The sequence below is a fragment of the Phalacrocorax aristotelis genome, chromosome 3, assembly GCF_949628215.1.
Source record: "Phalacrocorax aristotelis chromosome 3, bGulAri2.1, whole genome shotgun sequence".
NCBI classification, from domain to species: Eukaryota; Metazoa; Chordata; class Aves; order Suliformes; family Phalacrocoracidae; genus Phalacrocorax; species Phalacrocorax aristotelis.
The window spans coordinates 126,146,923-126,723,638 of record NC_134278.1 but is presented as its reverse complement, the minus strand read 5'-3'; the positions used below and the strand labels follow the sequence as shown (position 1 = coordinate 126,723,638).

At 44.3% G+C, this 576,716-nt stretch overlaps 6 protein-coding genes and 5 long non-coding RNA genes across 23 annotated transcripts; 7 read left to right on the top strand and 4 right to left on the bottom strand.

Annotated features, from left to right (window-relative positions):
* Window positions 1-33,484: 33,484 nt before the first annotated feature.
* On the bottom strand, window positions 33,485-52,398 carry LOC142055491 (uncharacterized). Of its 2 annotated transcripts, none has more exons than XR_012659952.1 (2): window positions 51,971-52,398; window positions 33,485-41,839 (listed from the first exon to the last, which is right to left on the bottom strand). It is a non-coding gene; the product is annotated as an uncharacterized LOC142055491 (long non-coding RNA). The 2 variants fall into 2 exon arrangements; XR_012659951.1 differs by lacking the exon at window positions 51,971-52,398 and adding an exon at window positions 51,682-51,812.
* Window positions 52,399-71,849: 19,451 nt separating this feature from the next.
* On the bottom strand, window positions 71,850-79,459 carry RHOU (ras homolog family member U). Its single transcript, XM_075089507.1, has 3 exons — window positions 78,784-79,459; window positions 77,927-77,985; window positions 71,850-74,884 (listed from the first exon to the last, which is right to left on the bottom strand). Exons 1-3 carry the CDS (start codon window positions 79,121-79,123, stop codon window positions 74,429-74,431), a joined length of 855 nt encoding a protein of 284 aa, XP_074945608.1. The 5' UTR covers window positions 79,124-79,459; the 3' UTR covers window positions 71,850-74,428.
* Window positions 77,905-84,058, top strand: LOC142055490 (uncharacterized). 2 transcript variants are annotated; one of them, XR_012659950.1, is made up of 3 exons: window positions 77,905-78,022; window positions 82,706-82,791; window positions 83,594-84,058. It is a non-coding gene; the product is annotated as an uncharacterized LOC142055490 (long non-coding RNA). The 2 variants fall into 2 exon arrangements; XR_012659949.1 differs by lacking the exon at window positions 77,905-78,022 and adding an exon at window positions 79,918-80,151.
* A 19,191-nt stretch (window positions 84,059-103,249) lies between these two features.
* EXOC8 (exocyst complex component 8) lies at window positions 103,250-109,194 on the bottom strand. Its single transcript, XM_075089505.1, has 2 exons — window positions 107,575-109,194; window positions 103,250-106,918 (listed from the first exon to the last, which is right to left on the bottom strand). Exons 1-2 carry the CDS (start codon window positions 109,108-109,110, stop codon window positions 106,310-106,312), a joined length of 2,145 nt encoding a protein of 714 aa, XP_074945606.1. The 5' UTR covers window positions 109,111-109,194; the 3' UTR covers window positions 103,250-106,309.
* Window positions 109,195-109,365: 171 nt separating this feature from the next.
* Window positions 109,366-116,104, top strand: SPRTN (SprT-like N-terminal domain). The gene is made up of 5 exons (XM_075089506.1): window positions 109,366-109,762; window positions 111,300-111,399; window positions 112,237-112,365; window positions 113,140-113,407; window positions 113,690-116,104. Exons 1-5 carry the CDS (start codon window positions 109,482-109,484, stop codon window positions 114,424-114,426), a joined length of 1,515 nt encoding a protein of 504 aa, XP_074945607.1. The 5' UTR covers window positions 109,366-109,481; the 3' UTR covers window positions 114,427-116,104.
* Window positions 116,105-127,628: 11,524 nt separating this feature from the next.
* On the bottom strand, window positions 127,629-167,456 carry EGLN1 (egl-9 family hypoxia inducible factor 1). Its single transcript, XM_075089504.1, has 5 exons — window positions 166,392-167,456; window positions 136,805-136,924; window positions 133,978-134,114; window positions 132,470-132,537; window positions 127,629-130,360 (listed from the first exon to the last, which is right to left on the bottom strand). Exons 1-5 carry the CDS (start codon window positions 167,313-167,315, stop codon window positions 130,296-130,298), a joined length of 1,314 nt encoding a protein of 437 aa, XP_074945605.1. The 5' UTR covers window positions 167,316-167,456; the 3' UTR covers window positions 127,629-130,295.
* On the top strand, window positions 154,356-157,772 carry LOC142055486 (uncharacterized). Its single transcript, XR_012659948.1, has 3 exons — window positions 154,356-154,615; window positions 155,477-156,239; window positions 157,369-157,772. It is a non-coding gene; the product is annotated as an uncharacterized LOC142055486 (long non-coding RNA).
* Window positions 167,457-199,484: 32,028 nt separating the features above from the next.
* TSNAX (translin associated factor X) lies at window positions 199,485-225,365 on the top strand. Of its 5 annotated transcripts, XM_075089498.1 has the most exons (8): window positions 200,051-200,067; window positions 201,046-201,076; window positions 201,971-202,062; window positions 202,282-202,389; window positions 205,690-205,804; window positions 207,488-207,618; window positions 222,308-222,435; window positions 224,127-225,365. In XM_075089498.1, exons 4-8 carry the CDS (start codon window positions 202,374-202,376, stop codon window positions 224,499-224,501), a joined length of 765 nt encoding a protein of 254 aa, XP_074945599.1. In that variant the 5' UTR covers window positions 200,051-200,067; window positions 201,046-201,076; window positions 201,971-202,062; window positions 202,282-202,373; the 3' UTR covers window positions 224,502-225,365. The 5 variants fall into 5 exon arrangements, with proteins under 5 accessions (XP_074945602.1, XP_074945603.1, XP_074945598.1 ...); XM_075089497.1 differs by lacking the exon at window positions 201,971-202,062 and having other exon boundaries at window positions 199,982-200,067; XM_075089501.1 differs by lacking the exons at window positions 200,051-200,067; window positions 201,046-201,076; window positions 201,971-202,062 and adding an exon at window positions 199,485-199,539.
* LOC142055483 (uncharacterized) lies at window positions 214,021-220,892 on the top strand. 2 transcript variants are annotated; one of them, XR_012659946.1, is made up of 5 exons: window positions 214,021-214,241; window positions 214,573-214,713; window positions 219,261-219,383; window positions 219,857-219,938; window positions 220,759-220,892. It is a non-coding gene; the product is annotated as an uncharacterized LOC142055483 (long non-coding RNA). The 2 variants fall into 2 exon arrangements; XR_012659945.1 differs by lacking the exon at window positions 219,857-219,938 and having other exon boundaries at window positions 220,723-220,892.
* Window positions 225,366-227,748: 2,383 nt separating the features above from the next.
* Window positions 227,749-230,811, top strand: LOC142055484 (uncharacterized). Its single transcript, XR_012659947.1, has 3 exons — window positions 227,749-227,878; window positions 228,326-228,445; window positions 229,245-230,811. It is a non-coding gene; the product is annotated as an uncharacterized LOC142055484 (long non-coding RNA).
* Window positions 230,812-249,121: 18,310 nt separating this feature from the next.
* DISC1 (DISC1 scaffold protein) lies at window positions 249,122-465,188 on the top strand. 6 transcript variants are annotated; one of them, XM_075089493.1, is made up of 16 exons: window positions 249,123-249,250; window positions 268,381-268,526; window positions 268,986-269,977; window positions 273,394-273,463; window positions 312,532-312,682; window positions 316,047-316,176; window positions 320,081-320,316; window positions 336,878-336,932; window positions 341,440-341,542; window positions 356,243-356,431; window positions 412,545-412,605; window positions 438,369-438,612; window positions 444,367-444,411; window positions 454,374-454,484; window positions 462,582-462,753; window positions 464,688-464,776. In XM_075089493.1, exons 2-15 carry the CDS (start codon window positions 268,493-268,495, stop codon window positions 462,735-462,737), a joined length of 2,577 nt encoding a protein of 858 aa, XP_074945594.1. In that variant the 5' UTR covers window positions 249,123-249,250; window positions 268,381-268,492; the 3' UTR covers window positions 462,738-462,753; window positions 464,688-464,776. The 6 variants fall into 6 exon arrangements, with proteins under 6 accessions (XP_074945595.1, XP_074945596.1, XP_074945597.1 ...); XM_075089494.1 differs by lacking the exon at window positions 462,582-462,753 and having other exon boundaries at window positions 249,122-249,250; window positions 454,374-454,515; window positions 464,688-465,188; XM_075089491.1 differs by having other exon boundaries at window positions 462,582-465,188.
* Window positions 465,189-576,716: the final 111,528 nt, after the last annotated feature.

Here is a 576,716-nt window from a genome sequence, read left to right as displayed (position 1 = left end):
GCCCTGGGTAAGGGACCCCTTCCTGCTCAGCACCTCAGAGAGGTTAAACACATCACTCCAGCCAAACGTTTTGCAGGCAGTCGCTGTTTTGCTTCCTCATTTTCTGAGCGCTTTCAAGTCCTCGCTTCAAACCACAAGAGCACTTGGACTTCTAGAAGAAAATGCCATTAGATTTTGTCAACACAGCCATTAGTTTCTAGTCTCCTCAGGTATGGCTAACCTGTTTCACCAAAAATTTAGTCTGGGGCAACCCCCAGGAATGTAAACTTTCAGCTCACAAGGTGAAGTGTTGGCAACACTGATAAATACCTCAAATCAGGCTCCTGGAATGGGAAGCATTTGGCAAGTTTGTAAGAGGCGAAACCAACCCACAACACTCGAGAATAGAGCTTGTCCCTATAAATAATAAAAAGGAACAGCTGCTATCTAAAAAAGTCAGGGCACGACGCAAAAATGTCCTCCAGGGTATTTGTATTGCAGGAATTGGCATACAGCTGGCGTGAGTGTACAAAACACTCATTTGAGGCAATTTTGACATTACCTGTGCTTTAACATGACATGCCTGGGCTTTTATGGGCAGTGTGGGAGGCTGTGTCCCTACAGCACTCCTCCTTCCAGGGAAAGGAGTGCAGAAGTGCATTGCCTGAGGCCTGTTAGCCTGTTTTCAGAAGTGATGTGGGCATCTATGTCCCCACAGCTTAGATTAAAAATCTAGGTGACTAGGGCTTCTACACGAATGCAGTGCATCTGGTTCTTCTACTTCAGCTCTCAGATGAAGCTATAAATGTGATGTCAGTAAAACTGCTGAATCCAACTTTATTCCAAAACTTGGGGAAAATTTGGCTCTGGTACCAGCATGTGTTAAAGGTGATGTGCTTAGTACCCAGCACCTGCGAAAAACAGGCTGTCAATTTGTGAGCTTCAATGGTGGTTGCTGAGGCTGAGGATATTTGTCCCGCACATCCCTTTCTGCTACTGGTGGCAACACCAAGAAGGAATTACTCCTTCCTTTAAACATTTGGGAGGGGATTGAGGGGAAGAGAAAAGACACAGATCACATCAGCTGTAACCAGTCAAGTCCACTCCTCTTCCTCAGCCCTCCTGCCACCAGGGTTAGAAAGCCTTGTGCTCAGGTGAGGCTCTTCTCTTGCTTTGGTTGGACAGCCTGCCAGAGAGACAGGCTTGCAGAAAAATGGTGCTGGAAACCCATGGTAAGGGCAGGCTTCACATTTTAGGGTGCTGTTTTCCAGCAGCATGGGGCTTGATTGAATTTGATCTTGGCTGCATGAAAATCTCTTGCTATTGCCTTTTATGCACTCTCTTTTTCTTGTTGCTTTTCTTTTCTTCCTTTCCTTCTTGCCTTTGTTTTTTCCTTCCACATCATAGTCACCACATTCTTGAGGTGGGAGGAGAGAAATTAAAAGAAAACATTTAATACCTCAAGTGTTTTTAAGCCACCAGCAATCAGTAGGAGCCTGAAGAAGTCATCCCTGGAAATAATCCAGCTGGTGAACTCCTTATGGATGTCACCTTTCCAAGAGCAGAGCCATTTCCTCGTGGTGTGGGTGTACTTATTTATTATGTCATTAAAGCTGTTTTCTTTTGGGCAGCCTTTAAAGATCTTCCCTGGGGATTCACCAGGCTGGGCAGCAAGCCAAGTGGAACCCCCTAAAGTTAAGTGCTCAGCTCTGCTGGACATAAAGCGCTTAATATTTCAAAGACGACAAAAGTGGTACAGATCCAATTTGTTTCCAGCAGGAAAGAAATAACTGGCAAGTAACACACTGAGCTCAACACAACGGACAAGCAATGCCATGGCGACTCCCCCTTCTTCAGGCAAGAGCAGGGTGGTACTGTACGTTCATAACTACAGGTTGTGATTATGGACCTTTTACTCTTTTTTCCATGGCTCCAGAGAAGTCAACGCTAATGCTCCAAAAATCCCATGCTCTGTCGCTCTGATGTGCTCTTACCACTGCTACATCCCAGCATCACCGCATGGGGTTGGGGAGGCCCCCCACCCTGCTCACAGTGCTCGGATTTTGATGATGTGTTTCTTAAATGCAGTTGTCCAGAGCTCACAAGATAGTGCTGTTCATAATTCACTGTCCCCAGGCCAGGTGACACAGTCACACCTGGCACAGGTTCTTCCTCTTCTGAGAGAGCCAGCCCACATTCATAGAGGGATGCCACCATGGGTTTTGAAATTTTCTTTCCACAGACCTCCAGTGGGTTAAACTCAGCTGCTGGCAGGTTAGCAGAGTCTAGGTGTCAGCTGCAAAGCCTGTTGAGGGACAGGAGGAGACTCCCTGGATTTCAGCAGGTCATAGATCCAGCCTAAGGGAGGGAGGTCAGGAAATTGTGTACCCTGGTTCTCCCTGTTGTGAGGAACAACACTGAACACCAGGGTGCTGTGCTTCATCCCCAGCTGAAGCCAAGTGCTTCAGCATCTCACAGTCCCAAGTGCAAAGTTTGTTTCTCTTACCCTTCCTACAGGTTTGCTCTGTTTGGTCCTAGAGTAGGTTTAATGTTTGGTCCAGCTTTTGGTGTAATCTGCTGTGATCTGTTCAGTAAACTACACTCCTGAAGGGCTGCCAGCTTGCCAGGAGTGTTATTCCTGCAGGGCCTCTTGGATAGCAATGGAGTTACTCCAGATTTGGGCTGATGGAGGGCAGATCAGGATCTAATGCCTCGAGACAGTAAAACCCCCTATTGCCACCCCCATCTCTCGCGGATCGGACCTCCGGGGCAAGGCACTCCCTCTCAGCTGGTTGGGACAATAAAAGATACCCCCTGCTTTGGCAATCCCAGTTTGCCTGGCTGCTCTCCTCCCACGCTGGGACTCAGCAATGCAGAGGAGCTGGTGGAGAAAACCTGTAGCAGGGAAGGGAAGCTGCCCCCGCACCAGCAAACCCGGCTGGTGTGCCAGATCCCAGCAAGAGCCACCACTCAGAGAAGCTGGGGAGGAGGCATGTGAAGAGACAAGACCAGAAACATAATCGCCTGTGTTTGCGATGAATGGCTGTCCTCGCAGACAGAGGGTGAGGTAATGAGGACCTCTCTATCAAATATGTGTTTGCTTTCTGTTTCTTCCAGGCTTCAGGGGCTCATTTTGAAAATGGGTATTTATATAGCTGGAGCTGCCACGTTACAGCTCATGCTGCTCAGGCTAATGTCCTGCCTTTCTCTCTGCCAGGAGCCTGGATTTTCAAATGTTTATGACTCAGCTGTAAATACATCCTCCGGAGCAGCAAGGATCCTTCCCGGGGGCCAGGCCCAGCACTGGCTGGCTCTGATGGGACTCACATCTCCTTTAGAATCCAGCGCCAAAGGCTTGGTGTGTGCCTGGCTGCACCTGCCTGGGAGGACCAGGAGAACATGTAGGCTCCAGCAAAAGCCCTGTGGCCACCCCAGGAAAACTGCCACCAAGTAGGCACTGGCAGAGTGGCTGCCTCTGTGTCTAGCCAGATGCTCTCAGACTCATAAAAAAAAGATCCAAAAGGGCTGAGCTGGCCAAAGATTAGACCCCCGCCCAGAGAGAGCCTTTGTGAGTGCAGAAATGCCACCAGGTGCCCCTCAAACAGGCAAGCGCAGCAACGGCAAGCAAGGGATGGCAGCAACCCTGCACTGCTGCGGGCATGTGCTCTTTGGGCTTTGCCACTGACGTGCGTGATCTTGGTAAAGAAGCAGCCTGTGACAGCTGGCTGTTTCTGCAGTGTAAGCCTCCTCTCTCTCCCATTTTTATCTAGTAACAGAAAAACATCTGTGGGAAGCAATAGCTAGAAAAGTCAGCCTGATGATGGTGTTAGAAAGTCCTTGGGGACAGCGGGGAAGGGTGTCCAAACGGGGCACCTGTGTGTGCCCTGCACCACCATCCTGTCCAAGGGCACTTTTCAAACTGAGGCGGATCAGCAGGGCCTTGGGCAAGCGATACCTAACAGCAGCCAGCCGGTGGGCTTCTGCCATGCTAAGGCCTTCAGTGCAAATCGACTGGCACAAGGAACTTCTATGTCAGTTTAAGGTGAGATATAAAATAGAGGTGTCTATCAGCCTTGCAGGCAGCCCCTCACAGCTCTCTGAAGGAGAGTTCAGCCTCAGCCTTGTGTCACTCCAGCAATGAGGCTGAAATGACTCCCGCTTTATAGCTAAGCACAGGGAGCAGTATGAAGCCTATTGCCAGATAGTTTTGGTGCCAAACTGTAGTTGGTTTCAGGATTTAAGAAATCCTGATAATAGAAAATATATGAGTTTTAAAACATAAAAACTATTCTATCTGCACTTAACACCTCCTGTGCAATGGCACTGGCGGGGTACTGCAACACCCTTCTTAGTCCCTGTCCTATGAGCAAGACAATCACATGCACTGATTTAAAAAACAAAGTCCATCTGAGAAGAGTGGTGAAGGCAGGTATACAAAAGAAACAAAAAGGTGATGAATGCTAGTATGAATTAGGAGTTAAGAACAATTATAAAAGACAAAGAGAATTTATCTTGTGTTCGTGGTAGAACTGAATGGCAAGAAGGAGCAAGGTTTAGATTAGGAGCAAAAGGTACTAACACTTTCTAAATGGGATTAGCAGTAATACTCTGAGAACATAGGTCAATATTTTTTTCATGATGTTAGGGTTGAGTGGAGGGATGATTGTAAAATACCTGTTATGGCCCAGCAACAAGAAATGTTAGCAAACATCTACTAAAACACAGTAATTTTTGAACCAGCAGATAGGGACTTGTTGCATCCAAGAGTCTATGGTGGTTATGCTACTTCCCATGGATTTTTATGGGTATGTTTCCAGGGCACTAAGAGGAAATTAGTATTCTATTAGACCTGCAGAGGGGTACACTAGGCAAGCCAGGCAATTGCAAAATTTCAGTTCATAACAATGGGTAGCAAGAGGTGTCTGGGGCAGGAAATGCTTAGCAACGAATTAAAGAGGAGTAGTGTTATGGTTTAGCAGCAGCCCTGCTGAAAAGGACCTGGGGGTTTCATCGGATGCCAACCCGCTTAAGAGCTGACAGTGTGCTACCATTACTCGGGGCTGCATTTGGAGGTGCATGACCAGTCGACTAAGAGGGGCTATTATTCCCTTTTATCCAGCACTGGTGGGGTCAGATCATCAAATCTTGAATACTGCATCCCATCTGGGGTCTCCCAGTTCAACAGCGATGTGGAGAAACCAGGGCAAGTCCAGTGGAGAGGCACAAAGAGGGTCAGGGCTGAGGGAACATACCCTGCAAGGAGAGCCTGGGGGCCTGGGCTTGCTCAGTTTGGTGTGGGGGCTAATCTAATAGCTGCCTATAACTATCTAAGGGTGGTTACAAAGGTAGTACTGTCAGATAACATAGCAATGGACACAAAGTGTGGCTGGAGGGGGTGGGTTAAGGTTGTACATTAGGAAAAGCCTCTTCACTGGAAGACGGGTACAGCAGCCTGGAAGAGGTGCCCAGGAAGGCTGCTGAATCAGCACCCTCAAAGGGCTTCGAGCCTTGGTGACAAAGCCGTGCCTGACTGACCTGGTGTTGGTGAAGTCTTTCTTCAAGCAGGAGGCCAGCCTCCATGGTCTTCCACCAACTTTTCCTATGATTTTTATGAATAAAGGTGAAGAGGTTTGCTAAACTAATCAGACATCTTTTTCCCATGGGATTGCGGGTGTAACTGGTAGAGGCAGCACCTTAGTTTACTACCGTAGACTTCAGCACCCATGCAGCTTTCCACCTGATGATATATAACATTTTGGTTAAGAAATGTGAGCAGTGAAGAAAAATCACTGTGGCATTCTACTGATTCACTTGGAAGCCAGCTAAATGAGAGATCCTGGAAATGAAATGGTGGATGGGAAAGTGTAAGCGTGCACAGCATTACAAAGCGGTGTGCTTCTGGCAGGTTTCCTTGTAAAGAGTGGCAGGGGGCTTATTTAATATTTCTATGAATGAGCTGGAAGATATACCACTGGCAAAGCCTGCAGATGGTCAAAAGATAGCAATAAGTATTAAATTAGGTGTGTTACTCATCTGGAGTGATATGGTTCCATGGGAATGTAACCCCAACAGAGACATGGGTTTTGCAGTGCTTATGTGGGGTTGGAGATCACAGGTGTGCAGGGGGATGAGGTCCTTCCTGAAACTGCAGGAAAGCAGGAGGAGGTCCAGCCATGTGGTCAGCAGAAAGGCAGATCTGAGCATCACGCTGCAGACGGGGAGGTCAGTGCTGCCCCGGGATGCAGACTGGGGAACCACCAAGTGAGAGGGAATCACTGCCACAGACACTGCAGGAACACCGTGCCCACTCCTGGGATCTGTGAATCAGGAAGGATGCTCAAAAAATGGGGAGGATTTAGTGAAAAGCCATGGGAATTACTGGACTGTTACATTAAGCATCTGCTTTAGTGTTGGCAAGACTAAAGCCCAAAAAAGTAAAATGCAGAGTTAACGGTGAGAAAGACACAAGCAATGGAGTACGAAAATCCTTTGACTTTAATAACTTAGAGCTGACAGGAGAGAAAAAAAACCCAAACCTCCTCATTTCACCCCTCACCTCAGCACTTCTGCAGCTGCTCTGCTTGAGAAAACCTGATTGAGACTTATTTATGCAGTCATTTGTGATTATTTGTTGTGGTTTTATATAAATACAGAAATTCATTAGTTTACAGGGCAGGGAAATGCTTTCCAAACCCTGCAGCTTTTAAAAGAACTGAAAAGAAATATTAAAAACTAATCCTTGTAGTTTTTCCTGTGCCCATTTCTTCTAGGGAAAAAACCAAAAGCCAAAGCATTTTATTTCAAAATAAAGAAATCAATAATTATAAACATGCAGGATTTTCCCACACCCCACCTTTCCACCCAGAAAAAGTATAAATGACTGAATACAGTGTGCTTTCCACAAAAAAAGGGGGATTTTAGTAGGACCATTAATAGACATTTAACTTTAACAAGTGCCACTATAAACATTTCTCCAAAATTCACCAGGGAAGCAGGATTTTATCACTTTAGGAGCACTGCACGGCTCTGTGGCATGCTCTGATGCTGGATAATGATCTAATAGGCCTCAGGGACAACAGGTTGGCACCCTGCCACAGCTACGCAAACCACCCTACAGCTGGGAGCATGAGAAAACCTGCGAATAATGCCTCCTGATTTCCCAGCTAATAGAACAGCATGGACTAACGCAGTTGCAGCAGTCTCCTACAAATAAGGCATGAGGAAAAGTGCCTGAGCCTGGGCATTACTACTGGTAATAATGAAAAATAACTGATGGTTATTTTTTTTTCATTTCAATCACCCAGAAATGTAATTGGGAAGTTGCTTCATTGTTCGCCTTCAAAATGAATGAAGGTTCATGTAAAAAGAAAACAAAATCATGCATTTTGAATTGGACTGGGTTTAATATTGCTTTTTGGTTGTACTTTGATTATTAATATTTCCTATTTGTAAAAATACAAGCAAACGTCTGAAGGAATGTTATAGGTAATAACAGTTCTTTTATTGAAATTTATTTTTAAGATAATGATTTCTGTGAAATTCCTAGTGAAGAGGGGGTATTTTAATTCACTTTTCTTCTGAGACAATTCATCCAGCTCATGACAGTCTTCTCTGTCAGAGTAGATTAGTAGAGGAAGAACACTATTAACTGAATTTGTCATTATTTTACCCTTGCTCTGAGGTCTGTAAGGCTCTGCACGACTTGCTTCTCTTCATTTCCAGGGTTTCTCATGGAAATTTCCCGTACTTTGAAAGTGGGTCATATTGGTAGCAGTGTTCTTACTTGTCACTTGGAGCTTCAGATTCAAACCGAGGCAACAAAGAAGAATTTTTGGTTGAAAGTTCTCAAGAAAAATACTACCTAGCCTTACTCCGTTACAAAGGCATGCTGCCAATTTTACAAGTTTTGGATGCAAACCCCCAGCTTTCCTGATTTTTACCTGGAAAATGAGTATACCGTCACTCAAATCAGTGAACGTGGGCATGCAAAAGGAGACCAAGGAAATGCTGAGTAGATTTTGTTTCCAGGACCAATCTTTCCTGGGATCTGGCATCAGGTTGGTAGTATTTTTAGATGATTTACCCACAGCTCCTTGTACGTCTGTCATAAAGGGACAATGGTTTATGGAGCTCTCATTTGGGCTAACCTCTTGATTTGGGGTGAATTACCCAGGCATAAATTAAAGAAATACTTCTGCAACATTTCTCATTTATGCTGTCCACAGCTAGACAGAGTACCCCATTCCATCCACCAGCACAAATGGTGCTGACTTTGAAGACAGTTGGGAAAGGCTGAAGTCCCCTACAAGGTACTTGCTATGGCCTGGAGCGGGCAGTTGCAATGGTTTCCCCCTCCCTCCCTCCCACACATCCCTGATGCTTCACAAACTCACCCCAGAGGCAGAGATCTCCAGTTTCCCAGACATGCACTAAAACTCAAATCTCTTCAGAGGGAGCCATCCATGTTCCCCTGCTCTCCCACGATTTGGCTTGATAACACCAAACTCTTTTTTCTAGTCAAAAGGGACAGCAGGAGCCTGGCTCCAGTCTTGCCAGTCGTGCTAGCAAAACCAAGAAAAGCCATAGTCTGACCCATGAATTTAGACAGCCAGCTCTACAAACGCTAAAAGAGAAGACAATTTCTGTTGAAGAAGGATCATTCTGATTGCTTGCAGCACACATTTTTCACATGGCTTGGATTTTTTTCCTAATGTTGCTAAAGATAGCATCACATAAGGCTTCTTTCTAATAAGTTTATTTGTAAATCAAATAAACTCAAAACAAAAAAAAAAAAAAGAAAAGGAATAAAAAATTAAGGCAGCAACCAATTAGGGATGTGGAAAGAAGAAATACAAATAGAAGTATTTATCTGGGGATAAAAAAGGGGAAAATAATTTACAATCTTCATGTATTAAGAAAATGAGATTGCTGATTATAAAACAAGAAGCCTCTGGCTATTTTAGTACAGATGTCTTTTTCAAGGCTAGAAGCATTCTTTCGCTTTTTGGTCACATTGTTTGAGGCTAAAATTTAACAAAATCAGTCAAAGTACTTCTCTAGCCAGTGGGCAGACACTCACCAGATGAGTTTTGCCAGTGACTGCGCCAGATGAGTTAGGCTTGCAGGGGGCAGAGTAGCCCTATCAGTCACCCAGCCTCCTTGAGCTTACCTTTTCCACTTGAAGGAACACAATAGCCCTTCCACTCCTCTCTTGCATCACCCTACAGTGACTCTGCAGTCACTTAGCCACCTGGGTTATTTTTATTTTCTTTTATTAAATACAGGAGGATCAGAATAAACAGGCATGTAAAATTTCAATTAAATGTTTAAAAGGCTAGGTTTGTGACTGCAGTGTACTCTACTCACTCTCCATAGTCCTTTAATGACAGTTTTCATTCGCAGAAGGTAAGCACCAGAATATATATGACATAGCCTTGACTGATTAACAAACCCCCTATGTTAATCCCTAGGTAAGCCTGAGATTTTTATCATACAAGCTTAAGGAACTGATAGGAAGGTTCCTACAGCAACATCCAGCCACCTGGCACTTAAACTGTAATAGATCCTTTCATGACAAGTGGTAATCTTCCTCGCCCCATGGCATCTCTGACAGACCTCATCGCAGGAGCACACAGGCACTGATTTTGCATGCTCTCAATGACCAGTGAAAAAAAAAAAAGGTGGAATGGATTCTATTAAACTTTTTTCCTGGACTTCAGCCAAACACGTGAGATGTGTACCTCAGAGGGCAACAGTTGCAGAAAAATCTGACTGGTAAGAGGAAATTTCCCTTCCCTGTGACCATCACAGCACAGATGCCACCCTTCAGAAAAGGTGGAGGGGTGTGTGTGTGCAGCCTGTGTGAGTGGTGCGAGCCCATGGGCTCAGAGCCTTGGGCTCACCCTGTCCCTGGGTCCCTGGCACAGCCCCCAACCCCCCTGGGGGTATTTTGCCCAGGAATGGAGGAACTTGCCCCAGCAGTGGGACCAGTGTCCCCATTTCCTCTAGCACTTGGTTATGGAGATGGCTTTCCCGTGCCTTAGCTTGTAGTGTCAGACAAAAAGTCCTGCTGGGAAAAGCAACCTAAGAGCAGCTCTCTTGAGGGTGGTGTCAGGCCTGGGGATCATTATGAAGACATCAAATGGCAATGTTTTAGAGATATGAGCGTACCGTAGCTGTGGGTAAGCGACAGGAGCCCTGTGATTCCTCCAGTGATGGCATTATGGTTATTTCACTGTTTCCTGTCATCTCCTATGCAGCGTGCAAGTTCTCTGTGCTGGGGAGCATCTTCTGCTTACAGACGTGGGCGGCAGCTGCCGTGACACAGACGGCAAAACAACAAAAGGAAGAGAGAATGACAGTGATCGTTAATGAGATTTTTTGCAGTTACATTTTTTTGTGGACTAACAAAATCCATAAGCAAGGAGAATGAACAGTCAGGTGATTCATATTGTCCCAGGGCATCTGATGCTACCGCAAGCCATTTTAGCTTTGCTTATATAGCTTTATTGTCAAGCACAGCATGATATTAGGCATGCACGTATGTAATACTGAGGCTCCCTTTTCCCAGGTTCCTTGCTCCATTAACCATTGACATCAATTCATATGTTAAGGGAGAAAAAGAAGACATTAAGGACTGCTGAGGATTAGAGGTGGATGAAAGAAAAATTTCAGCTCAAAACCCACTTCAAGCCTGCAGTTCAAATCTCTCTCTCCCTGGTCAAGTCTGTGCCTCAGGTTTGACAGCTGCCATATCTGGCTGCAGACTGTAACTACTAAGTTTGGGAGGATCTGTTGTTGTATGGGTGGTTTGCTCCTGTCTGAACTGAAATATCCATCCAGGGTTATAGTGGAGCCCCATTCTCTGACATAAAATCTATTTGATAATTTAAGGCACCCAAGAGCACTCATGTTTTTGAAAAGCATTGCTCAGCTGTCCCATGAGCAGAGAGGCAGGCTGTAATTTAGAGAAGCAGCTTATCAGATTCCCAGCCGTCACCTACTAATTAATCCACTGCAGAGTTCTCGCTTAGAGTCTCACTTTCAGAAAAAGAATGCCAGGTTTTCTGCCTTTTTGTTATACCTCCCTAAGGAGCAATCTAACCTGACAAAGCATTTTTCAGACCCACCAACATAAGCATCTTCGGTGTGGATATATGAACCGGTAACCTCAGCTGTATTCCCCAAATGGTCTTCAAAGTTAAACGTTTGGATAGTTTGATTGCATTAGATCCCTATCCCTGGCTGCCTTTCTGTCCAGAAGGCAAGAAAACCAAGCAGCCCCATCTCTATTCAGCTCTGGAGCCAAAACCAAGGAGAACAGAACCCCCCCAAGTATGTCCACAGCACAGTTGTCTGTAGGAAGGTGGCTGGGGAGCGCCAGAGCAATCCAGGACTCTAGCATGAGAAGGTGCCAGAGGCACCGTGGGAGAGCTTAGGGGAAAGGATGGTGCTGTGGTGAGGAGTGGAAGTGATCCGAAAGGGCCGGAGGAGGAACCCGCCTTGCCCTGCTGCAGGGGATGGCAGCGGAGAGAGAAGCAGCAGGGGCTGCCTGACTGGCAGGGGAAAACCAGGAGCATCCCACCGCTCTGCTGTGCCAGCTACGATGCTGGGAAACCCCACAGCCCTGCCAGTGCGGGTGCTACGTTGCAGCAGCAAACACCCCCATGGCAGCTGCACTGCTGGAGCGTGATGGCTTGATCCCCTGCCCAGTCTGGCCTCCAGCCTGAGCCAGCACTGCCCTGTGGGCTCCCAGCCCTCCTCCAGTCCCCCAGGTCCTCTCTGTGCTCCCTAAGCGAGCCTGCTGCCCTGCAGCTGCTGCCAGGCAGGCCATCCCACCCGGGGGGCTATCTGCCATAGCTGCGATCCAGGGGAAGCAGGCTAGCGGGCATCCTGCACACGAGGGAGTAGCCCCGTCATCCGTCATGAGTGGTTTGGGATTGGGAAGCCCCCCAGCATCGGGATACCCTCCTCTGAGTAGGTGCCCTGAAGTCCTGCTGCAAACACAGCCTGCTGTCAGGGGGAGGGCTATATACCCTCCCTGCTCATTTATAATCAGAAAGACATACACCCGCCTACGCCACACTGAATGAAGCGTGAGGACCCATCAGGGTCTGCATAAGCACCCTCTGCTTACTTTGCCGGCTTTGGGGGGGTGCCAGGACCCACGTGCTGCTCGGCAGGCTGCGGAATAAGGATCCAAGGAGGATGCGGAATAAGGAACTGCTGAGTGGAGAGCTCATTTTTGATCACTGGGGAATTTCATGCTCCATTGGTACCACAACTTCATGCAGAGATGAAATATTATGTGGAGTGAGAACCCCTTCATCATATAAATGAAGCTGAGGAAGCATGAACAAAGCCCTTTCTGTACTCCTTCCCAACAGCCCCGCTGCTTCACAGAGCGAATACACCAAACTAAACTTCGTGTCTGAAGCCTTTTGCTAAGAAAAGATGAATTTCATGCTTTTCCCAGGCTGGCTGTGTAGTCATTTGTGGTGCTGCCAGAGAACTAGCCCTTCCCTGTTAATCTGTCCTTTATCTTAATAAGGGTACAGCAAAGTGAAAGTACTCCTAGCCTTAAAAACAAGAATGCATTAAATGGCAGAGTATAAACCACCTTTCTGGAGAGGGGGTGAACAACCAGCACTGATAATGGTATTGAAAGTGGGGATTAAGCAGCAGAGCGCTGACAGAGCCAGCATATGGCGGCCTATTGACCTGTCCCATATGCGGCGGCTATTGTTTCCTCCCCACTGTACTGCAACACCGCCCGATCCCTTCCCTCCACCCCTCGCTCTCCCGCTTGCTCGCTTCCCCCTCACAGGAGGGCTGGGATCTGCTAAAACTTGACATTTACACATGAATTGTGCAATGGTGTGGCGCAGAGAGCCAGGGTGACCTGGGCCACTAAGGAGCGTCTTAATAATTGGGCTGAGCAGAAAAAAAAGACCAGCAGCAGTTATTGGAGAAGTTGTTCTGGGTGTGATGGTGCAGAGGGCTTTATGGCAGCAAATCCTGACTTCTCGCTTTCTTGGGCAAGGTGGGGTGGAGTAGGATGTGATTTAACTGCTGAAATGCTGGTTTTTGGCGTGGTTGGCAGAGTTTATAGGGAATGCATTTCCAGACTTGCAGGCTTTTTCACTGAGCGGTGGCAGGAGAGTGCAGAAATATCCACCTTCCAAAATAAGAAGCTCAGCTTCTGGTATGGGCTTGTCCACAGCTGATCCTACCAGGGACCAGCCATGGGTGTTTCTTCAGCTCCTGGTTGAATGGTGAGATGTTCGATCCAAACTGTGGATCATGCAGATCATGCAGAAGATGGTTGCAAAGCCTGAGCCAGATCTTCAGCTGGGACCCACTTGCCTGGAGTGGCTGAAGTGGAGCTGTCAGGTCTCACGCATTGCGAGGAGCCACTTGGCTAAGTTCTGCCCCACCTGCCCTCGCCAGGGCGTTGCCGCAGTGCCATGTGGTCCTGGGGTCCTGGCCTGGGCCTCACCATGGGGTTCAGTCCAGTTCCTCCTCTGCCTTCCCAAAGCATGCAGCCCGCTCTCCTCATCCCCACAGCTCCCGTCCGTCACCAGTAAAGCTGCACAGAGAGGGTTGCGGCACAGGGTTGCTCCAGTCGCCTGACAGTGTTGCAGCCTGCTCCAGGTGTGGGGTTGACCTACAGCTGCTCAGCTGCCCCTGCAAATGCATCACCGGGGCTCCCCAGCAGCCACCAAGCAGCAGATCTTGAGGTGACAATATCAGAGCAACAAAGTCCAAACCCAGGTGAAACCCAAGGGCAGGCACCCATCTTTCCTTACAGAGTTGTTTGCTCTTGCTCAGCTGACTGATATGAAGAGACCTCATGGGCAGACTGGATCCCACATAATCCTATATGAAAAAGATATTATTATGTCCTGCTGCTTGTAGCAGTTCCTGGCAGCTTTCACAACACAGGACCACCAAAGGACTCCCAAACTAATTAAAACGATACAGCTATTTTTAAATCTTACAAGCCATTAATGCCAAACATGTTTCTTAGCCAGAACTCTACACATTTAATTTCGATCTAAACCCATAAACTAAGCCTCATTCATTGATGAGATTTCAAACTTCTTGAGCCAAGCTTGAGCTACAAGGTCTTTTAAGCACTTTTGGAGCGTAGGTTTTATTCCCCACAGAGCCACCTTTGCCTGCATTTTTCAGGCAGCCCTGCATCATGTATCGAGAGCCCCACTTTCCCCTCTGTGCATGCACAGCAGTTATTGCCACAAGTACAAGGACACACACATCAGGGAAATAAAATATATCCTTCCTGTCATAAAGTAATATTAGTCATCATGACCCGAATTATTCTATGAGTCAATGGATATTAGGAAAAACTTCTTCCCTGTGGTTGTGGCCAAGCACAAGGGCAGGCTGCCAGGGTGGCTGGGCAATCTCCATCCTTGGAGATATTCAAAACCCCGCTGGACATGGCCCTGGGCAACCTGGTCTCATTGGCCCTGCTTTGAGCCATTTCATCAGCTGCAGGCTGGCTCTCGTGCTGGCAAAGGCTTCTTTTCCACTGGAAGGAGAGAGTACAGGGATGGTACTTGCACGGCGAGGCGACAGCATTGCATGCGTTGCACAAGCCCTGCAAGGGGCAGCGCGTGCTGGCTTGGCTGAACACCATGCTCATGGTGTCACACAGCTTAAGCTGGAGCTTGTGCATGTTCCTCCTGCTCCGAGCGTGCCAGAGGTTTGCCTGCAGTGTATGGTGTGGATATGGCTTTCCTTGCTGGGGTCAGTCAAAATACAACGTGGGAACGAAAACAAAATGTGATTTTCTTAGTGCATTCCTGATCAAACTGGCTTAGAAAATTTTGGAGGAAGCAGGAATTATTTAGCCATCACACCCCTGCTTTCTATTCTGTCTGCCTCTAAACTATCCTTTCCCTCCGAGTCACACACCATGCCCTCTTAAACCATAATTCCCCACTTGCACTGTCTGACCTGTTTTTCCACCCCATATCTTCCAAACAGAAATCATACCAGATTAAATCCAAGCCAAACCCTCAACCTCTAGCCCGTCATGGGGTGAAGGGGCAGAGCAAGCCTGTCCCCGACGCCCTCCCTGCTGCCCCCCATGCAGTATGGTGCCAGCAGTGATGCTTGGGTACCACTGAGGATCGTCGGCAATGACACTGCAGGAAGGAAAGGGCTGCACTGCTCAGGAGCAGGAGCTGCAGGTGGCGGGAGCCACCCAGCAATGAGCGGAGGAGGAAACTGAGAACAAGGAAACATGATAAAACCAGTAGGAAAGAGGCTCAAGACTTGAAGGGCAGCTAGAAACTACGGTCAATGAAATAGCCTCCTTTAAAGCCTAGGGGTGAAAACATGGCAAAGACTGCTCAGGGTTCCCCAGTGCTGCACTTTCCAGTGGGGGTGAGTGCAGGGGGCAAAGCCTCCATGTGATTTATCCGTTACACACTGAATTAAGCTGAAGGCCAGCATGTCCTGTGAGCGCCGAGGACCTGTCAGCAGCTGAATGGGAGCCTTGTGCATCAGCTGCTGCTGTCAGAAATGGGGTCCACAGTCAGCAACCGTCTGCAGAAGCTCTTTTCTGGTGAGGAGCACTTTAATTGTTCACTCAATTGGCGGCATCAATGCAGATGCTTGTACCTTTGTGCTTACCTTCCAGGGGGGCCTCTTCACCGGGGTCTGTGCTGCAGGAGGCAGGGGAGGAGACAGCACTTCTTAGTGGCAAAGAGGCAAGATCCCATCAGCAGAACAAGAGTGAGGAGGGCAGGGCAGCCTTGCCTACTCTACATGACCTTAGAGAATGAATGTGAAAGCAAGAAAACCAAACCTTTGTTACAAATCCCTGATTTAGAGGGACCCAAGCCTTTGGAGGAGTCATGCAAAGGTTTGGAAAACATCTGATCCCTTGACAACTTTTTCTTTAGAGGCAACTGGGCTGGAGTTGTCACATTTCTTTGGGTTTTGAATACCGGGACAGCAGATGAACATACTCCAGCCTCCAAATCAGTATACTGGAGGTGGGCTTGATAAGTAGAAATGCCATGGTTGTGCCCTTTCTCACCCCAAGTGTTACATTATCTCAATTCAGCTGATCCATGTCAGGCCTGATGTGCACAATGAGGAGGATGAGAAGAACCAGGTCCTTGGGGACTCTTTGCCAGTGTCCCCTCTGTAGCTAACTGGCTAGATGGAACAGGCTGCATTCAAAGGGAAGAGCCCTGTCTGGAAGAAGAGATTAGTGGGGTGCCTTTATTCTGGCTGTAACTCCTCTGAGTAACAGGAGTCACACCACAGATTAATTTGGACCAGGGTTTTCTCTTGACCATCATTAGAAAGGAAGGTTGCTCAGGTCTGAGAAGAAACAAAGACACTGCATCCTTTGTAATGCAAATATGTTTTCTGCTTCAATAGGCCTCAGAGAATGATGGACAAAAAAACATTGTACAGAGATGTCTGTGGCTTCGCTCTTATTCTTCTGCAACGTGTAACTTCAAAAGAAGGCATTTTAATTTGACAGATGGACATTTAATCATAAATAATAATGTGTACTGGTTCTTAAGTCACAAGCGTACGGCGCCTCTGCACCTGTAGCCACTCTCCCTTACAAAGGAAGCCTGTCCTCCCAGATCATCCAGCCCATTTCTTTTTTCTGTCTCCCCACAAAACCTGCCTGCCCTTCCAGGCAGATCCACCCAGCAAAGCTCAGCTCCTGCAAACACCCATCACTGCTTTCATGGCGGGCTGGAGGGTGGTGAGAGATGGTCTTATCGGTGTGGGGTCCACTTCATTAACTTTGAAACTGCTCTAAAAACGGTGTGAACACATCTTGCCTCCTGATTGCTACAGACGGAGCAGGGGGTTTACTCTGGGTGTTAGGTGGTTCTATTGGTGGCTGTCCAGACTGAAAAGTCTTGTCCTGGGTGGAAATACCATGGCCTTCAGGCTGTGGCTGGTTTTAGCCTGTTTCCCTAAGAAAACAAGGTTATAGGATCAGGCTTTGTGAGTTCATCTGCCACTAGCTGCTGCCAATAACTTTTGAACTTACTGGCCGCTTTCAACCATTTTGACAAGACAGTGGAGGTCTAAAAGCTGACAATTTTCTTCCAGGCTGTGAAAATAAACTATGAAGCAATGGAAAAACATCTTGCCAATGTTCCCCCAGGTGAAAGGTTGATAAACTCAGCTCTAACAGACATCAGCTAACTGGGCTAGAAAGGATGAAGAGGATGAAAGAGGCAGTGAAGCAGTCAACTGCACTGAGATTGCTCTCTGAACCTCTCCAAACAGCTTCCCTTCTGACTTGCTTCTGCCAGAATTATTTGCAAAAAAATTCATCTCTTCCCACTGCAGGCCCAAAACTGGTGTGTAGGTTTCCAAAAGAGCACCCACGTTGCCTAAAAAATGGGCCAGAAGTGGCATCCCAGGAGCTGCTGGATGCTGAGCACTCTGGAGGGTTCACCCCACCGGGGAGCGGAGATGCCCTGAAACTCCCCAGCTGGGCAGTGCAAAGCAGTCCTGGAGCACCTGTCCCAGGCCAGCCAGAGTGGCCCACTGTGTTCATAACTGCCCTCTTGTGATATAGGCTTTTCTGGAGAAGAAAGCAGTATGGGGACATTTTAGAGGAACTGCAAGATCTGGCTTGTTCCAAAGTCTGAAAGAGATTTTTTTTCCTAGTGAGGCCTTGCCTGCTAATAGCAGCCGTCCCAAGGGGAAAGCAGTGAAAGCCCTGCTCCTCTGCTCAACCCATCGCTCCAGCTGGTCAGAAACCTGTTCACCGTATGGAGGAAAGACAAACACCCAGCGATGCCAAATGCTGGGAGCAGCAGACCGGTCATTTCCCACAGCTCTGCTCAGTGCCCCAGGAAAGGACATAACTCTGTTTTCCTCTTTGTCGAAGCCTATTTTCCTTCTGCCTCTACCACATTTGTAGGGCATGCGAGTCAGCAGGTGCACGGGCACCCTCTCCAGCAATGGTGCTGGGACACTGGTGGGGACAAGGACACCGCAGCACTGGCCTTACGTACTTGATGAGAACAGGGAAAGCAAAACTCCTCTGTGCTCTGTCCCTCCCTTCCAGAATGCTCCCCTCTTCTTTCTATTGCTAAAAACTAGAAGGCAGTGCATTTTCATCCATTTCCATTAAAAGATTGAATGGACCATCACTACCAGCCCCTGGGAGGGAAAACAGCATGTATGGCATGCAGAGACCACAAGCCAGTGTTTACTCATGTCCACCTGCCTATGGTTGTCTGCCGCCTCTTGTCTTGCACTTGAATAACGAGGCTCCCCGGGGCAAAGACAACCTTCTCAGGCTGCGCTCGGCACAACGGAGCCACGTTTGGGATTAGGTGCTATGTCAATAATAAAGAATACAGTGATGGTAAATTCAGTTGATTCAGACATGACAAATGGAAGAAGAATGGGACTAAGACACGGACTAGGGTCTGTGTGGCAGTGTTAGGAAAAGGGGGGTTATTTTATATCAAGATCTGCCCAGTCCTGTACACGTGGGCTTTAACCGTCTCCTGTCCTTCAGAAGTCACTCAGCTTCCCGAGAGTTTCCACAGATGGACAATATGCACTTTATAAGGTTGAAGTTACAGCCAAGCAGTGAGGCAAAGCTTTCTTAGTGACATCCAATTTAGGCTGTGGATTGGGAATGATGTGTAAGGCCAGCTCCAGCCTAGAGCTGAGATTCGTTTTGGAAGGCATTAAAAACCACATGATTTGTGCTTGCAAGAAGCGTTGTTTCTGGTTTTAAAGGATTTAGTTCAAGCCTGGGTCATGTTTTCTAGGCACTCTGGAGATATTCCAGGGTATTCAATTTGTGATATTAGCACTCGCTTAATACTGGGGATATGTGTCCAACAGACAGGAAGCACTCTGTAACATGCTGGGTTTGTGTTTAGAAATAGGCTGAGGAGATTTAGAAATTTAGTGGATTTGCCTGCCTTTGAAGTCGAATCAGCTGGAGCCAAAAAATTTTGAATGCAAGCTGGAAAGCCATTTTGGGGCTTTGTATTACTGTCATGGGCTTAAAGGAAGCCCAGGAACTGTGCCTTCTCAATGTGACAGGCTACTTCAGGCGGGCTTTGGCTTCTAAAGGTCCTAACCAGGTGCCCACACTTTTGTAACTGCAGGAAAAACCCAGTTCAACAGGATCCAACAGCCCCTTGCAGACTCTGCTCCCGGGCTGAGACCCGCAGCACTGCCTCTGCTCCCTCCCCTGCTGTGGTCCCAAGGGTGAAAGCACCTTTTCACCTGTTCCCCTCACAGATGTGGACAACACATTCACATCTGGAGTGGCAACTTGGTGACAAATAATATTCTCAGCAAGCTCTGCTTCAGCAACCATATTAATTGCTGACATGAGCCTCCAAGCCCAGGCGTGGGACTGGTGGGCACACACGCCGCGGGGCTCTGCAGGAGGAGGAACAGCGGCGGCTCAGGGTAAAGCCAGCCCACGGGGACTGGGCTGTGTGGTGGTTTTAAGGTATCTTTGTGGTCTTCTGAATTGAGCTCCTCCACATGGGGAAAGGCCCCTACCACAGCCGGGATTGTCCTGGACCAGAGCGAAGACCACAAGGAGCTTCCCTGCCCGTATGTGCTGTAGCCCACATGTCTCCCACCACACAAGGACACCACCGTCCTTCAGGGCACAGCAAGGACAGGGTATTCCAGCAGTGCCCTTTCACAGGCGGGCCATGCTCCCGAGGGCCACTTACACCCCTCGAGCACCTCTGGGTTGGACAGAAAGAGGAGGTGCTTCTTTGCCTCCCTTTTTACAGAGACGGTGCATTTTGTGGCACAAACCTCATATTATGTTCCTCCAAAATCAGGCTCCTGTCTTAAGGGCAGTGGAGCGGAGCAGCAGCAGCTACACAGGAGCGGGAGGGGAGGAGGCACCCGCCAACAGTGCAGTGCACAACATGGTCCTCGTCATCCAGCTCCCTCTTGTCTCCCTTTCTCCTTCTCTCTCTCACGCACGCACAGAGAGGTTAATATTTGGTTTAAAATAAAGCAGAGTAATTTAAAACACACACTTCGCAGGCAAACCAGTGTTCAGTGTAAACAAAGCATTAAACTGAAAAGATCCATATGCACTCGTTATCAGTTATTGCATTTTTTTAAAAAGGAAATCTAATACATTTAAAATAAACCCATAGCATGAAACAAAATAAACTATGGTCTTGGTTAGTTTGGTTTGATTTTTTTATTTAATGAGGAAAAGAGCTCTGTGATAAAGTAATCCTTTCAGAGGGAAAGGCCTGGGCAACGGTGAACACGTCAGCCACATGTCGAGGGAAGATTAAAATCTAACAAGAGTCTCTTTCCCACAGTTTTTGCAGCATTGCAATATTTCTGTGCTTAGGATAGTCCAGAGTATCCTTCTGGACAGGGGCCCCAGAGCCCCCGCACCTCGTTGCAGAGAAACCCTGTAAAGACCCACTGACAAGTCCATAATCTTCCAATCTTTAGGAGTCGAGGGAATCCGGTACGAGCTGCCCACACTAAGCCAGTAGAAGGGGATCCAGACTTCAGGTTTTTGTTACAACAAAATTTTGTGGGGCATTTTACGAAGGAGCCAACGGCAGCTAACAGCGTAACTCCCACCAGGAGTGGGAGGTGGGCTTTCACCTTTCAAAGTCTGCCTGTTTCTTACCTAAAAAGTTCCTTAATGATGTGGCCGGTACCAGCATGTTACCCATATCCCTTTTATCCAGTACTACCACCTGCCTAGCAGAGGGGAGAGGTAATTATACATGTAGATTAGTTATCAGCCCTAGATAAATTAGAAAATTTTCCACTTTTTTTTTTTCCACCCTTGTCTTCTGTTCACTGTTAGCTCAGGTCTTTTATGTCCTGTCATAAAGCCTTACGGTTCAGCCTGAGGATGAGTAGCCCCACTGCAGATTAAGTCAGTGCCTGCCCAGGGCGCCTGCAGCAGCCATGGGAACAGCTAAGCCGTGGGCTCCTCAGCCTCCTCTGCTGGAAATGCACCCAGCAGGGTGCCTGGCCGCTCTGGCTGGGCCAACAGGCTGCTGGCAGGTTGCATTTCTGCTCAGTTTGTCAGAGCTTCCAACATGGGGCACGTGGTGGCTTTACAGCAGCACCCAGCGGGGATGCAAGGGGGAAGAGCTGTCCCTGCAAGGCGCAGAGCAGTGCAGCGCGGGGCTCTTCAGGACGGAGCACACCTATCCCAGAGGTGTTACTTATGATCAAAGAAACTAGTTCTAACCCACCGCTTGTATGTATGTTGGGCAGCAGGTGGAGAAGAGCCCCTTTAACCCCAGCAGCAATGGCCTAGCATCGAAAACCAGTTCCCAATATTTGATTTATGGTTCTGAATTTAAGCGTGAACAATTATGTAAAGCCCAGGCTGAGAAATTTCCAAAGATACTAACTCACTCTAATTAACACTGATTTTTGCCCTCTGATGAGAGGCCAAGGACTGACTGACAAGCCATAAAGCTCAGACCCACTTCTTTCCTGCCTTAAAGCTCAGCTGTACTTGGCTCATACCATCACCATAGGTGATGCACAGGTCCAGCTCTTAGCTGAGTTATAGAGGGTGGAGGAGGAGATGTCCTTTCTGCTCTGTGAATAACCAGGGAAGGCTGAGGGCACCGTCAAGTGCTGCTCTGCCAGAAGAGAGACTATTTTGTCTGAGTATCTGTCTGAGTGAGTATATTCTGTCTGAGTATTTTTGACTAGGTGGAGCTCAGGAAACAGTAGGCGTATAGACGATACAGATACAGATACAGAAGCAGCTGTGATGCAATAACAACCAAGAAGGTGGGAAGACTCTGAGAGGCAGGAGGAGTTGGGATGGGACAGATTTTTAACCCAGATCAGCTATCCAGAACGTCACGTCACATCGCATGAGCCTTTAAATCTTCCTCTTTATTTTATGAGTATGCAGTCAGAACCAGCCGCAACAACTGTGGCTGAGCCGCTGGGAACGCAGCTCCCTTTTGAACAAAAACCACTCTGTGTTTTATGAAAAATGGGAGCAATGATGAAGATTGAAAGCAGGGAAGTGGAAGGTTTCAATATTGTCACAGAGTTAAATGTTTTGATTTCTCAGGAACAGCCTTTTAAGGGTTATTATCTCTACTGTCACATGCTGCTAACTAAAAAGGCAAAATTGATACAAAATGCTTCAGTCAAACTAAAACCTTTTTTGGTGTGTTTAATGGAGAGCTGTGGGGTTTTTTGGTTGGATGGGTTTTTTTGCTTCTTATTCCTGTCTGGAACAAAAGGAAAGGCTGAAGTCCTGAATCCAAGGTGAAGTGACCATCACTCCCTTTGACGACACTCTGCGAATGATGCCATACTCCAGGATGGCTGCTTTGCTGCCATTTATATTTATGAGCTGGCTTATATCACCTCCAGCCCTGCCCATGGTGCTCTGCAAGCCTCTGGAGCAAGGAAAGCAATATGGGAAGGTAACAGATGATGTCCCAGTCTGATGTTTTGGCGGGGGTGAGTGGGAAGGGAAAGGGAGTTTGCACTGGTCTGAGAACCAGGGCAAGAGAATCCTGTTCCTGCCTTCACCGTGGGCAGCTGCCTGCCTCTCTGTACCTGCTTCCCCCTGTCCACAGAGGCAGCAACTATGGTCTCTTTCCATTATTAAATGCTTCAGGAGGCACAGGTGAAGGGCTACAGAATAACCCTGTGGGGTAAGTTTTGTCTCCACGTCCAGACATGCTCCAGCTGTAAGAGTGCTGCAAAAAGCAGCAATAAGAGTGGGAGCTGCTGATTTAATATTTGAGGGTGAAGGTTTGCACCTGCTTTCAGCTCGGAAAATTCCCAGTTTTGCTCCTGCTTCTGCTGCCTGCGAATCCTGTGTGTGAACGCAAGGAGGGAGCGGAAACACAGACTCCCACCTCCTGTAATAAATAAGTGAGAGAAGAGGGTAATTTCCTCTCACCCTGGTAAGTGGTGGGGCTGTCTGGCCCTGTAACATCTGCATGTTCTTATGGCTCAAGGAAGTGTATAATCCCATCCTGAAAGTAAGTGGTTTCTTACTGAAAACCTAAAGAGCCCCACCCTGGATTTTGCAGGGGGCTGAAATGGTCGTCCTGAGAGTTGCTAGAAAATAGCTGTGGAGAGCAGGCCTGCAAGGGGGGCTGAGGGTCGTGGGGGCTGCCCTGGCACTTTGAGGTATGTGGACCATGGAGGGCAGCTGTACCACGGCTCCAGAAGGTGCTGGGTTAGACCCAGAGCCAGCAGAGCATGGGGCTGGGGGAGGCAGAGGGAAACGGCTCCTCCAGCACCCCAGAGAGAAATCTGGATAATAAGTGCCCAGCTGAGACCCCCAGTTCTCCTCCTCCTCCCCTTCTGACCTGCTTGTTGCCCTTGGGTAGCAACAGGACCGCAGGGGAGCAATGCATGGCTAGAAACCCTGTGTGCCCAGGGCACGGGCATCCCATGCTGGTGAGGGCATGCCCTGTTAGGTGTCTGCATAGCTAGTGGATGAGACCTGGGAGCCCCGTAAGACCCAGACGTGGGGCTTCTCCCCAGCCCCCTGCCTTGTCTCCCTTTTTAGAGGGTGAAGTGGGAAAAAGGTTTATGAGGCTGAGCCTCATAAATGCATGGTTTCAGGCTTTTCTGCCACAACTGGGTGTTCCTCATGTCCTTTGATGACTCCAGAAATTGTGGAATTTTTGAAAATAACAGCAAAGAAAGACATCACTTGTTGGGCAGAGGGAGTGTTTCCTGGCTCGCATCCCCTGTGCCATATGTCCAGCTCCTCTGCATGTGCCCAGAGCACCCGCAGGCAGGGGATGGCAGAGCTGGTCCCACAGGCGTCAGCCAGCAGCTGCAAGCCGAACACAGAACAGTGGTGGTCCCCTGCCGGGTCACCTCTCTTCTACCCAGCTAGCAATTAAAAAAAAGCTATTAAAGGCATATAGATTAACTTCTCCCCTGGTCAATGGTTTCAAGAACAGCAGGAGGGGACTGAAAGGCCCATGGTCAGGCTGTGGCGGGGTAACATCGCCAGGTCTCACCATCCCTACAGGGAGGTCCCAGGCAGAGTTTCACTTGGAAAGGGAAGAAATTGCCATCAGTCTATGAAGTTCACCAGGGACCTCATTATTGTTAATTACTTTAAATGGAAGGTGTTAGATAATCTGGTGATGGGGAAAAGGCAACGAGAGATAGAGAAAGGGAAAGAAAACACAATAAGCCTTGAAATCTGCTGGGAGAGACAGATTTCCCAGCAGGGCTGTTTGAAGGGATCATATCTGGAAACCCCCTTTCAGCCCCTCGGCTGGGGAGGAAGAGGGAAAGGCTGGGGGAGAGGTGAGCCCACCGCCTCCCAGGCTCACTCAGCTCCCAGTGGCTCTGGGCTGCTGCCAGAGGCTCCGCTGCCTCCTCCCTTTCTCTTGCACACTAACTCTTGTCTGAGGTGGAGACCACAACCCAGGTTATCTTTGATGCTTGTCACTGCATCATGCTTTTCCTGACTTGGCTGCAAGTTGTGAAACAAGGAGGCCACTTCTGGAGGGAAATGCTTCAGTACTCCCTCTGCTTACAGAAGGTATTTCAGAGAAGGCATAGCAAAAGCCCCATCTCCTCTGCCATTCGCAATTAGTCACACCAGAGCCCTGGGGAGGAAAATGCCTGAAGGTGTGCTGTGGGGGAGGATGCAGGCACAGTGACCCTAGAGCATCCTTCTGTCTCCCACATCAGTGAATGGGAACCTGCCCGTTTTTATGGACCCATTTGCAGATGCTAAGTGCATTAGCATAGCCCCGGCAGGACATTTGTCATCTGCAGGAATACTAAATGTCTTAGCGCAGAACATTAACGGGCATGATAAGGTATTTGATATGTAATTTGCACAGATTTCACAATAATTAAATAAGCTTTAGCTAAAGGATGAGTTAAAACTCTAAAGGTAAAGGGAGTTAGCTGTATGCTTCGTTCCCACCAAGAGTGTGAGAATCCATGAGAACCACTTTGGAAAATTAGGGAGGAATATTCCTCCCCCACACGTGTACTTAACTTTGATATGTGTGTGTGGGCCTCCCAGCTGAAAGAAGGGTGATATTGCAGCAGGGTTTGGGACTGGGAAAGGCAAGCTGCAAAATGCAGATGATGATGGTTCCCAAGATCCAAGCCAAAGAGATGCCCATGATAGGCAGAGGTGGCACGGGTTTAAATGAGGATCCTCCATGAAACAAAGGCGTGGGTCCACATTACAAACCTTGCCCCTAATGGTGGGGGAGAGGGGAGACAAGTTCATCCTATTAACATTTATTTAATGAAAGATAGTAACCGGATAGGCCCACTTTAAGCAGTAGTTCAGGGTACCTTCTGGTTCACAGGCATTCCTCTACAAACCAGATGCCAGAGCTGCGCTTTGTGGAGGTGTCACATGGATTTCTAAAGGCCTGCTCCCTGGAAAGAGATAACAAAAGATGCAAACAAAAAGTCAGGCTGTAGGCTGTCAGAAAGGTCCCATACAAGCTGGTTTTTAAGAATTAATGCTGCAGGATGGTATAGCTTTGCATCACCTGTTGAAAATACTAACCCTACAGAGAGTTACAGGCAGTGACAGGCAAAAGTTGCCACGTAGTGTCTTGTTGCAATCTCCGACGGAAACAGAGAGAGCAACTCAGGTTAGTTTCAGATGCCAGCTGAAAAACATAACCGAAAGTTAGAAATAGCGGTTTGTGCTAGAGCCTTAATTCAGTAGGTCCAGCTTTTATGTTTGGGCTTTTTTTAATCACATCTATGGTTTCTTTGCTCTCAGATCTTTTCAGTAAGTACATTCAGGCATTGATACCATGCAATCTGATGTTAAAAACATTAAGAGGGGGCTGAAATATTGACCAGTTTGCAGACTACAAGAAGTTTTGCTATTATACAAAAAGAGGAGACCTATGAGTATCTAGGAGGTAGAAAAACATCATCATTATAACCTTACAAATACTACGTACCGCATTATCTCCGGCTTTTTTTTGTGGATTGTTTGCATCTAGAAAGAAGGCAGTTGTTTCTGAAGGAAGTCTATTCCTGAAGGGTGATGAATAATCATAACTGAACTTGCTTGGCTGCTTGTGGGATCTCCTAGGACATGCAAATATGAGGCAGCTCCCAAAGACTGTAACTCTGACAGTTGTAAAATGATTGCTTTTGAGAATAACCAGATAAAGTCAATAAGCCACCTACCTGTGCCGTCTCATTTCTGTACTACCCACCTCTTTTCCTTTCTCTCATTATATGTTACTGAAAAAGCAAGGCCAAGAAATTCTCCTGGAAAGAGTGCATTGTAATAAAATGTAGCTTTTGCCCATTCTAGCACTTGGAAATTGTGTTTTGATTTATTATGTGTGGTTTGGCAAATCTGCTTTTGCAAGCTGCAGGCAATTGTCTGTCGAAACCATGCTTGCTCTGAATACAACGAACACAGAGGCCTCTGATGGGCTCCTTGGAGACCACCACGAATGGAGCCAATAAAAGAGAAAGCCAAAGGAAACATTTGTGTTACAGTCCAGGAGGAACCAGACCTTGGTTTTATCAGTCTCCCCAGTCTTCCGTGACGGAAACCTTCTCTAAATGTGCTCTTCATTAAGTCAAGGTAAACACACTGTACATCTCCAGTCCAGAAAATACGAACTGTACACTGGCATGTCTACACCCCTGGACTGAGAGCGCCCCTGACACAAGGCTCAGCCTCTTCTACAGGGGAGAAGAAAGCTGATGTCGGGTGCGCAGTGGCTCGTGCTGCACGTGCTGGAGCAGTGCCTGGGACAGCAGTGACTTGGTGCCCCACACATGAACATCATGGGGTTTAGTGCAGCTGGGGTCCATCGGGCCCGATAATCCTTATGCAATGAACTCTGAAAAACCAATCTGTGGTCTCTCCCTGGTCATAAACAGCAGGTGTCCGTGAGCCCTACAACCATCCTTGCTCACGGCAGCATTTCTGTCTGTCCCTTCAGAAAGGCATTTGCCAGTTGAGGCTGGACCAGTAGAGGCAACAGCCCTGGCTGGGAGCTCAGAGAGCACATGAGGTGTTTTTTGATCTGCTGCCTCTCTGGAAATTATCAGAGCGCTTATAGCAGGGTGGCCCACGTGCACCAGCAAGCCAGGCATGAGCAAACCCCACGCACCCACATTAGAAATGCTGTGGCTGGATAGTTTTTCCCAAGCTCCAGCCAGCCCCAGAGAGCAGGACCTGCCAGGGCACAACATATTTATAGAAGGGTAAAATTCCTCTCTCAGCAGGTCAAGGCCCATGCAACATTCAAAGCTCACTGAAGTGTATCCTGATCAAAGACCCCAGGACAGCATTTCAGCTCACTGTGGGTAGGTAGACTGAAAAAAAAAAAGCATGCAACAAGTCTCATACTGAGATGCTCATTCCTGCTGATGCTGATGCAGGAATCTGTCCTTGATCCTACAGGGGCTCCAGGGTGATTATGGCTGCGGGTGCAGCTGCTCACGTGCATAAGTATGTGTGGGAATGGGGCCTTTGGCTGGTGCCACTTAGCAGAATTTTTCTCACAGCCTTGACTAGGGTTTTACTCCTAAATCTCCTTAATGATCCAAGACACTCCCACATTCATTCCCTGTTTAACAGGGCTAAGCAGAGTGATAAAGAAGGGGTGAGGGAGCCACAAATGCAGGAGGCTCAGCAAGGGACTCCAAGCACTGGGCTGCAGTCCTAAGTAGCAGCAATGACTTTTTCTGCTGGTGTATTTGCTATCTTCACAGCTAACGGTTATGGTTGTACATTTTGGCTAAGAAATGCCTGGATTTTCTTTCTGACTCTGCACTGTTATGTACTGCGTGTTTCCAGCACAGTTTCAGCTGTTGGTCATCAGCCCCTTCACAACACAGCCACAGGGAAGGTACAAAAATGGGGTTCCTTGTCTGTAGCATCTTGATTTTTGAGGAAAGCAAACAATCACTGTAGAGTCCTTCCAGAAGCGCCTTCTTTTCACTGTTGCTGAGAGGAGGAAGGCGTGTCCCTGTACACTTCAAGGGAAGGACTCTGGCCCTGGATGCTTTACGAGTGTTGGCGCTCCTGACTTGTGCCTGGATGCAAAATTGAGCAAGAGTCCTCAATATCTAACCAGCCTGAGAAGTCCTGGATCCTGTATAAAAGTGTTTTAGGGATTTACCCTGGTGGTCATTTCCCAGTGGGGTTGTGACCTGAAAGAGGAGCTGCACAGCTAGTTGCTCTTCGAGAGCAGCCAGCATCACCATGCCTAAAAGCTTCTGTCCCAGGAATGATGTTTCTGCTGTGATAGTGCTCGCTAGGCAGACATGTACCTACCTTTTTTGGCCAAGCCCATGCAGACAGCAGCCCTCCATGCAGTATGCAAGCAGAAAAAGATGACCTTTCCTACACAGCCCTGTGGTGTTTACTCCCAGTATAAGGGTCCTTCCAGAAACCCAGTCACCCCTGTACCAAAGCACTGTACCATCTTTCCTCTGCCGGATCCGAATGGCCCTGGGAGGTAAGGAAGCATCACAAGCATTTCACAAACTCTGTGGTCCCCATCGATCACTGGTGTCAGTCACTCAGCAGGACCTGCGCTTCAGCGACTTGCACAAGGTCTGGCCCACCAAGTCTGCACACAGACCGACACACACCCGCTGGGGCAGAGCCAGCAGCTGAACTTGAGTATCAGCAGTCCCTGTAAAGTGCTTTAAATGCTAGGTCATCCTTAGCTTTGTCATTCCTTGGCAGTGTCCAGGCGCTCAGTGTTACCAGTGACACTCAACACGGAGCTGTGCCCTGCTACATGGGCAAAATCAAGAGGAAAGATCGTGCTAAAAGTGTGTAGCAGTCTCTGCTTGAGTGCCTATCCGCACCACTATCACTGCAGACCACCAGGGCCATTGCAAGCAAAAGGTGTCCATGACATGTCCAGAAAAAGGTCGCTTGTAAGCAGGCTGATGAACCTCCTGAAAAGTCAAAAAAAGCCCACAAAAAATGTTATGTCGGGTGCCTGAAACACACAGGCACATCTGAACTCTCTTTTCCAGAAAGTCTCTGTGCATGTGAATAATTTTACTTGTAGAAGGGGAATTGTTGCCAAGCGGACATATCCTCAGGACCCATCCCCCGGTGCAGCTCTCTGACGTGTGGATTGTGTGAGGGTGAAGGAGGAAGCGGCTCGCGCACCCCCGGCAATCTGTCATCCCCACGTTCAGGCTGCAGTGAGCCAGTGCCAGCCCCACGCACCATTTAATTAACCTTTCTACAAGTTGTAAGATGAGCCATCGCTGGTTGCCACGAGATTTATTTCCAGCACTACATGATGGCAATAGAAAATAGATACTGCAGTTTAACGGGAAAAGGAGAGTAATAGAGGCAATACAGTTCCATTAGGAAAATGGTTTTAGCGCAATATGGTATTCTGGTTTTTTTACTGTCTCCTCTAGCAAAATCACTCTGTTTCTCATACGTCAAGGTTCCTGAAAAATACTACTCGTGTCATATTCATTTCTCCTTAGCACGCATGTGAAATGCATCCTGGGCCCGTGAAGCAGAACTGCAGCGTCAGAGATTCACAGATGTTTCGCCTGCACCATATGGTGCGTTAGGCACCATTCCCCACCGAGCGGCTTCTTGCACTGAAAGTCAATGTTTTTCCCACACATGGGAAAACCAAACGGAGTGGCTATAAAAGGGAATAAGGAAGAACAAAACAGCAACCAACAGATCAAAGAAAACTGGTCTGAAAACCAACCCAGAAAGGTAGCGAGTAGCCTTAGCTAACGTTGTGCAGAGCAGTGTAAAAAGCTAGCTGCACAATCTTCAGTGTATACTGTGAATTTAAAGCACTAACGAAGAGTACATTAGCCAATATGCTAAGCTGTATCCCCGCCATATATACTATTGCCAGCTGCACTCCAGCATTCAGGCACTTAACTACAGAGGACTCTGGAGAAATGACTCTATAACTGTCTGCGTTTTGTCAGGGGGACGGAATATTGTCAGCACAGCTTGAAAATATCGTTACTGGAAAACGTAGAGTATTTCTACAGCATCTTTCATTTGAATCCACCCAGTGCAGTAAGGATTAATTCGTTTTAAATTGACAAAAAAAATAAACAGAAAAGAAATGGATTAAAGTAATATAAGACTTCCCAAGTCCTCAGCCTATGTGAGCTAACTCTCTCTGTCAATCACATAGACATGCTCAAAAATAATTTCTAAGGCACTAATGTCAATAAGACACCTATGGTAAATCCTGTTTGACCTTTCTGGGGGCAATGTACCTAGCTCCCAGCTACAGCTGTGCAAGCCTTCCCCAGGAGACACATGCAGCCTTGCTTTGCCCATCGCTCTGGGCTATGCTGTAACAGCTTTTCATAAATGTATTCCTGCTCTAGAAATAGCCCTTGAGGGCAGGATGCAAAGACCATCAGCTCCAGTCAGAGCTACAAGCTGAGCATAAAAAGCAGCCACACCATTTCCTCCAGCTGCTCTGTTTTCCTTCAAGGACCTGCCATCCAAAAACTGATCCAATCATGAATTAGCCCAAACTCGTTCACGTAGTGAAGTCTGGCCAGGAGCAGGAGACACAGCCCCATCTGAGAGCCTGTGGGGCTGTGGCTGTGCCCTATGAAATGGGATTGTGGGGTGGGAATTTTTGGGGCGGGCAGTAAAACCTGACAGACCCCAAGAAGCTTTGGACCTGGCAATATCACAGGTGCTTCATGCATCTCCTGAAAACATGGCAAAATAGCCAGGATGAAAGAGAAGAAAACGCTCCCAACTGAAAGCTGTACCTGTACGCAGTAAAAAATTCCTATATGTGGTTCTCCAGCCCATGCAAATAGGAAACCCACTGCTGTTCACTGTCCTTATGGACTCTGATCGCCAGATCCTTCTCCTGTGGGTCCATTTTTTTTACACAGGACATCCCACAGGCTTCAGAGGGTCAAGTCATTCAGGTTTGAGACAGTGCCCATTGCTGCTGGCATGAACAAGTCGAAGGCAGCAAATAATGATTTCAAGCCGTCTTTTGGACATCCCAGGCTGAAGCGAATGCCCGAATCATCTCATCTCACATTTTCACTGTTGTCGGCCCCCAGCCCTCACAGCAGAGCCAACGGAGTGACTCTGGTGCAAAAGCAGAGTGATAGTTGAGCCCCCAGGCCCCCCACGCACACGCTGTCGGAGGGAACTGGTACCAAGCTCCACTGTGTAAACAACCAGGGCAAAGGAGAAGGAGGTGGTGGTGGGGTTAAATATCTGCTTTCTTTTACGAGACCACCTACAAAATGTTGCAAAGACCCCGCAACAAAAATAATCTGCCACGATTCCAGTGTTAGGCAAAATATAAACAAGTTAAGTGCTCTGTTAAAGAGAACAGCTGGGAAGTTGCGGGCTGTGCAGATGTTTTCACAAGTTGTTTTTTACGGAAAAGTAACCCTGCTAAGCTTCCTGCCTCTTCCATCTTCTCTCTCTTGACTCTGTTTATCAAGTTAAGATATAAACACATTAAAAAACCTTTAGAGGCCCGTCTCACGTTGTATTATTAATTTGGGATTGACTGAAGGCTGACAGCTGGTTTCGGTTTGACCCCTGGCTCTTTTAAAGTCACTCCACACGAAAAATTACTCAGTGTTATGTTGACTGGATTTTACTTACATACATATATATACACATGTATGTGTGCAGTAGTTTGCCAGAAATGACCATTAGACTCAGCGTGTTCGTTGCACAGGGTGCCCTGGGGAGCCGGGAGTTGGGGTCACAGGTAGTTTTGGGAGTCCCGGGGTGGGAGGCAGGGGCTGGATGGATTGCCTGAAGAGTCACTGTTGAGGAAGATTTATTGCCTGGGGAGGTACACGGGGTATGGTGGTTAAGGCAGCTTCGATTTTAGCATCGGGCTTCTGCAGCATGGGAAGAATTTAGGATTTTTTGATTTAAAAATAATTAGGATTTTTTGATTTAAAAATAATTAGAATTTTTAGAAGAGAGTTTTTCTTTTCTTAGTTCTGTAAAAAAATATCTTCCATCATTAAAATATAAGAAGTAAATTAGGAAGGCTAATGGGAAGAGCAAATACCAACATCATCATAAAATACAAATGTAGCTATTCCTCGAAATACAGGGAAAATAAACTTGTCCACTGAGTCACTAGGAAGCAGAGCGATTAAACAAAGCAGTGATCTTACAGCAGAACATGTATTCGATCCCTTTAAGCACTGGTCTTTTCCACAGAGGGTGCTGGAGAGACTTACTATGCCAGGTAATAAAAATCAGGCACCAGAAGAACCTGAGGTGTTGAAAGAGGAGCTGCTGAAACAAATTAATAAATTAAGTACTGTGAGTCACTGGACCCAAATGGTAAATACTAACGAGACCTGAATGAAGCGTTGGAGGCCTCCGTGGCTGAACTAACAAAGACGTGCTCTCTCACTAACACTGGTCCGTGTCTCAGAGGACTGGCAAGCCGCGGAGGCTGGGCCCGTGTCTTAAAGCCAGCCCCTACCTGCCACGGGGGAAGGTCTAGCTCAGGGGGTCTCCCTCAGACCTCCTAGGCTGGGTGAAATCCAAACGGAAAATAAAACTTTGAGGCACCTGAATGGTGATGATAGGCTTAGTGGCATGCAGTGGGGTCTGCTGCTGGAAGACCAAGCGTCTCTGCTCTGCTCAGTGAGCTGGCCAGCAGCACGGCACCCAGGGGTGGTGAAAGAGATGGTCACTGGCAATGCCGGTGCCATTGCCTCGCCAGCCCCCCCCGCCCAGCAGCACCTTTAGGGGAACCAGGGGGTCACTATTGCCAAGCCAGAGGTATAGCCAGGACCTCAGGGTTGGTGACCATATTGGGTGTGGGTGTAATACCATGGGGGATATGGTCACCTCCACAGGGTGGTGGGACCACAAGCAAACGTGAAACTGCCCGGCAGTGGTGCTGGCAAGGCTGAGAGGTGGGAAAAGCAAGAGAAAATTTAAAAAGCCAACAACTGTAAAAAACATTTGAGATGCTTTATGGTATTTCACTACTGGTGATGTCAAAGGATTACTAGAAACACCACCAAGAGATTCCTCTGTTTCATTTAATGCTTTTTTTTTTTTTCCTGTTTTTTTGCTCTTTATAGTGTTGCTTCAAAAAAACAAAGCGTGATCAGAGCATTGCTGTTGGGACTGGTGAAGCCTGGGAGTTAGTGTGGAGGAAGAGCAAAAGGGCTGCATAATGATGAGATGATTAGTGTAACTTGGAAAAATGGAACAAATAAACTCATAATAAGCAAGACAGCAGACAGCGTCACACTACATTATTTGCTCTGCTCCTCCTTGGTCTACAGCCTCCCAGGCTTTCAGCTCGGTGGGGACTTTCATCAGTCCCTGCGGGCTGGGGAAGCCTCCACTGCACAGCCAATCTGAGCCACCTTAAAATAACCCTGATTTTCTGCCTGAACTAAACACTCACTTCTTCTGTGATATAAACTGGTTCCTCTGGAGAATGAAGGCATTAAAATAAATGAATGAATAAACAAATATTCATAAAAATGTATAACATTTAAATGTAAATATATGTACATGTATATATAAAGTTTTATTATATATAAAATGAATAGGTTTTATATACACTGTATTAAAATAATCTTTATTTACAACGCCAGCCTGCCTTCCCCTGTGACCAGAATGCACCCTCTGCCGCTCGGTCTCCATCGCAGCCTAGAGGAGGTAGCAACAGCCATTCAGCCATTGACAGGCTCCACTCCTAGTTATAAGCTGGATCTTGAGGAATTCTCAGCTTGTCCAGGTGTCCGGGGCCACAGGAAAGCACTCGCTGGAGAGCAGCGCTGAGCCCGCAGCCAGCTCCTTACCTTTTGGCGGATGGCTCCTAGCGCTGCAGGCTGCAGCACTGCGAGTTCAAGCCATGGAGTCCCCGATTTTACTGTGGCCGGCAAGAGACAAGAGGCACGTGGAGGCATGAAGCTCTCAGTCTCCAAAGGCCGTGTAGCTCTCACCTCTGGGCTGAGCAAAGCCCCAGCCGCCGGTAATGAAGTGGCAGTGATTAGCTGCGGCCTGGGAGGATGTAGAGTGGAGCGGGAACGCAGCTGCCTGCACGCGTGGGAGGGGGCAACGCCTGTGCCTTAGCCCCCGGCCACCCTGGGGATGTGGACCCCAGGGGCATTGCATGGCCAGGCTGTACCTTTGCATGCCTGCCACGGGCACCTGGAACCAGAAGATGTGGTGCGACACAGAAGCAAGGGTCCTTGATAACATCTTTCCAGCATGAATAACGTTTAAACATGGCCCTCAGAATAAATCCATTGCAGTTTCTCATTGCAGAGCGCAGGGAGCCTGAGGATTGTACTCCTGCTTGCTGGGGATGAAGCCAATTAATCGGTGAAGGCGAAGGAGATCCTGAAACTGCTTTGCTGCTGTTTGATGAACAATAGGTCAGAGCAGCAAGGTACCTCTAAAACTTGCATATTTACCTCTTGATTTTCTTCCCCATCTCAAAATTCTGGAGCAGCATCAGCAGGCCAGAGATTTTGAGGGGTGGCGGCCACTCGGCAGGTCTGCCTCATGGCCTGGTGACAAAGGGATTTGCCCATCTGTATGTGTCTCCTGACATTTTAAAAAGTCACTGCACTCCTTTTCTCCCAAAAGGACAAGCAAAAATCAATTAAATTTGCAATCCAAAAAGATAAATATCCCTTTCTCTCCAGTCTAGGCATAAGAAGAAAACATTGAATTCTGCCTTGGTGACTGCAGAAGGAAAAGAAAGATTTGTCCCTTTCTCTCCTCTTTTTCTTTTTTTTTTTATTCTGATGTGGTTAGGCAGTTTTGGATTTATCCCGGTGCAAAACAAAGTATGATCAGATGCTAAAGCAGAGGATTTATTTATGACTGTGAACATAATTTATCCCCAGAGATACTGAGCAGCAGGACCTTTGGTTTGCAGAGACATGGCACTCCTGGCTCTGTTTCAGGCCACATGCGTCACTGTCTCCCACGTCCCATGTTTGAATAAACTGCTAAACCTCCAACACAAATTCAAACAAATCCGCACAGTTTGATCAGGTTTCATCATGCATCTTGGAGTTGTGCTGTGGATGCTCAAGGAAATACCCAGATGACATGGATCGCCTTGTTATCAGGATCCCTTGTACATTTTGTACAGCTGGCTTTGTTTGCATTCATTCTTGTGCCCAGAGATCAGGTCTTGCCATCGCTGGCCATGGACAGTTATGTTCCTTTTGCAAAATCTGGATGAGTTCAGTTCAGTTCAGTCTGGCACCGGGGACAGAGATGGGGACTTTGCGGTAAACCCCGCTCAGCTGTGTTATAAACTCGGAGGGTTTGGTCTGGAGATTGAGAGACAGATCTACCCCGGCACAGCTAACAGAACAATACTATTTTTCACCTGAGGGATTGAGGTGTGCTTGGACAGGGCCACGTGCTATAGCAATGGGTGACGACTGCTCCTTCTCTGACCCCCATCTCCAGGGCGGCTGCAGCCAGCCTGTGAATTTGTGTGTCACTGGGACTGTGGGAAAACAAAGAGAAAAGTATATATCTTTTTAAATTGCAGCCATCTACAGAAAGGGACTGTGCAATTGTTTGTGCTGAGTACAAAAAGGGCCCTGAGCTGAGGGCTGGCGCTGGAGGCTGCTGCTGCTGGAGCAATAACCAGTGGCAGCAAACAATAGGCTTTGTCTGCTAACAACAGTTAGTGACAGGGATGGGGGCAAGAGCTTGCACTTCTTGTCTCGCCCTTATTTTAGGGACACGGAGTAAAAGAGATCTTTTTGAGGGAAGCAGGCAGGACAAAATAACTTGGGAAATAAAGTGCTTCAAAATTCTTAGTGTCACTCTTTCCTTCTGCTTTTTTAACAGTGTAAGTCAACTGATGGTGAAGCCCCAGACTTCCTTGCTTCCAGGCAGCTCTGTCCATCACTTCCCAAAAAGTTGGTGTCTTTTCTAGTTTGGAGCGTGTCTGTGAACCAGTTCACAGCTTGGCTCCACAGAAAATTCTTGGTGAAGAAGTCAACGTGGCTTCTTCAGGTGGCTTTGCTACTGCACCAGGCTCCTCAGCCACCAGTGCTGGATGTGCTAGCGTGTTTGTGGAAGGTGACTAGAGCTTCGTTAAAAATTCTCTTTCAAATCCATTTCTACTCCTGAGTCTGTGAGAAATCACAGCTCTGACTTCTGGGAAGCTGCACGATGGCTGAGATGGGAGGCAATAACTAACGGAGGAGAAAGGTGACATTTGCACTAATATCCTGCTGGTGCTATTTTGGGCAATGCAAAAGCCTGCTGGTAGCAAAGCAGCCTGATTTGCATAATAATCTGTGTGCCTCCACACTTCCACCAGAATCATTTATTGCTTAATTGGATGTGGCAAAAATTGAGATATCAGCAGGTCGCATCGTTAGCCTTCCAGCCACTTACTCCCTGTGGTGCCAGTCACAGCCCTCGCTGTCCTGCAAGGAGAAAATGCCAATGTAAAAAGGTTGCATGCAGGGGACGGCCCCAGAACGGCTTAATTCAAGCTCATCTTTGCCAGTTGGAGCTGAACACCAGAGATGAACATGAAAAACTGTGCTATTTCTCCCCTTTCAAGAAGCTGCTGAACAGGGCAAACCTGCCTGGTGGTCCCAAGGACTGAGAGAAACTACAAGGCTCCTCTCCCCACAAAGCACCATCCAAACAACAGCTGCTTCTACCTCGTTTTGGCTTAAAATGTCACAGCCCTGATATTTGACCATTCAGAGGGACCAGGGTGCAGTGGAAGGGGGAAAACAAGAGCCACCCTGAACCTTTGCTCAAAACTCACCCCGGTATCAGGTTTGATTCCTCCTCTCCTTTTTGCGTAGCTTGCGCCTGCACTTTGCCCGTCCTGCTTCTCTTGTGGGGCTGAATGGATGGACAGAAGCCAGGAAATGTAATATAGGTTCTCTAACAAACTTCTTGACAGCTTTTCCCACCCCATTTTCATGAGTATTGAGAGAGGGATGGCTTTGCTTATAAGACCTGCTAAAGCTGGGAGTCTGTTCAGATCCTGGCTAAGCCCAGTACTTTCTCCATGACCTCAGGACATCCTTTTAGGTTAGCCAGGTCTCTTTCTCCCATCTCTAACCCACGGAAGCTGCAATATTTTACCATGTTCCCTTAAATAAAGAGCCATGAAATCTGCAACTGGAAGCTGCTAGGGACCTATAATTTCGAGGCTGGTCCATCCCTAGACTGCAGAAAAGCTTGCGATCTGTTTCTCCAAACAGAAAGTAATCCTTGCTATTGTTTTTTTGGATTCATCTTTCTTTTTAAAACTCAGCCACAAAACTTGAAGTGAATTTGGACCTAATCCTCAAAAAGAAAGCATGTTTACACAGCTGAGCAGAGACCCCACTGAAGATTAGTAGTGTGTTTCAAGCGGACTACAAGCACTGACCGGGGGCTTCTCTCATCCATGAAAAACACCTGCTTCTTTGAGGTTCTTCTGCCTGCTGTGAGAAGAGGGGTAGGCAGCAGCTCTGCCTAGAAAAGCACGACTCAGGAAAGCTTTTTCTGCTCCTGTAGCTGATATTCACACGTGTTATATATTAAAGAGGATATGAGTTTGATGCTTTCTCGTTCCTGATATAAAATGAGATTTTTATGTATTATTTTTGTGGGACTCAGCTGATCCCCGGTTTTCAGCCAGGGTCCTGTTGCGTTAGGCACAGTACAAGCACAGGGCTCAAGAGCTTATTGCGGCCGTGAGAGGAACGAATGAAGGATACCACTTTCATTTCAGCACAGGTTTTAATGCCTTGCTAAGAAGCAAATTGAAGGCTTGTGGCTGCGAAAGCCGTACACATGAGGCTTCACCCAACAAAAAGGAGAGGTAGTCTGATGCAGTCCAAGAACTGTTTTCTGCAACCTTTTCAGAAGGTAGCATGTCAAAGAAAAGCAGCAACTTCAGCCAGTGCCTGGCAAGCAGTTTTGGGGCAAAGACAGGCTGAATAAGCCTGATCTGATCAGGTAAATTCCTGAGGTACTGGCATCTTTCGTTCCCATAAATCATACTCTTGCTGAGCAACAGCGGAGCCCGTGCACCTGCTCTCACAAGCTCAGGCGCTTTGGGCGCTCGCTGCCCCACGGGCTTTGGGGTAACAGGGGCTGTTACTGCCAGAGGGCTGCGCTGCCAGGGCAGTGCAGTTTGCCCAGGGGCACTGTGAGAAATAAAGCAGCAGGATAAATTAGCTGTTTGGGCTATATGAGAGGCGGGCACGCTCCATAATGCCCAAATTATAAAAAAAAAGGAGTATTTCTGCTGCATTTGCTCCTGAGAGTAAGGGGCGCAGAGGCAGCAAGGAGCAGCATGGGCTGGTGAGGTTTTGGTGGCCAGGCAGGTGCTGTGGAAGGGTGGGAAACCTCGAGGCAGACCCTGGCATGGGGTGAGAGTGGGACAGGACTGGGGTCCCTGCAGCAGGCATCACTAGTAGACAACATAGCTCCTCAAGGAGGAAACCCCTGACCAATGAATCCCAAAAGCCTGCTTTTTTCAGTGATAAGCACATGCTGTTTTCTTCAGCAGTTAATGCCCGCGAGGTGCTTGGGAGGTCTTGCAATTGTCATGGCTGCCGAACATGACCAGGGATTTAGGAAACCTGCTTGTAAGGTACCTTTTGTTTCATGCACAGTTCCTTGCTTTTCTTTCAGGGGCTCAGAGAGTTTGGTCGCCGGCTGTTGCTACTGTATCTGTGATCAGCTGGTGCATCTCCAGTCTCCTGGGAACAGATTTCTAATGAGGATGGAGGCCCCAGGGCCACAATGTGAAACAGAGACTGCTGCAGCGCATGCAGAAGAGATAAGACCAACAGGAAATGCAGTTTTGCAACATGTTAGAAATATGACAGCTTCCACACACACCCTGGGGAAAGGATTTTTAAATCTTTTAAAGGAGTGGCTGAACAACTACGTCTCATTTATATATACACACACTTATATATGCATGTGCATGCATAGCAGTAAGAAGCAATCTGCCACCTCATGTCTTAAATATTTGCTGAGGATTGTGGAAATCTTTGTGGGGTTGGTCAGGTTACTAAAACAGCTTTGTTTTCCTGCAGGAGACCTAAGCCGTACTGATCCACACCAAAAGGAGCCCTGATATGGAGCGGGAAGCAGGTCCCAGGCCGTGCAGTCCTTCAGAGCCCACCACAGCCGGCGTGGCACGTCTCTGCAGGGCCACCTCCCCGGGACGGCTGCTGGAGTGCTCAGAGATGAGTGTTTAATCGTGTCTCTGGCAGGGAAGGTGGGTCTTCCCCGACACCTTTAATTCCCCAGCAGGTTACAGAGCACTTGGCAACACGAGCCAGAAGTTGTAAGCTGCAATAGCAAAGTACGAACAAGAAGTGAGGTGCAAGTTCTTAACAGCTGGGATAAATGACTGCTGAAAGCATTCACTTCTGGATGGTGTGAAGTTGCCACCATTTGAAGCCTGTAATTCAAGAGCAGATCTTCTAAATCATCACTAAAATTCAGCCACACATTACTCAAGCTGGTGGAGTAAATACTGAAGTGAAATTCCTGGGCTGAGTTACACAGATGGACTGACTAGGTCATCATGACGGTCTCTCCTGGACTTTAAGATCTTGAGTCTATAACTATAATGTACTAGAAACACCATGAGGAGTGATTCAGTGTTGGAATGTTAATCACCTGCTTTATCAGCACCTGCTTTCTGACTGCCTGCAGATTTAAAGGTGCAAGAAATGCCATGACCTACTTGCAATGTATTTAAAGACTTGTTCATGCGCTCTGCCACCTCCTGCAATGAGTTCCTTCCTGCTGGGAGGGAAGCTGCGATCTGCCCAAAGGCTGAGTGCAAGAAAAAAACACTACCTGTAAATGCCCCCTTAGAAATGTTGTCCCCTTCTCACCACAGTCATATATAGGAGGGAGGGCCTGGGAAAGGCTGCTGTAAACTCCCGCCTTGCTGCAGCCCCCAGCCCACTGCTGCGTGCACGAGGAGGGGTGACTATCCATTTGGAGATACCCCTCCAGAAAAACAGGTTCAGGGACACTCGCTGTCATCCACACTGAAAAAAATCCTCATGCTCTGAGACCAGAGAAATGAAGGTTTCAGCTCTGTGTGGGGTGAGAAGGATGGAGCAAGTGACTTTGCATCTATTCCTGACGTGAGCTGCATGTAACCCAGGGCCTTCCAAGGTCAGCGGCCACCTTCACACTCCCTTGATTTCCGTGTCACTGGGTGAATTGTCTGCGCTTCCCTTATCGCAGCTGAAGTCATGGTGTTAGCCAGGACGTCCTGGGGGAGGGAGATGGACTTTACCCCACCACGGTCACCTGTGCCTGCAAGGAAAGGCTGGGGCAGCCCAGCTCTGCAAGAAGCCCGACCCACTCCTGTGTTTGGTTTGGGATTGGAAAGGTTTGCCCTGTAATGAACAGCAGCTGACATAATTTTCATGGTTATGTTATTACCATCAAAGGAACTAATGATTTGTCCTGTAACACACATAGCCGGCTCCTACGTGGGGACTAGCGCTGCCAGCCCACCTGGCACGGCTCTCCGCTCCCGGAGCCGAGAGCAGCGTTGCTGGCAATGCCGGGCTCCTTGTCGGCTCCCGCCCAGCCACCCGAGTGGGGAGCTCACACTTGGCAAGCACCCTACACATGTCTGTCACTTTTCCTAGCAGGAGCTGCCGTGATGTGTCCTGCGGCCCTGCAAGCCAAATACCGAATGCATCAGACAGTGCATGTGCTGCTAAAAATATCGCCGAACAATTTGCCCGAGAAAGGAGCCTGTCCCCCCCGGTCGGCAGCCAGATGACTTCGCCTCGATCGCTCCAGCCACAGCCGCCTTTTGCGGTCCTTGTGTAAAACTGTTTTACATATTAGAGTGTGATAACATTGGCGGCAGAGTTTGACCTCCCAGAGAATGGAAGCTGTGGGTGCTAAACCTTGGCAGAGGGAAATGAGTCCAAAGTGCATTCCTTCAGCGAGATGATGAAAGTGTGACCGCTGGCCCAGCTGTACACATTTATAGTGAAGTTTATGGTATTAAGCAGGTTCTCATACTGCAATCTCTGTTCATTGAGAATGTTTATGACTGAGGGAATAGCAAGTGAAATCCCCATTCATTCATCAGATTACCGTATGGTCATTGCTTGTCTCCTGAATATGTAATAATTATAATACATAGCACTTTGGCAGTATTTTTCATCCCAGAATTTCAAAGCACTTCAATTAAACCTCCTAATGCTGCTAGGAAATAGGGCCAGGAATATACCCTCACAGTTAATGAGTTTGGAATACATGATATATAAAGGTTAAAAATAACATTTTGTGAATATAATACGTGATTTTGGTAATACATGTAGAAATAATCTTGTTCACTGCTGGGCAGAGACCCAACATTAGAACAAGTGCAAGGCTGCCTCCTGCAACCTCACTGTTTCCCACCTCTCACAAGCAATGGGACCGAAGCTGTGTAAGCGCCTCAGAAGAATTAGGGAAAACTTGATACTTTTATAACCTTTCAGGCACTAGTTGGATTTTGAGAGAGAGCAGATGATTTCATCCGCAGGCCACCTCCAGTGAGTCCCACTGACTTGCCCTATTGCTCGCCTGGTTCTTCCACGCCTGCTTGGCCGGGCAGAGGTGGGCAGCCCTGGGGGGCGGGATGGCCCAAGCTCCTTGGAGACTTTCTGACTCCCAGAAGATTTCGGCTAAGGTGTGGAGGCAAAGAGGACAGGACAGATTGTACTGCCAGTGCAGAGCTGACTGCTTTTGTCATGAGTTGTAGCCTGTTTTCCACCAAGCCCTTCTTTCCCCAGGGAGCGGGTCATCAGAGACTCCCTGCTCCTGAGAACCGCACCACAGGTCTGACGCACCCTGCAAAATAAGAAGCATGGAAATCACAAACTCCTAGCATCTCCAGGACCAGAGAGCCAATTAAAAGCACATCAAATATCTCACTGTATGATTTTTAAGCTAGTTTAGGAGCATGACTTATGTTTTTTTAAATGCATGGCATTGGCAATCCAGCTTTCATTACCAAGATGAAGGCAGATTTAATGTACAAATTAACTCACAGAGGCACTGAAACTATTTTTCTTCACCCTGACCCTCAGTCCCCAGCCAGATATAAATCCATAGCTGCGAATCAATGGTATTTAATGTTCTCCCATAATTGGGCTGGAGCTTATCTCCTTCTGCAAGAGCAGCAGCATCCAGGGTGCAGTGGTTTGCATTTGTCTCAAGGAAAATTACCAGCATGGAAGCGGTGAGACGAGGGACTCGGTAAGTGTGCTCCTGGTGGAGAGAGTTAATGTTTGATGGACAGGTGATGGAGTAGGCTAATATTTGAACCTCTGGATATTTGACTTCAAACACCTGCCAGGAGTTGAGTCAGCTCTGATCTGTTGTGGCTATTTGCTACATCAAAGGACTTCTACACAACCAAGCAGACCTCAGTCAGGCTGGCGGTCTCACTAGCCATCCCCTCCTGGCTTGTAGAGGGCACTGCGTCCCCGGTGACCTCACAGCCGTGTCCCAAAAAACTGCGGATTGTCCCAGGGCTGACGTGACAGAGAAAGTGCAAGTGAATTGACTCCAGCATGTGGGAAAGGGTCAGATCCAGCAATGCTGGGAATGAGCTGGGGGGGTCCTGGAGGTCCTGCTTCAGTGCCTTACTTCTAAACTATTGGTTTTCTCTGGCCAGAAGAGGTGGTTTGAAGTAACAGTTCAGATGCATCACCCAAGGTAGGAATTAGCAGAGTTAGCAGAGCAGAATTAGCATAAGGAAGTCTGCAAAGTGCTAGACGGTGTTGCTCGGAGCAGAAGAGGCTTTGGGATGGCAGTATTATATTTGCTTTTCTCTTGCTTTGGCTTTTGAGGAAAGAAGATGTTTTAAAAAGATGTTTCCAGAGTACAAGGTTTCTCCTTGAATTTGCATTTGTTTGATCTATATTTCTCTGCTTCAGCACGAAGCCAACCTAGTTTATTCCACACTCTGCACCCCCATCTCTCTAGCTTTGGTGAACTTCAGTCAGAATTAGCAACCAAAGCTCCAGCTCGAAGAGGTCTGTTTACTCAGCCCAGATGATCATGAAACAGGGACATGCCTTCTGGGCTTTAGCCTCTTCTGGCCGTACTGGGAGAGCGTGCCAACTCACTGGCTCATTACTCTGCTTTCAATGCTCTCTTTGCATGGAGAGACTCCCAGGATGCGTAGATCAGCGGAGGGACCTCTTGCACAGCTCCCAGTGGGGAGCACTGTCGGAAAGAGTCCAGAAACAGAGCTGGGATGTGGGGCAGTTTGCACTGGGGTGAAAAGGATGGGTTTGGGGTTTTACTGTTCTTACTGCGATGCTGCACTTAACTGTGGCTCGCTTAGAGAGCAGCATATGACCCATGTGTACGTTGTCACATCCAATAGATCTCACGTGAAAAGCTGAAAGCTCTCAATAGCAGCTGGGCCCCAGGGACCATCACGAGGCTGAGCTGCATGAATTAAATAACCAAGAGCAAAACCCACAGCTCCTCTGACAGAGCCACAACCCTGCCAAGAGTGCGGGGCTGCTCCAGCCCTGCCCTTCTCTTTCGGCACCCACGGGACCAGACCTTCCCAATGTGACTCTCATCGCTCCAGCGACTCCAGAGAAACTACAATAGTTTAAATCAACACCGTGTCTGGCCCTTTGTCTTAAATCTCCCACCCAGATTTGATTTTACAGATACTTGGGGTTGTGACAGAGTCCTCATCTATCACAGTCAGGTTGCTCCCCTCCTATCCTAAATCAAACCAGCACCACCAAGGGCATCTCTTTGTGGAAGGCTTTCTGGGCTAGCTCCCCCCTCTTCCCTCCCTAATTGTTCATTAATGTGCGTAAATGATTTAACCAAATAGAGGCTGCAGTTTCCCTCTCCTGAAGGAAGGGAATGTGGTCTGAGGAGGGGACGATCACACAGATGGATTTATCTGTATCTGTTTCTGGCTAAATATTTATTCTCCTTTCCCTTTTCCGTACCCTTCTCACCCATGGGAACAATGACAGATCCTCCCTGGCCATGAGGGAGCAAGAAAATATTATTAACCCCATTTTACAGATTACAACTGGGGCAAAGGCCACTTAATCGCAAGCTGGGGAAATTCAGCGGTGCTTTTAACGCCGAGTCCAAGGGACTTTGGACAGGAGCAGCTGGAGTAAACAGCCAGAGCCAGCCTGACTGTGGGCCAGAGCCAGGCTCCCCAGCTGCATCACCAGGCATCCCGGGAGTGTCACCATCCTCCCTCGGAGGCTTGGCTGCCAGGGCCTGAGTCACGGTTCCTCTCCTGGGCCTGGCTCCCGCCCCTCTGACTTACCATGGGGAGGTGCTGGGAAGTTTCATTAATTCACATTTGCAAAGCGGATTTAGAGCACTGCCTACAATGGATTCTTTGTAGCAAAAGCTATGGCATTCAGCAAGACTCGGGGTGCAAAATGCTCCTGTGCCTTTTATTTCCTTTCCTTTTTTTTTTTTTTTTTTTTTTGCAAAAGGGAAAAATCAGTTTTGGACTTTTATTACAAAACAACAGACTACAGCCACCCTTTCCCCCAGTAATAATAATAATAATAACAATGATGATGATGATGATGGTGGATGACATCAGGTTAGTAGTTTTCACTAATCTGCAAGACATGCACTGCTGACCTCTGAGGTAATTTTGGATCATGCTCAAGCCAAATAAAGGCAGATTTGTGGCTGCAGGTGAGAGTTCCTCTGAAAAGCCATAAACCTAACCACAATGGCCTCTGGTTTGATCTGAACTCAGCCTGGCCTTCATCAGTTTTTCTGGCACTCGTCCAGAAGTAAGACAGATTAATGATTTAAAGGCATTACACTATGACATGATGTAACTCAGCACAAGGTGGTGGTTTTGTGAAGATAATTAGCAGTAAGTTAGCAGTAAGTTCCCGGGGCAGGAAACCATGGGCCACCCCTCCTGGATAGTACCTTGCCCCTCAGAGGACATTACTGGGCATGACTGGAACTGTTCATGGCACAAAATGTGTCCATAGGATCACAGGCGCGTATGAATGTGTTCTTCTACAGGGCAGAAAATGCCCCTGTGAAACAGTACGCCCCATCTTCTGCCTCCTGAAGGGACAGCAAAATGGTTTGTGGGTTTGGTGGACAATGAACGAAGACAAGGGAGGGAGGGGTGGAAGTGCCCTTGCCCCTGCCACGACCTGGCACGATGCATGCTCGGAGAACAGCTTGCAGCTCCAGCAGCAATGGCCCTATGGCCCGGGCTCTGCATGGCACCTTCTGTCATCTCCCCAGCCACTGCTCCGTGGGCTCATTAGATATGTCTACCTGGGGTGCTCTTACCCACCTTGCAGCCCCTTCTCTGACTAAGGTCTGAACTCCTGTGTTAATCTTGAGCCTGTACAGAAAATATATTCCCCAGCCTGTTATGACTACAGGTCTGCCTGAGTGCTAATAAATCAGCGTGGCTCCAGTGGAGTAACACAGAGCTTGAGGGAGTGCTGGGTGGGGAAATGTATATAAAAGGCAGTCCCAATCTTCCTTTAGCAGCCATTAATTACAGGCGGTGATGGGAGTAGGAAACAGCAGTCATGCTGGGAGTCTGCTGGTTGCAACTCAGTCAGGGGAAAGCTGAAACCTGAAGACAGAGAGGATAGGCACTGTGCAATGGACTGGGGAGATACGCGGAGTTTAAAGACAACCTCACCATGCAGTTAAAGGTTAATGCTTATTTAAGCATTTGGTCTACGAGGTGACATCAGCAGGGTCAGGCACAAGCCCCATCGTTGTGTGGCAGAGGCACAGGGAGAGGAAAGTGGCACCCGTGGGAGCACATCAGTAAATGGCGCCAGCCCCAAGGGGCAACATATTGACACTGGCCGAGCAACACCTCATCGACACTTGAAGAGGCACTTGTGTTAAACAGCACTCAGCAGGAACTTTGTCCAGGAAAGCAGGTTTCCTGGCCCCGCAGTTGGGGCAAGGCGCTTGGAGGGAACCAGGGTGCCGAGCTGAGGTGGGTGTTGGGTCAGGGAGGCGGGAGGCAGCGAGGCGTCAGGCTGCTCTGCAGCTGGCCATTCAAAACACTCGGGAAAGATCTTTTTCTATTTATCAAACAGCTCACAAAGAAGCTCAGCCAGTGCCTCTACAGCGATTTGACACCAGCAGCACTGTGACTGTAATTATTAACAGGGAAGGAGAAGCGAGCAGTGTAGCAGGTTTGAATAGCACTCTGACGAAAGTGCAGTCAAATCATAGCCCCTGCTTCAGTTATGCAGCAGCTGCCGGTGCGTTTCCTGCCTCAACAAATAACTTTCTTTTTACCGAGGTCTAAGCCAAAGCACCTTCACCACCCAGCTGGAACAAGTCAGGAGCACAGGTACAGCCTGTCCTGATGGCTCGGCAGCAGCTCTTCGCTTCACCACGATGCCTTCTTTGCACGCTGCCTTCCTCCCACCAGGGTCACCCTGCTCCCGCCAGCACTTGAAAAAGAGCTGTGCGACAGCAGAGGCAGACATCCAGCTCCAAAAGCTGGCGTTATCCCATGATTGCTTTTCCTGACGTTCGTTCAGGCCAGCCGCAGAGGCTCATCTGGCCACTTTCGTGCTGGCGAGTACGTTATCAATTCAAGGCAACTTGGTACTTTCTCCGGTGTGGGGGATTCGGCTCTCCCCCTCTGCTCAGTAAATTTCCATGGCGGCTTCATCTGGTGTGACTCTGCTATGGCTGGAGTGGTCCCACTCCTTCCTGACCGCTTCTGCATTTGCACAGCATGGGATGCCAGAGCTGAGCCTACTGCCTTGGGAGAGTTTGGAGCCTGGAATCTCATGAGGTCTCTTAGCAGATTTATGCTTAAAATATCTCTGGGCTAAGAAGGTGTTAGGCCGTCTCAGAAGTGCTCTCTCTCCCATCTGCTTTTTCATGTAAAAACTGGAGGTGCCAAAATCTGCTCAAAAGACTGTAGGGGAAGGGCCAGGAAAGATGCCTGCAGTTGTCCCTCAGGCTCCTGCACAGATAGCATTTCACAGATGTGAAGTCATGAGTATGGCCATAAACATTTTAAGACCCACCTGCCAAATAGTTCTGGAGCTTTCTAGTGAGAACAAACGTTGCATAAATGTCAAGGCGGGGAAAAAATCAGGAAGATTCTAATTTTGTGGGTGGATTCAGTGAATTTGCTTTCTCTGGGATGAGCGCGGACTGTTACCTTTACTTTCTCCTATAAGCTTACTAACATTTATTTAGCTATGAAAAGAATTAATTATAGGAATATAAAAAAGTAAGTTTCTGTCACACACACTTCTCATCCATTCCTACAACAAGGAGCAGCGAGGGAGCTGCCAGCAGGCTATAGGATGGCTCCCAGCTCCTTGCGGTGCAGGCGACCCCATCCTGACAAGGTTCCCATGTGCCCACCTAACATCTCCACCCCAGTGCAGGTCCCCCCTTAACAGTCTTACCGTGGTGCCTCATTCCCCAGAGCTGTACACTTAATTATGAGAGTATATGGGTCCCAAGACCCAGGGCTGTAAGCAGGCAGATGTCCACCTCTCACAACGCAGCCCCTAGCATAGCTCCCCTTGACCTAATGTGATGGAGAGAGGGCTCTTTCCCCCTACGTAATCCCCAATAGCTCAGCCCATCTGCATTTTTAATCACAACCGAGTAACTACCATGCCGATGGTGGATGGAGGGAATAGGACTCCGTAATCTTCGTGGGCTTTGGTTTGCTCATCCATGAAACAGGGACAGTCCCTCCCAGGCGCATCCTCCTGGACTCCTTCCCTGGGTGAGCTGATGCTGCGCTGAGGGCCAGCACAGGGCTTGGGGTCGGGGAGAGCCCATCTGCAGAGATTTAAGTGGCACTGAGGCCTTCTGCAGACTAAATGCCTTTCATTATCACCTTGGCAAAAAAAGCCTTGAGATGTTTTAACCACATCTGAAGTGGTTCACAACCTGCTGGCCAGAGAAATGAGAAAATAGAAGGTACGCTACAGCAGGGGCAGCACTAGCACTGCAATTAAAAGGTAGGTCAGTATAGCTACATCAGTTATACAAATAAGAGAAAAACATATTACCTCCCTAACCTACACTCTTCCAAGCATTAGTGTAGCTATATAGGGAACTACATCTTGCTGCTGATACAGCTTATTCCCATCAAGGAATGGGTTTAGACTATACCAGCAGGGCAATCTAGATTTTACTTGCCAGGATGGGGCTGTATTTTCACTGGGATAGCCCAGCAAGCCCTTTTCACCATAGGCAAGCCCTCAAGCTGCTGGCTCTCATCTTGTAATGGTGAACTGCCTTAACATATATTCTCTCCCCTCCTCGTGTGTGAGGCCATGCTGCAGGGAGGTGACGGGAAAGAAGGGGGCTGTGAACCATTTCCAGCACTGAGCGCCCAGTCTGAGGTTAAAGGCTTTCCCTTCTACAACTGAGGGTTAGGTTTTTTCACCCTTTTACTGTGGCCTGGCCAGCTCTCAATGCTCCTTTCTCCAAGGGATGCCCTTTGGGGAGTCTTGGAGATCATCGAGCCTTGGCGGGCAGCCCAACCTGCCAGAGCCCCACCGGCTGAGCCCATCCAGGTTGTAGCCTCCTTCCTAGAAGGGCATGGAGACCCACGCAGTGAGTGCCCAGTTGTCACCACCTTGTGCTGGGGGAGAGGGGGCCTGCCCAGGCGCTGCTGCTCAGGCACCCCAGGTCGAGGCAGGCAGCATGCTTTGGGGGAACTCAGCCTGCTTGCTGCAGGTGCAGAGAAGTGGCTCTGTGCTCCTCTGGACAGCATCCCCCTACTTCTCCTCCCACCCGTCTGCCTGGCCTCAAGCAGAGGCTGAACCCTTTTTAGTCACTGCCTCCTTTCCTCACCCGTGGGGGAACCTCAGCGTGAGCCTGGTGCTGTGGAGGCGCGTACCTCCCACTCCTCACCCTCGCACAAAGGCAGCCCCTGCAGCGGCCCTGCTCTGGCAGGGAAGCAGCATCTAGACACAGGTTAGGCAAACAGCTAAAGCACAAGACCAGAAATTGAAAAGCCAGAAAAAATAAGAGCTCCCCAGCTCTGTCTGCCACTGATTCCCTTGAGATTTGGGGCAAGGAAGGGAACTTCTTTACGTCTTTGTCTTCTTCACCTGTCTAGTAGGGGATAACATTTCCCTTTCTGGCACGGCTATGGTCAGAGATAATGAGCATTTGAAAAGTGCTTTGAAATGGAAGATGCATTTGGAAAACTGAGGTATTATTACTGGAATTGAGTGAGTGGCTTGCAGGGAAGGGAAGCATTTCACTTCTTTTTCCCTGTGGGTGGAATAGCCTGGAGAATAGTGGGATTTCTTCAGATTTATTCATTATTCAAGCATCTAGTACGTATCAGGTATCTAAAACAGAACTCAGCCTGGACATTTATTCCATGAAATATTGGACTGCAGATACATGAAATCCAAGCTACGTTGTCCAGACAAATAAATCACATGACACTGGGGCTCTTCCCCTACTGGCACCAACTCTTCTGGCACAACGGCCCAAGGTCGGGCATTTAAAATCCATTTTCCATGAGTCCTCATGCAGGATTTTGAAATGTACTCTAGGTTTGCCAGTAAAACAAGCTTTTGCCAGAGTCTCCAGCAAGCAAAGCAAGAGCCCTGAAACAAGTACATGTGAAAAAAATCAAATGAATGTGCTTCGTTTGCTCAGACCGTGATGCTGCAGGATGTTTTAAAGTATTCATTTGTAGCCTCGTGATAAATCCTACTGAAGTGAGTGGAACTGCTTCTGGGCAGAATCAGGCAGATGCTTAAATACCGTGCTGAATACAGCTTCCAATTATTATTTCATCAGCCCAAGTGCTCTTTTACTGTATTTTAAAGACTTCCTGTGTATTGTTTCACTGTCTTCCCCTACACACTCTAATGCCAATTGCTGCTGAGCCTAGGCTGGAAACACACCGCCTCTGTTACCCATGAAACACACATCAGTCTATAAAAAATGTGCTTTCCATTCCAAGAAACCTCCAGTAAATTAAAAAAAAAATAAAGAAAGAAAAGAAAAAGTTATGGGTCACATTTTCAAATCCCTACTGGGTTGTGGGGGTGGCAATTCTTAGCTCCATGACTCTCATTAACTTCTGTTGAAATTGCCTGTCTATCCATGCAGCTGTGGCACCACGCTCCGAAAATCCACTCTGAAGGAGGTGCCTTTTGGAAACAGAATCATCGAGTCCCTGTGTAGACACAGGGGCTGGGATTGATGCAGGGCTCGCGCATCCCGAGCCTAGCTCGTTTTGCTTCCATGGAGTTGAGTGGCACCACCCCCGAGTGACTCCTGCATGTCCACAGGCACATCACGCATACTTAAAATGAATAAGGAAGTGACGCAAGTATCTAACAGATCCCTCTTGGAGAGAATTCAGGTTTAATCAATCTACTAATCCAAACCCAGTGGTTACTTTCCTTCGGCTGAGCCGTAGACAATCAGTCACCAGTCAGTCTTCACTTGATCAAGAGAATCATAGGCTCCACCTCAGCTGAGAGGTGCCGAACATGGGATAATCAGAAGATATTTAGGCTAACTGCAGCTCCCCTCCCTGGCTGGGTGTGCAATTGTCTTTTTTGAGGCCTGGGGCAGGGCCTCCACTATAGCCAGATGTGGGTGAAGCCCCATGGTTTGCAGCCACCAGCCCACGGACACAGCCTGCACCCTGCACTTGTGTGGTGCCGCATGGGGAAGAGTCCGGGAGGAAGAGGGTGGTCAGGGCTCTCGACTGGTTAGTGTGGTGGTCTGCAGGGTCACTACCCCAGATTTCAATCCCTGATGCGTCGATTGCAAAGTGGCCTTCAAAGGCGAGCCCAGAGGGATGGCTGCACACCCAAGGCAAGGTGAAAGCCATGGGGCACTGTACCGCAGCTACCTGCGGTAACTGCCTGTGTTCATGGGTTATACCATAGTACAGGAGGCTTCTTAGTTGACTGAGCTACTTGCCCCACCAGCAAGTGGGTGCCCATGGGCATTCACCACAGAATAATGCACAACATGGCAAACCCAGCTCAGGACACTCATGCTGTCAGCCCCTAAACCTCTGTCTGTCTTCATCTCCTTTCCCCACTAATTATTTTCTGAAGGATTTCCATGGTGTTCGCACGGCTGTCTGCTGAACTGTATTTAGGACTGGTGGCAGGAGAGCTGCTGCTTGTCCCGTGCAAGTAGAGGCAAATGCCAGCCCTGTCTGTGGCACAGAAATGAGGTATAAAGCAAATCAATGTTAGCTGCTGTGAATGGTAGCCTGGGAGGTGCCCAGGCTGGTGGTGTCCAGCTCCTGCACCAGCCCTGCCACGGGAAGGCGTCTGCAGCAGCCCGCATCTGCTCGTAGCAGCTAGCACAGGGATGCCACGTGGCCCCCATCGCAAGTGTCATCAAGGAAACTCCTCTTTTTTATTTTGCTCTCTGCTGCCTGATGTTGGGCCTGAGCCCCTGTGAAATGTCCTCTCTGCCAAAGTCTCTACTTCCCCTAATGATGCTGCAGTGCTGAGCTGGACAGAAAGCAATGCAAACAGTGAAGTAAAGCTGTATGAACAGCTGCATCTGAGGCAGCTCCATCCCTCTTTAACCCAGCATCTCATCCTGAGGACACGTGCCTCCCACTTCAGCCTCAGAGGCAAGGATAGGTAGTCCCAGTTTAAACTCGTTGCTATCCTGTTCCTCTGACTCACGGTTTATGTTGTACATGCCGGGGTGTGTTTTCTTCCCACTCCTTACGAAGCTTGCTCCCACTAGCAGTGACAGGACTGCAAGCCTGTGCTATCCACAGGCGATCCAGCTGCTCACTGTTAATGTTTAATGACAGCTCTGCAAGCTGGAGATATTCTCAGACTCTATTTCAGCCGGTCAGGTTTCATGCAAACTGTTTTCAACAAACATTGTAAATCTACAGAGCATTAAGCTATTTAGTAACACTGGGCCAGATTCAGAGGAGACTAAAGAAAATTTGGTGTGACTTACCGCTTCCAAAGGCTTTCCTACATCCAGGCTTAATGTTTTTCACATATGCAAAACTCACTGTCTCTTGCAGTGGCGCCTGTGCAGAAGCAAATGTGCATGCAGCAGCCTGCGCCAGAGGGCCAGCGCTGAATGGAACAGGGACGCCCTCCCTGCCTCTCCCAGCCAGGTTACTACTCTGTCAGCGTAGTCCTGCACGAGAAGTGGTGTCGGGTGGTTTCCTACAGTAAATTAATGCAGTTCCATTATGTTAGGGCAACTGATATCAGCCGAGAATTCAGACAGCTAATTTTTAACCTTCTCCAATTTCCCTTTGGCTCGTGAAACCATTTCCTGCCCCGGTTCTTCTGACAGTCCCCTGGTTCTCCTCCAAGCATCTATCCAGTGGAGAGACAAAGCTAGATGTGATGTGTGGGAAGCTTACAGCTTAAGATCTTACAAATAGGATCTAAGGGACTCTGATGATCCTAAACTGGTATTACTTATATGGACAGCCTTCCAGGAGAAAGGGTAGGTCAGATCAGCTCGGCTAGGAATTTGAACCTTTAGACCAAACTCTGCCTTCATTTAAATCTCATTGTGGCTACAGAGGTATTAGAGCTCAGGGAAAATTTGATGCCTCCATTCTCCACCCCCACCTTGACCAAGGACTGATCTGAGGCACACATATTTTCTGTGGATATTATTGGCAGCTCACATCCAGGAAAGACAATTGTAACTGAGAGCAACTGCATAGAAATTTTGAAGAGCAGGATTTGGCCCTGGCTGCCTTGATGTTCTGTGAAGACCTTGAAAGACCTTGAGAAGGTCTTTGCTTTGGCTTCATGAGGAAGCTGAACTTGTACAAAGATTTAGGAAACTTTTTGTGCATGCAGCGCTGGGTTCACCGCAAGGGAAAGCTGTCTTTGCCAGCTGCGAATGCAGGCACTGCGAGGGGGCCAGACCAGTGCCTTTTGGGTGCAAAGACAAAATGGAGCAAAGTCCGTCTGAGCCATGAAGACAAGCTTAAACATGTCCCTCCCTTCCACCTTCCCTCCTCAAAATTCTGAAGGCTATTAAATGTCTGCTGAGGCGTATTCCATCCTAACTGGGGAGGGGACCGAACAGTGACAATCTGAATATCACAGGAGGAAGGGCAGTGACGAGCCCCACCCTGGCAAGCTGTCTGCAGCTGCAAGTACTCCTGGCCCCATCCTGCTCGGAGAGCCAGGGCCTTCGCTGTGCTCATCGTCATCAACAGGGGCAGGATGGTCCTCCCCACATCCCCTACAGAGCTGCTTCCAGTGATGGGAAGACGTCCCCTGCCCACGTAGAGTTGCACGTGCTTAGCTGCCAGACGTTCACATGTGCAAAACCACACTGCAATATTACAGGAACAAGCTTTGCCTGGTGATTGCTGGTCCTGCTTGCTCCAGGGCACGCTGCAAGCTTGCAAGATGGCCTCGTCCCTGCTCTTCATAGAGAGCGGGCAGCAAGCTGTGACGGCAGATTCCTGCCTACCTAGAGCTGAACCCTTCAAAAGCCTGGGGCTGTTTTGACACAGAGTTCATGGGTTCAAATCTGTGCCTCTTGCTAATTTTAGGTCATGGCAAAGGAGAGGCAAGCAAGCATGGTGGAGAAGGCAGGAGCTGGCTGGCGTGGGCAGTGGGAGGCTGGAGCCGTGGGGCAGCTTCTGCGGGCGATGGTTTTAAGACTTCATTTTGGACCCAATTGGAGGTGCCAGTCTCTGCCAAGGATGCAGTGGATGTGCCCAAAGTGCGCTGCTACTCCCAGTCTTCTTTTTCCTTCACCCAATCCTGTTTAAAAGCAGCCCTTTCGCAGGAGGAAGATGTTCTCTGTTAAACTAGGAGTGCTGTCAGCAGCCACCATCAGTAACCATAATAATCTGTAAGGCAATGTGCAGCTCTGGTGTGCAAATGGGATTTAGGGAAGCCTCGCTAACGGGATAACACAGGCAGCATTTAAGATGAGTTTCAAACTGATCGTAATGCTTCACTTGACAAATGTCTGGGTTTGAACTTTTTTAAGCCTTCAGGGCTTTAAGCAGAGAATGTCAGTCTCCTGCAGAATAAATCCTTAATATTTTGGGCTTTCATTTAGGAAGAGGAAAAAAACTCTGAGGAAAGAAAAAGCCAAAAAGAATACCTGATTTCATTGCTTTCATCATACACCACCACGTACCATTTTTTTTTTTCCTCTCAGAAGCCGCAGGCATATCTTCTGTAAATATTTACCTAATTTCTTTCTAAGGGCATGTCTGCACTGTAGTTGCCACACTGATTTGTGTTGTAGACACACCCGCCTCACTTTTGACCTAATACATCCAATACATCCAGGCTCTAATAGCAGCCTAATAAAACCAAGGTCTAATAGTTACAGCGTGAGGTCAGGGTAGCTGCAATATCTGCTGGCAATATCTTCCAGGCATTGCTCTGTGACAAGCCAGCCACCCTAAAGCTGCACCACCGGTCCTGCAGTAAAACTGGGGACAAGCAGGCTTTACAGGGCATGGAAGTTTGGCTACAGGAAATCCTTCATCCACATGGATCATCAATGCTTTTCAGAAATGGAGCGATGTCTGCTGGGTCTCTCCACGTTTGCCCACCAGTCAGCCCAGACAAGCAGGGGCTGCACCATCTCCATCCCCGGGGACTTCCAAGCCCCGACTGGATCAAGACCAGGCAACCTGGCCTGCCCTCAAAGCTGGTCCAGCTTTGAGCAGGGATAGGTCTAAAGATTCCTGAGGTGCCTCTCAGCCTGAATGATCCTATGATCCCATGATCCTAGCCCAGAGATGCCCTTCTTGACTTCTTGGAGGGCTCGGACCCATCTCTGTCCCAGCAACAACTACAAGGCTTTGTACTATGAGCATTTTCTACCTCTGTATCAGAAACTAAAGGTGTGGCTATAACAAAGATGTCGTTTTTATCTCACCTCACTTTCCCACAGGCAGACAGTATTGATCTCTTGATCCTAGGAAGGAAAATAAGGCAGGCACAGGTGCCATAAAACGGGTCTTGTTGAGGAAGTAGAAAAAAATCCAAGTTAAGGGGTCATTGCAAGGGAAGTAAGGATGGCTGACTAAAGGCTCACAATGACTGTCTGGTTTGATCAGTACTGTGTGAGGCCTTCGGCATACCTTAACTGAAGTCAAACAGAGATTACTGTTCAAAAGGACACTTGCACGTTATGACGGCAAACCCTGGTGCATGCCCCACTTGTCCCCAGCAATCTTCCTGCTGCCCTGGACAAGCAATGTTCTAAGATGTTTCTTTCAATTATTTGACCCTTACGTCTTTCTTAAGTTGTATCCATCTTGCCGTGCATGGTGTTATGTAGGTAGTCTGAAAGCCTCCGTCTTCCAGTGTATGCGGCACAACCTGCAAACCAAGTAGAGGATGAGGGCTTGAAAGCCAGAGCTCTGTTCGCAATACTGTCATTGCTTTTGCTTTGTGTGAGCTCACGTACACGAGTCCCTCTCTCCGCTTCACTCTGTAGAAGGTGGAAACAAGTAGCAACCCACAGTGACGTGAGGAGGTGAACATTTGCACGTCCTTAGCTGAAAGGTGCAAGAGAAGAACAAAGTACTCTGTGCATTATAATAATGGCCCCATCTCCTTACCTCCTCTTCCCCTGAGAGGACAGATCCAGCATTCCTGCCTAGTTATGTTTCCTCCATCCCCTGCAGCACTCTGGCTGTGCTCCACTGTATTTTTTCCACTTCAGTTGCCTGCTTTCTGTAGCAGCCAGAGCCACACTCCTACTCCAAAGGCAGCCCCTGCCAGCCATTACGCCGCCGGGGCATCTTCTTCCCCCTGACCTACACGCAGGGCTCTGGCTAGCCTTTGTTTTCCACTAGGCACTCTTTCAGAAACTTTGGGGAATACTTAGCACTTAGCTGCCTAAGCGTCCTGGCCTGTCCGCCTCTGGGAGCTCACGGCAGATGCCCGGCAGGCGGGCTGGGGCTGCGCGAGAGCTGCAGCTCCCTGAAGCGCTCGTGCTGCTACCTGCGCTGCCCTTTGGGCTCATCTACCAACGCTTCGCTTCCCAAAAGCAAGAGGGAGATGAAGCCTTCCATAAGCCTCTAGTTAACTCAGGGGAAGTATTTCAGGAGCCTTAGGAACCCGGTTTTCAGTGGTTTCCATGAAATTTAAGAACTTATTCGCTTAGCTTTTTGTATAATGGAACTTGGGTGCTCTTGGGAAATTTGCCTGCAGTCTCTTCCCAGACTTTGCAGTAGATTGATCTGAAATGTCTTTACATGTGAGTGACATCTACACGTGAGCCAGACACCCTGTGCTCAGTTAACAGAGATAAACAGGCATTTACAGGAAACAATTCATCTTCTCCTCTGGTAGATACCTAAAATAGCCCAGAGCAATCACAGAACGACTACTTTCCTCCATAAACTATGAATTTGATCTAAAAAAGCAGCTCAGCCTTCAACATGCATTGGAGGATTCAGTTGCCTGGTGCTTCCTGAGCTGCCCTACCTTATCTTAGCCATTCACACGGGCAGGCAGGTACATACATATTTGTACAGGAGCTTGCAGGAGGCAAATGCCTTTCCAGCATGTCACCTGGACACCAGGCAAAGGATCCTGGCTTCACTGTCCTGTTACCAACAACATGAGGGTTGCTACTTTTGGGGTAGCTGGAATGATTTCCTTCCATTGCATCCCTGTATTTATATCCAATATGTTAACGTAAATGGTTTGTGCCGGTATAACTGAAAACCAATAATTTGGCCCACAGTGCTACACAACAAAGCAATTGTTAGTGAAATAATAGTTTATTTTCTTAAAAAGAAAATAAATCAAGTTAGCTTCACGCGCAACTGCCAGAGCAATGCTTGTGGGGTATCATTCAGGTTCTGCAGATAACTACCCTAACCAGGAAATGTATGCAAGATGTCACGTTACAAGTGTTACATCATCAGGAAAAAATCTCAATGGCTGATCATGGCCTAAGGGGTATGTCAGTGTTCCCAGCTTCTGTGCAGAGAGCAGTCTTATAGGAATTAACTCTTTCCTAGGTGATGCTCCCCGCTGGATTTTACCAGTATTTCTTCCACCTTGCTTGCCTAAAATGAGTCATCGTTCTCTCTTACTTTCCATTTTTGTCTTTTACTCAAGCCATAAATGGCATGACTTTGCAGTGACAGCTGTCTATCACATCTGCTGTGTGACTGAGGACTTGTTGTCCTCCACTTTCCTAGCGGACTTCTGCTGGATGCTGGATGTTCACAACACATGCCATTCCCATAGAAGGCAATAACGCACCCCAGGCAGCCTCCCTGTTGTCTGGAGAGCAGCCCTGTGTCTTACATGAACAAATACTGCCTGTGCATCACCAGAATGACCCATCCTGTGCTAATAACCAAGGCAGTGAGGACATGTCCGTTTTCTGTGAAATACGTTCTGGGGGAAGCAATGATAAAATAGGTTTTTACCATCTCAGAGATCACACACTATAGCTGGTTACTGCTGACACTAAGGGACCACTGCTGCAGGGATCGATGCCCTCCGCAGCCCCATGCCGGGGCAGAGCAGACCCTTCCCAGTGAGGAAATCCCGTCTTGTCCAGAGATGGAAGTGACAGTGCCTTTCCCCAAGTTTGCACAGACTCTAGGCAATCTCCAGCCCCATAAAAATGTCTTTTCTAAGTCAGGGGAACAATGGCTAGAATATATTTCCTTCTCCTGACTGACATTTTGTACATAGAGACGCTGTTCTCAGTCCTCAGCAGGTGCCAAGGCATCTGAGCTGTTCTTCATGCTGGATTGCTGTGATTTGTGCCTGGAAACTGGAGTCCGGTTTCTGCTATTCATGCAGGCTCCGTCCTCTTGACAGTTCACCTTGTGCCCTGGGCCAGGCTCACATGGGGCAGAAGGAGGCGTCCTGTGAGATAGAAGTGTCTGTAACCTCTTCCTTCCCACCTGCATTTGTTCTCAGTTGTCTTGCATCCCTCTTGGTCTTGGTCAGGTAGGGGATAAGTTCCTAAGCACCTTGTTTCATTTTACTCCTTTTTTTCCAGATGTGGAACTATGCTGCTGCATCCCTCTGTCTCTCCAAGCTGTCCATCTCCCCACTTACATACACTACTGAGTCTCTTTTTTAGTTATCTTAAACCTGTGGTCTCTGTCCAGAAACTCACCGCTTCCCAGTTACCCATTTGCTACCAGCATGCATTTTCCCCTCATATTCACACCGAGCAGCCCAGTGAATTTGTGCTTACTTCTAGAGGTCTTCCCCACTTTTGTCCTGTTCATCACATACCCTCCAGCATACCGGGTCCTGAAGACACCCTCTCCCTATTGCCCTGCTTTTTTTTCTTTTGCATACAAATACTGCTTCTCTCCTCAGCCCTCACATGCCTCCCCCCTCTCAGCTCCTCGGCTGTTAACTCCTTCCAGGCTGTGCCAAGCTGCAGTTGCTGAGCAAAGTCTGGAGGGTTGATTTCCCTTCCCTGCTCACAGCCACCGATGCCAGAGCTCACAGGCACCTGCTGGACACCGAAGGCCATCAATCCTGAGGCAGCCAGGGCCCAGGGGATGGGTCTCCTCAGCATCTCAGCCCCCAGGTGCCCCTGCAACTCCTCCCTTCCTCCCCTCCTTCCTCCCTTCCTTCCTCCCTTCCTTCCTTCCTCCCTTCCTTCCTCCCTCCCTTCCTTCCTCCCTCACTTCCTCCCTTCCTTCCTCCCTTCCTTTCTCATAAGTTCAATTATTTTATTCTCTTTAATGCTGAGCAAGCTCTAAGTCTCCAAACAAGTGACTGACTTTCCTCCAGAGGAACTAAAGCCCCTCCCTGGTAAAAAGTACATACTGCGATGCACCTGGATGTCTCAATTCAGGAAGATTTGAGCTCCCATTGTTTGCAGTTCACATAGTTCACCTGCATTTTAGTCTCCTCATCTATTAAAGAAAACAAAGTGGAGAGGAGAGAGAAGGAGAAATACGGCTGTAAAAGCAGCAGTCGGTCAGAGAGCCCTCGTGTTCCTGGTACCAGTTGTGGTCCAATCAATCAGCCTCAAACAGCCCACTGGAGAATAACTGCCCAACTTACCCAAATTTATTTTCTTTAATAACAGAATCCTCCTGTGACCCTGTGGTTATTGCTGACACAAAGCAAGGCCTGCCTGAGCCTGATAGCTGCTCCCTTGCTCCCTGCTGTGTGCTGAGCAATGGAGCCATCGTCCCCTTGTTTGCTGCAGACAGCAGCTTTAAATCACTGCCGGCCACTTCTGCCTGCAAGGGCCAGGAGAGACTTTCCTGCACAGGTCACTCACTTGTGTGCGTTCGCCCGTGCATGCCCAGGGAGACTTTAGCTTTTTCTGTTTTCTCCTTGCTCAGTAAAATAAAGGCCAAAATGCCTGAGGATGTCTGCTTATTGTTTGAGTGCTTGGCTCTGTGAGGGCTAGGAACACTATTCAGGTGATGCAGGGACTGGACAATCACACAGATACTCAGCTACAATGAGAAAAGTGCTGTAAAATCTCCATGCTTCTGCTCTGGCCACCAGAGGCCAGGAGGCTGGTGTGCCCAGGCAGCCAGACATCAAGATTAAACAAAAGAAAATGGAAACTTCAGGTTTATGGGCAAGTCCACATTGTGGGTAGAGTCTCAGGGCACAAGATCCTGTGTAACGTTTACTGCAAACGGTGATCCTTCTCTGGGGGGTGTTCAAAATCCTTGTGAGAAATGTGGAAGGATGGTTTTGGGGAATTCTGGAAGAGGAATCCTGCTCAGCCTTGGAGGTTCAACTCTAAGGTAAGTCTTGGGAAGGTAAAGGGAAGTTCTTTAAAGGGTAGAAGAAGGTTTCTTAGAGCTGACATAAAAAACACATAGCTCTTTGTGTTAAAAAATATGTAGGATAGGAGGAATAAAAAACTTATAAAATGAAACCTGCCTTTTTCAAAGAAAGGCAGCTTTTTCTGTGTTGTTTTAGAAACTTGGAGGAGATGCTTCTGCCGACTTTATCCTGGTTTTGAACCCTGGAGTGCAACCTCAGCACAGGAGTCCAAGTGCTGCACTAACCTATTGCAAATATTTTGTCACCCTGGAGGAGTCTTCTCCTGCTGGCTGGAAGGCGCAAGGCACTCTAACAAAGCAGCACGCATGAGATTTCCCTCGGGAACTCCCGCGTGCTGAGCACGGGGCATGCACGCAACCCCAGCCATTGCCGTGGCAGGACACAGCTCCTGCAAAACGCATTTCCTGAGTGCCTTGCGCTGCACAGACCTGCCAAGCAATTGCTTCCCTACCGAGGTATGAGAGTGAAGCTCGGACAGTTCATACCAAGAGCCGTCCCCAGAGGCACAGCAAGCAGTTGGACGTGCTTGGGAGTATCGGCTCTCTTCAGCTCGGAGCCGGACGGGGCTGGGCAGCCCGCGTGTCCCAGAGCCTGTGTGCCACCCTCTGCTCAGACCCACCCTGCGACGGCTGCACTGTGGGGAGACCCCGTCCCCAAGGCAGGGCTGTGGCGGGTTCCTGCCTGCCTGGGCACCCCGGGAAAGAGCAGGGTCCCTCTGCAACGCTGCTCGGACATATGGCTTCCCCCAGCTCCTGCCTCCCTGCTAAATGCCTCTCCCTGTGGAAACCGCGTTATCACCAACTGTATGTGTGGTCTCAGTGGGACAAGCTGGGGTAGGGACTGCTGTGGCCACGGTGCTGCCTGTCACCAAAAGGGAAAATACACACGCTGCTCACATGACTGGCCTTTCTGCTGGACGGCACTTTGAGGTTATACCCCAGATTAAACTTTGATTTAAGCTCCCTATCAGGCATCTCTGAGAACAGGCTTGCTGCCCAGAGATGGAGAGACATTTTACCCACTGAAGAAAAGCGAGAGTTTTTGGAACTTGACTTTTCTCCTTCAGTGAGGGGGAAGGCCTGCGTTACATTTTCTAGGCATGCAGGGATAGACAAAATCTCATGTTACAGTCCATTGGAAGCAGGATTGGATCCTGCTGAGACAGTAAAACCAAAATGCGGGTCAGCTTGGACGTTTCACTTCAGTGAGGGTTTTTAAATCCTTTCCCTTTAAAAAGCTGCTTTTTTTCTAAAGCTCAAGGACTAATTACAAGAGGAAATATCCGCGCTACGGCTGTATTGGAGGTCAGATTCTGGGAAAGGAAAATCCACTCAAAAAATGTAGCAATGGCTCCACAAGGCAAAGTTTCAATCCAAACACGCTTTCCCTGCCCTGCCCTGCCAAGGTTAGGCAAGACCAGAAGTGAGGAGGCAGAGAGATGAAAAGCTGGAGCACAGGGGGGGAAGGTCAGTGGGGGTGCTCGGTAAGCCTGTAGTGAGGGAGCACGTGTTCCCTACAGGTATTTCAGGTATTTCCAGGTGAGGTAATGCAATCGTCTTCTCCTGGGCTGCTTCGTGCAGGGTGTGTGCTGCAGCATGCCCCGGGGGTCCTGGGTCGCTTTATGCTGTGGGGACCGGTGTAGCTGGGGCAGCACCCAGAGCGGGGAGCTTGTCCGTGTCCCCTGCATAGCTGTAACCTGGGGACTCAGGCAAGGTAGTCTGGGTGCATCCACAACCCCTCCTGAGCTGAGCAGGATGGGAGCCGTTGCAGGAGCACCCAGGGCATGCGAGCGGGCAGGGCTGCAACCACCTCGCTCAGCTGGCAGGGCTGCTGCTGCTCGCCTAGCGCTCTGCGAGCGGAGACCCGTGCGTCTGTCCGCGGAGATGTCCTATCATCCCACGCCACACGGAATAATTAATAGACTTCAAGCTAAAAAATTGGCACAGGCTGTGGATGAATGGGTTTTTCCAGTCATTATCATGTTTGCGCTTGGATGCAATCCAAAGTGTATAAACCTTCCTGGGGACATTAATTGGCTTCTTATTGCCTGCCCCTCAATATGGCGCGGGGCTCAGGGCTGATGATGTTTGGCTTTTCATAGGTTTGCTCAGTCCTCTAATCTTATGTAAAAATTTTCTGGCATGAGTTCTGCAAGTCAGAATGGCAAAAGTATAATTAATTCCCTGTGTGAAGTGAAAACAGCCAATTTTCCACAGCGTCAGCTTGAACATCAACAAGTCATGGAAGTAATATGCAAAAAGCAGACAAAATTTGCACACAGACAGCAGATATACTGAATTTTTATGGGGCAGCAGTGCTTTATATGCTGCTGGATAAAAATGTTGATACAGATCTGAAGTGCTCTCCCTTCCCTGTATGTATTCAGCTGAAAGTCTGGAACAGCCTGTAAAGACAGCCTCCTTTTCTGATCAGTAGGGATCTCAATACAAGGAATTTGTTGAGAATGTGATAATGCTTATGTGATACTTTTTTCTAGACACCACCATTCTGCAGGCAGGTCCCACACAGACATCTCAGCATATAATGGAAACTAATTTTCTCTAACCAAGGGCAGGGATTTGAAAGTGAAATATTTCCGAAGCCCAAGCCCATCCCTTCCTAAAGCTTTCCCTCCCTATAGCAAACTGTGTGTGCTTATGGTCTGTCTTCCTTCCCGCCTCATGTCTGCTCCCACCTTGCTGGTCAAGGGCTGGGCCCCTGGACCATTAGAAATTCATTTGCACAAACTGCACCTGACTTAACAAACTCCGACAGCTCTAAAAGACATCTTCATTCCTCTTTGATCCCCAAAAGACATAGTGGTCACCACAGCCTGGCTGACTTGGAGGCCTGCTGGCATGTCTGGAAGCCAGCTAAAATGGCCCCTGCGGGCTAATCCTGACCCTCCGACCACCAGTTGTCTGCATGGCTGATAACTTGTTTTCGAGAGGATGGGTCCCCAAAGCAAAACCCAAGCTGTTGCCGCACCAGAGAAGCCACGCTGCATTGCTTCTCATAATGAGCCGTGCTGAGAAGCACCTCTCAAGTCTCCATCATGCTGTTTTGCTACAGGTGAGTTACAAAGCAAAGAGGAAAAGAGAGTTATGGTCCGATAGCATCAAATACAACTTGTTCCTATTAACTGGGCCATGGTGAGTATCCAGAAGAGATGTTACAGATACACGTCTTACCTCTCCGAAACCCTCTTGACACTTCCTGTGACATTCTCGGACAGTGGTGAAATTAAATATTAGCACCAATGTTACAAAAGCCAGCTTGTGCAAACAGTGAACTGAGCTGTCTTTTCACCGCTATACTTAGAATCATGACTAGGTAGTGCAGGTGTAGGGTATGTGCTGGCAAATGTGCATTCTTGGGGGCCACTACCCCACAATGTCACCATTACAGCGACAGTGTTGGTGTTCTCAATGTCATTCTCTGTGACACTGCAAATCAACAATTTCACATGAAAAGATCTAATAAAGAGGCCGTGTATTTGTTGATTTCCTTCCCTCTACCTGCATATAGCCTTATTACTGGGAATAACAGAGGGAGAAATCCATCGTCTCCCTCCACCCATTTCTACTTTACACTTCACACGTCCCAGAAGCTCCCTCACCATCACAGGGACCACTTCTTATGCCTCTCCTTGCTGAACAATTCTTAGCAAAAGGCCACGATAGTTCTTTGTATATGTAAAATGTAGCAGAAATATTAAACCAAAGATCAAAGGCAGTTCTGTTCCTCAGATATTTTCCCTGACCCTTTAAACTGGCTAGGTGCAGAATGAATAATAAGGACCAGACTCTGTCATCAATTACGAGGAGTTAAATCCAGAGTGGGCTGTTGTAAATCAAGTTACTTTAGAGTTACACAGTGTAACCAGGAGCAGATTTGGGACCTGAGTCTGCAGGCCAAAGAACCAGACCACAAAGGGAAAATCCCATCTCCCTCCCTCTTCGTTTTACCCAAACTCTCTGGCTCTTCACACAAGCAGCCCCATCTGCCTGCTTAGAAAAGCACACAAAGCTAAGGCCTTCCTAAACTACCCAGCCAGAGCAATCCCGCCTTCCAGCACAGCCAAATGGGTCGCAGATAAAGGAGTTTTTTATTTAACTAATGTGGCAACATGCAGCCCAAAAGGACCAAACAACATCTAATTTTTATCAGCAGCTATAAAAAGTGGAGGGGAAAGGCTTGAATTGCCTGGGTGCAAAGCTTACTGGAGGAGAAATAAAACCAAAAATCTTAAGTATTGAGTAAAAGGTGCCTGGAAGCACATTTATAAAATAAATTCTCTCTTCTCTTTCTCTTCCTGTTACGTGATGCTTCCCCCCCTCACACAAGCCTAATGCTTTAATCTAGCTAAATATTTACAAATTGGCACCACATCAGATTGAGGCAATAGAGGGGAATAAGCAAAGTGATGCGAGTCATGATATACTTCTTATTACAGTGATAGTGTTTCACAAGATTAAAGGGGATTTTCTAGGCAATGGAGACAAATCCAGCACCAGCTTTATTGAGCAAACGTCGCAGATGCTTCACCCATTAACATGTGGTAGTGCAAACAAAGGAGATAATCTCCTTTTCCAAATGAGCACCATCAATGCTGCTATTCCATTTATTGCACATTTTCCCACTCAAGTGTTCGCTTTTGAAAGGCGACGCACGTTGGCTGCGGGAACCTGGGTGAGCCAATGGAAGAGTTTATGAAGCAGAATTCCCAGCCTGACTGCAGCACCCAGGGAAATCATCAAGCGGTGACACCACTCTTGGGAGTAACACCAACCAGGATGAGAAAAGGAGAAGAAGAAGGAAAAAAAAGCAACCCCAAGCCCCTCCATCACAGGGATTTTATGGGCCACGTGTCCTGAGAACCTCCACTCTGGTCCCCCCACTGAGACAAAGCTATTTGTAAACACCAGATTGTACTATCTTTTTGCCACCCTGATTGCTAATTAATCAGAAACAGAAGTGCCTGGGTGAGCAATACAAAGTGTCAGGGGAAAATGAATGGGAACCTGTGCAGCAACTGCTGTCCTCACTGTGGAAACACCCCTCTGAAGCCAATAGACCAGACTACAAAGCAAATGGGGGCTTGCATCAAACCAGGACCCGAGGATCTAACGCTCCCCAGACCCAAACACCTCTTTACGCAGTTTATTACAGAAACGACAATTGTCTGGACCGCGAAGAGCCCCAGCAGCCCCAGGGCACTTGCTCGGTTGCAGCCCTGACCCTGCCCGCTGCCACTTCCACTCCTTTCCCTGTGCTCTTCTCTCCTTCACGGTCTTCTGTGTCCAAAGCAGAGGTCAAGATTTCAAGACTCGTAGTCGTTAAGTCTCAGCTGTACAGTAAAGTGATGCAAATGACCCATAAGAAAGCTGCTGTGACATGTCGATTCACTTTGAACTGTTGCAGATGGATGAGGATCTGGGGCTGCTTCCAGGTCAGCCAGCCCTGGTTCACGCCAGAAGGCTTTACCAGCAAATGCAGCCTCCAGTCAGAACAACCTGGTCCTAATTAGGACCGATCTGTGGCACCTTAAAGGGGTTTAGTGACTGCTTTAACTGACCCTTCAGATGAAGAACTCGAAAAATCTGGACTGGATCCCAAACAATAATGGTGCTTATCAAGGGTTCCTTCTGTCATCAGGCCTGCCAAGTGTCCCCTCTCCATTTCTCATCATTTTGTTTGATCTCGCTGCTCCCAAAAGCATTGAATGTAACAGTTGCCACTCTGGATTCACAAGGCTGCACCTTGCATCCTGACAGTAAGCTCCACATGCAACAAGGGGGAGTTTCACCTCTTTAAAAATCAGGTTAGAGTCCCAACCTGCTGGCTGCTTCTGCATTTTCCTGCTAAAGGTAGCAGTTATAATAATATCATGCTCAATTTTTTCCTAGTCTGGAGTAACAGTATCCCCGTTCCCTGAAGTCAAGCAACAGCAGATGTATATTGCTGAAAGCCTGGGATCACTACCTCCCAGAAAATTAGGAATATTTTAAAATTACTAGGCCAAATCTGCTCTCTGTGACCCTGCCACAAACATTACATTCGCACAAATGCCTTTCACAAACAAATTTATTATGGGAACATTTTCAATGTCATTTTGACAAAATTTACTGAGTTTCCATTCTGACTGGGCAAACGACACATTCTACACAAAATATTTGTCCAGTGAGTCAAAATCAGTGTTAAGTTATACTATGAGGAAGGACACAGAGACACCCTTCTCAAAGCACTTTGGCAGGAGAATATTATTTTGTGCTTATGCTCTGCTTCCCACCTCAGGCACCTTTAGCACCTGTGCCCTCCTAAGGGCAAAATGCAACTGGGGGTTTGTGCAATCAGACCTGGAATAATGATAAAGGCACTTGCTTTCCACTGGTTCAGTGATCAGCAAGCCTGTTGAAGAATCCCTGGTGAGCTACCCACCAAAGTGGTGAAAAACTTGTGTCACACCTGAAAATCTTGGCCTAGCATACTGGAGCTTTATAGTACTCTGCTATAAGAGGAAATTTTCACTACCCGTGTCCTCCAGATGGAGGGGATGATGCAGAAAGCAGTCACTTGAGTTTCATCCTTGGTAAGATCACAGATCTCTAGAAGAATGTGGATCGAAGGAAACCCTGGGTAGTTTCGCCCTCCCAGTGCTGTACTGCTCTCACAACAAAGACTATTTCCCATATGTTCATGTAGAGGGTAGATGCTACAATAAAGAGTAACATAATGGACCACATGGACAATACGGTCCACTGGGAAAGTGCCAGCCTGCTTTCTCTGAAGGGAAATCCTTCTGGAAAGCTGCTGCTGTTGTAAGGGATGAAGGCACTGGGGTAACGGGGGTCCAGGGACACGATATGGCTGGATTTCCAGAAAGTTTTTGACAAGGTTCAACACCAAACCTTGTTGAAACACCACCCATTAAATGCTGGGCGTTATCAAGAAGAGTGTTGAAGAATAAAACATGGAGCATAGACTTTGCCCATGGCTCTGCTCTCTGCCCCTCAGGAGTGGGACAGTGGGGTTAGGGGAGACCCGGAGGGATGGCAACTGAAACGATCCAGGGGATGGAGCGACTGGCCTATAAGGAGATGCTAAAAGAGGCTGGGATTCTTCGGATGGGGAGGAAAAAAGCAAGTGTGATGGTGGTTTGCAAAACAGAGAAGGCAGTAGGTCAAGTCACACTGCCATTTACCTGGTCACCTGGCCACCTATTTACCTGTAAACTGCTCTTCGCCACCTCCTACACTGCTGGAGCTAGGGGGCATGCGATGGAATGAACGGGAGCTCAGTTTAAAATAAAGAAAACCAAATACTTCTTTGCTTAGTGGGTGTGGGACCTCTGGGGCTGGCTGTCCTGGGCAGTTGGGTGGGCAGATGGCATCAGCAAGGAAGAAGGTGAATTAATGAGTAACAGCTCCGTGCAGATACTGAAAGGACCAGGCAGGGATATACCCACCAATACCCGCCTCGTACAACTGCAGGCCTGAGTCAGATGGTAGAAAAATGATTGATTTAAACTTTAAAAACCCAAGGTTTCACATTACTCTGCATTTTCTGCTTGAAACCCTGTGTATCCTCTCGGGTGTCAGCAGCCCAGGTTTTGGCCTCCTTCTGGGTTACCCAGCCTAGATAAACATACGTGCTGCTGCAACTGTTTCCAGGAACGTCTTCCTCTCCCTGCAATTTCTTATCTCCCAGAGGAGATTGTCAGCGGGTACTTCAAAGCCCTTTGAAAATGGCCAGGGCCCTGCCTGTAGCCCAGCAGATACAGGCGCCCTCGCCCCGAGATGTCAACAGCCGCCCTGCGCGCAGGCGGTCGCTGCTGCCTTATCGCCACCGCAACAATGAGGAGCGGGAGAGACTTCACCCCCTTGCTATTGCCCCCCAGTCTTTAGTCTTTGCTCTGCGATATGCTGCCCACCTTCTCCCCAGATTCAGCCCGGTGGGTTGTGGCAGATTACGAAAATGAGGGGAAGGAAAAGGGAGTGATTTCTCTCAGCTCTGAGGAACAGCTAAGCCTGAAGCCTGCTGAGCTTGCAATTAAAATGTGGAAAGGCCATGACTGACCTCAAAAGATGGAAGAATGGGATACAGGGAGCAGAAAAATGCTGAGCACCAGGCTTCAGGCAATGTGCCGTTTTGAATTAAAAATAAATGAGAAAATTGCCTATGGAGAGAGGGAACGTGGGGGGGAGAGGCGGCCACGGAAAGAGAGGGTGACTGGGGGGACTATTGTTCGAGCACTGCCCTCAGATAAATCTTGTTCAGCGTTCCTCCACTAAAACACTACAAGGAGTAGTGAGGCAGAGGAAAGTGGTGCAGCTGTTTCATGGTGTTACTACCCCCGCTGAACCATGGAAGACCAAGTGCCTGCCAGGACAAAAGTCAGGACTCCATACATGCAGCTCTCACTCCACCAGCAACTTGAAAATGGAAATGAGAGACATAAAAGTCACATTTCCACCTGGAACTTGTTTTCTGCCATTGTTAACAAGTACCACCACAGGGGCCAGCATCAGGGACACAGACAAGGTGGCCACAGAGGGCCCATGGCACACACATGGCCAGGGATGTCCCACCATGATAGGAAAAGTAGCAGCTGTCTGGACAAGGACCCAGCTTTATCCCATGTTGTATTTATCCCATCCATATTAACCCCATTAGGCCACCACTGCTAAAATTACCACTCCAGAGAGAAGGATTTTTAAAAGATGTTTGGAGTTAACTGAATAAATTGTGGACCAGGAGCCAGAAAAATCAGACAGGTACATGGGGAGATAAGTGACGACAACACACTTTTTAGAAAGAGTGAGCAAAATAATTTGCAAGAGGTGTTGGTTTGGGATTGCATAAACCGAGTGATTAAGCCTGTCCTTTGATGAACAATAACCAAAGGACTCCCACGTGACTCTGCGAGGCAGACACTGGAACTAGCTCCTTTGGGTAATTAATGCTTATGCACAGAAATGGCAGGCTCAGATTTACAGAGGACTTGAAGAAGGTGGGCTGGACCCAGGGGACCACCAAGAGCAGCAAAACTCTGATCAGTGTTTATCCCTCCCAGTGAAGTTAGGGGTAAAGAGCTGTATACAGGCAATGACATTACAAGCACACCTGCAACTCCAGAAGCTTAACAGAGATCCCTTCTTGAGCCCTTTTCATGCTACATAAAGCTTTACAGGTCTGCATCTCTGCTGACCTCAGTGAAATGATTCATCTTTTGCCCCCAAATAATAAGATCAGGGTCAGACCCAAAATGCACTGATCTAAAGAACAACAGACACCTGGTGACACTCTTGCACCCACCACTAGCATCTGAATAGGTGCCTGCGGCAGGTCTCCCTGCTCTGCGCTGAAGAGCCGGAGGAGCTACCGAGGTCAGTGCAGTCCCCTGCAGACCGTCAGGACTGCTCCTCACACTTCCTCCTCTAGACATATTTCCCTTGATGAATTAAAAATCTGGTCCAAGCTGGGGCTTTATGCCTTTTTTCGTACACATCATTCATTTATCTATCCTAAATCCGGTAACACTGAAGAATACTCTGCCTCACATGGTAAAATTCATTGAATTACACAACTGCTTGTTCCCCAGTCCATACCACAGAGGACTGCACTAAACGGGCAGTGAACAAACCTCATCACATTACATCTTCCCACTGGCTGCCAGCAATGTGGGAAGCTATGGCTTCAGAAGGCCCTACTGGATGTTGGGGCCTGCTGTTGGCCTGAACCCCCCCCCCGCTCTTTCAAAAACATGAAATACATTAGGATGGGCACGCTGGCTGATGCCGAAAGTCCACCTCATCCCACATCCCATCGCTAGCCAGCAGAGATGCTTGGGGAGATAGCATAAGAACTGAGCAAACACAGAGTGATTTTTCCTTATAGTGTGCAGTGATATTTCCTCTCAGCTTCCAGCTATCTGCAGCTTTGACACTTCCTAAAAAAAAGGCTGTATTTTTGTACCTAACAGCCTTACTTGGGGATCTTCATTTCCCCATGCATTTCTCTAATTGGACTTTTAATCTACTTATGCCTAAAGCAGGTAAAAGTAGTTTCCCCATTGCCCAGGAGTCACTTTGCCAGTTCTTTGAAGCTTTATGATGTCTCCTTTCCTGAGTAGTTGTTTTTCCCCTCTCACTACCTTGCTGCATGCCAGGGCAACGCTGAAGGAAGAAGCTGCCAGAGGTACGTATGACAATATTAGGCCAGCTGCATGCAGTCATACAAAGAGTATCTCTTGCAGCAGTCTCTCCCTCCCTGTGGTCAGAAACTGATGTCTAGGAAGAAACTTCAAAGCGAAGTAAGATTGTGGTGAAGTTTCCTTAGAGATAGCCTCTCCCAGCTGGGCCTGAATGCCACATTTGTCAGTGTCTCAGCTAGAGTCAATGTTCAATCAAACCCTAGAGGTGTCCAATGCACAAAATACATGGGAAAAAATGGTAAAGGTGACATTTTTTCCCATGAAAAAAAGAAAAAAAAGACTGATTTTTCCTAGAGCACTTTAATTTGATATGAAAGAAAACAAAATCCTCTCTTGGGAACTTCCATCCATCACGAAGTAGCAGTGATTTCAGCATTCCTGGAAAACCTTACATACACTAGGCTTATTTCAATATGCTCTTATCAGCCTCAGTTGCCAGCCCATCCAGCATCTCAAGCGGGGTGGCTGAAGGAGCCTTTTAAGCATAGCAGCACACACATGCACAGCGTTACCCTGGCGTAAAGGATGACCTGAACTGCCTTAGCCTTGTCCAGACGTCAGGATGCGTAAGGCAGCAGCCCACCTCAGCAGGAAAGCCAATGCCCCACAGGTAGCAGAGGGGTTTTTGTGCAGAGATTCAGCAACAGCAGGTTCTGGGCTCTCAGCTGGTGCAGCCCCTCTTCCTGCAAAGTCAGCGTGCAAAGGTGGGGTGACTCAGTCTCCAGAAGCACACCCAGACTTCATGCTGCCCTGTGGAAGTGATTCTTTAGAGGCACCAGCAATGGCAGTGGTGATTCAACACCAGGTACTCACCAGAAAGGAGCCGGCTGGTGGGTCAGGCACGCGGGCAGGGTCGCTGTGCTGCTGGCACGACCAGGTGAACAAGCCTTCCAGCAGTCCCCAGCGTATCGGGTAATGAAGCAGAAAAGAAGCCAAGACTTTGTTTCAGTGAGGAACTGACCATGGGGAAGATGAATGGCATCAATCTCCTTCCTCTACTTCCTGCAGGCTGCATGTGTTTTGGTTGAAAATATATCAGCCTTATGACCGGGGAGCCAGGCAGCACGGGCGGGCATCCCGGTATGCCAGCTCCACTCAGCTCCCAGGAAAACAAATGCAACAGTGAGTTTACAAACCTCGTCCAGAGCAGCCCCTTCTCCAGAGCAGCTTCATAGTGGGACCACCAGCTCCGCAGGGATACCCAGGGGCCCAGGTGCTGCTCCCCTCTCAGCTAACACTGCCCCAGGGCAGCCGTCACAGCACCCAAGGGCGGAAGGTCCCCCCACCACAGCCACCCGGGAGCTCTGGGCACGAACAACCTCCAGCCTCACACATCTTGGCTCCAGTGCTCCAGCACAGGAGACAGGACTGGGGGAAGAGGTAACAAAACTCTTGGTGCCAAGAGGGAAAAGGCTTTGCTCTTCCAAAAATATCCTCCGGCTCTCCCAGGGCACGTGTGGTGCAGCATGCGGTGGGTGAAACACCACGCCGCCAGCCTTGGCATGCCCCCAGCTGTCCTCGTCCAGGCTGTGCTCCTGCCACTCACCCTGCTTCCAGGGGCCAGGCACAATGAGCCTGCCCGCGCCTTGGGGGGCCACAGCAAGAGGCTGCCATGCTGCCAGGGAGGCAGAAAGCCTGCTGTCATACCCTTCCCACCCAGCCCAGACCCCTGGGGAATAGGGCAGCGCAGGGGAAAGTCTATTTTTTTTTAACCATGGAGGCTTTTTGCTGGGAGAGGGGGAGCGCAGCCCCGGGCTGGCAGTGCAGCTGCCTCCTCCCTGCCAGGTATCAGTGCGGGGCACGACCTGGGACTGCCCTCCAGCCTCCACGAGCAGGCAGCAGAGGCAGACGCATACACAGGTCAGAATTTATTTCCAAATACCTCATTTATATCATTCTCACGTGAAATATTTCTTTTGGAATATAGCCTACACTTAGAAAACAGAAGAGAGGGTTTGGTTTTTTTTCTTTTTTTATAAGGCACATCAGATTATAGACTACATAGAGACATCTCCCCCTCACTTGCGCTCGTAAAATACTGGTGATTTTGAAAGTAATATTCCTAAAACCTAGACCCTGTGTAGCCCCGTGTAGAGCAGTATTCATAAAGTTATTAGACCTCAGTTTACATACACCTAGTAAAGGGCTATAACAAGTTGTATATACATCACATTTTCAGAAAGAGTCACAGCTGGCTACATTTAAAAGTAATGCTACTCCAGATTATGAAACAGGCTGCTTATAAAATATAACCTACAGCTTCCAGTACGGTGTGATACAAAGCAGTATGATCTTGCAGGAGAAATTGTTATTTTTGCAAACAGAAGCTGCTCAGATTCAAGCCTGTCTCCTCCCCAAACCCACATTTTTGATCAACTGAGACCATTTTACCAAGAAGCAAAGCACCCAAGAGAAATCTGGCTTTATGTTTTTCTCCAAGATGACGGTATGACTGCGTATCTGAAAAACCTGTCAAAGCATTCGAGTAAGAAATACGAAGGCTCAGATGTTAACTTCATGACCAGTAAACATTAAACCATTACCAACCCGATGCAAAAGCTAAATGCATCCAGCTTCTGTGCTATGGAAACTGTTTTTCCAGGCTGTTCCAGTGCAGAAGCCAACACATTTTTATTGAATCAGGCCCTAGGTAAAGATTTCCATCCCATTTTCAAGTTTTCAGCAACGGAACATTACCCGTTCTGCACTCATTTTGCTGTAGAGGGAAAAATACTGCCTGGGGAGTCTATGCCAATACAGCCCAGAATCCATTTACATAGTGTCATTTTCTTTAATGGGCCAGGAGGTAAACTGTGGTCAGCTTTATCAACTCAAATGGCTTCCACAGTTCTTTATATCGGGCATTGATTCATTTCTGATGAAAAAAAGGTTCCGGCTTTCTGTCACTGCAGTTTAGTTTAAGACTACAAAAAAGGTCACTTCAAGGCTTTGGCTGAAGGGAGGGGAAAAAAAAAAATCTGATCTTGAAATATCTAGGGGGGGAAAAAAAAGTAGTCAGGGCCATAAAAAGGCAGACATACAGCACAAACTAAATGTCCTCTGCAGGATAAGTTCAAATACTGATTCTTTTAGAGAGTCACGTTACCCCTCAGGTCTCTTGAACTTGCCAGGGCTGGAATTAGGCTTAGTTTTAGTAGGAACCAGATTTAGTCAGCGAGTAGTTCACACTCAAATCTGCGCTATGTTTGTCACTCAGCTACATTTTAGGCACATTTCAGTTAATCTGTTGGACTGATCGGGGGGGGGGGGGGGGGGGAGGGAAAATATATCAGTTAAATTTCCGGGGTGGCCTCAGCCAATCTCATGACTATGAGCTTGGACAAGATTCAACCACGAGCCACTGTCTTTAGAAAGGAAACATTAACTTGGTTGGAAACAGCATCATGAAGAGGACACAGCAGCCTCAGTTTCTAGAGTCCAGTTTGTTATAAATCTTGATCTGCCTGATTTGTTGTGTAGCAGCCCTAAAAGGTAAGGAGGGGCATCCTGAAATCCTTGCCTGTAGACTTAAAACCAGATGTGGTTTACATGGTGCTGCACCGATATTTGTTACATCTCTTAAAAAAAAAAATCAAACCAAGACACCAAACCCAACGCAACAGCATTTACATTCCTTTCAGCTGAAATAGATGAACTGTCGTCATGTCTGCAAAAATACAGAGGAAATCGCCACTACTCGAGGTAGCGAGTCAAAGCTTGGTCACGTTCCTCGGGCTTCCACACCGCTTCCTGGGAAAGGCAGGGGAAGTAGGACAGAAGGGACTTTCACTCAGTCAGGAGGTGACAAACGAGATGGCAGCTCCGTGAGGGATTAGGTTCCCTCACCCCATGCTGAAGGTATATTCATGACCTTTCCAACCATGGCATTTACATATAGATTACACCTCTTGCACACCCTTTTTAAAGCGATCTCTAAGAGTACTGGCTTGGGAAGACACAGAGAAGAGAGCAGGAGCGGGATTTTAAAGCTACAAATGTCAGTTAGGAGGCACAGTGTTATTTTTCCCTTTGACTGTCCATGTAGAGAGCTCTACGTTTCCACAGTCGCTTGCACACTCCTCCTGCGAAGCCCTGGCAGCAAAGGCCTCTGGTGTGCTCCTCCCCACCACATACACCTTATAGCACAACAAGTCGAATCCTTTGGACAAATCCTTCTACCCTCACAGACACATGGCGCTCTTCTTCCTCAATGAGAGGTTTTAGTCATGAAACTGGATGCCAGACCTGATTTATAGCAATTATTTAACTAAGAATCCTTCTGCCACCCTTGAAAGGGCAACTGAGATATCCAGTAGCAACATATACACATACATAGAGATCTACACTATACACTCGGGACAACACAGAATGACAATTCAGCTAATATAGCCTCTATTCAATTTCCTCAGAGCAGCACTCAGGTCCTTGCAACCCCTATACAAAACAGCAGTATTTTTTCCACCAGGATTTGGAGAGGTTTTTCATCTTGTCTGGAGTCCTAGACTTGGATTTCTTTGGTTGCTGCTGGGTATCCGAGTACTGAATACCAGCCACGATGGCCGCATCAAAGACCTCCTTGAGGTTTTTCTGAGTCAAAGCAGAGCACTCAATGTAGGACGCGGCTTTTATTTCCTCGGCACAGAGCTTCGCAGCCTCCTCTGAGACAGGCTTTTCTTTGCACTTGTCCAGCTCGATGAGAACTTTGACATCCTCCCGGAGGTCCGACTGCGTCCCAACCAGGATAATGGGCGCCTTGGGGCAATGGCATCGAATTTCAGGAACCCACTTCTCACTTACGTTCTGGAAGGATGAGGGGCTCACCACGCTGAAGCACAACAAGAAGATGTCCGTGTTGGTGTAGCACAGGGGCCTGAGCTTGTCGAATTCATCCTGCACGGAACAAAATTGTGTTAGCACCCAACGGAAAAAGCATGTCAGCCCTGGAGAACGCCCTGGTACGCTCCCAGCTCTAGCTTGCTGCTGACCTTTGGGGAAGCTGAGGATGACCTGCTGCTGCCATCTTGAGAGGCACCTCAACATGAGCACCCAGACCACCCAACGAGGTGTGTTATGAGCAGAAGTCGCCTGTCCCAAGCCTGAGGTGTCACAGCTGCTAGCCAGCAGGCAGCCTGCCACCGTCAGGCACGCAGGATGAAGGTGGTGGCTTCCCCACGTAGCTGAAATTTTCTGACTAATTCTGCTTAAATGTTTCCTTCGCTCTTTGTACGCAGGCCCTCTGCCCTATTCCAGCAAAGGAGCGATGCTGCGGGAAGCAGGTTACGGCACATGAGTTATGGAGCCGAAAATCTAAGGTCCACCTCTCAGGGGTGAGTCAGTGAGATGCTCTGAGTGCCTGTGTACCTCAAAGCTGCTCTGCCAACACCTCTACTTCCAGACACAGGCAAGAGCAGAGCAGACAAGTGGCAGCAAGCGTTTTAAACTGGTGACTACTTGACAACATCCTACAGGATATGGGAATAATTTCCCTGCTATTGTGCCCAGGGATTTAAATCTGAAGGCAGCAATAACGACTCACAATGTGCAGGCTTAACATGCCAATGGCATAGAGTAAGAGCTTTACCTTTCCCTCCCACCCATGCCACATCAAACAAACTGCAAACAGGCCTCCCAGCACTACCTTTCTCATTTGGTTTTGGGGTTTGGTTTTTTTCTTGTTTTGTTTTTGGTTGGGTTTTTTTCTCTTTTTAGTGCAAACTCCAGCAAAGCAAAGCTCTTTTTCAGCTTCAGGAACTAGCCACAAGAAAGCCAAACACCTCATGGTAACAAGGGCAAGTTGATCCTCAGCGAAGAATGCAGAAAGAAGCAAGGGTTAACTCCAGGCAGGCTGCTTTTATGCTGACAGCAGGATAAAAGCAGGGTAACACTAGCAGCCTGAACAGGTAGGATTTGCCTCAGCGGCAGTGACATTTTAATTAAAACGGACCATGTTCTCAAAAGCTCTGAATTGAAAGTGCAAAGAACACACACAGCTGAAAACATCTCTCTGGTACCAGCAGTTTACTGCTGAATTGCAAGTCCCATGTTAATTTTCAAGATGGGAAATTTTGCTTTAAAGCCTCTGGAGGCCCAGGATCTGCCGTTTAAAGCCCCCTGGAAGCCTCAGAAGTCTCGTTTCACTTGAATGAATTTCTTCCAGCAGTATCTCCAAGACAGACAGTGATTTATAAAACACGAGTCAAGAAAGCAAGCTTCATTAGCTCTCTTGATTCTCAGATTAAGCCTCAGAGGAAACCAGCCTCTCACAGCTTGGCTTGAGAGGAACCCCACATTTACTGAGAGCTGCTGCTCTGAACGACAGGGCCATTTACAGGAAGGCACCTCGCCATGTAATTGCCTCCTCTTGCTACGTGATAAACCTCAAAAGGGCTCGATTCAATGTGTTTGAAAGCCAAACCCAGATCTTAAGGGTTTCCCTCCGGATGAAATAGTGCCCTTTATATTCCTAGTTCACTCCTGGAGTTTCAATGGTAGGTACATGACCTGCAGGGACTCTATGCCTCGTCAGACTGGAGATGCTCAAATATCATTTCCCTCTGCCTGGAGTGGTTTTTTTTTGCTGCAGATTCCAGCAGCCATCTCACTGCAACACTGTTTTACAAAAGTATCCCGTTCGGTTTCTTTTATTTGGGACAACTTCTGCTGGCTTAGATAACCCCTTCACTTTTTAGGCAGTGCCTCTACCTATTCCAGCTGCACTGGGACAGGCAGAGAAAACATCTTAACCATTAACGGCAGCGAAGGCAAGAGGTGACTGGGCCTGCCCATCCCTCCTGTAGCTTCTGGCTGCATTTCCACGGGTGCTGCCTGTCACCCCATGGCAATTTCACCTGCCACACCCTGCATGTGAACACTCACAGCCCAGGCTGCTGTGATACCACCCCGTCCCTTCAAGCAGGGCAAGAAATCGTGGGGTAGTTCTGCTGTTCTACTTCATACCGTTACCCACAAAAGGCTGCATGTAGGATTTTAGCTTCAGTTTGTAGGGCACGTGGGAGTCCTATGCTGCTGTCTAGGACTGCGCAGCCCTCCAAACCCTTTCCTAAGTAGGGCGCCCAGTTACAATTCATCTAAATAGGTTTGTATGTTAAGGCCACTGAGATTTTTCAGCGTGGTTTTGGTGAAGGCATAGACCCAGATGCACAAAGCTGTCCAGGAACCTAACTCCCACTGCCTTCAAACGCGAGCCAGGTAATGAAATACTTTTAGCTACTTTTGGCTATATCCAGACTCAACCCCTGACAAGTGGTGTTGCATGCTGCTTGGGGTGGTTTAAGTCAGGGACTTGCAGAAAATATAAGGCAGTAAGAAATGGGTTCTTTTTATGTATCAGGCAGATTAGGAGCTGAGAGGCATCAGCCACCCTCAAGCCTTCAGGACTTAGACTACAGCAAACCTCGGCTTTGGGGTGGCAGCACTTTTTAAGGGCGTGGGAATGGCGAATATGAAACCTCCGTGGACAACACCCAATAGGGCTTGCTTCTCCCTTAAGCTTCTGCCCCTTCAAAAACACAGTCTCTATCTCTGGACACCTACAGCTGTGGATACTTTGCATTTGTACATCCCCAACACCATAATTCTTAAACCCGCAGTTATTTAGCAAAAATAAAGGCAGTGACAACCACTCAAAAGGAATACCAGGTGGTCCTTGAATCCCCCGTATGTTCAGCCTTTCTAGTCAGGCTAAGCAGAGCAGCAGCCTGTGCCTAGCCCTTATACGGAGGCACAGTACGCCCCCCACCCTTCGACAGACACCGGGCAAAGCAGTGGGTTAAGCAGCAGTGAAAATGACAGCAGTTTAGTAAGATGATCAAACATTGGGACTCCTTTCCAATCTATGAAGTCATCAGCAGGACGACTTTGTGTGACAACTTCTCCCCTCCCACTGTCACTTAAATAAGTGGCTTCACTGACCTGACCAGCTGTGTCGCAGAGCTGAAGTCTCACCGGCTTGCCATCAACAGACACGACAGCTTTGGAGAGAAAGGAGGAGGGAGGGGGAAAAGCGTGGTGAGTCTAACTTTACACGTTTTCCATTAAGGAAAAAAAAAAATAAAAGAAGATTTACCATCCCTCAGCTCTTTCAGTCTTCTCTTCAATTAGTTCAGATTTAACAACTTAACAGAGCTGGAAGGGTCTCTCACTAACCACACTTGGGCACCCACAAGCCCTTCAGGGCTTTGCGATTCATTTCACTGCAAGAGGTGAGGCAGGCAGGGGCTGCACTAACCCTCCGCTGGCAGCGGGGAGGGCGAGCCAAGCGGCCCCGGTCCTTCTGCTACGAAGGGTTTAGTTCATTACCCTCTTGTACACCTTCAACACAACCGGGACACAACCCCCCACCCCCTCTGGACCAAAGAGAAACCCCAGAACCCCTTTGCGATGGTGAGACGAGGCCAGTATTTAAGCTTTCCTTTTAGGAGCTTCCTATCTCGCCGGGAGCTGGGAGTTTTAGACCGGAGAGCTCAGGATTACAGCCCGGCTTTGCCCGCACGGCCGGGCGCGACACCGGCTGCCAGCCTGGCTCCGCTGCACGGGAGATGAGCCGGTGCTGCCGGCTGCGGTCAAGCCTAACAAAGTCCGCTCCTGCCCGAGGGGGGTCCTGCCCTCAAATGAAGAAACAAAGACATAACCGAGGCTGGAACCCCCCGGCCCACCCCGAGCGGCCCCGCCACGGCCCCGGCGGGAGGCACAGGCGGGACGCGCGGCTCCCCGCGGCGGCAGCACCCCCTCCCGCCGCCCCGCTCCCCGCGGCCGCCGCCGGCCCTTACCGGAGAAGTTGTCGAAGGCGGTGGGGATGTACTCGGTGGGATACCCGTTGGTGGTGTAGCTCACCACCAGGCTGGTCTTCCCCACGGCGCCGTCCCCCACCAGCACGCACTTGATGCTGCGCCGGGGCTCGGCTCCGGCTCCGGCCCCAGCCCCGGCTCCGGCCCCCGCGGCTGCCCCGGCCCCGCTCCCCGCCGCCCGGCAGCGGCCGCCCAGCGCCGCCCCCAGCGCCGCCGCCGCCCGGCCGCTGCGCACCCTGCGCGGGGGCACCGGCGGCACCTCGCAGCCGCCCGGCACCGGCTTGCTGATGTAGCCCGCCTCGCCCTCCTGCTGCGGCGGCATCCGCGCGGCGACGCGGAGCCCCGCCGGCCGGGGAGAGACGCGCGGAGCGGGGCCGCCGGCCGGGAGGCGGCGGGGAGCGGGGACGGCGGGCGGGCGATGCGGGGCCCCGGCGGGCCGGCAGGCGCGGCGAGACCGCCGCGAAGCCAGCCCCGGCGGCGCTCGGTGGCTCTTCCCGGGCGCAGGCGGCGGCGGGATCCCGGCTGCGCTGCGCTCGCCTCGCCCCGCGCTACCGAGTCCCAACCGCCGGCCCCGCGCCGCCGCGTGACATAGCGCCGCGCGGGGAGGAGGAGGAGCCGCCGACCGCCGCCGCGCGGCCCGGCCCGGCCCAGCCCAGCCCGGCAGGCGGCGCCCCAGCGCCCGCCCCGCCCGCCCCGCGGGCCGCGGGCAGGAGGCGGGAAGGGGGGGGCGTGCCGCCGCCGCGCGGGCGCGCGTCTCATTGGCCCGCTCGCCCTGCCGCGGAGCGCGGCGACGAACCGCGCGTCGCCATTGGCTGGCGCCGCGGGGGCGCGCCTCGCACCGCCCCGGCCCGCCCCTCCTGCCCGGGGCTGCTCCGCCCGCCGTAGCGGGGCGCCGCGGGCTGAGGCGGGGTTCGCCCAGCGGCGGGGGGGACCCGCTGCCTCGCCCCCGCCCGGGATCGCGCTAAGCGATGGGACTGCGCGGGGCGGGGGCGCGCGGGAGTTTCGCCGGGTGCTCGCGGCGCGCTTTGCGGTCGGGAGCAGCGGGCGCGGAGGGGGCTCCCAGCTGCACGCCCGAGGGGGGGTGGTGGTGGTGGTGGGTAAACTGGGCCATGAGTCGTGGGAAAGGGGGGGCAACGTTATCAGGGCCGTTGCAATAAGTTGGCCTTGGAAAGTTTTGCGGTTGAGCACAGAAAATGGAAGGCTGCTATAAAGTTTGGCTCTGCCCTAAGTTGGGAATATCATTAACATATTTCTTCTGGGGACCTTTGCACTGTGCAAACAGGAACAGTGCCACCTGGAGAACCCGGAATATAGATGTTAGTGTCCTCATTTTGCAGACAGCAATTACAGGTAACTTAAACATCGGGTTTTTCTGTTTACCCTTTTCAGCATCGCTGGGTTCCTAGTGCGACCTCGAGTGCTGTTTCCCCTTTTCCCCCACTGAAACGGAAACCCGCATGATGCAGCTGGTTTCGTACCGCAGCGCATGGCGCAGCTGCCCGTCGTGCCCCAGCTGCCTGTCCCGCGCTCGTTGGAGGAGCTGGAAATGTCGAGCCTGAGGGGCTGTCGTCTTCCTGCTTCTATAAGCTCTGGGGCTGCGTGGTCTGACCACTGAAGACCCTGCCAAGGCTCATCCCTCATGGAATATAAGCACTTGGTACAGCTAATCTTGCTTTCCTATGTGCACTGGCTTCTTCCATGGGAACAGCCGCCGTGGCTGTCTGTAGGGTCTTGGAGCTCATGCACTTAGGCAAAATTTTGGGCACCCCAAAGCAGGGCCAGAGCCAAGGTCCTCCATGGCCAAAGGCAGCTGGGAAGATCCCAGGTTGGAGGACCTGTGCATGCAGTTTGAGGGGTGGGGAAGAAACAGCTCCCTGGAGCCCTGCACCGGGGTGGCAGCACCCACCCACCCCCCGCAGGAAGCACAGCTGGGCAGGGGTGGAAGCACAGCGGAGCAGAGGGGCTCAGTGTGACCCTCATGCTCAAAACCCATAGGGGCCACTGACCCACATGTGGGACTCCCCAGTCCTGCAGAATTACCTTCTTCTAAATGAACGAAGATGGTGCTGTCACATAGGGAGATAGTGCCACAGAGAGACATCACAGGGCACCCTGCTACAACAAAGAAGCGGTCCCCTGTGGGTTGCTTTCATATATTGATTCCCCTGTGATGAAGCCTGAGAAGAGGAAATCACCTGGGCAGCTGAGCTTTGCCAGGATCGACAGCCAGAGGATCGGAGTGGGAGCCTGCCTGCACTCAGGCACACACTAAAATAACAGAAATGACTTAGTTCGTACCTTTGGTTATTTTGGTGCAAGTCCTCATGGGGATGCCCAGGTTAGAACAAAAGCATTCTATTTTAATTTAGTGTAATTATAGCCTGTCTACCTACAAAAGCTGAACTGCTTTAACAATACGGTTGCAGCTAACTCCCCAGAGTACGGATGCAGTTGTGCTGGAATAATGCTAATATGACTTACTCTTGTTGGGGAAGGGAAAACCATTCACACACAAAAACGTGTGTAGATGCAGGCTCACTTTGCAAATAGCTGCAGCTGTTTGAAAAGTTACCACCACGGCAGCCTGTTGCCACACTTGTTCCTGCGGTTGCTCCCTCCGTAGCAGAGTCCTAAAGCCTGCGTGCTCTACAGCCACCTGGCTGCAAAGTCACAGCATTTGTTTAATTCAGTACTAGACAGCTTCAGCCCAGCAGATGTTTCACTGAAAGGGGTGAGAAGCCTTTGCGCGGCTGCTCTGCTGTAACGGTTGAGGGGGCTCAGTGCTACCTGTAGCCTGCTAACATCTGGAGCTGTTTCAACAGTGAACCACATAGCTTGGTGTGAGAGTGGTACCAGTGACAAATCACATCCCTGATCAAAATCAGGTACCAATCCCAGTACCAAAAACTGTTATAGGTCCTTCTTTTCCTTCAGCTGAGCCAAGAGGAAAATGGGTGAATTACAGAAACTTGTGTCCCTTCTGTGTTGAAAACAAACGGCTGCGGTGAAACTTTGAAGGTAGTCAGGATCTACACAAGACAAGGAAAACATCGTCAGTCATTTCTGAAGAACTGCACGGAGCACGGAGGCTAGATGCTGTTAGGTCTGATGCGTTTGCTTCCTACTGCTCTGGGCAGGAGGCAGAGCCAGAGTTGCAGTCCAGTGCCTCGTTTTTGTTCTGCATGGCTCTGCGTGTATACATAGCTGCGTCTCTACACAAGACAAGGCAATGCTAACAACAGGCACAAACAATGGGAAAAAGTACGGCTTTTAAGACTCTAGTTCCCTGTGAGAGTTTAGTCTTCAGGCTCCGAGCAGCACCCGAGAAAGCTGTGTCCCACACACATGGGCTTCGATAGAAAGGCCCGTAGTGCCTAAGGAGCAGAGCTGTCAAAAGGAGTCTCCAGCGCCGTGCCCAGACACTTGTTACCCTTCTCCTGCCAGAGCCCAGCAGTCGGTAGTTTTCCATCTCTAGAAATCCAGAGGAACTTTCCACCTCAGGGAGCAAGAAATTGGAGAAAAGTCAATAGACCAGGCTCAGTTCGTACCACATTTATGCAAGGAAGAAAATAAAAGGAGAACTATAATTGAATTTTAACTATATTTTACTCTCAGCAGCATCCCATAAATCATGTACCTTGTTAGTACTGTGGGATGGCATGTGATGCTGGAAGTCAGCGTATGGCAAATAAGCTGATGGTAAATGCGGTAACTACTATATGCTGGTCGGCTTTGGGCATCTTGGGCAGTTGCCGGAGCAATTGCAGCAGACGAATTTCTGTCCGTTTCGGACAGCGTGCCAGCTGTAAGGTGAGCAGACATAATGTGATCTCTGATGCCAGGACAGAATATGACCCAAATGAGGACGTAAGGATGCCTGAGCAATGTCCCCTCTTCTCTGCAGTGACAAATGGCAAATCTGTGGCCTGTATCAACGCTGCAATGAGAACTTATTAAGGGGAAAGATGCACAACCTCAAGGGAAGCTCCTGTAGGTGGGAGATGGTGGGGGGCAATATGCACTGGGTGACAATCCATTTGAACAGTGTTGAAAGATGATGTGAGAAAGCTCTTCATGCCAATGCTGCGAGTGAAAAATGCCACGTGCACATTTTTAAACACCTTCAGTAGACAAACACAGTCAATGCATTGAGCTAAGTAGGCTCCAGTGAGATAGCTATAACGGTCTGCATTGTTTCTGTGCTCGGGGAGGGGGGGGCGAGCGGATTCAGAGCTGCATGGTTGCCCTATACTGTAATGTACCCTACCAAATACAGTAGCCTTTTGTGTAAGAGGATGAGGTAACCGGTTGTTTTGCGGGGGGGGGCCCTGTTTGTACCACAGCAGCGAGTCAGAGCAGCTCCCGGGCAGCTGTGCTGGTGGGGGGCTGAGGGTGCATTGATGGAGGGATGCTGTAACAGATAGGTGCTGTCTCCTCAGCCCTATCACATGCACACATCTTACAGGTTTGAACCCAATTGTTTCCAGAGCTCTGAGCTGAGGGATAAACAAGCTTAACTCCACATAGGTCAACAGGGTGGCAGTTGTCTGTCTCAGGGCTGAATCTGGTATATTATCAGCTAGTTCACAGAAAAGCTCTTGCTCTATCTTACATGCTTGTGCTAGTCAAATATTATTCTTTGAGGAAAATGACAGAGAGAGGAAATTATTTTATCAAGACGTGAAGTAGGTCATTGTTGTATTCTGGCTTATCATTTTCCCTGCGATATATAAAATATGAACTGGATGCTGGCCTTGTAGAATGAAAGCTTTCTTTTCTTTTTTTCTTGTAGAAACTTGAAAAGCCTGACACGGAGGGAGGCAAGGGAGTAGGGCGGCGCGCTCCGAGCATGACGTGATGCACTGCTGCTTGTTTAAGGGAAGGGTACAGCCTGCTCTGCAGGGCTGTCACCAAGATCCTGTTCTTTGTCGAGAAGAGCAACCCCAAGGTCTGGAAAAAACCCATCTGTGACACACCCCTTCACTTTCCAAAGAACAGGATTGCAAGGCACTGCTGAGCTGGCTGGTGGCAGAGGAGGTGGGGAGAACAGAAAGGGGAAGTATGAGGGAGCAAAGGAAGGGCAACAACCTGGGAAAGAAAAGGCAGCTTGTATAAAGAACGGCTCCGACCTGCTCTGACTCCGGAGAAGTACTTTTGAGGCTGTTCTTTGAGGACTAGGAGGGAAAAGGGCTGGAGAAGTACAAGATATTGCTGCTTTTATTATATATTTGATTTGTAATTAAAAAAAAAAAGTATTTGCCAGGGCTTTTTTTAAAGAACGTTTTAATTGCCCAAGATATCGATCTCAGGGAAGTTTTCACTACCTGGGGAAAGGGTCCAGTAACCAGCACACATTATTAACACAATAAACCCTCCCCATCCTTCCAGCTAAGTTCTGATTGAGAAGACGCTATCAAAAAAAAACACAGGGAAAAAGGATTGTTGAGATAAACCTGAAAAACAAAACAAAGCACAATTGCTTCAAGCCTCCCAAATTCCTAGTTAATTCAGAAAACAAATTAACCTTAACCTGCTATCTGCAGTGCCTCTGCAGGGGAACCACTGTAGGAGGCGATCCCTTTATCTCGCTTTCAAAATCCTTTTCAGCTGATCTGGGGTCACAGCTGCTGGCAAGTGCTGCGTGTCCTGTATTTTGTGTGAAGGTCACCAATTTGCCTGCTTGTCCTGAAGCCCCTCACCTCCCTAGGGCTGCCCCACGCCCCTCCAGGCACGCCTGGGAGCTCTGCTCTGGACTGGCTCTCCCTGTCGGGTCTGAGCAGGAACCGAGCAGTGGCCCCAGAAGATCGCCTGGGCACTACTGGGGACAGACTGGGTAAGATCTTGGTGGTGGCAGATAAATGTCTGGGTAAGAAGAATAACAAAGATACTAGTTTTGCCAAACCTGAATGAAGGAACTGCCCCTGCCCTGTGGCATACTGCATTTCAGTGTCCTTCTGCTCACTGGGATTTATAACCTGCCACGTTATTTCTACTCCAGGAGCCCCAGTTTACAGAGACAATCTGCACAGAGGAAGGTAAATCCAAGGACTAAGCTGGAGGAGAAGAAAACATGCTTGGGCAATGTGCTGCACGATGGTGGGGCTGGTGAGAGTGGCAGAGGGGAGTGCCGAGCAGAGAAATGCAGCTCAGTTTGGGCACGCATCTCTGAGGAGCCAGGGGCAGAGCAGCTAGCGTTCAAATCAGGTATGGTACCTGCAGCATGGATGCTCTTTGCCACGTTGCCCATCAGCCCATATGTGAACCCCCTTACTAGCTTTTCTTAGCTGCCACAGCCCCACCAGTTCCCCAGGTGGACTCCCAAAACAGCTGTCAAAATCCTAGTCTGCCACTCTTTTCAGCAGCTGGGAAAATCTTTCCCTCCTGTTTTCTGCCACAGCCTTTCTGACACTTGTAGCACTCCTGAGAAGAAACCCTGCTGGCTGCCTGAGCTGGTTCCTGCTCCAGCCCTGCCCTCATCCCTGCTATGAGCACTCTCTTCACCCTTCACCCATGCTTAAGCTGTGGGACCTGCATTTATGGGCATCTTCACGTGACCCCACAGGCAGATCTCCATGGCCTTCATGCCCAAGCCAAGACTACAATTCACTGTCTCCCATGTACACTTCTACCCCAATCTTCAGTGTTGTAATCTGTGTTCCTGAAGTCATCTATATCTCAGAGGTATTTTCTGTACAGCAGACATTCTCTTTTCTAGCCAAGCTAAAAGACCTTTATCAGTTTTCCTCTCAGGGTCATGCCAGGCATCTGTTTTGTTTTTACACTAATTAGACACCCAGAGACTCTTTGAATGGGGATTAACCCCAGCAGTCCATGTGCACCAAAATTCATCACCCCCCTCCATGGTTCTCACCGTACCATGCCCTCACCATACCCGAACGCCTCACCTTGCCAGAGTTTCAGGCCTCAGGGATGCTTCAAAAGGGAGCCAAGTTCCAGAGCAGCCTGCCAGACCTGGGGTTTTCTCCCCAAAATGTCCACCCTGGTGGCACAACAGGTGCAAGGAGCCTGATCTCCCAGGCCTGCAGAGCGAGATCTGGGAGGTGCTGGGGGGACTCCAGCAATGGGAGATGCAGAGCTTGTGTCTGGACCAGGGAGTCCTCAGTGGCCAGGCCTAAAAATGCTGACACTTTCACATATTGATAAAGTCAATGCAGGGGTATCTCTCTGGAGCTTGGATGTGGGGCTGTATTTAAGAATAAAGTCCCAATTTGCAAATTAGTTGTGACAGAGGATAATGTCATCAGACCTGGCTGGAGCACCAGGCAGGGGCAGCCAGAGCCCAGGCTGATGGGGCAGAGCAGCAAGCACAGAGAGAAAGAGTCGGCAGTGAGGCAGGTGGAAGGAGAGAAGTTTTGCACATCCTAAACCAAAATGCAAACATTGAGAGAGGAAGGGGAATGCAAGGGAGCGGACAGTCTGTGTCTCCCACAGGCACAGAGAACCAGGACACTGAACAGCCTCATAATGCCGTGTGATATCTTACAGTGCTTGTAAAATATGCCCAGACCGGGCTGAAATGGTCAGTAGCCGGGGCGAACGGAGATCAGTACTCACTGGAGAACTCCACCTCCTCCCCACAGCTCTGGGAGGTCCCCAGGGGCACCCCTCGCTGGGCCGCACACATCCTTGCATGAGCCCACGTTTCGTGGGCGGTGAAAGCATCTCCCTGAAGGGGCACTTAACTTCTGTTAAGGCTGCTGGAAGGTGAGGGGGCAGAGACCCGTCTGCTCTGCAGGGACACTCCCAAGCTCGCTTCTGCACCCAGCCTCCCCAGTGAAGCTTATCCCAGCCAATGGATCTGTGCTGACGTGCCTCTGTGGACAGTTTGGCCTGTGCATTTTTAGTTGGTTACTCTTAAAGTCTGAAAAACAATGATTGGTCCTAGTGTTATCTCTTTTGGAGTCGGCCTCTTCCTCTTGGTATCAAACTTGGAAGAACCCCATGCCCACTGCTGAAAAGCCTTTTCCCTTTCCACATTTTCCGAAAGCAGTTGCTAGGATCTTCTTGGTGGAGATTAAAAGGCTCGGTACAATCCAGCACAAGCGTCAGTTTTATTGAAAGTGAGCAGGCTGTGCTTCCCTGATAGCTGCCTGACTTCCAGGGTGGGCATCACGGGACAGCATCCACAGCTGGCTCCAGGGCAGTTTAGCAGGGGGGAGAAAGCCACAGCTTTTTCTGTGCTACGTGCTAACACAGAGGCAGGAAAGCAAAGAACATGATTCACTTGGTGCAGAGCAAACCCTGCCGTCCAAATCTGCAGTGCTCTGGCTCAGGTGTTTGTATGTGAAGGCTCCCAGGCGCCTCCCTGATCCCCAGCTTAGCTGAGCCAGCTCAGCGCTGAGTCCAGCCCACCTCCCTGGTGCTGGAGGCCACAGCTGGGGAGGAGCAGGTACTTCTCAACACACTGTGCTTCACCCTGACAGGAATCTGCTTTGGGAGAGGAAAGCAGTTAGCCAGGCATTATGTTTCTCTTCTTTTTCAGGGATGGGACAAAAACCATCAATTCCCAGGTTTCCAGGCCAGAAATTTTTAGCCATAATAGGTATACATAATCAGACGTAGAAGCCAGCCACAAACTAAATTGTTGTTTCCCTTTCAAGCGTCCCATCTCTACCTGTGAGTCCTTTACTAACTATTCTGTTAGCAGCCAGAATGTCGCCTGGCCAGTGTACAAGGCCGGGCTCAGGAAATTGCCATTCTAGTCCCAGCTCACAAACCTCCCTCTGCCTGAGGATTTAGCTGGATTTAGAAAGAAAGAGTTGCCAGAACAGTACTACCAACATGGCTTTGCGAGGCAAACCCTTCCAGGGTGGTTTATTTTCACCAGCCAGCCTAGTTTAAAACAGTTTTCTGAAGAGGTTGAGATTCAAAGGATTCCTTTGCTGGATAACGTTGCCAGACTAGTATCCCCTGTTAGCTGGGAAGGGAGGGAGAAGTCAGAATTCATGTGCCTAAAAACATAGCTCTACAGGAAAACTTCTGCAGAGTGGAAACTGAGCCTCAGTTTATTGGTGTGTGAGAAAATACTTCTTAGATGTCTTGAAGTCCTCATATTAAAGATGTGACAAGGGCAAAGCATTGCTGGTAAATAATGTGGTCCTGGCTTCTCCCGCCTGCTTTAGGGTTCTCCATACCTTTGAAAGAGAGTGCCAGAGCAAGAAGGACAAAAACGCTGAACCTCCCCTGCTCCAACAGTTAAGCAGAGAGGTTTTCACAGAAAGGTGACCCGGGCGCTTTGAGCACCAGCCTCTGTTAGCTACAAATACTACCCACTGAAAAGCACCAGATCTTTCCCAATGAAGTAAAGGCATCATGAGCAGGAGATTAATAGGTTGCCAGCTGTGTCGGCGTGATAAGCCAAGCAAGGACCCAGGCGCTTTCAGTCAAAAGTGGATTGAGACCTCAGCCGGGACACATGGCAAATCAGCCAGAAGCCACGCACGGAAAGCTGAGCGAGCCAGCGCCAGCAAACATTTCTTATCTTTGCTTTACGTCAATAGAAATGGCATTGTAAAAGAGGCAGCAAAGTATTTGCTAGAGAGGAGGAGGGAAAAGTCCACAAGCTTTTTTGGCTGTACATGTGGTTTTTAAAACGCTACTGTTTTCCTCGGAAACTTGTCATTGAAAATGAGCAGGCAGAAATCACCCAGCAAGTTCTTCCAGAAGGCTGGTTGGCTGCTTGTTTCAGTGGATTTAGCCGGGCTGTGCTGGCTGGAATGCTGCCTGCCACTGCTGTTGCACTCCAAAGGCAGCCGGGAAAGTACATCATCTTAAACCAGCCCAAAACACAGCTGCGATAATTACCCCATCTACTCTGATTTCCCATGAAATTGGGCTTGGGGGAGAGGCAGACCTCAGAAATTTGGGGCTCTTTGCAAGGTGATGGTGTCCGCAGCTGTGTCCCCATTTCCCATAGCTCCTGCTTCTCCAGCAGCCCATCCCAGTTACCTCCATTGGCTTTTGCTTTGCTTTCTGGTTTTATTGTTTTCTTTAAGGCTAATTAACAGAAGAGTGGATGAGGCCCAGGTTTCTTGCGTGGATTTTTTTTTTTGGTGGTGGTGGTGGTAGTTTTCATTTTGCTGAGTATTCTTTTTGCTTTTAAGCTGTTTTGATAATGCAAGAACAATATCTTTCCTACCAGAGGCAGTACCGAGCAAGGAGAAGACTCAGCAAGAATAATAATTAGGGAAAGGCCATAAGCGGGTTTCACCTCCTCGGTGGGGTCCAATTTTGCAGCCCCACCTTGCGTGGGTAATGGGCCTTCACTCCACCTTCTCTGTCAGTGCCCTGGAGCAGGGAAAGGCACAAACATTCCCACTACGTAGGAGGTGTGCGGGTGTCAGTGAGAGGTGAGCCATGAAGAACAAAAGGCTGGGATAAATACAGCTGAAGCCTCACAGCCTGGATCCATATGGCCCCTGGATCCATCCCTGCCCCGCGGAGCCTCGGGCTGGCTGCTGGCTGGAGCAAAGCTCGTCGACGGGTTATGTCCAGGGCTGGGCTTGCTGCAGCTAGGAGGCTTGGGGCAGAGCTGCCTGCCACACCACCAGCAGGGAGGAGCTGCGGCTCCCAGCACCCTCCTCCTGCCGCACATAGTCACCGGAGGTGAGCAGGGCTCTGCAGGGGTGTGAAGCATGTGCCTGGGAGCTGGCCTGGAAACCTGAAAGCGCTCTGTCAAAAGGTCCGGTTGTGACTGCTCAGGGATCAAAGTAATGATATTGCTTATAAACAAAACCTCAAAATATGGTTGTGGCTTAAAGAGTGCATTTTCATATAATGCCTTAATAATGAACACAGATTCTCTGTACTCGCAGTCCTTGACACCATGGTGATGGGCATGATCCAAAAGCAGAGGCAGATGACCTGGTACCTGAAGGACTAATTGTCTCCCTGTTAACACAGGCATGGAGAAAATGAAAATGAAAAATTCATGATGCTGAACTGCTTTCTGTTTTTCATAGCAGAGGAACTTCAGGCAATGTGGCTGTAAAGTGCTGAGCACCCTCTGCTCTTCCTGACCCCACCAATTTCCTCTGCACAAACTACCTGTATGGATTTGACACGTGGTCTCTGAGAAGCCCCAAGGCCTCATACATCCCAGTAAGGCAAAGCATGTGGGCTGGAGGAGCCAGGTCCCCGCCTAAGCTTCTGCCGGTCCCTAAGGGTCAAGTTAAGTACAAGCCTGACCCTGTTCTCAGGCCTGGGCTTGCCTGGTACATGCTTTAAGCCTCACTGGGCTGGGTTTTGTCTCAGCCACAGAGCTCAGAAGAGGTGGCCATGTCTCACCCTGTGCGGTCCTGGGCAGCAACCCCACCAGGCCCGGGGCACATCTCCTTGGCTGGCTCATCCTCACTGACCCAAGGGGCTTGGAGCCCTGGGGCTGGGGCGGGGGGTTGGAAAATGAGGACCTTGAATGCTGCTCTGGAGCCACGTTGCCCTTTCAATGTCCCCACAGGTGTGTTTTTCCTGTCAGACCCAGGGGCTGAGCAGCACTTCCCTGCCCCGCAGGGATGCTGGGATGAGTAAATCCATTAAAAGCTGTGCAGTGCCGAGACACCAAGGCTACAGCTACATAAATTAATAAGACAGGCAAGGGAATGTTTTCCACCCCTGAATCTCACTGGCATGCCCAGCCATCCCCAGAGGACGAGCTTTTGTCCCCCTGGAGCAGGAGAGCTGTGCCCAAACCACCTGCCGGGATCCCTCCCTGGCCCACCGCAGCTCCTGAAACATGCCTGGGCACCGGCTGCGGGAATATTTGCCTGGTCTCGGACAAACTCATGCAAGGACAATGCCAACCATTTAACTGTACAGGCAACCGCCTGGCCCTGCGCCCTGCCTCTGCTTTGTTTATTAGTTTATTAGTACCTTGTTGCTAGCCTACGCTAATATAGTCAGAGTGCCTGCCATTAACAAGGGCAATAAAGTACCTATGAAGGAAAAGTCCAAAGTCTCTCACCTGGTTTTATACGGAAAAGATGCTTTCTCATCTGGGTTTCAGCCTCTTTTGTCCTGGTCACTCCAGAGCTGGGTAGTGTGATTTTTTGCACAGTGCCTAGCGGAGGGAGCCCTGGCTGCTGTGCATCACTGCTATTCCAGTGGATGTTGCTGCTATTACAAATAATGATACGGCCAGGTTTAAGACAGGCCTGCCTTGCAGGAAAATAATGATCCGAGTGGTCAGCTTACCAAAGGGAACAAAGAAATGATTATAGGGTCAGGGAAAAAATAAGGGGAAAAAAACCTAAAAGAAAACAAAGAGCCATTGACAAGAGGCACAAATTAGTTAGGTCTCGAGTGTCATTCCCCATCTGATAAAACAAAAATGTTCAGCGCAACAATTAACAAAAAAATATGAGGGGTAGAATATCTCTGTTTGGCTCCAGGTACTGACTATACACAGAGTTGCAGAGTTGTTTTTTTTTTTTTCTCATGCTTTGGGTTATCTTAGGTCTTAGCTAATGTGGAGCTGGCTGCGTGTGTGTGTGTGTGTGTGCGTGCGCGTGTGTGTGTGGTGCAGTCCCGTGGGTTTGAGAGCTGCTGTTTGGGAAGGGCAGCCCTCCTGAAGGGAAACAAAGGACCAAAGTAGGTGCAGAGGAAATAGGAATGTGCTTTGGGTGATCCTGGGAAATACACCTCAGGGGTAGGAATGAAAGTTTGAAAAGGACTCAAAACTAGAGGCGAATCCAGCACATGGCTCAGGATGGGAAGACAGCCCTGAGTAAAACCAAAGCAACAGAATAGTAAAGCTGCAGAGAGTGCCATTCCCAGGCTGCTCTGGGGTAAATCCATCATCCCTGGCTCACCGGCAGGCAGCGAGGCGAAGGAGGGATGGGCTGCCACCACGAAAGGGCTGTGTGAACAATACGGAGCTGAACACAATTTGTCTTCGGCACATTGAAGAGAAAGGGAATAATCTATTCTCTACAGCACGTGGAGGTAAATAAGGCAAGAAATAATGAGCTTAAATTGCAGCAAGGAAAGCTCAATACAGATGGCAGGACAAACTTTGTGATGCTGCGGACAGTTGCATATTGCAGTTGCCTCTGGGGGCTGAGGCATCTCTGGCAAGGTGAGACACCCAGGGCTGTCAGGAATGGTTAGGGCCCGCTGATTTTATTTCTAGGCAGCTGGGATGTGCTGGTGTTTCCTGACAGTTTCTCTTCCAACTATGCTTTTGGAACAAAGTCCAGGGACTGTAACATGCAACGGCTCCATGATGATTTTCACTGACAATGCTACAGAAACCAGGCAAAGCCTAGAATACATTTTGGTACTCTTGCTCTCTCATCGTAATATTTGTTTGCATGCGTGGAGGGAGGTGTGCCTGTTTGATTCACTTTTTCTCTACCCACTTCACTGACCACCTCCTCTTGCCCTGTGGGTCACCGGTGTGCCCCTGGAGCACAGCCTGAAAACCACAGGGCTGGGTGTCCTCCAAGGAGCCCTTCTGGGTCCCTCCCTGTGCAAGTGCGGCCAGCTGCCCAGCGCTGGGCACTGCCTGAGGCCGGGGGACTGCTGGTCGCTGTGGATGAGGCGCACACGGGTGCTGGGTGCCGGACACTGCCCAAGAAGCCTGCGAGAGCACATAGTCAAGAGCTGTCAGAGGTACAGCTAGGTCCTCTTAAACACTGTCTGTTCGGGATTTCACATTGCTCTCTATCAAAGATCGGAGAAAAAAAAAATTGCACTTGCCTCTCACAGTCCAGTAGTTGGAAGCAGCAGGTTTTCTTACCTATATTATACCATTTACCTATATTATATCACCTCTGTATGGTCTCTCTGGAAAAGTCCCCTTTTGGTTTGCAGTGATTCCTCTTTCCTTCCGTGCTGGATGGACAGACTCAGGTGGTGCCCTCAAAATCAGTCTGAATTCCTTCTGCTTTTCACAGCAGCTAGGTAGGTTATTCAGCCAAAGTTTGCCCAGCAAGCTGGTTGCTGTGGCACGAAGCAGAAGGGAGAAGCCCTGTCTTTACTGAATTAGCTATTGTCGCTCACCTAATTAACAATTCTTTTGTCAGTAACCTGAAGAAACGGGAATTGAAAATGAACAAATAAAAATATAAATTTTTTTCCCGATGCAATAAGGACTGGACTCTGCAAACCCCGTGCGTTTTACTTCCCTGTTGACCCAAGCATAAATGTCCTTGCGTTCAAGGCCTCGCTCCGCTGGCTGGAGCTCTTCTGAACGGCTTGTCGTTCGAAAGCTAAATGACAATAATAAATTGTCCTACTTAAACAAGGGACCTGTTTCACCTTTTCACCACACTCAAAAAAATGGCGGTGCTAAAGACACTTAAAGATCAAAGGCCTGCTATGCAAAACAGGTCCTGCGCACCAAACGGACAGGCCTCTTACGGATTTGTTGCTATGGTGCTATTGCCTTGACAAGCTAAAATAGCCCTTGTCAACCTCCGTGGGAGCCTAGACAGAAAAGTAACCATCAAAAAATAACCGAAGATTGTCTTTGACTACAGTCACCAAGGGGTTTAGGGTTTTTTTTAAAGCTTTAATCACCCTTACCTTCACATTTGGCTATTAACCCACCAACCGTTCCTTAACTATAATATCTTGACTTTAATATCTCCCCCCAACACACAGATAACCTATTGAATCCCCCATAAGACTCCGGGGCTGAGCAAGGAGGTACTTGCAGGTTATCTGCCTAGAAACACACTGCTCAGAGCTGATAAACTCACTGAGGCTCTATCCTGCTTTCCAATTTAACTCAAGCCTTGCTAAGCTGCAGGAGTAACCTGACTGAATTGTGGGTCACAGCTTGAGGTCTTTAATCAAAATTCCCAGCTTAATCAACGGGAGTTTAGCTAGCTTGAAACCCAAATCAGGATATTTCTGGTGTTTACCCTGGTGCTTGTCCTTTTCCTATCAGGACACTGGTTATGGATAAATATAATGTTGCTGCAGAAATCATCTAATGCCAATTGGATTTCTTTTTTTTTTTTACCCCCTCCATCTTTAAAATGCCTACAGCAGATTTTTTCTAGTGGCAGCTTGCTTAGGCTGGTTAGAGACATCTCCTAATAAATAAAAGGAGCAGGCTTTTTTTTTCATTAAACTCTTCTGACTCACAGACTCCTTATCCTAAGCCACAAGACTGCCCTCCTGACTTAAGGTCCATAAGACCTAAGAAGCTGACTCTGACTCACTGGAGAAGAGCTGGGATCGGACTCTATCTGCTGTGTGCATCTTTCTTCCGAACACAACACAGCCAGAAATAAGATGGGAGAAAGCCTCTGGTACACTGGCCCTGATTTCTGTCTGGGAATCGCGGGGCTTTTGATTGCTCCCTTTGCTATGAGAATGAATTAAGCTTGGGTTTGTAAAGAACGGCCTAATCACCCCTGCACGGACAGGCACAAACGTCAGGAAATATGTAGTTAGTTCCACCGGCGCTGCATCTTTGAACTTTCATTGTAAGTACCTCTGTCATAACAGGGGAAGTAGAACAACACATCTGGAACTAAAAGCTTCCTGCTCGACTTCTCACACTAACTATTTCCAGCTTTTTTCCAGACAGGAGTTTTCAGCAAAATATTTTCTAATTGAAAAAGACTGATTCCTTAAAACTATTGGTTTTCTTGTGGAAGCTACAAAAGGAAATATGCCCAAACAGTTCTCAAATAAAAGCAATAAGGAAAAAAATTATGAATATCAAAGCATCACGTTTTTCCATTGTTGACATTTAGAATAGTGTTTTCTTTATTCAAGTGCCTTTTACAAGTTAAATAATTTTACTTTTAAGTGATGAAAAAAAGATCAGCTTGAAAGTACTGAAATGAAACATTTCCACTGACTCAAACTGCATTTTTATTGTTTGCCTTCAAATATTTTCCATGGCTTGATTTTCTATCCTGTTTTGTGACTTGAGGGACGTTTTCCATTTCAAGTACCTTCCCTCTGCCAAAAATAGTAACCAGATCTTTTGTGCCTGCGTGAGAAATAGGATGAATTTCCAGCTAAGACAGCCCACGTGTGCCTTTGGAATATGTTCACAGAGGAGCAGCACACCTGTGCCATCACTTCGGGTATGCAGCAAGGCTCTGCTCTAAGTCAGGCAGGAGAGGAGCGCTCCATCATATCGAACGTGCCACCAGCCTCCTGCAAGCAGTTGCCAGCATGAGGCTCAGCAGGACAAGAAAGTGGACAAAAATAGACAAAAAACCCAGGGGCGCATCGTTTTTCTGCATATATTTATTGAATTTCCAGTTGCAGAAATGCAATCACGTCCATTCACAGTCAGCAGGATGAATGCCCCAGTGTAACAAAAGCACCAGGTTTCCAGTATTCATTTCTAATGCTAAAATCCTGCAGAAAAATCTGTTGCTGTGCATAGGGAGGGGTTGATCCTGATGGAGACAAAGCTCACAGTGAAGTACCAGGCCGTAGCACTGGAGCCAAGAAGTTGCAGAGGCAGCTGCTCCTGCTTTTCTTTACCCACGTTGCACGCCTACCTCTAGCCCTGCACAGCGGTGGGACCCCGAGTGCACCAGTAACTCTGGCTGCATCCTGCACGTTTGTAAAGCTGCCTTTTCAGGCTGTGGCAAGCCCGCACTAGAAAGATTTTTCCAGCTCCCAGGAATGAAATAGCACCTCTGCCAGTACAGTTTATAACAGGGCCTCAGGCAAAAAGGCCCTAGTGTAACTACAACCACCTCCGCGGTCACAGTTGTCATTGCGTCTGAGGGCAGAAACCACAATAAAACCTAGACCCACGAGCAGCAGCACTGTGCCAGCCACACATGCTGCATGCCCTGGGCTGGGATGCCGAGATCCTTGGGCTGCTGAGCTGCTCGGTGTGGGGCTGCGGGGATGCTGAGCTACAGAGCTGCGGAGCCTCGGGGCTGCTATACAGCTTGGATGTTGTGCTGGATGGTGGGCTGTGGGGTGCTGGGTGGTAGGGCTGCGGGACTTCTGGGATGCTGGGATTCAGGGATTTGGGGCTGGATGCAAGGTTGTGGTTCTGTAGGGCTACAGAACTGGACATTTGGATGCAGGTCTGCCCGTGCGCTTGGCTGAGGGACTGCTGGGACACTGAGCTGGGGGAACGCGAGGCTGCTGGGGTGGTGGGCTCCTGGGAATGATGGGCTGGAGGGCTGCGGGCTGGGCCCAAGGCTGCAGGGGTGCTGGGTGCTGGGGCTGCAGGGCTGCGGAGCTGCATGCAGGTCTGCTGGGCTGCAGGGCTGGATGCTGGGCTGTGAGGCTGCCGGGCTGGAGGTGGGTGGGGGTGCGGGGATGCGGAGCTGCTGGGCTGGATGTGGGGCAGCAGAGATGCTGGGATGCGGGGCTGGGTGTGGGGGGGCGGAGATGCCGGGATGCCGGGCTGGGTGTGGGGGGGCGGAGATGCCGGGATGCGGGGCTGGGTGCGGGTTGCGGCAGCGGCGGCCGCCCCCTGCTGTCGGTGCCGGGCCCGGTGCCGGTGGGGAGGGCGGCGGGGTGCCAGCCTGGCCTCCGGGGGAGCATCTCCCCGCCGCATCCCGGTGCGGAGCGGGGGTGAAGGGCCGGGGGCGCCGCCCCCCCCGGGAGCTGCCCCAGTCCCGCTGCCTGTGCGGGAGCCTGCGGGACCCCTTTGCTCGGGGCCTGGGGGGGTGCAGGGCTGCCTCCGCTCCTGCCCTGGCAACTGCCGCTTCCCCGCACGCCCGTCCCCCGTTTTGCCCGTGGCAGCGGCCTGAGTTGGCAAGATCCCGACATATCGTGGGTTTTATTCTTTTTCCCCTTTGTGCCTAGAGCTGGCAACAAAGGAGCCTGCATTTTCCATGTGAGCTATTCTGTGGTGCCATCAGGTTCCCGATTTATACCATTAGTCACAGCTTAAAGATCACAGCATCCTACTCGGGGGCTATTTGTCCACTAGCTGGAGTCACTGACCGGACGCCAAACCTTGGCACCGTCCTCCTTTTCAGCTTGCTGCGGCCGTGTGCGTAGCACAGCTGCGAGCAGGAATGGCACCAGGTGTCCTCAGCACCCCTCTTTTCCAAGCTGCTGGGCATCCCCATTAAGCAGCACAACAAAATCTTAACTGTCCTTCCCCCAGGGACCACCAGGACACTTATGCAAGCACTGCAAGCTCCCCAGCCACCCACGGTGGGGTTATTTTTTTATCCTTTTATTGTATACTTTTGCTTCCTACTCTAGAAAACCTCCACTGTGAGAAATGTCCTGGTGTAAGTACAAATAGGCTGTCCTGCACTCATTTCTTAATCTCCTCTTGGGTGAACTAAATAATTGCTCACCTGGTTAACTACTTCTCATCAAATATAGACAGTACCAGCCCCTAGGACACTGCATGCAGTACAGTGAGTTTCCCAGAGGTGTTCTGTACCCCTTGCGCAGTGTTAGCAGCACAGCTAGAGCTCAGGGAGCGAGATCCAGTACAGGGTGTTTCTCAGCCCTGACGTGCTCTGTGGACCACTTTTGAAGTCTTTTCAAGCAGGCAAAACCTGATGCTTGAACCGCTCACGAACAGCAGGAGGAAAACACACTGGGTTTTACCCAGTTTTGATTTGCAGACCCCAATATTTTCCAGTGGAGGTGCAGACCATCTGTCATGAATTTAAGGCAACTGACAACAGGGTTGATTTTCTTAGCTCCCTTTCCCCTACAGATAACCCATAGATCCCCTCCGGGCCTGCAGACAATAGGTTGCAAACTGTTGGCGTTGATAGATGAGCTTCCTCCCCCTCCGCGAAGCCTGGAAAAGTGCTTGCTTGTCTCTTACTTAAACAAATTAAATGTTCCAACCCTAAACAATGCTAGAGCTAATAATGGAAACAGGTTTAGGATTCGAGTCCCCTACCTCCGGATCCTTTCCATCCCCACCCCTCAGTTCTGGCACCCGCTTCTTAGATTTTCTTTTAATAACAAAGCGCACAGATGTGTCGATGCGTGTGTGTGTCTGCGGGCTTGCAACGTGAACCAGAACGCCTGAACTAGGTGAGGGACAAGAAAAATCATTCCAACGGTATCAGTTTTTCAAACTGCGGCCTTAATGCAGAATTGGAGCTGACAAGAGGGGGAATTACAGTCTTTTGTACAACAGCAACAAGAAAAAAAATCACTTTCTGCCTTTCCTACTCCTAAGAGGCTCTTCTGCCTCAGCTGACCAATACTGTCCGTATCGGCTCCCAGGGATGCGAGCCGGTCATAGGCAGAACCGAACAAGTATAGCTGCAGCACCAGAATGAATGCAGATATACAGGAGCAAGGACGCATTTAGTGCTGTAGACTCTTGGAGGCAAGCCTGGCTTGTGGCTCCCATACCTTGTGTGCCAAGGTACTTGTACGCACTGCACTATAGGCGTGTTCAAACCCTTGCACCACAAAATACTGGAACTATTTTAAGGGTGGGAAAGCATCTGGCTAGCAAACAAGCTTTGTGTGTTTGGGCCTGGCTCATTTAAAAACCTTGTTTCTTCCAGAATATTGGGAGTAATGAAAGTGCCTGCAGTAAAATACCCGATAAGCCTCTCCTCCTCTATAGAGAGGGTAAATGCATGTCATTTTCCAATTAGCTCTTGCTCTGAGCAATTATGTTGATCAAATAATTGAATAAGTGACAGGAATGTGAATTCTGGAGACAGTTAATTTCATTCATCTGCCAGTTTATAGCTTGACTTGCATGAACACATAAACCAGGCTAATGTGTTATTTATAACTTTGAAAATACAATTATAATAGTCAAACATGAAGCGCTGTGTGTGCACAGAGGAAGGCTTCTGCTAGTAATAATAAGAGCATAATGAGGGAGTTGGTAGTTTCTCACCAGCATGTAGGACAGGAAGGATGTGTGGCTTGTGTTTGAAAAAGCAAACAAGGTTAGTGTCAGCGTTAGCAGGGGAAAATGGCCCTGACCTGAATGTGGGGCAGAGGGGCAGCTGAATCCTTACCCTCCTGTTTTGTGAGACATTGTGTATGTGCTGCCCCAGGGACTGTCAATGAGGGCTAAACATCCCCCCAGCCCTCGTACACAAACACCTCTCTCAAAGTGAAAACTGAGCATGAGTTTCTGAGGGAGAACCAGGACTGCGATCCTTTGCCTGGAGGTGGGTGCAAAAGAGACAAACTAGGTGTTTCCTACTTGGGATCAGTCTTGAGCGAGCACCAGGATGCTCTGGAGAAAAACCCACTCGAGCGTGCTCAATATCGAGGTACTGGAACGACCCTCACAAACCTGGTCCTGACTTCCACCTAAAGCATGAATCCTGCTTGGGAGTTTTCTTCAGAAATAGTAATAATAATAACAATAAAGAGCTCAGCAGGAAAAACAAACCATTTGTTTTTCTTCTTAAAGCTATCTTTAGATCGTCTTAACTGATTGTACCTTTTATCTGAACCCCCTGTAGCAACCTGGCCTACCATCCAACAGGAACTAATTAGCAGAGATATACAGTAATAAAAGTAGTGCGCAGGCATGAGCCATCGCCTCGCAGGGAGTATTACCTGGATGAGCGCTATGCTGACTGCAAGGAGGAAATTTGTGCAATTAATTGCTTCCTGATTAAAGGCATTCGCAGTCTGGCCCTTAAATCTTCAAGGCCTAAAAACACACGCTGACTTAAGCATGGAATTTGCCCACAGTAGTCAAAACCATTGCCCCAGACAGCAGGATTCAATGCTGTGATTTTGGTTGGGAATAAACACTTTTCTGTCTAAGCATATTATACCCCAAGCCAAGTACATAGAAAGTGCTCCTGTCAAAACTACAGGGCCACAGAAGGTCTTGTGTGGGTTTAAAACAGTTTCTAAACCAGTTTCATTGAACCCATCCTATTTTCCTGTGAGGACATGATCTTAGGGCCATGAATTTCACAGAGCGTGAGGCAGCAGAGCCAGAACCACCCCCAACGTATTTCAGGCTGGAAGGCTATTTAAATGGTAATAAACTTCAGGGGAAAAAAAAAAAATGGTGACTGATTACAGGCACACCAGGAGAGGGGCTATCTGGTGTGAAGATGCCAGGCGGTGGCGCAGGGGCCTTCTGCTTACTGTGCACATCACTCGTTACCCAGCAAACAAGATGGCATTTAATCCCACCGAGGCAGGAGACCTCTTTCAGGCTGGGTGGACGGCGGGAGGGAAGCGCTCGCAGTGGGAGGCACTGGGTTTGAGTAAAACGAGGGAGGCTGGAGGTGTGACAGGAGGCTGGGACTGCCGCTCCTGGTACCAGCTGGCACCAGTGTTGGGCTCAGGTGGAGCCACATCCCAGCACAGCAGTTGATCCACCCTCCCTGTGACCCTTTGTTAAGCATCATAGTTTTCCCAAAGGCATTTCCTCCACCCTAACGCAGTGCTACGTATGGCACCTGGTCAGAGGAAGTATGAAAATAAAGTATTTTAGCGTGTCCGACTGTATTATTGCTGCTGCCTCGGAAGTTGCGACACCAAGCCTAGTGCTACCGCTGAAGAAGGGAAAAGCTTTGTCTGGGACCACAGTTTGTCACACTAGAGTTGAGGTGTCACAGAAATGCACACTTTGTTTGCTCATGTGCTCTGTTTGCTCACGTTCCTCTGGTATCTTCCCCTATCGCTTCTTTGCCAGTTGGTTTTGTGAAACTCAACATAAATTTACTGATACTCCATGAATGAAAAGCACTTTAACATCTAAACAACTGAATATAGGAGTGGGCCTCTCAAATTCAGGGGGATGTATTATGCTCTTCAGTGTGTGCTTAAGCACCTTGCCGGATGAAGTTGGAGGGACAAAGATTGCAGATCTTTCCTTGCAAACCCCTCAACCCCCCTCCTCCCCATGTACATTGCCATTAGCAAGAGCAGGCAGGGAGGTATATGGCCTGAATTACGTTAAGACAGATGCACGGACTGTAATTTAAAATGCAGTTTGGCCTCCTTCCTCCACAAAGCCAATCTGGCACCTCTGCTGGTGAAGTTACATTGCGGAGGGGGAAAACAAAACAATCCTGCTCATTGTTAGTTGGGGGGAAAAAAGCAGAACAGGAGCTGCTTATCAGAAACCCACATTTTGAAAGGAAAATTCACTGAATCCTGAGGAAGGAACGATTCTCTGCAGAGCTTCAAGTACTCTTCTGACAACCCCATCCTGCAGGAGCTGGGGCAGGGAGCAGGGCCCCTTCCTACTGTGAAAACTGGGTCTGGAGAGTGGAAAATGAACACTACAACAGGAGTCCCCAGACTGCAGCAGTGCTGTAAAGCTGTAATTAAAAACAACCAAAACACATTAGTCTTAAGAAATGTGACTGGCACAGACGATTGTCTGTGAACTGTGATTTTGGAAACAGTAGGAATGACTCAAAGCCCAGAGAACTTGAAGTCTGGAAGCGTTTGAGGCAAGGTTTTCCCTCAGCCCACAGTCAGGCTGGGGACTGCCTGAAGTTCAGATCTCAATTTTGCCCAAGTTTGCAGGTGTTTAGATTCACACGCCTCGTATCGCAAGGGATTTGGCTAACTCTCTCTCACCTTCATGAGAATTCTGATTTTGACTGGATCAGCTTTCTGGGATGACAGAGAAAGAATTGTGTGTTGGTGCAACTAGCTGAAGAGCTGCATGATTTTTTTTTTTTTTTTAAATAACTTGAAATCTTTATTAATCCAAGCATCTCCAAGGATTTTCCAAGCAGCAATGAAATTAATGCTACCTGCTCTTCTCCCTGGTCCAGCTCCCTAATGCAGTACATTCAATAATCACGTGCCAACACATCAGCACATCTGAGCAGGATTCCCAACAGCTGCCGGGCCAAATTATATTTTGGGTAATCTTTGCCGATGTCTCAGAGTCCAGCTCCTGCCATGACATGAAGAGATTCATATCTCAGCTTTCATACCTGCTTTTAGCTCTTGTACCGGTCTATGAGAACAAATTGAATGCAATCGTATCTGCTCGGATGTACCACGCGTGGCCTTTTTCCCTGCGCTGAGGTGATGCTCACCAATGCAGAGCTCTTGTGGGACCTCCAGTGGTAACCCTGTGCCATCACAGCTCTCCTCAAGGAATTTGGGGAGCAAGTTCTCTCCGTCCTCCCATATAATCTTCTCCTCGGGTGAGAAGTGGGATGCTCAGGCCATCGAAGCGAAGCTGTGATCCAGCAGCTGCATGGGGAGGGAGAGGGGATAAATACCACAGCGTCACAGAAGGGTCATCTAAAATTTCCCTAAAGCTGTCCTGATCAGCCCCGTAATCCACTGGGAAGGGGAACACTGCTCAGTGGCCAGCACAGGCCAGGCCTCTTGCTAGTACTTTCCCTCTGCTGTGTCGAACAGAGCACCTCTGTAACAGGGAATCTCTTCAGCCCATAACCCTGAAGTTGAGAATGGTATTACAGGACATGTTGAGGCCACTGAAGTTCTATTAGCCAGGTTTCCTAAATACTCAAGAGGTAATTACTCTGTGTCCAAGGTGGCTCAATCAAGTTCTGATCTATTACTCTAGTCGCATCCCTTGTAATTATAAAGGGCGCAAATCTATTTTCACAAAAACAGTATACTACGTAAGACTGGGAAACATTCTTCCCACAGTTTGCGGTGTTTCTCTCTCCGCTTCCTTCCAGAGTTTGTGGGGACTGAACACATATCACAATGCTTAAACCTCAGAGAGAAAGTATGTGAGCATAGCCTGGAGACACAAAGCTCCTTGACAGATATGCCCCATTCTGGGTTTTATTTTTTTTCAGAGAAAACACACTGGGAGTTTGCAGAACTACTAGTATTTTTAAGTAAAAGGTAACCCAATTAAAGCATAAGAGTTGTGCAGCAAAGGGAACGTAAAGAGTGCGTAAGTTATGCAGATCGGTGGTGGGGACCTCCCGCGTTATTGTGCTGGAGCACAAAGCTGCGTTACGAGCGTGAGCTCTCATTGGAATTTCAGTCCAATATTGAAGTAAAATGACAAGAGGTCACACAGGCTTCACTTTGAGAAGGCATTAAGCTGAACATCTCACACGAGACAGCTGAAGGCGGGGCAAGCGACTTTTCACACCTCTGCAGGGGCCCGCAATCTAGCAGCGTCTTTCAGGCAGAACAAAAGTCACGCGTTGGTACGTGCCTTCAGAAAACGTAGCACGCCGAGACCCTCTGCAGGATGCCTGCCAACGGCATAGAAACACAGCAGGAAAAGAAAACATGAAGAATTAAGAAATTAACAGTACAAAAATTAGAAAATGCAGAAGAAAAGCACTACCGAGGAAGGAAAAATAGTTCACCCTAACATCCGAATCGTTCGGCGCAGCATCCCAATTCCCCGGTGTGCCGCAAACACGTCCCAAGGCACCCTGCGAGGCAGCACAGGTTTAATGCCCGTGCCTGCCCCACTGCACGCTGAGGCTTCAGCAGACAAAACTCCACCTAGTGAGGAGATGGACTGTACTGCACGTTCAGCACTCAAGTTAAGCGTCCCCTTTCTGATAATGATGTAATAAAACCAGAAATACACCGCTAGTGTTGTATGTCCAAAAGTTTTAATACACGGTCCTCACTGTTCAGAAAAGTTATTGCATTAAGTTCTAATACATAAATTCATCTGAATTAAAAATAAAATCTTCATTTTACACATCACAATTGTGTCACAGCAGCTAAAGGAAACCAGATTTTATATGCAATTGTCTCAAACAAAAAAATACGACTACTTCCTCCCCAGATCAACAAAACTGCTATCGTATCATTCAGTAGTTACTGCAAATCCCAACTTGAACACCGCTATCCCCAGCGTACAGCTCAGGAAAAGAGAAGTGCCATTCCAAATGACCATCTGCAAATCTGAAATTTATTAAACCATGACTCTGAGCATACGTTAATGTTTTCTCTTAACTGAATTAACATACAAAGTGTGTTTAATTTAATTGCACACCTTTTTCCTTAAGTAATTGTTTTTCTTTTATTATGACTTGAATAGATTCACCAGTTACAAAGTATCAGTGCCACCTACAGCTACCCACAAACCCATACGCCTGTTTGAATTGTGACAGGCACACAAGCATCATATCTGATCACCCAAAGGAAAGGCCAGACTCCCTGATCCATTAAAACCAACATCCACATAAGCCCACGGCTCCATGGATGACGGCAGACAAAATCACTAGGCCCTGCGGGCCGTAAATAGATTGATGAAGGGAATGGTGTCAGGGCTTAGCAGAGCACATGGCAGAATTAGTCTACATTTCATCCTCTGATGAGGCCAAGATGTGCTACACCAGCTTGAAATGGAAGCATGAATAGGGCGCTCCTCCTATTCAATCTTATGCCAGAGCTGGGAATTGGGAAACGACACTTCAGCTTCTGGCAGAAAATCCTCAAGCTTCACAATAATCACAGTCTTGAGCTGCAGTTGCACAGCCTACCCTTCCTTTGCAAGGCAAGGCAAAAAACCCCCAAAATTACATAAGGCTCATCTGTACTTACTCTGCACTCACAAGATACTCTCTTCTGCTGTAAAAACTATAAAATATACCTGTCTTCAGAGAAAAAAAGCCCTCCCTTCTCCCTCTCCGAAATACCCGTCATCATGGAGAGCTCTCACTTATAATCCACTTGAAAATATTTCTCAAATTGCATAAGGCCAGGTTGGTACCTTTGCCCGCTTTAAACAGATGACAGAGAATATATTAGGTCGATGTACGTCACTAGGTTCTGGTATCAAAGATGGTTCACTAGTGACATGACACCTGCGCGGCTCCCTCTTGGAGATAATGTGTTCACACAAGATCTAACTCTCACTGTCCCTGTACCTTAAAATAAAACTGGCCTTCAATCGGTTTTAGCGAAGAGGACCGTGTTACCCTTTAAAACCATTTTTGTACACCTTTTTTCTGTGATTTCCTAGCAAAAGGCTCAAATGCTGGAGAGCAAGTGGGCAGAGACTGTAGCATGTTTTGCAAAATCTGACAGTTCGAAAGGCATCCAAAGAGCAAGAGGAAGAATACTAGCCACTAAAGTGAAAACTAGGAGAAATGAAGCTCCAGTATTAGCAGTTATGCAGAATGTTTTACTGGCGACATCTCCTGTTTGCTCAGACAGTCACAGGGCGTTCATTAACATGACACAAATTGCAAAAGCTTTCATTTGAAAGCGCAAGAGGAATAGGATACTCAATTATTCCAGTTAGGAACACTTATTGAAAGTCTAATAAAAAGGTTACTTAGCTGTAATGCGATTTTTTCATGATTAAGGAAGCCTGCACTAAAGGGGAAGAAGTTTACGCAGCTTAGAAGATGATGCTGACAGCTTTCTAAAGCCAGCCTTTACATAAGACTTGGCTTATTTTATTTTCAGAGACACATACTGAATGAGATAGCCATCGCCTTCAATCCAACCAAGCATTTGCATAAACTTCCCCCACCTACAAGAGAGTTCCCAACCAAATACAGCCCTTGTGTTTTCTGCAACAGATCTTCTTGGTTATTGCTGTAGTACAGGAGATGATACTAATACTTGCAGGAGAGACAGTGTGTATTTTGAAGATCGCATCACTGACAAAAAGCCTCACACCCAGTCTCTTCATCTCGTGCTGCTTCTGTACAGCAAAACTAGCATTCTGTTTCCTCCAAATGAAACAGTACCATCAGACTCTCTCCCTGCCCTGCCCATTTCAAGAGCATTTATGCCTCTTCTCTATGGTTTCTACCAGTAGGTAATAGCCCATAATGCATTTACGACAGCACCTCAAGCAAGAGCACGTACTTCATCAAATGGTCTTGACCCCAATGGAGTCCATGAGAAAACAAGGGGAACACAAAAGGGAAGGGAAGAAAGTTATTCTCACTTCTTCTCTGAAGAGAACAAATGTTTCTGACAGCAGAAGGTTTATTTTCAGAGAGCTGTAATTTAAGCCAACAGGTCAGTTTATTAAACAGAAGCCCCTTCACCCAATCACAAAACCCTATACAAAAACCATTTTTAATTTAGATCTGCCTCTGAAGTGAGTGAAGAGAATTTGAATGTTGAAGAAATTGAAGAGTCTGCACTGCTACCAAACAAACCAGACTCTGCAAACCCATGGTGTTTATCTGCAGTGCTGAGTCACAGCTGGACGGTGGATGTGCCTCACTGAATACCACACCCTGGGAGCGTTTCAGCACTTCCCCTCCTACCAGAACACTGCCTTAAAGAATTCCTACAGTGACACGATGAGAAGTGATCTTTTTCTGCCATATGGTGTACGTATATTTAAGACTTCCACAAACATTTGGCCAAAAATTGTACATTATAGTATTTCCCAAGCCACAGACACTACACAAGCCATTCTTACAGGATATGTTGTCCAAGGACAAGTGACCTCAACCTTACTTCTCCTTCCCCTACCGGCCATCCACCAAGAAAAGCCTTGCATGCTTGCAGGCTTTGATTTTTGAGTCTTCAGCTTCTGAAATGCAGCAGTTAGACTTCTGCATTTTTCAGGGACTCAAAAAAAACCAAACACCCGACCCATTTAGTTCATAGATTCAATGTACAACATTTTCAGTAAGGGCTTTCACACTCTGTTCATAAGAACAGTCAGGTCACTTCACACCACAGAGGTGGTACTTTCCGGATTTACACGCATCAATCTTGAAGCATTTCTCAGATCCTGTAGCTGCTTGGCTGGCTTTCCAACTCCTTCCTCAAATCTTTTTTCCACAACAGGAAGGACAGTTTCATACAGGAAGGATGCATTCTGCCTAATGAATGCTTTCTTCTCAGGGTCCTGTTCACACCGCAAACTGTAATCAACATGCTGGACAGCCACCAGGATGATTTCCACAAGACTCTCCAAAAGAACCATATGCAGCTCTGGAAAGTAAAGCTTTAACGCTTCCTCCAAGAAGGCCATAGTCTGCTTGGTGAAAGCTACTACAGTATAGCTAAGGTTGACCCAGCAGTCATCGCCCGTGTATTGGTCAAAATTGCCTACCCCGCAGCTCCTCATCTCTTCCCTGAGTTTCCCCAGCGCCTCTGGAGTCATTAGGTTCATCTTTCTCCACATCTCCTCAGAGTTGCGGTGCTTGGTGGCCTCGATGATGATATCCTTGTAGCTCTGTAAAGCACCTTTGATGTCCTTCACCAGAAGGGCATGAATGATGAAGGTGAGATCCAGTCCAATCTCGCTAAGCTGCTTGCAGTGCTCTTTAGCCACCTTGGGTATTAAGGAAAAGTACAGGATGTTACTAGTGTGCAGGCCCCCTTTACATCTCACACATTTACTGAATCTATCATTCTCAGAAAATGGGGAAGCAGTAGTCATGCTTCACTTTTTCACCTGCTTTAAGAAATTCCTCATGAATGAGAAATTAATAACTGAAGGACAAGCCCTGCCTGTGAAAAATTATCTGGACAATTATATTATAACCCCGCCAAACATGCTTCCCCCCCACATTAGCAGCTGAAAGAAACAATAACTGAGAAAGTTAGTCTTGCAAAAAGTTATGGAAATGTAGTCCAGGACAGGCCTGAAAAACAAACAGAAAGTCTTCAAAGTACTCATCATTCAAATGTAGCTCATGTAAATTTTAGGACCTCCTAGTGGTTAAAGACAAATTAAGAACAAACACATTTTGCATTTCTGATAAAGGCAGGGCTTTTCTTGCTGTGTATTTTCATCTTAACGTTTTCCTGTTAAACTGCAAAAAACCAAATCAACCCCAAATTAATATTAACCTTTCAATGTAGGAAACCTCTCTGGAGACCCACTCAAGAGTCAACAGCTAACCTAGGGTTAGAAACGAGGATTTACAAGCTTTGCAGCCTTTGTTTTGGCCATCATGTCACATCACCCTCTTTGGACCCTCTCACCTTGACACATTCTGCTGCAGTCGACAAGCTCTCTTTACTATCAAATACTTGCTTACTGAAGGCATCTACAAACATCCGCATGGAAGAGCGGGCCCAGACAACAAAGGCCGAGTAGCAGCCATTGTTACCAGCGAAGTCCGTCTCAAACTCCCTCGCCGTCTCCAGAAGGCTGGTGAAGAAGACGTGGCAGAGCTTGTGGATGTAGAGCAGCGTGGCACCCTCGATGCGCAGCTGTCGGATGGCTGTCTGCACTGCGGCCGCCCGGTTCTTCAGGAAGAGCTCACAGGCCTTGGTGGACTGGCCCAAGCGAATGAGCTGGGACACAGCTCGGCGGGTGGCCCGTGGCCCTCCTCGCAACGAGCGGTCTGGAGACAGCTCAAACACCAGCACGTCCGTAAGCTGCCGGACCCGCTCATCCACCTTGGCCCGCAGCTCCTTCACAGGCTGGCTCACAGGCTTGTCCCCCAGGTACTCACTGAGTTTATCCAAGAGGTCCACCGCCCCCTCGAAGTCCCGCTGAGCGATGCAGACGTCCAAGTCCTCTGGCAGCTCCTGGATCCACTCAAGTGAGAGGTCGACCACCTCCTCTTCAGCAGAAGGCTCTTCCTCCTCATCATCCTCTTCAAAGGGGTTGGTGGATTCAGGGGGTGTCGGGGCAGGCCTGGGCAGGGCCTCCTGCTCCAGGCGTCGCTTCTCGCTGAGGGCCCGGTTGCGCTTGGTCTCCTCCAGCACCTCCAGCCACTCCTTCTTGATCTTGGCGTTCTCGGCCTGGAAGATGCGGCTTTCGGGGAACATGAGCAGCTTGAACATGTCCTTCATGGGCGGGTTGTCCTTGACGTTGACCACAGCCAGCCCATCGAGGGGGTAGAGGGCATCGTAGCGGTAGGCGCCGCGGCGGTTGGGCAGGGCGGTGGCCACGAGCAGGCAGTCGTTCATGAGGAAGGCGTGCACCCGCTGGATCTGGGCCATGTGGTCGGCGTCGTACTCCACCAGGTCGCCGTTGTAGACCAGGTACTTGCCGGGGCTCTCAGGCAGGAGGTCGCGGCAGCCCTCCACCTTCTCCAGGAGGGTGGTGAGCGTGCGCTGCCGCCCCTCCTCGCTGGCCGCGGCCTCCTTGGCCGACAGGGGCAGGAAGGGGTCGGTGGTGGCGGCGGCGGCGCGGCGGGCGCCCAGGGCGGGGTCGTCGCGGTCAGCCTGGAGGAGCAGGGCCTGGGTGACGGCCTCCATGATGCCCTTCTGCTCGGTGAGGATGTGGCTGAGCTGGTACATCTCGCTCTCCAGGTAGCTGATCTCCCGCGCCGTCTCGATGAACTGCCGGTAGTTCTGGTAGACGTTGCGCTTCAGGCTCTGGGCCGTCTCCTCGCTCAGCGCCTGGATGCGCTGCCGGTGCTCCTGCAGGTCCCGGTCCCCGTCCGACTGCTGCGACAGCTGCTTCACGTACTCCCCCGCCGCGAAGCCACCCGACTCCAGCTGCCGCCGCAGCCGGCTCCCGCCGCCGCCGCCGCCGCCGCCGCCCTCGCCCAGCGCCATCGCCATCACCGGCCCGCTGCCCGGTACCCGCCCCGCCGCCGCCGCCGCCGCCGGGGATACAGCCGCTGCGCCTGCGCACAGCGGGAGGTACGCCGCCTGCGCCAGCATCGCGCATGCGCCGCCACCCCGCCGGAAAGCAACCGGCCCGAGTGACGCCCGGGGCCGCCGCGAGGGGGACGCACCGCCCACGGGGCGGGGCGGGGCGGGGCGGGGGAGGAGTCCCGTCCGCAGGCGCCCGAGTACGGGGTTGTGTTAGGCGGCGCTCGGCGCATGCGTAGTGGGAAGGCGGCGGTGGCGGAGCGGCGTTCGTTGCGCAGCGCGCATGCGCCCTGGGCTTCTTTGGCAGCAGGGGCCGCCTCGCGGCCGTACCGGGCGGGATGGAGACAGAGGAGGACGACTTCATGCTGGCGCTCCAGCTCCAGGAGCTGTGGGAAGCGCAGGATAAGGCAGCGGCGGAGGAGGCAGCGGCGGCGGCGGCAGCGTGCCCTGAAGCCTCGCCCGACCCCTCGCCCCTCCGCCCGCTGTCGGTGGTGGACGAGGCCTGGGAGCTGCTGGACCCCAGCCCCGACGTGCACGGCCTCTTCGTGCAGTTCAACGAGACGCTCTTCTGGGGGCGCCTGGCGGCCGTCGACGTATCGTGGAGCCCACGCATGACCCTGTAGGCCATCGCGGCGTGGGGGGCTGCTCACAGGGCAGCCCTGCGTGGGGAGGGAGCCGGGGCCCGAGGGGCGGCGGGGACGAGGGAGGCCAGTCCTTCCCGTCGCCCAGTGGCCCCAGCAGCTGTGTCAGAGCAAGGTGACGGACGGCTCATCTCCTGGCGTGGCTGTGGGCCTTAGGGAGGGGGAGGAAAGCTGTCACTTGTCACTCCGTGCTGCTCCTAACTGTGGCTCCGTAGGCACGGTGTGCTCGTGCAACAGCCGCTCTTCTGGGTGCCTGAATGTCCTGCTTTTCTAATGTAGTTCGTACCCCAGGGTGTGGGTTGGTCTGTTTTGGCTGTCGTTGGTCGTCCTTCGCAGCCATAAATGGCTTTTCCCGTGGTGCTGGGAAAACTGGAGAGATGTTAAAGCGGAATAAATAACTTGGTCTTAAACTGCATATGTCAAAACTTAATGCACTTGTATTGCTGTCATTTCTCTTGTTATCAAGCTTTATGATAGCTTTACAACATGGCAGAAAGGCAAATATGAAATTGTAGTATATTAATAAGATTTAGAATAGACTGGGAAGGGGAATATACAAGAAACCTGAGACTAAAAATTAAAATATTAATTTAAAAACAAAAAGGAAAGCTTTGAAATGCAGGCTGCCGTTCTGCAGCACGTCAGCTGATGCAATTGCCGGCTGCTGAAGTCCTGCCCCCTCTTGTCCTCTGCTGGTTGCAGCAAGCTTTAAACTCAATAACAAAAAGTGCTTTCTGGTGGATTAGCATGCAGAAGTGATGGTACGTGAAGGTTCAGTAAGAGCCAAAAGTTGGGGGAGATGAGAGGTGAAATTGCAGCAACCAGCAGTTAAGTCTGTGTTGGCTGCTCTGAATCTCCAGCCTCTATTTTTTGTGTTTTGCTCCATCAGGAGTTCTAATGAAAACAGTCCTCTGCCTCCAAAACAGGTTCATATAATAATTAAGGTTGGAAAAGACCTCTAGGACCATCAAGTCCAACTGCCAGCCCAACACCCCCAGGCCTCCTAAACCATGCCCTGAAGTGCCACGTCTACATGTTTTTTGAACACCTCCAGGGATGGTGACTCCCCCACCTCTCTGGGCAGCCTGTGCCAGTGCCTGACCACTCTCTCAGTGAAGAAATTTTTCCTAATATCCAATCTAAACCTCCCCTGACACAGCTTGAGGCCATTTCCTCTCATCCTATTGCTAGTGACTTGGGTTAGCAGGGAACTTGTGACTTCCCCTTCCGCCCCGACAGGATTGCTAGCTTTGAATTAAGTGATTGCAAGAGGCCTAATAACTTACAGTTTCAGTTTTGCTTGTTCAGTCACAGCCTGTTCTAAGGAAATCGTGGGCTTTTTCTTTTTCTTTTTTTTTTTTTTGCTTAATGATGTTGAGCTTTTCAATTAACTACTAACAGTTAAAAGTGTTTTTTCATGTTCTGAATTACCTAGTGTTTTAGCTCCAATTCCCAATTTTATTCATCTGCCACAGAAACAAGTGGCTTTTAATATTTTCTTTCTCTGTCTTTCAGGTGTGCTGGAGTGTGTAGATATGAAGGAAAAGGTGGAATGTGTTCCATTCGTCTAAGTGAGCCGCTCCTAAAGTTAAGACCAAGGAAGGATCTCGTTGAGGTATTTGAAGATTGCTCATGAATCTAAAAAAAAAATGTATTGTGCCAGCCCCCACTGCATACAAACATTTCACATGTCATAGTGGGATTCATATGTACAGTGACTTAAAGCCATGACTATTTAATGATCTATATTGTTACATTTCTGTTGCTTGTGTTGCAATATCACGTTAATCTTTCAGTTTTGTTTCTAAATGGGCAGCTCAGAGTAGGAGTCTAAAGTAACTTGTTTATTTTACTGACTTTATACAGGTTAAAAACAAACCCAAAACAACTTTTTTGCTCCTAAATTATCCTCTAATGTTACAAACCAAACATGCACTGAAAGCACAATCAGAAAATGGCTGTAGTTGCATCTTTTAGGTCAAAAGAGCAATAGCAGAAAATAAGGATATAGGGTATGACTGTAAACATAACTTTGTGTTGCCTCCCATGCCTCCGTCAGGGCTGCTGCTTTGAGCTGGCTCAACATTCGGATTTGCTTAATGGACAGAATTGCTGTGGAAGTTCCAACTTTCTCACAAGTGTCTCTTTTTTGGGGTTGTAGAGGGGATGATCTCTTTAAAGATCTGAGTTAAGTTTGAGGATTAATTCTCCTTTCTGGAATGTCACTTATTGTAGTAATATTCCCCATCATGTTTTTGTGGTATGGGAATAGAGGTGATTTGATTTGACAGGTAGGTAAGTATTATGTTTTTATGACTCAGACTGAACATGTGAATGCATGAAAATAAGATCAGTACCAAGATCAGTGTAGAGGAGTAAAATACTTCTAGCTTAATTTTGAAACCATATGTAATGCTTTTTAGTAAATAGCTAATGATTTGCATAATTTCAGACACTGTTGCATGAAATGATCCATGCCCTGCTTTTTGTTACTAATAATGACAAAGATCGTGAATCTCATGGACCAGAGTTCCGCAAACACATGCGTCGCATTAATCGCTTGACTGGAGCCAATGTCACAGTAAGCATAATCCATTTAACCTAATTTAATAGAGGTTTCTTCCTGATTTGTTTTTTTAGTATGCCTCGTGTGGTATGAGTAATGTACTTGTTCTTGTTAGAAGCTCCGCAGCTGGCAGCAGTACAGCTTTGTATCCAAGTGTGTGCCAGTTCCATAGTTACCTTGTTGGGGATGGTGGGGGAACAGGTTAAGGAAGATGTGGTGAGTTATTAGAGTCATAACTTTCAAGTATACCCTCTGTAAGTATTTTCCTTTAAGCTTTTGTTTTAAACTTGAAACAACTTAATGATACCAGGGAGAGAATAGCTCCATGTTCCGAATAATATCTGAGGAAAAGCAGTCTGTTTTAGTTAAGATTTATATCAGTAGAGGCTAATGGGTTGATGATATTTTAAAATAATGTGTCTGATAAGATCAATTAAGATAATAGCTGGAGGGAGAATATAATACTGCTGTTGTTTACAATGCATTCTAAACAGTATGCCACTTAGGGTAAAATTGTAGGTAGATTTTAAAATTATTTTATTGCAGTTCAAGCAGGACAGCCAGGACATATTCCTATACATCCTGTCTCTTTTTAAAGTTTTGTTTTAATAGTATCTAAATGTTGATCCGATTTCAGCTCTTTTAGCTGGTAATGTAGAGATCACAGCAGTAATGGAATGGATGGAATGGTAATATATTTAAAAAAAAAAATAATTGTAGAGCTAGTCATATAAAATTAGAACCTTTCTGAACAACTGCTTTTTTCTTTTTTTTTTTTTTTAAATCTAGATTTATCATACTTTTCATGATGAGGTGGATTTGTACCGCCAGCACTGGTGGCGATGCAATGGCCCCTGTCAAAACAGGAAACCTTACTTTGGATACGTGAAACGTTCAATGAATAGAGCACCCTCTGCACGAGACTTCTGGTGGGTTGAGCATCAAGAGACATGTGGCGGTACATTCACAAAAGTGAAGGAGCCAGAGAACTTTTCTAAGAAATCCAAGGAGAAAACCCAGCCAGCAAAACTTCCAAATTCGGAGTTAACTAACAAAGGTACTTAAAATATTTTTTTTTTTCTTTTCCAAACAGTTCCTTGAGCAACTACAGATCAGCCACCGCATGAGCCTTGTTCTGTTATTGCTGTTACTTAGCAAAGAACAGGGCCCATTTTATTTGTGCATTTCTAGGCTCCTTCTCAACTATTTGCAAAAGGCTTGGTTTGCTGCACTGTTCTCAAGCAGCAGACCTTTTTGGGCAATGCACATAAAATACTACGCCCATGATTTATATATGAAAAAGTTACTAAATTTTTCCTATTTTCTTCTTATTTTCCAGTCAAGACACAAATGCGTGATATGCAAGATCTGGTGCCTTTCAGTGGGAAGGGTTATCGGCTTGGAGGAGGAGACAGTGTACTCTCAGAAAAAAGCACAAATTCCAGCAGCAGCGTTAGAAACAGTGAAACACCTGGCTCACAGTATCGTTCAACACTAAAGACAATACCAATCCCTAAAAATGAGATAAAATTTGAAAAATCACCCCGTAGTGGCATCTTCTTTCCACTTTACACTGATGATGCCACTGAGAAAATGAACTTGGCTTCAAAGCGCGAGTTTCCTAAACTTTCTGTTGCTGATACAAAAGCTTACCAGTGTGTTAATGGATCACCTGTTAAAATTGCTCGTGTTACGGAAGAAAAATCAAACCAAGGTTCTGCAAATGGCAAGAGAGTTACGCCACTTTGTAACAGGCCACCAAAACAAATTGGTTCTGAGCCGACAACAGCAGCTCAGGTTGCTTCTGAGAAAAAAAGCTCAGAGTGTACTAATACACGGCACCAGTGGCCAAAAGTGGAAGACAAAACTGCCTTTGAAAACTATTTCATTAAAAAAGGGCATACTGAGGTCCCTTTAAGTATCAAGACACCTATGAAAACCCAAGCTGAATCTACAGTGTCCTCTGCAAGTTCCAGCACTGCTGTAAGGCAGGATAAAAAAGTCAGTTGTCCTGTTTGCCAGACCGAGGTTTTGGAGTCTAAAATAAATGAACACCTTGATTCTTGTCTTGGATAAAACCTTTCAGAAAGCTGTTTCAAAAAGATAAACCAGGGCTGAAAGCACTGCTTGAAGACTTACTTTGCTTCAGGGTTTGCTTAGCTGTGGTTGTTCCTGTGTGCCTGTTCTGAACTGGAATTTAAACTACTGTCAGCTTGCTGAGCAACACGTTTTGCCGAGTTGCACATCAGCGCTGGCTGGGAAACTGGCTGCTACTTGTGCTCCAAAGAATCGGATGCTCAGGTTTTAGTAGTTGGACGTTTGTGCCAACGTTCTTGCTGCAGAATCTGGGTAATACAGCGGAAGGTGGATACTTGCCGAACGGCGTATTTTTGAGGCAGTTTTTAAAATGTAAGACACTTTTAATCCTGCTGATTTGTCTTTGTTCTTAAGACCCCTTCGTGGCGGTGGTTGGGTTTTAAGTGTTTTTGGCCATTCTTAAAGTTAACCACCTCTAATAGATAGGAATTCTTCTGTTTACTGCAATGTAATCAAGTGGCATGTATTTTTAGAACAGTAAGTATTTTGCATAAGCCACAGTTAGAATTTCAGGCGGTCCTTCTCACCGCTGACCTTTTTGAAAAGATAGATGAGAGTGAGAATCTCAAATACAGGCTTTTGTCAAGGATGGGAGAGGCATAGGCATCAAAACCCGCAAAGCATCCGTTTGGGTTTAGTGAGCGGATTGCAGCAGGAAAAGAGAAGATCCAGAAGTGCGATGAAGGTGCTAGGAAGTCAAGCAGAAAATATTTGGTAGATGAGGAGAACACCCTATGTTTAAGGGCTCAGAAAAATAAATCATTTTGAGGAGCTTGTTTTCAAAAAGGATTTAGAAGTTAGCTAATCTGTTAGAAATGGGAGTGGTCAAATGGAAGCTAATAAACTTCAGTCATGTCTGTGTCTTAAGGTCCAGAATCCCAGCTAGACTCTCCGCCCACTTCTCCTGATGATTTGCACAAACTCTGCGTTGTAAGTTTACTAGTCTTTAGGATATGGGTTTTCATGTGAGAGTAACTGACCCCCATATGCTGATACTAGCAAGTGGAAGTTGTGAGGAATACTGGCAGTGGTCCGGTCAAGACTGTTCCTGGCCATGTCATAAAAGCCTTCATGATTTTTTCAAATTTCCAGTGCTTTACACGCCAAAATGGCATTGGATGGACACTGGCTGACGGTCTTTGTGTTGCATCTTCTGGAAGCCAGCCAGCTTGGTGGTTGGTATCCAGCAGGCCAGCCAGTTGGGCGCTAAACCCATTGTGCTGTGGAATGTTACCAATGCTGAGCGGATGTGTTTTCTATAGAAACTTTCCAAAATGTTAGCAGTTCTCTTGCTGCACTGGAAGTAGCTAACTGGTTAAACAGTTAACAGCTTGATTCCTTACTTGTAAAACTGATTATAAATATTTTTGTGTTAAAAAAAAAAAAAGTTATGCTGATTCATATATTGCTGCTACAGCTTCAAATGGCTATATTAGCCTCGGATGCACGTATGTTTGCCTTATTATATAACTAATTACTTGCTGCTCCCTTTTGAAATTGGGAAATAAACTGATGTGCAATGGAATCTGGCAAATGATACCTTTGCTCTCTTTAAACATTGGTGTATTTTTTTATCTACTGATACTACAGATGTTTAATGTGTATTGGTTTGTTCTTGCATATTCTGAATAAATTGGTACTGATTTTTAGATTTTCATTAAGCCTGGGTTTCACATGGCAGTTGTGGCCACCTTGTGTTGCTCCCCTGTGTATCTAATAACAGTCTGGTTTAATAGATCCTTTCTGTATTAACACTTTTCCTTCTTAAATTTCCCTGTAAAAACAGGTGTTGGTGAATATAGACTGCATCAACCTCTGCCCTTTCTCCATCATATTTTTAGCACAGTTTCACTTCTCTTGCATTTCTGTGGAAAATTTCACAAATACTGATTTTTAAAACTTGATTTGAGATGCTAATTTTCCATACTTCCTTCTTAAAGCTGCAGTATGTGTCAGTGTTCCCAGTGAAACCTGACATGATACTTGACAGTACTATTCAGAAGTGTTTGTACTACCACGTGTCCTTTAAGATGAGGACTAGATTCACATCAGGAATGGTCTCTCACATCGTGAAGTTTTTTTGGAGATACATTTCCCTTACTATTGTTCCCATCTGTTTCCTGGTTTGTCTTTCCCACTGCAGCTGGTAAGAGTATAGGGTTGCTCCAGGAAGGGAAGATCTGTGGGTATTGTTAAATACATTTTTCATATTCAAATGGGCTTTTTAAAATATCTTCTTTTACATCAACAGTGTTCACTTGAACAACAAATGGAAAACAAATGTGCAGTTGGCCTTTGGAATTCAGTGGCCTGCCGGGGGCTGGGAGGGAGCTTAAGCTACAGGCAAGTCCTGTCTCAAATACACAAGTGGCCTAAAATAGATCTCTTTTCAAAACAATTGTGCAATTTTGGACCAGCTGTGGAAAAAACACCACCTCTGCCCATACATGTTTTTACAATGAAGTGTTATGATGCCAAGATCTCTTTTACACAGAGATAAAGGTGACAAAGGGCTGGGTGGATAGGCTTTGCAGTTCCTACCTGTTGCAGGCTATTATTAGCAGGTCATGGCCTTGTTTTTTCAGCTATATTACTGTGAGTGCTGGTTCTGTAAGATTTTGTTCTTGAATAGTGTCCTTCCCACAACTATAACAATGACTACAAGCATGTTTTTAAAATATCCTTGTAGATTTGGGTCAAAGGTGAGAAATTTCATCTCAATATCAGTTGACTTTGTCCTGAATGAGTTTAGATACCATCTATAACGACACACGCCAGTAACAAATCTTGAAAAAAAACGTGCTTTGCTGAACTGCAGAATAAGTTGCGTGACTGGGAATTGGAGAAACAAGTCAATACGCTTGACTTTTGAGACAAATCAGGTAAGAGAGAGGTCAACAAATGGTTCTGCAAACCAAAGCCAAAAGCAATGTTATTCTGCGGGGATCTACTGGAATTGCTCGGAATGATCCACATAACATTTCTAGAGGTCAAAGCACCTAACTGGGCATCACTTACCTACTTCGTTATTAGGGAAGAGGCTGCTGTTAAGTTGCTTGAAACTGGTTATCGGGCAAGAAATGTTGAAGGTCAAATAGTTTCAAGTATTTTTTTTACTTTTTAGGGAAAAGTTATCTAGGAAGTTTTCATAATACTTGATGAATTCTGATGAAGGAACTGGAAGTAGCCTTTTTCTCCGGAATGATAAAAATAAATCACTATCTTCCAAGAAGATACATAATAGAAATAGTCTGCTTTATAGCATCTTCTAGAAGCGATAATGAGGCATTTTACCATCTCCCGTAGCCCAACCGCTATTTGTATTCACTTGGGGTATCTAGGTCACGCGGCAAGTGTATTCTTAGAGCAAGTTCTACCCCAACTCCTATGCGTAAGCTGATGAGCAGGCTGTTTATGTCTAGGTGGAGGTACGCTCCTCGGGCAGCGATGGTGCTGCTGCTCAAAGCGTAGGAATTGGCTACCTGAGCCTCCTCTCTGGGAACGTTTTTTTTCAAGAGAACTAGACAGCGTTCGTATCAAACAACCTACAGCAGGGCTTACGCTATGCGGTGCTACCTGCCTCTGTGCCAGTGTTAGTAATAAAGGATACCAGGTAACGTGTGACAAAATCAAAGGCTAGAGAGGGCTTAGTCATAACTGGACTGGAGCTGGCGAATAATTCCTGAAATGCAAAGTACCTGTGCACACTTCAAGCTTCTCTTGCTGCAGCAGCAAGATGTGCTGTGGAGTAAATGGCTTGTGAGGATTTTTCTTCTTCCTCAGGTATTCTTCTGGAGCCTCGGTTCTGTTGCATTTTTTTCTCCACGCACCGCATCCCTACGCATCCTTCAAGTGAAGCAAGTCACGTTCTATCGAAGCGTAACAGCGAGACAGGACAAACGGTGAGTTTCTGAGGAAAGGCGAGATGGATGTCTCTTCTAAATCGGTTGGAGCGATTCACGGTGAGGTGGCACAGACTGCTCTGGCTGCCACCACAGCGGTTTGCTCCACGGCTGCTGGAGCTGGTCATGCTTGAACACGGTGTCCGTGCATCAGCTGTCGCATTTTGCCACCTTAAATTGAAAGGCTGCTAAAGGTTGGGCTGGGTGACCTCCTGAGGTTACATCTGACCTAAATTCCCCTGTGAGCATATGATTGTTGCTGCCTGACACAGTAATGATAGAAGTGAAACAGCTGCTCTCCATCAGCTGCTTCTTACCTGCTAGCCAGCACTCATGAGCTTTATACTCCAAATTAAATACCCAAGTTCGTTCTTGTATGGATTACTACAGCTGTTTTGAAGTCTTAAGCTTAAAGAAACAATTGCTTGTATATGAATGTAAAGGCTCGACGTTAAATTACCCTTAAAGTGTGGTTTATGGGTAGACAGGCCATGTGAGAGACCTTCATTTCAGTGCGTGTGTGAAAATACGCTCTGTGTGTTTTCATGTACTCGTGTACGTGGAAAAAACAAGACAGCAGGCTGTGTGGAGCTTTGGGGTTCTTCAACAGGCCATTAGGTGGCACTCCTTGCACTTAAGGAGTAATACTTCCTTCCTCTCCAACCTGTACAGGGAAAGAACAGAAAGTGCAGAACTAGCAGCCTCGTGTTTCACCTACACCCGCACTCCAGGACGAAGGTGGATCAGCAGGAGCCCCGTCCGGACCATAAAGCAAGTGAAAGGAGGAGGAATGGGGGAGGTTCTGCAACCAGTGGAGAGAGTTGAGGAGGAGAATTTGCATCTAACTGGGTTTTCTGTGTTTCTGTTAATTTTGCTGCAAGAGGGACTTGGATGATGAGCCGGTAGCTCTTTTGGGTTATTATCAGTGAGTAACCCAAAAGGCATCCTTTTGTGGTCTACATATACCGCACCACTTGCATCCACTGCAGTGAAAAATGTAATTTTCTGTCACCATATGGCATCAACCCAGTTCAGCAGGAGAGGCAGGGTGAAGTTGTAGGAAGTTAGAGGGGTCTTTAACACACAAACGTGGCTCTGGCTCCTTGGCTAAGCTGGGGAGCTGGAGGGGTGTGACAGGCTGAGGAAAGGGTAGTGTATTGTAGGTGTGAAAGCTAAAAATGGGAGATGGCCATGGCCTTAATCCCTGCATTCCCTTTTAGCTTCTGCCAGGCCAGGCTGCTTTAAGACTAGATTAAGTTTCTAAGAAGGTGCAGCAGCTTGGCCTGAATAGCTCACCCTGCCTCTGTCCCAACCCTCCCCTATCCTTCGCATTGTTTCATCTGCTTTTTTGTCCTAGTAAGTCATAGACCTGACATTTCACAAACCGCATAAGAATGTTTGAAGGAGCAAAAACCAACAAGCCAAATACTTGGCTCCCCCATTGCTTAATTTATAAGCGGTAAATACTTCTTTTTTTCTTCAAATTACAGGACAGCAAGTACCTTCTCTTTACCTTTCTCCTTGCTACTAATTGCTCAAAGTCTGGGGTAAAACGTGGACTAGAGCTCAGTGAAGTCCCAGTACAATATCTTGCCTATAGGAATATGGCTTACTTGGGGTTTTTAATTCTTCTAGTAGCTTCATTCAGCAACTTACTGATGGGGGAACAGCCAAAGGGCGCCTCTGCTCCTACTCTACTTCCTCCCCACTTCTTTGTTCCCCGCCTTTGCTTTCCCACTGACCACCCTGGTTTCTTCCCAGAAGCATCCCAGTAATTATCTGCTTTCTTCCCAGGAGGATCGGTTCAGTGGGCGTGCTGCCACCACTCTGTAAGCGGATTTTTGATTCACCAGGAGGGTGTGGGTTGTGTTTGGAGAGAGGCATGAAGCAAAAAAGCTGAGCAAATTGCATGCTCGGAGGGTGCCCACCTGCAGAAGCCGGCGCAGCCTCTGCAGCGCTTGCCGGCAGCGGGACACAGCCTGCCCGCAGCACCCACACGTGGCTTGAGGAAGCACTGGCCGTTTTGTTCAGCTCAAGAGCAGCACGTCTCAGAAGCAAGAAATAATTTGACCAGAGCAGTTTATTTTTTTATACCACTTCATTTTGAGCAGTGTACCAAGTCCAATGGTTTTTGGCCTGTTTAATGCATACTCCAGCACACGCTTGCTATTTTACAGGCATTTCTCCAAAGACTCATAGGGGCTGTTCTATTTATAGTGCACAGCACATCTTACACTAGCTGTTTTCAACCAACAGCAAGACAAACGCCCTGGTGTGTGACAGGACCACACAACTTGGCATGGGCTGCTCCAGATGATGTGGTGGTGGAAGGATATGGTACAACATCTGGGCTGTTCTGGCAGATGGCAAACGGGAACACGTCCAAAGGAAAGACTTGTCCTAAGAATATAACGCCCCGGGGGCTTCAGAGAGGACAACGCCTCTACCAGGCAAGGCATGGAAAGCTGCAAAATCCCAGACTGGCAGGGGTTGGAAGGGCCCTCTGGAGCTCACCCCGTCCCACCCCTGCTGGAGCAGGCACCCCCAGAGCAGGGGCACAGGGCCGCGTCCAGGCGGGGGGTGAATGTCTCCAGGGAAGGGACCCCACAGCCTCTCTGGGCAGCCTGTGCCCCTGCTCTGGCACCCGCACAGGGAAGGGGTTTGTCCTCATGTTCAGGTGGAGCTTCCCGTGTTCCAGCTTGTGCCCGTGGCCCCTTGGCCTGGCGTTGGGCACCACTGAAAAGAGCCCGGCCCCATCGTCCTGACACCTGCCCTTCAGATATTTATAGGCATTGATGAGCTCCCCCCTCAGCCTTCTCTTCTCCAGGCTGAACAGACCCAGGTCTCTCAGCCTTTCCTCACAAGGGAGATGCTCCAGCCCCTGATCCCCTTGGCAGCTCTGCGCTGGCCTTGCTCAAGCAGTTCCACATCCTTCTTAAACTGGGGGGCCCAGAACTGGACACAGCACTCCAAATGTGGTCTCACTAGGGAAATCTGCTGTCTTCTGCAGGATATGTTGCTAAGAATTATTTGGGTTAGTCTTTAGCTTTGCATTTAGTAGTATTTGTATAGGAAATTTAATTTAAACATAAGAAATGTTATTACAGTGAGGTTGGCTGAACACAGGGACAGGTTGCCCAGCGAGGCTGTGGAGTCTCCATCCTTGAAGATACTCAGACCCCAGCTGGACGCGGTCCTGGACAGCCAGCTCCGAGTGACCCTGCTCGGGGCAGGAGGGCTGAACCAGACCATGTCCAGGAGCCCCTTCTACCTCCACAGTCCCGGGTTTCTGCCTAACAACTCCGTGAACACTTCAGGACAGAGTGAAATTACAGCTGAAGGCAGTTAAAATCCATCCGCTTGCCTGTGCAGTCACATAACCTGGGATTGCTCACACCATCTCTAACCATCAGTTTATTTCCCGCTATATGTTTTTCTCCTTGCAAGGTTCACCATGGGCAGTTGTCATCAGTGCCAGGCCAGGACCAGGAGGGCCAAGTTCCCCATCTCATGCATCAGAAACTGGAGGACTTCAGGCAGTAGCCAGGACACGCCACAACACAAAGACAGGTGTGAGGAAGCTCTGCCCTGGTGAGCCGGCAGAAGGCAGCAGCTGGGTCGCTGCTTCCCATGGCCTGCCCTGCTTCCTCACCAACACGGGGTGGGGGGCAGGATTATCAGCCCTGTTGACGTGAATTAAAGCTCAGATGTAATTAACTTTGAATGTACCTATAAGAGATTTAGAAGGCAGGAAAAACATCTGATGACAGGAAATAGGAGGTATTTCAGGCACTGAAAAACCCCAAATGACTATTCAAACTAGCTGGCAACATTTCCCAGGCAATTTGGCAGAGTTAAGAGGACACCACCCAGGAGGTTTTACTGCTAACATTTGGGCTTATGCCTGGGTCTTTAAACAGAGTTTTGTCGAAGCAGACACACGTCTGGAGCGGTAAGCAATGCCATGGCTTTGGAGCTTTTTGCAAGGTGCTAGGGGCACGAGCATCTCCTGAAGGAACGAGGAGACGTGAGGTTGGAGGAAAACACCTGAAGTAGCCTTAATGCAGCTGCCTTCATAATCCCTTTACAGGCTCTGGAAATGTTACCTTCCCTCAGGACTCTCTGCAGTGGAGCGCTCCCACACTAAACTAACTCTTCGCACACTTAGTGCAGATACTGAACCACGTACAGGGTTGTGGTCAGCCTGTGCCTGCCCTGCAGCAGATCCTAAGGGAAATGCTGCCTTAACTTCTTTGGGAAGAGAGCTTGGAGGCCTCTGCTGTTGGGCAAGCATCCTGACTCAGCTTTGGGTTGCTGTGTGATGGGTTGATCCCAGCCCCAAGTGTATTTTCACATGTGGCTGTGGGTTTGTGTTGAAGTCATACCATCTTCGGGAGCTTGACCATCAGACATCCCGTTTGTGAGTCCCACACCCGATTTCAGCTGCCTCCTGTCTCTCCCTTTCCTTTTTTCAGTAGAAAGACTACCCCAGCTTGGTGTGAAACTGCTCCTGGGTGATGCTAGCACGGTCAGATACACTGCATTCAGTGCCAGCTGAAGGGTGTGTCCCATGAACTGCCACAGGTCAGCTGCGTCACATATAATCCCACCACCTCTGCCAGAAGAGCAGGAGCACCCTCAGCGATTAAAGATGACTTTGTTTCCCTGAGAGAGGGTCAGCAGCTGCCACACCGAGCTTTTGTCCAGCAGCACCAACTCAGGGCAGGCAGCAGCCGCCGGCGGAGGCTGCACTGCTGGCCATGACGTGGCAGCCACTCCTCTCTAGGCATTTTTTGCAACTCTCAGCCAAGGGCTTAGTAGCACCTGACCACCTGGAAGGGCAGGCAAAAAAATTCCCAAACATTTTCCCCAGCCAAGTATTTTATAATTTAATCCGCCACCCACATAAGGGGTGTAGCACACGAGCCTCAGCTCGGACACCGCTTGGGGAGCTAACGCAGGCTGGAAGGGTGCAAAAACGAGGGGGCAGGAGAGGCCCCCGCACACGTGCGGGTGCAGAAATGGCAAGGGAAGGCGCCGAGGAGGTAGGAAGCAGAACTGCTGTTCCCTGCGCACTCTCGCCTGAGGAAACTAGAGCAAATTTGCACTGGGATGTAACCAACCATCTCCTGCTTCCCCCACTCCTTCATCCCCGCCCGGGTGGATGTTTGGTCCTAGATAAAGTTGCCTCGTACCTAAACGAGAGCTTACACCATCGTAATCAACAACAAAAAAGCCTCCCAACCAAAATACAGGTCCTTTGATTGCTGCAAGTTAAAATAACTTTTGTTTGTGCAGCACAACATCCTCCACCTAAAATAGAGCGACTTGTCTCTAGAACCCTAGGAACACGTTTTTCTGCTTGCACGGAGAGGCCTGGCCCCAGCTGGGACACCAGGGGGACCCAGTCACCCACTTTTGCGTCCAGCTGTCCCCGGGAGCGGGCTCCCGCAGCCTCCCGCAGCCCCCCACAACAAGGGCCGCGCACCCACACCCCGCTTCTTTTCCCGGATTTGTATAAGCCTGCTCGTTACTGTAAAATACATGCCCTGCCTGGTTATGTCATTGCATCACATCGCGCGGCTGTGAAGTTGCAGCAGCTCTTTAACTACATAGTTGTTGCCTACTCGTGCTATTTTAAATAAAGAATTTTTTAAAAAAACTAAAATGTTCTCATAGTGGAGGTGGGAAAAAATAAAGGTCATCAAAGAGGTTTAGAAATTGCTGCCTACGTCCCATTAAGGAGTTCCATATATAACAAAAACTTAGGACCAAAGAGAGTTAACGTCCTAGTTTTTGCTTGTTCGTTAAAATACAACTGTGCAGAAGGTAGCCAGCATCGCATTACTACTATGTTGTGGCTGGGGAAGGGGAAGCGAAGGGAAAATAAATATGCCCAATCTGACAGCTCAAACCTTGCTCTCTGCTATCGGGAACACCGTCACCTGGACTCTAATCTCAGAGAACAGATTTGGTTATTACCCATGGCCCAACGTTAGTGGTGCCTACAGTCACATTTTCCTTGAAGAAATATTCTCTCCTTTATGCCGAGATGTTGCCAAGTGCTCAAATAAAAACAGTTCTTCCAAAATACCTTTCTGTTCCTGTCACCCCAGGGACTGCACTTCCCAGGTTTAGGAGTGGCGGTGCTCAGCGTGCTGCTGGCTAGCGGTTTGGTGGGGGTTTTTTTGATCCGTTCCCTCCCACCTTCACTGTACGGAAAAACCTCTCAGGATTGCAACAGCAATTAATCAAGCTCCAAAATTCTAGGTTCCTTACGTTTTTTAGAGCTTCCCCCATGACCTCGGCTATAATGCAGTCTTTATTAATAGATTTTCAAAGCTTGCTTACATCCAGTAATGTAAGCAAGACGTTTCCAAACTAAGTGATTTGCCTTAAGATGGTGCTGATCTTTATTTTTTCACTTGGCTTTCTGTTTGGCCCTTGTTTTCTTTAGGCAGGGAAATACCAGCTCACAGCCCAGTACAATATATTCAGGTATTAGGCTTTCTGGTTTTGAGTAGGTGTCAGATCTCTGCATTTTAGTTATTCTGGATTCATCTTCTATTTAAAAGCAAAAATAAAATTGAACCGCATTGAAACAAGCCCAGGAGAGGAACTGGTTGCATCCTGGGAAACCACGCTGACACACAGGCCCACAAAGAGCACTGGATCCCCACGTTAAATATGCAGAGCTGAAATTTTACTTCCCATCTGCAACAGCATTTGAAAGAAAGGATGGGTTTCCAGCTTTCAGGACGCTTCCCTGAAGCGGTGAGTCAGCTGCGTGCAACACCGGCAAGCTGTTAGTCCATCCGTGTGTTTCACATCTCACCGCTCAGATGCGAGGCATGCCCTGCTAGCTTTCTGCCACGTGAAGGTGCTGGTACTGGGCTTATGGGGTAAACAAGCTGGTCACCTTTTCCAGCATTTATTACCACGATATATACAAGGTAGTTACACTAAGTTCTCCAAATGAACCCATAAACTATTACCAACTCTTACTGAGCTGCATATTTAATAACTGGGGGACAAGGAAACCAACTCCCAGGTCAAGTAAAAAGTTGTGAATCTCTCATCTTCAGAAATAAAAATATGCCGGTTTGCAACACGCATCCATGAACAGAAAGGGTGGATGGAATGCATCGCCTTGGCCGAGGCAAACACTGTGTATTCCTTCTCCCCACACTTCATGCTCCTCCCCAAGGCAGACACCTATAGCATATTTTGGCTCGGCCCATCACACATTCCTCATACCCACCCCACACGTGTATTTCATCCTGGTCTCATGCCTCAGTCTCTTCCTGCCCTACTTCACCCTTTCTATTCAACTCATTCCTTCCTCAGTGTCCTCCTAAGGACTAGAGTCTATCCCCAGCGGGTTGGTGATTTGCATCTTATCTGCTTCTTCCACTTTTAGAGCCAGCTCTCCGTACCTGGCTCGTCCCTTTGGGAGCTACAGGGGTGTTTTTCGTATTTCAGAAAAGGGATAAATATGCTGTATATTCACTCAACTTCAAAGCTACGGGGAAAAGTCTGATGGAACCAAGTAAGTGGCAGCAAAAGTCAACAGAGCAAATTCTGTGGAACTGGTTTTGTCTGGTAGGACAGAGAACCTTCAACCAGCTTCCGTCAGCTGCTATCCACCCCCACCGGACACGGTCAGGCAACTCAGATTCAGCAGACGCTCCACTGACCAGAGGCCTTGCAGCAGTGTAATAGCACAAACAGGCTTCAATGCGCTTGCAGTAATTGCTCACATTCAAGCTTTACTTTACATATGCAAAAAAAGCTAAGTGAGTGAGCATTTTATATGAAAGCTGACCATGGGAGACCCAAGCTTCTGCAGATCCATACCTTCCCCCCCAAAGCAGATGAGATCCAAATCCTATTAAGTCCCACAAATTTCTTCAACATCTTTGCTACTCAGTACCCATAAATTCCTGCTATGTATTCGCAAGTGCCTGCAGCTATCTGCGTGCCGGCACGGGATTTTGAGACTCTGAGCGTTTGGTTGGCATTTAGCAGTCTCCCCTCTTCTCCAAAGCATTCAGCAGGCACAAAAATGGTATTTTCTGGTCTAATTTTACTTACCACTGTGATTTAGAGATGTCATCTTTCCACTCCTGACCTTGAAGTGCTCAGCACAGCCAGATGTTTTACATAAGATAGAGGCTGTCAGCCAGCTTCCTCTGATTTGCAACTGCCTCTGAGAAAGACCCAAGAGAGACTTCATCTTTCCTTGGTGTGGTGTTTTGACTGCACTATGCAAAATGACCACCCTGCGTGTCATGCTCAGCAATGCGATAAGTAAGGAAAAAAAGAAATCAGGTCTACACAGGGTGGTTGCAAGTGCTAGAAGGCTCCTTCCTCGTTCAATGTAAAACAAAGATGGGGAAGAGGCTTTTTCAAGAGAACACGTAGGAAGTTATACAGCACCGAAGCATGGAAACAGCCTCAAAGCACTTTAGGACCAGCTCAGTGCTGCTGCACTTAGGTTTCAGCCTAATGCACTGGCAAGAGCAGACCGGAGCACCACAGGTACCCAAGCGCTGGACTGGCACGCTCATCCGGCGATCCAGGGAACTCCTCCTGAGCCGCGCACACGCAGGGGGGCTTCACAAGAGTTACAGCAATGGCAGAAGCACGGCCAGCCAGGTGCTTCCTTGGTTACCATGCAGTCATTTTGACGTTCATCAAAAAGCTTAAGGGAATGGTGTGGCATCTTGTACGGGCTTGGCATCTGTAGACTCCACCATTCTTCCGCCATCTTCAAGGGGCTCATAATTCATTGGGAGCCATGCAAGACTGAAGAGCTCCCATTAAACCTTACAAATCCTGTTTTGCAGAGGACTTTCGTTTTGCACCTCGTGTATTGTCAGAAAGCGGTGAAAAAACCAGAGCAGCCTCTCTCTGTCTGCCATCACTCTCCAGTCAGCCTAAACTTGGTGCTGTTTTCGAGGGAGAAATCATCAGGAAAGTAATCACCACACCCAGGTTAACTGTAGGCAGTGTTAAAAAAACCAAAAAGTATCCTTCCCCCAAGCAGAAATAACTCTGATTTAAAGAAGAAAACAAAACCAACCAAAACCCCAACAACCCTCCCTCAAACCCCGCCCCCCCCCCCCCCCCCCCCCAAAAACCCAGAACCACCACAACAAAACGAAACACCCCCCACAAACCCAACAAAAATCCACTTGCCCCCTTCTCAGGGGTCATTTATAAAATTAGCTGCGATGGAGTAGTTTTTAAAAGTTACATCGATCACAAATAACCACGTAGTTTTCAAGAACCTTTATACATCATCTTTTTTAATTAGATTAGCTTTACAAGCAACTTGAGAGCTCTTTCATAATGAACACTGCTTTTCAAATTACACAACTTTATAGGCAACCTGTAAATGAATCCTGAATTTCTTTGCCTGCTATAGATAAAGGTCTCATATTTTACAGCCGGCTAACATCATGAATAAAAATAGCATTATGAAGCTTTGTCTTTAACCAGGACTAGACACATACAGATCATAAGACAGTTTAAAAAATAGTTTTAAAACAAGGACCTGCTTGGTGATGCTCAAGACTGAATATTCAACCGATGTGAAATGAACAGTTTCTAAAGGACACTGAAGAAATGGCTGACCTGATTTGTTGACCCTATTGTAATGACTTACATGGAGTGAAAAATTAAGCACTTTTTAAACCTGTCTGGCAAGCACAAACCTACAGTGTGATTAGAATTTGATACGCCGTGTAACTGCGGAAGATTGAATTACAGAGGGACTGAAATGAGTTTAAAGGCTTATGCTTACATTTCTAAAGTAAAACCAACCAAACCTCCGTTAAAGTAGTACTTAAAGAAGAGGAAGTAGAAGAGGTGGCTTTTTTTGCTTGTTTCACTGGTAGCCTAAATGCACTGCAGACCAGACAGTAATGAAGATTTGCACTCCTTGGCCAGGTTGGCAGAGGCACTTACAGTAAAGGTATCCTGTCTGTTTCTCTGGGAAGGAAAGAGGAAAGAGGAAGAGAACTTGGAAGGGCAAGAACTTACTCAAGAAAGGAAAAGCGAGAACAAAACAAAACTGGGATCTCTGTTGGTTCTCCTAAGTGATATACCAATACTGAATTTTTTCCCCCTTCTGTCAGTTTGTTACTAAACAATTAGCTTTTTCATGTTTTACATGAACAATAGTAATCTTTTTAATAAAAAATTACTGAGCTTTCCATAGAAAAGGTCTCTAATTGAATACAAACTATACAGATGCTAAAATTGTCACAAGTTGTAATATATACAGAAATATTTCTGTACACTCACATTGTTTTGGCTAAGTAAGGAAAAAAGGGACAGATAGAAAACTGCAGTGGGTAAGCTGATCAACCCCCAGACTCCTGTGACTATGAATGCTGTCTTTTATAGGTTTGCTTTTGTTTTTTCAAGCTTTTAAAGCTCAGGAAAAAAAAAAAAAAAGGAAGAAAAAAAATCAGTGCCTAAAACATCAGTTTCTTAAAAATAAGAATATCAGTTTCTGCACATCTCACTTTTATTCTGTGATGTCCCCTCTCCTTGATAAAATGAAAACAATGTCAAAGAACGTAAATGTTTTCCTACTGGAGATATACCTCAGCACTGATCAAAGGGCAGTGCCTTTGTGGGGAAATCCTTCAGCACAGTGAAAATCTAAAGATGTATTGCACAAGGAGCCTACAGTGATGCACTTCAGCTTCGGTGTGCTGACCATCTCCTTGATGCTATATAATAGCTCAAGGTGTCAATTACAGCCTGTACGGGACACCAACGTTGGAAAAGGAAATAGAAAAAAGTGAATTTTAGATATTCTATTAACTTATATACAAAGGAAAAGGGGGGTGGGCAAGTATTCTTTAGAAAAGGGAGAAAGCTCGAAATTTTCTGTCAAGTACATAAGGAGGTTCTGGGTACCTCTAATAGCCTAGGAAAGCCCTTGTATGTTCTTGTAACTTGATGGTATTTACCAGGTCCCCAAAGCCAATGACAGCAACCGATAGTGTCAAGTTCACTTAGTGCCAGTCACTTAAAAAAAGAAAAACAAAACAAAACAAATCCCAAAACAAAACCAAAACCCCACCAAAACAAAACAAAAAACCAAACCCAAAAAAACAAAGAGACAAACTTCCCCTCTGTGGATTCAACATACAAAACCACAAACTGAATGTTACTAATAGCAAGATACTGTTTTGCTTCTGTTAATAAGGTTCAAGAGGACATAGTCAAAAAAACAATACAGCAGCAATCTTTAAAAGTTAAGATTAGTGTGAGATATGATATAAAACAATCAGGTTTGTAGCTGGTAATTAAAGTGCTCCTTTTCTGACTTAAGGTGTAAAGAAAATTAAAGTGATTATCAGTTACTGGCAACCCTTACATTAAATTAGGTCTTTCATGGCAGAGGAGAACAGTATGAACAGTTTTACAAAAATAGATCCATGTTATTTTGGAGAATACTGTAAATTTTTTTCTTTTTTTTTTTCAGTTTTTCTTTTTTTTTTTTAAGACTCAATTTTGATAAACTGTACCTGGTCATACAAAAATTACCCAAAATTCAAACTTTTACCATATAAAAAAAGGGAGAGATGAATCGGATTCAGCTGGATGACAGGTCTGGCAAAATATAAGGATGGACAAATTCTATGTAGGGCACTTATTTATGTCCAGATGCATATGCTGTTTCTTACTGATTGCTTATCTTCTTCACATAAGCAGTCACAGGCCTGGAGTCACAATCACATAGTACAACGCTTCAGCAGTCAAAGAACCTTCTATTTGATGCAACATTGAAACACTGTTTGCTTCTTTATTAAAATGTTGGTTTGTTGTTGATTTTCCTTTATCTTGTTATTCACATTCAAAAGTTAATAGATAGCATCAAGATTTATCAGGGAGAATAGCAAGGGGAGTTGCTAAATCAAAGGCTTATAAAACGTCTTTCCCAACTGAGTCAGAAGGTTTATTAAGTTCAACCCTCACACCTTTTTCACCTGCAGAAATACGAAAGGAAATAGGTATTATTTTTCAGCATTTTTCAAAGTACAGTCTACAAAATTGCTACATCACTGCCCAGATCAGTTTTAAGGGAGTACTTCAAAGATTGGCTGGCACGTATTATCTAGCAAGATATCTATTTTTGGATGCAGGCTCTGTAAAGTTAACGAGCCGCGGTTACTCCTCATCTCAGAGCGGGCACGTATTTGGCTGCCCAAGGGGAAGACTGGATACGTCACGTCATACGTGCAGTTCTGAAGCTCATCGTCTCAGCCTTTACGAAGGTAAGCTTTAAGAAAAGCCAACTGAGAATCTGAGGATATTGTCCATTATTCCGTGTCAGAATATCTGGAGTTTCTGGGTATTTACCTTTGTAAAGAGACTGAGGGATTTTTAAAATGCAATATTCCATTTGACAAACCCACCAGCCAACCCACACCTCTTCCGTCCTTTTTTTCCTAAAAATTGACTTGGGTAACTTGAGGTATCCCCAAATAAAAGTTTGGCTATCAAAACATTAACACAGTATCCCATATTCAAGAAAAATTCACACATATTCCGCGTGGCTTTAGTTAGACTGACACTAAGTCAAAACCAAATAGTTCTCTATTTTATGACGTTTTATTCTATGATTTTCTATTTTTTTTGTCAGTAGAAAATGAAGAGCATCTTGCACAATTCTTGCTGCAGATACAGAGCAAAGAATGCAATTTTAGTTGCAAACGAAAACTCAAATCACGACTATATGATAATATAAATCAATTACAGGGCGAACTGGCACTGAAATGTAAATAAACCCTCCAACTCAGCCTTCCTTCCTTAGGTGCCTGCAGTTTAGGGGGACCCTGGAGAGGGAGGGGAGCCGGGGGTGGGAGCACCTCCCCCGCAGACACAAGCCCACCCAAACCACATCCCTGCACTCCCTCGGAAAGGGCAGCAGCTGAAGCTGCGCAGAGACAACCAAAACAGCTCTGATCCAGCAAGGCTGGCTCGAGGAGCTGCGTGGTCACACGCGTGCGACACAAAGCCTGGCTTAGAGACAGACAGGCTTCCTGTGGAGACCAGGCGGGCGTTATCCGGCACTCCTGACTGCCTGGGAAGTCACCGTGCCTCGCTGGGCATGTGCCACCCAGCAGCGGATCAGCCTGCCCAGCTGGAGCTGAGGGACCCGCTGCGTTTCTTCGCAAGCCAGGCAGGAGCTGCATTGCTCTTACCGCTCCTGATGCGCAGTCGCCAGCTGCACCAAGGGGGACTGAACTAAACTGCAGCTTTCGCAGCTGCTAGATACCTTTGGGGCTACTTATGAGCTTCAGACTCCCGACAGCAATGAATGGAAATCTCATTTGGAAATGACTGGCACGTGTCTTCGACATCATCGGTTTCAAAGCTTTTGACGAAACCGTGGAGACACTGGCCCTGTGCATATATGGAATCGTGGTACACCTGATTTTGGTTTATTTTTAAACTACTGTAACAAATGCAAAATCGTGATGGCAGTTACAAGCATGACAGAAGTCCTAGGCCATTTCTCCTCATAATGCTAATTTGAACAGGAAAATTAGATCAACTTCCTCTTGAGGGAGAAGCCAGAAAAGGAAAACAGATGCTAGATATGTGGAATTGGAAATGGAGGAAGTAAGTCCATTCTTTGATTCCAGATTTTAATTTTAGGCTTTTGTTTTACCAATATAGAGATTCTAGTCAAGTGAAGTTGTATCACTTGTTGAATCACTATATTCGATCAAAACTCTTTCCAGGGCTCCCAGTTCTGCCGTGCCTCACAAGCTCTGGTGTGTTTATCCTCCACACCTATTCGTGAGACAAGATTAGGGAGAAGCTGTTACCCCCCCTAAAAACACTGAGCAGCCTCAGGTCTCAGAGGAAGCGTGAGCAGGACAAGGCAGCGACCTGGATTGCCTAAGTCACTGCCTAGCAGCTCAGTCACTGGGTCACCTTCCCTGGAAAACCTGACTCGAGTTACACTGGTTTTCTCCCCCTTTTTGTGCACAGGGTGGGCCAAGAAGATGAGCCTGAACTACTTAGATATTCCTCCAGAAAAAAAAAAAAAGAGAGAGAGAACACAGAAGATATTAACAAGAGATTACCTGTTAGATATTTTACTTTAGCTCGTGCTCTTTCATCTGCATCAAAATACCACACTGTTATTGCGTACCTAGGGAAACGGATGGAAAAAAACACTCCTGAACTATGAAGAAAAAAAAAAAAACAGTGAAGCACTTGACATAAAACACAACCTAAATGAGATGATACTTCTGCGGTCTGACAGAAGAAAGGTTTAATAAAACACAAAGCAAGCAGGTTTTTCTTCTATTAGTAGGTATTGCCTGGACGCTCATCGAAAGGGTGACACTGATGCTCTGAGTTTAGGTTTCTTTTTCCTGATGAGCTGCTATTACAGTTCTTGCCCAGAACTTGTCATCTAGTCTCTGTCTGTATCACCCTGCCCTGTGACCTCGTCTTTTACTGTATTGGGTCAAGTCCATCACTGAGTCACGGTGCACAAACCTCTTTTTTTGGACATTTGCCATAAGGGAAAGTTAACTGTCCCTTCTTACACAGCTCCTCTGGTTTTCCACTGCCCGTAGAGGATTTAAACATGAAATGCCAGCTATTGAGAAAAGACTTTAAGGAGCTTTAGTAAATGGCATTTCACCCTCTGACTGCTCGGCGCACAGAGGGGGAAGGGAGAGCAGTACAGCCTCCAGAAAGGCTGCAAGCGGACGCCCCGATGGCAGTTTCAAGTTACTTCTTGCAAAAGGTACTTGTGTTATCTCACAGCTCCAGTAAACGTTCAGTGCTGGGGCCATGCAAACGTGTTGTGACATGGGCAACAGGAAGCCTGGATCAATGACTCCAGCGATTCACCTATTAACGCTCTCTGGAAATGCCGCTCAAGACATGGGGCCAGTGAATTCAGGTGCCTTTAGCATCATCCACTGCCCTACACTGAGGGACAAAGGAGATATCAAGTTCCCCCTGTGACTCAGACTGGGAGCAAACTCTTCTAATACTCCAAAGAAAGAAAAGATTTGTGTATCAATGGTCGCTTCTGCCCCACAGCCCTCTCCCAATTCCCAAAGGAGAATGTGGTGGCTTAGCCTGAAAATTACTATTTTCTAACAAATCCCTCCCAACAAGAGGGGACATAAAACTGAAGTACCCAGCCAGTCTTCCACTAACACAGTAAGGTGCTAGGGACAAAGGGAAGGGAAGTGTAAACCAGATACAGAGAAATAATGAAGACAACACCCCTTGACTCTGGCGGGGTCTGCTTATGGCTCTGTGTGCTCCCAGCCAGTTCTGCCAAGTACATGCTCAGAAACGTCTCGTGTTTCCAGTCCTCCCTCCTACCCACCCAAGAGGATGTTTTCTCCAAAATAAGAGATCAGGCATCACTACAAGGTCAGCAGCACAGCAGAAGCCTAATCAATCAGTAGGAGAAAAAACCCTTCTCGTCAGTGCAGCTGGTGCTGTACATTGAAAGACTTGGGATCAGGTCATAATTCATCATGTCACTCATTTCTCATTAAGATTTGTTCATTTCTTGATAAAAGAGGCATCATGCAATATACAGGGACTCCACTAGTCCTACCTTGTAGCAAATGCTGGCTGTACTTCATGAGGGTTGCGGCGATCAGACCAGAAGAATAGCAGTCTATCAAATTTGGGTTCAATATCAGCGAATTGGGCTTTACCTTCTGGAAATATCCGAAGGATGCCTCCACTTACCTACAAATTAAATATTTAAAACCAGTGCTTGAAAACAAAGTTTTCTTGTATTTAAAAGTACTGAATATCGCATTTGAAAATATTTCAGACGCTTGGAACTAAAATAAACGTTTTACACTGTTTTCACTGAGTAATTTCAGAACGGTTGCAAATATAAAACCTCCATTCATGTTTGAATAGAAAGCTGTGGGTTTAGATTGGTTCTAATTTAGCTGCATTACCTACTCATAAAAAATGGACAAGACTGACTGATATTGCAGAAGCGGCTAAAAATATGCCAAATACAGATGAGAAACATTATATTTCACATCTGAGTTTCACCCTTTCCCATTACAGAGACTGTTTCATTTAACAACAGCACAAGTTTATGTCACATTTCTGTAATTAAGATGAGGAAAGAGACTAGGAAACTTCAAACTAAAGCTTGAGCCTGTATTACTCCTCATGAATTTAGATCTCTTCCAGGCTTTGAAAGAGTTGGACCTACCTATGCATGCCTAGAAAACAGAACAGGTAGTTGGGGTTAATTATTTTTAAGTCACTAGGTGGGATCAATTATTTTAAAGTCACGTTACCCTCACAGAATGGTGAGGGTTGGAAGGGCCCTCTGGAGCTCACCCTGTCCCACCCCCTGCTGGAGCAGGCACCCCCAGAGCAGGGGCACAGGGCCGCGTCCAGGCGGGGGGTGAATGTCTCCAGGGAAGGGACCCCACAGCCTCTCTGGGCAGCCTGTGCCCCTGCTCTGGCACCCGCACAGGGAAGGGGTTTGTCCTCATGTTCAGGTGGAGCTTCCCGTGTTCCAGCTTGTGCCCGTTGCCCCTTGGCCTGGCGTTGGGCACCACTGAAAAGAGCCCGGCCCCATCCCCTGACACCCGCCCTTCAGGTATTTATAAGCACTGATGAGATCCCCCCTCAGCCTTCTCTTCTCCAGGCTGAACAGACCCAGGTCTCTCAGCCTTTCCTCACAAGGGAGATGCTCCAGCCCCTGATCCCCTTGGCAGCTCTGCCCTGGCCTTGCTCAAGCAGTTCCCTGCCCTTCTTTAACTGGGGGGCCCAGAACTGGACAAAGTACTCCAAATGAGTTCTCGACTCCTTCCTACTGATGGTATCAGTGATATTAAAACTAACTATAGATAGCCACCACAGGCCTTCATGGGAAAGTCATAACAGTGCAAGTCCTAACAAGGTAAATCGATATAAACTACTGTTTTTAGTGGTGATCTAAATCAGCAAACAAGAAGTGACAATGCAGATCAATTTGTTCTCCTTAAGAAAGTCTGAGCTTCTTTCTTTGCTATCAAATACACTTGCCTTTATAGTAACTTGTAAGTTAAAATAGATTTTGCAGAAAACAGAATACCTTTTTTTATAAATTAAATATCCAGCTATTCACAGTTATTGTGAAAATGCCATTTGCTTGACTTCTACACTCTGGTATGCATTCATTCTTTTCCAGGAGTGAAACTTTAGTAAATCAACTAAAAGTGCCCCAAAGCTGCGTTTTAAGGTATTCAGTCCAACCAGTGCACTTACATACAAAGATACTATCATGGCAAAAAAGGCTAGCAATTTGTTTTCTAATTGAAGGATCACATTTGACATTTCAAAGAGCAAGTCAATCAGAAAGCTTCAAGTGCATCCACTTCTGACTCAGCTTTCTGATCTACCAGTTTTATGCGAGTATGTTATCAGTCTCATTGTTCCACCCAGCTCGTACAAGAAATGGACAGTACTCAAGAAGGGAAAGAAAAACTCTCAGCTGGAACCTGTGTTATCCATGTTATCCATATCTGGTGGCCCAATTCACAGAAACTGACTGCTTACGTGCTCTTCCACATGCTACTTCCTAAGTACGACAGCAGTGTCAGTAGTTTTATCTTTTTTTTTTTTCCATATACAACGAGAATAGACATCTCCATAGCTAACTGCACAGCAATCAAGGAATAAACAAAGCTATCTTTGCATTACTCTCATGCTTTCAATGCAGCCAGTTAGCTACATCCATTCTTCAAATCTACCTAATCCCACTGAATTGCTAGGAAAATCCGTAGTAAAAAGTGACTTTATCATAGTCACTAAATCTATGGAGAGTATTTATCTATTCTACATCCTGTACCTACAATGATACAAACAGTTGTGCTGCTTTGAACTACACTGACATAGCAATAATCATAACACTTGGCTTATCTGAAACTGCTCCCAAGCTAGGGCATCTTTCTTTTTATAGGCATAATCAATTAAGTAATCTAGTTGCACAAACAGTAAACACAAGATTTAACAGGAATATAAGGAGAAAGAAACTAAAAGCAATTATCTTTTAAATATTCTTTATTTACTCTTTGGGAGGGTTACTGTACAATGTACAGTAAGTTGCATAATTATTTATGAAACCTGGATACTAGCGGATACTTGTATGCGTAATTAAGAAACATACATGAAAAACATGCAGCTTCCTTCAATCTCACTATCAAGGAGGTCCTGCTGGCATCATTCAAACCTTGAAAAGAAATGCCTCATCTCTATCTGCTCTCAATAACAGCAGCATCAGGGGTGTAAAGGATATCCACAGTTAACATAATATAAGAACACAACTAAGGCACTGAAATAAGCACATGAACAACGACCTGTAGTAAAGGTACATTAGCAAGTCTATGTAAAAGAAAAAGTTATAGAAAGAAATTATGGCATACCTTGGCATCCCAGTCTTTATTAAGATAATATATACATGTAACACATCTTCCATCTCCATTTGGATTATCAACATGGCGCACGTATCCCGTTCCGTTGCCTGGATAACAAGCCACCATAGCCTAGAGTCAAAGAATCAAAGATGATAATTAATTTTATCTGTGTGTGTGGAAAAAGTCTACATTTTATCTATATTAATTCCTAAGTAATTCACACACAAGCAACAGAAAAAATTAGGTTTGAAGTAATGGGAAAATAATTTTTTATCTTTCCAGTTAAAAGCTGGTTTTGAGCACAGATGTCTACAAAAAACACGTGAAGCACATTGAGAGGAATACCATTAATTAAGGTATGGAAGGTGGAGCTGCTCCCATCTTGTGACTAATCCTTCAGGTTTCCCTCCCTTGAATGAAATATAAGGCAGGAAAAATGTCTTGTGTACAACTAAGCATATGCTTCTCCTTGTGATAAAAATACTTGTTTTCCAGACTCAAGTTCACAGACAGCTATCTTTTAGTCTTAACGTAGCATCAAACAGTTATTTTTAGGAGACTTTTTAGACAAGACAATTAGCCCATCTTACTCAGTCACTCCAAGCGCATTCTTGGACTTGTGTTTTGTCCTGTACATAGGAGGTCTTTGAACCTTTGTTGAAACAACCCTACATGTACAACAAAAACATCCTTTTTAGCCAAGAAGTGAGAAACTGAAAACAGACACCGAAGAGTAATCTGCAATGACCTTCCGACATCAAACGACTCCCAAAACAGTAGCGTATTTTACTTCCCATGCTGCCCTGAGCTCAGCTGACTTGAAAGACCCCCAGAAGGCAGTTTGGTTTCTGAGCCTTCAGGCACGCGGATGTGCGTGTGAAACAAACTGGCCATCTCGCTAACCGGCCGCCTGAGTAGCTCTCCGTTCACAGGGCCCGTTTGCTGGACAGCACATCCCCTATCTTTATGCATTTGCTGGAAATAGCCATCTGTTCAGGTTTTTGAAAGAGATCAGAACAAAGTTTTCCAGGCCAAGCCACCCACTACCACCACAGTACTCAGGCGCCTGCAGTGACAACATCCTATTTGCAAAAAGTCGTAACATGAATTTAGAAGAAAAGCAAAAAAGTCAGTTTCTACCAACAATCCAATCCACTACTAACCTCAGTGAAAGTCTGCTGTATAAAAAAAACCCTAAAAACTTTTAAATGCAATCATTCTTGCCTAGATTTAGTCTGGTTAAGTTAGAATTTGAAGTCAGACCTCTGGGTTGCAAACTCTTTCATCTCTCTTACGTAAAATATCAGTTTTCCCAATAAAGCGTTAACTGTGACATGTAACCCATCACATTAAAAGTATTTCAAATCAACTGTTTCAGTGCATTTTTTGCTTTATACTGATAATTTAAACTCCCCCCCCTTTTTTTACATGTTTAAAAAAAAAAGCTTTCACAGTTTGCATTACTTGTAAGAAACTGCTTTGAGCGGGCTGAAAAATAGTTTCAAGTTCTTGCAGTTCAATCAGTAAAATATCTGTATATCACACGTAAGCAGAATGGATTTTATTATAGCAGCAAACATTTGAAACTATTTCCATAACTACTCTACTAAGGGAAGAAGCAAATGTTTGGTAGCTCCTTCTAGGCAGAAATCAGAACATAGTACTTGCCAAATAGTAGCACCGTGGTTATATTAAAAAAAAAAAAAAAAAAAAAAGACAACTAAAAATTAAGCCAAACTTCTTTCACACGAGACAGAAATGACTACACTGCATGAAAAGTACTCAAAACTAAAAATTCAAATACACTTGTAATTTTGAGATTAGGCACTTGAGTTTCTCAATCCCTTTACTGCAATCATAGTGTAGTCATCATTACAGGTCTCAGGTTATGTAAACATACTACATGTATCAGGTAACATGACCTAACATTTGGCAAAGCCATTACTCATCGGTTTTGCTGTAGGAAGATAAACCCACAAAAATCAAAACAGCGAGTTAGAGATACCAAATAATGTAATAAGGGTTCTGTAATTTCCTTTCTTACGGAGAAAAAAGGAACGAAACAAAAGCGAAGCTGGGCTGGAAGAGGAAGATAATGGGTTTCCACTGAAAGCCAACCTTCTTAAAAAAAGTCCCATGTACCACGTAAACCCTATCAAGCTCTCACGGAGCATGAACGGCGCTGAAAGCAGATCCAGGTCTGATCCTGTAACAGCATTCCTAATAACAGGAAGGCTTTAATTTAAGGGGCTTTCCTGATAAGTATCATGTAAATTAAACCCTGACATTAATTGTTGCTCAACGTCTGCGTGAAACAGCTACTAAAACTCATTCGGAATGAAGAAAACATTAACTGATTAGGTACAGCAATGTCAGTTCTCACTGAAATCAGGAGTACTCTGACATGAAAAGGTCTTCAGGCATGTAAATGCCCTAAATATCTGTCATTGCGCTTAAAAAACCTCATGTTAAAACTTTAGGACAGTTCCCAGGTATCTCTAGCCAATACAGGGTTTTTCTTCAAGGGCACACTTGGTTGCCATCTGTTCCTCCAAAAGATAATTTTGCTGCTAGAGAAGCATAAATTTGCATCCTACTGCTGTAGTTTTCTTTATAAGGTATTGAAACGGTTACTTGTTCTCTTTGCTGAAGGGAAATGAAGACAGGAATCTCTAATATCAACGCTGCTGAAGAAAAAGAGGAGCAGCAGCACTTTTTGGAACGTCTGGGGAAACACCAGTTGTCATCAACTTCTCATACAGAGCAGCCGTATTGCTGAATACGTACATGTCAGAAGCATTTCATACAATCATTTGAGTCTAAAATACTGTCACTGTTTTAAAAAAGACCTTGTTTTTGACTTTAGAGCCTGAAACTTCTGCTATCATCAACTGCAAGAGACGACAAACAGTTTTGCTGTGATAACTTATCTAATATGTATTTGTTATAACAGCAAGAATGACTCAGCCTTTAGCAGCAAATTGGAAAGCAAACAAATTCGCAAATCAGCTGGTGTAGCATAATATACATTGTTTTTGCCAGTCAGTGTGACAATACCCTCTCCCCAATTGAACTATGATAAGGAAAGTCACAAAACTTAATTTACAGGACATGGGAAATACATTGCTTTGGGAAACAATACAAAGTGAGTTCGTGTCAAACTGTCGTGTACTGCAAGATTACCCACATGGAAAGGACAAAAAAAGTGACCCAGGTAAATAATGAAGTCACATGCTTTCATTGTTGTTTTAAGATTTTACAGTATAAATAAGCAAGCAAATGCATGTATGCCAAGCAGAGAGAAAATTTTGGGCTTGCGACTTTTTTTTTTTTTTCTTTTAAAGCACTGTTAATGGCAGTCAAGAAAGCCAGGCATTTAAGACCAGAATGTCCAAAATTCCTTAACATTTTAGACTATGAACAATACAGTTGTTGGCTCTCCAAAACACAGAGCTACCTGTCTCATCAGTTCTCCCATAACAGTAATCAATTAATTCAACTCAAGGCATTACTTGCATTTTCTTAATAGGATGTCTCCCCTTCGGTGCTTCTTCAGCATTACAATTTTTAAGCATTCAGTAATCTTAATTTCTGCAAAGAATGTATTTAAGTCACACACTGGGTTTGTTCACCCACTGGATTCCTTCGCAAACACTTTTAATATTAACCTCGTTTAACCCAACAGCACTCTCTTTTAGGCTGAGCACTCATGCCTAGCACATAAGCGCTGTCCTAAGATACCCTCTGGAATTCATGAGTAATCGAGATAGCATGAAAGCGCCCTCACCACTCTGTGATCCGCCCAATTTGTGTCTATCAAGCTGAAGTACTCACACACTTAAGAAGCTGCCGATCGCTCATTCACATACAGATGTTCTACTTGCAAATGTTTAACTCTGGATAATTAACTTTAGGCCATCAGCTCAAACGAACAGTTGTTAACAGAAGAACTAATTGAAACCACAGATTTTTTGCTAAGCATCAGCATCCTTAGAGTGTCAGCCATTACTCTAATTAACAATTAAATGCACAAAGGTAACATCAGAGGAAATAATCCGTAGCCCATTTGGTTTTGTTCGCTATGTAAAGAGGCAGCAGCTAAGTCACTCAACCCTGGGAGGCACAGCACATCAAGCGCAGCTGAAAACCTGATTTCATTTGGGAGTAGCCTCAACCTCCTTTCACAGAGAATGACAGCCTCACCCACGTGTAAAGAAGGCAGACTTGCAGGTAAGCAGACTGAAGCTTTTTCCTCTGTCTTTTCCATTCCTCTCACAGCTGGATACCTGCAAGTTCAGGTATTGTTCCTTAAAAGAAAGGAAGCAATAATAGCAAACTCTTAGGAAAGAGGGGAAAATACCAGTTACATGACAACATAAAATTCCTTCAGGGGGGAAAAAAACCACAAAATGAAGAGAGGATGTGTGTTCTGTCATATTAATTTATTAATGTGAAATAACTTTATTGTTTAGCTCAGATTAAAGAAAGCTGCATCAGTCAAGGAGATGTCACTTTTGCTGTTTGCTGAAGGAACTGCAAATCTCAGTGAGCAAAACAAGACGTCTGAACACAAGACCGATGACTTCCTACCAAAATTTATCAGATGCTCTCACAAAGGCTTCGCTGGAAATCCTTGGCATGGGTCACCTGACAGATTATTCAAAGAAAAAAAAAAAAAAAACAACACAACAAAAAACCCCACACACCACTGGAATGAAGAACTGAAGGGAAAAAAAACCCTGACCTGTCCCTCTTTGGTCCATCTGCGATGTATTTCTGGTTGAAGAATTCGTTCCTGACAAACAACAGTCCTGAGGAAACACATTTCAGCTGAAGCACACGTCACACTCAAGATTTTTCACACGGTGTTCAAAATAATCAAGTTGAAGGAAAAGACGACTGTATTGGTACTAACTACCTTGTGTGAGCAGTGTCAAGATTACTGACAAACATGTTAATGTGGTACATACAACTTGGCTTGGATTCTTACCTCTTCTGCAAATTCTCGACAAGCAGGGATAGAAACTTGCAACAGAAAGGAATTGTCAACAGGGAGAAACTTCTGTCAGCCTTATCCAAAACAGAGGAAGCTGAAAGGCATAAAATAAGCTCTCTGGGACACAGCTAATCCAAGTATTTCTATACTAACTTTCATCTGAGTAAAACTTCATGCTGGTATCCTCCATGATCTAGTAAGCAAGGCTAGAGAACCAAGTTTTCACACAAGTCAACACTGAAACTTGGAAAGCTGGAGAAAAATATCAGCCCCTGCAAAGACTCCCTCATTAAAAATCCATTCCTTGCAAACATCATCAATTGGAGAACCTGCAAGGGGAAAAAGTAAACTACTGCTTACAGGCTTAAAAATTAAACACAGTAGTTCACACATCCCCAGAAGAGAATGGGAATCTGTAAATTTGAGTTAGAAGCTAAGTAAAGGAGAGACTGACACATTGCAGCACCTCTGAATCATTTATCTTCAAACCCTCTCTCCTAATACTAAGTCACCACTACAGCCATTCAATTTGTCTGTTAGCAAAGGTGTGTGAGGTATTAGCTTCTGTTGTGTTCTTCCCTGCAGAAACGGTAAACTACCTAACTGCAGATGGGGAAGAAAAAAAAAAAAAGCAACAAAACCCAAACAACCCAGAAAACCTCAACTACTTCAAATACCAGCTGTTTAGGTCATCTTCTGGCAAGCACAGAGTAAGCTGCTCTTCTAGGAAAAAACAACTGAAGGCAAGGACAACAAGTGCAGGTCTCCCCTCTCCTGTGGCTGCTGAAGGTAGCAGCAGAAGTTTTAACGGTAAAGTAGGCTTGGCAAAGCTGCCAGCTCTTGAGCTGGCAAAGGGAAGGCAAACTGAACTGAGAACAGCGACGAAAAATAAACTCGGATAGGAAGGGAGAGAGGAAAGACTGACCACTGACATAGCTGCTTACACTGTTTATAGAACAGCACACGGTTATGTACATGTATATCTTCCACGAGCTTCTAGGGAGTTCAGAAACTAATGGCAACCTGACCTACCTCACTCCTACGCAGACCTTTCAATCCAATGGCCAATACAAGACTTCTAGTTGCTTTGGTAGAACCGCATTTCGTAAGTGTACAAAATCAAGCAACATAACATACCATCAAAAGTTTGGCACAACAGATGAATGCTTTTACAGCGCTGCTTATTTCTAACTTGCCAATCAGACGTTGATTTCCCAGACTGAAGTTCAGAGAAAGCTTTGCCAACCTAACAGTTCAGCGGCGGGCTCTTCACCTTCTCTTCAAATTAAGTCACTGCTTTACTCCTGTCTTCAGCTTTACACGACGTTTACCTGCTTATGACATTCACTTCACACATCCTAGAAAACTGACACAAATCAGAAGGCGGAAACTTTCATGCTGGTTAGGGGCCGCGTTCAGCCCAGCACTCTAGGACCAGAAGATCCACAAGGAGTTTGGATCCAAACACCTTGAATGTAACCAGGGAGCCACTCAGCAAGCAGGCTCAGGTATTTTTCGCTATAGCTACGTGAAGTTTGGTACTTCCCCTTTACTGTTCCAATTCTAATTGCGCTCAACAGCAAGATCAAACAAAGTTGATTTCCAAATGTCATTCCTTTCATTCACGCATGCGCATAGGCTCTAAGAAATGTTCATGAGCTCTTGAATCACTGAAGATATGTGCATACAAGTTTGCGTAATTCATCTGTTCTTCCAAATGGCACAGGAAAAACCCCAAACTGCAGTTGCTTAACTCTGATACTTAGGAAGTGACTGTGAATGTGGGATGTGCTCACACTTGGGTGAATACATCCAAGAAACAAAAAAACCACTCACATAGGACAGAGAAGCTCCCACAAAACTATCAAGCAACAGCCACTGACCTGGGAGAGATGGTGCTGGTTCTTGCCACAGGGACAGAAGGCACACCCCCACACGGAGGCTTTGACAGAGCTCTGAGGAAAGCAGAGCAATCAGAGAAATGCATCTCAAAAGGTGAACCGATGAGTGACTGAAACCAGTGTTACAGACAGACATAACAGGAAGACCTAAAATACACTTCCTAACTCCCAGCTGAAGTCCTGCAGCCCCCATCACTACTAAACTGAGATAACAACATTTAAACATTAACGAGGTTCTCTCTGCTGAGCTTGTAAAGTTGCAAGTCTCAAATCTCCAAAGGCAAAGAGAAGATATCACTGAATCAGCTTACAAGCTTCAGGGGAAAAATAAAGATTGTATCCTCCTTAGTAGTTAACACAAACTGACATTTTCCAGGCTGCTAGCCAAGTTAGGTAAGATACGCCTATTCTCAAAATTGTGTCAGTTTGACCAAAAGGTGCTGTTTTAAAACTGAATCAGTGAAATTGGTACAGACACCCTTGCAGTCCTTCAATCTTATGAAGGCCTAGCTTCCATTAACTTAAGCTAACAGCTTCTTAGGAAAATAAAACTGGTTTCAAATCTAATAAAGAGTATACAGGATATTAAAAAAAAGTAAAGTTTATCTAATGCATCTCTGAATATAAACGTCTTCAAGCCTAAACCACCTGCATTCCCTTAAAAAAAAAGATTTAATGTAAGCACATCCAAGCTATGTTAGTGTTTCAAAGCACTAATAGCTCCCCTAAAGTTCAACACGACACATTCTGATAGTTTTGATATCAAAATCTACTACAACCTTTAAAAAAAACAAAGAAATCCCCCAGGTATACCTAATCGAGGCTTCCCAAAGAACATAGATGAAAAGCACTGTCACCAGCGGCAGAAAGTTACCTCTTAAAAGCCTAGGAGCAAACACAACACTCGACTTTGCAGCTGAGAAGGGTTTAAAGCATACTTTGGTTTGTGTCACCCTAAATCTGTCTGCATTATGATTAAATAAGTTCACCAGTACACTTCAGATTCAAACAACTGTTGAATAATGTAAAACGTGTTTGCAGAATTGGCTGGCCTCCATGGATGACTCCCCATTCCCTCCAACAGAAGCAGACTGGTGACTCAGTGTTTTGGCGCTGTACAAAAATTTGACAGAGAAGTAAGTCAATCAACACAAATTTTAAGAGTCTGTTTTTAATTCAACATCATAAATGTTTTGAAATAAACAATACAATTTAGAAAATAAATACTTTAAAACCTTTCCCCCGCCCCCAAGACAGGGCAGAACATTCTGCTCTCGCATGAGACTAGGCAACTTTCTGAGGATAGATTTTTGACACAGGTGGTGAAGGGGCCAACAAGGCGAGATGTGCTGCTGGGCCTCACACTAACAAAGAAGGTCTGGTTGAGGATGTGAGGGTTGGTGGTAGCCTCGGCTGCAGTGACCATGAGTTGGTGGAGTTCAGGATCCTGCGTGGTAGAAATAGGGCAACAAGCAGGATTACAACCCTGGACTTCAGAAGAGCTAACTTCAGCCTCCTCAAAGACCTGCTTGGAGGAATCCCATGGGTTGGGGCTCTAGAAGGTAGGGGGATCCAAGAGAATGGGTCAATATTCAAGTACCACTTCCTCCAAACTCAAGATCAGTGCATCCCTGTGAGGAAGAACTCAAGCAAAGGAGCCAGGAAACTCGCACTGGTGAGCAAAGAACTTCTAGAAAAGCTCAAATGGAAGGAGGTTTACATGGAGAAAGGGACTGGCCACTTGGGAGGAATAGAGGAACATTGTCAGGGTATGCACAGATGCAATGAGGAAGGCCAAGGCCCAGTTGGAACTAAACCTGGCAAGAGAAGTCAAGGATAACAAGAAGGGCTCCTTCAAATACATCAGTAGTAAGAGAAAGACTGGGGAAACAGTGGGCCCGCTGCTGAACGACGTGGGTGCCCTGGTGATGCAGGATACAGAGAAGGCAAAGTTACTGAACGCCTTCTTTGCTTCAGTCTTAAATGCTAAGGCTGGCCCTCAGGCATCCCAGCCCCCAGAGATGACAGAGAAAATCTGGAGAAAGGCAGACTTTCCCTTGGTTGAGGAGGATTGGGTTAGAGATCATTTAAGCAAACTGGATCCTCACAAATCCAAGGGCCCTGATGGGATGCACCCACGAGTGCAGAAGGAGCCGGTGGATGCTGTCATTAAGCTACTCTCCATCATCTTTGAAAGGTCATGGAGGACAGGAGAGGTGCCTGAGGACTGGAGGGTAGCCAATGTCACTCCAGTCTTCAAAGAGGGCAAGAAGGAGGACCTGGGAAACTATAGCCAGCCAACCTCAACTCCATCACCAGAAAGGTGATGGAACAGTTCATTCTGGAGGTCATCTCCAGGCACGCAGAGGACCAAGAGACGATATCATGCCTGACCAGCCTGACAGCCTTTCTATAATGGTGTGACTGGCTGGGTCAGTGAAGGGAGAGCAGCAGATGTTTTCCTTCACTTCAGCAAGGCTTTTGATACTGTCTCCTATAACATCCTCATAGGTAAGCTTAGGAAGTGTAGGTTAGATGGGCAAGTTGACCATGAGCCACCACTGTGCTCTTGTGGGCAAGAAGGCCAACAGTGTCCTGGGGTGCATAAAAGGGGTGTGATCAGCAGGGCGAGGGACGTTATCCTCCCCCTCTGCCCTGCCCCAGTGAGGTCATATCTGGAACACTGTGTCCTGTTCTGAGCTCCTGGTTCAAAAGAGACAGTGAACTACTGGTGAGAGTCCAGCGGAGAGCTACCAAGATGATCAGGGGACTGGAGCATCTCCCTTATGAGGAAAGGCTGAGAGACCTGGGTTTGTTCAGCCTGGAGAAGCAAAGGCTGAGGGGGATCTTACCAGTGCTTATAAATATCTAAAGGGTGGGTGTCAAGAGGATGGGGTCAGACTTTTTTCAGTGGTGCCCAACAGGCACAAACTGGAACTCAGTAAGTTCCACCTGAACATGAGGACAAACCCCTTCCCTGTGCGGGTGCCAGAGCAGGGGCACAGGCTGCCCAGAGAGGCTGTGGGGTCCCTTCCCCGGAGACACTGAAACCCTACCTGGACGCATTCCTGTGCCCCCTGCTCTGGGTGTGCCTGCTCAAGCAGGGGGTTGGACAAGATGATCCCCAGAGGTCCCTTCCAACCCCCACCATTCTGTGATTCTGTGATAATCAGAAATCAACTTATTAATTTCATCACTAACCATTCAGAAAGAGTGCAGAGAAGCAACATCTTTAAGAACTATAAATAACACTAAAACAAATTACAACAGTGCACTAAAATAGTAAGAAGTTAAGCCTCATTCAGCTACATCACTCAAAATACATTCTGACAGTAATTTGCGCACACCAGATTTCCAGAGCCAACCACATGACATCAGCAGGCACACTGCTGGATGACACATGAAAAAGCATGGTTACCTATTTTAAGATTATTACACATGCTCAGTGTATTTGTTTAGTTGTGTGAGATCTACTGGATAAGCTGAACTTATATTACCTTAAAAATAAAGCATGCACACTAGCCCAAACTTCAAAGCTGGAGACTTTTTATACTACTTAATACCAGGAGAGGCTGGGGAGGAAGGAACCGTATGCATTAAGGGTGGGCAAGGGGTTGTTGGTTTTTGCTTTTATTTTTAAACAAATCCTCACTGTGATATCTGTGAAAGTGAATGGCTGAGAGATTTGCCATTTAAAGAATATCACTCATCACCGCTACCATTCTCCCCACAAAACTATACCACAGTGAGAAGCCTGGTACTTCTTCCCTACAGAAGATAAGGAACTGTACATGATAGTTTTGTTAAATATTAGGATGTTTACGTATATCTGTGTTCATGTGTATTAAAAAAGGACTTAGTTATTTAATTTGTTGCTTAAAACTGTAATTTTGTTTCTGCTTTAAGGGGCAAAATAAACATATAACCAAATTTAGCTTCCAGGAAAGATATCTTTATATGAATTTGAACGTTGTGCAACTGCACGGTAATAGGATTACATGTTTAGTACTACGGTTAGCCAGATACTTGAAGGTACTTGTGTACTGTAAGTATCTTAAGTTTACTGCATCTACACGAACATTTACTGAAGTGTCGAAGTCAAGGTCTCAGCTACCACCTCTAGATTTTAACCGCAGAAGGATTTACTGCCATTAACAGTATATTGAGGAAATTTATTTACAAGGGGACATGCATGATTCAGCATGCCCACATTATTCCAAACTTCACACCATACACTATAGCATTCAGTCCTACTATTCTAGTCCAGACAATTCTTTGAAATTATTTATAAATTAAAAAACCAAATAACTAGGCACTGAAATGCTAATAGACAAAGCGCTGCTTTAATTTATATTAACACTGCACAAAAGTCTAACTAAGGTTTAAAGCCAAATAGCAAGGAACAGCCTGTAATATGCTTTCAAGTCACCTACAATTTAAATCCAAGGAATGCTGACTCTGCCCATGCTGCTTTTTATGGGCTTTCACACAAACTGTCTCCATCCAAGCCCTTCTTTCTTTATAAACCCACCATCACACTGTAATAGGGCCTGTCTCCCAGCTGGTATAAACAACACTTGGGGTTTTTTGGTTTTAACCGGATCACCCAGTGTATCCAGTTCAAACGTAAGCAGGCATTATACAAATCTACGGGTGTTCCAGCTGTGTCAGGCTCCCATCAGTGCTCAAGGAAAGCCTTGAGGAACAGCTGTGGCCACACAGAGTTAAGAGCTGACCATAAATGCCAGGAGTAGGACTGCTGACGTTGGCATGCAAGTAAGAAAAACGACTCCAAAACCCACCCCTTTGATGTATGTCCCAGCAGAGCCAGCCACGCTCTTTCAGGTTAAGAAGGCGTTCTGCCGTGACGGGGGAGGCTGCGCCGGCTGGGTGCAACTGCTGGAGGAGGGCAGCTCAGGAATGCGATGTATTTGCTCCAGGAGTACGTGGTGTGGCCCCACGAGCACGAGAAAGATCTGAATGTACCCAACACTGACTCCAGGCAGCAAGAAGCACTGGAGGAAACTGCCCATCCTCGCCTGCCCAATACAAAAGCCTCACTGTGTCCTTAAATGCCAGTTCAGCTGACTCTACGGCAAATTTAGGCTCTTGGAAGCCACATGATGATCTTCAGGTTAGGACCTCCTGTAGAGAGCAGAGCTCCCTGGTGCTGCTCCAACAGGGTTTTCCCCACTCTCCCCACTGATCACAACCACTGATGCCCCATGAGACCAACATGATGGAAAAACACATCACCCTCATGCCTTGGAAGAAATAAAACATGCTGCATTACCAACTATCAATCGATTAAAAAGAACCCATCTGGTTTGTTTCAAGTCCATTTATACTTGGCATTAGGAAACTGCTATGAAAACCGCCAATCCAGGCCAAAAAGTTACCTACTTTCTTCCTTGCCACTATTTCAGTAATAAAAATAACATTTGCTATATTCAAACTATTCACCCTTCCTAAAAGGCAAGTAGGCTTCTCCACTGATTGGCCCTTGCCTGTGAACAACAACTAAAATACCTGCTGATGCCATCTGTCAAGGCTCCTGCCAATCACCATTGCTATCACTGCAAGTCAGCAAGTATCACGGTTAGAAGTAGGATACTAACCTCAACCTCCACTCTCAAAATCAGGTGGTGGTGGAACCCAAACTCCACACAAAGCAATGACATAAGAAGAAACGCTGTAAGTGTATGAAACCTGGTGTTAAGGGGAACAAGAAGAAAGCCCCTCTGAAATAACTTGTCACTGAGATCTTTTTCATCTTTCAAGACACTCAGAAGAGCACAGAACCAGGACCTCTCTCCCCAAATGCTCACACAGAAAGTTTGAAACCCTAACACTGGCTGAGTTCGCATGCAGCCAGTACTTACGCACTCTTAACCGTCTTAAAAGCAATGCTATTTAAAATAGGGAAGCACACTGTTCCACATCCCACCCAGAAGTCATGGATTTCAAGAAAGGACATGCACACATCATTCTTTCATGTTTCTGCAGAAAGGTTTTCCCATCTGTCCCAAAAAGTTCAATCAGCAGGAACTTTTCTGGCAAACCAAGGGACAGTTAGAGCTTTAAAATCTGCTGTACTCACTGGGGAGAGATTGCAGGGATTAGCAACAGTACCCTAGATCAGAGTGTCATGTCAGACGATGAGGACTGTTCCATAGGACATATTTATGCAACCTACACACAAGATCGGCAGAGCTTAAGTTTTATTGTTCCAAGCCTGTTCCCAGCTTTAAGTTGTAATGAAAAAAAAAAAAATATTAAAAAAATATATGCAAGCTATAATTGATGAAAAACTGTTTGCCTCAGTCTGCAAGCACCCTGAAACTACTCAAGGATATGAATTCATCATCTTCAGCAACAGCAGTGAAAACAACTGATAGATGATGTACAGTGAAACAAGAGGGAAGACAAATTAAAAAGACACCAGAAGGAACAGCAGCACTGACAAAAGTCTGCATTACCTGAAGGGGGAAAATAATGCCGAGTACCATGCGAACTAAAGAACAAGTGGAACAACAACCAATTCTGCAAAACACTAGATTCCTGGTTTCTATACAAGAAAGCAACTTCCCCTTCAAGTCAGCAGGCAATCACTTCAGATTTCAGGGCTGGCAGAAGTGTATTTTTCAGCCACAGGCCATATTTTAAAATGAAATTTCTACATCATTACTGAAAATAAGCAACAGATCTTCTGAAACATATATCTTATTGTACACTAAGAGCGGACAGTAGTTTCTGAATAGGAGGCAGGATTTCAGGAAATCACCCACGGGCAGCCAACTGATTTACTAACTTCTGTTTCATGTAGTAGATGGCCCTGTACCTTTACACTAAAGATATTACAGATCCCAGAACTCACTTTGTATCCTCTCCAAGTCTTCACCTGATCTGAGATGTGCAACCAAAGAAGAGGAAAACCAATTTTGAAGCCACAGAAAGGATGAAGGGAAGAAGAGGAAGGAAGAGGAGGAGCGGGTAAGAGCCCATGGACGGCAGAGGCACTTGCCAAACACGGGCTGCAATAACGATGGGAGCAAGTTCCACAGCACAGGTTTTAATTGCGAATGCCCTGCTACTAACCCCATGAAATCAAGCTGCAAGAACTAACGACTGAAATACCCCATCAGGCCTCAGTTATAATTGCTTTTCTGTGTCCTCCTGTCCCTTAATCAACCGCACTACAAAACATCTCAGACATCAGAGGTTACTCTCAGCACACAGAATTGCAACTGAAAATAAGAAAGCCACCACTCCATGTACAGCACAGTACTATTGTGCTCACGTCCACCACTGCGTGCAAAAGGCTGCTCACATAACCTGCCTCCCAGGTAAAATGTTCACATGGAGCAGCCTTGCAAAAAAGCGAACTAGAAACAAATGAGAAGTCAAGTCAAATTGCAGGTGCTGTAACAATAGATAACTACAGTTTTCCTAACAAAATTCTTCCACTAGTTCCAGATGGAATTGACTTACTTCATGATTTAAACAATTACCTAGTTTTTGATGGGGGGTGGGTACACACAGAATTATCATATATTCATAGTTAGCTTACATTTAATTATAAATTCTTCAGAGGAAAGCACTAGTTTTGTATTGCTTATCCACATGAACAGAAAGGGATTCAGGTCTATACAGGCAGTAACGCATAACAATATTATCTGCTTACTTAAAAACTGTCTTCCTATTTGTGAATTTAGTTTTAAACAACAGATCTTAGGATGCAATCCAACACCAACATAGCCCAGGACACTCACGAGGAGCCAGCAGCGTACCGTGGCAGCCGGGAAGGACAACAGCACCCCAGGCTGCATTACCAGGAACAGAGCCTGTAGACTGGGGGAGGTGAGGATCCCCCTCACCCAGCACTTGTTGGTCCTCAGCCTGTACCACTGTATGGGGTTCTTGAGGTGCAGGGCTTTGCATTTGCCCTTGCTGACCTTCCTAAGGCTGCTGTTGGCCCACGCCTCCAGCCTGCCTGTATCTCTCTGAATGGCAGTCTGCCCTCAAGCGTATCACCTGCACCCCCAGTCTGGCAAACACACAAACCCTCAAGTGCCAGTAAAAAGACTGTAATATATTTTATTCCCAGGACCAATACAAGCAATGCTATGCAGCTATCAGCAAGACTACTGAAAGTTACTCCAGAAAGAAGAATTTTCTTACTGTAAAGAAAGAAGGAAGAATTTCCTTCCTTCCTGTAAAGTCAACCTCAATTAAGGGTTTCTAAGCCAAGATAACTCTTCCTTGCAAATGAAGGACAGCTGACAAAGAAGAAGTGTAAGGAGTTTTTCAAAGGGATAAACCTCAAAGGGACTCCATCTTCCTGTCACTGTCAGATTCTGTTCTTCACTGAACCCCTGAAGAATTCCTTCACTCCCTGTGGAAAGCTGTACCCAAACTGGGGAGAAAAACAAAAGAAAAAAGAAAAAGAGAACAGTATTTTGGGAATTCTCCCTCATTCTAAGGCAGTTTTTCTCTGGGATTTTACTATAGAGCTATTACCAGCTGAACTGTAGAAGCTGAAGCCTCAGTGGTGAGGAAAGGTCATTTCTTACTAGCTTTGTCTTCCAGTGGATGTACCTTCAAAATAGCAGAATGTGTGTTTAGAAAAACTAAAAGGCACAGGATAAAGTAAAAATCAGAAACAACACCTCTGCAACATCCATGTTGCTATATGAGAAGACATACTGAAAATAAAGGTAGCAGATCATATCTTCTTTTCTTGTCCAATAGGGGAATATTACTTTCCATGTTTGCAAGGCTCTTTATAAAGTTTAGAACTAAACAGGTAAAACTAATGGATGTTTATCTTATTAATACCTATCTAGCCTACAATATCGTTTTGGCGTAGCCTTTGGCTCTTAAGAGAGACCACTCCCGTCTTCTATTTTTGCTGAGGAAAATGACAAAGTCAGGACTCCAGTCTAGGAACTCCTGTGTTGTTCTTGAGTCTGTGCCAGGTGTTAGGAGGCCTTCGGGACTCACTACATGTCATTTTCTCCAAACTATAATGGAGGTTTAATAAAAATTTACTCAAGGCATTAATTTTGATGTAAAAATTAGACATTTTTAAGTATAAAAAATTTTAAGCGTGGATCTTAACTCCCGAGGCATTCCAAAGTACCGGAAAAGGCAAAGCAAATAGCAATAAAGTATTAAATTGCAATAGGAATTTCACTCAGCAACCTAACCTCCTTTCAGTGAAAAATTAGAATTACCAGCAGGATCCCCACCGGGCCTGTGTATTCTTCATATGTGACCTGGGAAGAGCAGGTGAGGAGCAGAGTGGCAATGTTTACATGCAACACGATAGATGTTGCGTAATCCATCCTAGCCCTGACCGCAGAAAGATGCACAGAAGGCTAAAAGGAAACCAAGTGCTTGACAATAAAATGCAGGTGAAATTCAGTAAAGTAAGTGCAAAGGAATACTCCCTGGGAAAAAAATAAAAGTCTCCTTATACATAGTGACGTCTTCTAAACTGGATAGTATAACTTTAGAAAAAAACTGTAGTAAATACAGGCAGCTCTCCCAAGAACATCACCGCCGCACAGCAGCAGAGGCAGCTAAAGTGTCATGAGTCACTAGACAGGGAAAGGCGACATAGAACACAGCCCTATGCCAGCATGCACATTCATTATGTACTTGTACATTAATACTGTAATTCTGATTGCCTTAAAGAGGGATTAGCAGAACCAGAAAAGCAAAAGCTGCACAGAAGGGCAGCAGCAATGACCAGAAACATGGAACAGTACCCATCTGAGTAAATACTAAAGACACTACAATTCTTCAGTTTAGGAGGGAAAGACTGTCAGCTGAAAAATATATGGAAGAAAATGCCAGACTTCTAAAACCGTAAGAAGAAAAACTACTAAGAAGTGAGTTTTCACAATACAGAGTCCAGGAGACATTGAAATCACCAGGCAGCTGGTTTTAAACAAAAGGAAGTTCCTTTTCCATCTAATCAAACTGTGGGACTCGTTGTGACAGGATGTTGCAGAGGCCAAAAGTACAAATGGCTTTTAAAACAAGATTACATAAATTAATGGTGAATATGTCCATCCATCCGTGCGTATTACAAGCAGTGGTCCAGATGCAACCTCTGGCTCAGAGTTCCTCAGTTGCCAGGAGGTGGACGGTATACAAAAATGTCAGTTTATATACATTTCAAAGCTTCATACACATACCAATTATTTATATTTACAACAAATATATAATGGTATGAACATAGATAGATGACAAATAGTTGTGCGAAACGGAGACATCCAATAGGGAGGAACTCCCATCCAGCAAACACGAGAAGGCAAATTGCTGGAGTCTGAAACTAATTAGCCAGAGTGCAAAAACAGTGTGAGTTTTGAGCAGAGTGGGTTATCAGCATTTGAACAGTGATAATGGCTGGTTTATATGGTGTTTCACTGCATTTTTTAATTTATTTTTTTTTACAGTAAGACTGAATACTTTTCAAAAACACACAGCTTTAACCTACAATTCAGGGATAGCCTAGCATCTAGTTCATACAGAAGGTCACTTCAGATGAGCACAACTCCATCTGGCTTCCATTTTCAACTAGATAGAGGGCATGGATGGTCAAACTGGCATCTCCCAGGAGGCACGTGGCTCTTATCTTTCAAACACAGTCCTTGCGGAGGATAGCCCATCAACAGGGTGCCTGCAACTGCTGAATACCTGGCAGAGAGCAGCAACTGCGGCAAACCTAGTCCTCTGCACCCCTGCTGGGGACACAGCCCGCCTCTCCTGGTACCTGCTCCTTCTCCTCTCCCCTTGTCGCAAAGGAACCCGCCGCTGCGCACCGAGGTCTCCAGGGGAGCACAGGCAGGAGGGAAGTGGGCAGGAGCATCAAGTATGTGTGGGGAATACAGACGGAAGAAGAATGGCTAGAAGGTAAAATAGGGGGTGAGGATTATAACTTGAGAGCTGCAGGTTTTTGATTTATCCAACAGCCTGACAAATTATGAGCTTGACTCTTTCCTGTTCAGAAGTTCCCTCCTCACCCTTCTCTGATACTGTTTTTAAATGTTAAGTGGGTGGCATTTTTCTTAAGTAAAATAAAACTAAAGTGTACTGAAAATAATTTTGTCCATATGTTTGTTACAAATTTGCAACCTAGAGTAAATAAGGGAAATACTAAAGTAAAGCACTTTTTAGTAGTTTGTGGCTTTGAAACAATGTATTTCACTTTTCTGTCTGCCTAGCAGAGAAAGGATAGCTATCCCTAGTGCACTATGCTCTCTCACTATAGAAGTTGTCACATGACACTAAAATAATTTTGGAGAAAAAGTATGACACCCTTCCATAGATAAATAATTTATTTTCATTTCTTAAACTTTTGCTTAAATCAGTCTGTGAAGCATACACATGTTAAATCAGCAAGCTGTCCGAGGACAGGAGGCCGAAATGGGCACATGCGGATATGAACTGTAAAACAGGCAACATGGGAGAAAAGAGCGAAGGGGCAGCAGCACCGACAGTAGTACAAGCGACCACCAGGATGACCAAAAGGGATTCAAGCCAGGAATACTTCAAACTGTTATTTTATTTACATAGCCAATCACAATGTTCATTTAAGACGCAAATGACCTCTAGTAGGAAGACAGACTTCTGGTCACTTCACTCAGAGATGCAATAAGCAGGACTTACCACTGACTGTGCCACTGCTGAAAAAAACCCCTATCTTAAAAGGCTGCAAAAACCAACTTGTTTTATAGCTCCTCCACTCTAAACTGCAGTATTTTTCTTCTACAGGAAGGCTGGGGTTGGCAGGCACCTCTGGAGATCATCTGCTCAGAGCTGGGTCACCCACAGCAGGTCGGGTGACCAGCAGTCAGGTTTTGAATATCCCCAAGTACGGACACTCTGCAAGCTCTCTGGCAACGTGCTTCTTTGTATGAACACCCTCACAGTGGAAAAAGCGTTTCTTACGTTTAAGTGGAATATCTCACATTTCAGTGTGCCCATGGCCTCGTCACTGGACACCACTGAAAAGCCTGGCTCCCTCTTCTTCACTCCCCCCATCAGGTACCTCTACACACTGATACAGCCCCCCCGCACCTTCTCCTCTTGAGTATAAACAGTCCCAGCTCTCTCAGTCTCTCCCCGTACAACCTGAAAAAGCAAATCCACTCCTATGAAGAGTGCTACTGACTGGCTGATGCTCTGCCATATAGGGGCTAAAGGAGACATAAATAAGGTTAAGCCAAACAGAGGTACAATTAAGCAACATCTATTTCACTGGGCATCATATAATATGCCAGCTGAAACTGAGTCGGTTTAAGATGCCCTTATCAACTGGTCACAGCTTCCTTTCTCACAGCAGCAAGGCTGCGTGCCAGCTGCCTGAACAACAACACAGCAACTGCTGGAACTGGAAGGGCCCGATGCCTTCAGCCGAGCACAGACCACACGCTGTTTGAATACACCAGAAGCTGTTGAGGGAACTCGGCGTCCACGGCGAGGGTTAGCTGCTTGAACAGATGCTTCAACAAGACAGAGAGCAGAAACAAGATAGGTATGTTATTAACCAACTGCTATTTCCAAACTGCTTTGGAAACCTTTCACATGTTGCACCCCTGGGCTTTTTCACAGCGCAGATTACTTAAACGTATGAGAATTTCTGCCTCAAAATGAGTACAGACCAAGTTTTTGATCTATAGTGATTTCAATTCCACATTATCACAATAGTCAGGTTAGTCTATTGTAGCGTTTTCGTTTAAGTTGACTAGTAACTTTGGGACTGTTCTAACTATATAGTTGCAACCTTCTGAACTATGCAAGCAGGAAGATAACAGACCCTGGCACACCAGAAGGTCAGCAAGCCGCAGCAACAGTATGCCCAGCAGAGAAACCTACAGCCTCTGCCACTTCACCAAGAATTTTAAGCTATCAACAGAACAAAGTGATGTGAATTGACAATACAAGCTCCTCCTGTGAGCAGATTTTAAATATCTTGAAATATAAGAAAAAAAACTAAAACCAAAAACCACACCAAACCAAGCAAATACTTATAAACCCCTCAAGTCTTCAGCCAGTTTACTGCATTTTAAAGTTTCTTACGGTCATCTGACAATCAACGCAACAAATCCCCCACCCTGTTAGGACCACAAGGGAGAACAGCTTCCTGAACTCCCTCACTGTGTTCACCTTTGTATCATTTTCAACATAATACTTGTTTTTGGTGAAACAAGGGAAGGCAGTCTCAGGCTCTGCTCTCACAGCAGCACATTGGGGCCGCGTAGCAAGCAGCATCTCCGCAAAGCTGTACATCATTTGTACAGTCCAGAATGCCTTCATGGTCAAACTATGTGCTCTGAGCTGGTCTGACCCTAAATTGATGTGTAAAATTAATCCTCAGGCATAAAATAGTCTTTTTCGTTAGGCCCCATTAATTACCCTACAGGTACAGACTTCACCTCTTCGTTAGAGCACTGTGTACACAGCATATTCATAACCACCCTACCTTCACACACAAAGTCCATACAGACGTGCAGGCATGCACATTTCTACCCAATTCCTATTTATAACATTACATGCTAACACAAACACTCTTGAGTACTTTTAAGTTAAATACCAAAGAACAAGAAAGACTTCAAGTGTAAGCAGCTGTTACGTGCATAAAAGCATTGCTCTGTTTTTGACAGACGCTGCCCTGGAACAGAGAGTGAATTCGCTTTGGACCTGAAGCTTACGACTGCCATTTACCAGCTAATTCTGGCACAAGCCTGCACTGAAAATACGCTTGATCAGCTATCATCAACCGACAATCTTCAGAAACTGGAAGGAGTTTACAAGGGTTTAATGAGCACCAAATGACTTTTTCAAAAGGCCTCAAAGACCAGCATTAGTCCTTCTTTTGAAGGGTCCAAGTAGTAAGTCACGAATGTGGAAGACAAAAATGATATAATAAATAACAATTACTGCATTCAGTAGTAGCTGCAAAGTTGAATAACTTTACTGTTCTGTTCACTGAAAAACTGCTTTCAAAGTATTATTTCCTTAGTGTAGTTTAAAAAACATGCCAATGATTAAAGATCTTGTATTGATATATTACGAGTAAATTTATTTCCAAGAAACACTGGCACAGTCCTTGGATTGTCCACAGTCACTCCCTTACTCTAAAGTAACAAAATACAGCAGCACAAGCGACAGGGAGCCTCATCAGCATCCCATCGAAGAATTAACTAACCAACACGCAACAGTCCCAAACTCCGTTTTGAACAGAAAAACATACTGTCTTTGTACAAGAGCTCTCCAAGGAGCCTAAAGAAAACCTCTTTAGCTTCTGGATGGGCAAGGAGAAACTGTTGCTCTACATCGAGTACCCCTTTCCCTTTTATAAGGCAAGTTTCCTTTCTGCTGCAGCAGAAAGCCTTCATTTAAGTTACGGGTAGATATAGCTTACTAGCTTCAAGTATACTATGTACATACCTACAGGTATATACATAGACACTAGCACTCAGTACAGGACAACATGGCAGCAGCTAGGAAGACAGCATTTTGCAACCTTCCAATACCAACCCGGCCTCTTGAAGCCAAAAGCCGTCAGACATTAACCAGCATGGTCTAAACACCACATCGGAATTATAAACACCATGAATGCAGGTAAATATAATGAAAGAGAATAATATGCTGCCTATTTGTTTGCAGAAAATAGCTGGCAACCCGTTCAGAAATTAAGTATCACCTAGAAAAAGGGAAAACATCTCTCAAACACCCAGTCAAGGTTACTGATACCACTAACCCACAGATCGGAGGAGAGCTGCTGTTCAGACAGTCCTATGACTTGGCAGGACATCATTTCCTAGGAATTTCAGTCCAAGAGGCCACTGGCAAGGGAAGACAGCTCTTCCTCTGGAGCTGTACCAGCTAGGATGAGAAGTATCCCACTTGATTTTTGGGCGGTATTGAATTTAGCCCATTCTGCGCAGGAGAGAGAGCGTAGCACATCAAAGCAACATGGTCCGAAAATCATTGATACCACTGACAGGAAAAAAACTAATTACCCACAGCATATTGAAATCACCGATGTGCACAAACCACAAGGCTACGGGTTCCTCATCTCCAGAACAGTAACAACTCAAAAACTAACTGCAGCTGCACAGTCAAAAATTACTGGAAAAAAGCAAGCAATAAGCCAACCCAGAATTTCACAGAGCTATCCTAATGCACCAGGGATCGGAGAGGGAACAGGACAAGAAAAGTGAGATGGTACTGAAATTGCCCGTTTCAGACAGAGCCCCTGAAGCAGAGCCAGTGCTGCAGGCACACAAGGGGATGCAGCTGAGCAGGGCCCTTCCTTAACAGCAGCAAACAGCAGCACATCGCAGAGGATGCCAGTCTAGCTCCATCTTGAAACAGTGAAACCAAGAATTGCTTTGATGCTAATGAATTTCTAGAATAATGGATAGGGACAGCCAATAAGGATAAGAAATCTAGCAAGTACGTTGGTTTTGAAGCTTGGTGGGGGAAATCAGTTTTCATTTGGAAAAAAATACTTTCTTCCTTGTACACGTTACATGGGATCACATGGCGGGTAGACCAGCAAAGCTTCTGTAAAAAACTGTCACAAGGAAGATCCTTGGATGACAGAAGAATGAATTTCTGATGGCAAGAATTGAGTCTCACACTGAACATGGAAGAACCAAGAAAAGAAAGGTTAAGAAAGAAAATAATACATAGCTAGCAAAGATTTCTTAAACTGCATTCAAATTTTCATGGGCAAATTTTGGGATAACCAGTCGTTAAGTGTTAAACTAAGGCTGTAGTTTGGCAAACACTTTAAGCTGGCATAAATTTGCATTGCTGCTGAAAGAAAGTCTCACCATCTGCCAGTCCCCTGTGCCAGCACAAACATCCTAACACTGAACCAGGAGCGCTTCTTTTGCCAGTTTATTTTTCAGATGGATCAGTTCCCCAGACCAGTTCACAGGATGGCCATGTAAATACTTGTGCTGGCAAAGAAGAGCGACTACTTCTCCGGCAGCGCCAGCCAAAAGTGTTCGCTGAACTACAACCTAAGACACAGGGGTATGGAGAAGTTCCCAGTAGTCACAGGCGGTGCTCCCCACCCTCAGACACGCCACGTTCATGCCACACTTCAAAGCTGCAATCACCACACAGCTGCCCCTCAGAAACTAGTGTATCTTTTTAACTTTCTCTAGTAGGAGAACCTGCCGGAATCTCAGCAATGTTCACATTTTCATTGGCCATAAACAAGTATCTTTTCTGGATACTGTGCTTCTCAGTCTAAAGGTTATTTGCATTAGAGGCAGCAGACAGTCCGTTCTGTTTGGGACCCAAAACGCTCATTTGTGAGGAACAACAAGTCAAACTGTACTCATCGCATGTCAGGCCTCTACCCCAACAGGGACAGAACAACTGTGGGCTGCTGAGTAACCATGAATCACCCTACAATCCTTCACTGACCAGAACGCTCGTCTAGAAGAAAACACCATTGCCAACAGAAACACTGCTGTCAGGAAAAGAACTGATAAGGATGAGCATCAGTCATATTCTATATCAAAGTCAAGCAACTCAAGAGAGTATTGGGAGACTGAGACAGACCTAGCTGCACTTTCCCACGACTCAGTGACAAATTCAAACCCATACGGGCATCCATCAGGAACCAATTAGATCCATAAATTTTCTACCAAGAAATAAATTCAAGGCGTGTAAGTGAAATAAATCCCCAGAATGACAGAGAAGGATCTCTGTAACTGGGCATGCCACAAGCAAATTGAGGCAAAGCCCTCCCGGCTTTACCGACGTTCCTCAGCCTGGAATGGCAGCTGCAGCTCTTGGGTCCTCTGATCAGAGTGGGACTCATCCCAGCTGCAGCAGAGCCCTGCAGGTGCCTCTGTGCTCACTTTCCTTCTACCTGCCCTCTGCCACCATCATCACTTCTCTGTACCTGCTTGGTTGCTAAGTCCTTATTCTCTACCTCTTATTTTCATCTGTCATCTTATTGCTGTACACACCCTCATGGTTATATTTTGCAGAATAAGATATAACAGAACATCCAGAAATCTTGCTCGGGTCTCCTGTATGCTGTTTTAAACAGCATCTGCGAAACTCAGACTTACCAATTCTCCTCCCACGGCCCCTCTCAGTGCTACAGGGGTGCTGACAGCTTCAGCTCCATCAGCTGATTACTGCTCCTTAGTTACATTCTCTTTCCTTGGTACCATTAATCCAACAGGTTTGTAGGAAAGCTGCTACATAAATAAACAGCCAGCGCAGAGAGCCTCTTCTTTCTAGTTTCTAGAAAAGCTAACAGCAGGGTATGAGAAATCCACTCACTCTTAGAAGATTATTTTCTAAAGGAGCATTACTAACTTTGAAAGAAGCCAATTTCATAGGGCACAGTTGGACTAGTCTGAATCCAGAGCACTCAAGGTCTTCAGAAAGCTCCAGGATCCTCTAGCGTGCATCACCACATTGAAAACTGATGAGCATTCAGGGAATTACAAGCAGCAGTTAAAGTACTTCTGATGAGGTCAGTTTATTTCAAGACTGGAGGCAGGGAGAGAGTAAAAAATGAGCAATTCTGTAACTCCACAATTTCAAGAAAAAGCACAAAAGCAGGCTTTCACAATGTGCAGCCAATAAAGCAAATTTTTAAGCCACTGGTGGCTGAGAAGCAGTACATGCCGCTGGCCTACTGGTAGAGACGGGAGAGCTTTAAAATGGAGCAATCTGAACCGTAGCTCATCCATCAGGTTGCGGAGGAGTGGGAATTAAGCAAAAACTAAAGGGATATAACAGGGACTGTTAAACTGTCTATTCCATCTCCTACCAATAAAAGGTACGGGGTAGGGTTAGGAGATGGGTGGTGCTGGGTGTGATGGGAGCAGAGGCAGGAAGAGCTGATAGATCAGACATCCATTTGCACAGTGATTATTCAGAACCCAGTCGGTGACTGGGATCTCCCAATACTATTGCAATACCAGTAAAGGATGCAAATTTCAGATTTATATGAAGTTTTAGATGATCAGCAGAGTCCACAATAGGGGAAAGAGAAACCTGGGGGAGAAAAAAAAAAAAAGATGAAGCTGCTCCCTCCCCTGCCCCCTTCCCAGCCTCTGTGTGGGGACAGAGGAAAAACCTGGGTGAGATTCAGGATTTCATTCCCGGACTTTGACAAGCAGGTTTATACCTCCACTGGCTATCTAAGACAGGACAGGCAGGAAACAAATACATCCACATACAAATGCGGTAACTGATAAGAGAAAGGGAAAAAATGAGAATTAAAGTTTTGAGAAGAGATTAAAGAAGAAAAATCTAGAAAACAACAGGAAGCAGGAGAAAGACACTACAGCTGATGTGTGCAATTATGTGCTACCATCTGCTAGAGAAAAGAAGGAAGCAGAGTCTGGAAAGAAAGAGACTAAGAGAACAAAAGCAAGGAATGCAGTAAGTCAGGACTTCTGAGATGAGTAAACACTTAGCCAATCTGTAGCTGCTGTACTGTCCACACATGTCAAAGACAGTTGGCTAGTTTATACCTACTGCTATACAGATACCTTTCAGGCCGGAGACTAATCTACTGATGGTCAGGTCTAAGCAGAAACACATCAGTTTAAGTGGATCAGTTCTAGGTAGCCCAGTTAGTCCAGAAAAAAAAAAAAACCCAAGAGGCTTTCATATGTAAAATCTCAGGTTTCTCACACTTAAAATGTCACCTTATTTTGTATCCTTTACCTTAAGAGGTTGGCCCTGGTGAATGTAAATCAGTTTAAAATAGATACCATTAAAACAAAGTAGCTTTTTCCCTGATAGTTTTACAGGCTAAGAGATGGAGAGTATACGTCTCAAGGCCTATTTCTTTCCCTCTTTCCATGTACTGCTTCACTTTCAGTAAAAGCATACGGGACTTAGTAGAAGCGATGGCAAGTTCAATGCAAAAAACATCAACACGCATCCAGGTTAAGTCTTAACTAAGTTTGAAGTGATAATCTAGGTATCATTCTCTTCCATTTTATCTACAGCTATTTCTCCCCAATGCCAAAAAGAATTAGTCTTGATCAACAGTGCCATTAAAACCTTTGATCAATAACCCATTCAACTCTGTAAACGTACCCAGCTGCTAGTTAAAGCACAGAGAATAAACTCAAAGATTTTACAGGTGTATTTATTTAGCTAACAAAACATTTTGGAAGACTCAGTAATAGAAAGAGGGTAGGAATTTCAGCACACTGTGGAGTGGATTTATTTATGATTCATTCCCTCTAATAGGATATGCTTGTTTACAGAGCTTGAACTAGATCTGGTAAAGGTTAAGGATTCAATAAAAGCTCCTGTGACTCCTGTGACATAATGCCAACCCTTGCACAACATTCAAAAACAAAGTCAGTTTTCTAAAACGACACTGCAGTGAACCCAACAACAATATTTTAAGTAACTGGCTGCAAGTGGCTTGGGTTTTTTGCTTGTTTTTCATTTAAAGACCTTTAGAACCGTTAATACAAAAATCACCTTCTCCTCAAAGCCGCAACACTGCACATCTGATTCCTCAGTAAATGGCTTTCTGAGGGAACACAAACTCCTAGACTTCACCACCCCAGATCTCCGCAACACAGCTGCATCCCTGACGTTTATGAGCACAACCCAATCCTAGCAGGTCCCCTGCTGCCTGAGGGGGGTATTTGGGGGATAAGAACAGGTGCATGAGTACCAAACTGCAGTCATTTAACACCGTGCTAACCCATCGCTTTGTGCAGCTAGCCACTGGTAGTGTTTTAGAGAGGGCACGGGGATGCCCGAGGGCTTGAATTCTTTTGCTGGTTCAGATGCTGGGGAATTATAAATCTTGCCAGCGATGCTGCAAATTGGTTTATTTAGCACCTTTGGTAAAATAGTACACTAAGTTCTCCACACACCAACTATGCAAACCACAGTATTGCACCATACACACACAGGAGTAGTAAAATTGTTCTGTAAGAGCTCAGTCGGGCCACGTGGGCTACATCTCCATGCATTTTGGTCCTACTACTTGAAATAAAACCAGTAAGAATAAATATTACACGTGGATCATTCCTTTTAAAAAGTCTTTGCTGTAAATGCAAATCCAATGCACCCACCAAGATGAGAAAGTGGACTGTATTTGACTAAATAACCTCTATGTATATGTATATGACTAAGTGGCATCTGTTGCCATGCAAAGTCACTAACAGAAAAGCTCCAGAGTAACCTGTTGCAGCTATTACAGTATCTGCACCGCATGCCCATCTATAGTGCCAAGAATAAAATGTATCCTGGGACTCTGGCAGCAACACAATCGAACCCTGATTCAGAAAAAGCAGGGGCAAGAAGTGAAGAAAAAAAAATATTTCAGATAAACCAAGGGGTGTCTCTGTGTTTATTTTACATCTTCCCTTTCTCCCTCTTAACAGCCAGAGCCCTGAAGGGATGTATAGACAAAGTTTCCACTGCCAGACTGCTTCCCCCACCACAGTCCTTCAACTCAACTTACTGTGGCATGAATGGCAGAGGAAGGGTGCAGTTCTCCAGGGACGCAAAAGAAGAGTGAAGGTGAAAGTCATATCACTCCTATCCCTGCTGACTTCATGAGTAAGCATTCCCGAACGCTGACAAACCCCATGCTTCAAGAAATCAAACTCTTCCACTGACTTACCCATCTCTTCTCACCAACTGCTTCTGTTAGTTCAACTCGGGAGAATCTGTGAGAGTGGCAGTTTTCATTGTGCTCTTGCTGAAACTGAGCTTTCCTGCAGCACCACAAGCACTGACTCTTGTGGGGAGATAAGCAAGGGAAGGTGAGAAGACGGAAAGTAATGCATTTCTGTACCTCCAAGGAATAAAGGACTGCACCTTTACTGATCTTACCCCTGCACCTGTTCTGATCCCCCAAATACAAAGGAATTTTGGCAGTGACTGAAAACCAAGCGGGGCTAAACAATCTTCATTGCTTTGCTGGTGCTCCACCAAAGCATGCAGCATGAAGAGATTTTTCTCTGAAGTCTCGGTTACTACTTAGAAACATTAAGACACAGAAGTCCAGGAATTGCACGCGTGATGCAGGATTACAATTCCAGAAGTCCTTTTCTAAAGCCCTGGTATGTCCTATTTACAGAAGCACACCGCTATGCATGAAAACAAAAGCAATATTCCTCTTTGCTGCATAAAACTGCAGCCCAGCAAAGCTGCTGATGCTTTTAGAGTGCAAGTTTGAAGCACTGGGGCCTTGAAAAGATTTAGGCCTGCCTGAAAGATAAGTTGGCTTTAAAAAGTCCAAACTAACAGGGATCTAGGAGGAATCTAGACCATGTTCCACCAATATTCCCATTAAAAAGCTTTATCACAGTGCTGGTTCAACTAAAGGTACACAAAGCCCGCATTTCAAAAAAAAAACCCAACCCAATAACAACAAAAAATTCCCACCCACTTTTATCATGGGAGTTTCCCGTGCCCCAAACAAATCCAAGGCTGTTTTTTGCCTTCCAGTTTCTCCCCTCCTCCCTCCCGCAGCTTCCTACCAGCTGAGATTCTGCAGCTGCAGCAACAACAGTCTGTCTGTGACAGTGCAACCACCACGGCAGGATGGTTCCTACCAATTCACTAGCTTCCTTATGTTTTAATAGAGGTAGCAAATTGCGAAGGGGCTTCCCCCCGCCTCGTTTGTTTTGTTTTTTTTTTTTTTTTTAACTGAAAAGATGCTGATGAATATTCATTACTAGTCCTTTACCAAGGGTGTGAATTGTATTTAAAGGACTGGAAGGGAATTGGAAATTTGATTAATACAACGGGAGATTTTGATTCAGTTGTCTGGTCTCAAAATACGGCTAGAGAGTAAGATTTTTGCAGAAAAGAGACTCGATGACAGTAAAAAAAAAAAAGCAAAACTCCCCCCAAAGCCCCCTCACGGCTGTGACTCTGCTGCCCACGGTAGCACCCGCCGGTTTACGGTGCCACCGGGGCACTCGCTCACCCATGCGGGTCTCCTGTCCGCGTTTTTAAGCCGAGCGCTTGGAGGCCGCATTCTGAGCCGGGACTTAGCAAGACCCGACCCATTCATGCGAGCCTATCAAGGTTACGCACTGAATTTTTCACGCTACCCAGCGCGAAGGGCCGCTCGGGGCGAGGTTTTCCTCCCGAGAGCGCCGAACAGCCGGTGCCCAGCACACGCTGCCCGCCGTTTTCAGGTGCCAACGAGTATTATCGCTTTCAGGGTGGGCTTTTTTTTTTCAGGAGAACTTGCATTTCCATACTCATCGCCTAGCCGATAAGCTTCCAGGTCACGTTTTCATCAAAACGCAGGGATATAAATGATTCTTTTTTCTTTCCGCGCCTGCTCTGGGGAAAACCCTCTCACGCCTTCCCAGCGGGAGCGATGGCGGGGGTTTGCTGAGCAACCCCGCCCGCCGCCGCGGCCAGCCCGGCCCGGGCCCGGCGGGAGGCGGCTCGGGGGAGCGGGGCTGCAGCGGGGGCGCACACCCGCCGACGGACAGACGGACGGACGTGCACGCACGCACGCACACCCGCAGACAGGCGCACACACGTGCGCGCACACACGACCCTGCCCCGGGGAAGCGCCGGCTCCGCCGCCTCACTCCCGCCCCCCCCCCCCTCCACGCCGCAACCCCTCCCCCGGCGCTCCAAGGAAGGGGGTGGGGGGGTTACCGGGGGTCCCGGCTCCCGCACTCACTTTCGTCCTGCCGTTGATTTTGTAGTTGCCCAGCTTGCCGTTGCAGTGTCGGATGAGATCGTCCATGCTGTTCATGAGGAGCCGGATGGTCTGGCAGCCCGGCTCCTTGCCCTCCACCCAGGTGATCTTGTCGCCGCGGATGTCCTTGGAGGAGTCGCTCTTCTGGCTGACGAGCTGCCCGTCGGTGAAGCGGCCGGTGTGGTGGAGGGCCCGCACCTCCTGGGCCACCAGCCCACCCAGCTCCTTGCCGAGGAAGTCGTCCACCACGCAGATGCCGTGCTTGTTCATGCAGGGCACGATGTACTCCAGCGCCAGCCGCTGCGGCACCAGCGACTTCGTCTGCCCGTTGGGGCGCAGGGCGGCCCCGCCGGGCACCGCCTGCACGCCGCCCGGGTACAGGTTCGACTTGTCCCGGTACAGCAGCACCGCCTCCCCGGAGGGCGACGGCGACTGGGCCGCGGCCGGGGCCTCCGCCTCACCGCCGCCGGCCGCCGCCGCAGCGGCAGCGTGGTTGTTGGTCAGCGGGGCGGCCTCGGCGGGGGCCTCCGGCGCTGCGCCCTTCCCCGCCCCGGCCCCCGCCGCCGCCCGGCTGCCGCCTCCCGCCGCGGCCCCGGCGCTGTGGGCGCGGGTCGGCGGGGGGTGCCCGCCGCGGGGCTCGGCAGCGCCCCCTGCTGCGGCCGCCGCCGCCGTGCCTCCGCCGCGGCAGATGAGCTTGTGCTTCTTCCAGTCCTGGCGCTGGTGCTCCTTGCTGCAGTAGAAGGAGCTGCGGCAGCGCCCGCACCGCAGCAGGTTCTCCATCTTCCCGCACAGCTCGCAGTACTGCCGGTCCCGCTCGCTGCTGCTGCTGCTGCTGCCGCCGCCGCCGCCCCCGCCGCTGCTCTCGCCGCCGCCCTGGCCGGCACCGCCGCCGCTGTCATTCGCCATGGCGCTGCTGCTGGTGCTGGTGGTGCCGCCGCCGCAGCAGCCCCGCTCCGCCGCCGAGGGGTTATGTAAGGAGGCGGGCGGGAGCGGCGCTAACGCGGGCCCCCGCCCGGCCGCGCGGGGAGGGAGCGCTCACTGCATCATGGCCGCCCGGCTCCGCCGCGGCCGCCCCCCCCCCGCCTCCGCCGGCCCGCGGCCTCCTTCGGGGCGGCCGGGAGCGGGGCTGCCGCGGAGGGCCCGCGCCTCCCTCCCTGCGCCGCTAACGCCGCCTCATCGCCGCCCGGCCGGCGGCGCGGACGAGCGGGGCGGGGGGGGGGGGGAGAGCGGCGGCGGGGGGCAGCCGGCTGGCGCGCTGAGCGGAGGGGGAAGGGGGCTGCTTTCCGCTCCCCGCCGGCCTCTCTGCCCGGTGCGCGGGCCGGCGCGGCCGCCGCCTCTCCCCGCCGCGCCTCCGCCGCTGTGTCGGGGCGAGGAGGAGGCGCCACTCTCCCGGCCCGCTTTGCACGTACGCCACTTCCAGCCCGCCAGCGCCGCCGGCGCGTCAGGCGGGCGGGGCCGCGCTGCCAGGCGGGCGGGGCCGGGACGGGGCAGGCCGCGCCGCGCCTCACCGCACCGCACCGCACCGCGAGGAGGGGCCGGTCAGCATCGCCGTGGGCCCAGCACCGGCGCCAAGCGCACCGGCAGGCCTCGGGGCCGGGGCGGGCGGGCCCGGTCGGGGCGCCCCCGCGGGCGGCAGGCGGCCCCACCCGAGGACCACGGCCTCCCCGGCCGCCGCGACCCGGCGCCGGCAGGACCGGGGGTAAACTGCTGGGGAGTGTCACCGGTCTGGGACACCCCGCCGTCCCCCTGCCGCCAAGCCCCGGGTGCCCTTGTCCCTGTCGCCAGCGGCGAGCCGCCCCTGTGTGTCCCCCCCGCCCCGGGTTGGGCTCAGAGGGCGCGGGCCCGCCGCAGGTGAGGCGGCGGCACCGGCACCGAGGAGCGGGAGAGGCGCCGGGCCCTCCTGGGAGCCGGGCGCTGCGGCCTTGAGTGACAGGGAGGGTGGCGGCGGCACCCGGCCGCAGTGGAGAGCCAGGTTTTGTCACTCCCGTAGGCCCCAGAATATCCCCGCCAGATAGCTGGCAGAGCGGGACGCGTGCTGGCTGCCTCATAAACAGCCCGTGGCTTGTGTCCCACCTAACTCGGTGGTAATGAAGGCCAGAGTCAGGCCGGTTAAGAAAAAAAACCAGCAAAATTCAGGAAGAGGGAGCAGGTGATGTGGCTGCTGAAACCAGGAGAAGCCAGGAGTTGGGGCCAGCGCTGTCATCGTGGCAAAGCCCTTGACATGAAAAAGGAAGCTGGTTTGGTAGAGCAACGCCAATGGAGGGACCCTCAATGGAGGGATGTCCCTCAATGGAGGGACGAAGGTCCCAACACAGTTGCATTGCCTGTCAGAAGCCATGCGAGGACCTGGACTCCTCTAAGGTGATGTGTAAGCTCGGGTCCATCGGCTTAACCATGGCTTTGCTTGCTTGCAGTAGATGTTAGGAAAGCGGGGAGTACTCTGTCATTTCCTGCGATACAGCCCAACATGGTGGTCGGTGCCTCAGAGCCTCATGGTAAGCCGGAGCAAGGACTCCCCCGGGGCTGGGGGTTCTGCCCACCCCCTTGCAGAACCATTTGGTGAGCAGACAGCAAGTGTTCGCTCCATGAGCCATGAGGCAGCACCTGTAGTTGGTGTGCACTGCCTTTAAGTTAAGCAAATCCATTCTAAAGTCCAAGAAGTGTCAAATACGTAAGCCAATATATGGATTTGGAGGTAGAAAAGGTAAAGGAATGGAAGGAAGGAATGAAGCATCTGGTTGGTAACCACTAGGCTGTCACAGGCTTTTGTGTGATTTTGGATAAATCAGTTTTTCTTTGCCACTGTAGAAGACGAATAGTAATACTTTTCACTTCTCAGAGGCTGTTGTTAGGCTTAAGACTGTCATATACTTGTATTACAGTGAGACAGTTTTATGTACACAATTAGAATGGCTTGGTTCTTATCTCACTATATAGAACTGGATTTAAAATTAACTGACAAAGCAATGGGACTTGGAGGAGTGTTAGGCACTGCATGTACTACGTGAGGGATGTAAAAGGAAAAACAAAGTGTGCCAAGGCTACAAATGCTTGTGGTACGTACACAGAAAACGAGACAGAAAAGCGGGGTGAATTATTAGGCAAAAGGAGTACTGAGAGGACAAGGACACAAAGGATGAGATTTCAAGGTGAATGTGATCAGCAAGCTCCAAGGCTGAGTTTAAAAAAAAAAAAAGCCACGTGAACTGGAAAAGCTGGGAACTAAAACCAGATAGAGTTGCAGATTAGTAATTTCTTTGTTCATTGCCCTTAAAGGAGCAAAAATACAGCGGTAGAGGCAGAGGAAGTGGGTTAAAAACAAGTTTGAAGTCCAGAGCATAAAGTGGACAGATTTTTATTCTAGGTTTAATGAGAGCTGTTCTTTAGCTACAGATCTATGAGGTATGTCAGAAATACTAGGCCAGGCATGCCTCTAGCTTGCTTTAAACTGAGATTAATGCAGCTGAATTCATTGGACCTGCAGCATTGTTAAACCAGGCTCAGTGAGAAGAGGGTCAAGGCTGTTACTTTCAAAAACTTCAGAAATGCAAACAATGAAGTTCTGCCAAAAAGAAACTGAAAGAGTTAAAGACCTTCTGCTTTTCTTGCATGCTCCTTCAGCAAACATAATGGAGATGAAAGTCACAGACTCGAAACTCAGTAGTCCAACTATGAAACAAATAAGAAAAGGACCAAGGTGCAAGTAAGGTGCCTGGCTAAAACCTAATGATAGTTATTAATTCATAGGCTAATTTGGCTTCAAAAGTCTTTTGTTCCTTCCCTCTCTTTCCCACATGTCTTTTGGGATGCAATTAAAGGTCTTGGTCTTAGTTTTTACATTTGCTAATGTGCTGAGCTACTTCAGGTTGTCCTGACATACTGTTCCCCAGCGTGGTCACAGAAATACCAAGCTCAACAAAATCCATCGTTGGGTATATGAAGCATTTGCAATATTTTATGATTACAGCACTTCACCAGCAGCACAAAACAATTTAATGAAGGTTGTTGTCCAGTGACAAAGCTGCAGAAAAGAGTAGTGGCGGTAAGGAAACTCTGGAAGACAATGAGTATTTATATTACAATAGTGCCTACAACATGCTAGAAATGTTTTCCAAGCGTATAAAGACCCTATTCATTGCCACAGAGCTTGCTCCTTAAAAGACAGCATAAGGACAAAGCATGACAAAAAGCAGCATATGGTATACAAAGCAGAATGACCACCGTGATGGCTGCCAAAACTGAGAGGGAAGGGATGTCCTTCTTTCTTTTCCGCTGGTTACCCTCCACTTGCTCCCTAACGTGGCATTTCCAAGATAGCTAAGTTCTTGTCTGTGTCGGTGAATGTTGGAAAAGAACTTGACCGGTGACTAGGAAATGATGAGATATGTTGCTTTGCAGGGGATGCAGATGAAAAGTCTTTAATACCAATCACGATGAGGATGTTGTGGGATAAACTTGATGCAAGGTCATCGTTTTTTTGTCACCACTTAGGTATGGATCTGATATGTTTATTAGAAATGCAAAAAAAAGGGGGGTGGGTAGGGGTTTGGTCAATTAATAACTTTCCTGTTTTCATTAAGTAGTAGTGATAGCTGCATTTATACCATGCCTTATGTATTTTGAGTACTGCAGCGGTAAGGTTGTATCAGCAACTGAAAAAGAATCTTTGAAGCCCAGGGAGAGGGGGGATTGCAGAATAACAAGATTAAAGAAGTTCAATTCACAGAATCAGCTTAGAAATAAAGTTTAAAGTAATCTCATCTTCAGATAGTTTTGCTGTGAACAGGAGAAAAAGTCCCTGGAATTCCAGGTGAAGTTTTTCACAGCTGCCAGAAGGCCACTTGGAAGCTACACGTGCTCCTGACGGTGGTGGTAGTGTAAGGTGTCAGTCAGACAGCTGCGTGTCCACGACAGCGTCGCGATTAAAATTCAGAACTTGGGAGCTTGTAGCATGTGCTCTCTTCCCCCCCTCAGACCGCTCCACCGTGTTCTTCAGCCTGACTGCTCTTATTCCACTTAAACCATTATTCACTGATCTCAACAGTGGCATTTTTTGAGCTTGCTTTTCATACTAGCAAGTGAACTGTAACAGGTTTGCAGCTTTTCCAAATAAAACTAGAGGAGTGTTTGTCTGAGTTGGATTCTCTGTTAAACTCACTTCCTTTCTAATCAGGACAAACTGTACAAAGTACATCCACAAGGCTATGCAAGCGCTGCTTTGTTGAATGCACGCTCTTTTCCTGAGGTATTCAAAGGGTTAGCGTGGTTTATTCTTCTCCCAAATACCTCCCCTGCCCCCTGTTTTTGCAAAGGGAGGAAAGGGTCACCCGTTGGAGGTGGTCAGGAAGGTGCAGGGTTATTGACTGGCTGTGCTAGTGTTATGGAGGAGCACATGGCCGCAGGGTCCTGTCAGTCACGCCGTGGCCAGCACAAGCTAAGGGGTCTCAGTGATTTTCAGGATCCAGGCTTCAGCTCTCTGGTATGCCAAGAGCTTGGTATTCTCCTGTCACAGTATGAAGTGGCGGAGAATCGGGCTCAGAGCCCCGAAAATAATCCGCAGCACCCTGGATCACCTCCCATCCCGCTTAGTGCTTGTTGATGCCATTGTAGAGTTTCCCTAAAAGCTTTCGCTGAGATTAAAGTAACAGAATAATTTGGTTGTTTATCACTGAATATCATAATGGTGTACTGTTTAAAGGAAAAACCTTTCATTATAATCTGAGATTATAAGGGTTGGGCTAAATTATAAGGAGAAGTACTCTCAATTACTTTGTGTAAACTTGTATTTAATATTGTATTTAATATTGCAGGATTCCTCCGGGCTTTTCAACTGAAATTGCTTTTGCTGTCCCTGAATCTGTCTGAAATGATATGCGTTTTCTTCTCTGGGAATATAGCCTATTTTTGTTACCCCAAAAATATGGTTGGGGCTGATCCAGAGAGATTTATATGTATTAAAATATTTGACTACTTTAATAATTTTATTCACATTTAAAGAAAAAATGAGTTACACTAGTGAAGTACAAGACAATTTTTAAAAATCTTTTTCTTTACACTGAAAATGCTGCTACTAGATGTCTGTATCTGTAAAGCTATGGAAATGCAGCAGGACTTAGAAAATGCTCAAGGCTGACTCATTCCAGTTTTGTCCTCATTTTAAACTTTGTACCATGGAAAGTTCAAAAGCTTTTTCCACATTGTTTGTGAGGTTTCTCCAGAGGGAGTATTTCTGGCTTTGGTTAGAAAAGAACTGCCTGTCTTGCTAAAGATTGACAATTATGTACATTTTTGGCCTGTAACTTAAGCAAGCCAGCAGGTCCTCGGGGTGCTTGAAGTCCACTTACGGGCAGAAAGTTACTTTTAAAGAACATTTTCTTAAACAGTGTTTGAAATCTATGCACTGATACAGCGATAAGCACTTTGGAAAGGAAAAAATAAAAAGATTCCTGTTTTATCTGAATGTGGGTCAAATTTATCTGAGCTGCTCCGGAAGCTTTTCGAGATTTTTGGTGCAGACAAGTCTTCCAGCGTGGGAACAAGGGACTCCAACGTAAAGAAAGTCTCCCCAGCGCTTCGTAGGGCCACAATCATAACATGACCTTTTCACTTTGCATCTGATATGTGCTTCCTGCCCCTGTGTCATCATGATTCAGCATCGTGACATGCTGAAAGATCATCAAGGTGGAAACAATGCCGAGCAGCGTTAGGATGATGTGGGCTGTCATGATTACTTTGCGCATACCTGATTTATTGCACATCATATTTTTTCTTTCCTCGTCTTTCAGCTGCCAGGCACGTAGTTCTCTCTTCTGCCAGTGCCTGGCCTTGCGTTTGGAAAGGAGAACAGGGATGCCCCGGGGTGTGGGCACGAAGGACAGTTTGCTCTGTGCCTCTTGGTTGCGGAAGCCTGAGAGCACCTCAGCTCATGCATTACAATATATCCTGCTATTTAATGAGTTACAGGCTCTACTGTTGTTTTTTTTTTTCCTGATTCCCTAAAAACTATTAACCAGAGCTCCAGAGAGGAGCTCAAGAACTGTGTCTGAAGCCATAAAGATGTGTTTGTTAAAAGACTGGGCATTTGACCTTTGAGTGAAGATGCAGCTCCTTCTCCCTGTCTCCAGCTGGCTAGCACAATTTCTGATGCTTCTGAATTCTTTTTCTTACCGAGGCGGTTGTACCAGTAAGAGAGATTCCAAAAAAAGAGTGAGCCTCAAACATTTGCTGCTACGAAAGGAGAAACCCGTCTTGGTAATTTAAGAGAGGAAGGAAAAGACAATAGGGAGTTTTTGAACTGATAAGACTGACCAGGTGTTATTCCTCAGTAAGACTTGGGGGTTTGATTTTTTTTTTGATGCGGCAGTTTCTTGAGAAGAACGCAGGCAGGCTTCATTTTTGTTTGTTTTCCAAGTGAACAATGGTGTCCTCCCCCTTTTCATGAACAATAGGGATACAATATTATAGCTCATGTTTTGTTAAACTATCAAGATAGCACATCTGTCCTGAAGAGCTCGCCTTTGCCAGGGCTGGCTACAGACACGCACACGAGTATTGGGAGCCTGAACCCCATCGCAATCTAGATGGACTCGGCACAGCTCAGCGCCGTGGTCTCCTCTCTCTGTTCATTCCCCCTCTGCCAGGACAGTGCCTGTGTGTTCCCATGCACTCCTCTGATGCATATCAGGATGCAATGTCTCCTGTTGCTCCCAAGGGCTTCGTGATGCCTTTTCTTGCATTTCCATCCTTCCTGAAGACACAGGCTTTTACTCCATGCCTTCTGTTTGCCTTCAGTGCTCCTCTTGTACCCTTCTGCAACGCTGTCTTCGGTTGCGCTACATTCAAGCTATGGTGTTGAGTTCCTGCCCACCGAAAGGGGTGGTTCTGCTCCCTCCAGCAGCATGTTCCTTAGCACCATGCTTGTCAAGTCCTTTGGTGAGTCAGTTCAAGAGAATAGTTTTCTGTTGGATTAACAAGTTGGATCGGCTTACTGAGTGGTTTGATGTGGTGCAAGAGAGGGTGTGGACCAGCAGGGCCAAGAGTCAGGGAAGGAAAAGCAGGACCACCCAAGTCAGAACGGCAAGCTGACTCAGTCATGTCATATAACTTCACCCTTATTTACTTCGTCTTCTACAACTTGACCCATTTCTCCTTTCTCCCTAACTGAGAGAGAAGCCTTTCCTTTTGAAATGTGTTGAGAGAATCAGCAGATCCAAAGTGCAGGTTATTCTATACCAAGACAGGATAATGGCTAGCATCAGCTGATTCTGCTGAGGATGCGGGGAGAGCTGTTTTAGGCTATTGATTCCATGAACAGCATGCCAGGGACTCACATTTTGTGAGGGTTTTTTGTTTTTTCTTTTCAGTTTTTAGTAGTTGAAAAGTTCTGTCTGTTGATTAAAATAGTTCTTGAGCTTTTAGAACTGAACAAATGTGGTATAAAAAATTGTGATATTGATGCAGGTTCATTATGATGGTGTTCTGTGTCTTGTTTCCTACGCTAACAAGCACAACCCTCTGTGCAAATACTCTTAGTCTAATACCAGAGTAAGATATTTTAGCGTGTTTTAAAGCACTTCCCAAGCAAGTTATACCAAGAACAGATATTTACTAAACCAGAAATGCTAGTAGTGGATGTACAGTAATTTAAATTCCTGTATTCCTCTTCCCCTGCGCGGTCTAAACTGACACTACTCATTTTATCTCTTTCAAGGGACATTCAGGTGGCACAACACTCTCAATGAATCCAGTAAAGCGTAAGGCTGGAATTGTATGCTGGAGACCTTTTACAAAGCAGTACCTAAATATTTGGTCCTGGAAAATTAAACTTACCAGGAGTTCATGCAAGCACACAGCTGCATATGAATTATTAACGTCTTTAGTTTGTTCTTGGAGCGATAGTCTGTGTTACAGAGCTGTAATTAGGGCTGGGTTACGTCTGAGTCTTGCTGTCGTGCTGCATCGGTTTGTCACTGTTAGAATTGCTACCCCTGAACCTGCTCCTTGCTCAGCCAGCTAGCTAATTAGTGACCTAGAGATAAGGTGGCATTTATTGGTGCTAGAAGAAATGGCCTTTCATTTTTATGCAGAAGCAAAAAACAGGTCAGCAAGCAATTTACACATTCTTCATCCACCCACAGTGCAATGGAAGATGATAATGCTTATCTTGTCAGGAGGCAGATTTCACTTTTTTCCTTACTGTTTTATTAGGCTTACATCTTTCCCCTGGCATTACTCTCTCTTCTTTTTGTGTTGGTTGGTTTTTTTGTTGTGGTTGGTTGGTTGGGGGCTTGGGGGGAGGCGGGGTGGTTAACCTGAGACTGTTTCTAATGCTAGAACCATGTTCAGGAGTTTTCATTAAAAATATTTATTCCTAAAAGAATTCCTCAGATTACAGATTCCTCACTGTGTGATATAGATAGAGCTTGAACTGGAGGGGATAGGCAGAGAATAGATAGAGGCTCTCTCCTCACCTATCTACCAAATGGTACATGTTGTTGAAGTTTGGGTGGGAGGCAACGTTCCTCCCTTGTGCAAACATATCCTCCAATAAAAGCCATGTGCTGTGGGCAAAAGTGGTTAAGGGCTTGCTGCCTTTTTTTTTTTTTTTTTAAATAAACAGCAACTTATCAATGTGAGAGGCCAAACATGGCCAGCTCATATACACACAAAGGCTCGTGTGCTTGTGGATATGCCTACTCTGCATAACCAGCCTGGCTCCTACCTTATTTTAGCTAGGGTGACCATTTCTCCTATATTTTGAGAAGTATTCCCTATTTCATTTGTGACACAAGTAAAAGAAATGCTGAATCCTACCTTTGTGGAGCAACACTCAGCAGCGCATTTGTTAATGGAACCTTATTTTCAATTTAAAAATATCAGCCTCAAGAGACTGAATCTTTTAAGAAAAAGCTACAGCACAGAGCTAAAAACAGTTCTCCCTCTCTGTTGTCTTAAGATAGCACCGAATCGCAGACCTAGGATACAAATCAATTGAGAATGTGGGTTTGTGTTAGAGAATCTGCCCCAGGCCTCTGATTTTGCATTTGTAATCCAGATATGGACGAGGCATGTCGGGAAGAAAACTTCTTCAAAGGTTCATAAGTGCCAATGTATAACATCAAATGCTTGCCTGGTGCACTATATATTTTATGGCAAAGGTTTAGCGAATGCTATATGCAGGGCAAAGCTACGAAGCAAGGTAGCAAGCTCGTTTCCCTTCGTAAGCCTTCGGAGCAGCTAGATGGGAGCCCTTCCAGAAAGCTCTCTGGAAACTTTCATCTAGCCTCAGCGCTCTATAAATAGAGGAGGTCTTCATCCCCGAGGAGGTTTTGCAATGCCGTTCTGCAGGGGAGTGCCGAGCTCCGATGGAGGCAGCAGAAGGAGAATTACGGAGCAGCGTGGTGGGACCGGGAAGGGGACCGGGATCTCCTGGAATGTGAGATGAGGTCTGCAGACAGGTTGAGAGGAGGATAATGAAGATGGAAGGCCCTCGCCAAAAACGTGTGTGCAGGGAGAAATTCCCTTAGATCCTACACAGAAACTACTGTCGGCAGAGTGGAAAATGCAGCCACAGCGACCGTCAGGTGCAAATGACAAAGAAAGACACCTGATATTCCCTCAGCCAGTCAAGAAACACTCCTGAAGAGCAGATCTTTTGCCCTCCAGAGCGAATGCAGAAGTGGTTTCACTGGGCTCCATGAAAACAGCAATAAATGCTGTGAGAATTACTGTACTTTACCACCTAGCTTTTTTTTAATTGCTCTGATGGACTGTCATGAGTGAGATAATGTGCCACAGAATAATCACAAACATAACTCTGGGGTAAGCGCCAAGAGCAAAACACTTGGAACTTTGTCTCTAAAAAATATGTAAATATAGAAGAAAACCAGCTGACTGCTACAGAAGCTAGAAGAATCTGCCCTAACACTCTCCATTTTCATTAACGTAGGTCCCTTGATTGTGAGAGCAGATGAAAAAGCCTTGTCTTCCAAAATTTAGCTACAGTGTATTTTCCAAGATTTATCTACTGTTTCACTGGGACAAAAATTTTGTTGGGGTCAAGCTTCATGTATTATTTTCAAAAGAAATTAAAAAAAATGGGACTGAAAAAGGAAGATTTCACCCTGGCTCTGATAGCTCAGCCTCGTGGTAATAACAAGATCTCGGTTACTATACATTTGAAAGAGGAATACTCCATTACCTCTTTGATTATTTGGGGATTTAAAAAGTCTGAAAATATACAAAAAAGGCTTAATTTTGACTGAGCACAGTAATTTGGAGCCAACAAAGCTGGTTTGGGAGACAACATTCTGCCTACAGAAGAATCAAAAATGAAAGCAAACAATTTTCCTGCTCACAGACTGCATATTGAACACTGGGCTTTTGATAAGTTACGATTTGATCTCAAAGCCTTTGATATACAATCTTTAAATGTTCTTCTTCCTGCCAGCAGTGTTTCAGAGTTAAGAGAGATCTTTATTTTGTCGATATAAAAATAATGTGAAAATTATAATATGGGAACGCTGAGCTGTTGCCCTACACGATTACCATCCCTCTCCCTTCCTGAAAGTGTCATCTGGATACAGTTGCTTTAAAGGTGAGGGAGATGCGCTTCCCATGCCAGAAAGGTACTTACTTCTTTCAGCATGCTAAGGTTTTATGGTAGAGTTTTAAAAACAGAACAATCTGATCTTAGATGGGCTAGAAAGTATGATACAATGTGTTAATTACAAGGTAAATTACAAGGAAAAAAAAAAAAACAAAACTGATGACAAATTACTTGGTCATATGTACGGCTTTTGAGTACACCGTGACAAAACACATCCAAATGGGAAGGGATTTCAAATAGTGGCATGCATTAGCTCCCAAACACTGCCCTTTGCTTTTTGATTCCAGTGAGAAAAATCATCCTAGCCTGTCCTAGCCAGCTCCCACTGAATCGCCCACTGCAATCTCAAAGGCCAGAGTGGAAAGAGTTTTCTTCGCGTAAACAAACCTCTTTACACACACAAGAGAAGAGGAGTCACTCCAATGTTGGCGTAATCCCTCTGAGCAGCTTCGCAGAAACCTTAAGGCTGTGCTCTTGAAGTGGTGCACACATAGCTGAGATGTGTACAGTGGTTTTCAGAATATTTTGTTAGTATTTTGCTAAGTACTGAAATGCATTGTTCATAAATGGCTCTGGCTGCACACTGTGTTGGTGTGAGAGTGCCTGAGAGGGGAGGGAGAGGCCAGAACCTGTTTCCAAGTGGTTTATTGACTATTAAACTCTTACAGCCGGGCAAAAGCAGCAGCAAATAACCTGATCCGTGTGTTACAACAGTGCACAGTCTCACTTTCTCCCTCCCTGCATCGTATTTCCTATCTAGGTCACCGTGCAGTGGCGGGGCTGTTGGTTTACCAGGTAATGTTTCCACATGTTGACCCAGACGCAATGATGACAGGCACGTTTTCAGGCTGTTTATGCAAACCACCGGTGTCCTGAGCCTGCTCCTGGCACGTATTTTGCCTTCCTCCTTGCTGGTTTGGCGCCTGGTACGGCTTGCCCAGCCTTATGGATGGAATTGGCTATACTGACATCTCAACAGCTTTGTAGATAAAGCCATCTTGCCGTCAGCCTGTCAAATGTAAATTCCACCGCTACCCTGCAACTGCTATGTAATTAGGTGTTCTCCTGCTAGGCATACTCTGGTTTAACAAGTTTTATGAGTCATGGCAGCAAAGGCAAAGGAGAGTCCCCAAAAACAAGAATGGGCACAAACACCCCCTTGATAATCATCTTATTTAGAGAGAATAAGGTTCTCGCTTGTCCGGAGGAGTGAACGCAAGGTCTCCTCGGATCTCTTGTCAGCGTATCTTACACCGATGCTCACTAAGGTACCTGGAGAAAGTGATTTTGCAGTTCTGAATTACATAAAACTTTGTAGTACAGACGCTTGAAGGGAAGCGGTTTGTTTTCAGTGTGTGGCATATTGGTTTGAGAGTGCTTGAGAAGGAAGGAAGAGGTGAGAACTTGCAAATTCTGTGCTCTCATAAGCTCAACCCCAAACCCATCTACACCACAGGACACGTACTACATGTACGAGGAGAGCACATCCCTCTCCTTTGCACTGCCAGGGCCCAGCAGTCAAGAGCCCAGCGTTTAAAGCAACTAGGTGCATGAAAATCACTGGTGCGAGCAGGCAGCTCAGCGGCACCGCTCTCTTGCCCGGCTGAGGCAGAGGGATGCACCGCCAGGACCGCCCGCACCCTCCTGCTCTCAGACCTCGTTCCAGCAGAGAGGGACTGTGCCCCTGGCACGTGCACAGGGCCGCGTGGCCTTGCTTGCCCCCGGACGCACCTGTATTTTGGCTATGGGTAAGTGCCAAGGCAGGGAAGAGGCAGTCCAGGAGCCATGAGAATGACCAGACTCTCCCCCTCAGTGTAGCTCACACTGAAGACACGAGCCGTAGAAAGCAAATGCCCGCTGCCTGAGCTTATGGGTGCGTGGGGCAAATCACCACAGAGGTGTATAAGCCAGTCTTTAAACTCCAGGTCTGTCAGCTGAAGGGGTTGCCACTCGCCCAGCACCCAGGCACGCACACCCCCTGCCAGCTTTCCTTGACCTATTTACTAGCAGTGAACTAGATGCAGGCAGACCTTGTGTTCCAACTGCCTGAGCTAGCGTGGCTCGCCTCGACTCCAGAAGGCTGAGGGAAGCACATACAAGCAGTTTTGCTGACAAACCTGGGAGGGTAGTTGCGATTAGCAGGACGGTGACGAGCCCGGGTGGGGCATTAACCCTTCAACTGCAGCTGGAAGAAGACTTGGGCCTCCAGCCTGGTCATGGCCGTGTGCCTGCATACGGGCTACGACTGCCCGAGCAGGGCTTTGAGAAGGGCTGTTCCCTTCCTCTCCCCATGCCACACGCCACCAGCCCAGGAGGTGCTGCAGCTGCCCCAGCAGCCTGCCTGCTCCTCCCATGGCTGCCCTTGTCCCTCCCAGGACGGAGCACTGCATGCTTACGCAGGGGCTGCCCAAACCGTGCTGAGCTGGCCCATGTCCAGTGCTTGCAGCAACGCACAGCATGAATGACAGGGCTCTGTGCTGTCCCCCAGCTGGGACAAGGATCAGCCTCTGCTGCAGCCCATCTGCTTAACCTTGTCCTTTCACCTTAAGCTCTTATTTTATCTGGGTCCCATTGCAAATGCCGAATTAAATCCTTAATACACCTGAGCAGGGATGGAGGGTTAAATAAGATGAAAGATTAGAGTACCTAACCAGGATATATGCTTAACTAAGGGTCCTGAGTCTAAACCTCAAGTCCCAAATGCCCCCAGGCAGCTGGCTATACCCTTGGTGGTGCCAAGACTTGCTAGGCAGCTGCCCACGTGAGCTGCTGGTCACTGCTCACAGCCAGAGCTGCGACTGGCGCCTGCCTCTGCCTGACCAGGACGTCCTAACCCACTGACAGAAGAATGTGGCATATGAAATACTTTGCAAAACCCCACAAACCTGAGGCAAGTGTCTGGGCTGCAGAAAGCAGTGGGATTCATGCACAGCCTGCTCCTCCAGACACAGCCAGTTTCTTTCTTCTCCCCTTTTCAGTCCTCCAGGCAGTTTTTGAGGTAGCCACGAAAGCACACGCTTGAGGCGCTGGCAGAACAGAGGGGCCTGTGCAAGCAAGAAACATGGTCCGTACACGAGAAGCACAGGAGGTCTGGCATACAGCGCCTACAGTTTGTATCTCCCAGGGAAAATGAAAAAACCAGTAAATAAAACTGTCTGCTTGTTCTGGCGCAGGTGACTGGAGATTGAGACTAGATAATGTGAGTTAGAATAACTTAATTTCCATTTCTCTGTCTTCATAAACTGTGACATTTGTGCTGATTTTCTGTACTCATATGACTTTCTCAATCTTCATAGGCTTCAGTTCTGATCTCTTTTTAAACCGTGATATATCCATGCTATTCTTAGTCTTGCAGACTATTTCTCGATCATATCTACAAGATATGGTGTTTTTTAGCTAGCCTCACAGCCAAAACTGTGCCAGACTCTCCTTCTCTTCTACCTTGATTGCTGCAACACCCTTTGTCTCATCGTGAGACGCATACATGTTTGCCCTGCGGATATTTATTCACAGAGCTGTTGCAAAAGTGGCTCTCTCTGCTTGCTGTTTTGTCACCCCTTTCCACGGACATCCTTGTCTCAGTAGAAGTACTCATCCAAATTTATGCGAGCCCGTTTATGTTGTGGCTGATGGTATTACTGTATACGTGCAGATGGATTTATTTGCACATGCACAGCGTATGGAGTGATTTTGCTGCACCCCAGGTTGCTGCAGGAAGGAGCACGGCCTGAGGCGTCCCGCTGCTGCCTTGCACACCCCTCGGGGCTCCCCACGAATGAGTCGCAAGCCAATGAGTTGCTGGCAGCGGCTGTTTGTTTCCAGCACCACGTTTCCCGGTGTCCCAAGGCCCCATTGCTGTCGCATGGAGGATATGCACCACTCCCATGATGGGCGAGAGAGCGAGGAGCCCTGGGGAAAGGCGGCTGCAGGGTGCCAGAATAGCCCTGCCGCCCCCTGAGCAAATTCCTCCCACCCGCAGCCTAATTGCTGTGAGCTCCAAGTTGCCTCAGGAATCAGGCCGTGGAGGGGAGGCTCTAGGCCAAAGGACCTGATTTTCATTAGTATAATCCAGGGCGGGACACTCAGAAGCAATCTGCACACTCAGGTAGCTCACGGCCAGTTCTTCCCTGGTAGGCGGCCTGCTAGGATCCTACAGACTTTGTCCTTCACCATCGCCCCTGCCTCTGCTGAGCCACTGTGCAAGTTATCTGGGGGCTTGTTTTAAGGGACAGTGTGACACTGATCTGTAGTTCTTCTAAGGTGCATGCTATCTATACATATGGAAATACTGTAATGCTGTTCTCAACAAGCACAGACTGAACTTCCCCTAATTTTAAACCATCAAACACAGCGGCTTGTCTTTGCTTTCAATGCCTTCAGAGCCTATCTCCATCCTCTCCCTGACAAAATACAAGATGAAGTCCCACCTTCAAGGAGACGCCCTAAACTGCCCCATACTTCGATTTCATCCCTGCACCATTGTGCTCTGTCACACTGCCTTTCACTTTCAGGAGATGCTCCCAGTGAACATCTGCTTCCAAAAAGCTCTTTAGACCTGTCCGCAGCTGAACTGGCAATGGCAAGGCTGCTGGTGTCCCACTGCCCCGCGGGCTGCCCAGGCAGTGATACCACAGTGCTAATGGCTTTCTAAATGGGTATGACACTAAGCGGTATGACACGGAGAATGCGGCTCGATTTCTCTGCATGCTGCAAGCAAGGTTAACTCAGGTCTTAGAAATTTAGATAGAAATATATAGGGTCTGGGTTCATGTGGGTGGCTATACATGGAGCTTAGGAAATAAAGATCCTAAGCCTGATAAATATAAAGAAATAAAGTGTTCTAGATTTTTTTGTGACTTCTCTTGTTGTCACACAGAATTTGCCTTGCAGGCTAATCTAGGGCATCAATCCATTTTATCATTTTTAAGGTAATAGTTTCTTCTCCAAACCCTGTTCTAATGTTAGTATTTTACAAAATATTACAAAAGTTTAAACATCTTAGCTTGTCTATGCTAGAAAAATGTTGCTGTTATAACAATCCCGAAGTAATCATCCCCACCTATCGTGCAGAGAGCATAAACACATTTTGTAATGGAGCAGCAATTCCCAAATAAGAACTGAAAGAAATTTAACAGTATAAGTCTCTTCTCTATCATTCAAAGTAGGGCTTTTGCCAGTATAAACTAGTTTGGTTACAAAACATCACAGTTCTTGCTGCAATTATTATACTAGGAAAACTAGTAGATCCAGACTGCCTACAAAAACATGACTGTAGCAGCCACCAATATCCTGAGGACTTGTTACGCCAAAGTCTCGTTGTAACTCTTGATTTCACTGAAAGTTATTCCAAGAATGACTCTGTCCCACTGGACTGGATTCCCTTCCATAACAAGAGTGTGAAATGCATTTCTAGTAAAATCACGTATTCCAGGAAATATGTAAATTTCTTTTTTCTTATGGCTGGGGAAGGGACTGTGGGGTGAAAATACATCATTTCTGTATTGCTGCAGGAGTTTTGCCACTCCAACTATCCAACCTCCCACCAGCGTGCTGCCCTCCTTATTTTGCAGGCTCAAGAGATTTTGCAGCTCCAGGTGGCCTCCTTTTCCCTCCTAGCTAGCTCAGCTAGGCTTCACAGCCAACGCAACAGTAAACCAGAACTTTTTTTAGCTTGGGGAATTGAGGTAGCAAGATGCAGGGAGTGCTAATGTGAGTCAAGTTTGGCTGTCACCGTGGGCAAAGCAAGCAGCTGAGAAATGGTGGTGGCTTTGCGACATATTTTATCTACACCAGAGCTTGGGAAGCTGGAGTGGAGGGTAAAAACTACTGTCCCTGCTCCCACCTCTGCTATTTCCCCCTCCTCCGACGGCAGTAGGACAGCACACCCAACTCTCCACGGTCTTCTGCCAGCCTGCTCTCTGTTCCTGCTTGGCCTTTTCCATCTTCCCATGAGCGGTGCGAGCCAGTCCCAGCCTGGCCTTTTATCCGTGGAGTGGGAAAAGGCAGCTTTGAGCCCAGAGAAATGGCTTGGGCCGGACAGAGCCAACCAGGTGCGGTGTTCCCCGGGTCTGCTCTAGCAAGCACCAGGCACGGGCTTGGCGTGTTTTGGTACCTTCACTTACGATGAATGCCAACCCATTTTACTTCATATTGCAGCAGCCTTGGAAAGTGCATACAGTCAGCGAGTGGACCTCACCTAGGAGGATGGTAATGTATTAAAACTGATCTAATTCAGGCCTTTGCACTTGTCAATCAGACGTTTGGCATGCAGCCGAGTGGTGCTCGGACAGCACAGGCAATATCGCCTACCTGTGCAGTTTCACGTGGCTCTAGCTTTGACCGTCATTGCTATTTCCTCTTAGGTTTGGAACACTTTTTAGAGGTGTTGCTCCGTTGCCAGAGGGTGTGCGGCTCCGCAGGATCAATGGCGCGGTGAGCCCGCTTCACAGGCTGGCTTCTGGCAGGTGTTTCACACGCCGCCAGCTGGGACTTTACATTGAACGTGACTCAGAGCGTGTCCCTCACCGCACCGAGCACTGCGTAGGCGCGTGCATCTGTGCAAAGCAGGTGCAAACCGCTGCTGTTCAAATGAGGAAATGACCCTGCTCAGGTAGCAGGGGCTGTGTCACCCGGCGTGTTTTACCTCCATGGAGAATCACGCCTTGGGCTTCTTTTCACTCCCCTGCTTGGGTGAGAGGGAGTTTGTTTTAACATGTCAGGTTGAAAACTTCAGTGGGTTAGGAGCTGCTTCACATGCAGCTCAGCTGTCCCATCTCAGCAGCAGCAGCCTCCAGGGGAAGGGGAGAGTGGGCAGCGAAGCACAGAGACCCTACAGCTATAGGACTCTACCCGTGTGGATGAGTGAACCTCCTTTGCCCACTTTGGTAAAATACTGCAAGGTTAATGCATTTCAGTATCTGCCCTATGCACATATTACTCATTTGTTAAAAGCCTGCCAGTTATTCCCCTTCATCTGTTGCACCCAACTGCTGTTTATCCTAATTTGGCATTTGGAAAAATCTTGTCACCCAAATTACATTAGCAGAAGGTGAAAGTAAGCAAGGAGGAAACAAGGACAACTGCATATATCCCAAGTGGGTAGATTACTTGTTCTTTTCCTGTGGAACAACTGTGGATGTTTTTCTTTCTTTAAAAAAAAAAAAAAGCAACCCAAACCAGCAACCAACCCCCAAACCTCTGGCTAACCACCAGCTTCAGCTACAGCAGCCATACCCAGCTGTAGGCACGTAGCTGAGCGATGCCCTCCCAGAGCAGGGCACATTCCAGTTACTTGGCTCTTTGGGATTAACTGTCCTTTTCATCAGGTTGGCTTGGACTACTGTTGCTGTTGATCATGCAATGCAAATCTTCCTGAGAAAGACTCTCAGGCTATTGATTACAAAAGATAGCCGTTTCGACAACCATTACATAACAAAATCCAAACCCTCGATGTTGCAGGCAGTTGTTGTCATAGATAGGAACTGTTTATTGATCACAACCAGATATGAAAATATGCATCCTTTACACTAAGCGATGCGGAATAGCTGGTGTAGCAAGATGAAAGCCATCTTTTATGCCACTTGGGGGAAAGAGATCTGCCAGAACGTGGGAGGATGCACGTTATCTAACATCCTACCTAACACGTAGCGGCGGAGAGCAACAAGCAGGAGAATTACAATGCTTCTGCTTGTGAAACATGGTGCTTGAGAAGCAGAAGGGCATGGATTTTTTAGGTGGATTTCACCCATCTCATTTTAGGTGTCTAAATGAAGCATCGGTGTCAGGAGCACAGTCGTCCTGGGCGCTCCCACAGAGCGAGAAGCAGTTCAGATTTTAGGAGGGATAAATTGCTTTCTGCAGGCACCTCCCTCTCTCTCGACCACAGAAGACGACTAGCTACACTCCTCACCTGGGCTGAGTCCAGCTGCAGTGAGGGAGCAGGGTGGCAGAAACACCACCTGAAGGGAAGATACTGGTAGTTGTTTGGGGCCACTTTTAAGGAAGGGAAGGGGGAAATCCTACATGACTGGCTCAGGCTTCCTCTGGCAGGGGGGAGAGCCACAACCAGCAGCAGCCAGCATGGACAGCAGATCCTATTATCTCCAGCCCAGAGGTGTGCTCAGGAGGAAGGTTGTGCTGGGACAGTCCCCGTGAGATGAAAACCTCCTGTGATGCCAAACCTGAAGCTACGCTGATTTACACTAGGATGAAAATAGCCCTCAGAGGTTTTACACTAGTGAAAGGTCAGCCAGACTGGGACATCAGGGCCAACAGATAAAAGGAGCGGGCGAAATAGCAACTTTTCTCCTTATGTGCTGGAGCTCTGCTCTAAAGATAGACCTCTGAACTATTTATTGGGACAACTGTGTGTCCCCTCTGCCTAGGAACAGGTTTACCTCCGAATGCTGTCACTATTAGAGTAGGTATTGGACGGTTTGGCCTGGGCTCAGGCCAGGATTGTACTGTGCAAACAGAGAATTTAAAATATAGCCCTGTCCCATATCCCCTGTCTTCCACGAACTTGCTGGCATTGTGTCCCCTGTTAACACTTTCTATGAAAAATGACTAGATCCTTTTCTCAAAACCCACAGGACTCCTCGGTGCCAGCAGAGCTTACACCCATGCGAGCTGCACAGACGGACGAGTCCGGTGCACCTCCTTGATGCCAACGTGTGCAAAGGAAAAGTCAGGTTTTACTTTCCCAGCAGATGCTGCTTTCCCTGGCGTGGGGGGGACACCCTGCACGTACCCACTCCTTCCTCTGACCACAGAAAGCCGCTGCCAGCAAGGAGGAGGGAAAGCAGAGAGGGGGTGGCTTCAAGAAGGATTTGGAAAAGCTCCAGTTATTGCAAGGCTAGTACCACGCTGAAGAAAAAAGGCGGGTGGTTCATTAAACCTGGCGTGGCCAGCAGTGCCAAGGTGACAAAGGACATTTTCCTGGCGGTCAGCCTCGAGCTTGTAAGGGCTGGGGGGGGGAGAGCAGGGGGCAGCTGCATGTCAAAGCAGTGGAGGTGAAAGTGTGCCTCGCTATGAACACACGTAGAAAGCCAGCCCCCAGGAGGCTTCGGAGGTCTGAGGTGCTTCAGATGTGTTGGCGTGATCGGCAGAGCTCACAGTCCTACTGCCTGACCCACAGCCTCCTCTGCCCCTTCTTCCAACCACCAGGCTTTGCCGTCTGTATATCTGAAAGAGCACTTCTGTGATGTGCTTTAGCACCTGGCCATCCACCACGGTCAACATACTGGTTTTAAAGCAGTTGGGTCCAGAAAAAATCACGTTAAACCTTTCAAAATACACATTTCTCTCCTCCAGTGAGAAAAGCGACCGGCCCGCTATGGACGACTAGCCATAACATGGATAATCGACAGTAGCTGCGTGTCTCCTCTTCCTCCTGCTCTCCCTGTGAGCCCGTGTGCACCTTCCTGGCAACGGCACTGGCACGTGTGTTTCGGCCAGGCCTGGTGCTTGCTCCGGTAGGTCCCCACAGACACTTGTGCCACCACAGCAGAGAGCACGGCACGTCCTCTGCAGGGGCAGAGAGCAGTGAGGTGGCAGGGGCAGAAATGCTGCACGTGGGCTCAGCAACACGCCTGCCACAGAGCCTGCTTGTTCCCTGTTGCCTTGGCGGTGGAAGCACCTGGGCTGGAGAAATGAGCCGTTTAACTACTGCTTAAGATCAAAATGAAGAGTGCCTTTGGAAAACTGGCAAGTATTAAGCAATGCCCACGGCAGCTGGATAAATAGAAGAGGATTTTGTGTTTTGTGCAGCACTGTGAGAAAAGGGAGCGACCTTCCTCGAGGGCTGGGAGACAGAGGTTCAAAGATTTGCCTCCCAGTCTGTGCAACCGGTGAGACGCCCGCTTGTGTAAGACCAGACTCCAGGAACACCTACCTGGGTCACCACCGGCAGCTGCTCTGAGGACGGGAGTGGGGACAGAGGTGGGAACTGATCCCTTGGAGCACTGAGCCTGGCCCAGGTCGCTGCAGGCAGCCGTGTGGTACAGGCTTTTTGGAAACTAAATACACCTCATACCGAAAATCGGCAACCCTTGCTGCTGTCTTCCTCTGTGGGAGGCCTGTTTGGTCATGCCTCTGGTAACTAGGAACTTCCCTCTAATTTCAGGACTCGGTCTGTTGATGGCCAGTTTGCACTCAAAATTTTTTCGACTCAGATTGTCCTTCAAGTTGAATAATTTGTCTTTTTCCCTTCTGTCCCCCGACAGTGTTTATGGAGAGAAATCGTAAGCTCTCTCATCCTTTGCTTTGCTGAAATTCTTCTCGAGTCTCACAGGACAGGCTGTCCATTCCCCGTAATTTTCCTGGACATCTCTTCGCAGCACCTGTTCCAGTTTGAGGGCTTTCTGAAAATAGAGCTAACTGGAATTGTATACAGTATTCCAGATGAAGTTTCTCCAGTGCCTTTTTTACAATGCTATTAGCATAATTTCAAACTCTTTTCTGTCTGATTTTTACTACAGCGTTTGATTCTATTTATGTAATTTCATCTCTCAGGGATCTCTCCCTGTCATATCCATGACTTCTTGAGTACCGGCAACACCCTCCAGCTTTCTGCTGTTGACAGATTTCATCACACATCAGTCATGTTTCACAACATTCCCATTTTTTTAATATCTAAACTGTCAGTAAAAATATTGAAAGCCCTAAGAGTGGTCTTTGTGGAACCCTCTCATTCCAGCACAGCACCTTTCCAACGTTACTTATCTTCTTCCCTTCAAGCAGTTCCTCACCCCTTTATAATTTGCCTACTAATCTCCATCTTCTCCAGTTTGCCTTTTAATCACCTAAGTTGTGGCACTGAATCAAATGTTTTACTGAAATCCAGCAGGTGAGACCTACCGTGCTTCCTCTGCCAAAGAGACTGGGTTATCACATCTAAGAAAGATAACTGCTTAGTTTGGCATGATCTGGTTTTGAAAGACTCATCTTGCAGCTTATCCTGTTTCCCAGCTACTCATTACATCCAATTTGTAATTATTAATTCCTCTAAATTCGTTCTAAAGGTCTCAATACGCAGTTGGCAGATATCTCGTGAGGACATGTTCCATATGCTTTCTTGTAAATCAGATACGGGATTTTTGTGTGACAGATCTAAATAATATGCTATGCCTACTTGTGCTTTCATCAGCTTTTAGCATGGTCTATTTTTAACTCTTAGTTTATCAGTCAGGTGAGTGCTTGCTCCTGAAGGAGTAGGCAGATTCACTGACCTTATTCAGGACCTTCCATACAGGCTTTATGTTTTTCATATTTCATGTATTTTATACTTGAGTTCTCAGGTTGCGCGCTGTGTGAACGCTTTATGCCTTCAGGCTCTGGGGAAAACGGGTTGTAAAATTCGCAGAGTTGCTTGGCTGACTGTAAAATATAAAATCAGTGTTTGAAAGGGAACAGCAAAACAGCTAGGGTAAATGCAGTGTTTCTCCTCGGAGTCACTTGGGTTCTCTGAGAGCTGCGGTGTTGCAGGAGCAGCTCAATGTCAGGGGAACACAGGAATTTGTTTTCACCAGAGAGATGCTTTCCGTGCCAAGCTAGCAGCAGCCCTAGGTGAAGCCTTAACAGGGAAGCACTTTTATAGTCCCTGTGCTAGGAGGGGAGTCCTCCCCCAGTGACTGAGTGACAGAATGGTAACCTTCACCTTCTGATCCCTTTCCGTCACCCTTCTACCCCCTTTTTTTTTTAATTATTCCTTGTTTAGGGAACTCTTCTCGTTTCAGAACTAGAGTAACGTTCTTCACAGTGAGCTTCACAAGCTCTCCAAACACCTCTTCTTTATTCTCTATTTACCAGGATGCTGGATGGCAGTGAACACATGTATCCCTGAGGTTTTGCACGTTGCAAAGGCAGAATTCACAAGGTGAGAAAAACAAGTATTGTGTAACGCTCAGTTTTCCAGCACAGCAAAGATAAGGTTTCCTTAAATCCTCAAGCTTCTTTCCCACAACCATTCTAAGGATCACCTCCACAGCCTGCTCTGAGTTCTGGGAGCTTCTGGAAGAAGTTCATTTCTAGCTTTCATCCTGCATCAAGCCTCCATGGTTCTGGGTCTAACATCTGGTGGGCTCTCTACCAGTTAGCTGATCCACTGTATTTCATCCACCACAGCAGGGGAGAGATTCCCCCAAGGTTAAGCATCCAACTTAACAACCCTAGTGGGCGCAGCCCAAGATAAGAGTTAGAGGGGATGCTGATGGCCAACCTAGTGATAGTGTTTGCACTTTTGCAAGTGGTCCTGGTGTTGGAGGGTGTGTTCCCCAGTCGTGAGGAAACAGCAAAGAAAATATCTCTTTGCAAGGGTGAAGGGGAGGTCAGTGAGATGAACGTTGCAATTACTTGCTAGAATGGGGCCTCCCAATGTTCTCTCTATACAGGAGGATACAGGCACTGATAAGCTGGGAAAAGACAGCCATAGCCCTGTGGATTTAGAGGTACACCAAAACACTTTCTGCCTTTTAAATTCTATTTCAAATTGCCTGCAAACAGGCTAAAATTTCACTGCCATGGGTATTTATGGGATAGTTAAGGCACCGTAATTCATGCTTTGAAGGGTGCTGTCTACTTGTACTTGAGATACAGCTGTCAGGTATCCAGTCTAATACACTTCTCACACTCCAGGTACATAAGGCAGATGTCTGTCATCACCAACCAGTTCTATCCCAGACCAGTCTCTTGAAGATGTTCAACTTGCTGACCTGTGATGTTGCTGCTTTAGTCTTTATTGTGTTTCCTCACGTTCCTCGGGGTCACCGTCTCTTCTTTCCTCTTCATGTTGAAACAGGGCTTGTTGAAGGACCTGGTTATCTGGCACTCTCAAAACATGGCCAAGGTCAGTCTGTTTTCTCCACTGTACTGTTTGTACAGCTGTGGGTAATCACGCAGGCTCTGAAATTTCAGCATTCCTTTTTGCTCTCTGGCTGCTTTATGATCACTGTCCCCTGCAGGCATCCACACTGAAAGCACTTTGATTTCTGGGGAATAGACATGTTCTTCCAAGATTTCAACTCGTACAGGTGTATGTGTAATGTATTTTTAATAACGGTGGCTCAAATAAGCTTACAGGGGAGCTCAGCATTGATGCTGATGACTTCCATATGGGATGTATACTTGACATGGAAACAGAAAAGATTCCACTCGTTTTGGTATTATACTTAGACCAGTGAGTAGAGACATGCACGTCATGTATAGGTACCCTGCAAAGCCCACTGCTCCAAGCTTACCCTGTGTTGTGTACTACCCTTACGTAGCACATGGTAAATTTAGAAACCATTAATAAAGGCATTTAGCATTAAAAAGGTATTTGTGTTACAGTTTTCTAAACAAGTATTGATTATCTGGGATTTGTTGATATAAATAGATTTTCCTGGAGGACGGGAAAATAAAAACTTCATGCTGTCTTTAAAAAGGTGAGGGTACAAATGCATATCAAAGCTGTGTTAGTTCACTCTCAGGGGCCTTTGCACTGTGACAGAACTATAAAATGTTCAGTCTGTAATGGACACGGTTTTATTATGATTTCAGTTTTCCAGGTCAGAGCTGATCACAACAGTCAGGGAGGGCAGGGCCAGAATTTTGGAGACATACAGTCAAGTAACAGAGTATGACCAGGTCACAGCACTGGTATGTGTATGGTAGAGAGGAGGTTTTTAGTCTTATTGTCCTCAGCATCTTCAAGGTCATCGCCCATGAATCAAAATTACATTCTTAGACTAATACCTCTTGACAAAGTCTTCCTCAGCTCATTTTCAATAGACAAAGCTCTGTAGCACTTCTGTACATCATCTACTTGTCTTTATCCTTTGTTTTGATGCAACTCTGAATAGTTAAGAGAATTCACCCTCCCCTGAGGCCCAACGTAAACGTCTGGTTTCTGTGCCTGGACCAACATGTCTTTGCCTTTCTCCAGAGTATGAGAAGGCTCCTGTGCCCCCTGTGGCACAGAGGTAGTGGATAATGACTTTTGATGTGATACCAAGACATTTTTCCTAAAGCACCCGGGTACAAAAAGGCAGAACTAACTCGGTATTAGCATTTAAACAACGAGGTGAAACGTGGTCAGTACTGGTCACCATGACCCTGCGGAGCAGAAGAACCTTGGATGAAAGTAGCAGCTAGGTGCGGGAAGATATAAAGCTATGTGAGAAGGTGGATGGAAGACCACCAACACACTGAAGCAAAGGCTTCTTCAACACAAATCTGTAAGCGGTACCCCTGCTCCTGACCCCTGGTAATATGGTGAGCATCACTAATACCATTTTATAAGGCAAAGGGCTATTCTCTGTGATGGAGCTGGTCATGTATCAGTCCCCTTTCCCCTCTTCATCAGGCCTTGAAGGTCCTGTGCACCAGGCAGGTTTCTTCTCCCCTTCCCTATCATCCTCAGGGTTCCTGGACGCCGGGCCAACTGCTCCCCTCCTTACCAGCCTTGGAGGTCCCAGGCACCTGGCCAACTAGGTTGTGATGACCCCAACACAGAGCAGGGAGCTGTAGCAGCACACAGAGCACTGTCTATAAAATCAAGCAGTTTCAAGTCCTAAGTGGGACTTGGATCAGAACTGCTGCTGGATGGCAAAACCCATGATCCTCCGGTGGCCAAGGATGTCATCACCGTCATCTGCTTCCTCCGAGGATTAAGTGACTCGTATTCTTTTATGTGTTTTGTGCTTAGGTTATGATTGCTCTATTGATAATGCAAGCCAAGTATTAAGATTTGACCCAATCTGCAGAGGGTCCAGGTGATTAGGAACCATAAACTAAGCTGTGCTATAAGTTCTGTGCTATGCCACTTACAAAATTGTGGCACACTGATTATGATTCTGAAAATCCTGTGCTGCTCTGATCATAAAATTGTATGCTACGCTGATCATAAAATTCTGGTAAAAAGCATAAAGCTTTAATTTTAACTACAATTTAGTGCCGTCATCATTCTGCCCGGGATCCTTGTAAGTGTTGGGTGGCAAAACCCCTTCACATAAAATCTCTCCTGGACCAGCTGGGAATAAATAATCTAGAAGAAGTCCCATACAATCAGCTGGTGCAGACGTATCTATTTTTGGAGCAAGGGAACCAGATTTACTCCAGTGTAAATATATCAAATAGCTCATCCTCCGGCCCAACAAAAAGCAGTAAGTGGCTCTTCAGTGCTGCACTGGGGAGGGGGGTCGACTAAGCAGAGTGGTCAAGCCCAGAGAACACAGAGTCTGGCAAAGTCACGGGAGGTCCCTGAGACAAGCAGTACCAGCAGAGTGCATGCTCAGGGGGGCACTTGTTACTCTCATTTTTTTTTTCTTCCCATAATCGCCGTAGCCTCTACGCATGCACCAGCCGCTAATGTTAGTGTTGCACAAGCCAGAGGGTTCTGCACTGAAGCGTGTAGGAGGGTTGGGTATTTAGTTTGTTTCTTTATCCCGCAGAACAAGGGAAGCTTCTTGTTGGGGTTTGGAGTCTGTCACTGGGAGTGGTTAATATGAGGCATGCACGATAGCTTATGGGAAGAAGGTTCCCCTAGCCTGTCATCTCTTGTGTGGGTGTGTTTTGCCCTGGAGCAACCTTAACTGCTTTTTAACAGAACTTTTTGGTGGGAATTGTTAGGAAAGCATTTCTCTAACTACCTGAGCCTCGCTGTGTTTTTGGCCCTACCTATACCACAGCATAAAATATTCTGTACATTGGGAATTCTCAAGGCCTGATAGTCATCTAAATGGTACCCAATTTAAACAGAATTGTTCCTGATTTACATTGGCATGAATGAGGGTTTTCCATATATAATGTAATATTTTGCCTCTCTCAGATGTAGACACAAACACCATTCTCAGACTCATTCTTACAGAGGGTTAACTGCAGATGAATCAGATTAACTCTCTTGCTAAGAGCCATTACCTCCAAACTGCAGCACTGAAGAGGACCAGGAGGGTGAAGGAGAATGTGTATTTTGGCACTGCTTATCCAGGGGGTACTGAGTGCTGTAGGTGCTGAAGAGCAGCTGAGACTCCTCAAGGTTGGTAGGGTTCAGATGAGAGACCGAGGTAGGTGTAAAAAAAGTAAGCAGATTCTGCTGTTATGTGATCAGATTTACCATTTCTGATGAGAACTGCATCTTCAGGCTCCCTCACTTCTGTGACTCCCATAGCTGAAGGAAACGTTTTGGGTTTGCTTTCTTTGTAGCTCTTACTCCATCAGCATCTTTTCCTAAACTACAACAAAGCATACATTTAGCCCATGGTTTCTCTGTGTCCTGCCACTACGGTAGAAAAGCCCAGCATTTCATCAAGCTGGCCAAACTGAAGCGTCTACTAGTACGAAGGATCGTATCACTCCAGTTAATCTTCGCAAGGGGCTCAGGCACAGAGAGGGGCATGGGAGAGATGGGGGGAAAGGGTAGTCTCTGCACTTCGCTTCTACTCCATTAAGGGTGTTGGTGTTGATGTAGATGCAGAATAAAGATATTCTCACCTTGAATTCCTCCAAAGCAATTCTTTCATGTGGTTGCCTCAGTAGAATGAAATCTTTATGAAATAGCCAGCACACCCACCCAGACATTAGCCAGGCACTAACTGTTAGTGTTTAGAAACAAACTTTCCCCATGGGTACGTTATTCATAGCCAGTCACTTGCCAGTTTTCTCTTGGAAGATATAAACTGAACATTAGGAATAAAGGCTATGCACAGTTGGGTCTCTCCTTTTTTTTTTTTTTTCTTTTCCCAGCTGTATGTTGCAGCAAACCTGTAGCTTCTCCCTGTCCTTCTCTTTCCCACTCGCTCATTTACAAGTCAGCTAAATCGGTGGTGCAGTCCCAAAATCTTCCCGCTCATCCGCTCAAAGGCTGCACCATGTCATATTAGCGCTTGGGAGGATCCTGCCCCTTCCAGGAGAAATCCCAAATTCAACTGGCTGAAAAACTTTCACAGCTTTCAAACATTATTCCAGGAAAAGAGGAAATCATCCTCCCGATCCATCCTGCCAAAATACTATGGGCATCTCTGCTGCCTGAGAAACATAACAGGTTGTTGTTATAACCAGGTGACCTCCCGCTTCCTTTCTACCATCAGCTGCAAAACTCGGTCATGTAACAGTCTCCAATTGAACATCTGACCCCAGTTTATGCAATCCCCCTGAAACTGTTTCATAAGCTTTTTGTCACTTGACTTCACTCAATTGTTTGTTGAAAGCATTCACAGTTATATTGGCTAATGTGAATGTTTCGGTATGACAGATAGCCCTATGGTTAAGCCCTTCATCTCCAAGGCAACCTCACAACATTGCTCTAAGAGTACGCCGTGCCATGAGAGAAAATGAAAACCAAAAGGATATGTGGGGATAATTCCAGCTCTAACTATCCATAGTGCTATTGCTTTAGCAGAGACTTTAGGAGACATTCCCAGGCTGGTTATTTCAATACAGGAGGGCATCGCAAAGATAGCATTTGTCTCTAAAGCTGTATGAGCCATACAGGTTGTTATGTGAGCTATGCCAGTAAACCTGGAGATCTTAAGCAGTTTCCAAAGAGCTACCTTGAAATGACTGAGGACATAAGGAGATGGTGATTTCATGTGTCTGACAAATCTCTTGGGCCCTACCTCTGTACGACCCCATTACTTGAGGCTGTAGGTGTTGAAGCAGCTTCACTAGCGTGGTCCTTGAGTCGGACCCGCCACTGCTCCTGTGTCTGCCCTTCAGCGTTCAGCTGAGTCGATATTAGACTCAGGCTTTTATAGAGAAGGAAGGATTCATTCTCCACTCCCTTGAGCATCATTTCAAGGTGGTCTCTGCTGACAACACTGCAGCAGAGCAAAAGCCTCACTGAAGAATATTGTGTAGGAGTGTTATTAAAGTACGTCATTGCCCAAAGCAGTAGTCTTTAGGGATAAAATGAATTAAGAAGTTCCTACCTCCTACAGTGGTTGTTTGCAGTTGGTTTGCCCGCTTAGAAAGGCACAGATCGTATCTGGTCCACCTACTCATTCTTTGTCCTCACAACCATGAGTCTTAAAAAACACTTTTTTTTCCACATGAAAGCTGAGTTACCGACCTTGTCGTAGGATCTGGAGCACTGTCATATGCAACGCATATGCAACATCTCAGTGTGACCCTAAGTCTCTGAGGAAACCTCGCTGGTTTCTTGTTAGTTTGTTTGGGTTCTTTGTGCTACCCTAAATCCTTGCACCTCCTTTCTGTTACCATTTACTATCTCAAAATGTTGCCATTCCTCCTTTGCAACTGCGCAGGTGCCATTCTCTTCAGGCATAAAGAAAACCTAACTGGAAGGGGAGGAGGAAAGGTATAACTGTCAGCTAGAAGAAAGGGAAAGATACTGCAAATAACCTGTTGCCAAAGGAGTGTAGCAGTGCCACATTTAAATGGATTGTCTCAGGAAAAAAACCGAACAGTTCTTATTTATAACAACATCTCAGGGATGTCAAGCAAGGTGTTGAGTATCTCTGGGCACGTGGGAAGTGTCACTGAATCCAACAGAAATCAGTGGAAGACCAAACCTCCACTCCCCACAATTGGCTGAAAAGTCGCCACTGCTGGGAAACATTCGAATGCCAGCGCTCCTTCCAATATCCTGCGACATCAACAACATAACCAAAACCACTCTGCTTTTTGTCCAAAGGGCTGCCGAGAACAGGGAAATAGCACAGTTAAAAAAAAAAAAAGTGTTTCCGAAAACAGTTTTGTACATCTTCTAAAACAAAAGGCTGTGCTTAAATGTGTGCAGCGATAACACCGACACAAATCATTTTGTGTCCTGATCTTGCTACATAGAAAGCAGAAAGCTCCTGTGCAGCTGGTAGGGCAGGAATCAAGCTGTTGCACAACTGAATATGCAGATCAGGCCTGAGGAAGTTCTGCCGGGATCCTCTTTGTACTCTGTTTTTCAAATGTGATTAACATCTGTTTTCTTAGATTAGGAAATTGGAGAGAGGTTTTATGTTACGCTTCTGAATAATTTTGAACACTGCACGACAGAGTCATGTGTTCTAGATATTTGGAAATACCAGGTTTAACAACTCCTGCTTGGCTGCTGAGGGACAGTCTAAAGCTCATTGTCAAAGCTTTACTCCTCTACTACCTGACTTAGTGATTTATTGTCCTCCTGAATCTGTTGACAGATTCACCTGGTATTCAAGTTTGCTAATAGCTGTATTCGTTTATTTGTTAAACACAAAGGCCTGAGCCGGAGCTGGTGTCCCTGCTCTGGGAGAACTCCCAAAGGCTGGGCTCTGTGAACATGGACTCTGAAGCATTCGCATCTCACAGCTGGGCTTATCTGGTTTCTAGTAAGGTGCAAGTTCCACCCAAAATTTTTTCCCTAGTCAGGATGTTTATAATCACTCCTGGAGGCTCTTTCCCTCTGTCAAATCGGATTGACCAATTGACCAACAGATTAAAAAATTATTAAGGGTGGGGAGGAAGGACAGACACACACACCCACGCACAAAGGCTGTGAGGACTCTGCCTTTGTGCTCATATGGGCTTTGTTTCCTTGGGAATCCAGCTACTAAAAAAGGCTACAGCTGTGACTAGAAATGAAATCTTGCAGCAGAGCAACAAGACTGATGACTTGCAAACCTTTTGGTTATGGGATTCGTAACACCCATCCCTTTTTTAACGTGTTAGAGGATGCGCGTGTAAGAAAGAAGAGCACGAATAATCCAGTGGGGCAAGCTGACTTTTTGTAGCTCATCACCATGAGAACTGAAGTGTCATCAAGTGCCCTCTCTCCAGGGAGGTATTTACATCTCCTTTGTACTCAATCCTGTGATGTCTCCTATGAACACTCACACTAAATCCCTAGCAGAGGAAACATAATTTTTACCAGGCCTAACTAAACATAAGATGCAAATAACCTGGGTTCATGAATTAACGGTCCCAAACCAGGTCAGATTAGCAATCCACAACCCCCTCAATGCCCCTCTCTCCCTGCCTGCAGGCCAGGGACCTCTGTTTTCCTACCGTGGCCTCTGCCTCCCCTGTGGCAGCAGCCACATCTCCTGCTTCTCAGATTTCTTCTCTGGGTATCAGGTGGCTTCACTATCAGATCTCTTCAGTGTAGTTAGTGCCTCCAGTTTCCAGGCCCTGTCTCACTGTCAGTTAGCATTCTCCCTGGCCTCCCTCATGTGGCATACCTCCTAGCTGTGTGCTGTGGGGCCGTCTCCCCACTGGGCAATAAGGGGAGTAACATGGCGCTTGGTGCTGGCTACTCTGGGCTGTTGTAGAATCATAAAATCATTAAGGTCGGAAAAGACCTCTAGGATCATCAAGTCCAACTGTCAACCCAACACCACCATGTCTCCTAAACTATGCCCTGAAGTGCCACGTCTACAGGTTTTTTGAACACCTCCAGGGATGGTGACTCCCCCACCTCTCTGGGCAGCCTGTGCCAGTGCCTGGCCACTCTTTCAGTGAAGACACTTTTCCTAACATCCAATCTAAACCTCCCCTGATGCAGCTTGAGGCCATTTCCTCTTGTTCTATCACTAGTGACTTGGGAGAAGAGACCAACCCCCACATCGCTACAACCTCCTTTCAGGCAGATGCAGAGAGCGAGAAGGGCTCCCCTCAGCCTCCTCTTCTCCAGGCTAAACCCCCCCAGCTCCCTCAGCCGCCCCCCAGCACACTTGTGCTCCAGACCCTGCCCCAGCCCCGCTGCCCTTCTCTGGACACGCTCCAGCACCTCAAGGGCCTCCTTGTCGTGAGGGGCCCAAACCTGAGCCCAGTATTCGAGGTGGGGCCTCACCAGTGCCGAGATGATCATGGGGCTGGAGCACCTCCCTTATGAGGAAAGGCTGAGAGACCTGGATTTGTTCAGCCTGGAGAAAAGAAGACTGAGGGGGATATTACCAGTGCTTATAAATATCTAAAGGGTGGGTGTCAAGAGGATGGGGCCAGAGTTTTTTCAGTGGTGCCCAACAGGCACAAACTGGAACTCAGTAAGTTCCACCTGAACATGAGGACAAACCCCTTCCCTGTGCGGGTGCCAGAGCAGGGGCACAGGCTGCCCAGAGAGGCTGTGGGGTCCCTTCCCTGGAGACATTCACCCCCTGCCTGAACACGGTCCTGTGCCCCTGCTCTGGGTGTGCCTGCTCAAGCAGGGGTGGGACGGGGTGAGCTCCAGAGGGCCCTTCCAACCCCGGCCGTTCCATGATTCTGTGAGTACAGGGGCCCCATCCCTGCCCGGCTCCTGCTGGCCACACCAGTGCTGACACAAGCCCGGGGGCTGGTGGCCTCCTTGGCCACCTGGGCACTGCTGGCTCATGCCCAGCCGGCTGTCAGCCCCCACCCCCAGGGCCTTCTCCGCCGGGCACTTTCCAGCCCCTCTGCCCCAGGCCTGGAGCATTGCCTGGGGTTGGTGTGACCCAAGGGCAGGACCCGGCACTTGGCCGTGTTAAACCTCACGCAACTGGCCTCGGCCCATCGATCCAGCCTGTCCTGTGAATATGCTCTGATTCACGACGTGTGTAAGGAAAGCGCCACGGGACTGACGTGCCGGGGAAGAGAGGGGCGGTAAGGAGGCAGAGAGCGGGGAGAGGGCCCGAGGGGAAGGCGACACGGCAGCCACGTTCTGCCGGTGAAGCTGAGGAGAGCCGATAGGGCCACCGCCCGCCGCCCACCTGGCCGCGCAGGGCGGTGGCTGCACACGCCGGCTGCCGGCGGCTGACAGCGCCGCCGCCCCGCCCCAACACTACGCGTCCCGTCGTGCCGCGGGCGCGGGAGGCCCCACGGCGAGGCCGCGGGCCAGCTGCCCACGGAGACGCCTGCTCGGAAGCACGGCTCGGACCCCGGCGCTACCCGGATTTCGCGGGCAGCAAGGCCCGGTATCACCCCCTCTCCCCTACAGCTCCGCACCGCGCCTCCCTCGCCGCAGGCCACGGGCCGGCGCGCTGCACTTAGCGTGGCGTCTCGCCGTCAGGCAGCCGCGTGGGCGCCCCGGCGCGGCGCGGGTGGCGGGGCCCTGGCGGCGCGGCAGGGCGGAAGCGGGTTGCCGGGGGGACGCGGCCTGGCGCGGCGGCGGCGGGATGAGCGGCAAGGAAGGTGATGGCGGCGCGTGTGCCTCCCCCCACTCTCTCTCCCCCTCCCCCAGGGGCGGTCCGGGGCAGCCGGGCGGCGCCGGCGGTGGAGCGGGCCCTGGGGGGCCGGTTCAGCTCCCTGAGCCGGCAGGAGGCGGAGGCGTGAGGGGTTAGAGGGGGCGGGGGGTGCGGGGGTGCGAGCCGGTGCCGTCCCCGTCCCCGTCCCCGTCCCCGTCCCCCAGCGGTTGCCTCCCCCTGTGTGACTAAACCCTGCCCATACACTGAGAGGGACCGTGGCTGCAGAGGTGTTACCGCCTTCCCGCCGGGGCTCTACCGATCCGCCTGTGAATGGAGCTCTAGAAATCTCCGTCCTTGGTGGTAAAAAAAGCAGTTGCTGCAGCCAGAAGCGGAGCGTGCGTTAGGCCTGAAACGTGCACGTAGTGCTTGTGCCGCGCTTCGCAGCCTGCGTGGTGGTGTAGCGAGGCTGTTGCACCGACCTCCCTTCAGCCAGAAAGTGGGCTCTGCAACGAGGAACCTGGCTTTTTAAAATTTAATTTTATTTATTTTTATTTTTCAAAATCAAGGCTGGGTTGTTGTTACTGCAGTCCGTGGTTTTCTGATATTCAAATTGTTGGTTATTCAGTGGAACCTCGTCTCTACTTCTCTCTTTACACACACCCACACACCCACTTCAGGAGGGCCTGTTTTTTCCTGTAGGTCATTATGATGTTCCCAACTTTCGGAATCCTGCAGAAAGTTTAATTCTCTGCACTATTTCAGGGGTTGTGTTTGTAATATTTTCAACTGCTACAGGAAAAACAAAACCCTGAACTCGTGTCCTAACAGAAAAGAAGGAAAAAATGATTTTCGGTTTCCTCTTTTAGAAAGTAACTACGCCCACTTCTGGTTTTGGTTTGGGATAATAAACAATTAAACGGAAACATTTTAAAATCCAGTGTCCGTCTGTAACTTTTAAGTAGCTTCCTTTTGTTCTTCTTTTAAGGAAATTGAGAGAACTGCACATATTCAAAAAGGTAGGCTTGTATGTAAGAGTTTGCCAAATTTTGGCCTCTGTTAGGAACATAAAGCGTACGGCTGTCGCAAAAAGGAGGCAGTGAGAGAGAGGAATGGTTAAAACCTGAATGATACAATGAGTCAGTCCTAGGTGAAGGAAGGATGGACAAAGGAAGAAACAGTGCAAAGCGTAAATCAGTAGTAAAAGGCAGTCCAAAAGAGATGAGTTCTGGGTGAGGGTTTGGAGAGGGAGGCTAAGGAAGAGGGATATAAGGCCAGTTGAAGGGAACAGCTATGTTGGGGTGAAAAGAAAAGAAACTGGTTAATGGGCAGAGTGTAAGGACCTAAGATAGAATCATGGAATGGTTTGGGTTGGAAGGGACCTTCAAAGGTCATCCAGTCCAACCCCCCTGCAGTGAGCAGGGACATCTTTAACCAGATCAGGTTGCTCAGAGCCCCGCCCAACCTGACCTTGAATATTTCTAGGGATGCGGCATCTACAGCCTCTCTGGGCAACCTGGGACAGTGTTTCACCACCCTCATAGTAAAAATTTTTTTCCTTATATCCAGTCTAAATCTACCCTCCTTCTGTTTAAAACAATTAACCCTTGTTGTGTCACAACAGGCCTTGCTAAAGAGGTTGCTCCCATCCTTCCTACAGTCCTCCTTTAAGATAATATGCTGCAGGAGCTAAACCTGTATACCTGAATAATGGTAGTCTACTTAAATTATGTCTTGCTTCTTTTTCTGATTACTGAAGACCTATGACATAAATAATTACAGTAATGAAAAACTTGTAGTTTTAATGACTCCTGACAATCTGAATATTTAAAATAATTTAAGAAAAAAACAGAAGGGGGGGAAAAAAAGGTCTAACCCTGTAGGCCCTTGCTCACACAGTGATTTCCATGCAGCCATTCCCTTACAGAAAGGAAACAACATCGTGTGAAGACCTGACAAAAAAAAACAAAACTTGAGATCCTACCACGCTCATCCATTGAAAGTGGTAGGATTTCTTCTACTTTTCACTAGGAATGTGGGGAAAAAGTAGCATGCTAATATGAAGATGATGTTAGTTTATAATAAGGTTCATCCAGTTATTCTATTCTGTAAAACATGGCTACGGTCAGGAATGCTTTGAGGACAGCGTTTTGATGCTGCTTATGTGCTGGCGAAACTACTTTATTTTTAAAGATATTTTTTTGTGTGTATCTTCTATTGATAGGATCGGGTGGGTTCAGAAAACGGAAGCATGACAATTTTCCACATGGTCAAAGAAAAGAGGAAAAAGAGAATGTTAATCCATCTTCAGCTTTGATGACATCTTTTAAATGTAAGTGAGCATTTGGAAAGCCAGATTATAAACACACGTGGGGTAGAAATTGCTAGGACGTTGCTAGTATTTAGTGATGGAATAAACCAGCTTTCTCTGGGGAAGAAACATGAAGCTAGTTGGACTTAACACTTTGTACATTTAGAGCCTGGCATTTTGCTTTTTGTGCAATGAAGTCCTGAGAGTGGGATTTCACAGAGCTCCACCTGACTCATGACTTGCTCCCTTTTTCATCCTACCTCCCATTCCCCCTCCCCACCCTGCTTGCGCTGAACCTGATGCTAATAAGCAAACTGCGTAAGTGTTCGGCCAGACAAAAGGTGACCTGGCCCTTTGGTGGCAGAAAAACAAGATCTGCAGGGGCGTAATGCAAAATCTGAGCCGTGGGGACAAGAGGAGGAGATGGCTACCTTTGGGGAGACTGAGAAGGCTCTTAGCTGTTGCCCTTAGCTTCGGTACATGGATGACTAAGCTACTTTAATGTAAATCTGGATGCATTGATTTGCAAGTTGGTAGCTGTTTATACACGCACTTTTTAAAAATAAGAATTTAGCTAACTAATACAAACCTGTATGTTGATACTTATTTCACTTTGAGTGCCTTTTTAAAATTAGCTTAGGTCTCGGTTTCTTTAAATAAGCAAGTATAAACTTCCCTCCAACCAAATTGTTTTTATAGGATTTTGCACAAAACTAGATTTAAAATCCAGTAAACTTAGTTGAACTTTGTCATTAGACAAGCCCTAACAAAGCAAAGTCAAGCTTCAGAAATGAGAAGCCTTGACAGAATAAGGAAGGAGATGTGATACAGGGTACAGATTAATTCTTGGTGTAAAGTTTTCCCCATCCCATCTATTTTTTATGAAGCTAAGGAGGGTGAAGAAGTAAGAGCTGGATGGCTGTTATAGATGGTTGCTTCAACATCATATAAGTTCCTTGCTTTCTTTAAAACAGATATTTCTTTTTTTTCTGTGTAAGTCAGGTTGTCAGATGATTAACTTTGACCCCTTCACTTTGATATTGAATAACGTACATACGTTTGCACTTGAATTGAGTAGTGCAACTGTACTTCCAACTTCTAATTTTTCACCCTTAAGCGCATTAGTTTATCATAAGGTTGCCACTGATTCAAATTCAAAACAATGCTTGTTTCCCTCCTTTCCCATGCAATCCAGGCAGCAGCGTTTGGTTAATTTCAGAAAGGATGTAAGAGACATGGTTTATTTAGCTTTTTAAAGATCCACTCCCCGTATTGCACTAGTGCTTATCAGCCCCAGATGGAGACACTGGTCATCTTTGTCTCCATGTCAGACGTGGGCGTTAAGAAAAGGTGTGCTCCAGATGGCTTAAAATTGAGCAAGCTGTGTAAGGTGAACCAGAGTGGCGCGCTATTTCTATGTATGTTGCTCGAATCTAAACAACTTAGTGTGTGATATTAAATGGTTACACACATTTTGCTCTTTTTCATCTCTTTGGAAAAATAGTGTACTTAAATTGACATAGTTATCTGTTGGCACCAAAGATTTCTAAAAAAATGAATGAGAAGTTTTTCTTCCATAATAATCATCAAAACCCAAGGACTATTGAGTCACCCCTTTTTTTTGCGTAATGCATTTAAAATGCGACAGCTCAGTGATACAGAGTGGATAGTACCTTGGTTTGTAAGGTTAAGATTTATTAAGTGTCATTTTTAATGGTCTGATTCTACACCACCAAAATCAATAGAGTCTGAGTCTGCTTTCAGTGGTAGATTAGACATTAAAATGGAATGTGTGGAGGAAATGGCTCTGTGGTCTGGGTGTGTTAGCATGGAGAATCCCCTGAGTTCTAATCCTTTGCCATTTTAGGCAATGGTACAGTAGGTTTTCTTGCATCCTTTTAGGCTAAAGATTACCATATTTGTCCATGTTTAACTTCAGGTCACAAAACACTTCCTAGTAGTCCCTAACATGTTTAAAATCTAATGTAAAAGTCTAAAAGTGGCAACTGTCCAGAAGAAATTGGAGGCATTGCTAATATTGTAGATCTTCGGAATAGTGAATTTCCTGGTAGGTGAAATTTGTAAGTGGTCATTGGAAATGTCATATATGGCATCCTATGAAGGAAAGTTGCCCGTCCTCAAGTTCCTGTCAATATGAGCTGAGGGAAAATTTATTCTCGATGATAATTCAGTGGTGGACTTGCCTCTCAGAATTTGGAAGAGGCACACCAATCGGACGTGAAAGATTTCAAAGATCAGTAGGAGCATTTGTGACTTATCTTAGAGTTTCAGAAGACTGGGAAGAACAGAATAAAATAAGAACCACCAAGTTTTTATCAAGGTGATGAGGAATACGGTTATTTTTGTAGCTTCATCTAAACTTTGCTTGCCAGAAATCTGCTATGCTTTTCTAAAGGACACTCGCTTTGTCAGACCTCTTAAAAATGTAACCTCCTAGCTTATTTTTACCATCTTCTTGCATGGGCACTTTAACATCCCAGTTATGCAGGAAGAGTGTTAGATTTCTTGTAAGTATCTATTAATGTTTTGTTTAGTGAAATAATGGTCTATAAGATGTTAATGGTTTCTGTGAAACATTCATAATGTTTGTTTGTGGTAACCAGACACACATTCTCTCTTCTCTGTGTTCATTGTAATTAGACAGAGACAATTTACATCATAAGTCAGAAATCTTATTTTAAGTAATTGATGTCACTTTGCTTTAGAACTTCTAATATAGAACTTCTAGTTCTGTATTAAAATAATTGACTTCTGGTCAAATCTAGCTGGGATGTGAAATGCAACCTTTCTTTTTACTAAATGGTGCATTTTTAACAGTATATGTGCCTTAGTCAAATGCCTTCTTTTGTTTGTTTTCTTTTAGAGGCTGGTGACTCTTATTTGCTAGTGGTTGGAGGGTTTCATTTTTTATTTTATCCTACTGAATTTGGCTGAACTTTTAAGTCAATTTCCTGAACAGCAGTATTGCAGAATAGATTTTACTGGTTAAAACAAGTATTTTACCTTAAAATTGTTTGGCTGCCTTAAAGCATCATTTGTACCTAAACTTGATATATATTTGAACCTGTCTTATTAAATAAAAGTAGTATTAATGATGAATTTTGCAGCTCTGGCAGGTGGCAGGCAGTGGTGGTCTCCGCAGCCATGCCCCACGCAGGAGCAGCAGCGCTGCCCACCTTGAGGAGAAGGCTGGTGGGGCTGGGGCCTGTAAGCAGTTATTGTAGCACAGGTTCTCTGCTCTTCCCCTACCGTGTGCACGTGTGATAACCATGCTTGTTACTATAATGATTGACTCTGCAGCGTTTCAGCTGGAGCTTGACACCAGGCATGATAAATATGAACGGCTTGTGAAGCTCAGTCGTGATATAACGATCGAAAGCAAAAGGACAATATTTCTGCTCCACAGGTTTACCAGGTGAGTCACACTGAGCATGAAAGTGTTCACAGAAACCTAGAAGCTGCCTTGCAGTGTCCTCTGTGTTTGTGATTAAGAGCTGCAGCGTTCTGTTGAAAAGAATTTAATTAACTTCCCATAAACATCCTTTAGGGTGGATGTGAGGTGATGAATGCACACTCCAGTTAGAGAATTAAAAGACGCTGGTTCAGGTTTCTCAGCAGGTTTTACTGATGTATTAAACAGGATCAGAGTAGTAGAGCGTAACAGCAGATGAGAGCTTTCCAGCTTTTAGCAAGCTGGGAGAGAAGAGCATGTGCCCTTCCTTCAGGTTAGCTGCCTCTGCAGTTAATTCACCGTTTTGGTTTTTGCAGCCCCACCCTAGGTCCTCAATGCAAAGAGAAGGTGACCTGGGGTCTGTTTACTTCAATACATGCTGCAGCCTAAGAGGCTTTTGGGCGAAGTTTTGAGATTCTACATGTTTTGTATTCTCATGAGCCTTCAAGCAATCTTTAGAAGCCACAGACAAACTAGAAGAATAACAGGAAAAGTTGAAGCTTTGCGTAGCCAGTTGTAAAAAATGTTTACTGTATGTGTCAAACATTGGTCTTACATTTACAGTTATAACATCTCTCCCTGTTCCTTTTATTTTTATTTTTTTGTTACCTATCAATGCATTTCTGCTGTAGTAGTAACTATGTATAGTTACCATAGTAGTTACAATTATAAATAGGGATTATGAAAGTTGCCCTCTTTTTAACTTGGTCTCCTGCAAAGAGGCATTGTGATAATTTTGGTAACTGCTACAGCCTTGACTGTAAATAGCTACTCCCACTGCAGGGGCCAGATAGCTGGGAACTGGCAGAGGAAAGAACAACAACAAACTCCTCTTTTCTCCGAATTTCAGATTCCTGTTTTGTAAGACATTTCTGGTTTCATGAGAGTGGAAGCTTTTCATGCTGTATTTTTATTTCCTTCTCCTTTGCTTTTCACTATTATTGTGGCTTTACTTTCAGAAATCTCTTTGCTTTTAAATGTTTTCTTGAGACCAGTCTACCAGTAGCTCCTTAAATAGACTGTGAACTAATATACCATATAGGTTATTTGCGGGTGGGGGAGGGGGAAGTTTAAAAGAAATTAGAGAAACTAAACTTTAAATGCCAAGTATATATTGTAGTTGTGAATCAGATTTTTCAGCTGTTCCTGGATAGTATAGACCATAATTACTTCCTTTAAAAAAATAAATCACATGTAGAAATAGATCATGTATTGTATTTCGTAATACTGTAATCTATTGCAAAATACTGGTGGGGTTTATTTCTTTCTTTCTTTCTTTTTCTTTATTTTAAGAGGTTGAAGGATTCTGCAAATCCTGCTAGTTTTCTGGAATACTTTTTTGAAGCCTCTGCACGCGTTTCTCATTTTTCTTATATAAGCAATAACCAAAATTATAGTCTGGAATAAACATCATGCTACCAGAACTGTGTTTGGCTGGTTGATTATTTTCATGGTAAGAATCTACAGAATTTCAGAATCTGCAGTAGGTGTCAATGAAGGTTAAACTGTTTCTCATTCCAATATCAGCTTTGCTTTTTCCTGAAGCCATTGAAAATGTATTGGTTAGTAAAAGAAAATGTGTAATATTTTTTAACTATTTTCTATGTTCTGAAAGCTGCTCTTTCAGTTTCTGTTTTATGATTGCAGTTCTCCCAATGGGGAAGAAATCCTCAATGAGTCTGAAGTCAAGCTAGATGCTGTCCGATGGAAGATTAAGCAGGTTGCACAAGAACTGATTGGAGAAGACATGTATCAGTTCCACAGAGCTATATCTCCAGGTAAATTATTTTAAAACAGGGGAAGTATGCTATTTTGTACTAAGCTCAGCTTCACTTTATGTAGCAGCGGTTCTTTTTCATGCCACAGGTCTGAATTTGTCACATTCCTATGGTTATAAAGGAGGACTCAGATTAATCTTTGTTGTTAGCAAAGTTAGCTCTGGTATTAGAGGGGCTATTGCCCTACATTTGTCTTATCATTGCAGTTAAACAAAGATTTAAGTGGGAGACTACAACTGGAAATATTTGGACCCTGACCTAAACTGAAGCTGGGAGTAGTTCTAACAAATGCTCTGCCTGGTCTTCTCTGACCGAGGGGAGTAGGTACAACACACTCATTTACCGCACCTGAAGGGTTATAATTTCTGGGAGGAGAGCAGGAGCAACTGTCTTGTGAAGTGATCCCATTCTGAGTTGATAAAGTTAATGAATTAAAATCCTTAGGTTAGCATTTTGTTTCTTCTAAAGATGCAGAATGTGCTTGAATGTGCTTCTGCCTCTCTGTTACAAGTGTTAAATTGGAGTTTGTCTTTTTCAGTTGCATCTTTTTTTGCTCCTGTCTGTAAACAGCAGTCTTTACTGACATCCTAGACATACTAAGTCCCAGTCCTTTCATTACTCTTGCCGTCAAATCATATCTCTTTGCTGACAATCTGAATCCTACCTAAAATTGTTCTGCCTTGTTTGTGACAACACATGTGCAACACGTGAGTAAAATATGTAACTGCTTCTTTGACATCTTGGTCCTGGCGTAAGTGTCTTGTTTTTATCAATTTTATTTTAAACATATCAGAGTCCTCTATATCTTCCCTTGTTCAGGCAAGACTTCTTCAGCTGAGGAGAGCTGAAGAGTTGCCCTGAATGATTTAATTCTTTAAAAATGTCCATAGGATTGATTTGATAAACCAGCAGCAAATACATCTGTGTAATTTACAAGACAAACAGTGCACAGGTTAACTTGTACCTATGTCTTACACAAACTTAAGTTTAAGAGTGAGACAGCTCTTAAGTGAAAGCTCAATTTGGCAGTTCTGAACCAGAAGGAGCTTGCCATGTTAATCTTCAATGGCTCTAATTCAATGCCACAGTCCTTTTACCTGTGGTGTATTGGGTTGTTCCAATTAAATACAAGTAGTTATTCTTAAAGAGCCGCTTAATCTGTGTGCATATTGCAGCTGTTTATAGCTTAGTACTGCAATGAGGCAATGAAAAGAAAGAGCTAATTCCAAACCCTGACATTATAGATCAGCTCAAACTGCGAGCAATGCTAGTCCAAGTATGAGTATCTTGCCATGCTGAAAATGTGTTTGGATTTTCATTTTAAGTCCTCCTTGCATTCAGTTTTATGAACAAAAATTTTTGAAAGCTTCATTCAGACTTGTAAACCTTGTCTGAATAACCCCTGAAGTTTGTAGTCCCATGTGAGTCATATAATGCTGTTTATAGAGCAACAGCATTTGAAGTCTGCTACCTCATGAATCTTTGTAGGACCTCATGATGCAACCTATCAGCCTTGCCGGGTGAGCAAAATTGTTATGGGGTAACCAGTTACCCTGCATCAGCTGCTTCACCTGAATTATCTATTTTCTTAGTATGTGGCTTTGTGTAGGAAAATTCAGAGAGGCATACCTACCTCTATTTTTACTGAGGGGCAGCTTGCCTGGAATTAGCTTGCATTCATCTCAGGCGTAGTAGAGTATGCCTACATAGCAGACATATGGAAACTTACTGCGTGATAACTTCTGTGGTAACCCGTGTCTTATAAAGCAAGTGAGCAGACCTGGCGCTAGGTTTCTACTTCCAGATTCTCTCCTCTGAGTAAAAAAAAAAAAATACTGTTTTTGGTTTTTAAAAAATGCATCTTTTCCAACCTGAAAAGTTAAGAGTTTTTTATATGAAAGATATGTGAACTTAAGCTAGTCATAGCAACCTGAAAATAAAGGAATTAATGAAAAAAAAATCCTGTTCAGGTTTGCTTTGTGTATTTGGTAAATACTTGTGCACAGTTACAGCTACTCTGGTTTTCCTGCATAATGGATTTCTGACTTGCTTAAAGATGTCTGTTAATATCAAAATGGACCTGAATAAACTCTTTAGAAAGCAACTGAAAATATGCTATCAGAAACAATTCAGCATTTCTAAAGCTTTTCCCCAGTGTTTTAAATCTCAGCCTCTTAAAATTACTAAGATATATTTGTCCATTGTAGAGCGGGCCAAATTACTATAGATCTGTAGTAGAGGAAGTTAGAGACCTGCTGCGCGTGTATGATGACTCAGTGCCTCCACAGCTGCAAAGCTTTTAGAATAGAATAGACTATTTCAGTTGGAAGGGACCTACAACAATCATCTAGTCCAACCGCCTGACCAATTCTGGGCTGACCAAGTTAAAGCATGTTGTTAAGGGCATTGGCCAAATGCCTCTTAAACACTGACAGCCCTGGGGCATTGACCACCTCTCTAGGAAGCCAGTCCCAGTGTTTGACCACCCTCTCGGTAAAGAAATGCTTCCTAATGTCCAGTCTAAACCTCCCCGGGTGCAGCTTTGAACCATTCCCATGGTGTCCTGTCACTGGATCCCAGGGAGAAGAGCTCAGCACCTCCCTCTCCACGTGCCCTCCTCAGGGAGCTGCAGAGAGCAATGAGGTCACCCCCTGGCCTCCTCCTCTCTAAACTAGACAAGCCCAAAGTCCTCAGGTGCTCCTCTCCTCATAGGACATCCCTTCCAGCCCTTCCCTAGCTGTGTTGCCCTCGTCTGGATGCATCCACAGACCTTTACATCCTTCTGAAATCGTGGGGCCCAGAACTGCACAAAGTTATCTATACAACAGCAGTTCCCTAACACATGCATGGGACTTGGAGTGAGCTTGTCATAAAATTAAAAAATTTTCTTACTACAGTCTTAAGACAACATAAGAGAGTGAATTTTACTGAGTTCTTTAGGTAAAAAGAAAGAATGATGGAGAGGTATTGGTATACTAAATAATAAGGGGGAGGAGAAGTAGAATCTGCTGTCCATCTTTCCAGCAATCAGATGTACAGTCTTTCAGACAAATGTCTGAACTTTGCAGTTTTGTGGACAGAACTAAAAGACAGAAATACACAGCCCCCGTTGCATTTCTGGAGTCAGAACTGGGAATGGCTGTCTTCTGGTGACACGAGTAAGTGGCAAGTCTGTGGAATCGCATCAGTTGTATAATACCGCCTGGCCCTGAGATCTCGCCATTGTTTCTGTAATTAAGTAGTTCTTGCCTCATTAAGAAGACTGTATATAAAACCCAACTGAAGTAAGTTGCCTTAATTCCATTTCTGTAGGCCATCGACAGCGTCTACTTAAATTGTAGCTCTTCTACGTGATGCTCCTCTGCGAGGGGAGTTTGTGCCAACTGGTGTCCCTTGTGCATGTTTTGTAAGGGCACGTGTTAGGATATACCCGTGTGCCACTGAGAAGACAAGGAATGCTTTTAGGCGTTGTTAAAATGAGCTTGCGTGTATGACAAGTTTAAAATGCAAACTTTTAGCCAGAGCTTTACTCTTACCTTGTTCATTAAATCCTCCGCTCTTCAGTTAGTCATTGGGATGGCAAAGAAAGGAATATGCAGGCTAAAAGACTAGTAGATCTTAATTGTGCTGAAGGTCAGGGAGGTGTCAGAGATGTGAAGATGTGAAGATGCTTGATGTCAGGATTATGAAGCTGAGATAGAAAACCTAGAGACATAAAGAATGAGGGGAAAGTTATATAAAGAGCAACTGTGAGAGGGAATGCTTTATTCCCCCGCCCCCCACTGTTTATGAAGCACTGTAATTGGGAGGGGAAACAGTGATAAGGGTTAAGAATGTTGCTTTAGTTTTGTTTTTGAGCCTAGTGTTCTTTAATTGTTGCTTTGCTTTTTTTTGTGGTGGAAAAAGCTTGCATGCCTTTTTGAAAATAAGTGTAGCTAGGAAAAGTGCTAGATCTTTTGTCTTTATGTATTTCCTAGAGCTGTAAGTCTTGACCTTCCTTTCACCTAGTTTTCAGTTCTGATTTTGTATTTTAAAGAAATTCTGGAGAACTAGTTAAAAAGCTTTTTATGAACAAAAACATTGCCATTAAACTGCTTTTTTCTTCAAAAAAGAATAAAGAAACGCCTATGTCCCATATCTCAAAAGCAGCTTGTCCAATTAACCTCAAACTTCCTAAAAATATTCTCCTTTGTCTTGAAACCAAACACGAAACATCCTCCTGTTCCCCACCCTACCTCTCACAGAAAGAGTAAAAGGGATCAAAACTGGGCTTGTAATGGAAACTGTCATAGTAGCCTTAACTGCAGAATCATGACTGTCTGAATAATAAAGCTGCCTAATACATATTTTATTCAGTATAATAACTGTTAGCCTATAAATAGAAGAGTGCTATGAGTATAATGCTTGGGAATATTGTTTGCCACTTGTAATTGTTAAATGCTTTTTTTGGGGTTACTCCAAGCAGTTGTTCTTTTGACTTGAAGATAAAACAATTCTGGCAGAGCACTAAAGGAGTTTCATGCTTTCCCTCATTAAGAATAGTGCTAATGGCACGCAGGACATTTCCCCAAAGGACACTTGCATGAGCTCAAACACTGAGTATAGCACTAATTGAACAACAACAAAAACTGATGACTGTTTTCTACACGTTTCTTAACAGTACAGATTGTCCCAGGGGATGATTAAACAAGCAAACAAAGAGATACTGAAATAATGAAGTCTTTTTTTAATGTAGAGCTCTTCATTTGTTATGTTAGAATGTTTTGCTTTGTTGATATTTTTAAAGCTTTACTATTTGTAATATAGAATTCCTGCTCCTTTGCCCCACTTTGCAGTGTATACCTTATATATCCTGTGAGGAAATGTGTACTGTTTCTTTAAAATTGTTGCGAGACACTGGGCAAGGAAAGGACTGAAAAAGATTTTATGAATTTATGAAGGGGAGGAAGAAATGTTTCAGGATTTTATATATGCATATATGTATGTGTTTGGGTATTTGTTTATATATTTAAAGTCCAAAGGACAATACCAATAGTATGCAGGAAAGACCTGTATGAGCCTTAAAGGCAAGAAAGAGGGTGCTCAGCAACACGTTAGGATTTATGAGATTATTCTAAGCATGTTCTAAATCTACCCTGCATAAATGCAAAACTTGTGTAACGCAGAGGGAAACTAAGAGCTGCTTGATAGGTTGGTGTCGTGTGGGATTGGATGGAGTGCCTTTTTAACGTGATCTTGTTAAATGGAATCTCTAGCTACTTGAAGACTTACTCAATTTTTTGTCCCTTAATAAGGGCGTGTGAGAGAATTGTAAGGCTTTTGAGATGTTAAGCTATACTCTGTAGGGCAGCTTGGCTGAAGCTGATTCTTGGAGCGATAGGTTTAACTACATGTTGATGTTTTTACAGTGGGGTCATTAGATTCTGCTAGGAGCAAGTATAGGTGTGGTATTACCTTCACAGCTGATAGCTGTACACAAGACAAAATACAGAACGAGGAGCCTATAATTCTTCTGGGGCTTCTTCAGTAGTGTGTTGTAGTGATGACAGTAGATGCAACTAGCGCATTGTTGGCTGACCTTTCTGTTTGCTGTGTGCCTGCGCTAGCAGCGGTGGTGAGTGGAGTGGTGTGAGCAGAGAACCTCATTAGCTCTTTATCATGTCTGCACTTGCTCTCAATAGGATTAGATGACGAGGCTGTAAAATGTCAGCACCTTGTCAAAACTACTGCTCTGTGACTGCTTCTGCTGCTGATGATGCGGGAAATTCTGTGTAAAAGTTCAGCATTGACGCAGTCTAACACATAATTTATCTTGTGCAGGCACTATTTGTGTTCTGAGAGAATGATATAATGGAGCTTATTTCTGTCTCCTGCCTTATGCCATTTAGAGTCACTTTAGGTGTGGAATCACACTGTAACTGCGTTGCTGGATTGGACAAAGTCAGTGAAGTCTGTGCGGATGAAAAAGGAAACACTTTAATTGTGCTAGAATACTGTTTTTAACTGCAGTGTGTAGGACCACGAGACGTGATGCTCTAAGAAATGCTATGGAGAGGAGGTCTGTCCAAGCAGCCATGTTTAGATTACTGATTATTTAAGTAATATTGGGTTTTTTAGTATTTTATGAAGGATTTGGATTAGAACACAAACTAAAGGAGCTATCCGCATAATGATTTCTGTGTTACCTGGGTGTTTTTGTTCTTAACTTTTTCACTCATAACGTGGAAGGAACATCTCATACTCGAGCTGTGGTGACTATCTTCGTATTTGTAGAAACGAATGTATTTCTAAATAATACTAAGGTAAAGAACTGTTCTGCACATTGGGAACAGTAGAAGTAAGACTTTTTTTATAAGAAAGTTTAAAAACTGCAGTAAAAACAGGTGGCATATTTAATCGTAGGTTGGCGATACAAAGGAAGAGCTTTTTACTGCATGAGGAAGGTATCATGAGTTGTAAATGTCTCACCCAGGAGAAGGCTTGAATACACCTAAAACTCGAAAGGAAAGCTGTCCATGAAGGAAGCAATCAGGTTTCTGCAAGATGGTGGGAAAACATAATAACACAGGAACAGGATGTAACCGAAGAATTAAAGTTCATCTCTTTGCTGTTGTGGGTGAGAGGTAAAATGCCAGAAATGGAAACAAAGTTTCCTGATTATACTGGAAAATTAACAGCATTTGCAGCGAATAAGCTAATATTAATCAGATCTAATTTTGTTAATTTGTTTCTGTCTTTTGTTACTTTCTCTGTTTCTCCGATGTTCTCACATCTCCAAGTGTGCCAACAAACTTTGTCAAACTGATCTGCAAGTTGCTTATTTGCAACTTGATACCTTCAGCTTGTCGCATTTTACTGCCCTTCGATTATTTCTGGTTCGTGCCTTTTTTTTTCTGGGTTCTTCCAGGGAAAGTGAAAAATCAGTAACTTCTCACTTTTTACCTTCTGCTGCAGGGTTTGTATGCCCATACACAAAGACTTAGAACAAACCTGGGAAAATGAATGTGAATTCAGACTTGACCTAACAGGGCATGCACTGCGTGAGCATTGATTATCAGCTGATCCCTGAACGAGCCCTTGAGTTCAGCATAAGCCGTAAGTTCAGCAGGAGCCGTTGAGGGCAGCGTAAGTCCGTAAGAGGAGCTGTGGACAGTCTTTTACAGATGCGTGCTGTGGGTCGGGTCAAACAAAGATTGTCCCTTCCGAGTTCTAATTTAAGACCTAACTGTCCTAAAGTCCTGCAGTACTGTTATGGCAAATACTGCGGTTACTTACATGACAGTCTGAAGCTAGTGACATTGTTTGTCTTTTAATTCAGTTTCATAGCTACCAAATGGAGGAGACACTGCGCTCTGGCTCAGGAGTGTTTTTTTTCAGCCCTGCAGCTGTTATCATCAGTAATTCACAGACCAGAGCTCCCCAGCCTTTACAGGAACTAAGTACAGGTGGAACATGAGACATCTATGAACCTTTTTTGTTTGTTTAAAATCACACAGGAGAAGGTGTCATAGAGGAACTCCATTCCAGGAAACAACTAGCGTAGCGTGTAGTGATTAGGTTTTTGATTTGTAGTCATGTGGTGAGAAATAGGGGTTGGTGAGTGGTGATGTACCTTTTTTACCATCTCAGCAGATCTATATTTCTGAGGGTAAATGGCCGCCATTGGTACTTGAGACATGCTAGTGAGCTGGGGCTGTTGCATGGAAACAACGTCATATTGAGGAGAAATTTCACTGGGCTTTGAACTGAAGAAGCTGTTCTGTGTTGGGTGCTCTTCCTCCTTTGATCATTGAACATCCTGGCTGAGTAAGAGCTTCCTTTCTTTGGAATCTTGAACGCTTGCCCCGAAGGCTGTTAGTAGTATAAAATTTCCATTTAACTGAATGACTTTTAAAACGATATCAATTATGAAGGCAATTGGAGGTAGTCAGAGACATCAGGAAGCCTACTTGTCATAGCAATATTTTGGGGGTTTTTTGTGTTTGTTTTTTTAAGAACTCATGTAGAACATTGGCTGCTATTCAGAATTACTACATTTTTTTGGGGGGGGGGGAGGGGGAGAACAACAACAAAAAAGCCCTTCAGAACAGAAAACTTGGTTGCAAAAGTAACCATGGTACATCCCTCAGGTCCTCAAGCAGGAGCAAAGTGAAAGCTTGTGAATTTCTCATCCATGATGAGTCATCTCTATAAAAACCTAGCATTTGTCGTATGTACACACGTTTCTAATAACAATAACAAAAAGGCTCGATTAAATTGTTCTCTGCAATGAGAGATTAAAATATTCTTTGCAGTTCTCTGCAGGGTTTTTGTGCCTCTTTGGGGAAATAAACTGACTCTCACAGGCACCTGTACCTATTAAATAGCGAACCTGTATTTTTTTCTGTAGTTACTGGGAAAACAGACAAATCTAGGGATTACCTTTTCCCTAAAGGAGGTGTGTATTCAACCTTAAACAAAGTGCAAACGATTCTAACACTTCACTGTCTGAAATATGTCACACCAACACATGCAGCTAGAGGGGAACAGATGGTCATAGACGTGTCAAGTAGCAGTTGACTAATCAACAAAGCATTCAGGGCTTAATATGAGAAATTTGCATCCATTTAACTATTGATATAATTGTAAAGCAGTTTAGGCAAATCACTGCCAGATGTAATATACATTCTTCATTTATATTCCATTAGTAATCAGTTCAAGGTTATTTAAAATAAGTTCTTCTGACAAATAATCACGTCTGGGATTGTACTGATTACTACAGTAGTTTCAAAACCGGACTGATAAAATGGAGCAGTTTGTTTATGTGGATGTGCACTTAGCTGTGTTTTTCTCTCCCCAGTTCCCTTAAAAATTCAGACCACTCATAGCCCTACCTGCCATGATGACTCAGCTTTTGAGGTATTACTCAGTGAACAGACACAGATTTTTTTCCCCCAAATTTGTAAGCTTTTATGGACGTTTGTGCTAGTGCTTTTATTTGTATTTGTTAGTTAGTCCTATTTTATAAAATCCATCCCTGAGTGGAATTATTCTTTTAAGCCATTTTCACAACAGGATGTCCAGAGCATGCCTGTCTCTGAGAATAGCTGGCTTTATGTTCTTTTTCAGTGTACTGGTATAAAATCAACCTTTGACTTCACGCTCACAATCAGCAGAGCAATTAGATTGTCTCATAGCTCCAGTTTTAGTTTAATTACTGAAGTTTTGGTCACTTGTGCCTGGAAAGAGACCCATGAATCTAAGGGATCATTGCCAAGTCTGCAGAGAACTGAAATGGAAAAGGCTGAGGTGTGAATTTTCTGTTTCGTCTTAATAGGACGCTGACTCTGAAGCAAAACGATTTGTGTATTAATACTTCTAAATTTATTGCTTGTACTTGTTTCAGTTGATGTACCTGCTAAATTATTTGCTTATTTCACCAGTTCTCCCTTCCATTGATCAATATGCTTGTACAAGTAGGTTCTTTCAGTTGACCATCCTCCCCACATTCTGCAGAGCTTAGTAATAAGGGCTCTCCAGTTCAACTTTGTTTTTTCTCTGTGTGGGATTTCCACAAGAATATGACTCTCTTCTTTTTCTGGGATGTGCGTGAGGGGTGTGCTTTGGTGTTGGTTTTGGTTTGGTGTGGTTTTTTTGTTGTTTTTTTTAGGAGAAGGTAACCTGCCAGCCTACACATGATAATAAGAGCTGTGGCTGTGCTGTTTTGATTTTGTAATGAATTTGCCAGTAGGTAGTTTCATGTGACTTGCCCTGTAAATAATGTGCCCCACCCTTCATATAGTGATCCTGGAAGAAACTTGCTGTGTGTATTTTCCTACTATCTTTCTAGTAGTTGCTAGAATATAGTGGCTGCTATTGGCCTGGGATTCCTGCTGCAAGCTTTAGGGGAGGAGCTGGGTAAGAGAGCGCAGGGTGTCATCTGCTTGTGTCCCAGCCATCAGCACGGGGTGCTCTGTGAACAAAAAGATACAAGAAAGAAGAAAGAAAGAGGATGAGGGGTAGAAGGAAAATGAGCTGGAGAAGAAATAGGGAGAGAAGGTGGTTATTCAGGAAGATGGCAGGTAGCATTGGCATTGCTAATCCTAAGAACTGAGAGGTACGAAATCCATTTTAACCAATTTTTTAAAACTGTTGAATAGATATTTAAAGGAGGAAATAAAGTAAACAAAATTTTAGGAGGAAACTTTCACGTCTTGTTTGTTCTGTAATACTGGGTTAAAACTTCCATGCGTGCATGCATGTACATCTTGGGTGGAGTTAGATTCTGTTTACCATAACCTGACACCTGCAGTTAAGGATTTTCTACTCTTTACTCATTTTTAAAATAGAACTATCTTTTCCTACCCCTTATACATTCATTTGACTCTTGGATTGAGTGGTCCAATCACTTTGTGTTTTGAAGACACCTGACTTCTTGCTAAGTTTCTTAGAGAAACTGCTTAACAGTCTTTCTCAGAGCTTGCCTATGTAGGTAAGGATAAATATCTTGAATATCAGCTTATGCTGTTGGCAAAAAAAGTGCACAAACTTTCAGGCACAAAATCTCCTCCTTTATAGATAATAAGTGCTCAGAAGATATCTCATTGTAACTTTCTAGCTCTTATGTAGAAAATAAATTTTCAAAATATAGAAGGAAGCTGTTGTACTGGGTCACTATACCTTGTCACTATTACAAGCTATTTATATAGAGCAGATGTAATACAATATCAAAATACTTAAATATTTTGTTACCTTATATCTGTAGATATAAGTGCTAGTAGAAATGATACAGTGCTTTTAATTGGGATTTTTGGTCTGTGTACTAGAAAAAAAATTACATCAAAGTCTGTCTTACAAACTGTTGAATTACTGGCAGCTCAATCCATAAATAAGCCAATTTTGGAATAAATCCAAAACAAGAGCATAAAGGGAAAGGTATTGTTGGACGGTGTAGTGAAATGGGATGGGATTTTTCACCTTGGGGATTATTTGCAGAAAATAGCGGATGTCCTACCATTAAGCTAAAACAACATGTTCAAACATCCTTCTACCTGCACATGGAAACACCTTATTTCAAGGTCTTGGGTCATTGAAGTGTCATATCGTAGCTACTTCTGGAAGAAGGACTTTAAAAAGAAAGAGAAAAAAAAAAGTCAAATATGAGTATTTTTTGCAAGGTAGTTGTTACCAGGAGTTGTTGCCAGTCTGTTTGTAATGCTGTCAACTTCAAATAAGGTTTTGTAAGGCTTACTTGTAAATAGCGAGAGATGGATTCCCTGATTGTGAAAAGGTGACAGTAAATGACAAAGCAGACTGTGTCTGCAACATTCATATGGTGGCGTTAAACAGAAGGAGCGAGGAGAAGAGTGGAACATGTCAGCTAGGGTGGGACGGCAGGAGGAAGCAAAAATGTGTGTGTGTGTATACATATGTATAAATATGCCTATATAAGAAAATAAATAAAAATAAATGAATGGAGGAGCCAAACACTTACCCTGGAAAAGGCCAAAATGTTTGTGGAGAAGTAGTAAAGTGGAGTGAGCTGAAACTGGAAGTTATGATTGATAAACTGTTTACCAAAATGTTTGAGAGTTGATTTGATCTCTCTGAGAACTTGGGAAAATGCCGAGTTGATTCTTCATGTGTGATAGTCTTCTCCACAGATAGTAGAGAGACATTCTCACAGATGACGCCACGTTGAATGCTGCTGTATCTGGTAGCTTACAGCTTATCCACAGAAAAAGCCAAGATTTCATAACAAATTACTGGCCGTGTTACATGAGAGGGTAAGTCAGGAAAAGAACGGGTGATGAAATCTACCTCTCTGCAACTTCTGAAGTTACTTATCTTAGAAGATCCTGAGTAGCTTTTATCTAGTATTCTTCTGTTACTTGTGCCCAGAATGCTTTACTTGAATTCAGTTGGCTAAATTATTGTATTTTAATTGGCCTTGCAGCTCCCTGTGTGTGCTCCTATTTGTCAACAGCAGTGCTGAGTGTGGCTTTGGTTACTAGATGTTTATCCTGCTTTTCTCCCTGCTGCCCTACAGAAGCATAAAGGGTGCAGGCTGAATTGCCTCTGCTCACCTTGCAAATACATTTTTAAAAGGAAAAAATGCAGGTCAATCATCACGCTTTTGTGACTGTAATGTGGAAGGCCTTCTACAATCAAATTTTCCCTGGAGGTTACCTCTGGTTTTTTGGGGGTATTTCCATGCTCATCTGTTATTCAAATCTATGTTCTCCTCTTTTTGCTTTAGATTTTTTTCCTTTGATCCAGATGAAGTCTAAATTTGCTGCTTCCTGTATATCTCCGTAGGCTGAGGTCCTGGCCTTGTAGAGGTCAGTTGAGGATTTTAAGATTGTTCTACTATAAACAAGTTTCTACTTCTGGTACCCTTGGGTATCTTCACATTTTCTCACTTTATTCACTGGTAAAACTATTGTCTAATTTTGGCCCTCTTGCAGCGTGATATGGCAGCGTCACCTCCTTGCTTCTCTTGGAGTGAAACCATCCCCTTAAAATGGCTCAGAACGGCTCTGCTAGACCACCTCTGTCCTGTTACAGTCTGTTCCTTTAACATCCTTCTTTGGCGCTTTCTCTGTCCATAGGTCTGATATACATGTGCATTGATTTGGTCTTCAAAACTTTTTTTAGCTTAGTCCTGCTGTGGCTGTTTGTTCTAGGTTTGTTTCTGATTTTTCCACCGACAGTGCCAACTTCAGCTTTCTGCTTATGAACTTTTCCCACATGCTTTCCCCAAATCTGCTCTCTGCACATAAGGAAAACTGTCAGACCCTGTGAAATCGCTGTCTGAACGTTCAACATTTCAGATCTCACCTTTGCTATAATGCATACAGAAAATCACCATCTGCCAGCTAGGTGGCGAGAGGTAATTGTGGCAGGTGGCTGCAGATGGCATACAAATCTGGTACAAGCTACGTTCGTTGCCCCATGCTTGATTTCATTGCCAGCACACCAAAACCTTTTGTCCCCCTGCATCCCTTGTTTTTAGAGTGTAAGTTCTTTTGGGTAGAGGTGGTGGTCAGTATATTCCTCTTGTCGACATCGTGGTCCTGTCCTGTCTGGTTGATTTGTTTTTGTTGTTTTTTTTTTGGTCTGGAGTGATTTCTAACAGCAGGTGCTTTGGCCTGAACACAGATTTCACCTAACCTACATGTTCGAAGGAGCCTGTTCACTAATTCTCACAAAATAGAGAAATGGGAAATTCAGTTTTAAACAAATACCTATTGTTGCTGATAAGATGAAACAAAGAAAACTTTTTTTTTTTGTAGGTGAGCTGCCTTGCTTTTGATTTATCTGTAGTCTTTTTCTCTGCATTGTGTCCTGTGTCTTTGTGAACTCATGAAGTACTAATCTGCGGTCTCCATCATACAAATGCCATATTTTAAAAGCTCCATTATCATAGAATGGTTTGGGTTGGGAGGGACCTTTAGAGGCCATCTAGTCCAACCCTCCTGCAGTGACCAGGGACATCTTCAACCAGATCAGGTTGCTCAGAGCCCCGTCCAGCCTGGCCTTCAATGGTTCCAGGGATGGGACATCTACAGCCCCTCTGGGCAACCTGGGACAGTGTTTCACCACCCTCAGCATAAAAAATTTCTTCCTTGGATCTAGTCTGAATCTACCCTCTTCTGGTTTAAACCATCACTACTTGCCCTGTCACAACAGGCCTTGCTAAAGAGGCTGCCCCCACCCTTCCTACAGTCCCCCTTTAAGTACTGAAAGGCCACAATAAGGTCTCCCCGCAGCCTTCTCGTCTCCAGACTGAACAACCCCAACTCTCTCAGCCTGTCCCCACAGCAGAGGGGCTCCAGCCCTCGGATCATTTTTGTGGCCACCTCTGGACCCGCTCCAACAGGTCCATGTCCTTCTTGTGCTGAGGGCCCCAGAGCTGGGTGCAGCGCTGCAGGGGGGCCTCACCAGAGCGGAGCAGAGGGGCAGAATCACCCCCTCACCCTGCCGGCCACGCTGCTTTTGATGCAGCCCAGGGCACGGTTGGCTTTCTGGGCTGTGAGTGCACGTTGCTGGCTCATGTCCAGCTTTTCATCCACCAGTACCCCAAGTCCTTCCCTGCAGGGCTGCTCCCAATCCCTTCATCCCCCAGCCTGTATTGATGTCGGGGGTTGCCCTGACCCAGGTGCAGGACCTTGCACTTGGCCTTGTTGCACCTCATGAGCTTCATCTGAGCCCACCTCTCCGGCTTGTCCAGGTGTCTGTGGTTGGCATCCTGGCCCTCAGGCGTGTCAGCTGCACCCCGCAGCTTGGTGTCGGCTGCAAAGGTGCTGAGGGTGCACTCGATCCCACTGCCTGTGTCACTGATGAAAATATAAAATAGTACTGGTCCCAGTAAGGACCCCTGAGGGACATTATGGGGAGCAGTACGTTTCTGAGAGTAGCATGATGCTTTATACTGGTACTACAGAAGGTTCTGAATGAAAAATGCAGTTGAAGTAAAAACCTGAAAATGTTTATTTACTGTGTTCTTGGTCTGATTTTTGGACTTCAGAGGCGTGCTATGTTAAATTATGTTTCAATGTTATTTCTGGATTATCTTAGTTTTCACTTTTTGCTAGTAACCTTAAAATAGTCTCATTTAAAACGTTTCTAAAAAAATTAAATAATTGTGAGCACAGACTGTTGCTGGAAAGTTTGAATCATTAGCTTAATTCTTCTGCATTTTTTGCAGGACTTCAAGAATATGTCGAGGCAGTCTCGTTCCAGTATTTTATCAAAACACGATCTTTGATTAGTGTTGAAGAGATCAACAAACAGCTAATATTTACAGCAGAAGACAGAGAAGAAACAACAAACATGGTAACATTTTTTTTTTCTCATGTGACAAACATCTTTTTGGGATGGAAATGCAGTGAGTAGGCTTAGTCATGTGTTTGGCATCTGATTAAATAAGGCCAGTTAGTGGAATGGTGTCAGGTAGACATGCGGGCTTTGACTCTCTTGTCCAAAACATGCTTTTTATTCTGACAAGTTGTAAACTAAATCCGTTGGACACAAGTTTATAAATTTCACATGCTTTTTATTCAGAGAAAACTGAACTCCTTCTGGTAGGGGGAAAGGTACAAGATAGCGAAATACTAGCAAAGAAATGGAGAGGAGGGATTTTTAATGGCTGCAACTGCCTGTAAGGCCTGCTGGTGTATAGTGGGGTAGCAGAGGCTGGGAGAGACAAACAAATCCAAAGCAGGACAAACTCCATGAGTGAAACCTTAGCGCTGGTACTGAACCTGAGACACAGGAGGCACTGTATTCACCTTCTGTTAAAGTGTGCTGCATGTGTCTTAGTTTGGCCATTTGTAACTTTCCTGGAGTTGATCTTGATCCTTCCCCTCAGAGGACAAGCTTGTGCCCCACCGTACCTTAGCCCTAACACCATACCTGCTGTTTCTTGACTTGCCCATACTCCTACCCTGCCCTAAACAGAAGTTTCTGGATAGGGACAAACAAATGCCCCCGACCGCAGTAAACAGGGCACAGGTCGATTGTTGACAGGGGGCCAAAGGCGATTTTGTAGTCGTGTACGGGAACGCACATGCAGTGCATGTGCCCTGTACAGTAATGCACAGCACTACTGCTGTAGGCGAGTTCCTGAGTCCGCTTCTGTCGAAGAGATTCTGCGGTAAAGCACTTTTTAGTCCTCCTTTGTTCGCTTGATAAGGTATTTGCAAAAAAGGCCAAGTTTTTAGCTTAAGTTCATTTGTTCTTGCCGGAGGCAAACCCATTGTGGCACGCTTGTTTGAACGAATTGTGAAGGTGTTAACCCTTGCATCCACACCTCTGACGAGATTTGTGAATTTGGGTGGATAGCGTGTTACGGGAGCAAGGGAACGGAAAGAAACCTGCATTGTCTCCCATGTTACCAATATTTTGGGAATGAAAAGTATTAGAAACTTGGGTATGGGCGCAAACCTGTAACTTTGTGATGAGTTTTCTTGATGAACTATTTGTTTATCCATTTTAATGAGTTCAGTTGATATCAGATGGATCAGAGAGAACTATACTTATCAGCTTCTTGTAGAAAATACATTCTGAAATTCAAGGTACTATTACAAAATGATATGATTTGTTTCTATAATGCAGACTCTCTGATTCTTGGTTGCTTTGGTACCTTTGGATAGACCATTTAGGGAAAATTTAAATCTATTAGTCTGAGCTCTGCGAGCCCCCCCAAAAAAGGCAACTGCAAATAGATGTTGGTATAAAGACATGATAATTCTGTTTCAGATAGAGAAGGTTCAAACAGGGTAAGTTTATCATGCTTGCTAGAATGGAAGTCACATCTCGAGTGCACACGATGCTTTCATACCATTCGGCGTGCTGGAAGGAGATTAGTACTTCTAAAATAAGACTGTGTGGAAGTGCCATGCAATTTAATTTGCCGGAATGTTTTTAATTACCAGTTACGTTAGATAAGTTAGTGTGTATTTGAACCATTATAGACTGCTTTTTCACAGTTCTCTGTCCTGGACTTTATTCTGTTCTGTCCTCAGACCTCCAATTCCCATGATAAACAGCCACTCACTTGGAGCCTGAAGGTAACACCTGTAGATTACCTGCTGGGAGTGGCTGATCTGACTGGAGAGCTGATGCGGCTGTGCATCAGCAGCGTTGGAAATGGTGACATAGACACGCCTTTTGAACTGAGCCAGTTCTTACGTCAGATTTACGATGGGTTTACTTTCATTGGCAACACTGGACCTTACGAAGTGTCTAAGAAGCTGTATACCTTGAAACAGAGCCTGGCAAAAGTAGAGAACGCCTGCTACACATTGAAAGTACGGGGATCTGAAATCCCAAAGCACATGCTGGCTGATGTGTTCTCCACCAAAACGGAATTGATTGACCAAGAGGAGGGTCTTTCTTAAAACCAGGAGACTGTTGAACTCAGAAGGGAAGAAGACTTAGAGAAAGATTTTAGTTATGGTTTGTGGAGTTTTGACCCTTCTCAAAGCTTTTCAGGTAGAGACAATCCTAGTTTTATCTATGAGAAGATTGTTTGCAGTGGTAATTTGTAACCAAAAATACTTTTTATGATGTGTAAGAGAACAAATGTTTGACTTTGTCCTATTGGTATGGAATTTCCTGTATTGCTCCATTGTTTCTTCTTTCAGAATGGCTGAAATTTCCACTGGGCTCTACACCAGTGTCTGTCATTGGTGTGAGTCACCTCAAACTATTGTGGTTGCTGTTACCAGTTTTCAGCAAGCACAGCAGTGCAGAAAAAAAATGGTTAGGTACTGTTATTTAGCATTATCCATAGGTTTTCTGAGTATTTGGGTTCTATACATCATACCTAGAACAATGCACCTATGTATGTGTAAATTCATCCCTTGCCTTGAAACTGAGGTGGTCTCCAAGGTGCCATGTAACTGAAGTTTTCTGTGATTAATGCTTTTGAGCGTGAAACTGAAGCTCAGTCACCTTTTAATAATGAAGCTAATTACACCAGGTAAATACTACTGTGCACTCATTATTTTGGGGCTCTGTTTAAATTGAGCTCTGTTTAAGTTAACACTGGTACTTCACAGTTTTGCCATGAGCTAGAAAATCCATTTAAAAAAATTGTGGAATGTATTGGCTTACATTATTTGTAATACAATTTAATGCAGAATCTGACATCTTTCTGTTTGTAGACAAAAGCAGAAGACCTACCAAATATATTTAACGTGAGTAATTTGGTGTTAGGACAAGCAGTTTTTGGCCAAAATAAATGCAGTGTGGTGTTGGAAGCCTGTTCTCTATTGTTTGTGCTGCCCTGAGGACCTCCAGTGGGGTTGAACTGGTATTTGTGAAAAAAGGCTAGCCAAGCTTTAAATATCTGTTAGCAGGAACTATATCATGTGCATGTTCCTATGGAAAGGAAATTGCAAGCAGAAATAAGGCAGACATGCTGACTTCCACATTTATCTTTGAGGTGGGTATGTCACCATTGGCAAAAAATCAGGGCTTTCTGCCGGTGTCTGAAGTTATGAAAGTCTGATAATGTACATTATGCTAAAGGAAAACAGATAAAACAACATGATCTTTAGACTCCAGGAAATAGGCCTCCCAACTGCAACTGAAAATACTGCATGTTTTTTATTTCCACTTCCATATGCTGTGATACTGCCAATATTTTTCCCATGAGCATGTCCTGAGTAGCTGGGATCGTCTGATATATGCATAGGAATGGGTAAATACATTTCTGTCACATTTTTCCATTGTTTCCACATAAAGCAAATGTGGTGGGTTGAACAAGGAGAAGCTTTCTTCCTATTGTTCAATGCTATTTTTTACAAGAAATTCTGAAAAGCAGTCACTGCCTGTACATTGGTCCTTTTGCCTGTTGGTCCCAGCAGTAAATAACAGCACGAGTTTCCCACTGTGCAGGACTTGACTTGGAAATTCCACGCCATTCCTATATTCGTACCTTGAGGGTCGCTTTCTAATCCAGAATCTCTTTTCTTTTTCTTGCTACCTTTACTCTGTGAAGTCTGAAAACTAGTTAGGATAGAAACTTCCTCTTGAATTAAAAAACGCAAAGGGTTCAGACGACAAAAGGAGTTTTTTGCTGGGGTAAATCTGTAGTGCTACCCACATTTTTACATCTCTCCTTGTTTTTTCCCTGCCTTTTTTTTCTGATGGGAGGAGGGGAAAGAAAGGCAAAGACTACTTATTAAAAAAGAACAGTTTTGGGTTTGGGGTTTTTCCCCAGAAATGTATGCATCTAGTATTTCAGTTGATGCATGCAGGGGTATCGTTCTGCGTCTTTCGGCACAGCTAAATTTGCTGCAAGTAATTGTATGTTGAGAGTATGTGTGTGAAGCGAAAGCAGATAGTCACTAGAGGTACTGGGTGATATTAAACAGAGGTCTGTCTCTTGTCTGTCCTAGCAGCTATCAGGTGGAATTTAAAAACCTTAATGGCACGGTTTGAAAGGGGATGAGATGAACTCCAGCACGTGGCAGTGCTTGGCCGGGTGATGTTCTGCCTCTAGCCGTGGAATGAACACACAGTGGCCACCGCTTCAGCCAAACAGCTCCTGCTGTTGTACAGTCATTCATTATTTTAAAATTACAGGTGTCTCTAAGAAGCATGTTTTTTTTTTTTTCTAGCAGTCTTTAGAGGTTCTTTCAGAAAATAGATATTGGTTCTAATGATTTTGAGGTTGAAATTTTCTGTAGGGAAGAATGGCAAGAAGTGATTTCTCAACTTCAGGCTGCCGTAATCAAAAGCTGCGAATAATTTCTAATAGGGAACAAAGTGTATGTGTGGTGTATTAAAACACCAGCACAGATGGGAAATAGCTAATGGCCTGCAAACCTCCTGCGCAAGGAAATATTTTCCCCAAAAAACAATTGCACTGTAGCTATTTGAAAAGTGACAGACATTTATCAGCAAAACAAGCTGCTAAACAAGCAATGGCAATTTTCCCATTTCTTATCCCATTACTCCGTGGAGCTATTGATATGCTTGGTCTGCGGCCAGGACAGGACTACGTCATAGCAGATGTTTCACGAGGGCAGCTCTGCGTGCTAAAAATCATCTGCCTGTCTAGAATCTCCTTTCTCAGAAATTATTTTTCTTTATGGGTTCACTTCTGTCCTGACTATTAATTTGTGGTGAGGAAAATAAACCCAACTGCGTTTAGCTTTCCAGAACTGCCAGAGAAGTTATGCAAGAGAAACTTCCTGTTGACAGGACACGTATGTCTGTCTACTTAGAGTCCTGCTGACTTGGATTTGCAGTGAGTTTATTGAAAATAATTTTAAAAAAAATATTAAAATAGGACCTTTTATAATATTTAGCATATTAGATGCCCTATGGAATTCTATGGACCGGATTCTGGCACTGCCCTCAAAGAGTTCACAATTTAAGAGTAGGCAAAAGAGTAGCCAAGATAAACAAAAGGAAGATGGTAGAAGGAGGAGGGAGATGAAGTGACAGCATTTTTACCAGAACGCTGTGGTAGTAGGTTGGTTTACCACTTCCCATTTCAGAGAAGGAATTTGTCAAAACTTCAGAAAGTCTGGAGCGTGACAGTAAAGGGTTAGCTGGGAAGGGCGAAGGCAGTGGAGAGGCAAAATGGAAGGAAGTGAGGTAGAGACAAAGGGGGGAAGAGTGGCAAGGAGTGGGACAGCATGGAGGAAGAGCAGGCTGAGCTGCAGGACAGCGGGGGCACATGCGACTAGGGTGGGACTGGGGAGGACGTGGGACAGGAAGACGGCCCTGCAAGAAGTTGGAAACAACACTTCAAAACCAGGTGACTCAGCTATAAAAGAGACTTGGAGTTGACCGTAGGAACTGAATTTAAAATGACAGCAAGGTGCCCGAAGTATCTATCTATCCTTGGGTCATAGATAAGGGGAACTTGATTTTCTGAGCAGCTGAGAACCTGCGGGTCCCGGACTGAGCAGGGTTTGCAGGCTTCCAGCTGTGCCGCCACGAATCAACAAGCTTTTAGTTCCCACATCACCCAGCTTCCCATGCACGTGCCCTTCGCTCCTGTATCGGCAGCCACCGTCGTTGATGTGTGAACTGCCACCGTTTGCAGCTGTTAGAGAGATGGTTAGATATAGCCTTTAACATAAAGCAATGCTTACGGTGACCACTGTTTTCCCCTTGTGTGCTGTTCACGCGTCCGTTTCGCTGCCGCTTCGGCTTCAACCCCCTCTCTGTTTCTTCCCTTTCTTTACTTATCCTTTCTTAGGCTGCACCGTTCGTTTAAGCCATTGCCCATGTCCGCCCCATGGTTCGGTCCTTTCCGCGTTTAGCTGACATCCTGGGTACAACGTCTCCGTGCAGGAAGAGGAATCGGTTGGTTTCTTAGGTAGGTTTGCCTACTTGCACCTCCAAATTTGGAAGCAGAGTTCTGGCTGTGAGGGGAGAGGTCTGGTGTTCCTGCAGTCGAGGCCTGGTGCGTGTTTCAGGATGGATGGGTGGGCAGACCTCATGTTGCTTTTGCAGGTGAGCAAACCTTAGTTACTCTGAGGTTTGCAATCATCGTGAGCCAAGGTAAATTGCCTGCAAACATAGGAGTTTCTTCTCCATTTCTGAGGAAGGTTGTCTTTCAGAAGTATTATTGCCCACTAACTCGACCTCTTTTTACCCTTTTTTACCCTTTATCCCTTTGAAAGGCCTATTTGCAGAACTTAACAGAAGAGACTTGCTTATGACTTCTGGAGCCAGTCCGTGTCTCCCCTAACACTGGCCAAAAGAGATGGGATGGCTCCGTTCTCAGCTCCTCCCATGGGCCGGGCGGGCTGGCTCTGGTGTCCCTCCGGCCCCCCGGGGGCTGAACTCTGAGCCTCCGCTATTGGGTTTTGCAGACCAGTGACATGTGGCTTCATCCTCTTTTTTTTTTTTTTTTTTTTCTGGTGGTGTTGTTTTCATGCTGTGCAGATGTTTGCTCCTCCCAGAGAAAGAGGTCGTTGTGTAGGCTCTGCTCCTTTGCTGACACAACAGGTCAGAGCCCGTCATAAACTGTTTCTCAGCTACTGGTGCAGTGCAGGTTTCATGGGACATCACCTGCCGTGGGGCACTTCTCCCACAGCCTGGCGCTTTCCTGCAGGGTTGCAAGCCCCTTTAATCCAGAAGGGTCCTACCACTTCTCTTTAATTCTTCCTCAGGGTCCTCCCCTCTCATGTCTCCAGCAAGAAGAGCTGATGAACTGATCTGGAAATTGCCCAGTTTTTCGCTCAGATGAGCTTTTGCGTGCTTGGGGACAAGCACCGAACGGGCGAAGGCTGCACTTGAATGGACAGTCCTGGGTGTTTCAGTGTCACAGGAGTATTGTTAAGTGCTGGCAGTCTCATTTTGGGGCGTTGTGTGTTGTGTTGTTTCTCTCCTTGCAGCAAGGACTGTTGGTAGGCATGTTTTGCTTTGCATACCTTACACCTAAAGGGGAAGGTGATGGGCAGGAGATGCCAGGGCTGTGATGGAAAACGAGTAAGATGAAGTGGTGCGAGGTCATAGAGAAAATCAGTCAGGAGCCTGGAGTTAGACTCGGCTCTTTCAACTTCCAGCCCAGCTTCCACTGCCGCAAACCTGAGCTCCTGCTCTCCAGAGTCAGCCAAGGCAAGGAGCTGCTCCGAGCCCTTGATGGGATCGAAAAGGCCGCTCGCACATGCAGGCCAGTTACTGCGATGTGCGTGTGTGCGCCCAGTGGGCAGGTAACAGCCTTGGAAATGCCGATGCTGAACTTCCAGCGGCCTTCATAAAATCCTATTTTCTCAGCAGAACCAGTTTTTCTAACCCATTCCCCATTTATTGGGTTGCGTGTTTTGCTGCCCCCCCCCAGACCGGCGCAGCAGGGCAGGCAGCCGACACCTCGTGCTGCAAACCATTTCCTTTGCCTTTTTCCCAGACCTTTTTTCCAGCCTTTTCAGCTCAGCCTTTACCCACGGTGGCTCCTAGTTGATATGCTGTTGAAGAAATGTTGCTTTACAGGAGCAAAGCAATAATTAGCGAAAAATTTCAATTCTTATGTCTTAATTTGAGCTACCTGTGCCGTGTCCTACTGATTTCAGTTACACCGATGTTTCTAAATCACTTGGGCTCATTTGAGAGTCTTACCTTTCAATAAAAACTTTTATCATCTATTTAATGTTGGGGTAGAGTTTGCCTGGGTCCTACTTTAAAATGCGTTATACGGGGAAACAGGAGCCACGGGCACCTGTGGCAAGAGACCCGAGTTTGTGACTAAATCGTAATGCTTATTATAAAGAACATAAAAGGTTTAAATCCAACCTTGGGAGAGCCTGTGCTCTACAGGAACTGATCAGGAGAAGCAGGGCAGCTGTAAGCTTTCAATTTATTTTAGATATAGGCTATTTAACTTTTCTGGGCCTGCCTTCTTACTAAAGGGATTCGTATTTGTCAATTATTAGAGAACGTATATTTGTTCTGCCACCTAGTGTCCAGCTCTAGAAATAGTCAAACAATCTTTTTGGGGTTTTTCGGTTACGAGTTGTTTGCTGTTTTCTCTTTAAGGTCTTAGAAACACAATTAGTGTTGCAGTGTGAGCTTCATTTTTAGACTGAGGTAGGCCTCTGATAGTAATAAATTAAACTCAGCACCTGTTTGGAAATTTTGGGAATAGCAGTGAATAGCATATGTTTCTTTTATATCTCATCATAAGCGTGTATGGTGTTTTGAAGATAAAGAAATAAAAAGCCATGAGAAACTTTGACTAGATGTGTTCCTGCGGACTTGTGAATTATACAAATACTCTTATTTGAACTAGTACATTTAAGGAGTACCAGTGCTAATAAGGATTTATAGACTTGACTCCTAAATTCCTTAATTTATATTATAATTGTGCTACCTGTACAAGAAAATGCAAGCGTTTTTTAGCTGTTGAACTCCTGGTATAAAATGAAACGCTTCTGCATGTGTGCATGGGCCTGGGTACTTCCCTGCAATGACTGTGGTTGCCACAGAAAACCCTCAGGTGGAAAGCACAAGTGGCTTCAAACCCGCAAGACTTTGTGTCTGTAGCATAAGAGAAGGGGCTGGGCTGTGCTCTGTGAGCAGAACGGGGCTGGGGTTGGTGTTTAACCCTTGGGACGGGGCCCAGTTGATGCTAAAGGTGAGTCGGTCCCTCTCGTTGTCCCCACCTGGCAGCTCTCCCTCTGCCCTGCGCTGCTCAGGGCTGCCTCAGGCCAGGAGGGACCCGGCACGTGCCGTAGCGGGGGGCTTCATGAAGCACCACCATGGGCTTTTAAAGGGGGTAACGCAGCCTGAGTTGCTACTTGGATTCCCCCTGTGGAAAGGCATTGATACCAATCGCTAATAAAATTGCATAAATAGACTTCAGAAACAGTGGCACTGTCACCACAGAGGCTTATTTATTCTTGTAGAGGTCGTTCAAAGATTATTTCAGGGCCCTTTTCGTACAGGCCTGTTCATGACTGAGTACCTTCCGCAGGAGTCCCGCCCCGGGACTGAAAGCCACTGAAGAGCACATAGATGTGTTCTTACACCCGCAGTTCTCCTTGTCCTACACCCAGCGCCAGCGTGTGGCCAGGCGCAGTGGAAACAACTGGGCAAGGCTGGTGTGTCTGGGCACGTGGCTGCAGACATCTATTGCTGCCCAGGCGCTCTGCAATACGAAACTAACCCTGTTTTACGTTATATGGTCACAGTTATATCTGAGCATCTTTGGCTTTTTGCAGCTTAGCTGGGGACCAGACACCCCATTAACGTAAACTGCTTTCTGGATTACAGCCACGGGAGGAAGGAGATGCTAGTTTGTTTTAGAGCAGTTCCTTTGCCTGTGGAAGATCACAGGTTTGGAGGGATTTCCGTCTTTTTCTGCCACAGCTTAACAAAGACTGAGATTTCGTATGAACCTCTGAATGTGCACTGTGTATGAAGGCAGGAGAGAGTTGGAGTCCTCTCGGTCTTTTGGATAAACTCAGGTGAGATTCCAGGTGGTGTCTGCAGTAAAACCACTTCAAAATCCCTCGCTCTGGTGGGGAAGTTAGTGGCATCCCTCACCTGCCAAAACTCAGCAGCTGCATCCTGCAGCTCTGCCCCAGGTCAAAGTTCTTGCTGAAGTCACCAGGAGCTCTGAGCTGAACCCGACACTCCCTCCGGGCAGCAGGAAAAACTGGAGGTAGGCAGCTACGAAGGTGTCTCTGCACCTCAGCAGCCTTCCCCCAGGCAGTCTGTGGCCCTGCTTCTTTTCTGATTCTGGTATCCTTTGCTTTTGGGGGTTGCATTTTGCTGTGGGGTGTTACCACGGGGGTTTGCTGACGCAGCATCTGAAGAACAAATAACTGGTATGTGGGTACATACCTGTATTTTTGCCTTATTTCCAGCACGCTTCCTTCCCCCCTGCCCTGTGCGCACACACGGAGCGTGCCTGCGAAGACATGGAAAAGGAGATGAGCTGTGAGGAGAGAGAGTTTGCTCACGATGAGATATCCACTGTAGTAAAGACACCAGTTGGCTGAAAAAATGTAGAAGAGCATTAAGAGACTGCAGAGTGACAGGATGGGGAAACAGACTGAGTGTAGGTAGATGTGAAACGATACGCATGGGGAAAAATAATCTCTGTGCACCCCCTTCAAAATCAAAATATTGGGATTTTTGTCCATGAAAATATCAACTCAGTCCTTGTCAGCAAGCAAAAAAGCCAGTCAAATGTTAGGAATTATTAAGAAAGGACCAGAAATGAAGATGAGGATATGCTGTATAAATGTCACCGTACGAATCTCTGAGTCACCTGCTTTTGAGTGGGACTCTGATCCCTCATCTCAAAAAGGATTTAGCAGAAGTGGAAAAAGTCCAGAGAAGGCCAGAAAGGGTGACCAAAGGGGGGAACTACTTTCTCTGTAAAAGGAAACTATGGAAGTCTAGTGAGCTGGGCTCCTTCAACCTGAAGAAAAATGATGTTGGGGTGGGTATAATAGAGGTCTACAGAGTTGTGTGCGCCATAAAGGTGGATGTGGAGCAACCATTCACTTTCTGCCAAGAATTAGAAGCCATCAATGGCAGCTGGCCATAGCCAGGCTCCGAGCAAGCACCAGGAGCTGGCGCCTCACGCAATGGATGGAGACCTGGGGAACCCCTCATCTGTGGATGCGGCCTGTGCCAGAAGGTGAGGCGGCCTCAAGGGGAGGCTGGGAAAGCACCTGGAGAGCCTGAGATCCACTGCAGGTTACTGACTCCGCAAACCAAACTGAGCTGAGGAAACTCCTGTGCCCCTTTCAGGCCCAGGCTCTGTTCAGGTGAGGCTGGAGGGTCACCCCTCTGGGAGCTTGGCCCTCCCACCCCCCCGTGGGTGCGCGCTGGGCAGACCCCGCAGGGGCTGAGCACAGCGACAACAACCAGGACTGCACACGCAGGGGACAACAGCCTGCGCTCGGGGACGGCTGCTGCCTCTGGCGTTTGCCGCCTTCCTCCCAGGAGGGGGTTGCAGGAGGTCTCCTGAGAGGTGTGTTTGTGTGGAGGCAGCCACAAACATGGGAAGGATGTTGAAATAAACTGCTGGGGCCGTGCTTACGCTCTCATGTGTTTCAGCACAGGTGAATAGAGTTTAAATGAGGTATCCTGGGTCATCAAAGCCAAATGCTTTCTACCAGAGCCAAAATATGTCTCATGCCTTTCCCCTCAAGCTCCCCCAGCAAAGCGGTTGGGTTTCTCACGCAGTGCTTGGGGCTGGGAAGAGGACAGGGCGAGGGTGGCCACAGCTCCTAAACACAGCAAGGCACGGCCCCAAGAAGCGGTGGGAATTTGGACCACAGAAGTAGCAACGTGCAGGAGAGGCCACTTGGGCACCTCGACGCAAAGCTACTGCTGGACGTGCCTCAGGCACAGCTCTACGGCACAAGTAGGACCATCACAGCATCCCCCAGGCTTCACGTGATCTCTCACCTTGCTGCAAACTCACACCGCGTGAGCGATCACAGTTTTGATGTCGATGTCCTTGAGTTGTTTGTCTCTGTCTTTAACGGGCTTGTATTGACTTAGGTTAATTTAGTTACCCCAAAAAAGGGTTGTGCTGATTGCTCTAAATGGATTAAATAGTGATTTTAGTTAAACTGATGGCAGGCTTGTGTGTAGACAGGGCCTGGAGCTTTGTAAGCTAATGACTTGGCAGTAATGCAGTCAGGTTTTTTAGACAGCTGAGACCAAGCTGTTGTTTTAAATACAAGACCGTAAGTGTTGCTATTCTAGTCGATATTCCCCAACATGATAATTTTCCACTGACTTGGGCTTCTTCTGATTCCTGACAGATCTCTCTGCTAACTCTCACTTTTCTGATAATAATTTGGCAAGTACTTTTACTCCAAATGGGTTTTGGATTAAAGCCAAGTGTAAAACACAGAAAAATTTCCATTTTGTGGCAAGATTTTTCTAATTTTTGTTCACCTTCCCAGCCTGCTAAATTTTCCACATTTTGGCAATGTAGAAAAGTTTGTCTTCATTTTGTATATAAATTCGGATAGAAGAAAAACGCAGGTGAGCCCAGCTCCTGCTAAGAGCAGGGACCTCTCCCACAAGGGTAACCCGAGAGGAGGGCAGAGCCAGAAGCAGCCACTGTTTAATTTCCTCACTCAGAAAAGAGCAAGGGTGAGATCAGCGCTTGGTCATTAAATCTTTCATGCCCATATCATCTCAATGGGAAGAAACCACTGTATCTGCGTAAAGTCTTGCCTGCCTGCCTCTGAACCAGCCAACTGAGCTTCTTCGAAGTCAGTCTGCCTTTGCAGGTCCTTCCTCTAGAAAACTGCAAATCCCATTTTGATTCATCTGCTTTCTCTGTTGAGGTTTTTGTCTCCACGTTGGGACTGAAATTTGAAGAGAACGTGACTCCAGACCAATAAGTCACTGAACCTTGGTTATCCTTGATTTGCAAGGAAACCTATTGAGATATTGAATAAGCCTTAGCTCAGAAAACAACAGTCCAGCAGGTAGGCTGTGATCCCTTCCTGTCTTAGGCAGGTTTATGGAACCAGAAGCAGAAAGCTGGTGGCAAGAATGAGAAGAGACTCCACGCCTCAGAGGACGGAGAGGAGGAAGGGAAAGCTCACAGCTATCAACAGGACGGCAATTGGAGACCAAGAATCTGAATTACCTGGAGAAATTAAGTACACTGTAACCCAGTGTGCACTAAGATGAATTTTTGGCAATGAGGTTTCTGTACGACTAGTGCATGTCAGATCCTGGACTGTTTTGGGGGAAACTGGATCCCAATAACCTGGAGCACGCGTAGAGATGAAGCTGTGGAAGAGGGGCAAGACACAATTCAGGCAAATCAGGGGTTAGAGCATTTCTGGAGGAGCTGGGTTACCCAGAAGGAGTAACAAACTGATCCTATGTCCAAGACATAGGCCAAGAGATCAAGAGAATCGGTGCTGTGAAAGCAAGTGAGCTGTGTGTGACCCAAACAAGCAGCTTGTTGGGGGTAGTGGTCAGTAAGGGGAGGGAAGGGTGAAAGCACAGCCACAAGGCAGTCCCACAGCCATAAACTTGCAGTCTGCTTGTAACCCTGTGGCAATAAGCACTGTGGAAGCCATCCCCATCTTCACTGATCCCCTCTCCAGGCTGAGCTGCTGGTGTACGAATGCCCCTTCGCCCCTCCTTGTAACCTGAAGCGTGTCCCTAGCCATTTGTGCAACCCCTGGGCCTGTAGCCGAACTCATCCCTCTCACATACATCCTCAGTGCTCGTGCCCAGAGTGTATCAGCATCTCAGGACCACCGATGCACTGTCCTTACGTGAGAGAAAGGCGGCTGACGCTCTGCTCTGCACCTGGGATCAAGATACAGGGAGGCTGTGGCGAAGCAGGGCCCTGGAGCCACGTGCCTCCCAGACCCCCATTCATTCCTGTTTGTCACCCAGGATGTAACATCCAGCCCCCATAAAGCAACCCCCCTCCAGAAGCCAGGAGCTCTTCCCCATCTCGTTCCTGGCTCTACAGCCCACAGACCAAGGCTCAGGGGGCTCACCATTAAGCTTTCTTACTCACAGTCTATGAAGTCCAGAGGCTTGGGGGTAGAGATATTTGTCAAATAATGACAATATCATCTTATCACCTTGAACAGCTGAAATATAGGTGAACAAATCTTAACCAAACTGACCAAAACATTTGCCCAGAGCAGATGGGACAGCTAGGCTAGGAATAATTTATCCCCTCCTCCTGTTTGCCATCAGGTGGTGTCTGAGAGCTCCTTCTGGACGTGCCAAAGCTGTTCCAGGCTCGCAGCAGAAAACACTGCCCATAAGGGATGCCCTGCCCTGGATCACAGCCCTCCCTGTGCTGTGGGTCGTAAAATAAACTCTCAGATCAGAACGGCTGGCTTTGCTATGAGAGACTACAAAGCTCACAATGAGTAAAAGAATATCCTACAAAATCTGTCTTCAGCCTTCCCCAAGCCCCTTCCATGAAACAATTAGTGGATGCTCTTGTTTTGAACTCCATGACTCACTCCTGCGAGTCAGTCATGGCCTGTGATCACTCAGTCGCTTAATGCAGCGTGGGGAAATAGGCAATTGTGAGAATTTCCTCTCTCCCTCCCTCAGCCTCTTGTTGTAGCTCTGCGGCATGTTATACTGCTGCGCCATGCGACCGCAGTCTGGATGTTCGCATCCCAGATGTGCTGGCTCGCGCTTCAGGCAACACTTCTCACAGTATTAAATGGTGATCGGGAAGGTTTCTCAAAGAGAAAACGCATCTCATCACGTTTTATAGTACTTTGTAATCCAGCTGCAAGTGCAGTCCTTTTATCAATGGATTTAATAGTTGTGTTGTGGCTTAAGGGCTCTGCTAGAGTTGTATTTCTAAGTCAGTGTCTTCTGCACGTGCATGTGCGTATTTGTAAAAACTCCATTAAAGATAATAGACTCTATTAAAGCAATTACACTGGCTAATGTCTCCTACATACTGTCTTATTAATCATATCTGACTTTGCCTGTCAGCAGTATATTTACTATTATGAACTAGTAAGTGATTTTTAATCTCCGGATTTGCATAACATGCGCATTTGTGTAATTTTCCAAGTACACAGTGGGTACAAAAGACATTTAACAATCAGACCAAAAGCGTTTCCAGAGATTCCCAGCACCCACAGAATGTGTTTAGAGGCTTCTCTGTGCTTACCTTGCCTTGGTCATGCTCTGATAATTTTGCCAGCAGACCAAGGAAAAAAGCCCTCAATAATTAGCCAACTTTTTCATGTCTAAAAGAGGATGAAAACAGAAGACTGAAAAATTCCTCCTTCTGGTACCACGCCTCAGAAACCCTGCCTTATGGGCATTAAACAATGCTGTACACTTGTCGGGATGAAAAGACTATTTCATTCTCCGTCTGCTGATTCCCAAGTGCTAAATTTCAGCTGTTACCATGAATGGCAGAAGGGGCAGCGTCCTTCATGCCGGGCTCCCTCCAGCCCCCAAGGGTGGCTGAGCCAGTGGCTCCCGTGGCCGCAGGCGGCAGCTGCTCCTTTGTCAGGGTTTGGGGGTGAGGGATTCTCCACATGATGCTCAGGCTTCTCTCTTGTCTGCTTTTGACTTCCCTCTGCTTGATCTCCTCTCTCAGGCACTTTTTTTCCCCTTAGAGTCTTTGCTATTTCCCTTCAGGGTTGCTTTCCCTCTTACCACTCATCTTCATTTCTCTCTGTTTCTTCCCCTTTTCCTCTTTTAGCTTCCCTATTTCTCTTGCTTTTCCCTCTTGCTTTCTGCCAAACCATGCACACCACCTTCTCCCTTTCTGATCATTTTCCCAAGGGCCGAATCACGGCAGCTGTGTTTGTGTGGCCATTTGTATGGCCCAGAGTCATCTCCCACAGCTTGGGGTGCTCAGCTGGGGAGGCCGATCTGCCTTGGCTCCCTCTGTGGTCACTGGGGAGAGACAGGAGCCTCCAGAAGGCGGCTCAGTTTTTGAGGTTGTCAGAGGACCTTGTGAAGATTGATCTCCTGCCACGGTCTGTCTGTAAGACAGACAAATATCCTAACTTATGGGCTTTGAATTGGGGGCCAAAAGTTAGTTAGTACAAATCCTGCTTTTGCAGAGTCTTTCGCCACAGGCCAGATGGATGGGGAGCACAAAACAGAGCATCTGCTCTCTAACCAACGTTGTTCTCCCAGGTGCCGGACTTCGGCCCGCACCCTGACAGTCAGCACGAGTTGTGCCTGCAGCACAGCAGGAGACTCGCTGAGAGAGCCTTGCGACAACCTTCCCCCACCCCAGGGTCCCATCTCTGCACTACAGACAAGCATTTGGTCTGACTTCAATAAGCCAAGCAAGCATTTTCACTCCTGTTCCTTTTTCGCTCTAAAAATAAGTATCATGTAAGGAATAAGGAAATAAAAGTAAAAAGGGAAGCAAAACATTCATTCTCCCGTCACCATTTAAAAGCAGGCATCTGCACAGTTGCCACGGCTTTTGTTTCACTGGGAAAATCTCTCCCAGGGGCCAACTTTAACATTTTGAACGGAGCCATGTTCAGCCTTTCCAACAGCAAATCACATAGGAACTATGAACCACAAATGCAGCTTTATCTCCATCCAGACATTTGCTCCCTAACAGATCTTTCCAGTTCTCTGTGACCAGACCAAGAAAATACAGGTGACATTATAACAACCCTCCCAGAGTTTCCCCATAGGCACGCTCCGTTGTACACTGAGGTCGCTGACAAGCTCTTATATGGTAAAGGTCTGTTTTCTATGTAGAAATCTGGTTCTACGATCTGCCTGTGAAATTTTCCCAGTGCCTTTCCTAGGATTTCACCCCCAGCCTGGATCATGGCTTTTATTGCTCGCTGACCCAGGAATGCAAAAATCTGTTGAAGTTGCATGCCCCCTCCCCTTCCCTGTGCATCTCTGCCCTCCCTTCCCTTTTAAACACCCGTGGGCACAGGAGGGATGGCCGCTGTCCCCAGCAAGGTCCCTTTTCCCTGAGGCAGGCTCGGTGGGATGCTCTTCCCCATACTTATCCCTTCTCTGCAGGTCACTGGCAGAGGGAAAACTGGGTCCACATCCACAGGTTCTTTGGCCCAGATAGCTCTTGGGAGTATTTCCGGTTAATTTTATTACTGACCGCAGGACAGGACGTAACAGAAAAGTGTAATTATATGGCCTTGTGTCTGACCAAGGTGGCTGTTGTGGCGATGGCTGCTACAGCTCGCTCTCTGCCCCTCGACTGCCGTTCTGTGTGCAGCTGACCTGGTGGCTTTGATAATCAATTTTTTATTAGCCTGTTAAGTCAAATGCTGGCATTGAGCCACTGGCAAGTTGTAAAGCTGGCCAAATAATTGGAATAATAATTCACTCACATTGAATGTGGTCCATCTAAAGGTGGTGCTTATTTCCTGAATGGAAATTAATCTCTTCTAAGGATTTGGTTTAGATTAGTTCACGGCATGGTTTACTTGAGCCCTATAATTTTACCACGAATACATAAAGTAGGGTCATAAACAGAGCAATAGAGCCTTGGCTGTGCTAGGAGATAGTGCTATGCACTAATGTAAATTATAAATGTAGAGTTAGAAAACCTAACAAGCCCAGTTGGCAAGCTTCCACGTATTATCTCACAATAATTGCTTCCAGCCAGTAGACACTTTTTGCACAGCAGAAGACAGGTTATTTATATTACATATTTAGCCTAAAACTGTAATAACATCCTCTGGCAAAGGTATTATCTGATGGTGTCTGAAATGGAACCAGCTTTCCTCTTTGCAGGCATTAACAAATTAAAATCTTTGTGTCACCTCATGGCATTTCCTGAATTGGAGAATAAAATGAGGAGGATTTTTAATTCATATAGTTTATTTCTTAAAAAGTAAATCTATTTTTGACAACCAGGTTTCCCAGAATTGTTACGTGTGGTTTGTATCACCGACTAGAGAAATATTTCCTTTATGATTCTAATCAGGCAGAAACAACAGTACCACTAGCAAGGTTGGATCTTGGCTTAGCAGAGTCAGAAAAATACCTGTGAGCAAGCAAAGCGTGTGAAGGTCACAGAGGAGAGCGTGTTTTTTCCTGTTGCCTCAGAAGTGCCTGCATGCCCGCTTCCTTGCCCATCCGCACATTCTCAGGCTACCACTAGAGCAGCGAGCATGTGAAGTCAACGACTAGGAAGACTAATAAGGGTTTGTTATAGAAACCTCAGGCAGAGACAAATCTTCGTGACGGACCAGGCTCACTACGCAGTGTAGCTGTTCCATCTGCCGATGATGACAGGGAATGAGCAGGCAGGAGGATGGCGCCTGGGCTTTATGAAGATATCTCAGGTGCTTTCCAGTCCTTCAGTAACTTGGGAGAACATAATGAATACTAAGAAATTGCTTGGCCTGAGTTGCATCCTCCCTCCCCAGTCACAGGATTTGGCCAAGGAAGTCCCTGCCAGTGTTTGGGTTAGGTGACTATTGGGTCCTGGCACAAGCTCAGAAGGTCAGGCTGTGCTAATGACAGGATCCTTCTCAATGAGGGAGACTGGCCTGACTCAGGGAACTCTGGGCAGGTTGGCTTAACCTCTGCCCTGGGCAAAGTCACTAAAAATAAGTTAATTACTGGTAAAGAACCAGTTGTGAACTGAGGATGCCAGTGTAACGAGTGTGGAAGGCATCAATGAAAAGAAGCCTTGTCAGGCCTGAGAGTCAGTTTGGTGGATATAGAGCGTCACGAATGGAAGAGTTCTCTGTCAGTTATTTGAACAAGTATCACACAACAAGTTGATTTTTAAAAAAACAAAAGGTAGAACTACGTAAAATCAAAATATTTAATAGTATGAGACCTGGTGGATTGAAAAGCTACAGTTGTCCAAGGAGAACTGTTAAAGAATGGGAGTTACTGCAGTGAAGTCTGCGTGGAGCAGTGTAAGGCTTATAGCTATTCAGTGCTTTTGTCAATATCTGAGAGTAAATATAAGATTCCTGCTAAGAAACTGGAGAGTGCAAACACTGGCCAGGTGGCAGATAATGCTGAAGAGTTACCTAGAGTGGCCAGGATTGCTCAGGAGAGAGCCCATCCAGGCAAGTGATATCATAGTACAGTCCCAAGACATGTAGCTAAATTAGATCTCTAAAAAGCAGGAATGCAGGCTGTACTTACAGGAGGTGAGTTTCAGAGGGTAAGCAGTGACTCTGAAATACTTTGGAGAGGTCAGAGCAGAGAAGCAACTCAGCAGGAGCTCCCAGTGCGATGGGAGAAAAGGTGCTGACTGCCTTTGGATACAAAATTGGTGAGAAGTGAGTAGGGATCAAAAGCCCTACATGAAACTGTTGCTGGAATACGTATCCCGCTGGAGTGTTCCCACTGAAAAAGAGCACTGAAGAATTTTCTGCCAGCACATCAAAGAATCACAGAAGTGATTCAAGAACTGGGGAAAAAGGCCTTTCATCAGCTGCTGTAGGGTTCACTTTGTTTAGTTTATTCAAAGGAAGAAGATATCAGCCTTCATCACCTCGGGTATAAACACTTACATTGGGGTAAAACCCCAGGGTGGGATTCAGTCACCTAAACACAGTCACCTGTAGCATGGTGGATGCTAGTCGTGTTACTCCTCCTTTGGGCAGAGGGAAGGATGAGATTCTCCTCCCAGTCCTGTGTCTGAGAGTCTGCTGGATAGCCACGAGCTCAGAGCTAGGCGTGGTGTGCACCCCCTGTACTAAGTGCTTCAGCCTTCCTGTGTCGGCAAGTTCCCCGAGCTGCTCTGCAACGTAACAGAAGTTATTCTAATAGAGCAGCAAAATCCCCCTGCACTTGCTGCTAATGTAGCCACATGCAGTCAGAGGATAACCTGCCGTTCCCGATGTAAACTCCAAGGACAGCCTCAGCACAGACACAACTGGATCAAGTTGGATTTGAAGCCAGATCCCAGCCTCCAGCTGAAGACCCAATGCACTGGGCTTTCAATCCCCAGACTCTGGTCCCGCTCTAGCACCCCTTGGATTTCTGGCATCCAGTTCCCTGTCTGGGAAGGAACATGTATCTTGAGTTGCTTTACATATTTGCACTTTTAATATCTTGTATCTGTGCTTAATATATCATTTAAACAGTTCTACACAGATAAGGCATATTGGCATGAAAATGGGAAAAACAAATGCGGAGGAGCTTGTTGCCAAAGCTAACACATCCGAACGCTCTTCGTGGCTGGATACGTGAGCAGCTCTTGGGGGTCCTGTACAGCCCAGGGCACTGGCCCTCTGAGCGCCCGCCGCTCCTTCAGGCACGGCAGCCGTGTGAACCAGCTGCGGGCAAGTCACAGGATCATTCCGCAGCCAGCGTTTTCTCCTGCATCACAACACCAGGAGGCCATTCGATAGCCCTGACGCGGTTAGCCGGGGACTGGCAGGAGTGTGGGAAAGCCAGCCAGAGCAGCTGTGTCCCACTGCTGCAGGGTGGGACAAGCTATCGCCACAGCTCCATGGTGTGAGGTGATTGCGAGCGACTCTGTGCTAGAGTCACCAGGAATGCCCTTCTGTGTGATTTCTCAATCCACACAGGAAAATGGATGCATACAATGATCATCTTATGGGTAAGATGCCATGTTAAAGGGCTATGGTTTACTAAAATTATTGCTACAGCCAAATAATAAGTTCAAATCCAAATACACACGTGCTGTGAAAAAAAAACCCCATAATAATGACAGTACAGCAGAAAATAATTCTGTATCCAGATGTAAAAAGATAAATGCAAGAACAGTTGTTTACTGAGTGGCTGTACTGTAATGTTTAAAACTTGATTTCTGACAAGCAGTAGATACTGAAGAGTGTGAGACAAATAAATTTGAGGCAATTTGGGATTCAGGGGGGTTAGTACAGTAAAAAGGATAGTTGCTGAAAAAATTTTGCTTATTCTGCTTTTAAAACCACCAGTGTTCCTGCTTTCATTTCTCCCAGTTTTGTTCTTAGTTGATCTCTTGACTTAGAATTATGGCTGGTCCAAACTACTACGAGTAAAGGTCCCTAAAATCCATTTCTTAAAGCCTGGAGAACAGCAATGTGAATCCTCAGCTTGTTTGCTAGTGATCAGGTGTTTCCAGGGAAACTGATTCTTTTCTGGGACTAATTTAAGTTTATAGGAAAGCATTTGGTCAAAATAAACATCCAAAGACTTAACTCTTTTGATTTGTATATCCACTGGATTAGGACTTCAAATATTTTTGAGTTATCAATAATATATACATCTTAATCCCATCAATATTTTGAAGTGAGTGGTAATGATGCCAGTAAAGTCAATCAGCTGCTCCAGTATAGCTGTAGATGAACAACGAAAAGATGGTTCTGGAAAGTGAAATGTAGTCACCTGTAACAACAATAGCATTAAAATCTCGTCAGTTTCCTTCAGATTTGCATGAGATTATTTTAGAAAGCTGTTTAAATTTTTTTTTAACAAAATCCTAGCTTAGCCAAAGTCTCTAGGAGTTCTGTGGTTTAATAACTGGGACAGGGGCTTTTACCTTTTGCACTAAGCATTCTGATTTATTTTAATTACTTATCTATTTGAAGATTACCTTTATGCTAATCACATCTCAGAGCATGTTCCAGTGTTATCGTAAGTACCCACAGAGTTAACTAAAGCACTGTCAAATTTAGAACATCTGATTTTGGATAGGGCATGATAGTGTATCTAAGCTAAGCACCGATTAAAGGTGTGCAAAAAATTTTGCTTCAGCTCTGTAGATGAGCTAAAAATATATACACTTAAAAGTTCTTTGCAGTTTAACCCAAAATACCCTTACTTTTATTGGGTTTTTTTGATGGAGAACAATCCTTTGGGGATGAACATCACCACTGAAAGTAAAATGAGCTCTTCTGTGTTTGGACATTTAAAGTGAAAACGAAGGAAAAGTAGAAGAATGTGTTAGTTTTCCCCACAAGAGATGTTACTGAGGGGAAAGAAAAGGTGGTGAGCTGAGCCACGATAGTGCGCAGGTGAAAAGGAAGCAGCTCAGAGGTGGTGGCTCCAGCAGGACCAGGCAATGGAAAAATACCAGCCAGGTTCTGGCTTGTGCAGAGGGCAGCAATGCCCGTGGCCACAGCAAACCAGTGAGCTGAGCTGCCACCTCCCAAGCCTCCCAGCCAGCCACGGTTATCATCTTCCCTCATCCTGAGTCTTCTGGTGCGACAGGGCAGCTTGGCTGGGTGCCCTGTCTCCCATGGGCACAGTCTCCGTTTCACTCTGCTCTGCCCCAGCCACCCCCTCCTGGCCTCCCACCTCGTTGCAGCTTCCCTAGTCCATGCTGAAGCCACGCTTCAAAAGGTGCCATGTAAATCGTTTATAAAGTGAAGGCAAGATGATGAGAAGAGTAGCTTGAGAAAATCCTTATTAGAACATGAGGTCATGAGCATGAGGATTATTTACTCTTCTGCTCTGAGAGAGATGCTGCAGTGCCACATGTGAGCCTAGCTTAAAAAGATCAAGAGGTCTTGATCCTGGAGAGATCAAAATTAATAAGTCTAACATGTCTGGGCTTTCCTAATTGTTATGCTAGGCAAAAGCTTTTTTTTTCTGAATTTGACCTGAATTTGCAAGTAGAGTTGGCTTCCCTTCAGCAGCATGTTTTGCTGAATTTGTTATTTACTCCTGAAATAGAAAAGGTCTGTGGTGTAGCAGTGATTGGGTAGAGAGTAAAAAACAAAGATGAATGCAAGAAGAAGAAAAGCAGAGTTTGCAGCTGAGCTAAGAGATGAACCAGAGGTCATAAGGGACAGAGCTACAGGAAATCTGTTCATGATGGCAGCAGGTGCAGGGGGGAGCTCTCATACACTGATGTGAATTGGAAGCGAAGGTACCACACAAAGAAGCAGCCATGTGTAGACAATGAGGAGCAGAGAGGCCAAGACGAGGAGTGGAAAACAGAGAGGGCAATTCTGAGCTGGTGCAAGGGCTCAGGAAGTCGTCTGAGAAGGAAAGAGGCAGCGACACTGCCTTCAGTACACAGGAGGGATTGTTAAAATTTGGTGGGATTTCTGGTGCAGCATGTAATGCTGTAGTTTCACATTCACTTTCAACTGGAGAAAGGCTTTTGGTTAAAGAAAAAAAAAAGGTTTAAATCCACATCTGTTCCCGGTTTACTGTAGAGCCAGAGAAATGCTCTTGCCAGCACAAAGCAGGCAGCAGCATGGGGGAAGGGAACGGAGGCACAATTTGGAGAAGAATTAGTGGAGGGAACAGGCAGGACCATTTCTCGTGGCAGCTGTGCCCACATATGCCATCATAATGAAAACTGGAAACTAAGAAACATCAAACCACTCCAACTCCCTCCTGTCTAATCTAAAATAGAAGATAGCCATATAGGTCCGCTGTTAAGCATGATCTTCTCTGTAATTTCTTACACCATCCATCTCACTCTAAACACTTAAGTACTGCCCAAAAGTGCATCAGGGCAAACTGTCGGTAGGTAGGTCTCTTTGTAAGCTCTGGATGTCTCACCCGGTCATTTGGATCAGACCTTCCGTGAAGGGCACAATTCAAACAGCATTAAGCCCCAAGAATACTACTTTCACCTACTAGTATTTGCTTCAGAAGTCTAGCTGCTTCCTGCACCTTTTTCTCCAGGTATGCTTAAAGTCCTGTGTAGAAACTATCTGCCATCTCCCTCCGACTCCTTTCCAACGGTCTGACAGGTGAATGAGGGTGATTGTCCAAAAGCAGCTCCTCTCTCCATAAAGGAAAAGATCGCCATGGTTTTTATAGAATATATATACACACAAACACACACATACTGCTGATTATCTACTGAGGCAGTGAATTACAGTCTGCTGAGTATTCTGTTACAGTGGGACTTTTTTGTTCAATATACGCACTGATGTGAGTACATGAGGTAAGGCAAAGTCACTGTAGCAGAAGTGCTGAAGTCTGGGATAAACTTTAACTCCTGGAGTAGGTTCAGAGCAAATGCAAATAACCCAATAACATGGTTTCTTTCTGAGACAGAGCATGCCATGCTTCTTTTGAATATTAGTTTAGAGAGTAGTTACCTTTTGGTAGCTTCGGACTGATTAGCATCTCTAGGACCTCTGCTGTTCAACCGATAAGCAGCTGAAACTAGTCTGCTGATGATGCTGAGTTATTTGAGGCAGCGTGAACAAGGACTGGCTGCAGAGAACTGCAGAAAGACCTTATGAGGCTGAATGACTGGACAACCCAACAACAGATGTAATTCACTGTTTATAAACTGAACCAGCACCTCCTGCTAAGAACAATCCTAGCCTCTCATATAAGGTGAAAAGCTCTGAGATGATCACTGCCACTGAGAAGGAAACTGTGGGATTAGTTACATATCAGAAAATATCAGCTAAGTGTGTGGCACCAGACAGAAAAAAACAAATCCCATTTTACAGACTATGGGTGAAGGAACAGAGAACACAACAGGAAACATGAAGGTGCCACCACAGAAATCCATAGCTAACCCGCACCCTTACTTAGCCCCCTCATCCCAAAAAGCAGAAACAGAAAAAATTTAGAGAGGGGCAACATAGATAATCCAAGGTTTGGAGCAGCTTCTGTACAAGGTCAGTCTGAGTAGCTTAGCACCGCGCAGTTTGGAAAAGGGCTCACACGATGTGATAACACATAGGGAAATCATCAGAGGCATGGACACATTGGGAAAAATCTCTGTTTCTTCAAGCGTAAAAATCTGGCAGCATTCAAAGGCAGTGAGCAATAGCTAGACTCCGAGCAAGCACCAGGAGCTGGCGCCTCACGCAATGGATGGAGACCTGGGGAACCCCTCATCTGTGGATGCGGCCTGTGCCAGAAGGTGAGGCGGCCTCAAGGGGAGGCTGGGAAAGCACCTGGAGAGCCTGAGATCCACTGCAGGTTACTGATTCCGCAAACCAAACTGAGCTGAGGAAACCCCTGAGCTGAGGTTGGGCAGAGGGTGGGAGAGTCCCAAGGGGAAGTGTGTGTGCTGCCTTGTTCCTACTCTTGCTGAGGCAACTGCCCTGGCTTTGAGTTGGAGGCCAGGCTGTGCTAGATGGGCCCTTTGTCTGCGCCACTACAGCTGCCCTTTGATAACAGATTTCCCTCTGACTGATGGGAGCTAGCACTGACATCATTTGAACCAGGCGCACTACATCAGGGCTGAAGGAAGAAGGAGAAGGATGCGTGCTATTTTTGGCACGTGAAGCACAGCTGCTTGCTATCTTCTCTCACAAGTCAGGAAGGGCACGGACTGGAACATGAGGTCAAACCTCCCTTAGCGTGTCCTGTATGTCTTAATAAATGGACTGAAACCCGGGAACATCAGTAAGCTGTCAGTTGTTAGACAGACCTGGGCTTTTTTTTAGCAACTTTTCTGAATGTTATGAAAACTTCCCAGTGCGCAGGATGGTATTTTTAACTTATAATAACATCTGCTGTACCTGAGAGGGCAAAAGCATTGTTGAAGACTAGGATGGATGGAGGTCATCTTGAAAAATGCTGATTCCCTGCATGTGGCTAATGTAGCGGATATGATGATCCATGATTGAAGCAGGTACTACTTTAGCAAACCTGATTCAAAGCTGTGGTCAGTGGACAGTCATAAGCTTATATAAAGCTCCTAATAATGGGTGTCAATAGAAAAAACTGACTGTAGAGAAATGCTAGGGATAGCATGAAATACTAGGTAATGCATGTGTTAACTAGGGAGGAGAAGATACATGAGAAATGATGGGGGTCTAGAATTATCTACAGCACTAAATAGGGGAGGGGAACTTGAAATGATTTGCTGTATGTTGCTGTGGGTTAACCCGGCAGGCAGCTAAGCCTTCCCGTGGGAAGGGGTAAAAATGAGAAAACTTGTGGGTTGAGATACAGACAGTTTAATAGGGAAAGCAAAAACTGCATGCGCATGCAAAGCAAAATAAGGAATTCATTCACTCCTTCCCATGGGCAGGCGGGCATTCAGCCATCCCCAGGAAAGCAGGGCTCCAGCACATGTAGCGGTTACTTGGGAAGACAAATGCCGTCACTCTGAACTCTGAATGTCCCCCGTTTCTTCTTCTTTCCCAGCTTTCCATGCTGAGTATGACGCAGTATGGTGTGGGACATCCCTGGGGTCAGCAGGGGTCAGCTGTCCCAGCTGTGCCCCCCCCCAACCCCTTGTGCCCCCCAGCCGCTTGCTGGTGGGGTGGGGGGAGAGGCAGGAAAGGCCTTGGCTCTGTGTAAGCCCTGCTCAGCGGTAACTAAAGCATCCCTGGGTTATCAACACTGTTTTCAGCACAAATCCAGAATGCGGCACCACATGAGCTGTGAAGAAAATTTCCTCTACACCAGCCAAAACCCGTACATGTATATAAACGATAGCACCTTGCAACAAAATGATAAAGCTCTGTGTTTGACATCGAGATGTGAAGCTATACAAAAGCAATGAAAATACATACAGAACAGAGACTGATTCCATGTTTAAGCTACAGAAAGCCAATGAATACCACACTCTCTATCTGTATGCTGAATTCAGCGAGTATCTGACATGTAAGGCAGTGCCAGAGAAGGGCCTGTGAACAGTCACAGGATGGCTCTATGGCTCTAAGACCCAAGCAATGCACAGCATGGCTACGTTTGAAAATGAGTCATTTCCTAATAGTGTATTTGATACATATATTTGGCATAGCTATTTACGCATGATGTGGGACTGCAGCTCCCCAGGACGCACATGAGGGAGGCCGTACACCTCTGTATGTGTGGCAGAGGCAGCTCTTCGGCTGCCCTGGTCCCTTCGAGCTGATGCAGATGGGGAGTAGGACAGCAGTTGCCTTGTCTTCCCTCCTAACTTAACGCCGGTGTCCTGCACACCTGGCGTGACAGAGGCCGGACAGCCTTAGATCGCTACAGGAGCAGGGACTCGCCTTGGCCTGAAGGACCCTTGCTCTCTGAGCCTGTGCACGGCTCCACGCCCGGGCCTCCGCCTTGAGAACAGCCCTGCCACCAACCGCTCCTCCCGCCCCGCCGCGACCCGCAACACCCCGTCCCAGGCCGGGCCCGCCCGCGGCTCTCTCCCTCCCCGGGGCGGTGGAGCCGCCTGCGGACCGCCCCCGGCTGGGAGTGGCCGGAGCCATCGCTGCTTTCCGCCCCGGTTGAGGGGCGGAGGAGGGTGTGAGTGTGGGGGGGGTCTGGATGTGGCGGCCGCAGACCCGGCCGGGCTGTACCGACAGGCGGCGCCGCGGCGGCGGGGGGGAGGCGGCGAGCTCAGGTGAGCGGGGGGGCGACCTGCGGACCCGGTGGCTGCTGAGGGAAGGGCGGGCCGGGCCGGCGGCGGGAGAGGGGGGGAACTCCGCCGTTATCCCCCCCTTCTTCCCCCCCCCTCCCGCCGCCAGGTGCCCGGCCGGAGCGCTGGAACGGGTGCGAGGCGCCGAGCCAAGCCCGCGAACGAGTGGGGGTCTTGTGGGAGCGAGGCTGAGCCCTGACGGGGCCGGGGCCGGCGGCGCTTCTCCCGCTGGAGGGGCCGGGCGGCTCGGCCGGACGCTGCCTTCAGGCGGGGAGGGCTGGCAACTCTTGGTGCGGGGGAGTCGTGTTGAACAAGGGGGATTTTAGGGCTTTTAGGTTAAAAAATACGGATCTTTCAGTTCGTAGTTCGAAAGTTTTGGAGTGTTTAAATGTGTTTTTTTTTTTAACTCCCCAGCGATCTTAGTGTTTATTTCACTGTAAATGTAGTCTAGGAAGCCGTGTTACAGCACTGAAATAACATTATTCTTATTAATTTTCAACTCAAAAGATCCTCTGATTTTGCCTCTGCCAGTGTGGAAGCAGTTATATTGAAACAGATGTGTAATATATATATCTCTTTCTGAATAACCAACTGCAGAGGGAAGTAACTGTACTCTTAGAAAAGTCACCCATATAATACCTCTAAACTTGGTTTAAAGCAAGTAAAAGGAAACTCCCATCTTAATGGAGAAGTTATGCATATATACTTTTACAAATAGCTGAGTTTTAAAAGACTGTGACCTCTAGTGTGGATGAACTGCCCTCCTTCTCGTCCCTCAGAGCAGCAGGCATCAGCCGGCCCGAGCTAGGGCTGCCCGCGTTACCTGCGCTGGTGCTGGTGAATTCCTGGAGCTGTGGGGAAATTCTGGGGAAAAAAAAACCCAACACTTCACCTTTCCCAGGAGAAGCGTGTTGCTCACCAGGTGTGTCCGCTGCCCTTTGGGTTGTTTGGGATACCCGGTTCTCTGAGCTCCATTAAGTCCAGCAAGACTTTCTGCAAACACTTCAGTTGTCCTTGCCAACGTTTCAATACAAAACAGCTCATTCATGTTTTGGTAATCCATGGTAATCTTTGCGTACAACTGCTTGAGTAACTTTTTGCTATGCTTCTGAATACTGATTTAAGAGCTCTGCAGTGAAGTGCTTTTATTATAAAGGCTTTTACAAAATATGCTGCAGAACATATACCAGCAAGCGAAACTGGTAATTAAAAGTCAATGAGAGTTTTCAAAGACATGAACAAAGAACACTGGGATGCATTATCTCTGGTTTCATCCAGATATACATCCAGATAAGTCCTTTCATATTTATTCGTGGATTTGCAAATTTGCACTTGGCCTTACAGTAACTCATGAAAATGGGAGAAGTTCTACTTTATTAAATTTTCTTGTTGTTTAAATACTGAGTCCCTTTAATTATGTTCTATGTATATTCCCCATCTCATTGCTGAAGTTAAAGTTGTTGTGGTTCCTTCTGAGAAGGTGTTGAGAGTGGTCTTCCAGTTGAAGCTACGGTAGGTTTTTAGTATTGATAGGGCTTTTAGGCACTTATGAAACTGAGAAGTAGGGCTGTTTAAAATAAATACTTGATTGAAAGAGAAAAAAGCTGAGTTTAGAGGTTTGTGGTCACTTAAAATGTTGTGGTCATGATGGGTTGAGGGAATGTAAATGAACCCTTAAATGCTTATGAACAGTGTTTTGTTCACTTGAGATTAAGACTATGTCCAAGTATGTCTTTTTTTTTCTTATTCCCCAGTGCTTACACTATCAAAGTTCCTGGAGATTGGGCAGTAAAAATAACCTGCTCTCATACACCATCCTGATGATTCCAGTGCAGCAGTAATCTAAGGAGATGTAAGAGACGAGTATTGTATTGCTGCTGGCTTCCTCCCTCTCTAAATTTAGATAAATCAGCCTTTGTTCTCTTCAGTAAAGTGAAGTCAAAAGTTTGGGCCTAAGCTGCCGCTGCTGGAATTGTAGTGGGGCCGTGTAAGCAAAGAGGATTTATTAGCACCAGGATAAATTAATTGTGACGAACAGGAAGACAGAAAGCACTGCAAACAATGTTTTGTACTCACAAAGCAAAAACCCTAAAGGTTAATTCTGACTTTGTTCACAAATTAGGCACACTCTGCTAGGCTTTTTTTGCTCACCACAACTAGGGCCTCTGACAGCTACTGAACCACCTGACCTTTCAAATGAGATTTACTGGAGTGTATAACACCTCCTGAGCGCTCATCGGGAGTTATGATTTTTTTTCATTTTTAGCATTTGGTTTCCTTGAGCAAACCTTTTTTTTTTTTTTTTTTTTTTCCAAATTGAGCTGTAGGCAGGCTGCGGCCTTTTCTGTTTTCGGCCATAACACATATTAATGACTCCTGCGGAAAGGGGTTTTTCTTACCTCCTTTGGAGTATTGGCCTCGAAGGTGAACCGAAAGGAACCTGTGGAGTTGCCATAGTGATTTCCAAGTACATCCTTAGCATCTTGTGTCTTTTTCCAGAGAGCAGCCCTTTCATGCTGTGTCACTTAGATTAGGATTGAGCCTGGGGTATGTTGTAATACTAGTCAATATTCTTGAAGGAAAAGTGCTGCAAACCCCTTATGTATTTGGGATGAATGTGCCCTTTGTAAATCAGCAGTCACACAAGTCAAAGCTTGGCCCTCTGTCACTGAACAAAGGCTACTGTGCCTATGTTGAGCACGGTAGTTCCCTTATTTGGAGGTGTTTACTTAATTCTGCGTAACGTTAACTATTTAACACTCCATTTAATTTTCTTTTTTCTTCTCTTTTAGCATATAGGCATAGATTCCATTAACTGCTCACCTGAAAAATGCTTTCAGGGAGAAATGTTTCTTTACCAAGCCTCCTAGCTACTTCTGCTGTGGAAGCTGAGATCTGCTATCGACATACTTTGTTTGTTGAACATGAGTTTTCTGTATGGAAATTGAATTAGCTATTGACATGGAGTTACTTCCCTGTTTATTGATGCCGAGAATGTAAAGTGGCTTAATGACTAATCTGAAGTCTGCAGACAGAGCGGTGAGATCATGTGCTTGCCTCAAGTGGGGTTTCTTTGTTCAGTGCAATTCCTTTGGGGCATGCGGCATTTGGATTCTGCCACCCCTTTGTACATACTGTAAAATGCTGCGGGATCTGTTTCAGACCCTCCTTCATCTTATAGCCACGCTTCCTTCCAGCATATACATCTCTTGTTGTCTCTGTGCGATAAATTACTGATTGGGACCCTGCTGCCTAATGAGTGTGATCGGTGGCACTTTCTATTCTTTCCTACCCCCTCCTCCCTTTCCTTCCTCTCTTGCTGCCTTACAAATAGGTGTGCTAGTTGTGTGACCCTGAGCAAATTGTCTAGTTACTATGCTCTTTTTGACTTCTGTCAGTATGTTTATTTGTAACAAGTGTAAAAATGTTTAATTTTACCTTGAAAAGTAAATATTTAGTACGTCAACAGCTGTGTGCTCAGAATTAAGGATGGAAAGTGGAAAAATGAATTTTCTTAATAGTGCTTAGCTAGCTCCTTTTGCTTTAAAGGTGTGTGCATTACCTGTATCTATAGATCGGATCAAACAGTACCTGAACCAGAACTGCAAATGTAACAGTAGTTTGCTAAACACAGCGTATTAATGCTTGGGTGATAAAAATCTCCTTGGAAAAGAGCTGTGTGGAAGAAGTGGCTGCTTGAAACTAAGAGCAGAACGAACGGGATGTGTGTGAACTTTCCTTGTTCTCTGCAATGGCCGAAGAGTTGGTTGGTTGGAGGCGTTTAGGGGGCTCTGGTTGAAAGGTTTCTTTTGCTGGGCTGAGAGGTCAGTGGGGCAGGAAACCATTCCAGAAGAAAATCTCTTAGCAGAGTAACTCTGAGGCAACCTGCGGAGTGAAAAGTCAAGAGGTTGACCATGAGTATTGTAGAACTGAGTAAGAATGAAAGGGTGGGTATCTGTGGGAGAAGCAGGAACCAGGATTTGGTATCAATGTCAAGGTGCCTGTAGGTAATGAAGTTTGACAGTGGCTTCACAATTTTGCTGATTGATGGGGTGAGCAGAGTAGTCCCTAGCTCAGCTCATCTAGCTGGCCCTACTTAGAATTTAGATATGCTGTCAGGCCTTTGGGTCTGAAAAGTATGTTTTGAACAACATTGTAGGAACCCGTTCTTAGGGTCTTTTGGTTTTGTTTTTTGGAAAAACATAAGGTCTCCAGAAAGCTTGGGAAGTGGAAGGATGTTTTTTTCCTGATAGTAAGCTGCTTCCTTGGTGTTTTAGTGGGATACTTAAAGTATTTTGTTTCCCATCTTTAATGATGTGATGGTAAGTATCCTCTCCACTGACATACCAGCTTGGTTTTATGGATTATCGCTACTGCAGAGAGACAGGCACCTGGAACAGTGCTGGTGGATACTACTTGCAAGGCCAAATGCTTATAGCCGCAGGCTTTTCTCTTGTTACGGCTATCTAATTCCTGTGGTTCCCCTTCCCGCACGCACAGATGTTTTACTTCAGAGAAACATCCTGAGGCTCCAAGGAAGGAGCATTACCAAGTCTATTCAGTGTGGTAAATCCAGGCAGCCTCAGGTCCATAAAATACCTGACTTTTTGTTGTAAGGGCTAAGCTGATGGTGTCAGGAAGGGCTTCTTTTCCCCTGTTGTTGGAGAGCACAGCTTTGGGGACAAGAGCTTTCCCTTCTCAGTTAGGGTTTTGGTTACTGAGGCAGGGACAAGGTTGAATTTTGTGGGCTGGGTGAAGGTCCAGGTGCTTCCTGTTGCTAATGGCCCGTGGAGACCCAGGTGATGGGGGGGAATGGGCAGCACAGCTGTTTGCTGGGGCTTGGCTGTTGCCATTTCTAGAGCAGTGTATTAACATGTCAGCGTTTGCACTAATACCTCAGGCTGTGATCTGCGGGAGCCGAGCTGTGGATGCTCTGTGTTCCCAGCTCTTTTCTTGAAGAGCAATAGGCATACCAATCTTAGGACAGCGGGACAGACAACTCCTGAGTTTGGTGGCCTTTTGCATTGCTGTAGCTAGACTTCCTTGATTTTAACGTCTTTGTGGTTGCTGAGCTCCCAGCTGGAGCGTCAAGGAATGGGTGCCTATGTGTACCCATGAGTAGTGGCATGGGGTCTCAGGGGCATGAGGTGCTCTCGGACACCGTGGATGGTCCCAGGCTATGCTGCTGCTGCAGAGGGGCAGCACTGTTTTGGCAGGGCACCGTGCTGAAGCTTTGCTGCCGTCCTGCCAGAACCCTCAGGAGAGCAGCATGTTTTTATTTGCATAGAGCAGTGAAAATCTTGAGACCCTCACGTTGAAATTGTATGAGAAGAGCCTGGCTGCCCAGTGCAGCTGTTCCTCTGTGTGGTTTTGCTACGTTGTGCCAAACTAGTTAATAATCAATAGGTATTGCATTTCCTGTTTCCCTGGGAAATCTGAACGTGGTTGTGGCGAGACAGCTGCTGCAATGTTCCCATGCTCGTGGTCTGCCGGGGTCTTGTACAGACTTGGCTGTGAGAAGGGCTGCTCCAGTTCATGGTTCCCTCTGAGCAGTGCACTGGGGCTCGCTGGCTGCTCCCTGTGAGAACGAAGGTGGGGGGAGAATCCTGCTTCTCAGGTGGTCTTTGGTTGCTGTAAGGTAAGAAAAGACCAGGTCCCGCTTCATCCCTCGCATGCAGCGAGCACGAGCAGTAGGGTATTTGTTCTTTTAGCAGGTTGGGAATTTTCCTGCTACAGTGCCAGCTTTGGGCAATGACAGAATTTTCCGTGGGATCATCTGCTCCAGGGCCAAGCTAGGAACTGGTTCACGTTAGCTGAGGAGGTGTTCTCTGCCTGCCTTGAGTATAGTTACAATGCTTAGTTTTTTAGAAGTATATTTGTTGGGTTTTTTTCCTGTGTGACTTTTTGGGAAGAACAGTCCGTAGGACTTCCGATTGCCCTTTGTGAAATCTGCTGGCATGCCCTGTTGTTCTTCAGGGCCTTCAGTTTATCCCTCAGAGTACGGCTGGTAAGGTTTTTCAACTTTGCTGTGTTGAACAGGCTGTGTATATTCGTGCCATTCACATTCCATATTAACATAATTTAAAAATACTTTAGCTTTGCTATAAGTAGTGATAATGGTGTGTAGCAACGCTTTTGCTGTGTTTCTGGTGAGCTTGGTGTGGCACTGGATTTCTTGATGGGGGCCCAAACCTTTCTATGGGATCTAGACACACACACTTCTTACGTTACCACTTTCTGCACTGCCAGGTCTTAGTGGTGGAATTCTGTGTGCTTTGCCTAGGCATTAAGTTGGAAGCCTTGGTGTTAAGTGTGGCCATAGCAAGTTCAGAGTGGCTGTGGCTTTAATATTGATAGACCAGTATGACTGTCCAGTGCAAGCCATAAAAGAAGTACATAGGGCTGCTGTTTGTCTTCCAGGTATCTTCTTAGGAGCAGTTGTTCTACATGTTAGCTGTCTAAAAATGATCTCTAATGACTTGAAAATCATGATATTATATATGAGAAAAGTTTTTACGAGGAAGATTACAATGCAGGGAGCTAAGTAGGGAATAATAACAGTAGTAATAATAATAAAAACCCGAACAGACCAGGTAAAGGCAATGCTTAAGGCTACTCTAAGGGATTCTGTGTAGCAGCCAGTGTATGTATTTTAAACACCCACGTTGCAAAGCAGTGGAAGAAGAAAAAGACCAGCCCCAGAAATCCCTTAAATTCTAAATAAAACCAAGAAAGATAAGAGGAGATATAGAAATAACTGTATGTGTGCACTCAGTTACATACTTCCAGCTCAGGATGTTGTATGATTCTACAGAACATAAACGTCTGTGGCATGGTTATGGCTGCCTGATACAGCTGCATGGCGAGTGTTCAGGTTTGCCTTTTTCTGTGCCCATGTTATAATTAGACTTCATTGACTGGGTAAGGTGGAGGCAGTATTGCCTGGGCAGAGGTGGTCTTCCTCCTTCCTTTGCCAGGAAATTTGTGCGAGAGGCAGGTTTTGTTGCAGCTGTTCAGAGCTGATGTTAGACTTTTTTTTTTTTCTTGTGAGTGTGCATAATGCCCTTGGCACCAGTTTTTGAAAGGTACAGTCTAGCCGGTGGCTTCATCTTGTCCTCCAATTCACAAGCAGTCTAGGAAAAGGTATCAAAATATTTTTTAATACTGCAAACTGAATAATGCCTTGAGAGAATTCTCTCTAATGTTTGTACAGCGAATAAAAAAGCCTCAGTAATAAGCATTTTGTGAAGTAACTGTAGTAGATCAAAGTGTCGTTTAATTGATTCTCATGAGCATCATTTAGTCACAGGCTAACTACTAAAGATCTGCTGCTGTGGAACAATAGGAGTTCCTCTGTTATTATGCCTTACTGGGTCTGTCTTGCTTAAGGCACCGACCATCATTGAAGCTTGTGATTTCTCTCTGTGTGCATGAATACTGGATGCTTAAATGCTGGTTGGGAACCTAGTTATTTCAAGTACCGAACTTTATTCTTAATTTTATTCATAGAAAGTGAGCTGTTTCCAGCTTCCAGGATGTGATGAATCTATTATTTACTAACTTCCTTGTGACTCCTTTGTGGAGTTAAATCGGATGAATTGCTTTCTTGCAAAGTTGGGTGCATCTGCACAGATGAAACTCTTGAACTTCTGTTGTATGTATCAATAACTAGTGGAATACTCCAAATCCCGAGATCTGTATTTAAAACTTAGCGGTATGATTGGACAGTTTGGGTAGGAGGGCAGCTCAGGAAGTCTGGGCCGGCTCCCTGCTCAAAGTAGGGCTGACTTTGAGGCTGGGCCAGGTTGCTCAGGGCTTCATCATGTTGGGCCTTGAAAACCTCCAAGGACTGCACAGCCTCTGGGCCGCCTGCTTCACTGCTTGGCTGCCCTCAGGATGAAAAAGTTTTTCTTTGTATCCAGTCTGAGCCTCTCTTGTTTTAAGTTATGGCCATCTCTTTCTTGTCCTACCCCTGTGTGCAGATTGCTGCTAACGTCACTCTCGGTATGTAGCACCTTAGGAACGTTGTTGCTAGTAGAGGGTAATGGGATGCCATTTATAACATCTTTAAAAGTTTTAGACTAGCACACTTGGCATTCTTTGATTTACTTTCCTTCCTATGGCATAAAATAACACTGCATTTGCTAAAACTTACTGTTGCTGCAAATATATCTTTATACCCAAAGAGGGCATTCTAACCTTAAAGATGTCCTTAGTTCTGTCTTCATGGCTTTCTCTGGTATGGAAGTCCTTGCTTATGACTCAGACTGTAAGGTAATTTAAGTTTAAGACATTTCATATGTTTTTGTTCCGTAAAGCACTATGACACTTTTATTGTACAGAAATGAAAATCCATGTGTCTTCTCAGTATCTCTCACAGTTTTATTGGCACCTCTTTGTTTTGTGAGGCTGTTCGTGCAAGATGTTCCTGCTCACTGAGGGTTGGAGGGAGAGGATGCTTTTTAGGTTGTGAAACTTTTGCAAGTACCTTCGAAATACTGTGAGTTTTCCTTTCCCCCTAGTCAGTAGAGGATTTAAAAGGCATCCAGTTTAAAGGTAGCACTGTTTCACTTGGAAATCAAAGGGGTTCATCAGTGAACTTCTGTCTGTGGACTGTCCTAGTGGAATTACTTGATACAGATATTTTATAAATATACTTTCCTGTATCAGATCTATAGATTAGTATAGACTTGTTTAGATTTGGACTACAAAAACATAGGCAGGCAGAAGTCATAGATAATTTAAGGAGTCATCTAAATATGATGTTTGTATTTGCTTCAAATTTCTCATGAAAATGTAAGTTAAACCTGAAGTTTCCAGTGAAACTTCACTGCACAGAATCCCACACGAAATAGCATTACTGAAAGATCCACCTTGGGGGGGGATCCATGACTCTAAGGTTTGACAGTTTTGAGAATATTAAGATTCTATCTAAATGCTGCTTTTTAAATCTCCAATCTTTTCGGTGAACACAGGATTCTAAAAGTACAACGCATTAGGTGTATTCTTATAGTGAAAATACTTCTTTTTTGAGCTCTCTTTCAGGACTCCTATGTAAGTGCTTAGTTTTGTCTTGGGCGTGTTGCGACTTGGGTAAGTTGTGTAGCTTCTCACGTGGGCTGCTTCAACCACAGACTAACACATCAGATTACTGCTGTACCTCAGGACTGATGAGACCAAATGTCTTGGAAAACACATTGCTTTCCTTGGAAGGAAGCTACAGCAGTTCTCTCTGCTACTTTTTAATAATAATATTTGTCAGGAATACTGTGTGTAAACCTGAAAGAAGCAGGAGAAGAAATCCCCTGCTGCTACTACGCTAATATAACCCAGGGGCCTGTCCCATACAACTGAAAGGGATAGGCAAATCTGAGCTACCTTGCACAGACCCTGCTAATCCTGGATTCTGAATTCAGGTTTTCTAAAGCAAGTAAAAAATAATAAAAAAAAGTTATTTAGTCTGGAAAACAATTTGAATGACATTCAAAGTTTTCCTCTGCCAAGCTTTGTGTTACTGAAGCAGATCTCAGGTATGCAAGTTTAACACCATATGGTACAATCTGCACCTGTTTTATAAATTTAAAATGCTAAGCTGAATCCAGAATATGTTGACCTGACAAACTGTTTCATTATCTTATTCAAGACAATCTTCTTTTAATACAGAGACTATTTCTGAAAGATCAGTGTGATTTTTGCATTTACTTCTCATTATTTTCTTTACTTGAAGTATTTTGCTTAGGACTTTGTTTCATTACAGTATCATACACGGTCCTTGTCACTCAAGAAACATTTGCAAGCTATCTCACGTAAGGGTACAATTTCTTTGAAGATTAATGCTGTGCTTTAATTTACTTGGGTAATAAAAGCATACATGTAAGGTTCAATGGAAGGTGGCAGATCCTATGGCCTTGTACTTAGGTAGGAATACTTAAGTGAATTACAAATAGAGTGTGACAGAAATAAGCTAAAAAACCTCTGGCAAAAATCTGTTGAGCTTTTGTTGAGCATCATAGGCATATGTTAATAAGCATAACCTGTATTATTAGCTAATATATGTTAGCCCAGGGAGACTGTCAGAGTAGATTGTGGCAGGTAATTGTCTTGATTTCCTAGATGTGACTGTAAATCACTGCTGTTCACAGGAAAGAAGCTCTTACAAGAGTGCTTTCACTGAGATGATCTCAAAGGGGATGAAAGGAGCCACTGTGCCTTTAGAGCAGGGTTTGGTTTAGATGCTCAAACAAACTGTGTGTGTGCGCTGCGAAAGAGGTAACAGGAGCCCTAAGAACTGGCTGAAGTCCTGGTAGCTGAAAGGCTGAGCACCTGGAGTCAAGTGATGAAATCAGTGGATACAGCTGAAATGGGGATGGGCTCCTTTTAAATGCACCTGGAGAAGCCTAGAAACTTCTGTAGCCCTGCTGGCAAGGATTGTGAAGCAGGAAGGCTCTCCACCTGGGAAGGGATGGGGTGGTCTGTGGGCACGGGGAACTGGGGCCCTGGAAGCTCATGCGAGGAGGATATTTGGAGGTAAGTTGAGACACGTGTGCTGTTGTGAGCAGAATGCTGCTAGGGGTCTGGGGGAGGCTTGTGCTGGTTGGGGTTATGACAAGAAGGGTAAACCGAAAAGGACGAAAGAGGTGGTATTGAGGGGTGATACTGGGGAAGAGGGTCTCTCTGTGTGGCTTTGAACATTGTTTGGGAGCTTTGTGGATGGTTATCACTCTGGACTGTGTAGCGTTAAGTGTGACCCATGCAGTTTGGTCAAAGGTCCAGGGCAGCAATTGGAAAGATTTCTGGTTCAACTTTTTCACTTACTCAAAGAGAAATGAGCAATTGCTTTGTGAGAACTAGTTGGGGACCAAGAAGAGAAGTTGGTGGAAAAGATGTGAGGGCTTGATGGGGGTAGTGGAAAGCATGTGCAACGTTGGTATCAGCAGAGTTGGGATGGAGACAAAAAAGAGTGAATGACAGTCAAAGTAGATCTGTCAGTGTTGATCATGTCCTCCCTCAGCATGGGTTCTGGCTAACTGCTGCTTGACTATATCCCCTGATCCTTATCTGCCTCTAGTGGGTATGGCTTTTGAATCTACGTGAAGGCAGTCCTTGGTCCCATTGAGCCTTTCGTCTCCAGTCATGGTGTGAGATGAATGGGGTAACTCTTGGCTCCTGCCTGGAGCCGAGTAGGCAGTCGCTCAGATCTTGTGTGAGTTGTCACTCCGGTAGCCTGGTTACGGAGGCAGTGTTCCTCCAATACCTGATGACGTGGGTAGAAAATACCAAGTTTGGCCTCTAATGCCAGGGCTCTTATTTGTGGAGGTATGAACTGCTAGCTCTCTAGCACTGGTGGGTGCTGCCTTTGAGTGCTTTCCAGCCCTTGAGGCTTCTCATCTTCTGTGTCAGTTGCCATCATTGATCTGTGCTGGCACATCTGCTAAATTCTGTAATTCAATGCAGTTACCTTCCAGAGAGGAAACTCTCTTCTTTTCTTTCCTGGAATGTTACTTCTTGTTGTTGTCGTCGTCGTTGTGTGGGTTTTTTTGTGTTTGTGTATGTGTGGTTTTTTTTTTTTATAGATATCTTCTTGCTCTAGGTGGAGTGAGTTCTGTCCCACCTAATTTAGAAGGAGCTGTGATTTCCTCTGGAAGAGAGATGTTCATGCCCATGGCTAGTATTCTGCTGCAATTTCAGCAATATCTGCTATAATACTTCTTCCATACTTTGTTCATAAGATAATCTTAGAATTTCACCTAAACCATCTACTTTTCTCCCCCATGCTAGAGGGAAAGGGTATAGCTGATATCTTCACTTCTGTGTTCCCAAGCTCAATAAAACAACCTTCCAACTTCTGTTGTGTCCGTCTACAGCCTTGTGTAAGGGCTGAGCCATATTCTCACTGAAGATCTCAAACAGGATATCATGTGCATCTTTCATGCTTACCAGTGTAGGTCTCTAAGGGAACTGCACTCGGCTTGCTGGAGCACGAAGGTTGACCCCTCACCATCTACAGACTGGTGATGCTGAGTAATCTGCTGGCCTTTAGCAAGGACTTTCATTACCTGAAGTTGTCTGCGTAGCTGTTGAAGAGATGAGAGCAGTGCTGCACTCTGTGCCTCACAGGTTCAGCTGAGAATCATCTCGCCACCCAGAGTCAGCAAAAGCACAGTCTGCACAATGGCTGCTGAAAGAGCAGAGAATACCAGAGTACAAAAACTTTGTGGGAGCATAAAGAGTTGCAGGGATTCATGCAAAGCCCTGAAATTTTCTTTCTGGGGGAGTGGGTTGAGGGACCAGTGCTTCTCGTTTGCCTGCCTCCTTGCTACAGATGGGTGCTGTGTCCCGTGCATTGCCATAACTGCAGTTTGTGTACGTGTGTCCTGGTTTTGGCTGGGACAGAGTTAATTTTCTTCCTAGTAGCTGGTACAGTGCTGTGCTTTGGATTTAGGATGAGCATAATGGTGATAACACACTGATGTTTTAGTTGTTGCTAAGTAGTGCTTACACTAGTCAAGGACTTCTCAGCTTCTCATGCCCTGCCAGCGAGAAGCTGGGGGGGGGCACGGCCAGGACAGCTGACCCACGCTGGCCAGAGGGATATTCCACACCATATAACATCATGCTCAGTGGATAAACTGGGGGGAGCTAGTGACCACTGCTCGGGAACTGGCTGGGCATCGGCCGGCGGGTGGTGAGCAGTTGCATTGTGCATCACTTGCTTGGTATTTTTTAATCATTATTGTTTTCCCTTCCTTTTCTCTCCTATTAAACTGTCTTCCTCTCAAAGTTGCCTTCTCAAAGCATGCATTTTACGTCCCCCTGCCCCGATTCTCTCCCCCATCCTACTTGGGGGGGAGTGAGCAAATGGCTATGTGGTGTTTAGCTGCCTGCTGGGTTAAACCACAACACCATGCCTGTCTTTTGCAGTATCTTGTATTTAAGCTGCATCCCGAGGTGCTGTGCTTTCTGTGGGAAGCTGTTGCTCAGCTTTCCTGATGCCTGGAGCTCCATTGTTGTCTAGACAGCATTGACATCGAGTCCTGACAGCCTGACTGGGGCTGTAAGGTAAACTTCCTTCAGCAGGCAAAGGAGGAGCATTTGTCCTGGGACTTTGATATTAAATTGTAAAGCTAAAAGCATTCTGACTCCTCACCCTTGGCAATATAGGAACTGCCACATTGTTTTATTTTCATTATATATGATCGCTACTGAGCTGTTAAGAGAAAATTACTTTCTATTTCAGTAAACTCAATTCTGGTTTCAGACTGACTGTGCATCAGATGCTTAATTTGGAACCCACTCTCTTGGTGAAATTAAAAATTCAAATCTCCAAGCTGGAGCGCTCAAACTGTGCTTGAATTAGAAATTGACTGCTGTCACTGTGCTCTCACACTTCACTCTTCTTTTTTTTTTTTTTTTAAATTCCTCTCTCCCCTCCCCCCCCAGATGAGTTTTATATTGGAGTTTTGCCGTAGATGATCTGACTGAGCAGAAGTAGTGGGAATCCACACTGTCACTCCGGAGACAGAGTGATGAAAGAGAAGTGTGGTGTGTTAAATAGACCATTCTTGAAAAGGACTGCTGTGTACTAATTTCATAATTACATGCATGTTTGGTGAAATACTTTTATGGGATACGACTGCAAACCCATTAAGTGTTTGCTAATTATCTTAGGGCCTAGCCAAACGTCAGAGTTTCTATGCAGAATCCTTGCTCCCCTATTTCTGTGTAATATTTAAAGCTGTTTTCAGATCTTGACTGAAAGAACCAGAGTGTTCTCTTCACTTGAGACATTTGCATGGACTGCCTCTACAGACTTCTGCACTGAGACTAGGAACGAAAAGTTTTTTTCCCCAGGAAGATAAAGAACAAACCTTAAAAAAACCCCACAAATTCCCAAAATAAGCATTTGTTCTCTATTGTCGATGTTCTCAGTAGGCTTGCAACTTGTGTGTCCTCCTGCCTCTTTGGGAAATGGATAAATAATTCCTGATTATTTAACTATAAGTTAAAAAGAATTATACTCACAGGTTTAAAAAAAATTGGGCTGGATATTTGTGGGGAAATTAAGTGTCTTCTGTTATTGACTGTGCTGAAGGTGCTGTAGTGGTTTAGCCCCAGTCAGCAACTAGGCACCACACAGCCACTCGCTCGTTCCCCCCACCCCAGTGGGATGGGGGAGAGAATTGGAAGGGCCAAAGTAAGAAAACTTGTGGACTTAGATAAGAACCCCACCAGCGAGTGGCTGGGGGGCACAAGGGGTTGGGGGGGGCACAGCTGGGACAGCTGACCCCTGCTGACCCCAGGGATGTCCCACACCGTACAGCATTATGCTCAGCATGGAAAGCTGGGGGAGACACATGCATTGAGTGATGGCATTTGTCTTTCCAACTAACCGTTACGCGTGATGGAGCCCTGCTTTCCTGGGGATGGCTGAGCTCCTGCCTGCCCACGGGAGGGAGTGAATGAATGCCTTGGTTTGCTTTGCTTGCACGCGCGGCTGTTGCTTTCCCTGTTACACTGTCCTTTTCTCAACCCATGAGTGTTCTCACTATTACCCTTCCGATTCTCTCCCCCATCCCAGCAAGGGGGCAGTGAGTGAGCAGCTTGGTTGCTGGCTGGAGTTAAACCATGGCAAGATGTCTCTGAAGTGTGGGGTTTTTTTTTTTTTAAAAAATGAAGAATAGAAACTAACATGCATTTAATGACTTCAGAGAATATTTTGCGATGTCTCGGAAATTTAACAGTTGAATAACTGAGCCCAGCCTGCAACATAGGAACCCTTGGTGAGGAAATAATTTGTAAGTGGTATAAAATATAATGTAGCTTCAGCCATTGATTGTCTTCTATAGATACTTATTTTTATTGACTATACTTTGATTTATCTTGCATTTTATAAAGTGTAAGGTGAAAAAGCTGAATGAGACCTTTGCATATTAAGAGTTATAAAAATCTTAATTCAAAAGTAGCTTTCTTTGAAAGCTTGCTTGTGTAAAGAGGCGGTGCTGGTTTGTTTTAACATAGGCTGTGCTGAGATCGGTGCCGTCTTATTTTGAGTATATTGTGGTATCTTTGGAATTCAGAAAATGAGTCAAAATACAACTACTTAGAACCTGCAACATTTTACATATTTTTGTGAGGTAGGAACTGAACAGTAATGGTTATGGTTATGTCAGATTGATTATTCACCAAGAAAGGTTCATTTTTGTTACTGACATGTTAAACATTTGTGTGTGTCTATGTTTTTGTAAAAATATATTCCTCTCATTCAGTTTGTTTGCATACAGTTTAATGCAGGTGTTTAAGGCTTCCTTAACAGAAGCAGCACTACAGAAATTGCTTCGAGCAGTGCCTTGGTAGTTGGCTTTGAGTATGACCAAGTATCTTTTCCTCCACACCATAGTTAACAGCCACAAATGCTCCGAAGATGAATTTGTTATTCGATTAATATCAACTGTGTGTAACATTAGGTGTATTTGGACGGTTGAGCTCTCTTTAAAGCTGCGTATATAATCTCTCAGTTACTTTCAGGGAGAAGTTATTGAGCTTGCAAGCATTCTGCATGATGTGTTTAAAGCAGGGGCGGGGAAGTAATCGCTTCAGAATTTCTGTACTGGTTTGTAAAATTCTAGTGGACCTTACAAAAATGTAAGGTAGTTATGTCTGTCCCTCCACAGATGCTACTAGAGCATTTGGTAAAAAAACTGAACTGCCGCTTTTGTGGCTGAAAACAAAGACTGATTATCTAAAACAAATTACATTACTGTTCGGCTGTCCTTTAGCATCAGAGAATGGGCTCTTTCCATCAGCAGGAAACGTTCTTTGGCTTCAGCTCTCCCTCTTGCATCTTACTGGTGCAACTAAGACATGGTAACAGCATTGCTGGTCATGCCTTGCTTTAGAGCAATAGGCTTCCACCCCTCCATGCTCTGGCTCTGAGCTGATAGTTTTGGGGCAGAGGGGCTGGGAAGTGCCCGGCGGAGAAGGCCCTGGGGGTGCTGGCTGACAGCCGGCTGGCCATGAGCCAGCAGTGCCCAGGTGGCCAAGGAGGCCACCAGCCCCCGGGCTTGTGTCAGCCCTGGTGTGGCCAGCAGGAGCCGGGCAGGGATGGGGCCCCTGTACTCCGCCCTGGTGAGGCCCCACCTCGAATGCTGGGCTCAGGTTTGGGCCCCTCGGGACAAGAAGGACCTTGAGGGGCTGGAGCGTGTCCAGAGAAGGGCAGCGGGGCTGGGGCAGGGTCTGGAGCACAAGTGTGCTGGGGGGCGGCTGAGGGAGCTGGGGGGGTTTAGCCTGGAGAAGAGGGGGCTGAGGGGAGACCTTATTGCTCTCTGCAGCTGCCTGAAAGGAGGTTGTAGCGATGTGGGGGTTGGTCTCTTCTCCCAGGTTACTAGTGACAGAACGAGAGGAAATTGCCTCAGGCTGCATCAGGGGAGGTTTAGGTTGGATATTAGGAAAAATGCCTTTTCTGAATGAGTGGTCAGGCATTGGCACAGGCTGCCCAGAGAGGTGGGGGAGTCGCCATCCATGGAGGTATTTAAAAGATGTGTAGACCCAGCACTTCAGGGCATGGCTTTGGGTTGACAGTTGGACTTGATGATCCTAGAGATCTTTTCCAGCCTTAATGATTCATGATTAGAATATACGTTGCATCATCTTCTAGGATTGTAACATATTTTTTTTAAAATGTTGATTTGTAATATTACAATTGAAAGGCCCTTCTTCCATCTGTGACTTTTCTCTTTTTCTAAGTGCATGTCTCATACAATGCATGACACACTATAGTGTAGGGGTTTTTTTAATTACCTTCAGTTGTTTCAGTGTTCCAAGGTACCAATTTGATACTCTTGTAGTTAATTGCCATCAGTTATTTGATGTGCTTGAAACTGGGAGAATTAAAAGAAAAATTTGATGCCTGTCTTTTTTTAGCAAGCTAGCTGACTTGGTTCAGGGTGGTTTCTGTATCTGATGGGCAGACAAAGCAAGCTATGGTCAGGAGGTTAAGCAGAAAAATAGTCTTTGTAACTAAATTTCAGATATGTGATGATAAACAGCTGAAATGATTCTAATCTTCAGAGAAGGCACGTGGCAGAAGGGTAAACTGCAAACAGACAGTATACCCAAAGCTGTGGTAGTGTCCTGCCTGGGTTTCGTGATGGCTGAGGGCACTGGAGCTCCTCTCTAGCTGGAGCTGGGGGTCAGGCTGCAGCCACCTCCTCCCTCCTTTAGACCTTGGGGAAGGTTTGGGTGTTCATGTTGAGGCGCTGGTCCCAGCTCTGTGTCCGTCCTACTCCTCCTCTGCCTTGTGCTCAGGTGCAGCTACACTGGGGCTAAGGACCTGCAGCCATCTCCTTGTGGCATCCTCTGAAGGGCTCGTGGCATGGACTGTAATCTTGAGTATAATTCACGCAGTGGTGCCGCTCTGGTAGCCAGGTGAGGGACTTGTGCTGCTGGACTTGCCAGGAGGCAGACCTGGAGTCCATAAAGGAGCTGAATGGTAAACCTGACTAGGGGGTTACCTGCAAATGTGGGGAGGGGTGCAGAGATGCGTGGGGTTTGTGTGGACTAGTTCAGGATACTGGAATTGTACCACTTTGGCTTCAGTAATGTTTAGAATTACAACCCGTTCACTTGGTGCAAATATCTAACGCTTTGGCCAATTTAAACCTTGCTTGCGTTAGCTTAGTTTAAATTTGGTGTTTAAAAAGCTGTAATTATCTGTCTGCTTTAGAAATTCACAGTGATTTAGTGAGATCAGTTTTAAACTGATTTTAATTAAACCAAAGAACCTTTTCCAATTTTGCAGACAAGGCCTGTGACTGACTAGCCTTTGTAAATGGCGATAAAGTATATCCAGTCCTAGAATGACTTTTTTCTGCATGACTGATTTCTTCTGCTGAAGGCAAATTTAGGCTGTTATTTTGTGTATAAACTAAAAGAATTAAATTCTAGAGAACATTTTGTTCAATTTTTGTTCCCTTACTCCAAGAGCGGTTCCTGTTTGTTAAGAATTCTATTAAATTACTCCCAGTACAGCATTTCACTGCCTCTTTGTAGTAGACAGGCTGATGGACTTGGTGACCTTTTTTATTTCTGGTTTCTCTGATGCTTTTTCCTCTGACAAAAGAGAACGTAAGAGACAGCTGGGGTATTCTAATTTATGGTGATAGGAAGCAGAATATAGAAGCTTAACTGCAGTCCCGTGGTGAGACGTGCCACTATTCTAGTATGTGGAAAATGTATAAATTGCTTTTGTTGAAGGTTATTTGGAGAGAGTGTAGTGAAAGTTGGGAAAAGTCTCCTGGGAAGTTTCAGGTCTAATGCTTAAATTTTTGTGTAGCATGTCACTGTACTGAGGTGTGTATGAGACCTGTGCTGGGCGTTGTTGAGGTGTTTAGATTATTAGAGTTGATAAAGGGTTGTGATTAGAGATGAATATTAAATATATTGCATGTAAAGAAAATTTTTGTTGGAAACTTGTGTTTTTGGAAGAGCTCTGAGTGCATGGTAAGAATATTTCTAACACCTGAGATTCTGGCAGTTGATTCTGTCTCAGTGAGTAGAGGGCAGCTAAACGAGAGCGTAATTCAGCTAGTCACTAGATCCCTTGGAAGGGGGATTCTGGCAAATAGGCCCAGTCAACATGTTTTTGTGTTACAAAATGGATGGTGGCACAGAGCTTCTGTTCCCATTGATTGTGTGCAGGATGGAAGAATGTAATACCTTTTGACTAGCAGTAAATCCACAAGAAACTGAAAGCAGTCACTATGTAATCTTTTACCCCTAATATTTTTTTTATAGGAATGTACAGAAAACAAAGATACCACATTCTAATCTCCCACTTTTAATGTTCTTTATGTCTTTTTTATCATGGTTCTTTCTGTTCCTCTCTGCAAGCAGCAAATTAATCTTTTGGTCTATTTAAGTAAGGTATATGTGGGGAAGTTGAGCTATTGAGCAGAGGGTCTTGCTTAAATATGTTAATGCTACAGTAGTGCTAGCAAGTATATGGTGACATGAGTTTTCTAGGACTGATGGTCCTACATGCGAAACTTTTCCTTTAACTTCACATTTTGGATAATGGGTAGTACTGTAAATCTAACTGAAAACTTATATCTCATTAGACTGACAGATACGCAGCCATGGAGTGTTACAGGGTCGCATCTGCTCTGGAAGCAGAATCTGAAACACTGACTCGTATTAATAAAACGTGGATATGAACACAAGAAACTGGACATGAGCAACAGCAGATTATGCACCAAATTTCTTTGTGAGTATGGTTCTCATCCTTTTGATGCAGATTCAGCCCTATCCTAGATGTGCTTTTAAGTCTGAAAATCAGTCTGGATCAGAGAGACTTAAACAAGGTCTGTGCTTCAGCGTGCTCCTTAGTGAATTGAGGATGGAGTGCAGAGCTTTGCTACGTATAGGAAGATAATGTGGTTCACCTTACCCAGGTTTGTGTCCTGATGGATGTGATTATGTTAGTGAGTTTCCTTAAAAGCAGGCGCAAACTCTTGAGAAAGTGGATGAATACACAGTGTTCTCTGGTTAACAACTCTTCTCTGTCTGCAGTATGGTCAGTGTCTTTGTTTTGTCGAAATGGAAATCGAAGGGCTGTTTGAGGTTCCTGAAACAGTTATTTTCAGATGCTACAATATGTTAAGCCTTAGAAAACTGCAGAAACACTTTAATGACTTTTTTCCCCCCTCCATCCCCCCTCCCTCAGATGGTGAGGAGCAGTTAACGCCGGCAAGCTCTCTTCATAAAAAGAAACTGGCAAAAAGACCTGGATACATGAGGCCAGAAGCTCAGCGACAGATAGAGTTGCAGTCCCCGCGTGCCTGCAAGCCGTTCAGCCCAGAAGAGCTCAAACATGGGAGGCAGCATTGTGGAGACTTTGAGAACTGCTCTCTATGCAGAGAGTACAAAAATAACTTTGAATCCTCACACTGTAGTTCAGCTGCAAATAGTGCTGTAGTTCCTGCTAATGGGATAACAGTGTTGGCCGCTACTGGAAATATGCCAGGGAGCTGCAAAGATCTTGCGTGTTGCAAGAGCCCACAGTTGGAAAACACAGTGATACCGGTTTACCCTGCTACAGCAACAAGCGAAGGAGGTGTTTCTGCTGTATGCTGTACATGGCAGAAGAGCCACGGCGCTATAGTGAGCGAGCCTCAAAACATGTACGCTTTGGATCAGGCAGAAGTGAATAACAACTGTGAATATCGAAACAGAGATATCGGTTCTCATGCTGTTGGTGCACATGATAGCTTTAGTTCAAGTTTCAGCTTCATACAGCTCTCCCTGAACTTGTCCTCTGGAGTAAGCGATGCTGAAGGCAACTCAGCCATCAAGGAAGCTGAGTATGTTCTGCATCCCAGCACCGCAGGAAATGGGCAGAAGCCAGAGGAGACAGCACGGACTCACGAGCGCTTGCAAGCTTTGCATTGTATCTCCTGGTCCAGAGAGGATTTGGTGTATGAAAATGAGACCACAGCGAATGATAAACTACAGGACTGTGAGACTGTCTCTCTCTCAGATACAGATGCAACGTTTTCATATTCTGCAGATTCCTCGGATGCCGCATCTGCTGGTTCTTCTGTCACCTCAGGCTATGAAAGTAGCTTTACTGTTAGTGACCATAACTGGGATACTTTCATAAAAAAATATGAACCAGTTCTACGGGACTGCCTGCTTGGCAATCGCAGTACGTTAAAGGTTAGTTATCTCACTTCATCTTTGATTCCTCCTGGCCCACAAAACACTTGTATTTGTAGTGCCAAAGTTAATGTAGGGGTTGGCATATTAATGGCTTTTGTGACATTTATTCATAGAGGTTTACAGCAGTGGTCTGCATGATAAAAGTGAGACAACTGGTTTCCTTTTCTTTCTGGTTCTTGAAAAAAAAAGTGTTGTTGTTGCAGTACCTCGATTCCTATGTTCTACTGAAACTGTGATCCTCTTATTTCTAGTATGCCACACGTTAGTTTCTGAATTCAGTGAATACAGTTTTCTTTCACAGGTGGCTGTTTTGTCTGCAGTTTGGAGTACATGTAGTACAAAATTTGGGGGTGGTAAGAACTCTTTTCGTGAAGTACCATAATTTAACAACACTAAACTTTGTAATTGGAAATGTGTAAGTTGGGGTGAGGTGCGGGTATGAAAGTAGCCTATAACCTAATAGATGGTTACTCTCCCCTCTCTAACTCAAGCTGGAAATCGAACCATTTCTTCTGTTTTTTTCCTTCCACCCCAGAGCAGTACTGAGCTGTTGAGTCAGGAGTCTTTATTTTTGCACATATGGGTACCTACCACAGGTACAGGCAGTCTCACCCACTGTGTTCTTTGCAGGAGAGGAAACCTGAAGAAGGATCAGTTATGTTTTGTTACACAGTTTTTGGGATGGCAGGTGGGCATCAGAGGGAAACCATTCTGAGGTTGCCTGCAATAAGGAGCCAAATACTGGCTTTACTGTGAGTGCAGGAAGCAGTAACTCAGAGATCAATGTGAACATGATGGATTTCACAAATTTGTTCAAGATACGCTGAGTAGGTGGTGGGGTGTTTTTTTGTCTTTGGGTTTTTTAATTGTCTCAGTAGTGCCCTGAGTTTCTGGGATGCCTTTCAGAAACCCAGATTCTTATGACTTCTCAGCTCAGACATACGTGCTGAGATGCACTGTATTGTCTTTAGGCCTGAGGAAGCAACCTGCTCTGGGGAAACAATCCTGCTGTCTGGGTAAGACAGAAAAAAAAGTTTCTTAATCTTCTTACTTTACTTTCCATGACATCTGACCTGGGCTTACAATGCTCTCTAATATTTACTTTTCATAGAAGATGTATGTAGGACTCAAACTAGGTTCTCTTATTTACAGACTTCACACACATTGACATGGAGCAGTTTCTTTGGCTTCATACCTGCAATGACAATATGCCCATAGTCTGGGATGGTTTGGGAAATTAATTCACTGAAAATTTGGGAATATATAACATAATCAAAATAGGAAATTATTTTTCTGTCTTTTCAGTATGCTTATTTGATAGGTACAAAAGAAACATCACTGTCTTAATTTCTGTATTCATTAATTCATTGCATGGAGAATTGGGGATTTGTGCCCTCAGATGTCTTTGCCCTTGGTTAGCTGTGTTTGTTTAATTTGAAGCATCTTCCTATTGTAATGGTAATGAGCAAGTCTCAAACTTTTCAGAAAGGAACAAAGGCAACTGCAGTCAAGAAAAGGAGACAATACCAAAGTTGTTAAATTTTTGCTTTTTCTGTACTTATTAAAAAAAAAAGCGGCCATCACACGGTACAGGTACAGGACATGCCGCGCTGAAGCAGCTCTTTGATTAGTTGAGCTCCAAACATCTTACCAGCCTGCAGATAGAAAGCGCTTTGCTGCGACAGCATCAGTCAGTTTGCCGTGGGCATGCCTGGGCCGTGGTACCCAAGCAGACTTTAAATGACCTGCCACTGTGAGCGCATGATGGGATAAACACTGCAAACAGCAGCAAAGCTGTACTCTCGGAATAGATGGTTGTTATGTGTCATTCGCATGAAAAAAGTGTTGTGTGAACCATTTGTACTGCAGAATATGGTCTAAAATACAGAAAATAATCTATGGTGATGAATCAGAGCGCCTCCCTTCAATATGTTACGCCTTCCTTGCTGGCCTCAGAGAAAAAAAGATTGGACTTTCAGGATGTGAAAAACAATAAACTAAAGCCTTGAATGAAGGGGAATATATACAGTGTTCGTTTTTGTTTACTTTTTTTTTTCCACCTAGGGCATCCCATACCCTATTACGAATCGAGCATATTTTTTTTTTTACTTATTCTTTTCTGGCTTTGTTTTTTATAGGTCTTTTCTGACTAGACCACTTTCATGGGCCATATTTAGAAGGGATACCGTTAATTTCAATGTCGTGCCTAATTTGTGTGTTGATTGTGTAGTCACGATAACTGAGTGTGTCTAAGTTGTTAACTGCCTGTACCTATTTTTCTCTATGCAATTTAAAGTTTCAATATAGGGATTTAAATATGAAAGAGTTTTTCTAAGTGCAGAATGTCTAAAGTATGGATTTTCTTGTGTTGGAAAATGTTTTCCCAAGCACTTTCAGGCTTTGGGCTGTAAGAATACATGCTGCTCCTTTCTCCAGATCTACCTTTTTCAGTGCTGATAATAGCTTGGTTGGTACAGGTCATGTATGAATTTAATAAGAGAATACTTTTCAGTGTTGTAACTGTAGCCATGTTGGGCTGTGGCTGGCATAGCAATGAGGACTGGACTGCTGGCCTTCTAACTAAATTCTTCTAACAGTGAAAACTTCTAATGGCCTCTGAATGCACACCTGGCCTTATGAATTTTTAGTAAATTCAGACCTTTGGTCCAGACCCTTTGTGTTAACACAGAGAAGCAGTAACTTTTGAAATAAAACCTTATTGTGGTAAGAATTTCTTTTTGGGTGTGGAAGGGCACTCTCTATGTGTTATAGGTGGTTTTGGTGTTTTGCTTTTTCTCCCATCTAACATTTGCAATGTGAACATTTCTGAAAATGCAAACGCCAATGTTATGTAGATGAGCCTAAATTATATTTTAATGAAACTTCATTGGCTGCATGTGAACACAATTTTCTGTGCCATAACATGAGTATACTTGTTCCAAAATATACTGTATTTATTTTTTTACTTACAGAAGAAAATGTGGTTTGCATATGGAAATTCTGGATTTATTCTATGCAAAACTCGTATAGGCAAAAAATTGTTAGAATGTGCTCAAGAACACACTGAGTACAATATGATCAGGCATAGATGTCATGCTGACAGAATCCTCTAATAATCATTTTTTTGATTTATTCCAAGGGTGAAAAATATCCTACAGTCACATGATCTTTGCTTTTCAAGAATTATTGTTTGTTATGTCTGTGTTTGGACTGAAGCCATGCTTGGCTCAAGTAGCTGCAGTTCAGCTGCCTTCCAAATAGGTCTGTCCACTCAGCAAGTGCTGGGCTTAACTCTCAAAATCGGGCCGTTCTAGTGACGTAGTAATCCGTTAGGTTTATATTATGTAGAGGTTAATAGCCCAAATAGTTTTAAATGCAACTTCTTCACAACTAACTCTTATCTCTTTGCATAGATAAAGTCCTTGATCTTACGGCTTCAGAGGCTTCAGGAAAAAGCAATTGAGGAAGATGACTATGATAGAGGTGAGAATTGCTCCCCCATCCCCCACTGGATCATGCTGCTTTCTCTTATGCTTCTCCCTCATTCCTTTATTAATTTTGTTTTATTTGTTACATAGCAGTGGTTAGGTGTGGAAGACTAGTTCGATTGACTGCATTGTTTATCCTGTCCTATGGCAGGAAACAAATTAAAGAAAGAAGTAGGTCAGCAGCAGGTAGCAACAGTTTTTATCATCTTGAGCCACATCACCATGTGGGAAGCCTGAATGTGAATATCCACCATCTGGATCAGCTGTTTTGAAGCAGCATGACTTCAAAAAATGCAGAAAATGAATGAAAGCTTTGGAAGGAGAAAGGACAGACACTGGCTGCTGACAGTGTGATTTGTTGCTTGCCACATTTAGTCATGACGCTACAGCAGGGCTCAAACACGGAAATGAGGTCAGTAGCTATTATAAAAGTGAACGATACTGTCCTGTGGGATTAACTTGATGTCCACTGAGTTGAATCAAAACCAGCTAGAGAATATGATAGTGGTACAGCTGCTGGCAAATATTTGTATTTAAATAGTGCTTTTCCTTTCAAATGCCCTGGCACTTCTGATAAGCTCTGTATGTGTGCGCGTTAATAATTACAGCATCTATTTTAACACATATCTTTGGTTCCTTATTGTTTCCTGTTATGGTAGTCTATGTTCAGGTACTTATGTTTTGATAGTCTTGAGGTTTTAGATGAAATTCTTCCTGCTAGATCTATCTTCAGTTGGTAAGCTCTCCAAATGTTTCAGTAAAATCTGCACGGGCACTTCAGAGAATAAGGCTGGCAAAAGAGAGTTTCTTTCCTGCCGCTTTTCTGTTCTCAGCTTTTAGGGGCTGGGGAGCAGTCAGACTTGTGGTTTGCCTTTTCAAATTCATGTGTGAAGCTTTGCAGTTCTACCATGGCTCTGTTTCCCTGCCCCCGAAGTTTGTCCCCCAAGATGACAAAAATGTGTTTTAATAGCATTTAGGGAGTAGGTGTGGAGCCCTTTTGCACGAGTGGTTCTGTTGGCCTCTTAAAGGCTCGCCTATATATAGGAGAAAAGTCTGCTACTACCACAAGTCATTTTTTTAATGTGGCATCTCCCAGTGGGGAAAACCTTTAGGTATGTTAAAAGCTGAGGATGTTGTCGATATTCATGGTTTTACTCTCTGTCAAACAAACATTATTGATGAGTATGCTTTACATGTATAACACTCATAACTCTTCTTTTTCTAAGTGCCTGTGGGTTGAGCTCCCAGCTGGAGACTTCCTGACAGCTGTGTACTCGGTGCGTGTGGTTCCCACAGATTCCAGCTGGGATTCTCTAGGCAGTCAGCCACTCCAACAGCAGTACTGTAGTATATCAGGTGTGACATCTGTATGTGATGCCATGTAGTTTTTGCCCACAGTGGAAAATGATGACTTGTCTAACCTTGCACAGCAAGCTCCTGTGTAGTTTTCCTGGGTGCTAGTACTGTATCTTCAAAACAGGACCATCTTTCCGTTGACCATCATTTTATCAACTACTCTTTTCAGTTTCCACCCTAGTTATCTGGCAGAGATAGCGCAGGGGGTGGTTTGTGGAGTCTTGCATTAATTCCCTTCAGGAGAATGGTCTGGCTGAAATGTGATTTCACCAGGTTTTGTGGGCACAGCTTACAGAGAGCAAAAATGGCAGCAGTACAGAGGTGGAAAGGAGTATTCAGAGGTGGGTTTGCTGTTTTCTGTGCTGATTCTGGCATATATTGGCAGAAAGCATTTGTCCTCATGTGGGACTAGATACTGAGGTACTTGAGAGACTTTGCCTTGGGTTCCTCCAGCCCTTTGAAATCCATCTTCACACAAGCGTTCTCAGAAAATGCCATACTCCTTTGATATGTGACCGTGCATCTGTAACTTTATCAGTTCCTAATTTTTGAGTCCTTGACCCACTTTCTGTCATTTTGGTCTTTGTTCCTCTTCTGATACAACTGTCAGCCGGGGCTTTTTTGTGACTGCTTTTCATTATTTTCGTGATATCTGAACCTGCATCCTTGTTTTTTTCTTTTGTGAAATGTGGGCAACGTATCTCCAGGGAAAGAGTCACATGGAGAAGGTGCAGCGCTGCAGGAAGAATTAGACCTTCCCTCGTCCTCTTGCAGTGGCAAGCTTTCCACGTTAGCTTTTAGAGCTACACCGCTGCTCCTGGTGCAAAGTCTTGGCTGGCATGAAGTGAAGTTTGAAAGCTTATTAAAGAGCTTACAGATTGGCTCAGTACCAACTGCTGTTCAAGTGAAGTCTGTAATTAGCCTTATTTGAAGGGATCTTATTGCCAAATATTGCCAGCAGGGAATGGAATTGCTAAATGCATAGAGCTATAATGTGGGGCATAAATGGAAATATATTGTCAGGGAGTGGGAGAAACTGACATGGTGTGTGCAGAGGGCTGAGGACATTTAACTGTAATGCTAAAAAGAAAACTACTGTCCCTGTAATTTGGGGACTTCTCTGAGTATAGAACGAGGTCTCTGTTAAGAACAGAACTGTTCTGAACCAGAGATGGTGGTAGTGCTGTGTGGTGGTGGTAGCATGGGTCTTGCTGATTTGGGAGTGCTGCAGGGGAAGGGGAGATCTAGTGTGATGTGAGTAACTGAAATGCCCTGTATGTGGAAGAGGTGAGTAGAGGGGAGGGGGAGCAGGTGTGTGTGTGGGGGGCATGGGTGGCTGTATCCCCAAATGGAAAACTAAATTGTCAACAAATACGTTATTGTGTGTAACTGTGTTACTGCTTCGGTGGTAGAGGCTCTTCTCCATCTTAAACCACAGATAAGAACTTGAGATTTTTTACTTCAACTCTCTAAGAGCCATCCAGTCTTGAAGGAGGGGGCTCAGCTTTCAACAGCAGTTCAGTGGGAGGGAGATGCGTTAGCACTTAAACTCCTCACAGCGCTCAGGAGTTGTTTCTGCTGTCTGACACTGCAAACTTGGCAACTTAAGGAAAGGCAAGCACCTACTGTCTGATATTGCTGCTTTCCTGCTCTCCAGAGCTTTTTGAAAGCTCCCATAGCTTATAGGAGCTTTTGAAACTGAAGCGTAAGTAAAGTGGTGCCCCTAGAGAGAGGGGGAAGTGATGCACTATGGTTTTAGTTGTGGCAACGGGACTAGGAAATGGCACAGGCAAAGGCAAGTTTTTCCCACTGCAAAGCCGTGAACGAGTACCGTGTTGCAAACAGGTCAGGAATAAAGATGTATTTGTTTTTCCCCATTGCAGAATCACAGAACAGATGCTTGCTGCTTGGGTCTGTTAGAGAACATGTGTGTTTTCCAGGTTCATGTTAATGAATTTGCATTTATTTCCAGAGCAGGTGGTGATTTTTTTTTTAAGGGATATTTGGAACCATAACCTTCCCTTGTTCTTTAGGAAAGAAGTGAATGGCTGTTTAAAACGTCATCTTATTTCTTCCTAATTTTTCTTTAGATTAATCTGTGTGTTCTGTCTTCCTCCTCCCCTTGAGCTTGGGCGGTACACAGCAGAAATTATTTTTGCCATTACTTGTTTACCTGAGCTGGGCTTCTTAAAGACCTGCCTTGGCATGGTTAGGGTGTTGGCGTAGAGGAATTTCAACCAGTCATTCAAGCAACTACAACGTAAATGTTTCCAAGGCAGATGTTCCTCGGCTGTGAAATGTTTGTGAAATGCATATTCAGTGAGACAAATCTTCTCAGTCCTGGTTTAATTTTAAGTAGGAACCATTAGGTTCTTACATGTTTAATTGCTCGTTCTGTGTTTGTAGGTGATGAAATATCAGGCAGCAGCTTATTTTTTCTGTATTTACTTGTGGTCTCCTCTTGATGGCCACATTACTGTATATTTTCAAAGCAGGTACAGTACCATGGGAATATAACACTGTTTTGCCTTGTGTAGCATATAGTAAAAATTGGTCTGTTCTCCAAGGATCACTTGGAGTGTTGTCATGGCTCATTATTCATGATGGAGCTTGACAGCTCCAAGGTTAAACACGCTGCTGAATACAGGAGGTAGAAAAAAAAAAGGCAGCATATTTTTGTGTCTGTGGGAGTTGTGCTTGCAGTGGAAACAAGTGTGTTTTGCTCAGTACAAATGTATTGCCCAAACATTTAAAAACCCTTCTTTTGTTCTTTGCTTCTTGAACTCCTCAACCTTGCTTGGTGCAAGGGGAAAATGGATTGGTCATGAAGTGTCAGGACTGAGTCTTGCTGCTGAAATCCACTACTGGTTCACATGCTATCTTGTTACTCAGAAATAAGCTTCTGCAGAACTACTGGTGTTTTTATTTAGTATTAAAATTATTGTATCCAGGAATGTGAGTGTATGGATTCATGGCTTGCAACTGGTAGGGAATGGTAGCTTCCCTGTGTAATCAGATTATATCCAGAGTTAGGGTTCTCCAGTGAAGGTCATTGAGTAGATCTGAGCTACTCAATGATCGGTCCAGCATAGCAGCTAGAATACAGAAACATTTATGCTCGTCGTGGCAAAACCTATCCTAGTTTGGCAATGAAAATTCATGCTGTAGATATATTTAACATCATGTGAGCCTTCAGTTACTCTAGTTAAATCTCAAAGCTTGAGCTATATGAGCTGGTGAGCTTGTGCACTGCGTGCTCTGCAGAAAAATAGTGTTTGTGTGCTGTTTTGTTTTTGTCACTCTTTGTTTGTGCTGTTTGAGGCTTCTTCATACCAACTGTCCTTGCCATGTTTCAGGATCTGCAGGGCATCAAGGGCAGAACCCTGTGCAGTGTAGAAGTCGAGGAGTCTCATTTTGCACATTTTCTGTTAGTCACAAGTGTAGGAAGGGAAAGCAAAGGCTTTGTAGCAGTTAGTCTCCTGTACGTTTACACTAGAAGAGGTACTGTTACTCAGCTGAGCCAGCTATTTGTTTTAAGGCAGCTGTAGAGAGGGAGAAAACGAGAGTATAATGTGAAGTAATGCCTGGGTTGAAAATGTCATTTGTTACATGGTGAGGTCTTGGCCACTTGTTACGGCGGTACTTGCAAACACTCGGTTATGCAATAACCCCAGACTCCTGGCCAGGTGCATAGTGTTTGGTCTTTTGAAATTTCTTTTTGCAGTTTACACTGGAAAAATATTTTGGAGTGCTGTTTCTAGCCATAGCTCTTAAACATTTGAACCAATTTGATCTTCAAGGACGTGGGTGGTGTGGTGTGGTTCCCCCCCCCCCCCCCCCCCCGCCGAAAAGCTATTTGCAGATGAGGGTTAGATAGAATCCCTGCTTTACTGTACTTCTGTTATTTTGAACTAAAATGCTTGCTTGACAGATGGCTGTTATAACAGGACACAGAAATGAAGACAAGTTAGCTTCTTTCTGAGGAAGGATAGTGAATTTGAGAGAGAAGCTATATCTGGAAATAACTCTCAAATAACACATTACTTTGCATTGTACTTCTTTCAGGATGGCGTGTACCTGTGGACGTAAAATCCTTAAATCTAGCTGTATATTGAGTGAAGCTCTATATCTGAGGCTACTGATTAAATAAAAGGTGGTGGATGCTGAAGGGGCAGAGCTTCTGTGTGACACAGGAGACTTACTGGGAGCTTGTGACTTGCAGTTGCACACCACCGAATGGGAAACGGATTTGGGATGGATGGGACAAATAGGACAAATAGGGCTTTCTGTTGTGCTATGCTGTCAGAGCCTTGTTTAGTCATAAGTTTGTCGAAGCTTCTTGAAATCTGTGGGTATAGTCTTTTCGGGTTTCACTTTTCATTTTTATAACTTTCCAGTAAAGCTATTAAGAGGATGGGGGAGAAGGGCTTGCACAAATTCTCAGAAACAAATCTTCTTTGCATGGATCTTGTTTATCTTGTCTTTCTCTGACAAACTCAAATAACCTCCACAAAAGTTTTGGGTGGTTAAGGAAAATAAATGCTTAATGTGAAGTATAAATTAGACTTAATTTTCCTTGCAACAAAACAGAAATAGTGCAAGCCTTGCAACTCTTCCAGCTTGCCTGGGTTTCTCTGTTTAAGACACCAGTCTGAAATGAAAAGATAAGACTTTTTTTGCCCATATCCATTTATTGTTTGGTGCTAGCTGAAACTGTAGAGTAAGATGCTGTCATTCAAATGCTTGGTCTTAGCTTCTGTCTACTAGCAGCAGTAATTACATGACCTTTTTTTTATGCAGTCAATGTCAGGCTTATCCAGTTGCTATTGATTTTTATTTTTATTAAAAAAAAACCAAACATAATTGGGACAGGAGTTGAGCCAGTCACAATTTAAAGGTCTGAAACTCCTTATCTTACTGTCAGGTAGACAGCTGGAAAACGGTCAGACTACCTTTCTTTTTTAAATACTACAACAATATAGTAAGGGCCAATGTTTACGAGGGGGGAGGTCCATACACATCTGGATACTTTTGCTTCTTGTGTTTGCTTATTACATGTGTAGCACATGCATCTTCAGCAACTTCTTGAAACGTTTTTGACGTGAACCCTTGTTTTAGCCCGGTTGTTCAGTTTCCATCCTGTCAGAGTGAGTCTTTGAGGTAGATCAGGATCTGGCTGTTGGTCGTCTTATGGCCACACATTGAAAATGCAGTTGTATTTTTTGCATCTTTATTTCCTTATCCAATATTGGAGATGAAGCTGCTGTAGTCATACAGTATCTTGCTTAGACTGTGCAGCCTGAATATTTTTAGGAAGCTTGTATGATTTTGTGGAATTCTAATATGCTCTCTTATTTTAATCTTGGCCAGCGTGAAGAGGTTCAGCTACATCTTGTGTTTCTGGAGGCTGCTTGACAAAAAGAAAATTGCAGAAGTTTGGCATTCCATGTGCTTGGAAGCTTTCTCTACTCCTGGCCATCTGCTGTCTAAAACTGACACTGTGGGCTACCCCTCCTATGATAGTCGGGCTCTATTTCTCAGTCCATGATGCAGCCAAGCTGTTCCCAGACACCCTGGCTAGTCTTTTACAAATAAACAAGCAATGAAAAAATCCGAACAAAATAAGCAGTTATGGATAATTTAAGAGCCTACTTGCTGAACTGCATTTGGACGCATAGAGCTCTGATGGGTGTAACTCGGAAGAAGTGTTGATGTGCTATCTGGACAGTACCCACTGAGTGAGTGACATGGCTCTCCTGCCACCCAGCCCATCTGCTTACTTTGCATTTGCAAAATCATGCAGCCCAATTTTATATTCAGGACAGACTTATCCTTCCCTTGTTCTGTAGAAATATTAGTTCCAGATAAGAAAATTGTCTTTGATTTCCAGTGTGACTACTGGAGACAGTACGGCTATTAATTTAACCAACAACTAGAAATTGATTTTGCTGCTCTCGTCCTACCCTTAGGTTATAAACATTTTAAGGGAGTGGGGGGACCTGCTATTTTTAATTATTGTCTGCTTAAAAAATGACTGGACACGGACAGAAACTTCCAGATGGTGTGGTAATGCAACTTCTGTGTAATTGGGGTGAAAAAGATGCTGAATGGCCATGACTACCATTTGAAAGCAAACACGAAAGTCTTCCAGTGCAAGTTCTCTGTGGGGAACTGATAACGCTCCTTGCTGATTGCTGGGTGGTGTCTGGTTGAATTCCTTAATAAGATGCTTTTATTAGACATCTTTGCAGATCTTCCATCGCTTGCCAGACTCCTCTGCAAAGTGGGATTGCCTCAAGTCAATTAACTCCTTTTCTCCTGAGGTTTCCTGCCTGTCTTCCCTGTCCATGTGCTGAGACCCAACTGCCTGTGCTGGGGTGTGTTCATAGTTCTGCAGGCACATCTACCCTCTCCAACGCTTCCCTGCTCTGCCTTCAGCATGTGCAAGCTTTTGCGCATTCCTTTCTTACCTTTAGCCCATGGAAGGTAAAAGTAGCAAATGTGCTGTTTATGGACATCTTTAGTCCTCTTAGGACAGTGATAGGGTTGTGGCAATGAGCGTTAATCAAAAATGTGAAGCGGGGAAACTTCAACTTCCTAGCACTCTTATACTCTTAGACAAAGAGTTACTGAGTCTGTAGGAATTACTGACAGTAGGAGCATCCAAGCTGGTGCCGGATAACGTGAATTTTAGACTTATGATGTTTGGTACCATCCTACCAGTCTAATACTAGTCAGTATTCCTGGTAGGCTTTGATTTGGGGAGTGGGAGGTGATTGTGACATGTCCCTGATCACTGAGATTTTTAAAGTGTGAAGAAGTAGATGAAGTTAATGAGTTGAATTGGTTTGTATGGCAGAGTTCAAAACGCACAGCGAGGTGCTGTGAATCAGGCATAATTCAGACATGATGTTGGAGCCAAATACAAATAAAGATATACAGCCTTTTTGATTACGTCATTGCAGAATGTACTGTTCATCGGACTTATTTGTGGGTGTTCATTAATGCACATCTCTGGCGTTGCCAGGAGCCTCTGTATGTCTCACTGCTGGTGGTAGCTCACTGGAGAAGTAGCATCTTAGAGAAAAGGCTTTAACATTTGGTTTGCAAGAAGCTCTCCAGGGTTCATTCAACTTCTTGAGAAACTGTTAGTGGAAGTAAAGAGCAAAATCAGTTTGGGTTTATTTATGCCATGGCACCATATAATGCATCTGTTGCATTGCACCGAAGTGTCACCGACAGTTATAGTCTGGAGTACCTGGAATAATGATCTCGACAATAAGACCTGCTTATAAATGGGTGGGTCTCTGTTGGATGGATTTTTTTTTAATCAAGTGCTGTAGCTGAAATATGTCTGTGCTGTCCTAATATCTAACTCTCAACTTGGTGTAGGTGCATTTGACCTAAGATCTAGAATTCACGGAATCCCAGAAGGGTAGGGGTTGGAAGGGACCTCTGGAGATGGTCCTGTCCATCCCCCCCTGGTTGAGCAGGTACACCCAGAGCAGGGGGCACAGGAATGCATCCAGGCGGGGTTTGAATGTCCAGGCTTGGGGCAGAGGGGCTGGAAAGTGCCCGGCGGAGAAGGCCCTGGGGGTGGGGGCTGACAGCCGGCTGGGCATGAGCCAGCAGTGCCCAGGTGGCCAAGGAGGCCACCAGCCCCCGGGCTTGTGTCAGCCCTGGTGTGGCCAGCAGGAGCCGGGCAGGGATGGGGCCCCTGTACTCATAGGATCATGGAATGGCAGGGATTGGGAGGGACCTCTGGAGATCATCTCATCCAAGTCCCTGCTTGAGCAGGCACCCCCAGAGCAGGGGGCACAGGACCATGTTCGGGGGGGGGTGAATGTCTCCAGGGAAGGGACTCCACAGCCTCTCTGGGCAGCCTGTGCCCCTGCTCGGGCACCCTCATGGGAAAAGAGTTTTTTCTCATATTTAAGTGGAGCTTCCAGTGTTCCAACTTCTGCCCGTTGCCCCTTGGCCTGTTGTTGGACACCACTGAAAAGAGTCCAGTCCCATCATCCTGACACCCACCCTTCAGATATTTATAGATATTGATGAAATCCCCCCCTCAGTCTTCTCGTCTCCAGGCTGAACAAACCCAGGTCTCGGCCTTTCCTCACAAGGGAGATGCTCCAGTCCCCTGATCATCCTGGTAGCTCTCTGCTGGGCTTGCTCAAGCAGTTCCCTGTCCCTCTTGAACTGGGGGGTCCAAAACTGACACAGTACTCCAAATTACAATATCTGAATCTCAGGCAATCTTGTTTCCAGTTTCTGCCTCTGCCTGAAGAAGCTTTCAAAAGGCATGTTGCAAGGAGGTACTAACTGATATATCCTGGAAAGCCGGCATAGTGAGTGAAAGAGCACAGGAGACAGAGGCTTGAATCTGACATGCATAACAATGTCATGTCAATACTTAAAAAGCAGTCTCAAATAAATGTGCTCTGTAATATTTTTTGTCTAGCTCTAGGATTTCAGTTGTGCAGATGATGTGGGAAATGTTTCCTTCCTATTGTGTTGTGAGGCAGGCAGTTAAGATTAGTCTTGGACTGTAGGCACAGGTGTTGACTTCCTTGAGTTTAAATACACTGATTTCTCAGGGTGGTGTTTTGCAGGGCCGTTATGACTTCCAGAGAAGGTTTGTCACAGGGGTAAAATATCTTTAGGAGTCTGACCATAATCAGACAAGCTTTTGGACACACCAGCTTGAGGAAAGGCTTGTACGCCTGGAATTTTGTCTTATTGTTCCAACTTATTTAATTGCCCCAGCTGACTTGTTAGCAGGACAAGCCTTGTGCTACCTATTTCATGGTGTTGTAGGCAAATGCATTATAAGCAATGGTTTGGTATTATGATATGTGTGAGGGGAAAAGCCAGTTCTAGGTTCACTTTACAAAACGCATAGACTCCATGCTTACCTTTGAAATTACACAGCAAGAATATGACAGTTGCTTCTCTAAAAATGCCAGCTTGGTACTTTGCCGTAGTTGATAATTGATAATATCAAGTAAGTTACAAGTTTTACCTGCTTCATTATATCTGAATGACTAAAGGAACGTGTAGATAATGAAAATCACGAAATAGGAAGGGTTTCTTTTTATGAAAAATAAATACTGATCATGTATTAAAGAACTGGAAATTGAAAAGCAAGTAGTTTGGAATTTCCTGCTGTGCATACCATTTACAGTAAAAGAAATGTTGCTGGGATTAAAAATATTTTTAGAGATTTCTGGATGAATTATTATTAGGAAACAAAGTTCTCAGGTGTAGCAAGTATTGAGAAAACTATTTTTTCAGTTTTGTTTTCAGCTAGCAGGTGTCTTGAAAAACACTTCTTAAGGATAAAGTTAATTGTTTAGTAAGACCATTTAAATCTGAAAAATTAAAATGAAAACATTTGTAGATGAAGAGTACATTGTTTGGCTGCTGGATTTCTTCTGAAAGCACAGATGGAAAAGGTGGTATCACTCAATGGTGTGACTGTTGTGGTTTAACCCCAGCCAGCAACCAAGCCGCAACCAGCCGCTCACTCACTGCCCCCTTGCTGGGATGGGGGAGAGAATCGGAAGGGTAATAGTGAGAAAACTCATGGGTTGAGATAAAGACAGTGTAACAGGGAAAGCAACAGCCGCGTGCGCAAGCAAAGCAAACCAAGGCATTCATTCACTCCCTCCCGTGGGCAGGCAGGAGCTCAGCCATCCCCAGGAAAGCAGGGCTCCATCACAGGTAACAGTTACTTGGGAAGACAAACGCCGTCACTCAGAATGTCCCCCAGCTTTCCTCCTTCTTCCCCAGCTTTCCATGCTGAGTATGACACCGTATGGTGTGGGACATCCCTGGGGTCAGCAGGGGTCAGCTGTCCCAGCTGTGTCCCCTCCCAACCCCTTGTGCCCCCCAGCCGCTTGCTGGTGGGGTGGGGGGAGAGGCAGGAAAGGCCTTGGCTCTGTGTAAGCCCTGCTCAGCGGTAACTAAATCATCCTTGGGTTATCAACACTGTTGTCAGCACAAATCCAAAACACAGCCACATACTAGCTACTGTGAAGAAAATTACCTCTATCCCAGCCAAAACCAGCACAGAATTTTTCATGTTTAGTTTTCTTTACAGATCAGCCATACAGTCACACCAACGACCTGTCACTTTTAGAATTGTACATATTTTGAAATGTATCATGGCATCAGAAAAAGGCATATGAATGGGGGTGTGAATATCAGCCCAATTCTTGAACTTAATTCTACTTTATCCGTTGATGGAGTAATTATTTTTAGTCCCAAGAGTTTTATAGTTTTGAAGTGAAGCGTTAAAAAAAAAAAACCAAACCCCAAACAATTCAACCTCTATAATTTTTTTGTTGTGTTGTTAAATGCATGTGAAATGCGCTCATGTATTTTTTTTAAGGGGAATGTTACAGGTGGCTTGCTGTTTTCATATTTCACCAATGAATTTTTCCTTCATGTCTGGTTCTTCGGTTTTTATGGCTTGAGATAAGAATTTTACTAATGTGTAATTTTTCAGGAAAAATGCAAGGCAACCCTCTAAATATGTACAGGCGTACCATGTGATCCGCTGAGAATGTATTCCCAAACAGTATGTCATTTAGCAATGTGATGGATAGCAAAACATTTTTCCTCCCATAAAAATTAATATAAGGGGGGCTTTTGACATGCAGTATAAATTTGCAGGGACAATGTAGATAATATGGCAGATAGAGTTGCAGAAAGAAGACCATCAGCCTCATCAGGTGGAGGAGATGCTTGCTTTCTGGAATTGATTGCTGTTCTGAGAATTCTCTTCAGCTGTCAGACTGCATACCCAGCATTGCACTTTTCTGTCCTTCACCCTTAATTGGCTTCGTTCTGAATCATTTCAGAAAGGTCATGAAGATGTAACTGTTTAGGAGGAGGCAACAAGAATGCTTCTAGTAGAAGACTTGTGTAAAGCCTTCAGTCTCAGGTGAAGCAGTTGAGAGCTTTAAGAATGGCAATCCTGTCCAAAAATCCAGTATTTCTTTCAGCTGACCATACTGGTGTTCCCATTGTGCACCTCCATCTTCCACATCATATATACAGTCCCTGTGAACTTGATTTGTATGTATTCAAGTCCCTGTGTTACGTCAGTTCTTAGGAGAAAAAAGTGCTTTGTTGCCTGCTCACCAGAGCCCTTTCATCTGTGGGACTAATGGTAGCTTGTGGAGCAGGATATTAAATGGTTGCTGAATGGAATGCTAAAATAATGGAGAGAAATGGCAGAGGCAGTAGGGTCTCGCGGTACAACACGAACTGTGTTTGGTTTCTTCTGAATAACCTTACAAACCACTGGTCTGTCAATGCATAGCCTTCTCAGTCTGTATTTGTTGGCTACGGTACTGCATTGAGTGGTTCGATCGTGCTTTGGTTGGGCCTGGCATTGAGCAAACTTGGGCTAGGTTTGAGCATCAAGGCCCTCATTAAAAAGAGGGAGAGAGCTATAGGTCTGTGGACACGTGTGCACTGAAGGAGATGGCAGGATTTGATCGTCTCTTAGGATTATGGAAAGAGGAAATTCTTTAGCCAGGAAGCATAGTTTAACATTTCACAGTGAGGACAGTCACCATTGGAATAATCTCCCCAGGGAAGGGGTTGACTCGGCCACGTTGGACACCTTCAAGAGTTGTCTGGACAGGGTTCTGGGCCAGCTTGTCTAGACTGTGCTCTTCCTAGAAAGGTTGGACTTGACGATCCCTGAGGTTCCCTTCCCACCTGGGATTCTGTTATTCTGATTAAGTTTAAATCTGTGGGTTGAGTGAGGTCCTATATATAGTTGAGCACTGGATGGAGGTGGCAACTTACTTCCCTTCCTCAAGTCTAGCTGTGACAACCCCTCATCATTTAGACCTCAGAGATGGAAGAGATGAAGTTGAGTTGTAGGACATCATCAGTACAGTTGGACTTTGTGGAGAAGAGTTCAAGAAGCTTTAAGACTCCAATGAATCAGGTCTGCCTGAACTGCGATGTATGTGACCTCCTATTTGTTAGAGCTCAGACAGCTGAGGGTGTGGTTCTGCCCCCAAAATGACATTCAGATGTTTTTCCAAAGACAGTTGGGTTTTTTCTTTTTCTTCCTCCTTTTTTTTGTGTTTGTTTTTTTGTTCATGTTTTGACCTTTACCTGCTCAGTCTCCAAGGGTATGGATGACTTCTAGTACTGGCAAATACTCTGGTGTTGTAGTGGAATGGTTTTTGGCTGAAGCTGTGCTCTTTTTGGTATGAATCCTGAGCGACAGTGAGAACTTTCTCAGTGGGAGTCACCTGAAATTAAATGACTCTCATAATGACAAGCATATAGGAATACAGGGAGAAAAAGTTCCTGCTGTGTGCCATAATGTAGTGCAAAGCCTACTAGTGGGGTTTATTGCTGAAAAATCCTCACCTATCAAATACTATTCAAGGGGAATTATTTCTCAGTCCTTAATCTGAATAAGAGTCAAAATGGTGAACTGGAAGCAGGAAGCTCAATAATGCATTGATAATTCTACTGAAGTCTTGTGTTTGCAGGTTAAAGAAAGTAGCTCTGGTGACTTAAGGGTGCTACATTGATCTTGACCTTCTCCAAATGTGTACAAGCAGTATCTGCTACTCTGTGTTCATAGGCCAAATGTCACGCTTTGTTGCCCAAGCTGACAGTGAATCTCCTGTCCTGTCCTTTCAAAGAACAAACAAAACCTAAAAAAGCTCAGCTCTTCTAAGCATAGAGCAGTAATTAAAATCAAACCCAAATTAATCCTGAAGTGCAGGGGGTTTTGGTTTGAAATATTTTAATTATGACCTTTCCTTGCTGGAGGAAACACTTGTGAGCAAGAGCTGAAATTGCCCCAGTCCCAGGCAGGCTTCAATAGCTGATTATTCTGGTACCATCTAACTAGTAACAAGAATGAAAATAGCGAGGAGGTCTGAACAAAGAGGCTCCAGTCATGCTGTGTCACCTGCCTCCAGGACCTAGGGCAGGAAGAGTCAAGATGAATGAATTTGGTTTTTTTTTTTTGGTGGTTTTTTTTTTAAAACTAAATTCATAATGTTGTATGAAATGGCAAGATCTACCAGGGAAAGAAATGCTGAAGATGCTGAGGAGGAGAAAGAATGAGAAATATTTTTTGGGAAAAAGAAATCTGAAGTAGAACTATTAGAATTATTCCAGAGTTAAAATTTAATTCTGTTTCAGAGCCCTGTGCCTGCAGAAGCACTGGAATTGCTTTCTGATATTAATTATTCTGCCATCACAAGTCTGCTCATGTCTGCCTGTAGATAAGTCTTCTGAGTTTTGTGCAGGTTTATATTTCCTGTCTCAGGTGGTTTTTTTCCCCACCTGTAACTCCCAGGGCTTGCAATGAGGAATACACAGGATCCAGCAGGATGCTGTTATTTCATTCAAATAACTCTTACATTTCTTCTTTTGGACATTTTCAGAAACAATCATGCAGTTCCAAATAAGAAAGAGGAGAGAGATCTGGCAGACGAACAAATAAACTTAATTCCCCGTGCCATGCGCTGTATTTGTGTTGTTATTAAATGTCTTAATTGTTCTTTCGTTTATGTGGCGCTTTGCTTGTTGGTTGAACCTGCCTGTTACTGTATACAAGAGGTGTTTCTCTCTTCCCTTCTCCTGCTTTCAAAATACTTAGGCTCTGCTTACCTGTAGGTGTTGTACTGACTCACCCATTCAGTCTGAATATTTAGGGGCAGCCTTACATGCTCTGCAAAACTATTTCATTGATATTACTTCTCTCGGGGCGGGGGGGGGGGGGGGGGGGGATGGTATGGGGCTGAAATCAGGCAAGGAGAAGGGAAGGCTACATGTCTGTGTGTGAATGGCTAAGCCTCCCCAGCGTAAACAGATGGGAGTTACATCGGTGTGGGCAGCAAAGCAGCTGAGCTGTATTTGGCTTATGTTCTTCTCTTGTGGCATACTTATTTGTTGAATGCAGGAAAAAAATATTTGTTGTGTCAAAAAATGTGAAACAAGGCTTTTTTTTTTTTTTCCTCCTTGTTGAGGTGTCAGGAAAAATGCTGCTTTTGCTCAGATGAGGGGAAAAAAATAAAGTTCTTATCCAAGTCAGAGCTCAGTTATGTGATGGCTTCAGGAGGTGTAGGATGTGTAAGGGCTGGAGTCGTTGCAGGGGCACGCACAACAGGCCTGGTTCTGCTGGCCAAGCGTTCCCTACATTGTAGCTTTAAAGAAACTAACTTCAACTTTGACTTCGACAAGCCTGTGGCAAGAGGTTTCTTGTGCCTCCGTGTATACTCCTGTGGGACTGTGCTATTAGTGCTGTCAGCCATCGTTCCCTGGCCTCCCTTGTGTGCAAGCAACAGCGTTGTGCCTCCTGTCTCTCTGGAGTTAGAGGCTAAGTCTGCCCCTCATGCTGTGCCTCCTTTAATATGTCTAGAAGCCCTTTTTTCACTGCTTTAATTTTATAATGTATAATTGCTTAATAGAAACTTCCTTGTGAAGTACCTCTAACTGTTGTTCAGAGCAGCTAATAACGAACTGAAGGGTTGCCTACAAAATAAATTTTTATTTCAGAAGTTAGGAGGGATGGAAAATTAGTTCTTCAGAGAACCTTACCCTCCTTGCTCCTAAAAGCTTTGCCAGCTCTCCCTCTCAAGAGGTAGTCTTTATTTCTGTTAGAAAAGTGAACTTTGGTGCTCCCATTTCCCTGCTCTGCAGTTCAGCGTATGCCTGGCCTTCTCTGTGCTTACCCATGTTATTTCCTTTCATTACAGATGAGGGCAGGTTGGTGGCTTGTGCACCTTCCCCGCTGCTGGAGCAGGGATCTTAGAAGCTGGAGTGTTCTTAGCCAAGATAGATATGGGTTTTTTCATTTCTTTCATGTAAGGCAGATGCCTGTGGGCTTTGTATTACTTTGGCTGTAGGAAGATGTAAAGGGTTGTTGTTTGGATGGTTGGTTGTTCAGGTATAGTTGATGCCTGTTAGTTCTAAGGAATGTCTTCTTTCTCATGCCTTTTTTTAATATGATCTTAATTTCTCTTCCCCCATCCATTACTAAGATACACTGTGTCTGGCTAAAATTACCAAAGTCCATCTTTAATATTCAAGATTTATCTGTCATGTAATGCAGCAGGACACGCTGTTCCTAATATCTCCAATGCCTACCTAAAGGAAATATTGCTAAATGTTACCTGTCGTGCAGAATTTCTTGACGTACCCTTGGGAAAGCAAAGAAACCATTTATACAGCCCTGGTAGGCTACCAGAAAGGTTACCTGTACCAAAGTACACTGGATAACCTTTGGAAAAATCAAGAACACAGTGTGAAATACTAGATTTTTTTAAAAAGTTTTTTTCCAGTTCTCATCTGAGGGCCAATTGAGTCTTGGCAGTTGGAGATCTTTTTTGAAGTGATGTATAGCGCACAACCTATCATCTCAGCTTCCAAGCAAGTAGACAGAAGATACTGGGGCCAGCTAAAGGTCACAAAAAATACTAATCCCTTCTGTGCGAAGGGGTTTAAAGCCACAACCCAAACCAACTTGCAGAAGAGAGATACAGAGAGGCTGGATCTTCCTTGATGTTAATATTCTGCTCAGCTAGGATTAACTAACTGCTGCAGAGTTTTTTTGAAGGTTAGGATGAAGCCGTAGCAATACTTATTTCTAGTCAGCGAATCTTCTTGGGAGCTCATGATAAGGTCAAAAAGTTGAATGAGTATTTCATCTCTGCCAGCTCGCAAGAAATTCATGACTAACCTGCCTGCTACCAGCGGGGAGGCCAAGCGGGCCTCAAATTTATCTACTTCTGTAGATGCGGGATATGTAGATGCAGTAGTATGTTGCATTCAGCGCCACTACTGCCAGTGAATGGTCTTTGTGCAGGTGATCCTCTTGTCATGCTTGTTTTTTCAGTCGATATTTAAACAGACTCTTCCTTATTGCTCAGCCACTTCTAAGCATAGGCAGCTGCTTGCGTCTGGAATCTGTAGGAATGACCATAATGAAAAATGGAGTGTTAATTACCAGGGTAACCCCAGTGGGAAATACAGATCTGTCAGAACTGCTGTGCCCGAGCAGATTCTGTCCTCCGCGGTTTTGCACTTGTTTGTTGAGAAATACACTGCTTGGGGTTCCTTTTTGGCAAAAGAACTAGCAAATGGTTATTCTTTACTGCCTTCACCTTGGCTCTGGGGAGTTGCCAGGGCTCCTACTGTGCAAATTGAGCCCCAGCAGATGCTGTTTTAAAAATGAAAATTTCCAGTCTTTCAGGCATGGAAATAGTGCACAAAGAAAAGCACATCCTTCAGGCACAGGCCTGTATGAGGAACTTCAGTGGCTGTCTTGCTTTCCCGTATCTCTCACTCTTAGTCCTCCGTTCCCATGCCCTCATCTTACAACATTAGGAGATCTCTTAGCAGTAACTTTTCTCCCCTCCACTCTGTGTTTTAGGAAGGTGCTTGGCAAGTGTCTTTTGTCTCCTCCTCTGAGTTACAGGTTCTTCCTTTCCTGTGCCCTTCTTACATATTTATTCAGCCAGCAGGCTTCATTAGTGTGTACTGCTGCTGTTTCTGCCTGTCGCTTGGTGAGTAGGCCTTGAATTTGCTCCTCACCTGCTAATTGTGGTACCCTGGGGATGGTAGTGGATATTATCAGTGTTCTGCTGTGCTTCATTTCTGTGGTTGTAACTGTCCTCTGGGCTGCAGGCTCAGAGCTGGTGCAAAATAGTCACTCTGCTGCCTCCCTGAAATCTGAAGTCAAGACGGGGGCATGATGACAAGGTGCATCTTCCTTGTCCCTTGCTCTCAATGAGTTAATTTTCACCAGGTTGGAAAGCTGTTGGCTTTTTCTTACCAGGTAGTGTTTCCCTGTATTCCTTTATTTGCAGCAGCCCCCCAGGAGCCTGAGGAACAACAGTGTGTGTATGAAAGGAGCTGGAGGTCAAGCCAGTGTGCTCTTAAGTATGGGAGGGAGCCTCACGCGGTGTATCTGCTTGCATCAAAATTAGATGCTGGTGGTTTGAATCTGTGCCCTTTGGAAACTAGTAAAAAGGATTTGGGCGGTGGCAGTGTGTGTTCGTGTGTTGTTTTTCTGCTGGCTGTGAATGGTTAGGGTCAGATTCTGCAAGGCCATCCTCGGCTCCTAACAAAGTTCCCTGTCCCTTCCTGAGGCGTCAGGCTTCTGTTTGTGATTGCAGGAGAAGAATTCTGGCATGAAGGTGTAATGGGAAGAGGCTGGGTTAAACTTACCCTTGCTGTCCTGGTTGGTTCGGAGTAAGAGAGCAGTGCTGTGCTTCCGGCTTGTTCTTTGCTGATACCTTTTGTCCTTGGGCTTGTCAGAGCTTCCCGTTTTAGAACAACAGTGGGACTGGTTTGTTGTGCTTTTTTGTTTTTCTTCTTTTTAAAGCAAATATTTACATTGAACTCTATATTTTTTGCTTTCTCTTTTTTCCCAAGAGATGGTGGAGGATGCATTAAACATCTGGCCTCAAATACTCTTCTTCCAGCTTTCTTCTTGCTTTCTCTACTTCCCAGCCTAACCTCTCTGCCCACGGCCTGCAACAGTTGCCTTTTGTACTTTCTGCCATATTTTCTACTGCAGCTGGCGACTTTTGCACCTTCTTAATCATTTGCATCACTGTACCTTTCTTTCCTTCCTCCTTCTCTGTTTCTGTTAGTCCCATGCAGTCACCCTTCCTGCTCCCAGTATCTCCAGGAAATTCCCAAGCTACCTTTAGTACTGGGAGTGGAGCACCAGTATTGAGCTATTGTGGGACACCTCCGCTGACCTGGCTCCTGAAGCTCACTCATATCTTTGTTTCTTCCTTTCCAAATTGCTGCCTGGAGCTAAAGCTGCTGGCGGTGTGATTGCTTCCTTAGCCCTGATGTGACGGCAGGCGTGCTGGCAGCCTGCAGGTCTGCGGTTCAGCTGGAATTGCCCCTTGCTCTAACCACACTGGGTGAGCTTAACACCCTGCCCTGATGAGAACCTCATGGCCAGCCACCAACAAGGTTTTAATCCTGTTTCAATCCTTTTTGCCAGCATTTGAGGAAATCTGTACTTGTTTCACAGCTAGGGCTCATTGTTATATTCACTATACAAAAAGGATGTGGCCAGGCTGGAAGGGGTCCAGGGAAGGGCCACCAAGATGATCAAAGGACTGGGAAGCTGCCATACAAGGATAGGCTGGGAGAGCTGGGTTTGTTCAGCCTTGAGAAAAGGAGGCTCAGAGGGGATCTCATCCCCATGTACCAGTACTTAAGGGGCAGCTACAAAGAAGATGGAGACTGCCTTTTTACACGGAGTCCCATGGAGAGGACAAGGGGGATGGACACAAGTTGCTCTCGGGGAGACTCTGATTGGACACGAGAGGGACATTTTTCACAGTAAGGCCAGTCAACCATTGGAATAATCTCAGGGAAGGGGCTGACTCGGTCACGTTGGACACCTTCAGGAGTCGTCTGGACAGGGTGCTGGGCCATCTTGTCTAGACTGTGCTGTTCCCAGAAAGGTTGGACTAGATGGTCCCTGAGGTCCCTCCCAGCCTGGGATTCTTTTAGTGGATTTAGGTGAATAAGCGAAAGGCTTGTTTATTTGTGAAGAAAATAAAGCCAAGCTAGGAAAGGAAAAAAAGCTGTAGTGCTCGAGGATATCTTAATATCGAAATATCTTAATAATTTCATTAAAAAATAAGTAATTTAAAGGGTCAGGTTAAGTATAAGGATAAATCATGGTTTGGCTGGTTCCCAAAGGAAGATTTGTGAAATGGATGGAGTGGCAGGAATGGCCGAATTGGACAAGAGCCTTTTTTGCTACTTATAAAAGATTTTATTTCTAACTTTTTGGGAGTTTCATGTTAATTCTCTCGCCTAGTAACAGTGGAGGAAGAACGTGAATAGAAATTAGAATGATGGCAGGGCAAATTTAGCAGCACCAGGGACAAATTCTGTAGAATGTATTTGAAAAAAATAAAGGCTTTTGATCGTCAGTGAAGCTCAGTAACAGGAATATAGTGTAGGAGACACGGTAGTTGTACAGAGGGAAATATCCTATAGGAGTTTTCTGAAAGGGTAACATTCAGACTTTTACTTTCTTTAAAACTTTATGGAAATCCTTTCTTGCCTTTTTTAATTATACTCTTTCATGTATTTGACACATTACCTGCTGTACCTGACGGCACCTTCTGCTTAATCTGTTTAAAAATGTATTTCTGGAAAAGTGTTTGGAAACTTACCGCCATGGTATTTTGTCTGAGGGTTTATTTCTTAATGTTTTTCATAGCATAATTGCATTAATTATAGGATGTCGCAGCCTGGTAATTCCTGGAGCCTGCTGAAGAGATCGGTAGGATTTCCCAGCACCACAAACGTGCTCAGCATTCCAGAGGTTGGCAGGCTGCCCCTGTAGGCCTTTTCTCTCCATCCTTTGAAATGTTGAAACATCCAGTTGTCACCGCTGCAGGCAGGATCCTGTGCTGGATGGACCTGAGCCTGATCTAGTCTGGCAATTCTTGTCACTTCAAGGCTCTTTTGGTTTCTCCTGCTGGTGTAATATGCCCAAGTTTTGTTGTATGTACTTATGCGCTGGTGGATTGCGTGTGGAAAGGTGTAAGGTATCGTCTGTAAACTTTTCTTTCCAGTCCTCTATAAAAAAAGTTCAAACATTTTTCTTCCACAGTTTAGGCCTGTAAAACCACTCCAGCCTGCAAACAGGCTGCGCACCTGAGAACAACACTGACTTCAGTGGATATCAGATTATTTATATTTAGTCTATTAAATATGGATTTTTAAGCTTTCACCTCTTCAGGTAGGAGACAGCTGTCCAAGGGAAAATTTTGATTGCATGGTGATGCACTTACTTGATGAAGCTTCCAAGTAAACATAAATATTCTCCAGAATGGGGGTGTTGTATTGTGTTAATGCAATTACGGTTAAAGCATGCACATGTCAAGGGCATTTGTCAAACACAGTGCTTTGTTACCCTAAAAGACTTAAATGATATTACCTGCCCATTACTGAACAGCTGGAAAACAAAGATCTTTGAGATTAATTTTGTTTTCTTCTAGATGTGCTTTACTGCAGCTGCTTGCCACCTAACAGTGTGATGCTGCCATCGTTCATAATGCTCGCCACTCAAGAAACCTGCAATTCCGTTATGGCATTCTAAGGTCTTGATAGTGGTGTTCATGAGTATCTTTGAATCACAGAATCCCAGAATGGTGGGGGTTGGAAGGGACCTCTGGAGATCATCCCATCCCACCCCTGCTGGAGCAGGCACCCCCAGAGCAGGGGCACAGGGCCGCGTCCAGGCGGGGGGTGAATGTCTCCAGGGAAGGGACCCCACAGCCTCTCTGGGCAGCCTGTGCCCCTGCTCTGGCACCCGCACAGGGAAGGGGTTTTTTCTCATGTTGAGGAAATAAATTCAATAACTAGTTGAATTTGACACATTTAGGAAACGTGCCAGAGGGTAAAATAAGCATCACCCCCATTCTTGCATGTGGCAGTGAAGAGGTCTGTGAGGAGTGCCACCCTGTCCCTTGGCTGGCTTCCAGCCTCCCCTTCTCTGTGGAAATGAAAACTTATGAAAGGAGCTATGTGTTACTGTGCTGTGCCAGATCTTTTGTTTAATGGAGCAAGAATGCTTTGAGAGAGGTGTGTGGCTTCAGATATCTGTAGAGTATCTCTTAGAGTACTTAGGAGAATCTGGTCATCCTGCTGATATTAATGTTGGTGACGTTATAACTTCCATTACCCTCATTCTGGAGACATTCGGGTAGTTGATGCTTATTCTGTATCTTAGGGATGGAATTGCAGCTGTCTCTGGTTAACTTTGTTTCTTGAACAAAAAGTTGTTTCTTCTTGATATAATCTAAAGCTTGCTTAGGATGCACACAATTTTTAGTTACATTCAGCTGGCACCTGGGAAATGTGGTAAGACCTCAGCAGCGTTGTGACAACTTCAGAAGCCCAGTGCTTCCAGAGCAATGATTGCATGCTACAGTGAGAAAGCTCCTTGGGTGGTGGTTTTCTGGTTTTGGGGTCCAGTGTGCAAAATCTTTCTACTACTCTTCCCAGTAACTGCAAAATTCCTTCTAAACTTGTCTTGATGCTACAGGATGTGAATCTGATGTGCTAGGGTTCAATTTTTAATCTTTCATTAATCACGGAAACTGAGAGTACACAGAGTTGTATATGAATCTCTTTTGGACTGATGTACTGAGACAAAGTGAACGTGATGATCTTCCTTCTCCTGCTCTTCCATCATTGCGTGACACAACCCAGGCTTCCTTGGGTGGTGTGGGTTGTGCGGCCGGGTAATTTGGGTTGTTGCTCACTTAGCCTTAGGATTCCAGCTCCATCGTTAAAGCGGCCTAATGCTAACTTCTGTATTTGTACGCATTAATTTTACATTTTACAATACACTGTGATGTTCCAAACGGTAAGAGTGATACATCTTGGAGAAACAGATAAAAGCTTTGTTGAGAGAGAATTAATTATTTTCAGGAACAGGGAGATAAAAGAAAAAAAGGTATGACAGATTCTTTTGTTTGTTTTTATGTTAGACTGTGATCATATTTGCTGCTTGCTACTTTAGCTGTAGGCAAGCTGCTTTGGATGAGCAGTCTGTAAAATGGGTATATCATCGCCTGCCATACCAGAGTCTTCAGAGTTTTAATTAAAGACTATAAAGCCCTTTGAGCTCCTATCGTGATGGAGCTGCAGAGTTGCAAGGTGTTACTACCAATAAATGCTGACACTTTAATTTTCATGTTTCTATGGAAAAGTTGTCCTTGTGTAATTTTGTGTATTATAATTGATGTACTTGTGAAAGCTGTAGAGCCTGTAGATTAAGCTGTTCTCATTAGACTGTATAGGCTGCAAGAAAATGACCGTAAGTTAGTTTGTCATATCCTGGAAAAAAAATGAAGGACTTGAACTCCTTTTTTTTTCCCCCTCTATCATGTAGATTGCAACAAAGTTATTTTCTGTAGTAGCAATTATTGGATGGAGTGACCTTTACCAATTTATGGTATTGATGTAGTGGAAGGGACATTTTTCCACTTGACCTTTATGCAGTGTGTCGGCTTGTCCTGTAGCACCAAATGAGTTGTAACTGACAGATTTGATGGAACGCTAACTTGACAGGAGCTTATTGTTTGGAAGAAGGTATGTGTTGAAATGTGGACCCTTTAGTAAATCACGTAAGTTATTTGCATATCTTCCATCGCTAAGGAACGTTTTGCTTAGAAACGACTGCTGCCTAAATTGCAGTTTGAACATGGAGCAACTAGCAAAACAGTCATCAAACAGTGATACCTCTGTCAAATCTACTGTTTTAATTTTTCTTGTTCTCTCTTTGTTGTAACTAAATAACAATGGTTTTCCATGTTTTAACCTTGCTTCTTGTTTTAACACTCTGTCCGTAAAAGGAAGAGGAATGAAAACAAGATAAACAGTTTTTAGTACATGGCGAGGAAGACTTGTCTCCCAGGAGGTTGTGAGTGTGTATATACACATACAGACACCACCCCCCCATCCCAGAGATGGAGCTAGATATATATATATAGAGAGAGATATATGCATGAGTAGTTTCTTCGGTTCTTTATCCAATATTAAAGAAATAATGGTCAGATATAATTCTGAGAAGAGAGAAGTTCTGGGTATGGGGAGAAGGGGGAGCTGTGAGGATGCCTTAGGGTGAGGCTGGAGAGCGTAAAGAGAACTGTAAAGGAGGGCTAAACCATCCCTACCCCACTGTTCTAGCTGGGAAGCTCAGAGGATAGCCCCTTTTCAGATCTGACCAGATAAAGCAGGGAGAGGATTGTGCTTTTTGATGAGACATTTAAAAGCAAAGAACAAAAAGTCAGTTATTTCAGGTGTCTTGTTATAACCCAGTATCTCTTTCTGCCCTGGTCGAAGGTTCTGATACTTCCTGTGGGAAAAAAAAATAAAAATTCCACTTAAAAAATGGAGAAGACAAAGTTGTAGTGGAACCCAGGATCTATGCGAGACTATTCAAGTAATTATCACGGCTTTCTAAAACTATTGAGCAGCAGGGTTGATAAAAGAGCAGCAAATACCATCTGTCTGATCTACATATTTTACCACAGTTCTTCTCAAGCTGTCCAGTTGAGGTAAAGTAAAAAGGATCTGAGTGGGTGTGGGAGGGGAAAGCAGCTATCTTCTGTTTTACTTGCAGGAGTTATTTGGAAGGAAAAAAATTGTTTCTAGAGGTTGCTGTTTAGACACAGTAATGTAATCCGTACTCGTTATGTCAAAGACATACTGCTCAAACGGTATCAATAGAAAGGTATGCTGCTGGACAGGGTCAAGGTGGGAGGCTGGATAGAAATGTTTCTTTTCCAATGATAAAATCACGTATTGAAAATGTTGAGGTGTGGGTGTACTGGCATAGGGTGACAGTCATAGCAAGATTCGCTACTGTAGCAATAGTATTTACTTGTAACTGATAAAGAGGGTAGAGAACAGTTATTGGGAAGCTGTATGCTAATAAACACCTATTTTTTCAGAATTTTCATTTGGAGTTAACGCATGCTATGTAAGAGAGCAGGCTTTAATACACTTATTTTACGTGCTTGCAGGAGATACATAGAAAGCTCAGCTGCAGGGCTGGACACAGAACCCACATCTGGTGAGCTGCAATTCTGGGGCCTACAACAGGATCACACTTGAAAGATGTCCTGTCTTTTGTATGTGGGTTCATATTAAAATGGCAAATTCCTTGTCCTTTCTGGAGCACCTCCTCTTCTGAACCCCTTCTGGAGAGCATGGCAAGAGCCAAACCTCTCTCCCTGAGCCTGGTTTCTAGCAGGTGCTTCTGCCCTTGCCTCTGCAGGCCAAGGCCCATCAGAGTCCCTCTCTGCTCCTCTTTCTCCTTCCCCCCAAGCTCTGATTCTCATCTGGCTCTCAAGTCAACAGATACTGCTCTGGCAGCTTTAATTTCTAGCCTGAGGAGGCTCTGATGAGCAGGTGGAGAGGTTGCTGGAGGCAATGAAACTTCATGGGCTCAGGCTGGAAGAACCCAGTGAGCCTGTATTTAAAAATTTTAAGTCTAGTAATGTGAAGCATGGAGACCAGTGAAGGTGCCTTGGCACTGCTGTGCTCCACTCAGGTTGGACACGTGAGAGGCTTTTCTGTGGATCTGCATGCTGGGGGAGGCCAAGCTTCTTTGCAGTGGCTGTCGTTGGGTTGGCTCTGCTGTTCCTATGTGAACACAGTCCCACAATCAGACTGCGTTTGGTGGTTGATGGGATGTTGTCTCATTTGTAACTGCTCCACTGAATGGGCACCTAAGTGTGGAGTTAAAGGGCTCTGGAACTTGCCTAAAGAGCCTTTTGGTCTTCTCCCCACTGACCTCCGCTGACATCCTCCTCTGCGGCCTTGCCCGGTGTGCTTGGGGGGTAACTCTTACATCTTGAAATGTAAGCTTCCAGGAGCTCTGTGCTGGGACAGTGGGGACAGCTGCAGAGCCAGGATGCAAAGAATATCAGAAAGCTGAAAAAAGTGAAGAGTATGTGTGTGAAAGGGAGGAAGAGAGGGGAAAAAAGACTCCAGGATCCTTTTTATTCAAAGGAGGAGGAGAGGCTTGGGCTTTATCTGCTTTTGAAATTATAAAATTAAGAGGTGACTCCAAGAGGTAATAGTCTTTAATAGGGAACAGAGTTCTGTAAAGGAACAAAAGGGCACTAACTTTTAAGAAAAGGTTAAATTATGACAGGGTTAATACAAAGTTTCTTATGCAAGAAGCAGTTCAGATTGTGTAATTACAGCAATCCTTTTATCTTAAGATCTCACACAGGTGTTAATTAAGCCTAATTAGGCCCCTATGGAGGAATTGTTACTATCTACGTTTTTACAGACAGAAGACCTAGAAGCTGGAAGAAATGGGATTATTTATTTGAGATGGTATACGCAGCTCTGTAGAATTGGTGCTCATGAGAGAATAGGCAGAGTGCGACTTGAAGCCACCTGGCACAACCATGGGCAGAACCAATTTGCTGTGGTTTAACCCCAGCTAGCAACTGAGCCCCACGCAGTCACTCCCTCACTCCCCTCTTGCTGGGAAGGGGGAGAGAATTGGTAGGGTAAAAATCATAGAATCATTAAGGCTGGAAAAATTCACTAGGATCATCAAGTTCAACTGCCAACCCAACACCCCCAGGGCTCCTAAACCATGCCCTGAAGTGCCACGTCTACGCAGTTTTTGAACACCTCCGGGGGTGGTGACTCCCCCACCTCTCTGGGCAGCCTGTGCCAGTGCCTGACCACTCTTTCAGAAAAGGCATTTTTCCTAATATCCAACCTAAACCTCCCCTGATGCATCTTGAGGCCATTTACTCTTGTTCTGTCACTGGTGACTTGGGAGAAGAGACCAACCCCCACCTCGCTACAACCTCCTTTCCGGCCCAAACCTGAGCCCAGCATTCGAGGTGGGGCCTCCCCAGGGCCGAGCACAGGGGCCCCATCCCTGCCCGGCTCCTGCTGGCCACACCAGTGCTGACACAAGCCCAGGGGCTGGTGGCCTCCTTGGCCACCTGGGCACTGCTGGCTCATGGCCAGCCGGCTGTCAGCCAGCACCGCCAGGGCCTTCTCCGCCGGGCACTTCCCAGCCCCTCTGCCCCAAAACTATCAGCTCAGAGCCAGAGCATGGAGGGGTGGAAGCCTATTGCTCTAAAGCAAGGCATGACCAGCAATGCCTTTTTTCTAATGTTATGCTTAAAATTTGCAGGATCCTGTAATGTTTTAGTTAGCATTCAGTGTTTTGAGAGCCTTATGGGAGCCGGCAATAAGGAAAGCATACCTATGTTGGTTAGAGGTTGTATGTTAATTCCTTTCATGTGTTCACTTCAGTCTTTCCAATGCGGAGCAGATGGATAGATTTTGTAAGCTCCCTACAGGGAAATCAAACAAATCTTTACTGTTTTTCTTCCTATAATACTCCTGAGCTGTTGATAATTCCACAAGAAATTCTGTACAAATGCTGGTAGATGGGTGAGGGTGGGCAAACAGAGATTTTTGAGATCCTTTTAGAACACTTTGTAGGATATTGGACCTTTGACCAAGTTATCTAAGCATTTCCTCTCTTTCTGACCATACCGCACATAGCGTGGGTGGCTGCCTGCCTGCCTTGTATTTGTTCCCCCTCCCTGGGCAAATTTGAGGTTAAACCTGTAAAAATTGCCCCTTCGTTGTGTCTGGAAGGCTCCATAATTGGTTGAATGTGGCGGGTGCATTGACTCTACCACTACCATGATGCATTGGTATAGATATAGAGGGGTGGTGCCCCTGAGTTGCTAGCTCTGCTTTACATCCTATTATCCTGTCATAGAGACCAGATCACTTATAAATGACTGTGCTGTGGTGGAAATCTGAGACTTTCAAGGCTTTGTTCCTCTCATGCAGAACATGCAGGTACTGTTTCAAGGGAAGTGTATCTGCTCATCTTCTGTAAGAGAGGCTTGCAGGCCATGAAAAGGGAGGTAGCTCAGTAAACCAAAGTGATTTTTAATGTGAGAACCTGCTACACTGTTCTGGTTGTTGGTTGTTTTTGGGGTTTTTTTTTGTTGTTGTTGCTTGGTTTAGGGTTTTTTGATTTTGATTTTTTTGAGTTTTTAGATGGTCTAAAAGAACAGCAGTCCATGAAAGTATATTGCTTCCAGTACAGAGTCATTATCTGAGAGGGATACCTGGGACCTTTGTTTTCTGGTAGGCAGCTGGTCTATGCTACCTGTGAAACATGATGGGTAAGAATCTGTTTTGGAACACTTAGAAAATATTAAAAGGTAAAGACCCTTTGGGGCTGTTTGTCTTCCTTGGGTTTCTGTTCCAGTTAAGGGAAGGTCTTCTCATTTTCACGCAGGGGAACAATTCATGGCAGTAAGTAGGTAGTGCGAGGGCTGTAACACGTGCGTAGGGAGAGGGAGGCACCTTTGCGCCGGGGCAGTGCTTTGGTGGAGGGTAGTGCCTTGCAGTGTAATACATTGCAGTCCTGCGACACTGTGGACGCAAAGTACTACTTGATAGCAGAGGAAATGCCTCCTCTGAGGTTATTGCAGTGAGATGTGGTTCTAGTTCGGTGTGAGAACCTGTTTGCTTTGCACGGTGTTCTGAACCCCACAAACATCCTGCATTTTTTACAGAATTTGGTGCCATTTTGAGAATGTCAGGAATTAGTGAATGTTTTGAAGTTGAGGATCAGTTGGACAAAATATACTTGAGATAGTATCCAGGGAAAAAAAGGTGTACAGCTTTTACATTTGATATTCTGTATTTTATATTTTTTTGCCTTCTAGAGTTGCAGGATCCAACTACAGTTGTCACTGCCCAAAATTATTTAAATTGTTTTGTGTTTACCCCGTGTAGGCTTTGGTACCAGAAGCAGTCTTGGGAAAGCAATGTTGAAGATGGTAGTCAGGAAACAGGCGAGAGCCTGGTATTTGTATATGTAAGCCAAACAGCACGTGTAGGTCTAGCAGCTAAAAAGCTTCAGTTTGTATTTTTTTGTGTGTCTGTGCCCCACCAGAAGTTAACTTTATTCTAATTTTTGTTTACAGTCTGGAATGTGGTGGGGAGAAAGGGTGTTTTGATGGAGGCCTCTGTGTAATTCTGGCAGTGGGATTCGAAGCCCAGCAGAAATCCAGGAGGAACCCAAATCACTTTCAGGAAAGAAAGGAGTCTGAAGAAGCAGATGGTAGCTGGGGTGGATGGTGAGGGAAGGGAAGAGGATGAAGGTGCAAAGAAATGGAGTGGGGAGAAACAGGGGTGTAAGGAGGGTGCCTGTGGGTTGCCAAGGAGAGGGAATTGGTTTGTGAGACCAAGTGCAAAGGGAAGAGCGGGAAATAAGTCACTAGATATTAACAGTTGGCAACTGTTCTGTGTTTAAATTAATTCATTTTCCATTGAATTCAGATTCCTTGGAAATTACTGGGTCTGACTAGATGTAAGGAAGAAATTTTTTACAGTGAAGCTGGTGAAACACTGTCCCAGGTTGCCCAGAGAGGTGGGAGATGCCCCATCCCTGGAAACATTCAAGGCCAGGCTGGACGGGGCTCTGAGCAGCCTGATCTGGTTGAAGCTGTCCCTGCTCACTGCAGGGGGGTTGGACTGGATGACCTTTGAAGGTCCCTTCCAACCTAAACCATTCTATGATTCTATGAAATTTTAAAATTTGTGTATTGATTTTGACTACGGCAGGCAAAATAGTCTGGGAGCAAATTACAGGTGTTGTAAACTCTTGCTAGAACAGTGATGGAAGGTGGAAACTGAAAACGTGGCTAGGCTGAACTAAGCTAGCATCTTTAGTAGTTTTAAAAATATTTTTGGTTTTGTGTCTACTGATACAGAGTGCTTGGGCATGGTATCAGCTTAATTTGAGGGTAAAGTTTCAACTCTTGAAGGACATTGGAGATGAAGGAACAATGAAAGAGGAAATCAGATGTATGTATTTGAGATTATATAGACTACTAAACGCAAGAGTGGAAACGTGAAATACGAGAAAACATTGATCACTGTTGTGAGAATTCATGAAAGGGAATACAGGGAGCAAGAAAGGAATAAAAAAATATTTCCTTTAACCAAAGTTCTGGCATCCAGGTACTCGTCCAAAATGAATGGATGTCCTGTTTTCAGCTCAGTTACAACAAAGACTTCCTTTATCTTCTCTCTCCCGTTTTGTTTCTGGAGCAAAGCTTCAAGTTCCCATGTAGAGTTCCCCACTGCAGTTTTCAGAGCAAGCAGTTTGGGGTTGTGTCCATGTATTTATGCTCTCTTTATAGTTCCACTCTATAAGAAAGAATATCTGATACCTTTTTCATCAGCATGACTTGCCACAGAAGGAAGATAATGTTGTCAAATTGTGTTTTGGTTTTGGTGGTGCTGATCTGTCTGTAGCTAGTGGCTTAAGCAGAACTGCGAGTCTATTTCTTCACATACTGTAGCCCTTGGGGAGCATTGCACAATTTAATATATGCCATATTTTAAAATCTGTGCTATTTTCTTTCAAACTTCAACTGAAAGCAACTCTACACCTACTCGTTGGTGTTTCTTAGCCTAGACTTTGTGCTGCTCTGTTGTGCATTTTTACAGCATGGCTTTTAAAAGTGTGAAGACAAACCTTTGCAGAACACTTCTTATATTATCTATACTAGTTTTGGACTTCTATCACCAAAAAAAAAACCAAACCAGGAATTCTTTTAAATGGTATACTTTAGGATGGTATTGTCAACATTCAGGTTAGGCAATAACAAAGGAGCCTTATCTTTATTTGACAGCTGGAACAAAGCGCTTTAGATTCACAATATGTGCTTAAATAGAGCCTGGTAGAAAAAAATCCCAACATAATCTGTGTCTCTAGTTATAAAATCCTTGATATAAAAGCCTAGATGTAGTCCACTTTTTAAAATTTCTTATTAAAGTATTTAGAGCTTGCTTTATAAAAATGACCAGTATCTCAAAATATAATGCAATTAGTTTTAGAGTATTGCAATGTTTCACTGTTAATTGACTGGCCAGTCTTCTCATCAACCCATGGCATTTATTCAGAGGCAGTGAAGAAAGGCAGATGTTGGCTTAGAGATTGCCGGAGCAAGGAAAGGGACATAGTGAACTGGGATTGAATCGTCCTCAGTTGACATTAATATATAACTGACAGTTGTTCGTGTATGTGAACTGTGCTGATTGGAAACCTTTACCAAAGCTCTTCCTCTACCATCTCCAATAAAAGGAGCTGTATTGAAAGCCAAGGAGCTTTGCATTGATTTCTGCTAGCTTCCTTGTCTTGAGGGATCCTTTTAAGAGTAGAATTTCTTTCAGAATAGGCATCTGTGCCGTTGTGCTGCATAGCTTTACTTTTTTAAAAAAGCAGATGCATACTGGAATCAGTGGTAGTGTTTTTCTCTTATTTCTGTACCATTTCATATGTAGTGACAGTACTGTCAGCACTGCTTACAGAATAATGCTGATATCAAATAAAGTGCACCAGCACTTTATTTCTTCCTTTAATGTATCTTTCTATGTTATTGTAAATTATTTTTACTGTAAAGTCATATTAGAAATGTAGGCGTCTCTGGTTTCATTGAAATTTTGATGTGTATGAAGGAATATGAAAAGCAAGCAGTCAACGGGGCACTGTTTATTTTGTATTGCGACTTGACTAAAACAGAAATGATGTCTCCAAAAAGCCTATGCATTAAAACCCTTGGCTGTTCAAAGGAATTTGCAAAGGCAGTAAATCTGAGGAAAAGGACTGGATGGGGTAGACACTGTATAGAATTGTACCTTTATTTTAGCACAGTTACAAAGATGAGTAAGGGGTTGCCACATATGGAAAACCGCCCACTCTTTCAGCAACCGTTATGCATGTCAGGCACTTAAAAAAAAATGTAATTACTCCAGCATTTAGAAAATTATGGAAGCGGCTAGTTTATGCTGTAATGTGAAATACTCGGGAAGCTCTTACTATGAAAAGCTTTGCTATTAAATGTACTATAAAAATTTAATGTTTTTGAGAAGTGTCAGACTAAGAGCAGTGGAGATTAAGCTTCTGGTGCACTGAAATTATTGCATATTATTGCGCATATTTTATGTCTGATGCTTTGTCCTCCCCATTTGTCTTTTCAGCTGTCATTTGTTTTGTTGATTGTAAATTTATTGGAGTTGGATTTTTTTTTGCTGTTGTCTGAGCCCAGTCTGATTGGAGCCTGCAATTGGAGGCTCCTCCATGAGATGGTAGTGGCAAATAACAACTCCTTTGCTTGCAGGATAGTCATGTTACAGGAAATGGTGATGTAGGTTTACCCAGATAGTCCTGATGTACCTTAAACTCAGCCCAGAAAGAACAGCTGTGGGGATAGTTCAGCCTACATCATCGCCAGGTGACAATGAGAAGGAAACGTGGGAAAGCAAAATTTTTCTAATGCTGGCCAAGTAACTTGAGATTAATCACTCAAGTCAGGACTCTGATGTTTCCTGCTGGGCTCTCACCCCCCTCTCCCGGAGGTGTGCTGGAAGAACCTTTCTGGCTTTGTGGCTTCTTGCTAATCTTCCTGCTGACGTTGAAAGTAACTTTACCTACACCTTCACAAAACCCACTGAGTCCTACAGCTTGTGTCCATAAATCATCGCTCCATTTAACTGTTATTGCTAAGAGACAGAATGTTACAGATCTGGGTGCAATCTGTCAGCAGTGGTGTTGCTATGAATGTTCTACAAAATAGGGCCGCTGGTCAAAATTTAGGCTGAAAGTTTACACTAGACTTGCACTAGTGCCCTCCTGGGAAGAAGCTTCATATACAGTATAGGCTTTTCAGTGTCAAGGTGTAAACTGTAGGTGGGGAAACTTGGTGTTGTGCTTTGGGGGAAGCATCAGTGAAATCTGAGACTTTCGGTTTTGTTCAAAGCCTAAATGAATGTTCTTAAATTCAATATTGATTTTTCCCCCCTCTAATTCATATCTGTCAACATGTCAAGCTTCTTTTTAGAAGAAATATAACAGCTGAAATGCGTTTGTTCTTGTATTGTTTTTAAAGCTTTCAGACTTCGCAACCCTGCTGCAACACTGACTTTCGGTATGTTAAATTCTAGAATATTATATACATTTTAAGGATGCAGCAATTTCCTGGCTTGTAACTGGTATGGACTGATGGGGGGAAAATGCAGAGCTTGCTGGGAGGCAGGGAGTCGCCTTGAGCAGTCCTTGTAAGAAATCCTCCAAACACTGTTCTCTGCTTCTCTCGCAGGGACTATTTTGAGTACAGTGATCTCTTGTTGCTAGGAAAGGAAAAGGAGTGGAGAGGTGGTAGACAGCTGATGTTGCCTGCAGCAGGGGAAGCTTGTGACGTCAAATCTGGCTTCAGGTCATCGCTGTGTGTTTTGGGTTGAGTCTGTCTGGGAATGTAGGAGACCTCTTCTCTTATACTCTTCAAGTTACTAGTCTTTTAACTTTAATTAGCACCAGAATCAGAGGAAACATCAGTCTAGGTAAAGCAGAAATTAGAAGGGTTTGTCACCTGTACTAAAAGTGCCAAATAACTGAGGAATATACACAAAGTAAAGAATTATGGAGTTGTAGTGCACTCTACAGATTTTGGCCTTCTTGCTTTGAGGCTATTTCAGTAGCAGTTGCTTCTAACTCCAGATGATGTTCAGCACCCAGGGGTTTCATGTGCTCAGCTGTTCCTCAAGGTTCTCTTGATAGTTCAGGAGCACAGCTGGAGTGCTCAATTTCACAAAGTTGCCTTTTTGGTTGGAATGGAAAAAATTAAGTGGTGAGTAAACGGGGTAGTTTCATTTGCATTATGGTCTAGCCTTCTATGAACTGAACATGAATGTTGGGCTCATAGCCTTGTCTGGAAAGCTTTAGCCTCTGCTTACTGGCCTTTCTAGGAGCTACTGTTTCCACTGACTGCTGGAAGCATTCCAAGGACCCTGGCCCAAAGAGCATTTTGGTTCAGATTAGGTATGCAAGCCTTTGAAGGGCATCTCCCAATTGTCCCGTTTGCTGTACTTAGCTTTGCATTGTAGATCTGTTTTGGAACATATGGACTGGTTTTCTTTCAGGTGGAACAAAGTCTAAAGATATGCTCTAGCAGTGTACTTGAGGGACTCCACCTACTACCTGGCATTCAGTCCATGGGACTACACTAAACCTAGTCTGAAGTAAAACCTCTGAGCTGCAGGTGTTGGTTGCTTTGCGCTGAACTGTTTTGCTCTCCAGATGTGCTCCTGTTGGTCCATGTAGTGGGAAGGGTAGGCATAGCTCTGGGGCACAGCTGCTGCTCCTGTCACTCCCAACAGGCTCTCCCAGTGTCTGTCCCCAGCCCCATGCCTTCATGGAGCCAGCCTTGCCTGGGTGTGCAGTTTGACTCTGCACTGGATTTATTTTGTTGGTTTCCATACGCAGAGCTAAATGGAAGGTAGAAAAGGTTTTGCTCTGTACCAGTGACCAGACAGCACATGGTAAGGGCTGGCTCTTCAACTATCCAAATGTAATATGAAGCTCCCTTTTACGCATATCCAGTGCGTTAGGACTTGCAAGGAATTGAATGTCTTACTGTGTATCTCTGGTACTGTTAAATGGTTGATTATTTTATCCTTAAATTAAGAGCACACGCATACTGCAGTTACTTGTGCTGCCTTCGTTTCTGATCATGGTATACGTCTTTACATGTCCTATTTGAAGATTAATTGGTTTGCATGTTCTCCTGCAAGTAATTTGGCAGGAGGCTAGTGCTAGTAATTGGGCCGTAGACACCTTGCTTACTAGTCCAGCTGCATTTCAGTCACGTATTCTAGCTCTGCATTAGACTCCTCACTTTCTAGCCTTTGTAGCATTGCTTTAGCTAATGTAAGTGTCTCTGTCCTGGAAAATGAGCGGTGCAATTTGAACATGATGATGCTTAAGTTATTAATGTGCAGGGAAAGTGAAGAGGGAATTTTTTTTTTTACTTACAGTAAAAAAAAAAAAGGAAATGACTAACAAGATCATCAGACTTTAGGTTTAAAATTACCATATGGGGTATGTGTTTATATCATGCCATTTTGACATTCTTTGTCATAGTATATTTTGGAGACCAAAAGCATAGATAGCCTCAGAAAAGAGAAGTTTCTGGTGGATAGATGATCACTTCTTTCCTTTTTTTTTTTTTTGTCCCATCCATGTCATCCATCCCTGTCCCCCACCCCCAGGGGTGCTTAAGAGGTCTGTCAGCTGACAAACATTTGAGGTTCAGGAGCAGTACCAAGGTAAAGGGGCACTTTGCACCCTTATTCTTAGTCTCCTCTCTAAAGGCCTGCCACTGTGTGAAGAGGGGCCTTTGGATATACAAAGTGTACAAAAACACTTTGAGCGTACAAAAACACTTCAGTCATCTTGAAGCTTTACATTTTTAAGCAAGTGAATGCTGGGGAGGTTACCTGGCTCTAGAAGTATCTAGCAGGTAAGAAAAGGATTTTTAGGGCTGCAGTGTGTGATTTACACATGTAAACCGTGTACAAATCCTGGTTTAGATCCTTCAGATTTTGGGGGGAAGTGAGGGAAAGAGGGAGGGAGTTCTTTACAGGATACTGGGGCAGGAACAAATGGCCTTCTGCAGTTGAACTAGGTGAAGAAAACATTTCCTTCATGCCCAGCAATTTGTAGGATAGCATGACTGATCATCCCTATCAGCAAAGAACAGACATAAACAAACATACGCGGTATGTAGCAAATGAGGTTCTACCCTTACTGTGATGATTTTCTTCAATGTTTTTTAAATGATGATAAATAGTTCTGATAAAATGAACCCTCTTCAAGGGAATAAAATCAATATCAGAATATGTAAAAAACAGAGGTAGCCAGATGTTCTCATATGGTCAATTAAAAATTATGGAAATTACTTCCCTTGCTCAAAGCTATTGCAAAACATGACCTTTGGAGACGATGCCGGTCTCAGCTGAACAGACAGCCGTCAGAGAACAGCACCTTCTAGGCCTGTACCCTGGGTTGGCTTTAAATTGAGGGGGATATCTGAAGTGTACCAGGCAGTAACAGGTTGGGATGGAGGGTGATTTAAGGGTTGACTTTTCCTGTTTGCACTGAAGCTTCATCTAGGGTATCTGTAGGACTGCTGCAAGGCAGCAAGCTAGCAACAGAATACAGTGAAATAAAAGGCTAGTAAAGAGAATTAAGCTTCCAAATGCTTGTCTGCAAAACAGTATGTATTGAATACATTAAAGTTCCTTTATTTAAGAACTTCGTCAAACAGGGGGATTGGTTTTTCCTGTAAGCTGTGTGTTAAATGACTGACTTGAGGTGAAGTGTGGGGCAGAGGAGTAAAGTGCTGAGCCTTTGTGTGTGATGGAGGTATCGGAGTGCGTGTGGCTTCTTCTGTTGTCTCAGTCCATCTGTAAGCTTTGGGATCCTGTGGAGGTGTTTTCTGTGTTGAAGTAACGTGCTTAAAAGACGAAAATGAATGTAAAAGAAAGTGGTGTCCTTGAGTCTGATGGCTTACAAATAGCAACGGCCTTTTGTGTCTGCTTCGTGGCTGGAAAATCCTAAAAATATGGTGGGAAGGGATCTCAGGAGAACACATTAGATCTTACTGGCCTCACTCTTAAAAACTATGCCAGAGCTATTCCTGACCTTGTTCGTCTGACATGAAAGCCAACACTGGTGGAGATCTCCTGGCTGTTCCAAGCAGTTAGTGCTTTACTATCTCTAATGTTTTGCCTCATCTTTGCTGCAACTCAGGTTTGTTACTGAGGACTCAAGTTCTGAGGAGAGGTAAAAAGCATTGTATTACTGCTTTCTTTGCAGCTTCCTGGGATGTGATAGTACTGGAAGTTGCTACCCTCAGTCTTTATCTCCACTAGATTGAGGAACCCTGCTTATTGCTCTTTTTCACATGTCCTATTTGCTAGACTCGTGATCATTCCCATTATTTCTGCTTGAATCCAGCTCTCTCCCTAGCTGCAGCTCTGAAAGCTGGACTGAGATAAGCCTTATTTGCATGGTTTCCTGCTCTGCAGCTGGCATTGAGGTGCCTTGGTCTCTCCATGTACTGAAGACATCAGCCAGGTCAAACCGAGGGGTCTCCTTTCCAGGAGAGAAGCCACCTTTCCAGGAGAAAGCTGAGTGCTGTGGTGTTCAGCTCAGGGCTTGTGGAGTCTCTTGAGACGTAACCTCTAACTGCATGCTGGAAGGGTGAACCATCATTTAGTGCTGAGAGATGACGAGCAGTTATAGCCAGCAATAGTACTTATAAAATGCCAGTGAAATTATTTAGAAATGTCTGTTAGTAGAAACTAATTGAATTCTGTGTAGACTGGAATATATAAAGGATGCAGCCAAGAATTAATGAGAGAAAGAATGAATTGTCATGTGGAGGCCCTCATCTGTTTTCCTTCACAAAGTAGCCTGTTTCTAGAGCCAGGATGGGTAGGAGTGGGACGATGAAACAACTGGACACACAAACACAGTGTGAGCATAATTATGTTGAAGAACAATGTCAACATCATTGAAAGGCTGTAGACGGTTGCCACAACTCCCGCTTGGGTAACCCAGGAAGCCCAATGGTGAATGGTTTGGGTAAAAGGAGGTGTTTCCACATATTTTGGTGTTCGGTGGTCATTGGTCACAATCCAACCCTTATTTTTCTGTTCTGTTTCTAACAGAGATATTTTTGATGGCTGTTTGAAATTTGAAATGCGAATGCTGATATGTTTTTCTGGTCAAAGTATGGGCTCAGAAGTCTCATCTGGGCCCAAATTCCAGTCTCCCTGTTGTGGGTAGGGATAGGATGAATCCGTTCAGCTGTGGTCCCTAAGAAACACACCATAGATGTGGTTCACCTCTGCTGCTGAAAAGGTGTTTCTCCTTTGCAGGAAGAGTATGCACAGGTGTACATGTGGTTGGTGGGGCAAAGCTGGACCCTGCAGTAACTTGGTTGGGGATCATTTCAGCTAGAGCCTTCTGGCAGCGTTTTGCACCCTAATAACAACAACAACATGAGTTTAACTACCCTGGCATGGTCTGCTAGCTTAGGGAGAACATCTGGTGTCATTAGTATGTTCTGTGTCTTTATTCCACCCCACAAGCACAGAAGTGGAAGGGAGATCAATACTAATGATAGATTATTGTAAAAATGGATCATTTCACTAAACCAGCAAATGTAAATAACCCCTCTTCTTAAAACCCCTTTGAGGATAAAGAAAATAAGCAGTAAAAAGCATGCACAGATGGGTGTTATTCTGATAGTAACATGTTACATTGAAAATGTTAGAAGGGAAGGAACGCTAATCATGCAAAATTGTAGGCAGTGAGGTCATGAGGGAAGTACTGAACTGTAAAGGTTTTCCATTTGTGGGCTAGCTCAAAACTCTCTGATTTGACTAATGTATCATCAAAGGTGGTCTGGGTTGGACCGGCCAGGCTTGTTATCTGTCATGTATGTGATTTTGCTAGTAAACTGGCACAACAGAGAATATATATACCAGAAATAATAATTTGTAATGGGAACCGTGTGCCTTTGTTTTCTACACAGGGAAAGAAAACAAAGTAAGAACTAACTTACATAAAGAAGTGCTTAGTCTAAGAAATTTACAGAGTTATGGTCGAGTCAAAGCACTCTCTTAAGGACCCTGTTATTTTTATGTGAAGCTGAAAGTAAATCTTTTTGTTGAATGATAAAGTAAGCATAATTCAGGAGAGCCTGGAACGAGATGATTGTTTTATTGCTATAATAGCACGTGCATCTTCTGCTGAAATATGTTGCTGAGATCATATGTGATTCTTCCGTTCTTGACCTAATAACAATGCAACTTTTTAAAAGGTCAGACTTAAAACAATCTTAGATGGCAGTTATACATTTAAAAACTGGAATAGTGAAGAGTAGGAGTTTTCTTTGAATTAAATTCAGAGCTGTTACTCTAGGAAAAGAGCACAGCTGATAACTTGGAGCCAATTCTTTGGAGCCTTACCAAATGAAAACTCTGTGAAAGTGCTGGGAAGCCTGCAGTTTTATCCTTGTCATAGAAGAAAGTAGCTTAGCATCCTGGTCATCTGATGTTTTCCATTGTAGCCTTAGTAATTCATCCTTCAGCAAAACAGACATTTTTATCAAAAGGGGAAGAACCATCTGTGAGGTGGGTTTTAGTTTTTGTTGATTGACCTTCTTCTTCAGGTAAAATGGAACCTTTTTGGCACTATTAAGTAATTTTTTAATTTTTAATTTCTAGCCAATAAATTTAGGCAGAAACTGGAAGAACTGGAGAAAGAGAAAAAATCTTTAAAATTTCAGCTTCCTTCAAGACATCCTTCAATTAGCAGTTTTTTGGACAGGTTCGCTACTCAAGTTCAAGCAGCATTGTGCTGGGCTGCTGATCATCGGTAAGTTTGTTGATTCCTTACTGTGTAAAATGATGTTTCTGTTTTTCTCAAAATGTAAAATACAATTTACGATTAATTTTAATAAAGAGTTTTGAGGAATATATCAATTGAATGTATCAATATGGAGGTTGTTCATTAAAATCTCCCTTGCCCCCCTCCCCCTTTTTTCCCCCTCTACAATTCTTTCAGGATTTCCCTAAAAAACATTGATCATGATGAACTGGTGAATTAAATGGAACTTTTCTCACTGACGCTGAGTGGGAATGGGGTTGAATCCTTGACACGGCAGCTTGAGCATACAACAGCAAGGCAGCTTGAGCAACGGTTCCCCGTGGAGTTAATTCTGATGCTCCTTTTCAGGCAATCAAAGGAGTTTTAAATATAAAGTAAAAACAGATTCTTTTTTTATATGCATAAATCTTTAGGAGCTTTTTTTTTATGCATCGCTTGTTAGGTGGCTTAGCACTCTACAAAGTCACAAAAACAAATTCTCAGCCTTCTCATGAAGGGATAACAGCTTCAAAGATTGGGGGAATGTGAGATGTGTTGGATGACCCGAGGGAGGTAGTTAGCTTAGGAAGAAAAAGTTGTCTCTCTTTCTAGGTCTTTCTTCAGCGATGCTATTGGTTACTGTTGTTAGCAGAGGATTCTTCATAGGTATTGGAAGCTATTCTCAAATGCGATAGCACAAATGAAAGAAGAAAACCCTTTTGTTTGCTGGCAGCTTGTACCATATGAAGGCTGCAGTGTGCTAGTCAACACATTTGGGTGTAATTTTTGATATACATGAAAATTAGATAGTCAGTACAGGTAATAGGATTTTATTGTGAAATCTGAGACTTTAAAGGGTATTTTTAGCCTCAATTTATAGTATTCAGTAATGAGGCAGGTTTAAAACAAACCTCAGCCTCAGAGCTGTTTCATTCTACCTTCCTAGGGCCTCAGGAGGTAGCTGTTTTACTGTTCCTTAAAGATAAGGATACAATGTTCTGTATTTTGTCATTGACACATTCACTCCCTGCATTAATTTGTAATAGTGATCTTGGCTTTAGAGGTGGTGTTGTCTTCAGAGTCACGGAAATTGAGTCACTACAGGACCCTTGAAATACATAGTCTACTTATTTTTTTCCTGTGTAATGTGTGTATATATATTTATATATAAAATATTTCTTTTATTTATATGTAATCTCTACATTTATTGAAGTGTTACTGTTCTTCTGATGATTATACCTGTAACTCTTCTTTTTGCACAGGTCTGAGAGCAGTGCTGTTCTTCGGGGTCAGATGAATATCCTCTTCACTTTTCTCTTGTGCACACTCCTTTCTTTGAGCTTGAGTCTCATTGTTGTTGTGACACCTTTTTTTTTTTCTCGCTTGATTCTTGTAGCCCTTTGCACTGCTTTGTGGTCTGACTTTTGTTGATGCACTAAGTGTTCCCTTTGTCTTCATTAGAGGTGTTTACAATTTTTCTGTTCCAATAATATTTTTAGATTGCATGGGGTGGAGAACACGACCACTTCTTCAAGGAAAATTTGTAGGCTTCAGTTTTTATTTTCGTTTTGAATGGGAACAAAACAAATATACCCAAGATTTCTTTTTTTTTTCACCTGGAAAATTAAAAAGATGGTCAGACTAGCTCCAGAAGACCGGATCATTGTAGTTTTACTGTAGTCAAGCCAGTCTCATCTTTTTGCAAATAAAGAAATTTTATAATGAAAAGTGTGTATGGCAGGTTATTTGTTTAATATAGGAGACTGAAATTCATGCCCTGGTTTTGTTTTTCTTGGTTAAATTATGAGTTTTTAGGTGAACGTGTTTGGTGTTGACACGGGATACTGGGGGCAGGTGGTAGGAGCTGGGTTTGGTTATGTTTAGCTCAGGAGCAATACCATGTTCATGCAATCACCCAGGTTTGGTGAGATCAGAGAGATCTTGTTTCTGTGTCCTCAGTACCAAGTAGGCAGATGTACACGGGATTTTCCATGTGATAACTATGTGAGATTATGAGAATAACCTATGTCTATCGGGGAACGTTTACTAAATTTTGACCAGCCACTCAGAAATTTCTATTGCATACAGGTCTCGGAAAGATGCAGCTCTTGCTAAAAGAAGGCAGCTTCAGAGCTGCTGGGAAGTGTGGTTGGTTGGAGCCACAGCAATCCATAGGGATTGTAGGGCACATAGTGATGGCCTATTACCTCATAATATGGCTGTCTCTTTGATCTGTTTTGTTGTTACAGAAATAACAGTTACACTATCGTTATGTCTATTTTGTTTAAGTATTAATGCTATATATTTTAGTGCCAGGGTTTTATTTTGCTTTTTCAGTATGTTCCTCAGCCCATAGAGAGGAGTAAAGCATGCACATCTTCCGATGGCCCTGCAGAAGAGATGGGAACCTCTTGTTCTACACACTTGTTAAACAGCTATGCATGGAGATCATAATTGTGTGATTAATATTGCTTAAACCAGACTCGTGATGCATGTTTTGTGTGTGGCCTGGATGTATTTGCTTTGCAAGATTACGGTGGGAAATCATGCTTCAAAAACATCCTTTGTTTGAGACAGAGCACTTTTTTTTTTTTTTAAGCAAGATATTGAAATGCCCCTGTACCCTTTATGTGGAAACGCCCGCACTCGTCTCTAGAGTTGGACACAGAAATGCAATTGGTCTTGCAAGCACGCATGCCCTTATGCAGAAATGTGCCAGACAAAATAGGTTTGCATTGTTTGCAGGTGCATTCTGAGAGGCTGATTATAGACTTGACACTTAATGCACTGATTACCTTGGGGTCCAATCATGCAAAGATTTACAGCTGGGGATTGTACAGGCCACTGTGAGGAATCCCACTGACTGCGATTTTGAAAGAACTCGCTGTGCAAGAGAAGTAAAATTTGGCATCGTGGAGCAAACACTCCAGATGATCTCTAATGTAGTCTCCAAAAGCTGACAGAAGCTGTAAAAATGGCTTTGGCAAGTTTCTAAACTTCTGTCTAAGAGAGATTTTTCTCTCTCCTATCTGTATTGATAGAAATTACATGCCTTAGTTTTGTCTCTTTCAAGGCAGTGATGGATAAATTTCTGAAATATGAAAAAGCTGGGGGAAGCCTGAAGCTATACAAGTTTTCCTTTTTCCTTCCTCAGCGTGTTGTAAAAACAGTGTAAATGTTTGAGATAATAAAGGAAGATATGCCAAGGAAAAATCTCTTGTTCTCTAACTGTATCCATTTAAGATGTAATCATTCTGGTGATGGAGTGTTATGACTCTGAAGGTAGCATGTAGCATTCTGATCTATTTAATCTCTGAGATGTGGATACTTGGTGATAATGCTAATTTTTAGTTCTTTTCATTTTTTTTCAAAGGGTTAGACATGAAGAAACCCAGCTTTGGCATGAAAATGAACACAAACTTTTGAGATCCACTTACCAGGCGAGGACGCAGGTTTCAGCCTCAAAACGAAACCAGCTTTTTCAAGAAAAGAAGTGGTTGCAGGTAACAAGACTTCAAAGTGGTCTATAAGAACCAGTGCTGGGTGGGGAAAAGCTTGTAAGCTGTCACACAGAATTAAATAAACTTATTGTAATAGTGACTTTGCTTCTGTGCAGCAATTAGAGCCTTGGCTGTAGTCCAGTTGATAATTTAAGTGATGATTGGAGATGGCAGCCACAGGAGTTGTGTTAATCTCATTACAGAGAAGCAGAGCTGGAAGGCTTGGTGGCTTGTGTGCGTGTTTGAGCTTTCCTTATTATCTTTTTAACTGTGCTCTTTATGTTCTGATTTGCCATTTTAATATTTCACTGATTTTCAGAAGTTTTCATTTGAAGACAAAAAGTGTTGAAGGAGAAGTAATCTTTCATCCATTTCTAGTTAGAATTGACTAGAAGTCCATGATTTACCATCTTTTGTTCCTGAAAGATGATTGATGCATTTTATAAGGATGAAGGAATCATCAAGGAGCAGTCGGCATTTGCCGACAATAACTTTGCGCTGACATGTGATGTCACAACGTGGTAATTTGGCAAATGGAATGTTTTTAAGATGGCATCTGTCCAATCTTAAATCTGCAAGCCTTTTAAGCAAAAATTTAGCCCTTCTTTTCATTGTCCTTCAAAAATTTCTCAGTTTACTGTCTAATACAAGTCTTTGCTCCACCTCCTTTTAAACTTTGATCACATTCAGCAATACGACATCTTAGAGAGCTGGTAGGTCTAGTTTTCTTTTTTCTGTGATGTTGTCTTGAAATATCATTTTTTTTATCCTTTTCTTCCTTTGGTGGATCTGATAGTATAATCACCTATGTGTATACGCATGAATACATATATAAAAACCAGAAATAAATGGAGAAAAGTATTTTAGATGGCCATCACAAAACCTTACTTAGATGAAGAAATGTCTTTGGTATCCTAGTCGTTACCTTTATATTATTTGGATTTATCTTATCAACATATAAGAGGAGATGCAGTCTAGTGCAACATTATCAGTGTCCAAAAAACTGTTTTTTTGGTAATCTACGTGTCCAGCCAGCTACCTCAAGCTGTTCAACTGAAAACTGCTCTACTTAAGATTCCATACCAGCTAATGCTTTTATACTTCCTCCAGGTGAATTTTTATTCCTGTGTGGTTATATTAGGGACAAATTAGCCACATCACTGTACAGGCATGCTCTTTATAAGCATTTGATCAAAACTGCCATGAATTTCAGGTTCTGGTGAAGGCTGACCTGTGATGTTTGGTGGTTCCCAGCATCCCTTGAGCTCCTGCCCAAAATCTAACATGATCTGAAATAATAATTATTTTTTTCTGTCAGCCCTACTTTACCTTCCTTTTTCTTCTACCCCCTCTCCTGTTGGTTCTGCATTTGTCTTCAGGGATTTGAGAGAGTCTGTGATGGTATATAGAATCTACATATTCATGTTTTTACTGCAGTCTGTACTTCCTGGAGAATACCAACCCATAAGAGAAGTTAGAGGTTCACCATCAGTACTGAGTAGCTGTCGTGTTAGAAATCTCAGTTTAAACTCGAATTCTCAACGTAAAACTCCAGCTTATGTTTAGTGAGCCAAATATCATCTGTTGTTCTATGCTGAGACTTTAAGTCCTCTTTATTTGTCCCTGGAGGCTGACCAAGAGCACTTTAAAGGCTTCTTGGCATTTCTGGAAAAGAATGCGAGAGAATTCCAGTTTACTGACTATAATTTCCATTCTCCCAAGAACGCCTGAGAACTATTCCCAGGCAGAACAGCTTTCTCTTCGTGAATACAGATTGTGTGCTTCTGGTATCTATTTATGTTGTAAAAACATTTCAGTACTAAAAGCGTGTTTGTAAAACCAAATTCTGTTCATCTCCCTTTCTGTTCCCATGCAGGTCGCTTATTGCAGTGATTGCAATTACTACATTTTCACAGAATATGAAGGTCTTTGTATTAAGTAGGGCCTATTAAGATTTTGGCAGTGTTCCCAAACCAGTAACACAGCGACAGAATTGTCCTTTGTGCGCACTAAAAGCCTAATTTGAGACTGAAAGAAAGAAAACTGATGTTTTTGGCCTGCTGACCTTTCTGTCCTCGACAAATGCCTGTGGGTTGAAACACGGGCCACTCTGTTTTCTTGTTGCTAAATCTAAAACGAAAAAAGGAGGACAATAATTGATGAATCTAGTGCACAGCGCTAATATAAGTTGAAGTTTTTGAGCCAGTCAACCTTTGAACCTGCAAGGACTGTTTCTTCTTTTTTTTTAAAGTGATACTCAGGGAGCTCGCTGCAGTGCAGCAAACCTGAAAATGTTTGTTGACAAAATGAGCATTAGGGAACTAAACTTTACTTAAATTACATTGAAAACATTAAAAGAATGTTAAGGTTTCAAAGTGTAGCACTCAAAAGAAAAGAAATGCCAAAGTCGGTTATCTGTGCATACTGTGTATGTTTTATGAGAATCTTTAATTGTATGAGCATGCTTATTTATTTATTTCCCCCCTCCCCTGGATGCCTGCCTCGTATCATGCTGAAGATGGAGAGTGCTTGTTCAGATATTCAGAATACCATTTTATCTTCATTACTCAATATTCAGCCCCAGAACCCTTTTACAGTATGCCACTCAAACCTCTTTTGGATGCAGATTTATTAATTTGCGAATGGTCTCTTTTTACAGCATTAATCAGCATGGCATCTGAGTGATTCAGAACCACTTAATTTTATCTCCATAACATCGTTTTGGGTGAAAAGAGATTCTTACTGCTGTTTTATAGCTAGAGAATGAAGTAGTGTATTGCCATAAAAAGCTATATGGTAGTTACGAATGTCAGTTTTGTAATGCCTAGTTATTTACTTGAAAAAGGTTTGGTGGGATTTTTTCTGTTTTGTTTTTTTTTCCCATTTTCCTTTTTAGCTGGACTGAATATGGTCAGAGCACAGAGTTATGCGCTTTGATTTCTCTAAAGAGTCTATAGATAGCACTTCAGAGACTTCTCTTGCTGGTTGTATGGAAAATGGTGAACATTCAGTCTGTGGCTGTGTGTTGAGGCAATAGATTTAAGTGGCTTGCAAAATTTCACAGGGACTGTAAGAAATGTAGGAATAGAATCTGTACGGCAGTCGCCAGTATGGCATTCAACTAGTTCTCCTTTGATTTTTTTTTAAAAAAACTTTTCAAATTCTGGGACAAGTGAGCAAAGGTCGTATGTTAAATAACTTTATTAACTCAGCAACCCAGACTCCTTCATGAAGTGCTCCTTCCTTGGGTGCAAGCTATCTGTTAGGCTTTTAAGGAAAAATTAAAATGTGCTCTTGCAAGAAACATCGGTATCATAATGCATGGGGTTTGGACTTCTGGCAAGATGAGTGCAGCTGAGGTTGAAGCTCTGGTCATTCTAAGTCGAGGGATTTTGTCCTTTTAATTCAAATTAGATATTAATAGTCAAAAAGACTGGCCAGACAGTGATTTACCACTTGCACCCTGTGCCTGATGTTGGATTGGAAGCCTAGAGGACCCATTGCGCGGATATTCTGCAGGAGGACAGGTGGTTGATCACTTTAGCTGCCAGTCTGTAGCAAGATTCTGTTGTCATGGTTAAACTGAGATGTTGGGGGTTTTTTGGGGAAGCTTTTAACTTGGGAAATACCCATGTATTTGAGAAGGCACTTAGTGTTGGAAGAGGAACCTGAAATTTGGTGTTGAAATGGAGGTGGGGAATTTCAGACTGTGGAAGCACTAGAGTTTCTAAATACAATAGATGTAAGAATTTTTGTGTGTCAAAAAAGGATGCCTACTCATTTAATGTTATGCTAAATTGGACAACCTTAATTCACGCTACTTCTGAGACTGGTACAGCATTTTCCTAGAGGCAGAGGGGGTTCTTTAACAGGGTTCATAGTAAACTCAGGTTTCTGTTTCATGCAGAAAGAAATTGAAGACCTTCGAGCAAGACTGGCCATATTAGAAGCAAAAGACCAACAGCTAAGGAGAGAAATTGAAGAACAAGATAGGCTTATTCAGTCACAGGACTGTGAACTGACTGCTTTACTTGGCTGCGTTTCTTTGAGAGAACTACAGGAAATAAGCAAGGCTGTGGATGACACTTTAGCGTCCTCCTGTCAAATTCCATTCAGTCTGGATCTTCCAGGGACAATAAAGAGGTATTTAAATTTCACAATGTTGTCAGTGATGTAAAGTCTTGTAACTTCCCCCTGTACTGTTGAATTGTCTTGTCAGTTGTTTTCTTCATAATTGTGCCAGGTAATGAGCTGGATTCAAACGCTTTAAAATTTTCTAAGAATAGATGTTGAAGTTCTAATAATAATGTACGTCCTCAGGAAGGAAGACTTTGTAGTTATTTGAAGGTCTTGCACTTAATATTTTTATGGTAAAGAGCCACCTACAGAAAGCATATGTATCTATTAACTGTTAATACCTATCACCAGTTTAAACTATTTCTTGTTAACTGGTGGAATTTTTTCCCAAGCGTGTTAATGCAATAATTACAAAATATTTCTCACAGCCTGGAAGTGTGTACTAGGCACCATCCAAATAAATATTAGAGATGCTTCTTGCTTCGGTGAACTTCCAATCATAATAAAGTCCGATGTGATGAGTGTTAGGCTCCGATAGTAGACTCAAGGTAGTGGGGGAAGGGGTAAAGCATGAAGACTTTTGGAACACCTACAGTTAAATGCACAGTGTCTGGTTCCTTTAAATGGAGAAGTAGCTACTTTTATTAACCTTTCGGAAATAACCTCATCTTTATTTACAAAAGCAATAGAAAGGCTTCAGGGCCTACACTCTACTGGCAGTCAATGGGACGTTGGCGATGGAACTTTGAAAGTGTTACTGCTGCTGTGTCATCAGGACAAAATAAAATTCTTGTTTATCCTAACTTGCATTTCTTCCAGATAAGCAATAACTCTATGGCTTGCAATTTTTTTCTCCCTTCATGTTTACTGGATTTAGTTTGGTTATATTAACATTCATGAGAAATAGCTGCTCATGTGTGCTAATTTATACAGATTTTTTTAAGTCAGCAGAACATTTCATAGAGGACATATTTCTCTCTTTTGAGACTCGTTTAAAATTTTAAATTAGATTATGGGAAATAGTTTCTTGAATTAAGTTTAGGTTTTTTTAATAGTATCTTATACCTGTGTTTCTGCGATTGAGGAATAAAAGGTCTCAAGCAGTCTGTCTGAGAAGCTGTGCTTTGATTTAAGTTTTCTCTTAGCTTTGGATTTGCTTACGAAAGAATATTAAGATTTTTTGTCTCTCACATTGCCAATGCAACATTTGAGTTGCACTGAACTCGTCTTTAAATAATTTCCTGAAGATTCAAGTTAGTACTGGTTCAGGAAGAACTTGCTCAAAGTTCTTTGCTAACCAGCACCACAAATAACACAGTTACTTGAGGGAATACAGGCGTTCATTATTTGAGGTGCGTTCAGAACTTTAATGAAGACTTAGAATTAATTTCTTTCTGTTCATTTTTAAAAGATGCCTCGAATCGAACTTTTCTGTATTAGTTTTGTTTGTTGATCAACTTTGGGTCACTGGGATCTGGTGCTTCTGCTCTCTTTACCATAGCTGGACTTCCCCTATTGCAACTGGGGACAGATAAATGCCGGTTTGGGCTGCACAAGTAAACACGCTTAGGCAGGCAACTCTGACAGCCTTTGGGAACAGTTTAAATCTTCTACTTCAGGTTATAGTTGTGTGCTCTTGTCAAACCCCAAAGCCTTTTCTGACCAGAACTAATGGCAATGGTGTAGATGCCCGCCTATGGCATGATCGTGTGGAAGCTAGAGTCCTTGGTTCAGAACGTGGAAGCTCTGCATTTAGGTCCTCTGCAGCCTGTCTGGATCTGAACCTACAGCCTCAGAGCAAGCCCTTACCTGCTAAGGATTTCAGTGTCCTGGCAGGGAGTGTGCTCCATCACAGTTCCTAAGCTGGGCCTTAATGTATCCAGGAATGCAAAAACAGAAATCTGGCAAAAGGCCGGAAGGCTAACAGGCAAGAGATCATCTGACTCTGGGAGAGTGAAAGTGGGGAAGGTTCTAGCACTCAGCTGAGATGAGAGAGAGACCTCATGCTGGTCACAGTTGTTGAGGGAGCTGGCTACTGTCCATCGATAAGTGCTAGATTTTTAAATTTTTTTTTTTTCCTTCCCAACTTGAAAGCAGAGTGAGCTGGTAGGAATGTGTCACAGCCTGGCTGATGCAGCCTTTCAAAGAAGCAAGGTACGACTCACTGCCTTTCAGCAGCTTCTGTCCTCTCTGCAGGAGATGGTGGCGCTTTCTGAATTAAAAACACCTTGTAGGTGTTTTCTCAACGTGATGTAGCTTCTTGGTCTGGTAAATCCCATTCAAAATCTGCCCAAGCGTTGTGATGCTGTGCCTGCTGCTCTACTGAAAAATGCACAAGCTGCCTTGGGAGCACAGAGTGAAATCTCCCATATAGCTGTGTGACTGAACCGCTTGATTTTATCATGGTGGCCCCTTCCTTGCCTTTGGTTCTCCAATCTCTTCTCCCAAACCACTTGCTATTTTAGGTGGCTGAAAGCATCCCAGAGCTGCGCTTGTGTGATGGTCAGCAGGCACATTTCCCACATGGGTTCTCTGCCACTTTTTGCTTTCAGGGCAGGCTGTATATCCAGAAGGGCTGAGGGGAAGAATATGCTCCTGCAACAGTTGCGGTTCATTAGCAGTGAAAGTTAGGCTCACTGTTAAACTGAACAAAGTGGTAGGTGTCTTCCTTTTAAAGCTGTGCAGTCCATCATACCTCAAGTACACTGATCTTACGTCTGCATCCAGTCATGCTTGGTTCTCTCTTTCTGTAAGATGAAAAAACAGAGAGCAGACAGTAAGACATCTGGTGTGGGTATGCTTCCTATGTGCCTGTGGGCATCCCCTACATTGTGCTACAATTACAGAGTAATTTAGGAGGTCATCTTGTCAAACCCCTGCTCAAAGCACAGGGCCACAATTTCGAAGCGAGATCAAGTTGCTCAGGGCACCATTGTCTGAGCTTTGCCTATCTCCAAGGACGGAGATTTTGTAGCCTTGCTAGGCATCCTGCATTTCACCACCCTTGCTGTGAACTCTTCTTGTCTCATATGTAGCCAGAATTCCCCTTGTTGCAATGGCATTGGCTTATCCTAAATCAGTAAATCTTATGAAAGGCAATTGTATATTAGGTAATGGGTTACAATACTTGATGAAGCCAGTTCAGCACATTAGTTTTAAATTCCGAAGTCTTCCAATATTTAATGTGAAAGGGATTTTTTCTTGAAATATACACTTCATTTTATGAGTCATTGCAGAGAAAAAAAAATTTTGAGTATTCTAAAGTTAGGGCTGTCTGCGTGCGAAATAAAGCTATTGCTCCTGCACGTATACTAAAGACCAGTGTTTATGTAGCAAGTTGTTCAGTATTGATGGGCTGTAAATGATAAGCTCCTGGATGTTGGGTTGCAAGATGCTATGTATTTGCTGTGTATTTATTCTAACTGCATTGTGCTAGTCAGTAAAGTACTGCTGTAATGTGCTTTTGCGTAATTATTTGTTGGGTACACGAATTGCATTCAGCATGGGAATAATACAGGGCTGATGTGAAGCATCTCTTAAGACAATCTGTGCTATAATGAATTGTATTGAGTGGCTTGCAGCTCACTATAAAATACAAATTATTTTGCTTTTCTTGGTCTAAATGCTATTAAATAGCAACTTATTAAAGCAAACTTCAGGGAACGTGAGAGACCATTTTAAATGAAGAATAATTGCCAAGATAGAAGCGTGCAGAAGCAAGAGAGCAAGTCAGTGTAACATTGGGCTGAGCATCATTTCGAAGCTTATTTTTCTTGTCAAACATTGTTATTTTCAGGAAGATTAATAAGCCTTTTGTATTGTTTATCTTCAGTATGCGGCAGACTTTTTGAAAATAAAAAGCCTTTTTTAGAAACCATAACATGCCTTGAGTTTGAAGAATTGAGAAATATTAGATGCATTACCCTGGGCCCTTTCTTGAGGGCTGTTGGAAGCCGAGGTTAAAACCTGCCTGGTTAATGTGCAAACAAATACATTAGCTTGTGTTTTGGCAGGGATTCACATCGAGGTTGGGACCACAGAATGTGGGCATTTTGCTCATCCAGACAGGCCTGAGGGCCCTTGGTAAACTGAAGGGTGTAATCATTATTATAAAATGAGGAAACTGCAATGCAGAAGCTCAGTTCACTTGCGTGGGGTTGTGTGGAGAGGTGTTTAAAAGGCGGGAGCAGCTGGTGTTGTGTGCACCGTGACACGTGTTAGTGTTTTAACTAAAGGCACGTATTGAAATCGGAGGAAACTAGGCCTGAGTGTTTCGGCGTGAAGTACTTTCTCCTGGAGATTGCAAAAGGTAGCAAAATATATAACTTCTGTATCCTCTACTGAAGAGGACACCATTTCAGAAATATGTTTTTAACTAGTGTAACTTGAATCTTCTAATTATAAAATAAGACCATGTTAGTTATTTGACTTATTCCTTTGGTACCCATTGTTTCCTTGTTTCTTATAATTTCACGGTGAAAACTGGGGAAGTCTGTTATACTTCTGTTCATATTTAGTTTCACTTAGCATTTTATCTTTTGGCTTTATCCATATCTACAGATGCATGTGACTGTAAAATATGTCATCCTTAAAATAAATTGCACAGTTCCATCTGGACTATTGTCTGGGCACTAAATGTTGGTTGAAAGAAAGAAATTCAATTAAATATCTTTCAAAATATTTGAATATTCTGCCTCTTCTTCCACCTTTCCCATGGAACAATTTTTAATTAGTAGGAATTTGTTCCATAGTGGGTGTGTGGGATCTTCTGAAGGTAGGGAAATTCTCTATTCTGTATATTAGTTATTATAGTACTGTTGTGGCCAGTGGTGCAAGGAACTCAACTTGAAGTTTTAATGCAACCAGTTCACTCTGCTTTAGTGATGCCTGGAGCTCATCTGACAAAGATTAATTCAAAGTGAAATACAAATGCTCAGGGGGTTGAAAGCCTTATTAGTTGGAATATACTCAAAGCATTCAGCAACTTCAGTTGAAGCCAAAGCCTGATAAAGCCAAAAAAGGCGGGGTTTTTTTTGTTTTGTTTGGGTTTTTTGTTTGTGGTGGGTTTTTTTTCTTTTTAAAGAAGCTTGTTTACTTGCGAAAAGTTGGGGAAAAAAGACTTATACGTAGTTTCACATACTAACTTAGGAAAAGTACCATTCAGAATGGACTGTCATTAGGAGAGACTACTTGGTACACGTTTTCTTGTTCTTCAAAGTATACGGCCACATGAAATTTCTAGTCAAATTAGCAGTTAGCAAGCTATGTTGAAATTACTGAAGTCTGAATGCAGCCGTGTTTATTCACATAAGCCTTTCAACAAAAATCTTAGCTTTGAAGAATTGTATTTTGAAGAAGCAAAACAAATTGCACCCTATTATTTCAGAAAGATATCTGTTGTTTGCTAGATAACGTGCAGTCAGTCCAGGAAAGTCCTTTTTAAATATGTGGTTAGAGGTTTTCTTCGGCTATTTCTGTGAAAATGCATACCTATGAAAAATATCCTCTGGGAATAGAAGGGTAGCACAAGTTAAAAATGCAGAGGGATGAAATGGCTTTGTAGCATCAAAAAGTTTCTACTACAGTGCACAGGCTGCTATTGTTCCTGACTGCTGGGCCTGTGTGTGGGACAGCAGAGAACTGAATTGTACTCTTAATGGCAGATACTCTCAGAGTCTTTACTTCTGGGTTTTTGGGTTGTTTGGAGCTTTTTGGTTGCTTTCACTTTTTCCTGATTTCACAACCTTAGTAGTGCTTAATTACAGGTAGAAAGTGATGTTGGTAGGTAGGTTAGAGGCAAAATAATATAAACTTTTTAAAAATCGTCCTGCATATTTTTCAGGAGAGACTCCTACGCTGTGTTATGAGTTGGACCATGAAGACCCTGATGGTTTAGTAGGCCTCTAAGCACACTGCGTCATAATGTAACTACTTCTGGCCTCATTTGGTGCTGGGGAGGTTGTAGCTGGGCCTGGGTGTACATGGAGCCATTTTCAGCAAGTCACTGTTGCTTTCGCCTTTTCATGCGACTTAATTTACTTCTGGGTCTTTCACTTGGTGGGTGATTTTCACATGCTGCACCATGTCTCTGCCCTGGGAAGATGTCAGCAGTCCCGTGGTGCTCCCTTGACAGAAAGGCTTTCTGCCTTTCTGACCAGGCTTTCCCCCTCCTGCTGTTAGTGGCTATCCTACCTGATAGCCACTTGCCCTCCCAGATACAGTTATATTTCACCGATGGTGGTGTAAGCACGTGTGTTTGTGTGCATATGTGTCTGATCTGTATAAGATTCTTGCTCCTGTGCTGTGTGAGAGGATAAAGCTTTTGGCCTCCTTCCACTCTACTGTTACCTGCTTGGGATGGCAATCTTTTGGTGGTCTTCCCCTTCTTTAAAATCTCTCACACACCCCCCCACACCACACTATCTGTCCACATGGTATTGCTGTAAAATATGAAAAGTCCAGGGAAGGGATAATATTAAAAAGGAATGCAAATAAGTATAATAGATAAGTGAGAGAAGAGAGCTTTTCCCCTGTTTTTTCCCCTCTTATAAATATGCTTGATGAAATAAGCGTCTTGAGCTGTCAGATGTGCAGACAACGCAGGTAACTTGTGGCCACCACAGCTAGGGCTTCATCATGGAGTTAAGAGGAGTGAAGAAGAGAGAGCTCTCGGTCACCTCACTAGTTCAGTTATTTTAGCTTTGCAGATCTGCAGAAACTGAAATACAGTGTTTGCATATGAAATACACCATGTGAAGAAGTGCTGTAGAGCCCCAGAAATTGCCCTCCCTGTTGTTGACTTCTGTCCCAGTCCCAAGCTTTGGGCATGGGAGTCTTCAAGCCATCTGACAGCTTCAGTTCCCCCCCAGGCCTGTTTGTGTCGGCTTAATTTCAGTCAGTGGTAGATCATCTTCCACGATATGAGGATGATGCTCAAATCACTGAGTATTTGCCTTACTGCCTTGACTTACGGCCCTTTCTTGCTGCTCTGATTTTTTTTTTAAAAAGCCTACTGCATTGAACAGTTTTAAAATTGTGTTAAAAAACATGTCTCTGTCTATGCTACATGAGATGAATCAAAATATAGTTATGGGTTCATAAAATCCAGCTGATACTGCTGCTGCTATAGCTAGGTATAATGAAGATAGTATGGTACCCTGTTTTTGTAACTGTACTTCTTGTTTAATGATAAATTTTATTCTGTGTGCTATAGCTTTACAAAACCTGCAGCAGTGGGCTTGCGGCAGAGAGGCAGAGCCAGAGAGGATGTTCCCTGGCACCTGGGGAGGACTCTGCCCTGGAAATTCCCCAGAGCTCCTCCCTCGGAGCGACTGGCCACACAGTGAGCTTCCTCTGCCGCAAGGGGTTTTCTGAGGGGAAACTCCAAATTTAGTGTCAAATGTCATAACCTAACCTGAGCTTTGAGAGTAGGATTGTCTCATTTTCAGCTAGTCCCACGGCTGGGTGTGTGTTTTGAGGAGCCCATCATCTTGGCTCTTTCAAAGAAGTTGGCTGCAGGCTTTTGTCAGAGGCTAAGGCAAGTCACAGGTGAAAGAAGAGGTCTGCCTTTTCCTTTGTGATCTGACTGATTAGGAGGCTCAGCTTTCTTTTTGTAGATGGATAGGTGTTTTCCTCTCCATTTTGTCTGCCGAGGATTAATTTCATACCTTTGTTCTCTGCCTGGGATTAAAGGGTAGACTCCTTGGGCAAGTGGCTTTGTTTCTTTTTTTTCTCACTTGTGGGGGCAACTCTAGAAGCAAGTGTGTACTGAAAGCCTGGCGTGCCATACAATGTCTGTGTTTCAGCACATGAAGTGAATTTGCTTTCTGCAAAGGTGCAAACAAGTCGTTGGGCAACAGCTGCCAGAGTTTCGGATTGGGGCAGAGGACTTCTTGATCGAGTCGCCTGTGTCTGAGCAAAGTCTTTTGTTCTGTGGCTCACACTGATCCCACCAGGGCCGGTGGGGTCCCCTGTTGTAGGGAGCAAAAAGGGCTTCTCTGAAGTCTCCTCCCGCACTGTAGGCACTGGCCTTCCTTGGGAGGAACAGGAGGGGTTGGAAACACAGCAGGGAAAGGAAGAGAGCAAGTCTTCCAGCTTGGAGGACAGAGCCACTGCTAGCAATCTGGAGTATTTTTGAGCAATCTTAGAGGCAGTTTTTTATCCTTCCAAGCAACATTATAGAAGGAAAAAGTCCCAGCAGAAAGCTGAGTACCATCCACTTGAGACCCACGTGTGCACTGTAATGAGGAATCTGGTTTTACCTGCTGAGCATCTGGTTCCCTCTCCTGCCTGAACAGCATCCAGTGGGATGTAGCAGCCTGTAAAGTCCAGGCCACATATGTGCTGATTCCTCTGGGTATGCATATGATGAGATTTATTTCTCTTCAGGGAAAAATGACCAGCTGTCCTAATAATCTATGGTACTGAATTCATTTGTATATAATAAAGAGAAACAGCTAACAACAATATCCAGGGACAGACCCTTTCAGTTAGTGCAGTACAATGGTTGTTATTCTTAGGAGAATAATTGCAGCTGCTGTGGGCAAGCTCTAGTCTTTGTGCACTCCAGACAGATGTAACAGAAGAATGGGGATCTCTTGACACATCAGAAAATCTGGGGAAAGTGATTGAATGTGATGAACTGCTGCTGCAGATAGCTCTTTGATTATGCCTTTGTTTTCAGTCTGATGCTCCTGTTTCAGGTAACAGCTGGAGCAACAACTGCCTCAACCGCTCTGCGGCAGCAGCTGGTGAAGAGGGGTGGGAAATGACAGTACCACACGAATGGTTGGTTGAAGCAGGCTGCCGGTTTGGCTGTCTGAATAGTGTGTTATAGGACCAGAAGGTTTCTCAATACATGGTGATGAAAATTCAGCTTGGAATCATCATTAAATATACCAGCAGCATCTTCAAGCGACTGTGAACTGGTTGTTTCTGTTGGAGTGATTTTTATCTGGCACTGCCAGCAGGAGCAGGGCAGGGATCGTGCCCCTGTACTAGGCACTGGTGAGGCCATACCTTGAATACTGTGTTCAGTTTTGGGTCCCTCAGGACAAGAAGGACCTTGAGGTGCTGGAGCGTGTCCAGAGAAGGGCAACGAAGTTGAAGGGTCTAGAGAACAAGTCTTATGAGGAGTGGCTGAGGGAGCTGGGGGGCTTTAGCCTGGAGAAGAGGAGGCTGAGGGGAGACCTTATGACTCTACAACTACCTGAAAGGGGCTGTAGTGAGGTGGGGGTTGGTCTCTCCTCCCTGGTAACAAGCAATAGGACAAGAGGAAACTGCTTCAATTTGTACCAGGGGAGGTTTAGGTTGGATATTAGGAAAAATGTCTTCAATGAAAGAGTGGTCAGGCATTGGCGCAGGCTGCCCAGAGAGGTGGTGGAGTCACCATCCTTGGAGGTGTTTAAAAGACGTGTAGATGTGGCACTTCAGGGCGTGGTTTAGGAGCCCTGGGGGTGTTGGGTTGGCAGTTGGACTTGATGATCCTAGAGGTCTTTTCCAACCTTAATGATTCTGTGATCCAAAAAAAAAAAAAAAACATCTACCATACTACGCAGACTGAGGTGCTGCTTCAGTCCTTCTATTGTGGGCATTTAACAAGTTTTTTTTCTTTTTTCTTTTTTTTTTTTAATTTTTACAAAAAATTTTGAAGTGTCATCTAATGCCCTGATTTTTCTGCAAGCCTCCCATAACTGGGGCTAGTGTCTGGCAACACTGCAGCAAATAAGGGTCATCTTAGTTTAGAGTTCTTGTGTATTTAAGAGCTGCTGGGCAGGGTGATGAGTTGTTATAGTACACTTCATATAAGTACAACTCTTTGAGAGTCGACAAAGACAAGTGCAGTCACCCAGCAATCCATCAGTCAATGGGAAACCTTATTGCTAAGCTGAGGTTTTACGAAGACACTGGGAAAGCGTACTTCTAGTTCTCCTTGATAAATTCTGGGTGGGGTGCACATGCATTGAAGCAATCCTTGACATAAAGCAACATTGAAGAAATACTACTCTGCAAATGATAGCTAGAAGAAGAGCAAATTGCTGGAGCAAAATCAGCTCCCTGGTGGTTCAAAGCTAGGTGCATCATTTTGGGTTCTCATTTGTACTCCTTGGAGAACTCTGTAGATTGAAACGTGCAGAAGGTCCAATGCTCCTGTACCTTAAAGTACATCTCTTGATAATTTTTGTCTCGGATCAGATTAATTTTTGAGTTTGGAAGGTTTCCAAGGTGATGCTTTGCATTTTACTTCTAATTCAGGTGACTAGTCCTTGTAACTGCCACAAATCTCATTTTCAGTATGAATTAAACACAACTTCTCTCTCCTCCTCTTTAGTGTCAAAGTCCATGCCTCAAGAGCACTGACAAGTTTAGACAGAGAAATTGGATTTTCACCGCATCAATTCAGCAGAAATTTTGTTGTTTTTATCATTGTTTAACCAGCTCTGTCATCTTACAATTTTCTGTGGGCTGCATTGTCTAAGGAAAAATCAGGGTTTGTTTGGAAAACCCTGACTTATGTTTAAAGGATAATTTTGCTTCCCAACACATAGACATGCTACTGTGAAAATCTCATTGTGTAAAGTCCCGTGGATCATTGCACAAAGATGAAAAGGAACTTCTGTGCTTGACTGAAAAATGGCTTTCCTGGTGTGGTAATACCCAGAACTGTAGCGCAGCCAGGCTTATGAACAGATCACATAAAATGAAAATCTTGTTATCCAGTCTCTCCCTTGATTAGGTAGAATCAAACTTCGTGGTGAAGAGTTTAAAAAGAAAACAGGAAGTGCTGTTTTACCTTAGCGCATTTTATTGCAAGCTAGCTCTGAATATTCTTAATTGAACAGAAGTGTAGGACTGGCAACACCCTTGTAGGTCATGTCCCCGTAAAAAAACCTGCACGTGGTATCTGTAATAATGAATCTGTTGATTTTACTCAAGAAAACTTCGGGTACAAGTGTGTGTTCTTATTTTTTCTTTTAGTCCTAGTTGTACATGTCTCGCTTAAAGCTGCCTCTTCCTAAGTACAGTTTTGTTCAAAAGCTTTTTTCTGGTTTGTCTTCAAAGCTTTCTGAGATGCACACATCAAGGGAACTGTGAAAGTACAAGAAAGTAATTATTTGGTTTGATTTTGTATTGTGGATTTCTTCTTAAAGGCCCAGTGAAGTCCCTAGACTTAAGATTTTTGGTGGACTTTTGCCTTGATTAAGACTGTAGCAGACGTTTACACCAAATGTTCCCCGAGTGGCACTTCTGATTTCTTTTGCAAAGGACCGGACAAAGGCTTTTTTGGAAGGTCAGCTTCTGTTTGCTGTTAAAAGCAAGATTACAAGTGTAGGGCTTGGTTTATATATTTTTTTCATCATCTGAGAGAGGACAGCTTCTTGTGAACTCAGAATCAGAGAAGGAATCATGTTAAAAGACTTATAGTTGGAAAAGTCATGCTTTCTGCAAGATGTGACCATTCGAATGAGGTTATCCTTCGCAGGCAGTCTCATTCCTCTGGGCCAAATTCAGACGTACTGTAAACTCTTTAAATTTGCTGATAGTCAAGAAAGTACCCTTTAATAATAATTTTATCTAGGAGGGAATACCTATTCACATGAATTGAGGATTCAGCCCATTGTGTTCAGCCATTGTGTGGAGTCCCTTCCCTGGAGACATTCACCCCCCGCCTGGACGCGGTCCTGTGCCCCCTGCTCTGGGGGTGCCTGCTCAAGCAGGGGTGGGACGGGGTGAGCTCCAGAGGGCCCTTCCAACCCCTGCCAGTCTGGGATTTTGTGTTTTCTCATACGCAAACAACCTGAGTGTAGGCTTCTAGGCCGTTACTCTTGAATTAGAAATTCAAATATGGGTAATTTTAAATTGTTCTGACTTGTGCTTGGTTTTAAAGAAATGAAAGTGCTTTCTGCATAAGCACTGTATTGTGGTGTGGCAGTAGGAGGTGAAATACCAGTATCCAGAATAATCTTTTAGATGACAGTAATAGAAGAAAGAGTATTGGCTGTTAAAGGGCATCCTTTTGTCTTTCAGTCTCTCCAGCCAGAGATCAGAGATGGCTGCTTAGTTTCTGTATGAAAATAAGAATTTCCAGTACACTATTTACTAATTTATTTCTTCTACACTGGTACCGTGTGTGGTGTGTTCTATTGTGCAGTTATGGAAACTGCATTCTAACTACATTTTTTTGGTCACTGCATCATATTTTGTTATTAATACAGGAACTGTTTCTGTTTAAGCAGTATGTATATTTATACATCTTGAATGTAGAGACCAGTATGACTTGCCTTTTGCCCATTTTCATTCTTTGAATTTTTTCTGAAGAAGCAAAACGTAAATGCACAATAGCCTGGTATGCAAAGGGAAGTATACTAGCAAAGTGGAAGGAAAGACATTCAGAAACATGCCTTCCTTTAGTAGAAAGCCATTCTTCCCAGTATTGTGCTAGTCAGCCTTCCTCTGAACAAAGCCACTTCCATAGGACCTGTAATTCCTGTGTGTAAATCATAACTTCTCAGAGTATTCTTTAAAAGGCTTTTTAAACATTATCCTTTTTATCATGACATTTAGTGTCCTCTGTGGTCATGTGGGAAGCTGTGATAGAGTGAGGAATGTATGAACCAGACCACTCGTATTCCCAGTCTTCCTTCTGTCCCCTATTGTGTTGAATTGGCTTGCTTTATTTTGCCAGCACACCATTCCTGATTATGAACATCATTGTCTCAGCAGGTTCCAACTGTGTTATTACAATTCAACATACTCAGTAGCTATTTTCCTTTAAGGTCACTAAAATGAGATACTTAAAAGGCACTGGCTTGCTTGAGGTATTTTGATCTTAAAATTTTTCCTGTAGCCTATTATTACGTGCCAAGTCAGCTTCAGCTCCTGAATATGCAGCATTCCCACATCCTCCTGCAGCCCTCCAGCTGAAGCCTGTGTTTTGCCAAAGTATTACTTCATTCATCATCCAGAAAGGGTAATTCCTCAGCTCCTGCTTTCCTGTTCTGATCTAGAGTGTATACAATGAGACTCTAGGATGTAGCAGTCTACATTCTTATTCTTCTCTCCTCATTATGGATCCCACTATGTATGAATCCATTGCAAGCCATTTAAATGATGGGCCTACATGGCTATCTGTGCGAATGAAGAAATTACACGTGATGTATAGATTGCTGTCAGTTCTGCAAGTGTTAAAGCCCCGTCTTTTCCTGCGTTTAGTCGGTTAAATTTGCGTTAATTGAATTCCTGTCTTATTCCAGTCCTTCCATCAGCTGGGTCAAGAACTTTGCTTTCTCTGTGATGGAGTTAGCTTATATTGAATTTGAGAAGTAACTTCTAAATGGTCCTTATAATAGATTGCAGAGACGGTGAGGACAAGCAGTCAAAATCTTGATTAGCTGTTCTGCCAGGGAAGAATAGCAATGAGTCAAAACTATGGACGTCTTCCCAGGCAAGTATTTAGTGCTATTCCAAGGAGCTTTTTTTAAAACCACTTTGCCTGGTAATAAGTGAGTAATATAGTAATAAGTAAAGCAACTTTTAAGCAGACAGAATAGCCCTGTTAAAATGAAATATGATGCTCCAGGGTGGTGATAAAAGAAAATATTATTTCTGGTTCAGGTCGCATGTAACAGATCATGGCTGTTAAAGCCCTTTGTCAGTAGAGTGAATCTGTATTGGCTGCCTGGTTTCTCTTGCGGGTCATTAGTTTGTCAGTTAATTGGAAAGCTTGTGAGGGGCTTCTCTGGGATAGAGTTTTGTGGTAGAAGAGAACAACCCAGGAATAAAATTAGTTAAAAGCTGTTCATAGTTAGTAACTATGGCTGGTTCGTACAGTTTTGATTGCTGCATGTGAATTGTATGATGGACTAATCTCTAAAAAGGACGAAGGATTCCTATGGTATTGCTCTGAAGGCTAACAAGGGCTTGAAACAGGATACTACTGTGAAATTCATACCATAAATAATACAAATACACTTGTAAGAGTCGGCATGATGCTGCGACTGTAGCAAAAGAATTCTTTAGATTCAAGCCTGTGGTTAATGTGGCTATCTCTAGCTTGAGTCAGTGATGATTTACTAATGATATTCTTTATTGATCTGTGTCAGATTAATATAAAGTTATCTTAAATTCCGCAAAATGGTCTTATAACTGTAGTTCTGCTGTCATTGAAATGTCAGTGTGCAATTCATTATTTATTTTTCAGTGACTTGAGGGATGATTGTAAAAAATAAACTGGGTATAAAGAGAGTATTTTTCCCCACTTGGGACCTGGGCCTGAAAGTCCACTTGGGCTTGTGCATCCTTCTTAGCAGTACGAGCTCTACAACTGGGTCTTAGTTTGTAATGTTGCTTTGGTTGTATAGTTTAGAAAGAAATTAAAAATTGGTCTTTCTTCCTGTTAGCTGTGTGAGTTGTGCAGAGGAGTGAAAAGTTGTATGAACCTGTGGGGGGGGGACACCTTTCTGTGAAGAAAGTAAACAGGTAGGAGGAAAGGCACATGGAAGAGGCTTATTAAATAGAGGTGCCATTTTTATACTGTTGTTCTTCTGGCTATAACTGCACTTTACATTTTATTATGGCTCTGGTCTTTAGAGTTGAATTTTATAAGGCAGTTTCAGAACAATTGGGTCAGTCACCCATTATTCATTCAATTACACACTGCAGCCTTGCTGTTCCCCGTTGACATCTGTACACAAAGCCTAGCTCTTTTTTACATAACATGACCAGCTCAGATGCTGATTGTGGGAGATGCTGAAAGTCACTGGGAACTCCAGAGCCTGAGAAAAGAAATGGCTAGATATTTTGTTCCCTCTGGCATGCCCAGAGGCAGGCAGGAAGCTGATAATGGCATCATTACACATGTAATATTTTGTGTTTTGCCCATATACTGCTGTAGAAAAGGGAGAGATTGGAGACTGCGATGTGGGAAATGTTGTTAAACCTCTTTTATGTAGCTAGCCAGCTGTATTTTTGTTTGTTGCCTTACACAGGCATTGACTTACGCTGTCACGAGCCGTTTGTGAGGGGACTGCCTCATCTGGAGCTGGAGGGATCTGCCTCATCTGTGCTGTGGTGGTAATGAGGTGATCGGCCTTGCTGGCCGGTAGATTGAAAAGCAGCGTGCTCCAACGAAGCAGGCCGTTAGGGAAAGGAATGGAAATAGCTGCCTTATCAATACGATTAAATGATACACTGGACAGCTGAATTCGGCATCTGAGGCCGTTTCATGCCTCTGTGCAGCTGGGCGAGATGGTCCAGCCAGCCTTTCTGTAGGTGGTCAGTAACAGAGTCCAAGTCCAGCTTCGTGTGCTTTGGGGTTCAGATGTAAATAAATGCTGACTCTTGAAACGGGACACAGTAAGCACTGTGCCTGGAAAATACGAAGGGGCAAGTTCTCAAAAGAAAACTCAAGTGCATAGAGGTAGGCAGCAGGGACCGTGTGCGTGTCAAAACGGGCCTCGGTCTTTACGTGCTTTCTGAATAACAGTGAATGGTTTCTTCCACCTGTAAAATGAATACAATGCTGCGTTATCTTGTGAGACTACTGTTGAAATAAATCCAGTGACGTTTCTGAAATGTTTGGATACTTCAGTGCTGAACAGTAAAGAAAAGCTCAGAAATAAATTAGTAGTTCTTTAGTTGGGAAGAGCATCGGTGAAAGGTTGTGAAAGGAGTACAATTTTTACAACACAGCTAAAAGGAAGCATTGAAATGATGCTGGTGGGGAGTGCTGACTGCCTCGTACACTGAATTGAAGCTATTTTCTTATGGAAAAGAAAATAGCTTGTGAAAAAGTAATGGAACGCTGCATGAAAGTGTACACCTGCGAAGTAGGGGGGAGAGAAGTATTAAAGTTGCAAAAATAATCCCTATACTAACTCCTAATGATTGATTAGACCTGAGTTTTTGAACTTTATGTTAAAAGTGCAACTTGTGAATTTATTTACAAGTACCAAAGGCACAGGTTTTTGTCAGGTTGGGTAATACCAAAGTAGTAAACCTACATGTTTTTATATGTAGAATAAAAACTTGAATTTGTTCATATAAGCATGGACAATGCCTCAGATTTACTCACTGTTGAATCAGTTTGGTACAGATACTTTGTAGGTTTTTATTGAACTAAACAAACTTGAGTAGTGCTAGTTCATATAAAATTACTGTGAGAACAAGTGACTGCAGTCGAACCTTTCCTGGCAGAGTTGGAAACTGGGTTATAGGAGGATAGTTAACTGCAGATTCTGTGTGTTAGGTGTTTGGATGGTAGCCTAGCAGAGCACCAGCCCTGGACACTGCTGGGAAGGTCTAAGATATGGTTACACAAATAATCGTAATTATGTTTCAGATGGTAAGTAAAATGTATATGAACTCATTAATTAAGAGCTGTAAAGCTAGTGTATGAACAGTTTTGCAAACAAACAGGATTAAGTGGGTAGAAATTGGGTGGAAGAAATGTTGGTTACTCACTAGCAACACTGAAACCAAATACACAGATTTTATCTTGGTATTGGCTCTTTTTGTTAGCATGAGTCACCTTAAAGCCTACATGCTTCCATATGAAAATGTCTTGTGTAGCAGACCGTGATGAGCACAGAAGGTCAACCTTATTTTATTTTATTTTAATCCCTTCTAGCCTTCAGGAAAAAGAACAATCGTTCAGCATGGCCATTAAAGAAACTACTGCCAAAGTAAGTATATGTCAGTTTTCAGTTCTTCAGAATATTTAGAGAAGTGGATGATAGCTTGCATTTTAATAAATTGTCTGCATTTTAGAAAGTTGGTTTTGTGGTGTTTTCTGCTAAACAGATTTTGCATGTAAATATTTTTAAACATACACTTAAAAAAACCCCACAAACCCAACTTATATTTGGACAGGCCACAGAGATTATGTTTAAGGAAGCAGATGGAGTAATCTATTGTTTCTTGGCTTATGTCTACTAGTGATCAGTCTTCTGACTGGTCTCCATTTAGGAACAGACTCCTTAGCTTTATGAAATGAAAGAGAATTCTGGTCACAGCTGAATGTTTTCACTCTTAATACAGAGCCTCTTACTTTAGTAGCTAACTGGTTTTGTTGGTGTGAAGGAAGACCATAAATGAAGTGCCTCTTTTCCCTGCCCTTTCACTAACAATAAATGAGCAATCTAATTCTCATCCCCCTTCAAAAATAAAGTGGTGTGTCATATTTCGCATACGTTTTGTTTCTAACCAGAGACGTTAGCACTTTCCTTTAATTTTATTTCTCATGGCCTCCTTCCAATAAAGAGATCACTAAAGTTTTCTTTTTATTTCAGAATGGCTCAGTGAGCCACAAAGCATCTTTGCTCCAGGAGTGCTCTAGAAAAAAGGTCCATTTTTTTTTTTTTCAACTGATTGATACAGGTCTATATGGAACAGGGAATGGAAAATATTTGAGTTTTGATCAGTAATTAATTTATACTCTGAAATAAGTTTATTTCTCTAATAGCACTCACCAAAGTTAGTGAAAATTTTATCCTTTATGATCTGTTCTTCCTAATCATCTTGACCTACACTTTTAGCATGTACTGTTATAAAATAAGTTTAAAGACTGCATCTTAAACCTCTCCCTCTTCTCCTACTTTATTTTGGGCTCATTTGCCTCTATTCCTTGCTTATGCACACATCTTTGGAAAAATTAGTATAGACGATTATATTTTAAAAGACTATGAATAAAGTATCAAAAGATTGCAGCTGACCTACAGCTCATCTACTAAAATGCATGAAACATTCAGCACCTCAGAGCCATGTATTGTTTCAAAGTGTCTGCAAGCTAAAACATAAGTTACAGATTTTGCCTTCTCCCCTGAAAATGTGTGCCTCTTGGAGTTTTATTTTATAACCATAGTATCTAGAGACTTCTTCACTAAAAGCTGAAATATTGGGTAACAATTAAGAAGCCTGCGAATTTCACAGCCTGTTTGTTTCTTTAAATAGTCAATACATAAAATATTATTTTAATTTTATTTCATTCCTACATTGATGGCTTTTTATGTATTAGAGAAAATAAATAGGAAGCAAGTAATAAGACTCCTCCTATTTATTCATTTATTTAGATAATCTCATCCTGTTATTTGCTTCTCAAACTGAGTAGAGCTGGTCTTTTAAACCTTTTCATTGTATGAGGAAAACACTCTTTGTCAAAGGTCTTTTCTTTCCCCCTGTGCCATTAGTATTTATATGGCCTTTTCCCTCTCATCTGTGGTGTTTTCAGCTGAGGCTGCAAAAGCTAAGATTTGCCTGTTAATGAAGGGAACAATCTCCCTTACCCACCTTCTTCCTTCAGAAATCAATATGTGCTTTTGCTAATGGCAAGCCTGTGCTGTATGGGGGGTCCAGGTGGACTGCCCTTTTCTTCACGCAGTGTAAAGAGATTTTTCCAAGGTACTGTTGTAAAGGAATGTGAAGGCTGCTCAGAACTTACTTTTTCTCCTGAGGTGGTTGGAGGAAGAGTAAATTTCAGTGCTTTAGTCTGTGTCCTTGTCCCTCTTTCTGCTGCTTTAGATTAACATCATAAGCAGGAAGAATGGAAGAGGATGACAATGGGCAAATTTGCTTTTGATATTTTGCTGCTTTTCATCTTGATTCCACATACCTTTGCTAACCAGCATGCTACTGGTTTGAGAGACTGCTTTTTTGAGTAGCGTTTGTATCTGAACACAGATTTGTAAGGTATATTCCTAAACAAGAGCCTTTTCTCTTTTTGAAAGTCTGCAAAAAAACCCCCACAAACCACTGGAGAGGATTTAAAAATAGCTACAGTAGTATTTGGCTGTAAAGAACTTCCCCGTAACTGAAAGGGAGTTTTTTTTAGTCTTGAAGCTCGGTGCTCCGTGGGCTGCAGCAGAGCTGGTCAGCAAGCACAGGGAAGAGGCATTGCTGGGACGACAGGCATATGCGCTTGCGGTCGGGCTGGGTAGGGGAGGGTGGCGCGTTCCTTGGGAGTAAAGAAGGATGCTGGCTTTGTGAATGTTCATTATCTTCGTTAGCTAAGAAATAACCTTTCCTTAGTGGCTCAATAAGCTACTGTAATGAATAATGGTAGCTGTTACTATGGTAAAATGATCAGAAAAAAACAAAAGAATTGGTGCTTGTAGAGTAGAACTGATGTAACACAGAAGCAGTGCTAGTAGTTTAGAGGTCGTTATATTGTTTTGCCTCTCCCAGCCACTCATTTAGTTTTGTCAAACTATGCTGTATGATAGCTCTGAAGATTAATGTTGTTCATTTATCTACAGAATACATGTGACGTAGAGACAAGCAGAGGCTTGGTAACGTACTTATCTCATGTTCCAGAAGAGTCATCTGAGTTAGAGGAACTGCCTTTCAGCCCCTGGTCCCTGCATTTGGTCTGTTAATAAGGAGTGCCAGCCAGCTTCGTTCTGACAGTAGTGCTTACAAAGTGGACAGTGTTCGCTAGAAACTGATTAAACCTCCCAGCTTATTTTACATAATTGCCAAACAGCTGTCTAGTGGTAATGACTTTAAGTTACTACCAGCATGGGATGTATTCATGCAGTTTTCTTGGAGATGAAAGATTCCCCGTCTAATTCCAATTCATTGAGCCATTCAGTACCCCTAAAGAGAGAGTGCTGCTTAGAAAGAAGTCATTAAAAACTTTCAGATTTATTTTGGAGATGAGACAGAAATGGCCTTTGGGTTCTTTGGGCACATTTAGTCACCTCTGACAGGTCTGGGTTTTTTAAAACATTTTAGCTGAATTAGTAGGCAAGTCACTTAGGGCATACTGAAACAAAGTGAACTATCTGGGAATTGAAAAATTATAGTAGGTGCAGAAGTGATGACATATATGTGTTTTTCAAATTAATAGGAAGGCTCTGAAGTCTTTAGATAGTAACAGTTACTGCTTGGAGGATAGTTCAGTTGACTAAAGAAAAAAATATGACCCATTTATGGTTAACAGATGCTCTGAGCTAAAGCAAGAGGGTATTATCCATTTAAAAGGATTTACAGTTAGTGTCATATCTAAATTATTATACTTCATTTGTACAAACAGATAAGCCATTAGAGCTGTAAGGCTTTTGCTGCTAAAAAGTTAAGTGATAGCTGTGCTTCTGTGGTTAAGCATGGTATATTCGCTTGCTTTGGTTTTGTTTTGGTTTTTTTTGGGGGGGGGGTGGGTGGGTGTTAGTCAAGGAGGGCAGGGAAACTTTCCTCTGGAGATTTCATTTCACATCTCATCTCTTCACAACTGGCCTGTGCCTCTCTTGACTATTGCTTTACCCTTGGTTCTGATGAATGCAATGTTTTGTCTAGTGTCAGCTAGAATTTTAAGCAAGTGTGTGATGTCTGCCTTCAGACACAGGGTTTTGCCTTGGCTTGATGGGGGATTTTTCTGTCTGTTCATTTTGCTTTCTTTCACAAATGATGCAATATGGAGTAAGAGCCAGTATTTTTGAATATGTGGGAGTTGTATGAATTGTGTATGCTGTGCAAGGTCCTTCTGATGCGGTAACGTACACTTAAATGTCAAGTACAGAAACGGTTGAACTTCCTTTCTTTTTCTCTCCTGTCTGTCTTCATGTTTTTAATACCAGTCCTGATTCACTGCAGAAGGAACTTCTCATTAAAAAGATAATAAAGAGTGAGAGGGAAAGTCAGAAACCTGAATCCCAGGCAGCTGTGTCTCCCAGTTGTGAAACAAAGTACAGTATTGACCTCGTGTAGCCTTATTTATTGCTTGTGCAGAGCGATTAATGATAGCTGCTTTGCCTTTTTTTCAGTTAAGGTGTGCAGCACAGTGTATTTAGTATAAAAGTTGCTGTACGTTCTGTGTTACGGCATCTTAAACTCCAGACATCGACTTATTTATGCTCCACTCCAGGCATCACTGTTAATGCTGAAAATGTAGAGTTCATAAGATGGCCTTCTTTCTACGTGTAGCCTCCATATCTAGTAGTGAAACATGTCCTCTCTCCTGCAGGTAACTCATGCTAATACTGTTCCCTATTTTTACAACAGAATGTGGAGCAAAGCCTGGAAATTTTGATTCATGTTGGGTATTTCTGTAACGAAATCACTTTTTATTAAACTTCTTTACCTTGCTGTAGGGTGTTATGTCGTGTTTGTAAACCAAGAGCGTTTGAAGCCCCATTTAATTTGCCTTATACTTTTACATGAATGAATTGTATATCATGGCTGTCTGCCTCAATCTAGGTTTGCACGAGTCAGAAACTCTGCAGTACTTTGAGGAGGAAAGTGAATGATATTGAGACTCAACTACCAGCTCTACTTGAAGCCAAAATGCTGGCTGTTTCAGGTAAGTTTTAAGTGATGGGAAGGACTAACATTGATGAGTGGTGTGGTAGAGCAGTTGTTGACCGCTTCATTACTGAGGAGAAGTTGTTGATGTGCACTTGTGTAGATCCCTTGATGTCATGGCAAGTCTGGCAGAACCAGGCTGCATCATGCCCAGTGTAAGGTAGTTCAGATTCCTCTCCACTGTTGGGAATTACTGGCGAAGCGGATGCTGTGTAGTAGGCAGTAAACGTGCAAAGAACGTGATATTTTTCCACAGATGAAATTGATCAATAATTATCAGTAGCTGTTCCCGGACTTTACAAGTTATGTGCCTAGAGCTCTCTAGCGAAGAGCATAAATTTACAACAAAGGTATAATAATTACAAGCGTGGCTTTAAGTGACACTTTAAAATGGAATACAATAATTGGCAGCTTCTGCTGTTCAGATCATTAAACAACTAATGTTGGCATCAAAAGAGCAATTTGGTCCTTGGAGCACTCGTGCATGTTATTTACAACCAATAAAACATCGAAATGTGATTACAGAGTCTGATACATAACAGCTTTACATGCCACTTACTTGGGATTACTGCACTGTTCACTAAGGAAAAAAGGCAAAGCATGTTTTTTTCTTCAGTTTGAAGAGGTGTGTTTTCTAATCCAGCAAATTGTCCGCAGATGTGTAGGAAGGTGTCTCTGCTGCACACCTGCCTCGGAGAGGAAGCTGAATAGGAGGAAACGTAGACTTGGATACAAGGAATTTTCCAGTGTTACACCAAGTAAGGAAAGGCTAGAGGGTTTTTAATACATCTCAAGGTGACGTGCTGTAGCTATCTGTTAGCGATTCACCTTCTCAATTAGATACAAGACTCTAGTACTGTCACACACAAATTATTTAAAAAGGAAACCTTGTGCAGTGCCACATGGATTGTTTGCCAGAAGTGGATAACATCAGGCTTGAGCAAAATCCTAAAGGCAATTAAGAACCAGATCTTGTATTGGTGCTGAGCATGCTCCATTTCCTTCCTTCTCATAACTTAACAAAATGGAACCCTCCTTATTTAGCTGTCCACCTGCAAGACGTAAGCTGAGCAATCACCCTCTCTGCTCATGGGGTCTTTGAATGTAGGTAATGTGCTTGCTTTCAGAAACAGGGTCAAAGTTTTCCTCACCCATTTTACGACTTCCATGAAAAGAAAATAGCCCATAAACTGGATGTGCAGCTGCGTCGTGCTGCCAGTAGGAAGCAGTTAGCCAGAAAAGATGTACCTCAGCCTGACACTTTCAGAGAGTAAATGACAACTTGAGGACTATTTCCAAAATATAACACTATTTTATGCTTGTTAGCTCTTAAAAGAGGTTGCTTGTTTCAGGAATGGATTTAAAAGACAGTTTAATGCTGATGTTTCTATAAACTGTTTTCACAGTACTACAACAATGGTTGCCTTTCTACGCTTTTTAAGAATCGTAGAATCATTTAGGTAGGAGAAGATCTTTAAGATCAAGTCCAACAGTTAACCTAGTACTGCGAAGTCCACCACTAAACCATTGCCGTAAGCACCACAACTATATGTCTTCTAAATACCCCCAGGGATGGAGACTCAACCACTTCCCTGGGCAGCCTGTGCCAATGCCTGACCACTCTTTCAGTGAAGACATTTTTCCTGGTATCCAACCCAAACCTCCCCTGGTGCAACTTGAGGCCATTTCCTCTTGTTCTATTGCTTGTTACTTGGGAGAACTGACCCCCACCTCTCTCCAGCCCCTCTCAGGCAGCTGCAGAGAACGACAAGGTCTTCCCTCAGCCTCCTCTTCTCCAGGCTAAACCCCCCCAGCTCCCTCAGCCACCCCCCAGCACACTTGTGCTCCAGACCCTGCCCCAGCCCCGCTGCCCTTCTCTGGACACGCTCCAGCCCCTCAAGGGCCTTCTTGTCCCGAGGGGCCCAAACCTGAGCCCAGCATTCGAGGTGGGGCCTCCCCAGGGCTGAGCACAGGGGCCCCATCCCTGCCCAGCTCCTGCTGGCCACACCAGGGCTGACACAAGCCCAGGGGCTGGTGGCCTCCTTGGCCACCTGGGCACTGCTGGCTCATGCCCAGCCGGCTGTCAGCCAGCACCCCCAGGGCCTTCTCTGCCGGGCACTTTCCAGCCCCTCTGCCCCAGGCCTGGAGCGCTGCCTGGGGTTGGTGTGACCCAAGGGCAGGACCTGGCACTTAGCCATGTTGAACCTCATACAGTTGGCCTTGGCCCATCGATTCAGCCTGTCCAGGTCCCTCTGCAGAGCCTTCCTGCCCTCAAGCGGATCAACACTCCCGCCCAACTTGGTGTCATCTGCAAACTTACTGAGGGTGCACTTGATCCCCTTGTCCAGATCATTGATAAAGACGTTAAAGAAGAACCAGCCCCAGCACTGAGCCCTGGGGAAACACCACTTCTGACTGGCCACCAACTGGATTTAACTCCATTCACCACAGCTCTCTGGCCCTGACCATCCATCCAGTTTTTACCCGGCAAAGAGAACCCTTTTCAAGCCATGAGCAGCCAGTTTTTCCAGGAGGATGCTGTAGGAAATGGTGTCAAAGGCTTTACTAAAGTCTAGGTAGACAACATCCACAGCCTTTCCCTTGCCCACTAAGCAGATCACCTAGTCATAGGAGGAGATCAGGACCTGCCTTTCCTAAACCCATGCCAGCTGGGCCTGATCACTTGGTTATCCTGTGTGTGCCGTGTGATGGCACTCAGGGTGATCTGCTCCATAACCTTCCCCCAGGCACCAAGGTCAGGCTGACAGGCCCGTAGTTCCCCAGATCCTCCTTCTGGCCCTTCTCGTAGATGGGCATCACATTTGCTAACCTCCAGTCAACTGGGACCTCCCCAGTTAGCTGGAGTGCTGATAAATGACTTGCGTGTGTCTAAGTGGTGTAGCAGGTCACTACCATTTCCTTTTGGGGACCTCATTCTGATCCCTCTCTTCTAGCTCAGGGGCTGGGTACCCGGACAACAACTGGCCTTACAATTAAAGACTGAAGCAAAGAAGGCATTAAGTACCTCAGCCTTTTCCTGATCCTTTGACTGTTTCCCACTGCATCCAAGAAAGGATGGAGATTCTGCTTAGCCCTCCTTTTGTTGCTAATGTATTTACAGAAACTTTTTTTTTAAATTGTGTTTTACAGCAGTAGCCAGGTTAAGTTCTACCTGGGCTTTGGCCCTTCTAATTTTCTCCCTGCATAACCTCATGACATCTTTGTAGTCCTCCTGAGTTGCCTGCCCCTTCTTCCAAAGGTCATAAACTCTCCTTCCCCCATCTCCCTGAGTTCCAGCCAAACCTCTCTGTTCAACCAGTCTGGTGGTCTTCCCTGCCATCTTGTGTTTCAGCACATGGGGGCAGCGTGCTCCTGTGACTTTTAAGACTTCCATCATGAAGGCTGTCCAGCCTTCTTGGACTCCTTTGGCCTTCAGGGCTGCCTCCTAAGGGACTCTGTCAACCAGTCTCCTAAACAAGCCAAAGTCTGCCTTCCAGAAGTCCAAGGTAAGAGTTCTTCTGACCCTGCTCCTTCTCCAAGAATCAAAAACTCTATAATTTCATGATCGGTATGCCCAAGACAGCCTCCAACTGTCCTTCTCTGTTCACAAACAACACATCCAGTGAGGCACCTTCCCTGGTTGGCTCACTCACCAGCTGTGTCAGGAAGTTATCTTCCACATGCTTCGCTAACCTAGACTGTTTCCTCTCCACTGTATTGTATTTTCAGCAGATGTGGTAGATTGAAGTACCCCATGAGAACAAGGGCTAGTAACTGTGATGCTTCTTCCATCTGCCTCCTCATCCTGGTTGGGTGGTCTATAACAGACTTCCACCATGATATCTGCCTTGTTGGCCTTCCCCCCGATTCTTACCCATAAACAGTCAACCCTCACATCTTCACCATTAAGCTCTAGGCAATCCAAACACTGCCTAACATACAGGGCTACCCCATTCACCTCTCCTGCCTTGCCCATCCCTTCTGAGGAGTTCACAGCCATCCATTACAGCACTCCAGTTGTACGAGTCATCCCACCATGTTTCCATGGTGGCAACTATATCATAGTTTTCCTGCTGTACAATGGCTTCCAGCTCCTCCTCTTTGTTGCCCATGCTGCAGGCATTGGTGTAGGTGCACTTCGGTTGGGCTACTCTTCCCACCGCCTTTTTGGTGGGAGAAGCCCTAACTCCTATGTGACTACTCTTGGGCGTTTCTGTGGTTTCTAACACATCAATAACCATTGTATCTTTGCTGCTGCACAGATCTTGATCCCCTGCCTCCACTGAGATGGCAGACCAAAGGACGTCGCTGGCACACCATCCCTTGAATGTTGGCATGCTGCCCACAGGCTTATCTCTAGCAAATCTGGTTTTATCCCTTTCCCCCTTCAAATCTAGTTTAAAGCTCTTTTCAATGAGCACTGCTAACTCCTATGCAAAGATCCTTTTCTCTCTTTGAGACAGGTGTACCCCGTCTGTCGCCAGCAGGCCTGGTGACACGTAGACCAACCCATGATCAAAAAACCCACAATTCTGCTGGTGATACCAGGCTCAGAGCCAGTTGTTGATCTGCTGGCTCTTCCTGTTTCTTCCTTTGTCATTCCCTGCAACTGGAAGGATAGAGGAGAGCACTAGTTGTGCTCCTGATCCTTTAACCAGTCAAGAAATATTGGTGATATTTTTTTAATACTGATAAGAAGCAATCTTTTTATTCTTACTTCAGGGAATTTTAGTGACTGTGAGCGGTACAATCCTAAGTTGTTCCTAAGGCAAAATTCTGGAGGGAACTGATTGAAAATCCAGGACAACAAGTAGTTTGGTGACAGTGGATACTGTAATTTCTTTACCTAATTGTAAGAAATGGATACATTCAGTTGATACTATGGCACCTGTTTAGATTAAATGCAGAGTAACATGCAGAGGTTACAGGGGAAGCGTAGGAGTCAAAAATACTAACTCTTTAAAGACCTGAAATTAAAAAACAAAAAACCAAACAACAACAACAACAAAAAAAAAAAAACCTGAAAAAAAGGGAAATATTTTCATCTTAGACCATGAAGTGATGAAATCAGAGAAGCCAGGATGCAGAATGAATTGTAGCTAGCAGAGAAGCAAGTCAGGATTTGATAAATGCAGAAAAGAAAAGAGGAAGGAGGAGATAAAATAGCTTTTGGGGTGTTTTTGTTTTTACTTAACAAGGCAAAAACAGTGAGCGCTGGATAATGTAGAGAAGGCTGAAGTATTCGGCTTCTGTGTATTCCTTTGTTAGACATAAATGAATGATACCTCTTAAATAAGGCATAGTAAATAAGTAGGTGTTGACCTTTTAAATGCTGGTTAAGATTTAAGCAAGACACTGTATGTACATAACCCCTGAACTGTCAGGCTGTTACTCAACAGCATGGGTATATTAAATTATTAGAAGGTGGAAGAATCTTAATTTGGGAAATACACAATTACCTAAGGACAGCCACGGAATAGCATGAAATTCAGAGGGAATTGTAGTGTATGTAAAAATATGCAGTAAGAATAAAGTTAGGTGGTCATAGAGGTATTCATTTAGTCTGGAAGTTTCGTTTCAGGCAGGGATAAACGCCTGTTATTTCTGCCTTTTTTCTTTACCATAGCAGTTAAATCATTCATTCAAACAATTTCCTCAAACAACAGTACAAATGGATGCTGAGAATCACTGTTCTTCTCTAAACAGATGTTGCATCATTTAATGTAGCATTTTCCTTGAGGAAGCAGCCAGGGTTAAGTGACTTTGGAACAGCATCAAAGCAAAAAGGTAACTGAATGCGGTTGCACACATCTGGATTAATGTATCCCAAAAGTTAAGTTAGATGAGTTTAAGAATATAGTTATTAAGTGATACATTAGTTTTCAGAACTTGTGATGAGTTAATGATGTGATGATTTGGAGAGCGTGATATATACCTGAGCCATTAATGGCTACCTTGATAGCTTCAGACAACGTTTATCTTCTATGTGAACTGTACTTTCTGTTCCAAACACAACGATTTATGGTATTGGTGTATTTGCACCAGAAAATGTAAGAATATAGCGAATCCTGTTTTGGGAGGAAAATACCACAATAAACACAATGTAAGTGTAACAATTCGATTAGTCCTGTCAATACCAATGTCTTGGATTTGAAGGCTGTATAATAAATGATACTGTAAAGACATAAGAGATGATACTACATCTGTAAATGTCTCTCCTCCCTATTATTTCTTCCTTGGAAAAAGTGTAAAATTAAATTTGGAGGAGAGAGAAAGTAAGTTTGGGAATATTTGGATTACTGAAGGTCGTAGAATAAATACGGTAGATTTAATTAAATCTTAGTGAGGTTTCACATGGAAACAAACAAAAAACGTAGCCCGTACTTAAATGTTCAAGAGGTATTTCTGTTAACAGTTACAATTCAGATCCTTTAAATCAACAATGCCCGTACTTCTGATAAATAACTTGTACCTAGTACTCCTGAGATGGTAGTCCGGAACTTTTCTCCAAACATGATTACTAGAATCTTACTCTATGTTCATGGTTTTTAAGTCAGTAGCTTTAGCTAATTATAGCTAACAAGTGTTCCTGATTGCATGAGGTGTTACTGTTGACATGTACATTTGTAAATACATATCGATGAAATCATGTGGTTTAGTATCTAGTTGACTTTTTTTTTTATTAAAACAAAACACCTTAAGGTCAGTGCTTAGAAACCTGCATGTGACTGTTACAACAGTTGTTTCTTATGGTAGCTCTTGACACGCTTCTAAAAATGTTGCCATCAGTTATGGGAAGAACGCAGCAGTACATGATACTCTGTTCTTTGTTAGCATCGTGTGTCTACTCGGGGGAATAAATTGCAGATGGAATAATCCTAAACCAATAAGAAAACTCAAATAGGACAATATGTAAGCAAGTGCAAATGTAACTGTAGAAATATTATTAAAATTTATTTTCCTACTTTAGGCCGTTTTGCAGGAGAACAAATAATGTGTGAGAAAAATGGTGTGCTTCTCATTTTTCCTTAGTGACATTTGGGAATAGGAGGGAGGATGTAAACTAAAATGAATTTTTAGTCATCTTATCGTCTGTTGCCTGTATTTGAATGAAAGAGGTTGCTTGGTGTATTTTACAATATCTTCATGTACTCTATGTGGATTCTTTTCCTCTTGAGAATGCATAATAGCATGGGACTAGCTAGCCAGAAAGTGGCTAGCAGGGAGCTCAGCAGACGTGAATGAAAAACTGCATTCATTATGTAGTTATCTATGAAATGCACGTCATTAACTTGTCTTATATATTTGCAAATACAAATTAGATCTGAACACAGAAGTTAGAATGAGGAGACTTGTGAGTAGCTACCCCCCGCCGCCCCCCAAACCTTCTGATTTTAAAACTATCTATACCAGTCAGAGGTCTTGTGTCACCATCCTGTAATTACCACTATCTCTATTTTGTTAAATATGTGCAAATGGGAGCCGATTTTAATACTGTTGTGGGATGACTTCTAGCAGTACAGTGAAAAGGGCTTTTTCCTTTTGTCAGTATAAAAGAGTAGTTTATAAATAGCATGACATAAATACTAGATAGCATATTTTCCCAAAGCTTAATGCTGGGACTGTTGCCTCTTTGCCTGCTCTTTGGTGCTCGTTCAGGGCAAGTTCTGCATGGCTCAGTGCAACTGTGGCAAAAAGCCCCCCAGCCTTCCAGCTTTGCTGCCGAGCATTCCTGTTGGGAATGAGTATGTTAGGGACGGGATAGAGCAGTCAGGCTGTGAGATGCCAGGGTAGGCTGACAGACATTTTCAGCCATATATTTGTGTGTTTTGGTAACGTGGATGTCTTCCTCTCGTGCCTGTGCTGTATTCTGTCATTTCATGCAGAAACATGTACAGCCATAAAGTTCTCGTCATGGTGTTGAGATCTTCCCCAGACATGCTACATACAGGTTGTAATTTGTCTTTCATTGGGAGGTAATGGTGCTCCTGGTTTTTTAATCTTTCCTCTTTCTGAGAACCATTGTTTGGTAACGGTTGGAGAACTCAGCTAGTCTTAGAGACAAAAATACCAGTGCCTCTTTGTGCCGTCTTATGGAGGCTTAGCTTTTTGATAAATTGGAGTCTGATAGAGGCCTGTGTCTTGTCAGATGGCATAGCTAGTTCGTCTCTTTCAGATTCTTGTTTCCACCAGCGGTCTGGTTTGATGGCTCAGAGGCATATTGAGATTAATTCTTCTTCATGCCCGTATCACAATGTCTGGCTTCGGCATACAACGCTGTGTATTGAGGTGTCTTTCCACAATGGTCACTTTATGCTTCGTGAAGTAAAATTTATTACCACATATCGCTGCAAGTAATGTACTTTTGGGCAAGCCTGTTAACTCATTTTAGAAATAATGCCAGTGAGCCCCCCAAACCAGCTCCCAAACAGTCATGCAGACTGCAGAGAGCTATGCTGTTTGTCTTTTTATCTCATTTCCAAATAAGATTGCTGGATGTTACCGGCTTTCAGTGAACTTCGAGGATAATTTGTTGTAGCTAAAGTTCCAGCATGGTATGTGACCAGGCAGCAGAAACTCGTTGCTTCTGTTGCAGAAGTCAGTCAGTCATATAACAACTTACTCTTTTTCTCTCCTGTTACCTAAGCTGCTATCCTTGAACGGGAGAGAGGGTCATCTCTGGCAGTTCGTTTTCTGGGGTTTTGTGCTCTAAGGAGAAATGTTAGATGGAGAGAGCTGTGAAGGGAAGGCACTGTCGCCCCATGGAAAGGCTGTGCTGTGGTCTGGAAGGGACATGAGAAAACCTCTGTGCAGCCAGTGGAAGGGGACAGTGGTGTCCCTTTTTCAACTGACTGTCCGGGGAGCCAATGTGACAAACCTCTGAACCTTGGTGCATGCACTTTTGGTGTCTAAACCTAGGTGGCATGAATATTTCTCTCCCTGATCCTTCTCTGGCTTTCTTTCCTGGCTTGGTTGCTAAAAAAAGGGGTGATGATTTCATGTTGCCCTTGAGATCATGGAGATCAGGTCTGGGGTGTTTCCCTACCCTCAGCATGTCCCCTCCTCTTCACTGGTAGCAGAAGTGAGTGGAGGCAAAGGCAAAAGAGGGGGAAGACATAGAAGAAGGTATAAATTGAATGGGAGCTATGAGGGAAGGAGAACTGATTACGTAGGGAAGCCTGAGCATGCACGTGTCGGTGCTATTGGGTGACCCTTGGGCCTGGGAGTCACTTTGGGTTGGGCATCCTTTACCATGTGGAAGGAGAATTACATGTAACTTTATGCCACTATTTATTGGCTAATGCACACAGTAAATTGCTGGGACTAACGTGCTCCTGGGTTATATTGTCACTCACAGTGCAGGCGCTTGAACGCATCTGGTGGCCCAGCAGCCACCAGTAGCTATTGCTCCTTGGAACAGGTTGTGTCTGTGTTGCCACCTTCCAAAACCTCTGCCTTTTTCTTCAGGGTTTTGTGCCTTTTCTCATTGATAATTTTCACTTGAGTGTTTGAGTTGTTATTACTGATTTAAAATTTTATTGGTGTTGGGGTTTTTTGCCTCCTGTGTTTTTTGGATTCCTGGGTTGCTCTGTGGCGACTGATTCAGTCTGAGTGCAAGAGGCTTTCCATGGCAGAGAATTCCTCCTCCAAATGCATGTCACCTGCTTCTAGATGGATTTTCTTACTTTGCGTTTCAGGATCACGTCAATCTTTTAGTTGTATTATGCTTCATGAAAGTGTTAGCACATCTTATTGCCTAAAAACAATAATTGTGATTCAAATATGTTGGAATTCTGTAAAACGTTTTAGGAGATGGAAGATGGTCCCTCATTTGCTATTTGTTTTTTCAGAGGTGCAAACACACTGGTAGTGCTTCCAAAATCTTACATTTCTGTCACGTTTTCAGCTTTTTCTCCTTTCTTTGTGAGCAGCTGAATGATATTTATTTTTTAAAATATCTTTTCTGGTGTTGGAATCAGTTTGTATTCTCATTAATCAAAGGGTGGAGGATTTTCAGCTTTGAATTCCAGCACCATTGATAAATACCGTGGTGGCAAATGCCCTAAGCTAAAATGTAAATTGTCACTTTCTTATGTATTATTAAAGGTAGCATTAGTCTATGAAAAATTAGCTTATGGATAATGATAACTAATGACCAGTCTGTTCTTTCTTGCGTTCAAGGCAACGCCCAGTATGTATGCTTTACTGTTCTGCAGAAATTGCTGCTTTGCTTGTACTGCAACGAACGTAGTGTCTGTAGGGATGGGGTGTATCTCTCTGCTTCAGGTATGAATAATGGAAACTACGAGCTTATGTAGTTTCTGGAATAAATATGAGAAAAAATAGGAGTGAAAAAGCTGTGGGCCATCAACTTTGTCTTGTATTTTGAAGGGGAAATATTTAGCAAAGCTTAAACAATAACCCATTTGTTGGTTTTTACAAAATGGGACAGATTTCAAACCATGTTTTTAGTCAATTTGTTGCTGGCTAATGGTATCAAAATAATGTTAGTTTAAGGCTACTAAATTGGCAACAATCTGCCCAATATAGTAAAATCTGACAATGAGCTGTTATAATGGGCATGAGTTTGTGGCATGTGACTTACATATAGAGGAAACGTACTTGATATGCAGAGCCCTGTTTAGCTGTTGTATATAGTAACTCTGTAGTAAGGAAAATTTTGGGAAGAGAGGAAAAGAAGGTAAATATACTATTTATGTTTATAGCGAGTAAAAGCAATTATATAACTACTTTGTGCCTGGGGATATTTTTTTAAAAAATTTTTATTTTTCCAGTGTGGGTTGTTTTGCTTCATTTGGCTGGTATTTTTGGTCTTCACATCAAGCCGGTGGAGCTTACCTGATGTCACTGTCTGTAGAGAACGGAGGATGAAGGATGCATGTGAGGAGAGAGCCCCAGAGGGCAAGATTAAGGAGGAAATTTAAGCTGGGTTTTTGTTTCTGTCTTTTGAGATAATGGTAAGGTTCAGCCCCTCAAAGTTAAGTGTACATACTCAGCTCCTTATGACAGGGTACTGCAAGGATGTTATTCAACCTGTTCAGAGCACTGGATACATCAAATTTGCTGGGAAGTGAAAATGCGATTTTTCCAGTGTTGTAGAAGTATAATCAATTCAGCCAAGTTCATGTGATTTCAGATTTTATTATAATCCCAACTTTACTTTCCGTAGTTATTCCTCTCCTTCCCCTCTCTGCCCCTTTTATCCAAACACTGTTGATACCATGTATTTATTCAAATTGAAATGGAATAGATTTAAGATTCTGATAGAGCAAAAGACTTTCTAGCCTAGACATTTATAAACAGGCTTCTGAACTTGTGGGTTTCCCCATTTGATGTGCCAGTTCGTGCCCAATGTGTTTATATGACCATGTATGATCCTAGAGGTTTTTTTCAACCTTAGAGATTCTGTGATTCTAGGTACACAGTGACTAAAATCGCACATTGCTAGTAAGTGATGCTGCAAGACACGGGGAAGGATGGGAAAAGTGGCACTTTGCCCTTCAGTCCCCTACACAGAATCCCTGTTTCATGTCTTTGTTTAGACCAGAAGCTCAGCTTTGACCTTAGACTATCAGTTCGTTAGTTTTTTTGTCTCTGTACAGATTTTCTGAGTGAGCAGTCCGATCAGCTTCAGTGAGTTCTGAGTTTCCTGGGAAGAGTTAGGACTGACTTTATTAATCTAATGTCACCCAACTAGAACTCTTCCAGTGGTATGGCTTTATAAAACGTAGCTCTGAGTGGCTGACTAAGTAACAGTTACTGTGTTTACTTAGGCAAAATAATGATTTTATCATCAGAAAGATGAATTTTAATATTTTCAGGATATTAGCAGAATAAAATATTTTGACATATGTCTTCAGAATGTTTCTACAGCATCCAACGTGACTTTGTCTCTTAACAAACAAAAAATCCCAGGAGGGCATGTCTTTTAATGCTGGTGGTGAGGGATTATATGTTAATTTTTAAAGGAACCTTCTTGCAGCATTTAGAAAGCAGTGATTTTGGTTGCTGTGATTGAGGTCGCTGATCGCACTTTTGGTGTGTGAGTCTGTATACACTCTTCTGAATTTTCACTGCAGACTTCCAGACACTTCTGCTCTCAGGGAGCTGCATTAGGCAGTTTTGGCTTTTGGGTATATGTATCCGATGCTGTTTCCTCATAGCCTCAGTTTTGATATAAACTTCCCCTCTGGGAATTAAGTTCCATTCAATATGTATAAAACTTTCATATGCAATATCGTACCTTTTTCCTTGCTGTCTTCCAAAATGTAAGAGCAGGCTCCAGGTTCTAATGAAGAATCTCTTGCCTTCATGTTTTATTAAGGCTCTTGTGTGTTGATGCTTGGGATGAGTTCAGGTGAAGTAAAGATGCAGTTTTCAATTGTAGGTCTTGTTGCCTTAGAAGCATCGGAGTATCTGCCATTTTCCCAGTGATTTTTGTCTTGCTTTTCTTGCTGCCATGTTTTGCCCATTTGGAAACCTGTGACAGATTAAGATAATAAAATTTGTGCTGTTGTTTCCCAGTAAATACACTGGTAAGCTGTAAGATCCTACTTTGCTTTGTAAAGCATACTTATAGTTATTTAATTGTATAATTCCTTGTAAGGTAGAACTGGCAAACAGGATTTTAGCTGAGAATTAGAAATAGGGAGTTTTGAACTCAAAAAGGAACAAAAAAAAGGTCAGCTATAAGCAAGGAAAAGGCGTTGACTGAAACTAGCATAGCCTTAGGACTAAATTAAAAAAAAACAACCCACAAACAGACCCAAAAAACCCAAACCAAATCCCCAAACCAACAAGGCTACCATACTTGGCAATGTTCAGTCTTTAAACCTGATCTATTTGATACTGTCTTTTTCAAAACTTTGGAAAGCGCAGCCTCCCTTTGGCGCAGCTGCCCTCATACGGCCACTCGAGTTGGTGGCAGCATCTTTCCAGCAGGAGAATGGGTGTAAGTATTTGCTGGAAGTGCTTCCGTTAACTCTTACGCTCTGGGGGAATGGATCCGCTCTCAGCAGCTGGCAGTGGTTTGCCATCTCCTGACCAGTGTAAATACTTGCGTCCCGTTCTTGCTCCCCTGCCCTGAAGGAACTGAACAGTTGCCAAACCAGACTTTGTGACTGACACCTTTGAGACACCAGGTAAAAAGGATGTAGTGCCACAATTTAGGATACTCTGATGGGGATTTGGTGTTTTGGATTATGTCTTATTTTTCTAAAATATACTTTTTAATTGATCTGTTGTGTATAAGCAATAGTTTATTATATTCCTGAAAAAAAAAAAAAAAGCCGAAGGATACTTTTATATCTGAATAATGCTGGTGGTAGTATGAAGTTATTTCAGGAGTCTAAAGTCATTGCACATACTTCAGAAGCTGATGAGACATCTTATATATGTGACTGGATGTGCTTTACATTAAAATTTGCTTCAAGGCTAAATTTTCTAAGTTCCTTTACTTATTAGCTGCTTTTTTTTTGTCAGGTCATACCACCAAATTTTTGCTAGGATGATGCTAGAGTTTAGATCTTGTGCTAGAGATCTTTTATCTTGTATTGGGCAAGTCTACATGGAAATTTATTTTTGTCATGTATTCTTTAGATTACAGTGGGGTTTTTGGTAGGTTTTTGCGGGTATTTCCCTCCCCTCCCCCCCCGTAGTTGAATCACTGAAAAGACACGGGTACAGCTGTATAAATGTAGCATTGTAAGTTACTCTACTGCTATTTAAAGATCATTTAATAGCTGAGCATCTCACTGTCATTGCGCATTTATACTTAAGACTTCTCTGTGAAGTAAGGAAACGTTCATCTCCGGGTTCTTATAAAAATGGTTGTCAAAAAGGTTAAGTGGGCCAGTGTTACCAGGCGACACTGTAAACCGGTTGGGAATTGAACTTTTGACTCTGGATCCCTATTCAAAGGAGCCAAACATTTTTAAAAACTCCAGAGCGGTGTGGGCTGGTGATACTGAGGTGTTCTGCCCGTCTCTGAGGTTTCATGCTTCAGGGAGAGCCAGAAGCGGAGAGGTTTTACCTTTAAATATGTTCTCTCAGAAGAACATCTCCTGAGGGTCTTTGCGCGGGGTGCGTGCCATTTAAGAAATGCAACGTGTCACTTACAAACAACCTTCTGGTGCTTGTTATGAACAACGGCATAGTGCTGCTTTGTTCAGGGAGGAAATACTTGAGAGTCTAGCAGATTGACATCGAGTTCAAAAGTATTGTGAGTAGAGGTGTCCCCCAAAACAAGAAGATAGTCTGATAGAGCGCGCCGCAATGATCAATAAATTACAGCATGACATTTTCTGAAGTGTGGACCTTAGGAAAAGGTTTCCTCCAAAAATGTATTTGTATATATAATAATTAAAAAAGACTATTTCTGTGTGCATAAGGTTAAATGTTCTACAATTATGATTTTTTTAATAGTATGTTAATGAAATGGCTGCTTGCAAAGCAGTTTTGTTTGGGTTGGTGGTTTGGTGGTGGGTTTTGGGGTTGGTTTTTTGGTGGTTTTTTTTTTTTCATTCCCCCCCCCCCCCCCCCCAATTGATCTTTCACTTGCTGTTGGGCAATATGGTTGCTTAATATCCCTCGTTAGCTGTGTAACCTACTGATGTTGCAAGTGTCTGCTTCATTGTCTCTTTCCTGTCTCTTCCCCCTGCCCGAACAAAACACGCAGGAAGTAATTTCGGTACTGCGAAGGATCTGACAGAAGAAATAAGATCGTTAACATCTGAGAAGGAGGAGCTGGAAGGACTTCTCAATGAACTGTTGGTTCTGAGTGCCAGAAACGTCCGAAAATTAGAGAGAATTAAAGATGATTACACCAGAGTGAAACAAGAACTTGAACAAGGAGAGGCTGCCTTTGGTAAGTAGTTCACAGGCTGTTACAGCTTTTGCTCAGTCACGAGCACCTGGAAACCTACTGGGTTTGATGAACCATCCTGCATTTCACAAAACATACTGATTTTTCTGAGGGAAGTTTGGCCAGGACCTAGATAAGCAATGTGCCGAATAAGCTCTCAGCTGTTTCCATGGGAGGTGGGGGAGGTTGAGGGGGAGAAGGGGTATCCCAGCAATATACAGCTTTTGGAGACATATCTTAGCCCAGTTCTTGAAACCTTCCTTTTCTAAGCCCATTTTTGTAATAATGATGATACTGTGCATTTATTCACACAGAAACATACTTAGTCTTTTATGTGGAAGCAGTAAATGCAGTTGGCTGTGACAATAGAACCATATTTAGTACATGTAACTAAATATTTAGTATGTAGATAACATACTTGGTGATGAGTGTGAGTGTTATGAGGTGCAAGGGATGCCTGGATCTGAAGACAAGAGTTCTCTTAGTAAGTTTATGCTTGGGGTGGTTAAACAGCTTGCCAAACCCAGCTCACATGTAGCTCTAAGGAGTGTGCTTGGGCTGTAGCGTCATGGTGGGTTGGGGAAGTTCTATGCAATTATTGGGAAAGCTGCTGACAACAAAATAGCAGAGTCATTCCTAGACTTGTCTTATCCTCTTGTCTGCTGTACCCTTTCCTGAAGTTAAGCAGATAAAGTGGCCTTGCTGCTTGATGAAATGGAAAGGCTGAATAACATTTAATTGACTACAAATGTGCAGTTACTATAGTTACCTCTAAACAGCTAAGTATAAATCTGAGAGCTACTTTAAAGCTGTAGGGGTCTGAAATGTCTTTCCTTTTTCAGGATCTTGCGAGCAGTAGGTTGGCTGAAGAGAAGAAAGTGCCTTTGTTTTAAAAGTATATGAAGTTTTTTCACAGGCAAGTGGATAGGCAAGAGCTATTTTAGAAACAAAGTTTTGTAGGCAACGGAATACATCTAAGACGTATTTTAAAGATGCATAGAGGAATATATACATACACACATGCATACTCTACTAGAGAAGAACTTTCTTAGAAACTAGATGGTTGAAAATTTAAAAAAATGATTCCTCAGAGTAGTGCTTTGTTACCTAAGGCATGCGATTCAAACCCACATCAGTCAGTACTTCCTCATCCCTTGGACTTGCAAGTGAGTTGAAAGGGGCTCTGACCTTCCAATCTGTCAGTTTTGTTGCTCTTCTGTTCCTAGGACAATTAAACTTCCTATAATACACATGCACTTCTCATTTGCTGGGTTTTTTCTTTTTTCTTTAGCAGAGTTTTAAACAAAACCTGTGCAAGACTGTTGCTGAAGCAGCAGAATTCGTTGCAGTTCATAGATTCTTTTTTTCCCCTTTGCATTTATGTAGCTGTAATGAGGTGTCTTCTTGGTCTGACCCCTCTGTCCTACAGTTTATGACAATAAATTGCAAAGCGCTGGGTGTTTACTATGTGGATTGTTCTTTTAATTTATTTTGATTCTGTAGGCATAAGGAGAAGTTTATTCTTCTGTAAAATAAAACTCTATCAAGCACATACTAGTCAGAGGCACATAAAGTGAAATCTGAGATCTTCAGATCTGCCCCTTGCATGTAACCTACACCATTTTCTTCTTTAACAAATGGAAACTTAGGTTTGAGAACACTGGTGTGAGTTTGATGCCAACACGTTTTATTGAATAAAAGTCTTCTGATGCTCTCTGGGAAATAGTAAACAGGTGGTATCTTAAAGATGGCATCTACTTTTACAAACCAGTTGTTACGTTGTAGAGTGCTTTGATGTTTTGGGAATAAAGCATTAAAAAATTGGAATATGATTTTGTTACCATTTGATTTGCTGCTGCTCAAAAGCACTGGAGAGAATGTTGTTGGCTTTGTCTGCGCAGTGAAAGGTGTGATTTGCTTCAGGGTGGCCAAGGTGACTTACTGCATGGCCTTGGGTTTTGTGGTTCATTTAAGCCTGTAAAATCTGTGTTGCTGCCAAGATGGATCGTTCTGCTTTTTCCTTCCCATCCCATACACCAGCTCAGTGCTGAGTGGAAACCTCGTGTGAGCGGGGCATTAGCACACCTGTGAGACCCACCAGCAGGTGGTAGGAGTGCCAGCATTGGCATAAGGGACGCAGCAGGGGTGTGGGTGTGGGGCTTGAGATGGGGAATGCGTTGTTCACCCGCTGCTGTTGGTGACGCTGTGATTTTGGGAGAGTGTAGTCTGGCAGGAGAATGGCCACTAAAATGCTTCTGCGGCTTGAGCTAGTAGTGCAGCATGGGCTCAGCTGCTCCGTGCCGTGGGTTAAATTAGCGTGAGTGGTTGGTCCCATTGCTTGGTGCAGCCTGTTCTGGTTAGTTTGACTTCTCCCTCTATAGCTATGAGCCAGGGAGAGAAATCCTTTCTCCATCTAACTCTACTAACTGAGGATGTTACTGTCCTCCAGCTTTTTTTACTATTTGTCTGCCCAGAGTTCATTAGGGAGCCTTTCAGGCCAAATCAGCCATGTGAACTTAAACAGCTGGGCTAGGCTGGCTGATCCATGTCCTGGCGTGCAGTAGGGATGTAGTTGTGTTGCCTCCTTGGGGCACGGCTGTGCTACGCTTTGGCTCAAGTCTTTACGAAATAGGTCTCCTTCCATAAATTAAACTAGTTTTGTTGTCTTCGAAGTTTATGCTCGTTGAAATAAGTTAGTGGGTTTATGTGTCTTTCAGCGTAGAAAGGAGATACTTCATTTTTCTTGAGGGAAGGTAATCAGATCAGCTGGAGCTGTTGTCTTCTCTCATTCTTGCTTTCACATTTTTTCCAGGGAATAATCTTTCTCTGCATTGGGAGCCCTCCCTCTTTTTTTAATATAGCACCTTCCAACCTTCTGCACAGGTATTCCTGCACACAGCTATTTCTACATCATCTGTTATCTTTTGTGCCTGTGAACTTCCTGAAAACTTATTTTGAATATTTTTTTTTTACCGAAGATAATACTGCTTTGTCTGGCAAACATTAAACAAAGAAATTGAAATGCTAAAATATGTGTGTATGTTTTTCTCCTGTGTATAAATTGATCACCTATTTTTTTACTTCATTAATAATTGTTGATTTCTCACAGTAATGCAGATATAAGGAAGCAGACGTCAAGGGAAGAGACTTAATCACACAATAATCAGAGCTGGAATTTTAAATAGGACACATCATTAGCATGTTAATGAATTTTCTCACTTTGTGCCAGCTGCCCAAGTATAAAAGATATTGCAGATGTAGTGCAAAAATCAGGCTTGGCTTACTGTGCCGAGAGCTGTCAGTGCTCCCTGTAAAGGGGATTTGACAAAAAGCCTTTCATATTTTTAGAGATGCTCAAAAATATGTTTTTCTCACTGGATAATAGGAGCATCGACAAGTAATGCTATTTATTAGCTTTTTAGGATGAATAGCACTAATTTGCCCTTTAGGCGGGAACATTCTTCTGAGGGCATCAGAACACTTCTATAAAAGTGATCAACTGTTATTGCTGTTTTACAGATAGGAAAGCTGGGGACACAGAGGTCATGTAATTTTTCCTGAAATGGTGGTGAAACTGAGTGTTCTGATTGCTCTACCATCGGTTGTGATTGTTTGTTGCAAGTGATTAATTCAGATTTGAAATCTAGTGATACTCTGTGAGCTTTCCATTCTTCCAGACTGCAGGTATTTCTATAGCCTAAGACATAATGGTTCTGGGAAACTCACTGAAGGTCTTACGCTTAACTGTTGAGCAGATCTGCTGTATAAAGGTCTGTTACACCAAGGAAAAGAACTGCTTTGCGGCCCAAACCAACCAAACCCGTGTTCCAGACAAGCGAAGCTTAATTACTTGCCTGTCTGCCAAACTGCTGGATTGCGCTTATAAATCCTGGCTAGGGTTGATTGGCATTTGTAACCCAGCGCTGGAAATGAAACCTACCCTCGTGTCTTGGTTTCCTCATTACCAGTACTGACGGGCAGGTTTTCCTGCCTCCTTTGCTGAATTCCTTTCCTGGCTGCACTCAGCCATTTTCTACCCCTATTACACTTTTGGGAAAGCATGTCCTGGTAAACAATGTATGCACAAAACTAGGGGGGACTGTATTTCGTGATCTAATTGCTAGGTTGTGCTTGCCAAGTCATCTTAAGTAGAATTTCTATACTGAATTTCTAGAGGAAATCTAAAATAAAGGCTATCATGCACATCAAAATAGCCTTTTTAACCCCCCTTCTTTTTGTTTTTAAACTATTGTTTGGAGGCTGATAATTAAGTCTCTACTGCTCTGCTCTCATTGACATCATTGAGTTTTATTGTCTTAGAAATTGCTTTTGTAAGTCCTAAAGCTCTTACCTGCTTATAGAGTGAAGCTTTCTGGAATTCAACAGATATATTTATTAAAGAATTAATGAGATGTAGCAGAGGGGTTCCTTAAGAAGCTGGAATTTACTTTCACACTCAGTTTTTCTCTCTCTTGTTCAAAGCACATACTCTGCATGCTTGCACAGAATCTCATAGCTCGTTGTCATCTAACAGAAGAAAAACCTATCCAAGTCCACTTTTAAAATTCGTTTTTTCTTTAAAAAAAAGTTTTGACATATCTACTTAAGAGTAAAATGTGTTCGGAATGTACTTTGAAGAGTAACAAAAATTCTGCCCATCTTGTTACGGTAGTTGTTCAAAAAGCTGCATATTTGGCCATTATGGAGGATGCAATTAATTAGTCTGAAGCTTAAAATCATGTGGACAGCAGAAACCACTAGTGGTGCTGCTTAAAGTAATACTGGCTTTGCGTACTGAAATATTTATGAAAAGCAGGTTCTGTGCTTCGTATACAATTGTATAGAACGGGATTTACCAAACTGTTAATGACAATTTACTGCAAAGCATTTTTATTCTGTTTTAAAGACACATGTTTGTTCTGACAGTCTCAATACTGAAAGTCTTACAATAGAAGCACATGCAATGTGCTTCCCACTGGGAAACCTTTTTTTTTTTTAGTGTAAATATTTGTTTTTAATAATACCTGTTATACAAAGGCTTCTCTCTTTCTCTTCCAAACTGATTTTTGTAATGTTTTTTGAAAATGTCTAAAGATCATTAGAAACTTTATATGACTTTTAATTATTTCAAAAAATATCAATAAATAACAAAAAATGATGCTGTGTTTTGCTTTACTGATTTATTTATTTTTTTTAATTGGCGGGGGGTGGTGGTTTTAATTTTTTTCCTTAATGCTGGGATTTTTGCACCAAATAGGCTTTTCATATTGTTTCCACAGTTCATCCTGTGTGTCAGTGATTATCTGGTTCTAAACTGAAAAGCTGAACCTCTCGATTGCTTCCGTTTAAATAAATCATTAAAGGAGAACCACATAGCGTGTAACAGATGGGCTTCCATGAGGAAAAAGCTGTTCTGAGTCTCATTGTGTGTCCACTTCTAATTTGTGCAAGGTCATTACGTTCCCCATGTCATACTGGTATGAAATGCTTGTTGTCGTTGAAGGGAGTGGTGAAATGGAAGAGCTTATTGCTTCTGTCTATAGCCATCTCTATTTAAACAGCGATCTTGTCAAATCTAGCCAGCGTTCACTCTATTTACCTTTCACAGAAAGCGTAAAACCCTCGGTGGTGAGGCAGGAATGGGACTGGCACCTCAGCTGGTAGCATCCTTTATTCTGAGCTGACGTTCAGTTGATGCTCACAAGTAGCGTTCCGCAGCCTCCGTCAGGCAGCGTGTAAAAGCCAGGACATTGTAAGAAAAGAAAAGGAAAAAACAACAAAAAAACCCCAAGAAACCCAACCTTGCAGAGCTCCTTTTGTGTTGTCATGGCCAAATACAGCATGAGTAATTACTCATGCGCTCGGCTCATCAGTATTCTCTCTGCTGTTTCATTTGAAAAATTGGTATTTCTGCATTTGCTTGGACTTGTGCTGTTAGGCATATTGCGTGCTTCTCTGCATTTCATTGCTTGTGAGCATGAGTCTCATTTCCCTGGGTCATTTTTAAAGCACTTGGGATCTTTCAGGCTAAGTATATCTGTATACATCTTTTGGTCTTAAAATTCTGTAATGGTCTTTTGGTCTTAAAATTCTATGATGGTAGCATTTTGAATTGTTATCAAGCTTTGAGGATCAAATCCAGACTGATGGTTTTAATTCCGTGTCATGCTTCCATGAGATCTATATAAAATAAGTAAAACCATTTTTTTAGGAACGCCTCTGTTAAATAATATTTAATAGTAAATGGAATTGCATTTTTAGATTATTGTTACCGGTAGAATTTAATAACATATAAAGAGTAATTTCTGCTAAGCATTTCCTATAACTAAAACATGTAATAAATTTTTATTTTAAACATCAGTTTTTGTCAGGATTGGAAAGGTTGGAAACCAGTCTGCTTTAGCATAATTGGTTGCCATGTGTCTTGAGTCACTTGTAATTGTGTTTCTTATAATGGTGATTATAAAGGTCATCTTGTCTGGTGTTGTTCATTCAAATATGTAAAATACTTTATGATTTTCACTTGGAGGATAGAGGTTTAGTTTATATAAATGCAGTGGAGGTATTAAATGAAATCTGGCCATTCTGTATAATTAGATGCAAATATCTGTAATGCAGGAAATATGAAATATGTGTTAAGGCAACTTCAACTGACACAGCAGCTTGGTTCAAAGCCCACTATTATCTAGGGGGGTCTTTTGATCGGGCCATTTCTCTGTTGATGCTTAAAGGTGAGCTTCTCTTCTCTCTCTTTCTTCTGAGATCTGATGGTATGAACTTTACTGAGATGTTTTATACACCTGTGTAATACTTTCTTTTTGTAGGCAGCAGTAGGGCCTAATTACACACAGAATAGTAACTCCTGAAATGACCTGGTACTGGCTTTGCAGTCACAGATGTACCAGGTGCAAGAAATATTCAGTCTGAAGTTTTATGCCGGCTCTCTTCAGGGAAAATAGTGATCTCAGCTTTAACTAGGATAAGCAGTAGAGACATGAAGGTTTCCCAAGTTGTAGTGCCACAGAAATACTGAGTGGCTCTGGAAGCGTGGAAGTGCAATCTGATAGTGAAAAGTGCTGCTGAGCAGCCTTCTGCTGCGATGAGAGGTGGGCACCCAACCTCAGTACGCAACCTCAACCCCGTCATGCAACACGCATGCTTTCGTGTGCTGGTGTACATAGGAACAAACAAGCAAGCCGAAAGTTCTGACAGTATGCCAGGCAACTTCTTCCTTTGCATCTGAACTGCTGTTGCTAGCTATACACACAGTGCGTTAAACTCCTGGGGCGTGTGTAATATCAAATTATTCCCGGTTTGCAATCTCTGCTCTAGGTTTCTGCATTTCTCCCCTTTTTAGTGCAGCTGCTTCAACTGATTGAGTTGCGACAGGGTAAATATGAAGCAACACAGATGAGTGACCTTGGAATAAATTTGGGTGTGTATACCACCAATTTTAATCATTCTTCATTAGATTCTAATTCTGCAGCTGCATCTCCTGAAATACTGGGTTTAGGTTGAACTTTCACAATTTTTTTTTAAATTACTATAGCTAGTTTCAGAAGGAATGAGTTGCTACGATGCCAGAAAGCTAGAATTAAAAAGAAAGAGAAAAATTGTCTTCTACTCATCAGATGGAACACATTCCTGTATGCGATTCTAACTACTTTAGCCCTGGTGATGACCAATAAACACCCTAAGGTTTGCTGCTTCTGGAGTTTGAGCAGATAGTACTGCTTTGCTGCTTTACTTTCTGTTTTATTTCACCGTGAAGTTCTCTTTTTTTCCTGATGGTATATGGCTGCCATTTCTAGGTTTTGTGTTAAGAGACTTCCAGTTTTGGCAGAAAGATCAGGTTGTGTCTGTCTGGAGCTGCCCTGAGGCAGGCAGGAAGGTGGAACCCGTCTGAGGGTGGTGGGGTGCTCAGACAAGGACCCAGAAAACTGCTGACGTATGTAGTTACACTTAACAGGTAGGATCAAATTACTTTTCAAAGAAAGATAAATATTGCTTCCCTTGTCTCACAGATGAGGTAACAGAGACTCACAGGTAATTGGTTTTGTGGTTCTGTTAATTTTGCCATTTCTTGTAGGTAGGGCCTTGTAAGTGTTTGGCCAGGACCTGCTGGATGGGATTACAGCATGCATTTGACAACTTGATCCTGAAACATTAACAGCTTGGAAGTATGAAAACAGTGTTTGGCCTCTTAAAAACCTGAAGTTTTATTGAAAGAAGCCAGTAAACAGTTGGCCCAGCATTCGCAGGTTTCTTTAAGTTACATTAATTTCAGTTTCAATTCTCAGCGTCATACAGCAGGGTTTTGCTTTGTTTCCTTGGTTTTTTTGACATTGTTCGAGTTATGTTAAGATGGCAGATATTTTCAGGTCCCCAAAACATGTAAAGGTCTCTTAGGATGCTTTGCCTCATTTACTTACTCTTGGGGATGAGTATAGAGATGGATAGGATATTTAAGGAATAGTGTCAATTTGTTTCCAAGTAGCGCGCCAGTGAAACCAATCAGGCAGTTATCCCAAAGAGCCAGGCTTTCTGCAGAGCAAAGATAAAAATATACGGCTCTCTGCATTCAGTTAATGTTTTGGATTTCATTTAATTTTTTTAGCTGTAAGCTAGAAAATGTTGGTTTGGGTCATCTGGGATCATTGATGTAAAATCGATGTCCTAGAGCAGGATTATACTGCAGCAGGACCCGCGAGTGAAGATACTGTTTCACTTTTTAATTACAGGTATTCGTTTCAGATGTACGTGTTTTGATTCAAAACCTTAAAACGTTTATACCTTTCCACCCAAAAGTTTCCATTCAAGAGTTTTGGCAGTGTTCTTGGGTTAGAGTGTACAAGTCTAATTCTATGCTTGCATAAATGCAGGTAATTTGTGAAGAATTGTACCTCCTTACGTTGATGGTGAAGTCACCTCAGTGACTGAATGAAAAGTCAGACAATTTTCTGAGACGTTACCTTTCATCTTTGCTCTGATATTGACGGGCAGTGTTCAGATACAGCATCTAGGAGCAAAAGAAACCCCTGGGATACCGTTCTGTTTGGAATACAAGATGTTCTTCATGAAATACAGGGTTTTTATTCCAGTTTTTGTTCTTGTTGATAGATATTTCTGCCTCATTCTTTCTCGTTGTTACAGGTTTAAGGTTTTCTTTGAGGTGTTTGCATATACAGTAGTAAAGATAGAAGCTAAAGGAAGGTTTCTGTAATTAAAATATTGTCAAATAGGGATGTTGTCATCCTCAACTGACTTTTCACTGTATAATTATGTACTTAAAATGAATGAAATTACTGTCTGCTATATAGTTTGTTACCTGAATCACTTCAGACCCACAGATAAGCAGAAGTATAACCAAATCTGGAGTAATGGAAAGTATCTGTTGAAAGACCGGGGAGGTGTAAGATCTGATGAGAAAAAAACAGAATAAAAACACTGAAAATGTAACCTTTTCTGGAACAGCTGGTTTTTGTCCCCAGAATTACTCTAATGCTGCATGCATTATCCTAAAGAACGCTTTACAATAGAAAACCTCTTCCAATTCATACCTTTTACCAAGATAAAAAAGCAGAAATACAGAGAATTTAAATGGAAGAGAGAGAGATTATTTGTTCTGATTATGATTCCCCCGGGAAAATGTATTTACAATTCTTGGGTTTTTTTTTTCTCTCTAAGCTTTTTGTTTTTGGTTTTTTTTTTTTTGTCCTTTCATTAAATCCTAACTGATTACTCTGAGGGAACAGAAATCTTATTATTTAGAGCAGAGTTAAGTACCTTGTATCTCCTGTTCAGGAACTGAAAGTTTTCATCCAAGAATTTTCTTCCACCCTCTGTCCTTGGACACATAAACTGGAGTAAAAGGCAGAAAACCAAGGAATTGTTAATGCCTGGGGTCAGGAGGTGGAACTCTGTATCCTGCAGTCTGATTTTTCTTCTCACTGGAGCAAGAGCAGAGAGGTTTGCTCGTGTTTCAGTTGATTTGTGCCACAGTTTCCTTGATGAGAAGGGGAGGTAATGAGTGCTTCTGTTACAATTATGTTGCGAGGTCCGTGGTCCATGGACTCAATACTTAAGCACAGGAGATGGTAGTAGCAAGCTATAATGTCAGACCAGGGATTTTGTCACCTGTAATTGCACGAAATCTGTGGTCCACGTGCAGCAGGTGCTAGTGATCAGTATTATTTCTGATTCCCTGCCAGATTTGAACTGATAGGCTGAGATCATGTAAGACATACATCAGACTGGATGTTCAAAAGATTACTCTCTTTTTGTTGTGTTCGAACCCTGGTTTATTTCTTTATACAACAATATTCTAGGAGACAGAATATAATTAAAACTTTGCTAACTGAAAAGAAAGTTCAGTCATATTTGCAGAAGATATGTTTGGTTTGATGTGCATGTTGAAGGCTTGGTTAAAGATAAACAGGCAGTGTTTGCCAAGCTGCATAAGATTAAACAGTTCATTACCTGTTGGAATTATCAGCTGGAAGACACATTGCATAATTTGGACTACAACCTTTATACGCTTTTGGCTGGATTATACCTCTTATCTAGTGAGGTGCATTGAAATATAATTAACAATGTGAGCTGGAAATGATGGGCTGAAACTACATTTATTTTTGTGCAGATAAACAATCCTATATCTAGATCAGAAGTCATAGTAACATTTTCTCTACTTATTTTTTTCCCAGTTCCTGTATTCTAAAACATTGCACAGAAGAAACTTATCTGTGCTCCGTGCCAGAAAAAAAGCAAATAGGCAGCAGCCATGTCTCCTGTGGGCTTGACCTTAAGAACCTTTGGAAAATGTTAAATCCTGCAGAAAACAGTGGGATTTGCAGGTATCTTGTATTCTTGAGTTTGGATGTTTTGTTTGAGAGAGAATTTTGAACATACATGGAGATGGAAATTCTGATCCATTGGTATGAGTAAGAGGTTTGCCTCCAGTTTCAGCAGAGTTCGGTGTCTCACCTCTGGCATTCTGCTATATGGAAACTGCAGCATCTTTGTCTGATCGGAGCTGCTTGGATGCAAGTCCTCTTACTTTGATGGAAGTGCTGACCACATAAGAAAGAGCAAAGCTTGGTCAGAAATTCTTTTAACTAGAAAACCCTTCAGTTTTATCACCAAATGATACATTTTGCAGTTGGTCGACCTCTCCTGTTAAAGAAGAAACAGATACTTTATTTTGTAGTTTTTAAGCTAAAAGCTAATTTCTTTGATTTTAGTTCAATGAACTTACAGTTTTGCAATGAAATTTTTATTTTAGGGCAGTGTTTCTCTCTAGTTAGAAGAAAAATAATTTTCTTTACAAGTCAGAGCATTTGCGATGTGGCATTTCTAAGAGAATAACTTGTAGCATTCATTCTTGTTACTGTGGTAAAAGAATGACCTGAACGAAAGGTATTGCCCTTGTATTTTCAGGTTTCCAATATACAGTCTTGTGGGTATGTAAATGTTCTTGTTAATTCTCATCTAGTGATCAAAATAACAACTTGCACATCCCAGCAGAAAAATGTTAAAACCCTGGTATGAAGTTTATTCCTTTTGTTCACTACCTGTGAAAAAAAGCTGTGTAAGTGCCAATGTAACGCACCATTATTCATCAGTCCGTGAAGTGGTCAGCCACTGTCGGACAGCAGGATATTGTTGCAGCGGGAGGGATGTTGTTCAAATAAGCCTTAGACACTGACTGAATTACAGAATGTTGTATTGTCCTTTTTAGCACCTTAAATGGAATTACAAAGGCACAGGTGTGAAAATTTGTTAGCTTAGCTCTTGCTTTTCTCTGTGTGCTTTCTGTTCATGTAAGTAATGAGAGTCTTGGGAAAACTTAGTAATAACAAAATTCTAGAGAGGGACGCAACTATTCCTGCACCTTTCTGCTGCTGAGCATAGCTTTTGATGGTTTGTGTGAGTACTTTTGGGTCCCACGGGACAAGAAGGACCTTGAGGTGCTGGAGCGTGTCCAGAGAAGGGCAACGGAGCTGGGGAAGAGGGTCTGGAGAACAAGTCTTACAAGGAGACGTTGAGGGAGCTGGGGCTGTTTAGCCTGGAGAAGAGGAGGCTGAGGGGAGACCTTGTTGTTCTCTGCAGCTGCCTGGGAGGAGGGTGTAGTGAGGTGGGGGTTGGTCTCTTCTCCCAAGTCACTAGTGATAGAACAAGAGGAAATGGCCTCAAGCTGCGTCAGGGGAGGTTTAGATTGGATGTTATGAAAAACGTCGTCTCTGAATGAGTGGTCAGGCATTGGCACAGGCTGCCCAGAGAGGTGGAGGAGTCACCATCCCTGGACGTGTTCAAAACACATGTAGACGTGGCACTTCAGGGCATGGTTTAGGAGGCCTGGGGGTGTTGCGCTGGTGGTTGGACTTGATGACTCTAGAGGTCTTTTCCAACCTTAATGATTCTATGATACTTGCCCTAGCTTTTTACCAGCCCAAAGAAGTGTGGATGCTTTGTCAGTGAAGCCTGAAGATGCTTCATTAGCAAATTGACCAGTAGTCAAAAAGACTTTGCCTACAACCTGTCTGCTCTAGTATGGGCTATAGACCAGAAGAAATAGAAAAATAAAGCCCATGTATCTGAATAGTTTTTGTCAATGAGGCTGGTTAAAACCAGTTGCAGGTATGAGCCCTCTTTGTTCTGCTGTCTCAGGAAGCCTGAGACAGTATCGTACCTTTTGTTCAGGTGGTTAAGGGAGTGTGCCCTGGCCTGGAGTATGTCTTGTGTGAAATGTGAGCGTATTTGCACTGATCACAGAATTGGTTTGGGCAGCAGTTGGAAGAAAAAAAAAGACATTTTAGATTGTCATTTGAACTAGTCTCATTTTTTTAATCAAAAAAACTTTTTTCATTGTGAGTAGATGTTTCCCTAATGTTGACAAAAGAGAACTTGTAATTTTTCAGTATTTGTTTTGTATCTTTTGGAGTGTCATAGATGGTGCTCAGTGATGGAATGGAGTCAGTACTTTCAAAAATTGAAGAGAATTTGTAGAGCAGTTGTGGGAGATTAAAGGGTTGGGAGACAGGCCTTGTCATGGAAGGCTCAACGTGCTTAGTGTGTCTGTTCAGCTTAACAAACAGAAGACTGATCATTTGATGCCAGTCTGCAACTGCCTGCTCAGAACTTGATAGTGGAAAGATCTTTATGACGATAGAGCAAAGCAGAAGCGATCACTTCTAATGGCTAGCAATTGGAGCTTGACAACTTTAGATTAAAAAATGAGTCATTCACCTTTTAGCTGACAGGACAATTAGCTTTTGCCAGGGTTCAGCAAAGATTGTTGTAAATTTCCAGTAACTGGCTTTTTTTTATACCTAGTTCTAGCTGGGATGAATTCAGAGAAATCTTACTGCCTGTGTTTTGCAGATGGCCAGGATGAGTGAATGCAATAATCTGCTAGACTTGCATTCTGGAACTGTTGTTTTATCAATATAATAACTAGGGAAGCTATTCCTATTGTGGTATTTCTTTTGGCGAATGAAACCCAATGCAGAATGTTATTAACAGTTTCTATTAGTTTTACAATTCACTGGATTCTGCAGTGACTCCTGGTTCTCTCCCTTCCCCCTTTTTTCTTTCGTTTTTAATTTACTACCTCCCAATACTTTTCCCAGTCTCTGCGTGGTGTATTTTCTTGTCCAGTTTACACTATATGAAATTGTTTTCTTACAATTCAATCATTTATTGAAGTTCTGTTCTTCTGAGCTCCTAATCACGTGGAGCAGTTTCACACCTTTTCCAGGGCAGTGCACGATTCACCAAGACCACTCTCTCCACCTGATTTATTTATTCTTAAGAGAATGTCCAAATCTTCTCTAACTTGTTTAATTCCTCAAAGGCGCAGTATGTAGGTGTTACCTCATTCTCATGCTGCTTGCATTTTGCCTCTCATGGTGACCCCTGCTGAGGTTACTTACGTAGCATATGAGTGGATTGGTTAGGGAAATGGAGACTGCAGGAAAACACAGAACACTCTAAAAGTATAGCGCATTTTACAAGCTGTCTGCCTGACCTTGAAAACCAATATTCGCTGGCCTAAGTGGAAGATGTATTCACAGTTTTGCAGGATAAAGTACCAGGGCACCAGGATCTTTTCCTCTGTTAGAATATTTTGTCACAGCTCTAAAATGCTGAACTGCAGCTGAGAACCATCAGGGTATATATTTATTAGTTAGTTCTGCTTCTGTAGCATCCCCCTAAGTAGGGTACCAGTCATCCTTTGATGCCTTTCAAAGGAATATGAAGTAGTATGAAAATCTGTATCTTTTAAAATTTGCTTGGGTCTGGGGAGTTGTTTTAAAAGTTCTGAACCCCCTGAGTCTGTCTTCGGCATGCCTATGTTTATTTCATATCCCCTTTCTAGTGTTAAGCTTATTGTGAAGCATGTACTTCAATACTTCTCCATCTCTGATAAATGCTATGCATCTTTGTAGCAGCAAAGAAGTTTTAACCTCTAAAATCTGGGCATTAAGTTGTTTACAACTGTTCCTTTTTTTTTTTTTTTTTTTGCTTAAATGCTCTTCCTACCTTCGTTATATGTTTGCTTTCATTGTAAGTCTGTCTTTCTAAGCCCAGTCAACATACATTTTTCCTTTAGTTAAGTACTGCTTTATACTGCCAGGTCCTTTTCCTGTCCTGGAACAGGCGGATGCTGTGATGAAGTACCTTCACTCAAAATACTGCTCTCCCTTACTATAAGGTAGTCTGCTCTCATTAATGATAATAAGGCTAGAGGCAACGCTCTGCACAGCTCTCAGGTGGACATACATTGTTGTACAGTTTCTTTATCAGAAACCTGCTGTTTTCCTTACTCTGCCCATTATCCCTGTTCGATGTGGTGCTTCAAGGGTTCGTGGCTGAGTAACCCTGGCTTAGTTGTGCCATTGCACATCACAAATACGTGTTTCCTTCAGCAGTGTTTTCCAGGTTCCCATCTGTTCTTTCAGTTCCCTATTTGAAAAAGGACCATGTTGGGCTGTGATGAAGTACTAAGCTCTCAAGGCAGAGTGTGATGATCCCACAGAGGAGTATTTCTCCTATGTTTAGCACCAGGGAGCCCAAGATGACTTGGCTTTGGAATGATTCTTTCTGCCTTTATTTGCTTCATGGTGTTTTGCTGCTGAACAGTAGAACTGGTGATAAACTTGTATACCCAAGGTATTTCTGGAAATTACATTAGCCATAAAGTTTAAAAAGGCAAGGTGATATATTTCTGGAAACAACCTACCTAAAATGATTCTTTAATGAAGAGTTCTGCTTCAGTACATAGGGTATGCTTCAGGGAATAGTTTGAATCTGAGCATTGTAAGCTTTTAATGTTATAAAATAGGTAAAAATCATAGTAATAGAGTTATTCTCGGACAGCAACTCTTCTGTAATAAGAGGTTAGGCAGGGAAAGGTATCTGACTGTCTAGCAGTCAAAGGTCACTAGCACAGGCAAAACTCATTTAGCTTTTGTTCCCCGTTCCTACTGTAGGTGATTGCTTTCTTCACACATTATTTTTGTTGTTTGGGCACCCCGTGTCTGAGTGACAGCAAGCTCTTTAACTCTTCCCAGCTTCAGCAACCACCCCCCTGTCTCTGTGAAATGACAGTCTCTCTGTAGGTTTTGATCAGGCATTCTTTAAAAGAGAGCCTAATCTGCCATCATGTATTTTATTAGATTGAAATATGTTCTTGCTGCCCCCTTTGAGAGTTATTGCTTCAACAATCACAGGCAAATCTGATTTACTGTAAACAGCGAGTAGGTATGTGGGCTTTAAATTGGTTGGAAAACAGGAGCAATTTGCTAGCAGAGAGAAAGTAGCATTAAGTTAAAGTGTTGTAGCTGGAGTCTTGTATCATCAGCTATGCCAGCTTAACTAAGTATTATGAGAAGCCTTATGGCAGTTCTTGTTTTGCCACTTTGTGCCCATGTTACCAGAGGGCACAGAGGAAGGCGCTTCCCTGCCTGGCAGGTTACGGTACCGACTCAGCTCCGTTGTGACTGGTCGTAAATCAGCTGCAATGGAGAAGAAAAAGGGAAAGGGGCTGTTCCTCCATTGTCCTGAGGGGGCAGCTGTGATTTGGATACTGCAAATAATTTATTTTTCATTTTGTCTAATGAACTGGAAAATTGAAGGAGGAAAAAAAAAGAAACTTCAGTTGAAGAATTTAAGCAGGGGCCAGGAGGAGGCATGAAAACCGAGGCTGATTTGAAGAGAAGGTATACTGTAGATTGGAAGACGCTCTTGATTTAGCAATGCATGAAATGTCTCCTTCAGCCAAAAGCGAAGCCTAAGTCCCCTCCTCTTGCAACCCTCCAGAATCGGGTCAATTTTTTTTTCTTCCTCCCCGCTGAAAGAAGAGGTGGGAGATCAGTGGCCCAATGGTTAGGGCGCAGTCTCAGCGTGCAGTATCTGACACCAGTTTCTCCTGTGCCTAGGATTTCAACCCACTTCTCTGGCTGCCCTGACCTGCAGGACAGGGCCAAGACTGGAGAAGGGTGGTGAGTCCCCAGTAGTTGAATGCAATCTGGAGGAGGGACTGTGCTATCACCTCTGCGTCCTGGCTACCATACTAGATATTTCTCCTTTTAGGGGTTATAAAACTCATCCTGCTTTATCATTCATTGCTTTTCTTAGTTCAAACTGTCTCTGGAGCCATGGGAAGTTGTAATTATGCAATTTATATGATTTATGGCTTGTACTCAACAGCCACTCTGCACTGCTGTTTCCATTACTTCTGAATTGAATCCATTTAAAAGTTTGATGTTCTTACAAATACAATGTAAATATAATAACAGGTAATGTAACATTACTGGCCAGATTAATTTGGGAAAGAATTAATTTCAAGAGAAAGTATTTTCAGGAATGATTTAATTTAGAGAAAAGCCTCATGTTCACTGAATTTTGTTTGGTGTGTGGGTTAAAGGGTCTCTATTTCGTACACGAGAGAGATGCCTTGCTGCAGGGTTGTACACTGTGAGGGGTGAGCTCTGTACTCATTAAGGCAGCAAATGCCAAATTTTACTTTTTTTTTTTTTAAAAAAGCAGCTTTTTAACATTACGTGTTTTCCACATAATACCATTTATGCTGCTTCCAAATGTTCCTTTTGACCTTGGTGAGAAGCTGTAATTAATCTGCAATTAAAGTAATGATAGCCTTTCAGAGGCCGCCAGCCGCCTCTGCCGCCCTGGCAGCACGAGAGGGCGGTGTTGGCACGAGGGACGCGCGCCGCACGGTTGCGAGTGGGCTGTGGGAGGGGAGCCCCTCTTGCCCGAGACCCTCCACAGCAGCGTCCCGCCGCATCCTACCCGCGGCTCCGGGTCGCCAGCCTTGCATCCAGCAAAACGCACGCTGGAATAAGATAAATCGGCGCGGTTGCAGTATTTCTTGGTAGCCGGGCGTCCTCTTAAAACCTGATTTAAGATTGTTATTTCTGGGTTTTGAATTACGTTTTGTTCTGTCTGGGTTCTTATTGAATGCACACCTTGCTGTAATATTCCAGATGGCTGTCGTCTTAACAATAGATAAGAATTAAAAATGGTAATAGGGGATATTTTATTTAAATCCACTTCTTTATCTTTTATTGCTTATTCACATTCTGTCATACCCTGGTGCTGTATTCAAAACACTTGAGGATTTAAGAAGGGGAAAAATAACCATTTAAATGAGGATATTATGTCAGCACCTCTCCTGATGGTAAATTCTTAAAGCAATAGTGCAGTATGGAAGAGCTGGATCTCTCTCACATGGAGGAGGGTGCCTCACAAACTCAAGATTTTGCTCAAGTTGCACTTAAGGGCGAAGGGTTAATTCTGAAAGAGGAAAAGACCAGCTAGACATAATTGGGTGGGAAAGAGTCGCAAACAGGTATACCCACAGACTGTGTGTGTACTGCTAAAGTGATAGGACTGAGCCGAACCTTGTTCATCACACCAATAATAGAATCTCTTAACATTATCGTAGGAGCGCAGAGGGAGCATGCCACACGTGTTTTGTGCCATTTCTACTGCTGCAAAATGGAATAATGATATTCTGCATTTCCTGCATACCCGTTCAAAAACCATACAGAGAAGCGTGAGGCTTTTTTTTTGGATTAGATGCTGAATGGAAAAGCGCGTGGTGCGGGCTGCGTAATAGGTAGAACTGGTGAGAAGACTTCTTTGTAAAAACTTTGCCAAGTTTTTTTTATTTGTTGGAGCATCACAGAATGTTTTGCTGAGACTTCTGACTAAAACTTCCTCAAGCAAAGGATGAAAACCGGATGGTAAATACAGTGATCTGGGAAATGCGATATCCGTGTACAGGTCCATGCGTGGCTTGATTCGGATCGATCTTGGGTGCTGATTCCTTTTCAGAATGAGGTGGTGGAGGAGCAGAGAGGTCATGCCCTGCCTCTGGCCCTCCTTATCTCTGCACCAGATTTCCTGGGGTGGATGGATCCACCTTCTCGATTGTAAACAGGCACTTTGAGAGAATTAATGTTTCTTGAGACAGTGACCAGACACGTCTGGCCATTGTCTGACCTAACCTCCAAATATCATAATGCTGCTTTGAAACGGAGTTATTGTCCTTAGTGCTGGTGATGCTGCGACATGTAATGAAGCCAAATTTTAAAATGTCTGCATGGTAATGAGTGACTGAGCTGCATAAAGTGCTTTTTCATAGAGGACAAATCTCAAATGTCAGTGCAGGGAGGAAACAAGTGGGTGCATTGATGCTGCTGGAGATTTGTTTCTGTGTAGCCACTGCATGCATAAAATTAGCCTTCTGTCCATGATAATTTTTACTGACAAGTGGAAACACCATTTTCCTTTGTTGCTTGTTGGGGGTATGAGCTTGCTAAAAGGGTTTATTTGGTTCATAACAACCGTGGTTAGTTTCAGGTATACAGCCAAACGCTTCAAGTAATTGCTAATGAAAGGCAGGTCCTTCTGTGTCTTGATTTCTGTCTTCAGGATGGATCCACTCATGGCGGATTTCAGAGTTGTTGGTAGTCTAGATAAAATGAGTTGTCAGTCGCTGTCCACTTTCCTACAGCTACACCTCAGCCTGTCGTGGTGTTTCGTACCTTGATGGGAACTGCACGAGAGCTAGCACTGCATTGTAAGCATGGTACTTGGATTCTCTCTTAGGCTTGTCCCTTGAAAGTCAGGATTTAGGTTCATTGGAATAGTGAAACGGAATTAGGGGATGCTGTAACTGTGACGACTAATGTTCATGTTGTGGTGTGTATGTACTGACTTTAGAGGGTCAGGTTTAATGTCTCTGTAATCTTTAAGATGACAAATGTGTTAATTATTTTAATAGCCCTCAAGTGTCTGTCTCTTGACTACTTAATACAAACTTTTGATTTTAGCACCTGTTATAAATGCAATTCTAGTTTTCATGAGCGTTATTGCTCATGTGTATCTTGATATGCACGTGCAACATACCATGCCGATACAGCGTCAGACTTACTGTGCAGGTAAGATTTAATATATTAGCCATCTTTCTGAACTAGAACTCAGTGACAGTGTGCTAGGATGAAAAAATATCTGGATCTGTATCAATGGAGAACCTAAAAATATCAGTAATTTGCCACATGTAAAATATGTGTTGGGAAAAACCTTCCTTTTGGATACAGTTACTCTCATATAGAAGACAAAACCCGCTGTTTGTTGCTGATAAATCTAGAGTAGCATGCTCTTAGCAAGACACTGGATACACGGAAGGAAACAGCCCGTAACAAAAATATGGATTCTTTTTACTTAGCATGTACTAACTGCGTGTTTTTAGAGCTCAACAAAATCGCGGGATGCGCATGTGTAGCTAAAAGCCTCATCAGACTGATCGAAACATTTATAAGACACTCCTGATCAGTGGAGGGAAGACAACGTGAAATATGTTTTAGGGGGTGATATTATTATCTGTGACAATCAATACAAATGTTGCAGATGAATCACTGTTTCAGAACATGATTTATGTTGAGTTATGCAGCCATTTTCCTTTCAGTGCTAATGTTTAGCCACTTGTTTAACAATAAGAGGAAAATGTGAACTTCAGAGTCAACCCTACTGACTTTTTTCCCTTTTATTTTATTTTACTTTTTATGAGTTTACTTTGCTAATTCTATTGTATGGAAGATGAGAAAACCTGCCTTTGGACTTGCAGTTGGATTGCATTGCTCTCTGGACTTCTCTCTTGCTTTTCTTTGGAGAACAACACCTGGTATAAGACGAAATGTGGACAGTTTTAATGAATGCAGGTTTCTGAACCCCTTTTATGCACAATTAAAATGACAAAGAAGGAAACGATGAGAATTTCTCTTGAAAATTAAGTCATATCTATCCTGAAAATACCATGGAAAAGAATTTCAAAATGGTGGGCAGGATCTAGAGACTCTGTGTGTTTTGAACCCAAAGCCCTGCAGTCAGAAATTTCTCTTCCCATGGGTTTGTGTGATGTCATGAGTTATTTAAGTCTCTTTTATCAAGGGCTTTTCATCAAGTCTTTTTCTGGGGTTTTGAGTACAGCTCTGTTTTGCTCAGTACAGTTTGTTTGCTCTGTGTATGCTGGGGACACATATTTGTCTTCCATCCAGAAAGGTTATCTAGGTGGAAAGAAAGTAATTTAGGCAATTGACCTTAAAAGGGGTGCATGCATACAGCTAATCTAGCGTGTCCAAAATGCCTACCCTGCTGTGCCCTAGTGTCCCCAGTTCATGACGTAACTGGACAAGGCTAGGAATACGAAGCCAAATTTGTGGTGGTGCTTGTGGCTACCAGAAAGTGTACATCCACATCCCTGCCTGTATACATGCAAATAGTTTGTCTGTTCGCAGTGCAGTTATTGATTGCACAGGATTCGTCCTACTGTATCTCAGTTTTGAATGTTCTGCTGTAGGCACAACTGAAAACAGTTTGTGATGATTCGTTTAGGAAAAAAATCAGCCCTCAATTACAGTCTGGCCCCTGAAACACTTGGCTATGGATTTGTGTGGAGATGATGGGAACTTCTAGCGTCAGGGTGGAATGAGGGAGTTGGGATGGAAATGTTAGAGGGTGATACAAAAAAGTTGGTAGTCTCTTGTGAAAGTCCTTGGTAAGCAGGTTACTGTGTTACAGTCCTGGTTTCAGCTGGGTTTTATTCCTCGGGACTGTGATGCAAACCAAAGTTCCCATGGAAGCTGCTGTGAAGACAGCACTCTCTCATAGTTTGCCCAGGTGGTTAGTTTTGTGTAAAGATTTATAGCAGTCTTTCCAAGAGTTGTGTTACTGCTTTTGCTGTCAGATAGGGATGAGATTAAAGCCGTGAAACTATTTACAAAGATCTCTGGAATTCAGAATATAATTAAACTTCTACTCTTGAAAGATTTTATGACAAAAATGCTTTTGGAGAGGAGTTTATGGAGTGTCCAGAGCTTATTCCCAATAACTACTGTGTCTTATAAGCTGTCTTAGCGTTTAATGTAATATGTGCATGCACGACATTAAATTGTAAAGTGATATTCAAGCTAAAAATTACTGTTTGATCTTCACAATAAGTTTGAAGGGCTGCAAAATCTTGTGGAAAATGCTTATTAGGATTCATTGGTTTTGCCCAGAGGACTCCATTGAAATATTAAGCAACTTTTGGCTTTTTGTCGCATTAATCAGGAAGGTAGTGTGGTGGCTCAGAACCTAGAAGGACTAAATTGTGTGCAGAGAGGGTCTTTGGGGCTGTCAAAACAGTAGTGGTAGCGGGGGGTTTGTAGGCATCATGTGGGGCTCATTGGTTTTCTTCTGTCTCTGAATTGTCTTCTAATTTTTGTAAGAACATGTGCATATTGTCAATGGAACAGACAGCATCTCTTTTTCCCCTGCTGCTGGTCGCTGAATCCCAGAATCCCAGGTTGGAAGGGACCTCAGGGACCATCTAGTCCAACCTTTCTAGGAAGAGCACAGTCTAGACAAGATGGCCCAGCACCCTGTCCAGACAATTCTCCCTACCACAAGTAGGTTTTGATTTAGATTCCTCTCATGATAAAATTAAACTCATGTTAAATGCAGCTGTTGCACACTGGTTTTCAGACAGTTCTAATGTGGTGGAAGCAGCGCTTTCCTCTGAGCTCCAAACCAGAGAACGCCAGCAGTGTTCGGTTTTCTTGCTTAATTCTAAAACATCATGAATTGAAAGGAACAGAATGATATCGACCTTCACAGGGAGAACATTTTCAGTTGTATCGGAACCTTGTCTATAGTCTCTAACACTCAGTTGCTGCCACTTTTCGTTTCCCCTCACCCATCTTCCCTCCCTGCATTTTTTGTCCCTTCTTTCCCCTGATAATCAACTCATTCAGACACTGGTGTTCCTGTTTGGGTCTTTAACTGATATCTAAAGAAAGAAACTAAAAATTGTGTTGGGAATCTTGCAAGAATAGACTTCCCAATGCAATCCCAATCTCAGATTTGTTTGTTGGGGTTCGTTGCAGTTATGCCCTTACTCATCGCTGTGGTAGTAGTGGCTAAAAGTTTTTTTGTTTCTGCACAATTGGCATATATTTATTGGCATCCTAAAAAAGTATTATAAGAAGCTAGGAAAAGAAATCCCCCAAAACCTCCCAGTGTAGGTAAATATTTAAAATAATGTTGGAAAGGTAACTTTAAATTTCCTTTTTGGTCTAAATTATTTAGAAAATCAGCTACTGTGTAGCTTTCTGAGTGGTTTTTACCACAAATGTCTAAGTCAGTTGCAGTGAAAGGGTCAATTAGATTTGACAAAACCAAATGTAAGGTTAGGAGTTGCTCATCTTCAGCTGGGTTTCTAACTTTTCTGGCAGCCACATAACCGCTGTAGATAGGATTTCTAGCTTAAAAATCACTTGAGATGGCAAAAATTCTCGTATCCTTCATTATTTAGAGCTTGTTTCTCACCAACATTACAAAATCTGTTGTTGTGGTTGTCTTTGCCCCTGACTTTCTAGGAGTTCCAAAAATGTGTCTGCCTGCAGGTGCCACGTGGCACTGGAGGTGGTGAAGCTGACAGTAGCTAGCCTGGGACACTGTCATGTGTCTTGAGAGTCTCCCTTCGCTTGGCTTGTCCAGTGGGGTAAATTATCCCAAGTGCTGAAGTCCACTTGAACTTGGACAGGAATTTAGGCTGTTGAATGCCATAAGTGATTATAAAAGTAAGATTTCAATTTTCTTTCTACATGTTGCTTTCAGTACCTTTTCAGACTTTTTTTTTTCTTGGATCATTAATTGTTTAATGAAAAGTGAGTGAAAAATGTATTTTTATATCCCAGTGAAGTCTTGCAATAAGTTTTTTAAAAAGTGTACTTCTCACACTAAATGAAAATTTGACAGGAAAAATAAATTTCTGTGAACAGAAAACGTCCCAAGTTTTCCATCGAAACCTGGGGCTCGTTTGATTGAGTATTGAGGATTATGAAACAGAGCCAGAGAAGTGCACTTTTCTGAATGTGCATTTTAAGTTCTTCTAGCTAATGTTGCCCTGGGAAAGGGGAGCTATAGTGCAAATGTTTCTGAAGTTAGCAACTCTGTAAATGCACGTAGCCTTTGAAGGCTGTGGCAAATGAGGTGGGAGTGTTCACCTCCCTCACTGTACTGCTTTAATGTAAATTACTTTCCTGAATACCCGTTCTGCGCACAGGGAGCAGTACGCAACAGGTGCTTCATACGCTTAACTAGGATCATTTAAAAAACAGGGCATCTCTGTAAAACCTGTCCCTTCCTTGGCCATCAGTATTTTGTCTGGCACTGGCATTGTTTCTCAGAAGACAGTTCATCTAAGAGCAGCACAGGCAGCATCTCTGCCCAAAAACAAACCTTGAAGATGATAGAGAGTAGAGTTGTTAGTGGTATGTGATTCCAAGATGGAGTTTATAACCATGAGAAAACTGTAATATATTAATGTGCAGATGAAATATTAAATATTAAAAGGAGTTTGTGAGAGGAGTATCCAGGTGTGCCATGAGGCTGCCAGCAATAACTTGCTCCCGCTGATCTTATAGGCTGTGGCTTGTTATGTTTTAATTCAGAGCACCTTGAAGGGCAACATGTCAATATATAACTATGTATGTCCCTGCATGCTCTTTCAAAAATTAACTTTGGCATTTGGTAAAATGAAGAGCAGACTCCTTGGCTCCTCAGACAGGACCTGCTTCTACAGGGGTTTTCCATGGGCCAAAGTAACGTCAATAAATAGTGTGGGTTCTGAATGAAGCATTTGCTTGGGAAGTAGAGAAATACAGTGATATGGGTTGTATTAAATGCACCCATAGTGATGAATTGTTATTTGAGAAGTGATGCCTGACTGTGCTTTTCAAGGTGGTATCACGACGCACCCAGATTGTCTCTATCTGTCTTTGAAGAGGGTCCTTCCTCGGGAGTGCTAAATATTAGTCTCAATATTTAATTTATTTTTTCCTGTTCTAAATAATTTGTAGCCTCTTTGTTCACTGCTTCCTGTCAGTTTCCATACCTATGCAAATGACAATTTTTTTTCAGTGTTCTGATGCATTTTCTCTGTTTGTACAGTCCGTGTTCTTCCTGAAGAAAGTAGGAGTTGTTATTCTACTGGAATGTACGTGAAGCCACCCAGCTCCATTACTAATGTAAGGGTTCATCCCTTGAAAATAACACTGCACAGTGTGTGCTAGCACAGACTTCTTCGCTCCCTTGGAACTGGCTATTATTTGTTGAGTGCTGTCAACATACTCGGTGCTGTGTAATATAAAGAAAGAGGAGGATGGGATTTCTGCCCTACAGGGTTTGCAGTCTGTTAGATGCACAAAACAGATTAGATAATGCTAAATATGGCACCGGTCAGATGCAGTCTGAAAATGCCACAGATCTTTTTAATATAACGTCCTCCTTTGATGGATGTAGTCTGTGTTTTAATGAAAATATAAAAATACTCTTGGTTTCCCCAAAGACTTTACAAAAAGCTACATCTGAATAACTGACAGGTAGGATCTATCATGCCAAGCTTAAGCTTATTGCTAAGCCAAAATATCTGATAAAGATGGTTTGCCTACTGGCAAAGAATTAATTGGATTTCATACTTTGAGTCCTTTCTTTCGCTCCATCGTTATTATCATGGAGTTACAGGAGGTAAATATACAAAAGACCTATTAAGTCATCCAGGCGATAGGCTTCTCAAAGCCTGCCTTCTATTACCCTTTCTTTTTTCTTGAGAGTCTGACCTTTCTTAATTTAATGTGTTATTCCTAATTGTATCTCGTTTTTGCCATCCTAAAGAATTCATTCTCCTTATTGGCATATGTATCTTTCAAATATTTCCAGGCTGTTACTGTGTCCCCTGGAAAGTTGTTCCTTAGCCAGCCTTTACACAGCTAACTTTTAATGTCATGATGTAATCAATCTCCTCAGTCTCCACTTATCATTTTTGTTGCTCCTCTAATAACTCTCTCTAATGTGTTATCTTTCTGGTAATGAGGTGTCCAGAGCTGAATGCAATATTTCATATGTGCCTGTGCCAGAGCTCTGCGGAGGGGGACTTTCAGCTCTCTGCTCCGGGAATTGACGCATCTGCAAATGCAGACAAAAACCCAGAGCTTTATTGTGCTATATTGTGTAGCAAACAGGAGACCAATTGATTCAGATGACAATGGCTTTGTATCATTTCATGTGATAAAGCGATGTTATGTATGTTTTCTTCCATGCAAGTGTGAATGGGATCATCTAGATTTTTATCTTCGCAGGAGTGAACTGCATTCACAGAAAAGATTTGTTTCTTTTATCCCCACTTTATAATGTAGACAGTTAAAAGCTGAACAGACGAGTTAGGTTAAAATAACGCCGAGGTGATCGGCAGTGCCCTGCTGCTGATCTCTCCTTTGAACATCTGCTGGCACCCTCGGGGGAGAATGGTTGAGATAGGGGTGATTTCTGCTGACTCATTATGGTTTATTAACACCGGATTGGATATATTGGCAGTGGAGATGTCCCTGGGGAAGTGACAGCTAGAAGAACCAGTGCTCTCTAGGTGTGCCTTATTTGCTTGTGATTAAAAATAAATCAATCCTCACACTGGAAGGGGTGGGGGGTTGCAATCAGGATATGAGGCCATGGGAAGGATAAAGGAAGTGAGTGCTCCTGCAGTAAACCCTCATTATTTTGAGGTGCTTTGAGGGAATTGCAGCTGTGGTTTGTACCCCCATGAGGCAGAAGGGATGAGAAGATAGAAGGGCGACCGAAGGGGGAGATGAGGCCGGGGAAGTGCAGCCTGCCCTGGTGGCGTGCTCCAGGCCACCAATCCCAGCCACCAGCTACGGACCCACAACAAATAAATCAGGGCAGATTTAGTACCGAAGGTGAAAACAAATTATCTGAAATTGGGTTTGGTATTATAATGAAGCAGTAAAGAACTAAGCTTGCTATGATGTATTAAATACATTTTTCATATTTAGCTGCTTGTGCACAGAACTGAACTCTGTCCAGTTAAAATTTTAACAGGAAAGTGCAGCTGTTGATCTGAAGGGGAGTTTGGACTCCAACCATCTGGGATCCCAGTTTGTTTGAACTTTTGACAGTACCTTATCTTTCTTGCCTTTCCTGCAGGAGCTGCGAGCTAATACTCTGTTTCAGTTTGACTGATTACTGAACACTGACTGAGGAACTGACTGAGTTAAACTAGTAGGAAACTTGTTTACCCTCTTCCTATCTGCAAGTAAAAGCTGTGTTTGGACACGCAGGTCTGCCAGGGCTGTAATCTTGGAAGAATTTGGGACCCAGGAGTGGTTGTGTCCACTCCCTAATTTGGATAAACCTGGTTTCCTTCATATGTACACAAGTCATTGAAAGTAATCTGTTTAGTGAATGAATACCATTTTGCCATGTTCTTTTTGCGCCTTTTAAAAAGAACTCACTTTCATTCAAGCCGAGCTTGGTATAGAGTAAAATCACTATAGAAACTTAGCTTAATGTTTTCTAATAAAATAAATATGAAGATACAACTCTGGTAGGTTGTAACTGTTTAAATAGTGTTTATGTCCTGTGCTCTCAGAACATACAGTATATATTCTGACTACATCATGATTTGGTTGTGGGCGAACCTGCTTTAATGATTGCTATTCAAAGAGAATCACATCTTGTGAAGAATAGCTACAAAGTAGAAGTGTGGATTAAGACTGATTTAAAGCCAGGCTTTATTCTAGTTATAATCCAAGATTAAAACTGTCCCAGAGAACAACGTGGTAGATCATCTTGTTCTTCAGTTGTGTGTTTGAGGCAGTGGGATTTGTATCTTTGGTCCCTGCATTCCTGTGCAAGGCCTGTGGTCTTGGGTGACGGGCAGGGTGAAGTGTTCTTGTTTGACCCGTAGGTTCACTTCAGCACGTAACTGTTGGGGGAGAGTGTCTGACTGGTCCCCAGACTGGCAAGCCATGGTCCTTGTTAGCACTGCCTTGGGATAGTTTGTTCCCAGTGTCTGAGTTAGTATCCCAGCGTCTGGGATAGTTGTTCTTCAGTGTTTAGCGCTGTCCCTTGAGTACCTAGTTGGGGGCAGATCCTGATTTTGAGCGGGAGTCATGGTAGGATGCTCCCAATGTTTTATTTTCCCTTAATTTGGAGCAAGCCTGGATCTCCTGATAATATGAAAGGAAATTAAGCCTCCCAGCTGTACCTAGTTCTTTTTTTGTTGTAGGTGATAGTAATCTGCCACAGATGGGTAGGCATGTATCATTTCCAACCTTCTGGCATGCTGAGGACAACAGAGAGGAACAAAGGGCAAAACCACTTGCCTCATCACAGTCTAAAGTTTTAATCTATTCTTTAGCTTTTCAGTCAGCCTAGCATATACAGAATATAAAAACAATGCGTTGAAGCAATATATGCAATCATCAGCCTTGAAGTGCAAAGTGTCTTTTACTTCTGTGCTTTATTCAGTGTATCGTACTGGGGGATACACTGATACATGCTAAGGGAAAAGGAGTCTGAATTAAATTAACCAAAGAAGAATGAATGCTTTGCAAGCAGAGTAGCATCATTCTTCCATGTTTCTGAAGGTTTTTTTTTTAAAGCACAAATTAATTACTCTCAGCCCCTCTGAGATAAAGATCCTTTTACACAGGGCTGAGGCCAGGAGAGACTGTTAATATCGTTTAGTCTGACTTTCCCCTTAGTGTGTGCCAGGCAAATGCTCTCTTAATGTCTCTCACAGACAACCTAATGTGGCTTTTCCTGCTGGTCTTCAATAAGTTACTGAGGACTTGATCTGAAAGAACTGGCTGCTAGACGCTAGGCCCTCCAGTGTGTGGTACAGCACACTGTCACGCGTGTGGGCATCCTATACAGTGCTTGTGGAGAAGTAACCCCTTTGGACAGGGGTTTGCAGCAACTGCTTGGAACTAGCCAGTAAAGGCTAAGGAGAGAGATGAGTCCTCAGCCCCGTGCCTCTCCAGAGCTTAGGTATTTAGCCAGACCTTCAGGGAAATGTTTCTTTCCACTTGAGTTCACAGCCTGCAGCCCTCTCCTGAAGACAGGACAAAGTGATTTTTTTTTTTGTTTTCAATTTTTTCCAAAACCCCAAGCAGAGCTGGTTGTCCTTTAAAGTACAGGCAGTATTTAATTTCTCTTATAACCTGGAGGGGTAGAGACTGACAGATATCACTTTGTTGGAGAATATCCAGACTGTCAGGGAAGGAAAGAGAGCCTAGGTTTACTGCCAGTCGTCTTTGTCTCCCACCAGATGCATAGAAAGTAATATGTCCTGGTGATCTCTTTTTCCTAATGATCAGTGGAACATTTTGACTTAGGCTGATACGAGGGACAGATGTTGAGCATGGTGCTGTTGCCAAAACACCACCCATGAGGCTTTAGCTGATGGTGGAACTCAAAAAGTTTGTGAACTTGGAAGCATATTGAGTGGTTTAGAACACCAGCAAATTACCACGATGTATTCTGTGTCCTCCGAGAGCTTGGGGAGTAGGCTACGTTTCAGTAGAGACGGAAATGTCTGAAATGAGTCCTTGATATTTTGCTATGAACTGACTCCTCTTGGTTAGAAAGACCTAACGGCGTATTGTGTCAAATTACTTGCCTAGAAGGCTTTCTCTAAGGTTTCAGTGCTACAGGTTTCATAAGTCCTTATTACTTCCAGTTTAACACTTACTTGTTTGCTATTTTAAAAACTCATACTAGAAACAAAAAGTAATAACATAGAGAGTATGCTTGCAGAAAGTTAGCTTCCCCTAGACTTTTTCTTGAAAATATTTTTCAAGTTTGTTTTTAAAGCAAAACCTGTGCCAATTAATCTCTACTGAAACATCATCAAAACCTACAGTACAAAGGACTGGTAAATCTCTTTTGAATCTACTCCATTCTTGCCAACTGTGAGTCAGCGCTGTCTGTCATTTCTGCTAAGAGAGCACTGTATTTCTTATGTGACTACTCTAACGTCCTGTTGACAAACTACTGCAGGAATTATGGAGTAAATTAAAATTATAATGTAGAAAAACATCCCCTGTAAAGAGGACACTTTTACTGTAAGATACAGGACTTCAATATCAGGATATACTGCTTAAGGCTTGTCTTGACCTCTCTTGGTAATTAAAGTTACTCTATTCTCAATATAACCAGTTAAACTACATGGCAAAAAAACCTTAGCTGTAGTGGTGGAGGTAGAGAGAGAAAGGGGGAGAGGTGGAGGTTTGTCTTAACCACAGCCGCGTTTCCCGTCCTGAGGAGAGTTTTGTTCTGGTTAGGGTTGGCTTACGAAAGCATCTTAGTGACTGAGCAAAGAGGTCATGGCTTTCAAAAGTCCAGTATGATTTGGAAGCTGAAGTCTTATATGCTGGACAAGTTTTGGTACTTCTGAGGATCTCCTTGGATGTTAGCAGAGGTTAGATACCCTAGTCCCTATGTCACTTAAAATAAGAATAAGGCATCCTGTGGAAAATCTTAACGTTGGTTTTCATTCCTTTAATGGCTACACTTCACTCCTGTCCCTTTGAATAACTTTTTTAAACGCTCTGGTTGGAATGACTTTGAGGGTCCCTTCCAGTACCAGTTCTCTCCCTGCTTTCCCATTTGTTCCTCTGGGCAAGCAGGTTGCTCTTGTAATTAAGAAATGGGGACTTTTGGGGTTTGGGATAACGACAACGTCACTTTTCGGGATGATGACAACTGATGTTTCAGAAGCTTTCCAAGTCTGAAAAGGTTGTTAGCATGTTACGAAAAGCCAGCATCTTTTTTTCCTTCCTCCTTTATTATTGTATCATTTGAATTGTCACATAATGATTTTTGTAGTGTTCCAGAACAGGCAAACTCTGAAATTCTTTTATATTTGATAACTTAAATCAGATTTATGGCAAAATGGTTCTGGTTCTACTGAAGTTTGCTGATCCCTACTGCTCATTCCCTTGCTGAATTCCATCCAGTCTGTGGTGGAAATACCAATACCATTGTAAGTGAAGGATGGCCACATCAGAAGGTAAATGGCCAATTGCAGTCAGTTGATTCTATAAGAAATTAAAAATCAGGACTTGCAGAATGATCTCTTTTAAGAGTAGCTGTCATGATCTGTAGGAGACTGTTTCCAAACAGATCAAGCTTCCTGTTAAACACTGAAGTCTAACATTGGATTTTATGGAAGAGGGATTCATATTGAATTTTTTCCCATAATTTCCTCCCCCCAGCTATAACTTGAAGACTTGGGCTGCTAGTTTTAACTCTCGATATGTGGCTTAGAGAAGTGTGTTCAGATCACAATGCAACAACACAAGCGTGTCAGGGAGATCTCAATGAAATGAGGGGTTTTTTTTCCACATCTGAGAGGTCTTCTACTGTTCAGCAATCAGGCAGTCAAGTGACTTCTAATACGCTGGTGACTGCTTTGCTGTCACTTCAAAATGGATGTATCAATTATCTTATGCTTTACATTTAGCTGTCAGATCAGCCTCTGCACTGCAATTTTAGTTTGTTTTTAGTGTACCCTTTGTAGTCGCTGTTCTAGATGGCACATTTCAGATGAAGTTGCTTTATTGAATCTCTTTGGGGAAATTACAGGAGGAGGAGATTAGAATTGAATTGTTAATGCAAAAATATATTTGTTAAGTTACTAAGAACTACTTTTGGGGTCCTTATTGCTGCAGCCTGTATGGATATGAATGTATTGATCATGTACCGATTTTTTGCAGAGCCTCCCTCCTTTTTCCACAAAAGAAAAAAAGAATATCTATTTGTGTGTATGTATATCTAGTTTTTGATTGCTTTCTTCTCATCCGTAATTCTGTCACTCTTAGGCAGCAGTGGTAGGGTGTGTTTTTGTTTTCACTCCCCATCACACAGCTTAGCGTAGATGCGTTTTAAATTATCTTTCAGTGAACAAGTACAGGCCACTTATTTCACACAAAAAGTGCTGAATGAATCATCCTGCTTTCCTCCCTCTTCCTTTTTTCCCCAGTCTTCAGCATATTTGTATTGCCTGAAAAACAGCCTTGCTGTGAAGTTTTGCAGAAGTTCATTATATAATCTCCAAGCTTGGGTTGCTGTCAGCATTCTGCAGTGAACTTGCCGTGGTTGCTTTTATTCTTCTCCAGTTTGCTGTGATAATGGTTTTCGGTACCTTTTGTGATATCTTCTTCATTTATCTGGAACAACAAAAGAGATCGTAACAGATGAAGCTGTTGTAGGGGTTCAAAACTATGTGGTAGATGAAGCCCATCATCGCGTTTACCTTCCCTGCTGACAGAGAAGTAAAGAATAGTAACACACTTCTTTTTTATTATTAACCTTTTGGTATTTCTCTTACGTTAAGGGGAAAATTCCCTGCTCCTTTCCTGGGAAATTGTCGTGTGCAGCTCCAGTGTGAAGACTTTTGATGCATTTGATTACGTTGATTAGTTAAGCAGAATTCCTGTCTACGGCAGGAATCTGTTTTTCATCTTTGCTGTTCATCATGTCAATTTTGCCTAATTAAAATCCCCTCCATTTTAACACTGTATCAAGTCACTGGTTTTACTATGAACGTTAGTTTGAATCACCCGCTTCTTATTTACCGTTGAGATTTAACTATTGCTGCAGCATGCAATAATGTTAATAGTAATAACCTAAAAAATAATGAAGCTTGGAACTTCTCCAGGTTTAAACAGCCTCAAAGCACCCAAATTATACCTTTTTATGCTTTTGAGAGGTCTTTGCAGTTTACTTTTTTGCTTAAATATGTTGGAGGTACTTCCTGTTTGTTTAGGCTAGTACATAATTCTTACCTCCGTAGATGAAGGCACGATGTTCTAGTATTGCATTTCATCGTGTCAGCCCTGCACCCTGGTTGCTACCCTCACCTCGACATCTGTGCCCCTGAGAGAGGCTGCAGTTGCTGATGTTTCTCCTTTTCAAGCTGTCTGCCCTCTCACCCAACCCTCAGCTGCCTTACTGTCTTGTGAACTTTTCCATGTTCCATTTAAAACAACAAATAGTAGTCTGATGCTCCAGTGTCTATAAAGAGTAACTCATTTTTACATGTGTCTCTTAATATTTTTCGTAAAATGTGTCAGCAGAGTGAGAATTACTTGGAAGATGGTGCAGGCTGTTTTTTCAAGTAAGGAATTTTTCCACTTTTTTTTTTTTTTTTAAAACACAACAGTGACTATAATCTAAAGTATGATTAATAATAAATTAAGCATGGAAGAATCCTGTGCACCAGCACAAAAAGCTTTGTGATGAAAATAATGTTCATATTGCAGCATTATCCCCTAGTTCATGGTAATTATTAAATTTCAAAGTATCTGAAATAGAAGATGGAGTAACTGTGTTTCTAATGAATCTGTAATGAGTTCTAAGGCTGGGTAACCATGCGGAGTTGGGGGATTTGCATAATAATTATTATAACCAGACTAAAACTATAGAGCTATAGAGCTCTTTTCCAGAAGAAATGAGAATTGTCTTAGAATTTAGTAAAAATTCAGTTTTTGTAGCTTGGCCAGCGATACCACAACTGTAACTAAGGGAAAAGAACTATAAGGAAGATGAAGTGATGGCACTTCACTTGTGCGTGTGTAAAAGTGTGCCTGAAAGCAATGGATTTTATGGACTGTATAATTACAAGGAAATAAATCTGAATTTTATACTAATTAGATCTCCTTTAGCCAATATTAGGATGCAGATGAATTGAAAAACTGAGAAGTGTAGAGTGTAGGTAAAAACCTTCCCAGCGTCCTTACACACCGAGGAACTGAGACAATTCTTTCTTGGTGTGAGGATGACCAATAAAGAAGAGACACTTTTTAATTTCAGTTGCAGGAGGAAGGTCTTTGCCTTGCTCTGAGGTGTTGCATGCTAACGTTGGTGGGTCTCTGTTTTGTTCAATTTTACTTTCTATTTAGATTTCCTGTAGTGTACAATGAATGGTCCCAAACTGCATTTACTGATTTTTCTGTAACACAGCAAGAAAGAGCTCCCAGTTTTTTTCTTGACTAGGACTAGAGGATTCTGAGGGCTCTAAAACAGTGAACTGGAAATTCTGATTTTCTTCTGATAGTGACTTTGAATTTATATTTTTAAAATACAGTTGCACAGGTTTCCAGGCAGCCAATGTTTTACAACAAAATTACTTCATCTATATGCTGCCTGTTTTGGTTTTTATTCCATCTTTTATTCTGTCAGGACACATTTTTCACTTTGTAAAAGTGTAGGATTTTCTTGCCGGTATTAAAGGGCAATGTTAAAATGAACCCTGTTTCATCTCCAGATGATTGGAGAACACTTGGTACACAATATTATGCTTGTGATTCAAAGCACTGTGCTGGCCTAACCATTGGCAGTCACAACTGTGACTGCAAAAATAACGCTCTTGTTATTCTTCTCCTTGGTTTTCTTTCTCCTTCTGCTCCACCAGGTGGTTGGTTCATGCTGCTTGGCCTCATCTCACAGCTGGGTTGGGTCTCTTTCTGTCAAGATCCTTTCTGCTCTGGTTTTCCCCTAACACTTGCTACTGGTAAACCCACCAACTTTCTGTGACTTCACTAACCGGATTACATTTCTCCAGAACATGCTCCCTAGAGCGCTTTCTGCTGCTCTCTGCCTCCTGATGGTGCATCACTTGCACGTGTCCGCGCTTTTCTGTTCTTACCCTGGTTTGCCTTTGCTGGATGTGAGGTGCGCTGGCAGTACAGTCGGTTCCTTGGAAAAGTTGGCAGACAGTGAGGGAAAGTTGCTGAGGTTCACCCCCACCCCAAAACCCGCCCCTGATCTATAAGGGTAGATAGGACTCTCTGCAACTCCGTTGGAGACCTCTTACAGCGTGAGCTCCTTGTGAAGGGGTGGCTGGACAAATTGTAGGAGTAGGTTAATCATCACCCATATCTTCCAGAAAGCGTTCTTGTGCCTTAGGTTTGTTCTAATACCAGTAATGGCTTTAAAAAAAAAAAATAGGGAGGGTGGGGGAGAAATCCAAAGAGATCCAGCTGTGGGATGGTGGATGTTGCCCAGCAGTGCAGGGGCGATCACTGACTTATGATAGAAGCCTGTGTGAAGTCAGGTGGTTCCTCACCAGGTGTAGCAGGTATTGTCACATTTAATTTGCTTTCTTTGCCTTCCAGAGGTACATAAGTCAGGCCTCTCCTTTTCCTGTGCCCTGGATGTGAATGTACCATGGTGATCCATTAGTCTTATTCTGGTGAACGATTGAGGACAGTGGCTACCGACAGTGGTCAGAGCGGTTTGTATGTCTGCAGTCAGCGAAACCAACCGGCTCAACTCAGCCGCCAATTGCAGGCTGACGAGATAGCTCCTCTCAGTGAGAGATGTAAGCTCTCTGTCACGCTGTCTTGCTGTCATAGTCAGTCTGTTACAATGATAAAAATTCCGTTTTCTGACCGCCCCAATCTCCAGACAGAGATCTTGAGGTCGAATGGGATCAACGTTACATATGGGGTCAGAAAGCACATGGGTTAGCACCATGTTTATCCCAGCCTCATCCCTACCCCTCTATACAGAGGCAGTTGTCATGTCCTTAAAACCTGAAATTCCTGAAGTGATGTCTCTGGATTTATGAAGTTTCTTTTTTGGAAGCTCTTTCCTGTGTCCCAAGCCTGGAGCAGCCGGTGTCCAGGGGAGGTGATTTGAACTCACAAAAATATTTAATTCAGGTTGATGTAGCTCTACTGCTGAGCTAAATTGTTCTGTTAATAGTGTCCAGAGCAGTGAATGACGTGATTAGGAAGAGAAAATCTGATTGATAAACTTCTTATTTTGTTGAAGAATAATCTGGCTTCTTTGACGTAGCCTTGCTTTTGAATCATTACTGTGATATTATTTGTGTGCGTCTGTGCTCTGAAAACATTTTTCTTTTATTTAAAATGTGGTCTCTGGCAAGCTTTATCAAATACTCCTTGCTTAAGTGCAACTTTAGGAGTATTTTGAGATGGAAATGGATATGTTTTCTACAAGTAAATGGGAGCGTTTTGAAAATGCCCATCACAGTTTTTAGTTTATCTCAGTTGCAAACAATCAAGAGATTAGCAAGCAATGATTTTTGTCCCTAATTCCCATATCAAAGCTGTTTGCGTTAACTAGATAAAATGCATTCTGAGGCAATATGTGCAAAGGCTTGTTCATTAGCAATAAGGGTAAAGTTATCCTCACTTGACCTGCAATTTTTTCTTTGTTTTGTGCTTTTTCCAGATGCTTCTAAAGCATTTAAATGGTAAAATAATTTATACTTGAACTGCACTGGCATAATTTTATCTTCATGTTTTGTGTTTTATTGCTTAATTTAAAACAAATCTGTAAGAAGTAAAGGTAATATTAATAAGAGTGCTGTTCTTTCAAAAAACCATTAATGCTACTGAGATTCATACATTTTTAAGTTTCATCAGAGAACAGTGTTATTCAGTAAAGAAAATTGTGACTTTCTACTTCTTAAAATTATTATAAACATAAATCCATCTATGATTACTTGTATGAGTGTGGCGTTAAAGGTATTATACAAGATGACTATTGTCATAGCTTTGCTATCTCATTTGAGCACATTCTGTGTATCCCAGTTGAGCCCCAGAACCACTGCATTTTGTATTTGACTTCCCCTTCCATACGGGTTGTCATTAAGAGGAGTTCAACCCTCTGACCCCTTGCTCTATCCGTGTTACATCTTCTTGTGCCAGTTACCTACTGTGAAGCATGAATGCTCATCAGGAGTGGAAGCAGTAGGCTTCCAGACTCTGTCTGGGAGTTTTATGCAGGTGGACAAAGGAGCTGTGATTAAGGCAAAGAGATTTTTGCTTCTTTTTCCACTGGCAGTACTGTGAGCCCTGTCTATTTGAACTCTTTGATGCAATCTGCAATGCCTCACCCCATCGGTAATTTGTTCCGGCGTTCTCTATGTCAGATCTGATACAATCTTCACGGAAGAGATGAGAGTCTCATTTTAAATCCTGGAATGAAAAGATTTTGTTCCTTTAGAAATTCAGAGTTTTGCTCCTTCTTGACAACAACTTTAAATGGATGCTGTCTTTAAATGTCATTATTTTTACGCAGTATGCTGATGCTTTGGAGCTATTTTGAAGCAGAGCTTTAGTAACATCACCAGATGCTATAGGAGGTTGTTGAACTCAAAAGCCATTATTACTGGAGAAAAGGTTTAATTGCTTAGGAAGAGCAATTAGAGAGGTCTTGGAGTCGTAGTTTTGTTCCCCAAGAGCTGGAAGTGCTGAGAGGTGCTGGTCTTGGGAGATGACCAGGAAAAAGAATTCAAAGCTGAACACCATCAGTGAGAGAATTAGTAACTGAACTTACTAAAAAGGAACATCAAGGTGAATAATGAGATAGGTGATTTTTTTTTTTTCTTCACTTCTCCAAGTGTGCACATGCCTACTGAAGAAGGAGGGGCTTTCTCTCTCTTATGAGGAATATCACACCAAGATAACACAGAAGTGCTTGAAACTGCTCTCTCAAACTTGGTTTGTGGGTGTTTTTTTAAAGATTTTGGTGTTTTTAAAGCAAGTCAGTTGTGAACACACTTGTTTCTGCTAAGGTGGGTCCCCCCTGCTCGTTGTGTTTTGTGTTGCATTGATTCTTGAGGACATTCCGTTTTCCTTTTTATCTCTTTGTTCCACTGATCAACAAATATTTCAACTTAGCTAAAGCTGATCAGAACAGAAATAATTTTTCAAGGGGCTTTTTGAGGGATCTCTTAATTTTTTGATCAGTTCTACTAGAAAGCCTGAAAACATTGTGCTTGGGGGCAGAAGAATTTCCAGTAAAATTATAAAGGAAAGTGTGAAAAATGATAGCAGTAGGAAGAAATCTAAACAGAAGCGTTGAATTGAAATATCACTTGACTTGTGCTGGGATTGGGTGTTCCCTGTTATGCCCTATGGAAAATAACTTGCCTGTGATGAGCTGTGCTGATGCAGCACAAGAAACAGCTGTTCACACAGAGATTGGCCTTTTGTATGCGATGGCCATTTAAGTATGTGAGGGGATAGCAGCGTTGAGCTGGAGGCATATTAAGTAATGCAGCTAAAACAGGATTTTGCTGAAATTATTTACATTGGCTATTCTTTCAAAGGTGCAGAGACTGTAATGTCATGCAGAACGGACAGGAAGTTTGTTTTATGCCAGCGAATCTCCCCATTTTCTGTTTTGCTGTCTTTCCCCTTCTCTTCCAACAGCTATCTCTCAGATTCAAAATGAAGCACCCTGGTACCTCCTAACCCTTCTCTCTGCAGCGGTTCCTGTGCTGACTTGCCTCTGTCCCCAAAGGCCGCCTTCCTTACCAGCCCGCCTTAGCCGCGGATGTTCTGTATGTGGTTTCTCAGTTAAGGTGAATACTGACACTAACGCTATAGGAACATAGGCAGCTGATGAGAATACTTACTGCTGTGGCTGCAGATAGATGAGACACCTTTGTAAACAGTCTTTTGAAGAGGGTGAATGAAAATGGGGAAAAAAAATGAGGGGGAAAAAAGCAGGTCAGAAGCAGAGCCCTGCTGAGAGGATGAGAGGAGTGAGAGTTTGTTTCTGTGGTATGTACCAGCCGATTAACTTTTCCCGTTGACGTCTGCAAGTTAGAGTCTCTCTTTGAGGAGAGTTTGAGGGCCCCCTCAGTAGGCCTTTTCAATCGCAGTCGGTCGGCAGATCTGCCGCCTAGGCCTTCCACGAACTGTTGGAGTGTCTCAGGTCTCCTCTAGTGAGGGGTGATGTATCCCTGTGCAGGAAGCTGGAAAGCAACCTCCCTGAACACAGACTGCTTATGGGGTCGAGGATATCCCCACTGAGCTTCTGAATCGTTCCAGTCCTTCAGGTGACACCATGATGTGGCCCATCACCCGTGATGAAATGTGCATTGGCAGGATGCAACGTACCCTCTTTTACAGCTGCAGGCTGGGATTTGGTTTAATTTTGGTAATTCTAATTTTAGAAATGAAACACCAGAAATAGCCTTAATTTTGGTTATATGTTTAACAGACTTAGACTGTGGGTCTGTTGAAGCAGCGTGCAGTTTGGAGCAACAAACCGAGCAGTTGGATGCTTGGATTCGGCTCCTGTCTCTGCCTCCTTCTCTTGGCTGATGCTGACACGTGTCTTTCTGGGTCTGGTCATGTAACTGTGAACTGGTGAAACAGTTCCTTTCTCTGCAAAGAACATCACCCAGTTTTGGGGATCCAGCAGAGAATGGTGCTCATTTAAAGGCAGGACGCTTAGCAGTTCCTTGGCACAGGAGCTTCCTCACGGAGGAGGTAAGAGGCAGCCGTCATCTGGAGGCTGCTGGGTAGGGATCATCCGATCCTGGGCAGAAGCCTGAGTAGCCTGAGAGCTGCTCTCTTTTTGCCAGGAGGTAATTCCACAAGGGATCTTCTATTAACTATCACAGCCAGTCCAGAAGGTATTTCATTCACTCACTATTTTAGGCAAAAATGAGAATCCTTGTTTTGTTTCAGCAGTTGTAGTGGACAAAGCACGCTTATAAGAGGCTAAGACTTGCCCTTAAATACAGTCCAGGCATACAAGCTGTCACTTTACTCTGAAGCTCCATGATCTGAAATAGTTGTGGTTCCCATCAGCTAGAATTCCCATTGCAGTAGCCAAAGTACATTGCTGCCTCTGTGCTTTTTGTAAGATGTTTTTTCCTGAAATAGACTTTTTTGAGCAGTGCAGTATTTTTTTTTCTCTGTTGTCCATCTGGTCCCTTCCTCCACATCCAAAATGCCATGATTACCCATTCCACATCACCAGAGATAATTTAAGAGTCTTAAAAAACCAGCAGAAGTTTGTGGAAGGAATTTGTAGCCTATTAGGGTGCCTGTATGTTTTTCCTCTGCCTAAAGAACCTTTGCATTATTGTTCTGTTTCTAAGGATGAAATTGCCCTCAAGGAAAACTGAAAGTCCATCATAAAAATGTACTTGAGAGCATTCTTTTCCTAGAAATCACTGTAAACACAAGGTGCGTTACAGGTTAACGCTGAAACTGCAGAGTCTGTTTCTTGGACAGTTTAGGTTAAAACAAAACTATTCTTCAAATAATTGACAAGTTACGATAAGGACTTTTATTTTTGTTATAGATGGAACGAGTTATATCTGTTGGATTTCCCATGCCCTGGTAGAAAGCAGATTACATTAACACCTTTCAAAACTGATGAAGTCTCAAAACAGTACGAGTCAAATACAAGAAATCCAATGTCATTGAATGCCTTTGTTGCTAATCTCTTAGCTAAGGAGGTCAGGGGGTAAAAGGTTAATCAAAGATGATTCTTTCTAGACTACAAGGTGATTTTTATGGCAGGGTGACAGAAGCCATTACGCAAGGGTTTCTTTATGTTCTCCTTCAGTTTTTCTGCCTCTCGGCTCCTCCTTGCACCGTGCGAGCTCGGCAGGTCTGTCCTACCATCTGAATCTGGATAAGTCATTACATGCCTGGCTGCCTGCAGAAGGCTGGCATGCCCCAGGAGCTCTGGGCAGCGGGTCAGAAGGTGGCACTGTTCGCTCTCTGTACGGCTCGAGTCCTGCCAGGGTGCTCTGAGCTGGAGACCATCCCCTGGGGAGTCTGCTGCATAGTATGCTCCCCGTCCCGGACCTTCGTGAATGAGAAATTGCTGTTTTCCAAGCAGAAAATGGATGACTATGGTAGTAACTGAAGGCAGGATTGGAAAAGTTTTGAGGAGAGTTCCTCAAACTACAGAGAGTGGATTTTAAGAAGTTGTTAGGAAGCCCAGGAGGTAGAGGGTGGTACCTTCAGGCAGTAGCAGTTGAATTGTTAGAGTAGTCCGAAATGACCGTATCTGGCCCACTGTTGTCTGTTTGACCCATGCAGCTGGCCAAGATGTCTTACAGATCGTCTGATTTGGTGGGAGAAAAAGTGCTCAAAACTTAAAAAAAATTAACGAAAACATCAATATGTTGATAAATTGATGAATAGCGCTTTTCAAAGAATCATAGCTGTCCAAATGTCACAGGACTTCCCACAAGAATGTATTATGAGCAAAGATGCAATGCCAGAAATGAGCTGGGCAGCTGTTTTCCTTTGCTGACGTGCTCCACTTTCAGTTTTAGTGAAGCAGTGCTCACGTCCTGCTGCCCATTGCTGTGTTGTACCCTGTTTAAGTATCTTCCGGGGAAGCCCAAGGAGAATGAAGCTATTAAAAAAAAAAAAAAAAAAAAAAGAAAAAGAAAAAATCGGAGGTTCTCTGGAATCATTTGAAATGAGTCATTGTTAAGCAATTCTGCCTCACAACTTTTTAGAAAGTATTTAATTGCTACTACTCAAATACATTTTCTTAGAGAATGGTTCCCCTCTGGACTTCCCCTTTCTCTTTGGGTAATTTAATTTTTAAAATGCTGAAAATTGGAGCAATGAACAATTAAGAATAATAGTTAAAGCACTCTTTAGGGAAGTGATAGCAGACTGACAGCCTCATGTGAAACACAGAAAGCAGAGGGGAGCATTTCTCCCCTCAGTGCTTGCCCTGACCCTGAGTGGACGCACCTTGAAGAGAAGTCTGATACAAATTCCCATACATCTGTGCATCTGTATGTGTTAAAGAGAAACTTCTCACTGATGTTTCTGTGGGGATATAGAAATGCAGAATGACAGAAGGATCTTCCCCGCTCTCCCCAATAAAATATTTGGCAGTTTCTCTGCCTCTTTAATGGATATAAAATGTGATGGAAGAAACATTAGCCATAAAGAACCTGATGGAAAAGAAGAGCAAATTGAAACGAACAGCTGTAGTTGAAATAAGGAAAGAAAATAAGTCATAAGTTGATTTTACAAAATTTGGAGAATTCGTATTCAGCTGAATAGTCCTGTAAAGACAGAATTTTCTTCACAGTAGAGCCTATTGAATATTGCAGTAATATGTTGCTTCCCTGCCTCTGCAAATTCATTTGTGCTTGTAATCTAATCCTTCTAAGGCTAATCTAAGCCTTCCTGTGCAACTAAATAGGTAGATATAATAAGCAGTCTATTGATTTGTGCTACTCTACCTGGTTTCAGAAGCACTTATTATACCAAATAGCTTTTACTTTGCTGGGCACTCTAGTTCATCTGTTTTTGCCGCTGAGTTTTCATGCAATAGTAAGCATTTTACAGTGCTTGCTTTCTGAAATATACCTTTTGTTTGTTTGTATTCTGACGATATATTCATTTCTTTCAATTTACATATGGTTTCTGATCTTTCATGTGTTACTGTCTTCTATATAAAGCATTTTTCGCCCAGCTGAGTGTTCATAAGTCCTTGCCAGCTATTTATAATTCACTAAAAGCCTATTTTCTGTTTCACACATCAGTTTGCATTGCAGGTAGGGTGGAATCTGTTATGTATTTCTGTGCTGTTTCCTCCCAAAAAGCATGCCTAGTGTCTCATACAGGCAAATCCTTTCATTCTCACCACTTCATCCACCACAAGGTTACAGCTATTTGGCTGGTCATGGTCATGGAAGCATTTTGCAGAGGTACTTGACTCAGACATCTACATTAATTTTCCAGTACTCCTTTTTTTTTTTTAATATACCTTTCTATCTGGTTCTGCATATACCACAGTCATTTCTTCCAGGGCTTGTCAGAAGCTGTGGTGAGTTTGCCCCATAGATCCATTAGGTAGTTGCCAAACAGGTGTGTACGTGGTACGAAGAAGGTAATTATAAATATTAATGATTAAATCCTCTTCTGTGTCACAGCTACATCCATCTTGGTGTATGAGGATTGAACATTTTTACGCAGTTGACTATGAAACCTGTCCATTGAGTGATTTCTTTCGTGTAATCTGAAATCCCATGATTTGGTTTAAAATTACCTAATTTTTGAAGTCACTGAGCTGTTATTTCAAGTATGTTTCTGCAGAGATTAATGATGCATTATGGATTAGCATTTACAGAATAAGCAGCTTTATAATGCAGTTGTTTCTCTAAAATTTCAGAAGCTAACTGCAAAATGATCCAATAAATGAATCTGAAGATGGTCTTTGGCTGGGCAGAGGTACAGCCCATGTACTGTGCTGACTTGATGGCTTGATAAGACTGACCTGAATTGACTAGAGGGTTTAGGCCAATCAACTGACTTGACCAAAATAATATGCTTTGGCCCTTTCTTTTATTTTTATCTGACATCCTCTGGCTTAATCGAGTTGTAGTCCTGAGGCAGAACTTCATTAGGATACCCCTTCCCCTCTTGTGTCTATATGCTTCTGTTCCAGCAGTTTGATCCAAGGATGGTGTATGTGGTCTCTGAAGTTCATGAAGTTCATTAACTACTTCCATAATTTTGTGTGTGTGTATATGTATCTATAGTGAGTGTGTGTATATATACACGTATGCTGTTTGCCCAAAAGGTAGTCCTACAGTACTTGTTACTGGGAGCTCCCTGTCTTAATTTGTTGTGGGCCTCCTCTCATTGTTACTAAACTGCGACGTTTTGGTCTGTGACTGTGGGCTTGCTTGTGTTAGATTTTTCGCTGTGGTAGAAACTAAATAGCTTTTCTGTGTTAGTTGCCTTTTCATGTAAGCAAGATATGCTATGTTAAATTCCCAGATCCTCCAAGCCTTCCTCATACTCACCTGTTCTTTTAATTTGCATAGGGAAGAAAGTGTCTCTGTGGGCTTCTGAGGATTTCCACATCTCCTGCAAGTTAATTTTTCCCCCTCTTTTGAATAGGCCAGTATTATCAGGCATTAGGGTCACTGGCATCAGACCACACTGCTGTGAACTGAGGCATTCTGGTTTCTCCCAGAAGCAAAACCAGACTTCTTTGGAGAGGCACTTAGCCCAAGAACGGAGAGGATTTCCAAGAATTTTAATCGTACCCCTTATGTTTTCACCCAAACTAATGTGCTTTAGAGCTGTGCTAATTGACCTGATGTTCTCGTTTTAGATTTGTGGTGGTAACCCTCAGAGCTAATTTACACAACGTGCTTTGAACTGAACTTGGTAATGCAAATATAATGTCCTATTAGCAAACTATGAATGGTTCCTACTGGGATTTGTACAATGATTCTGAGCTCATTATTACTGTCATTCAATACTGTGGATGAGTAGAGGAAAAATAATTAAAAAACATCGTACTTTAAATCCCAAAAGGAATGTAAAATCAACAAAGTTGAAAACCCAGAAGTCTTAACTTGTGTTTAATATATACACTCTGTGGAAAGGGAGGGGGAAGCATGGGTACGTGTTAAACACTCAGCATAGCTGCCCAACCTAATTGGATGGAAAATTGATACCCAGTGAATCACGTATTTCCCCCAAATGATTCCACATTTCTCCGAATTTAAGACGGATAATGTTACATGGAAAATAGTGTAAGAAGTATTTTCTTCTAATCCTCCTTTAAATATAAGTCATCTTCCAAAAGTGTTGCTTGGGGATTTAGCTGTGTGACTCCCACTGATATCACTGGAAGTTTCACGGCTAAAATGCACAAGCAGCACTTCGAAAAATGCAATCCAACACTGGAAGCATTGCTGTGTGAGCATTTCTCATTCCTACAACTTGACCTGGTGTGAACAGCAAAACCTGTGGGACACCTTAAAGGTCAGAAAACTGTTGCACGCTCCTCAACTTTGCATAAACATATAGGCTGGTACAAGTCCACTTCTGTTAGATTGTGGCCATTTTGGCCCAACCTTTAAAATGCAGTTTGGAGCGGGGGGAAAGATGTGCAAACCACTCGAATGATTCAACTGACGTGTGAGTCAGCCAAGCAAAGAGGCAGCAGCTCGAATGCACAAATACTATCCAATATGGTGCTCTGTAGCACTTGGCTCTACTCAGACTTGAACAGAGTGCCCCAGAAGGTGGGCTGTAATGTGGTCATCAGGTGCAAACCAGCTCAGACCAACGGAGTTCCCCTTGGGCTCAGTTCTTCCAGCAGCACTATCCAAGATGCTCTTCATTATGACTTTTTTTTTTTTCTCCCCTATTTGACTCCATCCATTTCCCTTTCTGGCACTACTCCAGTCTGTTCCTGGGCAGACTGTCTCTCTTATACTGTTAACTGCCCAATAATTAGACCAGACACCTGAGCAGGAAACCCAAGTCATTGTCTCTATGTTTATGCTGTGGGACTGGTGGAAAATTTAATTCCCTAGACATCACAGTCCAAATTTGGTGCAGTCCAGCTGGTAGCTTGCAGACAGTCCCATCTGCCTGGTCACCTTTTCCGTGAAGGGAGTGCTGAGAAACAGGGAGATGTTGTCTGAAGAGCTGATTAGTTTCTCCTGCGAGTGGCCAGAGGAAGTAAGTGTTATTGCTGCTCTTGTACCTTAGTGAGAAGAGAAGGTTGAGAGAGGAGGCATTAAATCCTAAGTCTGTAAGTTTTTTGAGCAGCCTCCTAGTACTGCTGGTGCTCTTGCTACAGGTTTTGGGATCTCCTGAAGATTTGGACCTTAACTTACCAGAGCTGGACTTCTAGCTCATGTCTTCAAAACTTAAGAAACTAAAACCTTCCAGGTGCCACTCAAAAAATGATTTGTGTCATGAAGATTAGACCAGCTAAGCATGTGAATTCATACCTAAAGAACATTTGGTATTGGAAAATGTTAAATTAAGTAGATGGTAGAAAGTAGTAAGACTGTAGAAAGGGTCGACATCAGCCATTAGGAAGTTATTTCAACATCACCAGAATGACCAGTAAAGCATCCACAAACTACCAACTTGGGACTTCTTATGAGGTTGTGCTAAAAGTCTTCTTTTCTGGCAGTAACTTAAGCGCTGCAAGTTTTGTATGGAGAGCAAAACCAGAAGTCAAATTCCCTGTGGTAATGAATGATTTACAGCTTAAGTGAAAGAGCAAATCTGACAAGAACTGAAAAAGAGGAATTTGAAAGGCAGAGGAGTGGAAAGAAAAAAGAGGAATGGAGGAGAAAATGAGACACAAACAATGTAGGCTTAGGAGAGAGGGAGGGAGACAGCTTGGGTAACATGGCAGACAAAATGTACAAAAAAGAAAATCATAGTCAGAAGTCAAGAGGAAGTGTCAGCTCCACTAGAAATGGTTATTTTCAGTGAGGGGGAAAAAAAAAAGCGACTGCATTAAAGCATTGTGCTGCTTTGAAGAATGAATCCAGTCATCCTACTTACAGTATAGCAGTGCTGAGACTCCACGCAAAGGGCAAGGTCTTTAATTCCCTTCTTTTGTGGACATTACTCAGAGGTCTTAGGGTTTAATGCAAATAAAAGATTTTTTTATTGGTGTTGAAACTGTCTGCTTCAATCTAGAAAGAGATTTTGAACTAGTAATAAGGCTGCTTTTTTCATCGCCTCTCTATCCAAAGTATGAGTTAAGTCTTTTTTTGCCGAAAAAAGGTTACAGGGAGCTCAAATATTTTATAGTTTGTCCAGATAAGGGGAAGGTGCAGGTTTATGTCTGGCTCTGCTGACAGAAGAGGGTATCAAGGAAAGAAAGATATGAAATACAGAGTAGCATAGGTAGAAAATTACATGGTAATCTGCAGCGTAGTAGGTTTTGTCTTCCACTGGAACATCAGTGGACTTCCTTGTTTGTTGTGCAGTTGAAAGTGGTGTGCACGACTCATAAAATGTACTTTATCATCTTATGGAAAATCTTATGCCTTTGCTGGGACGACCTTAACTTAGAGGTTTTAAAGCTGTTGCTTTCAAGAGCTCCAGTGTAGTACAGTTTTGCACTAGAAAGTTAATAAGAAAGCTAACAAAGATTTTATAGTGTAAGCAATATTTTTAAGTCAGCCAATTAATGATCCTGTTTTGAAAGCTGTTCAGAAAAGCATCTGCCCACTCAACAGTGTGCACTTGTGTCTGAGACTCTGCCCTTTTGGGGGCTCAGGATTAGTATGAGCACTTAGTGCACAGACATTCTTGTAGCTACATCGGTTGTGCTCAGCTGCTGTAATTTTCCCGGTTACATTTTGTAAATCTCTGCTCTGGCTTTGTATGTTAGTCGCAGAGAGGCTTTTAAGGCATCACTGCATGTTCGTGGTCAAAAGCATCATGCTTACATCGATATGGCAAGTATAGCCAAATATTACTGATGGGTTTAATGAAACTCGTAAGTGGTTGTGTGCAGGTTGCGTAATGCCAGGAGGAGGAGGTGGCAAAGATTATTAAGGAAAGCAGTATATTAAGGCTGTCTGCTTTACTCCTTGTGCCTGGAATGGGTACAGAACAGGCTCTGCTCAGCCTCTCTGCTGGGCAGCTTCACATTTTCTCTTGTTTAGAAGCCCTGTAATTGCATTGCAGAAAAGATGCCTGGTATAGCCAACAGCGGCCAAGTAGTTTACAAAGGGTTTCTGAAAACCACAGCGTATCAGACTGTGTGGGCCACTTTGCTTCTCTGTATTGCTGCTCATTGTCAGCTATTTTTCAAAAAAGAAAGTGCAGCTTCTCTGTTGTTGGAAGACCTGTTCTAGACCCTTGGAGAGAACAGCAGTGCAAAAAAGCAAGTTAGTGCTATTTGCAGTTATCGTTTGGAAGTGCTGGTACAGGAAGTCACTGCTTTATTTGATGTAATTTCAAGGTTGTTAAAAAATAGCTTGCAATGCTGAATATTTCTCTTTCTTGGTGCTGTTGCAGTTTATATTACTTCTAACCTTCAGTATATACCTTAGAGCTCCACTTTGCTTTCTTTAAAATAATCGGAAGGGCTGATGTCTTAACAGCCATTTGTTCTACTGGAGTGATGATAAGTGTTTGTCATTTTCCTTTGTCAGTGGTAACATTGGCCTTTTTTAACACATTTTTTTTCTTTTTTGTTCCTTTTCAAAGCTCTTATGCTTGTACTCAGCTCTCCCTTTCATCTCTTTTAGTAGGCAAATTCTATGGCAGCATTTGGGAGCAAATTCCCTTTTTTTTTTTTTGGGGGGGGGGGGGGAGATGACAGGGGGACAGGACTGTGCTTCAGTGCTGTGTTTTTGTTCCATAAAGGAGTTTTGAGCACATACATCTTCTGTATTAAATCATTGTATTTGTTGAAGTACAAAATATATTTTATCCTCTGGCTGAGGGCTGTCTATCTGTAGGTGCCTGGGTTCATGCTTAATTCGTATAGCCTGAATAGCCAACATGTAGAGCTGGAGAAAAGATAATTAGTGATATTAAGACTAGCACGACATTTTGCAGAGTCCTTTTGGAAAAAAATTTCTGGAGGGGTTAGAGTGATTCAAAGAAATTTTTGACCATCTTTCCTTTGTGACCTTAAATTAAAAAGCCAAAGAGGGTTACTCATTTAATAAAATTTTTTGGTTGCAGTTCAGGGACTAAAACATTAGGTGTAATACTGAATACTTGAAAGTTCAGTAGAACAGCCACTGTGGGAGAACTTAAACCAGCTACTGTATATTTTAGAGGCCTTGATGTCGCTGAATGGCTACGATGTTTGCCCGATGATCGATGGATCATTCCTATTAGCCATAAGGTATCATGTTAAGGCAAAAGTTGAATCATGATTTCACAGACAAAAGCAGCTTGAACTGTTCCTCCTTTTCATAATATAGGCATTAGGTGTTGTCAGTTATTGTCATGGAGCTTTAGCCCCTGCATAAAGCCTAATTGTTCTCTGCTGTTAGTCTTGGATAGCTATATAAATGGCTCATTCTGGGTCTTTTTGTTTTATCTAACAGTGTTAAAATAAATCTTCCAGGAAAAACTTGTGGCAATTTGAGTAACAAGTTTGAACTCTTTTGGTGCCTATGCACATGTCGAGTCTGGTTGCCTTGTTAGCTTGTGTAATGGTTTCCAGATGATCTCTTGTGCCTGCTGACAATCCACAGAGGGCAAGCTGGACACATGGCTCTCCTTGATGTTCAGCCTCTGCTTTGCAAGGAGAAATGAGGAAAAAAAAGAAAATGTTTGATTTGGGGGGGGTCTGAACAGATGGTCAGCAGAGGATTGAAGTAATAGTTTGCGAACAGGCAGAGACCAAAACCAGGTAAGAGAAAACACGAAAAAAATGTGAACAGATTGCTCGCTCTCCCTCTGCCTTCCCTATCATTCCTCCCCAATTGCTTAGTGAAGAATGGAAGGGAAATAGGGATGGAAAGTGAAAGGTAACTTTCCTCGTGCCTTTTGGAAAGCATATGATACTGTCAGTGCTAAGGTACATTGATAAATTATTGTGCAGTGTTGGAAGTAAACAGTGACTTGGGTGGCTGGGGAGAAGGTAGCAAAGCAGGAAGGTCCTATCTATGTGATGGGGTGGGAGAGTAAAACTCAGCTCCGGCGTTGCCTGTAGGAGAATTCAGGAGCCTTCATCCCATGAGGATGTTCCCAGTACAGATCTCCAGCATCCTACCAGAAGTGGGGCTATGCAGTCACTCTGGAGCTAAAAATTGTGCACAATGCCACATCTTAGGTCTTTTTAAATAAAATAAAACAAAACCTGTCTATAATGAAGAAAACCTTTCTGGGGGAAGTTGTCTTGTGCCAGCAGCGTACAGCGGAGGGATAGTTGGGGTTTGAGTGCAGGTTTCCCTGTGGTGAGAATGTTGCCATCCAGTACCAAGTGCGTGAAGAAGCAGGAATCGTTTTCTCCAGGTCTGCAACCAGTTTAAAGCTCCATTTGGTGCACCCCGAACATTTGTAGCTTTTGAGCCATCTGGAAAAGTAACCAAACCTCCGAGCGGGGGGTCTGCACCTGCAGAGGGGCTACGTGCAGGAGAGAACTTTAAGTTGGAAGGCCTGAAGGCTGCTCCCATACCTGTGGCTGGACAGGTGGGTGGTCTTGCACTGACCACTTTTTAACTCTCCCTGCACCTTATATAGACTCTTAAAAGTATCAAGGCAGGTCTGTTGTCCTGGAACTTCAGTGCTCTGGTCACTGCTGGCCCAGCATTTCACTCACCGCACCTTTAATTTAGAAGTGGTATGCTTGCTCTGATACTGCGTAATAAAACAACCCATAAAATTTCAGCTGATTTTTTTTAAAGGTGGATTATTTACTGAAAGTATTTAGAAAGTAATTTGCCACCTTTCCCCTGCTGTCTCCCACATGTAGCACGGGAGGAACCACTGTGTGTCGGGCTCGCCAGGTTTTAGAGAAATCGAAAGCTTAGAAACCCTGTGGAAGTATGGTAATTCTCTTCAATTTAGACAATTTAATCATCACAGAATTCAGAGTCACCTGTCTCTTTGGATGAAAAGTCCCACATACAATGAAGAAGGTTCAGGAGGTAAATTCTGGGAATGTCTGTTTTTCAAATGTGCCTTTTTATACAGGATGGGTCGTTGTTTCCCACACCACACCACACCCCCCCACCCCTTTTCTGCTCTGCAAACCTTTCATGCCATGCCCAGAGAGACAGAATTGTAAGTTGTTATAGGCAGAGCTGCTGGCACCTCCTGTCATTTCTCTTTATAAGATCCAGTTTTCTGGGGATTTTTTATTCCTTTGTCAAACTTCCGTTCATGCTGAGATTTTCTATACCTTCTATCCGCCCTGACATCTAACTTGAGGGCAGGACTGGCTTCTCTGTTAAAATCAGTGTTTTCTGTATGCTTTATATGTTTAGCTGTAATTTTTTACATCAGAAGCAAGGCATCACTTGACTCATCACAGGCTCAAATTCAGTGTTGCACCAAAGCCTATGAATTAAGCCAGCTGTAAATATGTTGAGGGCCTTGTAGCAGAGATAAGCAGATGGAGCATGTTCTTTGCCTGCTTCTGCTATGTGTAAAACACTCCCATCGCTCCAAATAAGCTGATACATGGTCTTTCTGGGGTCTCCTAAAGAGAGGAAGCTGGTTGTCTTGGGTATTGCAGTGCCCACCCACTCCCAGAATGTCTAGGGGTTAGACTGTATGCTTCCTCCTGCTCTGGATGTACCCACGTGTTTGAGAGAAAGTTAACAGTAGACGTTCTGTGTCCCAACCCAAAGGGAACTTCCTGAGGAAGATGAATTGTGTGCTCTGTACTTTTCTTCTTTTCCTGTTACGGTGCAGCATGTGGGAGAATGCTATGCTGTCCTGTGTTGTGCCAATTTTGTATTTCTTCATTGCTCTTCATATATTTTTATTACTTCCCGTATTTTACAGAGGTCGAGGGTATGAAGTGGCAGTATACTATAAGATTTTAAATGTAAGAGAGAGCAAAGTATTTTAAGACAGCGATGCTTAAGCTAGAACCTTTGCTTGTTTCTATATATCAGAGGAGTTGCCCTACGGTATGAGAGCAGGTGACCACCTAGTGCTGGAAAGGCGACTGAAGCTGGTGGTGGGAAATCTTCATATGGACAAGATGCAACCTGCTACATCCCTCTGAGAGCTGTGAAAGCAGTGGAGTGGAGTGGAGGCATCTGACGATATAATCCCATCCCGCAAGAGTACAGGGATCTGATAAGATCAACATTACCAAATCACGCAGCAGTTGCTGCAGACTCTCTGCCGTGCAGAGGGATTGGGGCTGTCTAGCAGCCCTGCATAGTGCAGCCCTGCTGCATTCACACAACGGGGTCCCAGCAGAGCTGCTGTGCTTGAGCTACCCGCTGGTGGGAGGTCACCACAAAGCACAGCTTCGCATTTGTGTGGCAGGACAGTATCCTGTTCTCTAGGCCAGCTCTTTTCAGAAGGAGATAAAAACCTTGTGGTTGAGTTATGGAATGATCTCCAGTTAGGTAAACAGTATCTTCAAGTCCTTCAAGTAAGATTGGCTTATGTCTTTAAATGTGAGTCATTAATTTAATAGATGTTTGGTACCAATTTTTGTCTTTCCAGTTCACCTTGACGTAGTCTTCTTATTCATGGAATAGCCAATCCATTTAGACACCTCCTAAATTTTGGCTACCACATCTCTGGTGGCAGTGATTTCCTCAGGCTAGTTTTGTGCTGTTCTGCAGTGATATTTAGAGGGTTAGCACATTTCTTAGAACAAACTACAATGCTGGAAGAGGCAGGTAGTAACTATATATGTTAGCGTTTACTTCATTACTAGAAGAGAGTCAGTGAACCAGCACAAAATTTGGTTGATTGACATAGCCCAGAATGTTAGCTTTTTTTAGAGTACTTGCACGTCTTTATCAAGGCACCTATTTTCCCCTCTAATCCTGGCCTTTTCTGTTTTTTCTACTTGAGTTCCCTGGGAATAATGCACTGGAGAGAGGCTGTTGTTCTTTATGCGGAGCTTGTTCTTTGGGATTTTCCCTTGTCTGTCTGCAAGATGCAAAATTTCTTACCATTCTGTAATCCCAAATCTTGTTACTGGGGCTTGATAAATCATCTTGACATGTAGTTGAGCAGCTGAGATGTCTCTGAAGTTTGACTGGCTTTTCAAGTTAACCTTTAAATATATTAAAGCGATTCTTCCATTTTTCAGACCCCAACTGTACACATTAATGCAGCACATCTTCCATGAAAGAAAAGACCCCATATTTTCAACTAATCATGTTCTGCTTTCACTTTTATTTTAGTGTTAATAATCATTTCTACATTTAAAATACAGAATAGTGACAGGACAAGCAACCTGTCAACCTTGTTCACACGTAATTCTGCCCTCAGAGTTTACCCGAGGTGGATCAGTGCATGTCCATGCAGTTATTTCTATTTTCATGTTGTTCTTAAGAGCCAAATCTCATCCTAGATCCTTAAGTTGGGCAAAAATCTCATTGAAGCCAGTGGGAGTTTTGCTCTATCTGACTAACAGAGTATTTGAGAAGGAACATAATGCTTGTGGATCAGAGAGGCTAATTGTGTGGGCTTCAGGTTTGTCGTACAGGCAGGTAATGTCTGGCAGTTCTTCATGCTGGGTCTAGATCTGCTAGCAGCCATTGCAGCTGTTCCAACCTTTATTTTTGCGTAAAAATGTGTGTCACTATTCGCCCCCACTCTCTACCCACCCACCCCCACCCCATGCCCCAAAAAAGAAAACAGAAAAAGAAATAATGCCTTTTAGAATGGAGGGCACAAAAATTTGACTTTTTATCTCTGGGAGTCAAGGTGTGGATCACTTGTCTGGTAGAGAACTACAGACCTGTAGGTTAGCACTTAAAAACTGCTGTGATATTGCCTACCAATTTTTTTAAGCACCTATTTTAGTTTTAAAGACTTATTCTTCTGAGATGCTAAGCATCCACATCCGGAGCTCCCATATGGACATTGGGTCCAAAGTGTCTCCAGTCAAGATACTCAGTTTTAGAAAGTTTTTTGAAATATTGATCATGGAATCCAAATCGTATGTTGTCATCTTTGTAAGCTCAATTTATGAGGACCAAGACTGAAGGATAAAAATGATGATAGACCTTCACGTGCAGGCTCAAATCATATTTGTGATAAAAATAGCATTACCCAGTGGGGCTGCTTTCAGATGAGAAGCAACATGTGAAGTTCTTTGAAAAGAACACTATAGAGGTTAATTATTGGGAGATACTTATGCAGCTTCTAAAATGGTAGATCTATGCTCTGTAACAGCTAAAAGGCCACCACAGGAGCTCACTGCTGCCCTTCAGTTCTGTCTGACCAGGACTGATTCCAGGAGTGGACTTTGCCTCCTGCTGTAAGGAGGAAGAAAAATATATGATAAAATAAGAGAAAGAAATGCTGAATCACTTTTCTTCAATTAAAGCTACACAAGAAAAGTCTATTTTTAGTCTAAGCAAATACTGGTGTCTGATTTTCTGTATTTATACTACTTTATTTTAATAACTCCCCTCACGGCCAATATGAGCTAAGCATGTAAATCCCCAGAGAACTGATGAAAAAAGCAACCCCATTCACTTAAACATAAAAATAAACCATTTGGCATGTTTACGCAGAAAAGCATCTAATAAATTATTATTACTTTTTTTTCCTCTGTCACCTAGTACTTTCCTAGCTCAATTGAAGGCACGCACAGCTTCCTGTTTGCATTTTTTTACTTTGAAGTGATGGTGAATAGATTCATTAAACTAGAACAAAAAAATCTGCTCATTTGTTGCTTATCTTCTGTTTCAAATGGATGATCTAAAAGGCTGAAAGTACTGCTGTATTTGTTGCAGTGCTGCTTGCAGTTTTTTGTGAGTAACCTTCATCGGATTTTTAAGCAGTGTTTTCCTTCCAGCAAAATCTCCAGGTCACAGTTCTTCCAGTTACATGCAGAAGGTGGCAAGGAGACAAAAGCTCGTCTGGGGAGCTTTCTCTTTCAGCAGCGAAGTTTGCATTTCTTTTAACGTAGTTAAAACATTTGACAGGAGAGAGTAGGGTTTAGTGATGTGAGGTGATTTCCAAATGAGTGTTAGCTTTTTACTGACCTACTTTTGACTAGTGGTGTATTCTTGTCCATTACTTTTTGTCATTGAATAATGCTGATATATTAAGCTGTGTGCTTCAAGGGCATTGTAAAATTGCATGTAGGGGCAGGACTGAACTGTGAAAGTGCGAATTACTCTATCAGATCATACCCAATTAAAAAGTGACAGGCACAGCAGGAGAAATTGAAAGCAAGGTTTATCTTTCATGTAACATAAGAAGTCACTATATCGGTTAGAAACAAAGTGAGTGTGAAACAGATTCTCCACCTCGTCTCATTCCTCTGCAAAAATTAATGATATCTGCTGACTTCGTTATCTGAAAGAACAAGCCCTTGAGTTGTAACAGCTCATGTTGAAGGATATTACGACAATGGCCAGAGAAGGGGAAGTACGGCAGCCATACACCTTTAAGCTACCTGCTATCAGAGCGTCTGCTGAACCTCAGGTCAGTGCATTAGGGATTGATGGATAGGGAGTTTGGAAAAAGTGGTGGTAGTTTATATAAAGCTGTAGTGTCTCATTAAAGGAAGACTTGCAGTCTTGCAGGCTCTCTGCAGTTCCACAGGAAATGTTAGGAATAAAAGTATGGTAAAGAAACCGGGAACAACTTCTAAGCCCTGTAGTTGTTATAAAACTGCTACATGCTAATGAATCGTGTTTAGTCTCCAGCGCCATTGCAAAAATCCTTATGTAACCTTTTGCATAACATTCACCCACGCTCTCCTAACATTGAGATGGGTCTGTGAATGTATAAACGAATGCAGTTGTGTATTTACAGTGTAATCTTCCAGAATCCTGCTTGTTCAAGATGCTGTGTTGCAGAACCTGTTCTGACAATGAACCTGGATTAAAGATGCCATGAGCAAAATTGTGGTGCTTTCTAGAGTATTAGGATTGTGGTGGGTTGCTTTTTTGTTGTTGTTTGGGGTGTTTTTTTGTGTGCGCGCTGTTTTGGTTTTCTGGTGGTTTTTTTGGGCGGGGGTTTCTTGTTTTTTTTTTCCCCTGATAAACTCTCTTGTAAAATAAACAAACAAAAAAACACACCCCAAAAAGCAAATCATCTTTGAAAAATGTGTACTGTGTTTGCTATTGGGATGCAGACTGCTTCAGTGACATGTGACTGCTGTGTGACCAGGTGAACACCACCTTCTGCAGGCAGTCGATGTTGCGTTGACCCTGATGCTTGCTGCTGATGGTATTAGCTGGGAGGTTTCGGTTAGTGAACTCCTGTGTGTGTGTGTGTGTGTGTGTATGTAACACAGCTTTAGCACAGCCGATTGCCTAACGCCCAGTTTCCACATTAGGCTTTAGTGTGTGACGTTCTACTTCGTAAAGAAAAAAAACAAAACAAAAAAAAAAACAAACCAATAATAGAAGGGGAAAGTAAGAAATATGTGAAGCACTTGATATGTATAAGCTGTGGTTGGAGGCATTGTATTGTAGGGAAGATAGGGGGAGGTGGATGGGTAAATTCAGCGGGTACCTGATCCACGAAGCAAGCTTTGCCCATAAAAATAGTGATGCTTTGTAGAACACATCTTCATATAAAACATATTTAATTGATGTACAGAGAGTTAAGAGTTTTTAAAGTGACCAACTGATTTACAGTCCTACTAGATTTGGAGTTGACAAGCAGCTGTTAGGGGAAAAAAGGTTATCATAATGTGAAAATTATTATACTCTAAAAGCCTCCATTTTCCTGGAGAGGATTTACCATTTTTCACCATTTGTACCCATGATGGAGTTCTAAGTGTCTTCCAAAAGAATGGCTTTGATATTGTGTGTTATGGTGAGTAAGTAGCATATTGGAGTTTCTTCTGAGTGAAGAAGTTATAGGGACTGATATGCAGGCAATATCTAGGTCCCAAGTTTAAAAACAAACAAACAGAAAACCCCCCAAACTCTCCCCCCCTCCAAAAACCCAAATCTAACAATCTGCAGCAGTAATTTTTTCCATTCTGTAGTGGTTTGGTTCTATCAGAAGTTGTTTGACACAAGATTCATAACATTTTACAGGGCTCTTGTGCATGGAATGATGAATTAGTTAGGCTTGCTTGCCTCTCCTGAAGGTAAAGGAGAGGCCCTACCTGTGTGTGTGGGTTTTTTTTGTTGCTGTTGTGTAGGGTTTTTTTTTGTTTGTGGGAGTTTTTTGTTTGTTTTGGTGTTCTTCTTTTTGGGTTCTTTGGGTTGGTTGTTTTTTTTGTTAAGAGGAAACTTCTACAAAGCGTGCCTTTGTCAGTCTCACCTTTTTCTGGCACGACCAAGAGGTTAATTCATTAATTACGGGAGATATTACAGATAGAGTAGACCTTCAAGAAGAGAAGGGAGAAGACACCCACGCTGTAATTTGAATGTGGAAAAGATTAATGGAATTCTCATTTCTAACTGATATATGTAAAATTTGTGGGTAAGAAATGAGTTGGTTTAAAAAAGACATACAAAACTCTATGGTTATACCGTTACCTAACTTTGACTTTTATTTTACAGAGACCAGTGTAAAAGAAAATGCTGAAAAGTACATGGAGATGCTGGAGGACAAACTACATAGGTAAGGATGGTGTCATGGAAGCCTTTGAAAGCTTAAAAATGCTTGTTAATGCACCATTGACATGCATAAAAGCGTTAGGGAATGTTTTGGAACTCCCATTAGAATAATACCAAAAATAGTATAAAGTTGGGATCCCCATAAGTGTTATTGTTAAGACCTCCGTTCAGCAGCTTTGCCGCCGGCCTGCCAATGGATGCAGGTAAAAGACAGAATCGCTGTGTTCTGGAGCGTGCAGGAGTGCTCTGGGGCAGTGGTGGCATGGCCAGAGGAGAGGGAGCATGTGTGCCGCTGGTGTGCATTGCTCCAGCTCTGCCTGCAGGTGCCCTGACCACCACTGTGAGCTCTCAAACACCCAGAAGCCCTGAAGTATTGGCAATGTGACAGCTGGTTGAGAACCCCCCTCTCTGTTCCTATGCAAAACTCAACTCTGAGCAGAGCTAAGGGATCCCTTACCAGAACTCTGGGCATCTTTAATAAGTAATGACTCTCTATATAATGGTTTTGAAAGAATGCTGTTTGGGGGGATTGTGGAAAGCAAATAGAAACCAAGACAACAATGGAGTTATTTTAAGAACTAAATCCAAATGCAGAAGTTACTTATTTTTATGCCCTTTTTGTAAGAAAACCCCAAATGCTAGCATTTCTATTTCAATCCCTTGCTGTATGAAGGGGGCTCTAGATCATCCCTCAAGTTTTAGGCTGCTTCGTGAAATATGGTTAGCAAATGTTGCAGTGCTGTTGTAATGGAATCTTTTATGATAGTGGACTTTGCTTTGCACACGTATATTTATACTGGAAAAAGCTTTCACAGGCAGTAATTGGAGTTTATGTGCTAAGAAAATGCTAACCCACCAAATGAGCACCCCTTCCATTTCTGTTATTGAACATGTATCATTAAACATGTTGCCCTAATTACTTTTTGTATTATTGTTATAGAGAGGGTTCTAGATCTTTAGGTTTACCCACTCATACTTTTGAATATAGAGATATTTATCCTGCGTAACTCTTAAATTTAAAATTAATTCAGAGCTGAGTGAAAAATTATGGAAACAGACCTCGAAGATCAAGCTGCGTGTCTGTGTCCTGCCTAATCCCCCCCTTCAATAGCATTTATACTCAGTATACTCCAATCCATAAGTGTATGACAAGTCTTAAGAAGTTTCTGTGGGTTGTCTGTTTGAAAACCATACTTTTTATTAAAAAATATAGGGTATAACAACATGTATTGATGCTTCTAGGTTGTATGGATTTAACTGACATATCAGGCTCCCAGAAAGAAGTAAATTTCCCTTTAACTGTTAAATACTTGGAGAATCTTTATAGACTTATTTTCTCCTTCCAAGAATTTATCAGATAGAATTTGCAGTTGTGGTTTGTTACAAATATTTTTTTTATGCCTTTTTGTATAATTCTTGGGTTGTCTACCTGGACTTTTCTGGATCGGTATCTCAAATTGCAACATGTTTTTATGTGACTTGATAGGTGTTGTTAATGAGCTCGCAGCATGTTTTTCTTCCCTTTTCCTGCTATTTGTGGGAGAAATCTCCATGCTGAAGCGCTGGTATTCATCCTGCTTCTGTGAGGAGTATCATTTCAGGGGAGGGATTAAAAGTTAAACCGTCTTTTTGGCACTGCTTTATATTTTGGAAGCGTTTTTTTAAATGAGCAGTAGTTGACTATTTCCCCTTAGTAGATTTAAGAGTCGTTGAATGTTGTAATATAATTTGTTGCTTTTGTATGCAAGGGTTGCCTTTCTCAGTACCACAAAGACCTGGGCCTCTTTCAGCCTAGGTTCTCCATTGTAGCCAAGCTACAGGCTTCAAAGTTTTGCTGTTGAGGTAAATGTTCTTCCCAGCCGATGCTGACGACACAAACGCGTGAAGTCCAAGTATATCACTGCAGCTGTACTGGTGCATTTAACACGCACTTCAGAGCTTGCCATCAGCTCTGCTGTGTCTAACAGAGACTTGTAGTGCTGCCAAGCTTCTAAAGTTTCCCTTCCTACCCTTAAGAATTAAAACAAACCCCCCATAAACCCCAACAACAACAAACCCCCCTAAAACTCACTGAATAAACCCAACAAAAAACTACCCCGAAACCCCACCGCGGTGCTGGCCAAGCCCCAGATGGCGAAGGTTCAGTCTTGAAGCAGTGACAGTTTTGCAATATGTACAAATGGTATTATTCTAAAAATAGTTTATACCAAGTAACTAAGGGCTACGAATTTCTTTTAATATTGGTGGGAAGAGAAAATGTCTAATGTTTTTACCAGAAAGAAGTCTCTAAAATACTACATCTTTAAAATGTTTTATATTTATGCTAATAAAGTGATTATGGATACTTGTTTTTTAAAGGTTCTTTAGACCTTAAGTAATTAACTACACCTGCTTGAGCTTGAGCTTGAGCAATTAAAGAGAGTAATTAAAAATGTAAGCCCAAGAGGCTTCTCCCCCCCAACCCTTAGAGGAGTAACTTGAGAGACAGTTTCTCTTTTTTTTGTCTTCATAGAGATGCTCAGATTGCACCTTTATATGATTCATAACCTAAAGAAAGAATCTCTAAGGAAAGTTTAAAGAATAAGTTTTAAGTTTATATTGTAGACAGAGGTAGAATTTGCATCTGGCTCATGGGTGCGCGCTTTTGGATGCCTTCAAATCCAATAGAGGATCAAGTCTCTGCAGCATGAATTCAAATAAGCTTCTAAAGTTTTTCTCCAGATGAAACGTATCATTTTGCTAGGTAATGTTTCAAACAGAAACAGCCTAGATTCAAACCCCTTCAGTTTAAGGTGTAGCTTCAAAATAAGGTAGAACTATTAAAAATGTAATTCTTGATCACTTTTGTAACAGAAGAAAATTAATGAAGAAAACTCAGACCAAAACAGCTTTAATGCAGATTAAGGTTAAAAAAGTATCGATTTATCAATTAATTTTTTTTCTTTCCCCTCTCCTTTTCTGTCTTGTTTATTTTCATAAGAAAAGTTTGGAATATATTCCTCTGTGGTTGGTGAGTTTTGTTTTGTGGGTGGGGGTTGGTTGGTTTGGCTTTCTTGTTTTGTTTTGTTCTTGTTTTGGGAGGAGGGAACCTACTTCATTCACTGGAGTGGCTTTTTTGTGGGGTTTTGGTGGGGCTTGGTTTGTTTTGTTTTTAAACAAATGCAGTATTTTTGACTGCAGCCTACAAAATACATCTGTTCTCAAGTAGCTTAATAGAATGTTAATCTGTTTGATAAAGAACAGTACTCTTAATAGTATTGCACCTACAGGGAAAAAAGGGAAAATAAGCACTGACAAAGTGTTGGTCTCTTCTCCCAGGTCACTAATGATAGGACGAGAGGAAATGGCCTCAAGCTGCATCAGGGGAGGTTTAGGTTGGATATTAGGAAAAACGTCTTCACTGAAAGAGCGGTCAGGCATTGGCCCAGGCTGCCCAGAGAGGTGGGGGAGTCACCATCCCTGGGGGTATTTGAAAGATGTTTGGATGTGGTGCTTAAGGGCATGGTTCAGGAGGCTTGAGGGTGTTGTGTCGACGGTTGGACTCGATGATCCCAGAGGCCTTTTCCAACCTTAATAGTTCTATGATTCTGTGATTCTAAGTATACAGATTACTTGACATAATTTTTTCCTTTTAAAATACAGCTTGTATTCTGAGCAGTTGTTGAGGACAGTATCCTTTGAGAAAAGAATAAATAAATAGCATGTTTAATAATCCTGCAGGCTGTCTCTTTTCCGGTCACCAATATAATTCAAGCCACTGCTAGAGCTTATGCAGTAAATCACTAGCTGCTCCTCTGAGAGTGTAAATAACGTTGCCATCACTTCCATGGTAGACCTTGAAAGTCACTTACCTTCTGCTAGTAAACAGATGTGTAAAAGTGGTAGGATAATGAAACTGTGTTCAGTGAAGACATCTGCCTGTGTGAATATCTGAAGTGCAAGACGTTTCGTTTAGATAACTTCAGCTTGTCACTTGAGGGGTTGTACGAGAGACGTTTACTATAGTTGTCCAGACATTTAGCTCACTGAAAGTCATCTGAGCATCTTCTTGTGGGACCCTTGTTCTTCCACAGAAAGTGTATTTCTCCATCTCACTCCTTTCCGCTCCACGTGAAGGCTTTGCTGGGGCTGTATGTCACTACCATGACTAAAGCGGGCTTCAGCAACACAACTCTTTCCAGAACCACCAAGTTCTGCCATAAGTGAGCTTAAGTCATGTTAGTGGTTGGGGGTCGTGCACTGAGCCCAGGAAAGAGTGCTACAAAGCCATAAGAGCAGAAGATTTGGGTTGGGGTTTTGTGCTTAAATGCTGTCTCCTAAATCAATACTTAAACAAAAGTGGCCAGATTTTGCAAAATATGTGGGGTACCAATAAACACCTTTGAAATCAGTGGAGATGGAGAGAGAGCGCCAAGTTACATTTGTTTAGGTACTTACATGTTGGAGTCCAAGACTAGACTTGGGGTTTGTAAATATTCACTTGTTTTTGAAGATACCAAAAAAATCACCTGCCTTTTAAATGGGTAAGAAAACTTTGGTATGTATTTCTGCATGAAAAGCCATCATCTTCTGAGTTATTTGCTAGGTCTTACATATCTCAATGGACATTGCTCATGCGACGTGAGCAATTGTGTGTCTGTCACCTTTTACACGTGCCCTGTATCTCACTAAATCTCTTTCCTAGCTTCAGTCCCTTCCATCGCAGAGGGGGATGTGAGAATGCATGTGCATGAAAAGATTGATCTGTGCGAGAACTGTATTTGATAGCTGGAGAAACAAAAACAAATGAGTGGAACAAGGTAAAATTAAAAAAAGAAAATTATCTTTCAGACCGTTGCCCTTGTAGCAGCTAGTAAATGTTCCACAGCAAATACAGTTGCCTAATAAAGTGCTGGGCAAAACCAGGAATTCAGTTACATCACTGAAACATGCAGCAAAAGGCTTTGGTTCTTTAAGCTTAGTCTTGCCTTTGGAGACAGTGCTGTGCTATTTTTGCAGTAGTAGAGGGAAATAAGCCATTTTATTAAAAAGAAAAAAAATATCTTTTTTAATACTCCTTTTTTTACTTTTTCTTTTTTTATATTTCTTTATACCAAAGAAAAATAAGATTAAATTAATGGTGCAAATCAGCTTCATGAGATTTAGGGTGAAATAACAATGCTTTTATTTTTCAAGCATCCATCTGCTAGTTACCCATAGAAACATATTTGGAATATATTGCCCTTGTGAAACTTATTAGAAACTGATAATCTGTGAAAGTTTGCGCTCTTAAACAGATGGAGTAAATGTGGCGGAATTGTTCTAAGACAGTGTTGTCTGAAGATTTCTTTTTTTGTATGGTATGAAAGATTTCACATTTGCCGTAAGAACCGGGGTTTTTGGCATACCAAATATTTCCTGAGTGGCATTACATGTTCACGTGAAAGTTATGCTTGAACCGTAGCCTCAGCAATTAATGATAGACATGACATGCAATGAAGGAGCATCTCACACGTGAAAATACATCTTGAGGGGGTAGGAGGCAGAGAGCAAATAAAACGTCAGGAGAAACCAAAGATCTTGGGACCATCGTTTATCCTGACGCACTCAGAATGTAAGAGTCACTGCAGACTGAACCCTGAGGCAGAGGAAACCCAGAAGGAGTTGCCTTTGGCGCTAATTAAACAATTAGGCATTTAAATGTTTCTCAAAAGTGTTGTGATTTTCTGCAGTGAGGCAAGGTCCCTGAGTCCAGCTGGAGCTTTGTGGTCTCCTGCACCCACTGAGAGCCCTCTGCCACTCTGTTGAAGAGCAGCCTGTGGTATCCAAGCCTACAAGTACAAGCTTGCAAATATTGAGCGTTTTAATGACAAAGCCCCTCCTGTGGCCATCTACAGACCCTTACCTTCTGTAAGGGTAAGGTTTCATCTTGGGTTTTTAGCCCCCTGTATGTCACTGTAAAAAGCCTGGTGTTTGCCAGAGGAGAACGGCTGTGCTAAGGCTGCTGAGTAAGGCTTTCCAAAAGCTTTCCCCTCTTGTATGTGCCGCAGCGTAGGCATGCTTGGGAGTGCCAGATGGCCTGCGGTAATCTTGTGTAACCTGTGACCCGCCTCAGCCGCGCTGAGGGCTGTTTCAGCTGCTGGTAGTATCTTAGGAGTGCACAGATAGGACTGAAATGCCACCTTTGCCTGCCTCCCCTTAAGACTGTGTGTTTTCTACTGCGCTTCCAAGAGAGCCCGCAGCCCCGTCCCTTCCTTGGATAATGGTGTGATCTTATTTTGCTTACCAACAGCTCTGCTGCAGCGGTGTTAAATGCAGGTTAGACAAAATACTAGATCCTTCTAGTGACTCATTTAGTTCCTTTCTTCTTCCCAGCTGCTCTAAGTCACACACAGCTGTGAGAACATTAGCTCCGAAATTGGGAGCAGGAGCACTTTATATGCGGTGATGCATTCCTTTATATCTCATGGCCCACATGGTGATGGCTTCCAAATCCCTTATCATAACTGCCTCAGGCTGGAAACAATTTTTTTTGTACCAGCTGATGTAAAGATGACATTTCTTGAGCTGAGGGGATTTAATGTGATTGTACTGTTCTCCGGGCCTCAAAAGATTATGCTGTGACTTCCATTCATCACAAAACCGGGGCTTTTTAGTTGCTTTTTCTAATTCCCAGTTAGACATCATGAAATTATTTTGGGGGAATAATATTGTTCAATAATAACTGGTGAATCACACAAAGGTGTTTTATTGAGCTATTTTCTGTGTTATTCTGCAAGAATGGGAAAAAAAAAATAAATACGCCCGCTAGTAAGATGTAATATTGCAATGTCTGTGCTTTGCCGTTGTTCAATGATACAGCACCTGGTAACTTTGCAAATGTATGCAAAACCATTCTTCTTTAATTGACTTTTTTCCGCTATTTGTCTTGGTTCATTTTCTGTTCAACAGCGTTTGTTTTCACAGTAATGGTGGCTTTTTTCCAACCCATGAATGTGCAGTTCAGGAAATGTAGTGGAATCTTACCCCGATGTAAGTTGTGCTCATCTGCGCGGTTCCTTGTTCTCTAAAGTGTGAAGGGGATTGTGTGTGTTTAGGACAATTCGTATTTACTGAAGAAGCAGAAATCAAGCCCACGGTGTGTTTTACCTGATCTCATACATCTGTGGTTGTTTGTTTTTTTTTTTTTTTTTAAGGGTTTCAGTCAAGTGTCACTCGACTAGTTCAGAATAAATGTGGCTGCAACCTGGTTGCTGAGGCTGCTAGTGCATGTGTGCGTTCTGCTTCGGAAATTTGCGGCTTTCTCATGCCGGCAGTGTTTTTAATGCATTTGGATTTGTAGTCTTCACCAAGCTCTGTTCCTTCAATCGAGACCTCCAATGTCCTGAGAATTCCATGCCGTAAGGACAAGTTAGGATTAACTGTCACCACGTGACATTCCAGTTTACTTGAAAATTAACAGTCTTAAACCAGTTACTCGCAACCCTTGTTATTAATCCTGTTAGTTTACTTACCACGTGTCTCGAGTCTCCTTTATAACGTACTAAGTTTCGGAAACGTTTCTGGGAGCAGAGTTGAGCACGAATGCTCTCAACAGCACGGCACGCTGAAGGGACAGTGTTTCATGCTGCTGGTGGTCTTAAAGCTTGTCTAAGACGGTCTTAGAGTGCATCAAAAGGACCGAGTGTCCTTGTGGATGCATAGCTCTCTTTCCCATCTGGTTACAGCTTCTCTAATGTTCCTGTCTATGGGATATATTTTTTTAATATAACATTTATTATATAGGGGTAGTTTCCCAAAATGTGTTGTTTGCCTGTGACTTCAAGCTATCCTTATCTCCCTAAAAAGGTGCCTTTGTATGTCAGTGAAATCACTTGTGTTGGCTGCCTGTGCAACAAAGGGCTGCAGGGCTAGGCCTAGTGTGACTATCTTAAATCCTCAAAATTGGGGACATGGTTAGAAGTTGATGCCACTGAAAGTGAATATGGTAAATAACTTACCAGATTCACAAAACTGAAAGAAATTTTTGCGCACTTCTGTAACATCTGGCGGCATTCTGCCTCAGCTGTGGTTTGTTTGCTGTTCTTTAGAGTAAATCAGTCTCTTTTGAACACAGGGTGTGTACTTTTACCATACTGATGGGTTCCTAAGAAGCTTTCAACCACCACCGCCAACAAAAACTTGTCTGGGTTCAGTACTGTTGAAAAAGCATTGCAGTGTCACCAGACCCACATGGGGATGATCCAAGACTTGACTTTGGAGAATCAGTTCTCCTTGTGAACAATACATTTGCTTTGTTGCAGGTATCTTGTTCTTCAGTTTGCATGAGAGACACTGCCATGAAAACAGGATTATTGTTTCTTAAAGGCTCATGTTTTCCTGATACTCTTTTCCAGCCTGAAAACAGCAACTTGTGTCACAGCACTTACTTTGCTGTGGAAAGGTTATGATATCATGAATTGAAGGATTATCGCTTCAGCTGTGGAACTGGTAACAAGAACATAGGAACCTGTGAACGAAAATAGCATTTTAAATGGATTTCTACTGGGGAGGGAAAAATTGGCAAAACCAGCATATGTATGCAGAGTTGCCCCACTCAATATTCAGAAATAGTGTTGAAGCTTTTTTACTATCCCACTGATCTTTTGGTTTGGTACTATTGTAGTGACGGAAAGTTCATTTGCCCAAAATATTCATGAATAAAAGGGGCCGTGAATAATGAAAAGCGAACTGCTAAGTGTGCTAGTTCATAAATTTAAGGTGATTTTTTGGTGGCTGTGCTGGCCCAGCCTTATTTGGGAGATACATCCTGGATTTTTAATAGTTTTGGAAAATTAATTTTCACAATGGTGGATCAAGTTAATGAAGATGAACATTTAAGCATCCTTTTTTACTCTATTTCTTTTTTTTTATCGGCTTCAAATGTTTGGGTGCTTTCTTGTTTGCTGCTCTTCTTTACTTGCTCTATCTTGAAGTTAGCGTTCTTAGAGGGGGGCTTTCTGCTTCTCATCCTGGTCTTTCCTTTATTGTGGCTTCTCCATCTCCCTTCCTTCCACTTGTCTCATTTCCACTTTGTAAATTTTATTCTTACCTTCTTTCTTTTGTTTCCAACTTGATTCTTTAGCACACCTATTTTTGTGTGTTTCCTCTCTGTATATCGTGGCAGGGGCAAAATTGGATAGTAGGAATACAAGAAAGCACTTGATTCAAAGAAAAACTATTCTCATCTTTAAAATGCAGCTGATTACTTTTCAAGATATCTTAGACTGCATGACCACAGTGCAGGCTCTCATTCAATGTTCTTATTGTCTTCTCGATCACTTGCAATATATTTGAAAATGTTTGCAATGTCCTGACAGTCTCTTGGAAACCCTTGGTAAATTTAAATTTAAATAATCTCATGAGAAACTTGACGGTATTGCTTCATGGAAATGGGTTAGCATAGATTAACTAGGTCTGGAGGAGAGGGGAGAATCTTTGCAGTTTCTTTTGTTTCTGGATGTGGAAAGTGTAGCTAATGCCCATGGGGTCGGAAACTGAAATAATCAGATTAATTATCAGAATAAGCAGATTAGAGTTTGTAATGATGTCTCTGCAGCATAATGGACATTTCATCTCCAGAGTGATCTGGTCCCATGTACCAGTGGAGATCCTTTGGTAGACAAGCTCACGTCTCGTGACGGGATGCAGCTCTTGGTTCCTAACCCATAACTTGTCTTTCAGCACTGGCAGAACTAATATTTATACCCATCTATAGATGAAATGCACATTCCATGAGCAATAAAAATGGGGAAGGGCAAAGAATGTAATCTACTTCTTTCCGAAACATAAACAATACAACCGCTCACCACCCGCCGACCGACGCTGACCGTCCCCGAGCCCCGATTGCTGCCTCCCTCCCCCGGCCAGCTCCCCCCAGGTAACACACTGGGCATGATGTTACATGATATGGAATATCCCTTTGGCCAGTTTGGATCAGCTCTCGTGGCTGTGCCCCCTCCCCTCCCGGCTTCTGGTGCCCCCAGCAGAGCATGGGAGGCTGGAAAAGCCCCTGACTAGCACAAGCACTGCCCAGCAACAACTAAAACATCGGTGTGTTATCAACACTATTCTCATACTAAGTCCAAAGCACAGCACTGCACCAGCTGCAGTGAAGAAAATTATCCCAGCTAAAACCATGACACCAAGTCAGAAAATATATAAAAACAAACAACAAACACCACCGTTCCCTTCCCCCCCCAAAAAAAGACAACCCAAAACCCTATTGGTTCTGTCCATGGCCCCCACAAGATAGGAGATCATTGCACTGACGGAACACGAGGTCTTTGTGGCAGTAGCAAGGGTCTTCTGGCTCTGTGGTGATAAAGAGAGTGCTTGCTGCAAGTAGAGAAGGATTTTAATTCCTGAGGAAGCGCCTGCTAACCGAGGTGTGGAGGGGGCTTTTTGCAGAAAGGGGGAGATGTGATGGGGAAGCTTGTGGGTCCAGCAGTTGTCTGGGGGAAGGAGACATGACACAAAACTTATTTTTCCAATTTAAATCCTAGTGGAGAGTTGGTATTGCACCAATGTTTAGTTGGTATGTATTGTGCCCTGAACATTTTTTAATGACTGTTTGGCTTCTATATGAAATAGTAAGAAGTGAAGAAGGGGACAAGAATTAGAAGCCTAACAATTGTTGTTGTCTTCCGTGTTGGTGTTTTGGCTTTTTTATTTTGTTGGTATTTTGCCTGTTCAGGCATGCTGGGTCACTAATACTGATTTCTTTATTCCTTTTTAACAGGGAGGTGGGGGAACTGTGGCATACGACTGTACTGGTTTATGGAAGTAGGGGAAATCTCTATTCTTTTAAAATTTAATCTCAGCACTGAAACTAGATCTTTTCAGAAAAAAAAAAAAACTAAAACAAACTGGAGGTCAGATTTGGGGCCAGTTTCCAGTGTCTCTTAAAGGTTTAGAAAAAGCAAAGCACATGGTCACACAGCCTTTAATAACTCTCTGTCCATATTAATTCAGGTTTCATCCAGGCTAGGGCTTTTTGAAGTTACTGAATTAACTTCAGTAGTTAGTGTGCAGCACTGGCAAAGACAAGGTGACGGGATTTTGCTGCTTATTCATGGAAAAGCTTGCCCACCTCCCCCCTTCCCTCCAGGCTCTTTGTCTTCCATTCATTTTATACTTAGCATAGCAAAATTCATCAGAGGGCAAGGCTGGGTCTCCTCTTCTGAAAACAAAGTATTGCCCTTGCTTAAAAAGAAAACGTGCTGAAAGTTCACAGCCTCTCTAGCCAGTTAGTAATTGTGTATTTTGTTAGGAACTTCTCTTACTCTATATGCCTTTTTCTTACGCTTCACTGTTCTGGTGCTGGTCAGTCATGCCTGCAAAGCGGAGTTTAACACTTCGCTGAAACTCATTAACTCACGGTAGTCCTCTCTGCTGCAAACTCTTGCCTCATCAGGAATAAGTAATTCTATATCACTTTGCTGCTTTGGTGTGCCGATTTCCCTATTTTGGAACAGAAGTAATGTTTTCCATATTATTTTTGTTTCAATCACTTGTGCTCTTCCCTGTTTTCTTATCGCTTCATATTTGATTGAATTACATTAATTTTATTAGGAGTTTGAAATTCATATTCATAAATTTTTTTGTTTGTTAATCAGTGGTACTTGTGAATGCAGAGAGGATCCCACTTTGTGAATGGTGAATGTCTAACATGACTGACATTAGTCATAGTGACTTCCTCTTCCCTGAGAGTATGATGCGTAGCTTTTTGACCTGGAAGCCTATATAATTTTTCTTGTAGATGTCTATGCTAATGTATGTTTGTATTTGTGAAGGGAAGGTTGATGCAATGAGCTGCGGTGATTTGCTTCCAATACTTCCTATTTCCTATGCCAAAGGTGCTTTGGCTGCGAGAGAAATATCTCACAGCTCCATTGTGCTTCAGAAAGAGTGCTCAGCCCCTGACCTCGTCGTAGGATTTTCAGAGGACATCTTAAGATAAGGTCCAAGGCTTTCAATGTGAGGATACATTTGCAGTGTGCTATAGCTGCTGAGGAGTTACCTTTGGATACTACGTCAAACTAAAGGACAGTGGTTTCATCATCCCATCCGGATAATGGAGAAAATGTGCAACAGGAGGTGCTAGCGTTATTTGCAGATGTTTATTAAGAGCGTAGTGTCAGGTGAGAGGCACTCTTGAAACTAGGGACTGAGTTTGAAAAATTGATTTAAAAAACCCCCATCTGCTTAAGCAGGAGACTGTTTCCAGTGGTTTCATGGGACTTTTCCCAGTCTTTTATTTTTACTGAGAAAAATGTAATTTACTGAGTGCATCATGGATGTAAGCTCTTCAAAGTGCTTCTCTTTGCCCATCAGCATCACCTGTGCCTTGCTCGGCTCTGCCCTGCTGTTGCCTTCTCTGTGACCTGATCTCATGCAAATCTCGAGCTATCTTAGTTGTGGAGATATGATTATAGGAGGGGAGGGAGGTATGCTCAAAGCTGTTTGTCACCTCTGTGTCCATGGCATTAAGCTTTTGCTCTCTTACTAGGTCCCCTTGGTCGCTGCATGTGGGTGAATATATGTAGTGAGAAAGACCTAATCCCTTCTGAACTTGGCAAGAAAATTGTTCAGAGGTGGATGTGTATCTTCCCACTGCTACTGGTTTTGAGTGTACCCCTGAAGACTTGAAACCAGTTTGTGCATTTCTCAGAAGTTTTGTCATCTCTCTTGAGCAGGATTGCCATTAACGGTAGTAGCAGGTATAGAGCGATCAAAGAAGATGAGGATGGATGTCTGACAATCTGCCTGCTGCCCAGCAGCGCTGCTGTTGTCCTCCTGACAATACTTCACACAAAATCCTAATTGGCCAATTAGATACAGGCATTGTGATAATTAAATAAGTAGAAAATAAATAAAGTATCATCACCTGCATAGCCTGAGTATAAAGACATAGGATAGCTCTATCTTGCATGCAACTAGTCTTTCACACTAGCATTTGGAAGCATTCATTACTTTATTTGCTTACTGCTGGGAATGTGCTCTGCCAGCTTGGGAAGACATGCAGGCCCCAGCAAGCTAGAAGCGTGTTGTCATTGGCAGTACACAGCAGCGAGCGTTCATCGCAGCTGAACGGGGTCCAGCCAGGGAGGAGCCGTGGACCCTGCTCTTTCTCTCTTGCTCTTTTTGAGCCAGAACATGATTTGGCTCCTGACCTCATTTGACCCAGCAGCCACAGAGGATCATATCGTGCCCTCGGATGTTTCAGAGGAACTCCGTAAGCACGCGGCTATTGACATCACTATTTGGCCAACGCTCTCATTTTTCCAGGTGTGTCTTCCTGGTTACAAAGGTTGAATTTCAAGGTACATTCCCACATGATGACAAATATATTATCTCTCCCAATTGTATCTCTTCTAAAAGGGCATTTCTTTTCCTGGTGTTTTTAATCATTATGTATGCTTAATTCCTGCTCAGTCAGTAGTACACAGCATGATTCACATTCCCAAATTCACTTGACACCGAAAGTCTAAATCTGTTATTCTTTCATTGAGGGGATTATATTATAAACCGTTGAATTTTCTGTTGGAGAACAGAGGTGAATAAAAATGATAGAATTGTGAATTTCTTCTATATGCTTCCTAGTGCTTGTGGTCAGAGACTGTAATAAACAACAAGAGATCAGGCTCATTATTCTGATTGCTTTGCAATAAGAAAGCATTCTTCTCTTGGTATAAATAGCCGTTGCTGCTACTGCAGCAGTGTGGGTTTGTGGCAGCTGAGAATGTGGCCTCAATGCAAACACTCTGTTTTCTTCCTGTGGTATGCTTTGGGAATCACAGAATCCCAGAGTGGTGGGGGTTGGAAGGGACTTCTGGAGATCATCTTGCCCAACCCCCCTGCTGGAGCAGGCACACCCAGAGCAGGGGGCACAGGACCGCATCCGGGGGGGTTTGAATGTCTCCAGGGAAGGGACTCCACAGCCTCCCTGGGCAGCCTGTGCCCCTGCTCTGGCACCCGCACAGGGAAGGAGTCTTTTCTCATATTGAGGTGGAACTTCCTGTGTTCCAACTTGAGCCCATCGCCCCTTGGCCTGTTGTTGGGCCCTATTGAACAGAGCCTAGTCCCCTGATGGTCTTGGTAGCTCTCTGATGGACTTGCTCAAGCAGTTCCCTGTCCCTCTTGAACTGGGGGACCCAAAACTGGACACAGCACTCCAAATGTGGTCTCACCAGGGCAGAGTAGAGGGGGAGGATAACCTCTCTCGATCTGCTGGCCACACTCCTTTTAATGCATCCCAGGATACTGTTGGCTGCCTTGGCCGCAAGGGCACATTGCTGTCTCATGGTCACCTTGTTGTCCACCAGCACTCCCAGGTCCTCCTCAACAGAGCTGCTTTCCAGTAGGTCAGCCCCCAGCCTGTGCTGGTGCATGGGGTTGTTCCTCCCCAGGGGCAGGACCTTGCACTTGCTCTTGTTGAATTTCATCAGGTTCCCCTGGGCCCAGCTCTCCAGCCTGCCCAGGTCTCGCCCGATGGCAGCACAGTCTCTGGCGTATCAGCCACTCCTCCCAGCTTGGTGTCACCAGCAAACTTGCTGAGGTTATGTTCTGTCCCAGCATCCAGGTCATTGATGAATATGTTGAACAGGGCTGAACCCAGCACAGACCCCTGGGGAACACCACGAGTGACAGGCCTCCATCCAGACTCTGCTCCATTGATCACGACCCTGAGTTCTGTTGTTGAGCCAGTTCTCTGTCCACCTCACTGTCCACTCATCCAACCCACACTTTCTTAGCTTGCCTGTGAGGATACTATGGGCGACAGTGTCGAATGCCTTACTGAAGTCAAGACAACATCCAATGCTCTCCCTTCATTGACTCAGCCAGTCACGCCATTGTAGAAGGCTATCAGGTTGGTCAAGCATGATCTTCCCTTGGTGAACCCATGCTGACTACTTCTGATAACCTTCTTGTCCTCTACATGCCTGGAGATGACCTCCAGGATGAACTGCTCCATCACCTGTCTGGGGACAGAGGTGAGGCTGACTGGCCTATAGTTCCCCAGGTCCTCCTTCTTGCCCTTTTTGAAGACTGGAGTGACATTGGCTACCCTCCAGTCCTTGGGCACCTCTCCTGTCCTCCATGACCTTTCAAAGATGATGGAGAGTGGCGCAGCAAGGACATCCGCCAGCTCCCTCAGCACTCATGGGTGCATCCCACCAGGGCCCATGGATTTCCAAGGATCCAGTTTGCATAGGTGATATCTGACCCAATTCTTCTCAACCGATGGTAAGTCTTCCTTTCTCCAGATTTGTCCTCTCTTCTCTACGGGCTGGGATGCCTGAGGGCCAGCCTTAGCAGTAAAGACCAAGGCAAAGAAGGCATTCGTTAACTCCGCCTTCTCTGCATCCTGCGTCACCAGGGCCCCTTCCTTGTTCAGCAGCGGGCCCACTGTATCCCCAGTCTTCCTTTTACTGCTGATGTATTTAAAGAAACCCTTCTTGTTGTCTTTGACATGCATTGCCAGATTTAATTCCAGCTGGGCCTTGGCCTTCCTCGTCGCATCTCTGCATACCCTGACAACATTCCTATATTCCTCCCAAGTGACCAGTCCCTTTTTCCACATACTGTGAACCTTCCTCTTCCATTTGAGTTTCTCTAGAAGCTCTTTGCTCATCCATGACATTCTCCTGACTCCTCTGCCTGACTTCTTCCTCCTGGGGATGCACTGATCTTGAGCTTGGAGGAAGTGGTCCTTGAATACTGTCCAGCTCTCTTGGACACCCCTGCCTTCCAGAGCCCTAGCCCGTGGAATTCCTCCTAGCAGATCTTTGAAGAGGCTAAAGTTGGCCCTCTTGAAGTCCAAGGTTGTAACCTGACTCAGCCCTGCTTCTACCTCACAGTATCCTGAACTTGACCATCTCATGGTCACTGCAGCCAAGGCTACCCCCAACTCTCACATCCTCAACCAGCCCTTCCTTGTTTGTTAGGATAAGGTCGAGCAACACATCTCGCCTTGTTGTCTCCTCTACCACTTACATCAAAAAGGTGTCCTCGATGCTCTGCAGGAACCTTGTGGATCGTGCATGGCTCACTGTGTTGCTTTTCCAGCAAATATCAGGGTTGTTGAAGTCTCCCACGAGGACCAGGGCCTGCAAATGCGAGACTACTTCCAGCTGTCTGTAGAAGGCTTCATCAACTTCCTCTTCTTGATCAGGTGCCCCGTAGCAAACTCCCACAACAGTGTCACCCATATTTGGCTGTCTCTTAATTTTTACCCACAAGCTCTCAACTTATTCTCCTTCCATCCCAAGGCAGAGCTCGATGCATTTCAGTTGCTCCCTCACATAAAGAGCAACTCCCCCACCTTGCCCAGAAAAAACAAATGTATTTTCTTGGATTAGAACTGGTTGTGACTTTGAAAGCTACTGAATTGCTTCAGTTTCTGTAGAAGTCACCAGCAGTTGAATCTTTTGTTGGTTTCAGGCCTATGAAACTATTTAGGCTTGTGCAGCAGCTTAACTGTTTGAACAGAGCTTAGATGAATACATAGATCCTGAGATGCATGCTTTCCAAAATCAGGACCTAATTCATGCCTCTCCTTTAAATCTGATTCAGGATCAAATATTAAATAGTGCAGGAAAAAAAAAATATAATTCCAGCAGTTCCCATCCAGTAAAAAAAAAAATTAAAAAAACAAACCAAAAAATACCCACAAACAGAAAAAAAGCAAAACAAAACCCAACCCAACTGCTTAATGACCTTGTGGGACTTTGCTGTTATTGTAGGAGCCAAAGGCAAGCAAACTGAAGACTGAGTTATCAGAGTTAGTACCAAACTTGAAGGTGCTTTATCAGATTATGAATGAGGTGAATGATAAACTAGGGTTGAGAAGCTGGCTTTATGTGGCCTGCTTAATAAGAAAAATTCCCTGGTAGCTTTCTCCTCATCTATCAAAGTTAAGGTTTTTACTCTTAGAATAGATTATTTATTAGAGATGTTTCAGTGGCGGTAGGGGTGGAGGACCCTTTTTTAAAGAGAAATATATATCCCTGAAAGCAGGTAGTAAATTTTTGCCTTATAAATTAGGTAATATAGTAAAAATAAGCTGTACGGTAAATGTAGGGGACAAAATTGAGTAGTAAATTCTTACTACAAGGTACCTTCATTCTTCCCTTGTAAATTACTTAATTTCCTGCATTTGCCATGTCAGTCCCATTCCTGCATCCACCTTGCATTAAGAATCAAAGTGAAAACCATCAGCTGCAGCAGTCTATCATTTTGTGTTTCCAGTGGAGATAATTTAAGTATAACACAGTGACATTGAATATTGATAGAAGGATGACAGGCTGTGATTAAAGTTTTGTGCCGGGTAAAATAAATGGTTGGAGGATTGAAGAGAAAATGACAAAAATATTGTTCAGTATTGTGTGGTATCTTGTTTTTTAATAACACTAATCAAATGGCCGTTATTGTTTTTAAGCACTAGAAAAATTGTTCTTCTTCCTTGTTTTGAACAGGCCTTTCAGAAAAGAGAAAGCACACATAAAACATGTACGTGTCTCATAAAATACGAGGTGGTAGTTCCGTCCTTAAGACGTTGATATCAGGTTTTTTTTTTATGTGCAAGGGAAAGATGTCATGATTTTTAGCAGATTTGTTTTAGATTTCAGTTTTGATTCTAATCCTTCAGTACCCTCGATGCAGTACATAATGTTTTACTGAGTAGAAGAATTTGTGGATAATAAGTGTAGCTGATAGGCTTTTATTTTTTAAAAAACATCTGGCAGAAAATGCTGTCAGATATTTATGTTTCTCTGTTTACTGAGATCACTGTGAGGGGCCATGTATTTTTACATGAATATTGTTTCTTGTTATTAGCCTCTTTCTATGAAAAATTCTCAATGTCTTAATGGGAAGTAATTTTTTTAAGAAATGTTTTATGAAGTCAGTTCATGTTAATAGTATTTGAATTGTCTGAGAAATTTCCTTAGAAATCTTAGAATCCATCCATCACAATAGAATGCATTTATCCATTTTTTAAAAATTATACAATCTACAGAATCGGTGGTGTAACATCATGCTGCGTATGAAATGTCCAAAACTGGTATAACATATTAATGTGAGAATATAATGACTCTTCAAGTGAGAAATATTTTGATGCATCCCATATAATTTAGGTTTTCCTTTGCGGGGGGGGGGGGGGGGGGGGGGGAGAGTGGAATTTATGGGAGAGGGTTCAACTTGCGTCTGGTTCATCACTTTGTTAACAAAGTTCTTGCTGTAAAACATAATGCTTCATTAAATCAAAATCTGTGGAACTAGAAAGGAAAATGGAATTCTGGAAGGAGATCAGATAATGCTGGTCCCACTTGGTTTTGTCCTGGGCAGCGATTTGCTTCCAGCCCTCCATCCTAATGCATGGCTTGTCCTGCCTTCTGCACCGAGGGCTGTATTCTCAATAATGTATTTCAGCTGCTGATAAAAATCATTCAGCTACAAATCCGAAGCGGGGAACTGCCTACACTCACAGCTCCCCTTTGTTTACCCTGCTTTGACAACTTGGTATGTACATTTAAAAATTCTGCCCCTCATTTTGTAGCGCTGTGAAATACATAATAGATGGTATGTTAATTTTGCTTCAATGCCTCTACCATTATGTTAAAAGGAAAGTATTTATACAAGTTAAAAAGGCTTATTTACTTCATATACGTACATCTTCACGTACTATGAAGTCCTTCAGATGAAAATGAAACAATACAATTAAAATTGTTTACAATAGAACATAATACATCTAAACACAACATGTAATTTAGATGTTCTCAGTTAGTTAATTCTATGGTGCAGCTTATGCTTATTCTGTGCACGGTCTTTCGTAGGATCTTCATCTAAAGACACTACCCAGAGCTACCACAAGTAATAAAAGGGCCGTGTTACCTGCTAGATAACAGTGCGGGGCGGGGGAGAGAAAATAGAGGCAGGGAAGAAAAGAGTTAAGTTTTCAACTGAAAGGAGTATGAAGGCTTGTGGAGGTTGTCCCTTCAGGCAGACCTGCAGAAAATCACTGTCCCTGGAGTGAAAATTCAGGCAGGGGCAAGGAGAGGTGTGAAAGAAGCAGGCAGCAGCAGTCTGAAGGAGATTGTGCAGTGTTCGAGTGGTTATGTTCCAGCATGGCATTTTTCCTCCCAAAGTGGTTTTGTTACACTTCGGTTCCATTCTGTGGTTTTTTTTTATACTGGGCCTAGGGTGTTAACGGTGTTAAATATCTCTGATGAGCAGGTGTCTGCTCGTGTTTGGGGTTCTACTCCAGGACTTGTCTGAAATTTGACTGATGAGGGCAAGGAGGGAATTGAACATCAGTTGCTCTTCTTTTTGCTCACAAAGCCAAGAAGTGATAGCTCCCAATCCCAACGCAATTTAAAAGGCTGTGGTGGGTGTTCCCTAGCAATATCGCAGAGGTTAGGCCACTCAACAAAGACACAGGAGACCTGGCTCTAGGTACTCTGCCTACTGCACCTCCAGGTATACTCTGCCCTGCTGCTGCATCCCTGAGGAGAGGAGGATGCCGTAGCCACCACATCGAGGGCTGGGCTGGGGGCTCTGCTCACCTGTTTCCTCAAATCTGACCCCTTCAGTACACTTGCCTCCGCTCCTGGGATGCTCTAGAGAGCAGAGACACTGCTATCACCCGCTCTTCAGGCTGTGTGAAAGTAGTGTCCACATCTCGCACTGTCATGTCCTGTCTGGGTGTGCTGGGTGTCTTTTTAGATAGGGCTGTTGTGCAGAGGTCTTGGTCTGTGGCTTATAGGGTGTTGATATTAGAAAAGTCAGCCCAGAGTAAAATTTGTAGGTGTTGAAGATGTAGAAGTCTAGAAGTCAGATAGGGATTGTGAGGATTGCTTTCTCGGGCTCTTGTGCTTCTGATCCAGAGTATTCTCCAGTAGGTCAAACATCGTATTTGAAGAAGGACAGCTACTTGTTTTCTAGATGTTATTGTATGTTTTATAAGGGAAAAGGCAAGGTCAGAGAAGCAAATTGCTCGTGCCAGAGAAAAGTACTACAAACTTCAGACTTAGCCTAGGAGTTCTAGCTAGTCTCCAAGTTAGGTGTTAGAGCAGGTTGTTACATGATGGGAGTGAGGAGTCTCCTGACCTTATGGGAGCGAGTCTTGTTTTTACATGGAGAAGAACAATAGTAGCGCTGAACAGCAAACATGTGTTGTCAGTGAGCTTTGAAATAAGGGAGTAGGAAGAACGTCTCACACTCTGGGGGACAACCACATGATCAGGACAATGTGATGTCAATTCATTAAGATTTTTGGCTCCTGAGAAGAATAGAGAGGAGAGACTCCATGCAAGAAATTAAATTGTGAAATCGAGGTTGTATGAAGGGGTTTACAGGATTAGGGAAACTTGCAAGAAGGAAAAACACAAAAGTTTTCATTTCAGATGTTTAGAAAAGGTGACTTTCTAGTGTGTGGGCCAAGGAAAAAAAAAAATTTTGCTCTTCAGGCAGAGTCCAGGTTTTTTGTCCCTTTCCCTGCACCTTCTTTCTTCTCTCTTTACTGTTCATCAGCTGAGAGCTGTGGTCTCATGAGCCCTAGCTGTAGCCTTTCCCTTCTCAGTCTGCTGCTGCACACCAGCCAGATGGGGAAAACAGAGTTATGTGCCTCCCTCTTAAAACCTCATGTGACTGACTGATAGGAACATTGTGGTTCTTGGTTTGTTCAACAGATTGGTGAAGGCATCTTAAAATATAACAGCTATGGTTAAAGATCAAGAACTGATCAGGCTGGAAACCTTTTTTTTTTGTGAAGGGGAGAAGCAAAACATAAAGGGCTATTAATGCATGACTGCGAATCAATATGATAAACCAGATTAGAGAGGTGGATTTCTGCTAACAGTAAAGCAATACGGTTGCTTTCCCTCCTCTAAGTGTTATTACTTTACTCCATACTTTCTTTTACTTGCCTCCTTTGTTCACTGCATGGCTGTTGCCTTAAGAAAAGTCGACAAAGATGTAACTAAATGTGGAGTAAGAAGAGCTAGTTCCTTCCCTGTGGTACCAAATATAAATAGGAGTGAGTGACCAAAATACAGACACATTTTCCTTGTACAATAGATCAACAAAGAATGGGGATATAAAGCAAAGTCCTTTGATTTGCATTGCCATTTTCTGCAAGCCTCAAAACTTTCCAATCGTTTTAATTGTTGTAATGAAAATCCATGTTGTTTCTGCCAGACTATTTTTGTTGCATTTTGTTCACTTTCTTGTCAGAGAAAACTGCCTTTAGGGTCAGTGAATGCAGTGTTAAACGTGTGTGCCAGGTACTGGGAAAAGGTAAGTACATGCTTTCCTGAATCTGCACTTTACTGTGGCTCACCTATTAGAAGGAAGTTGTCTGGAGTATTTCTTCTTAGAGATGGTTAATCTCCCCTCATAAGTTAGCTTTTGTTTATGCAGTTCTAAATAGATATCTTAGTATGTAGCCCTTTAGCTTCAGTCTCACTGTCTTGGTTTTCAAGATGTGGCTTCTTAAAGGGATTTCACTTCAAATAAGCAACATCTATCAGCTCACAGGGTTGACCTCAGGGTGTTATAAACCACTTTTAACAATTCACTCACCAAAGGGCAATGCTAAAAACTAGAGATGATGAGATTTACAAGTAGTGACGTCTCCCTGTGTTGGCTCCGATTTGCTTTTAGGGAGATTTTGGGGGACTTTGTTTTGTTTTTTAAAATAGGGTTTAATATAAAATCTTCTGGCTATTTTTACATGGGCATGTTTTCATTTAGGCTGTAATGTTCAGGAACTGAATGTGCCTTTTGTATGTATGCAGAGCCCTCAATAAGAAAGTCATGTTCTCACAGTTCCAGTTAGCACTATAAATAGCTTTAGAATAATGTTGTGCTGAGACCCACATAGAGAGCCCCCACTGATATCTCTGGGAATGCTGTGAAAAGACAGAGGAGCAATGTTCTTTGGACGTCAAGGAAGAGTGAGAGAATCCTTAGTGGATATGACTCTCGACATAAATTTCACCCAACGTTATGTGTAGATTGAAGATATCCTCTAGTTTCATTGTACCCTCTGGTCTCCGGTGCTGTTTCCTAGAAAACTACTTGTGACTTGGTAAAGGCATTTGCAATTACAATTTCAATTGCTGCTTTATGAAGAGAACTCAAGGATGAACCTCTCTGTTCCACATTCATTTCCTCCTGTCCATAAACATCTGTTTCTCTGACAGCTCTTCCATCATCATCAACTTGACTGAATCCAGAATTCTCCCGGCTGCGTCCTTTTGTGCTGCTGTGGATGTCTCAGTCATTCTTCAAGTCAGTTTAGGCCTGCTCTTGTAGGTTCTTTCTGCAAAGTATCCTTGAGATAAGACCTGTCCCAGCTATCCATCCAGCTAAAAAATTACTGGGGTTGAGTCTTGCTTCTCACTTACTTCAACGTCCATTTCTCTGACCATGACTTGACAAAAGCAGTCTTGCCCTACCCTCATCCATTCAAAGTGCTGTTGCCACTGCAATGACTGTGCGCGCTCTCCCTCTCATATATTAATTTTGTGTTTCTGATCATGTCGCTTTGGTTTTCTCCATTGGTTCCCTCTGTCCTGTCACATCAAACATACCCACTTGCCTTCAATGTCAAGGCTGCTCACAATCTTTTACCACCTACACAGGCTTATTTTTTTCTTAATATCAAAAGACTGACTTCCATTTACAGATGTTAAACCACACTGGTATCAATCATTTGCCCATTATTACGTTTGTACCAGCATCTTTTGCCTTTCTTACATGATTCTTTTATGGAGGGATGGAGATCTTAGATATCTGCTGGCCTGTTTCATTGGCCTCTTGCAAGTCCTTAAAATTCTCATTCACTGTGATACCTCAGTGTACTTAAAAGTGATTAGACTAATTAGCTACTGATGTAACTAATTAAACTGTTGTGCTGTAACTAACAGTGCCATGTTCAGTCCACTGTTGTCTCAGTGTTTCTTTGAACATCCTCAGCTGTACCCTAGCTCTTGTTGCTTGTTTTAAGCCTAAAAGTCTTTCTGAGAAAAGGGCCATCATTGCGATCCGTTTGGTGTTTGTACAAAGCCTGGCACTTTGGAGTCATGAGCACTCCGGCATTTGGAAGCTCACATGAATAGGTGATTAAGGTATGCTTCGCTGTTGCTGGGTCTCTACAAATGGTCGATGGATCGTGATTTGTTGTGGATTCCAGCAAATTGTTCATGGCACCTCCACTGAACTTGCCACATATACCACTTCGGTAGTAGTGTGCGGATGGGCATGTAACACCTAGAGGTTGATACATCTTAAAGTATTTATAAGTATAGGAATAACACAAAAGCTGAACCAATCTTGAGTCATCATTTTGAAGAATTGCATGCCTGAAAAAATACACTGTGTTCAGTAAAAGCATCCACATATTTTTGGCTTCACGGAGACTGACGTCTCTGAGATACGAGAACTGAGATGCACCCATATACCACGGATAAATGCAAATGCACTTTTAGTGTGGATTGAACATGCATAAATCAAACTCTGAAATTCAGTTGAGCTTGATTTTACACCTGATGTAAAAGCTAAAGAGCTTTGTATGCTGGGGACAGCATAATCTTTAATAATTATTTGGTTTGTGTTTCTGTGTCAGCTATTTGCAGCTTTCAAATAATTTTCATTAAAACGGTGTGTTTGAAAAATGCTTCTAAGCACTGAAGTCCAAAATACAGACTAAAAGATGCAGAGTCCTTGGACTTTGGTATTTCAGAATATCCAAGTATATGTGCTTTCACTGATTTCCATTGAAAAGTTCGGCATAACATCTTAGTATCTTGGTTCGAGACGTATGAGTATTACAGATACAAGGATAAAACTAAGGTGTGCTTAAAATAAAAGCAATCTATTAGCAGTGTGTTCAGTAATTGCTGATTGTTAAAATGGGTGTAAAACTTAGATGCAATCAAAAGCATGGTGACCGATGAGCTGAGTCATGGCCGAATAACAGCAGCCCAGGCACTGTTACGCTGTGCTTTTATATATGCTATTCATCTTCTCCACTGTGAATACTACATACATCACTCTCTCTGTCCTAGTTTTGTCAATAGAGCTCTTCATTAAATTGAATAGCCAAAACAAGCTATCTACTGGAAACCCTGATTTAGGTCTCTAGTGTATTTTCTGAGCCTTTAATGATAAGCCATATATAGCCGCAAACAAAGTTTTTCAAAAAACAAGTAAATGGGCTTATGTACGTCTGCAGGGAAATGCTTTGGCTGTGTATCCACGATGATGTGATTGACAAGTAGAGAAACAGTGCAAGTATTTTATTTTTCTGGCTTGGTAAGTGAAATGCTACCTGGATGGAACACAGAAGTGTAACCCAGTGAAGATTTTTTCCCTTTGTAATTAGTGATACTCTGAACATCTTGGGGAGACCAATTTGTGGACCTCATGCTGCATTCTGCCTTCAACAAACATATATACTGGCTCTAAGCACAGGTCAAGTAGCTCAGCTTCTGTGAATTTTACAGCTTCCATCTTGTAGAGTTTGTAGAGTTAAAAACGTACCTTTGTTAGAGTAATGAATTCGCTGTGAGCAGTGCAGCTCCTTTATCCTTCATTTAGAATAAAAGATAAGCTGCTATTTAATTTAGTCAGAAAAGTTAAATTCATATACTTATTCTCCTTCTTTTAGTCACTTTATAATTGCTTACTATTATAGAGCAAATTATATAATTTGAAAAGGGCTGTGAAAAAAATATTGTGGTTATTAGATATTAGCATTCAAATCTGTCTTGAAGTGTGTATTGCCATGGGAATTGGAGCTTTTGAGTCCCATCCCAGGCGCTGCCACTGATCTGCTCTACTTTAGCAGGCAACCTAATCTTTTGGTTCCTTAGAGACAACATGTATGAGATGGAGATGTGACCACATCTCTTCTGAGCAGTATGGTGTTAGTATTCAGTGTCGTGTTCTGAAAAACTGTTTATGTCTAGAAAGCCCATTTACTTTGGGTGAAAATATCTATTGGTCGGGTCTCAGGAGCAGTGTCTGTAACATACATGTACATCTCTGAGAGATGATCAATGGATTAGAGGTATGAAGACGTTTGGTATTTTGAATTTCATAATACTTTTAATTTGGTGGGTTAACAAAGTAGAAAAAAACCCAAAGCGCATTGGTGAGAGATAAGGACAACACTCAAAAGTATAAGACTGAAGGAAAGGAAGAGTATTATAGTTTAATGTAATGTGATTCACCAGAGTTGAAGCAGGCACGTTTCAGTCTAAGAAGAAATTTAGTTGTTCCTGTTTTCTAAGAATTAGAGCTGATTTAATGCAGTAAATAGTGTGACTGCTCATACATGATCTTCTACATCACACTCAGGAAAACTACATGACTGCTTTTAGGATGACAGGTCTGTGTATCTGGTAGCATGAAGGAAGCTCTGATTGCAATCATGAGGCCCCTGGACTTGCGTCCGATCAGGAGAAGGTCACATGCAGCCAGTGTACCCCATACAGTTGGAAGCAACATCTTGGCACAAAGGGGTTTTTTATGGTGTTGGCTTTGTAAAAGGGCCATAATTTTACTGCTTTTCAGTTTGAAATAGCTTGTGTGAACTCTGTGGAAGTATTTGAGCTGCTGTTGGGTTTTTTGTTGTTTTTATTTTCCTATTTAATAATAAGCAGTCACCCCAAAAGTTACTTGAAATAGCAACTATTCTCCCTGAACTGCAGTTATATTTTCTTTTGGCTTTTATTTCAGCTGCGGGAGCCAGCTGCTCCAAAGAGTGTGGGAAGCTGACTTGGAGGCCTGTCAGCTGTTGATCCGAGGGTTTCAACTGAAAGAAACCAGTTGCTGTGCTTTTGAGGAAGAGGAGAACCAACTGGATGAGATGGAGATGACTGCTGATGGCCCATCCGATTCTGAGAAAAGAAAAGGAGGTCACTTTCCAAAGGGCACAGAGTGGGGCACTGTTCCCTGCCCCAAGCGCACCGAGCTAAAAGAGGTATCTGAAATATTTTACAGCTGCATTTCAAGCAATACTGCTGGTTTTCCTTTTTGAGAGGAGGAGTTGAATCTGGGTGATGGGTCAGCAGGGCAGGTTAAGTATAAACTTAACATCTGGCCTCCAATCTGGGACATGAATAAAATAGCTTATTAGCTTCTCAGAAGCCCTTCGACCCTTTTTCCTTTCACCATCAGTCTTTTTCAAATGCGGAAATTATTCAGGCAATGAATACAGAATGTACATCAGGATTTAAAGGAAAAAGGATTAAGTATTTACACAAATTATCAGCTGTTCCTCATCTCACTGACAAGTTTCACTCAGAGTTAGTTCTGCTGACTTGATAGCCTGGATCTATGTTAGCTGAAGTGGGGAGAGAGTAAGTTTTCCTCCCCTAGTGAAATGGTCAAAGGCTTCCTAGCTCAGATGCTGGTAGGCTTCCAGCATCCAACAAATATTAAGAGGAGGAAAAAAATCATAAGGCTTAAAGGGTTTGACAAATTTCTTTTAAGTCTTTGTGTTCTGCTCTGGAATGCCATCCTTGCTTAAAAATGTACAGCTACCTAATAATCTTTTAACTGCACTGCCAAGGATAACAAGCTGTTAAAAACTTCGTCACCCAACAGCACCACTGTGACAAAAAAACCTCCAACAGGAGTTGTCAGTTTAGTTATCTTGGAATTTGATTGACAAAAATTAAAAGTGTGCTTAATCACACCTGATGTTAAGAGCCATTGAACTGTGCGTTACATTGAAAGCTGATGCCTAGTTTTGCATTTATACTGGCTGGGAGTTAGTGGAAAGCAGGCCCTTGCCTTACTGTCAAATCTCCTCTTGTTAGTTAAATTCAGCTTCAGACTGATTTGCAGGCTTTTCCTAGGGAAAACACTTTACGGACTGACTCTACATAGAGGGCTCTTTTATTGGAAGTGGTCAGTTGTGGCTTTGATTTCCACACCCCTCCCCACCTTCTCTCCTGCCCCCCATCATATTCCTGATGACCCTGCTGAGGTAATACGAGCAGTTCTGTTGGTTATGGAAAGCTGCACTCCCCTTTCGAAAGTGCAGCTGGGAAGCTCGGGAGGGTTTGGGGTCGTGTGACAGTTTCTGTAGCACTCCTGAGATTTGTGCTGTAGATGATCACCTATTTCACCCCTGCAAGATCAGATTGCTTCCCTGGACATCAGCATTGCTATCCTAGAATGACATCGAGGCAACTGAAGAGAGGTGACTTCTGGTTCTGGAGAGAGGTGCAGGACTCGGAGGAACAGGTTGCCCGTATGTTTAATGGAAGAGGAGAGCATATCTGCTTCCATTAAGCTCCTCCTTTTGAACTTGCTTTTTGGTAATTTCCTTTCTGCCTCTATCAATCATAGAGGGAATTTAGGGAGGCTACCTCCCTAACTTCAGCTCCTCAGCTAGGTGTGTAAGCTTTGTGCTGTAAATGCCTTTGCCTGGGATCTGTCCTGTCCTGGTATTCTGAATAAACTCCATTTTGAGAGCATGCCAAAACCCATTCAGAATATGCTGTGTAAATATGAGCAGGAAGATGCCCATCAGTGAGGGACCTGTGGAGGTATTCCTGCATCTATTCCCACAGAGCTCCTAGGACTGATAAACTTGAAAGAAAAAAAGAAGTAGTTTTGTTAACAGAAGAATGTTAATTTGTTTTCTAGCTTTTAGCAGGAGTTGAGCAACGCAGCTATGTTTCATCACAGCTTACTTGACTAGCCTTCCTCTGCTTCAATGCTTCCTGCAGCTTTGACCATTGAGGCAAAGTTATGCGTCAGTGACGACTGCAGCCCATTGCATCCATAAAAAACCTTAACATATAGACTGCGTTGTGGTTCTGGAATTAGGGTTGGTCAGCTTGCTTTTATACTTTCAGGAACTAGGATGTTTTTCTTATTGTGGGGTATAGAAGTTTTACCCGAACAAGTAAACTTTAGGTAGTAAAGCTGGTGGGATCTCATTAGGAGTGAAGGGCAGTATCTAAGCTTTTAGAGAGGAGCCATAGCATAACGTTCCCTACCATCTCCCAGTAGTTCATCACAAGGCAGAATCTAAAAATGAACAAAAAAACTAACACATCAGCTAAAAATGACTGCTTCCAGTCTTTATCATGTTGAAGTTCAAGAGAGAATGTCTTGATTTGTAAATGGACTTAGTTGAAAGACCAACCACTTCTGTAGCAAAGTGCTCTGTGACGTGGTACTGTATATTTCTATTTAAAAATAATTTAACGTTTGTGACAAAAAAGAAAATAGCGGTGTTGCTTTTAGTCTCTAAATTTAGCCATTCATGTGACTTTATTGGAAAAACTTACTGTTGTCCATTAGTAGTGAACCTTTTTGTGGCCGTTTATCAGCAAGTGGGGATACCTAATAGAAAAGAATATATTTGTCAAAATATTTGGGTTGATATTATTTAACAAGGCTGTGGTGTCCCTGTGAGAGAAGTAGCTTGATGGGGTTGCCATGTTTCTAGAATGACTATTCAGTTCAACCGTGTCACCTCTATTCCCCATTGGGGAATTTCTAGAGAGCTGTTGGTCACTGAAGCAAAAGGAACGAGTGGCGTTCTTAGTGTTCAGAGGTTACTGAATTACTTGCTTCAAAACAGTGTAGCAAAGGGTAATAATAGCATATGTGCATATATGCCTTGGAAGGTACATTTCGCTCCCAGGTGATTGATTTACTTTATGGCGAAATGCTATAAATGGAGCTCTCCGGTTATTTATCATGCCGTATCTGGCTAGGTATTACTGTGGAGTAGATATTGGTTTTGCTGATGTATATTATAAATACAGTTTTCTTGCATATAACTGTATCTTACTGTATAGGTTTCATTAGAAAATGAAGAAACAAATAAGAAACATAATAAGAAAAGCAAAACAGATGAACAGAAAGAACCCTTCACGTAGATCCTCAGATACTGCTTTGCAGAGGGGCTGTTTTTCATTTTTAGTTAAATATCTTTACTAGGTCATAAAATGTGATGTGTTCTGGTATAAAACATGTAAGGTATAAATTCTTTGAAAGTTCAGATATTTTATTGTCATGTGTGAGCATAGGTTTATGAACTGTCAACAGTTACTTTATAGTCTTCATAACTGTGTTTTCTAAGACAGTACAGATTTTTTCCCCCAGTTTGTTTATGTGGCATCCCAAAATAATCCGGTAAATCAGATTTCCTTTGTAACACTGACTGTTAACCAGGGAAGACAATCGCATGCTTTGGCAGCTCAGCTTGTTGAAACATTACCTCTGATTTTTTGGTCAAGAGTGAATAAAGTGAGGCCAGCAAAAACCATCCTGTGGAACACTTGAGTTACTTAAAAATTAAGAGGCACTCCTCTCAATTACAGATAATTCATTAGATTATAGTATTTTAAGAAAATGGTGAAGCAAAGTTATAGACAATGTTACTAGCCTCAATCACATCAAAGTCAGCTTATTGTCCACTGTATTTGAGATAGATTCTTGAATTTTCATATAAGCATGTACTCTCCAGCTGGTAGCTGTCTTTATGAAATTAGGGTAGCCCATCACTGCAGTTCTCGTTTGTCTTTTTGTGACTAACGGGGCTTGATTTTCTCCCAAGTCTCTGAGGAATTAAAGGTGGGTTCTAGTTTTCATCCCCGAAATGGTTCATACTTCTAAACTGACTGCAAATTATTTTCCCCAGGTGATATGAGTGAGGTGAAAGTTGCTATGATCGTTATTACATAAATAGACACATATCTGGGTGATTTCTAGAATGTACAGTAACATTTCATTTCTCTTCAGACATTTAACGCCTGCTTGTTCCACTCCTTATGATAACTTGCTTTATTTTTTGCTTGTTGATAATGTATGTGTAAGCGAAACCTTTGCATAACACCAGAAACACCGATGATAACTAATAAACAGAGATATGTGTGTGTGCTGGGAGCTCCCTAACACCAAGTATCTTGATGAACATGAGTATGTGTGCACCTGCAGGCTTGAGTTCCTGACCTATCCTTTTTTCTTCTTCTTCTGCTATCTGGCATGCTGTGCAGTGCTCCCTCTTAATCACTGTGAAGGAAAGAAACACCTACTAGATTTCAAGAAAATTGAGGTGATTAAAGTTACAAGGTAAAAACCAAAATTCAGTAGTGTTACCTATTGTAAGTCAGCATTTTTGGTAGTTTTCCCATCAGAATTCTTTGTAGATCCCTTCTCACTTTTTCACCATAAAAGAAGCAGAGAGCAGGGGTTAGAGTAAGCGCTGCCGTCTTTTCCTCACCTCCGCATACCTCCGTTTTTGCCATCTGGGAAGATGTTTTGGAGTCTTCTGTAGAACACGATGGTGTTGGGAAGGTGTTCTGTAATTGCAAAGCCTTAATTTAATTCACTTTTTAAAAATATTGGATGTTCTAAGTGACATTAAGTGGATAGTCATGAAAAATAATTATTAATATTTAATGTCGTGCCTGTCATTAAAAAGAAGTCATCACAGGATATGACACAATATTTTTCAGCATTTAGCGATAGCAAGCACCAGGAAAGCCTCTGTCAGCAGGCAAGTGTGCAATGTGTAAAGGACAAAGCCTTTAGAAAGCTAAATAAACTGTGCTTTCATTTGAGTTTTAATTAAATGCTGTATTTGCAGAGCTTCCAAAATAATTTGGAAACTTTAAATTTAATCTTAATTTTAAATGTCAGCATTAAGCATCAGTGAAAGTCAGCATTTGAATGGTTTTCATATTAATCCAAGCTGGAAAGGATTTCTGTAGCAAGAGGCAGGTGGCATGTACACAATGATCAGATCATCGTCGTCCAGTCGCACGCGCTGTCGTGCAGGAAGATGCCCCTTAACTGCCTGTGATACTGTTGTGTAGTATCTGCTGGTAAAAACGCTCACTTTTTAGCTAGAGATCGTGGCATCTCAGTAAGCCTAATGCTTACGTGTATTTTGCAGTAAAAATATAATCAGAAAATTAATATTACAGGTAAAAGAAATCAAAGCAACCCCTCTTCAGACAGATTACTGAAAATAGTACCCAGTAATAATAATGCTCTTATGGCAGAGTAGTGATTTTGCACTTTATGTATGTACATATATATATATATATATGAAATGGAACACTAAGTATTGCCCTACCAAAGCAATATCCCGATCTCTGTTTATTTAAAGTTTATCAATACCGTCACGTGCGATAACTATTAATGATTTTCCAATAGCGTTAACGTCAAATGTCTTTGCTCTTCAGCCAATGAATGAAATATTGGCTAATTTCTTATAGACTTCAGAGATGAAAAAAGTTTTGAAAGAGGAACTGCCTATAGTTAGCACGTATTGCCAATACAAAACATAGTGGGCTTTCTAGTTTCTCCTGCCCAAACTCACTTACAGAGCTTGTGGCAAATAATTTCTGTAGTCTCCTGAATGGTTTATAGATCTGTAAGAGCTTGATAGAAAAGGCTTTTTTTTTTTTTCAATCTATAGTTAGTCCTTCAGTTTTAGAGGCAGTATTCCTTGTGGGTTTTAACTGGGAAGCCAAAGGCAGGCTTTAATAAAATGTATTCCAATTTAGCTTTAAATATTGGGTGGCTGCCACTGCTCCGTTATAAATGCAATTGAAATGTTTCATGCGTGTGAAGCAAAATGATGTAATTGTTCAGCTTATATAACTTTTTAATGTGCTATATGTTTTTTATAAGTTCCATTTAAATCTTACTGTTTGTATAGCATGTATCTACGGTATACTTAATAATTTATCTCTAACAGGTTATGGAAGACATTTCATTTGGAGCAGAGGGTCATTTATCTGAGGTAAGTGTTTTCTAGGCAGTATAAAGTGGTGATATTGTACAGACTTTTCTGGGTCTCAATTAGAACTAATGACACTTGTTTTTATAATATTATCGTTGGGTAAAAATTACTAGAGAGTATGTGAGCACTTAGGAAAGCAACACAGGCACAACCAGAGCGGGCCCATTCTTTTTTTCCATTTAAGATAATGGCAAAATAGCTGTGTATTTCAGGGAGTTTATTGTTAAATCCTGTGCTAGTGCTTCAAATACATGCCAACAACAGGAATATGTTGGGGAAAAGCAGGACCAATAGTATTAAGCCATCCTTACCATAGCACTGTAGTGATGCTTAGGAATGGGACAAAATCATGATGCTTTACTTCTTCCCTTATGTACCACTAAAAAAAACCTTTTGAATTTACTTTTGAAGTGTAAAAGCATACTGCAGCAGAATACAGCGCAATAGGAATTTCTTCTGAACAAAAATACTGGATGTTCTTCATTTTACACTATTTTCATAAATAAAGATGTCAGATCCTAGGCTATATATTTAGGAAAGTCTAGGATAATTGAGTAACATGAGATGCATTTCCTATGAGAGTAAGCAATGAGAAAAACCTGTTCCGTACAAAGCCTGTCTACACACAAACTGAGAGTTCAGGTAATATATGTGTAAGGAGAGTTATACTGGTTCTAAGAGCTGTAGTAATTCAGTCTGGTCTGGTTTTATATTGGTATGCCTTGGGTTGCAACTTACATATTAAGGAAATTTAGTATCCAAGCATTGTGTCCAGCCAGCAAATTAATTACACGGGTAAGTAACCCCCAGTTCACCTTCCATAACAGCATACATGCCACCTGTCAAGTACAAGTGACAAGTGCTCAGCCAAGCAAATATTAAATAAATTAATAAATAAAAATTGCAGTTTAAGATAACTATTCAGATGAGGTGTTTCTCTGGATTCCCGCCAATGAACCCAAAGACTGTCTAGCAGCTGGAGTGTTCCAGGAAAGATAATCTAACTGCAAGACCAAACTCAGATTGTTGACCTTGTGTACAAGGACACTGTGGCTTGAGAGCATGCCTGGGAGGGACTGCTTCGCTGTGTGTGAGTTCAGCATAAACAAAACCAGGAAGCCTTGAGAGTGAAGGTGAACTTTGCAGAAAATGCACATAGCCTTTCTTACCAGTGAACTTTGCTGTGAATTAAAGAAAAACTGCAGGTGCTTGTGTCCACGGATGACATCAAGTAGGGGCAGGTAGTCCCATGGGATAAAGGTAGCAAAAAGCCCTACTGCCAGCAGGGCAAAACACTGAGGGCATGTTGGTAGTGATAGCTGCAAAGACAGCAGAATATTTGCTGGAAATTAAAAATTGTGTGTGGTCTGGACCAAAGCAAATGACGATACAACTGCAAGCTTGTGTCCAGCAGAGACCTGCACTGGGAGCTGTAGTACAGCCCAGCCCTTGACTGAAGGAGTTGTTCTTTTGCTTAACCGGAGACGTGCCCAGAGCATGCGAGTGTGATGTGTGCGCTGCGTTTACAAATGTACCAGAGCTTACAGGCGCAGAGGGCTGCCACTGTAGAAGCACACACTGAGAGCCTAATACCTTAGAGTCCTCACAAGCAGAGGAACTTTGCCCTTTTGAAGTTTTGAGGGGAAAAAATGCATAGAGAGAATAGAGAGCAATGATACAAATAGAGGAAATGGAAATTTGCTAGAAAGCCAAGCTCTACCACACTACCACAGCTGGACTGATGTTGATGTGTAGACAGCTCTATAAAAGCTCTATGAAACTGTCATCACCCTGTACCTTGTCAAGGCTTTGCCTATATATTCCTTTCACACTGGTCCCCTGCACTCCTGTCAGTCTCCCCACTGCCTGCAGCAGAGCACCCTGTTAGTCATTCCAGATTGTTGCATCTTAGTGACTCAGGAGCAGAGATGGGAGCGAACAATAGTAGGACCACCTATGAACCATACCCAGCTATGCTGACTCCTAGCGCAGCAGGGTGCCGACACTGGAAAACAGCTTGGTGCTTTTGTTTCTTTTCCAAGTCCTCATGCACTGTGAATTTTTGTTGGTAAGTCAGTCAATAGCCTCATCCTCCCACAGCAGGAACTGGAATTGTCCCGGTTTTATTAAATGAGCCAGTGAAGTAGTCTGCACTGATTTTAGGAAGTCTGCACTCAGGGAAGATCTTCAGTCTACTGGAGGTGAGGATGGGAAGACTGCAGTCACCCAGACAGCAGCAGGGTGTTGGAAGGCAGTGGAAAGCTCTATTCCTGCAGAGATGCTTTTCCAGGGACACTCCTCCATAGCTGTAATGGAAGATACATGAGGGGAGGAATTGCCAACATCAGGCTGTAATTTTGTTGAGTCATTCAACACTCCCATGTGTTGTTGTATCCCTGCAGAGGAGGGAAGGAGATCAGTGCGAGCAAAGGGAATGTGGGAAAGCATGTGACGGTGGGGAGGAGGTAGGTCACAGTTGCAAAACAGCTGTCTGGAAAGCTTTATGCCTGAGTTGTTGCATATGAGAAACTGGGGAGCATGTTGTAGTGCTGCAGCCTCCTAAATATACATAAACAGGCTGATGGAACAAGCTTGCAGTCTGTAAGTGGAAGGGGATAAGAGCAAAAGTAATTGGGAAAGTAATTTCTCTGTTCTGAGAAAAGGCAGATAACCACATCCATGAAAGAAAAGCTCACCTAAACAAAATCCGAGAAGCAACTGGTGAGTTTCTGCAGGACTTACTCTGTAGAAGGAGGAATCAGCAGATAATCTTTGGTACCCTCCAGAAGACATCGTGTTTATAGTACAACACCATCTTCTTTTGGTGCAGAAGAAAACCAAACATGGTAACAGACTACATATCTACAGCAGCAACTCTTCAGTGGCCCAAAAGAATTTTAAAAAGGAAAGGACAAAAATGTTTCTAAGGCTGAGCCTGAAAGGGTACCGCACACTGCAAGAGTGAACCAGCAGGACCACTGAACATGCTAAGCAACTGTAAGCAGTTGCCAAGTGGCAAGGGAGCTCGGGAGTAAGCTGTATGTAAGGGGTAGGTGAAAGAAAGCATGTGTCTCCTCTAGATAGAAGTGTGAATGAGTAAATAATGAAATGAGAGCAGAGGGCAGAAATATATTTTTCTTCCTTATTTTCTTTGCTTTTGGTCTTTTCTAAAAATGATAAACTGTGTCCATAAACGTAGGGTTCTTAGTATTCACTACGAGGTAGCAAGAGATGAACATAGGAAAGGGTCCTAAGGCAAGTGAGATGGACTCGAGTCAGGCCAGACTGATGAAATTTCTTCTGAGTGCATAGGAGCCAAGAAAAACAATCTCCAAACCATTAACAAGCTTCTTTGAAAACTCCTAGAGGAAGCTCGGAGTCCCAGGGGGTCAGTAAAAGGCAGACTTGGTATTTGCCTTTAAAAAGGAGGTAGGCCAGGACTTTATGTGCTAGTCAACATAATTTCAATTAGGATTAGAATTCCAACTGCTCTTGATAGATTGAAAGAATAGCCTGAAATCAATAAGATGGGATATGTTAAAAGACAGGTGCAAATTACATTTGAGGAAGAAAAAATGTCGGATTTCTGTATACAGATGGTAAATAGCAGCTACAATGACAATACTGCAGAATCAGAATCGAGGGTTATAGTGGACTACAAATAGAGTGGGATTCATTACCTTCATCCTGTTGCAAGAAAGGGCAAATGTCATTTGCAGCCTCATTAATGGGAATGTCAGCTGTAAGACAGAAATAATTACTGTGCTTAGCTGAGAATGTTGAAGCCTCCAGAGGACTGTGGCACTGGTCTGCGCACCTCACTCTGCGGAAGACAGGAACACACTGAAGAAAAGGAAGGAAAGGAACAGAAATAAAAGCTTTAAAAGTCCTGGTCTGGTCGAAAGTCAAAGTCTTCAGTCACATTAAAAATAATGACAAAGAGGACAGTGGTTATTTATCATTGCGTGCTGTGTAAGGATAAAATGAAATGTAACCGTCTTGGTTTGTAGCAAGGGAAGTTTGCATTAGGAAAACTCGCTCACTGCACAGGCAGTTTAGCCCTGGAGCAGGTTCTGCCCTGCAACCAGAACCACAAAATCCCTGTCAGCTGCCAGGAGCTGTGCAGGCAGACACCAGCTGAGGGCAGTTACAGTGGGTTTGATCTCACTGCAAGGCACAGAGTGGGCTTTCGTGGTCCCTGTTTGCTTCCTGGTGGTCCCTGGTGAGCCTTGCCATGATGGTGCTGGTCCAGACCATCCACGTAAGGATGGCGTTGGTCATGAGTAACACGCACTATTTTCAGAGTAAGAGATTAGGCCTGTTCTCTGTGGCCACTTTGCCCTCCTCATCTATGACACCTGCCCAGGGCAATGGACACAGGGCGGGAAGTCTGGGACGCAGAGCAGAGGCAAATGCTTCTTCCCTCTGCGCTTTGGATGCTTCGTGGCTCTTTATCTGAGGGTCTGTGCACTTAGCCTGGATGTGACTGAAGCATCTGCTCAAGCAGCACAAACATATGGATGGTTGCCTTTTGTTTCTGGAAATTATTTAAGAGGTACCCTGGCCTGAGTTTGTGGAGTTTCAAGTGCTCACAGTTTCCACTGATTTCTGCAAGGGGTGAGGGTAGGCATGCAGCACTTCTACCAACAATACGTAACTGTTCTAAAACTTATGCCACAAAGCGAAGATGCTTTCTGCAAGAGCAACTTTTTGTAGTTGTTAGTTATGTAATGTTGAATGATTTTAACTATTATAGGTGAGAAAGGATTTATTACAGGTGAAAGAAATTTAGCTTTGAGGTTCTGCAGAAGGTCTTCTAAGGCCTTATTTTACAGATCTTATTGGGGTTATGATACTGCTAGTTTGAAGTAAGGCAGCTCCTTTTTACAAAGCTTCCTCTGTAGGAAGAATGAATTTTAAGGCTATATCTGGGAATTCTGCTTCTCAGCACAAGCACCAAAGACTTTAATAGAGACTCTAATCCCTAATAGAGTTAGGTTAATCTAGCTACTAGAATACTGATTCTTTTATAAAAAATTGCTGAACTAGATCCAAGAGAGCATGGAAGGCGTTTGCACCAGAAAAGCGGATCAAACATTTTCCTTGAGTAATGCTGTCAAGCAGCTGTTGCTCATAAATGACTAAAGTGAGTTGTAAAAGAGTAAACTGACTTGCAGAAGACTGAAGTGGAAGCCATTACCCCTGATCTTAAGTCAGCATGCTGATGTTCCAGCTGTGCATCAGCAGGAACATTTTCTGTTCTTCCTGTTTCTCATATCAGACTCTTGTATCTCTGGGAGAGAACGAGATTTTCTGCTCTGTGTGAGAAGGCAGAAGAATTTCTTCAGGTACCATCTTAAGAAATAACAAATCACACCCACGTTTGTGCTGTTTTCACCTGCTTAAGGATTTAAGGCGGGGTGGGGGTGGGTGATCCCAGCCAGCTACATCTGCTGTTCACGGAAAAATCCATAAAGCAATATTGCATCTCAGCTCTTTCCTGACTCCTGCAGTCTCTCCTAGCTGCTTCCTAAAAGTGCTGTTAGTGCAAAAATAACCACAGAACTCTTAATACTTACAGTAGCTTGTAGCATTGACATAACCTACAAGCTTGGATGAGTTATATTTTATTAATATGTGGAGCTGGAGGCACAGTCCACTCTCCTCTCAAAGATGATGTTGATCAGTGTAAAGTGCCACTTCCCAACCGGGAGTTGTTCTGAATACTTTGTGTGTCACTGACAGCTGTTTGCCTGCCTGCATGGACAAATGTCAAATAAAAATGTTACTAGTGACGTTACTAGGCATGAAAGGCACTGAGAGAAATCTTTCCTAACTCCTTGTCTGGGTTATTGAACTTTTTTCAAGTGAGGGCCTGGGGGCAGAAACTGCAGAACTGGTTGAATATTTAGAATTATTCTTGTATATTTTTGAGAGCTGTATATTTTTTCCATTTCATTAATAACTCTTCTTGATGTTAAACTAAAGTTAGAGTTCCCTGCATGACCACATCTTTCCAGTCCAAAATAAGAAAGGCCATATAAGTATATATTTTCTGTAAAATCATACTGTATATGATGACCCATCTGCATTTTTCACATGATGCCTGCAAGTAAGTTCCTGAGAGACGACGCTTTTCTAAATTATGGAGGAGCTTCTCATTTCAACTAAAAAGGCAGCTGTGTCATGTAGATGCAAAAATAGTTTAGCCATACACTATTATTGCTGTATTAAAGAAGAATTAAGCTGCAAAATATCTACTAGGAGTTTCAAATTAATGCAATATAACCCCTACCTTTACAGAGATATTATAGTTACATTGCAGTGCAACCATAGCCATAGAGTTACGATTAAATGGGTTTCAAGTGTTTAAAGACCTAAACAAGTTTGATCCGATTTTTACTTACTCGGATTTCCCTGCCTTCCCATATTGTCGTAACAATTCTGCATTGAGCACATTTTCCTAGTACTCATTGTTCATTTATCTTAATTTCTAAAGTAAACAGGATTTTGTTTGTTTTTTTTTTAAAATATATTTTTAGACAATTCATTATGCACTCAAAATGTGACCATTCAGGAAGAATGCATCGTAGTTTTTCACGAGTTAGAATGGACATTTTGCTTTAAGTGAGAATCTAAGTGTTCAGTTGGCAAATGAATTAAAGCCAGTGAGTTAAAAACTATAGTCCCTTATTCCTAAGCATGTTTAGTGCAAGACCAATGCACCAGTGAAGTCCTTGCCTGGAATTGCAGCGGGGCAGAAGCTACTAGCCAAAGCTTAGAACCCCAAAATACAGGTTAGTACTGATGCAAAGCACCATGAGACGCCTTTCCTACAGCATAAGCATTCACCTGAAGTCCTAGGGTCTTGGGGGCTTGTTTGCTGGATTCCTTTCTTTATTCCTTCCTTCCATCCTTACTGGGACCTTTCTTTACCTGGCTGTAAAGTTTTATTTAAAAAGGAAAAGAAAATGTCGAGAGATCAGATTAGGTAGGGGTACAAAGACAAGTATAGTCATCTAGCCGCGCTGCGACTGCGCATTTCAGGCTGTGGTTATATTTTATCTCGGGTTTTCGGGATCTGTGCGCCTTACAGCTAGGCCACGCTTGCAACTTGGAGCCTGTTTTGCCAACCAGGTGTCTAAATGCTGTCTCCTGTTCTCAAGCATCTTTCAACCCACCTGAAGTTCAGTGAGGGGGTAGGTCTAAAAGGCCCATTTTGCCCTGTGTACGTTCACTGACACGGTGACTAGGGAAAAATTTTACACTGTGGATCTTCGCAGCAGGGCTAGGCAAATGCAGCCGGTGTGCTTATCATTTAGATAAGCTGCTCAGATGAACTCCTTGTATTTGCATATACGAGATGGGAAACATGAGGGCAGTTCTGAAGGGGAGGAAATGGATCATCTCTTACAGCAACTGATGATAGTGCTAATTGGGTGACCGATGATCTGGGTAAATGTTCCTGCCATCTACAGTACCCTAAAAAAGAAAGGGATACCCTACTGTAATGTGTATCTTTTATAATGTTTTTTATACTTAAATATACTTAATGGCACAGGTGTTCAGGAGGGTACTGTAACATGTACTTCGCTGTCTGTAGTAACTGGTGCTTTCAGATCAGGACTAGAAGTGTGTCATCCTTCTTGACAGCATGAACGTGATCCAAAATGTCATATAATAATAGTTCTTAATAAAAGCAGTGACTGGATCAGACTAAAGTATTCAATATTTTGGTGTTGTAAGAGAAAGGATCTGATTTTGTGTCGCTATAAGATAGCTGTTCTTCAGGATCTGTAGGGGGCTAATTCATTTTGTCGAAGCACACACTCTGTAGCAAGAGTCTGATTTGAAACCTTCACTTACGGCTTTTGTCTGTTGGAGCAATACTTAGGAGTTTGTGCATTAATTAAAAGCTGTTCTTCCGAAATTAACTGACCAATGCTTGCACAGCACCGAGTGGTTTTTGTCTTGTTCGCCTTGCATTTGAGATGATGTTTACGTGAAGAACTGATTTTCTTATGTGTAATTAACTATTAGGGAAAAAATCAGTGTTCAGAGGTGGAGCTTTCTCTAGGTGGCCATCATTTTAGATGTGCTTTCAGAGTACTAGGGTTTTGCAATTTACTGACTCTTCTAGCCTGAGACCTAAGTTCTTTTAGACAACTGTCATCTGTTCCTGCATGTGTGTCAGAAAAGCTTTCTATTGATATAAATTGCCTGGGTTATCCCACTCCTGACAGCATATGGAGTCCTACTGGCGTACCAAATAATGATTTAGCAGCTGGATGGAAGACTTGTTCCTCATCTTGTCCCTGATATTGAGAAAAGGATATTCCTAGTTTCCATAGGGAGAATATGTACCACCTTCTCCCCTGTACTCATTTTAAAAACAGTGGGTCATTTTTATGTCTATAAATTCTGTGGAGTGCTGCTGTAGATTCTGGTGTTTCCAACATAACCTCCGTTAACCAGCTCGCTCATCCAGGACTCGAGCTGCCGCTGGTTGCGTACCCGTGTGATCTGCTGGATGGATAGCCACGTCTGGCAGAAGACCTAGGAAAGCAGAAGGGTCAGAGCTCTGTGCTGTAACAGAGGACGTGCCAGCAGGCAGAGCTCTTCTGACGTTTGACTCTGTGCACGCGCTGTGTGACGCAGAATGTAAGGACAGCACAGAACGGGGGTCTGGTAAATGTGTTTACCCAAAATCAGATTGTTTCACGATGGGCAGCATTCCAACAAGTATTAGCACAATTTCTTTGGAAGACCTTTGGTTAAAGCCTTGATTTCTCTTAAACAACCACTGATGGCTGCTATTGTAGCAACAGATCAGTGCAAAGGACTCCAAGTACTTTTTTAAAGAACTTTCTGAAGATTGTGTACAGCCACATGTGCCGCTGGCTTCATGGACGAGTGCATAGACTTGGTCTAGAGAAAATCCAGTTTTCTGGATTCCAGCTGATGAATGACTCCAGGTTTTTTTCAATATGGCTCCAGCAGAACAACTTCTTGGCACCAGAATCTTTTCCTTACAGATAACCCGTGTCATTCACTGCAGACAGCACCACTATGATACTTTGGGGCGGGGGGGAGAGGAGAGGCTTGTCTCAGTGCTGCACAAATTGGTTGATTTTTTTTTTTCTTTCCTTCCCCCTCTCATATTTGCTGCTTATTTGGGTCATTTCTCAAAGAAGTACTCAATACAAAATATAAAAGATACAAATTACTCTTGCGCAGTATACCTGAAAGCAGACAAACTTATGGGAAAGACTTTGCAACTGATTAGAAATACTCAGTTTAAAACAGAAAAAAACGTTTGTCTGTATAAGTTCTGAGTAGAGAAGCATTATTTTTGAAAATTTACTCGTTTCATAATAACACAGTAAGAAAGTGTAGTTTCATCTTGTAACATCAAAGACTTTGTTACATTTTCTCTAATCAGTTGAGCAAAGTCCTGAAGTATTCTAGCCAGATTTTCCCTCAAAACAGTAAGCGCATTTTGTGTTTATAAGAGATACCAAAAGTGATGCTGCTTGAAACATTTAAATGGCCTAAAAGTGTAAAATATTTTTGCATGAACAACTTGAAATTTAGGAACCTAAATGGCGTAGTCAGCATGAGATTTCCCTCCCCTGCTGTGGTGAGACAGCAGGGAAGAGGGAGAGCAGTTCAGTGTTCACACCCCTTTAATCCTCTGCTGAAAGTGAGATCATGACTTTTTTCTGCTGGGAAGTAGACTGAGACCACAAGCTGATTCCATTTCATATAAATCAGTAATTTATCATAAAGTAACAACTTTTTGTCTCTCTAACGGGAATTTGCTTTCAGGCAATGTCTTAGCACTGCAAAGCATCATATCCCCTTACTAATATTTTATTTTCCCCTTAATTTGATGCAAATTTGATGTAGAAAAGTGCAGTTAGCGGCAAACATGCTTTATTTTCTTTTTCAACTTCTTGTAGGAGTTCTTCATGTTTTCTGCAGCGTTGGGAGAAAAATGTGAAGCAATAAGTGAGAAATTGGCGCATCTGGAAGATCAACTGCAGACTCCCGCCTGCAGAGTGGATGAAGGAGTTATGCATATCCTTTTTGATATAGCTACAGGTATATATCCATCTACGTAAGTATGTATGTGAAATATTTGCCTTTCAGGTTCGCATGGAATACTAATTCTTAATGTGGATTAAATGCGTTAAGAAGGGGAGAATCGATTGCCTTGCTGAAGTGGGTGTTTTTGTGGTAGCAAGTTTTCCTACAGTGCATTTGTACTGTGGTCTGACCCAGCTTTAACTGATTTTAACAGAATTTAGTTCTTTATAAATTGAGATTAGGCACTGAAAAGCCTTTATTCTACTGTTAAAATCCTTTTGTTTGTAATGCTGATATAAGTAAATGCCTGGTGCACCAAAAGCTGCATAGATACAAGCATCCATGCACCTGCATTTCCCAACATGATTTAGGTAAATTAAATGCTACGTCCTTGACTCAGACTGTGTATATTGTCATGTGTAGTTTGGGGTTTCTTCCTTTAAAAAAAGAGCAGCAGATGCATCATGTGGCATCCTATGCAATTTAATCTGCCTCTCACACTCCAGTGCAAGTAACCAGATGAGATGTTGTCTTATAAAGCACCCTTATCTCTTTCTGCGCTTCATCTGCCATTCAGTGTCTGACTGAAGATTGCTTAACCTTTACGAGGCATTTGTTGGGCCTAAATCTGTGGACATTTTTCAAAATTTAAAAGCACAGAGTATTGTTTTATTTGTAACTTTTGTAGAAAATCTTACCATAAGAGAGATTTTGTTCTTCTAGGAAAGGGAAAATAAGAACCAGTGAGGCTAAGGAAGATGAGAATACTTAGCTGGTTAGGTTTTGGTGGAGAATAGGTGGCAGGCAATGTGATAATGAAGATGAATAAATTCAGGTTGGAGAGATTAGCAGAGGAGCTCTTACAGACACCTGAAGGTTTGTTGAGGTGTGATGATGGTGCTAGGAAGGGTTCAGTTCCTCCTAAACTGAGGCTGGCAGTCCTGCAGGAGAGAGTTTAGAGAAAGGGTAATAAATGGAGTGAGTAGAAATACCACTGAGTTTTAGGTAATTGGGCATCTATTGCCTGCTTGCTGCAAAATTCCTAGTCTAGAAACTTGGTTTCTTTAAAGGTATCAGAATGATAAACTTCAGGGGGAGGGGAGGGTGGGTGGGATGTGCTGAGGGGGGTTGCATCAGAGGGGAGAAATCCAGTCACTGATTTGTTACTACTTCAAATCTTCCTTTTCTAAGCATTTCAATGGACGAAAAGATTATTTTCTTGCATTTACCACAGGCCGGTTTGCAATATTCTTTTAATTATATTTACAGCGTGCGTGCTCAGTCGCAGTTGCGTTTCCACGATGCTGTTTATGAGTATTCTTTTCAGACCTATATGGATGTGTCTTGTGTGTGTGCAGAGCACCTAATTCCTTCCTCCCTTACATATATTTGCTCTCAAATGAACTTTTCTCGTTGACCCTAATAGAAGAACACTAATGATTGGTGTTATGGGTTCTTTGCAGTGAACTCAAGTTCATATTCAAACCAAACAGTCAGGTCTGATCATAGTTACAGTTTATTAGGTAAGGTGAAATAAGCTGAAAAACTGCTTTTTTGTTTCCTGAAGAAAATACACTACAAGTATGTAAAATAGTAGTATTTGTATTTTCTATGGAGTGTGCATATTCCTTCATAGCTGTTGAAACTGCAAGAGTTAGTTGAAAAAAATAAAGTCTAATAATTGTAAGTTTGAGAAAAGCTGTAGATAAGTCTTGTTCGAAGCCCCAGTTGTCTGATATAGATCTGATTTCCTCTATCGGTGCAATTCAGCTCACGTTATCTAAATACAGAAATGCATACTGTGTGATATCCTGGTCCTAGAAAGACCATCAGTCACAAAATAAGAAACCATGTTTAAAACATAGGGACATACAGAGAAGCAGTTCAGCAATTCAGCTACCCCTCATTAACATTCAGTTGCTATTTCAGAGGGAGTCCAGATCAATGTGCATAAAATGTTACCATCTGGTGCATGTAATCGCTGTGCTATACTTCAAAAAGGAATGAAAAAAAGCTACCATAGTGCTACAGACCTGTAGATTGTTTGTTGTTTTTTTTTTTTTTTTTTAATAAAAACTGCTCAGTGCCTATAAAATAAACTTTGATTCATTGGTAACTTGCCTGTATTGCAGGAACTAACACTGAGATTGGTGCCAATAATTAGCCTCAGTAGAAGAACTTACGATTAATAGATGGCTCAATTGTTTGCATGGTAGTTTATTTGGGTTTAAATGAAACAATTTCATATCCTAAATATTGGACAATTATGCAGTCTTCATTAAAAATCTGTAGAACTCTGAGAGCAGGAGCTTAAAGATCTGGAATTGTAATGAAAGCAGGATAAATTTTTCAAACTCTTGTTTGCTGGTTATTTTCGCCCTTCCCCTCAACCCCCAAAAAACTGCCTTACACATGAATGTTACAAACTGTATTAGGTCAAAAATATAACTGGGGACTGCACGGATGTAAATTAGTCCTGTCGTCTGGTTATTAAAAGACTTTTAAAGACTCCACTGAGAAAAATAAATTCCTGATGCTCTCGAGCCATTTGCCAATGTTTAGTGTGTGTCGTAGCTTTGATTAATAATTAAGTTTGTATTAGAAGAAAAATCCCAGATGTCATTGTTTTTCATTCTACATTTTGATGGCATAGCACACTTAAGTCAGCCATGCTGCTTGTCGCAATTGCCAGCACGACCTGAACAAAGGAGAAATCCAGTGATATTTCTTGGTCTTGAGTATAGGCACAGATCCACCTGGGATTCTCAAGTATTACTGAAGCCTTTCACGGGAAATATTAAACTGTACTTTTGTATAAAAAGCATCAAACAATGGTGAGGGGGAAGAGGTTCTCTGTAGCGCTATGACATATTTGCTAAATTCTGTGTAGCATAACCAAATAAACCACAAAACATTCAATTATAGTTAATCATGGGCGTGTGTATGAAAACAGTCCGCATCATTAATTGGAAAAAACCAAAGGATGAAGGGTGACTCATTCTGGTGTCTGCAGAGCTGATGAGAGGTGTTACTTCCCTGACAGTAAAGGCCTGGAATTCCCAGTTAAATTAAATGGAGCCTGTATTGCAATTTCACAGTCATTTTTGTTCTTAATTAGCAGTTACATTTTGATAGACAATTTGAATGCATGTAATAGTTCCTCCTGGTGAAAACGCTTTTGTTGGAAGAAAACCTGGCTGAACTATTATTATAAAAGCAATCTCCGCTCCTCGCCCTAAAATGGGCATTTTAAACAGTTATTTTGAAAACAGAATTTTGTGCCTAAACGTTCATTAGGCATCGCGGGTCACTTTGCTAACCCTTCACCTTTATCATACAGCAGGCTTTCATACAGGTCTTGCTTTACCCCAGCATAGGTTTTTGACAGAATCAGGAGTGTAGGATTTAGCCCTGACTGTTCCTTCAGTGAGGGAATCTCACCCTGGGTGAACCTGTAAGAAATTTTGGGATCCCACAGGACTGAGAGGCCTTTGATTGTCTTTGGGATGACAGGAGGGTGAGCCCTTACTGGTGTGCGTCACATGGAGAGAACGTGGTTCTTGTACACCTGTATTGTTCACGCCGTGATGGAGGTAGGTCAGTGTATTTCCACCCATGTGCTGCAGCTTCTTTGCCTTCCATTTTCTGCTGGAACAAAAGATTTGGAGACAGTGGATACCCAGACCACTGAAAAGGTCTGTTTTTCAAAACGTTGCAGTCATTCTGTTGGGTTTTTTGTTTAGTAGTTTTTGGGGGGAGTATTTTGATTTTTATGTGGGAGGGGTATTATATGAGTTTGTAGAAACACGTTCGTGGATTTGAAGGAGAGAAACAGAAATGGAGTGTGGAAATGGGAAATTTCTAATCTGCTTTCAGTACCACAAGCACCCCTGTATTTTATAAGGAGAACCAAATATGGACTCCTAAAGGCCGTTTTGCTCTCTTGCTCTGAGACCACACAGGCCTCATACAGGAGCAGTAGGGACTTGCTCAGTGTCTTTCCCTCACTCCCAAGAGTGCACTTCTAAAAGACCAAAACCCAGGTCATTCCAAATAAACATTGAATTGTCTTGCCTCTTCACTGGTCCTGTGGGACACGGCACACACAATCACAGAATCATTCAGTTGGAAGTGACCTCTTGGGATCATCTGGTCCAACCTTCTGCTCAAGCAGGGTCACCTAGAGCAAGTTTTGAATACCTCTGAGGATGGAGACACCACAACCTCTCAGTGCAACACGTTCCAGTGTTTGACCAACCTCACAGTAAAAAAAAATTTCTTGTATCGAGGTTCAATTTCCTATTTTGGCATTTTTGCCTGTTGCTTCTTGTTCTGTCAGTGGACACTAGTCAGAAGAGTGTGGCTCCCTCTTCTTCATTCCCACCCTTCAGCTATTTATACACATTGGAAAGATCCCCCTGAGCCTTCTCCAGGTTGAACTTTCCCAGCTCGCTCAGTGTCTCCTCATATGACAGATGCTCCAGTCCAGTAAACCAGCTCTGTGCTGGACTTGCTCCAGTAAGTCCATGTCTGTCTTGTACTGCGGAGCCCAAGAGTGGACCCTTCTCTCCAGATGGGACCTCACCAGGGCTGAGTATGGGTGGAAAGATGAGCTCCCTCCACCTGCTGGCGATGCTTTTCGTAATCCAGCCCAGGAGGCTCTTGGCCACCTTTGCCACAAGACGCATTGCTGGCTCATGTTTGGTTGCTGTCCACCATGACCTCCGGGTCCTTTTCTGCAAAGCTACTTTCCAGCTGGCTGCCCGCCCCGTGTCTGCTGGCTCCTGGGGTTAGGAGGGACACGTGCAGTTATGGAGTGGGACACGTAGCTGAGCTTCTGGCTCCAGCCACTGTAATGTTCAGCTGTTAGAAACAAGCAGAAGAATTAACCAGGTAAATCCCCCCTTTCTGATTATTTCTGTTCTTCAAGACTTAATTTCCTCTTCAGATGTCCAAAATTGCTGTTAGTCTCCAAAATCCCATAGGCCCATACAAATGCCACCCTTCAAATCCTTTTGTCTTATAATATACTCTTAGTTTCTAACCTTTCCTATAAGAAGGCAACTGGTTTGTAATGCCTACCTTTTGTCTCTTTTCCCTAAACATCTGTGCTGAGACAACAGAAGATACATTGATGAGCCCATGTTTTCCCCAAATTAAGTCAGTCTACAGTAATTAGATCGGCTTTTTATCTCCTTGCAAATCAAGGACTCTTGTCATGATGCTCAAGTGTTTTAAAGAAAGGAAGTCAAATAGGTGAAAAGCTTCAACCAAGAAAACGTTAGAGCTGCAATATTGTCCAGAACATGGATTGTGTTTGTGTGAAGCTGTTCCTAGTACTTCAATTTACTGCTTACGAGACATTGGAGAGATTTTGCCAGTTTTTCACAGGAAGACAGCAACATCAGAAAATGGTTCCTAGTTGAAACTTGTTTTGGCTCCTGCCTTTGATACTGGCTCAATATTTGCAGCATTGGATAGAGAATTTAAGCATGAAGGACATATTTGCGTGAGGACCCATGCAAAACTCAGGTTTTTGCACTTTCAAAATGGGTGAAGGTGTTTATTCAGACATAACCTCGGAATATTGATAGAGATTCCATGCCTAGCCATATATCACATATCTTGCCTAGCCACAAAGGCTCATTTGACAGGTACTGGTCTACAGCTGGTCGTGGTATTGTTTATGAGGTTATTGAAACTTGCTGTGGTTAGATTATGCAGTCATCTTTCTTGTTGCTCCATCCTTTCTGTTGGTTAAGAGTTTCCTTCCCTGTCTTCATTTTCCTCCACCCTTCAAGATGAAGGAATGAAACATTTCAATTTTGCTTTTTCTCTCTACCTGAAGAGAATTTTGTAACCGCTTGGGATACTACAAATAGCAGCATGTAGTCAGAGACTGTGCCTCAAAAGTAATTAAATTTTAGAAGCTTCATGGTGTTTATAAACTGAAGGATTTCTGTCTTACCTGTTAGGGTGTCAGCTGAGCCTTGTGATTAAATTGCAGGGAGGGTGGACCGTCCAGGACCACTTATAAGATGATAATAATGTTTCTTTCTTCAGAGGAGATGCAAAGCATAATCAATTCGTCCTAGTACAGAGCTTTGAGATCCATGGGTAGGAGAAGTTTTGTGTATACTGCTATTACTTGTAATCAGAGACAGAATCCCTTTAGATTAATAGAGTTGTCCGGAAATTAGAAGTATACCTGAATATACCTTGTGAACATATTAAGAGTAAAACATCATAGGTGATGTACGTAAATACACAAAGGTGAAATTTTGAGGAGCTGATAACAGAATCCAAAGCAGCCGAAAGGCGTTTCAAAGGTCTGACTGTGACTGCCTGAAATAGCAGTGATTTGTACAGCTTTCCCTTGGTCCTCTCTAGTCACAATTTTTCAAAAGTAACAGCTCACTTGTTACAGTCACGTAACCTGAGGGTGCCTTTTCTTCTTGACATTGCATTGACATCGGGGTCGAGTAAAACAACATTTCATAATGGATGAGCTCTGTAAAGGATAAAGCCTGTCCTTGTGCGTTGTCCTTCCCGTGCGTTGTATTTTTGAAATTGAGTTGTTTCAGTGTTAGCCTGTTTCATTTCCCTTGAAGTGAGACCTCGCAGAGATCATCTGATGACTTACTGCTAGAAATGAACTTATTTCTCTCTCCCTTGACCCACTTGGGTTAGCCTTTTGGGGTCCTCGTCCTTCAGCCATACCTGTACAGCAGGCCTCAGTGTGGCTGGGCTGGGCCCTAGGGCTTGTTCACATAGACTTGGTTGTTGTTTAGGTCGCGCTTCAGCAGGCTCTGTCTTGTCTCGTGCTTGCTTTGTACTCCATGTAGTGTAAGCTATGGAGGAGAAGATCAGGTTGGTCGTCCTATTGAGCTACGCCCAGTCCTTGCACTTGATTCAATAACGGATAGTCTCACTGACATAAGGTTATCAGCAGGAAGGCCGATGTATTGCTAGTGCTAACTCTGCTTGTTCCCGGGAGGGACTAGTCATCAGAACAAAAAGCTGTACTGCCTAAGAAGCCCAGCCACTTAAAAACTTGTGTGTCTCAGCAGTTACTACTATCTCCGTACATATCCTACCTTTTCTGCCAGCCTGTTCACTGCTGCACCCCTCGTATTCTTGTTGCCACCACCTGTCACCTTCCCTCTGTCGGTGTGGGGCTGGGGAAAGAGGGACGTGGAAGGTCTGTTAAGAGGCCGAGCTGTGAGCCATCATTTTCTTCCTGAGAGCCTTGCAGGAAAGCTGAACTAGACAATGGCAAATAAAATGTGGCAAGCTCTCCTTTTTTAACCAAATGAAGTATTTTTACTGAATTATCAGAGGTTTTTCAGGTGGCGCTTTTTTCCTTTTAACGCACAACAGCACAACCTTGCTACTGCTAATCTCTCTGCTTTTCAACTTGTTCAAAGCATTCACTGTGGAGCCTCATGCAGCTTTGTATTTGTGTTTTCTGCGCTATAATTATACTGATAATTCAGCTAAGATTAAAGCCTTCTGGAAGTAAGTAGAGCAGAAACACTTTCTCTGCTGTAAGCTAATTTTGCTACTTCCCTAGATTCCCATCCCGCCTTGCCCAGCACGCATTGCCGAGCTGGCTAATGCCACACAAGCTGTGGTCGTTGGGCTTCTGTCTCAGGCTGCTCCCACTGCCCTGTTGCCTTCACCGGGGCTCTGATCCACCCAGGTCTGCATCGCTGGCTTAAAAATCCACCCTCCATCCAGCGGGGAACTTGCAGCTAGTGCTGCTGCCTCCATGGTACGATTTCTTAATTTCCTTCCTTCATTCCCATGAGAACAGTATCCGAGCAGTATCCCCCATCCCCTCCCTTTTTTAAAGTGCTAAATAATGCTACTTGAGAACTTCAGTTTGCCTGGATTTTTTTTTTTTTTGAAAGCAAGTGTGAGAAATGTATTAATATTTAATCCAAACAATTTGGAAGAACTTGAAGCTACGATTAGATAGCCATGGCCATCTGTTCTGAGCAGCAGAACAAGAATTTATTTAATAACTTGGAAAGAGAGAAGGGACTGCCAATCACCTATAGATTTATTCCTTAATAAAGCTTGCACAGTCTCTGCAGAGGGAGATCCAGGTGGTGAAGGAGACACTCCAGACCGTGCTGGTGCAACTTCAGCCAGCCAGGGAGGCAGGAGAAGAAAAGGCTGGAGACTTCCTCTGTGACAGCTGGTGTCCAGGAAAACAAGACTTGAAGGAGTAATGAGCAGAAAGAGCTGGTAGGATGACATTAATTCACAAAGGGCCGCTTTTAGTAACTGAATACTGTTTTACCAAGCCTCAGGGATCTCTTCTCTCCCTGCATAACTAATAACTAAATCAATTATGGAGAAACAGAGCCTGGAGGTCTATCATCAGAAGTAGTCTACACAGCCTCACATGTTTTGGCACAGATTGGGGAAACAGCTTTCAGAGCAGAGCATCCCCTGTAAATGTGTAGATTACAAATTGATACATTTCAAGTGAGTCTGCAAAGTTGCCTTTAATGTCAGTGAAATGTTCTCCTTGAAGACTCGTAAACAGTATCTGTCTGCCTTACTCATGGATTTTTTTTTTCCCCGATTTAAAAATGTAGCGTTAGATCTGGAACATCATCTAGTATGTCTTGGAAAATAGCTGTAAGAATAAGAACAACTTTTCTTCCCTTTGGCTTTAACAGCTTTCTTGCACTGAATGTATTTTCACATTCCTGCCAATAATTAAATCAATAGGATGAAATTCAAGCTAACCTCGTTCTTTCAACTGAAATTTGGACCTCATTTACTCAGTGGTGTTGCGTACAACGGAGTGAACTAACAGCAGCCCCTATAGCAGTAGTCTAACTCTTTTCATTTAGGTATTAATATAAACTTGCTTTAGTATTAAAGGGGTCGTAAAGCACAAAAAAAATTACTATGTTGGTGATTTGTGTTCCTTATATTTAAATATTGTATGAACAATAAGTCGTTTAAGTCTCCTTGTAAAGTTTATTACTAGTATTGTATTGCTTTGATCTTCCTTATAAACTTCAGAAGGAATGCGGATTTTTTTGCAGTAGACACGTGTGTATGTATACACACGTACTTAAACACGTATTTTTATAGGAAATAAAAGCAATGGTCAACTGAAGCCAACTACTATAAATGACCTGTATTTAGATCATTGTTCAAAACAGTTAATACCTTTAGGAATTCATTGTGTACTTTTACTTGGATACCACACTATCGCTGATGTCACAAATTTTGCTTCTGCCATTTGTTGCAGACGGACGATTTAAAAAAAAAATCCGATTTTTTTTAAGCCAGTAGATGAAGCAAATGTCTTCCAACTCAGTAATGTATTTTTTAGTACTATTTTTCTGATGTTTTTAGACTTACTTTGTTTCTGCTATTTCAAGTAATCATTTTATAGCCACATTCTGAAGTTTTTTGCAAATTTTGAAGGCCATTGGACTACTAGCCCACTACGATTGTGTTCATTTTCTTTGTGTGTTTTAATACTAGTTGAAACTTGAACCTCAATGTTAAATACATAGGGAGGGAGGGGAAAAAAGTGCCAGGCAGCTGAGACATACAACAGGATTATAATTGCATCCAGGCGCGTGGGGTTGTCAAACCAGGGGAGCAGAGCTCAGGTGGTTTCTGTAGTCATCAGATCCTCAGGGTGGAATTACAACCCTGTAATTCAGAACATGGTTGACTTTTCTCATTGTATAATATATGGGTCAGCATCTGCGTTGCAGTAAAGACTCTTGGATCTTTACCTTGCACGGACTCTGCTACTCGGTTCCCATGTCCAGTCTCAAAAGGAGATCTCTTGCTGCTCTGCCGCTGCTCTGTTTGAAAAGCTTTCTCCAGGCTCTGCTGGACAGTCCCTGTTCGGTACCTACCTCCCCATAGTAGATTTGCCACTTCTGAAACCCCCCTGGACGGCTGAGCAAGGCGTTCAATCCCAGCTCTAGGCAGCCTGGCAAGTGCGGGCAGCAGCCCGTGGCGCTGACAGCCCATGCGCAGGACCGGCTCCCGTGGGAAACCCTGGCTGGGCCCCCAGAGCCTGGCTGCCTGGGGACGATGTCAGCCAGCCAGCCAGCGCTCATGGAAACCCCCGAGAGTTCAGGTGAACAGGAAAGAAAGGACACTGACAGGATAGATCTCTCTCACAGCTGTTTCCTTAGGACCAGCAGAAGCTGCTCATGGGTTACCACCACAGAGGGCCCAGGTACTGAGTTTTCAGCAATGGACACTTATACAGGATGACGAGGGCACGAGCAAGGTGTCTTGAAGACATTCTCATTCAATTAAAAAGCCTGTATGGCTTTTGTGTTTCACAGCTTCAGAGTACCACTGCATTTTAATAAAAACTCAACTTATGCAACCACTCTAATAAGACAGAGCTCCTGAGGAGAAGGGAAACCGAATCAGTCATCATTCATGTCATATTTGTATTTGTTAACATTTATTTTATACATCATGTGGACTACTGCTTCTTTAATTTATTATTCCATTAACTTCACTGTTTGTTGTGGGAAGTTAGAGCCAGTAATAATTCCTCTTCTCAGACGTGCTGAATAATAAGCAAACTTTTTTTTTTTCTTAAGTGTATTATGCAATGTATCAGGTGCCTTTTATCTGTGGATAGAAAACTTTCAAATAAAGAGAAGTATGTTTTTAACTAACCCAAAGTCTGTTTGCATTCTGTGCATTGTACAAGGTTTTAGAAACTTCATCGGTGGGGGTGTGCAGGGGTGGGGAGGGCAGAGAGGAGAGGAGAAACCATGCGTGTGACTGTTACTGTGCTGTTGACAGCAGCAATTCCTCTGCTTGGGAAATTCTCTGATGCCTTCTGGAAACAGTCTAAAGACACTCAAAACTAGAGCTTCATGGCAAAAGGTAGCTATTTTCAGTGTGAAAGGGAGAGAAATATCACGCAGTGAGCTATACAGACAGGTAAAACTGGCACTTGTGTCCTGGCTTGGCTCAGCCAGTCTTGCCATGCAGCTGACTCCTGCCTGCCTCCCTCAGTTCCTCACCCATAAAGAAGGGTCAAGGGAAGGGAAGAGATGTATGACACGACACCAGCTACAGCAATATCTAAAGTCAAAGTCATGTCTCACACACCTCATTGCCACAGTGAAATGATGAGAGGTGGGAGAGTGACTGTGGTGTCCCCAGGACCAGTTTCACTCATGCTTGCTAGGACTCAATGGCTCACTGTCCAGCTGGAGACCAGTGCTGAGTGGTAGCCCTCGGGGTCCTTACTGGGACCAGTACTATTTTATATTTTCATCAGTGACACAGGCAGTGGGATCGAGTGCACCCTCAGCACCTTTGCAGCCGACACCAAGCTGCGGGGTGCAGCTGACACGCCTGAGGGCCAGGATGCCAACCACAGACACCTGGACAAGCCGGAGAGGTGGGCTCAGATGAAGCTCATGAGGTGCAACAAGGCCAAGTGCAAGGTCCTGCACCTGGGTCAGGGCAACCCCTGACATCAATACAGGCTGGGGGATGAAGGGATTGGGAGCAGCCCTGCAGGGAAGGACTTGGGGTACTGGTGGATGAAAAGCCGGACACGAGCCAGCAACGTGCACTCACAGCCCAGAAAGCCAACCGTGCCCTGGGCTGCATCAAAAGCAGCGTGGCCGGCAGGGTGAGGGGGTGATTCTGCCCCTCTGCTCCGCTCTGGTGAGGCCCCCCTGCAGCGCTGCACCCAGCTCTGGGGCCCTCAGCACAGGAGGGACATGGACCTGTTGGAGCGGGTCCAGAGGTGGCCACAAAAATGATCCGAGGGCTGGAGCCCCTCTGCTGTGGGGACAGGCTGAGAGAGTTGGGGTTGTTCAGTCTGGAGAAGAGAAGGCTGCAGGGAGACCTTATTGTGGCCTTTCAGTACTTAAAGGGGGACTGTAGGAAGGGTGGGGGCAGCCTTTTTGGCAAGGCCTGCTGTGACAGGACAAGGATTAATGGTTTTAAACTAAAGGAGGGTAGATTTAGACTGGATGTTAGGAAGAAATTTTTTTACAATGAGGGTGGTGAAACACTGTCCCAGGTTGCCCAGAGAGGTGGTCGATGCCCCATCCCTGGAACCATTGAAGGCCAGGCTGGACGGGGCTCTGAGCAACGTGATCTAGTTGAAGCTGTCCCTGCTCACTGCAGGGGGTTGGACTAGATGGCCTCTAAACATCCCGTCCAACCTAAACCATTCTATGCTTCTATGACTTTGTTACCTCCAGGTAGCCTGGTCTCCCAGCACCTGCAAACATGAATCTCACCAGAAATAAGCCCTTTTCCTGCCTGTGTTCTCCCTAAAACCCTCAAATATTTGAGGAGGAAATAGAGAAGCAGATAGGCTTTGTGTGCGGAAACCTCAGCTACAGCAATGGAGAACTGCAAGATGAGGAAGCAGCTCACATTGAGCAGTCCATCGCCTGTGCTTTGGAGGAGTTGGTTGTATTTAACACACCCCCCCAGCATACAAACGTATTCTCAAGGAACCAAAGAAGTAAGCAAAGGACAGCACCCCAAAGGGTGTTTAGCTCCAGCCTAATATTTATTTTCACAATCAATTAGCTAATCCATTCTTTCTAAAGCACGACAGCTCAAGGCTTTTGCTATCATTACTTGTTAAATCAAGATAAGCACACTTTTCTAGAGCACTGGCAAAGGCAGTTCAATAATGGGGCCCAGATAGGCTCCAGGGTGAGATTAGAATAATCCTCACGTATCCTCTTAGTTTGCTATCCCATTAAATATGAGACTGGGACCAAGAGATTTTTTTTTTTTTTAGTCTCAAGGATTAACATATGCTACAAAGAAGCTCTAAAATATTATGCACGTGTGGATATTTTTCGGCACTGTTACGGAGGATAATACAAGTTTCTGGAGAGATATTAAATAAATGAAAAAGAAAAAAGGGCCTGTGAATATAGGAGTTTCTTTCTGAACCTGAAAAGCAGCCAAGCCAGCAGCCACAGTAAAGCATTTCTCTCAAATTTCTAATGAAGACTTGAATATGAGGCCTGGGAAAAGAGCATCTGGGGTTGGGTGAGTAAGGAAATGTCTGAGTTCTTCACATGCATCGCATTCACTGTATCCTTGTTTTCTTGTCTGGAAGAGCAGTCTTAGGGAAGGGGGTGTTGGGGCATTGTCAAAGACACACACAAAGTCAATACATCACTAGGCTGTTTGTTCTTATAATCGCCTGCAAAGTTGAACAAATAGTTTATAATAAGCAGCCATACAGGAATACTAAGTGGAGAAAGAGGGAGAATATTAAAATAATCAGAGTCACAGTTAGGAGACGCGTGACAGATCTCACTGGAGAAATGGAAAATTAAGAAACCTTTCCACAGCGACAATCCAATTTACAAGGGGAAGAAAACAACAACAAATTTACTATTTTTCTGACAATGAGGCTGAAAAACACCAAAGGAAGCCTCTCTGGGCCCTTTCACCAAGTAGGGTCAATATTTTAAGCTATCAGCTCGTTCCCAAAATGCGGAGCTTTGCACCCACTCTCAGGTTTCCCTGTAGGAGCAGCCCCAGTGCAAGACTTGGGAGCGGGAGCCTGGAGCCAGGCACAGCTCTGCACGCAGGAGCTCCTCCAGGACTGCGCTGGGAGTCCGTGTCACAGGGATCAGGTCAGAGATACCAGGGCAAACCTGTTCCACACCTTTAGGGTTGGGAGGCACGACAGGGACACATCCGTCTTACCATTTCTGTGCTTTTCCAGAAACTAAAGTTTTCTTTTCCTGTTGTTTTTGCTTCAAAGTGTATTTTCACAAAGTTCCTCGTACATCCTCCATGACCTGAAATTTAAAAGGACCAGGGTTGTTTAATTTCTCCTGGCTCAAATACAGTAAGGTCAATCAGTGAGACCTATTTGTTCTTAACTATTGCCTGATGAGTTTGGATCACAGCATGCTCCTTTACTTCCAATAACATGAGTTCTGGAGCAGCAGCTGACTGGTCAGCCAGGCTCTTTCCCCCACTTAGATGGGTGACGTTGAAGAGCAGGAACATGGCATTGCCATCCACACATGGCACTGACAAGACCTCATGAGCGCTGCCAACACCGCTGTCTCCATAAAGTAAAAGCAGGCAAGGTTTCAGGAAAAGAGGTACCAGAATGGTTTGAGATTAGGAAAGACTAACTTTCTTACAACAGAAGACCAGCAAAGCTCAGCACAAATAACTTGGCCAACTAAAGACCAAAAGGTGACCCACTCATGTCCTTTAGTATTTACATAAGGAAAGATTTCCAGTACCTACTGGCTGTTTCATCTGGCAGAATCCTCCACAACATTTCTAACAGGGAAAGCAATTGACCGCTGGAGCAAGAAATTCTGTCTCTCAAACTTAGAGCAAGCTTGGGATTTTTTTTTTTTTTTCCCCTCCCAGAAATTGTGAAGAAAGCCTTCCGGCATCCCAGACATAACACACTTGATTCAGAAAACACCACAAGGCAGGTTTGTACAGTCGTCATGATACATATGGCACTGAGGACTAGTCACAGTGCTTTACCTTAAATATAGGCATTTTCTTAACAGCTTCAAAAAGAAGGAAGAAATGCTTTGATAAACTTGTGTTTAGCTGTAGAGGTGGAGTTGGAGGACAGGGCAGCTGGGTGTCTGCAAGTTGGAAAAGCCCATTTACCTACTCTCTGATCTTGACCTTAGCTCAAAAGGGCAAGTGAAACCAAACGTTAAGGAAGGACTTATTATAAATCTTTCCTGGGATGCCAAGAATGCAGCTATTACAAAATGGTTCAGAGCCTGACTAGGCAGGGGCCTAAGGTTTCAAGTCAAATTTCCTCCCTCCCAGGGGTGGGCAGGGTAAAGGGGGCTGGGGACACGTTTCTCAGTGCAGCACCAGGCAGGACGGGGTGATGCTGGCACCGGACTCAGTGGCCGGGGAGCTGACGCAGCGTGGCAGCACTTGCACTGTGCTCCGGCCGAAGAGGCAGCACAGTCATTTGCAGCACTGCACATCATCCTCTGCAAAAGAAGAAAACCCAAAGAAATGCAACCAGCACCATAGCCATCAGGTACTGCTTGTCTTGGCTCACGGTGCTGGCACTTGATCAACCTATTGCCACTTATTTTCATTAAATGAGAATGAAAAGGTGAAAAGAGCACCCTGCCTCTCACAGCCGTACGTGATTTGTCATTGCTAATTTTCAATAATGAGCTGTAGCAAGTGAAGCCAGTCTCTCTCCATTAATCCTGATGGGAAACATTTCTTCTCTGTCTTCCCATCAAGTCCCCCAAATTCTTTGAATGAATATATGCTACAGCTGTACCAAACCTCCACTCCCCTTGAAACTTCTCCCTACCATCATGAGCAGCCGGCAGCAGCACACAGCAGCTCTTCCAGCACAGTAACACTCCCTAGTTATGACGTGGGAACGCTAAAGCATCACCAGCTTTATTTCCTTCTTTCTACTGTGTGTGTTTTTTATTATCCTGAATTGGAAATGTAATATTGATTGGGGCTGCTTAAATGTCAGTGCTTAATAAGCCTATTAAAATAAAGATCTTCTGTAGCGGAAAAAAATGAAGCAGCAATGTCATCTCCTGAAAGATAAATAACTCACCAGGCCTGGTTAATGTCTCCTCTTCTGCAGCCTTAGTTCTTGGGCTTTAGAAAGAAGTTCTTCCCAGAAGATATATTGAGGCCAGGGGAACAGTCATTCAGGGATTTCTTCATTCACTTTCCTTATAAATTGGTAACAGAGCCTGCTTATCTTTTGTAAAAGATACTGGTAAGCTTTAACTTTTGCCTCTAAAACTGTTAACAGTTACTGGACCATTCATTATGGGAGGTGGTATTTAGCTCTAGGGCTTGGGGTTATTTTCTCCTGTTAATTTGACCCCTGTGTCTTCTACAGCGACCTAAGCAAAGTTGGCTGATGTCTCATGCTCAGGAGCTCCCAGGGTGCTCATCTTTCCCTCCTGTCAGTCCACCCCTGGATAAAGAGTCAGGCAGACACATGTGCTCCACATTCATTCCTTTAACACATGGCTTATGCGTGTCCTAAACAGTGCACAGATTTGAAAGAAAGGAGCAAAATTCGTATTGAAATTAAAAGTTTTTTTCCCCCAGTACTAGTCATCTTTTCATTTCAGCTCTCCTCTTTGATCTGCCTGCACAGCATCCTGCCTCTGCCATGGGCTGGCACCTCCGCTCTGAGGCACGGGTGGTTGCGGCATTCCTCACCCCCGCGCTCCGCAGCGGCGCACGGGCACACGCACCCCTCCTCACACACCCGCACAGTCCAAGGGAACAAACAGAACCCAGATGCTGCACCCCAACTCCTTTGAGTCGAAGCCTGCTGAGAGCCTGATGCTCAGGAGAGGCAGGCATGCGCGTCAGGGATTAAAGATCCCTGGAGGTCAGTTTTCAGCCGCACGCATCTGCGTCTTCAGATGTTGAGGCCAGCCAGGCACAGAGCAGAGCCATTCATCTCTAACCACATGCCCCGAGTGTCTACCACTCTCCTTATCACTGCAAACACACTGACAAACCACCAGATAGGCAGGAAAGTGTAGTTCCACTGGTTGAAGCAGGAGGCAGAAGGTACATTTTGGGCAGGGAGAGGCTCACCCTGGCAGTTCCCCTGGAGGAGGAAGAGCTGCATGATCCTGCTGGCACCACACAGGCCTGAGCTACCGAGCTCCGGCTCTCACAGGGGCTTGTCAGCTGCAGCAATACACTCACACACCTTCTCTCCCATCTTTGCAATGGCAAAGCAGACTTGTCTGACTGGAGATATGGCAGAAACAAATTTGGGTCAAGGATAGTCTGGTTCTCCATCTGGCCTTACGAAAGCTCAGCTGTGTGATCGCAGGCTTTCTGCACCTCACCGTACTAGGCTCAGCTGGAGTTAATATATCAGTCCTGCGTGGTTACTGTGTAGCTTAGGTATTAGTTGTGAAAGACTTTAGAGGAACAGATGGGAGGAATCTCTCATACTTGATAAGCAACTCTAGCCTACCTCAAATATCTAGTAGTGCTGCTCAGCCCTGTCCTCACTAAGGGGGGATGAAAAGGCAGAGGTCCCTGTCCCCTCAGAGCTTTTAAGCACGAGTGATTTTGAGGACGTAAACCCAAGTCCCTAGTAAATTTTACCAACATATACTACAAAAACATTGCATGCTGAATGGCAAGGTTGTCCGTGCTGAGCTTTCCGGTCAGTCTTGCTTCACTAAGGCTAGGATGAAATCCCTGTGCCTCTCTATTCTTGGCAACCAGGTCTCCTGGCCAATCCATGGGAGCCCCCTCTGCAAGCATACACTGTGCACCTGGCACAGGCCATTCATCAGGCCTTTTTTTGGGGTCTACATCTCTTCTGACTTGGGGCACCAATTTGATTCTGAAAAACACCTACAGTGCTTCAAGGAGGTTTGAGGTAAAAGAAAAAGCATAATGATCATCTATATTAGCGATGGATTTGTGCAACCCCCATGGGTTGAAGAAGAGGAATGATGCTCACAGGACGTCCTCCATGAAGTACATGCTGTAGGAAAAGGCAGACTCTGTGTGACAACACAAAATGCAAAATTCAGCACCCATTGGAGGTCAAGTCTTCCTTGTGACTTGGTGACAAGGTTTCAGCCATATGCTCTTGTAAACGTCCCAGTATGTCACTGAACGCAGCTTAGTTCTCACCCAGACTGAGCAAGGAACCCAGAAGGACCCTCAAGCACGATGTCAAATGCCAGTACTTCAATCCCCAGACATTGGCCAAGAGGTTAGGGTGCTAGCATCATCTCACCAAGAGGTGGAACGACTTCCCCCATGCTGTTTTTGGGTAAAATGAGGACTCTGCAAGTTTTACTACAGCTCTAATGGAGGAATAACATTGTTCTGGAGCAGATCTTGAGCTGGGAAGGACCTGGATTGACTTTGGGCAGGCACGACTCACATGGGTGAGTCAAGCAGGCAGTTTCCACCTCCCATAGCCTCAGCTGCCCCCTGAGAGCCTGACATGGATTTTCAGCACTTTTCCCACATGCTGATGCCCTCTGGAGACCCTGCCTCCTTCTTCAGAGTTTCTCCTTGCAGATATCCAGCCTCCCTAGCAGGGGACATGGTATAAGAATTTGTATCAACAGCTGTCAAAGGAGAAGCTTCAGCTACACTTCAATACGTGCATTCCCACCCCACCATCTCCCAGTGTCATGGTTTTAGCTGGGACAGAGTTAATTTTCTTCACTGCAGCTGGTGCAGTGCCGTGCTTTGGGCTTAGTATGAAAACAATGTTGATAACACACCGATGGTTTGGTTGTTGCTGGGCAGGGCTTGTGCTACTCAGGGACATTTTTAGTTTCCCAAGCTCTGCCGGGGGCACAAGAAGCCAGGAGGGGAGGGGGCACAGCTAAGAGAGCTGATCCAAACTGGCCAGAGGGATATTCCATACTGTCTGACATCATGCTCGGTGTGGTAACTGGGGGGAGCTGGCCCGGGTGGGAGGGAGCGATCTCAACTCAGAGACCAACAGCATTGGTTGGTGGGCAGTGAGCGGTTGCATTGCTTGTTTGGGTTTTTGGTTTTTCCTCCTCCTGAGGATTCATCTCCCTCGTTATTTTCTTTTTCATTACATTACTATTATTGTTATTGTTCTTTTATTTTAATTATTAAACTGTTCTTATCTAAACCCACAAGTTTTCTGACTTTGGCCTTTCCGATTCTCTCCTCCATCCCATGGGGGTGGGGGGAGTGAGCGAGCAGCTGCTTGGTGCTTAGTTGCTGACTGGGGCTAAACCACAACACCCAGGCTAAATGCTGAGTCTTGAACCAAAACCCACTGCCCTACCAAGCCTGGTAGACAGTCTGACAGCTTTTAAACATAAATAACAGGCCAAAAAAAAAAGCCCAGAAAGCAAATTACACTGCTTTGTTGAGAGTATCAGATCTGCCAAGTGTTCCCTGCTACTTTTAATCACAAATCAAAGTAATCCTTTAAGAGGTTTTGCTAGAGGGAATTTTACAGCATGCATGATCATGTAGAGTTCTCCAAGTGATACTAGAAGAAAAACTGAGGCAACAGGCATGCCACTGATATGGCTCCCTGTTTCTGCTCCCAAGATATTAGGGAAACCTGAGATAAGAGAGATATTCACACAGGATACTTGTAATGGCAACCAGTAAGTGCATTTCATTTCTGAATCGCATCTTTACAAGCAGCACTGACCCAAACGTAGGACTTAAGCACAAGGAACAATTTACTGCCCCTTCTGGAGTAAGGGCTGAGCTGCCTAAAGAAAGCTTGACCTAAGGTGACAACAAGATAAAAAGCCCTTATGTCTGCAACCACATCCCTACAGCATCTGAACCCTGCTAGGGCTCCTGTGTTCCTCCCCTTTGAAGCTGGTGTAAGACAGTCCTCTCAGTTCATCTGTTGCTTCCTCATAAAACAACAGGAATGACGACATTTGTCACAAACTTTGCACCAGAAGGTAGGCATTGCGGAAATAAAGTACAAGCCTGGCTCCTCCAGCTCAGAGACAGATGTGAAACTTTCAGAGGCAATAGGAACTTGCTCTTCTTGCAATAAACAGAAAACAGACTCGGGCCAGACACTGCAGAATTTCTACAAATTATCCATTAGTCTGACACTTTTCATCCAGTGACGCAGGAAATGCGATGCAGGTCCCTTCAAAGGGCACAATTTAGCATAGCTTATTTCATGGGTCTCTCTGTGTAGGAGCTTGTAAGGCTTCAGAGCCCATCAAGCATTTTGATGTGGCAGCACTAGCATCGTTGGATTTGCCAAGGAAAATACTACCTTAATTTTTTTTTCACCTCTCATCCAAAAAACGTTGTGAACATTTTTCCCCCAGCTGAAACAAAGTCCCTTTTGTAAATGATACTGCACAACTGTTTTGAAAATGAAAACGGAGGATGTAGTCCTCATTTTTAGCCACAATAAGGTAATAAAATGTAAGTCAGCAATGCTAAAGATCATTTGGGAAGAACAAGGTATTTATTTTTCCAAAACAGGATCTGTCTTTAGCTGTCTCTCTAATTAAATATTGACAGACACAAAGGGGTATGAATTTATCTTCTCAGCAGCCCTGTCATGACAGAGGTGGTTACATCTTTGCATGTAATGGCTGCCCACACAGGTCCACAGCATGAGTCACTAGCATCACTACATCAACAGCAAGACAGTGCAGAAGGTGGTATATGGTGGTATATGTCCCATTCCTTACATTATGTGGATTAATAATAATTAAAAAAAAAAAAACCAGCCCTCTTGCTGAAAAGGAGGTGAAGTAAGGAATTTGACCACCATCTCCTCACACACCTGGAGTTCACAGAAATATTCTTCACGTGAGACTATTGTGTGGAACAAATTTTGTGCTTTATGCCAAACTAAGGACAGTAACTTCTTTCTCCCTCACAGGATCTGCAGTCCTGCAAATCTAGTATAAAATAGCCAAAGAGCTTCCTTCACCCAGGTTCACTGATCCAAGACATAAAAACTCATGCCCAAGTGTGGAGCTAATCCAAAGAAACAAGGGCCCACCGCTATTTCCCTGGTCTGCAGAGGCACAGGGAGCCCTTGCTGAAAGTTTCCTCCACCTACCGCTCATTTCCATTCTGCAGCCCACATTGGAGACACTTTCCTACTCCCTGCATATCCTCCAGCCCAGCTGATAAACTGAATAACATGCACTTGCCAAGCAGCCGCCCACTCCGAGGCGGCGAAGAGACCTGCCGTGCCACCCGCTCAGGGGCAGGAGGAAGGAGCTTGCCATTCCCACCCCTGGTTCTCATCAGCTTCACATGGAGAGGGGAAGGGAGGGATTGTCCCACCACTGACCCGCCAAAACCAAGAGAAGCAAAGGCAGAGATCAGCAAACATCAGCTCACAGACAGATGTTCCACATTTCATGGAGCAATCAGGGCAGAGATTATCCAGATGAAGGCAAGATAATCAGGACTGGTGAGACCGCATTTGGAGTGCTGTGTCCAGTTTTGGGCCCCCCAGTTTAAGAAGGATGTGGAACCACTTGAGCAAGCCCAGCAGAGAGCTGCCAGGATGATCAGGGGCCTGGAGCATCTCCCTTGTGAGGAAAGGCTGAGAGACCTGGGTCTGTTCAGCCAGGAGAAGAATGAGGGGGGATCTCATCAATACCTATAAATATCTAAAGGGAGGGTGTCAGGATGATGGGACTGGACTCTTTTCAATAGTGCCCAGTGACAGGACAAGGGGCAACGGGCACAAGCTGGAACACGGGAAGCTCCACCTGAACATGAGGACAAACCCCTTCCCTGTGCGGGTGCCAGAGCAGGGGGCACAGGCTGCCCAGAGAGGCTGTGGGGTCCCTTCCCTGGAGACATTCACACCCCCCCGGATATGGTCCTGTGCCCCCTGCTCTGGGGGTGCCTGCTCCAGCAGGGTGTTGGACAGGATCTCCAGAGGTCCCTTCCAACCCCCACCATTCCGTGACTGGGTGGCAGACTCTGCAGTTCCCCCTTCGGAGGGCACAGTATCCCCAGTTAATTCACAGGGCAGTTTCCTCCTTCCCCACTTCTCAGCCCTTTGGCACTACTCATTCCTACCTGCACCTACAAGACCCCATTTCCAACATGACATGGGCTAATTAACCAATTCTGACACAGTAATTAGCTGGTAAAAGTAGGCCTACATTTTCTTAACACATAAATGCTGTGGTTCTTGTGCCAGAAAAGTTGCAGATGGGAGCTGGGTTCACATGGGGTGGCCACGCCACCTGCTGCCCTGCAGCTCGCCCTGTTTGCGCTGCTCCATGATGCTGAAGAGCTGTTATGCACATGGTGTTGGGGTGCTGTTTCAGGAGAGGCACAGGGACATGGTAGGACCAAGGGAAAGGCCCTATCTGACTCAGAAATCGTGCCACCGGTGCACCCCAGACATCCTATTGAGCCAGATCACACTTTAACACATCAGACGTTTTGTACGAGAGCTCTGGCATGTCTGTATCTGTCAGGTGATGCTTAGCCGGTTTAAAAGTAGCTCTGTGAAAGTCACAGAGCCTATGAGCCTGTTTTGACTCAGTAACCATGTCACGGGTGGTGGTGCCAAATAGTCTGCAGACAAGGAGTAACAGCTCTGTCGAGCCCCACTGAACCAGGGAACAGGACGCGCATCCGCAGGAGTGCTGGCCAAGCAGCATTTCACGTGCCGTTTTGAACCACAGATATCAGTTTACTCTGCAAATGCTACCAAGCTTTAAATACCAAATGCTCTGCACAAACATGATATTTCTCCTCACCTTCCCCCCACTCCCCACCCTCAGGGCCATATTGCCCTCCTCTCTATTTCCAGCTTGCAGACTTCTTTTAAGAAGTACTGAAACTTCATTAACTCTCCAGTCAGCAGTGGATAAATAATGTTGAGGAACAGACACTATCTTCTGCCCAGTGCAAACGCACTGTGTGACTAAAACTGAAGGAATGTTTTATTTTGGGAAGGTGCTTCTAAAATTTGTCAGGATAAAGCTTATTGACTATCTTGGAGCAAGCCAGGACCAACAGACCGGTATCTGCTCTAACACCCATCAGTCCACATACCCTGAATTAGGAGGTGTAGCTGCGAGGCGGCTGTCAAGCACTAGGCAGGTCCAGCAACGGTTCTGCTAAGCCAAGCAGGGCAGGGTTGTCTGCCTGCACCCCTGTGCTCGGTGTCCAAAGTGTGCAAGCCAGTGTGGGTACCTCTGTCTCTCCCCTCCTCCTGTACCCCTCTCACCAGAGGTGTTGCATCCCAGCGCCACTTAAATTAATGGCAATTTACGACAGCTAGTGTCTGGGCCAAAGACTGGCCACGCTCTGGATTGCCTCCTGTCTTTTTGGCCTGACAAAGGACCTTTGGGGAGCCTGGGGAGGGTGCTGGGGGCCCATCCACATTTCCAGAGGAACACATGAATCTTGCTGAGAGAAACCCTGCTATTAGGCACTATGAAGATGCCTCCATCTCATAGCAGATGGCACCATCACATGCTGAAGCATTTTTTAAAGTGCTTTATGTGCCAAGAACAGACTCATGTCGGGTTAGCAGTTCACAAGCACACTAGAGCTCAGAAATTTATTTACTGCTGGTCCAACACTTCCCAAATGGCACTTGTGAGACCTGCTGCCCCCTCCACGACTATACCACTATTTCCCTGCCCCCAGTAGCTGGAAGATCCATTTTATATGTTTTCTCCCCCAACATGGACTCCTACAAACACGTAACTTTCCAGAAAGACTCTGCAGGGTGGGTTACTTCACAGCATAACTCACCTGCCTTGCATGTTTTTGTACATCTTTAAAGAAAACACATTGAACCGATCCAGGGTCCAACAAGTTATGATTGCAGAACCCACAGAAACGTGACCTCCACAGGCTGGCTTCAGTCCACATCAGTAATGCAAACTCTCTTCAGACGTAGTTCAGACAAATATCGAGCTGATGTTATCTCACTGCTGCTCCTCAGTTACGCATGAAGTGTTCAATACTACAGGCATCAGATGTGAATGTCACAAGCCCCTCCAGCATCCTCAGTTTCCGGAGGTATGGAGGATGCTCAACAGCTTAGTGGAAAGGTCGGTTACTTTAACCCATGCCCTGAACCCCTGAGGAAGGTAATTTTAAAATTTAGCTTTCAGACCCATTTAATAACATGTCAGGTGTCCTACCCTGGCCACAACCTCCTTTGAGTACAGGCTGCAGGTGACTACCTAAGTAGTCACATTCCTCAGTAATCTCTGTAGTTTTGAAAGGCTTAGATGAGCACATGAAATAGTGTTCCCTCTGTCCCAGCAGAGGCACTAGCAAATTATGTCAGACAAAATATTTTTGAAAGGGTAATTTTAAAAGGGATATCTGAACAACTGCTAAAGCTAAGAGGGAGAGCTAGGATTCAAACTGTGAAAAATGCCAGTGAGCAGCCTGAGCTGAGCCATCCCCTGTGGGGACTGGGACCCTGAAATTACAGCATTAAGCCAGAGAATGAGAAACATTAGAAGTCAAATAGCTGAAGCTGGGGTGAGTTTATTCTCAAAGGTGAGCAATGTAAACAGTGATCTGTGATTTTAAGATTGCTTGATTTTGCATAACCAGCACTACCGTAAGAAAATAACATGTAAGTAAATTCCTGGATTACATTTAAATAAACCCCTGATTATGCTGTCCCTTAAGGCAAGTTTAAAGGATGGTGAGGTTTTCCTGTCTCCTGAATGTACAATTGAGACTACACTCCCAAAAAGACAGAAAAATTGTCACTATCAACCAGAACCCGAACTGTTGGAGGGTGGCAGCAGCACCTTACTAGAAAGGTCCTACTGGGGTTAAGAAAAAAAGGCACAAAACATATACTGGCACATCACAAAGCAGCATCTGATATTTCTGTGTTTCTCTAGCCCAGCGTGGCCAGGTCCCACGGGTTACAAATTTGTGGGTTAGTATAATCCATACAAAGGTAATTACAGATCTTTATTGCTGTTAGCAAGCTCTGTGTACCAGCCATGTGCAGAACTACAAGTACTTCTCTAATCTAATTTTCTGATTCCTTTTTTCCCCCTCCCAAAAAACACATCACCAAGTCCTCCTTTATCTAGACTGAAGTTTGATCTGTTGGGACTGAAGACTATCTGCTGCCCAGCACAGCAGCTTATTTTTCTTACCTCTCCCTCTACATCCCCTTTAGTCTATATGGCCACAAGAAAACATTCAGGGCAGGCATCAGGCAACAAGGTCTGTAACACAAGTCAGATTTTAACTATAGGCCTGTCCCAGCCCTTGCACAGACACCATGCTCCTCTCACCCTAAATGCCATAGGTAGATATACCTGGCAACACATGGACGTCAGGACTGCTGCTGTAGCAGAAGTGGTTGTAGCTGGCTTCACTTCTCACTTGATGAATCACATGAGTGATTTTGAGGACGTACAGGGCAGGACTGTCTCTTTTCCCTGCCCTCCCATTGCAAATGTCTTGTGCAAGGGGTAGCTCAAGGCACTGCAAACATGAGAGCATGGGCACAGAACCACCAGCATCCCCTTCCTCCTGCCCCTGCAGTCAGGGAGGTAAGGAGCTGCTTTTCCAGAAGGAATATATCTCCCTGGAGGGCACCATCATCTGAAACACCTTCCAGTGGTCAGTGCAAGATCTGGATAAGCCTGTGCTACACCTGCCTCTGGCCCTACATGCATCTAGTTTAAGTAGCCAAAACTCCTGTGGGGTTTTCAGGTGCCACAGCTAACCCAGAATCTTCCTTGTTGGACCTGTGACTTTCTCCTAAAACAAGCACATGGGACTCCACCATCCTTGTATTTTCTAAACCAAATCTGTTTCCAGTCCCTCCACTTGAGACCTGGCCTGAAATTTGGGTATTCCTAGTGCTGGAGATGATGAGATTTCAGCATGCTCTGTCACGCCACTGCAGGAGGGAGCCTGCTGTTTAAATTGGCACCCTAGCACTGGTGCCTAGTTACTCTGGGAAGGCAAAGAAGAAAGGCAAGCTCCAAGAGCTTCAACATCTCCTTTGCCCACTGGCCCTGCAGAAAGCCTACGGAGGCCACGCAAGTAAACTGCCAAACGTTGGTTGACCCCAGGGGCTGCTTCAGGAACAGGCAATTAAAGAACAGCAGTCAGGGAAAGTCTCCAGCCTGTCACCCGCATCATTCTCCCAGATGTGAGCACGGGGGTATAAATGCTGGGGAAGGATGCCCTCCCTGACAGCCCCAGGTCTCAGTGCTCCCAGAGCAGATGGGGAGCTAGACCAGCTCCCTCTTGCACAGCCAACACGCTCCATCCCCACGCTGCGGGAATACCTTCGAGGGGCACAGGCAGAGCTCATGTTCTCTGACCTATTATGTTAATGGCCCCTGTGATGGAGACAGACAAGAACTATGCCAGTTAATAGCAGTTATAATGAGGGAGGGAAACAATCCTTTTTCCAGTTGAGGTCGATAACAAGGCTCCCATGGGTACCTATGGGAAGCAGATTAGGACTGTTACAGGAAATTAAGATGTATGCAGAAGAGTGTCGAAGGAACCCTGGAGAGGAATTTTGAAATTCTTGTAGCCTGATGAGAAATGATTCACTTATTTTCCCAGATGGATTTTAGGAGGAGAGGCAGAACTGCACGTATGGAAGAAATGCCACATAATCACTGGAAATAGGTAGCCCACAAATGTTATTTGCTGAGCTCTAAAGCCTTTCTCCATACTCCAACGGATGTAATTGCAGATAGTGTCTCACCTTCCCCTCCAGGTAATAAACGCCTCACTCACACTGAGCATCACATAAATAAAGGTAGGGATCCAGTAATGACTGGCCTTATTCCCTACCAGCTTCTCCAATGCTGAGTGTTTCTTTAGCACAGACTCACAACTCGGATGTGGGGACAGCAGAGCTGCAGCCCTATTGCACGGATACCAGTAGCCCTAAAACCTTAGCTCAGAACAAGGCTCTCAAAGCATGCTGGACAGGAAGAAAACATTTTCTGAACCACTGACAATTTTTGCAGGCAGAAAGGTCTTAGTTTCAACAAGCTATGATATACTGTCCCAGCTGGGGAAAGTTTACCCCTTCCCAGTCTCTATTGGTCTCCCAAGTCTGGAGCCAGGGCTTCACTTCTCACTTGATGAATCACCACTCCAGCAAGCCTCAATGGCCATCAAAGCTAAGTCAGTGCCAGCCTGACTCCTCCACTGCTTTCAGTCCAGCCAGCAGCAGAGGCAGCACCCCCAGCTCAGGGCCTGTCCTCTCCCAGCCCGTGTGCTCAGGCCCTGCTCGCCTTCCCTTTGCACACAGATGGCCAGCTGCTGTGCCAATTAGCACGAGTTCTGATTTTGCTTCCTGATGTGAGCACGTGCATTTGGGATGGAAACCAAACAGCCTGCCTTACTTCCCTGAGCAGCCAGGTCTCAAACAGCTGATGCTGCTTTATCAGCGAGGACCACATCTGAGTACTGGCTCATTAGTTACCAGTCCTCCGAGCCGTTCAGCGTAAACCAAACAGAAAACGCTTCTGGTCTCTGAAGAGCTGCTGCTTTTCCAGTTCAAGATTCACCTCCATTCACTGTTTTCCAACACCTGAAACATGTTTGTTTCCCCTTTGAGGCAGGGCTTTCCTGATTTGAAAAGCAGGCGTTGGATGCCAATTTTTCAGGTAGCTAGGTCGGGACAGCCATATAGCTCCATTTAAGCCAGAATAGTGTCATTTTCCCCATGATGATGAGCTTAACAATTCTGCCTGACAGCACATTGAAGCAGGTAGCATTTATAGACCCAGGAGCACTGGAGTGCACTGATACTCTGGGCTGCTACCACCTCCCAGATTTTGCATAAACGACAACAGAAACCCACAGACCAACGCTTACTCAGACAGTAGTATTTCAAGTGAAAAAGCAGGTCCTCCTTTGTCCTACATAGCAGCTCCTTACCCTCCACACCTCAGGCTGCTAAACATAACACAACCAAGGCACTTGAGTAAAGGCTCTGCTTATCTTTTATTCATGGAAGTAGGACTGCACAGACAAAACAGAAAAGAATAGGAAAGATGCTTCCCCACCCTGCTCCAAACAGCAGTAAAAACCTGTGATCAGATGTTCTCAGCTACATCTCACTAACACCTGCAACCCTACCCCTGAAGAGGACAACAGCTGTGTTTCTCCTATAATATCTGCTCCTGTTTGGCTTCAAGGAGCCAAAGAGGCTGTGCTGGTTTTCCAAGGATAGTAGTGCTCAGCCTTCCCACCAGTTTCGGTGGGAGCTGCAGGTGCTATGACCTGTGAAGGTCAGGATCCTTCAGGTCAGGTGCTTACATATGGACTTTGAGCTAAGTTTGTTCAGTTTAACGACACCCTGAATCAGGGCCCAGGAGGGGAACAAAATACCATAGGGCAGAGAAAGGCTTGGCAGTCCCAGGAAGAGCCATCCCCCAGAAAGGCTGGGAAAGAGCAGAGCCAAGTGGAGTGCAAACTCCTGTTTTTGACCATCCAGTGTCACACTGACAACACCTCCATTTTTAAGAACTATTTCATAGAAGATACTCAATGATTTAGTGATGGCAAAGTTTACAAGTGCCTGCAGCCTTTTAATCTGACTTTGAGTCTCTTCAGATTGAATTTCCAGGTATTGTTGCACTTGCATGTGGCACCTGGAAAAGAACTTCATTTACAGGCTTTTGTTCCATCTCAAAAGCCATCTCCTATGTTTTCTCTTTTATTGTAGTTACAGTGAAAAGACATCCTTCGGAGCTTTTTTGAAACACTGACATCAAAGCTTATCTAAGATTAGAAAAGTACAGGTTTGCTATAAGGCTTTAAGGACTCCAGCAAGCTTCTACTTTATTTAGCTGCTATATTCAGCTCTCAAACATTGGGTAGTCTGTCTTACTCCTACAGGTATGAGGAGCAGATGAGTGGGATGGGTGGGTGGGTGCAGAAAGGGTGACAGGATGCCTAATTCTTTACCACACAGAATGGTAGTGGGTTTCAAATGAGGGCTCCCATCCATCCCAACAATACACAGCAAATGCAGCTAGTGAGGGGAAAAGAGATGTGCATTTGTGGTATGCAGGTCAGAAGCAATATGGCCCTCTCCCCCTTCCTCCGTTGGCTCAGTCACAGATAGAGCATCTGCAACAAATTAATTTCCCTTGGTGCGTTGCAGCCCCCTTGGCTGCACACAGACCGCGCTCAGCATCTGCTGCCTTTCCTCACAAGTCCGTGGCATGCTTTCAGCCGGTCGTCACAGCGCCTACAACTGCGGACTTTCAAAGGCTTTTACAACTGGATACAAGATGGATCTTTAAACCCAAAGTCAAGACAAGACCAGCATGTTAGTTTTCATACATTGTCCAGATGAGAAATTGAACCTGGGTCTTCTTACAAGAAAAGCTAGGTACAAAACTTCAAAGGACCCACATCACATCAAAAGCCATAGCATTATATCTTCCTAAGGAAGTTGGATGTCCTACTGTGGAACTGTTTCACTGAACATACTTCTCCCTACCATTTCAAACCCAAGGTAGGATGTAAACAATTTCAATGTCCTACATATTTTTTGCTGCTATAGAACAGCAGCTCTGAGTAATAAAGGAGCAATGGCTTTGAAATTGCACACTAGAAACCTACCAAAAGTACCGTATTGTAAAGCTTGGTTTTGGGGGTTTTCCCCTTTTAAAAAAAAAAAAAAAGAGTGGCTGAAAGCATGAGTTTCAGAGAGGGTGTCAACCTTTGAAGATCCTTTCACAGGCAAGATGCAAAGCTCCGATGAACCTGATGTAAACAGGGAGAGGAAGTAAGACCTATAAACACAGAACTGGCAGAGATTGACGTCAGTTACAGCAAGTCAACCAGAGATGACTTTTCATCCCTTAAATTCCGACTTCTCAAAGTTTCCTGCTGCAGACAGGCCCTTCCTCCTTTGTTAGCACCTCCTATTTGCTTTCCTTTGTCATCAGCTCAGAGGACACCCTGCAAACATGCTCCAGCTAGGAGTTAACATCCAGCACTACGTGCCAGAGGGATGAGATTTCCCTTTCCAGGAGAGGGGATGCTGTTCTGTGCGTCACTATGCCACTGTCACTGGGAGGTGGCTGCAGAGTCCTGAAGGCAGGAAAGCAGCTGGTGAAAGACAGGGAAAGAGGAACAAAAACTAAAACCAAGTGCTCTCTTGTCAAAAGGCCATGGTGGCATGCAGCAGCCCTCTGGAGACCAGGCCTGTGAGCCCAAACCCATGGGCAGGAAGAGCTGCATCTAATCTCTGGCCTCACACCAAGCCAACTGATGTTCTTGGGCATGATGCCAACCAGCCTGGATAACCCACCTATTAGGACCCCCTTGTGGTCCCATCCCCCTTCCCTCTGCTTCTGTCCACAGGTAATTGCTGCTCTGGAGCACCACAGTTTGCTCAAGGTTATGGTTACAGGACCTCAATAGGGTTTGTGCTTTCTTCATTTACTTTAGCCTGAAATAAATGAAGAAGGCTGGACAGGAAAGTCCAAACATTAAGCAAAGAGTCTGGGATATCCATCATGGGTTTTCCTCTAACAAACCCGATAATCACACTGCTCCTTCAGCATGTGCAGAGTCTCAGCTCCCACAGTTAAAAAAACCTCTCTACTATCCAAACTCTTCCTCCACACACTTGCCCCTCCTGGCTGTTTCTCCAGCACAACCTTGCATAACATGGGGCTTCCTTCTCACCCTGGACTTCACAGTGCAGCGTAGGTGGGAAACTTCACCAGACCAGGAGAGAGGCTTCACCCTCCTTTGCCAGGGACAGCAGGCCAAGAGGTAGCCCTCTCTGTGCAGGTGTTCATGCTCTTATGACAGCAGAGAAGCTCATGGTGAACACTTAAGAATGAACAAACAACCACCAAAAAACAGGAGCAAAAGCTACACCACCAGTAGGATCACCATTTACGAGGTAAGCGCATGGGACAATTTACACAGAATGAGAGGCAGCAGATAACATTGAGTCTCGCTGGTAATGCAGATGTAAATGGGCCTGACTTTGATGCCTTTCTTCTGTCATCAAATGCTTCAGCTTAGATCAAAGGCTCTGACTTCTCTTAATGACATTTATTGTGTTCCATCTCTGCTTCACACTAGGAGTTGCTATCTGGGGGAAAGCTAGCAGGGCTAAGCTCCAAGCAGGGAGGGCGGGGGGCAAATAAATTCATCAGCAAAAACATTTCTCCTTGGGATAGCACTGTGAGCAACAGGACTTTCTATTAAGGAGGATCTCCACAGCTAAGCACCGCGGCACAGGATTTGTTTGAACGTTTATAGGATCCCAACACCTGCTTCAGCCAACCTGCATACACAAACATCCACAAAGACTGTTTTCTGCCTGTCTAGACCAATCCAGCAGGGACCAGAGCACACCCTGACCAGCCTGTGCTGCAGTAGGCTGTCCCCACAGTGGCACAGGAGCATCAAGCAGCAACACAGCATGTTGAGAAGCTAGAGAGGAGGCTGGGACAGAGGCAGCGACATGCTCCAAGTGCCAAGTCATCCCTACCCCTCCCTATTACTCATTGCCCTTCCAGAGAGCTTTCTGCTTTGCTGGTACTTGCTGCTCTCACCCAGAGGCAAGAGCCAAGTTCCTATCATCTTGGAGCTGACGATTTTTTCTTCTCCACTGACAAGAACACCTAGGTACAGGCTCCTATAAATCGCTTTGATGAACTTGGATGAGGGAATTGGTGTTGACAGAATAAGAACCATTGGCCAAAACAAAGTTCAGCTCAGACTGAGGCTGAGCTGCCTTTCAAGCCTGGTTAACCACAGCTATGAATCACAAAGCCTTCCCTTCCTGTGCTGTGCACCTTCTGCCTCCCCCAGGTCCTGCGAAAGTAGGGAGTGGACATAGAGAGAGACCATCTTTGACTAGTTCTAGACTTGAGCAGAAGCCAGAAGATACTGGAAACAGATGTTCTGAAGGGGAAATATTTTTCCTAGAAGTTCCCCAACCACAGAGAGACACTGCTTACCTGAAATAGCGTCTGAACTAACAGAGTATCGCTATTAGAGCAAGGCAGGAAATATTTTTCCTGTCCTATGAAGAGAAACCTTCTTTTTGTATCCCTCCTGAGGAAACCATGCTCCATTAGTCGTCTTAATCAAGGAAAGGAAAACAAAACAACAAAAACTCCAACAATTAAGAAGCCACTTGTGCTTCCCACCATAGCTACTAGACAAGCAAATGTGCACTTCCTTGGAGTACAGGAGAATCAGGTTCAAAATCTTGATCTCCCCAAGTCAGAGAGACTCTTTCTACACCCCCGATAATCACATGGGTCCCTAGGCTGTTGATACTTCACCGGCAATATTTTCAGGAGTTTTGGACAACCTGAAATGCCTTGCAGTGAGGCAACCCACCTGGAGCCTGACACGTGCTACTGAGTTGGGGTGTAGAAGTTCACAGAGTAACTCTTGCAAGTAACTTAAGTCATGGAAACTGCCAAAACAGAAATGAAAAAAAGCTTTCTGCGGTGCTGACAAGACAATTCCAGGTTGCTTATAAAGCATGCCCTGGGTAACAAAGGGTGAAAGACCACCAGTTTTATGCAAAATATCTTGCATCTCATGAGGAAATGATTTCTCATAGACAGGCAAGAAAGTGCCCCAGTCTGTTATTTCTATTGTATTTCAGCCCAAATATATTAATCTTGCCTATGAAACTCGAGAGGGAGTTACGTACACTACACAAATTCAGAGATTCTTCCAGCTCACGCCTGGATTTATAAGCTGAAATAAGTGAACTCCACAGGCAGGACGAAACCAGTTTGGCAGCTTTGCATAGGGAAACAGTTGTATGATAGGTAGGACCTTTTAAAACAGCAGGGACAGACAGCCAAGGTGTACAGCTACTATTATAACTAAGGTGTTTTGGAAAGACTTCTGAACCTGCTGACCTAGAAGAGTGCTGGGAATTATTTGTCATATTCCTTTGTAGTTCTGTACAGGAAATCTGATAAGGCAGAGTTTTACTTCCCTGTACACTTTTTTCTTTTCCTCCTGCTTTACTCACATGAAGGGAGTGCCAGGTATATCCTGGAGCAAGGACTTCTGTAGGTGGTCCTATATCGAGCTTGAGTAGATGCCATTTTTGCCTTATATCTTGAAGAAAAGCACCAAGGGCAATGGTCCTCAAAACTTATAAGGGTCTGGTGCAAACATCTATGAGCGGAGAGAGAAATGCCTTAGTGTTACAGATAGCCAGATCTCAAGAAGAGATAGACGCTCCTGGTTTAAGTAAAGAAAAATCTATTCTCAGTGTGTTTAACCAGCCTGTGAAGCATAAATACCTTTTACACAGGTGTTGTCCTACAGGGAATTACAAGAAGCAATAGATTTGATCTCTAGATCAGAAACAATAGATTCATTTGTTCTGACCTAGTTTGAATTAGATAAGTGTCAACAAACCACAGCAGGAACTCAAACTACAGGTTATCCTTTCCACTACAAAGCTGAAATAAACTTGCACATGTACATACAGAAAGGTTCTTTTATACAATTTAGATCCGACTAAGACTGCATCAGAAGTGAAACCATTCCTTACTTCATCCATATGCTTGTTAATGAAAGTATAAATCAAGTTGTCTCAGATATCTATTATCTCTACTTTAAAAAAGTGACACTGTATGATTTTTTGATGGGGGATATCTAGCCACAGACCTTATTTTTGCAGTGCTAATGTGACTGTAGAGCAGTTAATGACAGTTCCAAGTAAAATTAGAATAATTCATGATAAAATATAATTTGCATATGCTCAGCTGAGAAAAACATTTTTCAAATTGGCAAGTCGGGGGTGGTTTTTTCTACCATCAAGAAAAAGGCTGGAAAAATAGATTGTATTTATTATCTGTACACTCATTACAGCTCATTAAAATGTGAGTGCCCACGATAGCATGCCTGAGCCTTGACTTCTTTTCCTCTGCCAATTCATGCTACATAGAAAGTCTTCATGCCCATTTCAAACTGGGGAGAAAAAACAAACAAACTAATCCATGGGTCTGATAAAGGAGGAAAAAACCAAAAATCTTTAACCCACAGACTTTGGGTGAAAGTTTCCTATTTTCTGGAGGCTCTAAAAATTGATAAATTTGATTAAGTTAAAATCATAGATATTCAACCTCCTTGAAAAACTAGCATCTAGTTAGAAGTTAGAAGATAATCTGGTTGTGAAAACCCGGGTCAGGTACCCCTCCAATCAACCTTCCTGTTCACCATTTGCATGGCTGTGGCAGTCTGAAGCCAGAAAGTTGGGTATGTGAGCACCTTGAGACTCAGATTTCATCACCAAATGATGCAATTCTGTGACCAAAAGCTCACCTGTTGCCCATCATCATTGCTGGAAGCCAGGAGAGTCAGCAGCCCTCCCTGCCCACCCCAACCTACCATGCCTGTAGCACAAGTTTCCTTCACAAGCCAACCAGAAACAACAGTCTCTCAAGTGGTTTTTGTTTTTAAGACCAGCCTATCTTTTTCCCCTTATCCACTCTCTGGGTAGGCTAATTCTTTTGTTCAAGGCTTGTAGAGCATGGTCTCATTAAAGGCTGCAGCAGATGGCAAAGATGCGTTATGGGAATGACAGCAAAGACAGCGGGATGCACACGAGATGAACGTGAAGGAGCACTGAATAGCAGCGATATTGAACTGTGGTATCATTTATCATTGTAGAAGGCAAGACATAAGGTTATCTCAAGGGACTGTTTGAAATCCCACTAGGCCCTTCCAACCATTGCCCTGCCATTTCAGCTATTGAACGATTCCACTGCCTGTCCTTCAACCTGGCTGATTTGGTATTGGGAAGGGGGAGGCACTTTATTGCCCATTTAGCTCTTTATACAGTGAAGCTAGCAGTCTTACACAGCACTAAGAGCATTTACTCATCAGTTAAAACTACGAAAAATATAGCAGGAAGCAAAACTGTCTACATAAGGCCACAGGGTAAAATTTGGGGGCAGAGCAGGAACGAGGAGTTACCCTGGCCCTCAAGCACCACTAATTCCTCTGGACGATGCTTCCCCCACTTGCAGAAAGACTGAACAAAAGCAGTTTTCATCTGAATGCCAATCAGCTCCTTTACCAGATACTCTTAAATCTGACTTTAACCCCCGATTGCTGCAATTCTGCCACATTAAAGCAATTCTCTGAAGTAACTCTGATTTATTCACAGTACTGCTATTTAGCAGCCAGAGCATCAGAGCTCTACTGTTATGTTTTGATTTCAATTCAATTACCAAGAGAGTAGAAGCCACGGCACAAAGCCAAGATGCGCACAGCGCAACTGCAGTCACACGCCAGCAGCTTCATGCCTCCCCATCCCCAAACGAAAGCCTTTTTGGAAATACCCCTCTGCTGCACGGCCCTGCAGCTGCTGGACCAGCGCATGAGGGCTCACGTGATTCATGCTGGCAGACCCTCAGGAGCAAGGGGGCAGCTTTGCTTTCTGAGAAATGGATTGAGACCCCTCCTCGCCAACAGGGACAAAGCTGGATGCTGGAAGCAGCACCAGCTGGGGAGGCCATAGGAGCTGGGCTTAGAGGAGAAGGAAATACCACATCCCAGGATGACATGGCTCTTTACATGAAACAGAACTAAAAGCTGAGATTAAAAAACAGTTCAAAAGGAGCAGTTCTCTTTTCAGAGGAGAAAGGAGAAGTCACCTCAGGCCAAAACAAGAACAGCTCTTCCCACAGACTTATTTCAGCACAGCTAGGACCAGTCCCTCCAAGCAAAGGGGACAGGTGTCCAGACAAGCCTAACCATGAAAGATGACTCTCAAATTTAACTCTATTGCAAATTTCAAACATCAGAGACGCAACGTGCAAAGATATAACTACCTTCCCTGAAAGCAACGCTTTTCAAAGGACCCTGCCAATCAGGCAGCTAAAGGGATGCTCAGATATAATTAGAAAGACACAGACACTTTCTGCAATCAGCTCTTAGCATGTTCTGTTCTGCTAATTGTAGCCAACCTACTACACAAGGGCTTAACAGATAGAAAACCACACTCACCAATAATTTTTAACAGAGATCTATGAAGCTCAGTCCACAAAACTGCTTCTGTCACTCTCAGCACCTACAGTAGACACAGCTTTCCAACACTTCACCAGCAGCCACCCAAAGACGATCAGGACCCAACTCACTGCTTCACAGGACTGAATGCCTTGCTCTAGGCTGTGAGGCCAAAGGGCCCTTGCAGAGCACCTCATTATTAGCCACAGCTGATGAGCACTCACCACTAATGGAAGCTCCAGTGCTTGCAAGTCATGAGATTAATTACAGCTTTGGCTACCACACATGCAAATTGAATTACCTCTTTCAGGTGGCCTGAATTAGCAGAAATGCCCTCACCCCCATGCACAGGGAATGCAGGGAACTAAAAAAACCCCAAACGCCAAGACCTTCTAGAAGGACAGCAGTAGTGACAGCCCAGGTTAATGGTTCATTTACCACTCTATCAAAGGCTTTGGTGGTTGTCTTAATTCAATTTCTTTTCAATGCTTCTGAGTAACTAAGGAGTCAACTCTGCATGTCCTAGATACTGGTTTTTACCCAGAGTTGAAGGAACAATCTTTTTTTTAGGATGCTCTGTATTTTACCTGGAGGGATGAGCTGCTCTTAAGTAGAGCCTGATAATGTGACAAAGCTGTAGCACTGAGGACTTCACCAGCGCTCCTTGGGGAAGTGCCAGCTCTTATGGCTGTCCCCTGAGCCACTTTTGCAGCCCGGGAGGCTGCTGTGGGCTCCAGAGAGCCACCCCCTTCCTCCTCCTTTTCTCCCCTTTGCCTAGGAAATGTCTTTTTACTATAGTGCTGAAGACCGCAGCTCTAGCTAGGCTGATACCTCCGGTTTTGTCACCTTCAATTCAAAAGAAACACTGTTGAAATGAAAGCGTCCTGCCCTGCCACCCCTTGGAGACAGAAATGAGGCCAAAGCCACTAATTAATTCCTGTTTGGGGGTCCCTGGGAGTCCTCGGGAGCTCAGCATCCTGCTCTCAGGGGCCGTCCCCAGCCAGCTCTCTGCCGGTTTACAGCTTATTATTTACAGGAGCGGTTGAAATCTCTGAGAGTAAACACAACTGTTTTATTTTGCATCTAGGTTTCCATGTGTCTCATGCTTCATGTAACAGAATGCAGAGGTTTTTAATGGGTCAAAGGGTGTTTTCTCAGAGCAGGACTTTATAAACCAGTTGATTATTTAAAGTAAATTTAACTACGGAGCCACAAAAATTCCCCTTACTAAATTTTTGGAGTTCTAAGTTGCCGTCTGGAGGAGCCGCCTGGCTTGGGGGGAGGCCAAGGGATCAAATTCAAATTGGAGGCCTCACTCAGGAAGGCTAAAGTTAGGTGAGAGGAATCCCAACCAAGACACTGCAACAGCTGCTGAGAGTATTTGTAGAGCAGCCACTGAATGAAATATTTCAACAGGGTAAATTGCTGTTTTTAGAAAGTAGGCCTTCCAGCCCTGTTCCTGTTTTGGTATTCTTTTAACTGCTGGAGATGCAGGATGTATCTCCTCCAAGGAAAATAGGTGCCTAAATCCCAGTGAGTTCAGTAGGAGCTGAGATCTTCCAATTCTGGGGCTTTGTAACCCATTTAGTTTCCCTCTCAAGTGACTGGTTTGTCTGTACACATAACTAAATGTGATATTTAAAACTTTACCTAAGAAACAAATTGGTAGCCTCCATGATTTTTTTCAAGCAGGATTCACTGAAATTGCGGGGGGGAATCCTCTCCTATGAGGCATGGCTCTACTGGCGGACGGAAGATGTTGCTCCTTGCATTGACACCATGGCTGAGCAGACCGGCCCAGGCGGTGGGAAGCAGCAGCAGCTAACCTGGCTGTGGCCTGCCCTATTGGGGCACTTTTTGTTGGCTCTTACTGCCAACTTAGTGTAAAATCTGTAGATTTTCTTTTTCTATTGTATCCTTTTCCGTCCAGCCACACTTACCACTATTGCTGGATAGCAGCCGTAAGTAAATTAACAGATTACGCAATCTGTGAGCTCTGAAATTAGCTACTGCTAGCAGTCATCCTACACGTCCTGTTACTGCATTGATACCTGGTTTCTATTGTGAATTATTTCTTTTTCTGTTTTATTCCCCCTTGCGCATGCAGCCAAAGAGGGCAATAGTAGAGGACTGACCAAATATTTTTCCACAAACTACTTCTGTGTTCAGTGGAAATGGGCTGTGCACAGCCCCTAAACACTAGATCTGTTGCTGACACTGCCGTATTTGAGATGTTCCTAAGGCATCATGGCTACATTTGCTTTCTCTGAGCACTGTAATGTTCACTTGTGAGCCATGCTAGAAAGAATTGTCATTTCCTAGACAGCATTTCTTGTAATATGACCGTTGACTTCTACACTTGATACCCCCTGGGGTAGGGGGAAGGTTTTTAAAAATTATTGTTATTTAAGAAGAGGAAAGAAAATTTCATTTATACTATCCTTGAAAGATTCTTAACTTAGCCATTCCTAGGCAGTTATTTTGGTTGAATTTTCTTTAGTGACAAGAGAAAAAGAATAGAAAAAAAGATTAAGCATGTCACATTTGTAGGTTAAGAGAGACCCTGAGCTGATAATTTAACCAGCAAAATCAGATAATGTTGAGCTGTGAGGTAAAAATATTCTCAAAAATGGTAATGTCCTGAAATGTTACTATTATTCATTGCTGGCATGAAACCAATGAATAAATTAATAGGGTAGGAAGCAGTGGTCAGACAGTAACTTATCTTAGTAGACCATCCAGTGGTCACCAGATATTTGGGTGTTCTGCTCATAACATAACATAACATAACATAACATAACATAACATAACATAACATAACATAACATAACATAACATAACAGACATCTTTATGTATTTCCTGCATTACACCAGACCGAGCATGGCATAGTGGCCAGTCCTCATGTCCCAGTGCTTCCTACCAGGGCATAGGGTGGCAGAAGCCCTGAGTCAGCTTCTAATGCGAACGGTAAAACAACAGCTACAGAAAGAGACGCTGTCTTGTAAACCACAAGTTGCACTCAGAAAGGAGCCCAGCTGGAGTTCAAATAAGACATGATTGCAGATTTGAAAAGGCCTTTTTGCTGGAAAACAGCTTGATCTTGACTGAAAACACATACCAGACTGCAGAAATTTCTATAAGCAAAAGGATGAATCTGGCTGTGAGCGCAGTGATTAAACAACAGCTTCAAGGTTCAGTGACAAATGTCTCAGTGGCATCTGAAGACATTTGAGGGCCAGATACTCATTGTTTTACAGAGTGCTAAGGAGAGAAGAAATGCCTTTAGAAAAGCAATGGAAATCCACTGTGCGCAAGAGCAAAACCGGGCTTATTCTGACGCTTCAGGACAAATCCTTACACTCCTGCTCACTCTCAGCCACCGCCTTTGCTTGCAAGGAAAGGTCCTTCAAGCTCCTTCAAGCGCTCGAACAGCTAAGCAGCTTGTTGCACGCCAGAGCACGCCAGAGGCTGCGGTGCCATGCACAGGGGCAAGGCAGGCTGGAGGCCCAGCTGACCCCTCTGAAGCCATCAAACCTGTTGCCTTTGGGCTCATCTTGTTGATTTTTGAGGATTCTGTGAGTTCTGTGGAAGTGTTCTGGCCTTCAGCTGCTGGAGCAGGGTGCGGTGGTAGGAGCAGGAATGTAGACAATGGAACAGGGAGGAAAGAAATTATTTATTTCCCTCTAAAATAAAGAATTGACTGACTTTGGCTAAACTAAAGTCACACACGCGTGGTTGTCAGTGGCATAGAACAAAACATAGCAAAAATTATCTCAAAAGTAGTTAAGATTTTGTAAATAACTAAATTAAGGGCGTTGGACTAGAACCTGATTTTAAAGTGGATACTGGACAGGCATGATATAATACCATCTATTTTTGGATACTTAAAAGTTGTTACAATATTTCTAAGCCATTTCTAAGCCATTAATTCCTCCAAAAATATTTTGCCCTGCTTGGGCATGAACGTTGTGAGGCTGGATTCTCCTGATGGCCTCTCTCCAGATAAGGGCAGCATTTGGGAGCTGAGAGTCTGGCTGAAGCATTCCAGGCTCAGTGAGCACTTCAAGGAACCGGCTAAACCATCTCCCTCTGGGCATCACAACTCAGTAAGGCTCAGTCAACATAAGAGCCTATGGGGTCCAAGACTGATGGGTGTGATTCAGGACATGCCTTATATTGTTCTGGGGGTTGAGGATTAGAAAAACTGGTTCCCTAATTTCCATCCCAAAAGGCCAGTGACGGAGCTGTGAGTCACTACCATGACATGAAACATTGCTAGCATTGCCTTCTTGGGACAGAGGAGACCTCTCTGCAAGGACTGGCGTCATGGACTTGGCAGGAGAAAAAGGAGATTTCTGTCTGTCCCTTACAAGCCTCAGCTGCTGGGGCATGCCGGGCATCGCTCAGCCTTCAGTGCAGACTGCAAAGTAGTCCAGCTGCCCACTCAGGATTCAGTCACTACAGCACATTTTGAAAGACAGCAAAATGCATTTTTAGAGTAATATATGCTTTGAAATCCTGTCCTCAAGTCTCCGTGGTCAGATGCATCCCTTTGGTTTTCAATGGAGCAGAGTTGATGGTGGTGGCTTGGTGTGGGTGGGATGGAGGGTTGAGCTTGGGCTGCCCTTCGTGCCCACGATAGAGTGCATTTGGGATGAAGGAGCTGTGAGGCTTCTTCTTCCCTGGGGCTTTGGCACAAGGGGAGTATCAAGGGCCATTCCTGTAAGCCCCTTTTACAAACAGTGTCAAATACTCTTCCTTGCTATTTTTAATGATGCCATTTGTTCGGATGTGTTTACAACGTAAGCTCCCCAGGCCAGGCTCTTCCCTGTTGCCCTCTGGATGGAGCTTGGCACTGTGGGTTTCCATCCAGGGCTGTGGCTGCAGGCGCTGCAGCGATGCAGATTGTAACACCTGTAAGACTTGCTGGTGTGATGAGTGTCTGCCCTTTTACAAAACGTGCCACTGTACCTGGATGATGTTGAATCCAATCCTCGACACACTTGAAGGGTGACTGGGATATCCCTGTTTATAGTTGCTTAATTGTTTTGCATGGCTTAGAACAGCAACTGCAACAAGCACAAACAAGCAAACCATGACAAGGGATGCTTCCATCCAGCTCCAGGCAGCGTCTACAGTCTTTCCACAGTATGCATTTGTTTTGTGGGGTGAATGAAACATCTAGGTCAGGGTGTGCTTTTAATAGGCAGGACTAGTGCAGGAGAGCCTTGTAATATGCTGCTAGTGACATGCAAGGCAGAAATGACAGTAAACTAATGGAAATATATGGAAATTCGACATCTCGCCTCCCCGTCCCCCCCCTCCCACCCTCTGGTATGTATGACTTTGAATCTGCCTTCAAGAGCCCCCACTGCGCAGGGGCTGTCCATCCATCTGGCAAGGTTACAAACACATTTCAGCACTGTCTACAACATGCCTGATGTAACCTCCTTTCTATAGCCTCTGCTCTCCTCCTCGCAATCTTTGTTTGATGCGGAGAAATGAAACCCTGCAAAGCAAAACCAATGAACCGTGAAGAATCACAGGGCCCAAACTGCTGGATCCCAAGAGGGGAGAAGAGGGGGGAAATAGGCACAAAAGGAAGAAAGGGGAAAGAAGGTGGAAGAAAGAGCCAAAAAATACAAAGAAGATCTTACAAAGGAGGGGTGGGGGAGAGAGGATAAGGAGGATGCCAGCAGAGATGGGCTGCACCCTCGCTACGGGTGTTTAACACTCGGTTATTACTTGCTTTGCAGCTATGTTACATCTGTCAAAATCTCAGATTCTGCCTGTGGAGATATTTACATTATGCTCACTCATGACAGCAGCGAGCCTGTTGCCAGCTTCCCCTCTCCTCTCTGGACCTGTTAAGGAAGGAGAAAGCTTTTGTTTATTTGTCCGTTGTGATTTTTTTTCTAGTGGGAGACTTGCCATAGCCAGGTCATGGAGCGGACCCCCCTGCAGAAACTAGGCAGGTGTTGGTGGTTGTTATGGCAGTTGGGATGAGATGCTGAAGTTCCCGTGTTAATCAAGAAGTGTGTTTACTTATTTAGCTAAGAGCTAAAGTGTTATTTTAGTTGTTCAGTAATTTATTTTGGTTTCTTTATGGCACCAAGGCAAACTATTCTGTAGATATTCAGCACTTCTATGGCCCCTGACTTTAGGATATTTTGTCAGAAATTAGCTAAGAAAAAAAATGGCAACAGTCAAATCTCTCTCTGATACGACTCCGTGGAATAGCTGTTTATATGTTGAGAGCCAGTGTGCTGAATACAAAATAAGTCAGAAGCATTCAAGATCGAAACACACTCTTGGTTTTGTTTCTCTAAGAAACAAATTTTAGTTGTCCTGTTAATTTATGGAGGAAGCCTAGGCCTTCCTAGCTTGATGCCTTTGAATGAGAGCATAAACAGGGGAAACTTTCCTGAAGAATCTGCAGAGGGAAAATTTACCCTCAGGAAACACAGGGCTTCCCCAGCAATTTATTAAGGGGCGGTGGGAGACAGGGACACTGGTGAAGGGCTGATCTCCAGAAGGCCAGCGTCTGCTCCTGGATGCAACTTGCAGCAGGCACCGTTCAAATGCAAGCGCAGTCTAGGTGGTCATACGTCTGTAACAGGGGAACCGAACGTGTTAGCAACTAATACAAGAGCATCTTTCCACTTTTCCATCTCAGTTTTTTTCCAAGAGCAAGTCACACTCTGACTCAGCCTAACTAAAAATAGGCCCTTCAAAAATAAAATATTCCCCTGTGCCTCAGCTTCCGAGGTGGTGGAGCTCCCTGACACAAGATCTCGCATGGGCCACCAATAGCTTTTTACTGACTTTTAAAATGAAATTCATTTCTTTGACCTTCACTATTTGTACATCACACTGCTTGTACTAAAAATGGAGCACCCAAAAAGGCTGGGAGAAGGGAATGGCTACTGCTTTTGCTTTTATTTAGAGCTTCAAAGGTTGTTTGAAAAGAGAGCCATGGGCTGCAAAACTCCCAGCCAGGTCTGCAACCTTGAGAAAGCCAGGAGTCCTGCTGGAGCCACTGGACTCATCTCCTTTGGTAACAGCTCAGGATCTGGCCCCAGGCTTCTGCCTTTCAAAGGCAGCTGATACAGAAAACATTCCATATCAGTTTTGCAGGGTTTTTTCCCTTTCTTTCTAACAGGAATCGAAGCTGAGTTTTGGTTATTCTGTGCTGAAGCATGCAGGTTACTGCAAAGTCAGAACCTGCTTACATTAACCAGAGAGGAAGAGCATGTAGCTGCTTGCAGCCTTTCATATCTATTAGATTAATCAAGTTTGCCAGGCAACAAATAAGAGATGGGATCACTCCTGTGCTGTATTACTCCACTTAAAGGCCTTTTAACAATTTGCTATTGTTTGAAAAAAAAAATTGCATGTCATCTGTATTAGTCACACTCTTCCTCCCAGGAACATAACCTTAATTACTGTTACTAGGTTTGCGTGCCTAATGTGTTTGGTCCCACCTATTTTGCTTGTGAACCTGTTATTTTCAATCACTGCCTTAAAAAATCATCAGTTCATTATTAGGACTATGTTGCTTCTTCACAGAATGACATGATATTTATTTTTCTCTAGGCTAGAAAGATAAGCATAGTGTTTCGACTGCATTGTTTAGCATGGTAGCGTCCCTGTTTTTCCCTGTTATTCACAAACTATAAATATAAATGGTCCAAAATGAAAAAAACAAAAAAAAAGAAGTGGTGCTGGATTCTTTTTATTTCATGGCTGGCAGAAACTGAAACCCTTGCTCTTGGAATGGGAGCTTGGGAAGGAACCCAGTGGCAAATGCCCAACTGCAGCAGCTATGTGCTCAGGAATAACCCCACTCACCTACAAATCCGGGGATTCCTCATGAATGCCTCACCACGCTGCCCCTCAGCTCCTGGGAAACTACTTGATAAAGAGGTGGCACCATGATTCCTCCTGCAGGATGTACAGCAAGAGACTGTTCTTGCTGTATCATACCATGGTCACGACAACCGGCTTCTTTGCCTCACTGCTGGGCTTCGTTTTGTTTACTTTCTGATTGTAGTATCGTCACTTTAGTATGTGGCCTGAGCACACAGGGCAATTTTTCCCCGACTTGACTTTTTTTTATGATGGGTTTTCAGCTTTTGTTGACTTTGCCTATAACGAGTATTTTGAAAGACAGTCATACTGCTGCCACATTGGCTGGGTCTTAGCACTTGATAGGAACTGGGTATACAGGTGCCACAGACCGGTTAGCTGGCCATCCTGTGCTGTACAGAGACAGAATGGCTGGAAGAGGTCACAAATTCTCTGACTGAACTACTTTTTTCCCGAAATTATCCTGATTTACAGTGCGATTAGGACTCATTACCTTAGTTGCGTAGCAGATGTTTCTCTCCTTCAGGTCCCTTCCTTTCTCCCTACTGTGAGACAGACGCAACTTTCTTAAGAAATTTCATGTCTAACGCCAAATAGCAAAGGTCACAGGAGAAAAGGATCTGGGAGAAATGGTTGCTTTTCCATAAGCCGTCGCTTCAGATTGCTTTTTGTTTTTTCTCCACTGATGTCAGCTTTGGGCTGCAATTTCCATCAGCACTCTTTGCAGCTTAAAGCCTGTTACAGTGTCATTAATAAGAAGAATTTCTTTAGGATATTAGATCATTTAACATGGAATTCAGCAATACTGGTACTTTTAACCTCATTCCATCTCAAATGTGATAAATGCCTTATTGTGCTCAACACAGGCATTGTTTGTCTGAAGTCTCACTATTTTCAAGAGTCCTGCTGTGTAAGCCTGAATATATTCTGCTTTTGTCCTAGTCAGGTGCTGAAAATTTCCCAAATGCCAGTCATTACAGGGAAAAGCAGCACTGAAAAACATTATTAAGCTTGCCAAATTATGTGCTCAAAAATTTGGTCATTAGAAATGCATCATTTCTGAAATCATCTTGCCCACATCTCTTTTCTTATCATAGGGCTTATTGCAGTGACTATACATGGCAGATTGTGCTCCCTTGATGGGCAGATACTCAATATTTTCCATTTCAAATGCAGCCTTCTGCAAATGACACCTCCTTTTCTGTGCGCTATACAAACACTTCTCAGAAAGCTGGGTGTTTCCTCTTCCGGCTGTCTGCCAGTTGAGCACTACAACCTTTGAACCCCTCTCAAACGGTGGCCCAACAATTCCCAAGCTGCTTTTCCCAGTACAGCCTTCCTGGCGAGACCTATAACACTCCTCTTCCTTCACACCATGGCTGAGGTAGCACAGCATCCTCTACCGTACCGCTTCCAGCTCTGTGGCCAGGCTCCTGGCCCCGTGGTGTGTCCCACGGGCCACCCACCTCCCTGCGGGCTGATTCACACTTTGGGCCTGCTGGGCTTGACGTGACTTTGCATCACAGCAGCACTATGAGGGGTGGAGGCTGACTGATCCCTGTTTCACATCTGAGGCACAGAAAGGATAAGGTCAAAAGGTAGCACCTCACTTGATTTCAGCACCTCACTTGAAGTGATGAGGGTGTGGTGATTTGGGCATATTTGGCCATTTACATCACGAACCACACCTACTAGCATTGTCCATTGTCAGCCTCTGCAGCTGGGAGAGCTCCAGCATTCAAGTCAGGCATCAAAAAATAGAAAAAGAAACACAGTATCAGTGATCAGCCATGCCAGATTTGGTTTAAGTGGTGTGCCAAGCATGACACAGGATCTCTTTAATGATTGTAAGACAGAATTGGATTTTTCAGAGAAGTGATCAGTCGCTTCAACCTTGAGATAAGCTTTTAATTCCCTGTACTTCAATGCCTAATTCACCCTGCACCTCCTGATTTCTGCAGCAGATAAGACTTCTTTCTCTTCCCCTGTCTTCCCCGCTCCACCAAATCCACTTTCACTCCCATCCCATCCCATGCCATCCCAGTTTCTGCACCCTGGGTTTCTCCTCATGCCAGTGCCTTCGCCCAGGCCACTCACTTTCTCCCAGTCCAGATCCCCTCTGCTCAGGTCCTGGCAAGCTTCACTCCTTCCCGAAGCCCTTGCCTCATCTGCGGGGCCATCCATCCCCAGATATCTCCAGTTCCCCTTGCCAGCTCTGTCTTTGCTCGGTGCCAGCTTTCCCTTCCTCCTCCTCCCCTCTGGCTTGCCCACTCCATCCCCCAGCTCCTCACCGCAGGTGGGGTCCCGCAGGGGAATGGGGGCAGCAGTTGTAACACCAGCCACTTCCCACGATAAAGGCAATGTGGGATGAGCCTGTCCACAGCTGGGGAGCGATGGGGTGGGGTGACACCCTTTGCTTAGCACGGACCACCGGCTTCAGCATCTGAAGTATCGCAGTGGGCCCAGGGTGGGACAGAGCTAGCTCCCCATTGCTGTTAGCACCTTAATAGTCAAACTAAACTAGCTAACTAATTAAAATGGTTACATGTACAGAAATGCAAGCTGTTTCATGTCGTACACTGTGAGAACTCAAAGGTTACTTCAATAGTAGTAAAAGCTGTCTGGGGTAGATGAGTTGCAAACTGAGAACCTATCAGAAATGCAAGGGAAGGTGCAATTATGTAAACTAAAACACCAGTTCATTTTTAGGATGTGGCCATTTGTTGTTTTCTTCCTTCTAGTTATTCTCCTAGTCAGGGATATTTTATCAATGATAAAACAACAGCAGAAAGCAGAAAAAACGTGTAAGGTGATAAACCCAAAAATATACAGGACTTAGTATTTCCAATTACTGAAAAATCTGCTCAAAATGATGAGCTACAAATAAACGCACCTATGTGAATACACACCACTTTTGTCCCTCAGCAAATCATCATCTCCTATTCCTTTCATCTCCCCACAGATTGTACCGAGGTTTATGGCTGCATTTTCTTTTAGCCATGTTCAGTGTTTGTATTTTCTTTTTCTGCTCTTGCCTCAGAATCGTTCCCTCATGCTTGCACGCTTTTCCCCCTGCTATTCTCTCTGTAAATATGTTTTGCTCCTATTAAAATAGAAAAAACCCTCTGTCAAACAATGAATTGCCCCATAGCAAAAAAAAACACCCCATAAGTAGAAGCCTTTGAAGAGTTGCCAGTTTTGAAAGAGTCTCCATAAATAGCCGCCAAGAAGTGAGAAAGGTAATGAAATTACCACAACCACGTGGAAAAAAAAAGAGAAAGAAGTTGATACAAAAGTGTGTATATCGAGGGAACAGTCTGTGAGCATTTTCACTGACTTTTCCAATTTCACTGTAACAATTTCATGAAGCAGAAGTTAAGCAATATTAGTGCCACATGCTCTTAAAACTTATTTGTGCTTCACCAGGCAAGCACTCCTCCTTTTAATAAAGCAAAGACTTCAGTGTACAGAGCTCACTGCAAGACTATTTCCCTGGCGAGCACCAGCCAGATCATTTGCTGCACCACGACTGCAGGACTCTGACCAAGGTGTCCTAGTGGATAGTTCTGAACCAGTCAAGACTTCAGTGGGCTCTGATGCAAGCTGTTGCCAAGACACCTGCCTTCCTTCTATGTTCAAAATTCAGTGATGCTTCTACAGAAGGCTGGCTTATGCTAAGAAAGATGGTGTGAACTGACATATTGTAAAGGCAGGTGCCTATTCTCTTCTGATGAAGGAGTTATCTCCAAGAAAGGGTCATTAATCAAATGACAGGGAATTGTAAGGAGTTAAGCCACTGCAACTGTTCACTGTATGAACAATAATCAGTGCCCTGAGTCATCATAAAGCCTGTTGAAACACTTTGAATATGCAAAGCATGCACTGAGTAGCTGATACAGGGCTAGACCAGAACCTAACTGACCTCTGAAAGAAGCTGTGCCTGGCCTAGGAGGCCAGGAAATGACCAGAGATGAAGATGCATACACTGCTCCTCAGGTACCCCTGTCATGATTACACCTGATCAGGGAAAGAGTAAAGCTCCTCAAGCCTTGGTGCTCCTTTCCCACCACAGGACTGGGGCAGTATCCGTGATAACGCCACCACTGCCTTTGCAACTCTGAAGTCATACCTCTTGTTCACAGGAGCACAGTGTAGGCAGTAACTTGCCCTCATCTCTTTGGTCCATAACACCAAAGACACGTGGGTCTTTAGATATTTGTGAAGATTAGAGCTGCAGTGATACAAACTTTGGTCTGTCACGGGTGCATTCAGGACAGTGAAAGCAAGTCAGTGAATGGTACAGAGTCAATAAGTACAAGCTAAAGTGCATTAAACTCCTATGCAGATGCCCTCAACTGGGAAAGTAAGTCATCCTCTAAAGAGGATCTTGTTGCAGTGAAAATATAATACACATCTAAATGAGTCTACTCACCTGAGGATTTAACACACTCTACATCCTGTAATTTAGGTGCATTAACATCACACATTGAGCTGAACCACTTTGTAGTCATTGACTGTGACCCTCATGGTCATGGTGTGCACCGTGTGTGTACCTGTGTGCGCTGTCCCTTCCTCCACTTCTGTCTCTTTTGAATGAAGGCCTTCAGAGTCAACGACAGAACTCTCTTTTACCATGTGCGTCTACCACTGGCTCTATATAGCCCCCTGACACTACCACAGTACAGCCAATACATATGATGACCCTATTTCATGTTAGTATTTTCAGGAAACAAGTCAAAGAGTATCCCATATGATACCCAGCACACATTTTGTATAGGGCACTTCCAAGCATGAGGACTGGAGTTAAGGCCGAGCTTGGTGTGTGCGAGACGAGCCAAGCACTGCACAGTGGCAGGCGGAGCACAGACACCCATCCGTGTTAGCTCCACAAGCGGAAGCCCTATCATCATATCATTACGCTATCACTGTTGCTATAGCTGATTAATTTGCTGACAGGCAAGACTAATTACCTTAGGTGCAGCCCTCTTACCTTCCAGCTATACATCCTTAGGGAATCAAACTAACATTTGTTATTGCTGTTAACCTGCAGCCCTTGTCGCAAGGTGGCCTGAGACCAGTCAATGGCAACCTGGGATTCCTGGCGCCGTGCTCATGTGCGAAATAGGGGTAACCTCAGGATGCCCCCTGAGCATTCCCTAGCGGTCAGCGGCAACACTTCCCCCTCATCAGAGACTGGGTGCCATCTTTTCTAGCATTCCCAGTGACATAATTTCAACCTGCTGGCCAAAAGCAAGTCTCCTATGTGACTTTTTGTTCTGGCAGTTCCCTTAGACATGAGCAGGTTTTTTTTTCTCCTGACAATCTATTGCTCTAATGTATTGCAGTTTCGTTGACATTCCCATGTTAATTCCACTCTTGTGTGGCATCACACAAGCAACTTTTGCTTGCTCATGCAGTGTAAATAAGCTTCAGCTCAATTAACCTCTTGACATATGTTGTTTTTCCCGGTTTCTCTTCAGACCGGCTAGTTTTCTTTCAGACCATCAGCACTCGCTTTCTTTGGTGAACACTCCTCTGCGTTGCAATACTGTGCTGTTTCAGCAGCGGCTGCTACGACACAAAGGCACAAAGCCATTTTGCAGCGCATTTTTCTGAGGAAGGCAGCTGGGTGCCCTGGTGCATGAACGTCCTTGGCCTCTTGGTCCGGAAACTCTGCATCAGCTCAGTGAAAACAGAAATTAGAGAATGGAAGAGCACAAAAGCTAGGGGCCCTGAACTGAAGCTTGTAAACTTGCACTTCCATTTAATGCCTATACCTATATTAGAAGAATTTGGCCCAGCACTATCAGGGTTAGGTGTGTACAAGATGCAGTATACTGAAGCAGTTTACCCTATTAATCTTCATTGGCTCCTTTCCTTTAAATTCCCCCTAATTCAACAAGGGGAGTTCCACTCATTATGGTCAAGAAGGTTTTTTGTGCATGTGAAGGACACACAGAGTTCTAATGGTGAGCTCCTATTTAACTGAATTCAGTGAATGACAACACCATGACATTGCTAAGATTAATGACTCAATAATTTTTGAGACAAGGCAAAACGTGAAGTAAATTGATTGCATTAATATTTTTTTTTTCCCCCTTGGAAACAGTACTGCACAGCAGTTCAGCAGTGTCCTGGAGAGGATGCTTTGCTGTTACACAGTGAAGCCCAGCTACCCCTTCTCTGCTCAATTCTTGCACTCTGACATCATTTTGAATAACTTGTAATGTAATTTCCTAGTTGCAGAGATGCAGGCTGACGATAATTGAGCTGAGGTCTCGACAGACCAAATGATTAATGCAGAGGGCTTTTTGGAGTGGAAACTTCAGTTATTACTAGATTATTCAAGAGAAGGAGAGGAGGTGTCAGTGCATGGAGTAGAGGACTGTAGTGACTGCACATCTCACTCTTGAAAAAGTATGAATAGGCTTTAATTTCTGCTATCTTGTTAGTAACTCTTATTCACACAAAAATCAGTTCATGCCTAAATGCAATGTCAGTTGTAACATCTTGTTTAAAAATCCATTTGCAGACAATGAGGTGGCCTCTTTTTTCCTACATGTGCCAGAAGTTGAGAGGGCTTTTCACGTAGTATCTGTGACAGTGTCTGTCAAAAGTGCCTCTGAGAAATGTAGAGAGCAGTGTTTGGTATTGCTCAACATCATCTGTAGTATCACATCCTGTTTTTTACAAGGTAGTCACACAAAAAAACAACAGTTATAAATCTAGTGAGAAGACTGGGCTTTATTACACAGGCATAGTGTTTTGTTGCCTGCAGCAGACAGTGACAAAGACAAGTATTCAGAGCTAGAATTTTGCTAATTAGGATATAGATTAGAAATGTTAATCAAAGGCTCCTGAGGAGGATGGAAGACAGAAGTAAGGTAACTCCTCATATGATACCATGTGAAGCCCAGAAACCAATCACAGGTGTTGGGAAGAAAGTTTTCTCTAGTAAGCTAGGTGAAAACTGGGGTATTTGAGCTTTGGATGACATAGAAAAACAGTCTTAGCTTTTGCTCTCTACCCTTTCCTCCCTTGGGTGAATTGGGGAACGACAGGGGAGACAACAGCGGGCAGCAGCAGCTATCTCTGGCAAAGAAAGTACCTCTTATGTCAATGAAGAGAGATTCTGGTGGCTAATGTAGGATAAAAGATCCACAAAGGATCTTTACCAGTAAGTATAATCTTAACAGTGGGGTTTTATTACTTTACCTGTTTGTATCCTATTGCATTACTGCAAATACCTTTCCCTTAAATTTAATCTAATAGTTAAACTTACCCAGCATTAACACATGACACATGACAATATGTTCCTCAGCCAAAATTTGGTGACCCAGAGAGCAAGGGTCCTGTTATGTGTGCCCTTCTTCCCAACACAGTCCTTTCAGGAAGAGGAGGCAGCTCAGGATCACAGAGGCTGTGCTGGACCCTCTGGGATCTACTTTCTCGGGGCTCACCAGGGAAGAAGAACCTCTTGGAAAGCAGGCACAAAGAAAACTTCCAGGCAAGTCTGAAGAGGAGCACTCCTGAACCCTGTGATTTACAGAGAGGGTGATAACAATGCCGTATCTCTTGCCATTTCCTGATTAATTCTCCGGGCCCCTCTGCTATTAATCCTAGGGCAGATCCAAATGATGTGCAATGGTGCAGAACAGACACTGTTGAACCAGAGCCAGAGAAGATCAGGGCTGGCCACCACAACAGAGCTGCCAGTTCCTGTGCAAAAATTGGAGAGGGTCCACGGCATCACTCCTGCGACAACTGCAGAAAAGCCAATACCTCTGAGAAACTGGGTCCTTAGAGACTATCTGCATCCTTCCATCTAGGGGCTGTCTGCTTGCAAAAGGGCTCTAGATGTAGGCGTTTGGGTGGTACTTCAGGAGGAATATTAACATGGGAAAAAATGATCTGAATTCAGGCCTACTGTGATGTGATAAGCCTTTGAAACTTAATGCAAACCAGTTGCTCATTCAACTAATATTTGGGGTCACCTGCAGCCTAGGATTTCATCTTTCTTCTTTGCTGTCTGACTGAAGGGATTTTTATCACTGTAGACATTTATATGAATTGCAATTACGGTTCTGCCCCAGTGTGCCTTGTTTTGTAATGGCCAATATTGAAGGAAAAAAAAAAAAGCACTTCCAGTCTGAAAACAGACCATTTTCTACCTCAGTGGCTAAACGTGATCTCCTTGTTTTAGTGCTGTATCACTTACTTTGCTGTCCAACTGCAAGCCACCTCACCCAGACCTAAGTGCACAAGAGGCAACATGAGGAAGGAAAACTGCTTCTTTCAATAACATTGCAGCTGCACAGAGAGTTTATGATGTTGAAAAGATGAAGGTTTACAGTCACAGAACACTGAATCGTTACAAGTTTTGAAGGAAAAGGGCAAGGACAGGTTTCCCTGAACAATAAATAAACTTACGAGGTTCAAATACCTTTTGGTATGAGCTGATGATCAAGTTCTCAGTGTCTGAGACTCCACTGCAGAGGCAGAAGTTGTGCATTCAAGGGTTTCTGCAGCCTTGTTCTCACATGCCTGGACAAAGGCTCATTGCACACTTGTAGTCACATTTCCATGAATGCCCACTCCTCCCTTTGGGGTACCGTCAGCTGTGCAGTCCAAATTTGAGGCACCATGGCCTGTCTCTGAGTCATGTTGGAGGCTCAAAAGCCTGCATGAAGTTTATGAGAACTGAAGTTAAAGGTTGGCCCTGCAATTCAGAGCAGGGGGGCCACAAGCCAGGCATTCAGAGTCAACCAAACCATTTTGAAAATTATGACCTTTGGGAAGATCATGTCATGTGCAGACTGACATGAATTTATTGATGTTTGGCCAACAATTCCAGCCATCTGAAGGGATCGTTAGCAAAACAGTATGCTACTAACCTGCCTTGCTCTTGACCAGAGGGAAATAAGCTTAACTACAGCCCATGGTCAGCAGAATTTTCTCCAGTGAAGCTCTTCAGTGAGTCTAGGAGCAGCATCAAGGCATGGCTGGGGGAAGCAGGGAACACAGGGAGGGAGCAGAGTCAGCACCAGCCAAAGGCTCCCCAGGCATGTAGGGATCTATAAAACCAATCTTATTGCTCCCCCTGCCACTGGGAAGATAGGCAGGATGAAGACAATGACTGCCCTTGTTAAAAGGGCTGCCCCAGCAGTAGCCAGTGACTTGTGCACTCTTACCTTCTCTTCCTGGCAGGGGCACCAGGAGCCAGCCTCATTTCCCAGGGTGGTGGCATAGGTAGAGCAGGCAGAAGGGAAACCAGCAGACCTGAACCAGTGGGGTGTGAATCATGTAGAGATGTTGCTCCCTCCCACCTCCATCACAGCTGGCTCTATGACCTTCCTACTCCACCCTCTCCCTTCCCTTCCATCTATTGGAGTTAAGGAATTTGGCAAGTGCTTGGTTGTCAAAGAAGAATATCTCTAATACATTCCTCACTACAGTGGCACAAGTGAGCAGCACTTCAGGGAAGCCACACATGATATATAGGACTCTGGGTTTTATTGTGAGACAGAAAGTAGGGATCTCATGACAGTTATATTTGCCATCATTAATCAGCAGAAAAAATCCTTCAGCAGTGCTGGCAGTTCCAGTTCTGGCTTCCTACTAGATTTAGACCAGATTTGACTCGAGTAATAAAACAGTTGTAGAAAAAATAATAATTGTTCCTTCTTATTTTGTGAGAAACCTGCAGATGCTCAGCTCCTAATTAAATAATAGTGATAGTGAAGTGTGAAGGTGGAGGAGACATCCAGATGGATTGCTGGTTCTCGGTTCTATGTTGCCACATGCCTTCACTGACTTCAGCTCAGTCAACAGCTAGTTCAGATGCAGTATTTCCTTCTGCTCTTCACCCTTGGTCAGAGGTGGCTCAGGTTTCTCCCTAGGGGCAGAATATGGACTAGCTGTGCTCTCCTAGGAAGGAGAGGATAAACAACTTCCATTGCAAGATTTTTGGGGGCTTGCAAAGAAAACTGAGTAACCCTTTTCGGTGCTGGCAACTCCTCCCCCCGACTTCCCACCTTCTCCAGCAGCAGTGATTTCTCAGGACTCTGCCACTGGCAAAGGAGGACATGGGACCAGTCTTGTTGCTGCATGCTCACAGGCATCTACCATAGATAAACCCTTACTGTGATGACATCCAGTCCTCGCCATACTCTTTGCCCTACTTCGTCATGCAGCCACACTGAAAGGAGATGACTGAGAGAGTTCAGCCAGAGTCCCTTTTCCCTCTTCTTTTAGACCTTTGATGAAAGTGACATCACCTGTCCAAAATCTTGTCTCCAAGTCAGACATTGTTTTTAAGTGTGCAGGTCTTACACTGATTGCACTAAGTGTGGGACTGAGTTTACCAGTAAATAGAAAATGAAGTGAGTTTCAAGATGCCTTTACAAAGACTTCTGGCATCAACTTTCTTCTTGACAGTGTCTGCAGGACTCAGACTCATGAAAAGAATTTACACAGCCACAATAAATTCTATTTTTATTTGAGATAATTTACATAAATTTTTCCAAGTGCCTGAAACAATAGGCACAATATAATTGGCCTTCAAGGAGCCTCTGGATACATTACAACTAACAAATGATGGGGCTGTTGGTACTGTACGGTGTCTTTCATCCAAATAAGACAATGTTCTCAAAATGCTGGGCAAGTCCAATGCAACTGCACACAGTCATGAATTGCCTGGCTACAGAAGCGTTGTCTGTCCTGCAACCCGTGAGGAAGTGTGGAGAGGAAGGCAGGGGGAGATGTCCCAGAGCAGCGGGTCTGGCTGTGCCTGGCAGCGTTATGAACACACCCAACAGAATGGGGAGCAATGGCTCATGCCAAAATCTGTCCTTCAGCTTTGAAGTAAGCAGCGAAGGGCCAGCTCAGGATACGAGATCTGAGGCACGCACTGGAGTGGGTATTTCTCTCCTGTCTGTGCTCAGTGAGACCGTAGCTGAGGAGTGATGTGTGTTTGTGTGTGATGTGTGCACGGGCGCAGCTCACTCAACCACAATCTGCTCTGAAGTGGTAGACAGATGCCTCTAAACTCGATGCATGTCTGCACAAAAGGTTTGTGATCAGTACTTCATACAAATAAGTTGTAAGGAAACTGAGACGTGTAAACTGTAATAATGTAACTGGAACTCACCCAGGACACTCAAGGCAGCAACCTTTCATTATTGCTGTGGGGACTGACGTGGGAGCTGGAAGAGCTCTACAAATGACGAGATGTTTTAGCTTGTTCAAAAGGCTGCACCTCTGACAGCTGACTGTCCCCTGGCTCTGTTTTATTGCACTGAGTGAGAAGGCATATAAAAAAAAAAGGCCAACTGCTGACCTACTTCTCATGGTACCTACATTTGCCTTGTGTCATTCCAGGGACTGAAAAAGTCCCCAACTCGCCTCATTTCTGGTATTTAGCAGTGCTTCAATGCAAGGTCAAAGCTGGGCTGTGGAAGAGAACATGCACAACTATAAAATAAAATGCTGCAAATAACATCAAATAACTGAGGCTAGAGAGTAGTGGTAAATGGCCAGGTAGCACAGACATAATAATTTTACTACTTTGAATTAGAACATATCGAGGGAATTGTCACTAAGTCCACTTTTATTAATGCAATACATAACTGACTCAGAGGAGGCAAAATGCAAACTCCCTCCTGAATTAGTTTAACCAGTGTGAATTTGTGGGTAGACCAGGCCTCAGTCAGAACAAAAGAGAAAATAATCCCCTTGTAATGCAGCATTTAACACCTAGCAGGCAGGTGATAATTGCTTCAGTCCAAGGGGATTAGCACATTGTAACCTCATTATAATATAAAATGTAACTTCCCTATATGGGGTTGTCTACATGGAAAACTTATAGTGGCATAAACAAAGGTATGAACTCAAACTGATTTAGTTTTACTGGAATAATTTCTGGTGTGAATTTATTTCTTTGGAGAGAAGAATGTGTTTTGTTTGAGGTGCTTGCTTTTTTCCCTTCTTTTTTCTCTTGCAGTTTAGTCACTGATGTTTTAGAATTAAAGATAAATAAAAAACTGCCTCTATTATTCTTGAACTAGAAAGTGCACATGAAAAGTCCAGTCTGATGTAAATGATATTACTTAACTCTACATCTTTTTACCAATGTAATGAATAAAATTGTCCTGTATAAACAAGCTTTAGGCAAAATGAAACTGCTTCAAACAGATGGTGCAGTTTCATGATAGGCTTAACCAGCCCTAGATTCATCTTGCCACTGCCCTTCATGATGGCAGTAGCAGTTAGGGGACTGTATATCCAGACTGGTCAGGTACTTTTAAAGTAATCTTACAAGTAAAGAATGAAGGAAAAGGAGAAAAAAATAAAGGGGGGGTGGAGGGAAGAGAGGAATGGTTCCTACTCTCTTTTTTGGGAAAGGATCAGTCAGGGTAGGGAGCGAGAAATGGCAGGTTGTCCCCATCTAGCAGGGGTTTAGGCTGAGTTCAGCTGACTGCGAAACCACACAGTATTTTGCTTATATCCTGAGCATGGTAACTTAAGCTGCCTAAAAACCAGACACCCTGGTCTGTGTTAGTGTTTTAGTTTTTTCTCTTTTCAAAGGAGAGACACAGGCCCCACAGACTCTCGACCTGCCTTAGGCGCTTAGCTTAGTGGATCCTGTGTCTCTTTTTTGTTTAATGCTGGGTGAGATGAGCCCCACCCTGAATGTCCAATGAAATATGCTGAAGCAGTTCAGTCAACTTCACTTTAAATAGTGTGTTTTCTTAAGAGCTCATCCAAAATGAGAGATGTTGGTTGTCAGCCAAGTCCTCCACCACTTAATCACACCAGAGTATTCCTGAACTAAAGAAGTATATGGTTTGGGGGAGTCAGTTCTATTAACTAGCTAGTGTGTTTAGTTGTATGGAGCCAGGTAGTAATGCATTTAAGGAGTGATCATACACAGATACACTAGACAAACGTGCAGTCTTGCTAAAGCAAAATGGTTTCTGATCTGAGTGAAAATTTTGGCTTAATTGCTGGTTGCAGGAGCAGATGCATGGAATACTTGCGACATGAAGATGTATGAAAAAAAGCAATTACCAGTGGTTCAGTGCAGAGTGAAGTCCCACCACTAGAGCTGGTGCCTGAGCTCGCTGCCTGGGCCCCCTTTGCTGGCCTGGGATATCCAGAGCATGGCTGGAGTTGGCGGAGGGGTGAAATTCTCTGAGAGAGATGCACGGTGCTAAAAGCTTCACTAAAAGCTGCTGTTGAGGAATAGGTATAGTAACTAATTCATGCCAGTCTAACTACCCTTGTACTCTGGGACTGCTCTGCTTTGTCTGCTGGTGCAATAAAACGCTAATGCTTTTTTGTAGACAAGTCCTGAGGAGCGTTTCCAGATTATACCTTGCTCTTAAATGTATTTCTGTTTATTGCACCAAGCCAGTTCAGTAGCAAATGGCAAAAACTCATTTTATCAGGGACCCTGAACCAACACTAGTTAAGGCTCAAGTCCACTCTGAAAATGCATGGTGTTGTGCTGATTTTATAAGTGGGTAATCTAAGTGAGGAAAGGGGTTAAGAGAGCTCTGGCCTGCAGCCACAGCACGCAGGAGCTGGGGAGTGCTGGTCGTGAGGGTCTTCTCCCAGATAATGGTGGAATCAAGAGTTTTATCACACACTTCTTTCCGTTTCTCCCTAAGGAGCAAACCCCGATGAGGTCTCACCTGGCTGTCATTTTATGCATGGCCAAGGTCACGCAGAAGAGTAAAATATGAAAATCTAATCTGCTTTGCTAATGCAAAATAACTTCTTTCTGTATGTAACCTCACACAGAGTTCAGCCACTCAGCTATAACAGGCTAAAGATTATTTTCAAAGGCTTGATTCAATTTTGGCGAGCTTGCTGTGAACGCCCAGAGAACAATGCGGGTGCCTCCCTGCCTTCCCTGAAAGGGATACACTGCAAAGCTCTCCGGGATGAGCTCTTTGATTTCAGATGTACTCTTACACACATCCATCAGCTCAGATGCATCCTTCAAATTTGAATCACCTGGGGATTTGGCTGCCTTATAAACGATGCATGTTGCCACTTACCAGACGTTTACATACAGAGAAGTCTAAGGAAAAGTCTTCTTCCATGTGCTGTAAGCTTCCTCTTAGCAAGTAGGAGTATACGCAAGGGCGCATATTTTTCTAAATAGGATTTCTACTATAGATCAAATAGTTTAATAACCCAGCTATGTTTTGCTCTAAACAAGTACTCTAAGTTTCTTTGGTCCCTTTTGTACAGGAGTGATCAAAAACATTTGTTATTTGTTCTGTTAACTTGTCACCACTTGCTGCAGTCAATGGAGTTAAGTACTAAGAAGCATCTGAAAAACCAAGCTGGAGGTACCAGCCACTTCAGCCACTTTGAAAATACTGTTTCAAACACAGGACCTACAGTTCTTTGCAGGTTCCTCTGAAGAATGTGTCATTGTTAGTACAGAATACTGGCTACACAAATTGAGTTTTTCTCATTCCTCACGCCCCACACCCCCAACCCCCCCTATAATACTGCTGATGCCAGTGGAAGCCTGTCATTCTGGGATACATGGGATGATACTTGGGATCAGCATCAAGGCCTGCATTACATCCAGGGAAGCCAGGGTGACGAGGTGGAATTGATTGTAAAGATAGAAAAGCGGTGGTATAAATTGGTCGAAGCGCACTTACATTAGAAGTTAGTTGGGAGTGCCTCCTGATCTCCCTGCTCAAGATCCTACCAGGGGGCTTCATCACTAAATAGCTTCCTTTGTAGTAGCACTACTTTCATGTACTTAGGATTGACGATTCTTTTCATACAAATTGTTAGCATCGGTATAAAGCTATAAAGCATCTGTAAGAAGAAACATGTTGTTCAATTTAATTGGAAGTATCTAATGTATTTAATGGATGGGGCTATCTAGAAAAAGGTCTTTTGCCAGGAAACAAACACTTATCTTCCTACAAGCAAGTGCAGTTAATGATTTGCTAATTCTTTATAAGAGGCATTAATCTTTTTGTGCTCCTTCCCCCCAAACCACTGGAAGAAATTAAGTTTCTTTTTAATTACTCTGTGCAACTTTACTACATTATTCAATTCAGCTTTAATAATAATAATACTTAGCACATACGTGGCATTTTACGTCTTCAGAGTGGCCTACAACATTAACTAATGCATCTCAAAACATTCTGCACTTGAATTAAATAGGAACACTACTGCAGGTAAATATCTATTTCCTTTGCACCTTCCGTGGTGTAATTTAAGGTTACACTAACATAACAGAAATTGCACTCCTGCTATTTTTCTAAGGACCAGGCCCAGGTCCTAGGATTTGTCCCTACTCTCTTTACCTTCAGCTGTTTTTTGATGTAACTTTCCCATCGCATACTCCTGCTGTGGAAAAGAGCTCTTTTGGGATAAAGTATGTGCAATGCTCTTTTAGGAAACTATAAACATAATGCAGTTCTCCGGCATGGGAAAGGAGATAGAGAGTTATTTTTACTCTTAAATTCCTTAGCAGTAGAGGCACTCAGATATGAGTATGACGAGAGCCATACAATTTCATAGAGTGAGAGAAAGCAAGGGAGGGAAAGAAGTGATTACTGTGGCTCAGCTACACTACTAGCTAGAAGATGAAACTGAACCAGCAAACCCAACCTTTTGACGGAATTATTTCTTTCCAACTATGGTCATTTTCAAGTTAAAGATACCAGCGGCACTACTAACCCTAGTTTCAAACATCTCTGACAATAGCCATCACGACCAGAACTCTTCTTCCTAATGCAAATGACTAGATATAACCAAGCTGCCTGGTATGCTCAGATCATTCCCAGCCTCCTCTCAGGTCTCACTGGAAGTGGCCTGTCTCTGGGGAACCCTGCCAGGAATCAGCTGAGTGGTAATGCTTCGCTCATGCAGCAACTGGGAAAGAGCTGGTCCTCAATGAAAAACAGTGCCAGAGTCCCCGCGCTGTCCTGCAGCCAGGACCCCAGGGCGCCGCATTCTCTCCCCTCCTACTCTGCAGAGCTGCTAAGAGCAAAGCTGCCAAGCCAGGCCCCTGTGCAGCCCTGGACTGCAACACATAGAGCTCCACCGCCAGAGCCAATGATGCTGGGAACTCTGCGGGACAAACAGGCGTATGCAAGTACAGACACGGAAAAGTCATTTCTTCTTGGCTCTTGGTTTGACTCTGGAGCAGATGCACTGGCCACCACCGGCTGTCATGGTGTAGACAAACAACTCTGAAATTAGTAGCAAAATAGTGGGCATGAAAAGAGAGCCTTCTAGCTGATCTTGCTTTTGGTTATTTAAAGAAATATCTAGAAAATTCAAGCAGCAAAGTCAGCCATGTTTCTAGGAAGGTTATGTATTTTTATGTGTTGATTTTTTTTGGGGGGAGGAGTATCTGTGAGACTACAAATATAATTAGTAGATGTCTCAAACTGCAGCCTAGAAAACCTTGAAACATTTTCCACAGTGTGGACATTTCCCCTCAGGACCTGTTGGTGAGTCACTGTTCCTGTCAAGCAGGTTAACGTGCCTCTAAATTTCACCTGACGGACAATATATCACAGGGTCAGCTGCATTAGGAAATGACAAACACAGCCCGGCGGTGGTACTGTCAGACACCTTGAGGTTGCTTTCAGCAAGCACAGGTGGAGGAGGTAATCTGCCTTGGTTCCAACAAAATAAAAGGATGTGGCCAGCTCGAGGACACCCTAAGACAAGTACAGCAACTTGTAAAAGTACTCATTAATCTCTCTAAAATGAGCCTCCAGGTTCTTGGAGGGAGGGCACGTTGAGGTCGATTTTGTGTGACTGCTTATAAGCAGAAAACCAACTTAGAAACAGTGTTTGGCCTCTGAAAAACTTCTGCCACTTAGAAATCTCCTTCCACCAGCCCGTTGGCCATGGCAGGCACAGCCCATGCAGCCACAGGGAGCTTGTTGGCTCCCATGAGTGGCCGGGAGGTGCAGAAATGGGCCAGGTTCTGCAGCATGGATGGCCAGAGTGCTGGGAATGTGCTCTTGTTGCTGTTGTCCAGGGAAGCTCCTAACAGCTTACCCTGCTTTCGGGAACCAGCCTCGTAGCTGTCTGCATCATGGATGTGCCAGTCTGCATGGGATTCGCTGGAGATATCCCAATGTCTCCATAGACTGTTACTGCCTCTAAGGGAGAAGACCAATGCCTTTATCTTTGGCCATACCTACTTCAGCTTTTGTATTGGAAGAGACAAGTTCGCTCCCTGCATACATCCGTACTGGAATTAGGATCATAGGCACCCCACCCAGAAATGGTGGTTATCTTTCTATAACTGGGATTTCCAAGCCACAAGAGTTCTTGTTTTCGTACTTCAGGTTCTTGGCTGTCACGGCCAGGACCAGGTACAGGATGATGCCATCTCCTGTACTGATGGTCCCAGGGGCATGCTACAGCAGTGACTGAGGAGCTGGAGTCATGGTTCTGGAATGAATCAAGGTGCAAAGAGAGGAGTATTCCAGCTCTTGTCTTCTCTGGTTGCTCTGGGAGATGTAACAGTGCATTTTGTTTGAGGTAAGACTGATGCTGCTAGCTTCCACTGAGAGGTTTCAGTTCCCCTGCAGAGCTTGATTTACTTTCCTTGTTTTTTAAAACCCCTTTTTTAAAAAGTCTGAAGAGTGAAAAAAATATACTAAAGCAATTGCAATCAGCTTTCATTTGTCTATCTGTGTCTATCTTTATTCACTGACGTCTATTATGCATAGATCTCAAAGAAATGGTTGGTGGATGCAGGGCAATGGGTGAATACCTCCAGCCAGACTCTAAAAAAGTTTAGAGCTAAAAAAATCATGTATAAGCAAACTGTTTTTGATCTAATGACAAAGGTCTCAACCAAACAGAGCAGAGAGTCTGGCCAACCTGTCTGCATTGTGCTTGTTCTTCTTCATCCCTCCTGATGCAACACAGATGTCCAGCAGCTCAGCAGCACAAACCCCCCCCGTGGGGTGCCTCCCCAGATAAGCCGCTGCGGGAGCTCCAGTGGGTAACTCACTGGCTTCAGCCAGATTTGTGGTGAGTCTATTCCATGAGTAATCTGCAAAATCTTTGAAATCTCTGCCTTTTTTGGATTCCTTCAGAGTCCCTTCCTTCACACTATAAACAAAGAAAAACACAAAGTAAAAAAGATTTACTGGAACAACGACATCCATCTGCTGCTACATCTCCACAAACCCACATTTGATAGGTTGAGATTAAGCCATTGGCCAGACAAGATAGCCAATGCATCAACAAACATAGCTGTGGCATAAATAAAGCCAGCGTGTGAAGGCAGTTAATGAGAAATGGGCTCATTTCTCAAAATCCCTGAAGTTCTCCCCAGAAGCCTGAGGGGTCTTTCTAGCTGCATTCCTCCTGACCCTACAACTGCCTTGGCACCCAGGCTTTTTTCTCCTCCAAGCAATCTGACTGGCTTAAAAACCCACAAAAGAAAAAAAACCAAAAATTGCAATATTTTCAAAGTCAGTTTGTTGGTTTTGCTGGTGTTTTTTCTCCTGTGAAAATCAGAAATGTGTTTGTGGGGAAAAAAAAAAAAGACATTAAAAAGTAGCCCTCACCTATTCAGGTAACCATTTGTTTCCACAGCTATGGTCTCATTAAATCATCAGCTATCACAAGACTATGGATGAAAGATAAGAGCTGGCAACGGTCGAGATGGCACATTAAATCACAGCTGGCCAAGGACAGCTGGACAGGGCGGCTGCGAGTCCTTCGAGGGCCCCACCGCAGCATGGGTCAGCTTGCTGTTTGGGCTGCCGCGTTACGTGCTGGGGTTCAACGGCACCGCAGAAGCGAGGGGAAGGACCTGCTGCAATCTTTGTCACACCCTGTGGCTCGAACCCCTTTCTCACCAATCTCAGCCAGGATGCTGCAGAGCCGGAGAAGAAAACCTCTCTTTTGCAGAGTATGTGCAGTCCTTTCAGCAAAGCTGCCTTGGCCTCATCTTCTGTGTGCATGGTAAGTGTGAAACAGGTTTAGAGACATGCTCATCTGTCCAGAAAGGATGGGGAGGATGGAGGAGGTACGCTTGCTTATCTGTCACCCATGATGTTTCCATCCTGTTGCCTACACTTCTTATGCAGCACAACATGACAATAAAACGCTTAAAGCCTTGGGGAAAAAATACATGCATTGTTGCTCAGAGCAGGTTTTAGTCCACAGGCCCTGAGGAAAAGATGCCTGTTTTTATATCCGTGTCTCAGGTGGGACACCAAGCCACCACTCCAAGGCAAGCACACCACCAAGGCCGCTGCCTTCCCATCTGCACGTGGCGTACTCCATCCCGCTTACAGCCATGGTGCTGTCTACTGTCTCTAACAGCGGGTTTTATCTCCTCGTGGTGGGGTAACTGCCGAGCACCGCTCACCACAACCAGTTTAAAGCTGGCATTTGTGTGAGGCTTTCCCTCTGCCCATTGAACAGAAAGGGTGGGGGGCTATGGAGGAGTCAGAGAGACGCTGCTTCACAGCACCTTTGGTGGCTGTTGACTCAGGTGGGTTTAGGTTACCCTATATCATTGCTTCGTTAAAGCCCCGGGTTCACAATTTCTCACTTTATTCTTTCTCAGGACACTTGCTTAACCCTCATTGGCATCACACTGCCTTCCACTCCATACACCCTTTACCACAGAACCACAGCAAGCTTTGCCTTCAGGCCACCAAAGTGCTAATGTGCTCACAGACCGGCTATGCATTTCCATCCCTGAGGGCAGGTTTGTATTAAGGTCCAAAACCCACTCCCTCGGGCCACTCCAAAGGCCATTAAAGTTAGTGGAAAGGCACGTTGTAGGCAGTGACAGGATCAGGTGGGCAACAGCTTCATAATTGAAAGGACTTAAAAAATTCACAGTCAGCTCATCAGAGGTGGCAACTCATTAGCAGGCAACTGATTTTTGAGATGCTGCCAGCCCAACCTCCAGAAAGCATCCCTAATTCCCAGTGTGCCAGCAAGGATGAGGTGTTTGGTGCTCCTGAAATGAGTCCAAGGAGCATCGTAATGGTCAGCACCCAAAGGCATTTCAAGTTTGGAGTTTGTGGAACTCAGAGGTTGAACTCCCTCCCAAAACCTTGTCTCCAAAATGTTGGTGGAAATTCTTTGCTACATACAAGTCAAATCTTTCTGTTGGAAGCCCTTGTGGTTACCCCTGCTGCTTGACTGAGCACATATTGTTACTATTTTCGAGAAAGAGTGTCTCACCAAGCTGTCCCCCTAGTCTAAGAATAGGAGGTTTTTGGAGAAATGGCTTTATTGCAGAGCGGCCTTGATGCAAAAATATAACTGTCCCTGCTCAAGGCAGAGGGTTTCCAAGGCTGTTAAAAAAGACATGCTTTTGACAATTTTATTGTAACTCATTGTGTGTGTGAAATAAAGTTGGGGGATTTTTGTGGCTTGACTTGCATTTCTGCACTTATATATGGTAATTAAATGTAAAAAATGTCAATTAAAACCAAACTTTGGCAAGAGATTAGTCAAAATATGTGCACTTGAATTTTTTAGGGGCTTGAGAGGGCATTCCTTTGACATCGGCTTTTTGAAAAAAATGCCTTAAAACATGACACTTCAAAAGCAGCTGATTTGTGTGTTCACAAAGCTGTTTCCGTATGCAGAGTTAATATCAGATATACCAACATGTATGTGCCCAAATGACCATAACCATTGGTAATAGGTTAAATAATTACTTGCACAGTGCCTTCTCAAGGGTGTTGGATTTCTGTTAGTTTATAAGGAACAAATAAGGACAGAAGACAAACCTTACCAGTAATAAATGCCCCTATCCAGTGCAGCATGCCAGGGAATGGACTAGCATTAGTGCCAGGGGAAAAAAAACAAGCGATCTTAAACAACCGTCTGGATTTTCTGCCCTTTCTTAACTATTTTTGTGAATGCTCTTGGGTCTGACCTGGTCACATAACTTCCCTGTATCTCATCTTCCTCATTTGCAGAGTGGGGATAATTATCTCTCTAAGTGCTGTCCAATATAACAAAGCAAAGTGCACCAGGAGCACAGAAAATCATTAGAGGAAAGAGTTGCTCATTGTCATACATAAAAATTGCCTGATTAGCTAGTTGTGAAAGATAGGATGGCAAAGTGCTCAGACAGAGTGAGAACTAATCAAGTTTTTTTGTTATTGCAAAATATTGTTTAAAATTAGCTGAAGGTTCAGATGTGTTATTGCAGGAACAAGCTGTGCCCAGCCTGCCATGCTTTGTTTCTGTCCTGTGGGCCTTTGCTCTCTCGGTAGGCAGCAGCCCCAGCTATGATCTGTCCCCGCTCCTGCCAGAAGGCTCTTCCCAGAGATGGTCCCACACCTGCCTTGGGGACCACTCAGCTGCTGGGCCGTGACAGTTCCTCCTGTTAGAAAAAAATGCAGCCTCTGAAAGCAAAACCATCTGCTCTGAGAAAAAACCCTGCAGGAAAGCCAGGCAAGCGTGAGGTCTCACGGGGACTCGGAGTGTTAGCGCAATATACAGTCATCACTTGAGACAATTAAGAAATCTGCTCACAGGAGAAGCAACGGTAAACACAGTATTGTGCGCTACCCGGTGTTTATTATAGAGATTTTGAATTTAAAAGGTAAATAAATATGCAGGCTGTGAGTAGCAGTCAGGAAGTAGGTACAGAGCTGTGTCTGATTAGGATAGAGGTCTGGTTTCATCACGGACAAGGAGACCTGCCTGACTTGTGCCAATGCATTCATGCACTTTGTCGCCGAGATCCCTTTGCTTCAATGCCTTTGCTAGCCTGCAGCTCCCTTCCCCGGCTCAGTAGCCTACCTGAATGTGGAGGCATTCTCAGTTCAGCCTCTTTTATCCCCAACTTTCCCTCTGCTCTGAAACCCATAGCTGAGCTATTTGCTTTCAAGTTTGCAGTGCTTTCTGGCCCCTGAGGCGGTGGTGCCTGGGTGCAGCTGTGAGCTGCTGTGCAGGGTGTGGGTGCTGGAGTGCCCTCTGTATCCCTGCCCCGGGCCTCGCGCCTCACTGCCTCAGAGGGAAAGTACAGGGTGAGCTGGGTCTTCTTTCCAAAAACTGAGCAGATAAGCAGCCAAGTCTTCCCTTTGGTCACCTGGGGAATCTGTGACTGTGGAGGGGGTTTGCTTCTTTCTGCAGGGCATGGGCATGTGTCCATCTCCCAGTCCTAGGTCTGCATGACCCGAAATTGTAAAGTATAATCCCTCCACCAGGCCCCAAATTCTTGAGTCACATGTGTGTTGTGATGCCTTTTCTCCCAAGTTGGCAGAGGCCATGCCAGCACTGGGAGGTGGCAGGCTGGCGGCCGTGTCCTCCACCCCTGCTTCTCCATCGTGTGTAGGACAAGCTGGGGGCTGGTGGCACAGCCTCAGTGAGCCACCTGCAGCCAGATGGGAAAAACTTATGCCTTCCCACCCAGCCCTGCCACCAAGGCGTTCCCAGTCTGGGCTGGTCTGCAATTGATGGTGAGGGAGTCAATAAGATTGGTGCATTTCAGAAAAAGGAAAGGCAAATAACTAGACATTGACACTAGAATCATGCCTAGCAGATTTATATCAAATATCAACATTGATATAAAAATGAAATATCAAATATAATTAACACAGTAGAATCTTCCAGTCACTAACTGCAGACCAGTGACCCCAGGCATCTCCAGAAATTAGAGTGAAAGGAGGAGGATAGGGGGAGGAAGAAAGAAAACCATTCTTTGTAAAATAAGATTCAGACATTCCCATAATTAAAAATGGAACACAACCTGAATATCCAATCACGGACGTTAACACCCAGATGAACACACTTATAAAGAAGATAATAACCAAATAAAGACGTAATTGCCCCCAAGCATTTTTGGCACATGTCTTCAGTGCATTAAAGCCCAGAGGATTTGATGGAGAATTTTTGTGGCAGTGCTCTGCTTGTGAGGAATGTGTCGCAGTGCTGGAGGGCGGATTTTTCCACTCAGTTCTCTGCCACTCTGGCGGTGAGCAACAAAGAGGCACATTTTTTCCTAAACGTTTTTTGGTTTGTTGGTTTTGGTGACGGTAGTGCTGCAGGACCAGTGCCTTTTCCAGGTGGCATTCTGGAGGCTGCCTCTCTTCTGGCTGAGCCACCAAAGGTCCCTCAGGAGACAGGAATTGTCATAGTGACTGGAGGGAGCATCCGTCTTGCCCAGGTCCCCATATCTGGCAGTCTCCTCCATGGACTCCTTAGGAGGGATACAGCAGTAATCCAGTGAAAGGTAATGACACACCTTCATCTCTTTGAAAACTGCTGTGGAAGGAGGCTTCCCACCTTCTCCAGAGTTCCCTGTTTCTTTATAACATTTACTTTCATCTTTTGGCAGAGTTTCACAGGCCATGAGCCCGTTCTTTGGGAAAGCACTTTTGTTTTCCCTTTGTACTAGTCGGTTCATCACTCAAGTGGGACCAGATGCTGAACTAGGAGAAAGCAGTTTAAAGCTTGTCCAAACTAAAACCTTCTTTTAAAACTCACCCTCTCAGGTCTTGTCAGCAGCTCCAGGCATCACCAGAGCATATTGAAAAGCAATTTGTGACATCTGCGTTCAGCAATTTAAGCTTGGGTCTTGCCACAAACAGCTTAAACTGGAAGAGCATTAAAAGGTTAAAAGGACAAAGCTGCACATAGCAAGTTCTCCCCAGGGATCCAATATTACTTGGTCGCGTGGTCCTGGATGTAGAGGCAGGTTAAGGAACAATTGCAGCCATACCACTGAGCATGGCTGAGCAAGACACTCTCCCGCTGAGATCCTAACCGGGCAAGGAAGAAGCTGAATCTTGAGAAAGACCAGCACTTCATCTTAGCTGAGCGTCTTCACCTTTCCGAAGCAACTTAATTGACTTTCCTTGTAAATGAGTGCATGGTGAGGAGAGTGCAAGCACATGGAGGGGGGAACTGATAGCTAAGCACAGGGGGCTCAGCTCCCATCCCAGCTCTGTGGAAAACACTACCCCCATTCGCATCACTGGGTGCTGGGGGCATATTTCAGGATTTGACCCCGAATAGCCATGCAGAAAATGAGAAGCTGGAGGCTCAGAACCTGTGCCGTCGTGGAGAGGAACCCTCTCCCCTAGCCCCTTCCTTCCTCACGCACCAGGCATGCCTCCCTCAAGCCCCACATGCAGCCCTTTGGGTGCGGGGCCAGGGCTACACTGGCTGCCCACCAGCCTTGTCCTACGGAGCGACCCATGCATGGAGCTTAGAGTTTCCCTCCAAGCCCCCCATCCTGGCCTACGCAGGTCCTCCATCCCGTCCCTCCCACCCACCCTGGGCCACTTGGTCCCTCACAACCTGCAGTCCCAGCAGTGCTCCCTGCAGTGGAGCGGGGCACAGGGGGAAAGGTGGGGACCCCCTTCCCTGGCGGGCTGTGCCTGGCGAGGGGAAGGAAGTGTTGCTGGACAGAGGGAAGGTGATGGGAAACTTCGTGACTGTGATTCCCTGCACAGAGGGACAAGGCAAACCAGACGCCGTTGGTTTTGTTCTTTTCCTCTTTCCCGCCATACTTCCACTGCTTAGCAGTTTAAGTGGTTTTTCAAGTGGATTTTACAGACTAGGCTATGATCTTAATGTATAACATTTAACGAAACTATGTCAGTTTAAATTCTGTTGTTATAATTCCAAACTGAAATGTTTTTCTATATTCTTAGAAATCAAAGCCAGCTCTTTTCTCTGGCATACAGGAACTAGAAAAGCAGGAAAGAAAACAACTCTGTCTTAACTGTCCAAGCTAAAAAAAGCCCACTCAACACCCAAAATTAAAAAAAGAAATATCATCAATCAGAGGAAAAGAGATTTGATTTTAAAAGCTTGTCCATGTCATTTGTAATACAGGTAGATAATTTACTTAAATATATGAGTGTAAGTCATATTTTTTCCACCCGTACAATTGAAAACAGTTTGATCCCTACTGTGTTACATGTAAACCATGTTATACACACAGATTACATATAACCACAGGGCAACAAACAGAAAACAAACTACAGAAATCTTGGCACGGACCTGGAGTTTTCCTTCTGAGAGGTGAATTTTTATTCCCCCAGCAAAGCCTGATTTCATGCCTTGTGTGCTAAAATCATCACTCATCACTTGCTTTCTAGCAGGTACAGTTGAGAGATAAAACCAAAGAGCACAGGGTAATATCAATAAAAGTCATTGTCCATCAACTGCCTGCAGAGACCAGCAAGAAGGTCCCTGGATGAGAGACAGCAAAGCGTGCAGCACTATTTCAGATTTCTTCTCTTTCCAGATATAATTTGCTCCACATGCTGTTTACCCACTGATTGTTCCAAACCACGTCTTGGCTGGAAGGCAGGTGATGACAGGTCATGGGAGAAGCAGAAGAATTTTGCAGCTTGTCTTGGCTGTACCGAATATGCCCTCATGCTTGGAACAAATCAAACCCTTCGTGCCATTAACAAACTGTGGCAGGTCCAGTGAGCCTTTCCTCCCTGGCAGGGACTGGAAAGATGCATCAGTACTATAAAGAGCTAAGAGTTATGGGGTGAGTTTAGTGTGTTTACATGCATGGTGGAGAAAACAAGGTACGGGCTAGCTTTCTAAGGACAGATATGCAAATGTACTTTACTCTGGGTGGGTGGCAGGGGACAGGGAGAGATCATCCTCCATGACCAGTATGTGCCACGTGTCTTTACTGGCGGCTCAGGAGCTGCCCTTGAAGCAATACCAGTGCCCTCATATTTCTCCAGTTTTCAAAATCATCCACAAAATTCTCCAGAAAATTCCTTCACCTACAAGCCAGTGGGGTGCCACTTGCTAAAGATACACTCTGGGAAGCAGCTTGTGCAGTTGACAAGTAGGGCAGGGTTTACCTATTTCATTGTGGAAATTTCACTATTGGGCTGGGTATCAAAACTTAACAATCATTAACGTCTAACACACACCACCATGAAAATGCATTAATTATAACCTGTGCTGCACAAACCTAATCTTTAATAAATAGACGTGAGGAAATCTCTCTCTTTTGCAACTTGTCCTTACTCTGGAACGTGCAAAGGGAAGGAACAATACAGTTCTGTCTCCATCGTCTCCCTTGGGGAGTAGAAAATATGCTTCCTTGGTAGTATCTTCTCTGCTTCTGCGGCCACCACTAAGGGAAAGCCCAAGATTTCACATGTCCAGGGTGTGAGCAGTGGAGGTGAAAGGCTGTGAAATTAGGGGAAGAAATGTGACAGCCGGAGGCAGCGTGGCTCCAGTGCTCATGTCTCCGTCCCTGCATGCACACGGAGCACCCGGAAAGGGCAGTACCAGCGACAGGACTGAGCCTGAGCATGGACTCAACGGCAGCTGAATAAATGTGCACAGATTTGTGTCTGTGTTATTTTTGCTGTTGGAGCCCACTGAATTTATTTGACCTGGAAGTCACCGATCATCTCCCAGCTGCGAACAGAACAGCAGCGCATGGTGTGAGCTGTATAAAAGTCTAAGCTACAATGGCCGAGAGAAAGAGAGGAATAGGTGAGGTTTATTTATGTGTCTGTGCCAAAAGACCAAGTCTACAAAATCACTGGATTGTTATACCAGTATGATATGTCTGTGTAGCTAAAGCTGAATAGAGATAAAGATGAAAAAATGCCTGTTGTGTCATGCAGTTCAGAAAATGTATGTCCATTTTCTGCAACTCATTTCCTAGTTTTTGGCTATTCTTTTAATGTCCCACGAAGTGAAACTCCCCTCCTTCCCATGAAAAGTTACTCCACAGACCTCATTGCCTGGACTTTTTTTTAAAAAACTTCATAATTTCATTTCAGTGTTAATATACACATCATTCTTAATCTCACTTAACGCCCGAATCTTTAAAAAATCTGCATATAATTAGCTCTTTACTAATATAGTTCTTTTAATTAGCCTTTCCAGTGACAGAATTATTTTGTGCTGCCTGAATTCTAGCAGTTTTTGCCTGGCAACACAATGCAACAGTTCCTTAAACCCCAGCCACCAGCTACTCTGCGGGTTTGTTCCCCACACCAAGACAGTGTCTGTGATTGCCTCTCAGCTGGCTGAAGTCTAGAATATCTTAGATTTCATTGGAGCCCATCAGGATCTACCTTTAGTGAAAGCTAAAATAATCTAGCACTTCAAAGTGTTGGAATCCAACCATTTATTGATATGAATATTCTACTCAGCTACACCCTCTTGCCCAGCTATTTGAAATGCATATTTCGTTTCCTGACTCAAAAGCTGTGAGCACGTCGGAGGCTGACCAAAGGAGTGAGCTAACACAATGCTGTAAACCCATGTTACCTCAGCTTAGCGCAGCCTTAACTCCCAGTCTTCATCCTTCAATTTATTTCCCCAGTAGAACTTACCAACGCACTGAAATCCAGATGCAGTCATTCAGAATCCAGAATTATTCTGGGAATAATTCATTAAAAAATGTTTCTAGCCTAAAACCTGATAAAATTCCTGCCTTCTTCAAGATTGTCTCCTTATCAGGTTGCGATCAGCTGTTTGGCGTTGGTGTATCAATATTTCCTTGCCCGTGCCAGCATCAAAGGGAAAGTACATGCTCCTGTCTCCAAATAAGAGACATTTTCCATATGTGCACTCTCCACTCTGTCCTGCCTAATGACTATACATTAAGATATTACGCAGGAAAGGTTGCAACATTTTGTAGCATATGTCTGCGCAAGCGAGAAGCATGTCTCACACCTGCTTCTTGGCTTTGGGACATGATTCCTCCTAACTCCCTTACAGCCTGGCTGGCTTGCAGTGCTGCAGGCTTCGAATGGCAAGCTGGGGCAGCAAAGCAAGCCTTTCCCTGCTTGGGGTGGCAAGCTATGTGAAAGCCTGCCATCCCTTCCCCGGTCTTGTGCTCATGGGGAAGGAGTGATCTGTGAGAGGTGATGACCAGCCCTCTTCAAACAACGCTGCCAAAACACTTCCAAAGGAGACTTACAATTATTCGCATGGAAAAATGCTTACCACTTATTTTCTCATTCGAAATTCAGAGAGCTGGTCTGAAACAGAGACCGTTTTCCTTTAAACAACGTAAGCAGGACTGTAGCAGGATTATATCTGTCACAGATAAAAATGCTCTATTTATGCTTTATTGTAATCCATTCACTGGTTTATGGTCCTCGCGTCCTTCAGGGAGTGTCAGAAACCCACACAGCGTTCCCGAGTGCTACATTTTGCATTCGGATCTCCGATTCTGTTGACAGATGTGTACAATCACACGCAGCAGTGAGACAACTCCCTCTTGACTCTGTATCGGAGGAAGAGCGAGAGGGCAAATTATTTCAGCTGGGGTCAGCATTAACTTAAGCTCAAAATAACTGCCTCCAGATCCACCTGTTTCAGACAGAAGCATGCGAATAAATGGTGGTCTTCGGTGAATTCCAGTCACTTCCCTATTTCACATCCCATTTTGAGGCCATGCCACCGCAGATGTAGACAACACACATGTACTCAATTAAACAGAAAAGGCTGCAATCAGCCTGATAGATGAAAAAAAGAATACCCTAACTCTGCAAGTGTAATGTAATGGGTTAGTAAACACATATTTCCCATTTTATGTATAAGCATTGAATATGTAAATACAGGCATGTTCCTGAGTGCTTTGGGGAAAGTATTATCAATTTGTTGAGAATGGTCCATTAAAAAAAGAGACTGATGATTGCATTCATGTTAAATTAAACAAAGATTTTTGAGAGAGTACCCTTTAAACAAGAGAGTTTCCAGTTTCTCTTATAGTTTCAATTGCTAAGAGTATCAGCTTCCTTCTTGCCTGTCTTTCTATATCAAAAAATAACTGGTTTCATTCCTTATAATGGGCCATTCCTAATAAAGCTGAGTGGCTCCAAGGAAATGCTGTGACCCTTGTTCCTTGTTGCCTAGGGGACTCAGATCCACCTGTCCTCCAGGGCAGGGACTTATTTTCTTGGACCATGTTCCTCTCAACCTCAGGTTGGAGGGCTCCTGGCCTTGCTGGACCCTGCTGAAGATGTCGGGGAATATCTGGAAATAGAATCTGGTTCTTGTTGGCCCTAATTATTGATACTGGTGTGTACTGGCTAGTGTCTCCCGTGCCCTTCGGAGCTGCTTCTCAGATGAAGTCACCTGGAGTTTAAGCAGAGGTTCTCAGAAGGGCTTGGGAAGCAAACCCAGGGCCCTTCTCTTGAAACCATCATCATTCTTGAAATAACCCTTAGTAGCGTAAATCTCTTCACCTTTATATCCACTTAAACTAAAGTTTAAACTCTCAAGAACTAGGAGATTTTCCCTGAGTAACCACAAAGCTTCTTATAACTGGAGGCCAAAGCTGAGGGGAGGTACCATCATGTTAACCTCAGGCAGCTTTGATATTTTTGTTGGCTGTGTCCTCAGAAAATAATGGTATTAGCAGCTCTGATTAAAATACAGAGAGCTGCGTCTCCCTCGCAGCAGGTAAACAATCTGTGCAATTGGGCACAAATGCTGATAACAAGGCCTCCTTCCAATTAGGAGGCAACAAAACAAACTACATCAGCAAAAATTCCTGCAAGGATATTCCTTAAGGCTTCTTTGTGCTCTTTATAAAACACTAACATTTTTACCATGCAATACCCTCAAATTCATCAGCTGCCTGCAGGAATACTTAAGCACTGCTCCTTTGTGAAACTGCACAAAAAAGATTGCCTGGTGCTGTCGCAGCTAAACCTTGGTGTCAGAGCCAGAGGGGCACATTTACACAGGGGAGGCACAGACGGACATGCTCAGACAGAGAGCTACAGCCTCTCTGTGCAAGGGGAGCTGGCTAGGGTAAGCTGAAACCTCTGTGCAGACATTTTAATTTTCAGAAAGCTGCTTGAATGGAATGTACTTGAAAAACAGATGTGTTTTGAGAGCAGCCGCAACAAATATGAAATGTGGGTGACATGTGGGTCGGAGACTGCACCATCAGAAACGTCCCATTCTTGGTCCCCTTCTGGCTGAATGGGGAGGGCTGGCTTTAGCACTGCAGAAAGACAGGAGTGCTCCTAGAAATATGCAGAACACTCATTTTGCAGATAATTTTTCATCAATGTCTACGCAGTTCCCTAGCACAGACAATTACATTACATTGTCTGACATCTCAGCCATTTATTACGTTGTCAGAGCTGCCTGGCCCACATGCGAACCTCTTCTCCCAGGTCCAATTCACAGTCATTGGCAGCACATCTATGCAGTGCACATGCAAAGCAATTGGATTTCAACCTTACACTGGAGTGGTGAAGAAGGAATGAAGAGAGCCAAGGAGGAAATAAGACCGTGAAGCATTGGACTCATGATGAAACAGTCACTGACTGTATTTAAGGTTTATTCTTGACCTCTGGAAGGTCATCTGTGAAAGGCATTGATGACTTTTGGAAGAATTACTGAGGAATAATTTCTTGAGGTAAGATGGAGTTCAGGAGATAAAAATTGTCATCCAACAAAGGTAAAAGAAAGACCAAAGAGAAGAGTTTATAAGATGACACATTACTTCGTCTCAGCATTGGTAACACTGGAAAATATCTTGGTTTTTTCCAATGTACAAGCATGGCCACTTTTTTTCTATTGCCCGAAGGGGTGTTCTCACTGCTCACCTGGATGCCAAAGGCACTGCCAGAAGAAGATCAGCTCATTCTGGGGCCAGGGGCACCCAGAGGGCCTGGGGTGGGAGCAGGAGAGGGCCAGAGTGCAGCCACCTGGCAAAATGATCTCCTACTTCCTCGGTGCAGTCGGCATGGAGATTTCCAGGCCACAGATTTAGTGGTGGGCTAGGAAGCAGCGGTTTTCCTAGCAGCACTGTCTCTGGGAAACTGGAGTGCAGTGGCAGATAATGGAGTTTGCCAAAAGCGGTTTTTAACAGCCACTTTGGCTGTGATCTTGACAGCCATTTCTATCAAACCAGGCTGATTCATCTGCAGCGTAGCTCTGTCTAGGCAAGAGATGTAAGATTTACAACAACCTCTTGGAACTGTTTTGTAAGTGCTTTGTGAATGACTCCTTTGATTTGCACATAACCTTCTTCAGTGGAAATACTGAGCATCACTCAAGTGATGTAGCTGCCTGTGAACTGAGTAAATACGAGCTAATCTCCTTTCTGGCGGCAAAGGCCTTTACTGCAGCTCACAGTAGGAATGGTCCCTTCAATTACAGTAACGATACATGATTATGTTGAAGGTTGATAGCTCAACATGCCCATGTCTATGCCAAAAACCTGCATGGGATGCCTGGACAGTAGCCCAGGTGGGGGAAGGAAATCTACCATTGGTCTGGCTAAGAGGCCCAGCCATGTCCCCGGAATTAGTTGCAACTCAGATGGCACCGTATAGTTCAGGATGAATTCTTGTGCTTAGATATGGGAATGATGCTTAGACACCTCTGCTATGTTCAAATGACTGTCTTGTAATATTGAAGAGTGCCGGATTGAGTGGGAACCATTCTGTCTCAACAAGATCCACCCTTATGCAAACAGTGTGGCCAGGTTTTTTTTCCAGAGTAATGAGCAGGTTCATAACCTTTAATGGTAAAGCAGCAAGCAGAGAGTTCATGTGTATTTTCTGAAGGGAGTTTGCCCTCCTGGAAGAAGACCCACCTGTAAGTGTAGAGCCCTTATATGTTCAAGATTTTTTAGGGATGGGGTTAAAGTTTCCTTTAAACATGGTGTTTATCACCAAGATCAGCTGAGACTCCACTCTGTGCATATTCTGAACCTTCAGTGGTTGAAGCCTAGATTTTCCCACATGTGGATGGGGAGATAGATGCAGTTTATCTCAAGGCGCAACGGTAACATAGAGGCCTTCAAAGGTGTTATGCAACTAGTAAGAATTATTTTAATGGTCCCTCTCCTGAGGAGATTTTAAAGCTAATGAAAAGGTAATAATGTGAACACAGCAAAAGAAGTCGGTCGTGTCAAGGGGTGGACAGCTGAGAAGTGTTTCGTTAAAGAGAAGATAGAAGGCAGTCAGATATATGGCTGAGGTGTGAGGTGTGACTGCTGAAAACCCCATTGGTCTTTGCAGGTTTTATGAAAGTGGGCTGCTTATGTATAAAGTGAAATACCAGAGACCTTTCTAAGGGCACAAAGTCAAGGGCAAAGTTAAGAAAAAACAAACAGGTTGTCTGATCTTCACCAAAGCGACAGGGAACAAAAGCCATCCCTCGGTGGAAGGTTCCAGGACAGCAACATCACATGGAAGGACAAGGCAAAAAAAGGGTGCATGACCAGAGGCTACAGCGAGAAGCGTTAGCCCGCTGCAAGAAAGCAAAGAATCAAAGTCTATAAAAGGCTTTATTGAACAGGATGAAACAGATACACCATCAGGAGTTAATAATAAAGGATTGTTGCAAACACATTTCATACTGTTGAGGATCTCTGCAATTTCCTTTGATTAAAAAAAGAGCTTTTTAGTGGAGCCATCCAGAATATTTCTTTTGAAAAATACTCAGTCATAAAAATATTGTCTTAACAAAAGCATTTAGATTCGTGTGTGTGTGTGTGCATGTGCATGCCTGTGTGTATTTGGACTGACATGGATGAAATTCTCCAGGAAGCAAACCATAGGTTTTGAACTGATCAACACTAGTGCTCATTTTACAGACTTTTATTGCTTTTCAGGGATACTTCTTGTACAATCAGATTAATTGTAACAGTTCTGCACTTTTAAAGAGGTGTTCTTATATGATCTAAGGTTTGTTTATGTCCTGTTGAAGATTTTTTGTGATTCTTTCCTGCTTTTATTGAGAATATTAAAAGAAAATCATACAAAAATTAAAACCTGACTCTTTTGATTTGCATACAGATCTTTGTGCCTGGAAGCTGCCAGAGATACGTTTGTTATGAAAGAAAAGAGGAAGCACCTTGTGTATTGCCCTTGGAAATTTCCACTGATACATACGCAGCTATTTCTAATGGCTCACGCTGCAGCCATGCAGTGGGAGCGTGAGTCCGCTCTTTCTTTTCACCAGAATAATGGCAAGTGGATGACATGACTGGAATATATCAGCGAGAGTCTTGCTATAACCATGGTAGTACAAGCACATGGGTAGGAAAAGGTGTTTGTTTAGACCTGCCTTCACAAATAAGCATCCCTGTTTTGTGCTCATGCCTTCCCCTGAACTTTTATCACCACCCTGCCACAAGGAAGGGACATTTGGGAGCAGTGTGAGCTGGATACCTCACTACTCTGTAGCTCTGAGACTTTCCCACACAGGCTGTCTTTTATTAGACTAAATGGAATGGCTGGAAAAGATTAGACAAGGTTTCTAGCATATAGCACCTTTGCTAGGTCTGAAATGCAGCAGCTGACTTCAGAGCTAAAAGCAAACCAAAACCAGTTGCTCAGAATTTGGTCCCTCTGTGTATATTGCTCCCTTATCATAACATTGCTTTCAGTCACTTCCTCTAGCTGAAGTCTGCCGGTATGATACTGGACCCGAAATAATCACCTGAAATAATCAGTTTAAGGGCAGCATCTGGGAGAGGACAGGAGTAATAAACAGGCCAAACTCCCTGCTCTGGGAAGCGGGCAGGACTTAACTGGTGCCAATGGTGAGCTGAGCTATGGGCAAAACACTGGAAAGGAGTGAGCAAACAACTAGGTGTGTGTTTAGGCAGACATTATACATCATTCACTCTGTTTATATATGTTTTAAAGGGGACACCCCGGTGGCAAATAAAATGATGCTGCAGTGTCTGTTACTGTGGGGCTGTTTTCTCAGGATGCTTGATTAACAACAGGGCTAGGATGGCTCAGCAGCCCACCGCTCTGCTTCTGTAAAAAGCAAACCCCCAGACCCTCCCAGAGTCCTCAAGCCTTCCTCTTTCTTAACAGGTTCCTGGCCCCTTACTTTTCCTCACACTTCCCCAATTAACGTGTTCCGGCCCTGGACACGGGAAGCCGCGCACAGCTGTGCGCTCGGCTTTCCAGCCCGCCGCTGTGTCGGCTGGAGCTGCTGGCCAGAACCTTGGAAACAGATTTTTAATTTAGATTTTTGGACAAGCTGTGGCCTATTTTAAGCCTTTAAAAACACTCTGGATCTCATGCAGATCTCCCTTGCCTTGAAGTAAACCGGCGGCAGCAGCACAAGCAAGCTTCCCAGCTGCAGCCCTGTGTAAAACAGGGGGAGAGGGAACCAGGATCACGCCCGTTGTTTTACTGTTTGCACAGAGGATAGAGTAGCTTGAAGTTTTGTTCCAAACTCTCGGCAGAGGCAGGCCCTCTGCTGTTTTGTCAGTTTAATGAGAATTTAATGTATCTTTTTCTTCTCTCCAGATGTGTTAACAGATACACAGTTCTGCAGCTTTATAGCCAGATGCTCGAATGAATGAGCAAAGAAGATAAGGGCACAAAGAGCTTTCCCTTGTTCTCGCCAGAACATGTCTTGGGCTGTCCCAACTCCCAGGGGTACCCCTGCTACCTACCCTGGTGCCCTGCAGGACCTCATGGCCGGGCTGGGGAGGGAGCACGCCCACACACCAGCTCAGTCCAGGCAAAGGGGCAGGCTCCCTTTTCCAGAGGCCTGTGAGCAGTTGTGTTGTAGGGCATCACGACACCGTTATCAGCTCTCTCCCAGCAATCCCTGGCATTTTGCACAAAGTAAGGGCCCCCATGCCCAGCGCTCTACACCTGGCAGGGTAAGTAGAGGCAGTGGGCAGGGGAACCACATAATCCTGGACATCGCCTGCTGGTCATGACAAGTATTTCCCAGTCAGGAATACATTTGGTTGGGAAATGAGAAGGTTTTTATAAAATCAGAGCAGTAAAACTTTGTTGCAAACTTTTAAAACTAGATCGAGCCAAAGACTGAGCTGGTTTAAAATGTGGTTTAGGAGGTGACTGGGCTTACACGGTGTAGTGACTTGTGAGGAGGGGGTCCTGGGTAGGTGGGCTGCAGTGGCCCTTGGCCACCCCATGCCCAGGTGAGCCAGCCTCTCTAGGGCAGATGGTACAGCAGGCTCATCATTTGCCAGGGACAGGGATAGGCCAGGTCACACTGCCACAGCGTAACAGGGCTCTTCTGACAAAAGCAGTCTCTTCACAGGAGGAAAAGCACTTTGCCCTATCTTTTACAGAGGGCAAGCAGAGGCATCCAACATTGTTTTTCCTCCGTTGCCAGTGAGTGGGGTTAGAGTTTAGATCAGAGACCTAAGGAAGATGGTCTGAACATGAACTCTGCTTCTCTTCTTACCAGCACGAGCTTTAGGGATGGAACTTGCCTCAGCTCAGTGAAGTTCTTGGACTTAGTTGCTCTGTGCCTTAGTTATCTGCAAATGGAAATCCTGCAATGAAGACTGTGTTGAAGGCCTAAGGCAGAATGAAACATCTCTCCTTTGCTCCTGGTGACACTACTAATTGAGCTCATTTCTGCAGCACATATACTGTTTTGTTTAACAGTCTACAGTTGGGCTGAGGTCTTTGGTGCCAGGCAGATTAAAATGCATGCAGCATTATTCATTTTCAGTTACTATTCCTCTCCTTTGCTGTTAAAAAGGGAGCATAGATCTATAGTTCAAATATAAAGGCGCCTGGTGACTAATACGCAGCACTGGCCTGCAGACCGCGTTATTCTCTGCCGTCAGGCACGGCCGTGGAGGCTGAGGCATTGCTATACTCGGTGACATGCTTTTTGCTGTGTGCAATGAGTGAGTGAAGATCAGGAATGAATTTGCTGTGGCAGTTTTATAAATCCCTCCTCAAACCTGACGCTTACTAAGATTGTCTTCTTCTCAGTTGGACTTTTTTACAGTTGTGTCTTGATGTTAGTATGTCACCCATCACTACAGGGAAAATTACAACAGCCAATTTATTTATGTTGGAATGAGATAGGCTACTTATAAGGCGTCCACTGTGATTCAGCATTTGCTGAACTGTTAACACATTTCTTTGCAGCTGACAGTGCTCGCTGTAAATTGGAGTAAGAGACTTGCACAAATCTGCTGTCCTATAAAATTTGATCTTGAAACCAATGTGCAGTACAGTCAGCTCCACTGATGCTCTGATTTCTTTTTTCAGCAATGTTTTCTTTTTAAATAGTGTGCTGTTTTCTGTGTAATCAAAATTCATACAGAAAAAAAAATCCAGGGGATGTGAGTGACATAATACAGCTGCACAGCAGCCTGGAAAGCTCTGCAGTGACAGCCACTTGCCCACTCCATCCCTGTGGGGTGGCCTGTGGCATCTCTCTTGTGGAGCTGCTTCTGGTCTGTTTTGGGATTTGGTTGGAGGAGTGAAAATGATGGGGCCTCAGGATGGACTTTGGAAAAGGGACAGAGGGTGATAGAAATGGACCAGAAACTAGAAGCCGATGGTCGGGGGGAAGGAGGCAGAAAGGCAGTGCTGCAGGTTTGGAAGTCAGAGGTGAAATCATCAAAGGATATAAACACAAACTGATAGCTAGCAATAAATGCAGGAACCCAAACAATATGGTGATTTTAAGCCAATAATTTTCAATATGGCATCCTTCCAAGAGGACAGCTATAGTCAGGGAGGAAGTCATTTCACAAACAAACATGAACAGAGATCAGCTCTTCAGGCTAGGAGAAGTGAGGAGCATGGTCCCTTCCAACCTTGAGATAACCTTGGGATAAGGTCCAGACTGGGAGGGAAACAACAGAAGTCAGTGTGACTTGGCACTGGCCATCGCCGAGGGAATGTGATATGTCAGACTCATTTCTAAAAATCCTGTCTCTGTCTGTCTCAATTATCAAGGAGTGAAGCACAGGCAGTTCTTGTGCAGACTGCACAGGATGGGGCACGGGCACGCAGGGGCTTCTCAAACCTGTTCTTCGGCCTTGCCAATGTCTGTCCCCTCAAGTAAGGACCACTTGTCCCTTTTTTCCTCCAAGGCATAAATCTCTTCAGAAAGAGATGGGAAATAGGCCAAGGTTCAGTTGGTCTTAACCTTTTCCCTTCTGCCTCCACCTTATGATCCAGGCCTGAGGAAGGCATGTAGCCCCGGTCTCCATCACACAGCCACAGCCTGGTTATGCGGCAGACAGTGCAGATACTGCACAGACACCGGTCAGTAGTGGTGGTGGGGGAGAAACGCCTACAGCAGCCCAGATTATCTATTCAGGTCTTTAATTAAACAGTCATTTACCTTTTGATCTTCATTGAGTGCAGAGGTGGGCGATAAATACAAAAAGTTTACCTGCACAAAACTGTACATGTAGCTTCTCTGAACCAGCAGTTACTTCCTTCTTGTGTGCAAGTTAGCTGCTGGTTTGAATACAAAAGGGGAAGAGAGCTTGTGCAAGGATATTAAGTTCTAAACTCAAAAGAAGATTTACTGTAGAGTTACAGGACTGATCAGCTTTGCCACTTTGCATTCATCAGTTTAAAAATCAAATGAAAGACTGCTTGCTTGCTTTCTGAGAAATATGGTTTAAGAAATAAAAGTATAAAAATGTATTCCATCTGCAAAACAACCCACAATAAATAATACCTATTCATACTGTCTGTAAATTCATGCCCCAGATACACAAACACTAGTTCAGAAACTTGTTGGCAGGAGCTGCAATAAACAAATATACAGGCTATTGGCAGAAAAAGTACTTCCATTTTTCATTTGTCACTGGTACCCAGGACTGTGATGCTATTCAAGGTAATGTACTGTCTCAAAATATATCTTTTATCACTATTCACTTCAGCGGCTGGAGCTGGTGATGTATACAAGCACATACAGACACAAGGCCAAAAGACAGCCATCTCTTGCTGGAACTGCTCTATTGCAGCACAGCGTTATTTAAATACTATGCACCGTTCTTTCGGAGGGTTTTATCAAGTTAACGGTCAGATGTGTCTGCTGATGTACACACTGCTGATGTGTACAGTGGCTTACATGCGCAGCATCTAATAAGGCACCTTTACAGTAAAGACTGGAGTCTGTGGGAGTCTGCGCAGAAAAGTAGTAATGGTGAGTGACTGACAGCATTGGAAAAAGTGAAGGGATTTTGTGCTTCCCTGTAGGCTGGACCACAAGAGTTATAACAAGACTCAGAACAAAGAAGCAGCAAGATAATTTTTTAAAAAAATCTTCTTTCAGTAGAATGGACTGAAGAGATGAAATAGTCTATGGTGTTAATAGTCTTGATTCCAATTCAAGTCAATCTTATTTGAATCAAATCCACTTTTTTATCAATTTAGATGCTAGAATAGACTTGAAAATTGACAAAAAGAAGAGCAAAAGTTTTCTGCTGAAGTTTTGCATAACAACAACACAGGAAATATGTATGCACAATCACATTTAACTACAATTCCATATAGTAAAAACCAGAAAGGCAACTTTGCCTGTGCTCAGGAGAGTACTTAAGTTCAAAACTTAGCATTCAGAGTCCTTTCTTTCGTCTGAAACATGGTGGAGGGGAATTGGTGTGTGGAATCTGAAGCATATCAAGGGCCACTTCTTTTTTGGTGTAGAAACTCAAGGAGATAGGAGGAACAAAGCAGAGAAAGATGGTTCCCACAGAGACTGATTCACTTTTTTTCTAGTTAAGTGGCACTAAAGGTATTTGTACCAGGCTAAAATACTAAAATGGGAAGTACTGAATGCTTCCTAAAAAATTTAGGGGAGATGGACAGTGAGAGGGCATTTCTTGTATGCTTTGGGTCCAGTTCATAACACTGCACAGAGTCTGAAATGCAGTTGTATTCTTCTGCTGTCTCTGCCTCCAAACACAGAATAAGTGAATAAATAGTAGCAAAGAGAACAGAGCAAGATTTTGGGAGAAAAAATATCTGTCATTGAAGAGGAAAAGGACAACATTTGTGGGGCATCAGGCACACAGCAGGAGCCACTGCTCCCATAGTCGTCATGGGGCAGGAGCACCCTCCAAAGAAGCAGAGCTTGGCTCCAGTAGATTCACTTGGTGGCTGGTGGTGGCAGGAGATGGGGCTGTGATTTGAGGAGGTGAAAGCAAGGCTGGCTGCAAGGGAGCCAGCAGCAAGCACAGGAGGGGGCATAAGCAGGCACAGGCACTCCAGTAAAACGCAGGGCACTGTGAAAAGAGTGGGCATGAGTGGGACTGCAGTGGCAGAGCACCTGTAGCACTGAGCCTCTAGAAAAGGAGAGTCAGGACAGCTAAACTTTAGCTGTGTGGTGCTGCCTCTAGTGTGTGGCAGGCCATTGCCCTGGCATCGGGATCCCCCATACCCCAGTGCCTCACAGCAGGACTGCTGCCCTAGAGCAACACCAGGCCCTGTGAGGACTCTCCAGGGGCTTTCACCTGCTTCCTTGCTGCTCCCTGAAGCACTGCTAGGCACTGCTGGGGCACAGCTCTGCCCGTGCCTTCCCCATGCTGCCAGCTTGCACTGGTCCCTGCATATATCACAGCAAGTCTGCTGCCCTGCAGCTGCTCCGCATGAGCCCTCAGGGTGCTCCAGGACAGTGACCAGAGAGAGGGATAATGGCTCAGACCACCATCAGTCAAATCAAATTCCTTCTGTGAGACCTGCGGCTTAGAAGCCAGCCTCACTGCCGCCTCCCCTCTACCACCAGCACCCATGCCCGTGGCCATTTTCATATGGATGGCCTGAGAGAGAGCACTTTAACAGCAACCTCTTCTCCTGCTTCTGCCTGGCCAGGCCTGCTTTTATACAGGGACAGAAAATGGCATTTAGATATGCAGATGGGTTGGCTGGGAGTTAGGATATGCAGTGTGTAGCATGCTTAAGATAATTGCATATGTGGTTCTTGGAAACTCACTCCTCCAGGGTTTTATTAACAAGAAACTCCTTGCTTCTCAAAAAGCCAGTGAGGGAAGTTGACAGAGATAGTGCAGCTTTAATCCAGACAGGGAAAATACTGTCTTTTAAATTAATTTCACAGTTCCCATCTGCTGCTGCAAAGACAGCAGCAACAGTTAGAGTCCATTTAGTAACAGTAAACCCCTTGTTTTCTTGCCCAATATTTCTTTCAATATATAGATGTCTGTCCTTCAGAATCCTTTGAACACTATCCAGGTCTCCATGTCAGCTGAAACCACTGTATTTATTGATCTTCTACATTTTAATCCACTGTTCACTAGAGTATGTAGACATCATGATTCAATAGTCTAAGGAAGAACCACTGCCATGGGATAAATTTCTGGTCCATCTTCTAATGAGCGAAACAAGACTGCCCACTTTGGCTGGAGAGGTATTGGTCCTGCCCGTTGTGCTGCATGCCTGAATGAACTAAAGAGCTCTGCTTTTTGTGCAGAGTGGCTGTTCCATCTGAAGGTGCACCCACGTGGTCTTGCTCCACCTCTGGGAGCCATGTGCAGGGTGGCCCCCAGAATGCTTGAGAACAGTCTGAAAACTGAACCACTGACAAAAAGACAGCACCAAAAATGACATTTTTAGAGCCATTTTCACCCAAGCAGTAATACATAAATTACCTTGATTTTGGTAGTGTTCCACAAGTAATCTGAGTCCCCAGAAGATGCCCTGGTACTCCTGTTAAGTGCATCTAGGCTCGGCATGCCGTTTATACCAGGAAGGTCTCTTCCCCCTTCTGGTGGTGACTAGGCCATGAGCAAAGGCTAAGGCAGCTGCCTCAGTTTTGACCATCACTGCTAAGTCTTAACACAGGCAGTAGAAACACTGTGTGGTGGGATGGATAACATTTTCCTGTGGTTTAGATCTCAGACACTATCAATAGGAGTCAGGGGAGACTTGGAATAATTGTTCAGAGGAAAAGTCCTGCATTTCAATGTTAGTATTCTGAAATGGGATGTCAAACTCCTGTGGGGCAATACATTTCCAACAAGCTGTACGACATTGTTAGGAGCTTAACTTTCACTGGTCTAGTACTGGTTATTTGTTGTAAATGTGGGATCAGCTGAAAGGATGGTTACAGAAAACCAGAAGCAAACAATCAAATTTACATGCAAGTGGGGAAGCCTCTTAAACCAGACAGCACAGCAACCAGAGATCCCACACTGAGGTTTTAAGGTGTTTGCTAGCATCTGTACAAACAAATGAAAAAAATTACTCATCAGGGAGCTCCACTGGGCTTCCTCAAAGCTTACGCATCAGGTAGGCTTGGGTCATCTCAACAGTGGGTGCTTCCCTGGAACAGGAGCAGGCCTGAGCGCTTGCCTCCATGCCTCATGGCAATCACAGCAGCCAACAAAGTCAGGCAGGGCCTGGCAGTTGAATAATTAATCCTTCTTTTCTCCTGACCACCGGAAAAATGCTGGCATGGAGATGGAGCTGATCTCTTCTGCTTAGGGGAGAGAGGATCCAGCTGTGGGTTCAGATGGTAGCTAAGACACCAGGCAGACCTGGTGGGACTCTACTTCTGAGATTGCCTCTTCACCCCCCCAGGTGAAGTTTCTGTTTGTGGTTTGTTTGGTTTGCTTTTTTCCCCCTCTCCTGCACTGTTCTTTCTCTATCTTTTTCTCTCCTGCCCTCCTTACCTCACTGCTTGCCTCCTCTCCAGCCTGCCCTGAACTAGGAACTTTTGACAAAAAAGACTTTATTTTACACATAAGGTGGCTGTGGATCACTAAAACTCAAGGCCTGTTTTGGCTGAGCACCACCGCCTTCCACCATGGCACAAGGCCCCCCGCACCCTCTGGCGAGTAACACGAAGCCAAAAAGGGCACAGCTTTGCTCCTACCCCACAGTGGGTCACAGTGTCTGCTCTGGCCTTGGCTGTGAGCTTCCGTGGGCAAGGCCGAGCTGACTGGAACTCAGACTGCCACTTCATGTCTCAGTTAGTCTTGGAAACACCATTCTCGTTGCTTGTGAGCAGCCAGACTGTGGCACACCTGCACAGCTACCCACTGCTCTGTTACAAGTGCTACTGCCCATGAGGGGCTACGTATTCTACCTATCTTCTGCCCACATAGTGCCTCCTGCTAGCTTGTTCTGCCTCTTTCCTGATGTCCTTTGCATTTTCTGGTGGTTCCAATGACTACAGTCATGCCCTCTGAGCACCACAGTATGCATCACCGTACACAACATCATAAGGAGCTGTCATATGCATAGAAAATTTCTGTAACTAGACCTGCATTTTAATATGACCCTAGTGTTTGATGGCCTCAGAAAGTCAGAAAACATCAGGTTCAAATAACTGCCACATGTTTGTGAGCCTAAAGGCTACTGACTGCTACAGCATCCATTCCTGCTCCTTTGTTGCCCTGGTTTCAAACCAGCATCCCTTGTTCGTGCTTACACCATTCAAGTGGAGCAAATGCAAACAAGCATTTCTGTGCTGTGTTTGTAAGGACTTCAATACACTGGGAACATCTTCAATGAGGAAGAAAATGTGGGAGAGTATGGACTTTCATGTGGCATCACACTAATTAAGGGATAAATGGATGCAGAGAAAATGCTATTGTGGGAAGCTGAGCACTGAGCATATGCAAGTCCCTGGGCTCAGCAGCAGCTTTCTATAACACATTATGCCCATGTTACATGGTCAGGAGGTGCTACAGGGAGCACTGAGGCATTTGGTTGGGCAGTACTGATGGCTGTTAATCTGAGAAAGGTGTCTTGGGTGGGAAGAGTTTGTGTTGTGCAGCACAGGGAAGGTAGGCTGCCTGCGCGAAGGAGGAAGATCATGATGAGAGAGAAACCTGCATATGATCCCTGTGTATGAACTGAAGGGTTGGCACCTGTGTAAGGCTGGATGTGTGACAGCCGGTTTTCACCTAATTCCTGAAAGAGTATTTCACCTTAAATGCTCATTTTCAGATTAAATTCCTCATTCCTTTAAAATGTTAAGCCTCACCTTCCCCATCTCCACGCTGTCTCAGGGTGCATCTTTGGGGTGAATTCACACAGCACAAGACTGCCCTCACAGCCAGTTGCTTTGCTAAAGCTAATATAATTTACTCATGTGGCTGGATTTTTCACAGGGCTTAAGCTCGTTTGATCAGAACTACCTCTGTGTGATGCATCCCTGTGCCATACCCGTACATAATGAAAGCCTGTGAGGCACCTCCACAAGCAAATTTCCACCTCTCCACAGACTTCATTTCTGAGGCATTTTTGGTCTTTATTTTATGAATCTGAGTCCTTGGTTCTCACTTCGATTATTGTTTAATCAGATACTTTAGGCTAAAATCAAAAATCTCAGAATTACTCCAAGGCAGCTCACAATTAATTGTAATCCATCCATCTAAAACTTCTTCATTGTAAGAAATTCCCCTGTGCTGTTTATGATATTATAAAATCTTAAATAAGAAAACACAGATGTTAGTTTAAAATGAGAAGAGACATTCTAAGGAACAGCTGCTAATCCAATCAATCCCCTTACTTAATTTGGTGTTCAGGTTAGATATATGCATCAGCAACCTGATGGGTAATATCTTATATCAGCAAGACAGGTGGAATCCAGGACATTCAGAATTCAGATTGAATTAGAAAGAAAAAGAAAAACACCAAATAGTTCAACAGAAAATCCATGGGAATTCCCAACCCTTCTACAGAAAAAGGATATGGAAAATTCCAGAAATACTGAAATACCTTGGGCTATTCAGAACAGGAAGTGTAGCTTGTTCTGCCCCAAAAGAAAATTCTTTGTAGTAAACTGCAGAGCAGCAGCATCCACTAATACTTTATTTCTAGCCATACACACTGTGCTGAGAAAGATCTTATTGCTAAAATGTTCCAGATTTTCTCATCTACAGGAGACTTGCATAATTGCATGCATCCATTACTTTTGGCAAATGCTTTTCTTTTCTTTTACAGGTGAGTAAAAGCCTGTCCTTTTGTTCATATTCTGTACTCATGGTACATATAGGTTAATGGATTTTGCACTTGGCTTGGTGGGTTTTCAGAGCAGCTTATCAGTAAGAAAGGAGTTAAAAAATCAGAGTACATTAATTGCTCCTAGACTCCAAAAGTGCTGTTGGTGCTGATGTAAGGGAAATGTTGTGCACACAACCCTATCTCTTATATTTGGAATTGATAAACCTGAAAAAAATCCACAGAGATACACACATGCACACACATACAAATCCCTGCTGCTGCAAATTCAAACAAAAACTGCTTCTGTGTGCAGTTTCACTTCTCTGTGCAGCTGGGAGGATGAGGTCTAAGCATCTCTGGGGGCCGTCAGTCACTGAAACTTATCCCCCAGGGACTATAATTACCCAAACCCAACTGTTCAGTACAGGGTACTAAAAGCAAAGGCTTCTGAATAATGCCATCTTCCTAATTACCTAAGGGTTTCTATCTTCGAGAGACTGACTGATCAATTCTCTTCTAGGAAACTCTAAAGCTAAAGTTCATGCCGTGCTAAGGAACAGCTTGATGAATCCAATCATGTTTGCTTTCCTTGAATATCTGCAGTGGTGAAAGCTGTTCCTCATCCTAGTGGTTCTGCTGGAGAAGAGCAAAGCCCCAGCTGGAGGGTGCTATATATACATAAGCATCCAAACATCAGATGTTCTTTCAAAAAGTATCTATAAAGCACCTCAGCCTCTTGTGTCTGCAAATTTAGATGAAAATCTCATGACAGTAAGCTTTGCTGTGAAATTTCTGAAACTTCTGCTTCTTAATAGGCCAGAAGTTCCCCATGAACCACCTTGCAAAGGTCTAGCCCCTGTTTGAATCCTGCAGTACCCCTGACCTGCAGCGGCACATTCACATGTTTCATTAGGCTGTGGCTGGAAATGTATTCCTTTGTCAGGAATATATGGCCTGTTATTTCCAGAGTCTGTCCCCTTTTCCTTTTTGCTATAAAAAGAAAGAACAGAAGGCCCCGAAATACTTTCTCTGTACCAGTGGTTTGTAATATTTTTAGTTCACGTTCCCCTTTCTTTTCTGTATGCATTCATCCCTTCTTCCGCTCCTTACACCTGCTGCCTGCTCTGACCTGTCCTGATGCTCTGTACCCCAACCCCTAGCCTCCCCGCCCCAGATCTGACATGTAACCCGTCTTCCACAAAGGAAACCTGTGATCTCCACTCTGCTGCAAAGGGAGCCCCGCTCCCCTCTCCCCAGCGCAGCCAAGCTGCCGTGATCCTCTGCCTGGCAAGCTCCCACCTCCCTGCCCATGCTGCCCTGCTCTCTCCAGCTGCAGCCACCAGCCCTGCTGGCTCTTGCTGTCAGGGGTCCAGACGAACTGCCTGTCTTCACCGAAGCGCAGCTCCCCATGGCTTGTGTACCCAGTGCTGCGGAGCATCCTCTTGGCAGGTGCTGCTGAGGGAGAGGGAACAGGCACGGCGAGGAGGCTCGGCTGTGCCCACGCCCACAGGCAGTGCCATGACCACAGGGCAGCCTCTGAGCCCATGGTCACTCCATCCACTGCCCCATCCACCTCTGTCCATCCACCCTCACTCCCCACACCCTGTCCCTGTGGTTCAGGGCAAATACTCACCCTTCGTCCTGCTGCCTGAGATGCAAAAGCACCTTGGGCGTGGGGAGATGGGAGATGCAAGGGGTGGTGGAGGATCCAGGGCCCCTGATTTTCCCTCTCCAGCCCCAAGGTTTTCCCTTGGCTTCAACACTCCCCTTCATGCAAACCATTCCCAGCAGCTGGGTGATTCCTAAGCTGCTCATCAGAACTACATCCCTACCTGCGTGCCATTAATTATTTGTTATTCAAAGCATGTTGGCTTTGACCTTTTTATTCAAAGCATTCTTGCTTCTGCAGTTTGCCCAGGCATGAGAAGCTGTAGAAGCAGGCTCGAACACATCAGTCTCAATGCTGAGACAGTTGTACTCTTTTAAGGAAGCTTATGCAGTGATAGAGCTCCAGAATGAAACACTGCCTCATAATTAACATTCATTAGATGTATTTATGCCAGCGCGTAGCCCCAGACATGTCGGAATGTTCGGTGAATGCTTACGACTCTGTGCGTACTAAACAGGTATTCAGTTGCTTCAACTCTTGATGCGGTAAAGACGACTTTAACGGCAGTCCATGTTGGCAGGTTGGCCTGCCTTATGAGAACGAGTCACACACAATTTTTCAGCTGAAGGGATGGAATTTGATTCTGTTTCAGTGGAAAGGTAGCAAAGCTCTCTGGATAAAAAGAAGAAAGGGAAAAAAGAATAAAGAGATTTTCCATACCATGGCTAATCATTGCAAAAAGATTTGTTTCTGATAAGTCTCATGACTTTCATAAAGCTAAAAAAATAGGTGTACGAGTTTGATTCAAACTTTTGTAAAATGTTGTCTTTGGCTTAAAGGAAAACACACGTCATTCCAACTGACAAGAAGAATTCTTTAGGCTTTTGCAAGCAGATGAAAAGACGGTTATATAACGGCAGTCCCAGAGCAACCTCAGCTAATGCTTTCTGTACCAAGGCGTGATAGAAAGAGGAAAAGCTTGGGTTCTGCATACACCAAAAGCATATTTTTAACAAGCTGTTCTTTATTGTACTGAATCACACTGTTTATATGTTTTTCCCTCCACAAACAATTTTGTGTGCTTTAGACAGAGAAGGGAGGAACAAAGAAATGAAAAAAAAAAAAAAAAGAATATATGTCAAAACAAAGCAACATATAAATGAACTCAGATTCATTCAATGAGATAATCAACACATGCTGTACTTCAGAACTGTTGGAAAGGACGACAGAATGACTCCATTAGACAGCCTATTGTATAAAAACCAGACCAACTGAGGCAAAATACCTTGTGAAACTGTAGAAAATACGTATCAACCTTTAGAGCTGGGTTTCCTTCCCTGTGGTACATCCTGTTCAGAATGGACAAAATGTGATGTTTGGGTTGGAACCGCTAAAGGCTGGCAGAGGTAATCCATTTCATCTTGCATCCTTCTCAACATCCCTTTTCCCAAGTGTTTTCCCTCTTCCTTCTCACTACACTGCTTAATTGGCACTTTCGATGCAGCACTGTAGACTTTGTTTTCTCAAGATAGTCACTGTTTTAGGCCTTAGGGAGCCCATGAGAAAGGCAAAGCACATTAGATCCCACAGATTTAATCTTGAACCACTGCTGTCACATACTGCCCTCAGCAAAGAGGGGATTTCCCCCTGGCAAAGAAAAGAAGAGCTGTAGTTTGAAAATCTACTGAACCCAACGATCTACAAAGAGTGGGGATGACAGAGCAACATGGGTGCTCCTGCCTGGTGTTCCTGTGGGTGATACCTTGATCTCCTTTGGTTATTCCTCACTTGCCAGGCTTTTCTAGAGCCACAGTGCCTTGAGAAGACATGGAGTCAATGACTTCTTCCTCTGTGATTGTCCACCAGCCACCCATTAGAGAGATGCAGAACTGCAGGATGTTTTTAATGTTCATCTGACCATCTTTAATTACTTTGCAGAACTCACTCACAAGAAGGGGGATTATTTTCCTCTACTCAGGAAGCTTGTTGCACATGTGCATGGAACTTAAGGGCAAGAATGCAGTGAAGGATGAGATGGACTCCATCTCTGCAGTTTGCTTGCCTACTCTGGCACAAAGGGGGAGGAAACACCTGGGTCTCACTGCTTTAATAAACAACAGCTTGCAAGTGGTGTGGCAATGGGATCCATACATGAATTTGGAAAAGACAAGGCAATAATGATTAAGAGCCATATGTTTTCCTGTGTGACAAGTGAAAAGGTGTGGAAGAAGCCATGACCTGGAGAAAACTGATTAATACAATGAGCTGTGCAAATTTTTATGTGGAGCCCAGGGATACAGCCGTGCTAGTCTGCTACAGAGGGGAACGGCTGCTCAGAGATGCTATCAGGTGCCAAATCTTACCAGGAAAACTGCTTGGGTTTTGTACTTGTTACTTTAACTAGACTGGTATCTTTCAAGTAGCCCAGCCATTTAAAAGGAACTGCATTACACTGAGTATGGGAAGCAAAACCTGCTACACGGGTATAAGGGGTCATTTAGCTGCAGCCTTACTAGAAGCAGTGTGCATGCCTGCTACACTGCTGTGCTGATCTAATGTGGAAATCAGTTCACAGCTGGTTTAATAAGAGAACGTCAAGAGTCTGCCTGAGAGGGCAGGGAGCACAGCAGATGGAACTACGAACCTGGCCATGCACAGAGTTACAAGGTTGGAAACAAAAGCCGGGGGGTTTGAAAGGTTTCATCTGGGGGGTCTGGCAGCCTTTGGGCTCTGGGTCAGGGGCCTGCGGGCAGCACAGGGGGTGCCCCTTGTGCAACGCTGTGCCACGGCTGCACTACGGCTGCTCCATCCTCGCCACAGTCAGCTATTGCAAAGGGTGCTCCTAATCTTAACCCAGGACTTGGCCACCACAAACTGCACAGTTCAGCTGCACACCAGGTTCACTGGCAGGTTTACATACCAGGGCACAAAGGGAAGAAGCTACAGGTATACATTGCACCGGCAATCAGACAACACCAGGTGGGGACTGGCTGCCCAGCAACCTATTCTTAAAGTGAGGCTTGCCTTTATACATATTTTTAATCCTTCTTCTCTTCATTGCACTATGTGTTCTCCTTGGTTGCCATCTTCTATCGTGCACTTACTTTACTTTTTTTTAATTGGCTAAATATCATAGAACCATAGAAAAATAGAATGTCCTGAGCTGGAAGGGACCCACAAGGATCATCAAGTCCAACTCCCATCCCTGCACAGGACAACCCAAATTCACACCATGTCTCTGAGGGCCTTGTCCAAGTGCTTCTTGAATAGTGTCAGGCTTGGTGCCGTGATGCCTCCCTGGGGAGCCTGTTCCACCACGTCCTGGGTGAAGAACCTTTTCCTAATATCCAACCTAACCCTCCCCTGGCACATCTTCCTGTCATTCCCTCGGATCCTGAGGGAATCCATACATTTAGTGCATATGAATGTTACAATCACTAGTGATACCTTCATTCAGTTAGGGTCATATCATTGGATACTATATTTGGATATTGCCCCACTTACTCAGTTTCCTCCACACAATACTTTGAGTATCTTGTGCAGACCTCAGCTGATGGCAGACATAATTTTTCTGCTTATTGGTCTATTATCAGGCTCCCTAGTACTGCCCTTACACAACTGCAATAGTCAGATGTGACATTTCTCAGGTCTCAGTAGCAGTGCTTTTACCAGCTGAGGTGACTTCTCCAGGTCACTTGCAGCACTTCAAGACACAGCTGATTATGCAATAGTTAAAGATGGTGTGGGAGGACTGGGCAACACCTCTTCACAAGCAATCTAAGGGTCAGAAATAAATTTTCCTTATGAACAAATTGCTACGTAGATGATACTGGTTGCTGACCTGGAAGGAAGGGTTGTGAGAAACTGAATTATACAAGAAGAAGGAAGCCGAAATCTGATGAAACTCAAAGCTGCTGAATACCCCTGTGGATTGGTGTCATGTCCTTTGCACCCAAGAAGTAGAAAAGAGAAAACTTACTGAACATGCCTAGATGGCAGAGAAGAGAACTTGGAAATACCCCAACAGTTCCTAGATATGATGGTAGGAGACCTGTTTTGGAGGCAGGATTAGGAGTAGAAGTATAAAAAGGTCCAAACAGGGCTGCCATCTTACCTGTAAAGTATTGACTTTTAGAATTATTTATGTCAATCCTCTCCCTGACATTTGGGTACTCTCGCATTTTGCATCCACAGAAAATGCCATCATATACATTTCAGTAACTTGTAGGAAATGCAAGTGTGCACCAGCCCCTTGTCAGCCTGCCCTCGGGACCAGGTCTGCAGTGTGTGTCAGGCAGACTAAGTATGACAGATGGCACTGGCGGGTGGATACTTGCCAGTAATAGAAATCAAACCAGGAGCTGTGTTCCTGTAGCTGGATGAAAGACATAAACAGGCAGAACAACTTATGAACCTACATGGCTGACAGATAACCTGCATCTCTTCAAGCCCCCTGCAGGTGGATGGGCCTGTGACTGCAGAACATGCGTGCAAACATGTGGATTGGATTCTAGACCTGGCAAAAATATAGGGTTTCTGGGTCAAAGAGAAATTATTTTTTTTCAAATGTGTATTTTATCCCTCTTGCTCTTATCTCATCTGCTCTCTCTTATCTATCCTGCATTCACTTTTCCATTTTTCTTACCTGTGCTTATTTAACCTACACACAGAGAGACAGAAATAAAATAAAGCACGCAGAGATCAATATGATGCATGAATGTTTCTGCTAGCGTGTGTTAGATGCTTTTCCCAATCCTTTCTCTGGTTATTGAACTGTGACTTCCCTGGGTCAGGGACCATCAGCTGATCTTGTACAACAAGGATCCATCCATGGCTGCTTTTAAGACACTAGCACAATAAACATGAACAACGTTAATGATGATACATCCTGCACAGTGTCACACAATTAGCTTCTCTTTGACCTACAGCAAACCAGTGAAACAAACTTGTCACTTGGCCACTTAGTCTAGAGTGTCCTCGGGCTCTGCACCTTCAGGAATCAAAGTTTGTTCCCTGGGCATCTCTGGGGCTCCTGCGTCTCAGAACCATCCACACCCAGGGCATTAAAAGCATGATTTAATTCCTAGGAAATAACAGAGATGGAAAATAAAGCCAGAATCAAATACGCTTTGTCAAGTTTTGTGTTGGCTTCTTTTTGCAGTGTGGTGTAAAAAACATTTTAGCTAGGTGGCTTATGCCTTCTCCAAAGAGTAAGAAACAAATCTGTTCCTGATAATCCTTTGTAACTCTATGCCAAGTTTCCTGTGCTGAGACTCAGGGGTAAGAGGAATACAAAATATTTTGTCAGAAGAAATACAAACGGTATCCTATGGTGTAACATTTATGTCAGCTCTTGTCGGGGTGGTACTGCAGCTTCCTGTGGTCCCGTAGAAACAAGTCAGAGCAGGGCATGGTTGAAAGCATGTGAAGAGGGGTGACTCTGTTGGTCTTTTCTGCCATTTGTTACTTCCTCTGCTATGGGACTGGTGGCTGCCCAGTGGAGCTGGGAATCATTATCTCTGAGGCAGAACATCTGCAAAAAGAAAACAGTTTCAGATGGGCCAAACCTTCCCTTGCTCTTAGTGTGAGGAAGCGCAATGCATGCCCCCTGGTCTCCCAGGCTGTGGTGGAGGGGAGGTGGCGAGGGGGTCCTTGGGGAGCCCGTGATGCACAGAGGGGTGGCAGTGCCGAGCTCCTCCAGAGGCAGACGTGCCCATGGGCTGGGTAGGTGTGTCTGCCCGGGCGTTACCTGCCCACAGCCGAGAGCAGTGCAGGTTGCTGCAGCTGGGAGAAAGGAAGCCAGGGAGTCCCAGGGGCCCTGCCTTCATTGGGGCATCAGAAAAGAGGTCACCTTAAGTGACCTCAGCATTGTACTTCAGTGCTGTACATAACATTTGGGAGCCTGAATGCATGTGTGAGGCAGGGACACCCTCAGAGACTGTGGAGGTGAAAGGCAGCGTTGGATGGATAGCTCAAAGCAATTAAATGATGAGTTTTGAGTTGTCCTATTGTGTTTCCCTGTAGGGCAAGGCTGTTGCTGATAAGTGAAAATTAAATGTCTTTTGCTAGTCCCCTCAGGGTGACTATACCCGTCAGATGTATCCGTAACTTGCACTCAAATCTCTCTCACTTCCTCCCAGTCTTGAAAGTAATAGTTATCTTCAGCACCTCTGGGCTTGTGTACTGCCACTGTGATGGAAGAGACCTGAAGCTGCTGTCTACTCCTGCAAGATGGGAGGGAGAAAAGGGAAGGGAAAACAAAATGAAGAAGAGGGGAAAAAGAAAAGAGGAGCAGGGAGCTCACGTAAAGTTTGTTGGTAAACTTTCCAAGGCGTGCGCTGCATGGCCTTGCTGGGCAAGTTGTTCTATGGTCTCACTATTCCCACTCCTGGAAAGCTTTTCCTGCTGTCTAATCTACATTGCCCTCAAACTTATTACTTCTTGTCCTACTCCTGGTGGATTTCTAGATTCGTTACCCCATCCCATCCTGCAGCAGCCTTCTACACAGTTGATGACTCTTAATGCACTTTCTCATTCTGAGATCTAAATCTGCCCTCCAACACCTTGCTGAATGACCAGGCTGTAATCTGTTGTTCAGGGCACTAACAAAAGCACCGAATAGCACCACCAGCAAGGAAGACTCTACTCACTTCAGTTTCTCCTTCCATTTCTGGCCCAATGGAAGCTTTCCCAATTTTTTTTCACCCCTCCTTTACCATGTTTTCCCAATTTGCTCATGAGAATATGTGTAATATACTGCAAAAGCCTCTCTAGGCTGAGATGTAAGACAACAGCCTCAAGCCCTCTTGCAGCAGGAAATTAGATCAGTTTGACGCAATTTCCCCTTGATAAATCTACACCAATTCCTACACATTTTTTTTTCTAACAGAGGCATACTTATTATCTTGCTGACTGGTTGCTGCTGTATTCTTCTAGCACCTGAACTGCCAGTTCTGTAATCAGAGGTCATCCTGACCCTACCCCTTTCAAAAGAGATGCACTGTTTACCTTTCAACCACCTTCTGGTACCTCTCCTATTCTTCACAATAGTGACGTTTTAAAAAAGTGTTAATGACTCCGATTTAATTACACAGGACTTTAAAGGGCCTAGGATGAAATACACTGGACCCCACAGATGTGGAATTATCATTCCTCTCAGTAACCTAGCCTAGGCAAAACACCTCAGATTTCTGCCTTGCATTACCTTCAGTCTCACTTCATGCATAGCGTTAAGGTTCACCTCTAATCTAGTCAAAGGCACGAGGACAAAGAAGAGAGAATTCCTGACTTGGAGAGCATTTTAGGTTTTCATTCTTTTGCTGAAGCTTTGGAGAATGGCCCCTGCCAAAGAAGGCTGCTGGGCATGGGGCTCTGGTGCTTCCCCAGCCCCTCGTACTGCCAGGAAGCTGCCACAGTGGGGGGGAGAGCCATGCTCCATGGAACCTTACAGACAGCCTGTCACGGCAATGCAAAGGGAGGCACACTTTGCACTTGGGGGTTTTGTTCATGGACACAGAACAAATAATAAGATAAAGGACACAAAAAAGAATGTCAAAGCCTTAATCTGTGGCAGCAAAACTGAATGTCCAAAAAGAGACAGAAAAGGCCTTTTCCTTACCGACATCGGTTTCATTCACAGGTATTTGGTTGAGGTCACTGGCATTGCTCCTGGTATAGCTGCTCCGAGGACAAAGTTTGTGTGCAGATTTTGTTACAAAGCATTTTGGGAAAGCGGGAAATGGAGGTTAGTGCTTAGGGCAAACAACTGTCCTTGACTGTATTTCCTTGTCTAAAAGATGTGCCTGAAGTACAGACACAGCACAGAGAAAATCTATAAATGAAGAATTTATAAAATAAGGGGTCGGGAGGGTTTCTTCATCTAAAGCTAAGAATAATCAGAGCTGCAGCCAAGGTGCCTAGAGATATGGGTGGCAGTAATTAGTTTCATGCTGGGTTTAAAAGATAACATATTAGATGTAATCATCAACAGCTCGTGAAACACCAGAGGACAGGTTCAGATAACCGGTACACAGAGAGAGAAGGTACATCAGGTCAGCACAGTGTGAAATAATCAGTTTTCCTTTTGCCTGATACTTCTTAGTGAAATGTGGTGTCTAATATATGCCCAATTTTGATGCAAAATACGTTTTACCTATTGTGCAGGGAGCATAAGTTTTCATGGTGGGAGCAGCAAAAACTGCCAGTGCAAGGATAAGTTTCAGGCTTGGCACTGTTTGCTCTCCTCAGACTTTTAAAAGCTTTGTTTTACAAAGATCCAAGTTGCCCACTTCTACGCTGAGTGAGGATCTTCAGCCCGGGAGGTGCCCATCTGGTTGTAGGGTTGTAGGTAAGTGGTTACAAATGGTTGGAAGATCCAGCTCCCTGCTTCACCCACTCCTCCACTCTGCTCCCCAGACAGAGTGGTATGTGACACAGCAGTGCTGGCGCCGTTCACACCAACTCTGGGACGGTGAAGGACACAGCCAGCCTGAGGGGACTACAGGAGGAAATTAGGGTTTGGAAGAGAAAGGAATCATAGAATCATAGGATGTCCTGATTTGGAAGGGACCCACAACGATCAAGTCCAACTCTTTTCCCTGCACAGGGCAACCCCAAATTTACACCATGTAAACAGGATCTTGTTTTCCCGTACCACCAGAGCAACACAGAAAGGATGGAGAAGGCAGTGTAGTAGGCCCTACATTTCTGAATGACTGGAGCACAAGAGGAGGCAGCCTCAAGCTAGGTTTTCTGTGGCACAGTGGACTCCTGTCTTCTAGTCCTCCTCCTGAGAAAGCTCTAGCAGAGGCATGGCAGAGTGAGGAGGAAGGCAGCTCAGTACCAGCCAGGAATGGAAACTATTTTCGCAAGGTGTTCAGGAATGAGGAGGTGAAAGCCTGTTGGTGCAAGCAGGAGAAAGAGGCTAAAAAAGGCAGACAGTGTCAGTTACACAAGCTGGGATCATAAGGCTGCTTCTTTTCTGAGTGAATATCAAGTACCCTGATTGTGGGTTTTGAGGCAGTAAGGCAGTAGTTTATTCAGGTTCACGTTATTCTGCTCATCTCACAGATGACTTTGTAACCTTAATTACTCAGCAGGATGAAAGATACACTGATGCCCGAAGAGATGCTTTGTGAACTGTACGCACTTGAGAAGGCTTACTGCATGTATGGAATGTGCACAATGTGCACCTTTTATTCTTGGTAAATGGAAGAAACATTTCTGTTCCCAGCAGAAACCAGGCAGAAAGTTTTCTGCTTGTGCAGAAAAGGTCATTTCCTTTATGCTGTATGCAGGTACGAGAGGGTTTCAAAAGCGATAGCTACCTGATGTGCAGTTGGTAGCAGGTAACAGCTCTGTACCATGCGTGGGGACTTCTATGTGTCCCAGAAGGGGATTCCCAATAGCTGGCAGGCTGGAAGGGCTGCCTTCATGAACCACTGAGCTTCAGGCTTAGCTGGCTAACTGCTATATGGAACTAGTTAGCTGAGATGCCTAGAAGTAACTCTACAAGCTTAAAGAAATGCGCCTCAATTAATGGGCAAAATAAGTTCCTGGGAGCACAGGAATTCTCTTCATGTTTTTCTGATGTGCTCATTACCTTAGGTGGTACAGTAAAGGGGAAGCTGAAGGTCACTGAAAAGAAAGGAAGATTCAATCTGAAACAGTGCCTTTTGTCACTCTGTAACGAAGGCATCTTCTCTTCACTGGAACAGAAAGCTTCCTGGATTTTCAAATCAAAATATCTGTTATATTTCATTGATGTTTAGCTTATCTGTTCTCTTAGATTTTGCTATTAGCAAGCAAGCTTATCGGGGTATAATTGCATTACAGAATGATTGCAGAATGAGGCTGTTGCCTTATCCAAGAACTTCAGAAGACTTCCAGCCTCTTTGGGATCATACAGTCGGGTTGCTGAGTGCACTTAGTCGGAAGCACAGATTAAAACCTCTGTTATCCATCATAGACTCATTTTTCAAATTGTTTTCTTCAATTGTAAAAATGTGATGCATGCAATTTTATATCATACAAAATGTGTGAATGAATGACATTTTGTCTGGTTCTACAGGGGTTTTTTTGGACAACATTTTCCTTTTTCAGCTAAATGTTCCCAAATTCTTTCAATAGCTTCCTAAACTACCCTTATACTACTAGTAACAAAAATATCTCTACAGAAAACAAGGAAGAGCACAATATTGAGAAAGAAAATACAAAACATATGGGAAGAGCAACAAGGAAAATAGTCATGACCTTTTTATTTATCCCAGGGAAACTTTATGATACATGTTATATATACTCTGTTTTCTCAGTGCATCTGGGACAACTGCCAATATACTAGCTTAGCCAATTTATAGGGAAAGCAAAGACTACTCCTTGAATATCATCATGATAACAAATTTTCCATTTAGCAAGGCATACAGAAGATGGGAAATCCCAAACAGTGGGATTTAGACAGAATAACTGGTAAATCAAGGGCCTGATTCATCGCTGCACTGCTCTCATTTCACATTGGAATACCTCTGTCAAGCTCAATAGATTTCTACAAACATAAAACCCAGATAAAGGTGTTGGTGAGTCAAGTGACTGAGACTGATAGAATCAATACTTTTTTGTTAACGTCTTTTTCTTAGTTCATTTAAAGTCTTTTTAGATTGTTTTTCTGCCTCAAGGAAATAGTCATTTAGGACATGATCTTTCCCAGAACATGTGTGGCTTCCGCAAGTACCTGTTATGATAAAAGCAAAGCAAGGAACCATGTATTAAATACAGCATGTATTTAATACCCTGTATCAAATAAATGTTCAGCAGGCAAGTCACCCTGCCTGGTAATGGTCAGGAAGACTAAGAAGGAGATGCAAAATTAATGCCTGACCCAAACCCCACAGAAATCAGTGAGTCAGGAAGCATGGAGGGACTCAATTCTTCTGCTGAGTTTAGAGGCTGATGCCTCACAAACACCACGATCACACTGGCATGCAGAGCCTCAGCTCTTCACCCTCTGCTGTGCACCACACAAAGGCTTGTGAGAGGAATGCTGCCAGTCAGCACAGGAAGGTGCCAGACTATTTTAATCTAAGAAAATTGCCATTTAATAGTTGTGGCCAGCATCAAAGGAAAGGGACAGCCGTAGTTTTAGAAAGAAACTGAAGTAGCCAACATAGTGTATGGAAAAAAAAAGATACTGGGCAATATTCATTGCATTTTGATACCAGCAGTAGACCTTGCCTGGTACCTGCTGACAGTCCCCTTGACTTCCTCAGAGAGCACAGTCCAGCTTTCCCCACCATGCTCTGGGACTAACTGGAGACGCAGTTCAACAGGGATTCCAGGGACTGAGCAATGCTCAGGCATCTAAACATTTAGGGAGTGATTCTAGTGCTGAAACACAGATTTCTGGTGCCCTTTGAAATACCCTGGGGTACCTCAGACACCCTCCTTGACCAGGCAGACATGACACTGAAGAGACCGTGGGAGAGCTGCACCCTTCGCGGGAGTGTTGGAGGCCTGGCAGGGTGCCCGAGGCATTTCTGATGTCACTGGGTACATGTGTTTGATGGCACCACGCTGCCTAAACCATGCTGGGGAGCCATTCCTCCCATACAGTGCATGGATGGCAGTCATCTTGATGCCGCAGGTTTCAGAAAGGCTGGGTCACCTCAGGAGGTTCCCATCACTTTCGGTTTAGTATGGAGTATTTTAGAGCCATAATTGAGACAGCTGGAACAGATGAGACTCCGATCCTTTATACTGCAAGGGAGAACCTCACTTGTGATTTAACTGGGTCAATTTAAAGGACGATTTTTGTGGTGGATAATCTAGGAAAGACAATCTCAGTAATCTGTGCAGTTTTCCAACTCTGAATTAAGCCACTTAATGCAAATGAATCAAAACAGAAAACAGGGGATGGGGTTTATTTTAATTTTCTATTTCTCTGCAGATGAGTGGGGTCCAGCCAGCATATTAGGTATCAAGTCTACCACTGATAAAAGATTTATGTGAACCCTATTGTGGGGTTAGAAAATCTCCAAGGAATGGTGTGACAAATACCATAGGCAAACAGGAATATACTGTGAAAAAGAGAGCACCTCTAGAATACTTGACATGGAAGAGGTTTAGAAGAACAGATGAGAGCAACACCTAGCAGAGAGCACAGAGAAATAATTGATCCCAACATGAACTGGGAAGATAGCGTCAATGGCACCTTATAGGCTTTCTGTTACTTGATTAATTCCCATGAGAACCTTCAATATGCCATGACATTCTTCATAACCTTAGAGTTTATTTGTCCTATGGCTTCTACACAAACTATTACGTTCACCTTTCTTTACTTCTTTCAATGGGTTTCTTCTGCTTTTAAAGGGCCAGGCAGTAATTTCTGTAAATGACATAACCCCCCACAATTTAGATCAAGCTATCAAGCGATGAAAGCTATTTTTTATTTTTTGTTTGTTGAGGGGTTTATTTTGTTGCTTTTTTTTTTTTTTTTACGAACTGAGTGAAAAGTTAAATAATATGCTCTGGGTGATAAATAATGTTTTTATTTAGTTAGATGAACAAGCCCAAAGGAACATACATTCAAAGTATCTTATAATTTAAGATATGCAGGATGAATATCCACAAGTTATTTCACTCTACAGTGTGCTACAGTGTGACTCAACCCTTGTCTTTTTGCTGTTGAGAGCTGCACTGAGTGTGAACTGCCTCTGGCTCTGATTTTAATCTCACATGTCCTAATGTAAATCCAAAATAACGACTCTGAAATCAGTTTAAAATGCTGTAATTGAGAGCAGGATTAAAGTTTTAAAGCCATTTTTAAATAGGGATTTAGGTACCTGGTTTCTCAAAAATCAATTTAAAGCAGATTAAAATTTGACTCTAAGGAATTTATCTTACTGTCAGTTACGTGTTATGGTGACCTCAATAGCATTCAGTGCCGGGGTATTTCCGAAATGTAGCCCTCACTGTCTCAATAAAAGCCCAATTTCTCTTCATACAATATCTGAGTTGCTAATACAAATTTTTACAAAACAGGTCTTGGCCCTTGCCTGGCATCACAAATATATGTTCATTTTTGGATAAGTTTCTTAAACTTCAAAGTCCCGATCTATAGGCATAAATCTTTTTTGCCCTTGCTGACACTGGACGTGTACAAACACATGACGTCTTTTAATATTCCCTTCATTTTTTCAAGGAAAGCTCAGGATCTTAGCATTTTTCCTTAGCTGATATTTGGATAAACATACTTTTGCTTTGTGTTGCCCTTTTTCTGTCTAATGAAACTTGTTGACCGTGCAGAGGTGTTCAATTGGTACAGGCAACGAGATTATTCACTGCAAATGAATTATCAGATAAGGTCAGCTTTCTCTTCAATACTTCAGTGCAGAACTCGCATCCAAAAAATCATTCATTATTTTCAAACTTTCCTGATAGTTTAGAAGTGTTTATTTCAGTCAGCAGTATTTTTGGAGTTCATTCATTAGACCACAAATTAGTTATTATTTTCAGTGCACAGTGGTCACCTGGCATTATTGCTTCTCCTTAATTAGATGATTGTATTTTTTTAAATCAGGAATTAAAAGGGGGCAGATAGGGATCCATAAAAATTAGCATACATCTGTAAAACTTTCTCATTAAGTTCACCTTTGGCACGAAAACTTCCTTAAGAACCAATTTAATATTAAATCGTCATTTCATTTTTGTGTAGGATATGCAAAGCATCTGAACTTTGGTCTGCTGCATTGCACACAGAGACGTTGGTAGGTGGTCGATCTGCTTTGTGTGGTTCACCTGTTTCTTCACAGCTGATGGAGGTGACTGACTGTGGTTGTCAAGGGACCTTGGGTGACTGGGCCCAGGGGACTCTTCCTTTAGAAAGTCATTTTCATGCTGTTGGGATTTTTCCGTATTTTTAATGGTGCAAGCTTGGACAACAGCCTTTTTTAGTATTGTTTAAAGAATAAATCAGAACTGATAAGAAACAAGGTGGTCAAAACCAAGGCAAAACTTCTGGGTTGTCAAAATTACTTCAGTTAGTCTAAACTCTCTGGAGTTTTTGAGTCACTCACCTGGTATGTGCAAAAATAAATGGTTTGAGTCAGGGAATTTCACTTTAATTTATCGCCAGTTAACATAAACCTCCAATCACTGATTCCAGTGTTGAGAAAAAACCCCAAACAAATAAATAAACACTTACAGAAAACACCTCAGCTTCCCTCCCACATGCCTCTCCCGCTTTCTCGTCCCAAATGCCATTGCTGCATGTTGCACAATCCACTCAGTGAGGTGACAGTGGTGCTGGAGATGGGGTCTCCTACTCAACTGCTTACCTCTGGGCAAGACTTAGTTTGAGTTGGAGATGTCTACATCTCCTCATCTACATGCTTCCAGGTGTCCTAGATCCCACCGGAGTCAGTGGAGAGCTATGGCAGAGGTTCAGGGAACTCAGCATAGGCATCTGAGTGACTGAAGGGCATCCTAGACCTCCATGTATGGGACACGACCTACAGACTTCCTTGCAAAGGTGGGTTAAACTGGAACACATAAAGCGGCACAGGATGCAGAAGTGTTGGCAGCTGAGCCCTGGTGTTTACAGGCAGTGATGCCAGCAGGTGACTCAGCTGACCAGCCACTAAGGACCCAATTCAAGTGATCAAACGTAAGCATACAGACCAGTGGTGCACAAGACATCAGAGTTGACGTGGCACAGATCCCATGGGGGACATGCACCCTTCTGGGATAGCTACTGGACACTGTGCTGGGTACCACAGAGCATCTAAACAATGCTGGATGTCTATGCTGAGTCAATTGAATAAATATTTAGTTGGCTATTTTAGGATTAACTGAATCATTCCCTAGTCTCTGCTGGTTGTTTTGATTTAATTACTACTGGCTATAACAGGAGCTTGCAAAAATAGACCATATACAGGTGCCTGCTTGTGAACGTGGTTGTGAAACCCCCACCTTCATTGTCTATACATGCCCGTGTGGATGTTGAATGGGCGAATTCTGACTACTCTCATGCCTAGTTAAATTGAAAACTAATTGGAAATCAGTGTGACCTGCGGGCAGAAATCAAGAGGAGTGGAGGAGAGAGAACCTGAGAAATGCAGCACCTAGAAGCGAGTATGTGTGACTGCGGAATCTTTGTCAAAAGAAATAAGAAATGTGAAGCCTGAATTAATCCAGAGGACAGCACTGTTGGGCAGGGCACCCAGGAACCGCTCCAGAAACTAACAGAGTGGATCGAAAGCGTGGGATATGAAACTAGGTAGTGTTAAGATAATAGAAATATGTCCCACTTGTCATCCAAATTGTAACACAGATATTGAAAAGTATGCTCTGCTGAGAAACAGCAGAGATGAAGAAAAATGTCATGGAGGAGTACTGTAATAATTCAAGAAATATGACTGAAAGAAATATGTAGAGAAAATATGGGCGAAAAAAGAATCTGTTTAAGTCAAACTCAGTCCGGAGAAGGACAGCTGAAGAGATTTTAGCAGAATGGTGCTACAGGTCTCTGAAAATATCTTACGGTTAGAAATAAACAGAGATTTCAGTATTATTAGAAAGAAATACTGTCAGGTACTTTGGTAGTATAGTATAGTGTAACAGCGCGACTACATTTTTTTCAGTTTGGCCTTAGAGTTCATGTGACTCATAATCCTATGTTGTTCCAAGATCATACTAATATTACTGTTACGTTAGCCTGTAATGTTGCTTGCAATCTGATTAAGTTTAATCAGTCTCTGTAAGTGGATAGGTTAAAAAACCCTGCAAGTACCTTTCTAAATACATTACTATTATTATTTCAAAATGGCAAACTTTGATAAATGAAGGGAAGTAAATGGTGAGGTGGATTGGATTTGCATTGGATTGGTGGCAAGCCCAAGGTCCTGAGTGTCAGGGAAGCATAGAATTTCCTCATAGAATAGCATAGAGTTTCTTTAGACCAAACAAAGACAACAAAACCTCTTTGGACCTTGAACCTCCAGTGATGGGAAGAAACCTGTGTGGAAGAGCTTCTTAAGGATAATTGCAGGGTACAAGGAAAAGTAGAGAGGCAACAAAAGAGAAAACCTACAAAAAATCAGAACTGAGAAGCATTTTTAAAATAAATGCTTTATTAAGATACTTTTCTGATACTACATTCTTCTCGATTTTTAATTTATTTGTTACCACTCTGCATGGCTTAAATTAATTTAAAAAAATAAAGAATAGAAGAATGAGGGGAGGCCATTTCTGAGAAGTGTTCTTGAGAGAGCTCTTTAGCTGTACTTGCCTTTTGTCACCCTGCATATCAGGAAGTAAATGTGAGTAAATGGCACCGGCAAGCACCTGAGGAACCCTGCAAAGTGGAAATGACATTTTCCCAAGGCACTACCTAGCTCCCAGTATGCGCCTTTTCGTATCTCTCCCTGGACCCATCATGCTGTATGAAAGGCTCTGGCAGGCGGGGAATGGAAGAGAGGAATTTCTGCTCCCCAGAACTCATTCTCATGGCAGGAGGATGACAAGGGCTGGGGTGAAAAGTTTGACTTCCTTATGTGTTTTCCCAAGGTTCATAGAGACTTTCACAGAAACAGGTTTCCAAGAAGAACCCCACACACATGAGATGAGCTTGGGGGATGCCAAAATGGCCAAGCCCAGAATATATCTGCCCAGGGACTCACTGGCTTAAGATCACTGTACTCCCCCGTGCCAGGCCAGGCATTACAGCCCACACTGCACAGATCCTCCCTGGTCACCAGCTCTCACTGGATGTTTGCCAGGTTTTTTAAAAGAGGGGGAAGGAGGAAAGGTCAAACTTTTAGAGGTAGAAATTGAAAAATTCTTATTAGCACTTGCAGCCTGCTCTGTGTTTTTAGATATCATGCTGTCTAGGAAGCCCAGAGGGGCAAATGCGCTCTCCTGCTTTGTATTTGCACAACACTTAGCAGTGAGGATGAGCAGCTCCTATTTGGCACATTTGGGAATAAGACAATACAAATGAGACTATCACCTCTTCCTCAGACAAATACATCATCTCTTTAGTGGTTGCTGGAGTCTGAAGTGTACTTTGAATGAAAGAAACAAAAACCACTCCCTAAAGTGAGGAACTGATTTTGCTTTAAGAAAGCTCAAGGGTAATTTGTTTCGTTTGCCTAAAGGAAATCTCTTGGCTATATTATAATTTCTTATGTGTTTTCCCCACTAATTATTACTATTCCTTCTCAGTTTGGACTTTAATTATAAAACATCTATTACAATTTTTGCATGTTTATTGGCTGGAATGGCTACCCGAACCAACAATTATCTGGAGTCCTAAACTCAATCTTTTGAAAGGAAAAAATAATACGAAACCTACCAATCCCCCTGACTGACAACAGGAGATAATTCCTTCCTACCAGTTTTGATAATAAACTATGAAAACTGAATTCTGAATATCATTTAAGGTGTTTTCCAATGCAGTTCTCCTGTGTTGCTAATTTTTTAAATGGTTACTTTTATTGAAAATATGGGGAACTATTAAAAAAGATAATTGCATAGCTTTCAGCATGGGAAAAAGATGAGACGGAACATTTTTATTACACAGATTTGAATATATTCGATTTGGCTGTTTCACTACTTCATCAAATGCAGCTTCCAGGGCCCAGCTACTGCCGCTGGGCTGCACTGTCCAAGAAATGTCCAGATTCATATTCCAGGGATGAATGGCTAAAAGAGCTCCAGGGTGAATTTGTATTTTAAATAGCAGCCTGGCTTCATTATATAAAACCACAAGGGTATCGCACCATTCACTTCAAAGGAGTTTTTTTGCATTTGCCTTAGCAAAGAATATCATTCTTGTTGGCCAGTTTTTGCAGCGCTTGGGATAAGTGTTGCACGATAGGACTGCTGGCTGCAACTGGGCCACTTTTACATATGATTCAGCATGGCTAAGGGTGGCAGGAGCTAGTCCTAGATTGAATGGATGGAGGGTTGGAGTCCTCCATACAGACCTCAGAGCATTGCCTCCTGTGGCTGAGTCTGTGTATTTTCTGCCACGACAGTGTTGGGTGTCTTCAATTCTAATTAATTTACCTGTGCTGGTTTTGGTACAGTGTGACTGATGCAATTAGAAATCTGTCCAGAGTAGGTCAATAATGCAGGCGCTGTCAAAGCTGTGCGGAGATGTGGATGGGCGGGGGTGGGTGGGGAACTATCCTGCCCTTGGTGGATTTTCCTGTGGCTGTGGCTGGATGTTCCTTCCTCTTCCTTCTTCTTGATCTCACACAATACATATTCATATATGCTTTGCATTTAGCCTTTCTTTTCCAGAGTGCTTGTGCCCCGTGCCTCCAGTGAGAACTTGCCCTCATGTTATTCCTGCAGTTCCTGCCTTCCTGTTCCAAAGGGCACCTCCCTGCCCAGCTGCTCTTTCCTCTCTCATCGAGCTTTTGCTGTCTCACCAGTGAAGCTCCATGTCTACAACCAGTTGTGCTGGGGAGAGCTGTCACGAAGTGAGATAGGCTCTGCAGCCATGGCGCTCTACCCTATGAAGCCTTTGATGCCATGCCATGATCCTTTCCGCCCTTCATCTTCCTCTTCCCCCTTCCTCCGCTAAGTACTTACTGTCTCATGACTTCTATCAGATGGCCAGGAGTGCCTTTTCTCAGGCTCCCTGTTTACCCTTGCAGGCAGGTATGCAGCCATGGCTCCTGGCCCCTCCTGTTGAGGCTGGCTCCTCCACTGAGATCTGGAAACACCACCTGTACTCCTGCGTCCTGCCTTGGGTTTTGCCTTTAGCACTTCCTTCAGAAGTCCCTGAACTCTGCTGCTCTACAAGGAGGGAAGTGCCAAAGAGAGAATGGAGGAAAGACGGGACTCCTGGGGTGATGAGGAAGAACAAAGAATCTAGTGGAAGTTTTGGGAAGGAAATAAGTAGTTGGACTGAGAGCTGCAGAATGGGCAGGTTGGGAGGCTTGTAGCATGGATGCAATTTTGACACCATACTACTCACCTCTTCCCACATACACTGGGTCTTCCACGCCTTTTTGTGGGTACCAAGTAATATGAGTTTGTTAGTCTATAGCAGCTGAACACAGAGAAACCACTCGTAGGGGTTGTTCTGCAAAATATTTGTAGCTGCTGCTTCAGCCAAGTATCAATTTTAATACACAATGTCATATGGAAATATTAGCAGGCAACAAACTTGGTAATTTGGAGTCACACAGGGTTGGCAGAGGGCAGTGCTTATGTGAGAGAGGTTGGCTGACTATTTTCTTTAACAGTGCAAGTGCTTGGGTGTTGTGAAGCTGATGGTCATGTTGCCTAGCCGACTGTGGAGATGACAGACAGATTGCTCAGCAAATGGCTATATATGGATGGTGACATTTCACCAAGCAGTTAGATGAGAAGTATTTGTGGGCAGGAGCCACCTTTCTCACTCTGTGTTCATACAACTCCTAGCACAGTGAAATCCTGGGCTTTTTTGTGGGTGGCAAAGTGCTGCTGTGCTACAAATGAATAACAAAAAGCACAGCAGGAGGAGCTGATTGTAGGCTTTCCCGGTAAGTGTATGAACGCATATAGATGACAACATACATCATGATTGTATCACAGCTTCTTGGGTGCCTTTAGCATGGTTGCCAATTAATCCTTTTCAGTGCCCGTGCTCGTCTTCAGGTGTCACGTTGTGATGGAAGCAGCAAGGCTCTGTTTGCCACCAGTCAGCCTGATACCCCACCAGTGTGAGCTGTGGGACAGCTTGGCATGCTGCCGCTGTGTTAGCCATACCCAGATGAACGGGACCACAACTCATGCCATCCATGCTGTGAAACTCATAAATACTGAACTGTATGTAGCACACAGCTGGAATCTGGTACTGTTATTGCTGTACCCAGCTCAAGTGACAGACGTGAGAAATCTCTGTGCCTTGGCAAGTAACTGGCATTCTTATGATTGTTTGCAACGTGCTGTTGATGATGAATAAATGAGGGCGGGTGCAAACATGCTTCTGAGTTCGTGACTGGACTGCACCCTTTGCAGACATGTTTCTGCCTGAACTGAGACGCAGCAGTGACTGCAGCATCCCTCTGTTGTTCCTGTCTATCACATTCACCGGCTCAGTGTTTATGGGTCATGGGAACAGCCGGATGAGTTACTGCGCTCGCTGGGCACAGTGCTCCCATCTGTATATTGTAGTTTGCCATAACTAGTCACATCACACCTTTGTCCAGAGACAACGGTGATTTTTAATAGTCTTCTGCCAGCACTTCTTTCCTTGGCATTTCTTTCCCTTTCAACCCCTTGTGCTGCTTCTCTTTGTTCCAGTCAAACCTAAATCAATCTGTTTGCCCACATCTGCACAGGCACCTCGGCAGTCACAGACCCCAGTGTCTGAGTGTGATTGTGCTTTGCCTTCTATTCTTGGGAACAGTATGAATGGTATCCAAATCCTCTGCTCCCCTGCAGTCTGACTTGTCTGACATCAGCTACCCTTTCAAACCACAGACACAGAAATCACTCAGTCGTAAAAAATAGAGCTGGGAGGGCCTCCAGACATCCCTAGACTATTGCTTGTTCCTTGAATAACGCTGTCGAAAACAGGCTTGCATCTGTTTGCCTGTGCAGGGTCCTCATTATCCTCAAAAATCTCTCTTACCTTGCACATAATTGTGTATACCTGTGATTTAGTTCATGTTTCCCTCTGTCTTCATTGCTTACTTGCTACTACATTTTTGGGTCTCCTCACCCTCATTCTGATGATGAACCCAGACCCCTCTCTGGGTTCTCCTGTTGAAGCGTGGCAGGTTGTTTGGAAAAGTTGCAGGGTACGATGCACCCAACCCAGAGAATCTGACATCAGACTTCCTGATACCGCTCCACAAACGTGATTGCAAAACTAGTTTTGAGGATTCACTTTTATGGTTGAGAAAGCAATTAAGAATTCAAAAGAAATTAAGAAATCCTGAGGAGGGTCAGAGCAATGGACCCTCTTGCCCAGCACGCTGTTTATGATGGTGGCACTGGGAGATGCCACCATTTGGAAGACCATGTGAAGCTGGCCACTTTCTGTGGTCCGTTCCCCTCATACTCCACCAGTATGCAGTCTCTATGATCAGAGTGGAAAAAAGTACTGGCTGTGAGGAGATCCATTTCCTCTAGGCAAGACACCGGGATCTGGGATTTATCTACTTTGTAGCAGATGAGAGGTGCTCATCCGTGACTACTGCCAAATTAAGGATGAGTGACTTCCAACTAATCATACCTGCTCCACTGGGAATGCAGCCTGCACTAGAGACAGACACATCCCAGGCTCTCCTTCAGAAACAGACCTAACACTGTCTTAAAACTATTTAGGATTTTTTATTCCTATAAGGCTGCCCTACTGCTATAGTTGCCATCACCTTCTTTCTTATTCCTTCCCAAATTTATGACCAGCAGCACGTGCTGACCTATTCCTTTGTCATATGGCCTTCCCTTGCTGATGTTTCCCAGCCCAGCATAGGAAGCTGGGCTTTCATCTCTCACTTTACTGAGCTAACCAAGGCAGGCCCTTGAAGCCTTTGTTTTTTTTTCTCTGGATAAAACGAATTACCCTTCTCTGCCCTTTCGTCTGGTAAAGGCCTTTCCCTGGGGTAAGCAAGATGTTATTTTAGACCTGAATTTTTTCCAGATTAGACTGAATTCAGTTATGCCAGAACTTAAGGGCTGAATGAAGACGACAAACTCATTTTACCCAGGCTGTATCAAGAAGACTCCAGAGAAACGATTTTCAGTTACTAATGGCTTTGCCTAGATGTGAATTATCAAGTTGTTTGTCTCTAGTAAACAGCATCAGTCAGATTTTTAGGTCACATCAAAATGGGCAACTAAAGAGTCAGGAATTCATGGTTAAAAAAAATGTACCAAACAACAGAAAACCCAGCCGGTCTCATGAGGATTCCCTCACCTTGGGTGGAAGTCTTGTGCAAACCACTGCGGTTTTTTCTGATCTGTTTTTCTTAAGCTGCAGCTGCATCCAGCTCTACACAGAAAAACAACATGACCTACTCCCCAAGGCCCGTCCCTTTGCAAGCCTCACCCTCTCTACCGCTTCTAGGTCCAATAGGGGACCAAAACTATGGGGGTGGGTTCAGCTTTACATGGTCATAACCAAACTATGGAAAACATTTATTGAGAAGTTTTCTGTTTCAAGGACCAGATTTTGGCTAATGTTCATGAATACTGTCAATCTAGAAAACTAAGCTCATATTTTGGGGGTAAGCATGTTCTCCATGCAGGATCTTGGCTGGAGAGGGAAGTGCAGATCTTGGGGACCTCTTGATCATTTTTCTGTGGAACATTTTAGTGCTGCGGAGTCTGGAGTTGCATTACTAGGCACTGTGGGAACCTCACTTCAGCAAGGCTGTGAGGGGATGACTACACACGGACAAAACCCAAAAACCAGGTGTGGTATTTTCTGAGGTAGACAAAGTGCCTCTTCTGAAAAATTTTCTGCACCAAGATCAGAAAGCTCAGTCCTCATAAAATAAAGCTTCTTTGTTTCTGATGGGTGCATGTTTACATGACGGTGCACAGCTACACACAAGCATACCACAGCTGGCTTTATCAGTGTGTTATAATGCAACAGGAATGCAAAAAGGAAAAGGTAAATTTTTTTAAGCACAAAGTATTTGCTCCATGAAAGTGTCTGTCAACATTTTCCTAAACCTCTATTTCTGAAGGAGCAAGAAAGTTCATTGGTCAAAAAGACTTAACACTGCCTCCAAAATCACAGTGCCTGAATTCTGTTGGGTTTACTTTTTTTTTAATTTTGTATGGAGATGCGAGGACGGTGTGGACAACAAAGTTATGCTAAGAAAATCTTTTTGTCAACGTTCAGCGTGTATCTCTTTTCTGCATCCATTCTCCTCTTTGATACACCTCACGCACCAGAGCTGTGAGTTAATCTTTGACTCTTCTTGAACAGCAGTTGTTAGCTATATTTTATGGAAACTCACTCACCTGACAGTTTTCCAAGACCAATATAATCAGTCACCTGGGTATAGCATTTCAGAGTTAAGGCACACCTGCATTTGCTGATTTCATCTGAAGAACGCTAACAAGCTATTAACACTCCACCCATCTCCATTTTGAGCATATTTATTCCCACCCTGATTTTCTTGTGCAGTTTATCGAAGCTTAGGATATTGGGTTGGTCTTTTGTCCTTACATATGAGAAAAGATGATCACTTTGCAAGAGTTATAATACAAATTAAGAATCTTTCAGAAACTATAGACTCAGAGTGTTTTAATGCCTGACCTGGAGGAGTTAGCCGGGAGGTGGAAGTGTGAACTCTGCAAACCTACTATTAACTGTCCATTACAGAGGAGCAGCTAAGAGTGAGCAGGGAATGCAACACAAGTTCTCTGCCCCTAGGAGCCTAGCACCTTCCCCGAGAGCCCTGACTACACATGCATATATATATATATGTATAAGTATGTATGTATGTATGTATATGTGTATCTACGTTAGAGACAGAGAGATATTTTGGTGTAGGGAGAGGAAGGGGAACCTCACCCTTCCAAAAGAGTCTTGCCCTCAAAAGCCTGACAAAAAGAACCCGCTGGGGTTTGTAGCCCCACTTCTTGACTCTTCATGCATTGGGGAGATAAAAACCAACCCCAAACGCACTGATATTCGATCTCTGTTAAAGGAGTAATTATCAGATTAATGCCTACATAAGGGATACATTATTGCTTCTTAACAGTAATGGTGTAGCAATTCTAATTACTTCTGTAGATCTTACAGCGCTATTTTTGAACCGAACAATTAGTTTAATTACACATTGTTTTCAAAGCGGCTGAGCACTCGTCTGGCTCTAAATGTGCTCAGAGGTTAAAGTGTCTCAGCTGTTCTCTCCGAAAGCACGGGAACACCATATCCCATGGGGGCCAGCGCAGCCCCAATGAGCTCATCAGCTGCTCCACCCAAAAACTGGCTGCAAAGCCCGAAAGCAGCTTGCTGTTTCCGAGCTGTGTAAAACACAGACAGCGACTGAGGGCAAGGGAAAGGAAATGCTGTGTGGGAGCAGATGAGCTCAGTCCAGGGGCAGAGCATCTCACTGTGGTGGTGATGATGGATTTGACTGCTCTTGGAAATGTGGTGGAAAAGCGATGCCTCAGAAGGATGGCAGGGACGCCCTTGTGCACAAGCGTGGGGAAAAAAAAAAAACAAAATTACTCTGGGGTTTTCTTGGGTAACAGATTCATACCTGGAAACAGGTAGGGATTTGTTGTTGTGCTTTTGTAAAGCAGTGGTAGCCCTACTGAAGCTCAGGAAGGGTAAGAGGTAGGGCAAGGATAGATGCCACTCTGAGCTTTCATTTCCTAAAGGCAGAGATGACCGAAAGGGAGCTGCATGAGGGGAGAAGGCAGGCCTTTTGGGCTATGCGTCGTCAGCAAACGTGGAATAAAGGAATGGAATAATTAAGTCCCTCAGAATGATAGTTCCTCATCTGGGACAGTAAAAGCCAAGGAAGGAGGATGTGAAGGTCTGAGGTAATGGAAAGCCCTGGGAGAGAGGGATGGGATGTGCAGCTGGATGATGGCTTCAGGAGTGAAGCGGGGCAGCTATGTGAGCACAGCACAAGCTCTCCCACAGGCGTCTGAGATCAACCAAGGAAGAGCAGTTCTCACTCGCTCTCTGCTGCTCTCATTTTGCAGTCACTGCCCATAACTTTGCACCTTGCAGGACTTAAGCAAAGATATTAATTCCCATCCTCCATGGCAGTGAGTAAGGGTATGGTTTTTTGAGATTCCATGGTTTATTTTGCCAGATATCTACCAAATGTTGAACAAGTGACAGGGTAATGGAATTGTGTAATTGGTGCTGAGGACCACAATCACCTCAGAGTCCAATTGATAAATCACTAACGCCCCATTGCCTCACACTGGGGGAGAAAGGAGTTTATGCACTGACCTTCCACGCTGCTTCTGCAGCTGCTCAGCCTCACTGATCTCTCCAGATATTGCAAGGATCTTGCTGGAAAATTCTGACTACTGTAGACACAGGCAAAGAGGCTGAAGAGCAGGTGTAAAGACCTGCACGCCCTGCATTCAGTGTGAATAAATGCCATTTTCAGTGTGAATAAATGCCATTCATGGATGTCTGCAGACTTTCCCACAAACCTTCATTAAGCTTGCATGACAGTATCTTATCAGAAGATCTCAGAAAGAAGTGGGGTGTGTCTATTCATTCATACCGGTGGCAACCACAATAATGAAGTAATCAAACACGACGTGCAGTACGCAACAGCGCCTGTTCGCAGGTGCGCTGCTAGGTGTGAACATACAGGGTGTGCTGCAGCCACCCAGGACTCTGTTGTGCAAAGCTGTCGCTTCACAGCACGCCGTTCCAAGGAAAGTAGCCTGGAGGAATAATCCAGCCTTTCTACACTGGTGCGCTCACAGGTCCTGTGAGTGGGTTTCCACACGAAGACCCTGTCACTGCTTCCATTACCAAAGCTCTGCTTCATAATAGCAGCGTGAAATAAGTCTTCCTACACTGTGCACATCCCTTCCCCTGTTCTGGTGCTGTTACCAAATCTCTACCCATGCCCCTACTCTGAGCTAAGGCTTCTGCTCCCTTTCTGCACACCCTTTCTAAGCCAGTTTGTTTGTCTATTTTTCTGTGAAAACAGCTGGTTATTTCTAAATAGCAAGTGAATGTCAGTGTAAGGAGGGATAGCCTTTCTGGGACTTTGCTTGGCTGGGAAGTCCCTACATGTGGTCCCTCTGGTCAGCCAGGCAAGCATCAGCTGCTTCCCAATCAACACGGCAAAGGTAGTCCCACAATTTGACTGGGTGGGAGCAAACAAGGAAGAAGGAGGACCTCAAAAGGACCCTTCAAAAGCCCAGGCAGGCTTTCGGAGAGGTGAGGACACAGGAGCTAGGACAGCTGTTCACAGCTTTGGCATGGACAAGTCATCTCCCAGCCACTGTCAGTTTATTTGCGTATCTGGTATGCAATGGCCAAGAAGCCATTCTGCAGTGGTGCTGTCTTCCTCCTGTGCACCGCAACCCATCCCCAAAAACACCATCTTTCCGCCACATGGGGACCCTGTCAGCCCTCAGCAACTCCTCCAGCATGCCTCGGACTTCCAGCTGGAGAAAGGTCTGTGAACCCTTTCAACCCCATTGCCTCAGTTCCACTGTTGATGGTTGAACTGGGTGAGAGAGGGAGTGCCTGGATGGTAGTTCCCTGGAAAGGGTAGCCTGCACGTTTTCAGAGAGGGCACAAATCTTTCATGCTGGATCACTGCAGTGACAGATGGAAGAGGCCAGAACATGATCCCAAAAGATATCAGAGGGGAAATGGTGATCCTGTCATCCATATTCATGGTGGAGCAGGTCTCATGGGGCTGATGATCTGCTGCTGCCTTTCCTGTACTCCCTGCAATGAGGAAGTCATGCTCCAATCCAGAAGTTTCATCAGCTGAAGCATTTGCTTGTTTTATGGGTTGCAGTAGCAAAGCAGTGACGAGATCTCACTGTGGACACTGAGGAGGGAGGCTGAATGAAGCCAAAGGCTCACAGACCTCCAAGGACCTGTTTGAAGGTGGACAGAGCACCTGACTCTCTTGTGGGGCTATTAGCGACAAAAATTGCTGATGTGCCGAGCTTTGCTGCCTTCCTGAAGCACCACAGCTTGGAGCAGAGCTTTGCATTTGCTTTGCAGTCAGTTGCTTCTGTTAGCAAACCTGCTGCAAGAGAAACCCATGATGAGTCTTTTTCTATAACAATGCTGCATTTCCACCTTCTGTGTTACTAATACATCGTTAAAGATTACTCGTAATATTTTTCATTTCTGTAACACGTTCTATCTGGGGAATCTCAGAACATTTTGCAAACATTAATTAATTAGTCTTACAGCGCCACTATTTACTAGCTAATTGTTGGCCTTGTTTTTAAAGATTAGTTTTCGCCTGCTCTAGATATTCCATCTCCCACATCCAGAAGAACCCATGTCAGGACATGTGCAGCAGATGGACACGGTATTAAAATGCCCACGCTGCCCAAATCCCTTGTCTGTACTGTGGCATCAGATTACGTGCTTTGGAAAAACAATCTAGTCCTAGAACTATGATGTTCGAATAATCAGGGTACTATATGTGTTGTAACAGCTGGCTTAAAAAACAAGTGAATGAGTTGGTGGCTGGATTCAGATGGGTGTCGTGCTGGATGGAAAGGGGTTTTGATTTTTGGAATTTATAAACTTTTTTTCTATGAGCTTGTGTTGCCTAAATTTTTTGGCTTCAGTTGACCTGCTAGTATTGGGAATTTTTAACTGTTTTTAGCAAGGAATACAATTTGAAAAGGTTGTATTCATTCCTATCTGTGAGCTGTGTTTGTCTAGAGACACCGTGTTTTTTCAGACATGTCTGCTTGTCTCCTTTGTGTTTGCAGACCCTGTGTTTACCTACTTCCTATATGGACATTGTGATTTCTCTGTCACAATTACAAAGAACAGTCTGATTTCTTTTATTTTTCAATATGTTCCTTCATTGGTGTTCACCCTCCAAATTCAACACCAATTTGTTTTCTCAAGGAAGATATGAAGACTGCTAGAATTGTTATATTTGGTTCTTGACTGCTGAAACTTTAAAGTGATACCTTAAAGGCAATTCCTCTTGTGGTCCTGGGTTTTATTTTCTTCCCAATTCCTTTTGTGCATTTCTGCATTTCTGTGCTGAATCAATATAATGACAGACAATCCAAAAAAAAAAAACAACCCCAAACCAGAAAACCGTCTATGGAATGATAAATAAATCTGCCACATATAATCTGAGACGAGGCTTTAAAAAAATGCATTACCAGCATCTGATGCAGAGGGAGAAAAGCATATTGCTGCTGTTGCTCTTGCTGTTGAAACCATTTCCTGCTGTTTGTACTTACCTTAACTTGAGTTTTTCTAGGTTTTGCTGATGCCCCACTCCAGACAATTTTTATGAGTGAAAAAAAGACCAGTTTTTATGTCCCCCACTGTTCCCTAGCAAAATATCAAGTCTTTTCCCCTCTTCCAACCCACTCAAGACCCACTGTTTCTGAACAGCAAGTATTGTGAAATTGATCTGCTTTAAATGAGAAAGTCCTACTATAGGAGGAACTGACATGCCACAGAAGGGCCACAAAGTTGAACTGTATTGAAATTCTGATTACTTTACCTTTTTTACATCCATACAAAACAGTTAGGGCAGTAGCAAGAGAGTCAGCCCTCTTACCCAAGCTCAGCAATACAATATCCCACAACAGCAGTAGGGTAATAGAAGTGCTGTGATGAATTGATGGGTTCATTAGTCTACAATCAATGGATAAGACTTCATAATAGAATAGACCTCACAGGAGCCAAATACCAGCGCTTTAATTGCAGCAGGTGCTCAGTGCCAGGGCATGTATTAAAAAGAAAAATTAAATGTTTCACTGGAACAAAAAAGCCCTAGAATCAAGTAGACTACAAGAACAAAGAACAAGTTGCCAAGAGAGAAAAGAAAGAAAAGGGAACACATTAACCACCATGCTCATTTCCAGCTTTGCAAACTGGAGCTGTATACCTGAAAGCTGAGTATGTGTCTTCTGTTCTTTGGCCTCTGTTGCAGTAATAACTGCAATATATGCAGTAACTGTAATATATGCAATCTGAGACGTGTTTGTCCCCACAGCACCTTTGTGAGGCCGGGGAAGCTCTCCTACCACCTTCCATGGTCAGTGCTGTGACAGCCGAGAGGCACACGTGTGTCCAGGCACTTCATCTCTGCTGGGCTGAGCGGGAGGCAGCGTGCAAGGGGTCAGGTGGGAAGGTGTGGGAAGGGATGCGATGGAGCCCAGTCTTGCTGGCCCCCTCCTGCCCCTCGGCACAACGCACTGCCTGCTTGCAGGCACTGCTCTTCTGGGAGCAGAACAGGAAAATGAGCTGTCATGCTCCCTCTCCTGCAGAGATTTCCATTTCTCACTGCTGTTGTTCTCCTTCACAAGCTGTTCATGGCAGACAGAGAATTTGGCTGTGATTTAAATGAGCTGCACCCTTTTCCTGCCTCTAGAGCACAGCCGGGCCTCTATCCTCACCTCCAGGAGCCATGTCATTCATATTTCTCTCCTCCAAATTTTTACCTGTATGGTTGGAGGCAGGAGCTCCCTTTGCATCAGGTACATGCACAGCAGAACCCTGACCTCAGCAGACTGCAGCTGTAACACATATTCCAGGCAACTCTGTCAGTAAAATATACACATTTTGCTCACTTGGTGCAGGTGAAGGATGTGCTGCCTGTAGATGTTTAGCCCCAGAGTCCCTCCAGAGTGGTGGAATGATATAAATCAAGTAGGAAAGAGGGCATCATGTGGGTGGTACAGCACCAAGCTACAAGGAAGGGAGAAATAAATACTATCAGGTCAGAGATTTGTGGGTTTGTGGTCTACAAGACATGTTAACTGTGATTGGAGAGAGGATGGTTCTAGCATTCAGGACAAATTCTGTTCTTGGTTACTTAGTTTTGCCTCTGCTGAGGTTCTGGGGTGCCCAAAAGCTGGCATAGTTTGACCCAAATGGACAAACATAGCCCTGATTTTAGTCAGCCTGATGCCACTTACTTCAACAGAGGTTATGTAGTTTATATGAGGGCTGATTATTTCCTTTTGCACACAGTCAAGTTACCAAAGAAATACACAGTAAAACCCTATTTAGAAAAGTGAAAGGAAACAGGCCAACACCAAGTATCCTTGGAGATCTCTCTTGCCAACAAAAACATTGCAGAGTACAGTGCCTTAAATATAAATGCACTGAGAGACAATGTTTATATAAATAAGAGCAAACCTGTTTAAGAAAGCCTATGATAAATATGCATATCTGTTAGGGTATCTACATATATATATTTTTGTGCTTGTCTATACATATATGTGGGGAAACTAGCATGTTTATATACAGAAAGATATGTAAGTATATATTTATATATGTATTTGTATATATCCATATGTAAACACACACACACGATGTGAGTCTGCGATACTTATGAAGATGCCTGTTCCTGTGGTCATGATAATTTCTGCAGTGGAAAGTCACACAGAGGATATTTTTGTAAGATTTAAGTTTTTCATATTTCAGACTTGAGAGATCAGCATCTGTTCAATTTACCATAAACTGGCAATTTATCATAATGAAAGTGGAAATGAGCTGCTTTTGACCGATCTCGGTCTCCTCATGCAGTATGTCTACATGTCACACTCCTGTACCTCTTAGATCTGCCAGTTGTCCACGCTAACTACTTACCTGCGGGCACTCGTGCTCTGCTCAGGGATGTGCAGGTCATATGTCTTAGGAAGGAGGCTCCAGTGGATGCACATCTGCTGTCACCAGGAGTAGAACAGGCATCCTGGACATAGTCGAGATTATGAGCTTCCTAATGAAGCATCTGAAGAGCCTGGCTCACCTGGTTTTGTAGCCTTTACTAGTGTTAATAAATCTGTTTTGATCTTTGGCTTCATATGACCAAAGAACTGGAGAGATGGACTTTTTTATTGCTGTGGGAATCAAAAAGGAGAACAAAGGTGATGATGATCCAGGCAGAGAGGACTTACTCTTTTCTCTGCCACAGGCTGTCCTTTTCCTCTTCAAAGAGTCGCTCACACCAGCATTTTCAAAATGTGGCTACTGGTTCCTGGTACCAAATGTCGGACAACTCATTTCAGTACTTGGGTTTCAACACCTATCTTTGGCAGCCTGGTCTGAATAGTTTATCCTTAACACTCAGTGCTACTTATAATGTTAAGAAGGCTTTACATACACCATCAAAGATGAGAAACAGTTTCAGTAAGAGATGCTTTTCATGCACAGAGAAACCGCTATCAGCGACTACTGTATTACTTTATATGCACTGTGCGTACACCGAATATTATCCACCGCAAATTCTATTTCAGTGAGACTGCTGTGGGCGATTGTTCTTTTGTGCAAAGTGTCCTGGGAGAGCAGAGCTATAGCTCACTATTGTCTCTTTCTTCCATTGTTGCCAGAGTTCATTTTGTACTTTCTTGAGCTGATAGCTCGCTACCACTATTGGTCCAATACAGATAGGGCAGAGAGGAAAAAAGACTGGGGATCAGCTCTACTTTTCGTAGCATCCTGCTGCATTTTATCAGTTTGTTGTTAACAATAGCTGGAGGCAAGGCCTAATGATATGCTGTTGTTAGGAAGCATGAGTCTGAATGTGTGAGGGAGAATATAATAAACGAGAAATAAAAATAGGGGCAATAATATGAATGTTTTATCTGCTATGAATCTGTTGAAAGATAATGGCTTGTTATTGAACAGCCTAATGAGAATGAATAAAATATGTATGTCATATAAATAAAGGGAATAACTGCAAGATGTACTAACAGGGACTGGGAGTCTGAAATGGAGCAGGAAGTAGCTTCTGTTCGACTTTATAAGAAAACGCTGTTACATGACTTGCTTTCTGCATGGCTGGCAGGAATTCTTCTCAGGAGCCCAGTATTACCAGCAAAGCCTCTGCCGGCAGCTGGATGTGAGTCAAAGGTAACAAGGATTTGTGGGAGTGTAGCTGGGGACCTCATGGGCTATTTAGCATTCGGGAATAGGAATGAAGAGAAGGGAAGCCCTGGATACTGAAAGCTAGAATAAGAAAGTGTGAAAATCTTGATCTTTATTTTTTTGAGGACAGAAGTGGTAAAATTTTCATTAGAACACTGCAAAACAAATTATATTTTACCAGCAGGACAGAGCTTTAGTACTCTCAAGGTGGATGATAATAGGAGAGTGAGCCCTAGAGACAAAAGAAAAGCTTCCTACAGGAAATTAAATCCAAGCTTTGCAAATAAGAACAATAGCCTACAATCCAGGTAAAACTAGACACAAATGAATTAATGCGAAATGAACATTAGCAGAGCCTGAAGCAGCGACACCTCAAAATACAAAAGAGAGGAGAGTGGCTTCACAGCACCTACTGCAACGAATTTATAACAATATGCATACTAATGAACCTGAAACGCCACTTAGTTTTTGCATCTATTATTCATTGTTCAGCTTTATAGGAAATGCAGCCATACAATGGAACGATTACAGGGAGCATCACTGGGAGTGGGATGATAACAGGGAGGAAACAGGAGCAGCATCTGTTCCTTCACCTCGGTCCCCTTGCATGAAGATTACCATAGCAGTGGAAAAGGAAAAGGTTGCAAGAAGAGAAACCAGATGAGAGGCTCAAGATGTCTTAGAGCTTTTTTTATTTTCCTCCTGAAATCTATGAGATTGATGTCCCTGAAGGAGCAGGAGCGGCTAGAACATGAAAAGAAACACCCTACAAGGGCCTGTGCTCTCCCTTGGCTGCCTGGGCATGTTTTCAGGGGCTGATACATTCTTCTGAGAGCCTAAACTGTCTGTTGATGATTAAAGGGCCTTATGTAAGAGAAACAATATAGATAATGAGCCAAGGCAGTTCAGACAGCCAAATCTGTGAAAGCTCTTGGGCACAGGGAAGATGAAGGAAGGTGTTTAGAGAGAAACAGACAGAGGCAGCAGCGATAGCCCGTGTATCCCAAGTTCTTTCACGGTTCCTGTCCCTTTACATCTTCACTGGCAGGTTTTACTGCAAGCTGGAACATCACCAATGGGGCTAAGTTTAATACATTGAGAGCTTGTTTTGCATAAATAAACTGGAAACAGAATGGCTGAGGTTGGAAGGGACCTCTGGAAGTCATCTGGTCCACCCTGCCACAAAAGATAGAGCTTCTTCAGCTGTGAGGACCACAGGGTTCCAGGAACTGTGTTCATGTTTCCAAATAAATATAGAGAATAAGTTGCCCATTTACAACTTTTTTATGTAGAATCTGTGGCTGAATTACAAAATTTAACAGGGAATATATGGGTTTTTACCTATCAAATTACAGAGAAAGGGGATAGGACAAACAGATTCATTGAATTCATAGGAGATTTCGCTCGCTTTTGCATTTAGCATATGTTACAAACTGAGAAAACATACTTTTGAGAGATACAACTTCTGCAAGCACACTCAGAGGGTTCATGGAAATTATAGCATCCACTGGTATAGGCATCAGAGTTGCTAACCTACCAGAGCTTTGTAGCTGAAACTGTTGGGCAGTCAGATGCTATATTTGCTGGAGTTCAAAGCTATGCTGAAATCTCTGGAAAAGTTTTAAATTTTCATGAGATGGAAAAAATTTTTCACACACCTGGGTTATACTAGAGTTGTTAGTGTATATTTCTCCAGGAGAACTGCTTCTACACCTGGGTTTGATATTGTAAGTTCTTACTGAAAAGAAATTAAGGTAACTGGTTTTTACAATTTCACATTTTAGAAAGCCAGTACATTGAGAGGAAGGATTTTTTGGCTTTGTTGATTTATTTTTTTTTCCCCACCCAACAGGCTTTCCAGTTTTTAATTGCCAAAAAACCCATAATATTTTATTTACACTACAAAAGGATTAAAAACTATTACAACTAAAACTTGATGTGAAAATTGTCATGTTCAACAGCTATATATCATCATTACTTTCTGTGAGAAGGCTTTGAGCAGTTGTG

Excerpts from the sequence above, each read along its gene's own strand:
- RHOU (XM_075089507.1), bottom strand. The coding sequence starts at position 79,123 with ATGCCGCCGCAGCAGGAGGGCGAGGCGGGCTACATCAGCAAGCCGGTG. Across the intron at positions 77,986-78,783 it reads CGCCTTCGACAACTTCTCCG|CTGTCGTGTCTGTTGATGGC; the intron begins GTAAGGGCCGGC and ends TTCTCTCCAAAG. Across the intron at positions 74,885-77,926 it reads TCTGCGACACAGCTGGTCAG|GATGAATTCGACAAGCTCAG; the intron begins GTCAGTGAAGCC and ends TGTTCCGTGCAG.
- EXOC8 (XM_075089505.1), bottom strand. The coding sequence starts at position 109,110 with ATGGCGATGGCGCTGGGCGAGGGCGGCGGCGGCGGCGGCGGCGGCGGG. Across the intron at positions 106,919-107,574 it reads CTGCAGCAGAATGTGTCAAG|GTGGCTAAAGAGCACTGCAA; the intron begins GTGAGAGGGTCC and ends TTAATACCCAAG.
- SPRTN (XM_075089506.1), top strand. The coding sequence starts at position 109,482 with ATGGAGACAGAGGAGGACGACTTCATGCTGGCGCTCCAGCTCCAGGAG. Across the intron at positions 111,400-112,236 it reads CAAGGAAGGATCTCGTTGAG|ACACTGTTGCATGAAATGAT; the intron begins GTATTTGAAGAT and ends GCATAATTTCAG. Across the intron at positions 113,408-113,689 it reads TTCGGAGTTAACTAACAAAG|TCAAGACACAAATGCGTGAT; the intron begins GTACTTAAAATA and ends CTTATTTTCCAG.
- EGLN1 (XM_075089504.1), bottom strand. The coding sequence starts at position 167,315 with ATGGCGAATGACAGCGGCGGCGGTGCCGGCCAGGGCGGCGGCGAGAGC. Across the intron at positions 136,925-166,391 it reads AAATCAACGGCAGGACGAAA|GCTATGGTGGCTTGTTATCC; the intron begins GTGAGTGCGGGA and ends CTTTGACTCTAG. Across the intron at positions 134,115-136,804 it reads ATAAAGACTGGGATGCCAAG|GTAAGTGGAGGCATCCTTCG; the intron begins GTATGCCATAAT and ends TTTAATTTGTAG.
- TSNAX (XM_075089502.1), top strand. Across the intron at positions 202,390-205,689 it reads TTTGATGACATCTTTTAAAT|CGTTTCAGCTGGAGCTTGAC; the intron begins GTAAGTGAGCAT and ends TTGACTCTGCAG. Across the intron at positions 207,619-222,307 it reads CCACAGAGCTATATCTCCAG|GACTTCAAGAATATGTCGAG; the intron begins GTAAATTATTTT and ends CATTTTTTGCAG.
- DISC1 (XM_075089491.1), top strand. The coding sequence starts at position 268,493 with ATGAGCAACAGCAGATTATGCACCAAATTTCTTT. Across the intron at positions 273,464-312,531 it reads GGAAGATGACTATGATAGAG|CCAATAAATTTAGGCAGAAA; the intron begins GTGAGAATTGCT and ends TTTAATTTCTAG. Across the intron at positions 412,606-438,368 it reads CTGGAGGACAAACTACATAG|CTGCGGGAGCCAGCTGCTCC; the intron begins GTAAGGATGGTG and ends CTTTTATTTCAG.